This window comes from Crotalus tigris, unplaced genomic scaffold (genome assembly GCF_016545835.1).
Source record: "Crotalus tigris isolate CLP2741 ecotype Arizona unplaced genomic scaffold, ASM1654583v1 scf7180000019004.2909048, whole genome shotgun sequence".
Lineage (NCBI taxonomy): Eukaryota > Metazoa > Chordata > Lepidosauria > Squamata > Viperidae > Crotalus > Crotalus tigris.
The window spans coordinates 654,683-1,231,398 of NW_024097319.1; the positions used below are offsets into that span (position 1 = coordinate 654,683).

General features: G+C 38.3%; 11 protein-coding genes and 1 long non-coding RNA gene across 33 annotated transcripts; 5 read left to right on the plus strand and 7 right to left on the minus strand.

Annotated features, from left to right (window-relative positions):
* Nucleotides 1-2,210: 2,210 nt before the first annotated feature.
* On the plus strand, nt 2,211-85,870 carry PLXNC1 (plexin C1). Of its 2 annotated transcripts, XM_039358171.1 has the most exons (31): nt 2,212-3,462; nt 18,777-18,905; nt 19,717-19,851; nt 28,033-28,133; nt 29,189-29,303; nt 30,160-30,313; nt 38,273-38,348; nt 38,597-38,681; nt 38,785-38,844; nt 45,531-45,667; nt 53,143-53,322; nt 54,254-54,338; nt 56,072-56,278; nt 56,390-56,578; nt 59,132-59,225; nt 60,782-60,883; nt 65,251-65,354; nt 66,194-66,241; nt 66,552-66,652; nt 68,103-68,301; nt 68,903-69,049; nt 73,861-74,038; nt 75,205-75,308; nt 75,464-75,518; nt 76,146-76,177; nt 76,268-76,375; nt 77,018-77,181; nt 78,979-79,126; nt 80,675-80,815; nt 81,069-81,143; nt 82,238-85,870. In XM_039358171.1, the coding sequence occupies exons 1-31, from the start codon at nt 2,455-2,457 to the stop codon at nt 82,340-82,342; spliced, it is 4,566 nt and encodes a 1,521-aa protein (XP_039214105.1). In that variant the 5' UTR covers nt 2,212-2,454; the 3' UTR covers nt 82,343-85,870. The 2 variants fall into 2 exon arrangements, with proteins under 2 accessions (XP_039214106.1, XP_039214105.1); XM_039358172.1 differs by lacking the exon at nt 19,717-19,851 and having other exon boundaries at nt 2,211-3,462.
* Nucleotides 85,871-89,013: 3,143 nt separating this feature from the next.
* Nucleotides 89,014-124,653, minus strand: CEP83 (centrosomal protein 83). Of its 3 annotated transcripts, none has more exons than XM_039358205.1 (16): nt 124,543-124,653; nt 121,055-121,318; nt 120,188-120,338; nt 118,880-118,972; nt 117,475-117,606; nt 115,308-115,559; nt 112,734-112,865; nt 104,534-104,648; nt 102,055-102,199; nt 101,226-101,375; nt 98,981-99,056; nt 96,341-96,498; nt 91,803-91,932; nt 91,287-91,390; nt 90,387-90,564; nt 89,014-89,768 (listed from the first exon to the last, which is right to left on the minus strand). In XM_039358205.1, the coding sequence occupies exons 2-16, from the start codon at nt 121,204-121,206 to the stop codon at nt 89,583-89,585; spliced, it is 2,154 nt and encodes a 717-aa protein (XP_039214139.1). In that variant the 5' UTR covers nt 121,207-121,318; nt 124,543-124,653; the 3' UTR covers nt 89,014-89,582. The 3 variants fall into 3 exon arrangements, with proteins under 3 accessions (XP_039214139.1, XP_039214140.1, XP_039214138.1); XM_039358206.1 differs by lacking the exon at nt 124,543-124,653 and adding an exon at nt 124,419-124,542 and having other exon boundaries at nt 91,914-91,932; XM_039358204.1 differs by lacking the exon at nt 124,543-124,653 and adding an exon at nt 124,419-124,542.
* LOC120314771 lies at nt 124,615-126,643 on the plus strand. Of its 2 annotated transcripts, none has more exons than XR_005558526.1 (3): nt 124,615-124,742; nt 125,287-125,773; nt 126,586-126,643. It is a non-coding gene; the product is annotated as an uncharacterized LOC120314771 (long non-coding RNA). The 2 variants fall into 2 exon arrangements; XR_005558525.1 differs by having other exon boundaries at nt 124,639-124,742; nt 125,573-125,773.
* A 1,271-nt stretch (nt 126,644-127,914) lies between these two features.
* Nucleotides 127,915-253,322, minus strand: TMCC3 (transmembrane and coiled-coil domain family 3). Of its 3 annotated transcripts, none has more exons than XM_039358208.1 (4): nt 252,814-253,322; nt 137,388-138,304; nt 136,514-136,649; nt 127,915-135,862 (listed from the first exon to the last, which is right to left on the minus strand). In XM_039358208.1, the coding sequence occupies exons 1-4, from the start codon at nt 252,952-252,954 to the stop codon at nt 135,560-135,562; spliced, it is 1,497 nt and encodes a 498-aa protein (XP_039214142.1). In that variant the 5' UTR covers nt 252,955-253,322; the 3' UTR covers nt 127,915-135,559. The 3 variants fall into 3 exon arrangements, with proteins under 3 accessions (XP_039214142.1, XP_039214144.1, XP_039214143.1); XM_039358210.1 differs by lacking the exon at nt 252,814-253,322 and adding an exon at nt 202,459-202,599; XM_039358209.1 differs by lacking the exon at nt 252,814-253,322 and adding an exon at nt 176,329-176,543.
* On the plus strand, nt 241,326-242,597 carry LOC120314773 (insulinoma-associated protein 1-like). Its single transcript, XM_039358211.1, has one exon. The coding sequence runs from the start codon at nt 241,428-241,430 to the stop codon at nt 242,121-242,123; it is 696 nt and encodes a 231-aa protein (XP_039214145.1). The 5' UTR covers nt 241,326-241,427; the 3' UTR covers nt 242,124-242,597.
* A 24,152-nt stretch (nt 253,323-277,474) lies between the features above and the next one.
* Nucleotides 277,475-288,537, minus strand: NDUFA12 (NADH:ubiquinone oxidoreductase subunit A12). The gene is made up of 4 exons (XM_039358192.1): nt 288,384-288,537; nt 287,257-287,339; nt 285,957-286,044; nt 277,475-278,853 (listed from the first exon to the last, which is right to left on the minus strand). The coding sequence occupies exons 1-4, from the start codon at nt 288,470-288,472 to the stop codon at nt 278,673-278,675; spliced, it is 441 nt and encodes a 146-aa protein (XP_039214126.1). The 5' UTR covers nt 288,473-288,537; the 3' UTR covers nt 277,475-278,672.
* Nucleotides 288,538-289,036: 499 nt separating this feature from the next.
* Nucleotides 289,037-331,349, minus strand: NR2C1 (nuclear receptor subfamily 2 group C member 1). Of its 5 annotated transcripts, XM_039358137.1 has the most exons (17): nt 329,976-330,568; nt 329,717-329,802; nt 311,784-311,839; nt 309,870-309,945; nt 309,573-309,680; nt 308,360-308,587; nt 307,696-307,777; nt 307,047-307,226; nt 303,289-303,436; nt 303,110-303,200; nt 300,690-300,874; nt 298,543-298,708; nt 297,087-297,208; nt 295,750-295,889; nt 293,765-293,902; nt 292,671-292,776; nt 289,037-291,208 (listed from the first exon to the last, which is right to left on the minus strand). In XM_039358137.1, exons 4-17 carry the CDS (start codon nt 309,921-309,923, stop codon nt 291,034-291,036), a joined length of 1,923 nt encoding a protein of 640 aa, XP_039214071.1. In that variant the 5' UTR covers nt 309,924-309,945; nt 311,784-311,839; nt 329,717-329,802; nt 329,976-330,568; the 3' UTR covers nt 289,037-291,033. The 5 variants fall into 5 exon arrangements, with proteins under 5 accessions (XP_039214071.1, XP_039214068.1, XP_039214070.1 ...); XM_039358134.1 differs by lacking the exons at nt 329,717-329,802; nt 329,976-330,568 and adding an exon at nt 330,690-331,349; XM_039358136.1 differs by lacking the exon at nt 329,717-329,802.
* A 5,519-nt stretch (nt 331,350-336,868) lies between these two features.
* Nucleotides 336,869-409,342, minus strand: FGD6 (FYVE, RhoGEF and PH domain containing 6). Of its 2 annotated transcripts, XM_039358122.1 has the most exons (21): nt 409,092-409,342; nt 391,629-394,011; nt 377,017-377,173; nt 375,494-375,561; nt 375,368-375,398; nt 369,267-369,418; nt 368,316-368,472; nt 367,432-367,519; nt 358,634-358,684; nt 356,581-356,639; nt 355,783-355,854; nt 354,119-354,187; nt 351,569-351,652; nt 350,818-350,897; nt 350,583-350,685; nt 349,975-350,118; nt 349,767-349,869; nt 348,747-348,874; nt 343,137-343,265; nt 341,953-342,101; nt 336,985-337,155 (listed from the first exon to the last, which is right to left on the minus strand). In XM_039358122.1, exons 1-21 carry the CDS (start codon nt 409,102-409,104, stop codon nt 337,119-337,121), a joined length of 4,257 nt encoding a protein of 1,418 aa, XP_039214056.1. In that variant the 5' UTR covers nt 409,105-409,342; the 3' UTR covers nt 336,985-337,118. The 2 variants fall into 2 exon arrangements, with proteins under 2 accessions (XP_039214057.1, XP_039214056.1); XM_039358123.1 differs by lacking the exon at nt 341,953-342,101 and having other exon boundaries at nt 336,869-337,155.
* Nucleotides 409,343-409,448: 106 nt separating this feature from the next.
* VEZT (vezatin, adherens junctions transmembrane protein) lies at nt 409,449-458,257 on the plus strand. Of its 4 annotated transcripts, none has more exons than XM_039358125.1 (12): nt 409,449-409,618; nt 429,004-429,138; nt 440,497-440,586; nt 443,726-443,901; nt 445,128-445,403; nt 447,867-448,016; nt 448,806-448,953; nt 450,175-450,506; nt 453,383-453,576; nt 454,479-454,579; nt 456,497-456,701; nt 457,074-458,257. In XM_039358125.1, the coding sequence occupies exons 1-12, from the start codon at nt 409,583-409,585 to the stop codon at nt 457,580-457,582; spliced, it is 2,352 nt and encodes a 783-aa protein (XP_039214059.1). In that variant the 5' UTR covers nt 409,449-409,582; the 3' UTR covers nt 457,583-458,257. The 4 variants fall into 4 exon arrangements, with proteins under 4 accessions (XP_039214059.1, XP_039214060.1, XP_039214058.1 ...); XM_039358126.1 differs by having other exon boundaries at nt 409,451-409,618; nt 447,879-448,016; nt 457,068-458,257; XM_039358124.1 differs by having other exon boundaries at nt 409,452-409,618; nt 457,068-458,257.
* Nucleotides 458,258-481,939: 23,682 nt separating this feature from the next.
* On the plus strand, nt 481,940-493,295 carry METAP2 (methionyl aminopeptidase 2). 2 transcript variants are annotated; one of them, XM_039358131.1, is made up of 11 exons: nt 481,940-482,171; nt 483,112-483,216; nt 484,626-484,691; nt 486,062-486,164; nt 487,473-487,634; nt 488,103-488,284; nt 488,365-488,459; nt 488,553-488,649; nt 488,993-489,096; nt 489,866-489,981; nt 491,534-493,295. In XM_039358131.1, the coding sequence occupies exons 1-11, from the start codon at nt 481,946-481,948 to the stop codon at nt 491,784-491,786; spliced, it is 1,509 nt and encodes a 502-aa protein (XP_039214065.1). In that variant the 5' UTR covers nt 481,940-481,945; the 3' UTR covers nt 491,787-493,295. The 2 variants fall into 2 exon arrangements, with proteins under 2 accessions (XP_039214065.1, XP_039214066.1); XM_039358132.1 differs by having other exon boundaries at nt 481,942-482,171; nt 483,115-483,216.
* Nucleotides 492,174-510,835, minus strand: USP44 (ubiquitin specific peptidase 44). Of its 2 annotated transcripts, none has more exons than XM_039358130.1 (6): nt 510,685-510,835; nt 503,204-504,694; nt 498,674-498,872; nt 498,134-498,200; nt 497,434-497,639; nt 492,174-496,868 (listed from the first exon to the last, which is right to left on the minus strand). In XM_039358130.1, exons 2-6 carry the CDS (start codon nt 504,617-504,619, stop codon nt 496,669-496,671), a joined length of 2,088 nt encoding a protein of 695 aa, XP_039214064.1. In that variant the 5' UTR covers nt 504,620-504,694; nt 510,685-510,835; the 3' UTR covers nt 492,174-496,668. The 2 variants fall into 2 exon arrangements, with proteins under 2 accessions (XP_039214064.1, XP_039214063.1); XM_039358129.1 differs by having other exon boundaries at nt 498,134-498,242.
* Nucleotides 510,836-532,659: 21,824 nt separating this feature from the next.
* On the minus strand, nt 532,660-568,546 carry NTN4 (netrin 4). 6 transcript variants are annotated; one of them, XM_039358181.1, is made up of 10 exons: nt 568,452-568,546; nt 560,346-560,875; nt 553,458-553,736; nt 548,490-548,616; nt 547,328-547,516; nt 542,549-542,762; nt 541,825-541,940; nt 540,349-540,417; nt 535,518-535,688; nt 532,660-534,715 (listed from the first exon to the last, which is right to left on the minus strand). In XM_039358181.1, exons 2-10 carry the CDS (start codon nt 560,817-560,819, stop codon nt 534,582-534,584), a joined length of 1,773 nt encoding a protein of 590 aa, XP_039214115.1. In that variant the 5' UTR covers nt 560,820-560,875; nt 568,452-568,546; the 3' UTR covers nt 532,660-534,581. The 6 variants fall into 6 exon arrangements, with proteins under 6 accessions (XP_039214115.1, XP_039214114.1, XP_039214110.1 ...); XM_039358180.1 differs by having other exon boundaries at nt 568,345-568,493; XM_039358176.1 differs by lacking the exon at nt 568,452-568,546 and adding an exon at nt 567,960-568,173.
* Nucleotides 568,547-576,716: the final 8,170 nt, after the last annotated feature.

The following is a 576,716-nucleotide window of genomic DNA, read 5'->3' on the forward strand; positions in this document are numbered from 1 at the left end:
GTGGGAGGAAAAGACCTGGGTAACAGCAGAGTGGTTGGTTTGATACTGATGCTGGACAACACTGTGGAACAGATTATTAAATAATCAGTTTGTGAGCATTTAGAAAACAAATGGATTGTTTGGCAGGAACAAGCATAGACATATCAAGAACAAGTCATGTCAAATTAGCTTTATCTCCCTGTTTGATAGAATCATCAGTTTAGTTAATCATAGGAATGTAGTGAACATAATGTATCTTGACTTTAGCAAAACATTCAACAGTCTTCTATAGGATTCTAATAGACCAGATGGAAAATTTTGGGCTAGACTATGCTATCAGTAAATGGATTCAGAACTGATTGAATGAACATACCCCATAAGTGCACATTAATGGAACTGTGTAAAGCTGAAACAAGGAATAAGTAGTGTACAGTAAGTTTCTGTTATAAGGCCTGCATTGTTCAACATACTTGTAAGTTACTTGGATTTGGAACTGGAAATCATATTTAACAATTTTTCATGAATTAATATGGAGGCAAGGGGATATCTTGAAGGACAATATGAAGAATCAGGAAGAACTTGATACACTGGAAAAATGGGTAGAAAAGTGGCAAGATAAGTTTCAATTTGCCCTTGAATATGCAAAGTTCTATATTTGGGTATGAAAATCAAAGCCATTGGAATAGAATGGGGTAACATACTGAGCAGACATCATGCAGAAATGGTTGAGGATTCTTGAAGCATCAAAATCTGAACATGAGCCCAACATGTGAAATAGTTACAAGAAAAGCAAATGTAATTCTGACCTGTATCAACAGATGTCTAATGTCAAGATCTAAAGAAAAAGTCATTCTTCTATACAGTATTCTGCATTGGTCACTTGAATTCCCCTAGAATATTGCATTTAGTGCAGGGCACATTTTGGAAAGACACTGACAGAATGAAGGATGTCCACAGAACAGAAACCAAGATGACAAGAAATTTGGAAGGAAACTTACAAGAACAGTTGGAGCCATTTGGTATTTTTAGCCTGTGCAGTATTATAGAAGAGAAGACTGCAGTGAGATGTAATAGCTGTTGCCACATATCTGATGGCCTGTCTTGTGGAAGATAGACTGGAATTGTTCAGAGTTTTTCCAGAAGTCGGGGGGAAAAGAGGGTAGATTTCAACTGGGCATGGGGAAAAAATGTAATGAAAAAAGCTGCTCAACAGTGGGGGAGAGTGCTTGGGTAGGTGTACTTTGTCTCACTGGAGGTACCTGACCAAGGCTGGAACAGCCATCTGCTGTAATAGTATAGTCCTGCTCTGAGCAGAGAATTGAACTAAACTAAATGATCTCCAAGCTTCCCTAGAAGCCTTATTTCTAAGATTCTCCAGAGACAGCACTCAGAGCCCTCTCTATGGGCACATGTGCCATTGCCCCAGCCTCACCTCCCCCATGACCCTCTCATCACCAGCAGCCCCCCTGGAGGAGAATCACCCGAGCGTGGCCCACATGGAGCAGCACAGCCAAGGACATGGCAGCCAGGCGGCGTAGACAAGACTGCCCTCACGCCCCATCCCGCACAGTTGATGCTGCAGGGCGCGCGAAGAGCGTGGCTGCCATGACACTGCTGGTCTGCCTGGGCAATCTGCAGCAGGCCCTGGAGGCGATGAGTGGCCCTGCAGGCAGGTGGGGAGGGGGCAGGACAGGGGATGGGGGGGTGGGCCAGTTTTTGGGCACTCTGTCTCTAAAAGGTTCGCCAGCACTGCTCTACCATATAAGTCTGGAAACAGCTTTCATCCACATGGGCCATTTTGTCTCTGGTTATTTGAAGTCATAGGTCTATTGAGAGTCGATCAAGCCTGCTTGTTACAACGCACCAGGAGTGGTTGTTTGGTGCTGTAAATTGCTAGAGAAAAAACGGCTACAGGGAGAAAGTCAGCTGCAGAACGCCTTTAGAAGGAGACCTCGCGCCATGGCCTGGGCGGAGCGGAGACCGAGGACAAGGGTTGAACCTTCTGGCACCAGCGAGGAGACCCACCCATCCATTCGCACACGCACACGCAATTTAAATAACCAGCTGGCCTCAACTCCACCAGGAGAATGGCACACATCTGCAGCAGCCTGATTCCCGCCTGGGTGACATCTGGCGGGTTAGGGAAAAAAGCGACAAGCACGTGGAGCGCCCCAGCGGGCACGCCCTCAGTAGGAGGGAGGGAGGGAGCACCTTTGGCGCGGGAGGACCGGGGTCGCCTGCGCAAGGGACGGAGGCGAGGCGGGCTTCCCAGCTCCCAAGGAGAAAAGGGGAACTGGTGAGGCGCGAGGCAGCTGAGGCACAGAGGAAACCACAGAGCGGGGGAAGGGCGGCCGCGGGAGCGGTTCCCTCCTCGTACGAAGGGTGGGGCAGGGCTGCAGCCGCTGGCATGTCGGAGGTACCAGAGCCTCTCCCGCCAGCCGAGGAGCCCTAGGTAGCTGGAGAAGAGCGGGGACCATGGCCCGAGGACCGGGGTGCACGAGAAGGCAGCTGTCTCGCCGTTACACTGGGAGCTCGGCGTTGCCCGCGCCGCCGCCGCCGCCACTACCGTCGCTGTTGCTGCTGCTGCTGCTGGCCTGGGCTGCTGCGGGGGCCCGAGAGCAGGGGCCCCTCGAGTTCCCGCGTGCCGTTGCTAACCTGGCCGTGAGCGGGGAGCGCTTCCTAGTAGCCAGCGGCAACTGCTGGTACGAAGTGGCGCCTTCGCTGGCATGGAAGGAGGAGCGCTACTGCGAGCCGCAGGGCAGTTCCTGTGGGACGCCGGTGGCCTCAGTCAACAAGCTGCTGCTGCCCTTCGATCGCGACCGCTTGCTCATCTGTTGGACTCAGCCGCGAGGCGTCTGCTATGTCCAGAACCTTACCGATGGGAGCTCCCCGGAGAAGTTGGGCGACGAATTGGTGACCTACGCGCCTAAAGGCGCGGCGGCCGGACTGTTGTTTTGCGACAATTGCTCAGACTGGTCCTTGGTCGTGGCCACGACCCACAAGCTAAACAAGTGCTTCGATGATCCCCCGGCTAGCATCGCCAACAAGGCGGTCTTCCTCATAAAAGTACGCGAGAAAAGAGTGGACGAAGACAGCCAGGTGCCCATGAAGGAGGTGTACAACCTGCACTTCGAGGATGCCTTTCGCTGGCAGAAGCACTTCTTTTTCCCTTATTGGTATAACAATGGAAACACGGAGGCCAAGATGCTCATCGCTCGCTATAAGGAAAACGCCTTCGAGTACAATAGCCAGCTTCTGCGATGTGGCGCCGGCAGCGAGACCAAAGTTCTTTCCTCGGCGTACCTGGAGCAACGCGAGCTCTGGGTCGGGATTTTCAGCTCAGCCTCAGGTCCCGCCACGCCGACTTCCACGAGCCTTTGCATCTTTGCTCTTGAAGAGCTGCTGAAAAATGCGAAAAGCTGCAGCTTCAGCGAGCCCTCCACTTCCGAGTTCCATTCGGAATCCGAACCTCCAGACACATGTGTGAGTACCTTGGGTTATTTGTTGGCTAGATCCCTCGCTAAATCAGCTATATTTAGGGTCGACTTGTTTAGTTGTTGCAAGCTATGTAATTATGAGAGGCAGGACCCCCGAAAGATATAGAATATTTTGGCAAACTGCTCCGCACCCCAAAAAGGCATAGCCTTCCAGCCTTAGCAAGCAGATCACAGTGGAAGCCAAAACTAAAAGGACAGTTTAGCGTGGTTTCTGAAGGAGTGATTCACTACTGTATTTGATGAGACACAGCAGTCAAAAGTTATTTCAGATTTTTAATTGTTTCTCCACATTGTTATTGTTTCCTTTCCATTGGCTTCAGTGAAAAGAAGTAGATAAAGAATGCTTTTGCAAGGAGAAGAAAGCTGATGGTATGAGACTCTGGGATTTGGAGATGCTTTAAAGGAGAATTGACTGTAGCTTAGGTTGAATGAGGGGTCCTTGGTGCTCTCTGAATTTGGTTGTTTTCTTGCAGATATTTCATTACCCAAACTAGGTACCATCATCAGGACTAGCACTAGTACCAAAGTCCCCTCATTTAAAGGTATCATTACTTCTTTTATGGCTGTGTGAAGGGGGAACAATTATTTTATATCTAATCTTTCCACCAACGAATAGCGCTCATCCACATCCAGATTCAATTCAACTGAAAACAGTGGTGGAAAGCTAGTTTTCTCTGATAGTGGAAAGCTAGGAGTATTGATCAATTTCACTGGGCACTAGGATTGCTGCGGTCTTGACTGATATAGCTGACATTGCTGTAATAATCTTCAGTTGCAGAATGAAATAATAGACTGGAAACTTTCAAGTGACTTTTTATATTGCTCCTATTCTTTGGTATGCTTGTGAACTCAAAGTAATAACATCATTTAGAATGGCAGTGGTAGAAAATATTTAGTAAGAGTTCATTGCCTAGTTTAATCTGTGTGATGATAATTATGAATCTTAAGTTCACATGTTTTTCAAAGGATGGGTGATCTTTTCTGAGCAGCCTGTGACAATTGGCCTAGTTTTAAATACTCCCTGCAAAAGGTGCTGTAAATCCAGATATTTAGTGTCTTGTTAATTTCCTGCAGCCTTTTGCTTGGGAGAGAGAAACAAAGATGTGAAAAAGAATGGGAGACAGAAGGGGGGAAGCAATAAAGGAGAACATTTGTAATTCAGGCTTGAAATAAGGGGTTTTTGGTGCTCTCTGAGTTTGGATGTTTTCTTGCAGATGTTTCTTTACCCAAATTAAGTAACATAATCAGTGCTAGCAGTGATGATGTCATCTAGTTTGGGTAATGAAATGTCTGCAAGAAAACAACCAAACTCAGCACCAAAGACCCTTTAAAAAGGGAAGTGTTGGAAAGAGAGAAATATTACATGTCCTTATCCACTTTTGATAGAAAACTGGATCCAAGAGGTTGCCACATCCCACAAAAGAAGAAATCCTCCCATTCATTCCATCCTTAAAAGTAATGCAATCATTCCTGTAGACATGAACCTCCATAGGGCTCTGAAGAATATAATAGTGTACTGTAGGCTAATGATAAAGACTCTTTTTAGGCTGAGCATTTGTTGTGGACTAACGGCAAAGGCTAGGGTCTTTGGGCTGACTTTTTCTTCCTGAATATATTTCAGTTTGGGTGCTAAAACATTTTTCCTGCCAAAAATCAAATAAAAATCAAATGGGGAAAAGAAATGCAATCCCATTATTTTTCTGGGTCTCTTGCTGCTTTTTGATGTCATCAAAGATTGTATCCATTTTGAACTGTAATGTGGAATCTTTATCTATTCACCAATTACTAGAAAGCTGTACTGGAATATTCAGTCATACTGAAAATGCAACACAGTTTAGCTGGCTGTTATCTTATTGCTACTTAACATTGACCTTAAACTGCTAGTTGAGACCAATTTATTTATTTATTTATTTCTAAAATTTATATGCCGCCCAATCCCAAGGGACTCAGGGCGGCGTACAAAATTAAAACAATAATATGACAATAAAACAATAAAATAAATACATTCATACAGTGTGTCCGATCATATCCCGCCCCCCCCCGGGGACATCAGCCCCAGGCCTGCCGGAACAGGAGAGTTTTAATGGCTTTCTTAAAGGCCGGCAGGGTGGGAGTAGTTCGAACCTCGGGGGGAAGTTGAATCCACCAGGTCGGAGCCACCACAGAAAAGGCCCTTCCCTGAGGGCCTGCCAGCCGACATTGTCTGGCCGACGGGACCTGAAGGAGGCGCAATCTGTGGGACCTCACCGGTCTCTGGGAACTGTGCGGCAGTATGCTGTCCTGTAAGTAACCTGGCCCTATGCCATGAAGGGCTTTAAAGGTGATAACCAACACCTTGAATTGCGTCCGGAGACCCACAGGAAGCCAGTGCAGCTCGCGGAGGATAGGTGACACGTGGGCGTACCTTGGCGTGCCCACAATCGCTCTCGCAGCTGCATTTTGAACCAACTGCAGCCTCCGAACGCTCTTCAAGGGTAGCCCCATGTAGAGCGTGTTACAGTAATCCAGTCTTGAGGTGACAAGGGCATGAGTGACCGTGAGTAAAGCCTCCCGGTCCAAATAAGGCCGCAACTGGTGCACCAGGCGAACCTGGGCAAAGATCCCCCTGGCCACAGCCGATAGATGTTGTTCCAAATTTAGCTGTGAGTCCAGCAGGACACCCAAGTTGCGTGCCTGCACTGAGGGAGGTAAATTTATCCCCCCCAGGACTAATGATGGACCATCCAGTTGACCTTTGGGAGGCAAGACCCAGAGCCACTCGGTCTTGTCAGGGTTGAGTCTAAGCCTGTTCACCCCCATCCAGACCCTCACATCTTCCAGGCACCGGCACATCACGTCGACTGCTTCACTGAAAGGACACGGGGTGGAGATATTGTAGTGCACTGTGGTTTGTATGCAAATAATTCACATATCTGTAATCATACTTTGTTTTAATCATAGTTTGGATAAACTTGAATAACCACATATAATACTGAGTCATAATTTATTTTAATCATTGTTTTAACATATTTGAATTAAAATAGTAGTTGGCTGGATTACTTATCTAATAAATTTATCTAATAAACAAGAAAATTACATCATGGATTCATCTTATTTTTCATTCTCTTATTTTTAAAAAGTTATAATCATTCAAAAAAGTCAAACCAAGAGAGAGAAGAAAATAATATCAAAATAAAAAATAAATTCGATAAAAGCCTGTTCAAAGCAGAAGCTATGTCCCATACAGCAATATGTTCAGACCCAACAGTTTCTGCTGTGATTGCTATGGCCAGAATTTCCTAGAAATTATGTAATCCTAGCTGTTTAACAGGAAGCATACTATTGCCTATTGGGATTAAGTAATTTGTAATTGGAAGATAGCAGGGCATTTCAAAAGCATCATCTCAATGTCTGTCTAAGCATATCGTATGTGTAAGAGCTCCAGACAGGGGATATTATTGAATTTCCTAGTCAATACCTTTGTGGGCAAATTGTTCAGGCATGTCAGTTTGACTGCCCTCCTAAGTAAGAGTGAAAGTATACAGGGAAAGTATTTGGGGTTGATGAAAGGAGGATCCACAACCTCATTGTAGCAGAGATCAGAGGTGTTTATTCCTCTGTACATCAAGATCAAAAATTTTTTTGCCTGACTTTGCTCCAGGCTTTGTCTGAGCCCAATATGGCTAGGATAAGAAACAACACTGGATCAGTTTGGAAGTGATTTGCTTCTTCCATGGGAAATTATGTCTATCAATGCTCTCAGCCCATCAATACTAATTGGACTAAAAACTCATTCTCACAGATTTATTTGAGCCAATACTTTAACTGGGAGAGCTTCAGATAAGCCTTGGGAGAAATGTGGCTGTATCTGCCAAGCAGCATGCTAGCCTCCATTATACTCATACAAACAACAATAACCAAACTGAGCAGGTAAAGGCCTTTGAATACCTATTTTCAATTCTCTATATCCTGGGAACTTCAATCTTCAAACCTTACACTCCATACATAATAATCAGACACAGCACTAAATGATACTTGAAACAGCTAACTGCTTATAGCAATTTTTTTTCAAAACTAAAGAACTAAGTCTTTTGCTATACTATATGTGTACAGTGCTGTGGATATAAAGATAACCTTGTTCTAGAAGTGGTTCAGTCCAAATTTCTGAGATCCTTAGTTGGAATTATTTGCTTTGTTGAAATTCATTCCTCGTTCTCTTAAAATCAGGTATGAAAAAGTTTTGCTGAGAGTAAATAACATTTAACAATTTGGATTCAATCCCAGAAGTAGATACAGTTTCCTAGTCTCCTTTTAACTCAACTTTGTGTTGACTATTTTAATTTTTGGAATCTGTAGTGCATGGCATATATCTGTTAGATGTTTTATCAGTTTTGAATTTTAATTGTATTTGTATTTTGCAGTTTTAATCTGTTCAAAATCTAGAAATATTAATTATATGAGATTTTTAAAATGTTTAAATATGTCAATAGATCTTAGATCCAAGTGATAATTTGTTGCAGATTATATATTATTGCATTCTTTCATTATTGTGTATGCATTGTTTGGAACTACCTTAAAAACATTTAGTAAAAATCTGTTTAAAATTAGCTATCAGATATTAGCTATTAAAAATTGTACAATTTTTAAACAAATTTTAATTTTTTGGGGTACTTTCCGTGTTCTGCAACATAAAATTCAGACCATTTTGTAAGATATGGTTTTTAATTTTCAGCAAATGTGTGCGTGTAGTAATACTGTACAATTTAATATTCTATCTGATTGTTTTAGTAATAACTTCAAGGGATGTATTCCATAATGTGATAATACAATTTCTGTTTTTTTAAATCTTCACAATTCTTAAAATTGACTTATAATTTTAGTAGATATGTTTTTGCAAATTTCATTTGAAGAATTGTTATTCCCTTCAGCAATTATTCCCATATATATATAATTTATTGTATTTTAATATTATTCTGTTTCAATTTTCCATCACCTAAAGGAGCTGAAAGTGCAATTTAGACAATTACAGAGTAGATTAACCTGGTGCATATTAAATAATGTTATTTTTAACAGTCTTCCATATATAGGAAATGTTAAAATTAGTTCAGATCTTTGAGTTTTTTTATGCATAAAGAATAGGAAGATATAATCCTGAGGATGACCCACCCAATATTAAATATTACCAAGCCTCTGTGATTTCCGTTGAAATGATTTGAACATGTTTAAATTTCTATTATAGGCAGTGGGCTTTAAAAATATGTATGATTGGTGAACAGCAAAAAATAATGTCTAACTAACTGAACATATATTGCAAAAGATCATATGATTATTACTTAAGAAAGAAGGAACTTGGAATTATAATGGTAACATACAATTTAGAGAATTTTTTATTTTAAAGGTTTAATCAAACCTTAAGATGTTGTGTATATGCTTAGTTACATTACCACCTTATGACAGAATATAGAAAATATATAGTTTGATTCACTTTTCAAGTAAAAGTGCAAATGTTTATCACATGGGTCAAAATTATTTGCTCCTCTACTATTGTCATTTGTTACCTAAAATAGAAAATTAAAAAAGGGGAGGGATTGAACAGATAGAATTGTAAGACTGTTAGCCATGTTTCTTATTTGATTTAGTGATATTTATTCTCTCTTTTTATTATTATTACATTTTATTAAATATCTAAATTAAAAAAATTCAAATGAAAGTTAACATCATTAGTAAAAGCAAAGTATATCACAGTATCACACTGTAATGTAATATGGAAGATAAAATAAACAATAAGTAATTAAAACAATAACAGTAAAAGCAGTAGTAAAATACCATAGTGAAATTAGCAGATCATTAAAAGGCTGAGGAAAATAAAATGCATTTCTCCAGCACAGAAAAGACAATAAAGATAGCACCAGGTGTGTCTTGGTATAGTGTTCCTAAATCAGAGAACACTAGTGGTCCTCAGGTTATGACCATTCATCCAGTAACCATTCACGATTATGATGGCCCTGCATGAGTGGGTCCTATGATAGAGTTCCAGCCATCCCAGTGTTCTTGTGGTCATGTAATAACAAACTGGGAGCTTGGTGCCTGACTTGCAGTCATGTGATCACAATTGCTGACATTCCCTGCAAGGTTCCCACATGAAAACTCGATGTTTTCAGTTCTTTGTATTGTCTCACTAAATAATGACAGCAAACATATCTTGAGACTGTAACTAATTTTTTTGGTATTCATCCATCCATCCATCCATCTCTAAATCTATCTTTCTGCAATCAATGATTCCTTGAACATATATAAAGCAAAAATTAAAATATCCAGGATTATATCCAAAAAACTTTGTATTCTGACACACAGCACCCAAACCACAACACTTCACACAATCAACCACCACGCAAAAACTAACCCTGCCAGACACAAAAGAGGTGTTGGAAATAGCCAACCTCTAGGAGTAGCAATAGCCCACAATAGCAATAGCCCACAACCCCACAGCCACACTCTGCCAGGAATTATCCAGAATCAAAGACAAGATACAGAAGGATAAAGGAAACAATGTACTCTACAAAATCGACTGTAACAATTGCAACCAATTCTACATGGGACAAACATTATGTCAGTTAAAAACTAGGATCCATGATTACCGGCTGGTAGTCAAACGCCACAATCCCAAATCTTTAATCTCTATCCATGGCTAAACAAACCATACACCACCTACTCATTAAACATCATACCCACAAGATGATGCCACCACAGAACTCCATGTCCATAGAAACCATCATGAAACTTCTGGATCTATGATTCAACTGGTGAAGGAAAAGTCATCATGGTTCAGTCCAAGCCGGGAATAAATAACATGGCGGCTGCTTTAGAAAGAAGGTTGCAGTTTATTGAAGAGGAGAGCCAGACAGAAAGATGGCTCTGGAAGAAAAGAATGAGCACATGTAGAGAGTGGGTTTTTATACCCTCTGGAGCCTTTTGTTTGGAGTTGTTCCTGTGGCATGAATTTTGACCTGAGTCTGAGTGTGCCTTTCTGGTATTCTGATGATGGTGGGTTAATCCTATTATGTCCCAAGGGTCATATCCTGCTTCCCTGGGACTGTGGCTGATGACTCTTAGATTTTTGGTGTTGATTCTAGGGATCTTTCTTCCTAATCCCAATTTCCTGATTCCAGTCTTTCTGACAAGATTATCACATCTGCATTTTTGCAGACTTGGTTTCTGCTTGGGACCGAGAGACTTGGGGACAGGGTTGGTTTCTGCTTTTAAAATCCTTTAGGGAAATATATTCTGCCCTTTTAATATTTCCTTCTCTGGGGGGGCTGACTTCCCACAAATTCCTCCTTTGTGCCATAATAGTGTGGATGACACACTTTTACTGGCATAAGATTAAAATTGATCTGATCAGGAAGACTTGGTAAACAAGCTTTAAACTGTAAATGCAAAAAAAGGGGGAAGACACTAATGGAGGCAAGCAGAAAAAGATCCCTGCAGTGACTGCCAAAAGGGGAGCTTCCAACTCATAAAGTTCTAAAAGTCAGGGCAAAAATTTTGTTAGGTGGAAAAGAAATTTATAGTGTCCAATATTCTGTGCCAATCATTTTCAAATGTTGGATTTCACTTTGAACTTCCAGTCATGTTTGCACATTCCTTCCAAAATTCTTCATAGCCATGGCTTGCCTCAGGACATAATCACTGGCTGCCCATTTTTAGGGGTTGTTTCCTGCCTTAACTCTTAGTTCAGTGCATCCAGGTTTGTAATGTCCAATTGAGATTAGCCAGTATGCAAGCCAGGCTATTAAATTTTCTTAAATTGCACATAGTGAGCCCTAGGACTCCCAATCTGAGTCCACCAATGCAAGATATTCAGGGCTGAAGTTTGGAGATCTCTTTCGTGCTACTTCTCTAGTCAGAGCATATGAATTGCAAATCACTTGCGGGGGCCTGGTTCCCTCCCCCTTAGAATTTTCAGGAAGTTGTGCATGCAAAGCTTTGGTGCAATAGAGCAAAAATCAGCCTGGGGGACTTTAATGAAGGTAGGTGGAGGGGAAAGACTCAGTGTGATTATGAATGGTGTGTGTGTGTGTGTGTGTGTGTGTGTGTGTGTGTGTGCAGCTGCTTCTACAAAACAGGCAATACAAACATCTGGACAAATTTTCCCTCCCACCAGACAGAAGTCCAAGGTGTTCAGTACTTGCTGTGCCAACTATTCCCAAATGCCATCACTCCATAAATACATTCAATTCCTTAATTACAACACAAATGGAAACCTTACAATGAGTTTCCACCCTCCCCCCATAGTCTTCCTAGTTTTCTTCTGAGGCTTCACATGGGGACCAATGGCTCCAGGATTCCTTCCTTCCTCTGCAGTTTTCACAGGCATCTGGGGGAATGCTAGGACTTGGGAAAATCTATTCCGCTCTGGTTACATGGTGGCTTTTTGGTGGATGGCTGGGTTCAAAACCCAATTCCATAACTCAAATGGATGGAGGCAGCATCTGGGTCAGTGTGCTCTGCTTCCAAAGATTGGGGGGGTTATCTGTGTTGGGCTGAAAGACATGAGAACAAGATCTCCTCCCCCCTTTCTGGGTGGACTCTCCCAGGAGATGCAGAGAAAGGCATGGAGAACAGAGGATAAGAAAAGGAGAAGTAGAATTGGGGGGAGGGTAGGTTGCAGACAGAGTTTGAAAAGGCATTCATACTGCAGTGGTTAAAGAAACAGATAAGATGGGGACAACATAGATGAGAACAAAAGAAATCTGGATTCTGGTAAGAGAACATAAATGAAAGGTCTCACTTCTAAACTGAACATTTGCAACATGTTAGGACTTAAGGAGTTGCAACTTGAAAAATGCTGGTCATGTTTCAGGAAAGAAATAGACAGATAAAACCCATTTACAACACATAAGTAAATGCAAAAATGAAACTTTTCCAACAGATGAACGTAAAACATTCCCTCCTGCTAACTTAAGAGTACAGAGAGAGAAAGGAAGGAAGAAAAAAACATTTTTCTTCACTCTGTTTGTTGGCCAGACAAAAAGAGTGAGGGTATTTTTCTTTTGATGGCTTATATTAAGCAGAATTTCTAGCAAAATTTTAAAATTCTTTTCTCTTTGGATTAGAAACAATTAACAGTCACATTTACCTCACACACAAAGACTTTGACCATACATATACACACAGAGACAAGAGAACAGAAAAGGAAACAGAACTTTTAGTTCTACACATCCTAGTCATTCCCACCACAAATCTCAGTTAACTCAAATTAGGAAAGACACAAATCTTAAATATACCATGTGGTTGCAGAGAGAGAGAGAGAGAGAGAGAGAGACAGACAGACAGAGAGAGAGAGAGAGAATCACTATTTCTTATTTTTCCTTTAAATACCTTTATTTAGCCAAATTGGTTTCCCAGCAAAACTCAGAGTAAAGTCCATTTTTTTATAGTTTCTGTCCTCATTCCGACCCTCGAACTACAGCTACCCATGTTCCCCTTACCATGTGGGGTTCAATCAGCTTAGTCAGGTCCTAGCAGCACTGCCCAGCCACTCTTAGTGACACTATCCTTGCCGTCCCGCCATCATTTTGTAGACCAAAAGGGGGTCTGGGGAGGACCTGCCGCCCTCGGCTCAGACAGGTATGCGGCCTCCTTCTTCCTCACTTTCTTCAGTTTTCAGACTCAGGAGGAGTCTGGGAGGACCTGTGCTTCGTGCACTAGTATGAGCCCCTCCCACAGCTTTGCTTACAGGGCCTTACCAGCTGGTTGCCCAAAATGCAATTCTCTCATTCACTCACCCCATGCTTTCCAGTGTCTGCCACTTGAACAGATCCTTTCTGTGGCTAGGAAAGGACAGAGGGAGCAAAATCCAACTGTGATTGGGAAAAGGGTCTTCTCACTCACACACATAGACATAACACACATTTCCTTTGCTCCCCTGGGCTTTAAAGTTAAAAATTAGAGGTATTCACCTTCACCTTCTTTCCAAAGCAGCCCTTGAGCTCAAACCCAAAACTCCCTTTACTACCCTGGCTCCACATGGGCAGGGCCTGGGAAACCCATCCACAGACACAAGGGGTCTGCTGCCGGCAAGATGGGGCTTACCAGTCTCGGTCCATTGGAGAGGTGTGCTTGGAGTCCCATCCTGAGTGCCAAATTGTTGAAGGAAAAGTCTTCATCATGGTTCAGTCCAAGCCGGGAATAAATAACATGGCGACTGCTTTAAGATAAGAAAGATAAGATAAGATAACCTTTAAGATGTCTCTGGAAGAAAAGAGAGAGCACATGTAGGGAGTGGGTTTTTATACCCTCTGGAGCCTTTTGTTTGGAGTTGTTCCTGTGGCATGAATTTTGACCTGAGTCTGAGTGTGCCTTTCTGGTATTCTGATGATGGTGGGTTAATCCTATTATATCCCAAGGGTCATATCCTGCTTCCCTGTGGCTGTGGCTGATGACTCTTAGATTTTTGATGTTGATTCTAGGGATCTTTCTTCCTAATCCCAGTTTCCTGATTCCAGTCTTTCTGACAAGATTATCACATCTGCATTTTTGCAGACTTGGTTTCTGCTTGGGACTGAGAGACTTGGGGGCAGGGTTGGTTTCTGCTTTTAAAATCCTTTAGGGAAATATATTCTGCCCTTTTAATATTTCCTTCTCTGGGAGGGCTGACTTCCCACACAACACACACTTCAAGTTCAACAGTAAAATCTATAAGCAAGTACAAGGTACCCCAATGGGATTACCCATATCAGGCCTAATAGCAGAAGCAGCCATGCAATGATTCGAATCCATAGCTCTACCCACCATCCAACCAAAATTTTGGATACACTACATCAGTGACTCCTTTGTCATCATCAAAAGCTCCCAAATTGAAGAAACACACCACCTACTCAGTAACCTATTCCCTGAGATCAAATTCATACTCTAAGAGGAAACAGACACCAGAGTCCCATTCCTCAACATCGACATAAGGAGACTAGACCATGGATAACCGGAAACCCGCATCTACCACAAACCCACGCACATAGACCAGATCCTCAGTTTCACAAGCAACCACCCCACCACAGACAAAATAAGCTATGTCCAGACCCTGTTCAGAAGGGCCAGGACACTCTGCAGCACCACAACACTGAAAAAAATGGAAGAGAAATGGCTGTTTGATGTCTTTCTCCATAACGGCTATTCAAAAACTTCATACTCCGACATACAGTACCCAAACCACAATACATCACACAACCAATTACCACCAAAAACTAACCCTACCACACACAAAAGGGGTCTTGGAAATGACAGCCAGAATTCTCCAATGTCTAGGAATAGCAACAGCCCACAAACTCACAGCCACACTCTGCCAGGAATTATCCAGAACCAAAGACAAGATACAGAAGGATGAAAGAAACAATGTAATTTACAAAATCAACTGTAACAATTGCAACCAATTCTATGTAGGACAAACATCACATCAATTAAAAACCAGGATCCCCAAACACCGGCTGGCAATCAAATGCCACAATCCCAAATCCTTAATCTCTACCCACACTGATACCAAACAGCACAAGTTCGATTGGAGCAACACAAAAATCATCAGCCACACTACCACCCGCCATGCTCCTGAGTTCATCAAAGCCTGGCACTCCACAATCAATTTCATAAACACATTGACCTACAATCAACCTACAAATCCCTCTGAATCCAAATCAACTGCCCAGCCAACCAGAGAAAGCACCAATCCTCAACCAACCCAAGCAAGTCCCCACCATAGCATTTCACCTCCCAATGACCTTCACCTGATGTAACCTCACCATCACAAGACCCATCACAAGACTCCCACTGATGACTCACACCTCACTCATCACACCTGTTGACCACACAAAGCCCTTATAAACAGAGGAACACTGACACTGACAACCCCTAAACTCTGCTGAAGATGTTACCTACCCTGGTAACAAAACATTTGGAAACCAACCCACAAGCTTGGTTGTACCCAAGCTACAGATATTTGCCACTATTGCATCCAGGATTATCTTAAAGCCAATTTGAATCATAATAAAAATAAGAATAACCAGATGTGTGGACTTCAATTTTTAGAATTTTGATCAAACTTCATCACTGCTGAATATTCTCGGATATTATGTTGATATATCCGGAGGAACAGTATTAACTAACTTATTTTAAGACAACACAGTTGTAATAGGACCTCTTTGGTTTAGGGTTTAATCTAGCCTGCAACCCCTTGTGTGGTTCTATTCTTCCATTGTCACCAGAACATAGGAGAGAAAAGAGGTACTGACATTATCTGACCAACGGAAGGCCTCCTTGAGAAGGCTTTGACCTGGTCTTATTTTTCTTCTCTCCTCTGGAAGTTAGACTCTTGGGAGTTTAACTTTAAATCACCCTTTTATAATCTGATACTTTTAATATACTGTCATACCCAGATAGCTAGAAGGTGAGGAATATAGACTGGGGACTTTCTGTAGGATAAGGATTTACAGTTTTATTCTGAACAAGGACCACAATTATTTCAATGGCCTCTGAGGGCAGCAGCAAACATAGCTGGTGACGTTGTGACAGAGCAGGTGGTGTTGTACAAAAATATTTGGCTCGAGGATTAGGATAATGAATCTTCCCAGATTTAAATCTATTTAAATTAGACTTAAACATCCAGTCTCTCCAGTTTTAAGTCTACTTGTCTTGGGGGAAGGCTGTGTATCTAGATTCTGTGACATGATAATAATACACTTTTTTGATGCCTAATGGGAAAGTATTTTTATCGAGAACGTAGTGCTTCAAAAATGAGCAGCTGTCTTCTGTTCCCAGTCATTTATTCAACATCATAATTGTACTGGGACGTGCCGGTACTGACAAGATGATTCTCTTTAAATCATAGACTTCGTAATGAACTGTGAAAATATGGCTTAACTGGAAAATACCATACATAAAGAGAATTATCTCTGAGTGGTCTTTTATATTTAGACTGGACCTAAGCATGACATCAGCAAGCACCAGCATGTCCCCCCCTTTTCTCTTTCTTTTTCATGATATTACCTTCATCTCATCCCCAATCCATATCTGAGGCAGATTAAGGTTGACCCTAGGTGCTCTGGTATTAAAGTTATTTTCCCCTTTAAGTGGGTAAGAAGTTATGGCAGTTGTCATGGCTTAAACAGAGATGCATTGCACGATATGCCAGATGCTCCAAAAACATAAAGGATCATATTAAAGTGTATTTCTTTTTCTGTGGCATATTTCTATGTCACTTGATAGATACATCACAAACAATGTTGGAAGGACAGCTTAAGAACAACTATTAAACCTAGTTGTGTCGGTTGGTTATAGACAGAAAACCACTTTGCCAAATGGTAATAGATAATAGGCAATATAGAGATAATCTAGTTCGGCTTTTTCCAATTAATATTCTGTGTCAACTGAGAATTATGGAAACTGAAATATAGTAAAACAGGTTGAAGGAGATTGGAGTAATTGATCATCGCTTTGGCTTACAGCAATATAAAAAAATCATCTGACAAATTTTAATAGTGCTGTTAAATATGAAGGATTTTTATTAACTTTATTACAAATATAATAATACAGTAAATTTGTCATAAATAATTATTCAGAACCATAAATAGAAATTTAAGGAATACATACAGAACTGATACCAACCAAAGAGAATAGAGGATTTCTGTCTTTTAAAAATAGGTTTTCTATTATGATTCCATGAGCCCTGGAAACAAAGAGCCACATAAAATGAAATTATAAAAGGCATTTCAAAAAAAGGAGATGAAAGATTTTGTACAGGATTTCCTGTTTTTCTTACTTTCTTGTAAATGATAGCACTGTGAAATATTAAAGAAAAAGCAACATACAAACACTGAGGGCATAATATGAATATTAAATTTAACTGCATCATAAGAAAAAAGAAATTTTAAAAAAGTGACCCATACATTGGAAACAAATAAATGTATACTACTGGATGGTTTGGGATTCTAGTGTCCAGAATGCTCCACTTGGCCATTATCCATCACACAATATCTTCTTTCAAAACAGAATAAATTATTGAGAGCAAGGAATTCACACATATTTGTATTTTTGTGGTCTGGACCTTCACATTTTCTGTATTTTATGTTTTAGGTCTCCATGTTATTAGCTTTATAAATAACTCAAGGTGGCAAACATATCTAATACTCCTTCCTCCTCATATTTTCCCCACAACAATGAACCTGTGAGATGAGTTGGGCTGAGGGAGAGTGACTGGCCCAAAGACACACAGTTGACTTTTATGGTTCAGGAAGGACTTGAACTCACAGTCTCCTGCTTTCTTGCCTGGTGCCTTATCACTAGACCAGTGGTAGCGAACCTATGGCACACATGCCAGAGGCGGCACTCACACCATGCCCTGGAGATGGCAACCATCCCTCTTTAACCAGCTGCCCACTAACTTGCAGAGGTCCCACATGGCCAGATGTATCCCAGCACCCATGCGCTCACTGGCCTCTGTGTGCAGGGGCCGATGGTGTCAGGTAGCAGCTGCCCCGGCCCCTGCCTCACCTTGCCCTGTGACAATGGCACCCCCACCCTGCCTCGCCTTACCCCGCAGCACAAGCCTCCTGCCCACTGCCCCACCTGCCAGAGACCCCCTGGATCTCCCCCAACCCTGCCCGGCCCCCACAGGCGTCACTCCCTATGAGCAACATTGACGTGATCACGCCCACCTTGGCCACACCCACCCAATCTGCCATGACCACCACAGCCACGTCCACCTAGTGGGCCACGCCCACCTGGCACCCGGTGATAAATAAGTGGGTTTTGGGTTGCAGTTTGGGCACTCGGTCTCTAAAAGTTTCGCCACCACTGCACTAGACCAAAGTGGCTCTTTATGTGGTCTACTTCTTTTTGCAATGTTTTCCTGTAATTATTTGGATTCACTTAGCATTAATTAAGAAAAGATGCTTCTAAGGACATGCTTGCTGCTATGTTAGGATGGGCAAATACAACTGAATTTATGATCAAGAAAGAAAAGTGCCAAGAGCTATGGCTATTTCTTCATAAATATGTGCAGTATTTTGTACAATAAATGGTTATGTGTTTCTGATTTTTTTCTGATCTAATTATGATGATTTTAAAAAAAGTATAATATATTAAATATATATTATATTAATTCTAATGAACAATTTAATAATACTGTACTGAAGCCTACTTGAGATAAAACACCACCCAAAATATATAATGTGGCAATTAATCTTCCCACAGACAGCTACTGAATATTTCTTCTTTCAATTATGATGTAATGATGTATTCTAAAGTTTTGTTTCTTTGTTCATTCTGTTTCAGATAAAAGTTATATGGCCAATCAACAACTCAACTTCTCTGAGTCACTTTAATTTGGTTTCAGTTTATGCCACTGTGCTTCTAAACAAGATTGTTTTATTTTTAGGGACAGGAAATGGGCAGCTGTTGAAGGTAGGTTATGCCATGAATCATTATGATTTACTAGTTCATACATCACATTTATGTAAAATTGCAGAAACAGTGTTCATATTTGAATCTATTTTTCTTTAATGTGTTTTTAATAAAAATAATACCATTAATATAAATAATCAATATACTTAGTTTTTAAGAACTCACAAATAATCTGCACACGGAATTTATCTTTTTTTTTGGAGTGGAATAAAACACGCTGGTGCATGCATTTGCACTATTTGCACATTTAGAGCTTCCACTTTCTATAAATCAAATAGAAAATATTTTGAAGGAAGACAGGTTTTATATTATTCACTAGAACTTTGCATTTGAAAAAAAGCTACTTTTTTAAAAAATACATTCTTTGCTACTTTTGATTTAATAATATATTCATTTAACTGTGGTATTTTGAACAACATATAATACTACAGTTATATAAACCATAATTTACAAACTGGCTAGGCTAGGCTCATACATTAAGCCACTATAACAGAAGTTACATAATGATTTTGCACAATGCTAGAACATAGCATATGTTTTTACTATAACAACAGCATCTATAACTATTTACACTCTTTTCGGCCTTTCTTTCCTTCCTTCCTTCTTTCCTTTCCTTTCCTTTCCTTTTCTTTCTTTGTTTTGTTAAATAATTTTAGCAAGGTAAAAATCAGCCTTAATCTTTTCTCACAATTGTTTAAGACCACATCGGAAAAGAAGTTGTGATGATGAATAGCTGGCAGAAGAGTACAGGATAACTCTATTCCAAACTGTTTGCAAGTTTATGTTCATTAAATATATCCTGTTTTTATAGATTGTTCTTGATGACAAAATGAAGCCAAATTGTCCAGAAATTTTATATGAAATTAAGGAAGAAACACCCATTTTCCATAGGCTTGAACTTGACCCTACGGATCAGAATTACATCTATCTACCATCTAATAATATGGTTAGTTAAATTCTAAATTACACTCTAGAATTCCATTTATATGCTATTTCCAAAGTTGGTTATAAAACTTCATATAGCCAAGTATCAAAGGCCAGCAAAGCTATTGCAAATATTCCAATTGTTTTCTAATAAAGTTTTATGGTAAAAAGACTCTGGAATGCCCATGGAAAAAGTTTAGAGGATTATGAAAAATTACCACACACTGGATTTTTTTGGGGGGGGAAGGGGAGGACTTTGGAAAATTCGTACAACATCAGGTCTTAAGAATCACCCCATCCTAGTAATTTAATATTACAAGTATTGCCCCTTTTCACATTCTGCAGTATTCACATTCTTCCACTTTACAATCCCATTTCACTGCTTTCTATTTATCTTATTCCACATTGTGATTGGTCCAAGACGTCAACATTATCAGTCTTTCTTTTTGTAAGTTCACTTAGCATTATTCCAACTCTTCATTGGTATGGAGAAAATACTGTACACTAGAAGGTCAAAGACTCAACAATGATTTAATAGAATTAATAGAGTCCATCTGAGTTTAACAGAAATTGTTATGAACAACCACAGTTATAATACTTCTACATTAAAATTAAAATAGCTGATATCTCAAAAATTTATGTTTTCCTCAGTATATAAAACACTTAGCAACAGTAATTAATCCAACCTTCCTAGAAATAGAAAGATCGACTCAAAGGTTGGCCAGAAGTGTATTTCAAAATGATTTTTAGCAGTAGTTTCCTGTGAATTTGCCTATAGTTAGATATATACAAAATAATTAAATAGAACATTAAAACATTAATGCAGCAGCTCACATTTCAACTTCAGTTCACAAATAAAGTATAGAGCCTCAGCAATCAAAATGGCTCATAAGATTTAAAACAATAATTAAAAGTTGTACTAATCTGGAACTTAAGTGTGTGTGTGTTTATGTCTGAGAATATACTGTACATATAATTGTGTGTTTTAAGGTAAAAACAATATAAATATTGAAAATATTTATAGAAAATATTAAAGAAAATAAAAGTAGTAAATAGTAAGAAAAGAAAATAGAAAAAAAGAAAAATTATAAAGACACAATTTTCAATCTTCTTAACAACTGTTATAAATGTATTTATATTTTATCTTCCCTTTCTAACGTTACATGAAAATTTTCTTGTTTCCATAGTTTATTCTTTCTAATCGTCAAAGCCGTAGATCAATTTTTTCTTTCTTCAGCAAAAAAGTCCTTAAAGAGTTTCCAACTACTAAAAATGTAGATGTTAATCTTTCTCTGATCAGATAAGTCTATTTTACCATTTCTGCTACTTCTGTCTTCTTCAACAAGCATTCCTCCATTGTACTTGTTTTAAACTCTTTCCAGTTTTGTGCATATAGTAGTCTCACAAAAGGAACATCTTTAAAAATAATACCCCATAATTCTTTTTTGATAGTCTGTCCATTAATCCCAGTAGGAAAAATGTTTGTTTTAGTTGAATGTTAATCTTTAAAATTCTTTCAACATCTTCTTAATTATTATGTGTATTTGAATTTAAAATAACATGACCTTTCTTGTCCACGTTTTCAACCTAAATTTTGCTATAGGCAGTCCTTGATTTATGACCATTTGTTCAGCCACATTCAAAGTTAAAATGGCATCGAAAGAAGTGAGTTTTAACTAGTCCCCAATCTTCCAATCTTCCCCCATCCATGCCTTTTGCATGGCAGCACACCTCTTTAGCAGCGGAAGGCCTGGGGCTGAAGTAGACGCCTGAAAACTTTGATAGTTTCAGCCAGCTGCTATTGCCTCGGGCCTCTGTCATTGCTTCTGTTGCGTCCTTGGCGGGAAAACAGACACGAGAAGCAGCTGGAGTTCTCAGTTTCTTTTATTCAGCGTTCAGCTTACAGGAAGATGGCTTCAGCCTCGCCCAAACGCCTCGCAGCCTCTTATATAGGCAACTCCCGGGTAAAATGGGTTACTTTTCCCGCGCCAGCACCCGCGCATGCGCACGGCGCTGGCGACAGCCTGTCTGGTCCCGGGCAGCTTTGCACCTGCCCGGGACTGCCTGCAAACGCCCGAGCCGTTTGCAAAGGCTCGGGACATAACACCCCTTTCCCCCGGGCTAAAACTACTACCAACATACAACATTTATTTTATATGACATTTTGCTCCCCCAGTGCTCCCACTGTTTACTGGCCTTTGCCTTGCCAGCAATGTTATGTAGTCTTCTAGGTACTTGGGAGATTTCTTTGCTCTCTGTGACCTTCTTAGCTGTGGATTACTGGCATAAGTCCCCTGACTGGAGGGAGGCGTGAGCCTGTTCTCTCTATTGTGTCCTGGTGTCTTCCAAGGACTGTGCCCCGATGCCTGGCCTGCTTGCTTGCCCACCGGGCTCGTCAGGCCAGGGCTTCTGTTACTTTGTGACCTGGTTGACCTACCTAGCTGTAGACCCTCAGGCCCCTTGAAGTGATAGCCGCTGCTGGGCGTCTCTGTAGAACCTCCTAGGTCAGTCCAAGACCTGTCAGGAGGCTGTCCATTCCCTGAACCCCATTCTGTGTTCGGGCTCGTGTGGGTTTCAGTACTTTCCCAAAACTCAGGTGTTCCCTGATTTGTGCTAGGGTTGTTGTAGTCGGGACTTGGTTCCTCGACTAACTCTGTGTATGTTTGACCCCCTGTAGGATTTGGGGTAAGGTCAGGCCAACCTTGGGAATTGTGTGCCAGTTCTCTTGCGGGGAATGATTTGTTGGGATGCCCCCGGGTATCCTCCGTTGCTGGAGTGCTGTGTGATGTGTGTGGAAAGTGAGTATGCCCCCGGGGTGACTCCCTGGCTGGAGTAGGCGTGAGTGCCTGTTGTGTGGGTAAGCTCCATGACTTTCTTTTCGGAGCAATTGCAGAACCTTGGGATGGGCCGTTTGTGGCTCCCTCAGTGGAGGTGGGCAGTAGCTCTTGCCCTTCCCTTTGCTCCAAAGGGTCCCCCTCCCCCCCCTGGAAAAGACCCAGGAGTCTCAGCAGAAAAGTCTCGCCTAGAGCGAAGTTGGTCGATGTGCCGACGCAGGACACGACCGTTGTCCAGGGCAACCTCGTAGGAGAGAGGACCTGTGATCCTGGACACAGAAGCGGGGACCCATGTATGACCAGGCCCGTAATTGCGAGCCCAAACCGGGGCACCCACAAGTAGTTGTCTAGGTGCCCTAGGATGTGAGGTAGATGAAGGCAGTCTGTCCGGATGCAACCGGTCAAGTCTAGTAGTAAGTTGGCGCCCCCAACGAAGTTCAGCTGGACTTCTCCCTGTAGAAGTGGACGGTGTGGTGCGATAAGAAAGGAGAAAGTCAGCCACCCTGTGATGCCAGTCCCCGTAGGTGAGTCTCTTCAAGGCGTCCTTTGCGAGGCGCACCATGCGTTCAGCCATACCGTTGGTGGACGGGTGAAAAGGCGCAGACGTGGCATGACGAATCAGGTTTGCCTGTAAGAAAGCTTGGAATTCGGAGGAGGTGAATTGAGGGCCGTTGTCGGACACAATGACATCTGGCAGCCCGTGTGCAGCAAAAATCCCCCTCAGTACCTGAATAGTCTTTGCAGTGGTGGTGGATGAGACAGGCACAACCTCAAGCCATTTTGAATGGCTGTCAACAAGGACCAAGAAGAACTGGCCCTGAAAGGGCCCAGCGTAGTCAATGTGCACCCTAGACCATGGGGACTGTGTTTCCTCCCATCTATGCACAGGAGCTTGGGGCATCTCTGGGCGAGATCGTTGGCACAGGTGGCATGCATGCACCTTAGCCTCAATATCTTTATCTAAACCAGGCCACCACAAGTGGCTGCGCGCAAGAGCCTTCATACGAACAATGCCAGGATGACCCTCGTGGAGGGATTCTAAGACCCTAGTCCTCATCGAGGTGGGAATGACAACTCTGTTTCCCCAAAGCAGACAACCCTGAGAAAGGGACAGTTCGTTTCTTTTGGACCAGAAACTCTGAAACTCAGGACTAGGGCAGTGCTCAGGCCACCCGGACAGGACCCAGGAGCGGACACGTGAAAGTGTGTGATCTGTACCCGTTTCAGCGGTAACATCCCTGGCACTAAGAGGGAGCTCGGGCAAGGCTTGGATTGATATAATGTTGACAGCTGGCGCGGGGTCAGCTTCTACTACTGGCAGAGGCAACCTACTGAGGCCATCAGCATGGCCCATTTCTTTTCCGCTTGTTGGAGTAATGAAAAATCATATGCAGACAAGAAAATAGACCACCTAAGCATTCTAGGGGAAATGATGTGGGAGTCTGCTTCGGGGGTAAACAGTCCCAGCATAGGCTTTTATGTCAGTGAAGACCGTGAATGGCCTGCCATAATAGAAATAGTGGATTTTTTGAATTCCAGCGAACAACAGCCAGAGCCTCCCTGTCCTATCGGCGTAGTTGCGCTCAGGGCAGAAGACGTGTTCTGGAGTAGTATGCAATAGGAACCTGAGTTCCATCAGACCTGCGGTGACTCAGGACAGCTCCAACCCCGTAGGGGGATGCATCACAAGCGATGCACACAGGAAGAGACTCGTTGAAATGTGCAAGAACACTGTTAGAAGTGAGCAAGGCCTTGACTTCTTTAAAGCAAGCCTCATGTGATTGTGACCACAGCCACACAGCTTGTTTGTCTAGTAGCCTGTGAAGAGGCTCAGCTACACTAGCTTTATGTGTAAGAAAAGAATTGTAGAAATTCAGGAGGCCTAGGAAGGCCTGAAGTTCGGCCTTAGACTTTGGCCTGGGTGCTTGTAAAATAGCAGTTAGTTTGGATTCAGCAGGATGAATCCCAGCAGCATCAATTTTGAATCCCAGAAATTCAGTAGAAGGCACCCCGATCTTGCATTTGTCTTTTCTGAGCTTGAGGCCTGATCCCCTGAATCTTAACAGGACAGCCCTAAGTCTTTCAGCTAGAATGTGTGTGGAGTCTCCTGCAATCAAGACATCGTCAAAGTAGGGGCAGACCCCTGGTATACCTCGTAGTGTGTTTTCCATTACGCTTTGGAAAATCCCAGGAGCGACATTTACTCCAAACTGTAGCCTTTTTACTTTAAAGGCTCCCCTGTGGGTCCCAATGGTCTGAGCTATGGCAGCATCATCATCAACAGGCAGCTGTTGATATGCTTGAGCTAGGTCAAGCTTTGCAAAAACACGCCCCCCCTTGAGAGAGGCCAGGATGTTACTGACCACAGGAACAGGATAGGCATGTTGCTGCAATGCCTTATTGAGTGTGCATTTGTAATCAGCACAAATGCGAATGTCCCCATTTGCCTTTAGAGGCGTGACAATGGGGGTCTCCCAAGGACTGGAATCAACAGGTTCTAGGATTCCCTGTTGGATCAGTTTGTCTAACTCAGTGTCAATTTTACTCTTTAAAGAAAAGGGACCCTTCTTGCTTTAATTCTAATGGGAGTGACAGTGGGGTCTAGCTTTAAGGACACAGGTGGTCCTTTGAATGTGCCCAGCTGGGGGCTGAAAACATCTGCAAATTCTTTGCAGACTTCCTGTAGGTCGAGTGTTTGTAAGCTGTTGAGTCCTGTGACGTGTATCCCCAGGGCCTCAAACCAATCGAGTCCTATGAGACTCGTTCGTTCACCCCCTACTACTAATAAGTCTAGTGGACCTTCAAAACTCTTGTATTGCACGTTAAGGGTGGCCTCCCCCTTAACACACACTCTTGAGTTCTGAAAATCTGTTAATACAATATCAGAAGGCCTTAACTTGGCCTTAGGACCCACTTCTGGAAAAAAATCTTCCTAAATGTATGCAATGAAATGATGGGACAGGGCAGACCCTGTGTCTAGTTCCATAGATAATGGAACCCCTTGTAGCTTCACGTTGAGTGACAGCTTTTTTCTTCATGGGCTTGTTGTTGTGCCTGTTCTACAGATGCTTCTTCGCGAAGCGCAAAACCCTACCCTATTCTGGCTGGGGAATCTGGTACCTTTCAGGCGTTCTTCTTGGGGTTGTGCCTTTCGTCGGCTCAGACACACAGCTGCAATATGCCCTTGTTTGCCGCATGCCCGGCAGGTAGCGGAGCGGAACTTGCAGTCGGTTCTCCTGTGGCGACCTCCACAGCCGATGCACTTGAGCAGAGCCGAAGAGCTTCCCTTCTGGTTCTCTTCCTTCGCGGGGTGTAGACGGTCGACTTCCTCGTCCGGATCCTCCTCGGAGTTTCGTCGGACGTCTTCCTGGTGCACGGACGCACCCTCTGCACTGTTTCTGATCGGCCGCATGTTTTTGATGGCGCCGCCTGCTGCTTCTTCTGCGGTGACTTCCCTTAAGGCGTCTTGGAAGGATAATTCTTCCTTGGCAAAAAGTCTCTGTTGTAGCTCTCGATGCCTTAGCCCGCACACGAATCGGTCCCTCAGTCGTTCCTCGAGGTCCTTGAACTCGCAGGGCTTGGCGGCCTTCCGTAGCGCGGCGATGTATTCCTTGGCTGTTTCACCGGACCGTTGATCCCTCTGCTCGAAGGTGTGGCGCCATGAGATAACGGACACCTTGGGGTGGAAGTGCTCTTTCAGCAGCTTCTTCAGGTCTGCGTAGCTTACAGACTCTACTGGAACAGGTGCTACAAGATTTTCTGCGATTTCGAAGGCGTCTTGGCCGCAAACGCAAAGCAGGGTGGCGGCCTTCAAGCTATCTTCCCTCACTTGGTTTGCCTTGAAGTAGTTCTCCATTCTGGATACGTAGGACTCCCACCGCTCTGGATGTGAGACGTCGAATTCCGAAAGCCTTCCGATTTTCGCCATCTTCGGATCTTCAGGAGACGACGTCTATCAGCCAGCCTACTACCCCGAATGCGCGCCGGATTGGCGGGCAGCTGCTGCCGTCGACGACCGTTCCTCCTCTCGCCGCTCAGGACTCTCCTGGGTAAGCTTACACTTTTTCCTTTCCAGGTAGTGCAAGGCATCCCACCCTTCGTCGCCAGTGTTGAGTCCTTGGCGGGAAAACAGACACGAGAAGCAGCTGGAGTTCTCAGTTTCATTTTATCAGCGTTCAGCTTACAGGAAGATGGCTTCAGCCTCGCCCAAACGCCTCGCAGCCTCTTATATAGGCAACTCCCGGGTAAATGGGGTACTTTTCCCGCGCCAGCACCCGCGCATGCGCACGGCGCTGGCGACAGCCTGTCTGGTCCCGGGCAGCTTTGCACCTGCCCGGGACTGCCTGCAAACGCCCGAGCCGTTTGCAAAGGCTCGGGACATAACAGCTTCCATTGCTCTTCCTCCACCAGGCCCTGATGTATGTAGCTGCCATTGCCATCTTTTTCCTGCTGCTACTGCACACCTGGTAGCTGTTGGTTATGCCAGGCCTTCTTTTCGAGGCCATTTGGACCGTTCTCCAAATCACCTGCAGTGTTGTCCAAATAGGGGTTCCTGTTCTCGCAGTGCTTCAGAAAGCCTTTGGAAGGCTTTTAAGTTCTTTCAAATTATCACTCGAACAGGGGCCTCCTGCTCTCCAAATAGCCTCCCATTCTCATGAAACCTGGGGAAGTTGCTTCACATGGCCAGCAGTTGCCTTGCAAAGAACCAGGCTGGGCATGCTGGACAATAGTAATTTCTCCTCTTTCAACATCTTCTTAATTCTAGGCTTTAACATAATTGTTCTGCAATTATAAAATACAATTCATGCTAGTCATAGTAATACAGATACATTTCAAGAAAAAAAGTTAAATCAATTATTTCCATCTGTTCCCTTTGTTTTTCCATTTTCAAATTCTTTGTTAGCATCTTCATCTTTTGCTTGCTAATTTTTAAAATTATTACCCCCCAAATGCTTAGATTTTTTATTAATATTTCTATTCCTTCCAAAGGCTTTTCTAAAATGATCAACATATCATCAGAAAACACCTGTATTTTATCTATAATCAATACAATATAAACTAGCAGCCAAAGACTTGTTATTTATCAGTCAGCTTTTGCCAGCTAGGATAAGCTAAAATCAAGTTCACAAATGATTAATTGTAAAAGATTGAAAAGTGAGAAATTGGTATCAACATATCCAAAATACCAACTTTATTCTAGTATTCTAATAAAGCATATTTGTTTGAATACCTCCCTATATTTTTAAGAGTTATAACTTTATTTAAAATAGCTATTCTTTTTTGTGTATCTTGAACTCATTAAAATATTATTTGATTTGCTTGGAATGGCTGATAAGGAATTTGCAAAAGGTACTTTTTAATTTTTTCAGATCAGGAGAATACAGGTTGCAAATTGCAGCAAATATATTTCCTGTAGAGATTGTTTATCTGCAATGGACCCACACTGTGGATGGTGCCATACAAAGAAAAGGTATTTATCTTTTAATTAATATTGTAATGCAACATAATTAATATTTCATGGACAGTCTAAATGTTCAAAATTATGTGTGTTTTGAAAGAAAGAAAAAAAGGAAGGAAGGAAGGAAAAGAAAGAAAGAGAGAGTCAGATTTTTTTTATTTCTGTAGTTATAGGGATTTTCACTAAGGCAGGGATTCTCAGATTTTGCAATTATGTGACTCCTAAAATTATAAATTAATTTCTGCGGAAATACATTTCAGTATTTATGCTATGTTTCAGATGGACGAATCTAAGGACAACATTCTTTGGAACCTCTTTGCTCCAAAGAGCATTGGATTCCATAACAGTGTTCAAACGAAGCAATATCTTTGCTTAAGATCTTTTAAGTGCCTGAATGAGAGAAATCAGAAGTTTCGTTTAAGGTTTATTTAGTTTTTTTTCCCAAAGCAAAATAAATAATGCTCTTTATATAAACCTGCCAGAAACAGCTTGCATGCCAGCTTTAAAAAGAAAATGGTGCTGTTTTTCTAGAATATAGGAATTACAAGTCCACGAATTCCCTGCTAGCAATTGTGAGTTCTACGAGCTATTCCCAAAAATTATATAAAGATCAATGAATTTTAATCCAATCTAGTTGAACTTCTTCATGTTCTTAATTCCAGGCTTCCAAAACTTTAAAATTAGGCCTCTCCAAATCTGAATGTCAAGTCATTACACTGAGTCCTGGCTTTGGCTGTTTTGTAAAATAATTTATAGAATCATAGAAATCTAAACTATACCATATAAGCAAATGCAGCAGAGCATGATAATCTGGTTAGGCCAATGTGTTTCTCAGGAATGCTTGCATTGCTTACATAAACAATACAGCAACTTTAAAAAAAAATAGTTGAATAGAAATGGGGTAGAACCCCTAAACCATATTTGATGTAAAACACATCCTTTCAGCCTATTATGAGCTGAGGAAAGCATTCAGAAATGGCTAGTGAAAAACAGTTAGTGTGAATTGCTATATAGAGTCGAAACATGTTTTAGTATTTCTGTAACAAATATATTTGTATTTTCTTCAGCTGCACTTTAAAAGGAGAATGTTCATTTTCTAGTAACTCACCTAACTGGGTAAATATTTCATACAGCATCAATAAGTGCCTGAAAATCTATACTTCTCAACTCAAAAATAGTAAGGTATGTACTTCATAATTCACTATACATAGAATAAAGTCAGTAATAGTAATTAAATGGTTAGCAATGGTGATTTTGAGGCTATGATAATATTGCGTTAGTGTAGTGCTCCAGCCACTTGAGTAAAAATATTACCCTTTTTTTTAGTTTTTACCAATGAAAACTGTTGCAGGGTTGTGCAATTGTAAGATCAGTAGTCCTTAGTAACCTCCTTTCCAAGAATAGTATCTCTCATTGTGTCAATAAAAGTAGAATAATGGGTCAGATCTAGATATAGTCATGATTGTAATACTTTATCATTGGATCCAATCCAGTAAATTAAACACAAGTAAATAAAAGTTGAAAAAGTGGTAATACAGAACTGTATATTCAGCTAATATTTTTGCTGCTGTTGGAGCACACAGTAGATCCTTCTCTGTAGAAAGTAACCCATGCCACAGAGGTTTTCTATCAGTTGTACTTATCATAGCAATGCTATTTATATTTTATGACTTTCAAATTTCTAAATATTCATCTGTATTAAAAAGCTATACAAAATAGATTAACCAGTCTGGCTAACATGGGGCCCTCCAGATTCATGATCATCATAAGGATGTACTTTAATTTTCAAGTTATTTTTACTACATTTTAAACAAAAGAAGCCATGCATCACTACATATATTAAATCATTATTAGACTGGGAACAGAAGGAAGGAAACCTGGATAGATCCTGTTTCATAGTTGATTATTTGGATTTAATCAGTGGAGTTGCACAGATTTCAGCAGATTTCTACTCCATAGCTCACTGTCAGGATAAAATTGGCAATTTTATAACTAGCACTGAATAAATTTATTGTTTTCAATGTTCTTATTCTTTTAGATTCATGTGAGAGTAGATGTAAATTCTTTTGGTCTTTCTGAAGCACATTCCCGTTGCAAGATGTTAAATGCAAGGACCAATGAAATTCTTTGTGATGTGAATCAACGCCATCTGAATTGTTCCTGTGATATAAATTTTGAAGATCGATCAGAAGGTGAGCTTTTTTATATTTCAGATTTGTAAGCTGATATTTCCATATCTGGCAATATCATTTCTCTAGTTATACATAAAAATTCAAAATTTACCCTTAACAATTAAACTCAGTGCAAAGGGATTAGTTATTAGTTAATAACTAATTTGTTATTAGCTAATATTTGCGTTGCATGTTCATCATAACATAACCCCCTTTAGACTCAACTATATAATAAAATATTACTTAATGTAATAATGAATTCAGTTATGTTATTAAAAATGCTCCTTTGGTTGATGTGTGAAAAACCTGTGTGAAAAAAATACGCTCCACACTCCAGCCTTAAAATCATGGAAGCAAAGCCAGTTTAAGAAAGCCTTTTCCAGATTTCAATTTCTTCACATTGGCCATGGTGATGGCCTGATATATGATTATACTATGTTTACTATATTTGATTGATTTCACTACTGCTTTACCCGTCCTATGCCTGTCAGGAAAGCAAGCACCAATGACCCAGCAGGGGCTTCAAGGACACAAGATTTCCAGTAACAGTTCTTTTGTTTGAGCCCCCTAATAGTTGACAAGGGAGTGAGGGAGGGAAGACAGGAAGAAATGAAGGAAGGGGCAAAAGGAAGGCAAAAATGTAACATCTTGTCAATTTTACCTAATTTGAAAAAGAAAGAAAAAAAGATCCACCATTTCACTGTTCCAATGTTCTATCATGTAACTTTTTTTAAAAAAAGCTAGACTTTCATTTATTTACGGATAAATATGTAAAATAAACAGATGGCCAAGAAGGGTTGTAATCAGCTATAGGGAAATTCTTGCAATATGGCATCACAGCCAGTTGGAGTAAAGGGGGCTGCCTGCAATGAAGTGAAGTGCAAAAGACAACATAGACAGCAAGGCTAGTAAGAATTTTTTTTTAAAGTCCATATATAGAACAAGAAAAAACAGATGGAGGTTGTCTTTCTGGATGGCTAGAGGTAAGTAGATGTCAACACAAAATAAGACAACTAGCCACAGGTAACTTGTCGTGGCCAACTCACTGCTGCCAATTTGCTATGGCCAATTCACCATGGGATACCTCTCTGCAGCCAATTCATGTGGGACAACATACCAAGGGACATTTCAACAATTTTACTTAATTATTTAAAATAATTAAAAAAATATTTTAATATTTTTCATTCACATTTCATTTTGTCTTTCCTTTTACATTCTTTAATGATTCTATTTCACCATTTCTTTGATATTATGTAACTTTTGTCCACGGTAAGCTGTCCCATGATGAGTTGGCTGTGGTGAATTGTCCCGTGGTGTGTTGGCCACGACAAGTTGACTATGGTGAGTTGGCCGTGCAAGTTGGTTGTGATGAGTTGGCTGTGGCTAGTTGTCCTAGACCTGATGTCAACAAGTTTTCCTGCTCTTAAGAGTGGCCAGTGGCCCATATTTACATGGGGGCAAGCTGGTTATTCAAATCTATCCTAGATCGTACTACATAGATGATTAAAATAAATTGAACCATAATCCTGATTGGCAACTGTAATCTTTTTGAATCTATTCCAGATCTAGCCATTATTCAGACCTTTGCCATTATGCTACAATATATGGATCTTTACACCCATCCTAATCTTTTTTAATTAGGAATAATGGTTAAACTTTCATGGGTTGTCCACTAGTTTACTTCTTGCAGCCTGTATCAACCATATATGCTTCTTTAAAAAATACAGTCCATTAGAATTTAAATTATATGTCCACTAATACAAACATGATTCAGATTACGAGCATGTTTTTCTGGCAGAGGTTCTTTTCTTTAAGTGTTTCCTAAAAGATAGAAAATCAATATTTGAACCACTCATTGGGCCTTTCCTCACCTGCATCTAACCACACTATAAACATTCCCTGACAAGCTTACCACTGTCTGATACTGACCTAGTCCCTTGATATCATCTGAGGCAGCTTTCAAATATCTTTAACTCTTCTGGTTTAAAAGTAAGTTTTTCTTCTTACCACAACGTATTTGTTGCAATGGATATAAACTGACAAGCTGTGCCAATCATTCTGTCAGGGATGTATTAAACTGATCCCAAGAGATAGGTTTGACTTAACTTCTCTTGACCACTTTAGGAATGTGAAGATATTTTAGGCTGATGTGGGCTCTGCCACTCTCCTCTAGTTTCTGGGTATTGTCCTCCAGGGCCAATACCTACTGATTTGGGCAGATCTTTCAATTCAATTTCTGTCCTTCTACTTGCAGATCTCTGAGCTGATTCACATTTTAAGTTAGCTAATTGAAAGAAACCGGGGGTCTACACACTATAGAGGGAGGGAGAGTCCTCTATACTATGAAGTCTCCCTATAGAGCCTGTCTCATCTTTAAAAGGCTACTTTTAAACATAGGATTAGCATTCTTTCCAAAGACTACTAAACCCATGCTTCAAGTGGACTGACAGCATAGCATAGTGCTATAATTTAGTGAGATTCAATTTGAATTTGAATTTTCCATTGCATTGTATATGTCCTTCCCCAGATCAGTATTATCAAGGCTACTTTTAAACATGGGCTTAGTGCAGATCTCTATTTGTGTTTTAAAAGAAATGACTTACAGCTGGGGAGGGGGAAGAGGCTAGTTGTGCAGCAGGAAGGAAATTCACAGTCTGAGAAAAGTGGAGGGAGTGAGGCAGCTCAAAGAAATGGCAAGTGCTGCAGGAGTTTGGCTGTTAAAACTCATCATTCTATCCTTATCCAGTGTTAAGCAAGGAACGCTTTTCAGTCAGGTGTTGACAGTTTGTGGGAAAGAAGGGATGAAAATCTGGGGAAATCCACCAATCCCTTTCTTTACTATGCGACATAGTAATAACACATTTTCCAGCATCAGATTTGCAGCAATTTCAACAAAGCCATAATTTTTTTTACACTGACCTAAGAAAGGTCAACTGTACTTCTAATTTCTCCTTAGCTGTTGACTACCATTTCCAAAAACCAAAGTTGGCAATATACAAGGGATTCAACTTTCTCATATGCTTTGGAAAATCTGCAGTCCATTTGAATGGCCATTTTATTGTTGGGCTGTTTTGTATTATTCATTGCTATAATTATAGTTTTACTTATGCATTATTTATAAGACCTTTTTAAGAGAAGAAAATAATACACATTTCTTTATGAAACCTATCCAATGTTTAGCCACGGTATAATAGTATATTTCAATCACTTGCTTTCCTGTCGGCATTTTTATTGAAGCAAAATGGACATGTATATTTTGTAACTGCCTTCTAAGTTCAATGCAATTATAAGTACATTCATATCCATTAATAAATAATGTCAGCTATAATACTTTTGGGCATTGCAGTGCAATAGCTTTATTGTTAGATTTTTAAAAAAAAATATACATTATTTTGATCTATAAGATCTTTAAGCAAGTAATAAAACACTGAAAATTCTCCATTGTTTTGTTATTACATCTTTTAGGGCAGAAATAAATGTTTGTAGGTGACTTCAAGAATTACAAAGTGCTAAAAATTTCAAAGTTTCAAAATTCGGGTGCCTAAATCTATTAGCTTTTAAAATGTATGGGCAAAAACGATTTGCATAATTCTGTTGCTCACTGCTCTTCTACAACCTCAGCAGATACCAACACTGTACTCATGTTGATTTGCAAACATATTGGGAAATACGTAGTAACTGATTTCATCATTTTCACTTCCTTTTTCAAAGAGATTATGAGAAAGGAAGAAAGTATCCAATTTGAATGTAAAGTTGAATCAGCTATACAACTATTTTTTAAGACTGAAAACACTCATTTGTTTCACCTGCCACATAACAATTGTCAATAAGAAAGACAAAAAAACTGGATAGTGGACATGGCAGTAGCTAGAAACAGCAGAGTAGAAGGGAAAGAACTGGAAAAAAGTGCAAAATACAAAGATCTGCAAATAGAAGCAAAATGATTATGGCAAGAGAAAATAGAAATAGCATCAATAGTACTGGGTGCCTTGGCTGCAATCACAAAGTATCTGGAGCAGCAGTTGAACACCATCACCATTGACAAAATCATCATCACACAGTTGCAGAAGCTAGTTGGAACAATTTACATTCTGTGATGATATCTTTAATATCATCAAACAACAACATCTGCCTATCCCAGGTCCTTGGAGAAGGACTTGATAGATGGATAAAAAAATGCCAAATCCAATCTAAACATATGGCTGACAGCGAATGAATCATAATAATAAATTCTAAAGAGAAAGGTAGTAATATCTATGTAATAATTAACTAAAATTTGCATTAACAATAGACTCTAAGGTCTTGATCAAACGTAATGCCAAATAATGATTGAAAACGATACAAATAAATTTCCGATCCATTTCTTTTCCCTTCCTTCAGTAAGAGTGGATTGGCAATTCTCATTTTTTAAGGTTAAATACAGTTTAATATTGTGCCACATCTAAATTGTGATTAAGAGATACAAACTTTAAAGAATCTTAGTCTATTTTCCTGAAGTATTATTATAAGTATTTGCATCCTAAGATCTGGAAATAAAAATAAATCTCTGTTAAATGAAACTGAGAAAAAAAATTAATTTCTTCATAGCAATACCAGAAAGGAAAAGGGAGAGGAGTACCTAAACAAGAATCATATTTAAGAGTTCCAGCGCTATTGACCATATCTTTCATTTGTATGAAATATGACATATGGCATATGTAGTCACATCTTCTATCTATTTCATTTCTATGCCTTTGAAAATAACTTGGTATCTATCATACATAAATTATCCATTACAATGTATTTTCATTGGGTTTGCCTGGTTGCATATTGGATTAATATACCCAATAATGTTGAAAGTCTTCTAATTCCAAGTATTTTATAAATTGATAGCAATCTGCAACCTGCAAAAGAAAGCCAATTTGGTCTAGTGCAGGCATGTCCAATCTGTGGCCCCCAGTCTCCATTTTGCTATCAGAGGCCTTCAGGAAATGCCTCTGCAGCTGAAACCCTAGCTCCGGATTGACACACTGCGCCCCCTGGAGGTCAGGTGTGCTATGCACGTCACTCCGGAGCTGGGTTCTCAGCTGCAGAGGACTTTCCGGAAGACCTCTGACAGTGAAATGGAGGCTGGTGATGATGCCTGTGAGCAGCAGCAAGAGGCCACAGAAAAGTGGGCTGGCTGGGTGAGTCTTGGTGATGCTGCCACGAGGTGAGACTCTGGAAAAGACATCCCCTGAAAATAAGAATGGTGTCTCTTTTGGAGGCAAAAAAAAAGACCTGGTCTTATTTTCAGGGAAACACAGTATCACTCTGCTTGAAATAAACAGCATAAAAAGAAGTGACATCCTAAAAATGGAACTTTGCTTCTCCTGAAAGGGTTTTCTTGCAATTCAAGTATATTAGAAATGAGACGATATTTTCTAGAATTTCCTAGAAGATACTTATTATACCAATATATTTGGAGGATGACTGGTTATGGTCTTGGGTATCTGGAGAATTATAGTAATTATTATGTCATTTTTTAATACATTCCTATAGAAATATTTATATATATTGAGTTTTAGCAACTTTGCTTAAAAGAAAAGGGGAACTCTTTGGCAAACAAATTTTGAACCATTATTACAGAGTGATGTTATTGGGTAGATATTGCATGGGAATAGAAGATGTGGTTAATTAAGGTGAAAGAAATTAAAGATCCATTTTGCTTTCACATAACCACACCCTATGAATGCAAGTTTAAGGAAGTTGCTTTAACGATTCAGCATTCTAGAAAAATAAAATCTGACCTGTTGAATACAGCCTAATCTTGTGGTGACACAATTACAGCAATTTTAATAAATATCAATCTAATCTTATTAGTAAAAGACATTGTAGAAGACTGAAAACACATCCATTAGCATCAGTGTGTATAACAGATGTAAAAGAATGCACAGATCAACCTAAAGATAAATATATAATTATTTGCGCAGTTAATCCATTTCAACTTATTTATTCTATTTTTATTTCTTCTATGTATTCTTTATCTAGAATATTGACATTGGTATGGGTCTGCTAATTATTAGAAACCTAATTTAAAAGAAAAAAAACAATGTTTAGGAAAATTCCAATGACTGGGGAAAAGCCAACATAAATACATTTGTTTTAAAAAATTACATAAAAATTATCAATTTGGAGGTCTGGCATGCTCATGAGAAATTATTTCATAGGTTAGTGGAGGAGACAAAGATAATCATAGAGATCGTTTCAAGAAACCTAGTTCTTTGGAATTCTTGGTGCTTGGTTGTTTTCTCGCAGAGTTTCATTATCCAACTAAGTAACAATAATCAGACTCAGAGAGCACCAAGGGCCACACAGTTCAGTCCTGAGCTTCAAATATTCTCTTCCATTGGAGCCTAGTTCTTAGCTATTTTAGACTTTGTATATAATGCTAATACTTCCTGTAAACTACCTGTAACACCATTTTCATGAAAACCAATAAAAAAGTTCATAGTGATTAAAACATATCATAGTTTTAAGTACTATTAAGCTGTTTAAATGGTATAGTTTTAATATGTATCTTACTATTCTTTCTTAAAGCAAGACTATTTCCCACAATATTGGATGACACAGGAAAAAAGGCACATTGTTGTTGTGGGGAAAACAGGAGAAGGAAGGAGTACTATGTATGTACACTGCCTTGAGTGAACATACATAATATTTGTAAAGTATATAGATGGGATAAAAAATCTAATAAATAAAGCATGAATACATTTGTAGGTATTATAATGGTACGGGCATTGCATAGAGACATAGTTTTAGATCAGTGTTTCTCAACTTTGGCAGTTTGAAGTTGTGTGGACTTCAAATCCCAGAATTTCCCATTCAGTATTCTGGGGCTGAAGCCCACACATCTTCAAGCAGCTAAGGTTGAGAAAACCATTTTAGATCTTCCACCCATAATCCACCTGCACCTTCCCACAATTCTTTGGAAGAAACTGTCTTATTCCAGAGAAAACATACTTTCTGCTAATTTCAATTCTTATGTAGAAAATGGTAAAACTCTTAACCTTCTCTGAATAGTTAGAATATGCTAGAAATTACTTGTCAAAAAAAGCTCTGATTTCATAAGAAATGCAGATGCTTTATTATGTATATTGAGCTTAAGAATGAGAAGTTTAAAAGAAACAGAATAACTGAAAACAGATCTTTCTTGCACTGCCCTTCCCCCCTTTATAGACACAGAGAGAGAACAGATAAAACAAAATCCCAATAGCACAGTTTAGTCTCTGAAACAAAAGTAAATTTATACCACATACAGCCTCAGTGGTAACTAGATAGCTGTACTATGTAATTCCTTGAATGCCAATTCAGAGCTAAATGGATCGGAGTTTGGCTTCTAAGTGGCATTCAGTCAGCCCTGGGAAAGAGTTCCCACCTGAACAAAAGACAAAATGGAGTTCCGCTACTCGGTTCTGGATAGGGAAATTTTCTGCCCCTCATTAGTTCGGAATTTGATTTTCCAGGCCCTGATAGTCTTTGGTCATTATCTACATGGACAAGTTATATTTGATTGATGGATTAAATTTCAGTTTTCCTTTAACTCTTTCATTATCTGAACCTTTGGGATAGGATTTCTCCCCACTCACCTGAAGAAAGCACTCTTAAAAAACTTTGCCCATAGAAGCAGGTTGATAGTCCCAGAAATTACATTAACAGTATCGCAAAGATAATGCATGCAGAAGTGGATGAGATCTGTGCACCCTGTACAATTGTATCATCATTTGAGGTTCTGTGCAAGGTACTCTGACTATACTATAATATTCAAGAAACAGAGAACATCTTTTTATTGAGATGGTCAATTCTGTGTGACATATGAAATAGTAAGAGGTGCAATCTATTCAGAGGTTTGTTGTTTTAAGACATTTCATATTTCTTTGGTAATGCATTTCACTTGTTGTAAGGCTTTCAAGTATCCATGCCCTTAATAATATAAGGATTTTCTTCTCATTTTTTTTTCAGTTCAAGTGTCATTCATCTCAGGAACTTGGAAGTTATCAGAAATATTTGAATTTGACATCTGTTCCTTATCAAAAACGTAAGATACATTTATTAAATTAATTTTGTATGGATTTATAATATTCCATTTATTAAGAACGAGAAATCTAAACATATCATAAATGTAAAAATAAGTTGAGGTTGTTACTGATAGATCCAGTATCAAATATTTAATATTTATGATATGTAAATATCATAAATAGGACCTAGCTACTGGCCACTGTTCACACTTTTGCTGATGACCTTTGCTAATTGCTACATATTCTGTTTTTTAACATGTACTACTAGATGCTCAGAATGTAATCATATGCACTGTACCTGGAATGCTAGAGAAAAAAAATGTGTTATCTCTACCATGACTTGTGCCAAAAAAGTAAGTTGCTTTGATTTTACAGAATTACAAAAATCATTTAATGAAATTTGTTCTCTGAAGTAGTCTTTGTAAATTGATTTGTTTTTATTGATTTATTTTTCAGGTTGATTGTAGTAGTGCTATCAATGCATTAAACAAAAAAGATAATTCAGCAACATCAAAGGTCAGCAAAAAAAATGAAACCGATGTATTATATTAGAAGTTTAATGAAAAGATTATCTGCTATATGTCTTACATCAGAGATGGACTTATTGTTAAGATAACTCAGAAACCCAGTTAAGCATTGTCAATGGAAAATAATCCTGGGAATTATCAACATCTGGAAGGCTACAAGTTCTCTATCCCTTAACTCCTTGGCATGAATCTGTCTTTTTAGAGAAAGGCAGACTCTCTACTTACTGACAGATTGATATGGCTGTTTTATGAGAAGTAAAATATTGATACATATTTACATATATATTTTTAAGCTGGCTTTGTAAATTTTCCAGATATAACAGAATAAAGATGCAATCTGAATTGGGATCATTGCATATAAAGTAACTTAATTCTTTCACCTCTGTGTGGACCTTGGTTTCAATGAAAGAATTTAAAAGAGTAACTTTTAAAAACTTATATTCACTAGAAAATTAAAATAATATGTATGTAACTTGATGTGAGGGAAAGATTTCTTTTGAATCATATTCCTAATTCAATTTGTGACTTTATTTTTTTAAAAAAGATGTATGATTGCAGATGGAGATCTATCTTTATGAAACTAAACTTTTAGTTTTGTTACCCCATCTTTTGAGTACATCTGCTATAGTTAATGTTGAGTCCGTCGCGAAATGGTAAGACACGAGAAACAGTTGTAGTTCTCAGGAAACCTTTAATCTTCAGTTCAGCTTACAGTGGAATATGGCGGCAACGCCCAAAACTCTCAGCCTCCTTTTATAGGCCTTTCCCGGGTCAATCTGCTACTTTTGGCGCGCCAGCACCCGCGCATGCGCACACATACTGGCGACAGCCTGTCTGGTCCCGGGCAGCCTGCACCTGCCCGGGACCTTTTGCAATGCCCTGAGCCTGCTTGCACAGGCCCAGGACACAACACCCCTTCCCCCCGGGCTAAAGCTACGACCAATGCCATAATAACACACAACCCATTTTCTGTGCAGTGCTCTGCTCCCGTTACCATCGGTCTCTGTGCCTCTATTGTTACTGGCTCTGTTTTGCCAATAGTGTTATGTAATCTTCCAAGTACTTAGGAGATTTCCTTGCTCTCTGTGACCTCCTAAGCTCTGGGTGCTTGCCAGGTACTCCCTGACTGAGGGGTGACGTGTGCCTGTTCCCTCCATTATGCCTTGGTGACCCCCAAGGACTGTGCTCCAATGCCTGGCCTGCTTGCTTGCCCACCGGGCTCGTCAGGCCAGGGCTTCTTCCAGTGTATGACCTGGTTGACCCGCCTAGCTGTAGGCTCTCTGGCCCCTCTATGTGATTGCCATTGTTAGGCGTTTCTGTAGAGCCTCCTAGGTCCGTCCAAGACCTGTCAGAAGGCTGTCTGTCCCCTAAATCCCATTCTGTGTTCGGGCTTGTGTGGGTTTCAGTGCTGTCCCAAAACTCAGTTGTCCCCTGAGTGAAGTCAGAGGTGTTGTAGTCGGGATTTGGTTCCTCGACCACCTCCCTGTGTGTTTGCCCCCTTCTAGGGACAGGGGTAGTGTCGGGCCAACTAGAAGGAGTGTGTGCCAGCTCTCTTGCGGGGAATGGTTTATTGGGATGCTCCCGGGTATTCTCTCTGACTGGAGTACTGTGTGATGCGGGTGAGTAATGATTGTGCCCCCGGGGTGACTCCCTGGCTGGAGTAGGCATTGATGTCTGGCTTCTAGTTGGGCTCCATGAATTCCTGTTCGGAGCACTTGCGGAATCTTGAAATGGGCCGTTTGTGGCTTCCCCATTGCTAATGGGCATCAGCCCTTGCCCTTCCCTTTGCCCAAAGTGTTCCCCCTCCCCCCCCGGAAAAGACCCAGGAGTCTCAGCAGGAAGGTCCCGTCTAGGGCGAAGTTGGTCGATGTGCCGATGCAGGACACGACCATTGTCCAGGGACACCTCGTAGGAAAGAGGACCTGTGACCCTGGATATAGAAGCGGGGACCCATGTATGACCCGGCCCGTAACTACGAGTCCAAACCGGGGCACCTACAAGTAGTTGTCTAGGTGCCCTGGGGTGTGAGACAGAAGGAGGCAGTCTGTCCGGATGCAACCGGTCAAGCTTGGTAGTCAGTTTGCGCCCCCAACGAAGTTCAGCTGGGCTTCTCCCTGTAGAAGTGGATGATGTGGTGTGATAAGAAAGGAGGAAGTCAGCCAACCTGTGATGCCAGTCTCCGTAGGTGAGCTTCTTCAAGGTGTCCTTGGTGATGCGAACCATGTGTTCAGCCATACTGTTGGTGGACGGGTGGAAAGGTGCAGAAGTGGCATGACGAATCATGTTAGCCTGCAAGAAAGCTTGGAATTCGGAGGAAGTGAATTGAGGGACATTGTCAGACACAATGACGTCTGGGAGCCCGTGTGCAGCAAAAATCCCCCTCAGTACCTGAATAGTCTTTGCAGTGGTGGTGGAAGAGACAGGTACAACCTCAAGCCATTTTGAATGGCTGTCAACGAGGACCAAGAAGAATTGACCCTGAAAGGGTCCAGCGTAGTCAATGTGCACCCTAGACCATGGAGACTGTGTTTCCTCCCATCTATGCACAGGAGCTTGGGGCATTTCAGGCGTGAGCGTTGACAAAGGTGGCAAGCATGCACCTTGGCTTCTATGTCTTTGTCTACCCCCGGCCACCACAAGTGGCTGCGCGCAAGGGCCTTCATTCGTACAATGCCAGGATGACCCTCGTGGAGGGAACCTAAGACTTAGTCCTCATTGAGGTGGGAATGACAACTCTGCTTCCCCAAAGCAGACAACCCTGAGAGGTGGACAACTCGTTCCTTTTAGACCAGAAACTCTGAAACTCAGGACTAGGACAGTGCTCAGGCCATCCAGACAAAACCCAAGAAAGGACACGTGAAAGTGTGTGATCTGTGCCTGATTCAGTGGCTACATCCCTGGCATTCAGGGGGGACTCGGGCAAGGTTTGAATAGAGAGAATATTGATAGCTGGTGCAGGGTCAGCCTCTATTACCGGCAGGGGTAATCTACTGAGGCCATCAGCATGGCCCATTTCTTTCCCAGGCTTGTGAAGTAGGGAAAAATCATATGCAGACAAAAAGATAGACCACCTTAGCATCCTGGGGGAGATGATTTGGGGAGTTTGTTTACCTGTGGTAAACAGTCCCAGCAAAGGCTTATGGTCAGTGAAGACCGTGAAATGCCTACCATACAAAAAATCATGGAATTTTTTAATTCCAGCAACAACAGCTAAGGCCTCCCTGTCTATTTGAGCATAGTTGCGCTCGGCTGAAGACAATGTTCTGGAGTAATATGCAACAGGAACCTGAGTTCCATCAGACCTGAGGTGGCTCAGTACAGCACCTACCCCATAAGGGGAAGCATCACAAGCGATGCACACAGGAAGGGACTCATTAAAGTGAGCAAGTACACTGTTAGAAGTGAGCAAAGCCTTGACCTCATTGAAACTTGCCTCATGTGTTTGTAACCACTGCCACACTGCCTGTTTATCTAATAGCCTGTGAAGAGGCTCAGCTACACTAGCCTTATGTGGAAGAAAGGAATTGTAGAAATTCAGAAGGTCCAGAAAAGCCTGTAGTTCGGCCTTAGACTTTGGCCTAGGGGCTTGCATAATGGCTTTTAGTTTGGATTCAGCAGGATGAATCCCAGCAGCATCAATTTTGAACCCCAGAAACTCAGTAGAAGGCACCCCAATTTTACATTTGTCCTTCTTGAGTTTGAGTCCCGTTTTCCTGAATCTTAACAGGGCAGCCCTTAGCCTTTCAGCTAGAATGTTTGTAGAGTCTCCTGCAATTAAGACATCATCAAAATAGGGGCAAACCCCTGGTATACCCCGTAGTGTGTTTCCCATTACGCTTTGGAAAATCCCAGGAGCGACATTTACTCCAAATTGAAGTCTCTTTACCTTGAAAGCCCCTCTGTGGGTCACAATAGTCTGAGCTATAGCAGCATCATCATCAACAGGCAGCTGTTGATATGCTTGAGCTAGGTCAAGCTTTGCAAAAACGCGCCCCCCTTTGAGGGAGGCCAGGATATGACTGACCACAGGAACAGGATAGGCATGTTGCTGCAATGCCTTATTTAGAGTGCATTTGTAATCTGCACAGATGCGAACGTCCCCATTTGCCTTAAGAGGCGTGACAATGGGGGTCTCCCATGGACTGGAATCCACAGGTTCTAGAATTCCTTGTTGGATCAGTTTATCCAACTCAGTGTCAATTTTACTCTTTAAAGCAAAAGGGACCCTTCTTGCTTTAATTCTAATGGGAGTGACAGTGGGGTCTAGCTTTAACGACACAGGGGGTCCTTTGAATGTGCCCAGCTGGGGGCTGAAGACATCTGCAAATTCTTTGCAGACTTCCTGTAGGTCGAGTGTTTGTAGGCTGTTGAGCCCTGTGACATGTATTCCCAAGGCCTCAAACCACTCGAGTCCTATGAGACTCGTTCGTTCACCCCCTACTACCAATAGGTCTAATGGACCCTCAAAATCCTTATACTGTACGTTAAGGGTGGCCTCCCCCTTAACACACACTCTGGAGTTTTGAAAATCCGTTAGCACAATGTCGGAAGGCCTCAACTTGGCCTGGGTTCCGCTGCCGGAACAAATCTTCTTAAATGTGTGCATAGAAATGATCGAAAGTGCAGACCCCGTGTCCAGTTCCATAGTTAATGGAACCTCTTGTAGCTTCACCTTAAGTGACAGCTTTTTCTTAATGGGCTTGTGTGTGCCTGTCCTATAGATGCTTCTTCGCGAAGCGCAAAACCCCACCCTATTCTGGCTGGGGACCCTGGTACCTTTCAGGTGCAATTCTTCCTGAGGTTGTACCTTCTGACGGCCCAGGCACACAGCTGCAATGTGTCCTTGTTTTCCGCACGCCCGGCAGATAGCGGAGTGGAACTTGCAGTCAGTTCTCTTGTGGCGACCTCCACAACCGATGCACTTGGGGAGAGCTGAAGAGCTTCCTCTTGGTTTTCCTTCCTTTGTGGGGTGGAGACGATCCACTTCCTCGTCCGGATTCTCCTCGGAGTTCCTCTGGACTTCTTCTTGGTGCATGGATGTAGCATCTGGGCTGTTCCTGATCGGCCGCATGTTCTTGATGGCGCCGCCCGCTGCTTCTTCTGCAGTGACCTCTCTCAAGGCATCTTGGAAGGACAAGTCCTCCTTGGCGAAAAGTCTCTGTTGTAGTTCTCGATCCCTTAGCCCGCATACAAGCCGGTCCCTCAGTCGTTCTTCGAGGTCCTTGAACGCGCAATGTTTGGCGGCTTTCCTCAATGTGGCGATGTACTCCTTGGCTGATTCTCCGGGTCGTTGATCCCTCTGCTCGAAGGTGTGGCGCCACGCGATGACGGACATCTTAGGCTGGAAGTGCTCCTTCAGTAACTTCTTTAGATCTGCGTAGCTGACAGACTCTAAAGGGACAGGTGCTGTGAGGTTCTCAGCGATTTCAAACGCGTCTTGACCGCAGACGCATATCAGGGTGGCAGCCTTCAAGCTATCTTCCCTCACCTGGTTCACTTTGAGGTAGTTTTCCACCCTGGCTACGTAGGACTCCCACCTCTCTGGATGTGAGATGTCGAATTCCGAAAGCCTTCCAATCTTTGCCATTTCGTATCAGGAAGGGTCTATCAGCCAGCCTACCCCCGAATGCACGCTGGATTGGCGGGTAGCTGCCGAGTCAACGTCGTTCCTGCCGCTCCAGACTCACTCGGGTAAGCTTACACCTTTTCTTCTTCGATGTAAGGCAATCCCATCCTCATCGCCAGTGTTGAGTCTGTTGCGAAATGGTAAGACACGAGAAGCAGTTGTAGTTCTCAGGAAACCTTTATTCTTCAGTTCAGCTTACAGTGGAATATGGCGGCAACGCCCAAAACTCTCGGCCTCCTTTTATAGGCCTTTCCCGGGTCAATCTGCTACTTTTGGCGCGCCAGCACCCGCGCATGCGCACACATACTGGCGACAGCCTGTCTGGTCCCGGGCAGTCTGCACCTGCCCGGGACCGTTTGCAATGCCCTGAGCCTTCTTGCACAGGCCCAGGACACAACAGTTAATATTCCTCTTCTTTTCAAATATTGTTTTAAAAGCTTGATCAAGACAGAAACATTGCTTAGCCCTTCTCATACAGTAGTTGATGTTGCCCAATGTGTAATGCTAAGCATTGGTTAAGGTAATTTTGGTGGCATCAACTTATGGGTCAATAACTTCAAGTCCCTGCAAATCATCATTTGAGAGCCATCTCTATATCTGCATCAGATTATAAGCTCTTATGAATTTAGTTATTTTTCTTGTTACTTTATTATAAAAAACAATTGAAATTATGTAATATTATTTATATACTGCGACACTACAAGTATCATGTAAAAACTGTTGCATTTATTTATTTATTTATTTATACAAATAAGTCAAGGTGGCAAACATATACAACACAACGTTATCCTACTATTTTCCCCACAACAATAACTATGGGTTGCGCTGAGAGAGAGTGACCAGCCCAAGGTCATCCAGCTAGCTTTCTTAGCTAAGGATGGACTTGGCCTCTTGCTTTCTAGCTTGGTTCCTTAACTACTGCACCAAATTAGCTCCCAAACCATTAATAGCAAAGGAATGTTAAAGGTATTTATAAATGCATGATTCTATTACTTAATTTAAAACGATTGCCTGGATATGTTAATATACATTTATTTTGTTTCCAATAGCCTATTAAAATTATTTCCATTGAACCGAACTACATATCAACATTAGGTAAACCTGAAGTGCTAGTCATAGGAGAAAACTTTACAAAATCAAATTTTTTGATGGAGATAACTGGAACAAGCAGCTGCCAACGAGATGTGTGAGTCAAAATAATATATTGATTTTATATTGAAACCGTTTGCACAGGTGATTGTACTATATAGTCACATAGTGTCTACCTAAGAAATGTAGATTTACAATTCCTATACATGGAAATTGGAAATGTTCTGTTGTTTTGTTAACCCACAAAGTGGAACTTTGCTAGTAATTAGGAAGTAAAATTCATTAGTGTATCTTTTTCTTGTTCTCTGTCGAATGTTGGACTGAATTTGTTTATCTGAAATGTACAAATGAAGACATAAAGCTATGAACAAAATTAATAGTAAATATAGGATAAATGAAATATAAAGGAGAGTTAAATATGTATGGCATCAGACTCCTGATAGTTATTCATATTTTCCACAATCATTCTTAGAACTTACTGTACTGTATACCTTGACCATGCTCTTCCACATTTTCAATATGAAAAGGAGGCAAGAGAGAATCTGAGTGACTTGAGAAACTGTATATTCTGAGAGATTATTTGTTCAACAGTAAAGAGAAAAATGTTGATTGCAAGGAGTGTCTTCTGAAGGTTGCTGATTGCTCACTATAGGTGATTTATTGACCTCCTGAATAAGCAGAGACTCTACAAGAAATAGCAGTCCTTTCCAAGGAGCAATACACTGAGAAAGTAAACAAGAATAGTTAATGGGAATTTGCCAGTAAAAAAGAAGCAAAGAAAAGAGAAAAGTCTCTGGAGAAGCTAATTCTCCGAGGGATTGTTTGTTCAGCTGTGAAAAGTAACAAGATAATATCCCAAATAGTTACAATTGCAAGCAATGCATACTGAGAGCTGGTAGTCTTCAGCTACAGTTGATTAGATAGTCTGTTCTTGCTGAGCAAGCAATAACTGGAGGCAGTTAGATTCTAAGAAGTAGTCTGAGTGAAGGAACAGAGAGAGCAAAGATCAGTTTGCTGAAGAAGTTTACAAATCTATAATATCTTCATTCTTTGTGAACAGTGCTTAGATAAGAGAATAAAGTTTTATCAGATCAATCAAAGAAAAGAGCTAGCTGAAAGAGGAAGCAACTTTCCATAAGAAAGATAATCAAAGAAAGAGGTGAATGGGAGTGTCAACAAGAATCAAGCACTGTAGACAATATTTTATATTAAGAAACACTGTTGAGGCCCATGGAGGTGAAGGGAGGTTCTAAGCCAGTGGTTCTCAACCTTTTTAATGCCGCAACCCCAACCGGTCGTACATCGAGGACTACCCAACTGGTCGTAAGTCAAGGACTACCCAACCGGTCGTAAGTCAAGGACTTTCCCTGCCCGGGAGCACCGTGCATGTGTGGTGCCACCCCCTGCGCCAGCCGAGGCGTAGCTGGCAAGGGGCAGAGACAGGCCGACCACCAGCTGGGCCACCAGCTGGCCCAGCCCAAGGGAGGTAAGGCACCCACTGGGCCCCACGTGCACCAGCAACCCTCCCTGCGCCCGCCGGCCTCCCACCCCTGGCCCTCTTTTACTTACATTTTTAGTAGTTGCTCAGCAGGGAGGGGTGGAAACTTCCAAACAGCTCGCCTTTGCTGCAGACAACTTGCAGCACCATTTGCAGAATGGGACTTTTGGCGGGCTCAGCCTGGCAGAGACAGCCTGGACAATTCCTATTGGCTTTTGAAAGCCAATAGAATTAGACTCTATTCAAGAGAGTCTATTCTATTGGCTTTCAAAAGCCAATAGAATAAAAGGGAGTAGCAGAGCTAAGGAAAAGGGGGAAAAAATGGCGGACTGCATTTGGCGACCCCCATGAAATGGTCGTTCGACCCCAAATGGGGTCCTGACCCACAGGTTGAGAACCACTGTTCTAAGCCTTTAAGGAAAAAACAGAAGACAGTGCAGAATAGGTGAAAGGGGACAAAATGAGTTTTTTTTTAAAAAAGTTTTACAATTTTACAATAATATCCCTCTCCCACTACCTCCCAACCCTCCCAAAAAAACCCTCCCCCCCTCTTCCCAGAGCTGAACACAGGGTTAACACGAACTAAAAAATACAAAGCATTTAAACTTAAGTAATAAAAAAGTCCAATATATATATATATATATAATAAAAATACTTATTGAATTAAAGTTTAAACTTTAAATATAAATTATTCAAAAGCTAAATAATATCTTTTAATATCATACTTATACTGTATAAAGTTTATCCATCTTTTCCACACCAAAAGGTATTTCTCTTGCGATTGATCTTTCAGATAAGCAGAAATTTTTGCCATTTCAGATAAATAAGAAACTTTAAAAAACCATTCCTCCAAAGTAGGCAAAAATTCCTGTTTCCAATATTGTCCTATCAACAACCTTGCCGCTGTAATTAGATTTAACATTAAAATAATTTCTTTATCATTACAATCAACAATAATACCTAACAAAAACAATTGTGGAGTAAATCTTATCCTTCTCTTAAAATTTTTTTGAATATTCCACCATATCTTTATCCAAAAAGCTTTTATACTTTTACATGACCACCAAATATGATAATACGTTGCGTCCAAACAACCACATCTCCAACATTTAGGTTGCAAATTTGAATACATACGAGACATCTTTTGTGGATCAAGGTGCCATCTATAAAACATTTTATAAAAATTTTCCCGTAAATTTTGAGCTTGCGTAAATTTAACATTCCTCACCCAAATTATCTCCCATGTTTCTAATAAAACCGGCTCGTCAAAATTTTGAGCCCATTTAACCATACAATCTTTAACTAATTCTGTTTCTGAATCCAACTCCACTAATACATCATAAATTCTTTTTATATGAGATCGACTTTGATCTCTAATTTGTTTCCACAAATTTTCATCCTCTCTAATCAAACCCACTTTATAATCTATCTTCCACCTTTCCAATAATTGTCTATACTGAAACCACGAGTAAATGATATTTTCTTGTGCTAGTTCATCTATATGTTTTAATTGCCAATTCTTCCCATCCCAATTAAGTAATTGTTTATAAGAAATACTATCCATCTTCACTCCTTTCCTTATTCCTTCTATTGCATGCCCCGGAATAGCCCATAATGGAATTCTTGAATCTATTCTACAATATTTCTTCCATACTCGAAGTAAAGAAATTCTTAAAATATGAGACTTAAAAGCCCTATCCACCTTCTTGTTATAAATTAAATAGGCATGGCATCCATATAATAAATCCCACTCCTCCAAAAGGAGTATATCTACATTTGTTAAATTAATCCAATCACTAACCAGTGTTAAAACCACAGAATCATAATACAATTTGAAATTTGGTACCTTGAGTCCACCTCTCTCTCGTGCATCTTGTATGATTTTAAATTTAACTCTTGGTTTTTTCCCTGCCCAGATAAATTTATTAATACCTTTCTGCCATTCATCTAAGCTTACCTCATTCTTCAAAATAGGTATCATTTGAAATAAAAAAAGAAACTTTGGCAAAACATTCATTTTAACCGCTGCTATTCTCCCCAACAAGAATAATTGCAACTTTTTCCAATCATTTAAATCCTTTTGTACTTTAAGCCACAACTTTTCATAATTATTTTTATACAGTTTTGCATTAGAAGCAGATAAAAATACCCCCAAATATTTTACCTTATTAACAATTTCAAAACCTGTCAATCTGACTAAGGTCTCTTTGTCCAAATTAGTCATATTTTTGGGCAATATTTTAGTCTTATTATTATTAACTTTAAAACCAGAAACTTGTCCAAATTGATTTATCAATTGTAACAGCTCCATTGCTGAGTAAGTTGGTTGAGACAAAGTAACAACCAGATCATCTGCAAAGGCCCTTAATTTATAATTATTCTTATTAATCTCTATTCCTTTTATTTTAGATGATTCCCAAATTTTAATCAGCAAAATTTCCAGAGTTAAAACAAACAACAAGGGCGACAATGGACAACCCTGTCTAGTCCCCTTTTCAATTTGGAATACCTCAGATAAACCTCCATTAACTATAAGTTGTGCTGTTTGTCTTTGATAAATTGCTCGAAGAGCCTGTAAAATTTTATCTCCAAAATTCATTTCCTCAACCAATCTTAACATAAATTGCCAATTTACCTGATCAAAGGCTTTCTCAGCATCTAGAAAAATCAATCCTGCAGAGATCTGATTATTTTTATCCAAATATTCTATTAGATTGATAATTTGTCTAACATTATTCTTCATATATCTTCCAGTTATAAAACCTGTTTGATCCATGTGTATTACTTGATTCAATACAATCATAAGTCTATTAGCTAAATTTTTTGAAAAATTTTTATAATCTGCATTCAAAAGAGATATAGGTCTATAATTTTTTGGTAAAGTAAGATCTTGATCTTCTTTTGGAATCAAAGATATAAAAGCCCTACCCCAAGACGGGGGGGTCTCTGTTCCCTGTAATATCTTATTAAAAAGTTCCTTTAAAGGTTCTATCAACTCATCTATCAAAGTTTTATAATAAATTGATGTCAAACCATCAGTGCCCGGTGCTTTACCTAGTTTTAATTGTTTAATTGCCATAATAATTTCATCTGTAGTAATAAATCCATTAATCTCTTGTTTTTGTTCTTCGTTAACTTAGGAAAATGAGCATCTTGTAAATATTTATCTATATCTGAACCCTGTACTTTCTTGCCCATATATAATTTTGTATAATAATCTAAAAAAGATTTTTAATCAATTCCTTCTGAAAAACCAACTTACCATTATAATTTATTTTATCTATAATTCTCAACCTCTGTTTCTTCCGCAATTGGTAAGCCAGCCATCTCCCTGGCTTATTAGCATTGCAAAATGTGTTATGTTTCATATAAAGCAAATTGGTTGCAGTCTGGTCAGCCATTAACATATTAAACTGTGATTTGAGTAAATTTATAGCTACCTTTGCCTTCTCATCTAAAGGATTCAAAATTAAAGCTTTTTCTTTTAATTTAATCTCATCTTCCAACTCCTTACGTTTTTGCATCTGTTTTTGCCTATAAGCCTTATTGATTTGTATCAAAAATCCACGCATATAAGCTTTACTTGCATCCCATACCATTGACATTGAAGTTCCCTTATGCATATTTAAAATAAAATATTCTTTAAATAGTCTTTAAGTTTCTGAACCTTTGTTTCTTGTCTAAATAAATTCTCATTCAGCCTCCAGGATCTTCTCTTCTCTTTTTCCATGGTTAACTCCATCCACACAGGACTATGATCTATCAATGTCCTTGGAAAAATCTTTACATTCTTTACCCTAAAATATAAATCCATTGTAATAAAAAAAATCAATTCTTGAAAAAGATTGATGTCTATCAGAAAAAAAAGTAAAATCTCTCTCTTCTGTATTATGTTCTCACCAATAGTCTCGCAACTCCCAGTCCTCTTTCAAATCAAAAAAGGCCTTAGGTAATTTAGCCTGTTTAAAAGAAGTAGAAGATCCTTTTTTATCTCTATATGTATCCAAAACTCCATTCCAATCTCCCATCAATATAACAGATCTATAATCCAATAAAATCAATTTTTGATGTAAAAGTCTATAAAATTGTTCTTGTTGTTGATTTGGAGCATACAAACCCACTATAAGTATTTTTTTACCATACATTCTCACTTCAATCATTACATATCTCCCCTGAGGATTGGAGTCTATTAAAGAAGCTGATAAATTTTGCTTAATATAAATAACTACACCCCCTTTTTTCCCAGGAGCAAAGGATACAAAATGAGATCCCAATCGGGCATTAACTAAATATTTTTGATCTTTAGAAATAATATGGGTTTCCTGCAAACAAATAATATCATTATTATATTGCTTCAAATAATGAAATATTTTCTTCCTTTTCTGTGGAGAATTAAGGCCGTTAACATTCCAGATCAGGAGCTTTGCCATCTCCTCCATCCATTAGCCTAGAGAAGACTGCTTGGAGATCTGCCATCGAGGATTGCACCGATGATCTCTTAGGTCTTGCTCCTCCCACAGGCTCAGAAACAAATTCTTGTAAAACTTGTTTAACCTCCTTCTTCTGTTGTTCCTTTTTCTTACGCTTATGTGCTGCTCGAGTCATTCTCTGCTCCTTCATCTCAGCTTGTTGGTGCCACTCAGCCTGTATTTTCCCAACTTTCATCAATACAGCTTCTTCAGACTGCTGTTCTACCTTTTCTTCCAATAGGTGGTGTTGAGCGTGCTCCCAGGACCAAAGTATAAAACTCTCTTGCTTTAAAAACAGTATTAAGTCTATAACGTGTCCCTGCGTGACTCATCACAATTCCAGTCGGAATATTCCATCTAAGTGGCATCTGCCTCTTTTTAAATTCATCTGCTAAAAAAGCAAACTCTTTTCTTCTTCTTAGAATTTTGGATGGGATCTCCTTTAAAATTATTACATCTTGTGCAGCAATCTGGAATCTCTTGTTATAAAAAGTTTGTATAATTTCATTGCGCAAAGATCTTTTCCCAAAATAAATTACCACATCTCTTGGCAGATTTTTCTGTTTTGCCACCCAAGAGTTAACTCTAAATATTTTTTCAATTTCTCCAAGTATTTCCTTCTTTTCTCTGTCCAAAATCACAGCAAAATCATTTGCCACCATCTCTCTCAAGTTTTCTTGCATATTTTCCCTCAGGCCCCTGATTCTTAAAGCATATTCCATCTCTCTGTATTGAGACAACAATTTCATCTTGTGAAATTTCCATCTTTTTTTCCATTCCTTCAAACTTTTCCTCCAATATATCCACTTTATCTACTACTTCTTCAACACAGGAATCCAACTTTTCAACAACAGAAGCAAGTCCCTTTAGGGCCAGAACTATATCTTGCCTCAAAATATTATTATTCTCCACTAAAATCTCTTTCACTTCTCCTCTAATTTGAGATATAACATTTCCCATAACATCTTGCAAGTCTTTTACCGTAAGTGGTTGTACAGGAGGAGAAGATGGTTGTTGGGCTGGTAATATCACCTGAGAAGAGGCCACCTTAGGTACTGTAGAAGCTTGACACTTTGAAGCCATTTTAAACAAAGGGGAAAAAAAGTTTTTTCCTTTCCTCCTTAAAAAAAAAAAATACAAAAAAAATCCCAGGCAAGAATAAAAAAGTAAACAAAAGAGAGGGAGAATAACTAAACACAAATCTCTTTCAAAAAACCATAATAATAAAAAGCGGAAAAAAGATTTAAAAAAAGGAAAAAGTAACAAGGTAACAAAATCCGTTCCGTTTCCTTTCAAGCACTCAGAAAAAAAAGCCTCAGATCGCCATTTTACTTTCCCTCTCAACCAAAAAAAAAGAAAGTGAAAATAACTCTTTAAAATTAAAGTCCAAATAAATCCCCAAAATAAAAATTTCCCTGATCAGCTCTGTCCGCTTTTTTTAAAATTAACTCACCAGTTCTCTATAATCGCGGAGGTGGGAGCAGCGTCTTGCTTTGTCCCGAACGACAAGGAACCAAAATGAGTTTTAAAAGGAGTTCAGGTAGCAGAAACTTTCAGTGAGGGTAATAATGCATTAAAAAAGGCCACTTTTTTCTTTTTCCTTAGGGGATATGTTACTAAAGTGTTAAATGACACACACATGAAATTCTGTTTACCACCAAGTCGTAAAGAAGTCAAGAGTGCATGCATAAAGGAAAACGGGTTTGAATGTTCACCTTCTCTTCCACTACATTACGTCTCTTTTCCATCATGTTCTGAGATCCTTCCAAATATTACTTGGATGAGGTAATATTTAATTTACACTATCATAAAAGATTAAACCACCTGAAAGTTAATAGTCTACTCTAACCTAAACACAGCATTGTTTTTGATAGAAGTAGATCCTTTAAGTTTATAGACCTCTCTCTTTCTCTCTCTCTCTCGCCCTTTACAACTTTCCCTTTTATGTAAAACAGCTTATTATTCCTCTGCCATACCCAAATAGCAAGTGGCTGCAAATACTACAATGAACTTTTCTGTACCATGACATGGCTACAGAAATCCGTCTTCTCACTTTTTTTTCTTATAAACAGGAAACATTTTATGTCTAGCAAATTTTTTCAATGTATTACTAGAAAAATGAGATCAAAATAAAATTATTTTTACTATTATTAAACTACAATTTACTAGAACACTTTAGTAGTGAAGCAAATTCACATTACTAGAAAAATGAGATCAAAATAAAATTTTTACTATTATTAAACTACAAGTTACTAGAAAGTAACCTAAGAAATACATTTTGAGCCTTTTCTCTTATATGCTCTGAAATATTTTGTGGTATATTATGCATATTTTTTTTAAAAATACAATTTTTCTTTGGTGATTCTTTCTGTAATGCACTGAACACCTGAATGTTTAAATTCACATTTTAGAAATATAATTATATATTGCAGGAATTGCAGTTTTATTGTGTAGATGCATATACACTTCAAGTGTTGTCAATATCTAAGGCCACAGCTAGTGAGCTGCCCGAAACAGTCTACTTTGTGTAGAGCTGTAGGAGAGGATAGTTGAAATCAGAAATGTGTAGATTGCCTGATTATTTGAGATTAAAATTTGATTTTCTGACCTAATGTACTTTGCATTCAACTCTGAAAATTAGATTGTATGATTTTTTAATTTTTGTTTATAAATAAATTCCAATTTTAATATTATTTTTATTGTCGTCCCCCCCAAGAGGAGGTCGCAATGTGACTATACATGGGAAATATCTGAGTATTGCAGATGAAATTATTTTAAGTGACTTTCCACAAAACCTAATGGTAGGTATTGTATATTTTCTTTTTCCTCCAGGTGTCTCTGCCTTTAAATGAATCAAAATGAATATTGTGGCCAAATGTATTGATAGTGCTTGTAAAGAATTTAGATTTATAAGGCCACTCATTCAACATATGCATCTGGATGTTGATTACAATTAAAATTAATAATAAAAATATCAACAGAAAACAGGACAAAACAAATCACACCAGAGGCAACATGGATATTAATATCCACAATCCCCTAAAAACAGGTTCTCTAACTATACTGTCCAATGCCTGAGAAAAAGTCAGACTTTATAGAAAGCCAGTAGATCAGGGCCATCCAAATTTCAGGGGCTTATGCTTTTCTACAAGGCAGACAGAGAAAGTGCTTTGTAGGTCTCATCAGATAACATCTGTCGTATGCACACTCTGTGGGATAGGCAGAAATAATTGGGCACAGATGGTTCTCCCATGTAACCCAGACTGTCATGAGAGGTTTTATAGATGATAACATGAACTTTGAATTGCACCGGGAAACCTACTGGGAATCAATACAGCTTGGACAGTAGTGGGTGAACACAGATGTGACTGTGTAGTTCTTAAGGAAGTGTCAGGTTGCACAGCATATAGCAGTAATCCAAAAGGGCATTCATAGGGGCACAAATGTTTGAGTTGGACTTCCCAATCCAGAGACTGATGCAACTGCCACACAATATTTTGCAAGGGCCCTCCAAGCCATGCCTACCACATACTTTTTGAACAGGATCCAAAATCTAGGTTATCTCCAAGTTGTACGCTAGTTCTAACTTGGGCATTGCAACATTCTGGTGAAAGAGAAGTTCCCTGAGGGTGGGCTCCAGCATAAGTCTGAAAGCTCGGAAGATTAAACCTCTGATCTCAGTGACCAACCCAGATTGGATCCTGCAACATTACCCTGTATTATATTTGCTTTCATTTGTGAGTACAACCCCATTTAAAACCAATGTGGAAAATCCCCAGCTTGGATTTGCGAATCCTAAAGCCTACAGTTAGTCAGTCACTCCTACTAGAATTTAACCTAAACCTATTCTCCATCCAAACTTCTACAGATTTCAGATAATGAGAAAGAAATTTGAGAACATCCTTGGTTGGTTGATATTGAGAGGTGCAGCTGATAAAAACACTCAGCTGTACCTCTCAACCCCTGACTGACCAAGCATAATGATGATACCTGATCTTGTGCCATTTGGATGGCTACATTCAGTGGCTCCGTAAAAGTGTTAAATAGGAGTGGAGAGAAGCAAGGCTCTTATGGGGACCTGCACAACAGAGCTTATCAGCACCAACTGGAACCAATTCTGGAAAAAGGAACTCTAACGCCCTGAGCCAGTCCGGAATGATGCTAAGTAACTTCCCCCTTCGTCCCAGCAAGTAAAAACAATTTTAATAGCTTATCACCATCTCTAAATAAAACATCATCTGATTAATGGTTTTGTGTTAAATATTAAATCTGGATGTGAATGTATTTTGTATTTGTGTGCATATAATTTAAAACTGTTATGACTCAGTCTACAAGTTAATTAGGCTGCTGATGGCTCAGTGGTGTTTTAAAATGTATGTGAATAAACGTATGAATATATACTGTATATGAGCAATATCAAATCTCACTGAATTAAGTGAAGTTTAAACATTTGAACTGTGCATAAATCAACATTTAACAATATTGTGTGTGTGTATTAATATAATTTATAATTTTCTCAATACTGTTTTTTTAGCATTTTACTTGCCACAAAAATAATTTTGAATGCAGTTTTACAACTCCAGCTGTTAAAATGGAGAAAGGACCTAAGATTATTAATATTATTCTTAAAGTTAAAAATATTAATATATCTTGTGGTGACTTTCAATATTATCCTGATCCTAAATTTCTTCATTATGAACTCATAACTGATTTGGAACCTGACCTGGAATTGAAAATACATGTAAGTTATGGGCTTTTAAGTTCTTTGTCTTAAAACTTCTCTTTTAAACAATTTTCATTGTTTGGATTTTATTGTATGGTTCACTCTATTTTTTTTTATTTCTTTCTCTAGAAAAAAAAAGACAACTTAAATCTTTCTAGACATGAACTTGAAGTTTTCTTATCTGATAAGAATCTGATCAACATAACATTCAATGTCCAAAATATTTCAAAAACAGCTACTCGTAACATAATACACTGTAGAGCTAGACAGGAAAAAAACCTTATCAGCAAGATTAACAAGTCAAGCATGAAAGTTTATGTGAGTAAATATTGCATTGATTGTATATCTTTTGTTTGTTAACTTTGTGTTATTAAATTTTATTCTTAAAATATCTCTCTGAATTTGTAAATCATATATTGATACTTCAAAATTAGATTTTTCCATATGCTAAATATTTATGTCTCCTTCCTGGAAACAGTCCTTGGCATTATGTACATACAGATAGAATTACATTGCTTTCAATGTGAGTAATGCTTGAATCTAAGCATTTTAGAATCTAAGCATTCATCTAATCTATAAGCTGTGCATAGTCAAATCCAAAACAGAAAAACACTTTGGATCTGATATGGATGTATATGCTGTATTTGTCAGCCACACCTTAGAGAATCTGAACTCTTCCTGGCTCATATGAAATATACATATTGGCTAGTGTGGTCCATGGAAAATACACATTTAGGATTTGGGATGTTCAGGAGTATGCAGCACTGTGCAAGATCAGGAAAAAAGTGTAACCTGTTTTAAGTTCAATAGATCTTGAACAGTTACTGATCCCAAGGCATTTTCCCTGTTTTGGATAAAATGCTGCATATCTCTAAAATGAAATTATATCTTCTGCTTTTCTCTCAGAGTTGCAGTGTCAATGCAATTTCTCAAACTGTGATGTGTCTCTAGTATTTTTTTAATTCAAGATTTTTGTCAATTGAGAAATACCTTTCAGATGCTGCATGAAGGCACATAGCAAAAGTTATTCTTATGAGAGCAGGATTCTGTAAGCAAGCATTTGGAAGCTTTTTTTTTTTTTACTTAAAACATTTCTACACATTCCATACCAATCGAAATAAATTCCAGACTCTTTGTAACTTCAGCGTTGGAAAGTATTGATTTATTTCTGTCTCAATTATGGAGTGTAAGATACTACAGAAAGCTAGGATTGTTCTTCTGGAACATTATTTCCTTATTGAAAATAAACTTTCCTGATTCCTGTTCTGGAACTGGAATGCTAACATGATGGCTTTGGGGTACTTCCTTAGCAAAAGCTGCTAGTGCTGAAATTGACAAAAGTTTATTTTCTCTTTATCTTCTGCAAAGTTACATGTGCCAAGTAATTGAAAGGGTTCCCCCCCTCCTTTTTTTCTTTCCCTTTGTATGGGATGGTTTGGAGGAATTTTCATAACTGCAGGACATGTGTAACAGTCATTTTAATTCCTTGTTCAGCATTTTGAGGGCAGACGCTAAGATGATCATGAATCATTTTTGGATGACTTCTGAAGGTTTGGAAAGTGAAAATGGTGATAGTGTAGACATGACTTCTCTTTTGCATCTTTGTGACTAAAAATAATCAATAGTAAACAAAATTGACTTAGATTTCATTTTTATTTACTGAAATAGCCCTAGGGGAAAGAGAAGGAGAAGAGGACAATATTTACTTGCAGAAAATAATATCTGATAGAATAAAGTAGCATTACATTTCTTTTCTTCTGTTTTGCAGGTTATATAAAAGTGTATTATATCTTTTTTAAAATTTTCAATACATTTAATACTTTCAATACATTATAAAAAATACCTTTGAAATAAATTCATACATATAACCTTAGGTATCGCTCGTCCACCTCCCCCCCGACTGCATCCGCCCTCTCTACCTTCCTTCCTTACTTCCCTCCTCCTTCTCTCCTCTCTTCCCCTCCTCCCTTCCTCCCATCCTACTTCCTTCCATCCCTTCTTCCTCCCCTCTCATCCCTCTTCGGATACAGTTCAGGGGAAATACCCGAGCGGAGAACAAAGGCATCCCAGGATGTGGAGTTGTCCCAGACTCCGAAGGAGCTCTCACTCTTCATCTCTCCCAAAAAAATTTCTAAGAGACCAGAGGAGCTCGACTTCTATCTGGAGAAAGCTCGCTTTCCTCCCTTCGCCCGGGAGGAAAGTTCCGAGCCGCAAAACAGCTGATTGTCACTGTTCTGCAGGCTCTTACACATACCAAGACGGGCGGCTCAGAAGAAAGCCGCCATCGGCGTGGCGCTAACCACCGGAAGAGTCGAAAAGTGTATTATATCTTGAACTATACAATTTAATATTACACTTAGCCCGGTGTTTTTTCTCTTTTTCTGTATGCTTCTCTCTCTATATAGACTCTCAGTCTTATTTGCCCACATAATTTCTCTGCAGTTTTCCATATAATCAGGAAACTAATTTGTTAAATTAATAGAATATCTACACACTGAATATTACAAGTAATCTGTATTCTTTATGCTTAGAATTTAGGATAGCTGCTCTTGATTTTGAGAGAGGAGAAATGCTTGCTTGGACCTCTGTTTATGTTGCATACTATTTCATAATTGGGAAAGATCTCTCATTGCTTAATTGGAAAGTAAATTCTATCTTTCAATAATGCTTTTCTTGAATGCTCTCTAAGTAAAAAGACAAGATAATCAAATACATTTAAAACATTACTATCAACTATTTTAGAAATTTAAAGAGTATATCAATTTCTTTTATCTCTGTAACAGATTCAATATATATTGACTGCAGTCTTCTATAAATATATAATATATAAACAATATACATTATTTAAATCAATGTCATATTTATCCATAGGTCAAGGTGGGGAATTTTGTGTATGAAGTTCCTAATGAAAACAAGAACTATTCATTCTTCTACATTCTTTTGTTAATCCCAATAGTAATTGTGGGTAAGTAATTGCATACTTATCTCTATCCATTAATTTGTTACTAAACAGTTTTGTATAAGATAATCAATGAAAATAAACTAAATGAAAATAAACCAAGCCATTTGATATAGCTCAAAGCACTGCCGATCACCAAAACCATCAGCTAAATTCACTCAGAGTCATCAGAGAGCACTTTGCCTATAATCATCTCACAACTCAAGAAGTTCTGCTTATACCGTATCTGACTAATGATCCAGCCTATTATTTTCTCTCCCTTGCTATATGCAAAACCTTCCCAAAGCCTCAGACTGAGTTATATAAATTCTTTAGTTCCATCAGCATAATGAACCCTGTTGACTGGTGGAAAATATTTGTAGTTTGTCTGGGAGATGTTGGTGGTGGTTTGTTCTCTGGGCTTGTTGTTTAGTTTCTGAATGTTTCTTCAATAGCTACTCAAAACCTTCATACTCCAACACACATTACCCAGGCCCCATCACACCACACAGTCAGCTACAGCATGGAAACAAACTCTACCATACATCAAAGGAGTGTCAGAAATGGGGACCAGAATTCCTCATCCTCTGGGAATAATGGTGGTCCACAAACCAACATCAAAACTCCAACAAGAGCTTTCTAGAGCCAAGGACAAAGTACAGAAAGAAGAGAACAGCAACATAATCTACAAGATCAAATGCAACAACTGCAACCAATTCTTTGTTGGACAAACAGGATGACAACTGTGCACAAGAATCCATGAACACCAACTAGCAATCTGTCGACATAACCACAAATCCCTGATCTCGACTCACATCAACACTGAATAATACCAGTTCAACTTGGATAGAAGAAAAATTATTGGTCATGCCACTATATGCCACAATTTGTCAAAGCCTGGTCAATCAACAAACACATCCATCTGCAACCAGCCTATGATTCTGTAAGAAGTTGGATCAATCGAGAGACCATGGCGTCGACCACCGGCCAACTCACATGATGTCCAGTCAGAGTGACCTCAGCACCAGATGACCCTCACACGGTGTGACTAGTCGGTCACGTGACTAACTGACCACATAAGATTTATAAAATCAGAAGAGAACTGAAGCAAGACACTTCAACCAAAGTTCGCTGATGATGTTACCTAGTGTGGTGACAGAACTTTCAAAAACTAAACCACAAACCTGGAGAACAAACCACCACCAATACCCCGTGGATTATTCCTCCTAGGCAGAGGCCTCCAAACCTTGTCAGGATTTGTGATGATGTGGAATGACAAAAAGGAAAGCATTTGTAGGAAAATACTATTCCCAAAATTTTGAAGGATGCTTAGGGCTTCTATTACTAACTACAGTCCTACTACTATTCTTTGTTTTTGTAGTGTGCAGATACTTTTAATGTATTGATTTAAATACATTAAATACATTGCATGTCAGTTTAAACTTGGCCATTCTGAACTGCACCAGTTTTCAGATATTTTAAAATGCTATTTTTGTCCTTTTAAAACAAATTATAAATATATATTTATTAGGACAGATGACATGTTAACACCTCTGTGTTAGCTTAATGTTATTTTTTTTTAGTTGCATTTTTTGTCACCCAGCGAAAGTCCAAACAATTAAATCGAAAATTGAGTGAACATCTGGAGCTATTAGAATGTGAACTTCGTAAAGAAATACGGGAAGGTAAATTTATATCTGCAGAATGCATGTGAATGAATTGACACTTGGGTGTAAGAATTCCCAGAATTGTTGCATTATTTTTATTAAATTATTTTATTATTATATCAAATACAGAATTTTGGTTTTGTATTAAATTACCCCACCACATTATAGAGTTGTGGAGGAACATCTTTTTCCTCAAAAAACCTTTAATATTCTTTAATCCTTTCATAAGCTGCCTTTACTGTTGCAATGTTTCTGTGCTCATTTTAGCCAATCTCCCCTTATTCGTAGGAAACAAGAACTATATGTACAAATAAACAAACATAGACTACAAGGTCTACTCTAATAGAAAGAGGTCAGTAATAGATAAATGTATGCAGACCTTGCCAGGATCACAAATAAGACATAAAGAAATTTGTTAGAATAGACAAATGGTTTATGCATTTGCAATAATGTTAAGTTTAGCATCAGTGATATAAAAGCTCTTTTCCAAGAAGGAGGAACTTGTGAACCCAACAAAATACTATTAAAAAGTTCCTTTAATGGCTCCATCATTTCTTCAGATAAAGTCTTATAATACCTCGAGGTCAGTCCATCTGTTCCCGGAGACTTTCCAACCTTTAACTGCTTAATGACTAAACCAATTTCCTCCACAGTAATTAATCTATTCATCCCATTTTGTTGTTCCTCTGAAAGTTTAGGAAAATGCACTGATTGTAAATATTTATCTATATCCACATCCTTTATGTTATCACTTGAATATAATTTTGTATAAAAATTTAAAAAACTCTTTTTAATCAAATTTTGCTGAAAAACCTCAATACCTTTATATTTTACTTTCTCTATAATTCTAGCTTTCTGTTTCTTTCGTAACTGGTAAGCCAACCACCTCCCAGGCTTATTCGCGTTACAAAAAGTATTATGTCTCATATACGACAGATTGGTAGCCACCTGATCTGCCATCAGCATATTAAATTGTTCCTTAAGCATCTTTATAGATACCTTTAAATTATTATCAGTTGGATTAAGAACAAACTCTTGTTCTTTTAATTTAATCTCTTCTTCTATTTCTCTACGTCTTTGTAACCCTTTTTCCCTAAAAACTTTATTCAATTGAATCAAAATTCCCCTCATATAAGCCTTACTGGCGTCCCAAACCATGGACATCGATGTTCCCTTATTCATATTTATAGCAAAAAAGTCCTTTAAATGCTCTTTACATTTTTGTACAAACTCTTCCCGAGTAAACAAATTCTCATTCAATCTCCAGGGTCTTCTATTCCCATCTTCTAAATGTAATTCCATCCACACCGGACTGTGATCTGACAAAGTTCTGGGGAAAATTTTCACCTTCCTCACTCTAGAGAGAAAGTCACTAGTAATAAAAAAAAAGTCAATTCTTGAAAATGACTGATGTCTATCCGAATAGAAAGTGAAATCTCTATCACTTATATTCCTTTCTCGCCAAATGTCAATGAGCTCCAATTCTTCTTTCAAATCAAAAAAAGTTTTAGGTAATCTAGTTTGGGTAAAAGTTTTAGAGGAGCTCCTTTTGTCTATAGTTGAATCTAAAACCCCATTCCAATTGCCCATCAAAATTACAGATTTATAATCCAACTGAGATATCTTCCCATGCAAAAACTTGTAAAATTGTTTCTGTTGCTGATTAGGAGCATATAATCCAACAATAAGAACTTTTTTACCTTGTAATGATAATTCCACAAAAAGATATCTTCCTTCAGAATCAGTCTCAATTAATTTAGATGAAAAAATTTTCTTCACATAAATTACCACTCCCCCTTTTTTGCCTGGAGCTGGAGCAATAAAATGTGAACCCAAACGAGGATTCATCAAAAGTTTAGAGTCCTTTAAAGTTATATGAGTCTCTTGCAAACATATCAAATCATTGTTGTGTTGTTTCAAATAATGAAAAACCTTTCTTCATTTCTGTAGCACATTTAAGCCATTAACATTCCAGGTCAGGAACCTGGCCATCTCCACCGGCCTGGAGCCTCTGGAGCATAGCCTGTAGATCAACTGTCGAAGATCTTTTAGGTCTTGCCCCTCCCACAGGCTCTGTAGTAACCATACCTTCAACTTTATCACCACTCTTCTGCTGCTGCTCTTTTTCTTTATGTTTATGGGCAGCTCGTGTCATCCTTTGCTCTTTTATCTCAAGATTCTGTACAGCTTGGTCCATGACCATCATTGATGAGGCTCCTGCCATAATAGGCTCTTCCATTATCCTTGTTTGTGGGGATGAGGACGATCTTGCCTTTAAGATAAAGTGATAAAAATCTCTTGCCTTCGAAACTGTAGTTAATCTGTGATGTATCCCCTCATAATTCACTATTATTCCTCTTGGAATCTCCCATCTAAACTGAATTTGACGATGTTTTAACTCATCAGACAGAAAAGCAAAATCTTTTCTGCCTCTTAAAATTTTGGGAGGTATTTCTTTTAAAATTATCACATCTTGATCTGCAATTTGAAACTTTTGTTTATAAAAAGCCTGTATAATTTCATTACGAATAAATCTTTTAGAAAAATAGATGACCACGTCTCTTGGTAAGTTTCTCTGTCTAGCAACCCGTGAGTTGACTCTAAAAATTTTTTCTATCTCATTCCCAATTATTTCAGACCTCCAGCCCAGATTAAGAGCAATATCTTTCACAATAAGCATCTTTAAGTCCTTCTGAAGATTTTCTCTCAACCCCCTTATATGCAGTGCATATTCCATCTCTCTATATTGTCAAATAATTTGTTCATCCTGTGTAATTTCTATCTTATTCTCTACCTCCTCCATCCTAGATTCCATACTGATTGCATTTTCAGTAATCTCCTCGATTTTGTCATCAATTCTCTCTATATGCAGAGCAAGGCCCTGGAAAGCAAAAAGTATGTGCTCCCTTACTTGCTTATTTTTTTTCTCCAATAGTTCTTCTGTGACAGCCCTCTCTGCAATTATAAGATCTTTTACTTCCTCCTTAATGTCCAAAGCATGCGTTTTTAAAGCTTCTTGTAAATCTTTAAGAGAAATTGCAGGAGGAGGAGAGGTTGGAGGTGATTTTGGTTTCTGAGAAACAGGCTGGGTCATTGGGGAAGAGATAGTGGCTTTAGGAGGAGGAGGCAAGCGTTTTGAAGCCATTTTCTTAAGTTCCAAGAAGAAAGATTCTTGTTTGAAAAAAAAAATCACAGTTCTTTTGAATATTCTTTTAAAAAAAAATTACAGAGAAAAAAGAAAGGAAAAAGAATAAAAAGCCAAATTCTTGCTTCTATATTTAAAGCATTAATCTGTATCCAGATTTTAGCTTTATAATGCAAATCAAGCAAGAAAGACAATCGCCATTTTGCCTTTCACTTTCCCTTTCTTCAAGAGGGAAAGTGAACAGTAAAAAGAAAGAAGAGGATACTTGCTGGAGTTAAAGACACCATCAAACCTAAGCGCAATTTCTCCTGGTCTGCTCCGTCTGCTTTTAAGTACTCACAAGCGGCTAAAAGAAGCAGATGTGGAAGCGGCAGCTTGCTTCATCCCAGAACTTCAGGACGAAGGCTTCCTGGAATGCGGAGATTGCTCAGGCTCCGAGGGAGCTCTACCCTCCGATCCCCAAAATTATAGGGATCCAGGGGAGCTCTTACCTCTACCTGAGAGCTCTCCTCCTCCCTTTTGCCCAGGGAAGAGATTCAAGCCGCGGGACAGCTGATTGTCAAAGTCCTGTGGCTTTTACACGGACCAGGAACGGGCGGCTTTATAAAAAGCCGCCATCATCGTCGCTGAAACCACCGGAAGTCCAACTACACCTAAAAGACCTGATTTCCCCAATTTAATGTAACAAAAGTATTCCCTAAATATCTCATACTAAGTTTTTTGCAGATAAACAGAGAAACTATTTTTATGTGTTTATCTTAAATCTTCAATGTGATTGTAGGAGCCTGTTCTGACATGTAATGCATGATTGTCTTTATTGGGATTTGGATTTAAACTTTTCCACAGAGTATTATTGCTGATCTTACAATAAATAATCATTTGATATTCCTGAGTTAAAAACTAATAAAAAAGCACCACATTCTGCTGAGTGCTACTTAGGCTTTCTAGTTACCTAATCTCCTCTTGATGATCAACATTTAATGGAAGCTGTTATTTAGTTTCTTAGTCATTACTGTGTTGTACACAAAAATGTATTTAAAAATCTGCCTATTAAAAAGATACAGTCAGTTTTGCATATTCCACAGAAATAAACAAATCTTCACAAACATATGGACAAAGGCACATATTGATAACCATTTCTTTCCTTATCATTCTTTTCCAGAATCACACTGAAAACTGTTACTAGGATGTTACATTATAAAAATCAACACTACAGTGGACTTTTTTTTTTCTTTTATAGGGTTTGTTGAACTACAAGTTGAAAAATTGGATATAATTGATAGTTTTGGAACAATTCCATTTCTTGACTACAAGCATTTTGTTCTTAGGACTTTTTTACCAGAGGTAAATGATTATTTGTCTATAGTAAACAAGTAATTAAAATAATGTATTTCAGTTTTTTAAATTTAATCTGCCCAGCTCCATTACAACTCTAAATGATGTATAGTTTATTTAAAAAAAAATAGGTCACACAACACAAAATACAAAAAAGAACACCTGGAGAAAACAACCAACATTTCACAAATCAGATAGTTGATAAGGATCTGCTTCAAATTTTACACTGTTTTAAAATGCTAAAGGGCATTCAGTTTGTAACTAAAAAAGTTTTTCTAATTCATCAATCCACTTGCAAAGCATCATCTTCCTTTAATGTGATAGAATATGGAGGTAATAAAAATAGAAAATATTTTCAGGGTTCCCTCCCATCTTATGCAAATCTTTTGTATTAAAGCAAAAGCACAAATATTGCAGTGTTTTAGATCAGGGATCTCCAAACTTGGCAACTTTAAGACTTATCAACTTCAACTTCCAGAATTCCTGAGCCAGTCTTAAAATTAGCAAGTTCTTGTTGATTTCTTCATTTTTGAATAACCATAACTTAGAACTTTCCAGCTACAGAAAGGGCCAGTATATCCTGGTGCCCCTACACAATCAGATGAGAGACACTTCAGTTTTGAACCAGCATTGGTTTTGTTTTTCTTTTCTTAAGAAATGATTTCCACAGACTGAACATGTAGCTTTCAGTATGCATCTAATTTATAAGCCTATAAATTCTAAAAAATTCAGGTCACTGTATTTTAGAAAAGGAACATTCAGAACACAACACCTCATCAAAATCAGCATCATTATGCTCCAAGTGTTTTGAAAATGTTTAATACTATATTCACATTTTTTTTGTTTAGACTATAGATATTTCATCTATATTTATTGAAGACTCTAATGAACCACTAGTAAGTATAATTTTCATTCTCTTAAGTTTGTTTGCGCTTTTAAAAATATTTCTAAGATATTAGATTTTTTACAGAATCTAGAAATATTGCATATCCAAGCTGGGGACAGATATTTCAAGAAGTCTGAAAAGTTTTACTCAGAGGAATAATGTGTTCCTTTATCTACCTCTTTGATATTTCTTATAACATCAATATCTGTAGCAGGATTTCTAAATATCAAAGTATGATTTTTGCAGCTTTAAGAATTAAATATACACCACATTAAAAATAGGTGAACAATAATGTAATTTATATATTTCATTTCTTTCAGAGCAAAGACCAGGGTCTATATGCATTAATTTGTAACAAACATTTTCTTGTTACTCTGATTCACATTCTTGAAAAACAGAAAACCTTTGATGTGAAAGATAGGTATGTTATAAAATTTAAATTCTGTAAATTATACAAAATTGGGGACAAATTAACAGGCAAATGTCTATGGAGATTCTCAGTCATCCAGGTCATAGTTATCCCAAAAATGCTTTTCCATGAGGCAACTGGACTTTCTTGTTTTTCTGTGAAGACGTTTCGCTTCTTATCCAAGAAGCTTCTTCAGCTCTGACTGGATGGTGGGGAACGAAAGGATTTATATTCCTTGCAAACAGCTGTTTCTTTGCATTCTTTTAGCGAGTTGTTAAAGCTACCTGGAGGCTTATCTGTGTCTTCAGGGTCACCATTTTGTCCACATTTTGGACAGAGAGGACCGCTGGTTTAAAAGAGGGGTCAAAGAGGTCATCTATGTCAAAACTGAACAGCCCTCTCTCAACAGAGGGGGAGGGATCCAACATCATCTATCTCCAGTCTCTAACACAGTTCTTTCAACAATTCCAAGAAGGCTCCTCACCCATTTGCGCTACTCAGGTGACTCTGAAGACACAGATAAGCTTCCAGGTAGCTTTAACAACTTGCTAAAAGAATGCAAAGGAACAGCTGTCTGCAAGGAATATAAATCCTTTCATTCCCCACTATTCAGTCAGACCTGAAGAAACTTCTTGGATGAGAAGCAAACATCTTCAGAGAAAAACAAGGAAGTCCAGTTGCCTCGTGAAAAAGCATCTTTGGGAAAATTAACAAGCACCAAATTCTCACGTTTTTTGGGTTAAAATAGTCAAATGTTTTTTGAAAATGTTTTCCTTCTTGTTGATTTCTTCATTTTTTGAATAGTCAAAATCAATTCTTCTCATCTTGTCACCCTGGGTTATGATAAGCCCTATAAATCTTATCAATCAATAATTTTACTTTAATCTAGCCTTTGCATTTGGGAGATTGTGTGAATACTTCTCAACTGAAGTGGATGGGGAAATAAGGGGTTTATATTATTCATAGTAAAACCATTTTTTTATTTAAATTCAGATGTGAAGTTATGTAAGTTAAGTTTCTGCTGCATAATTTGTGTAATTTAAGCCATTAGGTGATTAAAGAATAACCAGTTTTATTGTTTGAACAGTACTCAGGTGTTTATTGATAAGGTTCCTGTCTTTTTCTTCAGCTGTAAAATAGCTAACAGAGTTTACATTCATAATATTCAAGTTCTTAACTCTCTGAACAGTGCAGACTTTGTTTATATTTGTAGTCTTGATTAGTGACTTTTCCAATCAATGGTCTGCTCTTAGATGTACTAGGCTACCTTTGGTTATCAATCCTTTCTGTTAAATAGACCCTTTATATTTAATAGTTCCAGTAATCGTCTCATGCTTTTGTATGGCACATGACAAAATGTGGGTGAGTTTGGATCAAGCTGCTGGTATTATTGTAAGCTAATAATCAAATTCCTAACGCTCAGAGTTATTGTTATCCTGTTTTTTCCCCTCTTTTTAAACAGATGCTTGTTTGCATCTTTTTTGACAATTGCACTACAGACCAATCTAGTCTATTTAACTAATATTCTAGAAGTTTTGACAAAAGATTTGATGGAGCAATCTAGCAATATACAACCTAAGCTGATGCTGAGGCGTACAGAATCGGTAGTAGAAAAGCTGCTTACAAACTGGATGTCAGTTTGCCTTTCTGGTTTTCTTCGGGCAAGTATTATATATTATATGTTTTTGCTATATAACATCAGTGACCAAGAGACTGATTTATTTGCATGCAGATTTTCCTGCTCACATTTTCCTGTGTTGCAGCACACTAGGTCTCCTAGCAGTGTTGATCATCCAATCTTGCTTTATTTTGACACTGTGGATTACTGGCACAAGCTTTGCAGATAGCCTCTTATTTTAAATAAATTAAATTTCATAAACTTGGCATTCTGTATGTATTAAATAAATTCAGATTGATACATGAGACATAAGTAATCTATTACTTTAAACATTCCTGAATATTTCCTGCAGAAGCCACTTTGACATGAGGAAAAAAATCTGTAACTGATTGGTAGATCATAACAACTGTATGTTAATTTAATTCATTGCATATCATATTTGTTACAAATATATACAAAGAAATAGCTTGGTTTTAAAGTTTGGTGTGAATTGAATATGCATATTTTTCAAAAACAGATTTGAACTACAACAAGTGGGGCAAGATTAGTACTTCCCCTTCCCTATTTTTTTCACACCACATTCATTAAACAGTTGCAAAGAAATGCAACAAAAGACAATAACTGTATTTCATTTTGTTTCATAGGAAACAGTTGGGGAACCATTCTTTTTACTTGTAACAACTTTAAATCAAAGGATTATCAAGGGTCCTGTGGATGTAATAACTTGCAAGGCCCTATACACACTAAATGAAGACTGGTTACTCTGGCAAGCCCCTGAATTCAGCACAGTGGTATGTTAGCTAATGACTTTATAACTGGAATCAAGACAGTTTGTATGAAAGAAGCATATATTTCAATAAAGGCTTTGTATAATGTATTCTAAAACTCAAGATTCAGTGCTAAGAAAGGCTGACCTTTTTAACTTAATTTAATTGACAGATATTTAATATGCCTTAGTATCTATTTCACCTACCAGTAGTTATGGAAATTGGTAAAGAATTATCCTATTAATTATATATATTTTTGTTGAAGATGAATAAGCCCCAGAATATTGAAAACAATTCCATTCCATAAAAATACCTCCCAAGTATTTGTTTTATCTTTTCAATTCTGTCTTTGTGGTAATAACATCTCAACACAATCAACGCATGGCTGTATATATAGGTCAGAGATAGCATAAAGTTCAGTGGAATTATTTTATCATTCTGTGTCTGAAACTAAGCTTAGCGGGTTGCACCACCCACAAATCAGTCATTTCAACAGGAAGCAACTTTCAAAATACGTACATAATACCATTCCCTTCTTATCAAGGATGCAGCATACATATTATTCATGCACTAGACAATACAATACAGGTAATCCTCGACCTAGAATAGCTCATTTAGTGGCTGTTCCAATTACGACAGCACTGAATAAAGTGACTCAGGACCGTTTTTCACACTTATGACTGTTGCATTATCCCCTTGATCATGTGATCAAACTTCAGATGCTTGGCAACTGTCTCCTATTTATGATGGTTGTGGTGTTTTGAGGTCATACGATCACATATGAGACCTTCTGACAAGAAACTCAATGGAGAAATCAGATTCATTTTACAACCATGTTACTAACTTAACAATTGTAATGATTCACTTAATGACTATGGCAAGAAAGGTCATAAAATGGAGTGAAATTCACTTAACAACTGTCTCACTTAACTGAAATTTTGGGCTTAATTGCAGTCGTAAGTCAAGGACTACCTGTATTTATTAACATTCCAAAGTTCTACAAATAATAAGAGAGAAAGCATAGTATTGAAAACGCTGTTAATGGGAATAGAGGAAATAGGACCAGATACAAATACTTTTTAAATTTCATGTAACAACAAACCATGAAAAATTAAACTTCTTTTTCTGTTTTCTCTAAGTTAACTATGGATTATTATTTCTAGATTCAAATATTCAGTTGCTACATTGAAAACAGCAGTACTGAAATGGAATTGTTTAAATTCTGTTTATATTTGATGCACTTTTAAAACTCAGAGAAATCCTGAGTTCATGTTGAATTACCATGCTATAGATGGGCAGGGGAGAATTAAAGAAGGAGAGCTATTTATGAGCTGTGGGAGAATCCAAAAGCTATTCTGATAGTTTGTTCCATCTCAGTTGTATCACTTGATGCTCATTTTCTTCATGAGAAAAAGATCAGTTATGGAGAGGTGTGGCAGGTAGTGTGGAACTAATCTCATTCTTTAGCCCTGGAAATATTATCAGATACTATGGGTTTTCTATGAAATTGCTTTACAGCAGCCTAAATCACTTATTTAGAAAAATAAGCTCAAAGGAAAAGAAAGTGAGGGAAGAGAGGAGCAGGTTTGTATTTGTACAGCCTAAGGCCAAGTTGTAGTTTAGTCTGAAGATGGGCAGAAGCATGATCAGAATTCTAATAAGCCCATGGATAACTTCCTATGTGTCTGTAAAAAGCCTTGGTGGTTGTTTTTTCTTTAGCTGTAGATTTTAATAAACTAAAACTCAGCAAACTATCATCTGTATTACCTAGAATTACTGGAGTTCAGGGTAATAAGAAACACCCTAAATAAATACTACAGGATATAAATACTAGCCATAAATACTACTCTGAAAGCTTGGGGATGGTGGATATATGGAGTTTCTCTAACAAAATCTAGACTGGATCGATAGAAAAAGAATTATAGAGAATGAATTATGGAATGAAGGAAACCTTTGCCAGAACAAAAGTATTGTGACAAGCAATGTTAGGACACAGAAGTCATAAAGAAGAAAAGCAGAGAAAGATTGTATGTGAAGATGGTAATAATAATAATAATAATAATAATAATAATAATAATAATAATAATAATAATAATAAAACTATCCCACCTCCTTTACATGGATGATCTGAAGCTGTATGGAAAAACATCATCTGAAATAGAATCGCTGCTCAACACTGTCCGTATATATAGCCAAGATATTGTAATGGAGTTTGGCTTGGACAAATGTGCCACACTTACTATCAAACAAGGAAAAATAGTGAAAACTGAAGGAATCAAGATGCCCCACGAAAATAACATTAAGAGTCTGGATGAGGAAGAGTACTACAAATACTTGGGTATCCTTCAAGCTGACAACATCAAGCACACTGAAGTCAAGAAAAAGATTAGAGGTGAATACATCAAGAGAGTGAAGAAGATCTTAAAGTCCAAACTCAATGGAGGAAATACCATAAAGGCAATCAACACCTGGGCAATCCCAGTCATTAGGTACACAGCTGGAATAGTGGACTGGATTCAAGCAGAACTAAAAGCAATGGATAGGCAGACCAGAAAAATAATGACAATGAATCATGCCCTTCATCCATGCAGTGATATTGATAGACTTTATCTACCAAGGCAAATAGGTGGGCGTGAAATGCTACAAGTACATCAGATGGTTGAAGAAGAAAAAATGGCTTTGGAAGAATATCTGAAGAACAATGATGAAGATGCACTGAAATTAGTATATCAGGAAGGCTTACTAACTACTGGAGAGACCAAACTGGCCTACAAGAAAGACCAAATGAAGAACAGAATAGAGGCATGGGAAGACAAAGCACTACATGGCCAATACATGAAAAAAATAGCTGGGAAAGCAGATAATAATAAAACCTGGCAATGGCTAAGAGCAGAAAATTGAAGAAAGAGACTGAGGGACTAATTCTGGCTGCACAACACCAAGCCTTAAGGACAAATGCATATAAAGTCAAAATTGAGAAGACAGCAACAGACAGTAAGTGCCGCCTATGCAAAGAAGCTGAAGAAACAGTGGACCACTTGGTAAGCTGTTGCAAGAAGATTGCACAGACTGATTACAAGCAGCGGCATGACAAAGTATCAACAATGGTGCATTGGAAGATATGCAAAAAATATCATTTGCCTGTAAGCAAAAACTGGTGGGATCATAAAATAGAGAAAGTCATAGAAAATGATAAAATTAAACTGCTCTGGGACTTCAGAATTCAACAGACAAGCACCTGCAACATAACACCCCAGACTTAACAATTGTCGATAAGAAAGACAAAAAAGTCTGGATAGTGGACGTGGCAGTGCCTGGAGATAGCAGAATAGAAGAGAAAGAACTGGAGAAGATAACAAAATACAAAGACCTACAAATAGAAATGGAAAGACTGTGGCAAAAGCAAGCAAGGGTAGTACCAATAGTAATAGGCTCCTTGGGTGCAATCTCAAAACAACTGGAGCACCACTTGAACACCATTGGCATTGACAAATTCGCTATTAGTCAATTGCAAAAGGCGGCCTTACTAGGAACTGCTTCCATCCTGCGACGATACCTTTAATACCATCAAACATCCACATCTGCCTATCCCAGGTCCTGGGTAAGGACTCGATAGGTAGACAAAATGCCAAATCCAGTCTGAACATCTGGCTGACTGTGCGATGATCAATAATAGTAATAAAGTTGGAAGATGCACTGAAATTAGTATATCAGGAAGGCTTACTGACTGCTGGAGAGACCAAACTGGCCTACAAGCAAAACCAAATGAAGAACAGAATTGAGGCATGGGAAGACAAAGCACTACATGGCCAATACATTAAAAAAATAGCTGGGAAAGCAGATAATAACAAGACCTGGCAATGGCTAAGAGCAGGAAAATTGAAGAAAGAGACTGAGGGACTAATTCTGGCTGCACAAGACCAAGCCTTAAGGACAAATGCATATAAAGTCAAAATTGAGAAGACAGCAACAGACAGTAAGTGCCGCCTATACAAAGCAAGCAGCAGCATGACAAAGTAGCAACAATGGTGCATTGGAAGATCTGCAAAAAATATCATTTGCCTGTAAGCAAAAACTGGTGGGATCATAAAATAGAGAGAGTCATAGAAAATGATAAAATTAAACTGCTCTGGGACTTCAGAATTCAAACAGACAAGCACCTGCAACATAACACCTCAGACTTAACCATTGTCGATAAGAAAGACAAAAAAGTCTGGATAGTGGACGTGGCAGTGCCTGGAGACAGCAGAATAGAAGAGAAAGAGCTGGAGAAGATAACAAAATACAAAGACCTACAAATAGAAATAGAAAGACTGTGGCAAAAGCAAGCAAGGGTAGTACCAATAGTAATAGGCTCCTTGGGAGCAATCCCAAAACAACTGGAGCACCACTTGAACACCATTGGCATTGACAAATTCGCTATTAGTCAATTGCAAAAGGCGGTCTTACTAGGAACTGCTTCCATCCTGCAACGATATCTGTAATACCATCAAACATCCACATCTGCCTATCCCAAGTCCTGGGTAAGGACTCGATAGGTAGACAAAATGCCAAATCCAGTCTGAACATCTGGCTGACTGTGCGATGATCCATAATAATAAAGTTGGAAGGGATCTTGGAGGTCATCTAGTCCAACTCAGATACACACATTTTGTGTGTATCTGAGGAAAGCAGAACGTGTACTTGGGGGCTCCTCCAAGAGAAACAAATATAAAGAATAATATTTTAGAAATCAGCAATGCCACTGTTAGGCATTCGTAATAATCCTTGTTATGTGTATTTTTATCCAATTTCAACTTTTAAGTAACTTTGAATGAACATTCACACTTTTCTAGGTATTAAATGTTGTCTTTGAAAATATCCAAGAAAATGAGGCCAGTGGTGCTACTCAGAATATCCAAGTTAAAGTATTGGATTGTGACACCATTGGACAGGCCAAAGAGAAGATCCTACAGGCCTTTCTGAACAAGAACGGATCACTATATGGTCTCCAGCTAAGAGAAATGGGACTGAGTAAGATATTAACAATGCTATGCTAATTATAAATTCAAAAGTAGCTGTTTGTTTTTCTTTCTCCACAATTGTATACAGTAATTGTTTTATTATTTATTTTAATAGTTATGGTTTGCATTTTTAAAAAATAAAAATTATTATTTCTCTGCTATTTAACATATGAACTGTAAGATTAACAGATTGAAGTCATTTAATATAATTTATTACCTGAATATGTCTTGGATTATTTTGTAAATACATTTGTGGCTTTTTGCTGAAAAGGCACAATAGAAATGCACCCCTGCTATATTTGTTCTGCTGCGCTTCTCTCCAGATGCTTTCAGGTACAATTCAAGCTGACAATACACTTGTCAGCTATAACAAGTATGTCTTGAGATGGGGGGCAGGGCTATATAAACTGAACAAACAAAACCCTCCACAGCCTGGGGCTTTATTGTAAAACTGCCTCTCCCCAGTTGTTTCCATCTGTCCTGTCTGGTAGGAGGGATGTGTCGTCAGTCCCATCAGTTACAGAATGTCATCTTGCAGGACTCAGAAAGGGATTCTTTTCTGTTGCAAGACTGGCCGACTTGTCAGAAAGTTCTAAGACATGAATTGGATTCCAGGCATGGGGGCTGAGAGCTTAGTTGGAGTCTGTGAGGTTAGTTGGACTTTATTCAGTTATCAAGTTAGGATTTATACATTGTTTATTCTTTATTTTATACTGTGTTTTTTATAAGTTACTAGCCATCCAGGTTGTTACAGAGAAATGGACAGTGATAAAAAAATCAAATAAAATTGATCCAATCATAAAAATACTAAATTGCATCAGTGAGCAAGTACGTAGCATTGGCCACAAATAGTTTTTAGTGTTTCAATTTTTGTTGACCTAGAATATGTACTGGAAATATCCCCTTCAGCAGTGACAATAGCACAATTGCCTAGTCACTTTGAAGCTTTTCACAAAATTCTACTGTGATAAAGAATTTGGGATAGTGAAGAAATGACTAGAGAAGAAATGGGATACAATTTCAAGCCGCATCTTTTATGTGAACCATACAAAACAAACAGTGCTATACAATAAGCATAAATTTGCTTCACATAATAGCATAATAATTTCACAAGAAAAGGCCACTCTTACCATTTTAAAACTAAGCACAGATTAACTATTTTATTTGTGTTGTCAGCTCTTGAGTCTGTTTCCCAAGCAAAAGAACTTCTGGATGTAGATGGTTCCTCAGTGATTTTGGAAAATGGGGTTACTAAGCTGAATACCATAGGTCATTATGAGGTAAGAATAAACATCCAAAGGTTTTGAAAATTTGTCTTTGTTAGGGGGGGGTATATACTAATTTATAACATACATTTTATGTTAACATACAGAGAATATGTAAAGTATGACATTTGATACAGATTTTAATTTCATGCTTTATTATATGATTTCAGATTTCAGATGGAGCAAAAATGAAAGTATTTAAGAAGAAACAAGATATATCAGCTGGTAAAACAAATAACATTTATATAGCATATAGGATTTTTGAAAATTTAAGTTTCTGATCATTCTTTGAATTATAATTGAATTATCGTTCAGACATTCATATGAACTGGGAATATAGTACTAATTTTAGATATATAGCAATATGATAAGAACTGAATTGTTTAACTGAAGAAAAATTAAATATTCTGTTCTCAATATTGGGCAACTATATGATTCTAAGAAGCTCACTTGCCCCATCCAGGATTTCAATTCTCTCCAAATCAAACAATATGAAAGACAAATTGAATACTACATGCCTTGCAACTCATAGAAGTCCTGGGAAACCTGATTTTGAAAACCTAACTGAAAACTAATTTACCCCTTCCAGATGTTGGGAATAATATTTTCTGATATTTGTAATCAAGCATCCATTTCCACTTAAATATTAATTGTACTAGTTAATAGAAAGGAATACCATGATCAAAGATCTTACCATCTATATTGGTAGTAATCTGAATAGGAATAAATTTAGCTAACCATGCATGTTTTACAGCATTTATCCCCAGCAACAGCCTACTTTCTAGGTCATAGCTTGATCCTTATATGTACATTCAGTTTACCCTTTTTCCCCCTCTTCACTATGTTGACCAGATGGAGAATATTCTGAGGATTATTGCCATCTGGTAAGTCAGCTTAATACCTATTAATTAGTCATTTGTTTAGCTGCTTAATCGCAGTATTTCCATGAACATCTGTGTAAACCTTTCTTATAGATATTACCAGATGCAGAAGCAGCCAAAGAAACACAGAGTGCAAAACATAAAGGAAAACAAAAATTTAAAGTCAAAGAAATGTATCTTACGAAACTTCTCTCTACTAAGGTGATTCCAACGTTTTATTTCTAATCATAAAATAATGCTATAATTATTCAGTATACATTCTATTACCTTACAAAATGAATTACTTGCATGTGGAGGCTAAAAAGCACTGGGGAAATGAATATATCACAAAACTTTCTATTTTAACAGCATTTTGGGAAGGCTTTATATATAACTGAATACTGACATCATTAAATACATATAATTATGCATTAAATCATGGCTGTGTACATCCATATATATGTAAGAAGGCTTCCTCTTTGACATTCATAAATTGAGAATCATTGGATACTGTGTTACACATTGAGGAGTTCTAAGAAGGGCTGCATTCATGACACTTTATCAAATGATTGTGAGGATAAAGTATTTCTGAGAATGATGGTTGAGTAAAAGCACATATATTGTGTCAATCTTCGTAGACAAAAGAAGAGTTGTAAATGTAATTTGTAAATATGTATTAATATGTCTCCCTGCATGAGGTTCCAGATGTGAGGTTCTAGATATGTTAAGCTTAATTGGAGTGTATTGGTTCCAGTCTTATCAGACAGTATGTAGTTGTAGCTTAGATTGCCTTTTTTATTATTTATACCCTAAGCAATTTTTTATATATATACTATAATAAAATATTTTTTTGTTTTATCATAGGTTGCTATCCACTCAACTGTTGAAAAGCTCTTTAGAAGCATTTGGAATTTGCCTAACAATAAAGCCCCAGTTGCTATTAAATATTTTTTTGATTTTCTGGATGCTCAAGCTGAAAATAAAAAAATTACAGATCCCGATGTGGTTCATATCTGGAAAACCAACAGGTATTTATGTGCTCACTGTAAGTTGGCAGACTATAGAATATTCTTGCTTTTTGGCAGATGAAGATGTTGGTAGTTCAACTGTGATTAAATAGGTCCAGCTGAGATGCATGAGACAAAGTCCTCGGGGATTATTTGGAGTGAATTTGATTCTGTGACTCCTTATGAAGTGAACAAGACTATTAGCTCAGCCATTTGCCTGTTAAATCCAAATTCCCCTTCTATGGTTAAAGCTGCCCATGAGGTGACTTGTGGTTGGGTATGTGCAGTAGTGTTGGCCTCCTTGAATAAAGGGTGGTCTATTGTGTATCCTCTCCTCAAGAAACCATCATGGGGCCCAAAAGTCTGTGACAATTATGTCTTTTTAGAGAAAATGATAGAGAAGGTGGTCAAACTTCAACTTCTGAGGACCCTGGAGGAAGCAGTTATTTTGGACCAATTTCAGTCAGTTTTTTGGCCAAGGTTTGGCACATAGATAACATTGGTTGCATTTGTTGATTACCTGTGGTGAAGCTAGGACTGAGGTGGTATATTGATCCTGGTGTTTTTTTATTTATCCGCAGCTTTCGATACCATTGACTAAAGTATCCTTTCAGATTGACTTTGGGCATGGGGTAGAAAGCATATGTTACAGTCTCCTCCTTTGTCTGCAGCTAGTATCAACTGATGTTAATTGGGGAGGACCAATTGAGGTGATAGCTTCTTGTTAGGTACTACAGGCTTTCTTCTCTTCTATAATACATGAAATTATGAGGTTTAACATATACATGAAGCTGCTGGGTAAGGTCAACTGTCAGTTTGGGGTCAGGTATTATCAGTCTGCTGGTGATATTCACTTATATATTGACTCTGAGTTCGTAAAGTGACACTGTTAAAGTCCTGGCTTAATGCCTGCAGGCTGTATGGGTATGGATGGGGAAAACCGACTCAGTCTTGAGAAGACTAAGTGGCTATGTTTACTCAAGCCACTCCCCCAATACACTAACTTTCAGTGGGATATACTTCGTCATTTGAGATGGTCTGCAATCCTCTACAACTGTCAGTTCCTGCTGGAAGAGAGTTTAGTGCATCAGTTTCCTAAATTATGAGGCCCTTCAGACAGTTACTCACCAACCAGTCATTTCACAATCAGATTATTATAGCATGCTCTGGATAGGACCACCCTTAAAAACCATCAAGAAACCATAACTGTTTCAGAATGCAGCAGAGCAAGAAAGTACTTGGCCTGGCTTAGGCCTGGCTTTCCGAGAGGCTGCTTATCTCCAACTGTTTCTACCCATCTAGTGTGAACAAGCAAGATGGATGTGCCTTAAGCCCCAAAGATTAAATCGTGCCATCTTGTGGGAAGCATGCCATCTCTGTTGCAATGCCTGGGCTTTGGAACAATATCCACCAGGTGATTAAGGCAGTTCTCACCCTTGGAAACTTTTAAAAATCTAAGAAACTTTTTAAAACATGGTTGTTCTCCAAAGTCTTTATGTTAATTGTGTTTGCTGAATGGCTGGATGTATTGTTCTCCCAGTCAGCCATGGCCTCTTTTTACTTGTATATATATTGCTCTTTTTTTAATTTGTAAGTCATCCATAATTGCTTAGGAGTACATACATGCATATACACACAACAATTTCAGAAATTATTAGCACTGCATGTTGGAAATGTGTTCATCAATTGACAGTAAAAATGATTTTTATGTTACTTTTGGTTAGCATTTTTGACAGTAAATTTTTGCTAGATTGTTCCATGAAGGATTTGTATTTAATTATTTCAATATAACTGTTTTTAATATCTTTTTTTGTTTAGTCTGCCTCTTCGATTCTGGGTGAATATTCTGAAGAATCCTCAATTTGTGTTTGATATTAAAAAGACTCCACATATAGACGGCTGCCTGTCAGTCATTGCACAAGCATTTATGGATGCATTTTCTCTGTCAGAGCAACAATTGGGAAAGGTAGAATCTTATTTTTCATGCATACCCAGAGCCTCTTTTTTAAGTTTCCCAGGAAGGAGGGAGCATATTTCAGAAAGGAAGGTGGGGAGACAAGAGGCAGCCCAGCCTGGAGCTGGATAGGTGACAAAGGAAGAGAGTTAGGATAATCATTCTCTAGAACAGTGGTTCTCAACCTGTGGGTCGGGACCCCATTTGGGGTCGAACAACAATTTCACGGGGGTCGCCAAACAAGGCTATCCGCCATTTTTTCCCCATTTTTTGGGGCCACACCCCTGGCACCCGGTGATGTATAAGTGGTTGGGGGTCACCACAACATGGGGAACTATATTATGGGGTCGCGACATTAGAAAGGTTGAGAACCACTGCTCTAGAATCTCCTGTTAGTATAATAGTAGTAAGGGTTCAGTCTGTCAAGATTCTGTCTATTGTGTATAAGCAAATAAACAACTGAACTCTGACTGAATTAATCTCTGTCATTCTTGAGTTTAACCTGACAGGAATTCTTGGTACTCTCTGAGGTTGTTTGTTTGCTTGCAGCTGTTTCATTGCCCAACTAGGTAACACCAGGAGTACTAATTAGTGTGGGTTTTGCAAACAATCAAGTTCAGAGAGAACCCAGGACTAAAAAGTAAGTCCTGTTAAGTTGTGCAGGACTAACTTCCAGATAAGTGAGTTAACAGGATTACAGTCTTCCAAGCACTACTCCTATTGAAAATGATCTTTTCATCTTTAAATGTGACTTGTTGAAAAAGTATTTCCTGAGCCATGTCCATAGTCTTTGGAGAATACAACTTCGTATCTTCTATGTCCGCAGTTTTTTAGAATAGCTTCATAACCTGTACAGAGGAATGTATTAGCTTAACAAGTTCTTACCTAGCTTCTTGGATATATTATGATGTCTGCTAGACTAGGGTCACTCAGGGGTACTATTTAGCCAGTTGCCCCAGTTTCTGTGAAACAATTATTAATTTTTCCTAATTATCAAAAAACTGTGATCATTTTGCATCAATTGCTCTAAAATTTTGTAATGATAGTTTGAGAAAGGGCTAGTTGCTCTGAACAGGTGTATATTTAGAACAAGCAAAGTTTTTATAAGAAAGGATTGACAGACAGCCCACTCTTAAACCAGGAGGGTGCCCAGAGTAGAAATGTGAAAAAAAAAATCACACTGTCAGAAATTGGGATTAGATGCAAAAGCTCCTTTCTCTTCTAGAGTTGTCCAACTGCCTAAAAAGGACCCTATGCTAGCTTTCTGAGCTCCCCAATTCTTGTGTCGCTGTTCCTAGGAAAGTTTTGGTGCACCTGTCAAGAACCAGACATGTATTTGCCTGCTGTTCTGGCTGGAAGACTACATTCCAATGACACATTCCTAAATTTTTGTTCTGAGATTTCAGAGAATGACTGCAAACCTGCAAACAGTCTTATCATGTCCATCTAGATTGCCTGATAGGACTGATGACCAGAACTGATTGTTCCCTAATTTTGACATCCCTTACAAATGAGGCATCTTGCTAACTTTTATGACACGTCTTTTCTTCTTCCTCAAAGGAAGCACCAACAAACAAACTTCTCTATGCTAAGGATATACCACTTTATAAAGAGGAAGTTAAAGCTTTCTATAAAGCAATAAGGGATTTGCCTCCATTGCCCAGAGCAGAGCTAGAAGAATTTTTAATTCTGGAATCACAGGTATCTGTCTATTATTTTTGCTGTAGTTGGAACTTAGACGTATGTTGTAAATGGAACTGTGTCTTATTGTATTTAAAGTTCCCATTAATGGATTTATTCAGACATAGATCAAAGACAACAGTAATATTATCCTTTGTCCTTCTATGTTTACTTATAATTATTATTTACTATTTTACAGTATGTACTATGGATAATAATAATGGATAATAATACTATCTTTAAACAGTTCCTCAAACATTTTGTTTTTTTCTAGAAACATGAAAATGAGTTTAATGAGACCGAGGCCTTGAATAAAATTTATCAATATATAACAAGATACTTTGATAAGGTAAGGTTTTTTTTCCTCCCCTAATCATCTAGCCTGGTTAGTTGTGGGCTTCTGAATGGCATAGAATGCTCAGGAACATTCCAGTTAGGGAAGACAGCGGTTGCTGTATTAGCGATGCATATCATATATTTTATTATTTTAACTCTAAGATTTCTGTTTGGTCCCATGTGTGTGTGCACTGGCAGTCCTCAATATTCCACTCCTGCCCTTGTAGTTAGGACTGAGGAGGGACAGAGGAACTGAGCAGAAAGTAAGTGGAAGTAAATTAAGTGTCCTTAATTTGGACACTTCAGGGTCATTAATATGGATTAATGACCCTGAAGCAATAGGTTGTGATCTTTTTTGTAATTACTGAGTTCCTATACCTCAGTAACTTTGCATTTTATTCTTAAGGCAGGTGCTGTTTCCCTACTGGCAATACAGCATTGTTTTTCACAAACCGGCTAATAAAACCATCTGGCTGGGGGGAAAAAAATGAAGAAATCAACCTGTAGTTTGGCAAAGTTATCCATCCTTTTCTAAGACTTAATAAGTGCAAAAATTTAATGTAGGAGAATCCAGAATTCCTTCGGATTTTGCATTGTCTTGTCCCTGGCCTTTGCTGTCTTCTTTGTCTTGTGCAACACTTCAGAAACAAATCTTATTTTTATGGCAAACTACGATTTTCATAAGTAAAACACAGAAAATGCATGTGAGGTAGATTAACTAGACTGATTTAAGTAATATCCAACTAGTTTCCAAGCAAACTGAATATCACATTTTTTTCATGATCTCAAGAGCATTTTATATCTGGCTGGCAGGTAATGAAAATGTTTTAGCACTCAAGTTTTTCTGCTTTTAACAGATATACAACATACATCTATTGCTATTTGAGTTGTATTTACAGATACACTTGTGATTTTAATTGAGGTTGCTAGTGCCAACAGAAGTGTTGTTCATCTTGTGATTAATAATAACTTGTAAAGGAAGGTGCAAAAATAGCCTGACTTTAGAAGGGATGGTTACTTAAGCAGAACGTATTTTTAACATTGGGGGGAAATTGTTGTTGTTGTTTTTAATAAGCAAAATAAGCACACATTCCTTTGTTCTCATAGATACTGAATAAATTAGAGACAGAACGAGGGTTTGAAGAAGCCCGACAGCAACTCTTAAATATAAAAGGTTTAATGGATGAAAAGAAAAAATGCAAATGGGCGTAGGAATTTAATTGTATAATTGCTGGTGTTATGGAACCAAATTGAAAATATTGCCCAACCCAATTCGCACAAAAGCAGCAATGGATGCCATCAGATTGGAACAGCCATCTCCAGATGTGTCAACAAAGTGGAGCCTGGACTGAGAAGTATACCTTCCTGCTGCTGGCAGCTGAAGCAATCTCTCTATGCAGATCTTCCCTCCTAGATTGACACAATCAAGTAATTTTGGTTGAATTTTTTGAATTAAAAACAAACTGAAATACAGATCTTATATAAACAAACTGGTTGTGTTATATAGTTCACAACTGTGTCTAATTTCTATGCTGTCATTGAGCAGCATAGTGCCTTAAGTGCCTTAAAAAACTTCTCTCTTGGTTTCAGATAAGCACAAATATATCCTGTTGTTATTCATATCTGAGAATCAAAATCATTAGAGAGTTTTCAGTTGCTATATGGTTTGATAACAAAGTGCAGAGTTTCAGTTTCCTCCAAATAGTTGCACATTGTGGCATAACTAAAAGTGATGTGTGACTGAAATGGAGGGGAAGATTTCCAGCACATTGATACAGAAACGTAATTCATCTCTTGTTAAAGTCGGTTTCTTATCCCGTTCATCCATTGAAGATCTTATGGACACATCCATGTAAGTCTCTTGGCAGAATAATGGAAGTGGTTTGCATTGGCCTCAACTTCCCTGTCTTCTGAACGCAATTTACACTTTGAATTTTTTCCATCATTGTATCTGCACTTTTAAAAAATGGAGATGAAGGCCTTTCCTATCTGTATTTTTATTAGTATATACATGCATTGTAAATATAAGGGCAAAAGAAAAATTACAAAGAGGTTTTTTTAAAACAAGATTCATAAATGTATCATAATTTTATTGTTGACTATAAAGAAAATGTGCAGGAGGGCTCAACTTCTGTGCTTTCCCTGCAGATGGAATACCAATTTTCTCAGCTATATTTTATAGGGCCCTGCAGTGTCTGCATTTGAAGGCAAAACGATATTGTCTGCTACTCCTTCAGGAAGTTGTATCTTTTTCTGGGATTGGGGTGGTGCACCACAATTATAGCAGAATCCCAAGGAATGGATAGGTTTGATATAATGAGTGCTATGTACACACTCTAAAGTGTCTCCTTGCCTTCAAATATGAGTCACTGCTCAGCTCCAATATTTAGAGTTTCTTTATTGCATCCTGCTCAGAGTAATATTTGCAAGGAACACATCAGCAGAGGTTTGCATCTACTGTATCATTTAAAAAAAATTAAACAGAAAAATTTAAAAGTGCCTCAAGAAATAGACATTATATCAGGTTCTGGTCCCAATACTTCTTGCTAGGAAAACCCTAATGACATTGGCAAGCTTAACTAGCCATTATAGGCTGATGATTCTCTAGGAGAAGGGTGCCCAAACTTGGCAACTTTAAGATTTGTTGATTTCAACTCCCAGAATTCCCAATCCAGCATGGTTAGCTTGTCCAGCAAAATACAAATAGATGTATTCTAATACAGAGGTCCCCAACCCCCGACCGAATGCATGAAACTTTATTTGCACATGGGTGGGATTAGGTTGCATGCGTGAAACCATTCCCCCCCTCCCCCGCTGCTGCCGCTGCCAGTCTGTGAAACCAAAAAGGTTGGGGACACTGGTCTAATAGGAAAATGGAGGGGAGAGCCATTCCCACACTGTTTCTTCTAAGGCAGCGGCTCCCAACCTTTTCTATACCCTGCACCCTTAGAACGTTTCTGATATATTCTCCTGCCCCTTACAAAATTTCAAAATAACGAATTATGCATATACACTATCATTTTGAAACTTCTAAAGCCAAGTTTTTGCACCCCCTAGAATATTGTCTCACACTTCCTGTTGGGAACCCCTGTTCTAAGGTGTAGACAGGCAGAGAAGAGACTTGTCTATTTCTCATTGAATATATCTATGTAAAAATAAAAAGCAAAGCATTGAGGCCGATGTTGTTTTTTCCTTCCTTCAGAAAATGTTTTACATCATGTGGAAAATAGGTTTTACGAAATTAAAAGAATATTAAGCACAATGTGTCATATTTATCAATAGGTGCTGAACATTTCTCCCCCCAATAATTGCCTGTTAATTATTGGATGAGTAACATAAGAATGAACAAAACATACAACTCAATGTTACATAGCATGGATGTCTCTGAAGATGAGAGTAGGGTTTCCCAAACTAAATTGTATCAAAAATGATACAGTGAATCTGTATGTTCCTACCCCCCACACAATTGAGTTCCTGAATTCAGTTTCATTTTGAAGACAGTTATTCTTATTCATCAGAGTCAGGAAGGAAAGAGGGTGATGGTGGTTCTAAACCAGCTTGAGTTAAACACTTGCACAACACTGAGAAATGTAAGTTGCTTTCAGAATATCTGCCAGTTATTGCCCAGGCACTAGTGCTACTCTTTTGAAGGGCAAAATGGTGATGGTGGTGCCTGTGAAAGAAAAAAATATATGAAAAAGACCACTCAGGCTTCCTATTTGATAGGCATCAAGAGCTGGCTTGCTTTCAGTAACTGTTAAGTCTACTCCAAAAAACAGAGCAGCAAGGAAGGTACTTGGAATGGGATTTCCAAAAAAATAGCCTTTTTAAAAATACCTAAACAGGATCTTCCCCCCTCCCCCCCGGTTCTTTCTTCCCTTTTTTCATCCTAATTAATTCTGTGTTGATTTCTGTTCAATTGTATTTTCTCTGTTCTTTTTCTCCCTAAACATCTATTCCTTCCTCAAATGTCATGGTGTTTTAGATGTTCCATTTCCGCTGGAAGGGCACAGGGAAATGTGTATATATAATTATGTTTCTCTGCGTGAAAGTAGCTTGTGCATGCAGAAAGGATCAGTACTGTAAGTGGAGCACTTTATTTGATAAGTAATTCATTTTGAACAGTAGTTACTAAATTAATACATGCGGGACCAGGGATTGTACTTGTTTTTTGGGGAAACAATTTCCAATAAGCATATATATATATATGGAGGCATGGGGTGGGGTGCAGTGGGAAATGTCCAAGGCTGGTTTTAGCTGGAGCTTGTACACAGGATTTTAAAAAGTTCTTTGAAAATTGCAATGTATTTATTGTATGTTGCATTATTGAAAAGAACTACTGAAATAAAATATTTCTGACAATCTCTGTAAACAAGCCACATTTTAGCATTCCTATAGTAAATGTGTAAAACAATTTAAAATTATTTTAAATTTTATAGATGCATATAATTCCAATCTATTAGGCTTAAAGTAATTGTTTTCAAGTATATATGGAGTTTGAAAATATATTGCATGAATATGTAAAATGTTTCATTTCACATATATAAACTGCAATATTTATTTTTGTTTGATTTGAAACTTTAGTATATGTTCCAGTTTTTCAAGAAAATCAATGTGAAAACAAGTATAGCATTTTTAATGGGCAGATAATTTAGAAATCTGTTTTTTACAGAAATCAGTTTTATTCCAGAATTATAATTTTCAAAAATGGAAAAATAAAAAATAAACTTCAAAATTTTAATCAATCAACCAGATAGTATTTATGTATTTATTGTCAATGCTTCAGCTCTAGTGAAAACACAAAGTAGCTTACAATTGTTTTGAGAAAAATCAGAAAGTTAACACGTTAAATTTGTACTAAAATTGCATAAAATGAAGATTTACAGAAGAACTTTGTTTGAAGAGAATGGAGACCAATTGAATTCTGAAGGAAATGTTGTACAAACAGGAAAAGTCCTCTTCCATATGTGACATGTGAGCCTGACAGCAAAAAGATCTTTCCAGCAATTTAGCACCACACAAGGCTTGAAAGGAAAAAGTGATTCATCAGAAAGTCAGATCCTAAGCTGTTTAGGATATAAAAAATTAATACTACTATCAATTCTGCCTGGTACATCACACATTTTTAGTTCCTATATCTTGAATTATCTACACGCCAAATTGCACAATTGCTTCATCCATTCACCTTTTCAAGGATAATTCTACAATGATGGGATCAAGATGGGTAGCTCATGACTGGACATAAACGTCACAGTTTAATTGGGCAAATTCAGCCTTCACTTAGGAATCCAGTAATATCTGATGCTTGAGGAACATTCCAAACCATCTTTTTGGGGCGATTGTAAACCTATACAAATACTCTGAGTCTGGTTTTATATTTCCAGTAGCATCAGTTATATGTTCAGCTTAATGTCCATCATTAAGCCTATTATAGATTTATTTATTTAATGTATGGCATACAACATCATGGAAAGCTACAAATGGTACACACAATGCAATCCTGATAGCCTAAATTGCTTGTTCATTCTGTTTGGCATTCGCGTGTCTGTCCTTAGTGCACCGTAGGGGACGAACTAGCTTACACTAGCTGATGAGCAGTGCTTGGGTTACTGGCTCTTCCAGGCTCCTCTGAGGGTCTTGCCTTGCCTTACCTAGTGTTGCATTTGCTTAGTGTCTGGTCAGGTCCAGTGCCAGCTTCCTTTCGCTGCACACACAAATACAGGAAGTTTTTTCCTACTAAAGTGGTATCCATTTATCTGCTCACAATATTTCATGCTTTCAAACTGCTGGGTGGTAGGAGCCAGAGGACTAGCGGTGGCAGGGCTCAAACCACTGGAGTGCAGACCATTTCTGCCCGTTACTAGTTTCATATAAACAGAATGCCTAATTCTGTATGTGCTGCAATGAATTCATTGGGTAAAATGCCAATAAGAACTTGTCCAAAATCATTATACAGCATAAAAATCTTCAGTTATTTAGGAGTGATGTATCCCAATTAAAAAGAAATCAACATGTGGGACTTGCTTTTTGCAATGTGCTATCCCACATGGAGCTCTATTCCTTTGGAATATCCTTCAGAATAATTTCCTTCTTTTGAATTTTGAATTTTGGACTCCCCTCCCCCCCGACACTCTTTCTTAAGGCCCTGAAGACTTGGTTTTGCAGTGGTCCTGAGGAGTGGGATGGTACCCATCAAATGGCTTATCTGACTGTATTTTGTCATGGAGGGGGTGGGTGGGGGTTTATTATTATTTTTTATGTTTTTCCATATGGTGTTTTATTGTTTGTAAGCCACCTAGAGTAGGCAGCTATATAATTTAAATAAATAAATAAATATAGCTAACTCTGCAGGCCTTTAGGAAGGCAGTCAATACAGATAGCCCTAGACCAGTGGTTCTCAATCTTTTTTAATGCCGCGACCCCCAACCGGTCGTAAGTCGAGGACTACTCAACCAGTCGTAAGTCGAGGACTACTCAACTGGTGCAGCACCGTTTGCAGAATGGGACTTTTGGTGGGCTCAGCAGGGCAGAGACAGCCTGGACAATTCCTATTGGCTTTTGAAAGCCAATAGAATTAGACTCTATTCAAGAGAGTCTATTCTATTGGCTTTCAAAAGCCAATAGAATAAAAGGGAGTAGCACAGCTAAGGAAAAGGGGAAAAAAATGGCAGACTGCGTTGTTTGGCGACCCCCGTGAAATGGTCGTTTGACCCCAAATGAAAACCACTGCCCTAGACTTACGAGCATAATTGAGCCCAAAATGTCTGTTGCTCAGTGAGACAATTATGTGAGTTTGGCCCCATTTTATGACTTTGTCAGTTAATGAATCACTGCAATTGTTAAGTTAGTAACAGTTGTTAAGTGAATCTGCTTCCCTGCTGACTTTGTCAGAAGGTCACAAAAGGGGATCACATCCCCAGGACACTGCGACTATCATAAATGAGTCAGTTTCCAAGCATCTGAATTTTGATCACATGACCATGGGGATGCTGTAATGGTCGTGTGAAAAATGGTCATAAATCATTTTTGCAGTATCATCATAACTTTGAATGGTCATTAAATGAATGGCTGTGAGTCAAGGACTACCTGTACATGGTTCTTTTCCAGATCTTGAATCAGAATGAGTGGAATCCCAGTTGGAGGAATTCTAATAAATTTTGATCTGATTTCCATTTTATTGTTTTAGTTGCATTACTTTCCTTGTGGTTGCAGCTGATGCTTTTTTCTTTTGTATGCTACCCAGTTGAGTGGCCATGTACATGTTATAAATAAATGCTATAAATAAATATATCTAAGACCATTACAGCTAGCTCAAGAAAAGTCAATGGCAGCAACACATGAACTGCTCCTCCCACACTGTTTTCTTATCAAATTAGCCCATTGGGTAGAGCTGGAGAGATGAGTCCTAACGCTTCATTTAGCTAAGTTTTAGTGATATGTCAGTTCAAGAGCCATTCAGAATTGTTATTTAGCAGATGTTTCACTATCAACTAACTTTATAACTATTCTGATTAATTTACAAATTTAGTCACTTGAATACCTAGGAACTGGCAGTGAAAATAGTCTTCACCTATATATCAATCCTAAAAAATAGTAAGATTAGCAGAATCACTTAAATTTGTTGGACAGTGTAATAATTTCATTCTGTCATCAAACCCTTGAAGAAATGGCAGAATCTGAGCTGTAGGTTGTTGTATTTTTTAACTCATGAGATGATTTACCTATTTAGCTTAGGCTAAAACAAGTTAATGAAATACTTTAGAAACGGTTGTGTTTCCTAGCCTAGCTTATGAGAAGTTAAGGAACTGTAGACTAAAAACAATCCACTAAACTTGATATTATGCTTTTTATGGCTAATAAATAATTAAATAAAACAGAAAAGATAGATTTTACAAAAATATATTTAATTAGATTTGATTAGTTAACAAAACTTCGATCTGAAACAAACAGAAAAAAATTCTTTGCATGAAGGTAAAGCAATATTCATATTCACTTAAAACGTGATTATTTTTCTTGATATTTCATAATATATTAAAGTGCAGATAGTAAAATATTTTTCAAAGGTAACATTGTGGATAAAATTCATATAAAGATAACAGAGCTTAAACAATGTTGTTTTCAATTTTCTCAGTATTTTAAGATTACAAAAGTCCAGCTTTGTGAATAACAAAAAATTGAAACTTTATATAGCAACCTGAATACAGTAGAAAAGGGACTCTTTTCTTTTCAGAGAATCAAACTATTAAAAATTTGAGAAAAGTATTATTAGCAAAATGTTACAGTGCAACATGATTCTTAGAGTTTAAAATTAGAAAATTATTTTCCAAATATTTTAATTATATCTTTTTAAAAAAATATTAAAAATAATACAAATGATGTAAAACAGAGTTTTTACCTATTTCACGGCACTTGTAGATGAATTTTTGGCAAAAGACAAAAAGTGTTTAATGGTTTATTTGGCATCTGCAGATGACAGATCACATTGTTCTACAAATTTATTTCTGTATGATTCAGTACTTATTTCCGACTGAGGTTGTTCAGCAGAAGCACCAAGTTCTCGCAATTGGTTTCTCTGTGTGGTCTCTAGCTCTTCCAAGCGTTTGCGAAGCAGTGAAAGTTCTCTTTGATGTTGCTCCTCCTTCATAAGAGGTAAAGAGATGGGGGAAGGAATGTAACACATTATTTAGCACTTTCATTTTTAAAGATATTATACAACTGTGGAAGAAACAGGCTACTAGTTCTGGCTTTCAATTTTATGTTCTGATTCTAATATATTCAATTATATAAGCAAAAAACAAAACAAACACAATACTTTAATAGAATGGACACAATAAAGATGTTTATTATATTGATTTATAGGGACTTTCCTGCAGGCAAAGGAATTAGTAGACTATTATATAGCTTAACCAAAAGTTTAGGTAACATTCACCGTAAAAATCATTATAAAGAAATTGTATAATTTTAACCAAAATCAATATAATTTAAAAAATGGTATTACTACTTTGCTGCATAATTAAGGTTAGGTTTTGTTTATCATATAACTTTTGGTTAAATACGGTAAAACATTTTGGAAATAGCAGAACCTGAACTGCAAAATAAATTGATAGCATGATTACAAATAAAGTTCTCACTTCTCTTTAATACTATTATACTGTTTCATCAAACTTTATTACTGAAAACTATAAAAATATGAACTTTATTTTTTCTGTTTTTCAAAACATTATTACCTACTCTGTCATATGGGAATATTACATACCTGAAGGAGAGGGAAGGGTAATTCTGGTCCAGGAAGCAAAGATGAAGATAGTAAGTTAGCTGGATTCAGTATTGGGAGGTTGGGAAAAAGGATCAGTCTGCGGAATTCATTATGTCTCCGTTGCAGATCTTTTAGTCTTTTCTGAAGGCGGAGGTGTTCTTCAAAAGGAATATTTTGCCTATAACACATATAAATAACTAAATAAAAATTCTTTTCTTACTAATGTTTTCCTAGAAGTGCAGGGTCCAACCTTTTTTTTTTTTTAAATCAACCAAGAGTTGACTCATTGGTTGCAATAAGAATTGTTACCCAAATCTGACACTGTGGCCTAAAGTCACCCAGCCAGCTTTCATGCCTAAGGCAAGACTAAAACTCATAATAATATACCGTATTTTCTGGCGTATAAGGCGACCCGGCGTATAAAATGACTCCCAACTTCGGCGCCGATTTCCATGCCTAGAAAGTTGTCTTATCCACTGGAAACTACTGTAATTTCCGGCATATAAGACGACTCGGTGTATAAGACGACCCCAGTTTGATATTGTTTTGTTAATCTCAAAATGCTTCCTGTAGAGCTTAAACCTCTTTAGAAAGTTCCAAAAGATTGGAACAGCTTATTTTCAACTTGAAATGACTGTTTCCAATTGAAAATGGGGTCTTTTAGTTAGAGGCATTTTTTATATTTCTAAAACACTTTCTGATATATAGTATGGTTTCACGGTAACAATGCTGCTAGGAACAAAGCATATGTATATTCATACAACTTTCTATGTTTTTTCCCCCAGAAATTCGAAAATGAATGTAATTAGTCTGATTAAGACAGCAAAGATTGCACCTAAAATGTTTTTAACAGCAACAATAGGAAACATTATGGAATTAAGAATCAACATAAAGTTATACCTGTTTAACACTTGGTTTTCTGTTTCTAGTTCTTCTCTCTTGGCTTCTAAGAGCTCAATCTTGTTCAGTAATTTCTTTTGCTTGTTGTCATTAAGTGTCTTTCTCTGTAATTAATACAATATACACATATATATTTTTTAAGGTTGACTTCCACATTTAAATACAGTATGTAACTCATTCATTGGAGTGGCAGACTGACCAAAAACTTCCCTAATCATAAACATTAATTAGAAGAAATAGTAATAAGTGAATCAACTCTTGTTCTTTTGAAAGTAACTCATATGAAAAAGGCCACATTAGCACAATTAAAATTAGTATCATGTGTTATTATCTGTGTATGTTTATATTAACTCACATATTATGGCTTCTCAGCTTCATAAAACTTAAAAGAAACTTTGGTAATAGATATAGTCATGTCATTATATTATTTACAGGTCTTTTAGTTATACTATGGCACAAAACTTTGATTCAACTAAGGTAGAAAACCTTTCAGAATTATGCAAATATGAGACATGCCTTTTTCTGAACAACTGATGCTCGATACAATTTCTCTTTTGTTACTTTATACTTGTCTTCTATCTCTGTGATGTGCTGAGTAAGTTTATGTTTTTCTTCTAGCCACTTTACCTGTTTATCTTCCAAATTCCTAAAAAAGAAACAAACAGTGGTTATTTTATAAATCAATTCTGTTTCTTCACAGAAGTGAATATTATAAATCCACAGATATGACTTCAATCCTTGTTTGCTACCTGAAAATATTAAGAATTACAAAATATGCCCAGGAATTCCAGACAATCCTTAAAAGCATGTTTCTTATTATTCTACAAAATAAACACGGAGCAAAAAGACAATCTGTGAAGGGTTTTTATGCTGAAAAACTGAATTTCTTATGCTTCAGTAAAACTTTAAACATTCCTTTAAACTATAATAAACTGTATCCAGCTATAGAGAAAGGTCTCTGTGAAACCCTTCCCATAAATGTTGCTTTCAAGTAGGATTTAAACAGCACATCTTGAGAAGAATTCCTGTCTTTTTGGAAACCATCTTTCTCCCTGAAATCCAGCACACACACCTCTCTAGGTTTCCAGAAAGCCTTGAATTGCTGGATTTCCCCACAAATATAAGGGTGCAGGGAGCCAGGAATTCAACAAAGGAGACTGTTGATATGTGGCAATAGTATGCAGGAAGTTCTTGGTTTTTGTTTTGGTTGTATTTGGTGTATGTATTACGAAGCTAGCACAATACGGTCTATGGTACAAAGGATTGGGCAAAAGGTACATATATCTTTTAAATAAATACAGAAATATTCATCCAGGTCTTTGCTATCACCTACTACCTATTTTTGTTAAGATAGTGTATATCTTTTGGAAAAGCTATATACTCCATAATATATATGAAACCATATATTATCAAATTTTTAATCTTTTTTCGGGTGTAGGAAGATGTTTCATAAGCTGCTTTTTGGATGACTTTTCAAGAATATTATTAACGGGGAATAAAGCTCTGACTGTGCTACAAAAAATACTGAAAAAGTCTGGAAATAATGGGCCACTTACAGTAAAAACAATATGTAAAATGCTATCAAAATTTTTTGACATAGAATATAAATATTGTTATAAGACCAATCTTGGTGGTAAGAATTTTAAGGAGATTTTAAGATATTGGGATCTCAAATTCCCTCCTTCAGAAGCAAACTATTTTTATAGCCCTTCTTCACTCAGCCACCATACAATAGGACCAAAAGAAGAGGAATTGCTACAATTACAAGAGTGGCTTGAAGTATGAAGCAAATATCAGAGAATTGTGCTTGAGGGCTGCCCAAAATCAGGCAATAGCACTGGCAGTAAGCGTAAAATCTTCAGAATCTTAATTGAGGCAATCTATTCTTCACAGAGATATGCAGTGACATGGGGGGGGGAAGCTTCTTCAAATATTGTAGTTCCATTTATCTGAAATAATTATATCTAGTCTGCATGCACAGAATAAGAGGCATTAAGAGAAAAGTTAGGTGTTTAAAGTTTTCAGGTGCATTTAAAAATACAAAATATAAAACTACAGAAATCCTTATGAGCCTAATTTCTCGAGTGACTTTAAGAAGCCATCAACTGTGAATATACTGCTATATATCAAACAAATTGTTTGAAGCAGTGGTCCTCAACTTTTTGGGCACCAGGGACCAGTGTCTTGGAAGACAATTTTTCCAAGAACCGGTGGGTGGGTGGAGGGAATGGTTTCACATGCAACCTAGATCCCACACATGCACAAATGAAACTTCACTTGCTTACCCACCATTTACCTTCACCTGTGCAGCCCAGTTCCTAACTGGTCACAGACCGCTACCAATTCGTGGCCTAGGGGTTGGGGATCCACAGTTTAAAGAACTGTAAGCATTTAAAAATTCAATTTCTTTATTTTTCCCAGAATCTATTTGTCAATTAACACACCCATAATAAATACTTAAGCAAACCATTGTCTTAAAACTGATGACAAAATATTAAGTCTTATCTTCTAAACACTCAGTAATTCACAACTGAATACGATTAAAATGACACAACTGAAAAACTAAACATATTTTGTAAATATATATGCAACCATAATCTCAACAGTAAGAAAGGGCAAGAACAGTTTGTCCACTTAATTCCATGTATCAACTTTAGGTCATATGCCTATTCATTTGCTTACAACTGATTACTGTTTGAAGAGTTAGATGTTTGGGGAAGAAAGGACAACAGCTGAGAGTGAGAACCCCCAAGGTAAGGGCATTTTTGCAAAATTCTCCTAGCATGGAACAGCCAAATTTCATAGAGATTAAACTATGCTTCTTCTTTGTGGACAAAGACCTGGAATATGTATGTTTGGTTTGTGCGTGCATCTGGAATATACAGTAAATGTTCTAGGAAAGGAGACTACAGGGAAAAAACAAAGTCATTGGCCTTGTATATTGGTGGCTTATGGAAGTTGGAGGAGAATTATGTTATGGCCTCCTCAGAGGCTAATTCGGAGGAGGAGGAGGAGGAGGAAGAGTTGGAACTGAGACCGTTTGACAGGGAAGGCATGCCAGGGGCTGAGGACAATGCAGTACCGGGCCCTTCAGGCATTGGGGGAGTTAGTCTTTGCCAGGAACAATTGTTTGTTTTTTGTTTTTTTACAGAGATTTTATTGGTTTTCTTTTGCATACATATGTTAATTTTTCCAATCAACGAGCTGTCTGGGATTAGCTATACTAATACATATTCGATTCCTAATCCTTCATTCTTTCCCCCCAGCTTTGACTTATGCCTTTTGCCTTGCTTCAAGGACTGCTTTTTGCCCTGCTTTGAGGATTGTTCTTGCCTTGCCCTAGCCCTGAAAACTTTATCTTCAGAACTGCTTTTGCCTTGGATCCCATCTTGCTTTGAGGATTGCTGTTTGTCTTGCCCTAGCTTTGTAGACTGCTTTTGCCCTTTACTTTATCTTCAGAACTGCCTTTGTTTTGTACCTTGTCGTTGCCTTGAGGATTGCCATTTATCTTATGCTTGGAATTTTTTGCCTTGTGGATTTGCCGGGTAATCTATGGGCTGTTGTTTGGGGGACTGAGAGTGGAGCCTTACTGCAGGGGTCCCCAACCCCCGGTCCATGGACCAGTACCCGGCTGCAGCATGCCAGCAACTGGTCCGCACAAACATGCAAAACCCCATCCATGGGATGCAGGTAGCACACAAAACCACGCATCCTTTGGTCCGCAGAAAAACCTCTCTCCACGGAACTGGTCCCTGGTGCCCAAAATGTCGAGGAGCTTTGCCTTACTGGTCGGTGGAAGGCTGTTTGTTTAACCCTTCTCAAGAGAAATAAAGAACTTGCCTTGCCTTGACCACCTGGGTCATAACAAGTTATATGGACCAGCCATAACTATGGGCAAGTAATGTGCTGAAATCAGTGGGCAGGCTGACAAATAGGCCAATCTGAGGAAGAAGGGACACAGGAGCAGTGCACATCAATTTTGCTCTATTTTCCCATCAAGAACCACTTAGAATTTGTTTCTGAAGAAAGCTAGACTAAAATGTTCTGAATTTCAATTTGGCTGACCCTAAATGGTTAAATAATTTTGATATTTTAGGTCCACCATTTAAGAAGAGTTCTGGTCTGCCAGAAGCCCAGGTAGCAAAATCCCAAAGGATCTTAGTTTCACTGACAAAAGTTCAAGTCCAAGAGTATTGATATGTATTCTTCAATGTTGGGGGGCTACAACAATTGAGAAAAAAATAATCATAGCCAAAAATAAAATACACATAAATATTATGACCTTTGCTTGTCTCCAGTCATACACAGATATTAGAACTACAGCAAGATAAGAAAGTATTGGATTTAAAAATTTGGACTAGACAAACACTAATGAGACAAAGTTAGAAAAAAAAAAGCAACACCTCAAACAGCTAGGCTCCACAAAGATGATTTTGAACTTAACTTCCAATAATTTAAGGTCCATGTGTATTAATATTATTTGGATTTGTTTAAATGTTAGACTGGTGGGACACTTCTCTGCACAATTTGGGCAGTTTTCCTAGAAGCAGAAAAAACACTATCCTAAAATGTAAAACGTGGAACCTAATCAATCATATTCCTATTTATATGTTAACAATGTGTCTTTGATTTCTCTACAAAGGCCATAATTTTATGATATGTCCAAATGTCTTACCATACCATATTCTACCAGGATTCCCAGTTGTCTTCTGAGCTTTATGGGATTCCTGGAAAGACCACTTTTTTTGCATAAAGCAGAATGTTTCTCTGCAACAATCCTCTGGGTGTATGTGTAAAATGTATGTTGAAATGACTTATTGTGATATTTATTTTTTAAAAATTAAACAGAAATGAAACAAGGATATAGATTTGCTTAATCTTTTATGGGCTGGGAAAATGATTGATAACTCCATATTCTAAATCTCTCAGAGAAAATTATGTTACAGATATAGATGAACCTATACCAGATGCCTAGGACAATTTACTCTTCATGTCATCCAATTTTTGGTTACAATAAATGCAATAGTAGCATTGCTTTAAGAGTGAAATCATACTTCTCTGAATCTGCCTGAGCTCTTTCTGCTTGACTTCGTGCGTTCCGACATTCATGTTTTAATATCTCCAGCATTTCTTTGAGTTTCTGATTGGAATCCAGTAAATCATTCTCTGACTGTGAAAGGGAAGCCACTCGAAGTTGTAGATCATGCAATTGCTGAAATGGAAATATCTTATGAAGTAATCAATTTCATTTATCAAATTCTAAAGAAGGAATAAGCATGGTTTCTATGATCCCCAATGTACCCACTAACACAAAAATCTGCTATTTTGAAATATGTACTTTATCTCAAAAAGGTGTTTGGGGGGGATTGAACTGAACACACATTAACATATGAGAGAAATATCTGTTTGATCAGAGATTCTGAACAATTAACATTAAATGAATAGTTCAATGTTAAAAATTTACACTGCTTCATAAGGTTAATCAATTAGATATAAAAAAATTCTCATGAAGAAACTACAGATAGTCCTCGACTTACAATCACAATTGAGTCCAAAATTTTTGTTGCTAAGTGAGACAGTTAATTTTGCCCCATTTTACAATTTTTCTTGCCACAATAGTTAAGTGAGTCACTGCAATTGTTAAATGAGTAACACAGTTGTTAAGGGAATCCAGCTTTTCCCATTGGCTTTGCTTGACAGAAAGTTGCAAAAGAGGATCACGTAATCCCAGCACACTACAACAGTCATAAATATGAGTCAGTTGTCAAGCATCTGAATTTTGATCACATGACTACGGGGTTGCTGCAATGGTAATAATGTGAAAAATGGTCAAAGATAACTTTTTTTGCCTCACACATTTCTAATTATGTAAAGTCAGTTGAAAGATCGCAACCAGAGCAAGAGAATGAGAAAGCATAAGAGCCGAGGTGGCACAGCAGTTAGAGTGCAGTACTGCAGGCCACTTTAGCTGACTGTGTTCAGCAGGTCAGCGGTTCAAATCTCACTGGCTCAAGGTTGACTCAGCCTTCCATCCTTCCGGGGTAGGTAAAATGAGGACCCAGATTGTTGGGGGCAATGTAAATATATATATATACATTGCTTACTGGTGTACACCGCTTAGAGAGTGCTTGTACTTAAAGCGGTATATAAGTCTCAGAAATAAATAAATAAATAAAGCAAATACGAACAAGAGAGTTAGTGTTGAGAGAAGCAAAAATGGGGAATTTAGTAGAGAAGATGGTGGGAGGAGAAACCTGACTTCCTTCCTCCAGAAACCAATATCAAAGAGAGAAACAATATGGAGCATTCCCTATACATAGTTGCATAATTTAGGAGTCCTCATACGATTCATGGCTTCTGCTAAAAAAAACAGGTGGTAGATATATTCAGAGAGGGCTTTGCACAGATTTGTGTTGTGTGCCAGTTGTTTGGCTGTAAAATCCCAGGCCATCTGATCCAGCAGTCTTATAATGTTCTTATAATAGGCAAAAACTGCATAAGAAAACCTAGCAGTCTCCCAGCAAAGTGCTCTAGATCAGGGGTCCCCAACCCCTGGTCCGTGGACTGGTACCAGTCTGTGGCATGCCAGCAACCAGTCCGCACAAATAAGCAAAACCCCATCTGTGGGATGCAGGCAGCACACAAAACCGTGCACTTTCCGGTCCGTGGAAAAACCTTTCTCCGCAGAACCAGTCCCTGGTGCCCAAAAGGTTGGGAACCTCTGCTCTAGATGGGTCTTCCCTTGAAGAATATTTGGAAGTTTAAACTGGTTCAAAATGAGGCAATGCACCCATTTTGTGGTGCTCCAAACCTCACCCGTGAAACACCATAGCTGCATGAGATACACTGGCTTCAAATATATTTCAGGTGCAATTTAATGTGCTGCTTGTTATCTTTAAAGCTCTGCTCGTGGCATCAAAAAAGTGGCACAGCAACTTTTAAACTAGTCTCTGAGGGAAAGCTGACAAATGATGGCACCAACCAGATCCAAAAGGTGTAGATGTTTCAGAAAATCAAATCATTGTTTAAACTTGTATGCTGTCCATCTCTTAACAATCAAAGAAATTATAATAATAAAAAACATGCCAAGTGCAATGAAATAAGGGATAATACAAGAAATAAGTCCAATATTGGAAGTGGTTAATGGAAATACATGGTAATTATATTAAAAAAAAGGTTATAAGAAGGGCTCATTCCAATGCTAGAAACCTCCAAGCCAAGATGCAGAATTAGAGATTACAAATGATATTCATAACTACAGCTTTATAAGAAGAATAAGTTAAAGGTGCATTAAGGGAGCTCCTGGTGTTTATAATAAAGAAGTATAAGATAATATATACTAGATTCGCTTTTCGGAGTGAGCTGGGCAGAATATAAATTTAATGAATAAATAAATAAATACACTGCAATACCAAATTTCTCATGTATGGACATGTAAAAAAATGAAAATGAAAATTCTAAATGGTGTCATTCTTCCCAATTCCAAATACTATGAGCAAATAAAATACAGATTCTTGTATATTATTCACATGATTTTTTGGAGTGATTTGTATCCAGGAAGCTTTTTTTTTCTGTTTTTGAAATGGAAGATGGCAATCAAAATAGAAAAAAACCCAAAATATGAAATAAAATAAAACTATCACGTGAACTGCTACAAATTATAATAGATGAAAGAATGTAAACTAACTTCTTACCTGCTTTAGATTTGCATTTTCACTTTTCTCTTTTTCTAGTTCCTCAGAAGCAGTAACTCGTTCTTGAATCTTTACCCTACAAGGCAATACAAAGCAGAACTGCAAAATATTTCCTTAAAAACAAGTTTACCCACATAGTCCTTGAGTTACAATGATAACTGGTTCTGGAATTTCCATGGCTAAGCATTGCTGTTCGTTCATTCATACAACTTATATGCCATCCATCTCACCTGGAAGTGAAATCTAAGTGGCTTACAAGCATTAATTGGTTGCTAGGGGAAATATCACATGACCTCGCATGATTGCTTAGCGACAGCAAACCTAGCAGTCCCTGTTGCTGTTGTTAGCCAAATCCCACCAGTTGTTAGGCAAGGACTGACCCTGATTCTAGCTATTCCTGGCCCTGAGCCTTGATAAGGTAATAAGCTGTTCCTCTTGAATCCATCCCACCTGCCTATCTTCAAATAGCATGCCCTGTTTTAGCAATGATTTGGAAAGCCTTTGGAAAGCTTCTGAGGCCAAGAATGGGACATGCTATTTGGAGAACAGCAAGCCTGCCATTCTCATAATGCTTCAGTTCTCAAACACTTTCCAATGGGTTTCCGAACCACCGGCTCATCATGAACTACTCCCACCTACGTATCTCCAAATAGTTCGCTTCATGATGTGCTATTTGGAGAATAGCATGAGTGGCCTTGGGAGAAGGCTTGACTTGGCCCGAAGGTGCCTCATATAGGGCCAGGCTGCAAGCAGCAGGAGGAAGATAGCTAAGGCCTGTTGGGTGTGGCAGGACTTGTGGCACACAGAGCAGTGAGGGTTTTATGTTTTGGTTCTGGGGTGCTTGAGGCAACACTCTGCAGCAGCACTGGGGCTGAAGCTGAGGCCTGAGGGCAATGACAGCTGGCTCAGACTGTTGAGCACTCCGGACCTCTACTTCAGCCCCAACAGTGCCACTGAGGAGTACTGCTGTGTAGGGCCGCTGTGCAGAGTGGCCAAAAGGGCAGAGATGTGAGGGAAGATAGGTGAGTACCAAGAGCTGAAACATCATTAATGTACCGTATTTACCGGCATATAAGACGACTGGGTGTATAAGACGACCCCCAACTTTGGAGAAGATATGCATGGTTAGAAAGTCGTCTTATATGCCAGAAAACACGGTATTTTCCGGCGTATAAGACGACTGGGCGTATAAGACGACCCCCGACTTTGGAGAATATTTGCATGGTTTAGAAAGTCATCTTATACGCCGTAAAATACGGTAGGTAGACTGCCAAGCACCCAAATTTTGATCATGTGACTACAGGGAGTTTCATCTGCCGTAACTTCAGGGACCGGTTGTAAGTACCACTTGTCCAGTGCCACTGTAACTTCGAACAGTCGATGAATATAACAGAATTGAAGTATTTACCTATTCTGAATGATTTAAACTCTCCTTTAATTCTTAATTGAGCATAAAATGCCACACTGAGTGCTGTAGAAAACAACGATTATCTTAATCAAGGGCTGAGGATTAATTCAAGCTGGAAGTTTGGGATACAGAAAATTTTTTGGAACGAACAGTCCGTTAACTGTTGAATTTCAGGAAATTAATTCCACAAAACATAAATCTTGCAAAATGCTGACATTGGGAAATACTACATCATTATAATAAAGAAGCAGCAAAGGCTTTAATCAGAAAAGCATTACTATTGCGTAAGTAATAAAGTAAGGCCAAATTATACATTAATCCCTGGATGTTAAACACTACGTAATCTGGTAGCCAAGGAAGAAGTGATAAAGATGTAAGGGAGAGATAAAGAAATTTAAACATTTTCTGAGATTATAAAACAGCAATAAAAGGCTATCTTGATGGTTTTTCTGCTTTTATTCCCATCTTTATTTATTTTTTCTTGTGTTTATTTTCCTAATAGAAAATGGATTTTACAATTAATTTTCAACTCTAAGATGCATTTTAATAAATTTTGTCTAAACTAAAATAATAAGGCTGAAGGAATAAAACTCACAGAATTAGAGATGGATAGCAATATCTGTACAAGAAAGTGCTACAAAGAAACTTATTCTTAACAAATTAATGTAAAACTGGTAACAGTAAAGTGCTTTATAAACAAATAGGATTAATAGTAGTAGTAATTCTGCTTTATCTTTATTGGAAACAAAGTGCTTGCTTTAATATCCACCTTGTGTAACTAAATTGTTAGGTTCTAAGAGCTTTTTAAATACATTAAATCCTTACATAGTACCTTACCTAAGATTTTGGATTTCCCTTTTGGTGGACTCTTCTTCCAAGCGCAGAGCAGAAATCTTTTCTTCATACTGATCTTTCTCCGATTGCCTCTGAGCATCTTGCTCCATTCTGGTTTTCTCTAGTTCAGTTAATTTAGTTTCAAGTTCTAACCTGAAATATAGTGAATAGCTGTAAAAGAGGTTGTTTAAATGATATGATTATGTTTAATAGGGCAGACTGGGGGGGAGGCCTTCAAGTCAGCATTGACTTCTGGCGACTTCTTGGACAAGTCCCTGCAGTTTTCTTGGCAAAGATTTCTGAAGTAGTTTGCCACTGCCTCCTTTCTAGGGCTGAGAGAGAGGGACTGGCCCAAGGTCACCCAACTGGCTTTGCCCTAAGATGGGATTAGAACTATCAGCCTCTGAGTTTCTAAGCTGATGCCTTTACCGCTACACTAATCTGACTGTCATAGCAGGATCAGATACCAGTAAGATATCAGATACCCATTCCATTAAAAAAATTGCCACTATCACACTAAAGTATATACATATACCTTCTGTAATATCAGAAACTCTCTTACTGGCAAAGCCCTAGGAGTACAGCAAAAACTGAACATACTGTATTTCCTCATGGATGACATTGATGTAAGCGAACAAATTTTTGGCAATGAAAAGGGCATGGAAACAAAAAATGAGATATTAAAAAAAAGGTATAGAAATGTCAACAGCAGTTGAAATAACATCAATTTTATAGCCAGGACAGGATGCACAATGAATTATAATCAAGAAAATCAAAGGCAGACATTGCAGTTTTATTTTTAAAAAAGGTGGAAAAAACAAAATCTACATACTTCTCCTCCTGTAATGCTGCAATTTTTTGGAAGCCTTCTTCTTTGGCAGCTTGTACTCTACGTACTAATTCACGATCTTTTTCTACTGAAAGTGCTTTCTGCCGCTCAAGAGTTGTCTTAAGTATTTCATTATCTGAATGTAATCCTGTTATTATATGTTAAAAAAAGTTATTGTTCTATAATCTCAATTATGCTGCAGACAGTGAGAAAATAGAATTGACTCCTATGTATCCTAACCAGGCAACCAATGACACTATGGGTCATTCTTTTTTCCAAATATAATACAAGCTTGCATTATTTCATATCACACAACTTAGAAGAAATATACAAATATACCTCTTACCTAAAAACAAAATATCACAAATATTAGAGAACTATCACAGTGGAAATGTACAAGAAATATTTTCAAACCAAGCAGACATTTCCTCTCATCTAGGAATTACTTCATTAAACCCCCCAAATTACTACATTTATCTCAATGAGCACAGAGCTAGAAGTAAGGGCAATATTTTGAAAATTAGATAAAATCAAGCTCATGATCATGAATAGTCAAATTAACAAATATATACAAAATAATGAACATAATCCTCCTCCATGCCTTTTATTTTCTTTTTTTTTCCAACAAGACAAAACAAAGCAAAACATAACACACATACACACACAATACATACTCCTCCTTTTTTTTACAGCAATTGCGTAACGGTAATCTATTATTTACATTTCCCCCCTTATTCTTCTTTAGAATATTTGTCCTTATAGCCCCGTTATTTCTTATTTACATTTTTCTTCCTTCATGTTCTACTTCTTATTAAGAATAATTCATATTATTATTATTATACATTATTATACACATATTTTCACTTTTAACCTTTCCATATTTATTCTCCTCTATTATTTCTAGTCTCCAACCATACATACACCTTGTTCCATACTATATAATACTCTGTGCCTTCCTTTTCTTTTATCTCTTTTGTTAATTTGTCCATCTCAGCACAGTCCAGGATTTTTCTTATTACTTCTTCCTCTGATGGTATATTCTCATTTTTCCAGCACTGTGCATATGCTATTCTTGCTGCCGTTATTATATGTAAAATTAAGTACCATATTTCTTTACTATATTTTCTGTTTAAAATACCCCAAAAAAAGATCTCTGGTTTCCAGTTTGCGGGTTGGTCTATAATTTCTTCGATCCATTTTCTTATTGTAGACCAGTATTTTTTTGCAACTGGGCAGGTCCACCATAAATGATAATATGTTCCATGTACTTTTTTTACATTTCCAGCATGTTGTATGCCTTTTATTTTCTAAGAAGCCTTTTGTGGTAATAAGCTATTGCTGGATAATGCTGTTTCTGTCATCCATGCTCTGCAATATGCCAGCTTCCTTTTTATTTTAATAAAAATAATCTAAGCATTTAAAAATTAGTATAGTGAGCCTACTGTGCACCAAGCAATATGCTTAATGTCCTAACGGTCCTAACGGTAGGCATCAGCTTACTTATACTGCTCAAAAATACACAAAGTGCATTTTAGCAGTCATCAAATAAGTTCAGTGATTGTTATCAGGTATTCCTCATTTAGCAACCACAACTAGACTATCAACTCAGTCATGAAGTGAGGCAGTCGCTAAAGTAAAAACCAAGTGACCCCAGCTGTGCTTAGCAATTTTATTTTAGCCTTCCCTGTACAGCATCAGAATGAAACAACCTCAAACAGCCATGTGATCCCAGACAGTAGGGAAGGTTACCAGAACTTGACTCACAAGAAAACCATGTTAAAGGGCAAATATTAAAGCCCTCTCCTCCCCCTCCACGCTTTGGAAAGATCATCCCAGCACTGGGATAATTAGCAAGAGCTGTTTAGGAGCAAACAAAAGCCTTTAGAGGTCAGTTTGTTCACTTGCTGTTAGCATTTTTTTTAGGGATACACTGCATTACAGAGAAAAGCAGCTCGAGAAGAGATCCCGCGTTTAAGCAATCTCTCTGCTCTGTGGGTGGGAATGAATCAGGCACAGGATGAGAGCTAACTAACAGTAAAGCAAAATATGACTGAATGTAATGGAATATATGGATGAGCTTGGGAATGTGGGAAAGAAATGCTACCTAGCAAATAATCAGACAAGAAAGGAAGGAGCCCCTGATGGTTTAACTATCAGAGAAAGAAAGGAAGCACTTGCCCTAATGGATCAAGCAATTAAAAAGTGGTGGCAGAAAATTTGGATTTTTAGACTTGCAAGATTCTGTTAATATAGTCTTACAATATAGTAGAATTAGCTATTCTAGTCAAGTTTCATGTTTGGTTTACCTGGGAGAGCTGACACAGACAGATGCTGCAAAGTTGCAAGGTTACTTTTTATCACCATTGTAACAGCGGATAATTGCTCTCCAAGGCAGCCACTAAACAAGGACCACCTGTATTATATCTCACCCAATATAACATTTCTGTTGGTATATCAAATAATTGAAATACTAATATTTTACCATCCAGTGCACTTTGAATTTTGTTCCTTTCTCTTTCTATCTCACTCTTCGTTCTTGCTGTCTCCAGCTTAATGTTTGTTATTTCTATCTTTTGTGAATGCTTCAGTTCTTCAATCTATAGAAAAAGAATGTATAATCAATTTTAGTTTTGATAAAAACATATTGCAAAATTGTCTTTTTTGCAATGGTTGTAAAATGATAAGATTAATATCTCACTGGCAAGGCTCACAAACATTACCACTGTTCTGAGCTTCCTGCTTTAGAAAGATAACCCAGTTTTAGCTAAAAGCCTGAAATAATATTTACACTCCTCTACTCTTATAAAATATTTTGCATGAGATATTATTGTCAAATAAGGCTTTGTAGGCTTTGTTAAGAGCAAGATCTTTTCTCAAGTGGTATCCACTTAAAACTCTTCCCTAAAAAGATATCCTAAATCTTGTACTTTATTTTTCTTCCTTCCTGGCTTTTAGCTACAACTAGATTCCTTTTCTGATTTCTCATATCTTGTTACTTCAGTGCAAAAAATGACCAGTCCTACATTGGTATTGCTCAATGCTTTTTAATTTAATACTAGGGAATTTCTTTTTCGTTTTTTTAATAGGCTGTCCTTGGATTATGAAAGCAATTGGGACTGGGATTGCCATTGCTAAGTAATATGGTCATGAAGTGTGATATCTAGTGACCACATTGCCTAGTGGTGCCAATCACAGCTGTCTCAGTTGCGGATATAACCCTAAGATGTGTAGGTCCTTAAGTGGGAATCCCAGGTAAGGATCATGGGAGTACCACGGGTGCCGAAGGGTGTATGGGAAAGACAGGAAGGTATACAATACCTGGAAAATCCATAGTAAGTACCATTTATTCAGTGTTGTCATAACTTTGGTCTCTACACAATTGGTTGTTACCCAAGGACTACCTATATGTATATTAGAAAGGATAGGTGACTAAAAAGTGCTTACAAGCTTTTTCATATCTTTGCATTAAATATAAACAAATTTTAAAAAGTCATGCTTGTGGAGCAACATGCTGGGACATCCTTCTTTCCCAATTTAATAGCAGTATTCTTAACTAATCCCTCAGGCTAAATTATACACATAAAACTTCCCACCTAATGACTCTTAATAGAGACTCCCTAATACATATGAGGTTCTCCCAGTGGATGAGTCTCATGCCTCCTCATCTTTCTTAGGATTGATGCTGATGCACTAATACAAAACTCTTATCGCTTTTTATCTCTGCCAACATGGTTAGATCTGCCAACATGGTTAGATCTGTGCTTTAGGCTCCTTTTTTAAAGTAGTGTCATCTAATGGGAGGTAGAAGATGTGCCATGTCGACTGCAGTGCCTGCTCTCTGGAATATGTATCTCCCTGAGGTTTAAACTACTGTAACTTTGCTGTCCTTTAAATGGGCTTTGGATTTTTCCCCACGGTTAAGTGGGATATGTGCTCCAGAGTAAAATCCTATTAATATCTACTTTGCCTGGTTTACAGACTATCATCAACAATTTTATTGTAGAGTTTAATCTGTATGCTACCCTAAATGAGTTGGGCACCTTTTATAAATGTAATTTATAAATAAACAATATAGTTTACATTGTTATGATGAATGAAATGTTTGCAAAAAAACAACCAAGCTGAGAGAGCACCAAGAACCCCACAAATAAGCCACAGTTTCACATACTCTGTTGGTGTTGGTGGGAATGTTGTTTTCTTCTTGTAGTTCCTTGATTAGGCTGTTGTTCACTATTTGATTGTTTACCTGAGTTGGCAATTCCTTGATTGGGGTATTGATTGTTGGTTGGGTATTAATCCTAGTGTTAACCATGGCTGGGTGTTAATTTTCATTTCCTCTTTCCCCTAAAACCTCCCCTTTCCTCTAACCTGCCTTACTTCTAGTATTTTATCTCCTGCCCATCACTACTAAATTTGTTTATTCTTGACTATCTCCCTCCTCTGCCTTAACAAAACTTTCATTAAACTCTAATTTCCACCTAGTACAAGATATATACACCCTAATCTATCACACCCAAATCCTTCCTGTCTTCCCTTTCCCTGTTGCCCTGTTCTACTTTTTAAAAGGAGATAGCTCTGTAAGCTGAATTCAATTAATGTTAGCTCTCACATCAATAGATAAGTTTTTGCTCATTATGTAACTTTATATTGATGCATTTCTTTCTGCAATGGGTATCACTAGATTATATACTCAGCCTATTACAGTAAATTAAAATATACAAGTAGTGCTCAAGTTACAATTGCGATGGCAATTTCCATTACTAAGCTATATAGTTGTAGAGTGTAATTTCATGTCACTGCAATGCTCAAGAAAGGCAATCCCTGCAGTCCTGATTGCCCTTCGTTAAACAAGGACTGTCGTTCATTAAGTGAGCACCTCCTCGCAACTCCCTTCTACCTTCTAACAACCAAAGTTACTGGGAAGCCATCGAGAAGTTGAAGGCTAACAGTCAGGCCAGTAGGCAGATAAATGGCTGCTGCAAGATGGGGGAGAATGTGAGAGAAGCAGGAAAGTGAAGTGGTTGGTGTGGCCACTACCAAGTGGAGGAGGGTACATGATTGGCAGGGAAAAGAGTACACATGAGCAGGAGTAGTGCGGGATGTATGGGGTGAGGGCACTTCAGTGGTTGCTGATGGATGAGGGAAGATGTGTGGGGGGTAGCCAGCAAGGCACCCGAAACAAGTGCAGAGGGGCTGGGGTAGGGTTTGATTGTGAGAGAGACTTATGTGAGTACCTTATGACCTTCCCTTCCAGCCTCTCCATTGATTTCGTTTGTGGTAAATAATCAGGTAAGGTCACAAATCGCAATAATGTGATAGCGGATACTGCAACCTTTGTAAATGCAAGTTGGTTGTGAAGTTCAGAAAGCAAAACATTCTAAAGCATTCTGTGAGCATTAGTAAGCTGCCTCTGACATAGCCAATTGCTCTTTGCTTTATGCTTAAAAATGCAATCTGTTGACTGAATAACATGCATCTTCATATTAAAAAAACGCTAATCTTAACTACAGTTAAATCTTGCCCAGTGATGTTGTTCACTGAGATTGTTGCCCTCCTCCATTTTCTTATGATACTCTGCAGGCACTGAATATAGCTATCTTTAGAAAAGAAATTACAACATGCTGCTTTGCAATTTAACACAATTTGAAAGCTAAATGTATTTATCTTCACGCCTCATTAAAAAAACAACACAAAACTAGCTTTCAATAGAAAATTTAAATCCAAAAGACAATTACAGTCTGAACTGAGACATTCTATAGTTTAAGCTTTTCTGTACACTGTACACTAATTACATGTTGGTGACAATTAAGCAGCAAGAGGAATGTTCTTGAAACCCATTTAACCCATGTTAAATGTATTCCATAATCTGCTATTGTGTGGAAGTTCAAAACAATGAAGCATGTTTTAATTTTGACTATCACTTTTTTCCATAAAAATGGCAGCTACATTATGAATAAAAAACACTATTTATATTATAAAGATTTAGTATGTCCCTTCATAAACTTTTAATTATCATTAAAGGCCCACCATTAAAAATAAAAGCTTTTATATCTTTGAAGATAAATTTGACATTATCTAATTGGCAACCTCTTGATTGCTAATAAAATGATATTTCTTTGATATAAGTAGCTGTGCTACAAAACAGTTCATCATAGAAGGTACATGACAAGAACACCTTCTCAACACCTAAATAAACAGAGATTAATACCGGACAAACAATCGAGCAATAAATAATACCTTAATTAAGGAACTACCAAGGAGAAAACAATGCTGATAGGGCAAATTACTGCATGTAAATTTATATCAGTGAGTTGAGCTAATCAAGAAATCTAAGAACAGATTTTTCTAAATGCAAGCCTTCGAGAAAGGGATAGAAAGCAAATCCCACTCCTGACTATCACCACGGTATTCCCTAGTTCACAGGTCGGCAACCTGCGGCTCCGGAGCCGCATGCGGCTCTTTGAGCCTTGCCCTGTGGCTCCCAGCCTCCTCTGCCTTTGCAGAGAGAGAGAGACAGAGAGAGGCAATTGCGCTTCCCTGCTTCAATCTCTCTCTCTCTCTGTGTGTGTGTGTTTGTGTTTTGTGTGTGTGTGTGTGTGTGTATGTGTAAAAGAGAGTGTACTCACATGTTCTCCGAGGAGCTGAAAAGCTTACTGGGCGGAGCTCCTCCCTTTGCTGCATCTCTGCAGGAAGGGCAGGAGAGAGCTAGCTAGCCCAGCTAGGCTGACTCAGGAATTCTGGGAGTTGAAGTCCATGAGTCATAAAAGAGACGAGGTTGCCTACCCCTGATTTTGTTGGACAACAGCTTGAAGCTTGCCAGGTGAGCAGCAGATAGGAGACGGGGGGGGGGGGGAGAAAGAGAGAGAGAGAAAGAGAGGGAGAGAGAGAGAGAGAGAGAGAGAGAGGAGAGAGAGAGAGAGAAAGAAAGAGAGTGGGGGAAGAGGAGTGGTAGACCAAGGGCAGATAGAGAGGGAGGGAGAGAGACAGAGAGAGAGACCCTTTTGACATCTAAAATGAAGATAACACTGCATATATCCTTTTTTTTAACCTGTGTGTGTGTGTGTGTGTGTGTGTGTATACACATACATACATACATACATATACATACACACACACACACACACAAATACCCACACACACACAAACACACACACCTATAATAAAGGTAAAAAAGGATATATGCAGTGTTATCTTCATTTTAGATATCAAAAGGGTTTTGCGGCTCCCAGTGTTTTGTTTTTGGTGGGAAACAGGTCCAAGTGGCTCTTTAAGTGTTTTGGGTTGCCTACCCCTGCCCTAGTTTGTTAATGAAATGTCTGCAAGTAAACAACTAAGCTCAGAGAACATGAAGGACTCCAGAGTTCAACTGGGATCTACATATATTTTCAACTGGCATCAAAATATTATATAATTGTGATTCTATTATTCAAAATATTATATATATATATATATATATATATATATATATATATATATATATATATATATATATATATATCTCCTTAATATCATTAAAAATGTGAATCCTGGGCATATCAATACAAATATAAGAAAAACGAACACCAGGATAAAAATAAACAGGACCGTTTAATATAAACAAGCCTGTGAGTAAAAAAGTTACTTGCTGAGCTTTCATCAGCCAAACTACTGATGTCATCAGAGTTAGAATGCTAGGTGATTAGGAAGCTTGCCTATATACAGCTGCCTGTCTCTAAGAGTGGCCGCTTTCTCAAAGAAGCCTGGCTTCCGGATGAAAATTCCATCAACCGGCACATATACCTCCCACCAGCATACCACTCTCAGAAGATGGGAGAAACAACGTGGTAATCCACGGAGTAGATTGCCATCCCATACGGTGCAAAAGCAAGACCATGGCTCTACAAATTGGGAAGCTGCGATCCCTAGGGAGGATAGCGAACTGGCAAAAGAGGAGGGGGGCCGGGTGACACCACAACAAAATAGCAACTGGCAGAACTGGAGTGACAGGGCTGCAGATGAGGTGGCAAGAGCTGCTATAGGAGGAGATGACGAACGGCTTAGAATGAGAGACAAAAAAGGAGGGGAGAGTATGAAGCAGGAACATCTGAATACTTGTTCTTTGCAGGATCAGGGAGAGGGAGCTGCAACTATCATATCCACCAACAGGCTGCCGGATGAGAATCAATTTAACACATTGCAGAGTAACATAGCTAATGGGCCGATGATGCGCTCAAGGAGCCAGGCCAGAGATAGGCGACGTTTTGATGAAGTCCCATTCGTCATCTTCAGGCTGGTGTTTTCAGCTTTGTGCTATATATATTATTGGGCCAATCAGGAATAAATAGGAATATGAATAGGAACAGAGTAGAATAGAAAATATTTTATGAGATATTTTTAGTTTCAAAATCGAGAGTAAAGTCTCCATTTGACATTGACATTTAGGTTTTATTTCTAAAGGGGAAATTACTTGAAATAATCCGAGAGATTTTTAGAACTAAATTACTAGTTGTTGGCTTGAATTGTAGTAATTAAACAATGTACACATAAGATACAAGGCTCAGTCCTTAGCCTTTTTAGTTCAAGCTCTCAAAAATTAGACATAGGACTATTTTTGGCCCAGAACTACTGGGTCTGGGTGACAAGAATTATATGTATCTTTACTGCCACCTGGTGGTCTTCCAGATTTAAATGTTATTTTATGTTCTCCATATCCTCCAAATAGAAAGTGAATTTATTAAAATAAAAACTGAACTCATATTCTTCTCCAGGATATCTAATTTCCCAGGTGAAGGGAAAGTTTTCAAATGAAAGAACATTTTATCATGAGGGTTTTGATCTGTTGTGAGAAACGTGTCAATCAGAATCAGTATAACTACTTCAAATGAGAATTAAATCTTGGATACGATAACACTGAGATCAACCAACATTCTGATTTGACCTAAGGCAGCTTCATTGGTTCATAATAAAAGCTACAAAATGTGGCTTATGAAAAGAAATATGACCAGTAGAATCACTTTGTAAAAGGCCACACTTGGAATACTGCATCCAGTTTTGGTCACCACGATGTAAAACAGATGTTGAGACTCTAGAACAGTGGTTCTCAACCTTTCTAATGCCGCGACCCCATAATACAGTTCCCCATGTTGTGGTGACCCCCAACCACTTATACATCACCGGGTGCCAGGGGCGTGGCCAAAGAAAAGGGAAAAAAATGGCGGACAGCCTTGTTTGGCGACCCCCGTGAAATGGTCGTTCGACCCCAAATTGGGTCCCGACCCACAGGTTGAGAACCACTGCTCTAGAAAGAGTACAGAGAAGAACAACAAAGATGATTAGGGGACTGGAGGCTAAAACATATAAGGAACGGTTGCTGGAATTGGGTAAGTCTAGTTTAACAAAGAGAAGGACAAGGGGTGACATGATAGCAAAGTTCCAATATCTCAGGGGCTGCCACAAAGAAGAGGGAGTCAAGCTATTCTCCAAAGCACCTGAAGGCAGACAAGAAGCAATGGATGGAAACTAATCAAGGAGAGAAGCAACCTAGAACTAAGGAGAAACTTCCTGAAGTTAGAACAATTAACCAGTGGAACAACCTGCCTCCAGAAGCGGTGAATGCTCCAACACTGGAAGTTTTTAAGAAGAGACTGGACAGCCATTTGTCTGAAATGGTATAGGGTTACCTGCCTGAACAGGGGATTGGACTTGATGACCTCCAAGGTCCCTTCCAACTTTATTATTATTGTTGTTGTTAGATAAAATTATGAAGGCAAAAGAAAATAAATGAAATAGACCCAATTAGACATGTCTCCTTCAATATACCTGAACATATATGCTAGACCAGAACTTTTCAACCTTTTCACCCATTGTGCCACTTTGAGGATATGGCAATATCCAAGTACCACCAGTCACCTAGCAAGGTGTCAAAAACTTGATGACAAAAAAAAAGGAAAAAAGTGATAAAATATAGGTCGTCCTCAACTTACAACAGTTCACTTAGTGACTATTCGAAGTTACAATGGCACTGAAAAAAGTGCCCCGAAAGCCACAGTCGAACAAGACACCTGCCTGCGCACCCAGCGGTGCTCTTCCTCCTGTCTGAGGTTTTCATTGTTGTGAGCATTTCTGTTGAGGATTGGCAGCCGGGGTGGGGTGGGGAGTGTTTGGTTTTTATCCCCCCCCCCCGGTCTGCTGGGTGGTTGCAGCAGGTTTTGGTCACTTCACAAGACCCTGGGACACTGTGACGTCATAAATATGAATCAGTGGCCAAGCATCTGAATGTAAATCACAAGACCCTGGAGATGCTGCAACATTCCAGCTGATCGGCGCTTCTTCAGGGCTCAGCAGAAGTGCCAGGATCAGTGCTGCTTTCCAGCTGATTGGGGCTTCTTCAGGGCTCAGCAGAAGCACCAGGATCAGCGCCAAGCTCCAGCTGGAGCCTGGCGCTGATCCTGGCGCTTCCACTGAGCCCTGATAGCCCCAAAGAAGCGCTGGTCCTGGTGCTTCCGCTGAGCCCTGACAGCCCTGCAGCTTCAGCCATCTCTCACCCAGACTTGCGCAGTGCTGCCACCGGTTCAGTTCATTCCCCTCCCTCGCTACCACTTTTCTAGGATGGTCGCGTACCAACTGCCAGGTGCCAATATACCACAGGTGGTACCCGTACCACTGGTTGAAAAGCCCTGTGCTAGGCTACATAAAATACTTACTTTAGTATTTAAGGCATCAATCTCTCGTTCAGCTTTGTGGAGCTTGCCTATTAAATCCGTATTTTGTTCATTGCTTATCTTCAATTCTTTTTCAATACGTTCAAGCTGCATTTTACCAGATTGTTTTTCTGCCTTAAAATTAGAAAAAAATTACATTAGCAAATTGAATTCATTGGGAGAAATTACATTTGAATTATAGTCTGAAACTTGTTTACATTGAAGCATTTCTACTGATGTAAATTAAATTATCTTATATTATCTTACATTATCTTTATGTTGTAGTCTTTAGTATTATCAAAACATAATATTTTATTACTATTATGGCGAATGTCCATTTGGATAACAATAGATTTTAACTTTGTGAGGCTGTGATGGTTATTGTGCCTGTTTTATAAAGCAAAAATAGATGTTTATACAATTGTTAAAAAGCAAAGAACTCAGCAATCTGAACTGAAACTCCATCAGTTTGGGACCAAAGAGAACTACTACAGAATAGGGAATAGCAGCTCCACACTGGTATATGAAACATTGTTTTTAATGCTCCCAAATCTGTTTCAAAAGCACTTATGATTTTACAGATTGCTGACTGCAGTCAAGATAAAAGTTGTGGGTATAGGGAAAAAGACTTAAGGAAAATAAGTTATCTAATTTACAGTATATAAGCTTATCTAATGTAATAAAATAGTTTAACTAGCATGCAACATTAAATCATGATTTAGCCTAATGTGCAAAAATCTTGTCATGTATGACTTCTTTCTATCACTTCTCTCTTCCAGATGACTTTCATTTTTAATGGCAATTTATCATAACTCAGAACTATGCTTAGTGCTAATTATGATTTAAGGAAAGGCTGTAACACCCAGTTCTCCAAAAAATATTAGGCTTCATAGCTGAAAATTACCCACACCTTTTAAAAAAAACAGTTTATAAGAAATGGCTTTCTGAAATCCTTAAGAATTTACTTTACGTCTCAGAGGGTAACAATTAAGGATTATGATGTGCAGAATTTGAGGGGAAAAAAGCTTATTCTACTACACCAGGGCTTTTCAACCTTTTCACCCATTGTACCACTTTTAGGATATGGCAACATCCGAGTACCACCAGTTACCTAGCAAGGTGTCAAAAACTTAATGACAAAAAAAAAAAAAAGGAAAAAAGTGATAAAATACAGGTCGTCCTCAACTTACAACAGTTCGCTTAGTGACTGTTCGAAGTTACAATGGCACTGGAAAAAGTGCCCTGGAAGCCACAGCCGAACAAGACACCTGCCTGTGCACCCGGCGGTGCTCTTCCTCCTGTCCGAGGTTTTCATTGTTGTGAACATTTCTGTTGAGGATTGGCAGCGGGGGTGGGGTGGGGGGTATTTGGTTTTTATTCCCCCCCCTCCCCCGTCTGCTGGGTGGTTGCAGCAGGTTTTGGTCACTTCACAAGACCCTGGGACACTGTGACGTCATAAATATCAATCAGTGGCCAAGCATCTGAATGTAAATCACAAGACCTTGGAAATGCTGCAACATTCCAGCTGATCGGCGCTTCTTCAGGGCTCAGCAGAAGTGCCAGGATCAGTGCTGCTTTCCAGCTGATTGGGGCTTCTTCAGGGCTCAGCAGAACTGCCAGGATTAGCGCCAAGCTCCAGCTGGAGCCTGGCGCTGATCCTGGCGCTTCCACTGAGCCCTGATAGCCCCAAAGAAGGGCTGGTCCTGGTGCTTCCGCTGAGCCCTGACAGCCCTGCAGCTTCAGCCATCTCTCACCCAGACTTGTGCAGTGCTGCCACCGGTTCAGTTCATTCCCCTCTCTCGCTACCACTTTTCTAGGATGGTCACGTACCAACTGCCAGGTGCCAATGTACCACAGGTGGTACCCATACCACTGGTTGAAAAGCCCTGTACTACACTAGGCATAATTAGATAGGTCCAATGATTAAGGATTATGATGTGCAGAATTTGAGGGGAAAAAGCTTATTCTACTATACTAGGCATACATATTATATAGATGTAAAGTGACCAAGCTGGGTTAGAAAATTCTCCAAAACATGATTAAGATAACCTTTATTTCAATTTACCTGTCTACACAACGGCACACATTAAAATGAAATTCCAATGCCCCACTCTCAAAAGAAGGAATGCCAGCCACTGAACAATGTCACCACCCCAAGCATAACAATAATATAACACCAAAAATGCCAAGTTATATAAAAATGACACAAAAACATATAATCACAATCCATTTTCAATACCTAGTGGAAAAAAGAGTCTTGAGAGTTAACAAGGTTGATACTATATGGAACAAAGCTGTTACAGAATCTAGTTGTTCTGATTCAGGTACCAAGAAGCCTGCTCCCAGAAGGCAACAATGAAAACTTAATTAGTCATATAATATCTCACCAGTGTAAAAGGAACTATTTATACATTTTACAGTACAATTTTGTTTCCTATTTAAAAAAAAGGCTGATCACTAAGATTCACTCATAGCCTGATGTGCATTTAGACCATTGGCCAAATTCTTGAAATTCATATATACAGGGTGCACTTTTATTATGCCTATACAGAAACAATTCAGGTGGGGTTTTTTTACCTCCAAAGTTCTCATTGCAGCTTGCATCTCAGCTAACTGTCGCAACTGTATTCTTTGCACATTTTCTGCTTGCACACCAGAATTTTCTCTCTGTGCTCTTAGTTCTGTTACTTCAGCTTCTAATCCCTTCAATTTCTGCAATAGTTGGGCCTTTTCTCTTAACAGTGCTTCAACACGCTTGTTATCTCTTGTAGGATCAATACTAAGCAGCTGATTATGCAATTCTTCTTTATCTTTATCCAGCCTTGTAATCTATTAGTATTTAAACAAAAAACATTAATGTCCCAATGCTATCCTCAGGATAGTCACCATGTTCACATATGGAGCAATATCAAAGCTTACAATATATGAGAAAATGAAAATATGAGAATCCATCACACATGAGATTTATTTTTTGACCAGACCTCATCATACTTTATTAAAATAGCTGTCAAAGAGGAAATGTGGTTGATAAGCAATTAGCATTAGGGAATGGGGGGAGGAAGGGGGTGCTCAAAGTATAAAGCATGCAGAGAATGGCTAAAGCAGGAGGACAAGAAATATCTCTTTGTCATATTTGGAATAATACTTCTAATGTGTGAGTACATCTGTTAAATCACTTATATATATCAAATTCAGACAAAATCTAAAATACGAATTCAAGCAGGCAGATTTAGGTTTAATCTGTATTCATAGAGACAGAAATGGCCTGGGATTGTGCCTTTAAAAATGTTTCTAACATTTTCCTCAGATTTATAAAGGATTTACAATCAAACATTAGAGGAATAGCCAAGTTAGCTAATTACATTGAATTATTCTGAATCCTTGAAGAATCAGGATATTTTTTTTTTTACTCAAAGCATAACTAAACTTTAGGATTTCCTATCCCGAGATATGAGGCTAGCTACCAGCTTGTGTGTCTGTGTGTACCACTGAGTCACTGTTGACTCCTGCCAACTGCCTGGACAACTGCACGCTTTTTTGGCAAGATTTCAGAAGCAGCTTGCTATTGCCTCCTTCCTAGGGCTGTGAGACTGGCCCAAGTCATCCAGCTGGCCTTATGTCTAAGGCAGAGCTAGAATTCCTATCTCCCAGTTTCTAGTCTGGTGCCTTAACCTCTATTTCAAAGTGACTCTCTCTCTACCTGCATGGCTAACTTCAAAAAAGATTGGATTAATTCATGGAAGTCAAGGGGATGATTATTGTTTCTGAAGGTATCTGCTGGGAGACTAATAGGCTTCCTTGCATAGTTCATTGGCTACTGTAAACACAGACTGCTGGAGTACATGGGCCAGGGGTCTGGTCCAGCAGGACACAGTTTATGCTTTAAGAGGATCCCTACAAAGTAACCAAAACTAGACACATTTTATGAATTATTCTGTTCTTTGCTGTGCTTCTATAAAGAGGAAGACACTCAATCTGATAATCATTTGTTTGCAAAAAAATCATTCCTTTTGTCCATTTTTAATAAAACACCAGGATTAGGAAGATGATAGAGACAAATAACTTATTTTATTGATTTTATAATCATAAAATGATTCGCTGTGCCATGATTTATAGCTTTCTTCCTATCACAGAAGCAGCAGTAATAGTATTAGCACCCTGAACATTGCCAGTAATACTGCTGTCCTATGCTCGTTGTGCATTGCAGTACCTTTTCCCATATACACACTTTAAATAAACATTTGAAAAGATTTTTTCACCACAAGACTGTTTCGAGCTAAATAACTAACACTTGTCTTCAATTTCTCAGTTTCCTTAAATTTCTTCAAAGCTTATTTCATTCTATAAGGGGAAAAGATGAGCCATTTGTGTTCCTTGCATGCTAGTCAGTGGGATAAATCTTGTCTTGTATCAAGCTAAAGCAGACAGCCTGTTTCAATCTGATCAATAACAACTTTTTCTGAAATGGACCCTGAACTGAAAATTATGTTCAGTATACAGCCCTATTACTTTCATTTCACAAATGAAGAGAAGAAAAACAAAGTAATCCACTAACACATCTCAAAGCATGATTACAATTTAAAATTAAAATCCTAAACAAACCTATTTGGGATTAAGCTCAATGAAATAAAAAATGAAGTTACCAACAAACATAGAATAATACTGTAAGCTGGATACGCTGATCAATCTCTTTTAAAAAATCTAAAATATGATTCTACAGATACAATTTTATATTAGGACTTACCTCAGCTTCATATCTTATTTTATTTTCTTCTAATACACGGGCATGCTCTTCTCTCTGATGTTCAAATTCTGATTTGAGGAAAGTATGTTCATAACGAAGTTTGTTATATTCTGTTCTATATTTTTCTACTTCCTAAATTAAAAACAACATGTGTGATTGAACTGGAGCAAACAAAAATACAAAAATTTGGCCTTCCAAATGGACAAATTACATGTAGCAACAGAATTAGAATTATAAGTTTTTATTATTTTAGTGTTCTTACTGAAGAACCACATGAGGTAGTTTTATATTAATAGCTTACTAAAGAGTTGTAAGGAAAGCTGCTTGTACTTCATTGTATTTCCCAGCAACATTAAAATTATTTGAGATCAAGATGTTGCAGTTTCTTCATGGAGCTCAATTAAGGAACCCTTGGTGTCAAACCCCTGGAGAGAGTTCTGTCTCTTTTTAAAAGCAAACTATTTCAAAGAGCTTGCTTGCTTCCAGTCTTGTAAACTGCTAGAATTGTGTGAAATGGGCAACTACATAAATGATGTAAATAAAATGTCAAACATGCCACTCTGGAAAGAAGCAGGACTTATTAGAAACCAAAATATAGATGAACTTTTAAAAAATATTAGTTAAACGTAACATTTCAACTGTAGGATTGGTTATGCTTAATATTAATGGATTTTGTTTAAAAATTAAACATTATTGCATTGGTGTAAAATGTACATGTTAATTATTCTAATACAGTGGAATTTATATTTATACGGTGTTGATTAAAAATAATTAAGACTCTAATGTTTAAATAGCTTAAGTCATTGAGAAAAAATAAAATAAACAAATAATATCAATCTTAATTGTGGTTTAAAATGTCAAATACGGTCCAGTCAGTGATCTCTTGACTTGCAATTACAATTCTGGGCTCAATTACATTAATAAACCAAGGACTACCTGTATAATCATAGCTAAGTTATATGGGCATGAAACAGAGCCAAGCCAGAGTGAGATGTTCTATGTCTTTTCTTGTAGCAGGTTTGGTCCATTGTAGATTTCAACCTATTTTCATTATCCTACTAGTCTGTAATAAATATTGCACTCATGCTAGAAAAATATAAGATTTTTTTAAATGTTTGCCTTAGGCAAACAAGCAATATATTTAATGGGATTTTGAAGAAAAACATGAAGCATTTAGGAAACCTGGAAAGCAACTGATAATGAGAAAACCTTAAAAATACACAACTCATATAGTTTTAAATTAACTGTGAAAACAGGCAGGATCTGATTAGGAGATATCTGATTTATGCATTAAAAAAACCCCTTCTCATCAACAAAATAAATCCACCAAATAATCTTGCTTTCATATTTTCAGTAAACATTTAACAAATTGCTCTTATAATAAAATCCTTTCCATTTTACTTACTTCATCCAGCTTGCAAAAGCGTTCTCTCATAGGTGTATCAAATTCATGTTGTATTTGTGCTTTCAGCAATTCGAGCTTCTGAGGAGTTATTACCTACAGGATGGTACAAATAGCTATAAAGCAAATAACTAAAATGCAGTGCTACTGAAGTGTTCACTGAATGACTTTCAGTGGGTCTCTATTTCACTTTATCTCCCAACGTTTTGTGAAGATAAAAATAATCTAGAGGGTCACAAACAAATTTGAAGGAATCACAGGGCATTGGCCATTACTTGATGAGTGGACTAACTACACATTAGCAGGGATGGGAAGAAGCAAGTAAGTACACTGCAGAACCAAATCAAAATTAATAGCAGCAGAAGCCCTGGGAACAGAATTGGGGTTAGTGGGAAGTAATCCATGGGGGAAATTACAGTGCTGGATTTGCCTAACACACTTAGTAAAGCATAACACCAAAAACCCACAAAATAACTTCACATGACTTTATAGCAACTATCTTTCATCCTGCATTACCTTCATGAGGATAAAATGAAAACAGGAACAGTAATATAGCTCCTATGAGCTTTTGGAGGAGTAATAGTATAAAACATCATTTATATGACCAAAATCACAAACCCTCTTAGGTCTGTCTACAAGCCATAAAATTAATTCTCTTAAATTATTTCTAATCAAATTTAATTTTCTAAACTAAAAACAAATCAGATGAGTAAAACATTTACAAAAGAAGCATAATTTTACACAATTCTTCAACTATTCCCAAAAAGTTGGATGTGGATAATAATCAAACTAAGTTGACATAATAAACCATAGAAAACTGTGACAACCTATGATGCTTTTTAAGAATATGCAATGACAATTTTTTTGACACATGGAAAGAAAGGGAAGTGTGAAGTATAACACTCCCAAAGGTAATACTTTGTTTGTTCCCCATATTGGCTGAAAAATATTTTTCATGACTCACTGCAATAGTAAAATATTTTAATTCTTTAAAAAATGAAACTAGCTCTATTAATCCAAAGAAAATCTAAAGATTCCACTGCAACAGCAGTCCTTAATATTGGCAAATGATTTGAAATGGCCAAAAATAATTTGAAATATAATATGAAAAACCAACATTTAATTTGAAAAAGTAACCTTTCTCTGGAGTAGCCACAGCAGTTCTTGACATACCAGTCCATTTAACAAAAATAGGCATAGATGAAAATATGCTAACTATAAATTATCAGGCCCATAGGTTATGGTAGGTTATAGTATTATACAATACTAGAAGTTGACATTTTCAAAGCTTAGAAGTAAATATTGTCTTACCTGTGATTTTAATTCCTCTACTTCTCTAGTTTTATCTAATAATTCTCCTCTAAGTTCAGCAAGGAGCAACTGAAATTTATCATGGACAGTTTGCTTTTCGTGTAACAGCTGTTTCAACTCACTTTGTGATTTAGTATACTCATCAAGTAACCTGCAAAAAGAAATATAAAATTTTAAATCATGCAACAAATATATGCATGAAGGAGGTACTTGAAAATTTGGTGTTGCTTTTTAGTCCTTTCAAGGACTTCTGTACATGTGTGCATAATCATAGAAGATACTTTTTCAAGGACAGCTGGCAAACCTAAGCAGTACTCACTTTGCTTCACCAGCTACCTCAGAAATGTCCTTCACATATGCCCAGAATATGTTAGGGGACCATAAAGGCAGCCATGTGAAAACTCCAAGCAGCTGTTTTATGCTTTGTAGTGTACATGAAGAGACTTTTACCAAAGGTTTTGCAAAAGACTAACCATCCATAACTTGCAGCCAAAATAACAAAGAGAAATAGAATAAAATGTGACAGAATATCGAATGGTTTCAGATCTGTATACTTAAGTTTTGTTAATAAAATATGACAACTAAAATATTTTCCCTGCTAAAACATGTTAATAAGGCTTAAAATAGTAAAATTGCTTTTCTCCATACTAAGCTCAAGAAACTAAGACCTATTTTACACAAAACAATAGCAATAGAATTCTTACAGCCATTTAGAATCTGTTCTGTGGGAAAACTGTTCTTGTGTTATGGCTTATCATACAAGTTCACCTTTTTAAACCACATTATTATAAAAAGTTCACAAAAGAATAGCTTTGATATATTCAATCTATTGCAACTAATACATTTTTATTAAAGTAAACGTGATACCTAGTATGTTCTGCTTTTAGAGTTTGATAATTTGTTTTATGATGTTCACACCGCATCCTTTCATCAATTAACAGTTTTTGCACTTCTGCTTGTGAACTGACGAGATCACCACTCCCTCCCACTGGAAAGAGGATATTCGGCAAAGCATCCATTTTGACTGAATACTAATGAGATGACAATCAGGTAAAAATGCTGTCAGTGCAAGACTATCACCGTCATAGAGACTGCTTTCTCTCATAAGGACATCCCCAGAGACCAAATTATCTGTACAAACAAAAAAGCACCCAATTAATAGTTACTACATCATGATAAACTCTTTCTTGAATACATGTTGCAAAACTTCATTTTTCCACTAAACAACAGACATTCACTAAAAATCTACATTCATGCATTACAATTCAGTTCAATTCACAGTAAACTAAATATGCTAACTTATGAACAATACATGTAATTCACCATTACCCAAACTTTTTTTTCTTTACAAGAGTATTGGATGTCCCTATGGGTGTAAGAGAGCTATTCCTGAGGGATACTGTGAACTTTGCATGAAAGCCAATCAACTTGACCATATCCTTTGATGAGAATGTATCTGGTTTAACCCAAAGGTGCTTTTTCAAGAGGCAACTGGACTTTCTTGTTTTTCCTTGAAGAGGTTTAGCTTGTCATCCAAGAAATTTCTTCAGCTCTGAAGAAGCTGAAGAAGCTTCTTGGATGAGAAACGAAACGTCTTCAAAGAAAAACAAGAAAGTCCAGTTGCCTCTTGAAAAAGCACCATTGGGACAATCATGACTTGGATGTGTGAGAATTTCCAGACACGTATTTGGTTTAATTATACAGAAACTCAGCTATTATAACATCTGAATAATTTACTTCTTTCTTGCTAAAATATCCTATCATTATGAACATTAAATCTAGAAGTAACAAAGTATATAGTGTACATTTCAGGATTTAAAATTATCTTAAGGAAGAAAAACATATTTTAAAAGATAAAACTTTGAAATAGAATAATGCTCTTTTTGCTGTTAATTTTTAAAAATTGTAAAATGTTTTGTATTTTCATCCTTAAAATACCTTTCTACCCTTGGCTGTGCAACTTTGTTACCTATAAATTGTCTGAAATACATAGAGTTTCAACTGAATATTAAACATTAATATTGAACATTAAAAATAGAGCTGCCATAATCAATAAGACCTTAGTAAAGAAGCTTGCTGCATGACTTTAAGTTGGTCACTCTTTCTTAAGCAAACCTACTTCTCAAGACTATATGAGAAAATTTGGAGTGAGTACTTTGCATACTGCCTTGAATTCGTGGGAAAAGGTGAAATACAAATCTAACTATTAAATATAAATACAAAATATATGAAAACTATAGTGGTACCTCAGTATTTGACTGCTTCAAAACTCATCAAATTTTGTACTTGACATATTTTGATGTGAAAATATTGTCCCAGTATTTGTAGTTTCTTTGGTATCTAGCACATTCAAAAGGAAGAGGGGACAGATGCAGAGGGCAGACAGGAAATCGACCATACTGGGAAGGTCATTGACATAGGAAAAAGGACAGCCAACAGCCAGAAAATTCCTCCTAACCAAAACAAAGGGTCATGTGGTAAGTCACCTGGTTTATTTGGCACACATTGTTTTTAGTACTCAGCATGCCTCCCAGAACCAATTAATGTCAAGTACTGAAGTACCACTGTATATAGTAATATGTAGGGGACTCCCTATTTAAACATTTTATTTATGATATAATGCTCAAATTTACTTTTCTTTGTAAACTATTTTTAAAATTGTACATTAACTGTTAAATTTAATGATTTAGTAAGAAAAAATATAGAATAAAATTATTCAGATTTTACTGACATTTTGTGAGAATTTTTCTAAATACTTAGAAATAAAAATAAAACAATTTCTCTATCTAAAATATGGGTAATTTATTTTCCATTGTGACACACTCCATTACAGCCGGGGCTGTACAATGAAACAGATGAGGATACCTATCCCCCTTCTTTCACTTTTGAACACGTCTTCCTTTTCATACAAACTACTGAAAGATACTCACTAGATTACTTAATAAAGTACAATTTATTGGATTTATATACAATTCTAAATTTTGTATTATGGACTACCAAAAATGACTATCTTCATAAGAATTCTCTAAAGAAATCACAGTATAGTTTAGCACAAGGTGCTCAAATTGTGGGTCACACCCTCCTCAAGATTTGATTGCAAGCAATTTAGGGAGAAGATTTTTTTTTAAAAAAAAACTGACTATGCATGTCTTGGCAGCAGCTGACTTCTGCAAAGTAGGCTTTGAGAGCAATTCCACTCTGCCTAAACTTGTGCCAAGTCTAAAGTGAAATTTAAAGTTCCTAATTCTATGTTTCTTAAAACAATTTACCAATCAAAGCTGCAAGCCTAGAGCATTGCAGTGTCTAATAATATTGGCTTAGTGTGTTAACAAAGTTTGGCTTTTTTATTCATTATCTAAAAATTGAAAGGTTTTGTGATACTAACAGCAAAACTAAAGATCACTGTTGTGATAAAAGCAAGCCTATGTCAAGAAGCTATGGTGAAAGATATAGATCTTTTAGGAAGTGGTATATTTATTCCTTCCCCAGTTCTAATTCTTATTAAATCATTTGTTTTATTCATGATAATAAAAGAGTAAATACAAAACACTAATTCAGCATTTTAAGGGTGATAATGAATGTACAAAAACTTCTGATTGTTTCGTGGCTCAAAAAACAGCAATGTCAAAACAAGCATCAATGTGGCTTAATGGGAAATTGAGAGTCATTTTAGATAACATACTTTGGGTACAATTATCAGTATAAATCTATTGTTTGTAGGATATTCTTATTTTCACTATCAACCTAACAAAGGACAGAAACAGAAGTTTGTAGAATTTTGTTTTACATACAAAAATAAGTAAGCTGTGGAGTGTTACAATACAAAGTTTTCATGCCTTTTTTCCTTCTAAACTTCAGGTGGTGAAAGATCCTGTCACATTAAATCTGATTCAGCACAATCTCATAAGCAGCTGCTCAGCTATAAATCCTATGTTGTACAGATCAACATTCAAGTGATTATCAAGTAAAAGACCACACCCGATAGTATTTTTTTCCTCATCAGTCAGCAAAGGAAAACGTCATTTCTGAAGTATCAACATTATAAATTCGAGATTTTCCAGCCAAGGAAAGATAATATCTAGTAGGCCGGGAAAGGCTGTCGCAGACTTAACGCGAAAGCTTATGAATTGATTAAAAACAACCCTGTACATTACGAAATTTTGCAGTAAAGTCATATTTGAAGAAGAAAACCGCGACTTGTCAAATGTCTCCGAAAGTATCCTAACCTTACCGGCCCTTTTTTCAGTTCAGAGCAGGCGTCGGGTGCCTCGGCTGTTTAAAAATGGCGCCTCGGGATTATTGCCCCGCCCCTTTGCTTTTATTTGAGACCTCTCGGGATCCGTATGCACTTTTACCTTTCCATTTTGTAAACTGCAGGTCGGACCCCTCATCGGTTTAGGTTTTCGTCGCTAAGCACCACGGGAATGCGGAAAAGGGATTGCCGCGTTGGAATGGGAATCGAAGCGCGAGGTGACGCGGGAAGATCGGAGGCGGGGCTTGTTCCTTCTTTTCTAGCGTTAGAACCAATCGTGTTGTTGCCGAGGTCGCTTTTGTGGTAAAGAAACAGCATTTGGAATCTTTCGGGATTGAAAGTTCTTCCTTCTGGTGTTAATTTCCTTGGTTAGGTGTTCTGTGCAGAACTCCTATTGAGTGCGTGGGAAACGCCCGCTATCTCGAGCTGTCTCTCGGAAAAGTACCTAGCTTAGTCCCATCCCTCAATGCGCCCGTTCACTTTCCCGTTCTACTTTCCTCAGTCTGAGGGGTCCTTGGTGCTCTCTCCTCATTTCAGCCCTGAGCTTCAAATATTCTCCTTAATTTTCTCAGTCTCCCAAGCATAACTTTTCTTTTTCCTGGACTGTCGCCGCATGCCCTAAATTTCTGCTTATTGCTCTTCCCTCAAGGAAGTTGCCAACTTTCATTGACTATAGTCCAAGTTATTCGTAATATTTATCTCTAAAATTATCATTTAGGATTTTTTTCCTGCCTTTTTAAAATATATAACTTAAAGTATTTGAAGGAGTTCTTTCCCTCTTATTCAACTTGCTCAAGTCGAATGCCTTTAGGATTCTGATTTTTGTTATATTCTTCATTGTCTTTAGAAAATGTGACATCACTCTTCCACTTGGGATGAATCGTTGCTTCTCTAGCACTGACAATCTTACCTTCTTGAAACCAAGGAAACAAAACAACTTTTACTTCTTTGCCATCCACATTATGGTCACTAAGCACTGTAGAAATTCTACCACCATTGACTTAATAACGAGTTAACTTTAACTTGGATGATAATTTTTTTTGTGTTACTTTCATGATTAACTTTCAGAGTTTTTCTTTCACGCTAAAAAGTTCTCAGACTGATACTGTTTTGACCATCTATTTTGATTCCAGGTGACATCTCTTCCAGAGGTGCCATTCTTAGAAACTAAATATTGCAGGATATGAAGACAATTTTCATTTGCATCAGTTTCACTCTTTTCCTTATCCTGAAACATTCTGTAAAAATCCCTGTTTAATGGAACCTGCTGCGATTTTGAATGCATAGGACTGCATCGCTGCAGCAGCCATGGATGATAGGGTTGCCAAAGAATAGTGAGTGTTCCTGTCCTTTTTTAAAAAATGAGGAAATTACATACAGCTCAGCAAGTTTAAGACTAAATGTAAATAGCTTTAGGTTGCTTATAGGATGTATATGGTATTAGCTTCTCTATGCATATTTTGTAATTGACTTTGAAATCTTCAAATGATTTGATGATATATATATATATATATATATATATATATATATATATATATATATATATAGTTTTCTGAGGTTTTCGCGGGTATTTGTATATAGGTCTTTGGTTGTTCGGGTTTTCTCCCGCGTAAAATTGGAAGGGTCTTGGCAACGTTTCGATGAAGTCACATTCGTCATGTGACTTCGTCGAAACGTTGCCAAGACACTTCCAATTTTACGCGGGAGAAAACCCGAACAACCAAAGACCTATATATATATATATATATATATATACACAGTATATATGTATATGTATAATTGTCATGTAAATGTAGAATGGGGAAAAGACATGTTTTACAAAGCTATCAAAATTTGCTAGTGCTGCAGAAAAAGTTTTGATTCTCTAGCCTTTTGCTGTGGTCAAAAAATTGATTTATCACTTCATGATGAATTCTAGACATTACACACTGCAATCTCTTGATGAGAAATGGTGTCTCTCAAAGTATACTCTTGTAGGCTGAAATATTTTAAACGGTTATGCTTGTTGGCTGAAATACTGTTAGAGAATTTTAATTTCTCTATTGGTGAAAAATAAATCAGAAGCTCTCACAGTTGACTGCATTTAGCTGATTCAAACAACTTTATATTTATATAAAAATATTTACAATACCATTCTTCTTTACAGCAACATAGCTTAATGAAGACTTCTTACAGAGACAGACCAGAGACAAAACCCTGAGACTGGAAATCCAGCTCCTAACTCAATACTCTTTTTGCACAGACTCAGTAGCACTTTCTTCACATTGGCTGACTGAGTTACCACATGACTCTTCCTGTTCATGAATATTCCAACAAATACTGTTAAAAATGAAAAATTAAGCAAACAATGGTCTGAAAGTCATTCATAAAATTTCTAGACTCAGAATTAAAATATGAGATATATTAACTCCTTTCTCAGTGAGAATCCTAGTTGTTTTGACTTGCATTGACTCTTAGCTGGGAAAAAAAATCACGCATTTTCTTAATACTGCTACATAAAAATTATTCAGGTTATTCTTTGTCATTACTTTGGCTAAACATATCTCTTATTAGCCATGTATCATAATCTTGCTTTAGTACCACTTACTGGCCAAACCAATAGGTTATTTTAGGATGTATGGGTAATAATGATGCCTAAGGAGTATAGGCAATGATTACATATGTTTATTTGCTATAAAGTTTGAAGGTCAGAAAGAGGCACAAGAGAAATATTTCTAAAACATGTGCCCATTCTGCTGCCAAAGGCTCCTTCAAGCAATAAACAATACTGGAACCAGTCCATTGTTGCAGAGAACTTTCCAGATGGTATACACTTAAGCGCCCCAAAGTGCAAGCGTCTCTGACTGCCTTTTATATCTTAAATTTCCTTTTATTTTGACTGAAAGCTTATTCTTGGGTCAAGTGCCAAGAACATCTTTATCTGACTATGCCAGGATCTTTGTAGGTATACTTATTAGGGAATACCTGGTGCTAAATAGAAGATTCATTTATACTACTTTGTGTCAATTTTTCTACATTGTAATAAGTCAAAGTGCAAATAGTTGTGGATAGAGTAACAAACTACTTTTAACCTATTCATGGAAGTTGAAAAATCTGTCACATTGCTATAATTCTTCATTCAATCTCCTGCAATGATGAACCCAGGCTTTGTGACCCATTTTACATTTGCCTATCATGCCAACACAGTATCTCGAAATAACATCTTCTTGGAGAAATCAACTGGATCTAATGATTACATCTCCTCTAATCTGGCGGGGGGGGGGAGGTAAGTTTTTATTTCCTATAAGGTGATATGCTACAGATTTCACTGCTGTTCTAATCTTCATCTGACTGAATAAGTTTTAATTCCACAAATAATTAAAACAATTGTAATAAAAATACGGTTTACATGAAAATGTATTTACATATACAAAAACTATTTTGTGTGTCACATTAGGTAGTTCAGTAGATATTTTAAATAAACAATACCAACTACATTTAAAAACTTTATTTAAAAATAAAAGTCAGTGTGTCCTTGAGGCAATTCTAATCCCCTATGAAATTTGTAGAACACAAAGAATAGTAGTACATTTATAGGTGTGCAGTGCCCCACAAAACAAACATGGCACAATTATATGTTATATACAGAATGACAAAATGTCAATTCAGTGCAAAGGGATTCAGTAGTTTTTTAAACATTTATCAATGATGCCAAGTTGTCATTATCTTACAAAGGAAAGGTAATGAGGAAAAAAGGCCTGAGGTACAATTTAATCCATGAAACATAGATAATAAATTAAAATCTACAAAATAGTTCAACAGTTCAACCATTCACCATGCAAGTAGTATGTGCACTCCTTCAAAATTCCTAATATTTGAAACCTGGATTTATATAATAACTCTTATATCATGAGATAGTTCTATAAATATTTCAGTAGTCTAATGTTATTAAAATGAATTATCTTTATTCAATGCAAAAATTATATGCAACACATTACCTGTTAAGTTTTAAATTGCACATTTCCATTTGTAATCAAGGGTATTAACATGATGCAAAAGAATCTATAATACAAATAATTCTTACCATAAAGACTTTTTCTCAGAAGGAGCTAAACAATAAAATATGCATATAGAACTTAAATCCTTGATGCTTATTGTCAAAATTGTATGTTACTGTGTTCAGTAGTGAAGCAGTCTTCATTGATCATTTGAGGAAGTAAAACATACAATTCCATAAAAGATAAAATTTGAGAATAAAAATATAAAATATACACTAATGAAAATTAAAATAATCCTTTTGAGTGGTCTATTGTGGACTACTTGTGTAGTAATATTAAATCTGAATTGTTTGCTTCAAAATGTTTGACATGACTGTCTTGCAGAATAGGTTTTAACACATAAAACAGTATACATGTTTTAAAAAAATAATTTATCTAAGAGTCTTCATCAAATGTAAAAAAAAAAAGTTAGAACTCCAATAAAATATCATATTCCTTAAATTCTGCCAAATCATTTTGGATTAGCTGTGGTTCAGCAGAAACAAAACCTAGAACAGTTTTATTATTTTGGGTTTCAGCTGAAACAAAATTTGTAGACATCACGGAATGTTTTTACAGAGAAATAGAGTAAGGCTGTTGTCCATGCTCTTACTCTGGCCTGCTCACTTGTTTTCCCACAACTTTTCTTCCCTCCCTCCCTCCCACCCACTCTCCCCTCAGCCAACACCAATGTCCCAGCATGGCATAATCCATCTGTCTCTTCTCCATTCTGCATGTCCATATTTATAAGAATAACAGGAAACTACAAAATGAATGCAAAGGCAGTCTAATAGCAAACAAACAGCCCATCCTATTCCTACCATAGTAGGTATACTGTATAAAGAGAGAAAGAACAAATTTAAAGATTATTCCTCAGTTGATTTTATTGAAACAGTTAATCTTGGTTTTTTATTACTACATCTCCCAAGAAGTTGGAATTGGGCGTTACTGCTGGCTCAACACTGTATATACAAATGTGCATTTACTGCAAGAAAGAAATGACCTGCCTTCTTCACTGGTAATTTAAGATAGAAGTGAGAAAGAAAAAGATAGTGCAGTAATTTGAATGCATTTCTCCTGAAGATTTATGAGGCACCTTCTAAAGTCTTTTAAGAAGGTTTTGAAAGATATGCTTCTATTAGCTTAAACCAGTGGTTCTCAACCTTGGGGTCGAACGACCATTTCACGGGGGTCGCCAAACCACGCTGTCCGCCATTTTTTCCCTTTTCCCTAGCTGTCCTACTCCCTCTTATTGGTGGCCACACCCACTTGGGGGCCACCACAACATGGGGAACTGTATTATGGGGTCACGGCATTAGAAAGGTTGAGAACCACTGGCTTAAACTGTACTGTTGAATCGATTGTTATCACTTGTATGTTTGTGCACATGGTTTTGTGGTATCACACCATTGGCTATTATTGTTCCTATTTAATTACTATGTTTTATCTTATTATTTTCACTTCTTGGAAATATTTTATTAATAAAAATAGCCTACAAATACTTTGGTGTTTTGCGTGTGTGTGTGTGTGTGGTTTTGAAATTAAATGTTGACTTGACTAAAACCAATATAATATGCATCACTGCCAAACAGAGAGAACCTAATTAACAAGGCAGCATGGGATGGGATGTAAAAAGAGTGGGAATTCTTTTCAAGCAAAACTATTTAGGATTAGCTGTTATTCAAAGTGCTTTTTAACTAATTTATTCCTTTATAATACAATTTAACAAACTGATTTAATTGATATCCCTTAGCTTGAAGATGATTATCAATTTTGTAGAAATGTCTGTACTAAAATTGCACATTAACTTTCTGAACATTTTTATATTAATTCATTAATCTATCTTTTGGTTTTTCTGTTCATTATCAGGTCACTGTTTTCACACATATATGCAGAGAAACAGAATTATTTGGTATAATTTTTATTTTCCAGGCCCAGGCTTTCCAACATTGCCACATTATTTGTTTGATGCACAAGGTTGTAGGAAATGTTGAGAACCAAAACATTACGTGATCATACTAACCCTGAGGAGCACTTTTGATATTAGACAATTTCATCTTTCTTCTGCTTACAATCTCCTGCTTACAGTTTTACTTGAGTTTCTGCTTTCCATTTTTTCTGAAACACCCGAATTGCAAATTGTAACCCAGAAAATAGATTTTCCTTGATCCCAGTAATTCTTCTCAAATTCTGCTGCATCCCCTTCTGTCAGATTCAAATGTTAAAGATTTCTACCCCTAGATTTGGTATATTGCCAACAGCTTCCCAGTTGGTTACTTCAGAACTCATACAGCCTCACTAAGTAAACTGAAGTGAGCTATGGCAGAGCCAATTAAGGCAATTTCACTGGGCCCCACACACAGAGGTTCATTTATTTGTATTACTTGTTTGCTATCTATTTCCAGAAGCTATGTGTGGCTAATAGTCTTAAAATAAAAGACCACTTCTCCAGACAAAATATATATAACAAAATCAAAAAAGGATGTTTTTTAAAAGAATAAATATGTCATCACTTGCAAATCTCACTTTCAGTCATAATATACCCCCTCTTGTGCAACACAGAACAACTTAAATGTTCACCGTGGTCCTAAAGACCAGAGGAACACAGCTCCAAAGGGAGTTCTAAAAATTGGGGGCAGCTTCTGAAAATGCTTCCTTCCAAGGCCTTCTCAGGTGGCAATCCTATAGAGATGAAGGAAATTGCTCCTATTTGATCTGGTCAGATGGGCAAATGAATGCAAGAGAAGGGGATCCTGCCTTCTAAATCTAGTATTTAAAATGAATGTACAGGGATTTTTTTTCATTCAAGGTATCTAAAGCAATAGTTATGATTTAACGGCAAGTTATTCCAGGATTCAAGATTTCCCATATATTTCCGATTGCTTGACTCTTCAAATGACACAAAAGGAAAAAAAAATGATGTAGGGGAAAAATGTAGGAAGCATTCAAATGAATATTCTTGTTGTTGGCTTCAATCTAAAAGACCCTTAAGATCGGAACTGTAAGCACATTGACATGTTATGACCTAATGTTTAGATACTTCATTTAGCCCAGTTTCAGGAAAAGTTGTTCTGTTACATCTATAAGCAATCTGACAAAGGTTATGTATGAAATTTATTTAGCAAGGTGACCTGATTGCAAACTGTCTTGAATGCTTTTAGCATACTGCCTTTGTTCAGCACTGCTAAATTCAATTACATCATTATTTAGTTCTTAAGTTAGTCAATGATTTCTGTGAAGCAGCAATCATTTAATTAAGTAAGCTTAATTAATATTGGCGGTGTGGCATATGTTTAAATGGTGTTAAAATTTAAAGCCAGAGTTTTCTGGTTAGAAAATTGCAACTTTTTGAATTAAAGTGAGAACAAAAAATATACAACAAGTTATCTAAGATTTAAGAAAACAGAGATAGCTCTGATGTGGTATCTGACAATCTCTAGATTAACACTTTTTAAGTATTCACACTAATAAGTGAATAGTGCTGTTGCAAAAACTCAATATCAACAGTAAAAACATGAATATTCCTTAGTGAAATAGAGGATGGCTCTTAGCAAAAGAACTTGGAGGAGTACGCCATAAAGCAGCCTAAAACAGACAAAAGCATAACATTTTCCCCATAAAAATGAAAAGCAGAGCTCTTAAGAAGTGAATCCAGGTATGATATATATTTAAATAAATGTAAACAAGAGATCATTCACAGCAATGGATCATGTATTAAGAAAAAAATATGTATTACAGTATCCTGAGAGATAGTAGCCTAATTCATTTTCCTGCATGTAAATGAAATGTACATTTCATTTACATCTCATGTATAGAAACTAGTGGCAACTGAATCATGTCTTAGTATTGGTGACCAAATAGTATTTTCCACTATGCTTAAATGCTTAACTAGCTTATAGCTCAAGACAGGCTGCATGATATATAAACAGTGTCTTCCCAGAGAGAGGAAGAGCCAGGATATTCAGCCTGAAGCAATTCATTATTCTGCCGCAAAATTCAAAAGTATTGAACTAGAGTCAGAATCAGGCTTTATAAAAGAATAATCAGTAGTCTAGAAAAATAGTTTCAATGTTTTAAAAGAGCAAATTGCTTTTTGCAATTAGAAGAATACAAATATTTCTGAACGTGGAGTTTAGTTGTTGGCTTATATATAAATAATGAGAGGGGGGGAGAGAGAGGGGGGGAGGATGGCAGGAGCAGAGGAATTCAGAAATAACTTCATTAATATGAGCTGAAAAAAATAAAGTATGGAGTTAGAGTATGGTATGGAGTTAGAGTAGATGATCTCCAAGGCCCATCCAACCCAATATTTGCACAAAACTATAGAATAAACCATAGAATCGCACATGATATTTCAATTACCAAATGATTAAAATTTGTTCAAACATAAATTTTAATAGGAACTATATGCTCCTAATATACAGCATGAAGGAAATAATCAAATGTAATAAAAATTAAGAACTAGATTCTTCTTTTTTTTAATTTTACTAATCTGAGACATGGAAAAATAGGATATGGACTTACAGTAAAAATCCTCTTTATTTCCCCCCTTTTAAGGTAATCTGAATTCTTTAATTTTCTATGCAAAGCATTCACCTAATAAGATTCACTGGAGGGAAAGAAAGTATTATATTAAGAACAGATTGTAAGGAATGATATTTATATCAATTATGGGGAGGTTGATCAGAATTTCATAGGACTAATTAGTTAAATGCAGATAGCTTTAAAACAATGCCACTTGTATTTACCAGATTACTAGTAATTGTTTACAGGATTTAATATGATCAACTTTACATTGGCACTGCTTGATATAATGAAAGGCTCTAATGTTTACTGTTAAGTTCAGTTCTACTTTAAAAAATAAAATTGCACGTATCAATTATAAACCATTTTTAGTGCAAGCATTATCTCTATTTACATATTGTACAATACCACTGCACATACTTGAACATGATTTGGAGAGGTTGCTTCATTCTGCATGGAAATACTTTGCAGCATTTCTTTAAAGCAGTCACATGTTTTCAACTTGTTAAAACAGCTTTGCCTTTTTTTTCAAGTTTATATGAAGCGTAAAAAAAGATGTAGATGCTTTAAAGAGAGCTGTGTTTATGCTCGTGTGCATTTTGAAACAACACATTCAAATTTTCAAAAGATGAAAAACCATATTGAGTAATGCTGTTATCATTACAGCATCCATACCATTATATTCATGAAACACAATAGAAACACAACCCAACAGAAAATGTGCAAAAGGATTACAGTGCATGTCTTAAGGTCTCAACCAAGTCAATTTACAAGAAAGTGCTAAAAATAAAATAGATGCCTTAAAACAAGGAACATAATCACACTATTACATCTCCCATCTTTTCACTTCCTAGTCAATTCTATTCAAGGAGAATATACAAGAGAATTCTTAGATGAAGTCTTGATTCAATACAAACTTCACAGTGATTACGGTGTTACTGTAGGCTGAAACACAGTAACTTGAGAATATTGCACCAATATTATGCAAATTGGTACGAAAGCAGGATTGCTCAGTATCATAAGAGAATGACAGCTGAATAAGGAAGCTAAAGGGAGGATTGAAAAGAGAATGGATTAACTAGATATGTACATGAGACCTAAGAGGTCTCACAGTTTGAGGTAGAAGGGAGACTCACTGCTTCAGTCATTGATTCTTTTCCTGGGGGCAGCACCATCACAAGCATTTCTAGAAGGTCAGCTGTTCACCTTATAAGCAGTTTGCTGATTCTAAAAGTAGTGGATGAAGTGGCATTTACCAACTGTACAGGTAGATGCCATTACCATCTCAGAATCAGGGAGGGTATCCAAGGCATCCAACTAGCTTAGAGAGGTGTGTTCTTTATTTGTGATGAAACAGCTACTCCAGATTATTGAGAGTAGGGAAGAGAGAAACAATGTAATGGTATGTGGGAAAGACCTTGGGAAATCAGGTGAAGAGATGCTGGTCAAATGGTCAGATAAGAGAGAGTATAGCCCACAGTAGTATAGTGGGAAGAGCAAAGGGACTCTGTTTAAATTCTCTGACTTTAAAAGTGACAGCTGGATAATTCTATTTTCAGACTTGCCAGATTCTGTTAATGTGGCTTTACAATAAATAGAATTAGTGTATCTGATTATGTTTCTTGTCTAACCAACCTGGTAAGGCTGACAGACAGTAGTTGGATGGTTTGGCGTCAATTTACCCTTCCTGGTCCTATGTTTTGAAACTACCAAAAAACATGTTCTGTTATACTAGCCACGTTTCTTCTTTGATACTACTGTGTATATTTGTGTTCCATTGAGAATGATTGTATCTCCTCCAATGTCTGTAAGAAGATGAACAGTTTTTCTTATCTTTTTGCATTTATGATGATGCATTTATATTTCTCGTAGGCTACAAACATTTTCCTGTAAGATAGAGACCCCCATTTTTGGATTAACAAAAGAACCAAGTGCTTGATCTCATTCATAGTGGAGATCTTATCTTTAAGATCATGAAGCAAAATCATAGTGGATTAATTAATTTGAAAGGCAAAATAAATTATAGTTAAATAAACTATATGTCTATTGGATAAAAAGGGATACAAATAACAGAAGATAATTCACATCAGCACAATTCCCACCATAGGAATGTTGATCATCAGGTAATCTGGGAATTTTGTCAAGCATTTCCTAAGACACAGATATCTTAATTTACTATGTAGAAATATACCATAAGAAAAAATGCTTTAGATAAGGATAGGACATTGTAGATTTCCATTTAATAAAATGTAATTAATTATTATTTCTTCTATTCTTTCCACTTGAAACTTATCTAGTTAATACCTTTAATTCAAATTTGACTGAAATCTAGGATGTAGAAAAGTTGGTTGGATTAAGGCAAAAAGATCATCATCCACTTCATATCAGATTCACTTCATTCCTTATGCGGTGATTGTTAAAATGAAAGCATTGTCAGAAGTTTGCAGTCTTAGAAGCTTATGCCCAGGTGGGGGAAAAAAAATTCTTCATCTAATCCGTCTACTTAAATTACAAGATTTGGTAGCTTGTTTAGATGTCCAAAATATTTTTTTTTAAAGGAAAGTCTCCATGCTTGTGTTTTCATCTTGGTATGATTATCTTTTCTATGGCACAGATAATGTGATCCCAGTTTTTGCATAAAATAGCAAGAAAAGTTACTGCAAAAAATGTGCAAATAATATGGAAACGGCTTTTCATCATAGGAGCTATAAATTTTGCTATGGTGGAGACACATACAAGGATAACAGTCATGAAGGCCAAGACTATGTTTATGCATTTTCCTAGTAGGACTTTGGCATTAACCGTTTCTGATTGTAATGCTTGCTGTTCTTGCTGGTGGAGCTCCAATTTAGCAACCCGTGTCTGGCAAGATTCCAAAGCTTCCTATTGGCAGAAAGCAGGAAGGGAACACAATGGAACAAAATGTTAAGGAACTTATATACAAAATAGATTTCCATTTCTGTCTGATCAGTGAAAGAAGTAATTCAAGCCTACTGAATTCTACTGGAAAATGACTCTTAGAATTCCCAGCTCCATTATACCATTAGAGATATAGATACAGATCTTAAAAATTACCCCAATATGTATAAATTGTTTAAAATTTTCATTGACAACAATAAAGTTCAAACATTTCTATTGCCTATGAAAATATAAAAAGGGTGGTTTTTCCTTTTCATTTTCTCTGAATATACTGATCATGAAAATTTGAGTTAATTTTTTAACTCACACTAAATTTCAAAGGAAATTATACTTCTTAAGAGAAAAAAACACCAATCTTTAATTGTAAGAACAAGGCATCTGACATTTTACATACTCTTTCCAGCTTAATTTGTTAAGAATTTGGGTTTACAAATATTTTTTCAGAGTAATTAATTTTTAAAAGTTTAGTAACCAATTTATTTTTCCTTGCAACAAATTACCCTTTTTTAACTTCCTGCAAATTAATTTTTTGGATGGCAATGTACAGAAGAGTTCTTTGCACTAATATTCTTTACAAATAGGAAACAATATTATTTAATTTTAAAATTTTGATACCTGAACATCACGTGACCGTTCATAAGCCTGATATGCTACTTTTTCTTCAATACTAGCCAGTTCTTGCTTCAAATTGGCTGTTTCATGTTGATGGAGGTCTGTTAGATCATTTAGCTGGTCTTCTAAGTGCTCATATCTTCATACAAATTTCAACAACAAAAAGATTTATTAAAGTTACTTTTGGTGTAGTTTATGTATAAGTTAAAATATCATTTATAGTTTTTTTTTTAAATTCAGGATAACCAATCTTTTCATGAAGTGAGTTTAAATTGCCTTATATAGAAGCTAGATATTTTAAACTTTTTAAAAATCAAATTGTTGAGTATTTCAATTTATGTAATTACTCATCTCAAATGCATGACTCTGGGTGACTTACAACAATTGAAAACACTACAAGAGAACTAAATACAATCTTAAAAGAAAACCATATAAAATCATATCACACAATCCACAGCCAAGATAGATAAAACAGTCAACACTCAAAACAACCACTATTTAGGCTTTACCGCACATCTAGATTACCAGGCCTGGGGGCAAGGTCACATCAAAAGGCCAGTGGAGTCAGGGCAATATGATCTCCCAGGGGATGATATTCCACAGGGTGAGTGAGCTCCACAGCAGAAAAGGCTCTCTTCCTGGGCCCTGCCAGATAACATTCTCTAACAGATGGGACCTGAAGCATATCTCGCCTACCAGTTCTAATGGGATGGGTAGATGTAAGCAGGGAAGGCAGTCTTTCAAATAATCTGGTCCCATGACATGAAGGACTTCATAGGTTATCACCGATACCTTGAACTGAGACCAGAAGCATAATGGCAGCCAACCACTGATAGAGCAGCAGGGTATAATTGTAATATAATATATAATTGTATACCTGAATCTTTCCTCTTGCAAGGTCTGAGAAATAAAGCCATAATCTCTTTTGAACTGTACTTTTAAATTCTCAATATCTTCTGATAATTGGGATTGTGCTTCCTTTATTTCCCTCAGTTCTTCCAAGAATATGGGAAGTTTTCCATGGTTTTCCAAAGTATTTGCCCCACCATGACCAAAGGATTGGTTTCCATTACTGTCTATGGATCCAGATGTTCCACTTGAGCATTCATCATCACTGGTGTATTTTGGCTTGGCTACAATGGTGGCACTACCACCATATGCCCTAGAAGTAGTTTCTGGTCTGAAGTCATCTAAGCTACTCTTCAAGTGAGCAATGTTGTCAGCACTACCAAACTTATTCCGAATCAAATTTGCAAACTCCCTGGATTTGTTGAAAACGAACACTGGAGGCGTCAACGAGACTCCTAGAACCCCTGTTTTGCAGCTTTCATTGGCCTGACTGGTAGCACGAACTTTGCCATGTACATCTTTTAAAGAGTGTTGGATTTCCTTTAGGCTGTCTTTGGAAGCATCTCTGGTGCTTTTGGAAGAAATATTCTGTTCTATTTCTTTTAGCTTTCTGTGATATTGTTCCAGTTTTTTTTGCAGCTGGGCTATGGAATGGGCAGACTTCTGATTCTTCTTTTCAAAGACTTGTTTAATTCGTCCAGCTTGTTGTTTGTCTGCACTGTTCACCAGCTTCAAGTACTCGGCCACATTCCCATCCCGAGCTGTTTGTTCTATTTTTATTTGCTCAGTAACTTTCAGAATCTTTTGTTTCAGACTATCTACGCTGAGTTTTACTTTGTGAAATTCAAATATACCATCAGGTACATCAAAATTCAGGTTAGTGTCTGAACCTCCCCGGCGAATATTAAGAGGCAAACTGAGTGTATTCACATCATGTCTTTCCACCTAAGAAAAGATTAAATACAAAAATCAGTAAGAGGCTTTTTTGTGTGAAATTTTATATATAGTTTTAAGTCACTGCAATCAGAAACTATTCAGAAAGTTATCAGAATTTAGCATCATAATTGTCATGGGAAATAAAGAATTGCTGCAGAAATACCCTGAAAAGACAGTTTTCTGTTCTTTCCATTAGGTTAAACACAATAAATAATAAAATACAAGTAATAAATGATACAAAGTTATATGATTTTACTTCAGAATTATAAATAATTTTAAACCTAAACTATGACACATTCTTAAATTTATTCACATTCATTCAGAAGTTAAAACAATATAACTCTTTTACAGATAAAAGTTTGCTGCACAATTTGTTTGTTACACAAATTGTTTATTTTTATTTATGTATTCAATTTCTATAGCCACCCATACCAAACAATGACTTGGGCAATTTATAGGCAGTTTATAGTTTTTTAAAACTGTAAAACAGTTAAAAACAGTTATTCCCCCCCCCCAAAAAAAACTATATATAATTACTTCCCTGTTCAGTTTCTCAAGTCTCTAAACAAAACAAACGTATTTCTCTTGACTCATCCAATCAGGAGTCAATTGTTTTTTTACTTAGTTCTAAATTAGTGGCTACATTGTCAGTTCAGCCATTTGATCTGTTACTTTATTGGTATCCCCAGTATCTACCAGCCCATTACAAATGATTATCATTTTCCACTTTCACAGAGAAAAAGTAGCTGAAATACATTCAGCAAAGCCAGAACAAGCTCTTTTATATATTAGCATATCAAATTGCACATTGAATCTAAGAAGCATGATCCCTTGATACAATAAAAAGGTGCCTAAGTGCAGTGATACTCATAAATCTACAATTTCTTTTTTGATTGTACTATATTTGTGCATATGCCTTAAACTATTGGAATGAAAAGACATAAAACAATTTTAGTAGATTTTTATTTAAAATTATCTGTGGTATATTTTGAATGTATGTGATTACTAGTCAGCTGTTAAATGCTAACAACTCTGTCAACTGTAGGTCTAATAATAAAATATCACATGATATAGAAACGGGTAAAGATCTGTCTGTCTGTCTGTCTATCTGTCTGTCTGTCTATCTATCTATATTTGAAAACATTGCCCTATTTCCTTATGCAAGCAAAGTTTAGTTTAACATATTATAAAAAAAGAATAAAACCACAGAACAAGAAAAAAATGTCAGATGAACATACAGGCTCCTAAAAAGGTAGATGTCTACATGATCAGATGGCCAGTACAAGATAGATTAAGCAGAACAAGAGTATTTTGCCTCATGGGATACAGAAAGATCTTTTTGTATAGCACACCAGACTGCAAACACATTAAGGCTAACATGCCAAAATACTGAATAATTTTTCACCGGATCCTCAAATAATACTTTGAAGAACTCACTGAAATTAAAATTTAGTTCATGTTATGTTTATGTTAAATATTTGGAAGAAAAGAGTAGTGCCAGTCAATTGGAGTGAAGGTAGTATATAGCTTTATTTTCTTGGGATGAATAGCTAAAAGTAGACACTGCATTGGAGAAGTAAGAGAAATGCCTAGATAGTATTATGCAGGGCTTTTTTTCTTATAGAATACACCAGAACACAGTTCCGGCACCTTTTTTCAATGGATTTTCCAGAGTTGCATTCTTTTCCTATTGTTGCCCTTCCTATCCTCGTTTGCTGCTGGCGGTACGGTGCGAGTTGGGTCCTCTACGGCGCTGTCTGCCTCCTCCAGGAGGAGCCATGAGCACCAGAGCACCACAGACAGAGCGTGGCTTGATTGGCTGGGTCGGATCATGTGGTGTTGAAGCCGATGGTAGCAGTGGGAGACACATAAACATGGAGGCCATCTTTCACATAAGGGTGAGTGACCCTTTTGCCTTCCCTTACAGAAGGTGGGGTGTGAGGTTAAAAAGAGGCGAAGCGAGAGGAAAGAAAGACGCTGGCCTGGAAGCTTGCCAGACAGCGAAACTTTGCTGTTTCGGTTCTTTGGGTAGTTCAAAGGCTGGGATGCCTACGAAAATTTCTTTAGTCTTTTATACTTTATATTCAAACTGCAGAGGGAAAGAATAAGAATAAAGCCAATGTCTTGTGATTTGGAGGTATTATTATTAATAATGATATATATTAATTATGTATTAGTCAGATGTAAAGGTGGATATACAGTATGAGGTTTAATTAGATCTATTTATTAAATTGGGTTTAACTTAAAGGTAAATTAAAAGTAATCTGTTCACTGACAAATTTTCAACTTTAATTTGTTTCAAGTCAATATCCATATTAAATTCCAAATGTAAATTTTTCCACCTTGTTTGACAACTTCTTAAAAATAATTCAATCTTTTACAAGTAACCAAATTTTGTTTTATTGGGCCAATTTCATTCATAGAAAGCTGACATTTCCACTCATTAAACTAAATGGGTATGCCAATGGTAAATGTCCCCAAAAATTAATAAAATGCCTTCTTGTAATTTAAAGCCACACAGTGCATGATAACGTTAATAGTATTAACTTACCTTGAACAAAATCCTAGTCTTTTAGATACACTAAAAATTGAAGGGTGTTTTTTCCAACTACAAAAGTAAACCTTGTAGGGTAGGCAAGGCAAGTTGTATGATGTATGTGAATTCCGGCACTTTTTTTTTTTTTTTTTTTTTACAAAAAAAGCATTTGTATTATGAATGTTAAGGATAATTTCAATGACCCAAAGGTGCTTTTTCAAAAGGCAACCGAATCAGAGCTGAAGAAGCTTCTGGGATGAGAAGCAAAACATCTTTAAAGAAAAACAAGAAAGTCCAGTTGCCTCTTGAAAATCACCTTTGGGACAACCATGACCTGGATGACTGAGGATCTCCATAAACATTTCAATGACAACAAAGATCAGAATAGCAAAAATAAATATCTTCCCAAAGGTAAGGTAAGACTAAAAAAATAGACCTTGAAAAATGATGAGAAAGACAGAAATTGTTGAATTATAGTTTTGGAAATGGTTATTAATCAATCCATTCCAGAAGTTGATTGCTCTTTCAGGTAAGTAGTAGTTGAAGCAAGTAGTTGAAACTCATAGTTTGGTGGTGTGATGTGAACAAATGATGGACTAAAATAATAGCTGTACTTGGGAAGGTTGAAGGAAGTTGAAAAAGAGAAGACAATAGATGCAGTGGATGGATAGAGAAGAAAAAATATTGGAATATCATTGGAAAATTTATGAAATATTGCTAAGGACAAGTTGAAGTTGTAAGCAAGTTAGCAAAAGTAAACTCTGACTCAATGACATGTAAATTACTGGTCAGTGCTGAGTTAATTTTCTCTGCTAAAGAGTGTGAACAGAAGGATTAACTATATATTGAACACCAGCACACATTATGTTATAGGACCAATTGTTTCATTTAGAAAGAAGCAGCTTCAAACTACACCCCAAAAAAAGTTAAATGGTGGGCACTTTGCTTTTTCTGTCCCAGCCACATTCCCCAAAGTATAAACATATCTAAATGTCACAAGGTAACTATTTCATTTTCTGTTCTCAAGCAGCATTTAAAAAGAAAAAAAAAGAAAAGAAAATGGCATTAGAATTCTAATGCAGGGCTTTTCAACCTTTTCACCCATTGTACCACTTTTAGGATATGGCAACATCCGAGTACCACCAGTCACCTAGCAAGATGTCAAAAACTTGATGACCCAAAAAAAAAAAAAGGAAAAAAGTGATAAAGTACAGGTAGTCCTCGACTTACAACAGTTCGCTTAGTGACTGTTCAAAGTTACAATGGCACTGAAAAAAGTGCCTCCCAAGCCACAGCTGAGCAAGACACCTGCCTGCCCGCCCAGCGGCGCTCTTCCTCCTGTCCGAGATTTTCACTGTTGTGAGCATTTCTGTTGAGGACTGGCAGTGGGGGTGTTTGGTTCCCTCCCCCACCATCTGCTGGGTGGTTGCAGCAGGTTTTGGTCACTTCACATGACCCTGGGACACTGTGACCGTCATAAATATGAATCAGTTGCCAAGCATCTGAATGTAAATCACAAGACCCTGGAGATGCTGCAACATTCCAGCTGATTGGCACTTCTTCTGGGCTCAGCAGAAGTGCCAGGATCAGCGCCGAGCTCCAGCTGGAGCTTGGCGCTAATCCTGGCGCTTCCGCTGAGCTCTGACAGCCCTACAGCTCCATCCATCTCTCGCTCAGACTTGTGCGGTGCTGCCACCAGTTCAGCTCATTCCCCTCCTCCACTACCACTTTTCTAGGATGGTCGTGTACCACCTGCCAGGTGCCAATGTACCACAGGTGGTACCCATACCACTGGTTGAAAAGCCCTGTTCTAATGCATATATTTTGCCATAACACGGACTTAAAGACTCATAATACATATGTACCAAATGAAATTACTACTTGGGTAGTATTCCATTTTTAATGGTCTAATCAGAGTTTAAGATTCAGGACTCTATGCAGCTGAGATAACTAAAACCACAAAAACAATAAAATACAGATAATAAAATAAACTCATTAAAACTGAATTAAAGCCATAAAACATAATCATTGGGAAAGTGCAAATCGTGTGTCAATCAATACAACCATCTAACAGGCTCCATATTTGCTATAGGTTGGATTTTCTTGTTTATTTCAAATAGTTACATTCTACTGCTTACAAAAAGAATAAACAAATCATTAAAGATTTATTAATGTACAGTAAAATTAAAGCAATAGTTAGAAGTAGTCAGCCACCTAGGCTATTTTATGGTACAACTTATTTTTTCCAGGAAGCTATGAAATTGCAAGAATTAGATGTATCAATCCAACTGGGTTATAGAATAGATTTAGCCAATCAATAACAATATTTATCTAGAGGTTGGATTCAACTTTATCAACTCCTGACTCCTACTGGAACACTATGTTTAGAGCACACTGGAAAACCTGTTGTTTATTAAATGTTTGGTTTGGACTTTCTTCAGGACAGACAGCCATGTTGTACAGTCCAAGTGAGCCTTGCAGAGTTCCGTCCAATATCATCAATAACCATGTATGTTGGGAATTCTGAACATTTGGAGAGCATCAGCTTGGGAAGGCTGAACTATTTTATGTTTCAGATGTTGTGCCACTTCAGTTAGCTGTGAACTATTGCATAACCCTTGGTTAACAAAGCAATGTGTGAATTCAATTATAAGTGTTATATTGCAATGATAAAACCAACAGTATGATATACTATCATAAAATTCAGAGCAATATGGACAATCTTGATACCTATGACAATAACAGATCAACTCAGTGCAAAAAAAGCCTTGATTTAAATTGGATCATACGCATACTCTTCTAAAGCTTTCTATCATAAAACGTCTGATAGACGAAACCAAGAAACATCTTATGTATGACTCATTTCCTAACGAAATGGAAACATCTTGAGTTAGTGTAAACTCAAAGTAATATTATGTGCTAAATGATTTTTTGTTTATACAAAATATAATCAACAGAAGTATCAAGGGCAAATTGCATAAGCTTCAGATCTGGCTACAATATTATTTTCATGGTGTAAAAATGTTTATAAATACCATGCCTAACCATATGCAGAGTATGTCCTGATTCTCTTTTGACTTGAGTAACATGAAATCTCTCTTTTCTACAAAGGTGAATAACTTCAGGTTCCCTGTGATATGCTCATATCAATAGAAAAGCCACCTGGGGAAAAAAGCAAAGTTCATATTTTTTGGATGAAACAAATATGAAATCAAATTATTTATGTTTGGAGCACAACTTATAGCAGGGATCCCCAACCACTGGCCATGGCCCACTACTGTGGCATGGCATATTTGGAATTGGGCCACGTGAGTGGTGCGCGTGCCAGCCTGCCATTTGCACAAGTTGAACTGTGTTTGTACGCCAGCCTGTCGCTCGCGCAAGGGCTGCATGTGCTCGCATGCACTAGCTGACCACTCATACAGCCCTATTCCCCTCTCCTCCCTGAAGCTGCCAAGGTTGGGGATTGCTAGCGGCCCAGCTGGAGGGAGAGAGGAACTGGGCCGCACATGAATGGCCACCAGCCTGCAGCTCAGGCAAATTGAGCCGCACACCCGCACTCAAGCCAGCCACTTGTACAGCCCAATTCCGAATATGCCACATCCCGGTAGTTGGCCACAGCCCGAGGTTGGAGATCCTTGACTTATATATAAACCTATGATCTCATTATTTACCTAAGTTTTAAAAAGATAAGTTTTTTTTAAAGTATTTAAATAAATTAAAAAGATAAAATACATACAGCAATTAAAAAGAAGTTGATAATAAGAGCAAAACCAAATTCAAGAGGAAAAATGATAAAAAATATTGAAATCATTTTCTAAACATCTAGAAGAAAAAAAGATTAAATTGACCTCAAATACTGCAATATAGCTACTCATTTCACAGGGTCTGCTAATTTTAGGTAATAATGATGGAAGTGTGTAGGTATCTATGAGCGTACATTTTCCCATATCCATTTTATGTATACTTGGTCTCTATTCTTTTACCTTCTCTCTGTTGTTATTGTTTAATACACTGATTATTGTAGTTTGAGTGCTCTGTTTAAAATTGTGTTGCTTTAGAGATGTCCAATCAGAAATAACTAAAAGACTATGAAATAAACTCTTGAAACAAAATGAAGCTTATTTGCAAAAAAGAGACATTGTATACAATCTATTGAAAAGCATATTGTTGAAAAGAAATACTAAAGATACATTTACTCTTATGAATCATTAACTTACATTTATTCTAAGTTGTTTGGCTGTTTAGTGTAATATACTAAAACCAGTTGCAAACCAGAATTTTTATTAGGGACATTATGCATCTGATTAATGCTGTTCTTTTAAATGTGGAATGAAGACAATTTTTATTATCAAATAAAACATTATTTCATTGAGATTAAACTCAATTCACTTAATCAAGATTCAACCATTTCTAATGTTTGCCTACTAGCTACTTATTGATATCATATGACACAAAAATGGTCTTTCTTAGATAGTAACTTGTATCCTCTTAATTTCCTTTTCTTCTTAAAAAATGGAATCAGCAAAAATAGTTCAAACTTTCTCTTCTTGAGGTACTCCCAATAACAACAATAATATGTGTGTTATGTATGTGTACACTTTTGAGAGCAGGCAACAGAATTTCAATTTTAATGAGTGCCAATGTGCCCGCAGTAAAAAAATGACAATAAAGGTTAAAGGTAATTGCACATGCAACTGCATACTGAAACAAAATACAAAACAAATGAAATGCTTCAAACATCATTATTTGATCCTAAATTCCTGAATGCATAAAGCCATGCACAGGCAATATATAAGCTAGTCACTTCTTTATTATTAGAAATCTTCCTAGCATTTCTTGTACTTAAATAAAAAGAATGCTCCAAAGGTAAATTTTGAATATACAAGAGAATAAAGGGATATGTCTCCAAATGGAAGTACAGTAATTAAAATGTGCCCAATGTGTGCATTAATTAAAGACTACAATCCTCTACTATAAATCTTCAGTTTTATTCTGCATTTTCTGCTGTTAAGATCTAATATCCAAATAACGTTCACTAAATTTTAAAACAAATGCAATAGCCACAATGTATTATTTTATATTTAGTGATTGTGGCAAAGCAATTTCCCTAAAGTAAACATTACAGTATGTGCACAGCAAACATGATGCTTATATTGAATATCTTGGGTTGCAATGTCTCATTTTAATAGGGTGGAACTCGACAAAAATAAGCACAATCTTTTTCAATGGTAATGCTTGCTGTGATGAGATGCATCTTTAGAGAACTGCAAAGGAAAGCAACACATACAATTTGTGTCCCAATTCAACTGTGAACTAATTAGACAGAATAAGCAACAGCTCCAGATGTGGCCTAATAGGTTCATCAGCAGAGTTTGTGTCTAATAGTTTTGTTACTTACAAAATAAATAAGGCATCTGAGAAATATCTTTAAACATTATGTTGGCTGTGGTCATGATGTTCCACAGCTTGATAAAATACCATAGGAGCTATTATTGCTCTACCCATCTGACATTTCTCAGCTCATATATGCCTCTGAGATTCTTCCTATTGCAAGATATTTGTGCTCTCATTGCTAGTGTCTTAGAGGAGCTGTTGCGTGGCAGTTGCCATTAGGATAGTTGCCATTCTTAGTAATGTACTAGTAACAAGATGCTAGTTTTCAATCCAATTCATTGTTTTTTATGAAAGAGAAACTTACATTCATGGCAGAAATAAATTAAGCATGGAAGCAACTCTCTTAGTATATTCATGACATCGATATACGTTCATATCATTAAAAAAACTGTTTTTGGAATGATAAGACTTAAAATGTCAGGCTTAGCATTTCAGGAAGCAATATATTAAAATACACATTAAATATGCAACTCAAACCCAATGATAATACAGGTAATCCCGAGTTACGAACATTCCCTTAGCGAACATTCAAAGTTACACGATAAGCGCCCCCTAGTACTTACGAGCAAGTCCCGAAATTACGAATGTTGCTGCACCATGGCAGTTGTTCACTCTTATGAGTGACCACAGTGGCACTGCAACATTCACTCTGGTTATTCCCTCCCTCGCCTCCCATGTCCCGGGTCTCCCTAAGCACTAGGGTAGCCTTCAATATTCACCCTGCAAAGATCGAGATACTTCACGCTACTGATCTTGCATGATCTCATGGTACTTTAAGCCTTGTTCTCTGCAATAGAGAATGGAACCGAAGCCAGGGGATGCTTACGCGTACCTCTGGAGGCTGGATCCGGGTGGTTGGAGGCCTTTTCCAGGCAGCAGCGGCCTGGACCTGAGGCCGGGAGACACTTCCATGTGCCTCTGGTGGCTGGATCTGGGTGTTGGAGGCCTTTTCCAGACTGCTGCCACCTAGATCTAAGGCTGGGGGAAACTTCCATGTGCCTCTGGAGGCTGGATCCAGGCTCCAAATGCCTTTTCCAGGTCAGATCCGGGTGGCAGATCATGTATACAAATACAGAACAAAATACAGATAATGTATTTTGGGAAACCAAGTAGAACTATCTATCTCTAGATGGCAATATCTGAGCTACATATTGTGCAGCCAATGTTTCAGCTTCAGTATTCTTATCAAGTGTATACAAATCAACTAAAACAGTTGTTTAGAACAGTGCTTTATAACCTTTTCACAGATTGTACCACTTTTAGGATATGGCAATATTCAAATACCACCAGTCGCCTAGCAAGGTGTCAAAAATTTGATGACCAAAAAAAAAAAAGTGATAAAGTATAGGTAGTCCTCAACTTACAACAGTCCACTTAGTGACTGTTTGAAGTTACAACGGCACTGAAGTGACTTACGACAATTTTTCACATTTATGATCGTTTCAGCATCCCCAGGGTCATGTGACTTACATTCGGATGGTTGGCAACTAATTCACATTTATAATGGTCGCAGTGTTTCAGCGTCATGTGATCCCCATTTGCAACCTTCTGATAAACAAAGTCAATGGGGAAACCAGATTTACTTAACAACCATATTACTAATTTAACAACTGCAGTGATTCACTTAACAAATGTGGCAAGAAAAGTCATAAAATGGGACAAAACTCATTTAACAAATTTCTTCCTTAGCAACATAAATTTTGGGCTCAATTGTGGTCATAGGTTGAGGACTATCTGTACATCCACTTACCACATGTTTAATGGGAAACGTGTGCCTGTTTCTCTGACATTAATCTTTGCACTGTTCTATGCCCTTCTCTCCCTCTGCTTGTCCCAAAGCCTTTCCTTTTCTCCGTCTCTCTTTCTCCGTCCCCTTCTCTTTCCCCATCATCTTTTCTCTCTCTCCCTTTCCTGCCCAAACCTCCTCCTTTTATATCCTCTCCTCTCTCCGTCCTCCTTCTCCTCCTCTTCCTTTTCTCTTCGGTGCAGCTCCAGCTGACTCCTCTCCCCAAGGCTGTGCGCTGCTCCTGGAAGTGCCAATCAGCTGGAGCTGTGCACTGATCCTAGGTGCTCAGCAGAATCCTGGAATACCGCAGCTCCAGCTGACTCTCCCACAGGCCTATGTGGCACTGCCACTACTTCAGCTCATCCCCCCCACTACACTTTTACTCTTTTTTTATAGTGCTTTTCAACCTATTGTACATATACCACCTGCCAGGTGCCGAACTACCACCAGTGGCACGCGTACCACTGGTTGAAAAGCACTAGTTTAGAACATCTAGTAGACCATGTCAATGAAGTTCCAGTGAAATGCAAAAGTTCACTGACTTTATATTACCGGTAACTGAAATTTACTACATGATAATTCAACTGCCAGCAGATGGTGCTGCTTCTTTAATTATCTCTATATAGAAAAGAATATCAAACCAATGTAAATATTTTTAAAAAGGTATCCATAGGACTGGAATATAGCATATAAATAAACTGACATGATTTGGGATAGTTATGTACCTTGTCTAATAGTCTTCCCACTTCCAATAATACAACATCCTATGTCTTTCTTTCTCTCAAAATCAAACGAACTACATTATGGCATAAAGCTATTTTGCAGTAGAACAGTTTGGAGAATGAGATAAGCAGATCTACCAATCTAGTGGGCAGAAGTGGATTTTAACAACTGCTTCCTGTACTATCTTTAATAACTAGTTTAAAAAAATGAGTGTTCCAGGAAAGAAAAGATCCCACGCTGATATGTAGGTATAATTGGATTACAATACTTTTTTCACATGGAGAATTCCACTTCATTCTTGAAGGTATTAACATGATATTTCACTAGCCCAACAAATCACTGTTTTATCATTAAAACTATTGTACATAATGCTCAGATACTTTATAAACTTATTACCAATACTATCATGTGCACACAAATTGAGAATCATCTTTATTTTAAAAAAGTATTCCTAGACCTAGACCTTAGATCAGGGGTGTCAAACTCAATTTCATTGAGGGCCACATCAGCATTGTGGTTGCCCTTGGGGGGCTGGGTGGATGTGGCCAGGGTGGGTGCGGCCTACTGGGTGGGCATGGATGGAGTGGGTGTGGCCTACTGGGAGGGCATGGCCAGCTCTACATCGTTTGCGTCAAGGGTGCCTGTGGGGCCAGGGCAGGAGTGGGACAGATCTGAGGGTCTCTGGCAGAAGGGGGTGGGACCGGGGCAAGCGCCAAGGCATGGTGCATTTCTTCATTCCTCACAAAGGGTGACACCTCCCCAGCATGCAATCAGGGGACAGGGCCAACGTGGCAGGGCCTGGTTCCTCGTTGTTTCTGGACGGCCTTGTGGAGCTAAGACTGAATGCATTTCAGCATAGATGGCCACCACAAAATTGTACATTGGCTCCTGGCCGGCCTGGGCCAGGGTCAAGGCAGCGGGGGCTATTCCCTCACTGTTTCCAGGATGGCTTCACGGGCCACATGAAACCACTTTGCGGGCCGCATCTGGCCCCCGGGCCTTGTGTTTGACATGTCTGCCTTAGATAACATCATTATTCTGATTCTCAATTTTTTTTGCCATGACACAAAACACCTAATGTCACAGGAAGCCAACATATGTTAATCTTTCCAGTTGACTGAGATTTCCACATACAGTTTTATGAGGTATTCACTAGGGTACTAAGAAATCACTTGCAAAACATCCCACACAGAATTTCACTTCCTCAAAAATAACATGGCTATTGGCGTTTAATTGAATGAGAAGATAATGATTGCAGACTTATTAATTATGATTGCAGACTTATTAATTATTAAAATGTATGTATTAAATCTATCACACTGCCTCTCCCATTTGACCTGGCAGGTTTAGCACACTCACAGTTCCATCGATTAAACAATGTCCCCCATCAAGGTCCGGAAGCCTGCCTTCTCTGTGGCAGCATCTGCCCTGGGCAATGAAATCCCCCTCAAGCCCCTGCAAATTCTTTTTACTTTTAAATTGAAAATGCTGCATTGTCCTACCACTATTCATGAGCAAGTTATGTTAATATATAGATGGCTTCTTTTTACCTCTGTAGAAATCCAAAGAAATGAAAGCTTTTTCTGCAGGTTTCGCTACAACTGTTCCCCTTCAGAGGTTTTGGGATTGCAACTCTCATAATTTTGATCATATGCTGAAATTTCGTAAAGGGACAACTCACTGCCAACTATAGGGAAAGTACCAGGCTGAGACAGGCTGCTAAAGTGGAGAGAGCTATTTCAATTTCATGACTATCTTTCTTTAAATAGCTATTCCTTTGGGTACTAAATAACGTACAGTCATGTAATAATAGGCTAGCAGGGTATTACTGTGACAATATATTCTGAACATCTTTTCATTTATTGGAAACATGCCCATTCTATTACTGCATTATGATCATTATCATTCTAAGGTATGATTAAATAAAATAGAGTTTTATTGTTTGGGGAGAAACCTTAACATATTGTCTTTTGTTCATCTACTATTGTCTTTTTTAAAGACTATTACACTCCATAAATTATAAACGAAGGAAAATAATCATTTGGGGGCATAATAAAATAAATTACACTAAATAAATTTATCAGAAAGGTCTTCAAATTCACTATAACAATGTCATGAAATATGATTCCGGAAAAATTTAATCAATGAACAAAAAAGAGCCGAGGTGGCGCAGCAGTTAGAGTGCAGTACTGCAGGCCACTTTAGCTGACTGTGTTCAGCAGGTCAGCGGTTCAAATCTCACCGGCTCAAGGTTGACTCAGCCTTCCATCCTTCCGGGTAGGTAAAATGAGGACCCAGATTGTTGGGGGCAATGTAAATATATATATATACATTGCTTACTGGTGTACACCGCTTAGAGAGTGCTTGCACTTAAAGCAGTATATAAGTCTCATAAATAAATAAATAAATAAGTAGTTCATATTTCATATTTTCTGTAAATAATAAAAATCTCCCTCTACACGTGTGTGTGTGTGTGTGTGTGTGTGTGTGTGTGTGTATGTCTTTTGAGAGACTTTAATAATTTCAGAGTAATGAACATAGAGAGGAATTAAATGTTTTGTTTTACATTGGTCTATAACTATGAGGCATATATCTCTCTCTAATATACAACTTCCTACTGAAGAACAATATGTACTTCCTTGTTTCTATGTAACAATGATGTTTTCAGATCCAACACCCAGTGGTGCAATAAAAGTACTTAAGGACTTTTTAGTACAAATTTTATAGACAAAATTCTAAGGACTTTTTAAAGAGTTTCCAGATACTTTGAACACTATCCTGGACTCCTGCTCTTTAGTTAGTGTGATGGAAGTGATTTCACAGGATTGTTGCAAGTAACAGATGACTCTTTGTACACTACCAGACTCAGATTGATCAATTACAGAGCCCTCTCCACCGTCCTTGAGTGAACACCAAACAATGCCAGCAAAAAAATTGCTACTCCCAAGCCAATCCTTATCCTACTTCTGCTTTATATTTCACGTCACTACCAAATGATGTTGCCCTAATTTGTGAATGTTCCATTTATTGTGGACAAGATGTTTCACTTTTTCTTCTGATTTTTCTGCCATCCTTTTTTTGGCATATCACCAACTGGAAAGAAAAACTACCATCAATCAGGGTACTGCAGAGGACTGGTATGAATTTGATTCTATTTTAGGATTCTGCTTAAGCTTCTGTAGGTTGGTAGTGATTAAAACTGGTGAGCAAAAGTGTTCACCATTTCTGCATTATTTTTTGGTTATGTATTCATGGATTAGGAGTATGATAAAAGAATATATGAGAACATGGCAGAAAACTATTATCAGAGCATAACTGTGCCATGATTAAATCAAACAGAGATGATTGCAACACAAGAGAAAGAGAAGTAGTTTGTTAAGTATTCCTCAATTGTGATAACAGTGAATCACTAATACAGTAACATATGAAGGTGTGATTTATTTCCCTTATAAAAAGAACCATATTTTCAAAAGCAGACAAAGATTGACCAAATATCTATATTAATCATGCAAATTATGCAAAAAAATTGATGAACTTCTGAATCCATAACCAAAATTTCAAAAGAATAGTTGACAGTCACAAAGCCTCAACTTTCAAATTTGTGTCAACTTGTCAAGGATTACAAAGCCTCAACTTTTCCATTAAATAAGACACCACTCTGGACCAATCACTCCCATATATTTTGCTTCACTTTCTGTCAGACTTGATACTATGGATAATTTGTTCTTCACTCTCTAAATTAGCATATTCCACACTGACACTTTTTGGAACTTCAGCATGATCAATGGCTAAGAACTGTGGGAATTTGAATTCAACATGTATGATGGCATCAAATGGGATATGCTCCATTTACAAACTGCTCCATACACAGATAATGAAAACTATTAGCAACAGGACAGTAATTTGTCTTCTCTTTCCGTGCTAAGGCAACAATTCTTTGATTGTTTTAAAATATTCAGTACTGTATTCTACCTGGAACAATCTGTTTAACTCTTTGCTAGAAATTGGTATCTTCAAGCCATACCACCTGCTTCAATAGGCAATTATACCAACCCATGTTACTTCTAGTTTGCATAATAAACCAATGTTTTCAAAAACATTAATGATAGAAAAATAATAAAAACAGTGCAATATGTTAATAAATAGTACAGGGAAAACACTGGTATATACTTATAAAGGCAGATTTATTCTAAAACGGCACAGAAGCTGCTTAGCTTTCCTGAGAGATTTGGCTTGTTTTTCTTCTCCTTCCCAATTTCCAATTCATGAAAATGGAGATCTGCAAGCATTGCCACTTTTCCAGATTATTAAATGTATCACAGAAACTAAAATTAGCCTCACATCATAAGCTGCTGTTGCAAAATATATTGTCACTCCAGTAAAGAAAAATGCTGCCTGACCAAGCACTGCAGCATAACAATCAACAAATTGTCACATAATTACTAAAGAGCCTGCAGGTTTCCAAATTCTAGGGAAACATCCTTTTAGCTTTCGGTTTATCCTTCTAGAAAAACTTGATCATTATAATATTTTTCAGCTTAAACATTACTCTATAGAATTTGAATGTATTTTTATTTAATAAAAAGAATAATAGAATTTAGGCATACTTTGCTGAAAAACCAAGATCATAGTAATTAAATATGACATGGGATCAAAGTGATTTATTATAATACCTTGCAATAGTAAAATTATAATGGTATTTCTGAAGTGACAAACAGCATAATCATATTTATTTAAAACCAAAGATTCAAAATATGGGCTCAGTACTACAAAACGTATTTAAAATTCCAGTTTGAGTGGTATAATACTAAATATGGATAACACTGATAAATTATAAAGTTGTTTCTATTAGAAAGCAATTACCACAATTCCATCTTATGGTCTTTTTCATAATTTGGGATATATAAATATCCTTTCTTTAGATAAAAAGGAAAAAAATCATTTGGTAGTATTATATTGGCCTCTGTCTCCCAAATTCAAAAGTCATACCCTACAAGCAAAATATCTTCCCTATTCTTAGAGGCTCCTCTCGTGCTGGAAGTTAATTTTATGCTTGCCAAAGTTTTTCTAAACTTTCTCCCCTCCCTCCCCATCTGAAATAGCTTAACATGGCCTTATGGCTAATCAATAAAATGCTACTGCTACTATAATAAACTGGGTGGTTTGTTGTGCAATAAATATGAGCATTCAGCAGTCAGTGTTAAGCAATAAATACTAGAGCTCTACAAAGTTTTTCTAAAAAGATGATTTACTATTTCTGGAAATGCACACAAGTACCTCTCTACCAATCATTAAAGCAACCATTATTTATAAGGCACAAGTGCCTGCCTGTACACATCACATTTTGCTTCAGTGGACTGCAGTCTTTCTGCTTGCATCTTCCCAGACTACAGGAAAAGCTTTAGAACAACACAGTACTTTAACAACTTGAAAATAAATGCAGCATACATGTATGTTTCTCCAGTTCATGATATATCCTTTTTAAGGCTTTGCCCAGCCCTAATAAATAAGAAAGTTTATTACCACCTTTGCTAAATGTACAAACCAACTCCTATGAATGAGTACTCACTTATGAAAGCAAACTAAGCTATTATTTAAATGGTTTACCTAATATCACTTTTCCATATGTCAATCCAATATAATTAAATACTAATTATTTAACAGAACAGGTATAAAATTCCTCTCAGCTGAAACACCACCAAAATTAAAATTATCTTATCTCTAATCAAATACCATTCTTTTCCACATCTGTCACTTATCCTTCTTCCAAAATTAAAAGACCTGTAACTAATTAATTAAATTGGGAACAAAGTTTTTGAACTCACCACAATTTCTTTTATCAAAATTAAATTTTTAATAAATTATTGCAAATATAAAATAAGGCATTTTTATATTATTGTAATGACAAACTGAGCTGTTAGTACTGTCTTTCACCAGAATTTTTCATAATTCAATTATTTTCTTATGGTTTTTAACCTTCATGGGGTTTCCATTAAGCTCTTATGGGACCATAATAGGGATCTGTTCTTCCTATTTCTTGTATTTATTCCAAAGAAGAATAGGAAATGTGAATTTTCAGGACTCAAAACTACCGGTCCACCAAAACCACATGTCTAACTGAACAAGATTCTGTTAAATCAAAAGACCACAAACAGGAAAACAAAAAAGAAAAATGGGGGCAAACTAAACTTTTGATGAGAGCAAGTAGCATTGACAACTGTAACTTGTACCAGTCAAACCTTTTAGGGTAGGCATGTCAAACGCGCAACGTCACATGACGTTGCGCGACGTATCGCAACTTTTTCCCCATTGCTGGCAATGGGGTGGGCGTGGTTTCAGTATGATGCATCCGGCAGTTTGACATGCCTGCTTTACGGAGACTTAGGAGGTTTCAGGGTTAACCACTTATAAGAGAAATGAACACTTTTTTAAACACATAGTATAAATATATGCTGCAAGCATAACATACATTGTACCTTTTTACATTATGTAACCATTAACGCAAGAAGAGAATTCTCTGCTCAGAGATTCTTACATTAAATCCATGGGTACCATACCTATAGTCCAAATCTACTCCTAGTTACAATTTATTGTAATCTTTTCCTTTTTTTAAAAAAAAAAAATACACTCCTCTAACTATCACTATATTGGATCTGGGGTTTTCAGCAAAAGGGTGCTCCTTTCATAGATAGATGTAAATCATATGTAGTTAATTTTTTCTGTATCTTCAGTTGTCAAAGTATTTTTCCCTTAATGTTCTATTTTAATTTGAATTGTTTATATACTCTATTATTTGTGAAAGCAATGAAAAATTAAAACGATTAGCTATAATACTTTACTCCAATGCCAAAGCTGATCTCTCAAAGCTGCCATCAAATCAGTCTGTTTTTATTAGAAAAGGGACAACTGTATATATTAAATTATTTTAAATCACCTGAGTACTGATCTTCTGAATAGCTACATTATATGTTTTTCAAACAAAAGAAGTTAAAGGACATGCAAATTCTGATTTGTAGAATGAGACTATTGTGGAAGTTAGCACGGTGAATGCATAAATGTATGCCGATTTTAAACCTGAACTTTTCTTATTAGGAATAATACCAGAAAAAATTGATAAGTAAACTGTATATTTAACATTGCATGTACTAACAGCAGCGAGGATTGTATTTGCTCAGCACTGGAAGAATGAAGAAACACCACTAGACGAAGAGATAATAAGAAAACATTGGTCTGTGCTGAAATGGACAGACTTACATTGAGGATCAAAGAGAAAGAAGATACAGAATATTTTCAAACGTGGAATTTATTTTATCAATGGTTGGAAAAAAGGATGGAGACTAAGAATATAACTTGTATTATTAAGCAACAAATTAACCCAGACAACACAATGTTTATTAAGCACTAATAAAATGTAATAGAAAATTAATAATTTTGGGGGGGGAAAGTATGCAGATGCAAATACAAACATTAAATTTAATGGTTTAATATATGCATTTTTTGTCTTTTTATTTCAACAAAAAGACATGGAGCGTGGTGGCTCACGTAGCTAAGCTGATGATCAGCAGGCTCATGTTCAAGACCCGACTGCTGCCACGTGGCAGGGTGAGTTCCCATCACTAGCTCCAGCTTCTGTCGACCTAGCAGTTCAAAAGCAGGTGACCGTAAGAAGATAGATGGGTAACACTTTGGTGGGTAGCTTAAAAGGACATAAAAGGAGCCTACAATCGAGCAATCCCTGGGCAATGTTGATGTCACTGGCTAATTCTCTCAATCCAGTTCTCCTGACACAAATGTAGTAGTAGTATAACAGAAAGACAAGGTAACCCATTGTAACTAACTTTCAACTACAATCTTTGGAGTTCAGACAACAGTTTCAAAGACTTGGTCTTAATATTGTACTAACCTATCGTTGTCTAACTATAGTTTACCAAAGAAGTTTAAACTAATTGGCTTTGCACCACGTGCAAATCATAAACCATGGTTTGAAAAAAGCAAAGTTTCAAGTTTCAAATAATGTAACAGGGCAATTTCAAACTTAGCAAAATTATAATAGTTTAACAATAAGTCATAATATTTTGAGTAATATTACCATTCTTTTATGTACACATTAAACACTGGATCACATCAGAAATTTGTAAAATTATAGTTTCTTAAATACTGTCAGACTTATGAATGTAGCATGGCTCAGCAGTTTAAAAATGAACCTCAGACTTCAAAAGTATGTGCTGTAACTGATGTAATATTCAACTTGCTCAGATATTGGAGATTCAAAAGTCATATATTACCATTTTACTACCGTACCTTAAAAACAGCCTCAAAAATATAACTGGCTTACAAACAAAACTGTATATTTATCTTGAAAGCCAGTCTATGGATAATTATTCTCATGAATACTATAAAAAAGTCACTAAGAATAGGAAATGTGTAAGATATTATTTGGACCTTTCAGAATCTGAAGACACTGTATGTATTACCAATTAACATTTTGAAAGATCCAAAAATTGTTTAGTCACATTGGAATAGATATTATATTCTTTAATACTTCATTTGTTTTATGTGACCTACCCATCTCACCAGAGTGACTCTGGGTGGCTAGCAATGCAATAAAAACTTTCCAAAATAATAAACCACAATATACTCAACAATAAATATCTTTCTCTGTCTCCAAGTGGCTACCACATGCTACATCCAGGCAACAACTAAAATCACAACATCCCATGGACACGGACTAACCTGCTAACCTCCATGTCCAGGAACATAACCAGGCTTTTAAGTTTTTCTGAAAAGCTGACAAGGATCAGGGCCAGTCAAATTTCAGGGGTATGGGTGTTTTTAATGATAATGCTGTGATGTGAAAAATTCATCTTAATTTACAAACCTCCAATATTGCTTCTAACATCATCATCATCATCATCATCATTATTATTATGGATCATCGCACAGTCAGCCAGATGTTCAGACTGGATTTGGCATTTTGTCTACCTACCAAGTCCTTACCCAGGACCTGGGATAGGCAGATGTGGATGTTTGATGGTATTACAGATATCGTCGCAGGATGGAAGCAGTTCCTAGTAAGGCCACCTTTTGCAATTGATTAATAGCGAATTTGTCAATGCCAATGGTGTTCAAGTGATGCTCCAGTTGTTTTGGGATTGCACCCAAGGAGCCTATGACTATTGGTACTATCCTTGCTTGCTTTCGCCACAGTCTTATGGATCATCGCATAGTCAGCCAGATGTTCAGACTGGATTTGGCATTTTGTCTACCTATCGAGTCTTTACCCAGGACCTGGGATAGGCAGATGTGTATTATTATTATTATTATTATTGATCATTTCTATTCCACTGCACCATGTATGCAGTCTCCTCTACAATAACTGAGAAGATTCACTTATGGCTCAGCTATGAGGCAAGAGGAACCAGTCAGAAAACATTTTTGGGCTGGAAGTATTAAAGAGCTCCCAAGTGTACAGCAGACAATTTCCCAATTGTATGGACTATTGAAGTTCAGCCACTGTGGCAGTTATTCCAACGGGAATAATGGCTTTGCAGTTTTGCAAATGAAGTGGAAAGTGGGCAAGGTTTGAACTGACAGGTAGCGCAGTGGTTACAATGCAGTATTGCATGCTGTTCCCACTGCCAGGAGTTCGATCCTGACCAGTTCAACCTCAGTCTTCTATCCTTCTGAGGTTGATAAAATGAGGATCCAGATTGTTGGGGACAGTATACTGATTCTGTAAACTCCTCAGAGAGTACTGTAAAGCATTGTGAAGCAGTATATAAGTCTTAAGTGCTATTGCTATTCTGTCAGTTTTTCTCTTTGCCTCAGCATGGAACAAACTCTGTACATAGTACCAAGCTGCTCTGTTATCCTTTCTCCCCTTTTTATGTATGTCTGGGGAGACTTTTTTATTTTCTTTATTTATTCCTCATATTTTTATAGCCGCTCACCACACAAATATGACTCTAGGTAGTGTACAATAAAAAACAACCATCATAACAGGCAATTAAGTACTCCATACTTAAGGAATCAATATTGTTAAGAAAAACTAAAAGAGATCATCTTCAATAGAATGAATATGTAGCCATTGCACCAGTTCTCCAGTTCCCTTGAGATCCTCAAGCCTGTTGACACTGCCATATTTTGAGGCTGCAGGAAGATGCCAAGGATGAGCTAGTCTTATCTCAGGGGGAAGGATGTTCTACAAGCAGACATGTCAAACACAAGGCCCGGGGACTGGATGCGGCCCACGAAGTGGTTTCATGTGGCCCGCAAAGCCATCCTGGAAACAGTGAGGGGACGGCCCCCGTTGCCTTGGCTCTGGCCGGGAACCAATGTACAATTTTGTGGTGGCCATCTTAGCACTTGCCGCAGTGGACCATGCCTTGGCACTTGCCCCAGTCTCACCCCTTTCTACCAGAGACCCTCAGATCTGTCCCAGTCCTGCCCAGGCCCTCCATAGGCACCCTTGATGCGAATGATGTAGAATTGGCCACGCCCACCCAGTAGGCCACACCATCCACACCCACCCATTAGGTTGCACCCACTCTGGCCACACCCACCCCGCCCCCCAGGGCAACCACAATGCTGATGCGGCTCTCAGTGAAATTGAGTTTGACATCCCTGTTCTACAAGGTGGGCTCCATAACAAAAAAGGCCCCTCTTCTGGTTCTCACCAGATGTAACTCCTTAACTGATGGGAACCCACAGCATACTTCTTATGCTGGACATGATGGAATTGGTAGATATGATTAGAGAAAGATGATCCCTCAAATAACCCAAAGCGACAGAACTTGCCAAAACTTGGGATAGGGCCATGACTTTCAATTTTTAATCTCAGTATTTGTAAAGTGGCAGAGATTGAGACGTTCATCTATTGTTTTCAAGCTGCTTTTGAGAGATTAGGAATAGAAGTTAGCGATGGAAAACATCCAGAAGAGTTTTCAACTTTTGTCAGAATGCAACATCTTGATGTCATGCTGCAAACTCCACTCCTTATCCCTTATGTGTGATGTCATCTGGCACATATCATAAGGGCTTATGTTGTGTTATGTTATATACCAAATGCTTTTGTTATCATCTCACTATCTAAGCCCAGGTATTCTTGGCCCAGAAGTATATGGCATGAGTTCATCCGAGCCAAGAAATTAAGGTTGTCAAGTTCCAAAACAGCCAGGATCTTAACTTCAAATTATGTTTAAAAGCTTGGTTTCTTTTCTGCCAACCATAAAACCTTGGTTTAGATAAGGGTTTTCCCAAATAATCCTCCACTGATTCTATCATTCTATAAACAAGGCATTACAACTCATATCCCTGGAGCCATAATGTTTGGCTTGTGGACACAAAAATGCTAAGGCAGAGAACAATGTTTTAGAAATGGAATGTATTATGCCTTGTGCTTTACTGGGAGAGCTGTAATCTGCATGGAAGTGATTCTTATTCCACTCCACATCCACCCATCTGAAATTCCACCAAACTTCCATTGTATGAAATCCCACCAAAATTCCATGGTATGAAACTATGCTTTGTGAGATTCTGAATTCTAGTGCCACATTAAGCATGAAAGCAAGCTAGGTGATATTAAGCCAGTCACTGTCTCTCAGGCCAACCCACTTCATAGAGTTGTTGTTATGGGGAAAAAAGAGGAAGAGGAAGGAGTATTATGTATTTTCCTTGCCTTGAATTACTTATAAAGTAATAGAGGTGGGATAAAAATTTAATAAATAAAATAATAATTGATAAGTTTAAAAGCAGAAATGAAAGCATATCAATATTAAGAGCTTTGATGGCAAGAGTGGTATGACCTCATAATAAATCTGGAAATCTAATCTTAATCTTATTTTTGTGAAGAGGGGAAAAGTATGTGTTGGGTAAGACTAAAAAGGTGGGCCAACAAGCAAGCAATTAGTGGCCAGTAAAAACAGCAAAGATTAGTTGACAGTTCTCAGTGCTCAACTATAAGCCAACATTGGCAAGTGCTGCTTAACTCTTTCTATGGACTCGTAAACAAATCCAGGTTCACAGCAGACTTGAGATCCAATTCCAAAAGAATTGACGCTGTATATACATTGTAAACTAAGTTCAGAAAGGTTTGAAAACCAAAAAACTGGTCATTTGGAAATGCCTTGAATAAAAAATTAAGTTTAATTGGATATTCCATTTATGGCTATATTAAAATAAATGTTCTGTTTATTTGCAGATTACAGTTGTAAAATATAATTTTCCATTTTATTTTGGCTACAAGGTAAATACATCTATATCCAGACAAGCCAATTTTATTTTTTGAACGCCTTTCTCCTGAGACCATCAAAGATACTGAGTAGGAATAGGAAATTATAGTAAAACAGAAACCATTCTTGTGAAAGTAAGAAACTCCCTGTACTATGCAAAATATCTAATGCAGCCAATTTGTATATAAATAGTAGCATATAAAGAGAACTAAGAAACAAAGGGACAAGCATGCAGAAAAACAGTATAGCACCATATCTCCCTTAGTACTTGACTTTAACATTATTTACAAGTACTCAGCAATGCAGACTCTGGCTTGGCCCCTATTTTCATATCTAACTAACTTTTTATTTTCAACAAAATAAAGCCTGAAGTTAATGTTCTTTCTTGATCACTATGAAAAATTTAAATGGCAGTTTTTTTACCTTCCTTTTCCACATAAGAACTTAATTAAATTAGAAAAATGTGTCTTAAATAAGGATCTGAATAATCTAATAATAATAATACATTGCACTAGAATCACAGCAAATAAAAGAGATAGAAGTTAATAAAAAAGAATATAAATTAAGGGCCTTCGCAGATGACTTGGTGGTTACCTTATCCCAACCTACTTATTCTGTAACAGAACTACTACAATTGATACATCAATATGGACGGGTTTCGGGTTTTAAAATTATTAATAATAAGACTAAAATATTGCCCAAAAATATGACTAATCTGGATAAGCAGATTTTGGTTAACCTGACAGATTTTGAGGTTGTTAATAAGGTGAAATACTTGGGGGTTATTTTATCTGTTTCTAATGCAAAATTGTATAAAAATAATTATGAAAGGTTGTGGGTCAATATACAAAGAGATTTGAAAAATTGGGAAAAGTTGCAATTATCTCTTTTGGGAAGAATTGTGGTGATTAAAATGAATGTTTTGCCAAAGTTTCTTTTTTTATTTCAAATGATACCTATTTTAAAGAATGAGGTTAATTTAGATGAATGGCAGAAAGGTATTAATAAATTTATCTGGGCAGGGAAAAAACCGAGAGTAAAACTTAAAATTATACAAGATATTCGAGAGAGAGGTGGACTCAAGGTTCCGAATTTGAAATTGTATTATGAGGCTGTGGTTTTAACATTAATAAGTGATTGGGTTAATTTAACAAATGTAGAAATACTCCTCTTGGAGGGTTGGGATTTACTTTTTGGATGGCATGCCTATTTAATTTTTAATAAAAAGGTTGATAGGGTTTTTAAATCTCATATTATAGGGATTTCTTCGGGTTTGGAGGAAATATTACAGAAGTAATTTTAAAATTCCATTATGGGCTATACCATGGCATGCGATAGAAGGGATAAGGAGAGGAGTTAAGATGGATAGTGTTTCTTACGCACAATTACTTAGATGGGATGGTAAAAATTGGCAGTTAAAATCTTTGGAAGATTTAACACAAGAAAATATTATTTACTCATGGTTTCAGTATAGACAAATAGTGGATAGGTGGAAGATAGATCGCAATGTGGGTTTGCTTAGAGAAGATGAAAACTTGTTAAAACAAATAAAAGATCAAAGACGAACTCACATTAAGAGAATTTATGGGGTGTTAGTAGAATTGGATTCAGAAGCAGAATTAGTCAAAGAATGTATGATTAAATGAGCACAAAATTTTGGTGAACCAGTTCTACTAGATACCTGGGAAATTATTTGGGTGAGGAATGTCAAATTTACACAAGCCCAAAACTTAAGGGAGAATTTTTACAAAATGTTTTATAGATGGCACCTTGATCCACAAAAAATGTCTCGCATGTATCCTGACTTACAGCCTAAATGTTGGAGATGCGGATGTTTGGATGCTACTTACTATCATATCTGGTGGTCGTGTAAAAATATAAAAGCTTTTTGGATTAAGATATGGTGGAATATTCAAAGAACAATTGTTCTTGTTAGGTATTGTTATTGATTGTGATACTAAAGAGACCATATTGATGTTAAATTTAATTACAGCCGCAAGGTTGTTAGTAGGGCAAAGTTGGAAGAAGGAATCTTTGCCTACTTTGCAAGAGTGGTTTTTTAAAGTTTCTTATTTGGCAGAAATGGCAAAGATTTCGGCTTTTTTGAAGGATCAATCGCAAGAGAAGTATTTTGTGGTATGGAAAAAATGGATAGATTTTATACAATATAAGTTGGATATAAAAAAATATTATTTAGTTTTTCAATAACTTATATTTAAAATTTAAAATATTTTATAGACTTTATTCTTTTTTATTTTTATTATATTTTCTTTTATCTTTTTCTTTTTTCTTTTTTATTCTTTTTTCTTTAAAGCATTTTTCTTTTAGTATTTATGTTTTTCTATATATATATTATTGTTAATTATTTTATAATTTGTTCAATTAATGTATTTAGATTTATTCATGGTTTATATATTTTTTAAGATTTTTTGAAGAAATTTCAATTAAGCCTGTATTCAGCTCTGGGAAGGTTGGGGGAGGGAATGGGAGGGTTGGGGAGGTTTGGGGAAGGGTTGTTTTGTTTTTGTAAAATTTTAAAAAAATTTCAATTAAAAAATAATAATAATAATAATACATTGCACTGAGAACTCTTAAAAGAGCTTTGGGCTCAGCACATACTTTAAGCCAGGAAAGAATTGACACCTAAAGTAAGAATAAAAAAGCAGTTTAAGAAAAGTAAAAGACTGATGAAACATAAGAAAAACCCAGATTTTTCTATTGCAGGACAGAACAAATCCTTGCTAGAATAAACTTCTCACTGACTATATCGCTGTGTGCAACAGTTCTATAAACTAATTGGAGTTACAAGATCTGGACTGCAAAAGTCTGGATGAATGTTAAGATATCAGCAAAGAATTCAAAGTTTTTTGTATCTCTCTACTTCTGTCTAGTGGTTGTTCAGTTTTACAGCCTGGATCTGGTGATCCAAATACTAATGGATACCAAAGAATCAAAGAACCAAAAATAAGGGAACAAGTTGCTGCAGCTGAACTTCATCTGTTACAGGGTTTTTGTGTTTCTTGGACAACCCAGGGGATTATAGTGGTTGAGTTACAAACTCTGTGCTGGAAAAATTCTAGTGCCCCCTTAGGTGTGAAACCCAGCTGAGTAACTTTGGGTCAGTTACTCTCTCCCAGCCCAACCCATCTCACAGGATTGTTTTGTATGGAAAATAGGAGGAGGAAGAGGTATTATTTATAAAAATAATAAAGGCAGGATAAAAAAAAACCTGAAAATAAAATTGCATAGGACAAACATTATCGTATGGTGGAATCATAATATGGTAATTTAATATTCATGTTTTCAAATATAATTTATTTATTTATAAATATTTAATAAATACAGATAACGTACTGGAAAGAGAAATAAAGCTGAAAATGAAAATATGGTGTTAAATTATATTTAAAAACTAGAATCTCTATTGAAGAATTCTGGATCTGCTATATGGGGGCCACAGCTGAGAAAAACGTTTTTCTCTAGTGAAGTGTTTCTACTATATCTGATTAAAATCCGAGCATGTCTACTCTCCGTGTGAGAATCAGCCTTTTACTGACATCTAATCACTTTGGGGTCAAAGTTTAGATCACTCTAAATTTATTATTTAGGAACTGAGCTTGTTTTATATACGTACATTTATCCAGTATTTTTTAATGTTTTTTTCTCTTTCTTCTTTAGTTTAGTTTAATTTATATATTTTTTACTTTTTATTTTTTAAAAATAACATATTAGTTATCTTTCTCCCTCTTATGTTTATATGTTAAAGACAATTTAAAATATTAAAGGGAGGAAATGTGTCACCATTTGCTTAAATCAAGATTTCACATTTTAGGGGTGATTTTTTAGAAGGATGCTTTCAATTTTCAACTGTGAACACTTAGCAAACACTTTTCTCCATTCAATGCATATTTGAGTAACTTGCAAAAACTGAATGATCTTCTATTGTTATGGATTTTGTTTCAAAAGGAATCCAAAAGGTCTGAAAACCTGGTTCTGCCAGTTGTTTTGGGGCTCCTCTGGAGGTATGTCATACTGGAAGTGGTTAATGGACTGAGGTAACACTCCACCTACACCCAGTGCCCATCTAGATCCCTTTCTTGCCATCTTTGTTAATTTTAATTAAATTTTAATGTTAATATTTATTATTTTAATGTTTTATCTTGCTACTTTTACTTGATTGTAAGCTGCCCTAGGGTTGCCTCTTGGCAAGATGGGTGGCATATAAATTTAGTAAATAAATAAAACAAAAATAAAACATTTTTTTTCCTTTTAAACATTGTGACAAAATCATAATAAGGAGTGGCATGTACTTAAATACAGTACTCAGCACAACAGTTTCCATAATTTCTTCCAAAAGCAGAATCATCAATCAAATCTGGATTCACATACTGCATTAAGTCATATTGTGCTTTGTTTATTTTCATTTGGCCTGTGTGAATGAAATCCGGAGTTTCATTAATAAACCAGGAAAAAGGAAATTTACCCCCAAATCATGCTGTCATGGATTACAATACAGGTAAGTTCTCGAATGTAATGGAGCCTGCCCATTCAATTCGTAACTCGAAAATTTGTGGGAATGAATCTCGTACCTTGAACGAGATCACTCCCTGTTTTCATCCACACATTAGCTAATCAAATGCATGGGTGAATGTGCAGTTTGTTAAGTGCACATGAGGTATCTCAGGGTGGGGAAGGCCATGAGGGGGCTAGTGATGGAACAGGCCCCAAGGCCTCCTCGACCCACTAAGATACCTCATGCTTCCCCCTCCCTTCCTACCACACCGGACTCACTTACTTTGAAAAGATCTGTCTCCTCACTGCCGTAATTCCTGCTTTTGAGGGAGAGTCAATGAAAGCTCCTGCGTGCCATAATATCGCCAGAGTTCAGGCACCCATCCTCTTTTCCAAAGAATGGGTGCCTGAACTCTTGCGGTGTTTGCGGTGCCTGTCTCCTGCTCCCCAACACAGCCACACAGCTGCCACCTCCAGCCTCCGTTCAGGTGGCAGAGGCCTGGACGAGGCCTCCAACACATAGAACAGACCTTTGGAGGCCCGCAGAAGCCTCCCCGGCCTCTGTTCTGGGCGACAGTGGCCTGGACAAGGCCTCCAATGCCTGGAACAGATCTCCAGAGCCCCGTGGAACCCTCCCCCAGCCTCCATTCTGAGCATTGGAAGCCTGCAAGACGCCTTCGACATGCAGAACGGACCTCCAGAGGCCCACAGAAACCTCTTCTTGCCTCTGGTCCAGGCAGCAGCGGCCTGGACAAGGCCTTCAATGCATGGAACGGACCTCTGGAGGCCCACAGAAGCTTTCCCTGGCCTCCGTTCCGGATGGCTGCACCTGGACAAGACCTCCAAGGCACGGAATGGACCTCTGGGGCCCACGGAAGCCTCCCTCAGCCTTTGTTCCGGGCATTGGAGGCCTGCAGGATGAGCCAGGGTGAATGTTGGGGTGAACGACTGTAGTGGTGCAGCAACATTCGTAATTTCGGGACTTGGTCATAAACACCAGGGGACTCTTACACTCAGGGCTTTTTTACTCATAGAATGCCCAGAACGGAGTTCCGGCACCTTTTTTGGATGGAACCTTGTAGGGAAGGCAAGGCGGGTTGTATGACGTGTGTGAGTTCCGGCATTTTTTTTTTTAAAGAAAAAAAGCACTTCTTACACTTATTGCATAACTTTGAATGTTTGCTAAGGGAACACTCACACACACACACACACACAAAACCCAGCAAAACTGCTGGTTTTTTGCCTTTAAAAGGGAAAAATCCTACTTTAATGCTGAAACAACTAAGAATAACTTTACTGTCTCAGCTATGGGTTCAAGATGAAAACAAGGCAATAACATGAGGACATGGAAGAAAAACAGCTTTCCAAGTCATGCTTTGGATTGTACAATGAGAAAATGCCAAAATGCTTTGTGACAGACAATTCTGGGAAAAACTATGTTTTACCCATCATATGAATCCCAGTATAAGGTAGCAGCTGAGGAGAGAACAATTAATACTTTATTAGAACTGCAAATGTTTTATCTAAAACAGAAGCTGCATTTGCCCCTATTTGGTCAACAGTCACAGTCACCTAGGGATATTCTGATAATAATTATAAGCCAAAGGCTAAAACAAACATGGTGAGCTTTTTGATGTGTCACTGTTTTTACCACATCACCTTTTCTCTTCTGGATTTACTTTACACAGCTGCTCTGAGGCTCAGGGTGGCTGCTTGGGGTAAGGGCTTCTGGACATGTTCCCATCCATCAGGATAGCTGGCAAAGCAAAAAAGTTGAGACTGGAAAGCTTCATGGAGAAATGAAGAAGCTCCAGTATTAATGCACAGCTTACTCAGTCAGTTCATGAATTGGCACCACTTGCTTACTGTCAGAATGGCATTTGTGTAAACATTATTGAAAAATAAATCAAAGTCTACTCTAAGGATTAAACTCAATAACCTCCAGAGTATACAGGCATCATGCCAGCTGGCATTACATCTGAACATTTTGCACAGAGACAGCAACTATGACAAGAGTGCAAAATAGAGTTCTCTCATTTCCTTCATACCATTTCAGAAAGTCTGCTAGCTATGATTTTTTCTATATTTTCCAATAGTACCTATCTACAAACTGTCAAAAAAAGTATAAAAAGGAGTTAAGGACAGAAAAACATTCTAAGAACAGCCAAAAAATGTTTGGTTTATGATGAAAGTTTGGTTGAATTAGTAAAGGATACAAGGGGATGTAAGATTCTGAATGCAGGACAAATGATTATACGTATATGATTATACATATACAGTATAATCAATCATCATATGATACGTATATAATGTAACATTAGCAAGAAATCTTAGAAAAAAGCAAGCATGGAAGAAATGAAAGAAGTGAAAGGAATTACAGAGAAAAGAAAATGAATGAAGAAAAATGTGATTCTTATATGGTCTACCAAAGGAGGTATGGTGAACTGAAGTTTCACAGAGTTGACAACCATGGAAAAGACCAAGAAACCAGAGAATAGACCAGGAACATCTTGGAACATCTTCAGATAAAGAAGAAGCAAAGATTACCCATATGTGCTCTGGTCAGCTGTTCCATTTGAGAAGACTGAAGGACAGCAATTTTCTAGGGTTTTGGATGCTGGGAGACTAAGGGATTGCTCACAAACATGGTACAGCCTTTTAAAAAGCACTAAGTTCACAAACCTTACTCTCTAGTCCCCTTTGAAAATTGCCTATTAACCATTTTAAAGTTATTAGAGATTTCCAAATGAGAAATTTGAAAAGATTTTATTGGGAGAGTTTATCTTCAAATCTGAACAAAAGAAAAATAAGTATAAATTTGAGAACCTAAACAATGTGAAATGAACAGTAAAAAACTAAATAAGGTTTTGATCTTAAAAATTTATAAATGGACTAGGGTCCAGTTATATTTGGAATATTGAAACTTTTACAATAAGATTTTGAAATTAATTTTAAAGAACAAATAGATTTCATAGGAAATAGCTGTTTCTGCTTTTGAAAGACATAAAAGGGACAAGTAATTTCAGAATTTAAAAACTGCATCTTAGAGGGGACTAAAGAATTTAAGCAGAGGAAAAAATCTACAAGGCTATAAAATGCAAAATATTATAACAAAGGAAAATACAAACTATAAACCAAATAACTAAATGTCCTAGACAATTTTTTTTTCCTACTGGATTTACAAAACAGGGTTGTCAGAGCCTTGAAGAACTCTGTGTTATAGGAGAAATAATAAATAAAGAGAAATCAAATCCTATGACAATATTTGAATGAGCTGACTTATTTAATCAAGATTAAAATAAGGTATGTTGCTACTTCTGTCAACTCCTTCTGTACTTTATGCTGACAGAAGGACTGGATTTGTCTATAAATAAAGGATGGGATATAGAATAAAGAGATAAACCACAACATACCACACAGCCAACCACCAACCCTACCATACACAAAATGGGTATCAAAAATGATTCCAACCTCTAGGAATAGCAATAGTCCACAAATCCACAATCACACTCCTCCAGGAATTATCCAGAACCAAAGACAAGATACAGAAGGATGAAAGAAACAATATAATCTACAAAAATGATTGTAACAATTGCAACTAATTCTACATAGGACAAACATTATGTCAATTAAAAAACAGGTTCCATGAACACCGGCCACAATCTTAAATCCTTAATCTCTACCCACACTGATACCAAATAGCACCACTTCAATTGGAGCACACAAAAATCATCAGCCACACTACCACCCGCCACGCTTACAAGTTCATCGAAGCCTGGCACTCCGCAAGCAATTCCATCAACAGACACATTGATCTACAACCAGCATATGAACTCCTCAGAATCCAAATCAATTACACAGCTAACCAGAGACAGCACCGACCCTCAGCCAACCCACGCAAGCCCCCCCACCAGCACTTCACCTCCTAATGATCCTCACCAGATATAACTTCCCCATCACAAGACCAATCATAAGACTCCCGTTGATGACTCACACCTGACTCATCTCAAGACCCATCATAAGCCCTCACTTGACACACCTACACCTGACCCATCACAAGACCTACTGAGCAACGAAGCCCTTATAAACAGAACACTGACACTTAAACCCCACTGAAGATGTTACCTAGCCTGGTAACAAAACGTTGGGAAACCAACCCACAAATTTGGAGAATGAACCTTCACCCTCAAGAGATAATTTTTTGTAATCTTAGAGGAGGGTGTAGAGCAGTGGTTCTCAACCTGTGGGTCGGGACCCCATTTGGAGTTGAACGACCATTTCACGGGGGTTGCCATACAACGCAGTCCGCCATTTTTTTCCCCTTTTCCTTAGCTGTGCTACTCCCTTTTATTCTATTGGCTTCTATTGACTCTCTATTCAAGGGAGTCTATTCTATTGGCTTTCAAAAGCCCATAGGAATTGTCCAGGCTGTCTCTGCCCTGCTAAGCCCGCCAAAAGTCCCATTCTGCAAACGGTGCTGCACCAGTTGAGTAGTCCTCGACTTACGACTGGTTAGGTGTCGCGGCATTAAAAAGGTTGAGAACCACTGGTGTAGAGTCGGTAAATTAGTTTATACTTGTGAAGGTTACAAGTCATTTCTTATTCTTTTCTATTTATTATATTATTTTTCTTCTTTTTTTCTTGCACATTTTATTCTTTTCATTCTCTTCTCTTTTTTAGTTTATATAAAATTTTACTATTATAATCAAATTCCCAGTAAAATTATATATCAAAGAAAATATGATTCTTATACGAAAAAATAGATAAATTAATCTCTCAACAAAATGAGGAAAAGTAGAAGTTCAGAAGAGGACATGGAAGAAGAACAGAATTAAGAACATTGCAAAAACATGTGAAATAGCCTTAACAGGACATACTAATTGGATGCTTGATGGAATGATAAAATGAAACAGTATATGAATAACAAAATGTATATAAAAAATTAAAAAGAAACCAGAAAATATTGCATAATGTGTGTCTATATGTAAATGCAAATCAATATATTCCAATAAACAAACAACAATCAGGATTTAAAGAGGCAGAGGAAACAGACAACATTGATAGAAATAAATGTTTTGAAATGAGTAAAAAGTGCTAAATCAAAAGCCTCCAGAAGAGTGAATGAAATTAAAAATAACAGTGGCATTATTTGTGAGGAAATTAAGTTGAATGAGTGCCTTGTGTCAAATAATGTAATTGAAATTAATTTTATAAATATCAGTGACCAAGAAAAAAGATGTAAAGAAGTAATAAAACTGAAAGAATGCTAAACAAAATGATCTAATTAGAAAATAATAACTATGCCAGTTGTTTCCTGATAATTGATAATTGCCTGATAATTAGAAGAGAGAACTAGCAAGAATGAATGCAAAAAAGTAGTGAAAATGTACAAAAGATATTGATAAAGTAAATTTGCAAAGTGCACTGTGTTTTTATGAAGGGCAAGATAATATCATCACATTTTGTTCTTTAGCAAGTATTTGAGAAGTATACGAATAGGAGAAAATGAATTTATTGTATGCTTGTTTATTCAGAAAATGAATATGATAAATTATGGAATATTCTTTGAGAGCTGTACTATATAGTACTATGTACTACATGGAGTTGTACTTTACCTAGTGAATGCAATAAAAATAATACATAATGAGATAAATGTTAAGCAAATAGTTGAAAATAAAACCATTCAAATATAACTTCCTGAATTTGATTTGGAGAAAAACAGTATTCTAAATATTTTAATTTTTCAGAAGATTCTTATTTGCCATGTTACTTTGGAAAATGTAAGAAACAAGAAGATTTGTGGATATTGTTAATGTCTGATATTGAAGAAAGTCTCATTAATGTATTTTTAACTTCTCTAATAAAGTTATTGTAATATTCAAAGCTATGGGGGAAAATGAAAACATTAACTAGAACGCTTATTAAATTATTTAAATTATCACCCCTCTTGCAGCTAAGCTTCATATACATATTATTGATGCTAGCAGTCCTTATATAGTAATCTCATTAATTATATCAACACTACATATGACTTTCTTGGCTGTCTCTTTAAAAAAGATGTCTTTTCAAGCAAAAGGGACAGCTGCAATATGTATTTTCACAGCAGTGGTTATGGATAGGTTGAAACTATATATTCATCTGTCAATTTGGTGATAATGTTAATAACATTTGGATTCTTCCATGACTCCATCTGGGAGATGTTTATTTTCTAATTCTTTGGATCTGTGCTAGCAAGCCTTCTTGCATGCCTTACCCATCCATTTCTATAACCCTTCCTTCTAAATCAGGGGTTCTCAGCCTTGGCAACTTTAAGACTTGTGGACTTCAATTCCCAGAATTCCTCAGCCAGCTTTGCTGGCTGAGGAATTCTGGGAGTTGAAGTCCACAAGTCTTAAAGTTGCCAAGATTGAGAACCCCTGTTCTAAATAAAAATAGCCTTTACTCTGTATAGTAAGATTAGGACTGTCATCTGTTTCATTTTTTAAAAAAGCATGAACACAATATTCTCTGTACCAAAATATTGTTACACAGAAATTCCATTTACATAAATTAAGAAATAGTACAATAGGGCTATTCATAAACATGAAGCTGGTGAGAAGGAAAACCCATTTTATCCATTTTTTAAAAGCAACACCTTCCCTCTCCACTATGGAAAATATCCTTGGACAGAATCTCAGGAACTATAAAAGCAGCAGAAATATTAAACACTTCCCCTCAACATAATCTATATATTTCCTAGGAAAAAGTTAACAAAAATACGTATTTCATTCCAAAATACTTTAACTGTCTCCATTACTATATAGGGAGTGGAAATGCTACTAAGGTTATGCCACTATCAAAGACATGCAAAATGAGTTTATTTTAACTATTTAATTATAAGGAAACATTTGCTTATCCATGCAATGCATATGAATGAAATGAAAAGCTCAAAGGGAGGGACTAACATTTCAGAAGAGGAAGACTAATAATGTTTCAAGCTGTGCAATTTATCTATTTTGAAGCAGTAGCCTCATTTTAGAAAAAGAGTTGTTTTGTCTAAAGCCATAGATCAGGCAAATATTTATGCAAATAAACAAGTTATTATTTTTCTTTTTATTAAACAGAGATAGTTTTATCTACTGAATAGATTCTTTTCGATTATCAAGCCTTTGTTCCATTTGCAGTTAACTGTGAAGCAAATGCTAGCCTAATATCTTAGTCCAAGCTTTCCTCCAATATCTCAAATTTTTCCAATTTAGGCTTATTCCACATTAGTATTTAAACTATCAATTACTTAAGCTGTACAACAAAAAATAGATAATACTATATTATTTTATTCTTTTTATTTTTGTAGAATAACAAAAAAGGTTATTCAGAGGCAGTGACCTGTCTACATCTACAAAGATCAGAGAATCATGAGGCAACAGTTTTCCCTGTGCCATTCTACGGAAATGAAAATTGGATTTTGGAGAACCAGAACAGAAAGAGCATTGACACTCTGGAACTTTGTTGTTGGAGAAGATTCCTAAGAATACTGTGGACAGGCAAGCAAACAAAGAAATGGATAATTGAACAGATCACCCCAGAGTTCTTGAGGCACAAATGACTAGACTCAAATTATCATACTTTGGGCACATTATGCAAAAATGTAGCTCTCTGGAGAAGGCTCATGTGCAGGCAAAATGGAAGAGAAGAGAGGAGAGGAAAAAAGAAGAGTATGACTAGCAGTAAGATGGCAATAAGTGGCCTATTGGACAATATGTGACATATTTTTCCTTAAAAAAAATCTATCTGGTCCCGGGGTGGCGAACCTATGGCACGGATGCCACAGTTGGCATGCAGAGCCCTCTCTGTGGGCACACGCACCATCACCCCAATCCTAGGCCTTCAGTTGGGTTTTATAAAACCTTTTCGCTTTAGGCCTCCGCCGCCATGTGCAAGAAAAAAAAGGTTCAATCAATCAATTTCAACTTCTTGTGGGGAAAAAAAAAAGATCTGGCAAAGTTAGAATTGATTGATTGAACTTTTTAGTCCCACCCAGTCTGCCATTACCACCGTAACCACACCCACCCAATGGGCCACGCCCAGCCGGTATCCGACGATACATAAGTGGGTTTTGGTTTTCAGTTTGGGCACTCGGTCTCTAAAAGGTTCGCCATCACTGACCTGGTCACTGAAGTTAATAGCATGTAATCAATTAATAAAGCAATGCTTATTGGAGAACATGTATTCTACGAATGTTCTCTCAAAATCTCTGTGCAATATCCAGTAATAAGCAAGAGTTCCCTTTTATTCACACAAGAGGATTTTCACTTTGGGGATTGCATGCCCCAAACCACATCAGAGGGATCAGACCTATTAAAGCAAATCTACAGGGACTGGGAACATGAAATATAGGCACTTGGCAACAGAACAAAACTTTTGTTGTGTCAGCCCTTCAAGGTAGTCCAGATAAGAAATCAGAATCATGAGTACTAATACTACCTTTAGTGTAGGGACTTCACTTTTTGAGATACCCTCCCATTCTTTCTTTGGACTCAGATTTCTCTTATCAGATCAATGCGAAGGCTTTGGCTCTTCCTTTAGTCCAGTGGTTCTCAACCTGTGGGTCGGGACCCCATTTGGGGTCGAATGACCATTTCATGGGGGTCGCCAAACCACGCTGTCCGCCATTTTTTCCCCTTTTCCCTAGCTGTCCTACTCCCTCTTATTGGTGGCCACACCCACTTAGGGGTCACCACAACATGGGGAACTGTATTATGGGGTCACGGCATTAGAAAGGTTGAGAACCACTGCTTTAGTCACCATGGTTTTCTCAGCCCATTATAGGTTCTTACTTCTTTTATGTAATGATTACATTATCTATTTGTTTTTAATTTATTTTCAATACTTAAATTTCATCCCAATTCTAGCAGATTCTGGGTGGATAACAACATAAAGCATACATACAGAGAACCAAGAATAAATAAAACGTGATATAACAAGCTCCAGAAGCAACTTAAAGACAAAGCACTCCAAGAAGCATACTCAAACAATATGGTTTTAATTAGCATGCATATAATAAGCAGGATTCTGCCTGGTCCTGTATTCTTAGTCAGATATTTCAGCGTTTGAAATTGTCATACACTGTGAGCTGAAGGCAGGGATGGGCAACTGTTTTCAGTGGACACTTCTAAGGAATGGGATATTTCAACAATTTTACAACATTTCTTCCATATGCCTATGTTTCCTTCATCTTATGGCCAGCCCAGGGGTAAGACAGCTTTAAGTTGTCCTGAGCTGTTATGGTGTTGAAGTAACATCCTCTTATTTCATCACTGTCCAAGGACAACTTCAGGCTGTATCAAATTTGTTACTCTATGTCATCCCACACCCTGAAGGGAAGTCAGACAACTGCACTGACATGAAACAGAAGCAGGAGAGGGATTGGTACTGTGGAAAGCAAATTTCATGCCCATTTGATTTTCTGCTAATTCAAGGATAGGTCAATAGCATTTCAACTGAGCAGGAGGGAAATGCTCACAGGCTAACATATTTGGAGAACACCAGCTTGCGTTTTTACTACTGGTTTTAGGAATGTTTATTTCACTGCTGTCTCATGGTAAAATCACTGCACATAATGCTCTGTGAGAAACAGCATATGGCTGCAAAAATCACTGTCAGTGACTGGATAGAGGGAATGGCATTTCTGGATTCCTCATCTTTACTTTCAATAAGCCCTAACATTTTCCAGTATTTATTATGACAACATCATTAGGAAAGGCGGGTTTAAGCTCTTCTTCATCCCATTTTCTTATCTAAAATATTCCCAGAGGCTCATGTTTGCAAAAACAAATTAGTCCACAAAAAGGGTACTGGAAGTTAACCCCCCCCTTGCCCCACCCAAGATGCCACTGGTCTGATCAAATCTGAATTAAGATAGCACATCTCAATCATACAAATCACATCTATTTTGGCTGGCCCTGCATTCCATGAGTACCAATCAGATATTGCAGTGTCTGAAACTGTCATACACTCTCAGTTGAAACAGGGATGGGCAATTGTTGTCAGCAGAAAGCTGTACTGGACCTTATGTTTCCAAAGAAAAGTGGGGCTACTGAAAAATGAGCTTGGCACCGGACAAAAAATAATAAAAATAAATAAAATTAAATAATTAAAATGTAATTAATTACATTTATTTTATAAATTTTCTCTCTGCCCCATTAAAATTCAAGTAGGTTGCAACTTCTGAAAGCGTTAAGAACCACAAATCATGTTTCTCTGATTAAAGACCTCTACAAAATGCTTGAAGAATGCAGATTCCTAGCCAGACACAGAGACACAGGGGGCGAGGAGGGAGTGAAACTCAGGACTTAAATTTTCAGGATACTTTGACCACTTCAGCACGTGCAGGGCGCTGAAATCGAAACCTTAAAGGCGAGGAAATAAGCTCTCCACAGGCCCTCCGATTAATTTTTAGCTCTTTTACACCAGGCGAGCAAAGTGAGTGCCTGTAACGTCCGAAATGCACAGAGCTACGAAGCAACAACAGAGGCGCAATGCAGACGGCCCAGGATCCCGCGCAGCCACTCGCCCCTAAAGCCGAACTGAAACCCGACTCACGAAGCACTCCCACATGCCGAATTGAGCCGCCTGTGGACGCATGACAGACGGCAACCCCGGCAACCCGGAGGCCACAGGGCAGAACCAAAGGCAGGCAGGTCAGTCCCAGAAGGAAGCACGCTCGATATCGAGACTAAGGCAGCCCCGGCGGGCGAGGTTGTCCTGAATTAAACGAAACGAGAGGAATGTGGGAAGTTGTTCACCCAGCAGCCTCGCAGGCGAAGGGAACAGGAGCTGCGACAGACTAGGCAGCGGAGGGAAGCGCGGTTACCCGGGTCTTGAAGCGAGGGTGCCGCTCCGGGTCGGAGTAAGTTCTGTCCACAGCTAGGGCGGTATCGCTGCCAGGCATGGTGGCCCCCGCTTTCTTTCCCCACGCAGAGGAATCCTTCCGACCCAGACCCTTCGCGCTCAGCGGCAAAGTGGCTCGGTTCAGCTGCTTCTGCCCGCCTATCCCCGCCTCTTGGGCGGGCAGGAAAGAGAGCGGCGCGCACCAGCGGGAGACTCCCCCCAGCGGCTCTCCGGGCCGCCAGGAACGCCTTGCACCTTCGCCAGTCTTCGGCGCCTTCCTGAAAAGCGGCCGGCCAGGGGAAGCATCCGCGCGAGAGGGACGAGAGCCAGCTCCGGCGCGGGCTGCCCAAAGGCGGCAGACACGGAATAGCTAAGCAGCTGCCGCGGCCAGAGCCGAGCTCCCTGTTTCTCTCCACAGAAACGCTGCCGCTCGCTTTCCTTTCCCCCCCCCCCTCGCCTTTTCCGGAGTAATTACCGCCAGGAAAGGGGCTTGGCGTCGCTGACTTGAACGCCAAGGTCCCAAGCACATAACAGGAAATCGCCCTCTTCTTATCGAAGATGCCAGGAGGAACGAGGAGCCGCCAGAGCTCCCCTTCGGCTGAAACGGAAACTCCGTTACTTCACCAACGTCGGGAGAAGAAGACACTTCGGCTGGCTTCTGCTCGCTTGTAATCTTGTTGAAAAGTGAAGAAAATTGAGGGGAGACGTTGTTGCAGAACTGAGGAAAATGAAAAATGGAAAGGCAACAATCCATGTCACTTTTGAGAGTGGGAGCACTCAATCAATCCATCTCCCACCCCAAGTCCTGGAGGAATGGGGACGTAAATGGTTTTTTCAGTAAATGGTTTTCCCTCCCGGGCCCTGATTTTAGCTGTTGCCCCTGCCTCTTTTCTGAATGATAATACATTTTCTCTCAACATTTTCTCTCACTTCGTCGTGCTGGTTTTCTTGCAGACTAGTCACCTGCCAAGAGTAACTCAGCATCATGAGATTTCTTTTTATTATTTCTGAAAATCTCGTTGTTTCCTAAGCAGATACCACATATGGAGCATGACTTACTGTAGGAGAAACTAAATACTGTAGGCCAGATGTCAAACACAAAGTGGGGGGGGGCTGGATGTGGCCCACAAAATGATTTCATGTGGCCCATGAAGCCATCCTGGAAACAGTGAGGAAACGGCTCCCACTGCCTTAGCCCTGGCCCAGGCTGTCTGGGAGCCAATGTACAATTTTGTGGTGGCCATCTATGCTGAAACGCATTCAGTCTTAGCTCCACAAGGCCATCTGGAAACAGCAAGGAACCAACCCCTGGGTGCATGCTGGGGAGGTGTCACCCTTTGTGAGGAATGAAGAAATGGACCATGCCTTGGTGCTTGCCCCGGTCCCACCCCCTTGTGCCAGAGATCCTCAAATCTGTCCCACTCCTGCCCAGGCCCCCATAGGCACACTTGACACGAACGATGTAGAGCTGGTCATGCCCACCGGTAGGCCACACCCACTCCATCCACGCCCACCAGTAGGCTGCACCCACCTTGGCCACACACACCCCGAGGGCAACCGCAATGCTGATGCGGCCCTCAATTAAATTGAGTTTGACACCTCTGCTGTAGGCCAACACAGTGTGGACACATTGTTCATGTTTACTCATCCTTAACAATGGGGTACCAACTACTCATTGAGCTCACTAAAGCAATCACAAGATTGCTCACTAAGTTCATTTCAGAACTTGAAAATTGCTGAAAGATGCATGAAATTAAACTGAAGGCTCATGTGGTCTTAATGGCTGAAGGCTCTCCACTCATGAAATATGGGACCTGATATTTACTCGAGGACAGAACTTTAAGGTAGGAACAACTACTCTTACGGAAGTCTGTAAAAAGCAATCATACACTTGGCAAGTATTCACCCTGTGAACCAAGAACTACTGATATTTCTAATAACATATAGCTCAAGAATAAAGTAACTTTCCTGGCCTTTCAGTTCCTTCTAGCTAATCCATGATTTGCGAGTCTCTTAAGAAATATTTAAATATCTCATGATACCATCAGCGTGCACATTACTACCCCCAACAGTAAGGATGCAACTATAAAAATCAAGAAATTCATGCCTTCTCTAATAAAGAAAAGCTGAACATTTCTAAGGTAGGGAATCAAGTGCTAATGGAAACATGATACAGATGTAGAAAAATATATTTTGTGAAAAAAATGTTGAGATACTGGCTTTTTCTTTCATAATACCAAAACTTCATGTTACGCAAATGTTTAGCAGGAAATTCAGGGCAAACAAAATGTAATGTATATTTCCGAAGAAGACAATCCCAGAAAAATCAGTTGGATTTAAGGCCATATTGTGTAGTGGTTAAGGCACCAGAGCAGAAACCAGGAGACTGTGAATTCTAGTCCCATTTTAATCAGGAAGCCAACTAAGTGCCTCTTAGCCAGTCATACTCTATCAGCATCTACATGGAGGGAAGCATGCAGTGGGGTACCTCAAGTTCTGTTTTGGACCAAGTGTTCTTCAACATCTTTGTAAATTATCTAGATGGAGAATAGAAGGGGACTGCATTAAAATTGCAGAAAGTTGGGGGAAAATTGCTAACTTTTTGGAAGACAGACTCAAGATTCAGAAGGATCTTGACAGACTTGCACATAGGAGCCTATCCATTAAGTGAGAAAAGTAAGATACTGCACTTATGTAGAAAAAAACAAATGCATAAATATAGAATAGGTGATAACCAGCTCAACAGTAGTAACTAGTGGACCACCACTTAAGTATAAGCTGGCCATGGCGTGTGCTGGAGCTGCCAAAAAAGTCAGTGCAGTCCTAGGCTGCATCAACAAACAATCAAGATCACAAGAGCTGATAGTACCACTTTATACTGCACTAGTGAACCACACTTGGAATACTGCACCAAGTTCTGGTTGCCACGATACAAAAAAGATGCTGAGACCCTAGAAACAGTGCAGAGAAGAGCAACAAAGATGATTAAGGGTCTGGAGGCTAAACTTATGACAAACAGTTAAGAGAAGTATATATGTCTACTCTAGCCTAATGAAGAGAAGGATTGGGGTGACAGGATAGTTGCTTCCCATACTTGAGGGGCTGTCACAAAGAAGAGGAGGTCAACTTATTCTCCAAAACACCTGAGGGCAGAACAAGAAGCAATGGGTGGAAACTAGTTAAAGACAGATCCAACCAGGAACTAAGGAAAAATTTTCTGACAGTGAGAACAGTTAATCAATGGAAAGCTTTCCTCCTGGAGTTGTGGGTGCTCCATCGCTGGAGGTCTTCAAGAAAAGATTGGACAGCCATTTATCTGGGTTGGCATAAGGTCTCCAGCCTTGGGCAGTGGATTGGATTAGATCTCCAAGGTCTCTTCCAGCTCTAGAATTCTATGTAATCTTGTCAAAAAAAACTGTAGGAACAAGTCTAGAAAGTCAACAGTTTTATGGCCTTGTGGAAATAGGTTGCTGGTCACTGGGTGACAGAAAGTTATGGATAATTCCCCATTAAAACCCAAATAGAAGTCTTCCTTTCTGGTAAAAACTGTATTCACTGTATTAAAAACACTGTTGTAGATTTTTCCAGATCTTTAATAAATTAACATAATCATTACAGGGTTATAAAAAGGGAGTTCATTACTACATCTTTTGCAGTGAATCTTATAGGTTAAATAAATAGTTAATTACATAACTACTGAGTCTCAAATTCCTAAAGCTGAAAAACATTCAACATTCATTTGGTACCTTTTCTCAAATCTAGTGATCATTTCTAGTGTAATTCAATTAATGGATGCCTTAATTGATTATTTAGGAGCTCAAGCTAACCAGATTTAAGTCACTTTCATCTATTTGTTGCATTTTGTCCACCAGGTAAAAATAGACATCTTGTTTATTTTTTTCACAATTGCTAATCTTTGTGAATTACTGGTCTTTAACTTGGAAGGCTTTTACTGGACATTTTCAGGCTGCCTTTGCTTTGTCCTCATCCTTTCTTCAAAATCTACAGGCTCTCTGGAATCTTCCTTCCTTCCTTCCTTCCTTCCTTCCTTCCTTCCTTCCTTCCTTCCTTCCTTCCTTCCTTCCTTCCTTATTTACTTACTTATCCTACATTTGTTATATTTTATTAATAACTCAATGTAACAAACATATCTAATACTCCTTCCTCCTTCTATATTACCCACAACAACCTCCTTGTGAGGGGGTTTGGCTAAGAGTGAATGACTGGCCCAAAGTCACCCAAATGGCTTTCATCCTTAAAGTAGGACTACAACTCACATTCCCCTGGTTTCTAGCCTGGTTGCCTTACCTGTATTCTGAAAAAAAAATATTGTATTAATGTTCCAATGTCATCATGTTATCTGGAGATTTTGAATACCTTTTACCTATTTTGAGCATTTTATAGAAAAGTCTTCAAAATTTTATTTCTCAATTCAGGTTTTAGGAATAGACATGGTTTTAAATAACATTGTAATGGAACCTGAACATCTAAATAAGATAATTTTTTCAATTCCCTGTGAATGGTAGGCAAGTGTGCACTCTCTTTTAGCTTCCTTTATTTTCTTACCAATCAATGGTTTATGCTTGTGCAAGTGGGGATGCAAATGTGCTTGCCCGCTACTTCCACAGCCCAGTTCCGAACAGCTCAGTGCCTAGTGTGGGGCCATGGCCTGGGGGTTGGGGACCCCTGCTATAAAAGATAGATTATTTCCATAATATCTTTTTTCCACCATCTGTAGCTACCTAGAGTTTGGTGAGTAGGTGACAGGTATGTTAAACAGAGGTAGATAAATAGATGAATCCTTGAAGAAGCGGTGTGAAGTATCAAAAAGCAATTCTTCTTGGTTGCTAATAGCAATAGACTTAGACTTATATACCATCCCATAGTGCTTTACAGCACCCTATGGCTGGTTTACAATGTCAGCATTATTTGCATATTACCCCTAACATTCTGTGTCCTTATTTTACCGACCTCGGAAGGATGGAAGACTGAGTCAATTCTGAATTGGTTAGGATCAAACTCCTGACAGTGGAGATAGTTTATCTGCAGTACTGCATTCTAACCACTGTGCCACCAGGGCGGTACTCAGAAATCCTTCCTAGCAGGTTTAAAAGGGAATCACTACATTAGTGAGGTATGTATTCAATGCCACTTGCATTTTGATGTCTTTTAAAAAACAAACTACTGAAGCTTCATATTTTTTTCATACAATGAACTTTTAACTTTACAGGACTGACAATCAGACGAGAGCAGCCCAACATACAATTTTGAGTCTTAGTCAGGGTTTACATGACTGTGCATTATTATCTTCCTGATGCATTACTTCTCTCTATTGTAATTATCAAAAGATGTTAGGCCTCTAATTATGAAGTACTGTATCCCAGATAATTTTTTTGTTTTTCTTGTGCATATTTCTCTCTCTCTCTCTCTCTCTCTCTCTCTCTCTCTCTCTCTCTCTCTCTCTCTCTCTCTCTTTGTCTATTCAGTTTTGAATGGCAAGTATTAGCCAAGGTACAGATACAGGAAAACACATGCTTTTTCATTTTGTAGCACACTATGAATTGCCTTCATCACACAATTTCTTTCCAAGATAAGTAACTTCTACTCCAATGCTATTTGGCTTAGCATGTAAATAGCAATAAGTTGTAGCACCGTTCAGTGCCAATCAATATGAGAGAGAGAGGGGGGGGAGGGAGAGAGAGAGCTATGTGACATAGGACAGCATGAGAGAGCTATGTGACATAGGACATGATGTCTTTCATGAGTATACTATTGAAGAACACTCCATATTGTATCAATTTTTCATAATTATCCAAACTGAAGCATTCCATCTGTTCATGCACATGCTTCTTCTCCTGGATGTGTATGAATACACAAGAGGCACTTGTTCAAGTAGTTGAACTTTTGTGAGGTATTTTGTGAAAACCTGGACTCAGGTATTAGTTACAAATGTGACACCATCTGTTCTAATGCCTAAATGTTACCAAAGGTTAATTGCAATTTCAATTATACTTTCTTAAACATGAATAAAAAGTAAAGTTTAGTTTCCTTTACTTTCTTTCCAGTCTATGGTTTATAGTTACTTTTCTTATGCAAGTATGGACAGAAGAATAAAGAATCAAATTATATTAACTAGTGACAGTTTTGAATCCTGGGTTCTACATTTTTATTAGGGTGCTAATGTCAAGCTAAGGCCAACTATGAGATAGAAGAATTCAGCTAGAATTCAGTTCTTTATTTACACACAATAGATAGTATCATGCCAGACTGAACCTTTACCACACTCATCCTAAGGGATATACCTGGGAGATTCTAGGGAGCGAAATGGGACAACTCGCCTCAGCCAACTTGCCCCACCACCTCACCAGAGTCAACTTGCCTTGGCCAATTTGCTGTGACCAATTCAACATGGCCAACTCTCTGCAGGGCAACTTTACCATGGCCAACTTGTCATGGGACAACTTGCCAACTTAAAACACTTTTTTAATTTTTGTTATTCTCATTTCATTTTGCATCCTTCTTTAATTATTCTATTCCACTATTTCTTCGAAATTAGTGTAACTGTTGTCCCATGGTGAGTTGTTCTGTGGTGAATTGGCCATGGTGAATTGTCCTGCAGCCAGTTACCTGCAGCAAATTGACTGTTGTGAGTTGGCTGTGGCAAATTATTGTAGACTCTCTTCCTCTGTCTTCTATCCAGCTGCAGGCTCGGCTTCCTCTTATCTCCCCCTTCCCTTTTTGGAATGTGCTCCTCATTCCTGAGAAATTGTTTCACTGTGATCCATCACACAGCTTCTCTACCCCATCAGGTACTATTTCTCACAGCAAATGACCAAATATATTAAGTCACCTCCCTACCTTAAGATGTAATACATCCTAAAATATATTGGGAGGGGGAGAAGAGGGTTAGGGTTGTGGAAGGAGGAGTAAATAGGCAAGCAATATTGTGTGCAATTATTTCCATTTACACACACTAGAATTTAATTATGTGATGACTAAGATTAATTTTCCAATACCAAATGAAAAGTAAGAGAAAACAAGACAGATGGTACAATTCAGGGATTAAGATGTTAGAACAGATTATGAGCAGTGAGACCAAGGTTTCTTTATGAATTTATATGGCCATTCAGCTCAAATTATGTGGCTCAGGGTAGTTTCCAATAGACAAAGAACCTCAGAAATAATTAGTAAAAACTAACATAACACATTAAAATATTTAAAAGCAATACAATATGTCCTTGCATATGAATAAAAGTAATTCTACATTTGTTTATACACATATGGAGGCTAGTACAGAGCAGGCAGGCAGCTGTTACTTGTTTTTTTGATCACAGTATATTTTCTTAATTCAGTTTGCCAGCCATGTTTTAGTCAACCATTAGTTTTAATATTCTGTAATTTAGATTATCTATTTGACAAAAACCTGACCTTTGCAAATGTGCACAGATCATTTGTCTGCTTCCCTTTCCCCCTAGCATTCTTCAAAATATGGAAATCCTCTTTTAAAATTACACAATCACACTTCTGTCATTACGCCATCTAAGTGGGTTAATAGAATGGTAATGATGCACTAAATATTCTAGTTTACAAAGAAATAATCAGAGAAGATTCTTATGTATGCCTCACAGTACTTACAGTTCTCAATAGCCAAAGCCCAGGGGTGTACTTTAGGCATCTCTCTAAATCTCATTTCATACATATAATGATTATGTTCACTGTACTTAATGAATGTCAACATCTCCAACCACAGCTGATTTCATGGAGTAAATATTCACTAAACTAGTAAGTAGGAAGCATTAGATAGACTACTTTGGGATATATGGGATATATATGGGATATATATATATATATATATATATATATGGGATATATATATGGGATATATATATGGGAATATGTGTGTGTGTGTGAATATGTATATGTATATGTAAATATGCAAAGTCCATGATCTACATTATAATTAAATTATAGACTTGACACCCTTTCCACTTTGCCTGGATAAATCTAAATAGGTTCATAACTCAAAGGAAAAATGTTCTAACTCTATATTTTTCAACCATTTGACAACTTATTTCTTAATTTTAATCCAAACTATTTCTGTTTCTTAAGCATCAATGAAATGAATAAATGAATAAATTATCCTTTGATAACTCAAATGTATAAATGTTAAGTACTAAACACTTTTAAAATGCAATAATTACCACCTTATATCTCTTAATGTCTACAACAGTCAACAATGTACCAAAGTTGTTTTTAATGTGTTTAAAGTGCAGTTTGCACAAGTGTTACAATACTTAAATACAATAAGCTTTTGTACATTTTTATTTTTACTAATATAGGACACCAGAAGACTTGAAATAGGACTATTGAGTAAAATAAGTAGCAGCTGGATTGTCAGGTCTAACTTTAGGTAATTGAAGTAAACAATTATTTCCAATGATATGTATTTTCTCCTCTAATTTATAGTATTTTTTAAAGAGACACAAATAGTGGTGCTCAGATATTGTGCTTGGATGCCGTTGTCTTATTGTGCCTTCCCTAGAATGTTGTCTTTCAAAAATCATGATGCTTAAGAATCAGGATTAAGAAGAAAATTATTTTGGATCTATGTGAATAGATCTTATAATATAAAGAATTAGATGGGCTGATATTTTTCTTTCTAGAGTCTAGATCATAAAACTGATCAGCTAGATTAGATTTTAATAGGAACAAGGCAGTTTTCAAAGAAGAAGTATTGTTTGTTGTTGTGATGAAGTTAGAGAAAAAAAATTGTGTCAGATCCCAGGTTTTACTAATTTTTCACATCAGTGGAGGTTGGAATCTAGTCAGGTGGAAGATACGATATGACATAAATGTGTTCTTTATCTATTTTGTTTCCCCCTCATCCATTCTTGTCGTCTGATAGAATAATTGTCAGAGCAGAATTTTATCAATAAAAATAAAGACATGTGTATTAGATGAAGTGGGATGGGATTCACCAAAGCTTCTGAAATAATACATTTATTCATTTTTAGGTTCTACAAGATTGTGTTATATTTGAGGGATCTTGGTCTTACCAAGGCTTTTTAGAGTGGTACTAGTACTTCACATGGTGATTTGAGGGGAACGCATCAAATTTCCAGATGACACGAAGCTGGCAGGAATAGCCAACATCCCAAAAGATAGGCTTAAGATTCAGATGGATCTCGATAGACTTGTTCACTAGACCCTATCCAACGAAATGAAATTTAATATAGAGAAAAGTCTTACTTTAGGCAAGAAAAATCAAAAGTATAGGTACAGACTAGCTGAAACGTGGCTCAACACAAGTAACTGAAAAGGGGATCTTGGAGTCCTAGTGGACAACCATCAGTCAACAGTCTATCAGCAGCCAAAAAGCCAATGCAATCCTAGGTAGCATTAACAGAGGGATGGAATCAAGATCCGTGTGAAGTACTAGTACCACTCTAAAAAGCCTTGGTAAGACCATACTTAGAATATTGCACTAATTTTGGTCACCCCAAACTTGAGACTTTGGAAAGAGTATAGAGAAAAGCAACAAAAATGATTGGGGCCTAGAAGCTAAATCATATGAAGAACAATTGCAGGAACTTGTTCTGTCCTAGCCTCTGCAAATATTGCTCAACCGCTTACTTGTGAGGAAAAACCCCTTTGCATTAAACAAGGCAGGACTTGGTAAGATAAACCCCTTTTATTCTGACACAGCTTTTAAGGAACAAAACTTCAACCAGTCTTTTAGTTGTTGAAATGAACAAAATCAGTCTCTGAGTTCTCAGCTGGAATGCTCAAGGTTTAAGTCACTCAAACGCACAAAAATCCGACAAACCTGGTTAAATATCCAAGAATCCTGAGGCAAGAAATCCAATGACAGAAGCACAAACAGTTGCCTTTGGCAACCAGCCCCTCCCATACCTCTCCTTATAGTCCAGCCAGGGTGTGGCTTCTTAGAGTCTTTTACTTTTCCTGGAGAGCCGCCCCACTGCCCTCCGTTGTCCTGCATGCCTTTCCTCCCTGCGCATCCGTGCATCTGGAACAGGCCCCATCTCTTCCTCGTCTTTGGTCAGTTCTGGCCCCCAACCCAGCTGCCTGAGCGTGAGTATATGAACCTAGTATCCCATCTAGCTCAGAGTCTTCATGTTCCTCAAAGCCTTCCACAGATTCCAATGTGACCCCAGGCAACCCTTTCCCCTCATCTGATTCATCTGACTCGGCTGCCAGATCTGTTGGCAGGTGAGGACTCACAAGAGAACTGGGTATATCTAGTCTAGTGAAAAGAAGGACCAGCAGTGACATAATACCAGTCTTCCAATACTTGAAGGGCTGACACAAGGAAGAGGGGGCCAACTTTTTTACTAAAGCACTTGTAGACAGGACAAGAAATGATGGATGGAAACTAAACGAGTAGAGAAACAACCTAGATCCTAGAACTGCTAAAGAGAAAATTCTAACAGTGAGAACAATTAATTAGTGCAACAAATTTCCATCGGAAGTTGTGTTCTTAAGTTCTTAAAAAGAGACTGAACAACCATTTATCAGAAATAATATAAGTCTTCTGCAAGAGCATGGGGTTGGACTAAATTACCTCCAAAGTCCCTTCCAACTCTGTTACTGTGATCTCTGAGTTGGTTGACTCAGAGGGCACCAATGACCCCTCACTTCAACCCTGAGCTACAAATATTCTCCTTTATTGGTTTGTTATATTTGCTAGAATTGTGCATATCTATCCTTCTTTCTATGCAATAAATGGTCTTTATTTTGATTTTTTTTAAAGTTTGATCTTTTATCCTATATCTCACATAAGTTCAGTTTGTTGGTGTGTAATTGTCAATGCAAATAGCTTCTGGTCCCCAATACTTCCATCTAAATTAAAATAGGAACTTAGACTTGTTTACTGGGCATAGGAAATTAGTAAAGTGTAACTATTTAAAAGTTTGTACTTATAGAATGTTAAATTTCAAATCAAACAAGATGAAGATTTGATGATAACTATCTGATGTGTTATGGATCAGATTTATGTTCAATATCTAAATATTGAATCAGTTTTGATACAGTATACAGTGTGCTAAAATGAAAGGCATTAGTTAAGGAGTGAACCTCCTAAAGCCATACTTCAACTATATGCAGACCTTGAGGTACACACAGTGGCATGTCTCAAGTGTTTTCATGTTGGGGCCAAAGGCTGTGTGAATATGTTCTTACTTTCTAAATACTTAACAATTATCTGGTAATTTAAGCTAGTCTTCTGACAGTGTCTTTGAAGATAAAAGACCCTTTTAGTCAAGCTTACTCATACATGCTACATTTACTTTTTCTTATATAAGTTTCTATAGTAATACACTCTCTGGATAATTTATATTTGTACGCTGTGTGTTTCATGAATGTTACAGCTTAGTTGTTAAAGGAGTGGGTGATTGCAAACCAGGGGAAAAAAGATAAAAGTGGTAAGATGATATACTACCCATCTGAGGTTGAAACTACATTCACTTGTCTACTAATTTTGCTATAACAAGTCTGGTCAGGTATCAGTGAATCATACATAAATACACACTTGCCCAAACTGTTCAAATATGGCAATTTGCATCTAATAATCCCAGTCAGACAGTTGTTATTTCTCTGTAATCATTACACAAGGTAGTTAGAAAACTAGAAATGATGTTTATGTACTGAGATGACAGATGCAACCTATTGAAATGAAAAAGTAGGACACCAAATTGCCACACCTATATCCAGGGAGGCTGACTTATCTGTGACTCATGCATCACACATTTCCTCTGAATGCATCACCTGATGAGGCACACATTCTTTCACCTGTTGAATATAGTGAACAAATCCACAACTAGAGGGTGAATGGGGACTTCACCCTGAGAAAATACATGCATGAGAAGCAATAGATATTAGGAAGACAGTTGGAGGAAGTGAAAAAAAATTATCTCATAATTTATTTTGATGTTTACAAATTCCCACAAAGATTGGTTTATAAGTTTTATTCAGTATAGTTTTGCATAGGAGGATTTAAGTCTTGTGACTTAAAAGAGTATAGAAAACAGCAACAAAGATGATTAGGAGCCTGTAGAATTAGAAACAGCATTGAAAAAACAAAAAAACAAAAAATCACCAGGCCCAGATGGAATTCCGGTCGAGTTTTATAAAAATACACAAGAGTCACTACAATGGATAATGTTAGAGATTTACAATGAAGTGTTGGAAGAGGCGAAGATACCAACAACTTGGACTGAAGCAATCATCACCCTCATTCCTAAGGAAGACTCAGACCTACAACAAATTCAAAATTATAGACCGATTTCTTTACTGAATACAGATTATAAGATATTTACAACAATAATAGCAGAAAGCATAAAAAAAAATTTGAATAACTACATTCACCCAGATCAAAATGGATTTTTACCAGGACGACAAATAAAAAATAACATGAGGATAATACTGAACGCTTTAGAATTTTACAAAGTCCATCCTGAAAGACAAGCTACACTGGTTTTTCTTGATGCCCAGAAGGCATTTGATAATTTGAATTTGAATTTTATTATATCACAATTGTACTATATGGATTTTGGGACAAAATTTGGAAAGATGGTTGAGAAAATATATACTAAACAAACAGCTAGGGTAATTATAAATGAGGAAATGACAGAAAAAAATGATATAACCAAAGGAGTAAGACAAGGATGCCCACTTTCCCCTCTTCTATTTATTTTATCATTAGAAATACTCCTTACAAAAATCAGAGAGGACCAAGAAATAAAGGGTTTAAAAATTAAAAAGGAAGAATATAAGGTCCAGGCCTTCGCTGATGATTTGGTTTTTATTTTGGAAGATCCAGTAGAAACTGGCTTTAAATTGATTCAAAAAATAGAAGAATTTGGTGAGGTAGCCGGACTTAAGATTAATAAGAATAAATCCAAATTAATAACAAAAAATCTTACAAAGGAACAGGAAAGGGAATTGGAAGATAAAACAAAGATAAGTATAACCAAGAAAATAAAATATTTAGGGATCTGGCTTACAGCGAAATGTTCCTCGATTAAGGAGGACAATTATGATAAAATATTACACCAGATAAAAAAAGATTTAGAAAATTGGGAAAATTTGCAAATTTCATTTTTACTGAGAACCGCTACGGTCAAAATGAATGTATTGCCAAAAATATTATTTCTGTTCCAGGTTATTCCAATAAAATTAGGGAAAACATTCTTTCAAGAATTAAATAAATTGGTCACTAAATTTATATGGCAAAGGAAAAAACTCAGGATTAAATTATAACTCTTGCAAGATATGAAAGATAAAGGGGGATTGGCGTTACCAGAGTGGGAAATATACTACCAAGCATCGAGCTTAACTTGGCTAAAAGATTGGATGGATTTGAAAAATACTAGAGTTTTAACAATAGAAGGACATGACTTGCAAGCAGGGTGGCATGCATTCCTATGGGATGAAAAACATAAAATACACAGATACTTTCAAAGACACATAGTTAGGAATGCATTGCTACAGACTTGGGAAAAAATAAAACAAAAACATTATATAAGAATTCCAATGTGGTTATCCCCAACAGAAGCTCTGAAATACCCAAACCTATTGGATATAAATAAGATAATTAGATACAAGGAATTAGTAAATGAACAGGGAAATTTGAAAACAAAACAAGAATTGGAACAAGACATTGGCAGAGAGATTGATTGGTGGACATTTACACAAATTCAATCTAAATATACAGAGGACAAAAAATTATATGAAATCCAAAAAGAGCCGCAAGAATTGGATAAAATTATACATGGAACAGAAATAAAATTAATTAACAATTTATACAAATACCTATTGAGATATAAAATGGAAGACGAGGTTGTCAAAGACACAATGATTAGATGGGCAAAAAATTTCGGATATAATATAGAATTGGAGAAATGGGAAAAAATGTGGGAAATAAATATAAAATTGACTATGTCGGCAGCATTCAAGGAAAACCAGTTGAAGATGTTTTACAGATGGCATCTTCCACCAGCAAAGCTTGCCAAGATGTTCCAGAACAATTCGCCAACATGCTGGAAATGTAAAAAAGTACATGGAACATATTATCATTTATGGTGGACATGCCCAGTTGCAAAAAAATACTGGTCTACAATAAGAAAATGGATCGAAGAAATTATAGACCAACCCGCAAACTGGAAACCAGAGATCTTTTTGGGGGGTATTTTAAACAGAAAATATAGTAAAGAAATATGGTACTTAATTTTACATATAATAACGGCAGCAAGAATAGCATATGCACAGTGCTGGAAAAATGAGAATATACCATCAGAGGAAGAAGTAATAAGAAAAATCCTGGACTGTGCTGAGATGGACAAATTAACAAAAGAGATAAAAGGAAGACACAGAGTATTATATAACATGGAACAAGTGGTATGTCTGGTTGGAGACTAGAAATAATAGAGGAGAATAAATATGTAAAGGTCAAAAGTGAAAATATGTGTATAATAATGTATAATAATAATAATAATATGAATTATTCCTAGTAAGAAGTAGAACATGAAGGAAGAAAAATGTAAATAAGAAATAATGGGGCTATAAGGACAAATATTCTAAAGAAGAATAAGGGGGGAAATATAAATAATAGATTACCGTTACGCGATGGCTATAAAAAAAGGAGTATATATTGTGTGTGTAAGTGTGTTATGTTTTGTTTTGTCTTGTTGATTAAAAAAATAAAAATAAATGATGAAGATGATTAGGAGCCTGGATGCTAAAACATATGAGGAATGGTTGCAGGAATTGAGTATGTCTGGTCTAGTGAAAAGAATGACTAGGGGTGACATGATAAGCAGTGTTTCAATATTTGAGGGGCTGCCACAAAGAAGAGGGAGGTCAACCTATTTTCCAAAGCACCAGAAGGCAGGACAAGAAACAACAGATGGAAACTAATCAAGGAGAGAAGCAATATAGAACTAAGGAGAGATTTCCTATGAGTGAGAACAATTAACCAGTGGAATGGCTTGCCTTCAGAAGTTGTGGGTGCTCCATCACTGGAGGCTTTTAAGAAGAGACTGGACAGCTATTTGTCTGAAATAGTATAGGGTCTCCTGCTTGAGCAGGGTGTTAGACTAGAAGACCTCCAAAGTCAATTTGAACTCTGTTATTATGATTTATCTCCCTTCAAAATTCTGATTTGATTTTTAAAACTTCATTCAGCTCAGAATGGGGTGTAGTAGAGCAAGCAGAAGAACCATAGATATGACAGAGAAAATGCTGCAGTGCTAGAATGACTGAGTGCTTTTCCCACCAGCTGGTGATGCACTGGCCAGCAGAACCAGAGAATTAAAGGAGTGTTTATCACATATAGAATAAAGATTGCACCATTCCACACTAAATCAGGCAAGGAAAGACACGAGCAATGGAGGCAGCAACTTTCATGCCAATATTGTCTTTTGCCAACTCAAGAATGGAACATAATACTACAACAAGACCAGTAGAAAAACCAGAGAGACAAATATAAAATTATATATGTCATGGAAAATATTGATAAGAAGCTTTTCTTCCTATAGTATGATATTGAAACCCTAGATTATCAACTGGAGCTAAATGCACAGGGATATACTATTAATATATGAATTATATATAAAACTCATACACATATAAATATATAGATAGATAATGATATAGGCAAGGAAGCACTTAAATGCATTGTTAAACTAAGGAATTCATTTTTATAAGATGCAATAACCATCAATCGATGCATAATTCTCATTTCTAAATTCTTCACCAGCAATCATCTTCATTGCTATTGATCCTCAACCACTGAAAAAAATTATAAGCCAACTGTGAGTCAATTGGTGCTTCTTTTAGCTGTCAGTAACCAACCAGAGTGCCCCCTCCCATCTCTGCTGCTTGAAAAAGAAAATCTATGTTTCATTCATTTCTCTTAAAGGGGGGGGGGGTGCAACACCGACAAGGATCTATCCTGATCCATTTTAAACTCTTCTGATATTACTGTGTCTTAGGCACACACTCTAACAACCAAACCACTAAGGACATAAGGATGAAGTGGTTTGGAGTAGGAGGCATATTGGCACAGCAGTTCCCACCAATAAGAAGCCAGTCCATTCACAAGCTCTTCAGAGCTTTCCGTCCAACTGCAATTTGAGATGCATTGCAACTAACTGCAAATAAACTATCTCAACTGATAAAGCAAATCAACCCAGGAATGGCAACAATTCTAGAGAAACACTAATGTACATTTGATTTGATTTGGGAACTAGACAAATTCATGGAAGATATATAGACAATAATGACTATGTTAAAAGTTGTACAATCAAAAATAAATGTTAGTGAAAAATAGGGAAGAGATATTACCTTCTATCTTTTTTATAAGCTTCCCAAATGCATCTGATAAGCCAATCTAGTACATAAAATGCTGGAGAGACTTATGGCCTGATACAGAGAATCTTTATGTTCTTATAAACCTTTTTTCCGCTTGATGAATTGATAATCTAAAAAGTTTTGTAGTACAGGTAGTCTTTGACTTATGACCAGATTTGAACCCAAAATTTCTGTTCCTAAGCGAGGCGGTTGTTAAGTGAGTTGCTTCATTTTATAATATTTTTGCCTCAGTTATTAAGTGAATCGCTGCAGTTATTAAATGAACCATGCAGTTGTTAAGCGAACCTAGCTTCCCCCATTGATTGTGCTTGTCAGAAGCCAGCTGGGAAGGTTACAAATAATGATCACAACACCCAGAGACAGTGCAATTGTTATAAATACATGCCAGTTGCCAAATGCCCACATTTTGATCACGTGACCATGGGGATGCTGCAACAATTGTAAGTGTGCAAACTGGTCATAATCACTTTTCTCAATGCTGTTGTAACTTTGAGCGATCACTAAATGAATGGTTGTAAGTCAAGGACTACCTGTATCAGCCAAGTCTGGATTTTTTTCTGAGATCTTTTCTATATGGTGGTAAGTCACAAGGCAGATCTATGATTTACCACCTAGTGCAGGGATAGACAACCTTGGCTCTTTTATGACTCGTGGATGTCCACGAGTCATAAAAGAGCCAAGGTTGCCTATCCCTGACCTAGTGTTTTCATTTTCTTTATATATTCTCCCAGCATTATAACGAGGAAAATAAATGAGGAACTCTAACAAACAAGTATCTTCTCATATGAACCTTTCTTATATAATGATCACCGTGACAGGAGGGGGTGCATCTTATTGGCAAGTCAGCCCCTGGCCACATAGTCAAACCTAGTCAAGATAAGTAATGTGGCTGAGAAAGCATAGGAAAGACCAATAGTATGGAGAAACATACCATTTAATTTAATATAAAAATAAACGAACTTTGAACTCCAGCCATTGCTACTCCCAATTTAGAACAAAATCAAATCAAAGGCTCATTAAGTGAAAGGTATACTTGTTTATTTTAACCTAGCAGAAACTAAATTAGATTTATTTTCTAAAGCCAGACCGTTTGCTATGCAGGAAGCGTGACATAGAGCTAAGACAATGTTCTTTCCTCCACTCTTTAATCTGTGTTTTCTACATTAGTTAGTTCCACATGATCAAATTTTTCAATTCACTAACCTCCTCTCCACAGATCCTACACTGTCAAAATTAAGGCTATTTCTAAGCCTGGGCTAAGCTAAATTGCATAGATAACACAATAAGGAATTTTGATCCCTACAGATACTCGGTTGCACATATCACTAATTTGGTGCATCAGGAGGTTCTAAGATTAACAAACAGAACATAAAGATGTTGATAAAAATATAGAAATGATGAATAAAACAGGTTTTAAGGTCAAGAACATAAAATACAGTACTTGGATATTAATATGATATATATAACTTGCATGTTATTTCAAAATAATTAAACTTTGATTAAATTTTTAAAAAGATGTTAAGATGGGAGAAAAAGTAAAAAGTTGTTTACATTTATACTTATACTTGCTGCAAAAGAAAATTGGAGGTCATTTCTTTATATTTTTTCTGCTCTTTTGGCTTTGTTCTTTTTCTTATTTCCTTCTTTTTTGTTCTCTCCTCATTCTAAATATTAGTTTAGAATATTATAAGTTTTTCTCTTGTTTTAAATTTTTAATAAAATTATATTTTAAAAAACAGGAAGAACTGGATGGGGAAGTAATGTTTCCATCATTTCTGCCCCCTTGTGGGTGAGAGGATCAAAAGACAAGAACAGAAAACAAGATCCTAGAAGAAAACAAGTGGCTAAGGAGATAGATCCCTCAAAAACTACAACTTATATCCATTTGTTTAGCAACCACTGGAAGTTATTACAGTGCTAAAAAAAGTCCTGATACTTACAACCCTTGAAGCATTCCTGCAGTTACATGATCAAAATTGGGAACTGGCATGGATTTATGATGGTTGCAACATCCCACAGTCAAGTGTTTGCCATTGTCAACCTTCCAGACAGTTTCCAACAACTAAGTCAATAAGGAAAGCCAGATTTACTTAATGATCATGTGCCTCAGTTAACAACCACAATAATTCACTTAACAACCATGGCAAAAAGTCATAAAATTGGACATGGCTCACTCAACAACTATCTCATTTAGCAATGGAAGTTCCCATCCCCACTTTGGTCATAAACTAAGATTACCTGTATGTAGATGCCCCTCCCCAACACAAGGGACTTATATGCAGGGACTCTTTGCACCTCACAAAAACAGAGGCATATTTATTGGCAAGAGCCTTGCTGAGCTCATCAGAAGGAGATTACATGAAACCAGAAGAAATTCAAGTTCAAGATAACTAGGGAAGGAACAGTTGTGAGATGTCAGTCCCAGTATTTTGACTTCAGAAGAATAGATTTAAAAGATTCATAGTAAATGTAGGCACATGGAAGTATTTGAAATTTTGCAGCATAAATCAGCCCATGGAAACACTTAAAAAACAGAACATTCAAAACATATACAAATAATATCTCTATATAAAAAATAAAAATGCTTTGTTGATGAATAGCACCTACAAACTGAGAAGCAAAAATAAGATGCAGTATAAATAGAAGGACTATGAATTAAGAATAAACACAAAAGGCTAGAATTCAGAATGAGATGAGGCTATTAAGGCAAAATATAGTAAGTGGTGGATTTAGGACAGTGTCAAAAATAAGAGTCAGCAAAGTGGTAGGTTTGTTGCACAGATAAACAAAGTGAAGAAATAAATGCTAATGGAGAATAGAGAAAAGGCAGAGCTACTTTATGTCTTTACTTCGGCTTTGGTATCTTAGGATAAAGAAGAAAAAAGGATTTCCTAATATAACTGAAGAATAATGTGAAGTAACAATTCAGGACTGACAAACTTACTGTAGATTTCAAATTATTTCCTTAAATGAATACAAGTCCCTGGACCCAGACATATTACATTTTAGGAATGCTGAAAGCAATTGCAGACATGATCTCAGAACCTCTGACTATAATCTTTGAAAACCCTAACGTAAGGTTTATTTAAGCTATTTACGAATCATATCAGGTATGTATATGTGTGTGTAGTGTTGTTTGGGGAGCATGTCACAGAAATGCATCATTTTGGGAGCTGAAAATATCAGAAGTTTCAGAGATCCTAGAATTTTAACAGAACTGTACATCTTAATGCCCCCATCTAGTGATGATGTAGATTTTTGCAGTACAAATTCAAATTTTCTGCATATGTCTCATATTGTTAAGACAACTCCTCCAGAAATAAAACAGACTGAAGTAATTCTGCTGTTATTCATCAGAGAAAATGATGCCATTGTCCTCAGCATCAGAGATCATGGCAGCCATACTCACTGCTGTCCCAAGAATGTAGATTCAGAGCCAAAGAATTGAAAGAAGCAGGAATTACTGGTTGCAAAGAAAGGCTTCTTAGAATAACAGATATGCTTCATCTGTAATCCCTTAAATAGTTTATTATCAGTCAGAAGTTAATGAAGGTGAGTGAAGATTATGGAGCTGAAATATAAAATCCTTCAACTGAGAGTGGATCAGCCATGAGCATTTTCTTTCTCTTTTCATCTTTGACATTGAGAGACTTTATAGATTAACTTTCTCTATCCTTTCCAGTGCTTCACAAAATTATGGCTTTAATGATTCTAGGTTTAAACCAGGATTTTGCTTGATGGTATCTATTAAGTGTGTTTTCTACTACTTACAACCAGTGCTTTTTTTCTAAAAAAAAAAAAAAAAGTGCCGGAACTCACACACGTCATACAACCCACCTTGCCTACCCTACAAGGTTCCATTCAAAAAAAGTGCTGGAACTCCGTTCTGGGCGCTCTATGAGAAAAAAAGCCCTGCTTACAACAATTCCTAGCAAAATTGATTTTTCAAAGGAGATTGATCACATGAAACTGAGCTAACAGATACTTCAGAGAGGATACAGGTGTCAGGCCATAGTTATACCATGCCTTCTCTGGTAATTTCTCTTTGCCTCTCATTGGTCCCATCTCATGTAGTCAGAACCAATGAATGCCTTCAATCCTTTTACACTGGGCTTGTGTAGATTTCACGGAATTTTACCTCCTGAATGTTCTGGGGATATCCTAGTATGCTACAACACATTCACATACTTCAGTCAGCTTCTACAAGATACTTCCCATAGTTCTCTTGGGTTCTGCTCCTGTTTTCCTGTTATTTCCATAGAAACTGCCTTAGAACCTTCTTTTTTTCACACCCAGATTCTCCTTATTTGTCACAAAGCTGAAGATTTTGAATGTGGGCTTCCATTTGTTATGATTCTGGACAATCAATACACAGCCAATGGATGATCTCACTAAAATTTTGTTTCCGTCTTTTAAGTCCTGTATATTTGATTTGATTCCATAGAACTGTGAACTGCCTGATCCCAATTCCTTTAATTGCTACATAATGTAATATATTGAATAAGTCACTGGGTTCTCTGGGTTTAGAGAGCATGCTAAGCCATAAAACCCAGTTGATAACCTGTAATAGCAGGTTTCACACAACATATTACTCCAAAAGCCAAATTAATTACAGATGTGTTTGCATAACATGTTTACTCATAACTTATCCACTTAACCACATTCTCTGCATTTGCACAATTTACTGAACTAGGTTACCACTGTGGCCATCAAAAATAACAGATAAATACCAGCAACAGGATTAGTTTCCATATTTCTTTACTGTGATCAGACTTTTGCAGCTCAGATATGCTAGTCCTACTGAACAATCCATTGGAGACATGGGCTGGATATATCCAATATGCTAGTTAGTGGCATAGCATGTTACATGAATCCAGACAGTTATATGAATTCTAGTCATTATGTCATCTATTTTTGAATTTCTTTTACTTGCTGAACCTTGCACATCTATTGTCTCCTGTTTGTGCTACATAACAGGACTGCAATTATAAAACCTATGTCTTTAGGTCAGGGGTAGGCAACCCTGGCTCTTTTATGACTCGTGGACTTCAACTCCTAGAATTCCTGAGCCAGCCATGCTTTAGGTGTTTCTGGGGAGACAATTTTCTCCAAATATCTATTCTATAGATTTAATATTGATTTACAGTATATGGACAAACAATATATTCTCATTAAATTTATTTATAATTTTCATATTTAAGTGGGCTAGGTACTCAAATATCTTGTTTATATAACTGTATAACAATACATGTTTGGCTATATTCAACATGCTTAAATGAAAATGAATTAGTCATTTCTAAAGTGGGTTAGAGTGAAAAAAAGCAGCAACTAATGAAAGTGTAATTTCAGTAGCAAATAATTGGGGGGGGGGATTGTATTCACTAAGATGAAAGAGATTTCTGACCCATATTAAACAATATTATAACAACTGAAAGATAATGGGAAAATACATAGGCTTAGCCCAGAAATAGCACTTAACAGTCTACAAAGTTCTCTCCGGTAATAACTATCTTCCATACAAAGTAGATACTACAATACTAGAATTTATTAGAGATGCAGAAGCGGTCCAAGTTTTACATTTTTACTAGAAATCTTTAATTTTTAGCACTCATTTTAATGTAACAAATAATAAAAACTGGGTGCATATTCTAAATGCTTTGCATTTATGTCTCTCATATTGCTATTTTACTAAGACAAGAGTCTGTCAAAAAAGAGACAGGATAATAAAAGTGCATGTTCGTTGCCTATTTGTTTGCATATCATATAGCGCTAGAAAATGCCTTACAAAATACATAGTGAATTTTCTAGGCTTTCATTGCTAAAATCAGAATTGAGGAAGATGTCTAGCAAAGAAGCTATGCTACTGATCTTGAAAGGCTTGTTCGTAGCCTTAGGTTTGTTGTGAATAATTGTAGTTATAATGTATAATGTTGTAATGTATTTTCTATGAATAGATGGAGCCTGGCATTAAGGGGAAAAAAACCTAGAATAGGCTGAAAAGTTATCCTGATTTCATCTATATGTTAATTCTTTTCTTTCTGAGAGGAATATATAGCAGGAACCTTTGAACACTAAATTATTCTGTCATCACTTTAATACTTTCATATCTTGTCATGGTTACTACAGGGCTACCCATGGTCATGCACAGATGATGCAGCACACATATGAGAAGATTCACAGTAGTACAAACTCTATCATGTACCATTTCTAATACTACTAATTTACTAATTGTTAAAAAACATACAGCATTCTCTTAAGTAAGTTTTAAAAATATTTACTCAAAAGACATATTCTCTCCAGTAGTCCCAATAAAAATAAATTATCCATGTAACATTGTCTTCATCCTTCAAAGCTTATTTTGTAGTGACATTTGCTACAAGTTCTTTGGAAATTTGAATTTAAGGTGAGTTTGAACAGACCAGAATAAATGTTTGCTCTTAAAAAAAAATCTCTGCACAAAGAAACTGCAAATCAACCATGCCAGAAAATATTAAAAATATTTAAATTCTGTTCATTTTCAACCATCAAAAATTATAAAAACATTTTCCTTTCTAGCTATTTATTTTGGAAAACACTACCAATTCTGGTTTTTACTAATTTGCTATTCGACTTATACAATACTATCATGAAATGATTTGGGATTGTTTGGTTATCTACTTCTGAATTATCTTATCACTACCCCATCACTTTAATTCCAGTGAAATAAATTCAGTCGGGTAAAAAACATTTGTAAATTTCAGCAATACCTCTTTATTTTTTGCTTGTTGCTGTTTAAAAACTTGACTTGTCAAGACCACATGTCTTTACAACAAATAGATGGATAATTTTTTTGATGAAAATATCTATCTACCAAAACTAGAAAGCTATTTAGCAGAACTCCTTTTACTCAAGCAATAGATCTAAATATCCAAGGAGCAAATCTAAATGTATGAATTTGTGCTATTACTGAAGTTCCTCCTTCTGTTTAGAACAAAGAAATTTAATATATTATCAATACAATCAGCCTACATTGTTTCAATACTGTCTTATTGTTCCAGAAGCCTAATGAGACATGACTGAATTTTCTTAAGCAAAATTCATGGGAATGTATGAGAAAATTAACAAGAACAGATAGAATGTCACATATGCAGGATTCAGGCAATAAGCATATTTGTGTTTAGCTATTACATTAATTTAGGACATCATATCTTGCTGCAACAATCTGGATGATTACTAGGTAGCTACACAAAAACACAGACAAAATGTTTTTTTTCTGACCTAATTCACTATTAGCATAAAGTGCAGTAGTTAAATTATTGAATAATGTTATTTCTCCCATATATTACTATGCAGATTCTCTTGATTTGAAAAACATAATGGTATTAAGTGATCTGATGGACCTTCAGCCTGAACAACCGGCAGGGGATCAAACACCTCTACAGCTCTGGGAAAGAGTGAGTTGGAGGAGCTGATTCAGATAATGAGGGAGCGCAAATAATCAAGCTATGGCAACACCTGGAGTTACTCAAGGTGTTTATAAAAAATCCTTGTCTGCAGTTTTAATTCTTTTATATCTTATTCAGAATTGAAGCTACTAAAATCTGTAAAATAGAGAGGGGAGTTATTTAAAATTAGCACATTCGGTAACTTTCAATACAATATTTGGGATACAGAGCAGAGCACAATTTTAAAGTTTTCCAAACACATTCTGGAAACAACTTATAGCACTGTTATTAGCATTGTTATAGACAATACTTGCATCTCCACTTCTGTCTTTCTCATGCTAGCAGATTGCTGACAATTCAAATTTCAAGGTAAGTTCTATTTTTCTAGCTAATTATTTCCGTTACACTAAGGAAATTTACAATAAAGCAATAAAAATTTTAAACCTTGTTTTGGACTGGTATTTGTGTTGGGTAACTGACAAAAATATGATATTTATAAGAATGCCTCCCATGTGATTCTGGTTGAAATTTACAGTCATTTGCCTGTTACAGTAAATGGCATTTTACCTTGAGAAATTATATTTCTGGATATTTAGGTCATGTCTTTTTCCTGAATAAGCAATCTGATAATGGAATTCCTTTTTGAGCAAAATAGAGCTGATTAAATATTATCTAAGAAAGGTATATAATTAGCTGAATCATAAAAATGTTCAATTTTTTTGTTCATTGTTCATATTTAACGTTATTTCATTCCTGTGTTGTGTTTAATTATGCATTTAACAGCATGGATATTTTTATCAACCCAGGAAACAGTTATATAAAGGTGCAAATTTATTAATAAAATTGTATAAAGTCAACAGATTCATTTAATTTATTCAAACTAACTTGGATCCCTGCAATATCACTTTAATCCTGCAATATTCTAAATTTAGCTATATGAACAGACATCACAATTAAGACTGGCAACTTGGTTATTAAGCATAGTGGTCTACATATGTTAGATGGATAATCATGTCTTGTAAATGTACTCCCAAGAAGCATGGTTTTGGTCATGGTATGTTCAAACTGTAAAATCTAAGTCAGATATTTGAGTCATTATAGGCCACAGAGTTGTGTACCAGGCCCAAGCAACCCAAGTAGATTGCCCTTGTAGATCATCCTTGCAGACTAAGAAAATACCTTTTAAGAGGAGATCTATTCTCCCTTTACAACTTGAATATAGTCTTAGCATCTCTCAAACTGGAAGAAAATCTTACTTTGCAGCACAGTGCATTTTAAACACTTTCCTCATTTTAAATGCTGAGCACAAAGTGAGAGAAAGGTTTAGGGCATATTCTATTCAAAGAATAATTGTTACCTATTAGGCCTGAATTTGATGAGAGGATTTCCTTTCCCTGGCTTGTTACAATTATCAAATTTATTCTTTTATTATACATTATGCATTATAATATATCATGTGTTGTAAAAATCCTGAAAACTAAACACTGAAAGATCTTGGAATTAACATTTATATCAGTACTTTCTTATTTTCTCACAGCATATGCTTTCTAACTCATTTGCCAAATGTGCAAATTATATTCACTGATTTCTTTGGTTGGAAAATGTACATATATAAATTAAACACTCAAACAAATGCACTTGATGTGAACACATATGCTTTTTATCTATCTTCGACTTTCCTGGACTCCAGTCACCCTTTGATCAATAAAGAAGGGAAATGACTTGGATTTGAAAGTTAATTAGTAAAGTAATAGATTCTGGAATAATTATCTTTAAACATGGAAAATCTGAAGAATGTAATAAGCTTAATTCAGTTACTATACTGAATTTGAAAATAGAGAATATAGAAATGCTAATGATTATACAGTAAATTAAAGCTAGTATGAACTTTTTAAAAAGAATTCACCAAACTTCAGTATGGCATTCTTCCACTTGGAGATCAGGCTGCTAGCAGTTTTAATTATTCAAGGAAAAGAAACAGGAAAAAAGGATATATACTCCTTAAGGAATATATATCTATGTAAGTAAAGATATCTCTTAAAGTCCTTTAGAATTTCATTCAGCCTACCAGCAAAATCTTTTACATAACATGCTCATTCAAAATCAGCAATTTCCAGATAACATTTAGCATTCTTTGGGTTTTTCTTTATATTTTTCTTCTGTACATTTTAAACAGGCCACAAACATTGAAAGCACTGTTTTGGTTCACCAGAGACAAATAATTCAAAATTACAACACCATTGAGATCTGAGAATCTCCAAATCATTTAATACGTTAAAACTATCTGCTTAACTGCTTACCTCCAGGTGTGTCAGAGTCTCCTGCTCACATTTCATGTCATCCACGTCACAAGGTGGCTCAGTCATTTTCTTGGTCTAAGATTTATCTCAGGGTATAATACTTCATATAACAGACAACCCTGTGATTTGTAGCAGACCTTTTTCTTAAGTAATAACGAATCTCAGAACTGCAGGTAATAACAGTTGCAAAAATGTAACAGAAAAATGAAAGTAGCAAAGTTCACAGATAACATGCAGTATGCAATTATGTAACACAGAGAAGTGGCAAACACAAGCCCATTTCTGAATCATGCATCAAGGACCAGCCTAAGAACAGATGGGCATCAGATAAAGAGTTTCTGCAGCTGAAGTTTAACTTGCAAAATAAATAACTAAATAACGAAAAGAAATTGTTTAGAATTTTTGTATGGCTATTAATCTAGGCTTCTTAGGAAACAGCTATCCTATATTTTAATAACATGCTTCTAAAGATATGTTCCTAATCATAAGGAAAATATACCATCTGAAACTATATCTGTTAAAATTCACTTTTAACTGCAGAGGCTTTTGATATCATGGGACAATTTGTGAACCAACAACCATCTAGCTTCTTCTGTTACCCAGAAGTGATGCATCTATGAATTCTGGTTTCAATGGACAACAAAGATCTTGCTTCCTGAGCACTTTTGAGTGTATCTTATAGATTTTTTAGCTACTAACCATGAAAATAATCTGTAATTTAATCTATCACGCATCATTTTATAAAAATCTTTTGTTTTTACACAAAGGCAATATACACCTTTCAGTACCTGTGGGCTATGCTGCACACATAAAAGAAACATATGAAAACATGGAACAGATCCAGTACACCAAGTACAACTGGAATTTCTGTGTAGATCTAAAAATAATGGCTCTGCTGCTTGGAATAAAGCTCAGGTATACCAAATGCAAGAGTTGCATTACATTAAAAAGAAATGGCCAAGTCAAAAGAATTTGGTTCGAGGATAAAAAAAAAACAAAAAAACATGGCACATGAACCACTTGTTGACCCAACAAGTTATTGTTGCCTCCCCTTCACATAAAACTCTGACTGATAAAAAGTTTTGTGAAAGCTATGAACCATGAAGGTGAAGCTTTTCATTATTTGAGATGGATGTTTTCAAGAACCAGCTGATGCCAAGATTAAGGAAGCATTTTTGTTGGTCCACAGATCATGCGTCATCAACAAGTTATTCAAAGATGTGCTAGTGAGGCCAGAGAAAATCATCTGGAAAGCATTCAAAGATGTCATTGAGAATTTTCTTGGGAACTACAGAACACCAAATTACATTCAGTTGGTTGGCAAACTTCTTATAATATATACAACCATGAACTGTGACATATCACTGAAGATTCATTTTTCTGCATTCACACTTGGACAAAAGTCAACAGCAAAACACTTTTGGCCCTATCAAACTCATGCAATGTCTCAGAAATTTTATGTGAGTAAATACATGATAGCTGTTAAAAGTTAATTGCATAATTTTCAAGATTCCTACAATTTTGAAAATATATTCAGGGTTTGAAGGGGTCTATCATAAGCACCAAACATTTTTCAGGAAGCAATATGTTTGAAATAAAATTGTTGTCCAGTGTTTTTGAAGGTTCAATCTTATAATTTCTTGCTGAGAATTCTTATACAAAAGTAGGGCAGAAACAGTTCTAAGGTATTCATGCTCTTGTTTAGGTAACAGTAATATCCTGGTATATTCGCGGAGCTTCATAATAAAACAGCTGAAAGAAGTGTGATTTTCCATTTTGTTTTCTCTTTTTCCTATTTGATTTCCTGCAGAAAAGTAATAATAATCATGGTATTCTTCTTGCAGATCAAATTAAAAGAAACTGAGAAGCAAAACAGCTAATTAGCTTTTCTTTTTTTGCCTTGGGAAACATATTACAATGAACAAAACCCGACATATGTCTGCATTTCTCAAGCCTGTATGTCAGTGTTCTCCTACAGTTGAGACAGCCAAAAATGGCTTGAGATCAGTGTTTTTCAAACTTGGCAGGTTTCAGCTGTGTGGGCTTCATCTCCCAGAATTCCTCAGGCAGCATGCCTCTGCCATAGCCTCATTCTCAACCAGCTTAACCAGTAACTTAACCATCCAAGAGGGACACCTAACAAGAAAGTGGCCAAGCTAACAAACTGGACAACATGCCCACTTCCTTGGCAACAGCAGAATCAAACTCACTCCAGATAGCCATACAAGGTACCTGCACTAGAACTGACTATTCAACTCTTGAGTGAATCTTGAATGACATTATCTGCAAATATATGACACAACAAAGAACCTGAATACAATATTGAGAGATTATAAGCAACTAGGCAATAAAGTTAAGGAGCTAGGAACCCAAGTATTGTTCTCATCAGTACTACCAATGAAAGGCCAACCCCAATCGAGGAAAAAAAGAATTCTAGAAATAAACCACCGGCTAAAGGATTGATGTCACCAAGAAAATTTTGGTTTCCTGGACCATGGACTGCATTTCCACTTTGATGTAAAACTTGTTGGAGAACTATCCTACCAAAAGAGGCCTCAGCCGAGGCAAACCTATCAATTTTGTAGTGTTGTATGAAAGGAGATGGACGCCTGAGTGGCCCATGCTGCAGAAGTGGCCGCACTCGTCATGGAACTGGCAATGACTCAGCTTGATATGCCTCAGCTATGCACACCCTGATCCAGCTGCCAATCTTGGAAGAGGAAACCTTCTGTCCCCCTGGAGGAAGAATGGAAGGATACAAAGAGGGTTTCCGATTTGCGGAATGTCGCTGTCCACAAAATATAGTACCTAAGTGCCTTGCGGACATCCAGGCTATGCCATTGCTGTTCTAGCGCATGCGATGGGTTGGGGCAGAAATCCAGCAGCTCTATTTCCTGGGATCTATGGAACAGAGAGTTAACCTTTGGGATGAAAGTAGGGTCGAGTCGAAGGACCACCCTATCCTGGTGAAAAATGCACAGGTCATCCCTTGTAGAAAGTGCTGCCAATTCTGAAATACGGCGTGCCAACGTGATTGCCACTAGGAATGCCACCTTGTGGGACAGTAGTGGACGTCGCACGTCCTCAGGGGCTCAAAGGGAAGCTTGGTAAGAGCCCTAAGGACCCGTGGTAGTTCCCATGAAGGATACCTGTGTACCGTAGGAGGCCTGGAATTAGAAGCTCCTTTAAGGAAAGAGAGAATTAAGGGATGATGCCTCAAGGATCCCAACAAGTCACAGGTGAGGACCGTGGAAAGAGCAGCAACCTGTCTGCGCAGCGTGTTTGTGGCCAGGCCTGTCAATGCTGCAAATACTGTATATTCTTGCTTTGACAATATGCAAAACTGTCTGGTATTTATTGGGTTAATACTTAGCTTAGAGTGGGGGGGGAAAGCCCGGGAAAGAAAGAGGAAGTAAACTTTTGACCTTCACACTAATTGGATAATGTGACCTGTGACTGCATGAGAAGGGAGGGGTTTAGCAAGAAAAGGTTGATGCCAGCGACAGGAAATTAGATTCTGGCATCAACCCGTCCATCATGGTGACCGGCAAAATTGTAGTTCTGCAATAAAGACCTTAGGAAACATGCCTGAAAGTTCTTTGAAGTGCTTCATTAGTCGGAACCTGTGACAAGGCCCTTCTCTAGGCCCTGTAACAGATAGTCCAGAATATGTGGAACCGTGAGTTCCGAAAGTGATAAATGACGACCAGAGCACCATGATTGGAAATTCTTCCACGTGGCCTCGTATATCCGGTTTGTGGAAGGATGACGGGAGGCCTGGATGACAGTAATGACCCCTGGCGAGCAGAGCTCCTGCATTAAGAGCGAACGCTCAAGTGCCAGACGGCTAACTGGAGCCATTGGGGGTCTGGATGAAGGATGGTCCCTTGACTGAGAGAGACCTGTTCCGGAGGAATCCGCCAAGGGTCTGCTAGGGAGAGATTCATCAGATCAGCGAACCAATGCCTCCTTGGCCAATAAGGGGCCACTAGGAGTATCTCCGCTCGCTCCCGAAGAAGCTTGCGGATTACTGCCAGGATAAGAGGTAGAGGAGGGAATGCATAAAGCAGACCCTGAGGCCATGGGCTCCGAAGAGCATCCGTCTGCTCCGCCCCTGGAGACGGAAACCGGGAGAAGAACCGAGACAGCTGAGCATTGCTCGGTGACTCAAAGAGTTCCACAAGTGGAAGGCCGAAACGGTGACAGATCTCTCTGAAGAGTCTCGGGTGAAGGCACCACTCCGAGTGATCCATCGTGGCTCTGCTCAGAAGGTCGGCTTGAGTGTTCGCCTCCCCTGAAATATGATCGGCCCTGATGGAGGCCAGATTGTATTCTGCCCAAGAACCCAGTAAGAGCGACTCGGTCAGTAAGGCCCAAGATTTGGTGCCCCCTTGGCGGTTCACATGAGCCTTGGCGGCCACGTTGTCCATGAGGACCAGTACATGACGCCCCTTCACCAGACTAGCAGGGCTAGATGTATGGCCCTTAGTTCTAGCCAATTTATGTTGTGGCACAGGTCTGAATGAGACCAGTGGCCCTGAGCCCACTGCGAACGCAGGTGTGCTCCCCAGCTGAACAGGCTGGCATCTGTGGTTATTACTATCCGATCTGGTTCCCTGAAACATAACCCTCTGAGCATGGCGGTTGATCCCCACCACATGAGAGAACGCACCACCTGTGGTGGGAGACTTGTCCGTCGTAGGGAGGTACTGAGGTTCTGTCTCTGAAATGGGAGCATGAACCACTGTAGTTCCCTGGAGTGAAGCCTGGACCAGGGGACAATTGCTATGGCCGAAATCATCTTGCCTAACAGTTGGGAAAGACTGACCAATGTTACTGACCGACCCCTGTGTAATTTCAGGATGGACTCTCTTATGCTGTTCCGGTGTTCCTGGGACAAGTACACCCAGCACTCCACTGTGTCTATAATGGTCCCGAGGTGCAACAGTCTGGTTGTGGGGACCATGTGACTTTTTGGAAAATTTATGGAGAACCCATGATCTTGGAGTAGTGTTATCACCAGTTTGAGGTCCATCCTTGTGGACTGGATGGACGATGACTGGATTAATATGTTGTCCAAGTAACATTGGATTGACTGGTATCATTCGTAAATGAGCTGCCAGGATTTTGGTAAAGACCCTTGGAGCTGAAGATAGGCCAAATGAGAGCGCCCTGTATTGGAAATGGTGCCCCTTTATGCAAACCTTAGAAACCGGCGGTGGGCGAGAGAGATGGGGATATGAAGATACACTTCCATAAGGTCGATAGATGTGAGAAAGTCCCCTTTTCTCACGCTTCCCAAGATGGAACAGAGTGTTTGCATTTTGAATTTGTGGTAAGCCAAATGAAAATTCAGACCTTTGAGATCTAAAATGGCTCTCCATCCCCCTGACGCCTTTGGAACGACAAAGAGGATAGAATAAAATCCCCGACCTCTCTGTCCACCGGTACCAGTTCTATGGCCTGTATGCTTAACAGATGTTGAACGGACTCCCTCATTAGTCTCTTTTTTGTTCAGTTTCGTGGATAGGGGCAAGAAAGAAAATGAGCTGGAGCGTTGGAAATGAATTCTAGGAACAGACCGTGACGTACGGTGTTTAGTACCCACACATCTGTGGTGATGGCTTCCCATTGGTGGGCAAAGAGGGAGAGTCTGCCCCCATGGGAGGAATCGCCATAGAGTCACCTAGATCGGCGGAAAGGTCGGCTGTTCCCGCAAAAGGGCCGCTTGCCCTAAGATTGCTGTCTAGGCCTGTCTGTCTGTCAGGTTGTCTCTCCTGTCTGTCCTGTCTGTCCGGAAAGGAACGCATAGGTTGGGAGTAACTATATATAGCAATTGCACGAAATGACTGTCACCTTTGGTAATAATTTTGCCGTCTGTCTGGTTTCTTATTGAAGTGATTAAGGACCTTGCGCTTATCCTTGTTCTCAGTTAAGTAAGGATTTAACGCATACCCAAACAACTTACCCCTTTCATATGGAGCAGCCGAAAGACACCATTTAGACTTGGCATCTGCCTGCCAATGTTTCAGCCACAGCATCCGGCGACCAGTCACGTTAGATGCCATAGCTCTGGAAGAAAATCTGGCAGCCTGGAGGGTGGCATCCGACGTGTACTCTGTGGCAGCCACCAGTTTGCTAAGATCCTGATGTGTACGGATATCCTCCGCCGGTACATGGGCCTAAAGTTGCCTGAGCCAGCAGAGAGCGGATCTATTGAAAAAGGATGCTGAGGTGGCCACTCTAACAGCCCATGCAGCAGCCTGATGCGTTCTGCGATAAGTGAGTTCGCACTTACGGTCCTCTGCTTTGAGGGCTTCAGAGACATCCCCGGGAATGGCAGTGGGAGATACTAGGGGCCCGAATGGCTCGTCCACCACAGGCACTTCCAGTGCCTCCTCCAAATCCTTAGCCACATTATATAACCTTTTATCAGTATTACCTGGAAGAGGAAAGGAGGAGGGAGATGTCCATTGTTTCCTTATCGCAGTCAAGAACGTGGAGGGACAAGGGATGCGGTGCTGAGCAGCCACAGTTCGGTGAAATTTGGATCCGCCTCCAATTCTGGGGAAACGGTGGTTGCAGATGTGGAAGGCCTAGGTGGGCTGTAGATGTGGCCTTGTGGAGCAAAGTGACAAAGAAAGAAGGATTGAAGAGACCACTGAGGTCTCAGGCTTCTGGGGTAGGATCCTCCTCCTCAGACATTGGAATCCCCTGTTCGGTGTCGTGTGCCTGAAGGGATGAACTCTCAGAGCAGGTAGATCCGGACAGGGAGGATGGGACATAATAGGCCTGAGGGACCAAGTGGTGTGTAGTGGGAGGAGGGACAGTCCCTGAACCAGAAGCTTGCACCCTGGCATCAAGAACGCGGTCTACCGCTTGTGCTATCAATAAGGTGAGACAGTCCTCCGTAGGGAAGAGAACGGGCTCGTTTGGTTGGAGACCGGCTGCAGCAGGAGTGAATGTCGCCTCTGGGATTCCATGAGGAGCCTGTGAAGCCGTGGTTTAGGAAACCAGCAGAATTCTGCCACTTCCACTCTGCGCTGGGGAATGGAATGAATCCCCCGTTGATCATATGCCCAGGGGGGAGGTTGGGGGACCTAAAGGCCAACTCCTCTGCTTGAGAAGCCTCTGTCCTGACCCTCTTCTGTGCTTGGTATCTCCGGCTGCTTTTCTGACCTCTTTGAAGTCTTGGTGGTAGTTTTGTCCTTGCTTTTAGCCGCAGGCTTATCTGCGCTCACCAGGCCAGGAGAATTAGGATTCATTGGAGTCAATGAGGATGGTAGAGTGCCCTTCGTGGTAGACATAGACTCCTCCATTCTCTGATATTGCAAGGACACAATAGGGGGCCCCTGAGGTGCAGAGAGTATTATACACTGGATAAGGACAGGTGCACTAATGGGGACGCCTGGAATCCAGGTAAGCCAGCAGTGTGGATAAGAACAGGCGCACAATAGGGGACGCCTGGAACCCAGCTATATCTGTGCATGGATAAGAACCGATGTATGATGGGGGAACGCCTGGAATCCGGGAAAGGCTGTTATGGGTAAGAACAGGCGCACAATGAGGTACGCCTGGAACCCAAGGAAAACTTGTTATTGAGTTGAAAATCTCAAGTCCAATGAGTCAGTGTGAACAGGATAGAGCCAGGAGACACCAAGCTTGCAAAAACTAATAGAGATGGTGAACCAAGGAAATGGGTCTGGATTGTTGTGAATTTTTATAATAACAACTTACTAAATCTAATATTGAACAATTACAGTGAATTCCAATTAGACTCAACAACGAGCACCAGGAATTATCAGGACTCAATGTAAAGTGAAACTGATTGTAGCAACAAGATGGCGGCCGTCCCCTTAAATGGTGGCCTGCTTAGTGATGGTGGATCTGCAGTACATCCTAGAAGATTGCCCACCCAATTTTGCCTGTCCTGAATTAATTCCTTTCATGAAAACTGGGAAACGTTTTGAGGAGGAAGGAGCCCCCTCCTCCCAACACAATGATTGTAACTTTCCGAAGTCTTTGACCATGTGGTTCAAGATGGCGGCAACATGTGAAACAATGGCCGCATCTGCCTTGTTTCAGGAGACTCTGAGGAAAAAGACTGCTGGGCACGAGAGCTCCCTTTTTGCTGAAAATCTGTCTCCTGAACTAGAAAAACGCAGCAGAGGCTTTTAACTTCTCCCCTCCTATGCTGCCTACCAGCTGATTGGCGGTAGCAATTTAGAGTGCAAACGCGCCTACCGCCTGAGAAACGGCTGGATAAGCTGAGCTACAGGGGCAAACAGAGGAAAATTCCAGCAGAAAAAACTTCGGAGCTGCAGCCGCAACCTCCAAAAAGCTAGTTAAGGTTCCCTAATAGGATCCTGAACACATCGGAAAGAAAACAAGGAGTCTCCCCCCACCTACTACTCAACGAATCACCGGAGCTGCAGCCGCAAGCTCTGATGCCAAGGGAGACCGAACTGAGACCGGTTGGGAAAGTAGCAGCTGCTATTCTACCTGTGTCTCAATTAATCTAGGGACCCTGGGCAAGGAAAATTGAACAGGGTTGGAAGCGGGGAAGAAAGAAAATATGGAGATCCCTCCTGTACTTTCAGTTTCTGTTTCCCCCCTTTTAATCAGCAATTTGTTGAAAATTTGGAATTTTATGATGATTCTGAATGGATTAATTATAATAGGGAAGCCAAATTCTATTACTAATCAAAGCACAGTTCAGCAACTGGGGAAAAAAATCCACCAATGGAGACTGTACCTGCCTAAGAGCCAAACTTGCACGTCTGTCCTGGGCGAGATCAAGTCAAGACTGGGATCTTTATGGTCCAGGACAGGCGTGGCAACTTTGGCTGGCTTGATCTGATTGGGCAGGAATACAGTCTAAACCCATCAGTGGATTCTCCATCTCCAGTGCTGGAGAATATTCTATACAATGGTAGTTCTTGTTTTATTGTGTTTACCCAATCCACTTTTTCTGGAGTTCCAAGTTTCTCCATTGTTGTATGCCAATCACTTATTAGTCTCATTAGCACTATATTTTTAATGTCACATCTAGAACATTGCTGGTTATCACTAATTCAAATAGATACAATCTTGTTGTTTACTGTGCTGTATCTACACACATATTTTGAAATGTCTTTATCATTGCCTCTATATGATTTCTTAATATTTAACTAATCTGAGTTAAAATACCATTCCAATAACTCTAGTTCATCTATTTCTAAGACACTCAGTTTAGAATGTTTCATTTATGCTTTGACAATTTCACATTTTCCTTGGTTCAAGCTTATATTCTGTGTGACTTGTTTTACAGAATACTGATTATTCTTAGTGCCATGTTTAAAGCACACTTATGGACAGCTCACTTCTGGCCATAGCATTTTTTCTTTCGTTATGCCATGCCATCCTGTTCATTAACCTTGCAGGCACCCAGAATGACATAAAAAGTAGATTGTCAGTTCCTACCCTCTTACAGATATGACACATAAACAAAAGAGGGTGATGAGAGTGAAGGGGGAATGAAGCCTGTTTTTAAAATTATAATTTGTATAGTCATCAGGTAGAGAAAAAAAATGCATGGTCTTTTAAAACGATAGGAGTCAGTTGAAGGAAAGTCAGAAGTCAAGTGATATACTAGAGAACACTACTTCATTGGTACCCTATATGTGTATATACGGTAGTAATTTTTACATGGTTAATGTTTTCATCAAATGATAGAATATAAATGATAGAATGATATAATATAAATTCATAAAATAATATGAAAAATATTAAGTTCAACAGAAACTTACATATAGAGGTATAATGATTAGATTGGATTATTGGAACCTATTTGCAACACAAGCCCAAAATCTACCTGTTTAACCGATCATCTGTTAACGCACCACATGTAAAATCTATGAGAAGCAGTCTTGATAATATTTTCATCCTAAACCTGACAGATTAGAATGCAGCTGTTTGTAACAGTGGTAGTGCTGAAGATCTTTGTAACAGTGGCTCTGCGTAGGAAGTTTCAGTGGTATCTTCTAGAATAGTCTTGTAAATCTAGAATGCCTGTGCTTATGGTTTATATCTATGATTTGTGCAGCACCTATTTCATAACCAAATATGTCAATTTTGCAAATATTTCAATTTTAGTTGATATTAAATCAGAAGAAGCAAAAGGAAACACCCACATGCAGATAAGGCATGTTAAAAACATTTTAACTGCAAAATCTTTTCTCCCATACATGACTACTCCCCACTGAGTTACTTAGTTAGATAATGAAATGTGTACAAGCAAAGAACAAAGCTCAGAGAACATCAAGGATTCCATAATTCAATTTTGAGCTACATATATTATCTTCTGTTAGTTCAGTGGTTCTCAACCTGTGGATCGGGACCCCATTTGGGGTCGAACGACCATTTCATGGGGGTCGCCAAACAACACAGTCCGCCATTTTTCCCCCCTTTCCTTAGCTGTGCTACTCCATTTTATTCTATTGGCTTTTGAAAGCCAATAGAATAGACTCTCTTGAATAGAGTCTAATTCTACTGGCTTTCAAAAGCCAATAGGAATTGTCCAGGCTGTCTCTGCCCTGCTGAGCCCGCCAAAAGTCCCATTCTGGAAACAGTGCTGCACCAGTTGAGTAGTCCTCGACTTACGACCGGTTGAGTAGTCCTCGACTTACGACCGGTTGGGGGTCGCGGCATTAAAAAGGTTGAGAACCACTATTTAGTTACAATACACCCTTCCTTGCAGCTCATTTACATTCAATTGATTACTTTTGATGCTAGGGATTTTTTTTTTAGTTTGATACAAAAAAACCTGGTGTTGCTGTGGTTTTATTTACGCTGTTGCTTTATAATATATTTGTGCTTTTTATCTGTGTTTAAGTTTTTAAAAATAGGTATAGTTTGTGAAGGTTTCAAAACATATTTAAAATATAATAAATGTTTAAGTGTTTTAAATAAGATACACTATTTAAAATCTGAGGAAACATCTCATTAACTATACCATGTATAGTTGAAAACTGGAGGATTATATGACACATTATAAAAGTCCAATTTATTATTCAATAAATATTCTAGCATATAATTAACAAATATGAAAATGAATGTATAAGTAGTTGTATTTTAATCTTAATAGTTGACATGTTTTATAATTTGTGAAACAGCATAATTTTATTAAAGATTACTTCTTTGAAACCAACACTTGTATATTTGTGTGATAATTTAGATCAAGATGATTTAGCTCACGTGACATTATCGTCATGCATTTGATCTTGACAAGTACATCTTGTTGCTGTACAGTATCTACAAATCTGCTTTGAGTTCTAAGCTCGATCCCACTCAATTTTTCACTTGCCTGTTGGAACAACTATTATGTCATAATCATTGTATTCTTATTTGTCTTTAGTTTGGATTTAATCATTGCTTACAACAGAGCTAATAACTATAACAAGAACAAAAGGAAAATATTGTTACTTCAATTTATGCACTTCAAACTTTAGATATACTCGATAACTGTGTAATGATTAATAGTGTGGAAACAGTTTTATTTCACTTCATCACACTTTCCACTCTGAATCAAAGACTGTATGATTATATTTGCATTGAATACAAGGCTGAATCAAAGACTGTATGATTATATTTGCATTGAATACAAGTACTAAGTGGTTAGAGAACAGCATAATAAACATATAGCTCCTTACCCAAATACCTTAGAGTACTATGTCCTATTTAGATCACATTTTCTGCAATAATCCAGCAGTTAAAATTTAATTGTATATAGATGATATGTACAAATATTTTTGTTTCCTCTTTTTTGTCTCTCCTTCTGGCATAGCCTTTTATTATGTAGAAAAAAAAACAGTTTAATTCAGAAAGGGGAAGGAAAGACAAGGAGAAACACATATTATCTCCCAATCTCTTCTGATTCACTTGGAGGAAAAGAAATAAAATTTGAAATAACGATACTCACAATTTGAGATATGCTAGTGATAATATTTTGTTCACCAGGTATAAAATTCTAGGAAAGTGAAATTTAAAAGTGAAAAATCTGGGTTAATATTAACTTTTAAGTAGATAAAGATAATTGCAAGCAGTGAATTTACAATTGACAGGAAAGAAGTGAAAGTAGCAGTGAATATTGATTTCTTGATCTTAAAATTAAAAATGGGCCATGGAAGACAAAGCAAGACTAAATAAACAATTATAAAGGTACTTTGGTTATCACAAAGATTAAAATAAGAAAAGCACTGGTCTTTCCGGTGCTAACATTCATCAGCAAAACAGCAAAAGCTTGGGACTCCAATGGGGAAGCATCACAGTGGAAGTGGTTGACAGGTTCTACCTCCCCACCATCACATCCTGCTCTTGCCCTTCCAATCTTTTAACTGGGCAACAGTGTTTGACTTTTTGTATTACCTTATTTATGTTTTTTTTTATATAGTGTTTATCTTTTATGATTGTAAGCTACCGAGAGATAGATAGATAGATAGATAGATAGATAGATAGATAGATAGATAGATAGATAGATAGATAGATAGACAGACAATTACCCTTGAATTATAGATTTGGAGAGAAGTAGCGTCAATCAACTGTGCAGGAATCAATCCATTTTGGACCAAATAAATTTTGACTGCTCTCAAAAGATAATGGTCATAAACCAGAAATGGACATACTTTGGCAGGTGATGGTACCTTTTTTTTGTGCTTTGCAAGGCTGAAGGAAGTAGGAAAAGGGACGTACAATGGATAAGTTGAAGAGATGGAATCAAAGAAGTTGCTGGAATGTCCTTGGAAAAGCTACAAGTATTTCCAAGGGCAAGTTAAAAAGGCAGCATTTGTCTATATATTCCCAGGAATTGAGCTGGATTCCATGGCATCTAAAGCCCAGAAATAAGATCATTCCCTACATTTCAGCAAGGGAGAAAAAGCTTCCCCCATACTTGAGAGGAACCTCACATAGTCCTTTAAGTATTTGGGTGGACCCTTGGCCCGCTCTGACCTTCTTGTAGCCGGTGTAATTGCCTGGTCTGCCAGCTCGCCTGCCAGGCTAGGCAGATCAGGACTTTGGTGCCCCCTAGACTCAGACCTTCCATGCTGCTGACTGGCTGAATCCTCTAAACCCAGACCAGAGTTTCTTGATGTGGTGGAATTCCCCAAGTCCATTGGTGGGGAGGAATTCCCCAAATCCACAATGGACCCCTCTTGGGAGCACTGTCCCGTAAGCCCAAGACCAGCAGATGGACTGGCCTGAAAAGCCGGGTGCAAGCAATGTCCCATTGACCCGGTGCTGATGCCAGGGTCATGAGTGTCAGAGTCAGGAGCCACCTCCATGGCAAGACCCCCTACTGGCATCTGGGAAATTCCGCTTTCGCGGAGAGACTGTGGTCCACAATCGTAATTGTGGTCCTCCCCCCCCCCCGAGAGCAGAGCCAGGAGCGGAGGTGTGGCTGGGAAGTTTCCAGCGCAGTTGGTCGATGTGTCGCCGGATCACCCGACCATCATCCAAGGCCACTTCATATGACAGCGGCCCAGAGACCTTGCATACCACTGCTATCACCCAGAGATATCCAGGTCCATAGTTGCTTGCCCAGACCGGATTGCCCAACTGAAGTCTCATAGGTGTCCACAGCTGTGACACCTGTGAAGACACCCGGTCTGGGTGCAACCTGTCCAGTTTTGTAATGAATCTGTGACCCCAGCGGAGTTCAGCTGGGCTCTTGCCAGTAGCTGTGCAAGGTGTGGTACGGTGGCACAAAAGAAAGTCAGCTAACCTGTGATGCCAAGTGCCATGAGTGATCCTCTTCAAAGCATCTTTGGTTGTGCACACCATACGCTTAGCTTGGCCATTGGACAAAGGATGAAACAGTGCTGGTGTGGCATGATGGATCATGTTGGCCTGTAGAAAAGCCTGAAACTCAGAAGAAGTGAATTGGGGTCCGTTGTCAGAGACAAGGACATCTGGAAGCCCATGAGAGGCGAAGATCCCTCTCAACACCTGGATGGTCCTGGCAGTAGTAGTGGAGGAGACTGGAATGACCTCTAGCCACTTGGAATGGCTGTCCATGAGGAGAAGGAAGAATTGCCCCTGAAAGGGCCCAGCGTAGTCGATATGAACCTCGACCAAGGGGGGGGGGTGTCATCTCCCACCTATGTACAGGAGCCTGAGGCATTTCAGGCCTGGACTGTTGGCATACAGTACACCCGTGGACTTGGGCCTCGATCTCTTTATCAAGCCCAGGCCACCAAAGATGGCTGCACGCAAGCGCCTTCATCTGTACTATACCTGGATGTCCCTCATGCAGAGAGAGCAAGACTCTAGTCCTCAATGTGGTTGGGATCATTGCCCTACTACCCCAGAGGACACAACCCTTGAAGGTGGATAGCTCGTGCTTCCTCTTCCAGAAACTCTGGAACTCTGTGCCAGGACACGTGTCAGGCCACCCTGGCAGCACCCATGTCAGGACACGTGTTAGCATGTCATCAGTGGCTATTTCTGCAGCCACATCCCTAGCATTGAGGGGAGACTCAGGCAACTCCTGAATGGAAAGTATGTGGTGAGCTGGAGCAGGATCTGACTCCACTAGCTGTAGAGGTAATTGCTGAGGCCATCTGCATGGCCCATTTCTTTGCCCAGTTTGTGAACCAATGTGTAGTCATATGCAGAAAGGAAAATTGACCATCTCAGCATTCTAGGAGAGATGATGTGTGGGGTTTGCTTGTTGGTTGTAAACAACCCCAGCAGTAGCTTATGGTCTGTAAAGACCGTGAATTGGTGGCCATATAAAAAGTCATGGAACTTTTTTATGCCAGCCACGATGGCCAAGGCTTCTCTGTCAATCTGCATGTAATTACGCTCAGCAGATGAGAGAGTCCTAGAATAGTAGGCTACAGGGACTTGTGTCCCATTAGCCTTTAAGTGACTTAACACAGTCCCAATCCCATAAGGCTATGCATCACAGGCTATGCACACAGGCAATTGCTCATTAAAATGCTCTAGAACTGCATTTGAAGATAGCAAGGCCTTGACCTCTGCAAAACTCCTTTCGTGGACTTTTGTCCACAGCCATGGAGCCTGTTTATCCAAGAGCCAGTGTAACGGCTCAGCCACTGCAGCCTTGTGAGGGAGGAATGAATGGTAAAAGTTTAACAGTCCCAGAAAAGCCTGAAGTTCGCTTTTGGACTTGAGACTTGGGGCCTGCTGAATGCTTTAAGCTTAGATTCAGCAGGATGGATGTCTTCAGCATCAATACAGAACCCCAGAAACTCTGTGGAAGTGACTCCAATTTTACATTTATCTTGCTTTAGCTTCAGCCCCGCTTGGCAGAAGCACAGCAAGACAGCTCTAAGCCTTTCAGCAGATTTTCAGATGATTCCCCAGCAATGAGGACATCATCAAAGTACGGGCAAATGCCTGGAATATTGTGCAGCATTTGCTCCATCACTCTCTAGAAGATGCCAGGGGCTACGTTAACCCCAAACTGCAGCCTTTTAACTTTAAATGCTCCCGGTGTGTTACAATTGTTTGGACCTCTGCCGTTGCCTCATCAACTGGTAATTGTTGATAGGCCTGAGCCAAGTCAAGTTTGGCAAAAATGTGGCCTCCTTTGAGAGAAGCCAGAATGTGGCGCACCACTGCCAATGGGTACAAGTGCTGCTGCAATGCTTTGTTAAGTGTACACTTATAGTCCGCACAAATTCAGACTCCTCCATTTGCCTTCAGTGGCGTGACTATGGGGTTTCCCATGGACTGCTGTCCACAGGCTCTAAGATGCCCTGCTGGAGCAGCTTGTCCAGCTCTGCATTAATCTTGTTCTTCAACGTGAATGGTACCTGTCGGGGCTTAATCCTAATGGGTGTGACGGCTGGGTCTAAACGTAAAGCAATGGGAGGCCCCTTATACAAGCCAAGCTCGGAACTGAACAATCAGCAAACTCCTTGCAAACTTCTGCAAGGCCTGTCGTTTGCAAACTGTGAAGTCCAGTCACTTGAATCCCAAGAGCCTGGAACCAATCAAGTCCAATAAGACTCGTGCGATCACCCCCAACTACCACCACATCTAGCAACTCTTCAAAATTCCTACGCTGCACCTTGAGCGTGGCCTCCCCCTTCACGCTGACTCAGGAATTCTGGAAGTCAGTACGAATTAAATTCAATGGCCTGAGTTTAACTCGTAGGCAACTTCTACCACAAATCTTTTTGAAAGTGTCTTGGGAAATGATCGATAAAGCGGACCCTGTGTCCAACTCCATCAATAAGGGGACCCCTTGCAACTTCACATCAATGTGAAGCTTGTTCCTAAGTGGCCTATGGGCCCCAGTTTTAAAAATGCTTCTATGGGACGTGCAAAACCCCACCCTGTTCTGGCTGGGGACTCTGATACCTTTCTGAAGCAATTCTTCCAAATATCTGTCCTTCTGGCGACCCAAACAGACGGAGGCAATGTGGCCTTGCCTGCCACATGCCTGGCAAATGGTGGAGTGGAAACAGCAATCGGAGCACTTGTGGCATCCTCCACATCCGAAACACCGAGGGAATGAGGTTGCCTTGTCTTTGCGCTCTTGAGGCCTTCTCTCTGCTGGCTGCTGTAGTCAGTCCACCTCCATCTCTGGATCCTGTTCGAATTCTTCTCGAGCGACCTTTTGATGGACGGAGATTGAAGTTAGAGGGTTCTTGATGAGCCGCAAGGCCTTCACAGCTCCGCCCTCTGCTTCTTTGGCTGCAATTTCTCTCAAGGCATCTTGGAAAGAGACATCTTCCTTTGTGAAGATCTTCTGTTGCAGCTCACGATTTCTCAGTCCACAAACTAAACGATCCCGAAGTCTCTCTTCCAGATCCTTGAATTCGCATGGCCTAGCTGCTTGTCGTAACACAGCAATAAAGTCCGCAGCAGACTCACCAGGCCTCTGGTCCCTCTGCTCGAATGTGTGTTGCCATGCAATCACCGAAAGCTTCAGTTCAAAATGTTCTCGCAGCATTCTTTTCAGCTCAGCACAAGCAATTGATTCAAGTGGTGCTGGAGTGACCAGATTCTTTGCAATATTGAAAGTCTCTTGCCCACAGACACACAATAGCATAGCAGCTTTAAGACCGTCTTCTCGGATTTGGTTTACCCGAAAGTAGTTCTCAATCCGGGCCACATAAGAACTCCAGCATTCCGGATCAGCTGTGTCAAATTCAGAGAGACGGCTTAGTTTGGACATCGTTACTGCCTGGTAGCCTCGTCAACACCTCATGCTGCAAAAGTTGAGAAGGGTCCCTTTTGCCAAGCTCTCCTCCAGCATTCTCGTACTGGCAGGCAGAGTCACACTCTTCGGACACCGAACTTCCCAGCGCTTCAGGCCTCTCTTAGTAAGTCAGCCTCTCTTCTTTTTGTTGTTTTCTTTGCAGCACATCCCAACTTCGTCGCCAATGTTCTGTTTCGATCGCAAAAGCATTGAGACGAGGCAGGAGTAACAACAGTCTTCTCTTTATTCAGATCACAACAGAACCAAAAACAAAATGATTCCTCTTATACCCCTTTGCAGGGACAGTATCAGCCAATCAATGCAAGGCATTTCTCCCACCTTGCATGCAACCTGCCTGGTCCCGGGTATTCATTGGTCTGCAGCTTCCTGCACCTGCTGCTTCTGCAACTTCCTGCATCTACTGAGTGACTCAGCAAGCCCAGGACATAACAATAGTACAAACGAATTATTCATTGAAGTTCTCTGGTTCCTTAGAAGATCTTCATGAAGCAATACCAGAAGCGATTGCCTGAATAACTGATCTGGAGAGGTTACGGCCATACCCCAGTAGACATTTTATATAAATTATGTGGATTATGTACATACAGTATGTTTACTTTTCTTTCTCGTGTTCTAAAAATATGCTAAACAAAATAATAATAACTCAATGAAGTAGTGGGCTTCCTTCACCAAATGGGCTCAAGCAGAGCTTGGACAACTGTCAGTCAAGAATGCTTTAACTTGGCTTCCTGTACTTAGCAGAAGTCTCAGTAAGTGGCAGCATTTGTCTGAAACTAAACAAAGTTGAGCCAGTTTGATACTTGGATGCAAGACACACGGGTGTATACTACAGGCTTGTCTTGGAAGATGAAAAGCATTTCAGAAGAAAGAAACCATTTCCATATTTTTGCTAAGAAAACTGCACAAATATACCCTAAGAGTTATCCTAGTTGAGTTCACCTTGAGGAAAATTTACCTTTACCAAGGAGGTAAATAAACTTAATGGCTTATGAGGCTTTTTACTTCATTGCACTTGCCATCTTTGATTGTTATGAGTTGCCCATTAAGTCATTAAAAATCTGGCAGCATACAAGTTTAATAAATTATTATTAATATGCCAAGTAAAACACCGAGTGAAGAAAATGACATTCTTACAAACAACCCTAAATGAAAATCCATGGAACTCTATATATTTTTGCATTCTAGTTAGCGTCATGATTGTAGGCTTGATCATTATTTAACTAATGATATTTCAATAAATCCAAGATATAAATTGTACAAAATATATTTATATATGTTGTTGAAATATTTTGCTTCCTCTGCATGCAGAAAAGAGTAAGAATTACAATTAAAGATCTTAATATCATACTGGACATGAATAATTAATAAATGCCAGGTTATTAATATTTTAGCTCTAATTCTCTTTTTTACAAAGAGCCAAATCATGCCTGGTGTCAGCTTTCCTACGGGACCCTTGCAAGAACAAGGAAGACACAGAAACACCTTTCTCCAACAAACTCCGGTTTACTTGAGATAAAGCGATGACGTTTATACAGACCTTAGAATTCAGGCTCTATGCTTTACAAAGTTTGCGCTGGGAGCAATTGCCTCCCAGCACTGCTTAAATACATTTGCCAAAGCAATCCCCACCCTTACCCAATTAGTTATCAACCACACCCCTGCCCAATAAACCACAACCCCACCCCTTCATCATCCTACAACCCCACCCTCCTATCACCCAACCAGCACTAGTCACAAATTAGGGAAAACAGCTACTCCGTCTGAGGCTTTTCTGCGACACCCTGCCCGGCAATGCAATCTTCGGGCTTCCACCCATCAGCGGCTTAACTGTCTTCTGCGCAGGGGTGGCATCCCATGCTTTCTGAAACCGCCTGTTACTCGCCAGAGGATTTGCAGCTCTTGCTTCTTTCTTATGACGGTGAGCTGCTTTGTGCTGGTTCTCCTCCTCCGTCACCAGGCTGTGCCCCCCTTCTTTGTATGTCGAGCCCAGGCTTGTTCTTTTGATTATAAACTAGAGAGGAATAATTATGTACACTGCTTTCTTACCTTCTTGAGAAAAGGCAGGACATAAATAAGTATACTTGATAATAGCATTTGATTTCAGTTAAACTATTAACCAGTTATGCAGTACTGTCATTTTTAAAGAAATGTGCTATTTTCATATTATAAGAAGACTGTGAGGGAACTTTGATCATTGTATCTTCATAAAGCAACAGCGGAGGGCTTTGAAGTAGACTATGGCAAATTATTGTCTCAGAATAAACCGCCTTCTTGGTGGCTTAATTTTAACCATCTTAAAGCAATAATGTATTCTAGGTTAAGTTTAAAAAGCTGAAATATAAAAGTCCTATTAAACGTTATACCATAGCAACCATTCTTTATGAAATTTAAACTAAATAATGAAAAAGCAGATACTAATAGTGTATAATGACTTAATGAAAGAAAACAGAAAAGATTAACTGGCCAAAACAAACTAAGATGAATTTAATTTTGTACCTCACTTCTCTTCCCAGAGCTCAGAGCAGCAGATTCTACTGGCCACCCCTTTCCTCCCCTCCTCCATTACAATAATCCATTGAAGAAAGTTGGGATGAGATAATTTCAGAATTATCCACCAAACCTCTATGCCTGAGGTCAGAGTAGAACCTCAGTCCTCCCTGTTCATAGTCCAAAGACTAACAGTAATGCTATACTAGCTCTTTAACATTTAACTAAATGTAAGTTGCTAATAGAAGAGGCTATTTTTCCATTGTTTCACTTAATATAAATTTGCATCAAAACTGTCAGAGGCCAAATGTAACATATACATGGATTCAGACAATCATTGAGTTTGAAAAGGTGAATTATGTTGGTAAGAAACAAGCAAAGCTTTCCTAATATCAAGCATGATTTGGTGTAATATGTAAAGACAGATATGCTGTACACTACAGGGCAAAGAGAAAACAGACTCTTTTTATAATCAGAAATGCCAGTCTTGCAGTGCAGAAAGAAAATCCTCCTCTGTTCTCAGTAATCTGCATCAAGCTAAATTAATTGCGAGGTTGTTTTTTTTAAGTTGAGCTCTTGTAGAATACATAAAAATCATTTGTGGGTAATTCAGGGTAGATGTTCTAAACCTAAGAACAAATTTTCATCACAGGATATTTAAAATGGGTATCAGGTTTTTAGCAAAGAAAAAAGCAAGTATCTGAAAAAAAATTTGCATGTGGGAGTGCTAAAAAAAACCAGTTTTTACAATAGCAGCTGGAAGAAAATGATGTTTCCAAGGAACTGAGAACCATAATATGAACAAAATATATTGAATGTTGTGAAATACATTAAAACATTGAACAAAAAAGAGATTACAAGATTTCTTGCAATTGACAATCTAAAGTGTTGACAGAATGCATGAAATGTAATGATTGTCTAATTCACAAGAGCAGCTTGGTTTCTCTAACATTCAGCCATTGCTAGGTTAAAAGTCTCTCCAAACCTGGTGATTTCTCAGGATGCTGGAAGTACTTGATATATCCCAGAATCTCCCAGTCAAGCGGAGACTGAGAATTCTAATCTTAATGTCTGGGGAAGGCCCCAGATTGGGCAGTTGCCTTAAATGAAACTGGAGATCTAAACCTTGTGGCCTTAGAAAGTCTCTTTATGTTTCATTTCACATCTGCAAAGTTGTGGAAACTTTTTTTATTACAGATGCTTAGCAATGCAAAAGTATTCCCATTTCTTTTTATAATTCCAGTGGCTCCTTCCCAAAAAAGTCATAATCATTCAGTAGAAGTGAATATCTTTGCTCAAGGTTCATTTGTGGAGTTCTTGATGCCCTCAGAACTTGATGGTTTGCTCGCAAATGTTTCATTACATGATGTTACTTAGTTGGATAATGAAACATCTGCAATCAATCAACCAGGCTCTAAAAGCAGCAAGAATTTCCAGTCATAATCATCTTTCAATTCTTCCATATCAAGTACTGCCGTCTGCTTTGACGTGGAATGGATATACTCCCATTATAAGCATATACATATAATAAATTAAAATATATTATTTTGTTTAGTCATCTGAAGATATAACAGATTATACGTTGGCCATAATAAATGGTACATCTTTAACATCTAATTAAAATGCCTACAGAGAAGAAATAATAGGCTTCAGTCAATTTTTAGAATTATTTTAAGCCTATAGCAATGTTGTAGCTTTACCACTCAGTTTTCCATGAATGAAAAATTTTTCAGGATGTTCAGTTATTTATAAGAATAATATGATATTATCTTGTGAGTAAGCTTGTGAGGCAGTCAATAAATTTAATAAATAAAATAAATGTTTAAATCTGTTATGATCCATATTTATAACTCCTAGGGCTGTATGAAAAATACCTGGGATAAGTAATGGAAAAGAACATTCTGCTTTTATGTCTTTCTAGTGGGTAGAAACTAGCAGAGGCACAGAGCACAGAGTACAGATTTTGTTTCACTGGACGACGGCGGACATAGGTGACAGTAAGTCAGCACTGAAATTCTTTTGTCCCTTGGCTTTTACCCTTTTTTTCGAGGGAATGGCGGAGGGGAGGCTCCCCCGGAGATGGATGGAGGAGCTTCGGCTGGAGCGATGGGCCCTGTACCTGACTCAGAATCGCAGGAGGCGCAGCCAGTTGTCAGGCCAAAGATGAGACGCCCTGCAGTCCCTCTGGTGGGGTCCCAGGAGACCGTAGCTCCTGGGGCCACGGGAGAGTGGTGGCATAGTCCTCGCTGGGCAACCTGGATGCAGGACAGGTATGTACACCGAGTGCCAGGCCCTCCCTCATGGAATGGAGGGAGAGAAGTATGACAGGGGACGATGAGGAGAGTGGAGCTATTCCACAGCCCCTGGGCAATATACTATGGATGTGTTATGGGATCGGTTCAGAGAGGCTGGGTATCAAGGAGCTTCTTCGTGGCATAGCCGTGCGGCTACACAGGAGACAGCCTCGTGGCAATGGTAGACATGCCATCAGGACACTCTGAGTTGGCCCATTTCTGTTTGAGCAGTCTGAGGCTGCGGTTGACTTCGGCTCTGAGTGCTCCCGCAGCCGAAGGGCCTGTGCCAGGTGCATCATCCATGCATTCCCAATCCCTGGGGCCAGGTAGGTCAGGAGGGGACTCATGGGGAGCACCCTCCGGTAGAACACCAGGCCCACAGGGGACAGGGCCTGGGGCCCAGAGGCTGCCAACCCCGGCTGGCACCATCCGGGGTCTGGGTTAGCCCATGGGCCCATGGGGTCCAGGAGTGGCATGGGGACCACCGCCCATACTGATATTGTTCAACAGAAACCCCAACCAGTTAGCTATGTTCTTAAGCCACGTGATCAGTCACTTGGACTGCTATGCCCAACTCTACCCATCCCAATGGGCGATGGTGGTGGGGGTTATGGCTGGACTACAGGGGGAAGCTGCAGCATGGGCTGCAGACCTCTATAGTGACCATGCCCAGGAGTTGGCCAACACGGGCCTATTCCTGGAAGCCCTGCACTCTCGGTTCAAGGATACATCACGGCTACAGTGGGCTGAGGCAAAGGTCCTATCGCTGAAACAATGAGGCAGACCTGTGGTGGATTAGTTCGGGACTTCCGGCAGCTGGCAAGTCGGCTGTGCTCTTGGTTGGAACGTTTGTTGGTTCACTAATTCCAGGCAGGTCTTGGCCGGGAGCTATGTCAGGCCTGTGTCTTCAGGGGTGTGCCAAACCGGCTCCGGGAGTGGTTTAGGGTGGCAGTGGACCTGGATACGGAGCTGAGGGAGTTCCACAAAGGAGGGGAGGACACGGGTAGACCCTGACGGCCAATGGAAAGGCCACAGGAGGCTGTGCCTTCAAGGCCTCCCGGGCCTCCCACTGGGTCCTCGTTCCGCTGTTTCCGCTGTAACCAGCCAGTCCATCGGGCAGTGGACTGTCTGGCTCCTAGTCCACGGAGTCTGCAGCAACAGGAAGAACCACCCAAGTCCGAAAAAGACCCCCAAAGAACTAAGAGCAACAAAACAGCCCACAACCCTGGCAGCCCAGCGGGTGCTCCCGGTGGAGGAGGCCATAGTGGTGGCAAGATACCATCCAGCCACTGCCGACAGTGAGGACGAGGTAGCCAACGACCCTATGGTGAATGAGCCAGTGAGCTCCTTTGTCCTTCTTATCACCCTGACAAGTCCCCAGACTGGGTTGCAGAGGGAATACCGAGCCCTTATAGACTCCGGTTGTACCTGGTGTTTGATGACTAGAGCCACGGCGGAGGAGATTGGCATTAAGCTGCTGCAGCTGGCCCACCCGGTCCACTTTGAGCAAGTGGATGGATCTCTTCTGGGGGGGCTCCAGCCACTCTCGTTACGGAACCCGTCTGCTTGGAGATGGGTTCGCATTGGGAGGTCCTCAGGTTTATTGTGGTCCCCTCCATGACCGAGGCTGTAATACTGGGCCTGGCTTGGTTGGATAAGTGGTGACCTACCATTTGGTGGGAAGGGGGTTATCGTAAGTTACACCTTGGTGTTGGACCCCAACCATCTGTTCCAGACCCCCGGAAGCAAGTCCAGGGGGTTGCAACCACTAATCAGCCACGGGGGAGCGGGAGGGGGACCCTTTCCCGGCCATGTACAGTGATTTGGCTGACGTCTTCAGTGAGAGGGAGTGCAATCAATTACCACCTCACCGCTTAATGGACTGCGCGACTGATATTGCGCCAGGGGCCAAACTACCCAAGCCCCAGCTATACACCATGGCACCTAAGGAGATGGAGGAACTACAGCATTATATTGACCAGAACCTGGCGAGAGGGTTTATCCAACCAGCCCGTTCTCGGATCGCCACCCCAGTCCTGTTTAAAGAAAAGAAGGACGAGTCGCTTCGTCTGTGTGTGGACTTCCGAAGCCTTAACGCGGTCTGTGTGAAACATCTGTATCCCCTCCCTCTGATGAAGGACCTGTTGGCCCAGTTGGGCAAGGGACGAGTGTTTACTAAATTAGACCTCCGGGAGGCATACTGCAGAGTTCATATACCACAGGGGGACAAGTGGAAAACGGCGTTGAACTGCCCACTCGGCAGTTACCAATTCTAGGTGATGCTGTTCGGCCTGCAAGGGCCCCCCATGGTGTTCATGCAATTGATTAACCACGTATTGCATGAACATCTCTACCACAGGGTTCTCATCTACCTGGACAATATTCTGATATACACCACCACCTTGGAGGAGCACGTCCACCTAGTTCGACGGGTGCTACAGAAACTACTTGACGTTCATCTGTATGTGAAACTTTCCAAATGTGAGTTCCACCGGGATCGCTTAGACTACCTAGGATATAGGATTTCAGATTTCAGGTGACGGTATAGAGATGGATCCTCAGAAGGTGAAAGTGGTGTTAGACTGGCAGCCCCCATGACACGGCGCCAGCTGCAAAGCTTCCTGGGATTCGCCAATTTCTATAGACAGTTAATTCCCTCCTTCGTCACCATTGCCCATCCCTTGACGGAGTTGCTGCAGACAAAGCACATGACAAGCAAGCCATGTCCTGGTCAACCGTTGGGTTGGACCATGGCCTGTCAAAAGGCGTTTGAGGATCTGAAAGCCCTTTTTGCTAAAGACCCGATTTTGCTCCACCCAGATCCTGATGCTCCCTTTGTGGTGCAGGCCGATGCCAGTGACGTCGCCGTCGGAGCGGTGCTGCTCCAACGGAACGGTCAGGGGGTATTACAACCATGTGCCTACATGTCCCATAACTTCACTGCTATCGAATGGGCATGGGCCATTTGGGAGAAGGAGGCATTCGCAGTAAGGTGGGCACTTGCGACATGGAGGCATTTGTTAGAAGGGGCTACAAAACCGTTTGAGGTGTGGACGGACCATAAAAACCTTGAAGTACTTCAAACACCACGGCGCCTGTTGCCCAAATACGTCCGGTGGGCCCAGTTCTTTGCCTGCTTTTGGTTTGCTTTGAAGTATGTACCAGGGGACAAAAACTTTCTCACCGATGCGTTGTCATGCATGCCTTAGTACCATAGTAAGCGGGAGGAGGTAGTACAGGTGATCATGCCTCCATTCTGACAAGAAGCGGCTCGAGTGGTCCCACATGCGGTGGCAGGTGGAGTGCTCCCGGAGTTACAGGCAGCAGCGCTAGGTGACGCATGGCTGAGGGACCATCCAGGTCTGTTGACATGGAGAGAGGGAGTGGCATGGAAAGGAGACAAATTGTATGTCCCAGAGGTCATGTGACAAACAGTCCTCCAACGATGTCATGATGCCAAGCAAGCTTGGCATTTCGGTTTCCTGAAAACATTGCATCTGGTACGGCGTCAGTTTTGGTGGCCCCGGGTGAAACCGGACGTGGAGGCGTATGTAAAGGACAGCCACGTCTGTGCCACCGCGAAGCTCCATATGGGGAAGCCCTTGCGGTTGTTATAGAAGGTGGCAGACCCAACCCGGCCGTGGGAGGAGATAGCCATGGATTTTGTGGTTGAACTTACTGGAGAGCCGTGGCCACACTGTTATTTGGACTGTCATCGACCTCTTCTCCAAACAAGCCCATTTCATCCCCTGTAAGGGGTTGCCGTCAGCCCAACGGTTGGCCAGGCTTTTTATCCAACACGTCTACTGTCTGCATGGGGTGCCTCAACGTATCATCTCAGACCGGGGGGTGCAGTTTACGGCATTCTTTTGGTGGGACTTCCTCCACCTGATAGGATCATCCCAAGGGCTTAGTTCAGCGTATCACCCCTGGACCAATGGAGCGGCTGAACGCGCAAATGCCATGGTGGAGCGCTACCCCCGGAGTTACATCACCTTTCAGCAAATGGATTGGGTAAGCCAGGGAATGGAGCCTGAAGGCAGTGTATGCTCACCCACAACATTTTGTCTTTCAGGAGGAGCCCTGGTAGAGGGGGCCACCTGTCAAGCCCCCAGGGCTTGCCATTCACCAATGGGGGGTGTGAACCGGAGCAGCCAGCCGTGATCGAAGCAGCCAGGTGAGCAGCTAGACGCTGCCCAGAGTCCATGCCAGCCGCCAAATGGGCCAGGTGGAAGGCAGGGACGGGCCTCCCCCTTCCCCTGGTGATCTCTGCAGCGTGTCACCTGACTCTAGCCAGCTGTGGAGGTTCATCAGCAGCTGGGAAGGATGCCTGACGTCAGCCACAGTGGCCGGGCATCGGGAAAGCCTCTGGCCAGTGCAGAAAGCCTCCAGAGGATGTGAAGGACTCCAGGAGGTGGGATGAGGCTGCTGACATCCTGACGGGTCTACAGGAGGTCGGAGGGGACAACCGGGGCGTGGACAGCATGGAAAACCTGGTGAGGCGGTGGAAGGACTTGACTGAAGCTGCTGGTCAGAGGGCCAGCAAGGCATGGCCAGGCCGAGGAAAAGGCCAGAAAGCGTTTTACACACTCTGGCGGATGTTGGTTTGCTGTTAGGGGTGGGGCTGTAGGGCAGGGCATGGCTATGTAAAGCCCTGGGCACAAACCACTCCCAGTGCTGACTTTTCATGTGTTGGGATTAAAACCCTTATTAACCACCTTGTACCCGCATACCTGGACTTTGTTTCATTGGACGATGATGGACGTAGGTGACACCTGTGAGGTCGGTAGGGCTGAGAGAGAGTGACTGGCCCAAAGTCACCCAGCTAGCTTTCATGGATAGGCTCTCAATTTATTTATCAGTTTGCTTATATACAAATGAGATATGTGACATTATTAGAATGACAATTGGGTGTTTTTCTTGGTGCCTTTTAAAACCTCTTTCCTCAAACAGTTGTTAGATTAATTCATTATAAGATTTCTTAAAGAAATTTCACTGAATATTTATTGTATATTAATGTACAGGGTTAACAATGCATGACTAAAATTTATGCTAGTCAATCTTCCTCAAATTCAAAATATGTTTATTATTTTATTTATAAGATGTATACAATATGATCAATAATTTTTATATATTGATCTACAACTCCAATTGAGCCTCACTATCATGATGTAGAGCAGTGGTTCTCAACCTTTTTAATGCCGCGACTCCCAACCGATCGTAAGTCGAGGACTACTCAACCGGTCGTAAGTCAAGGACTACTCAACTGGTGTAGCACCGTTTGCAGAATGGGATTTTTGACAGGCTCAGCAGGGCAAAGACAGCCTGGACAATTCCTATTGGCTTTTGAAAGCCAATAGAATTAGACTCTATTCAAGAGAGTCTATTCTATTGGCTTTCAAAAGCCAATAGAATAAAAGGGAGCAGCACAGCTAAGGAAAAGGGGGGAAAAATGGTGGACTGTATTGTTTGGCGACCCCCGTGAAATGGTTGTTCGACCCCCCCTTTTATTTTATTTCTTGATATAAGTAATATAATACTGCTGAAATGGCCTAGATGAAGGAAATGTTTTAGATAATTTAGGGAAATTATCTGAATTTAGGGAAATTATAATATATAAAAAAGAAAAAAATGTTTTGAATAAGACCTAAAGGATTAGATGACTAGGCACATTAAATGGAATATTTAAAGATTAAATATATTTTATCAAAATAATAAGAACTATATTATTTCAAGGTTTGCAAAGAAGACATTTTGGGGAAAAGGGGAAATCAACTAAATGTACTATGTGGATTATAGATTAATGATTTTTAATGATTTTTCTTTACAAATGTAAACCCAGAAAACACACTGTTTACCAACTATTAAGTGATTTATGTTTTAAAAAATCAATAAAATATATGGGGGAAAAATGCCAGCTGAGTTCAGGAAGCATTAGGGAAGCAGTGGTGGGCAACACTCGCTTTCTAGCAGCAAAGGAATGGAGCTCCTATTGTGCTCATCTATAAACAGAAATTCAATATTGTACCGTATTTTCCGGCGTATAAGACGACTTTCTAAACCCTGAAAATCTTCTCAAAAGTTGGAGGTCGCTTATACGCCCAGTCATCTTATACGCCGGAATATACGGTACATTTACATATTTGAAAAGTAGTGTGGTGGCTGAGCACAGTGATTCCGTTACATTTGAATATCATCAGTACAAATCTCAAATTATTACAACAAACTAATTCCCTCTCTTTCCCCCATGATATCTACTGTCATGTTCAAACCAATACAGTTCTTATTCTATTAATCAAATAAAAAATACCTTTCTAATATTCATCAATAATCTTCAATCTATACATATCTTAATTAATCTGACATTCCACCTTTTAGACAACAACCTAGTAAGTTTTTCTTAACTTTAATTTGCCATTGATATTTAAGTTTAACGTTTAATCTTTACCATTTCCAGTTTTTAAATGATCCCAATTTCTAAGTCTCCTATCTCACATTTGGAGCTAATTTTTTTTCTTCTTTTCTTCCTTTCACTTCCTTCCTTTCTTCCTTTCCAGAAAGAGAACAACAATTAAAAATAAACCACCAACATTTATACCACAAACCCATATACAAATTTAATTATTAGTACTTATACTTTTAAGTTTTACTTAACCTTTATCTCAACTCATAACAATATCTTAAATTCAAATCTTATTTGTAGACATTCAGATTACATTTAATATTTAATTTTTCCAAATTTTAATTAAACACAATTCCTTTATCCCAATTGCTCATACATTCTAATATTTAAAATACACACCTTATATATAACTTCTACCCTCTATCTTACCCATCTAATGACAATATAATATTCTTATTTCAACATATTTCTAGATTTTATATGACCAAATTTTTTCTTTTTCAATCTTATTCTAGCTTTTTTCCTCTGCCAGGTCATTTTTCGTATTTTTGCCTTTAAATCATCAAAAAAATCTCCTTGTATTTTTGTGGCTATTGTTGGATGTTGATAAGAACGTCAGTTGATGTTTTCTTAAGAGGACTTGATTTAGCCGGTAATCTCTTTATTTTTCCAGTTTGATGCAGTTGTCACGAAGTATTTATCTTCTCTTTCATCTGTTTTTCTTGTTTATCTTCAAATTCCTTCTGATTTATAAGAAACACCCTTTCCTTGTTCTCTATTATCAATTTCTTTTTTGTGTTTTCTATTGACTGTATTTGTTGAGTATCTAAATCTTCTGTCATAACATTTGGTTATTTCACTTTCTCTATAGAATTCTGTATAGATAATTCTTTGATTGAAGTCATAGTTTGAGTTTGTATATCCAGAGCTTGCATACATAGAATTTGAATCATCGCTTTTAACATACAAAGAATTTGTTCCTGTACTTCCTCTGTAGAAGAAATCCTTTCCTGTTCTCCTTCCACTGTAATATATTAAACTCAAGAGAAAGAAACTGACAATCAAATGGGGAGCTGAGCTGAATTTTGCAGATGGTGTTTCAAGGTTATTTTTTATCTTGTCTATTTTCAAAGCTGTCAACAAGTCTCTTAGAGAATAACAGGTTACATCTTAGAGTTAGTTGGATCTTTTTAGGGTTTTTTTCCCCACTCTATTTTAAGGGGGGAAAACCCCAAATCTTCAATAGTAATTAGAATAATAATCAAGGAAGAAATATATATAGAGAGCTGAAAGTTGCAAATCTTATAATCCACCAATTTTAGGAAATAGGATTCCAATTAAGATCTCAGTATTTTTCCAACGTTTTAAACTCCCAAATGGTTGATAGCTGCTGTTTCTGGAGGGAGGGCTAAAATCCCCCTTCCCTCACCACAGGGGGGAAAGTACTTTAGCAGCTTATGCAGGTAATTAAGTAATTAGGATGTAAGAGAGGCAAACCTTACCCAGTCCTCTCCATGCTGCTTTGAAGTTGCCAGATGGTAGTGTGACTTAGGCTGTTTGCAGCCTAGGGACGAGCCATATTTCTATGGCTGGTCCTTTCATTCGCCAGTTTGGAGGAATCGCCTGGTCTAACAGAAGAGTTGCTGCTCTCCCGGGATCCAGCGAAAGCCCCTCCTTGCTGGTCGCCTCTTTGGGGAGACCTTTGGCCCTTTTCAGGGCCCCCAGCGATGCGAAACTGAACGGGGGAGAGAGAGCAAGTCTCCCAACCGTGCATGGCGGCTGTGTGATGAACCGGAAGTCTAGAGCAGGGCTTTTCAGTCTTTTCACAGATTGTATCACTTTTAGGATATGACAATATTTGAGTGCTACAAGTGCTTAGCAAGGTGTCAAAAACTTGATGACTAAAAAAGGGGGGGATTTTGGGTTTTACTGATTAGATTCATTTGTTGTTATAGAAATGGCTAGCTTATAATATTATGGAAAAGTAAAAAGTTGAGGTTCAGTGTTAATGCTTCCTTCTACTGCAACATAGGAAGTCTGTTTTTTTCCCTTCTCCCCCTCACTTCCCCCCCTTTTTCCTCCCTACTGTGTCCTACTATTTGCTTTTGTATTTTTCTATTTTATCTATTTTGTATTTTATCTATTTTCTATCTAATAAAATATTACAAACTGTAGAAAAAAAGAAAAAAAGTACCAGTTTTAATTTCTTCGGTGGCTGTTCCTTTGCTGAATCACTTTCCCTTTGCACTGACAAATGTATGATGAATTTATCCAGCTAGTTCAGGGGTCTTCAAACTTGGAACTTTTAAGACTTGTGGACTTTAACTCCCAGAATTCCTCAGCCCTCATGGCTGGTTGAGGAATTCTGGGAGTTGAAGTCCACAGGTCTTAAACTTACTAAGTTTGTAGACTCCTGAGCTAGCTGGTCGGCCCTTTTTCCTCTCTCCCTTCTGAGCTCTTCCACAGTGTAGTAAGAATGCACTCCCCCAATCCCTTTCCTGTACCCTTAAAGATACAGGAATCAAGTGCAAAGCAAGAAAGGCTCACAAAATAAGCCTCCTTTTTTTTCTCTTTAAGCTGCCTCAGGCATGTCAGGTGTCACAATGTTGCAATTCTAGACTGAAAGGCTCCAGCAATTGTGAAAAGCTTTAGCTTTAAATTAAACCTCTTTACCTTCAAAGAAAACTTTCTAAAAGCCATAGACAGACTCAATTAAAGGGGATAAAACTAATTTCATTTGTTTAAAGGGATTAAACCTTTCCTGTTGTCTTTTTTTCCCTTCCCCCTCCCAAACCACCTCCTTTTATAGCCTCCCCTCTCCTCTCCCCTTTTTCTTCAGTTCACTTCCAGCTCCGAGCTGCTTCCAGAAGTGCCAATCAGCTGGAGCTCTGCTGGCTCCTGGGGTTTCTGCCAAGCCCAGACAGTCATGAAGCTGCAGCTGCCTCTCCCTCAGGCTTAGCTCGCTTCGGCTCATTCCCTGCTGCACTTGGCTAGCAGTCACATACCACCTGCCACATGGCAAAGTCCCATAGGTGATACGCGTATCACCAGTTGAAAAGCCCTGATGTAGAGCATATCCGTGATCCAGGATAACAAAATACCACAATATAAAGATAAAATACTATAGTATGTCAACATGTTAAACTATTTATTTATTCATCAAGAAATCCTTAGGTATCATGCTTATGTTTCCACATTAACACAAATATTAACAGAGATGTTGACTTCTAATAATAATTTATCTTTGCCCTAATAATTTAACCATATGGTTTAGAAATGAAAAACTGTCAAAGATAATTCATTAATATTGTCAGATTCTGATGGTATTGCTTATATCCACAACATGTCCTTAAATTAAATATTAAATTATGTATCTGATTAATAAAAGTAAAGTGTCTAGAGCAAGCAATAAGATGTATTGTATTACAATTATTATTAAATCAAGCAATAAGATGTATTATATTATAATTATTACCAGCCAATGCTGAGATAATATTTATCAGTTGTGTCAGTACCTTCTGCCTGTCCTATGCATTTGATATATTTTCACAAGTCAAAAACTGCATCATATCTAAATCATAACCAATAAATACAAAATCACACACAAAACTAAGCTGTTGGAGAAAATGTCTACACTACAGTAACTACTACAGTTTCAGCCAAAGAGATAAAAATAAATAAATATATAGGATAAAACTGAATTCTACATCAAGTTTATAAATCATGGATAATAATGCTACTGAATACAACTTAGATGATGATGATGACAACGATGGAGGAGGAACGAGGATGGGATGTTGATGCCTGTTCTATACTGAAAGGCACCTGCAGCGGTTATTACCTGCTTATAAGGCACAATTTAAACTGTTGGTATTAACCTGACTGAAGAGTAGTTCTTCTTTTATGAACTTGCCTAAATTCTAACGCCTCAAGAAGTGGCCCTGTTGAAGATCCTGCTGTGAAGCAGGACTGCTCAAATTCTTCAAGAGAGATTCTTTGGAATGCTCAGGAAACATCTCTCTTTCAAGTGTTAAAGCAGCTGCTCTTCTGAGATCTTGGATACACAGTGTATACAAACACAGTCAAACTGATCATCTGAAAAAAGATGCAATCACTTTAAAAATTGAAAAGGAGTTTTGTATCCTTCCCATATGTACCAAAGCATTCCTTTTGAAGGATTTATCTAATACATGGAAACAGTTTTCTTTTCTTCTATTTTTAATTGTTTACTTAACTAGAAATGTGAGGCATGAACTGAATTTTCATAGGAAACTAGTTCTATGTAAAACTGAATAAAAATTCACACTGAATTTAAAAAGACATAACAGATGCAGAAGATACAGTAGGTAGCTAAGGCATTTCAGATCCAAATCAATTGGTTTAAATCTGTTATTCTCATTAGAAAGTTGTTTAGAGAACTTTTTTAATTATAAAGGAGCCATGAAAAAAAGCATTACACTTAATGACATTAATAGCATAAAGTGCTTCCCCTTTGGCGTTTGCTGGCCATTGAAGCCTGAATCCAATCCAGATAAGAAGTTTGTCATTTGCTTTATGCAATTCAGATTTTAAATTAGTTTCATTTCTATTATTCATGTTGATCATAATGTTCTTCAACCTCATTAGTAATTTGGCAAACTGCATGCAGCCTACTTGTGCCCAAAAGTTAACAAATGCGCATTAAATTTCTTTCAACGCATTTCCAATTTTCAGTGAGTGCTTCTAGTTAGTTAACTAGGAAGAATTCTAGAATTCTCAGCCCACAGTGAAAGGGAAATCTAAGCTGCTTGGGCATAAAGGCATTCTATATAATTTACAGTCTTACTTTGTTTTAAATATTCTTGAAAAAGTTCTTCCAGCTGACTATTGCAAGGATTTGTAACATAGATTATGAAGAAGTTAAATGGTACTCTGGAAGATAACAATAAACGAGATTTGCATGGGGACAAGAATTATAACATAGTAAAATTTTGTTAAGAAAATGAAAATATTCTACTGAAAAATAAAGGAAAAATTCTGAAAAGTATAAGTACCACTTAAAACAATAGTATCAAACTGTTTTAAGTAAAGCAGCTATATTCAAGCCCACATTATGTTGTAAATGTAATTTATATATATTTTTTAAAAAGCAAAGTGTCCTTTAAGTGGTATTCAATTCTTGCTGATTATATGGAGTATCAATTGAATTAGTTCCATTGTGGAGCTTTCAGAAGAAAAAACAGACTGTGGAGTACAGACTATTCTGAAAAGTGGAGCTTACAACTGCAGCAGAATGAAGAACGGGCAAGTAGACTGGCTCTTTGATAATTCCTCTCTGGGGATGGGACTTGAGATCACCCACAAGTGCTTTAGACTGGGGGGTCCCAAACCCCCGGTCTGTGGACCAGTACTGGGCCGCGGCATGCCAGCAATCGGGCCACACAAACAAACGAAACCCCATCTGCGAGATGTAGGCAGTACATGAAACCACACCCCCTCCAGTCTGTGGAAAAACCTCTCTCCACGGAACCAGTCCCTGGTGCCCAAAAGGTTGGGGATCACTGCTTTAGACAGCTATTCCTCAAAAGGAGACTGCAAGAAAGCAGTGTCTGGTGGATTTAGAGTGCCGGGAGATGAGGGAATAACAATCTTGCTTAACCACGGTTGGTGACTTTGAAAGGACAAAGTTCCCATATTTTTTTTCAAATCAGTTTTGGAACTTGCTTATTAATTGCTTTTCAGCTATTGTGAAACTTTGGATCGATAAATAGCACTGGGTGAGTTCCTTCTATCTTTAATGAAAGAAATTTTAACTACAAGTTTAAGAACTTAAAACATTATGTTTTTGGAATAAACAGCAAAAGGATGATTAAAATTTTGATTTTAGAAAGTAACAAATGAAATAAGGGTCCAGATAAATTTAAAATAAAATTCTGGAATTGATTATAAATCATGTGGAAAATGCCTTTGTTTTTAATTTAAAAAAATTAATTAAATAATATTTTAAGAAACTAGAAGGAACTAGAGCAGGAGTGTCAAATTGCCGGCCCACAGGCCAGATGTGTCATCTGGAAGCCATGACCACCCCATCGCCAGCAATGGCAAAATCGTCCTGATACGTTGCATAACATCACATGACATCATGAATTTGACATGTCTGAACTAGAGGGAGCTAAGAATTACGACCGAAGGAGAAGAATATTTAAACTTGACTTGCAATTACAGCAGGGATCCCCAACCTCTGGGCTGTGGCCTACTAGTGGCCCACGAGCTGTTTGCAACCAAGCCACAGAAATGGCGGGTGAACGCACGCACACACATCCTCACTTGCACAAGCAGTGGGGGGTGCACGCGCTCCATATTGGGTTTACAAAAAAGATTTGTTAAAGTTTTAAAGTATCTACCGAGAAGGGAAAAAGAAAAAATGAAAAATCAAGTTCTACATTATTGGAATGGACTAAAGATTAAGATTGTTAGAAGCAAAGGAAGGAATATAAATCAAGGTTGATCAAGGTTAAAATAAATATGTTGTTATCTCTGGTAACCCTTAATGGAGTTTTGCTGATATTAGGAATAAAATGATGATGCTTTATGGATTTGTTTATAGACAAGAGATGGGACATGGGAAGAAAAAAATCATTTTTTGTATTTGTATTTTAAAAGAAGGTACTAAGTTACTAAAATTGTTTATATTTGTGATGAAGATGTGAAGTAACTTTATATATTTTTTCTTTTTCTTTACTATAGGTAGTCCTCAACCTGCATCAGTTCATTTAGTGACCATTAGAAGTTACAACGGCATATGACCACTTTTCATACTTACAACCACTGCAGCATCCCCATGGTCACATGATCAAAATTCAGCCACTTGGCCACTTTTCATATTTATGACGGTTGCGAAGTCCTGGGGCCATGTGATTACCTTTGCAGACCCTCTGACAAGCAAAGTCAATGGGGAAGCCAAATTCACTTAACAATGTTACTAATTTAACAAATGTGTTACAACTGCAGTGATTCACAACAACTGTGACAATAAATGTTGTAAAATGGGGCAAAATTCACTTAACAACTGTCTTGCTCAGCAACAGAAATTTTGGGCTCAGTTGTGGTCATAAGTCAAGCACTACCTGTATATTCTTATTTATCTTTTCTATTTTTCTTTCTAGTTTTTTCTTTTTTCTGCACCTTCCCCCTTTTCATTTTATTTTTATAGTTTATATTAGTTTTTATTGTTATAATATTTATATTATGCAAATATAATTATAATATTTACTAAAATTAAAAGAAATAAAAAATGTAGTTTCCACCACCTTACTTTAGAATGTCTTTTTCTTTTTGACTTCTCAGTGTAACTAGTTCTACAATTTTATGGTGATCTCACAATCAAATGTAAACTTTGTTCAATTGTAGTTCAATTTTTTTTTAGATTATTCAGGATTGTACATCAAGGCTATGACTCTAAAGTTTATAAATTAAAATAAAAGCTAATGTCAATCTCGCCACATCTCCTTCCACCACAAGAGTATGATATGGAATGGAAGGCAGTTCAAATCTCTTTCAGAGAATAGAGCAGAATTTGGGAGACTGTAAAACCTGTAGGGGATGATAGGTAGAGAACTTTCCATCATGTGTAAAAATCTAGTTGCACAGAATTGCATCTCACCAGTGCAAGGAAAAATCAACTGCTTCTTATTTTTAAATCTTATGAGTATGTTTATAAAATCTAATCTAATCTTTACTAAAGTCAAAGACCAGCATAATGTTTATATTTACTGGGGGAAAAGGCATGAGAATATAACCTAAAATATGACATTTTATTAAAACAAAAATGATGTGCCATAGCTACCATCTTTATAATTTGACATATATGGATAAAACTAATGATTTAGTCCAATTTCCATTTGTCACATAAATTTAACATTATTTTTGCTCCAGTATTTATTACCTCCCACTCTTGCTACGTGTAATTTTTTTTTAAAGAAAGCAATCAAACAAGAGTAATAGAAAGTCCATGCAGATAATGGTAAGGACATCCGAGAAGATCATAGGAAGCTTGTTTCCTGGTATTCAGGATGCTGTTTATAAGCATTATCTGCTTAGAGCTCAAAACATTGTTAGAGACCCCACACACTCACTTTACGGTCTGTTTCTGTTGCTCCCCTCTGGGAGGAGGTTTCAAAGTATTTCTAGCAGGACTACCCGATTTTGTAATAGCTTTGTTCCCTAGGCCAGGGGCAGGCAACCCAAAACACTCAAAGAGCCACTTGGACCCGTTTTCCACCAAAAACAAAACACCGGGAGCCGCAAAACCCTTTTGATATCTAAAATGAAGATAACACTGCATATATCCTTTTTTACCTTTATTATAGGTGTGTGTGTGTGTATGTATATGTGTATGTGTGTATACACACACACACACAGACACACACACACAGACACACACACACACATATACACATTAAAAATAAAAGTAAAAATATCACTCTTGGGAATATCCATACTATTAAAACAATGATCACCAAGAGAATGCTTAAAGAGAATAAAATTACATACACACACAGGTAAAAAAAGGATATATGCAGTGTTATCTTCATTTTAGATGTCAAAAGGGTCTCTCTCTCCCTCCCTCTCTATCTGCCCTTGGTCTGCCACTCCTCTTTCCCCACTCTCTCTCTCTCCCTCTCTCTCTCTTTCTCTCTCTCTCTCTCTCTCTCCCCCCCCCTCCTATCTGCTGCTCACCTGGCAAGCTTCAAGCTGTTGTCCAACAACCTCCGGGGTAGGCAACCTCATCTCTTTTATGACTCATGGACTTCAACTCCCAGAATTCCTGAGTCAGCCTAGCTGGGCTAGCTAGCTCTCTCCTGCCCTTCCTGCTTCCTTCAGAGACGCAGCAAAGGGAGGAGCTCTGCCCAGAAAGCTTTTCAGCTCCTCGGAGAACACTGTGAGTGCACTCTCTTTTACACATACACACACACACACACACACACACACACACACACACACACACAACACACACACACAGAGAGAGACACACACACACAGAGAGAGAGAGAGAGAGAAGCAGGGAAGTGCAATTGCCTCTCTCTGTCTCTGTCTCTCTCTGCAAAGGCAGAGGAGGCTGGGAGCCACAGGGGGAGGCTCAAAGAGCCGCATGCGGCTCCGGAGCCGCAGGTTGCCGACCTGTGCCCTAGGCCAACCGTCTGGTAAACTCACAAGATACATTTTTCTCACCGTGCACATGTATACATAACCCGAACTATACTGCTGTTTCTCTGTGTCATATAATATATGTGGGTATATGCATAATTCTGTATTTATTTATTTATTTATTTTTGTCATATTTATGTATTGTATATCAGAGGTGGTTACCGTTTGACAGCTGTATGCAATGAAATTTCATTTTAACGTATGCTGATTGATGTACATTCAAAGTGACAATAAAGTTATCATTCTACTCTACTCTACTCATTTATCACTTACACATTCTCAGCTGGGATAAAATTACTAATGCTGCATTTCAAACCTAATCAATTTGCCAACAGAAAACAAGTTGAAATTCCTTTTGAGCAGCAGAGTCCATGTGCTTGCTGAGACTCCAGATTAGCACTGTCTAATACAAAATATCAATTTTTCAACCTGAGGCCAACAAATATATTTATGAAGTAATAAAACTTCTCTGTGGGAATAACTGTGAAAAACAGAGCTTCTCATTGCTGTGGACTGCTACACTACATCATACCGAAGTTTTTCTATGATTACTACATTCAACAATACTCAATAAATGGTACACTGAAACATAGAAATTAACTCAGTTTGATATGCAATTTTATTTTACATTGAATAAGGAATAAGGAAAACTAGATGAATATTTATGAAAAATGTTATTGAATTCTCTATTTAATCTTGTTTACATAGTGGTTTGTCAAAATATAATTTAAAGCATTATATTAATGAAAAAGTATTCCGAAATCATACTAGTATATCATAGTAGTAAACATTCCCAAGAGTTTTTATTGTTGAGATCAAGTGTTTATTATTGAAAGGTTACTGCAATATAAGATATTATAAGATATATAGTTTTTACATTTTGCTCTACTTTTTTACAATGAAAATAAAAACTATAGCTTAGCACAGCGGTTCTCAACCTGTGGGTCGCGACCCCATTTGGGGTCAAATGACCATTTCACAGGGGTCACCAAACAACGCAGTCCGCCATTTTTTCCACGTTTCCTTAGCTGTGCTACTCCCTCTTATTGGCTTTCGAAAGTGCCACAGGTGGCACACAGAGCCATTCCTGCCTCTCTCCTCTTTGTGCATGCGCAGCTTTTTTCTATATAAACTAAGGAAATTTCGGTTTCAGAGCATGTGGCAGAAAGCGAGAGAGAACAAGCGGCAGAAAGCAAGAGAGGCCTCCTCTACCACCACTACTTCTGTTTCTCCTACTTGGCTCAGCTGACGGAGGGAAGGCGGGGTGGTCGAAGAAGGACCAGCTGGATGCTAGAACCACGCTTGCTGCTCAGAGACTGAGGCAGCAGCATCACCAGCCGCAGATGCCTTCCGGAGCTGCCCGAGGATGCCCCGGAGCTTTTTGGTCAAGAGGAGTCGCAGACCTAAGCCCATCTCTTACCGGATGCGTTGCTCCTGCTACCTGGCCGCTGGGCTGGAAGGAAGCGATCCGGTGCAGCTCTTGGTTCCTCCACCTTTTCCCGCCCCTCACTTCCCCAGCATGGCTTCTGCCTCAGAATCCGCCAAAGTGGAGGGGCCCTCTTCGCGGGCGCCGCTGCACAGTCCAGCGCAAGCGGTGAGCGAGGAACGTAGCCTCCACCTGGCCTCGGCCGTCTCGGCCGTGTCCTTCCCGGCACCAGAACCGTTACTCTTGGGCCCTGGAGGAGACCTCAAGCTTTGGGCAGTCACCGCCGCCGCCACTGCCATCACTTCTGGCCCACTGCTTGCCCCTCAGTGCAGCCATGGACCAAACCCAGGCGCACCGAAGCGGTCTCAAAGCAGAAAGGCCAAGGCAGCCCACAAGTTGCACTTCGAGGACAAGGTGAGTACGTCGCCGGTTCGCCGACCAAGGCCAAGCCTGTTCTGGAGGAGACTGCCAAGGGAGGGGGTGGTGGAGGTGGCAACAGTAGTAGCAGCAGCGAGCAGGATATGCCGAGTCCAGGGAGTGGTGGGGGCGGCAGCAGCGGAGAACCGGAGGCCTCTGGAGCCAAGGAATTCACCTGCCCGCGTTGCGCCAAGCGCTTCCAATGCCAAAGCGCCCTGAATAAGCACCTGCCGCTCCACCACAAGCCCCTTGATGGCTTGTCCCAGGCTCGCCCACTTCCCAAGGCCTGTCTGAAAGAGGCAGCGCTGGACGGCCACAGCCCGCTGAGCTTATCTGGGGAGTGCCACCTCTGCCCAGTGTGCGGTGAGACCTTCCCCAGTAAGAGCAGTCAGGAGCGTCACCTGCGTGTGCTCCATGCCGCCCAGGCCTTCCCCTACAAATACTGCCCATTGACATTCTACAGCTCGCCAGGCCTCACCTGCCACATCAACAAATGCCACCCCTCAGAGAACTGGCAGGTCATCTTGCTCCAGGTCCCCGTGAGGGTGTGAGAGGGCAGCTGGAGGTTCTGAGGCGCGCGGATCCTCCGCACAGCTTCTGACGCCCCAGATGTGCCGCTGCTTGGCTCTCTGCCAGAGCCTCCCCCCCTCCCCAGGCAATTGTGCAGACTGCTTGTGCATCCTTGGCAGAGCCTCCCCCCTTCAATCTCTCTCTCCTTCCTTCCTTGCTTCCTTCCTTCCTTCCTTCCTTCCTTCCTTCCTTCCTTCCTTCCTTCCCCCTTCAATCTCCTTCCTTCTTCATCTCCTTCCTTTCCCCTTCAATCTTCCTTCCTTTCTTCCTTCCTTCCTCTCCATCTCCATCCCTTCCCCTTCAATCTCTCTCTCCTTCCTTCCTTCCCCCTTCAATCTCCTTCCTTTCCCCTTCAATCTCTCTCCTTCCTTCCTTCCCCCTTCAATCTCCTTCCTTCTCCATCTCCTTCCTTTCTCCTTCAATCTTTCCTTTTTTCCTTCCTTCCATCTCCATCTCCATCCCTTCCCCTTCATAAACTGCTTATAAACTGCTTTGATTCTTCCATTTATTGTTTAAAGTGGTTTAATGCTTCCATTTATTTCCTTTTATTCCCTTAAAACTAGTTTGAATCTTCCATTTATTGCCATTTATTCTCTTAAAACTGATTTAATTGTTTTGTTTATTTCTGATCCACGAAGCCTATAACTTCCATGCCATTTCTCACTCTTCTTATTCCTTTCTGCTTTGCTTTTTATTCCCTCTCTTTCATATACTTTCTTTCATCTTCAGTGAAATCTCTCCAGGTCCCCACTATAATCTATGGTTCAAATGAAAGCAGCCTGTTCTTATTTATTATTTACTAACTTTCTGTAAATTTTGGTCCCACATTTAAAGGCAGGGTAAACATGCATTAAAATACATGCAGTGGCGGCACAGCATTAATGGTGGCCGGGGCTGTCTTTCTTGCCATGCCCACTTGGTGGCCATGCCCACTTGGTGACCACACCCACTCAGCCACGCCCCTGGCGCCCAGCGATGTGTAAGTGGTTGGGGATCACCACAACATGGGAAACTGTATTATGGGATCGCGGCATTAGAAAGGTTGAGAACCACTGGCCTAGCAACTATAGGAGGAGAAGCAGAGTCTGGGTGCGGAGTCAAGAGAGCAAACAGCCTGAAATCATTACTTTCCCACAAGCGGTACAAGTCCAGCCCCTTTTGAATTCTGTTAACTCTTACCTAACACCAATTTATTATTGACTGTTAGCTAACTAGATGCTTGCGTGTAGGCATGAGCAATAAAGCAGCTTAACCTCAACGCATGATCTTGATTCTTCACACCTGACAGCAACTTAGTACATTTGAAATTTTATACTTAAGGCAAACCTTTGCAGATTCATTAACTATAAGGCACTGTTTTACCCTTATTACATCAAGATAAAGAAGAAGTATTGTTTCAATATCTTTTATGGGGTTCAATCTCAGTTCTTCTGTTTTTCCAGATTGTGCAGGATCTACAATGGACCTCTTTTATGCATGAGACAGCTTGGTGGTAGTAGTTTTCTAAAGCACATTAGCTATTCATAAGCACACTACAAAACGTACTCTGCAGCATTCTACATATATTTATTTATAAGTGAACTAAAAGGTCAACCTCATAAAAATAGAAGAAGCCACATTTAAAAAAAAATACAACTTACATTGCAAAGTCTGATTGCTATCATGCATGCTAGGTTCTTAGTCCAACTTTCCATTTTTAAACATGCACATGTTCAAATTATACCTGTTGTATTCATCCACATTATAGGTTCTTAAAAATGAAACAAATTCTTTTCTACTAACCAGTACCAAGAGGGAATCAGAACTCTTGGTCTTGACACTCTCAAGATGCCCTTGCTAAGTACCTGTCTAATCAACTATACTGTACAGTCTGGTTATATCAGCTAATTCAATCTTTATCCCAGTAATGTCACAGGGGGATTTGAAAAAGTCAAAATAGTGGCTGTGCCCATGTGATCAAAGTCCTGCCCCTTTTTATGGGTATTGCATACACAATGCACATAATTTCACTTAAATGGGGAAATGTTTTATAAGGTTGCAACTGCTATCTTGATGTTTTTCACACACACACATATACATACCAATTCCTTGCTAATTCTGTTAATAAGTTTCATAGTGTTTATAAGCCTTGGGTCAGTCACTCTCTTTCAGCCCAACCCACTTCACAGAGTGGGGGAAATAGGATGAGGAAAGAGTATTAGATATGTTTGCCATCTTGAATTACATATAAAAATAATGAAGGTGGGATAAAAATCTAATAAATAAATAAACTCCAGTTTGCTTTCCTGTGTGCACGTTACTCTAGCAGTGACCTACATAAAAATTCATATCGGAATGCAGCATGTGGATCTCCAAATAGCCTGAAAATACTGTCAGAAGAGCAATGAAAGGAACATGAATTTTTGAAAAAAAAATGTAGGGAAGACAAATTGGAGTACCCATTCATACTGTATATGTAATGAATGACCCAGCGAAGCTATAGATCAGTGATGGCAAACCTTTTAGAGACCAAGTGCCCAAAACCCGTTCTGCCCACCCCCACCTGCTCTGCCCCTTCTCCGCCCGCCCCTCACCTGCCCACAGGGCCACCCACTGCCTCCATGGCCTGCTGCAAATTGCCCAGGTGGCCCAGCAGCGCCATGGCAGCATCAACTGCATGCAACAGGGCGCGAGGGTGGAGTCTTGTCCTGGCTGCCCTGTCCTTGACTGCACTACTCCGCACGGGCCATGCTTGGGGGCGACTCTCCTCCAGGGGGTTGCTGGTGCAGATGGGGCCATGGGAGGCAGGGCTGGGGTGACGGCATGCATACCCACAGAGAGGGCTCTGAGTGCCGCCTCTAGCCATAGGTTCGCCACAACTGCTATAGATGGAATTTAACACTGCTCACAGAAATGTTAATTGTTATTTTAAAAATTAGGACCTTCATTATGGCAGCATGTAGGTAGCTATTTCACACTATCTTAGGTGACAATGAAGGTTATCTATATAGGTTATCCTGTATGATATAGGTTATCTATAAGAGAATTATTTGTACTGGACCATTCAGTGAGAATCATTAAACTACATCTTTCAACCATGTATATCTATTGTTCCACATCTCCCTCATTGAAAATCGAAGGAAAGTTTAGAAAGATTTTGCTTTAAATGTCATGCTTAAAAACATGAGTATTTTTTATGCAATTAATTAAAGTAGGTAAGATTCTGACAAAATTACTCAGACATCATTCTGATTTGAGGTGCTTATTGACTCTATTAACATGCTATTGTAACAAATTATTACTTTTAAAAATATAGAAATTTATTTAAATCTAAACTTTTTTCTGTATTTATCTGGCCTTGTATGCTCTGTATTTTTAATATTGGTGTATAAGAATCCATTTTGTTTTTCTCAGGGAAGTCAGCTTTTTATAGCAATTTAAAATATCAGTATACATTTTCCATTAGCCAAACCTGTCATTTCATTTTCCTGAAAATGATTTATTTGTCTAGTTTCCTACATATTACAGCAACAGATTCTTGCCAAATATAACATTTTCTTATCAAACACTACAGCCAAGTTCTTACTGTGACATGGCCAACAAATAAATAACTTGAACTAAGAACATAAGAATGATGCTGTTAGGTTAAACTGAGGGAATATTTATTCCAGTTATCTTGTACTGTGGTTGTAGAAGTTTGACCAAAATGGACTGCATTAGAAGAGGAATGTCAACACTGGCAAATATACGAATCAAGATATCAAGTGCAATTGTTATCGTTACATCCTAAGTATAACAAATGTACCTTAAATGCGAGAACATTCTTTTTAAAAGGAGGAATACAGCAAGTGACAGTCACAGGGAAAGAAGTCAAAAAAGTGAAAATGGCAGCTATTATCATGCAATCAAAATTGTGAAGCGGCAGAGCTTAAGACATACAGCTAGAATCACCATACTGAATTTTTTGACACCTCCACACACATATCCAGACATCCCTTTGTGCTATGGATATAGCTACTTCCTTCAGCAGCAATGACCTATGTAACACATTATATATTAGGACAATTTTAAAACTACTTGATATTAATTATTTAGCACTTTAGGAAAAGCCACTTTGTAATTAAGAATGTATATGGTAAACTATTCCCAGGGAGATGTCATGGTTTTCCATATTTTAATTCTATATTGATACTTGTAAGTTGCTGGGACTCTCCAGCAATCAAGTAGCAGATAAACTGAAGCAAGTGAGAAATAATAATAAAAAAAATCATGCATATACAACTAAATTATTCAGCCCAACTAGTGATAGCAGGGAATCCCAGAAACTTTTTTTTAAAAGTATTGTTCAATTGGGTTATCTATAAATTACCTGTCCCTTGAGAAGCCTTACCAGCATTCATGTATAAATTTCAAACATAGACTAACATTTGTGCAGCATTGGAAAAGGGGACAAAGTATTCTGTATTATATCCTCTTGGTTTCAAAATTTAATATACAGTAAGTATAATAATTACAAATTATATGAATTAATAATTTATTTCCCATTAATAAATGAATTAATTAATAAATGAATTAATGGGATTCATTAATAGATTATTAATGGATATAATTCCCATAAATGGATTAAACCATTTACAGTTTTAGTTAGAAGTATGCTTTAATAGATTATTGGTGTAATTTTCCTTAATCATGTTATTGTTTATTTATACCAGTGGTTCTTAACCTGGACGATATTGCCCCCCAGGGGGCGATTTCATTTTTCAGGGGGGCGATGGAATGAAAAGGGGGTGATATGGGGGCGTTTTGGGGACACTTTTGAGACTTTTTCTTACCGTGAATTGCTGTATATCTGTCGTACAAAAACATCAGATCGCTCACTATTAGTGGATTGAATTATGTTTTCAAATGTTCCTCCAGCTAGCTTCAGTACAGAACACCGTACATATGTGAATACGCATTATCTTCATGCGTGTTGCGCAGCAGCCTCTACCCATACAGTGGCGCACCATTGGCCAGAATATAGGAGATATAGGAAAAAGACTGGAAATAAATTATTTGCATCAATATGTCTTGATGACAATTTTAAAGAAAACAAAACAAGTGTTTGCATAAATTGAAGAATTATTTCCTATGTTGTGATTGAGAGGTTATGTTGGGGAAGGGGGGTGATGACAACTTCCTCATTGGCTCAAGGGGGCGATTCGTTCAAAAAGGTTAAGAACCACTGATTTATACAACGAATACCACATGAGAAGAAAACAGCAAAATGAGTAATGCTCTTGGAGTCCGTAAGTATCAACTAAGGGTAGGGAACACTACTGAATTTCAAAAACATGAAAAAAAAATTCAAAAACCCAGTTGGAGTATGTCTATGCCAGTGATGGTGAACCTTTTAGAGACCGAGTGCCCAAAAATTGCCCCCATCCTTGTCCACTGGGCCACCCACCACCTTTATGGCCCACCACAGATCACCCAGGCAGCCCAGCAGCGCCATGGTGGCCACGCCCTCCACCCATGCCCCGCAGCATCATCTGCGCGTGACGTGGTGCAAGGGTGGAGTCTCGTCCCCGCTGCACGGCTATCATGTCCTTGGCTGCGCTGCTTCGCGTGGGCCATGCCTGGGGGCGACTCTCCTCCGTGGGGCTGCTGGTGAGAAGGGGAACATGGGAAGAGGCGGGGCTGGGACGACAGTGCATGTGCCCACAGAGAGGGCTCTGAGTGCCGCCTCTGGCACGCATGCCATAGGTTCGCCACCACTGGTCTATGCTAATGTGACATGATAGCAGTGTTCCAATATCTCAGGGGCTGCCACAAAGAAGAGGGTGTCAAGCTATTTTCCAAGGCGCCTGAAGGCAGGACAAGAAGCAACGGATGGAAACTAAGCAAGGAGAGAAGCAACCTAGGAGAAACTTCCTGACAGTTAGAACAATTAACCAGTGGAACAACCTGCCTCCAGAAGTGGTGAATGCTCCAACATTGGAGGTTTTTAAGAAGAGACTGGACAGCCATTTGTCCGAAATTGTATAGGGTTTCCTGCCTGAGCAGGGGGTTGGACTAGATGACCTCCAAGGTCCCTTCCAACTTTATTATTATTATTATTATTATTATTATTATTATTATTATATCAAATATTTAATGAAATTTAATAAAAATATTCTATAGGACCTGACTTTAGATATATTCTATATAGTATCTATATATTTGTATCATCATCGGCTACAGTTGTCATTTATCCTGTAATTCTATACATTTTTTAAAGATTATTACAATTCCCCAAGAATCTGCTACAATAAATATCCATGTTTAAGATGCCACAAAATTTGTAGCTGTTCTAATAAATTATTATAGTTAGAAATCTTGAACCACGTATATACTTACTTGTGAGTAGGTCTCTCTGAACTTTCATTTATATATTCCTTTAAAAGTAAATAGAATTGCATCTCAAAAGTGATTTATCAACATTTTAAAATGCACTATTCTTTTTCTATTTCTATTTCTTTGCCATAAATTCTTTATGTAAATTGAACTGTTATTTAGACATAGGTTATAGTTATTGATGTAAATATTATAGACCAGTCATGTTATTAGACTTTATGCCTTAGCAGTAATCTTAAACTTAAATCTAAAAAGTAGACTTTTTTTAGCAATAGCTTGATGCTGTGCCCATGAAAAATAACTTCTAAAGATTTCAGCTTTTTCAAATAGAAGTGGTAATATAGAATATAAAGTAGTAAGTGTGACCACATATATACAATTGCTGTTATGATTATAAAATATTTGAGTATTTCTCTATATCAATTTTCTCAACAAAATGCTAACATATCAACTATTTGTGTGCTACTCTGTAGCTAAAGTTTATCTCTAATTCCTTACATAATTTTTCTGGCAAATTAATAGGTCTCATCTCACATTTCTTCCTTTGGAAAATATACTGCACATTATCACTTCAGATCATTAAGGTTGTGAATCTTTTAAGACTTCAACCTGAATAAGAAGGCCTATTCAAGTTGTTTTTGATCATTTTGTGAATTGTTGCATATGAAATCTCTGTGGTTCTCTAAACCTAGTAGAGCTAGAAAAGAACAAGAAACAGAGAGGAGGCAAAACAGGGTGACAATGTTCAATTATGGAAGTAATTATGATTATCTGGATTTCGAAACTAAGTAGTGTTGGGCCTTATTAGCACTTAGATGGAAAACTTCCAGGGCATAGCAGGGCTACAGGCTACACTGAAAAGACAGAGGAAAAACAAAGAAGATAATTGCAAATAACATCTGAATTGCTGCCAGAGAAACCCTACATAGATTTAAGCATAATTTAAAGAACATGTTCATATTGTATTATCCTGAGTAGCTTTCTTCAAGTTTTAAGATGAAGAAAAATAAAATGAAATATCCAGGCAATAACCAGAATATAAGCCGCCGTTGAGATTAATAGATTCAGATTTTCAAACTGATTCTGGAAACTTAAACAATTTGTGGATCTTTCATATGTTCATTACATGCGTTTCATTTTTTAAAAATGCATATGCAGCAGCATAAAAAACAGCACAGCTTTTATCTCAAGATATCTGAAAGTCACAGAACAAAAACGTTTGCCTCTTTTTCTTGAATGTCTCAGCTCCACAGGGAAGACCTCAACATTACAGCAAAGCCAAATTTTGCCTCATTTATATGCAAACAGCTTAGAATAGCTGAAACAGTTTTAATACAATCGTTTTGCCCAAAAAAATGGTAATACTCAGGAAATTGTATAAACATTGCTACTAAGAGATAACAGGGTTGTGTCCAAAATGGGGCCACTCAAAACCAAGAGGGAGGTATACATGTGCTCTGTAGGACTCTGAGATTTGCAGGAGTACGAAAGACTTGGAGAATGAGAAACCAGGAGTGGAGGGAGGTGATCAGTCAATCCCCAAATAATCCACTAAGAACAGGCCATATTTACTAGCTACAGAATACTGAATAGCTGTTGGGCATTTACAGCAAGAGGTGAAGAAAAAGCCTGAAAACTGGAATCCTGACCTGTAATATTGTATTGAAGATTCCCCTATGGATACTGTAAATGAAAAAATATGAGATGATCAGGAAGTGTCAGTTGAAAAATTGTACACCAACAGGTTGTGTGTTTCTGGGCAGCATATGAATAAATGCATAAATACAAGGTTATGGGTTTTAAACAGCAGCTGCTCATGTTCAAAGTTGCCCTATAGCATCTATTGGAAATATTTCCATATATAAACTAATTCTAGACAGCCCAAGATGACTCTTTCTGTTTAAACAGCCACTGATATCTCACACATACAGGGAGTAGTTCAGACTGGATGCACTAAAGCTGGGGTTTTAATCACATTAGTACACAGGCCATAGATCATAGCAGGCATACAAAATTGGTGCTGTTCACCTCAATAAAATCTTACATTATCCTGAACTGAAGCATAGTCCCCATTCAGGTGAGTGGAATTGGTCTGAAAAGTTACTGCTAATATTGACTTTTTGTAGTTTGCCTTCCCCATAAATACTGAAAGGAGCTACCATACATGTCTATCCAAATATTCTTTCAAAAAAACAAAAAAACAAAATTAGAACAGTTTGCAATATTGACATTAAATCTTTGCCCAAAGAAAGAAGCCATTTGAGGGCTGATTGCTGAAGCAGCCACTAAATGCCTAGGAGGTGGACAATTATCTAGAAAGAAGTACGTTCTAACAGCTAAATCCAGACAATATGGATCCATTCCTCACAAGTAGCAAATACTCAAAATGGGTTAAGAGAGAGGCTCAGATCTGGTATAAAGCTGTTTGTGCCTTCTAATATCTATCAGCCCACATTAAACAAGATATAAGGGGTTTGCCTCAAACTGCTTGACTCCTGGAAATGAAGTCCACTTAAAAAAAATTTATCCTGATTTCAGCCTCTTTCTCTATTCTGGCCAGTGATGGACAGGTACACTATCTGTGTTGAATTCCCTGCTTCTGTTCTAGTCCCACCCATGCCTAGGAAAGAAAGTGCCAGCTTCTTTCTTTAAAGACATGTGGTTTCAACTGAGACCTTTTCTATGAGTTGCATCCACTGTTTCTCTCATATTCAACACCTTCCCATTGGATGCATCCTTTGGTGGGTGGGTAGGAAAGAAGGCATCATTTTATTATCCTTCTATACCAGTGGTTCTCAACCTTTTTAATGCCATGACTCCCAACTGGTTGTAAGTCGAGGACTACTCAACCGGTCGTAAGTCGAGGACTACTCAACTGGTGCAGCACTGTTTGCAGAATGGGACTTTTGGCGGGCTCAGCAAGGCAGAGACAGCCTGGACAATTCCTATTGGCTTTTGAAAGCCAATAGAATTAGACTCTATTCAAGAGAGTCTATTCTATTGGCTTTCAAAAGCCAATAGAATAAAAGGGAGTAGCACAGCTAAGGAAAAGGGGGAAAAATAGCAGACTGCGTTGTATGGCGACCCCCATGAAATGGTCGTTCGACCCCAAATGGGGTCCCAACCCACAGGTTGAGAACCACTGTTCTATACAACTAGCCTGGAAAGGAAAACTTGCCATTTTTAATTTCATCATTCTATTAGTGAACTCCTCAAGAAAGAAAAGAAACACCATGCGGTTCACTATTATTCCACCAGTGAACACCTTAAAACAAAACAAACACTCCCCAGCTTTTGAAAGAGCAAACAAAATGAAGTTCCCTAGTTAAGGTCCACTTAGAAAGGGGGCAGGCAGGTCAGGACAAAATTTCCATGGAAGGCAGAGACCAGTGACAGAGGGGAGAAATGATAGAGGGGAGATCCAGTTGGAGGGGAGGGGGGTTCTTGTCAACCCAAATTAAACCCCTAAAGACAGCCAGCAGACTAGGCACACCGCTTATGCCAGCCTCAGTTGGAAAACGCTATTTTTGATGCCTGATAGGAAAAGAAAGCAGAAGACTGGGGACAGATGGAAGATGACGCTGTCGGTCAGAGTTGTCTGTTCCCACGAGAAACAGTGGCTTGTTGCTTTTGTTCTGGGGCAACCTGGTTGTGCAGACAGTCGTCCAATATGCATTCAACAAGATCCTACGAGACTGACGAAAAGGCTCTGTTTCAAATGGGGGATAGGATGGCGATCGCGCCTTCTTTGGGGCTTCTGATATATTTAGTCTTTTCCAAAGGCACCGTCATGAAATACGCTTTCCCTCCCAGCGTTGCTTCTTTGCCTTGGTTGGGAAGGACGGGGTGGAAGAACAGGTCCCTCTACCAAATGTGGATGTAAGGGGGGGGGGGGAAACCATGGGATAACGCGGTCCGGGGAAAATCCGCCTGGCTATCGGCGCCTCTCCAGGTGCTAAGAGCAGGGAAGGGGGGAAAGACTTACCTTCCGTAGCATACTGTGCAAGCAGCGGCTAGGGCTCCGGACGCCTGCGACAGGTTCTTCCTCCTCCCGATCGTTCCTCGGCCATTCACCGGAGCATTTCTTGCTGGGAGATTTGGCCAGCCCAAGGAGCGCACATTTCATGCCCGCCGTGGCTACGGCTGCGAGACCCGAGCCCTCGCCCGCATATGTGTGGGGGACACACAGGGCAGGTCCTCCCGAAGCCAGCGAAGCTTCCTTCGGGAGCAAGCGCGGGCTCGCCGATGGTCACGGGGACGCCGTGGGCTCAGGGAGGCAGAGCGAGTCTATCGGACTGCAGCAGCAGCCGCAGCTCTCCTCAACGGACTGGAAGCAAGAAGCTCAAATGAGCGATTTGGCGGTCCCGCTGCCTCCTCCGTCGCTTCCCTCCTCAGCGCGCCGCGCGAGGTCCCGCACGCGCTCAGAGGCCAACGCGAGGGTCCCCCGAGAATGTGGGCTTCGCGCGCCCCCGCCGAGATTGGCAGCGAAGAAGACAGCCGGCGAAACCCTGGAGCGGAGGGCTTTACAAAAGGCAGGGCGAGTCGGGGGGCGGGGCTTGGCTGTGGAGCGTCAGCATGCAATCCCTCCCTCTCCCTCCTGCAACATACACAAAATAACCTCCACTCAATCAGAGAGAAAGGCGCGAAGGTGAGGCTGGGCAGACTTTAGGTTGTGCTCCCTTCCATTACTAATGGAAGATGTGCTATGCTGGAGAATGCCGTAGACTTTCTTCGGGCAGTGCTTGCCTCCCCGACGCGTCATAGGATGAGTTCCCAGCCACACTTTTTGCTCTTGGGCAATTTTACACAAGCATATTTAACAAGCGCGCTGAGCCCGGAGTGTGAAGTTCCTCTCAGTAGTCACTAGCCATTCGCAAAAACCCGAGCCTTGAGTACGCTGAAAGATTGTCACCAGGGCTTGCAGTGCGAAACACTTGTAACGGTCCCACGTTACAAGCGCCTCTCCTGCCAGCTCGCCGGTGCCTGATGTACATCAATTTGTAACTCAAAGACAGTAGCAGCTGTAAGCATCCTGCTTACCCTTTCCCTTGCCTCCTGGGGTTGGGTTCTGGGGCTCAGATACAGGTTTTGGAGGGAAGTGATATCTGAGACGCCTGATTGCAATTCTTTCTTGCTTCTGAGCAAAAACCAGCATCTTGGCTTGGTTTGGCTCAGAGTGTTGTAAATCCCAATCTCTGATTTATAAACCTGAAAGGGCCTATGTTGAGCATAGATAAAACTTTTTTTTCCCTACTGATTTACCATCTGTGCACACTCTAAACCAGTGGTTCTCAACCTGTGGGTCGGGACCCTATTTGGGGTCGAATGACCATTTCACAGGGGTCGCCAAACCACGCTGTCCGCCATTTTTTTCCCTTTTCCCTAGCTGTCCTACTCCCTCTTATTGGTGGCCACACCCACTTGGGGGTCACCACAACAAGGGGAACTGTATTATGGGGTCCCGGCATTAGAAAGGTTAAGAACCACTGCTCTAAACTAATGTCACACAACTTGCTGGACTAAAATTTGGTTGACTGTGTGCTTCAGTTAAATGAATGAAGTGCTGCTCTGTTAAATGAATGATTGTTGTGTAGTTAGGGTTAGCTTAGGATTAACAAAACAATTCTGATAAATACTTTAATATCATTTATGCTGGTCTATGATTGTAATAAAGATTGTACTTGACTACTGTAAAGTTTTTAACAGTAATTTATCTATACAAGGCATAATATCTGGTTCACTAGCCCTCAGAGGAGATTCTACTATTTTTGCCTGGTGGGGATATTTGGAAAATTGGACACCTGATGTAGACTTGTTTGCAAAATAATTTTCTTGGAAAATATTTATCATTATGAGGCACCTATATAATTCCTGTTGCTGCCACTTTGCTGGTCTTTATTCTGGTTCAAGGCACACTGGCACACTTGTAATGGAAACCAAGTACTGAGGTGAAATCATCTAGCTGGTTTGAATGTCATGATGGGATCCAGAGGTTGTGTTGTTGTTAATTGCGAAGTCGTGTCCGACCCATCGCGACCCCATGGATAACGTTCCTCCAGGTCTTCCTGTCCTCTACCATCTTCTGGAGTCCATTTAAGTTCATACCTACTGCTTCAGTGACTCCATCCAGCCATCTCATTCTCTGTCGTCCCCTTCTTCTATTGCCCTCAATCTTTCCCAGCATTAGGCCCTTCTCCAGTGAGTCCTTCCTTCTCATTATGTGGCCAAAGTATTTGAGTTTCAACTTCAGGATCTGGCCTTCTAAAGAGCAGTCGGGGTTGATCTCTTCTAGGACTGACCGGTTTGAACCCTTGCAGTCCAAGGGACTCGCAGGAGTCTTCTCCAGCACCATAGTTCAAAGGCCTCAATTCTTTGGCGCTCAGCCTTTCTTATGGTCCAACTTTCACAGCCATACATTGCAACTGGGAAAACCATGGCCTGGACTATACGCACTTTTGTTGGCAGGGTGATGTCTCTGCTTTTTAGTATGCTGTCTAGATTTGCCATAGCTTTCCTCCCCAGGAGCAAGCGTCTTTAATTTCTTGGCTGCAGTCCCCATCTGAGGTGATCTTGGAGCCCAGAAAAATAAAATCTGTCACTACCTCCATTTCCTCCCCATCTATTTGCCAGGAATTGAGAGGGCCGGATGCCATGATTTTGGTTTTCTTAATGTTGAGTTTCAAACCAACCTTTGCACTCTCCTTCTTCACTTGCATCAAGAGGCTCTTTAGTTCCTCTTCACTTTCTGCCATTAGAGTGGTATCATCTGCAGGTTCTTGATATTTCTACCGGCAATCTTAATTCCAACTTTTGAATCATCTAGCCCTGCCTTTCTCATGATGTGCTCTGCATATAAGTCAAATAGACAGGGCGACAGTATACAGCCTTGCCGGACTCCTTTTCCAATTTTGAACCAATCAGTGGTTCCATGTCCAGTTCTCACTGTTGCTTCTTGACCCACATATAGGTTTCTCAAGAGACAAATGAGATGGTCTGGTACTCTCATCTCTTTAAGAACTTGCCACAATTTGTTGTGATCCACATCAAAGGCTTTTGCATAGTCAATGAAGCAGAAGTAGATGTTTTTCTGGAACTCCCTAGCTGTCTCCATGATCCAGCGTATGTTGGCAATTTGATCTCTAGTTCCTCTGCCTCTTCGAAATCCTGCCTGTACTTCTGGTAGTTCTCGATCCACATACTGCTGGAGTCTAGCTTGTAGGATTTTAAGCATAACTTTACTAGCATGTGAAATGAGTGCAATGGTGCGATAGTTTGAACATTCTTTGGCATTGCCTTTCTTTGGAATTGGAATGTAAACTGACCTTTTCCAATCCTGTGGCCACTGTTGAGTTTTCCAAATTTGCTGGCAAATTGAGTGTAGCACTTTTACTGCATCGTCTTTTAAGATTTTGAATAGCTCAGCTGGAATACTGTCACCTCCACTAGCTTTGTTGTTGCTCAGATTTTCTAAGGCCCATTTCACTTCACATTCTAGGATGTCTGGTTCAAGGTCAGTGACCATCTCATTGTGGTTATCTGGGATGTTAAGCTCATTCTTGTATAGTTCTTCTGTGTAGTTTTGCCATCTCTTCTTAATCTCTTCTGCCTCTGTTAGGTCTCTGCCATTTTGGTCCTTTATCATGCCCATCTTTGCATGAAACGTTCCCTTCATATCTCCAATTTTCTTGAAGAGATCTCTGGTCCTCCCTATTCTGTTGTTTTCTTCTATTTCTTTGCACTGTTCATTTAAGAAGGCATTCTTATCTCTTCTAGCTATTCTCTGGAATTCTGCATTCAATTGGGTGTATCTTTCTCTTTCTCCTTTGCCTTTCGCTTCCCTTCTTTCCTCAGCTATTTGCAAAGCTTCCTCAGACAGCCATTTTGCTTTCTTGCATTTCTTTTTCTTTGGGATGGTTTTAGTTGCTACCTCTTGTACAATGTTGCGAACTTCCATCCATAGTTCTTCAGGCACTCTGTCTATCAGATCTAATTCCTTAAATCTATTTGTCACCTCTACTGTATATTCATCAGGAATATGATTTAGTTCATACCTGAGTGGCCTAGTGCTTTTCCCTACTTTTTTCAATTTAAGCCTAAATTTTGCAACGAGAAGCTCATGATCTGAGCCACAGTCAGCTCCTCGTCTTGTTTTTACTGACTGTATAGAGCTTCTCCATCTTTGGCTGCAGAGCACATAGTCAATCTGATTTCTATGTTGACCGTCTGGTGATGTCCATGTGTAGAGCCGTCTCTTGGGTTGTTGGAAAAGAGTGTTTGTTATGACCATCGTATTCTCTTGACAAAATTCTATCAGCCTGTGCCCTGCTTCATTTTGTACTCCAAGGCCAAACTTGCCTGTTATTCCGGTTATCTTTTGACTTCCTACCTTAGCATTCCAATCCCCCATGATGATAAGGACATCATTTTTTGGTGTTAATTCTATAAGGTGCTGTAGGGCTTCATAGAACCGGTCAATTTCATCCTCTTCAGCACCAGTGGTTGGGGCATAGATTTGGACTATTGTGATATTGAATGGTTTGCCTTGGATTCGAATTGAGATCATTCTGTCATTTTGGGGATTGTATCCCAGTATTGCTTTTCCTATTCTTTTATTGACTATGAAGGCTACTCCATTTCTTCTGAGGGATTCTTGCCCACAGTAGTATACCTGATGGTCATCTGAGTTAAATTCACCCATTCCTGTCCATTTTAGTTCGCTGATTCCTAAGATGTCGATGTTCAGTCTTGTCATCTCTTTTTTGACTACGTCTAGCTTGCCTTGATTCATGGATCTTACATTCCAGGTTCCTATGGAGAAAAAATCTTTACAGCATCGGACTTTCCTTTCACCACCAGATATATCCACAGCTGAGCGTCCTTTCGGCTTTGGCCCAGTTGCTTCATTCTTTCTGGCGCTACTAGTACTAGCCCTCTGCTCTTCCCCAGTAGCATATTGGACACCTTCCAACCTGAGGGGCTCATCTTCCAGCGTCATATCTTTTTTCCTTTTAGTACTGTCCATGGGGTTTTCATGGCAAAGATACTGGAGTGGTTTGCCATTTCCTTCTCCAGTGGATCACATTTTGTCAGAACTCTCTGCTATGACCTGTCCGTCTTGGGTGGCCCTGCACGGCATAGCTTATAGCTTCATTGAGTTACGCAAGCCCCTTCGCCACGACAAGGCAGTAATCCATAAAGGGGGATCCAGAGGTATTTCTTGAAAAGTAGGTGATGTCGGAGGCTGGTGTTTTTCATTGGAAGAGGCCACCTTTCCACTTAAAAGAAGAGATATTTATATATTTTTATTTAAATATCAGGAAGCTTTGTGGGTACCAAGGGCAATCTAAGGGCACAATAACAGCCTAAGAAGTGCTATTGTAGAAGCTCCAGCATTAAGTGATTGAACCTTCAATAGTATCAGTATGAGAGAACAATACACACAACCAACTTGCACGGACCCTCTTCTTAAACACGATGTCACCAGAATTACAACATATTTCAAATATTTCATATTTAAGTCATACTTAACTGGTTTATTGAATAAATCCCAAATGATTGGATTTATTCAATATGCTAAATCATAAATCAAATTTACAACTAGAATAGAATAAACACTTTATTGTCGCATTAATTATACACTAATCAGCATACATTAAAATGAAATTTTGTTGTATTCAGCTCTCAAAAAAAATACCATTATGCATTTACCTAGATACACATACATATATGACACAGAGAAAACATGACAGTCTAATTCGAATGTATGCAGATACATGATGAAGAAAAAAGAATCCTGCAAATTTACAAGATGGATGGCATAAGGAACAAAGCTGTTGCAGAATTTAGTAGTGCTCTATACACTTCAAAAGCTCCTCCCAGAGGGGAGCTACAGAAACAGACTGTGAAGTGGGTGTGTGGGGGGTCTCTAACAATGCTTTGAACTCTAAGCAGATAGCACTTATAGGCAGCATCCTGAATAACAGGAAGTGAGCTTCCTATGATCTTCTCATCTGTCCTTACCACTCTCTGTGTGGACCTTCTATCTGAGGCACTGCTGCCACCAAACCAAACAGTGATGCAGTTTGTTAAAATGCTCTCAAACATGCCTCTGTAAAAAGTGGCCAGGACAGAAGGAGAAAGATGTGCTGTTTTCATCCAAAAGCAAGAAATGCAAACATTGGTTTGCACGCTTCACTAAAGATAATGTATAAAGAGACCAAGTCAGATTGTTAGTTATCTGCACCCCGAGGTACTTAATACTATTGGACTACAAATATGTTTTGTTTGATTTTGCTTAATATGACATGTGAACAAACTCAGCAAGTACAGAAGAGATAAATCAGCTAGAAAGAAACAGAATTCTACAAATATTGCAATATATATACTAAAACAAAACTTTTAAAAGTATGGATTCCAGTGAAAGGATCTCTATTTCAAAGAAAAATAAAGGTCATTAACATGTGGCTCAATATTATTCATAAATAGCAATATCTGCAAGGGAGCCCACTACCAACATTCATTCATGACCTTGACAACAGCACAACACTGATGACAAAGCAGGAAAATCCTGAAAATATTGCTATTTGTGCAGTAGTTCCCTAACCAGGTCCTAGGATTTCTCTTTGATTCCAAAATTCTAGGTGGCCAATCTTAATTCCTCTAATTATAAAGTCATATATTTATTATCCCCCATATAAAAAAAGCAAATTGTTAACATATACAATAATACTGTCATTTTGTATTTTTTTGTAGAACAGTTACTGTTCCTGTCTTTGTAATTTAGATGGTTAGTAGATGCTGTAATAGTATCAGGTGATTTTATACTCAAACTTGATCAGACTGGAAAAGAAAAGAGCTTTGCTGCTATGGCAACATGCTTGAATTGTTACTTGCATGAAATGCTTTGAAGAGTAGGAAATGCTCCTGAGTTGAAGACAGCCTAAAAACAAATAACCATTGTGCCAATGATGCTTTTACTAAGAAAACAAGATTTAATGCAATTCTAGAATCAGTGCAATCATATGGATGTTTATTCTGGAATCAATACTGTTATATCATAGACATTCATGGCTTTTCTCCACTGCTGAGTTATCCAAAAATCTACTTGCTGTCCCCGCTGCTAATCTTATGCTACCTCTATTATCTTTACAGTTGCCTTCCATCTAAGAAAAGTCAAGCATATTTTTTACATGTTGAAATCTTTTTTATATGTTGAAGCTATTTTCCAGTAGTATAAGACTAAGGCGGAAACACTACTTTAAAACTGGTACAGCTAAGAGCAATTTAAAGATGCCTCACTCATGGATTGTCGATGAAATAAAAGAATATCAAGAGTTGCTGGGGGGGGTAGCATTTTCACAGTATGTTTGTGCTGTGGTTATTATAGATCTAAGTAGGAAAAGGCCCTTTGGAGCAGATAAGAGTGTGCTGGTTGTGGGAGGATATCTATGGCTCTTCAGATGTTGCTATACAGCAACATTTCTCAACTTCAGCAACTTTAAGATGTGTGGACTTCAATTCCCAGAACAACCATCCAAGGAATTTTGGGAGCCGAAATCCACACTTCTTAAAGTTGCTGAGCCTGAAAAATACAGATATAAATATTCCAATTCCCATTATGCCCTGCAGAACAAGAATCCTAAGAACAATATTTGTATTTTGAAGAAGAAAACAAATGATATTTACTTGCTTATAAAATGTATAGGCCGCCTATCTTACCTTGAGGTAACTCTGTGTAGCTTATAATCATAAAAAATAAAAACTATATGAACTGAACATATAAATAAGATAAGATAAAATCAGATAATCCTGTTATGCATTATTTTATGTTGTATGTAAGGCTGTCATGTAATCTGCATATAATGGACTATGAGAAATTTTTGTACCAGCCAAGCTTTATGAAGTTTAATTCTACAGTTGATTTAGGAGAATAAGGAAGAGCTGGATTTGGGGAAAAGGACTGCCTAGCAACTCTAGAAGTATTGCTTGATCTCCTTATTATGGCCTTGCCTTCTATTTAAGCTAACTCCGAATCGTTTACTGGAACTGGTACTCTAATGTTATCTTTTCTGTTATAGGTATTTGAGAGGTTTTAATGAAATCTCATCTTTTAGATTAGCAGTTCTCAACCTGTGGGTCGCGACCCTTTTGGGGGTCGAACGACCCTTTCACAGGGGTCACCTAAGACCATCTGAAAACACATATTTCCGATGGTCTTAGGAACCGAGACACCGCTCCTCTATTCGTCTCCAGGCGAGGGGAGCGGGAGGCGGAGGAAAGCCCGAGCAGGGAGGGATCTGGCCCGGCGAGGGCAGAGCCGTGTTCGGGCGCTGCTTCTGGAGCTTGCAGATGCTGGCCTGGCTCTGGCATGCTTCAGGGTAGAGGTTGTCTGCTGCGTTGCCGCATGGAGCCTCAGCTGGCTAAAGCGCCTTTCAGAGAAAGAGCGAGGCTGCAGTCCAGCATGGCCCTGCTTTCCCCTGCAGGGTGACCCAGCCAGCAGCGTCGTACTCTTGTCGTTTCAGGGAGGAGGGAGAAGAAGAAGAAGAAGGCATCCGCCCAGCGGGCTGCTACCTCCGCCTCCTCGCGACGCGACGGAGAAGTGCTTTGAGGCAGATGGCAGGTTATAAAACTGACGCTCGGCTCAAAGCGGGGATGGGTGGGCCTATGAAGCCACTGCTCCTCTGTGGGCAGATGGATAGCTGGACGGGTAGGAAAGTTCCCCGACTCTTCTGCTGTGGAGGAAGAAAACCAAGCTTCGAGATCTTGTGAGCAGGCATGCAGATGTGACTGAGCTTGCAAGAAGCCCGGCAAGCTTTATGTTGAGGCGGGCAGTTTATAAAAGGAAGGAGCAGTCTCCTCATGCTCCGGAGTGGGGGAGGGATGGTGGTATGTCCGTTCGCTTCCCAGAAAAAGCTGCTCGAGACATCTCCATTGCTAAAAGATAATGCCCTTGATGTTGAAGGTGTCCTACGTTAGGAAAAAACAAAACACAATCCCCATGCAAAAACAGTTCTCCCGTGATAATGCAAAACCTAATGAAGAGCGTAGCTGTTTTTATTACTCTTATCACAACTCTGAGAAGTAAGTTGGTGGCAGTTGCTGCACAGGAGTTAACTGAGCTCCCAGATAACCCATCCTCACACAATTGGAAGTTTGCATTAGATCCCCTAAATTCCCAGTGATAGATCACACTAATGATAAATGTGGGAGCTTTGTTCCTATTTATGTGGTGGGCATAAAAGTATAGTAGCTTTTTCTTCTCTTCCCACGGCAGCTGATTTTCCCCCCCCCCTTGTCCTCTCCTCCTCTGAGATCCCTGCAGCCCTCCATAAGACAGCACATACTTTTTGATTCCTGCTACTCAATCCCTCCTCCTCCCCCTCCCTTGATGGCTTCCTACTTGTGGGATGCAGGGGAAGGGACCGCCATTTCATTACAGGTGGGAGAAGGAAAACTGGTTCAGGCAGTGAAAAGGGAAGAGATCAAAGGGGGGGGGGGCTTTGGAGATGAAAGCTGCTTTGGGTGGATGTTTTGGTCTGCAGCATGTGTTTCCCTTTCCCCTCCTGCCTACCTTTTCTATGTTTCCTAGTGTGCCTCTGGAAAGCTGAGAAGGGGGGGGGCAAAATGAATCTGCTCCCTAGTGTGGAATCAAGAAGCTCCAAGGGGCCTTTTCTTGCAGTTGCTGCAGTAATGCCCCCCATTCTTCCTGCCCTGGCTGCTGCACCAAAAGCAGTTGATTATTGCTCAGTGGAACCAGCAGTTGGGTGGGAGGAAGGAATGGATTTCCCTTCTGCTGCCTCTGCCTCAGTGGACAAGACCTCCTTCCAAAAATCTCTCCTAAGATTCTGGCAGGCACAGCTCCAGAACTGAACTATGCTGGCTCAGGAATTCTGGGAGTTGAAGTCCACAAGTCATAAAAGAGCCAAGGTTTCCCTTCTGCCTTCTTCAGACAGAAGCTCTGAAGGTCATTAGGATCAATTGTCCTGGAAGGACAGGGGTCCTCTTCCACACCCTCAGTGAATTTCAGCTGGAGGTAGAAAAACGGGCAGTGGCTCAGGCTGAAGAGGCAAATTGCGTGGGCCACATCACACACATGGACAACAAATGTCTACAAGTATAGCTCCCCTTGAGTATCACCTCAACTAATCCTTATTTTCTCCCACTCCATAAGCACTCCCCCCCCATACACAATCATATTAATTTTTCACAGGTCATGCTTAACCTAATCAGGCAACTTCAAGGGCTCATTTAAATTAAAAAAAAGGTCAGGTCTCCCTTCAGAGCCATAGGTAGAGCAGCTGAAGGTGTGATTCGGCACCCATGCTTCAAGACAAAATTTCATTTATTTGTAATTAGAAATAAATATTTCACAATATATAATTACATATTGTTTTTGTGATTAATCACTATATTTTAATTATGTTCAATTTGTAACAATGAAAATACATCCTGCATATCGGATATTTACATTACGATTTATAATAGTAGCAAAATTACAGTTATGAAGTAGTAACGAAAATAATTTTATGGTTGGGGGTCACCACAATATGAGGAACTGTATTAAAGGGTCGCAGCATTAAGAAGGTTGAGAACCACTGTTTTAGATTGTTAGCAATGCTGTTTTGGAATGCTCAGTGCAAAGGCCAGGCTTGGAGGGGGGAAACTAGATTACAATCAAGATAAAATAAGTTTTATAGAGAACATGAAACCTTGGATTTCACCTAAGATAGAATTTGACCAACTGTGCTTTGGAATATGTCCAGCTGAAGCCATTCTGGAACAGCTGTGTGCTTCACCAGGAGAGATTACTGGCAGGGAGCCTCTGCAGCAGCTGGCTGGAATGTATAATCTCTTTTGATCCTTTACTTCCAAGAATAAGTAAATTTTTATTTTTATTTTTGGGGTTTACATTTGATGTTTCATTCTAGGTTTAAAATCTGTACTTGTTTTCAAGATATTTTGCTTGCCAGATCTTATTAGGTATGCTCTTCAAACAACACTAGAGATAATGGAGCCCAGAATATTGAAAATAGGAATAATAATTTTGGGGGCAAGTAGGATTAATTTAACATTTTTGGAAAGTGTAGTCCTTCTGTACTTATTGTATACAGGTAATCCCCGAGTTACGAGTGTTCACTTAATGCGCATTCAAAGTTACGTGATCAACGCCCCCTAGTGCTTACAAGCAAGTCCCAAAATTACGACTATTGCAGCACCATGGCAGTCGTTTGCCCTTACGAGCAACTGCAGAGGCTCTGCAGTATTCACCCTGTTCCCTTCCCCACTCCTTACAACATTGTCACAACACCTCCATCCATGGGACCCACTTGGCTGGTGGCTAATCCAGCCATTTTAAACACCCAGCTAAACTCACCCATCCCTGATCTACTGTAGATGAAGAACAACTAATGGCTGTTCTTTACACAAGCAGGTTATACTGACACTGGAGAGAAAATGAATGCGGGAAAATCCACATTAATTTGTCCCTTTTTAAAACAGGACAGTGTCACTCACAAGGCTGAGTACTGTGATGGAAAAGGGGTTATCAAGAAGAGAGGTGCAGACTATGCTGGTATGCTTTTCTCCTGGTTGACAGACTGAAGGGCAGCACTTGAGGTGCTCATCTTGCTTTGCCCATACTTGGATCAAAAGGAAAATATTTTAGGATTGGGGTTAGGATTATTAAAATATTTTAGACCACTGTTGGGTCTAAAATGGAAAAAAGATTATTTTTATTCCATTCTAGGGAGTAGTGACTTAACATGATTTTATTATTTAGCAGGAGATTAGATGAAATAATGTTGTGTGATACAGTTCTAAGAGCATGAAAGTGCCACCATAAACTTTAAATGGGACAAGGCCTGGGACCTCTATCAAAGTTTTTTGGTTCCTAGACCTTCTTCGGGATATTACTATATTTTAAATCCAAGATAGTAAACTCACATTTCCTGTACTAGTCCTGCTCCAGGGTTTGACCACCCCCATGCATTTAAAAAAAATATTTTGCTGGAATACGGAGAAAGCACATTTGAAATGTGGAAAATGGGGTTTGAACACACATTTAATGTATTTGTTATTGAGACAGCAAAGCTACATTTATCTCAGTGATTGCTGGCCCTCAATGATCTGGGAAGAAATAACTATTGCAGATAATAAATAACAATCTTAAGACAATTCCAAAATGAAGTCCTTTTTACAAATGAATGCCAGAATATCAAACTTGCAAGTTTAAAACATCCTTTCAGCATGTTAGTGTGTGTGTGTGTGTGTGTGTGTGTGTGTTTGGAATAGAAGCAATTAAAGGCTGACATATTAGCATTTATTTTGCATAAACTAAAACATGTGATGTAGAAAATATTATCATAGTTTTAGACATGGAAACAGAAAATATCTGCTATTCAAAGTGAGTCATATACATCATTTCAGAAAGCAGGAATGAAATTGAAATTGAAATCCACTCACAGTTATAGATTATCTAAAGCATCTTATCCCAATCTAAGGACCTCCAGATATGGGGAACTGTAAATCCCAACATTTCCATGCTGGCTGTTGATGATGGGAGTTATTGTCCAATATATTCAGAGAATACCAGGCTGCAACAATGAAGTACATTAAGCCATCATTTTGTTACTTAATAAGTCATAATTGGCTGGGTTCACCTTTTATACTTAGTCACAAACCCTGTATGCATAACACAATAAGTCAAAATGAAACATCACCCTACAGATTGGTCTGAGGTATTAAGTCTATCCTCTGAGTATACTTTAGTTAATAAGTAATTGGCAGAACAAGTTGAATGGACAATTATACAACTGTTAAGTAGGCATTTTCAGACTCCATAAACTTAATTGTATACAGTTGAATCTATAAAAGGATTCTCAGATTCACAATGAAATTCCTCTTATCACTTATGGAAAGTAATATCTTTGAAAGTTGGCTTTAAGTTTTAAATTCCCTGCAGAACATACATGCGCCATTAAATAGTGGATCAAAACTTTCTTTACGGATTTCACTTTATTCTTTATTTAAAAAGGCTAAAACACTTTTTATCTATGAAAAGGTAGTTTATAAGACTATAAGTAAATATCAACAGGAAACAATTTGGTATTTATGCTTTTTCTCCCTTGCATCTAAACCAATTGTCTGAAAGAGAACAAGGAAATTGCTGTAGCATAGCAACTATGATGTTAGCAAGCATTGAAATAGTATCATTAGCTGCAACACTACTCTTAGTATCTGTATGATTTGAAAGGAAATAAACCCATTTCCCACTAAGGTAGAACTGTAATTAGCAAACTAATTTTTCTGATAAGGGATAATGTACATAAGCACCACTCCACCGTGCCAAATAATTACAACAATTTAAAATGACAGGATTAATGAGATGGGTTCCTTTTTTTTAATAACAAAGCAGAAGTCTAGATTCCAGCTCTTTGTGCTCTAAGAGAAAATGGCTCCAGTAGAAAATGAGGTCACCCTGTTCCCTCAGTGATTTCAGCCAATGTTCCCAGTCATTTTGTACAGCTGCCACTCTTTCCTTTGTACAAAAATGGCCATACTAGTTTCCCTATTATTATTGCATGTATTATTTCTCACTTTCATTCTGTATGGATCAATTACATACAAATTTGGGTGACAAGGTATGAACATTCAATAAACTAAAAATGCAATCATAAATGAGGATAAGTGCAGGAGTAAAAAAAAATACATGGCCTTCTTGATCTTTTTGAACTACAACTTCTAGGAGACTGCCAGGATGACCACACAGATGGGATACTGAAACTATAATTCAGAGATATCTTGAAAGACATAGGTTTCCCACTTCTGGAATGAAAGAATAACTTCATTAATTTCTAAGTGCTTATTTTATCATGGAAGGGGTGGTTTTTCATATTTTTATTGTTAAAGTTGATATTTGGAAGACTGTTCTGAATGTAAATTTGTTCTATTAAACTGGATTAGGAGTTTCCCCCTGCAAAAAGCAGATGTCATTAGGTATATAATAGCAAATATTTATTAGATTTTTTTTGTACCTATTTGCCACCATCCAGGATTCATATGTATTTTTTCATAAGGTGACCAACCATCCTCCTTTAGGGAGGACAGTCCTCCTTTTGTAAGTTCTGTCCTCCCTCGAAAAGTGTCCTCCTACATGTCCTCCTTTTTGATATTGAAGACTAATCTGCAGGGCTTTTTTTTTTCTCATAGAACGCTCAGAACGGCGTTCCGGCACCTTTTTTTGATGGTTTTTTTTTTCAACTTTTGCATGAGCTGTGCTACTCCCCCTATTGGCTTTCAAAAGCCAATAGGAATTGCTGCTGAGTGCACCAAAACACCGGGCCGGCAAAATTTGCACATGTAAGTTGTCTGCAGCGAAGGCGAATTGGCAGGAACTTTGCACCCCTCCCTGCTACCCAACTACACCATCTCCTAGTTAGTCCCGAAGATACCTGGAGGAGACTGGAGCAGTGATGCCACAGTAACTTTCTCTTGATCTTCGGCCCTGCTAGGGCAATAATGGCTGCGGGCGCAAGAGGCGGGGTGGCGGGGCTGCTGCGGGCAGGGGTGTGAGGGGTGGCAGTGGCTGGCTGCTCCCCCGTGCTGTGAGAACTGTGGGGTCTGCTCTACACGGAGCTGTGCAGGGTGGGCGGTGTGCTGGTGGGGCGGCTGCAGGGAGGGTGTGTCAACAGCGGGCTGCCCCCCGGGGCCGGAGCTGGCGCAGCTGGTGCTTTGAGAGCCGTGGGGCAGCAGTGCTGGCGGGGCAGCAGTGCTGGCGGGGCAGCAGTGCTGGTGGGGCAGCAGTGCTGGCGGGACAGCTGCAGGCAGGGGCGCGGCATGTAAGCATAGTTACAATATAAAATGTTATTGTTACAAATGTTTTTTATTTTGCATTTATCATATTATAGTGTATTCTGTATTATTGTTGCAATGAATAAAATGTTTCTTTTATTTTTTTTTCTTCAATTTATTTGTGTCCTCCTTTTCATTGTAAAAATGTTGGTCACCTTATTTTTCAGTCCAGATAATATGCCTTATAACAAACTCAGTTTTTCTTTTGTGTAAAGTACAGTACCTGAATATATGGCTCTACTAATAGTGGCATTCAGGAAATGAAAAAAATAGGGAGTCACATTTTTTTTCTCATTCAGTTTTGACCCCAATCTTATGAGGAAACCTCATACCCTTTTGAATCAAATTTGTTGAGCATATTTAGGTAGAGGAGAGAGGAGAGCAAGTTCTTCGTACAATTTTATATAAGAGGAACATAAAATCTGTTTAGTGTCTATGTGTTCCTACTGCAGTCCTTGGTGTTCTTTTTGTTTTGCTGGTATATCAAAATAGAACTGAAAATTCCCTATGATTTCAGAGGACTCATTTGGGAATGATGTTGTTAAGAAATCAGAGCAGTGGGTTCTATTGCTGTGAACCATTCAGGAAATTTGATTTGAAGAAAAGTTGCAAGTATTCTTTGCTTTGTTTGTTTTATGGGATGTTTGGAGAATAGGAACCAATTTATGTTGTTAAAACGGGAAATATCTGATTAGAACCATCAAGGGGTATTTTTGATATATAACTGAGAGTAGAATCTTAAGCTGCTACTTATTGGAAGAGGTTATGGTACCAGATATTGCATAAAGCTTGTCATATAATAATAGGAGGGAAGGGCGTGATGGCTGGGCTTGTCGGCTGGAAAGCTGACAGCCCAGGTTTGAGAACTCCCATTCCTTGCCCCAGCTTCTGCCTATCTAGCAGTTCACAAACATGCAAATGCGAGTAGATTAATACGTACCACTTCAGTGGGAAAGTAACGGTGTTCTGTCCACCTTTGACGTATAGCCATGCTGACCACATGATGATAGAAAATGTCTTTGGACAATGCTGGCTCACTCAGCCAAGAAATGGAGACTGTGCTCTAGAGTCAGATACGACTGGACAGGGAAACTTTTACCTTTTTATAATAACGGGCTTAATTCTGTTGTGTTTGTAGAGAAAAGGAACAAGTAAATCATGCTATGGTTGCAAATGCAATAAGAATAAAGATTAGTTAAATCCTTTCTATGATTTACCCTTCATATATATGACTTTATGATAGTATTTTTGTGAAAGTATTTTTGAAAATCTGTATTATTTGGAGCTACTGTACATTTATGGAAATTGAAGGATAATGAAAATGGATTTGTCACTTGACGAGAGACTTGTTATTTAATTGCTTAAAGACAAATTTGTGAACTCAATTACATGATGAACTGAAGAAGTTTGGTATCAAACTGAATGAAGTTTGGTGTCAATTTTCAATAACCACAGATTTTCTCCATCGCATTCTGACTCTAACTCAGTCCTTCAGGTCTTTCAATGGTGCATTCATTCATCATTGGTGTAACTCAGTCCACCCATCTTACTGTTGGTCCTCTTCTTCTTCTCTTTCCTTCCACCTTTCTCTGCTTCAGAGGCTTCTTCAGAGAGCTAGTGCTTCAGGATAATTGTCCAAAGTATGATCATTTGACCCTGATCATTTGCTTTATTATTAATGGCTGATCATAAAAAGCTGATATCTACTACTTTGATATCTTCATTGTCAGTTTTAAGCATGGTTGTTGTACCTGTAGTCATTAGTTTTAATTTAATTTAATTTAATTTTAGTCCCATTTTTCTCACTATGCTCCTTGACTTTTATTTCTAAAACTTGTCAATCCTTGTATTTTCTGCTATCAATGTGTACAATTATTAACACCAACCAAATGTTTAGGAGTGTGAAATATGGTGTTGTGGACTATCAAATGATGGCTACCAAAATGAGTGCTTTTAGTTTCAAAACATTCACTTCAGCAGAAAGCCAACTGGTGATCTCAGAGACAAGTAACCTGCCAAGATTCAAAATACCAAATTACATATTTGTTCCATAAGCATAGGAAAACACAGCTTAACAGAAATCAGATTGAGTATACCTAAAAGACCTCATCCATTATATTTCAAAACAAATGCAATATTATCACTAGTATTAATGGCAGTGGCAGAAGTGGGTAGTCAAAAAAGTCAAGATACCAATTACAACTGTGCAGTTGAAGCCCTGCAGTTTTCTACCTTTGTATGCATAGACAAAAAGATGGTGTCATTATATGGTCACAATTGCTATTTCACCTTTGACACACAATCCCCAACCCCAGATGCCATTAAATATTTTTTGTTATTTATCCAGTGAAAACTACCAGTTTAAATGTACCTAAAATAAATTGTTAAAATATGATTCCAGCAATAATCTGCACTATAATTTAATTATGCATAAAATAGTTATCAGAGACAGAAAGACAATGCCCTTCTAAAAATTTGCTGCTTTATTTTATATCAAATGAATCTTTCATAAACTAGACAAGAGGTTTTTTTCAGGCAAGAAGAAAGCTCTAGATTCTTTTTGAGAAAACATTGGGTTGTCGTCAAGAAAAACTAGTTTTCTCTTAAGAGAGAAAATGATAGCATAGAAATAGAGCAGCTAACAAAGTAACTTCTTGAGAACGTAAGTTGATCATCCAAATTTTATAGGCAATCAGTAATAGATGGAGTTGCATACAAGGAAATCCTTGCAGAAATAGTAAACAAGTTTTATGTAGTTGAACAAATGATATTTAATCACTTCTGCAATATCAACAATCTATGGAATGTGCTACGTTGGTTTGGGAGGAATTGGAAGACTGATCATTATGATGGTGGTATTATATAGGAAACCCTGTACCATTTCAGACAAATAGTTGTCTAGTCTCTTCTTAAAAACTTCCAGTGTTGGAGCATTCACAACTTCTGGAGGCAGGTTTTTCCACTGATTAACAGTTAGAACAATTAATCAGTGGAACAACCTGCCTCCAGAAGTTGTGAATGCTCCAACACTGGAAGTTTTTAAGAAGAGACTGGACAACCATTTGTCTGAAATGGTTTACTGCCTGAGCAGGGGTTTGGACTTGAAGACCTCCAAGGTCCCTTCCAACATTGTTGTTGTTATTTAATTACATGCAATTGTTCAGTACAATTAAAATAGATAAATACAGTGTTTCCTTGGAAGCTGCAAGACCCTTAAGTAAGTCACATTAAAAAAAAAGCCTAATCAGGTTTGCCCAGGCAAAGTGGGAACACTGTCAAAACTTTTTGACTTTCTTCCACATTTTGTTGGTACAAGCACACAATAAGCAGTTCTTGTCCAAACTCTAAAAATCTTTCTGATACATAAAAATAATAATTATCTTTATCGATATCTTTATTTCTTACCCAATTCTGACGTCAGTAAAATTTGTGTAGAAGGATTTGTTTTATTTGTGTAGTGAGAATCACTTGGACTCATTTACCTTTTTAAGGGACTGTAGCAGTGCAGTGTTTAAGACCCACTGGTTTAAGTTTCTGATCTGCATGTTTTTTGTTTGGGGAACTGTTCCATCACAATGTATTCAATATCATTAAATCATTCCCTAGATAGGCTATAAATGTTTAGATACAATAAGACAGATTAACTGATTAATGGCTATATAGGGACATATAGCCAAGAAACATAGCAATATACTTTTCAATAAATAGATAGATCTATCATGTTGATTTTTATACTCAGGCATAAGGAAACCTGAACTGTTTGGGACAATTAGTATGTTATGTCAGTTTTCTTCAACTGAGGATCCCTACTTCTCTTAGGTCACTTGGATATTGCTTGATCATAGCTAGGAGTTACTCAGGAATTAAGCCAGCAAAAAAGGATGATAAAATAGTAGCCTTTGGTTTGTTTGTTTTCAGATTTGAATCTTTTAAAAGTCACAATAGATCAGTGGTTCTCAACCTGTGGGTCGGGACCCCATTTGGGGTCGAACGACCATTTCACGGGGGTCGCCATACAACGCAGTCTGCCACTTTTCCCCCTTTTCCTTAGCTGTGCTACTCCCTTTTATTCTATTGGCTTTTGAAAACCAATAGAATAGACTCTCTTGAATAGAGTCTAATTCTATTAGCTTTCAAAAGCCAATAGGAATTGTCCAGGCTGTCTCTGCCCTGCTGAGCCCGCCAAAAGTCCCATTCTGCAAACGGTGCTGCACCAGTTGAGTAGTCCTCGACTTACGACCGGTTGAGTAGTCCTTGACTTACGACCAGTTGGGGGGTCGCGGCATTAAAAAGGTTGAGAACCACTGCAATAGATATTTACAGGAATTGCTTGGACACCCATACAAATTACAGGGCTGAAATTCTACAGCCTTGATGAAGCTTTGTTAGTTGAGGCAATTATTCTTAACTAATGGATAAATGAAATTAAGAATTATTAATTTGACAGTGCTTTCTTGTATCCAAATTCCAATTAGATAGCATACACAGGAGAATTTTATGAAATTTACTTATGTGCACATTTACACTTTATTGTTTTTTAAATGCAATATGCAAGGAGTACCTTTCTATCTTTCAAGATTCCACAGGTCCCATGTTGAATATAGATTCAGATAAGCCAAAAACTAATTTACAGAACTAACAGGATAGCTTCTTTTTTGTGTCTCTGACAGATTTATTGGCTTCAGATTTCCAACTCATAGGTGTCTGTAGACTGCCATATAAAATTACTTAATGTTTATTCTTTCATGAAAAAGCTTTCCTAAACTGGTATTTCAGGGAATTAATGTTTCATCTCTATCAAGCAATGTAATAGTGTGTGAGCAGAAACACTAGTTTAGTTTGTTGCAATTCTCAGTTAAATCATCAGTTATCATTCGTCTTCTGCTTATTCTTGTCCCAGTCAAAATTAATTACATCTGCATAAGTAGGATTTAAATAGATTCAAGTGGGAGAATCTTAGAATTTTCACAAAGCCTTTCAAAGATAATCCCAGTGCTGTAGGTGCATTTATGTTGGAGTTGCAATTCAAAGGATGAATAGTCTGTGTGTCTAATATTTAGATGCTCAAGAAACAGGATTTTTGAAAGTGTGACTATTTTATTTCCTATTTGTCCCAAAAATGAATCCAGAAATACAAAAAAGCCCTTTCCCTTGGCATCCTACAATTGTTTCCTGCAATGCATGTTTGCCACTCTTCTCAAAAATATTTCATATGCATTGCCAGTACTGAGGCTATAGGAACTTCAAACAAGGGTAGAACGTTTGAAAACAAGTTTGGAAATAACGTTCTATTGTTGCTTTGTGTCCATGGGAAATTATGTAACATCATAGAGAACCAGCCAGCAAGTCAGCCAGCCTATACAGGTAGTCCTTTACTTACAATAGTTCATTTAGTGATCGTTCAAAGTTACGTCCCTGGAAAAAGTGACTTATGGCCATTTTTCACTCTTAAGACTGTTGTAGCATCCCCATGGTCATGTGATTTACTATTTGGATGCTTGGTAACTGACTCATATTTATGATGGCTGCAGTGTCCTGAGGTCATGTGATCAGCATTGCAATCTTCTGACAAGCAAAGTCAATGGGGAAACCAAATTCATTTAACAACCGTGTTACTAATTTAATAACTATAGTGATCCACTTAACAAATGTGGCAAGAAAAGTTGTAAAATGGGGCAAAGCTCACTTAATAAATTTCTTATTTAACAACTTAAATTTTGGGCTCAATTGTGCTTGTAAGTTGAGGACTACCTGTAGTATGGTCCATCCATTCATGAATTTTACATAATAAAATTACAGAATAACAGAGTTGGAAGGGACCTTAGAGGTCTTCCAATCCAACCCCCTGCTCAAGCAGGAAATCCTTTACCATTTCAGACAAATGGTTGTTCAATTTCTTCTTAACTTCCAGCGTTGGAACATCCACAACTTCTGGAGGCAAATTATTCCACTGATTCCATTGTCAGGAAATGTTTACTTAGTTCTATGTTGGTTCTCTCCTCAATCAGTTTCCATCCATTGCTCCTTGTCCTGCCTTCAGGTGCTTTGGAAAAGAGGTTGACACTCTCTTCTTTGTGACAGCCCTTAAATATTGGAATACTGCTATCATATCAGCCCTGGTCCTTCTTTTCATTAAAATAGACATACCCAGTTCCTGCAACTGTTCTTTGTTACGTTTTATCCTCCAGTCCTTAATCATCTTTGTTGCTCTGCACTCTAGAGAGTCTCAACATCTTTTTTTATATTGTGGCAATAAAAACTGATGCAATATTCCAAGTGTGGTTTTACCAAGGTATTATAAAGTGGCATTACCACTTTGTGTGATCTTGATTCTATACCTCTGTTAATATAGCCTAGGATTGTGTTGGGTTTTTTTGGCAGTTGCAGCACACTGCTGGTTCATATTTAAGTGATTGTCCATTAGGACTCCAAGATCCCTCTCACAGTTACTACTATTGAGCCAGGTACCACTTATTTTATACCTATTCATTTGGTTTTTCTTGCCTAAATGTAGAACTTTACTTTTGTCATCATTGAATTTCATTTTGTTAGATAGGGTCCCGTGTTCAAGTCTGTGAAGATCCTTCTGCATTTTGAGCCTATCTTCTGGAATATTGGCTATTCCTGCCAGCTTGGTGTCATCTCAAATTTAATGAGCTCTCCTTCTATCTCCTTGTCTAAATCATAGTAAAAATAGTATATAGATCAAAATAAAATTAATTAGACGAATCAGAGGTAGAAGTTTAAAACAATGAAATGATAGTTGTTCAGACACTATTGGGGAAAGGCAGTTCCCTAAAGTACGCATATCCTGAACCACATAGGGCTTTATAAGTAAAAACTAGCACCTTAATCTGCATTTAGAAATCTACTGGAAGCCAGTAGTGTAGGACAGGTGTAACTTAATTGTACCCCAACTTCCACTGTATTCTGAACCAGTTGAAGTTTCCAGTTGGTCTTCAGGACAGCCCTATATAGTGAACTCTTTTATTTTTATTAATTTTATTGAGAGATTACAAGTGTACAAGTAACCCTCTTCAGTGCATCCTTCCAGATGGCTGCACTTAGGACACTGGCTAAAGCTATGTAAAAGCTAATAGCGCAAATCTGATCTTTGAGGAGGAAGCTACTCTTTCTGAGGAAGGACAAGCCTATCACAAATAGTAGTCTTGGAATCAGCCCTTTGCAAATTGGCAATCCTGATCGTGGGACACTGCAACCATTGTGTGAGCTGATTGCCAAGCATCCAAATCATGATCATATGGCTTCAGAGGTGTTGCAATGGCTGGAACTTCAAGGATTGGTTGTAAGTACTACTTGTTCAGCACTATGATGACTCTGAACAGTTACTGAACAAGTGGTCATAATCCAAAGACTGCCTTTATAGTAGTATCGTGAACCAATACCACACCGGAAGTCAGCATGCCCCACTTGTTATGGATGGCTCATCTGAGTTTTCGTAACGTTTCACAGTAGACTTCTGAATTGCTGGTTGAACCACACTCCATGAACTTCACCAGCAGTACTCCTTTAGCATCTTCACATTAGGTGGGATTTTCTGTAGTATTGGTTCATGATAATGCTCACCCGCACACTAGACGCACCCAAGAACTTTTGAAGCAGTTCTGTTGGGATATTTTTGATCACCACCCCCTACTGCCCAGATTTGGTGCTGAGCGACTACTAAGGAATTTCAAACCTTGTAAGACGTTATAACTGCCTCAATTTGAATGGCGATTATGTCAAAAAGTAATGTTAATGTTCTAGATTTCTAATGTGTACAATAAAAGTTCTGTATCTGTGAGTGTCTGACATTGATAACCAAACGGAGATTTATTTCCAAATCGCCCTCATATTTCATATGTATGGTTTCTTTCAATTCTTTTAGGCTCTAGCTCATTGGCTTTGATGATATCTAGCCAACATGTTTTTGGTAGCCTTGTTTCCGTTTACCACTGACCATTCAGAGCATAACTACCTTTTCCAGTGAGTTTGAGCATATGACATGACTGAAATAAGACAAAATTTAGTGATTTTGCCTCACAGCAATATGCATGAGTTTATATGCTCCAGCACTTGTCATCTTTGTGATCCAAGGAACGAGTCTTCTCCAACACCACAGCATAAACAAATAGATTTTCCCGTCTGTTTTTTTCATGGTCCAACTTTCACAACTACAGGTAGCCATAAAAAACACAAGATAGTCCCTGACTTAGGATCACAATTGAGCCCAAAATTTCTGTTGCTAAGCGAGACATTTTTGAGTTTTGCCCCATTTTATGACCTTTCTTCTTCAGTTGTTAAGTGAATGACTGCATTGTTAAATTAGTAAGATGGTTAATTGAATCTGATTTTCCCATTGACTTTACTTGTCAGGTCACAAAAGGTGATCACATGACCCTAGAACACTACAACCATCTTAAATATGAGTCAGTTGCCAAATGTCTGAATTTTGATCATTTGACCATGGGGATATTGTAACGGTCATATATGTGAAAAACAGTCATAAGTCACTTTTTTCTATGCTGTTTTAACTTCGAATGGTCACTAAACAAACTGTTGTAAATCAAGGACTATCTGTGGTGTAGATTAACCTTCATTTGGTTGCCAGGCCAATGTCTTTGCTTTTCCATACTTGATACATTTAAAATACATATAATATGTATGTATTTAATATATTATATTCTGGAGTGATATGTTTATTTTTATCATATATAACAAAGATGTCTTTATCTGGCTGGTCTCTTTCAAAAAAGAATTGTGCCCTTTTATTTTTTAAACTCCTGATTTTTTTCCTATTGCTTCTCAGGCTGCAAGGAACCGGAGGGGAGGGATGGAGACAATGAAAAGTTAACAGCCTTTACCAGAGGACAGGTACACCAGAGCTTGATAGCCAGCCATCAGTTTTACTGGACTATATGAAATACAGGGTTAAGTGCTGGTTCAGCTAAATGTAAATTAGAGTTGAGTGTCAAACTCATATACTCCCTCCTCTGGCACAGCTATGAAAGAACTCTGATTTTTTTGTATTCAGTGTAGATAAATCAAATTTTGTTATACTGTCTGAAATAAAGCAAACAATGGTTAGTTTTAGCAATTAATAGGTAAGTCAGAAAACTGAACTTGAAACATAACTTTTAAACTGTTTCCATTAACTTATTAAAATTAATCAATTTAGGATTCAAATGAGACAAAATGCAGCTAATATTCAACAAAACTAGTATGTACCTTGAATACTTGTAATATTAATCTTAATTCTCTAAGCAATAATATGGAGATAGGCTTAATTGTATACCACATCTACCAACTTACCCAAAGGGCAAGGTTCTGAACTAGTCCTCAGCTTTTATACAGATTTATACTTAGGAAAATAGCTTATTAGAATTATTAAAATGTATATACAGTTGCAGAAAGAATAGTTTATATAACAACGCACCAGATACATCCTCAGAAAAATATTTGAATATTTAAATGTACCCAAGAAAAACAACTAGGACAGAAATTATTATTTTCATATTTAGCTTGAATAGATCTAATGAAAGAACAGAATGGGCATTATTTGGTTATAACTTTACAACAATATGTTAAAATTAAATCAATGTTAAATTCTGTAAGACAAAATGACAGCAATGGAAGGAGGACTTTCTAAAGCACTGAAAAGGGCTTACACAAGATCTTTTACAGGGCAGAGATGACATTAGCTGAATAAAGTCCTAGCAAAAGGAACATGACTCTGGATGACTTCTTTATTTATACTTCAGTCACAATGCTCTATCAAGGGGAAAATATTCTAAATATAATATTTGATATTCATTTATTTGATCAATTTTGATGTAAACATTCTAGTTCAGAATTTAGTAACTAGTGTAAGTTTTGAATATACTAGTGACATTACCAAAACATAAAAGTTCTCAATTTTTACACTGCTGATTCTTTTAGGTATTATAAAACTTTAGACAAATCTCAAAAGCAAGTTAATCTGCAGCACTTCACAACATCCTGCACTGAACAATAGAATTTATATTCTTTCCAAAGTCAGATGAAAAGTGTAAGAAATAAAATGACTGATTTCTTATTAGACTATACTTTCACTTTATTGTATTCACCTGGGTAGTGTTAACATTGGACATTCAACAGACACCTATATTTTATTACTTTTTTTGGTATGGTGTTACAGATAGAACCAAGATATTTTCTGTGGTTCATCTATCTTGTAGGTTAACTGACTGTTTTACACATTTATATTTGTTTCAATACTATTTTATGACATGTTTGAAGTTAGTCCATAGCTGACATTCCTCACTTCTGATTTAGTCTCTGAGTAAGGTTTTTAGCATTAGTTTTTCCTTTGCACACTGTGTAACTTGAAGCATTTCTACATCTAATTTATATATCCAATAATTTATATATCCTACAATAATAGAGATCCATTAATCCATGTTTCCATCCATCTGGTGAGGACAGGAAGAGTAAGTATGATCCAGGTTCCATCAATTCAACAGGGTGTCTTCTCAATGGCAACCCCCTTCATCCTTTGAAATGACATCCTTAGAGGGAGCTATACTACCTTATGTAAATTGTTGAAAACTTGGATTGTTTTTCCAGGCCTTGGAACAGGCGTGTGATATGATAAGCTCTATTCTTGTTTAACCTTATGTTGTTTTCTTGTAATTATAGGCTTCCCAAAGTTATTGAGGAACTGGGCACTCTCAAAATTTAATTTATTTAAAAAATGATTGTAAATTTATTATGTTATATATGTGGTAATATTTTGTAACTAAAGCCACTGGATTCTACCAGACTCTCAATTCTACAAAACTATTCCACAAGCATGCACCTTTACAGCATATATATTCTGTTTCTGCCCACTGATTACTCCGCTAACTCTTTCTCAACAATATTTTGATTTCAAAATGTTTTTAACCAAACTCTTTATTTTAAATAAAGACATACACCAACAATCTTTTCTTTGCAAATTACTATGTTCTTTTTCTTTCACTTGCTAGGTGTAGATGGTGGAACCCACTCTTGTATCTTCTTACGTGTTGTAGAGTATGGTACATACTGTTTGGGAGTACCACTTTCATTCATTTTATGATTTTGGAAAATGAATTTACGACTCACTAGTGGATGTGTAGTTGGTGGGTCTTCTGTCATACAGTGAATCCAACGATGCCTTGTAAAGAAAAAAAATACAATAATAAAGATTTCCTAGGGACATATATTTGCACACATAGGTTCACAACAAATTAGGTTTTATGGGCAAGATTTACACTTCCTAAAACATAAAAAATAGTTACATTTTAAAAATCATCGATTCTACAACAACAATCTAAACATGCACCACCGGCTCAGCCACCACCCTCCCCTCCTCTACCTGGACTTTCAGTGCAAGAGGTTAGAGGCATAATGGGAGAGATTGTAGTTCAAATGAGAGAGGAAATGACTCAATTTGTTTCACAGATTAAATCAGAAATTAAATCTGATCTCAAAGAAGAGATAACGGGGATAAAGTCTAAATTGCAAGAAAATAATAATGAATTACGACAAGATATACTGGCAGCTGTTTCAGGTTTGGCTACTGTGGTGGTTAAGCTCGATGCAAGGCTTGAGGAAGTGGAAGACAAAGTTGACTCTTAGATGACAAAATTCAAGACGTGGAAAGGAAGGTGGACTCCTCACAAGAAGATATTTTGATGTTTCAATACAGACAAATGGAGTATGCTCTGAGGATTAGAGGCCTCAAGGAAGATATGAATCAAGATTTGATGGAGGTGGTTCTTAGTGATCTGGCGCTGGCTTTGGATATGGATAAAGGAGAATTACAGAGAGAAGTAGAAAAAATTTATAGACTCAACTCCTGGATTGCTAAGCAGAAGAATTTGCCCAGAGATGTGGTGATTTACTTTACAAAGAAGTCCCTGCGGAATGAGATTATACAAGTTTTTTACAACAAAAGATTTCAGATTGCCGCCCAAGATGTCATCATTCTAAAGGAAATCCCATCTAAAATTTTAAGAAGTAGGAAAGACTTTGCTTTTTTAACCAATGAGCTTAAAGCTAGATCGATGCCATTCAGATGGGAAATTCCGATGGGTATCGTTTTGAGCCATGCTGGGACACGTTACAGATTGAACACAGTTGATAAAGCTAGAGATTTCTATACTTCGGTCCTGAGTGCAGGCTCAACTTCATCTGGTCGGAAATCTTTGAGTGCTAAGGAACCTGAGCAGCAATCTGAGGCATTAGATTTGGTTTCCGCAGGGATGATAGAAGTGGCAAAGCAACGCCAAACGGAGGCTAAAGAGCAGAGGATGACTCGTGCAGCTTATAAGCGTAAAGAGAAAGAGCAACGTAAAAAAGAGCCCAAAGAGAATTCTCCTGGAAGTGCATCACCGCCGGTGGGAGGAGCAAGACCCAAGAGTTATGCAACACACGCAGCTCTGTCAGAGTTTGATGGTGTCTTCTCCAGGCTGCGTGCCAAGGGAGATGGCAAAGTTTTTGACCTGGAATGTTAATGGATTGAATTCTCCTCAGAAACGGAAAAAAATCTTTTATTATTTGAAACAACATACCAATGATGTTATTTGTTTACAGGAAACTCATATTCTACTTAAAGATCAGAAATATTTAGTTAATGCTCGTTTGGGATCTCATTTTATATCTCCTGCACCTGGGAAGAAAGGGGGAGTTGTTATATATGTCAAACAAAACCTGCCAGCTTGTCTGGTAGAATCAGATCCCCAGGGGAGATATGTGATGATTGAACTTGGTATTTATGGTAAGAAAGTACTTATAGTTGGACTTTATGCTCCAAATCAACAACAGGAACAATTTTATAAACAGTTACACCAAAAAATAACTTTGCTTGATTATAGATCGGTGGTATTAATGGGTGATTGGAATGGTGTCTTAGATACACAAAGGGATAAGAAAGGTTCCTCTCCTTTTCTTAAACAAGCAAGGCTACCTAAAGCCTTTTTTGATATGAAAGAAGACTGGGAATTAAGGGACTATTGGCGGGAACGTAATCAAGAGGAGAGAGACTTTACTTTTTTTTCTGACAGACACCAATCTTTTTCAAGAATTGACTTTTTCTTGATTACCACGGATTTGTATAATAAAGTAAAGAATGTAAAGATTTTTCCTAGATCACTGACGGATCATAGTCCAGTTTGGATGGAGTTGATTCAAGAGAAAGAGGAAAGAAGATCCTGGAGAGTTAATGAAAATTTGTTTAGACAAGAGAAGAATGTTCAAAAACTAAAGGAGTGTTTAAAGGACTATTTTGCTTTGAATATGTATAAGGGGACTTCAATGTCAATGGTATGGGATGCAGGTAAAGCATTTATGCGCGGTGTTTTGATAAAAATGAATAATTTTTATAAGCGAAATCAGATTCAGAAACGTAGAGAACTTGAAGATGAAATTAAACTAAAAGAAAGGGCTTTGATTCTAAATCCTTCTGATGAAAGTACTAAAGAATCTGTAAAGTTATTAAGGTCACAATTTAATATGTTGATAGCAGATCAAGCTGCAACCAATTTATTATTTATGAAACAAAATACATTTTGTAATGCTAATAAGCCGGGGAGATGGTTGGCTTATCAATTAAGAAAGAAACAGAGACTGAGAATAATAGAGAAAATAAATTATAAGGGTAAACTAGTTTCTCAGAAGGAATTAATTAAAAAATCTTTTTTGGATTATTATCAAAACCTATACAAATCTACTAATGTACAACTGTTAGATATAAATAAATATTTAGCTGAGGCAAGTTTTCCTAAACTGACTGAGGATCAGAAATATGAAATTAATGGTTTAATTACTAAGGAGGAAATTGCCTCAGCAATTCAACAATTGAAATTAGGGAAAGCACCGGGTACGGATGGGTTAACAGCTGTTTATTATAAAGCTTTAATGGAGGAGATGATTCAACCATTAAATGATCTTTTTAATGGTATCTTACAGGGTTTAGAGATTCCTCCTTCATGGCGTAGTGCTTTTATATCATTGATTCCAAAGGAGGATCAAGATCTTACTTTACCAAAAAACTATAGGCCTATATCTCTTTTAAACGTGGATTATAAGATATTTGTAAAAATTTTGGTAAATAGGCTTATGAGGGTGGTGCATCATCTTGTGCATAAAGATCAATCAGGGTTTATAACAGGAAGGTATATGAAAAACAATGTTAGACAAATTATTAACTTATTAGAATACTTAGATAAGAACAACCAAGTTCCTGCAGGGCTCATATTTTTAGATGCTGAAAAAGCATTTGACCAACTGAATTGGCATTTTATGCTAAGAGTAATGGAAGAAATGAATTTTGGTGAAAACATATTACAAGCCCTTAAGGTAATATATCAAAAACAAACAGCACAACTTATTGTTAATGGAGGTTTGTCGGAGGTTTTCACAATAGAGAAAGGTACTAGACAGGGGTGTCCTTTATCGCCATTGTTGTTTGTTTTAACATTGGAAATATTATTGATTAAAATTCGAGAGTCTCAGGAAATTAAAGGAATATATGTTAATAAAAAAGAATATAAGTTGAGAGCTTTTGCGGATGACTTGGTTGTTACTTTGTCGCAACCTGATTATTCTGTAGTAAACTTATTACAGTTGATTCACCATTATGGTTTGGTCTCGGGTTTTAAGATTAATGTAAATAAGACTAAAATTTTACCTAAAAATTTGTCGAGTCAGGAGAAGCAGATTTTGGTTAACTCGACGGGTTTTGAGATTGTTAATAAGGTAAAATATTTGGGGGTGATGCTGTCTGTTTCTAATGCAAAACTATTTAAAAATAATTATGAAAGGTTGTGGGTCGGGGTACAGAAAGACTTGAAGAATTGGGAAAAGCTGCAATTATCCCTCATGGGAAGAATTGCAGTGATAAAAATGAATATTCTACCCAAGTTTCTTTTTTTGTTTCAAATGTTACCAATTTTGAAAAATGAGATTAATTTAAATGAGTGGCAGAAGGGTCTCAATAAATTTATTTGGGCAGGGAAAAAACCAAGGGTTAAGTTCAAAATTATGCAAGACTTCCGTGAGAGGGGCGGACTCAAGGTACCAAATTTGAAATTATATTATGATGCGGTGGTTTTAACATTAATTAGTGACTGGGTAAATTTGACAAATTCTGAGATACTTTATCTAGAGGGATGGGATTTACTTTATGGGTGGCATGCCTATTTAATATTTAATAAAAAAATAGATTGGGCTTTTAAATCTCATATTTTAAGAATTTCTTTACTTAGGATTTGGAGAAAATATTATAAAAGTGATTTTAAAGTACCATTATGGGCTATACCTTGGCATGCGATAGAAGGAATAAAAAGAGGGGTTAAAATGGATATGGTGTCTTACAGACAGTTACTTAAATGGGATGGACAAAACTGGCAATTAAAATCACGGGAAGAATTAGCACAAGAAAATTTTACTTATTCTTGGTTTCAATATAGGCAACTACTAGATAGATGGAAGATGGATTGTAAGGTGGGTTTCCTTAGAGAAGATGAAAATCTTATTAAGCAACTGAAGGATCAAAGACAAACCCACATTAAGAGAATTTATGGGGTTTTAGTTGAATTGGACTCAGAAACGGAACTAATTAAAGATTGTATGATTAGATGGGCGCAGAACTTTGGTGAGCCAGTTTCATTGGACACCTGGGAAACTATTTGGGTGAGAAATGTCAAATTTACTCAAGCACAGAACTTAAGGGAGAATTTTTATAAAATGTTTTATAGATGGCACCTTGATCCACAAAAAATGTCTTACATGTACCCTGACGTGCAACCTAAATGCTGGAGATGTGGTTATAAGGAGGCTTCTTATTATCATATTTGGTGGTCATGCAGAGAGATAAAAGCATTTTGGATCAAAATATGGTGGAATATCCAGAGAATTTTTAGAAGGAGGGTAAAATTTACTCCGCAATTATTTTTGTTAGGTATTGTTACAGATTGTGATACAAAGGAGGTTGTATTGATGTTAAATTTGATCACAGCCGCGAGGCTGTTAGTTGGACAATATTGGAAGAAGGAATCTTTGCCTACATTGCAGGAATGGTTTTTTAAAGTAGCTTATCTGGCGGAAATGGCAAAGATTTCGGCTTTCTTAAAGCAACAAACGCAAGAGAAGTTTTTTGCTATCTGGGACAAATGGATAAAATTTATACAATTTAGATTGGGTATACAAAAATATCATATAGTTTTTTCATAAGTTTTATTTTTATATATATTATAGATATCTTTTTTGTATATATAAATATAAAGTTTTTAATTTAATTTTTATTTTTTTTTATTGCTTAAGCCTATATTCTGCTCTGGGAAGCTCAGGGGGGGGGAAGGGAGGGTTTTTGGGAGGGGTGTGGGGTGGGGTTTTTTTTTTTTATATGTATTGTTTAATTTTCTTTTTTTTCTGTATATGTTGTTTTTTGTTTTGTATTGTTCTTGTTTTTTTTGTAAAATTTATAAAACTTTTAATTAAAAAAAAAAAAAAAATCATCGATTAAATTTTACATTTAATAAAACTGAAGTCCTGGTAATTGAGTATAGTTGTCAATAAACCAAGCACAACTTTTCATCATTCAACTATCTTGATAAAGCTAAGGCTACAAGATTTGGGCTGTAAATATTACTTAGTTTTATAGACCTTTCTGTTGCCAATGAACAGTAATCAGGAGTTTTGAAGTACAGATGCAATAATCCAAGAGAAACCTGCTTGTGACATGATTAAATAAAAATACGAAAGGTCTGACAAGGAAAAGCAGGGAAAAAAATCTCTTATTTATACCATTGACTACATCAAGGATCCAGAGTGACGAGCTTATTTTATTTATTGTATTTAATTTTAAATTCTCAGTACTGTTTCCCCATGGAAACAAAAAATTAAAGGTATCTTTTTCCTCAGGCTTCAGTGAAAGACTAAAAAACACAGGCCTGCTTTAACCAAAACTTTTCTTCCAAAGTTTTTAATATGCAAACCTTAGAAATTAACATAATGTAACATAAGTACTAAGCAAACCTTAAAAAATTAGAACAAGTTCTTACAAGAACAAAATTAAATAAAAGCAGCAAAATGATAATTTTTAAATAAGCATTTTCCTCAATGAAGTAATGAGAAAATGTAATATTTAATATATTCATAAAATATTCATGTATTTAAAACTTATCATGATGATACAATTGAAAATATCCAACAGTACAATATTACAGAATATTTAATGAAGACAACCTTGATTAAAAATGTAGGTATTAATATATATAGATTTTCAAAGCAATTAGCAATTTATATATTGCCAATATATGAGGAATATGGCAAAAAAAAATTATAGGCACTGTGCCTTATTTCTAAGGCCTAAGCTAGGCATTATTTATTTAATTAATTTGTACGCCACCCATCTTGCCAGAAACAATTCTAGGCAATCTATAGACATTCAATTAAAATGTACTAAAACATTAAAACAATAAATAAGGATCATAAATTTAAAATTCAACTAAAATAAAACTAACCAGGATGGAGAAGGAGGAAACAAAGTGCACACAGAAAGGAAGTGGGATGTTATTATGGTAAATTTGCACAATTATTATGGCAATTGTTTGGACTATTGGCGCTTTCTCTCTCTCACGTACACAAATCTAATTTAAAAGAAATGGAAGACAAAATTTTAGTATTTTCTGAATCATATTTCTTTTCCATAACAGCCAAGACAGGCAATGGAATATTGTTTTTTATTCTAGCAAACTTTTTGTAACATGTTTTTTCAGATCTTATCATGATAAAATACCCAATAAGGGCATTTAATTTTTCCACAAAATGCTACTAATCACTCTACAGGTACATAAACAAAATTCCAAAGACACTGGTCAATTTCCAGTAATAAATATGTATTTATAGCAATGTTTGAACCTAACACTTTCACTGATCTGATGTAACTACAGCTGCTGAATTATGTGCTATAGGAGATCTGGTAAAATATAGGAAGTTCAAAATATAACATAGAGCATAAACCACTTCTTATTCCAGATTTATTTCTGGAAAAATGTCAGTTAACTTCCTGGATAGCAGAAAGCAAACATGACATTCTGATAATCCTGAGAAAGTTCTTAGATCCATAGTAATACTGGTAAATGCTGGTAAAGGGTTAGAGACTGAGGTATGGTTTAAAAGGCTCAAATCAATTTCTTTTATAAACAGAATTGTTCTGAGATACCTGTTAATAAAAAACATAAATAAATGTATGTATCAAACCATCTGATTTACCATTCAGGAGGTATCATGCTTCCATCTAAATCCCAGTATGTGTTCTTGCCATCCATTTCTGCAGTATATATGACCCACCTATGACGACCTTAAAGATAGCAATTTAAAAAAAAAAATATTAGAATTTTAAAAAGGATGAGTGTATGTATGTTACTTTATTAATTCTCTTAGAGTTACACAAAATCAAGTTTTGTGGCTATCTATATTTCTGTTGTCAATTTTGGGAAGGACTAATTTGACATGGAAAGAAAGAGGATAATTAGAAACCAAAAATCATTCACATTTACAGGGTTTTTTTAAAATAGAAGAATGCAGGACAACATATGTATCTTTACTATGACTTCTTAGCAATTAACATTTTAATTTAGCAATTTAAATAACTATTAGTAGTTTCAAGTGGAATTACAAGCACAAATACCTATTGGTTTCAATAAGATAAACTACTTGTTTATACTTCTAATTTTGATACAAACTATTCATCATTTTCAGATTTACAAATCTGGAGCTTATACACTTAAGACTGAATTTCCCTTAGCAGTTTTATTTGCATGAAAAATGTACAAGCACAATATTTTGCAAATTACTAAAGAACCCGTGATCAATATGTATGAATTATTCTTCTAATTAAATTACGGATCTGTGTCTCCCTGATTGTTTCTACCTTTCCTATCTGACCCCACAGGAAAGCATGTTGTGGATTCCATTGGTTAAGTAGTCTCACCACGAAGAATCCAAACAAGACCCCTTTCTGCCTCTGGATCATCATCCCTCTTGAGATTTGGTTCACCCTCATCCTGTGAGCCTTTTGCAAAGTCCTGAAGATCTGGTTCAATGTCTAAACCTGCCCCCTCCCCCCGGATTACTTTAGTAATTGTATATTTACTTATTTTAAAATTGTAGGTTGTCTCTAGAGTTAGGATATGAGATGGGCAACCATGTACAATGAATAAACAAATGTTTAAAACATTAACATTGTTTATTTTTCCATGCATGAACTTTTTTTTTTTAAAGTAACATTACTTCTTCAAGCCAAAATAATGCCAAAAAAGCAAGATCAACTTCTGAATTAGACATCCAAAAGACTGTATACTATTTAACCCATTTCTAAATATCTTTATTTCAGCAAAAATCCAAATTTCTGTTGTGGCATCAGTAACTTCTTATTGCTATTGGTTTTTTCTATTTAACATCAAACTGAATTAATAAGACACAGCAAAAACAATACTTTCATTGTTGAAAAATATGTTAAATAATCCAAATTCTTTAGTAGAATAAGCTCAAATAATCCAATTATCCTTACCAAAAAAGAATCTTTTGTCTTCATAGTACTTGTTTCCATACTTATCAGTTCCTACTAGAGTACCAATCTTCAGATCATTGACCCTGTAAATATCCAAAATAAGATAAAATCTTCAAGGGGTTTATAGCTATGTGACAATCTACAGGCTTTGCATGCAGAAGGTCTTGAGTTTAACCTCTGCCATCTTCAGATAAACTGTGAAAGTCTCCATCTGAAAGCCTGGAGATTACTGTTAGATAAAAAATATAGAAAACTACAGTATAAGGTAGCTTTCGTTGGTTTTGCCTTTCAAATATCTTATTCGGGCAATCCAATGGGTAAGAATTTTTTTCAGTTGCTGCTCCAAATAAATAAAACTATTAGGGGAAGATGAAAATAAAAAAATATATATTACATTAATATTATTTATTACATTCTTAAAGCTTACAAATAACATGCAGAAGCATTATTTCTGCACAACTTGCTTGCAACTAGACAAGTTATCTGCCAAATGAGTTTAGTCCAAACAGTGTTTTGGGCAGCAGCCTGAAAAATTATTCCCAAATAATTTTAATTAACTATCTGTTCACCTCTATGTGACTAAAATACCTCCGCTGTATTATTTAAACTATTGTTATACCTTCCTTTAGCACAGCACCAATGAAACCACCAGCGCAAATGTGTTTCCTAGTCCAGTTATAGTAACCTTGTTAAAAAGCAAGGTCGAGAGGCAAGAAGCAGTTCGAAGTCAGAGCTAGGGCAGAGTGACTGAATGAAATCTGGATCTCCCAAACCTTGCATGGCGCCATAAACAGAGCCCCGTCTTTTCTGGGATTACGCCACAGTCAAGAGGAGCCCAAAGTTAGAGAAAGCTTCCCAAAAGTGACCTTCCCAACAGGCTTTGCAGTCATTATAAGGTCGCCCTAGTTCCCATCCTCGAGGAAAGCCCGCTCCGGACATCAAAAGCCAGCTTCCCCTCGGCCCTTTTCTGCTTAACTCACGAATTTCTGGAAATATTCTTTCCTCTAACTGTACTCTGAGGGTCATGTCATTCAACCCTGTGAGCCGCATTCTCCAGCAAGGTGCTCCCCAGCTGGAAAGGACCGCCCGCCCTCGTTCCTCACGTTGGCGCTACCAGCACATTGCACCTGAGTAGCTGCCACATAACGCCACGAATGCCGCCATGTCCACCGAGCTGTTGCAGCGCCCTCTTGAACACCTGCACATATTCCGCCATTTTCCCTATTCTCACGGAGATCCGCCCCTCACTTTTCCGCGCATGCGCTGCAGCTCCTTGATTTTGCAGATTCAAAGGGGAAAGAAAACTTCCGTCTGGCGCGCGTTTCTCAGTCGGCTGTGTATGCAAAAGGCGATAGCCTCAATTTTAATGCACAATTTAGACCAAAGCAATTCATTTCCTTGACAAAATTGAATATGAAAAGAATGAAATTTAAACCATTGGGTTATATAACTTTTATCTCGCCATTTTATAACATTTTCAGCTCCAGTATTACTCAATGTGTATCAAACTCAGATTATTTCTGTTGTGCTTTCAAACTTGGTACTATATATCTCAAAACAGGAAACCAAATTAAATTGTATAGAAATGGGGGAAAGTAAATTGATGTAAAGTAGCGAGCAATAAATAGCTGGAAAAAAAGCCTAATGAAGAGTCAGTGATCATTCACATACTAAATTTCAGCAAAATGTTAATTATAAATATAAATTACTGTATATTTAACTGTAATATTGATGTATAGTTTGCCTGAACTTTTTTTTAAAAATGAGATTAACAGGATTCTATAATAAAAGTTAAAATTTATTTTTTAAAAATACAGCCAAAATAGAATTTACACTTCTGAGTTTAAAGACATTTACAACAGTATATTACACAATAAGGTAGTAATTGGGACATTATGATGTGTACACTATAAATGAATCACTAAAACGAATGAAAAATTGGAATGGAATTCAGAAACAATTTCTACTGACTGCAGAACACATTTACAGACGCTATTTAGGGAGATGTGCCATTCAAATGATTTTTAAATATGTTTTAAAACAGGTCAAGTTATATATGTAAGATGTTGGAAAAGTACATCAAAAAGCTACCACAACTATAGATATGATTAATTTCTGCATGTGCCCAAGTGTATGCATATATTTGTGTGCATAAAAATTAACTAGTTCATTATTAGGTGTTTCATTATGAAATATATAAAAGATATCCCTTTGTATTCAAATAATTTTTAAAACCTTGAAGTAAATAATCTTACCTGTCACATTACATAAACCCCTTTTTATTAATTAGAGCCCATAATTTGATAGAGGTGATTCTATTTCTGATTAAGGATATCTAAAGTAAAGGTAAATTGACGGAACACCACTGTATCAGTATCCCTGATATAGTAATATATTGTATTAATGCTCAATTACCTATACTAAACAATAACTAAGGAAAAACCACACTTTTAATAAATCTGAAAAGTGCATTTGGAAAAGTTTTTAAAAGCTGAAAATACAAAGCAGCATACTCAAACATGGAAACATAAAATATGAAATAATTAGGATTCTAGTGCAATCACTGCTATTTGGGAACATATCATTTAGTATGCAATACATATATTTAATCAAGTTTACTTGTTTATTCACTTATTGCTTTTTCAGTATTTTTCTAATTTTATCTGATTTTTTTTTAATGAAAGCCTGGAACTTAAATCTTGAAGGATCCAGAATAAATTCATTTCCAATAAAAGTGGTAATTTTATTCGGTAGTGTACTGTGGAAAAATTCTTCTCCCATCTTTCACTTTCTCTATGTTCTTCCCAAATTTGCTCCAGGTTTAAGATAAGGGAGCAAACCTGAGCTACACAAGGATATAGAAAAGGAGACAGAAAATATACTTTGCAAGCATTATTGCTCACATAATATTGGATGTGGCTGAATGTCTTGTTTCACAGAGTTGCATACAATGAAATTCAATAACTTCTCCAAATTTACCTAGATACATGTGGATAAACATTATTAAAGCATAATCGCAATAGCAAATTATTTTGCATTTATAAATAACAGGAATTAGGAAATAACAATTCTTGATGTAATTAAAATATCTAGGGTTTTTTTTTACACTGAAATTTTATTGACAGCTGATAGAACTCTGAACATAATTATTTGTACTTCAAATTAATCTAAATACACAAAAGATGTAATGACTGATTTGGGACACTAACATGAGATAAAGCCCTGTTTAAATAACTCGAAAATCACCTGTTGCTGAACAAAAAATTAACTTCCGAAAAAGGCAGCTGAAAGTTATCCAGAACTAAAACTTTGTCTCATCAGAAATGAAAGCAGACATGAAACTGACAAGAGTAAACTTGTAGAAACAAGATACTGAATCCAGAACATTTGAAAAAGAAGTTTATTTAACCTAGTATCAGGTTGAAATGTTTTAATGAAACTTCTCTTTATCAAAGGTTAACTTATGTGTATTTGCTTGGAGTTCACAAGTTCCATGTATAGCTAAGCTACAAAAATAGGATGAACTACACTTCTTGATTTTCACTAATTATCAGAAATGTACAAAGTTCTTGAAAATCAGATAAAAGGAAAGTCATCCTGTACCACTGAAGATATTCCATTGTATTTTCCAAATGAATTGCTAAAGAAGAATTAGCACCTTCCTTTATTGTTTGTGCTATGCCTTCACAGGAAAACCTTGTTATCTCTTGGAGATAATGTACATTTAAATCACCACGATTGCCATGGTATAGATTAGAAACTGGTTAAATGTTCTTTTTATATAGTATGACCAATTATTTGAGAGTTGTAGTCTGCAGTCTCCATTCGTAGAATATATGGTATGATACTGTCAATCTGAACATTTCCAATTAATCCTGCAAAAAACAGTTCTTCTGTGATAGCTGCACTCATCAGTCTTAAGGCCGGCAATCTGAGAAGTAGCCTAGAGAGCCTGGAAGACAGATTTGACAAACAGTGGCACACTTTTACAGGTACAGACGAGATTGATTTTTAGTACCTTCAAATATTAGCAAAACATATAGTTTTTCAGCAATAAATGCTAAATAAAACATTATTCATATTTTTCATAATACAATCCTGTTGGCAACTCCAGCTAAATACCTCATTTCTGGAATTGTTGACAGATACTATGTGAGGATCTCCTCCCTCCCCAGATATACCTGTTACTTTTAAATCTCTACATGGCAAGGGTACAGGATATCTGAGGAGCTGTGTCTCCCAAATGGGACTAACCCATCCCACTCATGCCAGTGGAAGAAGCCTGGTATGGATCCCATCAGCTAAGGAATTTCAGCAGGCGGGTTCAAGGAGAAGAGACTTTTCCGCTGTGGTCCATTGCTAGAGAGGACTACCACTGGAGCTGAGAACTGCTCCCAGCCTTTTGGCCTTCTGGGTATCAAAACTTGGCTTTGCCAATTGGCACAGGATCACGAGAAGGACGTTCACCATTGGAGAGGTGGCTGATGGGATAAGACGATTTCATTCACGTCCCTCTGACTCTTGGTTCTGATTTCATTATAGTTTTAAAATCATAATATGTGTAGTTTTAATGTTTTCATTAATTATTTTTTTTACTTATTTTATAACTTGTAAGCTTCCCAGAGTCACCTTATACGGGTGATGGACAGCTAATAAGTAAGTAAGCCTAAACAGCCTGAGACAATAAAATCCTGGAAGATGGTTTTTATGTTTTCTTTGTAGCAACAGAGGGATCTGTTTTGCAATATAGTTAGTAGCTGTACTTACTAACTGTATCATACAGAAAACCAAGATGCTTAGAGGAATGCCACACTGGCAGCAGTACGGAGATTTAGACTTCCTTCAGGGATTATTTACTAGGGGGAAAAAATCTAACTAGTCCAAATCTTAACTTTATAAGATCTTCTTACATTAATAGTAATTGATTAAAGGATATGCTATGTTTTAAACCTTTGTTGATTAAAATATTTTTGTGCTGTAGGAAAAAATGTTCAAGTGAACACAATATTGCCTGTGACAGGCAGAATTTCTACAAGTAGTACTAAATTTGAAATATTGTACAAAGTATCTGACAGGTTCTTGATCTGTGTACACATCAATGGCACCATGTAGTTTTTTATACTAATAAACATTTAAAATGTGTAGGCAGCCCTACAGTTTTAATTTTTTACTAGACTATATACAGTCAGTATCTTTACACCCTATTATTTTAGGGGAAAATCAAATATGAATTTAAATTTATATCTACTATTCATTTAATGGTATTCCTGGAAGAAAACGCAACAGGATAACACTATAGCAATATCACCCCACAGTGAAGATTAAAAAAAAAAAAAGCTTGAAGTTTCTTGAACAAATTTTAAAAGAAGCATTTAAAAAAACTGGAAACAAATATTTGTTCAGATTCTACACACCTGTAGGTATCATCTGGATATACTTTCATTACATAATCCTGGAATTCCATATATGCCTTTTCTTGACAATTTTCAATCTGCACCACATTTTCTAAGCCTGGATGATCTAAAATAAATCTATAGTTATATTTACTTCAAATAACACAGCTATAAGAAGGGTGCAACTAAGCATATCTTGACAAATATTTTGATTTTAAAATTGTTCATCACATGTTGAGAATTAGGACTGTAACATTTATAGTGACTTTGCTGAAATAATAACATTTTATTTGAACAGGTAGAGAAAATGATCAGAATTCCAAATCTACTGAAGTGAAAAATGCTCATAGTCGTTGTGTGATAACAATTATATTACAAAATTGGTGCATTCCTTCCAAGATCCATCCAGAATAGAGGACAACACTCTATATTAACTTAAGCTTCCTAGACATCATGGCAAATTTCCAAAAGAGACCCTGCCTTCCCAATAAAAATTAAATAAACATTTTGTGAGATTTTGACAATCTAGTATAAAATCATGTAAGATTTTATTTGAACGGCCAGTTTCAGTTTAAAAATGACTCCAAAAACATGTTACTGGGACATACATATTGTCAGATTTCTCAAATTGCTGTACTTCAGCATCATATTCATGTAAGAATTCAGCATCAATCTTGGACCACATTCACAGCCCACATACTGATTTAAAGATGACTGAGACATCCATGTATTATTGTTAATTATTAGATTATATCTATGTATTGATAAAATGAAATATTAACAAAAATGGATGATCTCAGACAATGTATTTATAGAAAAGTTAACTATGGCACAAATTATTTCCCCCAAGAAGAGAATGTTTCCACCCAAAATATATTCAAATATGTCTGGATCAGATTTATTTGGATTAGTGTAATTTCAGGTAAAATAGCTAAGGACAATTTTTTTTATTGTTTTAACATAAAGGTAATTTTTCAGCATAAGAATACGATGCTAAGATAAATTTAGTTAAAGCAGCCATGCATAAGAATTTATATATAAGGAGGCAGCTTTTCTGTAGGCCATATTTTCACACAGAACAAGGACAAATGCTTTAAATTCATCTGTTTACATACCAGGACTGAAGAGGACAATTGCTTTCAAATAAGCATATTCATAACCATCAAGACAAAGCTTCACCATGCTGTTGCAGAACTCCTGAAGTTTGAAGATATGCTCCATCACTAGCTTTCCTCTATCTGCTGACAACTTATCTACATTAATACAAAACAATAAAAAGATTCTTACTAATTTAGAATTTTAAATATTTTAAATTGAAATAAATTTTAAACCAGATAACCACTATTATACGCTCAGTCAGAAAATAGTTAAGTACACTTTTCACAAGCTATGTAACAATAATGTTTAATATTCTGTCTGCAGAAATAATACATAATTTACATATATATTCTGTTAGAATTAACCAAAGTCTCAGCTAATTCATTGATAAACTAATATCAATTAGATTGAGATGCGCAGCTATAGAAATGGAATAAATAAACAAATAAATAAACAGATGAACAGAAATAATGAATGAATGTATGAAATCATATATAAGATAAGTGTGATAGGAAAGTGATATAAAAATAATGGAATTATACTTGTTTATACATTTACTCTTTTCCTTTCAATTCCATCTTTTATTCATCTCCTTTTTGCATATATTCAAGTATTTCTAAATAATAATACATCCTTATATTATGTTTTTTCTACACTATTATATTTGTCAAAAAAAAAAATTACCAGCCTGCCCAGGGGAAAATAATAAAAAATAGATTTTAAAAGATACTATCTAGCCCAGGGGTCTGCAACCTTAAACACTCAAAGACCCACTTGGACCCATTTCCCAGAGAAAAGAAAATACTGGAAGCCGCAAAACTTGTGCGTGCATGCGCATGTGCATGTGCGCGCAAGGGGGAGAGAGCTTCACTGAAGAGTTTAATTAAAAAGAAATAAAGGCTGCTGTGCATGAGTTCTATTTCTCTCTCTCTTTCCTCTCTTTCTCTTTCTCCCTCTCTCTTTCCTCTCCCTCTTTCTTTCTCTTTCCTCTCTCTCCCTCGCCCTTTCCTCTCGCTTTCTCTCTTTCCTCTCTCCCTCTTTTCCTCTTTCCTCTCCCTCTTTCTCTCTCCCTTTTTTCTCTCCCTTTCTCTTTCCTCTCCCTCTCCCCCCTTCTCTCCCTCTCTCTCTCCCTCCTCTCCCTCTGTCCCCTTTTCTCTCTCTTTTCTCTTCCTCTCTCCCTCTTTCTCCTCTCCCTCTCTCTCTCTCTCTCTCTCCTTTCCTCTCCTCTTTCTCTCTTTCCTCTCCCCCCCCTCTCTTCCTCTCTTCGATCTTCTGCTCACCTGGCAAGCTGGCTTCAAGCTGTTCTGCAACAAGTTGATTTTTATTGGGCTGGCTCTCTCCTGCCCGTCCTGCTTCCTGCAGAGACGCAGCAAAGACAGGAGCCCCACCCAATAAGCTTGTCAGCTCGTCGGAGAACAGTGTAAGGCCACTCTCTTTTTTACACACACACACACACACACAGAGAGAGAGAGAGAGAGAGAAGGGAAGTGCAAATGCCTCTCTCTGTGTCTGTCTCTGCAAATGGCAGAGGAGGCTGGGAGCTGCAGGGGAAGGCTCAAAGAGCAGCTCCGGAGCCGCAGGTTGCCAACCCATGGTCTAGCCCAACTAATAGATTAGAGATTTACTGTTCTTTTATTAGTCAGGTAATGGTGACTATTTCCTATTTCCTCTTATTTTTATAATGAAATAGTGCCATTTCTATTTTACTGAGAGTGAAAGCAGCAGTGGCATGAATGCACTTAAATACACACTTATAAATTCAGCATTATTTATATTACCACAGAGTACATTAAACTTGACTGATTGCTACTAAAGATGAAGTTTAAAAACTAAACAGATTAAAATGGAAGAAAGAAAAAGAAGGAAAAGGTATATGAGGCAAAAAGAAATATAAGAAATACAATTAGATGCAAATAGGCCTTAAGATTTCAATAGCAAAAAAATAACACAAGTTACTAAGACCACCCATATCTATGTACAACCCTGGTAAGAATATATTTACCTTGCTGTAAACTATTGTGAAGATGATTAACAAATGCTGTTAAGATTGTTGCTACATTCATTACTTGTGAACACTGTGCCAGACCAAGTGTAAAAAGTTCATTCCAGCAGGCTTTTACTAATGATATGCTATTGTCCTGCCTATTTAAAAACAAACAAAACCCAGAATTATTTAATGAAAATATCTGCTTCAATTCAACATGTGCATAACTCTGTTATGCAGTCTTTCTTATTATATAAAGAAAAGTTCCAGGCATATTTTTAATAAAATGTGTCTCATCAATAAATGTAGTGCAGGAATCAGGGAGTGGAAAAGAGATGGTGGCAGTTTGGTTATTGGTTGGTTCACACACATCATACAATGCCATAAACAATGTTTTATAAACTACAATGTTTGGATTCATATAATCAAACCAAATCAACATTATAGTTCAGTATCAATGCATTTAAATCCATCCAACCAGCCATATGATAAAATTCTTCTCCACAGAATACTATATTTAAGATGTTACTCAGCTGTGTGGTACTAGTTCAGTTGGAAGTATCTAACACGATAGAAAATGAAACTGAAATGCTGAGAAAAGCCAATGTTTTATAAAGTGTAATATAAAGTGTATATATAAAGTGTAATATAATTCTGTGTTATAAAGCAAGCTCAATTGGAAAAATTCTGCTCTTCTTGTTTCTAAAATAAAGGCCAGAAAAACAAACTATGGCACTATGCCTTTTTTCTCATGTATAATACGCTATAAGAATAAAAATTACAATCAAGCTTCAGGGATTTTATTTGGTCACGGCAAGTGCATCATCATTGTCTGCTAAGCATAATCAATAAGATGTAATTATGACAGTTGTGTAAAATAAGCAAAGTATCTAGAATATTCTGGTCATAAAAGTTCACTCTGTCAAGAAAAATTGAAGGAGAGGTTGGAAGCTATTGGAAAATGCTTAGGATGACTTTAAGCAATGCCACTGAGGCTTGCATGCTGTCCTCACAACAGAAAAAGGTAGGATCTTGCATAAAATGTTTGGCCAACTATAAATGCTTGACTTTGCCAGCTAAAAATTATAGATTTGTAATTATCCATTCAACATGCAATTATATTAGAATGATTTAAGCTAAATATTTTGACATATTGCCAAGAGAAATATTGCTCAGAAACTTGATTATCTAATTCAGGGGTGTCAAACTACCAGCCCACAGGCCGGATGCATCATAGTGAAACCACGCCGACCCCATTGCCAGCAATGGCAAAAAAAGTCGTGATACACTGTGACACATCACGTGACGTTGCGAGTTTGACAGCCCTGATCTAATTCAACTTTTTCAGTACTTACCCTAAAGCTTGAAAGGAAGGAATTGAACGGGCCCAGTGCATAGATAAGAAAAGCAATCTGGATGCTGATTCACAAATATAATGAACATTCAAATATTCAGGCATAGGTGAAGGCATGGTGAGCTGTCAGAAAAAGTTTTTAGAAATGAACTTGTGTAAGTGTGTGTGTTGTATTTCAAAGCCTAATATAGTATCAACAATACCAATATTCTCAATAATCTGTCTCAGAGAAATGAATTATTATAAAAACTTAATGTAAATATTTAAATATAAATTTATTTCTTTCAATAAAACTATATTAAGAGAGAATAAAGAATAGCTCATTCAAAACAGTTTACAGAATAAGCAAGTACTGTCCATGTAATTTCTCCCATTTCAATATCACTGTTAACTTAGCAAAGATAAAAATTTGTTTTTCCTTCTAATCCAGGGGTGTCAAACTGCCAGTTCATGGGCCAATTGCATCATATGGAGGCTGTGCCCACTGCAGCTCCGGCAATGCAAAAAAGTTGTGATATCTCGCGACATGTCACGTGACGTGGCGAATTTGACACCCTTGTTCTAACCCATGCTTATTTCCCTAAATTCTCTGTTGTGACCCCTTGCACAACAGATTTGGGAAGTCCCAACCTCCAGGCTTTCTGAAAAGCTGTTATGACCTGGCTTTTCCCTCGAGCACTAGGCTGAGAGATTACAAGTATCCCAAATTAAGTCACATAATAATGGGAGACGTGTTTTACATTTAAAAAGCCCATAATTTTTAAATTCTACAAAAAACCTGAAATTTATTTACTGAGATATGTTATACTGGTTTTGATATGTGAAATAATTCATTCTTTAGCAGCATATTATTAAAATTCATCATTAAACCTGGTTGGAAAAATCAAAATAGTCACATCCTATTTAAATTATTTACACTGTTTTAATTTCACATCTAGTAATATTAGTCCACAGACCCCTCATGGTGGATATTTAGTATCCATATCTATTAGAATTTCTATTAAACCATACTATTATGTTCATTTCCTGCAAAAACATCAATTCTCCTTACTGCTAAATGTTCTCTATTGGTACTCCTTGTTTAACGACTGCCTTGTACAACAACTATTCATAGTTACAGTAGTGATAAAAAGTAACTTTGTGACAATTCTGCCATTTATGACCTTTGCAGGTCTGTAAAGCAAACAAAAGATGAAGTAAGATCACAAGCACAGTAACAATTTTACTTAGTGGCTGCTCAACTTAATGACCAAGTTGCTGGTTCCACTTGTGATTGTTAAATGAGGACTATCTATATTGCACAATTAAGCAATTGTATATATTCTCTAGAGCTGTCAGCCATTCAAATTGAACTCAAATACATTCCTCAAATATTAAATGTATATAACCTCAAACTTTAAAATAACCCTTACAGAAGTTAAACAGCAGAGTTATAAATAAATGCATATTTTAAGTACCCGGAAAGCTACATGAGCATCGGTAAGTAGTGGGCCTTCTATTTCAACAATATTTATGCCTGCTTCTTCTCCAGCTAGATGTGCACTTGCTTCCATACTTTCTGCAGAACTTGGACATGAGGTACTTTCTCCTGGATTTAATGCTTTTGCAAGAGTATCAAATGCCCTATAAACAATACATTGGACACTAAGATTAATCAAGTACGAAAGGCAAAAAATACTTTTAAAAAGTTATTGATTCAAAGAATACCAATTAAATTAAGTTTTAAGAGGAAAGAAATAATCAGAAATGAGTTTCCAGATCCTAAATTTTGAAGACCAAACCGGTAGAACCTGAAGATGCAATTTATTTTTAGTACAAAATACTGAGGCGTGAGCCACAAGCAGCAGGATGCTGATTCAAACAGTTCATTCTTATTATCTGACATGCTTACAGTCTCAAAGTTCACTCACTCAATATTAAAAAGAAAGCTATTACATAAGTTTGAGTATCAGCATATACTTAAGATACTCTAAGAAATTCTGGGTCATACCTCCAGGAAATTATCAGAATCATAAATCAACTTCAATCTATGATGCAAGGTTCTGATTTTTTTTTTAATCCTAGTTAAGCATAGTTAATTAATTCAAATATAAATTGAAACTATTGTTAATTAACCCACAAAATAATGATTCGAGGCACTCTAAAAAGACAAGAATGCCAAAATAATGAAGCAAGTGGGCATAATACTCATGCATCTATCTCCTGCTCGAAAAGCAGGTGGCAGACATGACTAGGAGAGTTTTTGCCCAGCTCCGGTTTGTGCACCAGCTGCAATCTCTCCTGGTTTATGACTCCTTGCGCTCACTTACTCAAGCCCTAGTCATTTCTCATCTGGACTACTGCAATGTACTCTACATGGGTCAAAATTCGTTCAGAAGCTTCAGCTGGTGCAAAGTGCAGTGGCGAGAGCAGTCTTTGGGGCCCCTAGGATGGTCCATATTACATCTCTGCTCCACAAACATCATTGCCTATCGATCTACTTCTGAGGTGTGTTCAAGGTGTTAGTTATGACCTTTAAAGCCCTTAATGGCATAGGTCCGGGCTTGTACTCATGACAGCAGAAAGGCCTATTACAGGTCCTGTTGGTTACAGAACTCTAACTATTAGGATCCAGAAGACCCTTCTCTGCAGCAGCACCTGCCTTTTAATCTTTAGGTAGTATCTGCCCCCACCCTCCTATCCTTCCAAGGAGTCTGAAGTCTTGGCTCTGCTAGTTGGCCTGAGGATCCAATGGGGGAGTTGAATGGTTGATTGATGGCAGACTCCACCTCACCCCCTGCTCTCCACCCATCCACATTTTTGGTATTTTATTGATATATTCTTGTTTTTTTTTATTGAGGGGTCCTTGGTGCTCTCTGAGATTGCTTTTTTTCTTGCAGATGTTTCATTACCCTAACTAGGTAACATCATCAGTGCTAGTAAGGAGTGCTGTTTGCTGTCACTTTATATTCTGGTATCTTGTCTGTCTGTGTGGGTGGGGGCAGTCTTAGGGATTCTTTGGTTGGCCCCCACCCACACAGACAGGCAAGATACCAGAAAATAAACTGACAGCAAATGGCACTCCTTACTAGCACTGATGAAATGTCTGCAAGAAAACAAGCAAGCTCAGAGAGCACCAAGGACCCCTAATTGCAACCCTGAGCTACAAATATTCTCCATTGTTTTTTTGTTTTACATCTGTTTTATTTACACTACTTTCATTTCTTTCTTTTTACATGTAGTCCCCAACTTACAACCAAAATTGAGCTCAAAATTTTTTGTTGCCAAGTTTTGCCCCAGTTTACCACTTTTCTTGCCACAATTCTTAAGTGAATCATTGCAGTTGTTAAATTAGTAATTCAATTGTTAAGTAAACCTGTCTTCCCTATTGACTTTGCTTGTCAGAAGGTCACAAAAGGTGATAAATAAAGAAATCTCATTAAAAAAAACCAAAGTCCATGTATTCTAACTAGGTATCTCTATTAAATTCTGTTAAACACTTAGCTGGCTGATCCATGCTGCTTACTAAGATACAGAAGATTCAACATTATTTTTTCATATTTCTTCAAGATTCTACTACATTTCCTAAGTTGCGTCATAACATTTGGATACTATTACTCCTTACCTTGTAACATCAGCACTTGCATGTTCATCTTGCTGAAGCTCCGACAGTGATGTATCTCCATTGCTTAAGTTTTCTATGATTGACAGATCATCACTGTTTTGAGATATATCTTTGGACTTATTTAGATTTGCTAATGAAGTTACAACATTTGCTAAAGTACTTAAATCTCCTTGACACGTTTCAACCTAAAGATTGGGAAAAAGTAACTTTGTCATTATTGATAGGTAACATTCCTGACACTAGTATTTCTATTGCAGAATATTTGTTGGTAGTTTTATAAGGTGTTTGAGTAATACACAAAAATCAAAGTACTATAATAGCCAAGTCATTATATATTTTAGCTAAAACTTATTGCTTAGCAATGTTTTTGATAGAGTTTTGCAGAAACTAAGCTGGTAGAATTAGCTGCAATTGTCATGTTAATAACCACTGAAATATTAGATGGTACACAACTAATAATGACTATCAACTCTCTTACTTGCAGAAACAAGAATCCCAATAAATCTTGCCATTAGATATCCATTTAAGAGGCTTAGCATGATGTTGTTAAACACATTCTCTGTCAAATATAAAAAAGAAGTCATGTGGGTTTTGAATATGAAAAGAGGATTCTTGCAAATCTCCTCTTTATGACAACTTCCTTTGGTAAAGATTATTCAGGAACTACTTTTGTCTTCAACTGAATTCTGAGGTAATTTTAATATTTTTGTGGTGAGCAAAGATTCAATCAAACTATCCAAAGATCAGCATAAACACTGAGGTGATGATACTGAAGAGTAGGCCAAAGTAAAATATTTTAAAACAATGTACAAAAGATGCATTTTAACTGACAGAAAAGGTACAAGCCTTTAAAAGGGCACTCACCAAATTGAACTCACTTTCTAATCACATTCAGAAATGTTCAATTTAACTTTATGGATATCAGAACCTTCAAAAGTGTTGAGTAGTTTGACACCTGCCATGTTTTCCCAAAAGTAAGACCTATACCCCCAAATAAGCCCTAGTTTGATTTTTGGGGATGGGCCTAATATAAGCCCTACCCCAAAATAAGCCCCAGTTTTGGAGCGAGGCGCATGCCTAAAAATCAAGCTAGGGTGGGGGTAGGGGTGTGGAGCTGCCTCACGCACTCCGCACCCACTTACCTTGCAGCCAGGCCTCTCCTCACTGGTCCACTTGTTCTGCGGTGTCCCCAGGCCTGCATTTCGCAGTCAAGAGGCCTTTCCGGAAGACCACTACAGCTGAGAACCAAGTTATGGATTTAATCCATAGCTCAGTTCTCAGCTGCAGTGCCTTCCGGAAAGGCCTTTGACTATGAGGCCGGAGTTCCATTCTCAGCTGCAGAATGAAGCAGCTCCTTCGGCTGCAGAAGAAATGGGCTGGTTGGGTGGGGCTGTCAGTGCTGGAGGTGAGTGGAAAAGACAACCCCAAAAATAAGACCTGGTGCCTCTTTTGGAAGCAAAAAATAAATAAATAAGACTCGGTCTTATTTTCGAGGAAACACGGTAGAGTGTTTTACCTTCTTGGATTTAAGAGACTAAAGAATGTAAAATAATTACAAATTAGCAAAAAGCAAAAAATGAAAATGAATTTAAGTTTTAAACAAATTGGGAGACTAAAGAGATTTTGAAATATTTTTCTGTAAAATATGAAAAATAATTAAGTAATATTTTTGTGGGGGAAAAACTGAAATGGATCTAAATCTGTATTAGAAATGAGATTTGATGAAAATTGCAAATGGACATTATAGGGAACTAAAGGACCAGTCAGAAAAAAATTAAAATAGCTAAACCAACTACAATCTTTTTTTACCTTAAAAATGTTTTTGATTAATGGATTGAGATATTGCTAACTAAAATTTCAGAAAAGATTCAGATTTTAGTGGATTCATTTTCAGAAGATGAGAAAAAAATGGAAAAAACTTTAACCTGACATTATAGAATTTGAAGGCATGGAAGACAACAAAATTGAGATCACCAAAATGGGAATATAAAAAATAAAAAAGGTTAGAATAGCTGCGACAAGAAATTCTGGAGAATACCATTTTATTATTACAAAAAAACACTGAAGACTCCTTTTGCCAAAGATTGATGAAAGGTCAAAATCTATGATGCCATTAGAATAATTTAAAGGTTACAATTGTGAAGAACAAAAAAGAAAGAATATAAATTTGGATTATTTGATCAGGGAAAAATTGTTTTATATTTCTGGTAACTCCTAATGACTTGTTGCTAAAAAAGGACTAAAAAGATGACAATTCCCTAATTGCTTATAGATAAAAGCTAGGCTAAGAGGTGAAGAGATTTTTTAAATTTGTACTTTAAAAGAGGATAGAATGCTATTTATATTAGTTTATGGTTGATGTGATGAAAGTTGGAAGCCGATTCTTTAATATTATAAAAATCATCTGTTTTATTAAATACCTTATCTGCAGCCATCAGTACTGCAGGTTCATTCTTTAATCCAGACTGATGAATATTAACAAACATTCCAGACTCCAACATTCCTGTTGATCTGAAATGAAAGAACACAAAGATAACTTCATACTTTTCAGAAAGGCCTAAATGTAAAAGAGATCAAAACTAGAATACTATTTGCATACCTTGCTGTTTCGCTATCTGTTACAAAAGTGGGAGTTGCTGTAAGTGGACTTCGCAAATCCTTTCGAATATAAATCTTTTCTGTAGAAGCTGCACAATTTGAAGATTTTTCTCGTGATGCTTCAACAGGTTTTCTTTCACACTGTACAGCTACAAAGGTGGAATTATCAAAATCAATTCAATATTCAACCACATTTAGCTTTAGCTTTTATAAACCAGCTTTGGATTTTTAGCTACTTGGCCAAATTGGCAGTTTTAAATGCAATTGCTTCTTATATTCAATCTAACCAATTTCTTATGAAACAACTTCAGATATTATTAATTGGTTTGAAATTTGGTATACAGAATAGTATACATCATTTCTTTCAAATTCTTTTAAATTCTAATAGAAATAGCATTAGTATCAATTTATATAAATTATAAAGCTTATCAAAGTTAATTATAAGACCATATTCATCAGGGAGACGGGGGTAGGAATAAAATGATCTTAACTTCATTGCAGTTTTCTAATCACTTTTTATTACTGAAACTTTTCCAGTGTTGTATTCTTATCAATTTATAGTTATGCAAAACTTAAATACACATTTATTGTACAGTATTACCAACGTATGTAACTGTATATTTTCATAAGAAAATATTAGTTTGTTAACATTTCTACAACAGTAATTTCCAATCTTAGATTGTCTCAGGAGTGTTTAAAGATATTCATTCAACTCTTTTGCCTCAAGTCTGTATCTGTTGTCTCTGGAAAAATAGTGAGCCCCAGGACTTAGCAAATACTAATAACAGGTTTATTTATTGTATAATTGTGTCTGTTTGCATAGCAACCTCAATCCTCTCATTTGCTTGTAAGTTTTAAAGGAATTAAAATAGATATTTGATAAACTTTCAAGGAAATAGCTACTTATTTTATTGAGAATCTCTAGAAAGCTGCTAAGGAATCTTGTGGTTTGTTCAAACAGAATTTGAAAGCGATTGCTCTGAAAAAATTGATGCCACTGATTTGAGCATCAGAGAAAAGTCTCTTTCAACCCAAGTAAACAAATGAGATGTTTTCCATAGATGTCAAAGATATAATTCTCCATTTTATAACGGGGGGGAGGGGGGGAGGGACTTGCAAAATCTAAAATATCTTACATCTTTAAGATATAATTTATCAGCGTTATATATGCATACATATAAGAATTCTAACATAGAGACTTCCGGTCTTGCATCATAGCGACATGGCCAAGGGATTGCAGGGCTCCGCACCCCATGGCTGGTTTCATCCTGCTAGGGGACCCTAAATGGGTCTACAGTCACCCTGGAGAGGCGACGAAGGAGGTCCCCCCGATGATTGCGGAATGATGGTGGTCGATCCGTTTGATCCAGGGGAAGCCCTCCAACCCGACAGGAGAAAGGCTAGCTACACCTCAGTGACTAGCCCAAGCTACCAGCAGCTAAAGTCCAAAAGCACTAACCAGAACAACTGTGAACAGCGTGCTTGGAACTGGGTGAGAATATCGATCTTCTCTCTCCTATTTTGTAACTGATTTCCTGGAAAAGATCCTGAAGAAGCAAAAAAATCCTCTGAAAGTGAGAAAGGAGGGGAAGGCACCCCCACTCTTCCATAGACGGAAGTGGTGAATTAATTTTTATGGGGGACAGAAATATATTGAAATGAAGTTAATACTACAGTCTGGATAAATCTGAAAATTATGAAACCTGTTAAGATTTTACATTGGAAAGAGTATTGATGAAAATATAAGAAAATAATTCTGTTTTAAAAGTTGGAAAATGAATAGCTACTGACATCTAGTGGAGGATTAGATTATAAAACTACAGCTGCATTGACTCAGAAATTAGCAAGATGCTCAGAAATAGAGAACAACTTGTTCCTTTGAACCTCAGTGACTTCTACCCAAATAGAGAAGAGCTGGGAACAAAGGAAAGAAAATACATTGGGCTATTTACTATAGAGAACTATATTTGTTTTAAACACTGTTGACCTTCTGGGATTATAAATACTTACTGAGCTGTGATTTCTAAGCTCAAGAATTATTTGCAGAGAAAGAAAAACCTTGACATTTGGCTAGTCTTCTAGGCGGGAGTTTACTAGAAAGCTCTTAGGTGGTTAAACACTCTGGACTGAAATTTTGGCTGGATGACAACTGTAAGACCCATGAACAGAAGAACTGTTACAAAATACTGCTTTTAGTGATGCTTTGACAATTGGAAACACATTGGATTATAAAGATAAGAACTATACAAGATTTAGTTGTTTCGATTTTAAGATTGGCTGGCTTGACAAAGCTAATTATAGAAACTATGGTACCGGTGAACGACTATTTGGAGGGGGAAGATAAAATAGATGTTGCATACCTATCTAAAAGTGACAGGAAACCACACCTAATATTCCCTTTTGAAGGCCCCAGCCTGTGACATCAGAGATCTGCAGGAGCAATACTCTAAGTCTAAGACAAGACAAATACATTCCACAAGGAAATGTATGCAATGCTGCGATAGATTCAAATGACAATTGTTTCAAATCATGATGAGATTAAAAACAACTTTGATGACATAAACAAGCACATCCTTAATCTAAACTTACAATTAAAAAACTCTCAGAAAACGACCATAAAGAATGAACAAACAAATCAGATAACAGAACACAAACTAGAGGAAAGTGACCCAAATAAGGAAGCTGCAAATGAAAAGAATCACAACTTAATACAAACAAAAGAAAATCTGCAAGATTTTGCTACAACAATGAAAATGGAAAAGATATTTTATCTTTCAGGACTCCAAAACAAACTTGAGGATAAGAAAGAAGATCTAACAAAATGGATTATAGAGCTGCCAGGAGAATCATTACTGTTTGGGAGACAAAAAACGCACATCCTACCTAATTTGTCTTTCCTATTCCCAACAACATTCACACAAATACAGGAAGAATCCCCCTGGCAAACTGAACATACTGACTTGGAAAGCTACTTGGCAAAAGAAGACGACTAGAGTTAGATTCAAGAGATTTGACTCAATTTACCAGATGGAGTACTATATGATTAAACACTTGTTTGAATATGGTTAAAAGAATAAACTTTGGATATAAAGAGGCCCTATAGTAAGAGGGATAAGATATACAAGTAGTATAGTACCTTTGTAATATATGAAATGTAAAAATATTAGGATGGTGTATATGAATGAAAAGTTTGGATATTTAAAGATAATTAACTTTGAGAAAATCATGACTGATAAGAATGGTTTGAACACTGAGGGGAAACTAAGCTTAAATAAGAATCTTGAAAACAGGACACATAGTGACTCAATAAGATGACCTTTATAAATACATAAGCCAATTAAAAAGGATGTTATATGTTGATGTTATTGTTATTTGTATAAACACAAGAAAAATGTTTATATTTAAATTTGTATGTATTGAAAATATTAAGAATTATATTTGTTTAATGTTAACAAAAGGAGAATACTACTGGAAGAAGAGAAGATCAAGGAAACATATCATTAACTAATATATTGACTATAGAATTATAGAAATTAATTATTATTGTTTTTAAATATATGAATCCAGACAACACGCTGTTTGCTAAGCACTAAAGATTGTTATTGTTAAAAATCAATAAAATATATTTTAAAAAAGAATTCTAACATACAGGTAGTCTTTCTAAACTTTTAATTTATTATTTATCAAGCTAAATGTAACATGCAAGAATGGTGCAAAAAACAATACAACATTACATTAGTTTATTATTTTTGAACTTACAGTCTTGTTTCATTCCAAATGCAATACATCTTTGCAACCTACAGTATTGACATCTGTTTCTATGATGCTTGTTAATCACACAGTCTCTTGTTCCCCGACATGAATACACCAAATTCTTCCGTATACTTCTTTTAAAGAATCCTTTGCAACCTTCACAGGTCACTGCTCCATAATGGCGTCCTGATTTCATAACAAAATGTATTAATTTTACTCTATTTGCTTCTGTTTATCAGATACATATTAACAAATGTATTGTTCTCAGAACTGCCGAGTGCTCCTAATGCAAAATGTTTTATGCTTAAATTGAGATAAATATTGCCATTGAAAAAAGAATGCAGGCTTATGGAATATAGACATTTCTATATTTCTGTCACATGCTCATCGGAGATACCCATATCAACTGCATGGTATTTATCACATATAAGTACTATTCAAAATGTCTATTATAAGCAGAATTATTTCATTCTTTCAAGAATTTGATTTTTCCTTTCTGATATGTTTTTAACAGCGTTTAGCTTCAATGCAATCATATATATGTAATTTTAAGTATATTACTCATAAAAGAAAAAGAAAATGAAGTTAAATACTTGATAAGATGAAGAAAGGTTAAAAAGTCTTAAAATTCATTCTGCAAAATATAGTGATTTACCTGAAGCCTTGTCTCCACAAACAACACAGAGATCAAATACTTTATTTAAGATTTGTTCTGTTGAAGAATTGTCTGTCAAAATCTGGAAAAAAATTACAATGTAATACTTCTTGTTTTCACTAACTTGTTTGCTTAAAGTCGTATCTATAGGCAAATTCCAAACAATGAAGAGAGAAAGCATATTTCAAAGGAGTATGCATTTGGTAATATCTCAGAAATTATTATATTATAATCTTGCACTTGATAAACTAAACAGGAAAGAATAAAAATAATTATGATTAAGGGCTTATGAATCATTATTTAATTTGATTTTCACCCTTTTTCTATTTTATTGTGTTTCAAGTTGAATTTAATCAAAATTAAATTGTATTTACTTTAGAAAATTAAGATTTAATTTAAGATGCAGAATGTCTAGGATGGTTATAAATATAGTTTTATTCCACTATACTTTTTCTAATTTCATAAGCATCATAAACAATAAAACTATTCACTGGACTACACTGTTCATTATCTAATTTATATCAAAGAAGTCAGCACTTGCATATTCCTCAGATATGAAGTTGCTATATTTTGATAGCATGAAACTGCCTAGCATAACTACTGAGAAGAAGGCTTTCATTTTTAAAAGTTGTATAAATAAACCATCAAAAATAGGACACCATACCTGAATGTGCTGTGCAGATATATCTGGAGATGTGAAAAACAGTTGGCCTCCTGCAGCATCAGGAGTCGTCAGAAAAACCTTTCCTGGTGTAGGATCTTGCCTTGCAAGGATCACTTTACTTGGGGCAGAACCATCATGATTTGTTAAAATGAATTGTTTGCTTGTTGCAGTCTGATCCAGTGCTGTCACAATCTGAATTTTCTGCCCTGTCTGCTGATCTGTAACAATCTGATAACATATTTGCTTCAATTTATTATTGTAATTTACTATAAAAAAGTTTTTAAAAATGTGCTCTAAGACAGCTATGATCACAAACTGAATCTGCTTTCAGAAGGTGAGCATGTACAGTATTCCATGCATTAACACTAAAACCAATAATATTTCAGCCTTAAACATTGTACACCAGAATCATTGTCTGTGAAAATTGCTCAATGGAATACATTTTATAGTCTAGTTCTCAATTTATCAACAATTTAAAAAATCTGTACTTGCTGTCCTGAAAAGATTTTTATAATTTTTATTAAAGAAACAATAGAAATCAAAACCCTAAAAATATGCACTTATTGGAATATATTCAATTCTTTTTAAGATAAGAATTTATTCCTGAAAATGTACAATAGGAAGACAGCCTCCATATTTCCCAGTCAACATGTTGGATAAAAATTATCAAACACATCTGAACAGCATTAGATGGGAAGGGCTAATCTAATGCATTAATGAGAGATCGTTCCTTTTATACTATGTAAGTAGTATAAAATGCATTCCTTCCCTCAAATCTATCATCTATTTCTGCACTGAGAAGATGCTCTCTTCTCCATAAGAGCACAGGGGAGAGCCTTCCTGGTTGCTTGCATTTTTCTGGAAAATACTTCTATCCGGAAATTAAAGAAATCAATATTCTGACTGTTTTCTTATGATTTTTTCCTTGGCTTGAAGAATTAAGAGATACACAAATCTGAAGAACAGATTTGTAACTCATCCTCTTTCTAATTCTGAAAATATTGGCAGCTTTCTTTTTACAAAATACTTCTTTTAAAACATAGTAAATAGGATCATATTATATGATAAAATAATACATGTTATGTTGTATTCTATATATTTCCATTTTATTATTTTTCTGCATATTTTTCTAGGGCTTTAAAAATCATGTTTAGATATCAAAATAATTTTTCAATTATTTAATTGAGTACAAAAAGAGACAAAAGATCTTTACCTGTATCCGCTGTGGTAAGGAAAGTCCTGCATCAGCAGGAACAATCTGAATTCTTTGTGCTGTTCCATCCATTAATGTCTGTGTAACAGACCCTTGGGAGTGCGTTATCTACCAAAAAAAAAAAAAAAAAAGTGAAAGCTGCATTGTTTATTGGAAGTAAACTCCTCTAGCACAGGATAAAGTTTTTTGGTTTGTATTCAAGTTGTCCACAAAATTCTAAAATGTTGGATAATGACCTACTAGAAAATTTCTATACATTCCTTATTATCATAAAACTTTAGAAAAAAATGTAAATACCTCCCCCATTTCTTGTTCCATAATTTGATGGGCCAATTCCTCAATAGTTGCCATGATTCTGAATCATCAGTATTCCCTGTAAAAGAGATATTTTCCTTTTAAAAAATTACAGTACAAATAATGAACAATCTGGGTAAGAGAAGCAGCTGACCTCATGTTACTTTCTTTAATTCCCCGCTTTTTTGCAGAGAAAAATGAGTAACCCTTTCAAGATCTATTCCAGGTTCATGGCATTAACATTTCCTGCTTATGCAAAAAAAAAGTATAAATAGTTTTCTTCTGGCAATCACAATTGATACCAGCAACTTGGTCATAAAGTGAAGCAGTCACTAAGTGAAACCACGACAGTCTTTATGATCTTATTTCAGTTTTCCTTTGCTGAAAGTCTTAAATGCAAGGATTGGACGTAAAGTTATTTTTCATCACCATCATAACTGCAAACAGTTGCTAAACAAGGTATAATTGCAGCCAAAGCAGTCACTAAACAAGGATTACTTCTAGTGGTCTAAATTCCTAGTTGCTTATCAGATAAGGAAAAGACCATGTTTACCTATTTCTAATTTGAATTATGGCTATATATTTTTTAAATGGACTTGACTGTTTTATTTAAGGCATTTTTTAAAAATTCATTTTGAATAAATATATATCAATTATAGATCTTTATAATTCTTTAAGAATTAAGTATCAATTTCAAAGCCAGGATAATTTCTACAAAGAACATACCTAATCTAGGATAATGTTTTTGAAAGCAAATGTTTTTATAAGAAATATTTAAATACCAATCATAGTAATAAATCCAGGCAAACAGAAAAATAGGGTTTTTTTCTCATCTAAACTGAAGCCATAGAAGGCAAGATTCAGATCTTATTCTGGCATTCACTTATAGAGGCAATATAAATTTTATCTGAAATGTCTGCCTGATTTTACTACACGTAGTCTTTGACTTACGACTACAATTTGGATCTAAATCTTGGTTGCTGAATGAAGTGGTCATTAAGAGAGATGCCCACAGGATTGGTTCGTTCAATAACCATAATGCTGGCACTCCTGGTTGCGGTCATTAAGTGATCTCCAAGATGGTTAAGTGGATAGAGTGTAAAAGTTGTCTGCCAAATGATTTTGGCTCCCCTCGGTACATGGAATAGAACTCTTCTTTGGGATCTGAGCTCCGTTTCTACAGCCTGGTGGAGTTAACTCCCCTCTGTGCACAAAGAAAACGTGTTTGTCAGGCTGCAGGAACAGAAGTTGGATCTCCAGCATCCAGGATTCATTTCTGGAGACCAGTGAAGCTTTCCTTGGCAGGCAGCTCTTTCGACCAGTCCCAGAGACAATAAGAATTCTTCTTGAAAGGCAGCTGCAGCATGCAACCTTCCCTATCGGCTTCCCCATTGACTTTCCAGAGAAGCCAGCAGAGAAGATTGCAAATGGTGATCACCTAGTTGCAAAGCACTTGGCAACTGGTTTTAAGTGCAAGCAGATTGCCAAGTGCCCAAAAAAGCATGGTGACCATGAGGGTGATGTTTTAAGAGAGCTGTAAATACTTAATGGGCCATAAAGCACCCTTTCCAAGACTATTATAACTTTGAATGGTTAAACAACCAGTTGTAAGTTGAGAACTACCTGTATATAATTCTTTTTTTTTTAAAAAAACTATTTCTTTTCATTTTTCTTTGATATAATTCTCATTTTTATATTAGATTTAATTCTTAAAATTATATCCATTCTAAATGACTCATCCATACTAGAAAGCAGGCTTTACCTATTTAAATAAATACCTAAATATTATTGATGAACACACTGATGTCATGTGTTTAATTTCTCGTTTGTATTATTTTCGATTTTCTCTTTTGTTAATTGTTCCAGTTGAATTGAATGATGAAATATAAATAAACAGAAATCAAGCATTCTTCTTACCATAGGTATAATGTTATACTTCAGTTCCTGTGTGCATAATCATTATTCGGAGATTCCTGTGAGTTTATAGAAAGAAAAATAATTCATTATAAAGCATTATGAAATCCAAAAATGGATTTATAGGATTTTTAATCAATGTAAGAATTAGCAAAATACCAAGCACATATATTTTATTAAACTTTAATAAATCGCCACGAGAGCGATTGTGGGCGCGCCAAGGTACGCCCACGTGTCACCTATCCTCCGTGAGCTGCACTGGCTTCCTGTGGGTCTCCGGACACAATTCAAGGTGTTGGTTATCACCTTTAAAGCCCTTCATGGCATAGGGCCAGGTTACTTACAGGACCGCATACTGCCGCACAGTTCCCAGAGACCGGTGAGGTCCCATAGATTGGGCCTCCTTCAGGCCCCGTCGGCCAGACAATGTCGGCTGGCGGGCCCTCGGGGAAGGGCCTTTTCTGTGGTGGCTCCGACCTGGTGGAATCAACTTCCCCCCGAGGTTCGAACTACTCCCACCCTGCCAGCTGTAAGGAACGTCCTAGGTAGGTCGGTAATACAACACAACAGGAACGCTCCAGGATCCAACAAGGTTTATTGCACGTTGTAGGAAAACAAAGTTTGCCCTGGGAAGGCTCCGTCCCCGCGCGTTAAATGTCACATCGCGTTACGCCCACCACACACACCCTAAACAAGCCATATAAGGAAACCCCGCCCATGCTCCACCCGTCCGCCCCACCCTGTGATAAACTCCACCCTCCGGATCCCCTGCCGTTTCCTCACAGCCGGCCCGAACAACAGCAAACCCCGTGACCTAACTCTATCCGTCAGTTCCCCTTCGTCCGCTAACACTAGAACTTGTCAGACCCAGCGTCTCTTTCAAGGTCGTGTTCCCCCGTCTGCAGTCACTCCGGCAGCTGCCCCATCACGTGAGGGAGCCATGCGCGCAATCAACCGACGCCGGCGGTGTAGGTGCCGTTCCGTCGGGGCTGCCTGGATGCGCTAGACCGTCAACTCAAGCCACGCTGGATGCTATGCCGGGTAGGTGTCACGCTGGGTCTGACATTCGGCTTCCCCTCACCACAACTCCCCCTGGAAGAAAAGATAACTGGTAAACCGCAGAATCCATGCAATACAACTACCCCTTTCCTTTTCCCCCCGTTCTGTGTTGCAGCCTTTCATGATACCTCTTGACCAACCCAGGGGCGGATACATCCTCCCTCGGTACCCAGGAGGCCTCGGACAAGGGATACCCCTTCCATACGACCAGGTAATACAGTCTTCCTCCCCGTAGCCATGAGTCGACTATGTCCTCTATTTCATACCGTTCTGGGGTGACAGGACCTGGGGGTTGGCCACGGGGGACTCTCCCTACGGGCTTCAATAAACTTACGTGGAATGTCGGGTGTATTTTACCTAGTAGTTTTGGCAATGCGAGCTTCACCGTTACAGGGTTGATGATCTGCACTATGCGGAAGGGGCCAATATATTTCGGTGCTAGTTTCTTGCATGGGACCTGTAACTTAATATATTTGGTGGACAAATATACGCTATCCCCCACCCGTAATTGGACTGGTTGTCGACGACCCTTATCAGCGTGGTACTTAGTCGCCTGTGTTGCCTGGCCCAGCGCCTGTTTCACCCTATTCCATACCTGGCCCGCTCGAGCAAGCCAATCATCTGATCGCTGTAAAAGGGGTTCCGAGGACATACATCCGGGCACGGAGACCATGTCATGTCCATAAACAACCTGAAAGGGGGTCAACCCGGTGCTTTTATGTACCGCGTTGTTATATGCTAACTCTGCAAACGGTACAAAGTCCACCCAATCCGACTGTTGGTAGAATACATAGCAGCGTAGGTACCGCTCGATGGCTGCATTTGCCCGTTCCGCCGCCCCATTGGTGCAAGGGTGGTATGCCGAGCTTAGTCCTTGTGTGGTCCCGATGCTGGCTAAAAAGCTGCGCCAGAAACGGGCCGTGAATTGCACACCACGGTCCGAAATAACCCGGCGGGGCGCTCCGTGTAGTCTGTAAATATGTTGCACAAACATTTTTGCTAACTTTCTCGCCGAGGGTAGACCCTTGCAGGGGATAAAGTGGGCCTGCTTCGAAAATAGGTCGACCACTGTCCAAATAACCGTGTAGCCTCTCACATTTGGCAGGTCCACAATGAAGTCCATCCCGATATCCTGCCACGGTCGGTTCGGGTCAGATACCTGCTGCAGTAATCCCATTGGCTTTTTTGGTATTGTTTTTGCTTGTGCGCATATGTGACACCTTTTGACATATTCTTCAATGTCTTTCCTCATCCCTGGCCACCAGAACTGTCGTCTCACTAAATGCAATGTCTTTACAAAACCGAAATGGCCAGCTAACTTTGAGTCATGGCACCTATGATATACTCGGTTCCTTAGTCCCTGTGGAATATACAGCTTATCCCCATGCCAGGCTAGGTCATCACGACGACTTAAGACTCCGGGGTTAGCTAAGATCCAGGGATCTGTTAACAAGGCCGATCTCAGCTCATCCTCGAAGGTTACCAAATGTGCACTCACCTCAGGTTGTGTGGAACCCGGACTTTCTGGAGGTATGATAGCGTGAATCACCTGCTCTCTCCTGCTATTATACTGCGGTAGCCTAGACAATGCGTCTGCTAGGAAGTTCTTTCCTCCCGGAACGACCTTTAGATGGAACCTGAACCGTTGGAAGTATTGCGCCCATCGGACGTGTTTGGGTGCCAATCTTCTTGGAGTTTGGAGGACCGTGAGGTTCTGGTGGTCCGTCCACACCTCAAAGGGGTGCTGTGCGCCCTCCAACAAATGGCGCCAGGTGGACAGAGCCCATTTCACAGCAAACGCCTCCTTTTCCCACACTGCCCATCGCCGTTCCGTCTCAGTGAACTTCTTGGATGTGTAGGCGCACGGTTGTAATAGACCTTCTGCATTGCGTTGCAACAATATCGCCCCAACAGCGACGTCACTGGCGTCGGCCTGGATCACGAATGGTCGGCCTGGGTCAGGGTGCACCAGTATAGGTTCCTGTGCAAATAGTCTCTTAAGGGACTCAAAGGCCTGTTGACAGGTTACAGTCCAGGCGAGAGGTTGTCCCGGACGGGGTTTGCCAGTTATATGCTTGGTGCGCAATAGCTGAGTCAACGGCAGGGCTATATCAGCAAATAAGGGGATGAACTGCCGGTAAAAGTTCGCAAACCCCAGGAACCGCTGCAGTTGACGTCGGGTTTTTGGAGCTTGCCATCCTAACACGCACTGTACCTTACTAGGGTCCATCTCTATCCCTGCCGCAGAAACCCTGAATCCGAGGTAGTCAATACGCTCCTTGTGGAATTCGCACTTCGATAATTTACAATAGAGCTGAGCATCTAACAATTTGCGCAAAACTGTGCGCACCAATTCCACATGTTCCTCTAATGATTGTGAATAGATCAATATGTCGTCCAGGTACACAAGAACACCCTTGTATAAGTGGTCATGCAACACTTCGTTAATAAGCTGCATGAAAACAGCCGGGGCTCCCTGTAACCCGAAGGGCATCACCTTGAACTGATAACTGCCTAACGGACAGTTAAAGGTTGTCTTCCACTCATCCCCTTCCCTGATTCGAACCCTGTAGTACGCCTCACGGAGATCCAGTTTTGTGAAAATAGTTCCAGTAGCCAAATGAGTCAGAAGGTCTTTCATGAGTGGCAGAGGATACACCTGCTCTATGCATACCGCATTGAGACCCCTGAAGTCCACGCATAACCTCAAGCCCCCATCCTTTTTGCCCTGAAATAATACAGGAGCGGCCATCCGAGACCGTGCCGGTTCTATAAAGCCTCTGGCCAGGTTTTTATCCACATACTTCCTCATCTCCTGTAACTCCGCGAATGTCATTGGGTACATTCGAGACTTTGGAAGTTTGGCTCCAGGAATAAGTTCAATTGCGCAGTCTGTACGCCTATGGGGAGGCAAACTATCGCACTCCTGCTCACTAAAGACTATTGCGAGATCATCATACACTGATGGATATTTGACCTGCTCCCCATCCTTTATTAGATCTGCCGCCTCCCTCTTCCTGTCGCTAATAGGCCTCTCCGGAACCGGTGGTTGAGGACCTACTGCAAGGCGTAGATGGCGAGCTCCATCTGCCCACCATATGGTTGGTGTCCATTTATCCAACCACGCTAGCCCTAGAATAATAGACTCTGACATGGAGGGGACCACTATAAATCTTAATACCTCCCAATGCGCACCTACTTCCATCCTAACGGGTTCAGTCACTAACGTGGTCGGCGCTCCTCCTAATAGGGACCCATCCACCTGCTCAAAGCGGATTGGGGACTTCAACCGGGTTACCCTTATATGCATCTGTTGCGCCACCCCCTTGCTAATAAGACATCTGGTACAACCGGTGTCAACTAACGCCTGGAATGGCTTCAGTTCCCCAGTGGCCGGACTTGTTAACATTATTGGAATGTTAAACGGAACTATAGGTTCACTTACCATGGGATCCTCCACCGGACCCTCCTCCTCGTATTCGTGGAGCGCCGGGGGTGCATCACCAGGGGTTTGTTGGAGCGGCATCTGACCCGTATGGTAAGCAACTCGAGACTTCTCTGCAGATTTCTTCGGCGTGGTACCCGGTCTACCGATTGCCGTCGGTGTGCCAGTCAACTCGGTTAGGTCGGCCACCCCACACTCTGCAGCCCGGTGGCCCGGTCGGTTACAACGAAAGCACCTGAATACGGGCTTCGGTCGGGCGGTACCCGGTACGGCCTGAGTAATGCCCGCCCCGGACCGGTCTGGAGCACGGCGTGCTTGCGGCTTGTCTTCACGTACGTCAGAACGGTCCCTCAGTCCAAACTCCAATTCCATAGCCGCTTTAAACCAGTCGACTAGGTGTCCTACAACCCCTCTGACTGCGCAGGCGCGACGTATGTCCGAATCCAGGCCAGCCTGGAAGTGATGGATCAGTAACCGATCGGGCCACGACCTCAGCCTCCCAGCCGCCTTTTGAAATTCGCGGATATATATCTTCACCGGTCTGCCCCTCTGTCGTAAGCCTACCAATTGGGCCTCGGCTCTTTGTAGACGGGTTGGGTCATCGAACCTTGCCCTCAGTGCCTCGAGGAACAGCCCTACGTCAGTCAACTCTCTTGCTTGCTCACTGTATAAATCCGCGGCCCAAGCAGCAGCCTCTCCCTGCAAACATGCTGTGACCGCCACCACCATTGCCCAGTTGGAGGAATATAGGGCGGTGAAGCGGTCCAGATGATTAAGCACGTGGCTCAGGAATACTGCTAATCGGTCTGAGTCACCGTCGAACGTGAGCGTGATCGGGGGGGGTTCCATACCACGTTCTGTGGCCATGGGGTTGGCGCCAGGCCTTCGTAGGGGGCATTCCCTGAGTGTGGTATAGGGCGAGAACCCACCCCCATGGGCCCCCCCTTAGCCTATCAGCGCCAAGAGATTGACCTGCCGCCGGGCGCGGCCCCAGTCCGTAACGGGGTCGTTCCGCTTCAACCCGCCCCGGGTCGGGGTCCTGGAATGCTTTCATTTCCATCCCTGGACTTGACAGGTGGAAACGGGAGGAATAAACCGGACTGCCCTTAACAGGACTACGGAGCGTTGCAGGATGGAGACGTTCCCCGAACTGCTCCCTAAGGACATCTAAGGTATACTGTCCTGGAGCCGTGGAGCAGCTCCATTCCTCCTCTGGATCTCCAGTCACCCTACGTTCCCTCCATCCAGTGAAACTCGGCGCTAACCGCCGACCCCTATTGTCCTCTGGTCCTCCCAATGCCGAACCTAACCACCAGTCAGCCTCAGTCCCCACCGGGCGTTGTAGCCTTAAACCTGGTTCCAACTCCGCCGGAATGCGAACTCTCTCCTTTGGCCGCACTACCGGCTGCTTGGCTACTGCACCATCGACGTCCGAGCTCTCCAGCTGTTCGTCGGGCTCCGCCGCCTCCGCAGCTTCCACCGGGTCCGCCCCTTGCGTTCCCTCCGCCATAACGCTGCAGGCAACCGGCGTCGATCGGAAATAAATGGTGAGGGCAAACTTACTGTACGGAACATCCTAGGTAGGTCGGTAATAGAACACAACAGGAACGCTCCAGGATCCAACAAGGTTTATTGCACGTTGTAGGAAAACAAAGTTTGCCCTGGGAAGGCTCCGTCCCCGCGCGTTAAATGTCACATCGCGTTACGCCCACCACACACACCCTAAACAAGCCATATAAGGAAACCCCGCCCATGCTCCACCCGTCCGCCCCACCCTGTGATAAACTCCACCCTCCGGATCCCCTGCCGTTTCCTCACAGCCGGCCCGAACAACAGCAAACCCCGTGACCTAACTCTATCCGTCAGTTCCCCTTCGTCCGCTAACACTAGAACTTGTCAGACCCAGCGTCTCTTTCAAGGTCGTGTTCCCCCGTCTGCAGTCACTCCGGCAGCTGCCCCATCACGTGAGGGAGCCATGCGCGCAATCAACCGACGCCGGCGGTGTAGGTGCCGTTCCGTCGGGGCTGCCTGGATGCGCTAGACCGTCAACTCAAGCCACGCTGGATGCTATGCCGGGTAGGTGTCACGCTGGGTCTGACACCAGCCTTTAAGAAAGCTGTTAAAACTCTCCTGTTCCGGCAGGCCTGGGGCTGATGTCCCCGGGGGGGGGCAGGATATGATCGGACACGCTGTATGATTGTATTATTTTATTGTTTTATTGTTAGATTATTGTTTTAATTTTGTACGCCGCCCTGAGTCCCTTGGGATTGGGCGGCATATAAATAAAATTAAATAAATAAATAAATTCAAATGAAGATTTGTCAGTGACTTTTTAATGTTTTGATTATGATTATTTAATATATACACACACATTCATAGATTGTATCGAGATCTGGATTCTAAAGGGAAAGATGATTTGGAATGCATACATCATACCTGTCAGCACCTCCTTAAAGTACATGCATTTTCATCAAATTTGTGAAGCAGTAGATGTGTAAATCAGAAAAGGAACTGCTGATAATGCAAGATGAGTGCCTATACAGAGGAAAAGCAAGGGCTACTCAATGCTAGACTACCATCTAGTCCTCTAACTTTTGATTGAAAACTACACTGCATGACTCCATGGTAAACTCATTAGACAGCATTCATTTGATCCCAAGAAGCAGGATATGGAAGAAACCAAGTTTCATCTCCTGATTACCATGTTCCCATATTAATTATACAGTATAACACAAGTCCCATGCAGCTATTCAGACCATCTGTCCTCTCTCCAACAATATTCACTCAGAAGATGGTGAAACAGGGATGTACATTTGTCCCAAGTTCATTCAACTCCTCTATATTAGGCAAACTATCAAAAAAGAAACACCACCCACCTACAATGGACAATAAAGAATTCTTGGTCCTTCTTAATTGGCTATGATAAAAGTCTATTGGAAAAATAAACTTAAGTTTCTTGATCTAGATTTACAAAAAGATATAAGCTTTACTTCAAAAATCTGAAACCTAGGCATGCTAAGAAGGCCATTGTCAGAAGTTAGATTACCTTACCAACATTTTTTGCCTGGAGTCTGTACATTAGCTAGACTCAATGTTTTAACTTCACCTTTTCCAGAAGGGTATGAAATGGCATACCAATACAAGAACATCTATGCACATAGAAGAAATTGAATGAATACCATGTTTACGTTACTCCTTTTATTCAAATTGGCATTAAAGACTTGATTAGACTTCTTTTAACAAGACACAAGAAAAATGCAGGTGCTAATCTTATTGTCCCCCTTACAGCAAATACTTTGGATAGGACCTCCAGGAAAGTGGCATTTGTGACAGGATAGTTTAGTTTTCCCTATATAATCTTATAATCCTGATCAAGGTATTTTAAAATTCATCGCATGATTTTATAATGTTATGCAACAATCAAAGTTAGCTAACAAATGTATATTACTTCATTTATGTTAATATGAGTTATCACTTAAGAAGTTAAACATTCTAATTACAACTAACTTAAAAATTAGATATTTTGAAGTTTTTTGTGATGGATAATTTAATAGTTTTAGTAATTTAGTAAATTAGCTCTGAATATTTTATAGTTAGTTTTATAGATTTTTTCAACTATTATTTTTTTATAATGGTCTACATTATTTTACTTGAATTTACCCTTTTCTTTTAACATAGCGTTTATTTGAAGTTACTAATCATAATAAAGCTATTACCACTAGTGCCTACATACATTATTCTCTAAACTACTTCGCTCATTTGAAACTTTATCACTGCCTAACCCTAACATACACACACACACACACACTTTATGAGATACTTTTTAATGGCAATTAATATTGTTTTCTTACTATAATAAATAGTACATTAATACATGCCAACTATATGGTACTATTATATATACTGCAAGCCAGAATTTGTTCAAACTATAGCAATAATTGTTTGCTTCCTCAGAATGCATACTTCTAGCCATTATTTTCCAACCATGAGAAAAAGCTAGATTTATTTAGAAACTACATTCTATAACCAATTCTTGGTTAATGCCACTTTTTTTTTTGTCGTCAGTTTGTTGGCTCCTGATGACTGCCTGGAGAAGTCCCTGCAGTGTTCTTGGCGAGGGTTTTTGGAAGTAGTTTGTTATTGCCTTATGCCCAAGAGTGAGTGGCCTAAGATCATCCAAACTGGCTTTATGACTAAGACAGCTCCAGAACTAATGATCTCCCAGTTTCTAGTCTGATGTCTTAACCACTATGCCAAACTGGTTCTCTAGGTACCACATATTCTCAATTCCTCAAATATTTCTACAATGTTAACTTTCACTGTATCTATTTAGAGAGAGTTCTAGTTCACTATGAGTAGATTGAAAATTTAAGCTTCACAAAAACAGTTTTCTATCCATGAAATATTTGAAACGATCATAATTTGTGTAGCTAAAAAGGGTATTCTTCAAAAATTCTGAAAATTAAGAGTTTAAACCGTTGAGGCATGTTATGCCATAGTTAAACTTGTTTGATTTTTTGTGACTGAATGGACATTATTTTGTTAGAATCTTGCTATAAATCTTGAATTTATAGATGCATGTTAAGTCATTAATGATACTTCCAGTTACTATATCGTCTGTTGGTCCTCTATTGCCTTTGATTTTTCCAAGCAAGATGATCTTCTTGGATGATCCTTACTTTCAAACTATATGTCCAAAATATTTAAGCTTTAGTTTTTTTTATTAGCATTTTCAGACTATTTTTTTCCTCCATTGTATTGACTGCTTTATTCTTACACTCTATAAAGCTGTCAGTGAATTTCTTGAGCACCAAAATTCAAATGTATCCATTTTTCTTCATTCAGCCTTTTTGAATGATGTTTTCAAAGACATATTTTACAACTCAGAAAACTATGATCTGGACAATGTTATTCTAACTTTCTTGAGAATGTTATGTCTCTGCATATACAGGTAGTCGTCAACTTACAACAGTTTATTTAGTGAATGTTCAAAATTATAATGGCACTGAAAAAGGTGACTTATGACTGCTTTTCACACAACCATTGCAGCATCCTCTGGTCACATAATCAAAATTGAAACATTTGACAACTGACTCATATTTATGACAGTTGCAGTGTCCCAGTTGTCATATGATCACTTTTTGCAACCTTCTGACAAGCAAAGCCAATGGGGAACTCAGATTCACTTAACAAATGTGACAAGAATGGTCATAAAATGAGGCAAAACTCACTTAACAACTTTCTCACTTAGCAACAGAAATTTTGGGCTCAATTGTGTCATAAGTCAAGGACTACCTATATTGCTTACATAAGGTTATTCATTAACCCCATATTGTGGGCTTGCATTTCTATGTAGGCTTTGGACTTGCATAAACACATACTAAATTTGCACAACATGCTAATTTTGTACAGATAATCCTCGCATTATAACCAAAATTGAGATCAGAATTTCCATTGCTAAGCAAGGTGGTTATTGAGTCGCACCCAATTTTATGACCTTTTTGTATGATTGGTAGATGAATTACTACACTTGTAAATGCATCATGTGGTCGTTAAGCGAGTCCAGCTTCCCCCATTGATTTTGCTTGAATAGAATAACTTGATTGTCACTTTAATTAGCATACATTAAAATGAAATTTTGTTGCATTCAGCTCTCAAAGGCAACCACCTCCAATATACTCCACGTAAACATGCAAAAAATTATGCATATACCTACATATACAAACATATATGACACAGAGAAACAACACAGTCCGGATGTATACATATACATGGCGAGAAAAAAGAATCCTGAAAATTTATAGAACGGATGGCATAAGGAACAAAGCTGTTGCAGAATCTAATAGTCCTACTAGAAATACTTCAAAATCTCCTCTCAGAGGGGAGTAACAGAAATAGATTATGAAGTGGGTATGTGGGGTCTCTAACAATTCTTTGAGCTCTAAGCACATAGCACTTATAGGCAGTATCCTGAATAATGGGAAGCGAGCTTCCTATACTCTTTTCAGCTGTCCTTACCACTCTCTGTATGCACCTTCTATCTGAGGCTCTGTTACCACCAAACCAAATACTGATGCAATTTGTTAAAATGCTTTCAATTGTGCCTCTATCAAAAGTGGCCAGGACAGAAGGAGAAAGATTGCTCTTCTTATCCGAGGCAGGAAATGCAGACTCTGGTTTGCACGCTTCACTAAAGATAACTGGAAGTTGAGTGGAAAAGTCACAAGTGGTTATCACATAACCCGGGATGTTTGAGACCTTTTGGAATAGCAAGCTATACTTTATTTAGTTGGTGAATTGCCTTTTCCTTAGAAATAATTTTTAAATTCAATTTTAAACTTTTTAAAATATAAGTTTTTGGATAAAACAAAAGCAAAAAGAATGCTCAAACTATTGAATGTGGAAAATTAGCAACAGATTTAGGATTCAGATGGAATTGTAATTTTAAATTTTTAGAATAACCCCATGGGACTTCTTGTGTTTTCTTAGGTCAAACAAGATAACGGACACTAGAGGTAGCTGGAGGATAGGAAAGAGGACAATTGAATAAAGAATGGAAAAATATTTTAACAGCGTTCTGATGAAAATTTATGAAAAGTAGTCTTGAAATTTTCAGACAAATTACTCTGGATAAATTTGAAATTAATCTTGAGTATAGATATAAATGTAGCAAGCAAACAGAATACAGAAAAGAATGTAGTTGACTTACAAATGAAACAGGATAATGCTTCATCCAAGCAATAATCCAGAAAAGAGATGATCTGTTAAAAGTCTTGCACGATTTTTTGAAAAGAGACTCAAAAAATGTCCTCTTACTGGATGCACAAAAAAAAAAAAAAAACCTACAAAAGTTTTGGAAGATTTTTTGGAAAGGACAAAAAATATGACAAGAAATTTAGCTCTGGGACTCTAGTGCAAGGAGTTAAGAATTAAGAATGTTAAAATTATAGGGGAGGAATATAAAGTTGGCTTAATCAATCATGGTTAAGAAATATAATTAGTTATATCTGGCATCCCTCAATGGACTTTTGCTGATAATGAAGAAACATAGATAAGAGGTGAAGAGAATACACCCTGTATCTTAAGAGAGGTGTCTATAGAGATTCTCAGTCATCCAGGTCATGGTTGTCCCAAAGGTGCATTTTCAAGAGGCAATTGGTCTTTCTTGTTTTTCTTTGAAGACGTTTTGATTCTCATCCAAAAGCTGCTTCAGCTCTGACTGGCTGGTGGGGAATGGAAGGATTTATATTCCTTGCAGACAGCTGGTCATTTGTATTCTTTTGGGGAGCTGTTGAGGCCACTTGGAGATTTGTCTGTGTCCTCAAGGTCACCTGAGTAGCGCAAATGGATGCAGAACCTTCTTGGAACTTCTTAAGTAAGGTGATAAATTACTTAAATTGTTCGTACTTGTTGGGATGAAGAGGAGAGTAGGAATGAAAAGTCACAACTGTGAGATGGATGGCCATACAAATTTGATATGTAAGTAAATAAGTTACTTGTTCTTCTTCACATTTTTCTTTTTTATATTTTGTAGTTTGTATACATTTTCTTCTACTTATATTCTTCAATAAATTTATTTGGGAAAAAAACAATAAAAATTCCAATAGAAGAGAAAGCAAGCTAACAATGAAGCAGGCAAACAAATACATTAATCAAGGAACTACCAAGGAGAAAACCAGACCCCAACCAAAACCATCTTCTTGAGCACCTTAGTGTTTTACAGTACCTTGTTTGTTTCCGCTATGCTTGGATTTTTGTATGTTATGTTTTATCATGCTATTATATGCCCAGAATCTTTTAGGACCGAGGGAGAATATAAATACTGGAAATAAATATTAAAACTAAGACGATGATGATGCTATCTGTTCAATTGTGTCAGATTCTCAATGATTGTATGGACCTCTCTCCATATTTTCCTATCTTGTATGGTTTCTTTCAGTTGTTTTATGCTCTGGCTGGGGTTGGCTTAGCCAATATCTTTTTGGCAGCCTCACTTTCTTTTATCACTGACCATTCTGAGTATATCTGCCTTCTCCAGTTAGTTTAATCACATGACATGGCCAAAATAAGTAAGGCAGAATTTTATGATTTTTGCCTTCTAGTGAAATGTCTGGTTGTATACACTCTTGTACTTGCCATCTTTGCTGTCCAAGGAACACACAAGAGCATTCTCCAACTCCACAGCTCAAACAAGTTGATTTTCCTCCTTTAATAGTTTTTTTCATGATCCAAAAACTAATGTAACAGTACATAATAATACATTATAATAGTATAGGTAGCTAACACTCATCATGCTCCAAATGCTTCCTAAAAAAATTATTTTTACTATTTTTCAGAGGATCATTAGTATGAGCACTGATCTGACAGTGAGATGTTGGTAATGAAACACCATTGAGAGATGTGTTGGAATGCATATATCAGTTTCACACACAGAAGGCAATCTTAAAAAAGAGCTAGAAGCCAAATCACATAGAATTTTAAGGTGAAAACCAGTACTCTGAATTGCACTTGGAGATCTATGGAAAACCAGGCCCACAGTAGTCAGCATTAATTGCAGCTTCTTGGTGGTCTTAAAAGGCAGACCTCTGGCATGATAGTATCTTCATTTTATTATGGGAAACGTGTACCCATTGTCATTACAAAAAAATAGCCTAGTTATATTGTATTACAAAATCTTCAGATACTGAAATTTTGTTGTAATTATTTTTTCACCATTAGCTATGCGGACTAAAGTTGCTAACAATTATTCCATAACACCCTAAGCATCACAGACACCTTAATCCTGTTATAGCTTCTTATGTTTCTATTTTTGGCAAGTGTACAAATCACATCTAAAAATTACTTGTAAGCACTTGTAAGTCTGGATTGTTTATTACCAGATAAATATACAGAAAGCATCAGAGTAATTAATATATATCAGAAAAAAGGGAATCTATACTTATCAAGAAGTGTTTAAGTACAGTTGTGATTTTTTTTGGCTATTCTTACAGCCTATACCTGACAGGATTTAGAATTATACAACATATGGTGAACCATACAATGAGGGAAAAAATAGTTGATCCCCTGATTTTGCACGTTTGCCCACTGACAAAGAAATGATCAGTCTATAACAGTGGTGGTGAACCTATGGCATGCGTGCCAAAGGCGGTACTCAGAGCCCTGTCTGTAGGCACGCACACTGCGGCCACTAGCAGCTTGCACAGGTCCATTGGGCTGCCGCCGCCCGGAGCAGCAGCCCCACCAAGCACAAAGCAGGCAAAACGGCCAGCTAGCAAGCTCAAGTAGAGGTGTTAGAACATCGAGGTGGCCACGCCTACCTGGTCACATCCACCCAGTCTCCTGTGACCACCCTGGCCACGCCCAACCAGTGGGCCACACACCCCGTCCTCCCTGAGAGAACCACAATGCTGATGCGGCCCTGGCACTTTGCAATAAATAAGTAATTTTGGGTTGCGGTTTGGGCACTCGGTCTCTAAAAGGTTTGCCATCACTGGTCTATAATTTTAATGGTGGGTTCATTTTAACAGTGAGAGACAGAATTACAACAAAAAAATCCAGAAAAATGCATTTCAAAAAAGTTATAAATTGATTTGCATTTTAATGACTGAAATAAGTATTTGACACCTACCGCAAAACATGACTTAGTACTTGGTGGCAAAACCCTTGTTGGCAATCACAGAGGTCAGATGTTTCTTGTAGTTGGCCACCAGGTTTGCACACATCTCAGGATCTTTGCAGATCCTTTCCAAGTCATTACAGTTTCAAAGCTAAAGTTTGCCAGCTTGAACCTTCAACTCCCTCCACAGATTTTCCATGGGATTAAGGTCTGGAGACTGGCTAGCCACTCAGGACCTTAATGTGCTTTTTCTTCAGCCACTCCTTTGTTGTCTTGGCCATACTGGAATACCCATCCACAACCTATTTTCAATGTCCTGACTGAGAGGAGATTCTCACCCAAGATTTGACGGTACATGGCCCCATCCATTATCCCTTTGATGCAGTGAAGTTGTCCTGTCCCCTTAGCAGAAAAATACCCCCAAATCATGTTTCCACCTCCATGTTTGATGGGGTGTGTGGGGGGTTATTCTTGGGGTCATAGGCAACATTTCTCCTCCTCCAAACACAGTGAGTTGAGTTGATGCCAAAGAGCTCACTTTTGGTCTCATCTGACCACAACACTTTCACCCAGTTCTCCTATGAATCATTTGGTTGTTCACTGGCAAACTTCAGATGGGCCTTTACATGTGCTTTTTTGAGCAGGGGGACCTTGCGGGATTTCAGTCCTTCAAGGCATAGTGTGCTACCAATTGTTTTCTTGGTGACTATGGTCCCAGTTGCCTTGAGATTATTGACAAGATCCTCCTGTGTAATTCTGGGCTGATTCCTCACCATTCTCATGATCACTGAAACTCCACAAGGTGAGATCTTGCATGGAGCCCCAGACCGAAGGAGACTGACAGTTATTTTGTGTGTCTTCCATTTGCGAATAATCGCACCAACTGTTGTCACCTTCTCACCAAGCTGCTTGGTGATAGTCTTGTAGCCCATTCCAGCCTTGTGTAGGTCTACAATCTTGTCTCTGATCTCCTTGGACAGCTCTTTGGTCCTGGCCATGGTGGAGAGTTTGGAATCTGATTGTTTGTGTGTACAGGTGTCTTTTATACGGGTAACAAACTGAGATTAGGAGCACTCCCTTTAAGAGAGTGCTCCTAATTTCTGTTCATTACCTGTATAAAAGATACTGGGAGCCAGAAATCTTGCTGATTGATAGGGGATCAAATACTTATTTTACTCATTAAAATGCAAATCAATTTATAACTTTTTTGAAATGCGTTTTTCTGGATTTTTTTGTTGTTGTTATTCTGTCTCTCACTGTTAAAATAAACCTACCATTAAAATTATAGACTGATCACTTCTTTGTCAGTGGGCAAACGTACAAAATCAGCAGGGGATCAAACATTTTTCCCCCTCACTGTAAGTTATTTATCCATGACTCAGATGTAACTGCAGAAGATAGACTCTAACCCAGGGGTCCTCAACCTCTGGTCCGCAGCATGCCAGAAACTGGTCCACTCAAACAAGTGAAGACCCATTTGTGGGATTTAGGCAGCAGACAAAACCACACCCCCTCCAATCCGTAGAAAAACCTCTCTCCATGGAACTGGTCACTGGTGCCCAAAAGGTTGGGGGCCACTGCTCTAAGCTGTTGCAAATGCTACCCTAGAAAGACCACAAACTGGATGAATTATTTTAAATAGCAACTTCACAGTTTACTTCATTACAAAAAAAAAATATTTTTTAAGATTTTAAGCTACATACATCTTGCAACAATTTATGTACTGCTGTACAGTAAATAACAAATTACAGCAGTATGTATTACAGTATTGTCACTTCGGTAAACTTTTACCTGATTTCCAGATTAATTTGTTTATAACTACAGTCTATTCTGAAACAAAGAACTGTGAACACAATTAAGTCACTAGATGCTTATCCATTCTAATTTTATAGATCAAATATAATGGTTTCTCTGAACAATCAAGAAAAATACAAGTGATACTTCTAATTAATCTGAAATAATTAAGATCATGACAATTATTTGGAAAAAGCCTATAGCAGAATAAAATAATCACAACTTTACTTTCTGCAATGTTCAGTTAAAAGGGTTAATTGATAACTGCTTGAAGCCTAAAGTTTTCTATGGGTATTTGATCCACCCTCACTTTTTTGATAATAAGAACAGCAAAAATTAACATCTATATAATTTAAAAAAAAACCAACAGAAAAATCTATTAATTTTAGTGCTTCAGTAAGTTCTTTGCAACAGTATAATTGATCAAATCCAAAAGAATTTCCTTTTTGAGATAACTATTCACTTTTTAAATTTAGAGACAATATGAATGTAAGTTCAGCTAAGCAATAGAAGTTTCAGAAATCACATTACTTCACTATCATTTTTGAAACTAACAAAATTGAATTTTAAAATGTATACCAGAACTATAATACACTAAAAATATGTAATGCAAAATCTATACACATGGATATTTTGAACATAAGATTACTCATAAAAAATGGAAAAATGGCTATAATTTTAGTCTAACCATATGTTAAATAAGTAGATTTCAGATTATCAAAGAGATATTTGTGCATCATTTTGCACACTTCCCTATGATGGATTTAAAGTAACAGAACCATCAAACTGGATCAAAAGGTTCTATATAGCAATGCTTGCTTACATACAGAATTACCAAATGTACTTGTATCTTGTACATTTTAAGAATCTACATTATTTTTCAAATATTAAAACTAAATTCTGGGAAAATAGAAAAGAGCAGTAAGTATTGTTTCTGATTTCTAATAATAGTTTTTAAATACATGGCAATTATTATTAAACATCAGAAAGCCAATTTCAAAAAGAACAGAACAGAAAGGTTATCTCTGAGTAATCTATATGATATACAATTGTAGGCACATTACATAGTGAAAATATTCTAATTCTAATTACTATATCAGTTGAAATATGTGAACAATTTTCTAGATCACAATTTTCAAGAAAACTCAATGGCTGCTTTAATACACACTATTAGAAACAGAAAGAAAAGAGTTTTATACAGGGCAAGGATGAGAAATAGTTCCAGTCAACCAATGCAATCTAATAAATGCATGTTAAGAATAAGTAAGGGAATGGGCAAGGGAACACTTTTAATATCATTTTCGAAGAAAACCCTACATCTATCCCTTTTATTGAATCAAAATGCTAAATCCCAGACTTCAAAGCCAGATACTTTTAGATGTGATTAATGAAAAGTATTCTGAGCACCAGGAGGCAGTATGTGTCTGGTTTCATCATGGTTGGGACTCATCAGATATATCTAATTACAGATCTTTTCCATTGGGTTTATCAGGAATTGAATTTCTGGGCAATTGCATTTATAAGATTATATACTTCCTCAAAATGAAGTCAGCAAAACAGCAGTTCAGCAGCATTTTAAAAAACAAAATAAATGCCCCATTACTATTATTACTGCCTCCAAAAATATATTCTCGAATGCCTCCAACATCTCCAGGTCCATCAACTCCAGTTCTGCTGGCACTCTGCTAGCTCCAAACAGCATGCCAGGTATTGCTTTGCAACTAATAATTATTTTTAATTTATCAATATGATCCTTTCTCATTCACAAGTTGTACTATTTATTAGCTTTAGGAGATATTCAGTCCCAGTGGTCAATGCTATTGCAGGGAGAGATATGTAGTCATTAGAGGGCATGATATAATGTAATTTCTGCATGTGTCTCTGGTCTGAAACTTAAGGAAAAGTGGACTGTATATACCATGCTAAAAAGAAATGTAAAATAATTAGACAGTACAGTATTTTCTAGAGCAGAAACAGGCAACATTGCTAGATCGGTTATTGATGACAGCTTAAAATCCTTACCAAAGATTAGCCCACAGTAAATTCTCATCTGCGTGAGAATTTAATTAAATCATACTGAAAGCGTTTTGCCGTAATTACGACCCACACTGCATAAAAATAGATGCACAGGAGGAATGAATCAGAAAGTAATATTTCACACTATTATTCTCAATTATGGGACAAAAGAACTAGAAAATTAAGCTTAATATTTTAAAATTAAGAACAAAGATTACCACACCCCTACAGACTAAGATTAATTCTTGCATTTGAATGCACTCACGGAGAGCTACATAACTGCGTGTAAAATCAACGTTATCAGGAAAAATTATGAAAGGAATCCCTTTCAGTAACATCTAACGTTGTCACTGAAGGCACGTTGTTGGTGGGTGTTGTTGCTCTTGTATCTACCAACGTTCAATGATACAGGAAGGAATTAGACTAGTCAGCCCACTTCCTCTGCAGTTTTGAGTAATAGGCCTCAAGTATTTAACCCAGCAGGAGACCCGTCCGTCAACCAGTCGGAGGGAGGCACCAGCCCGCTGTCACTCGCGGACACAAAATGGCTGCTGCGGTGTAAGACAGCAACGCTCCGAAGCCTTTCCGCACAGCAAAGCGGCAGCCTAAGTAACGACCGGGCCGACTCTAACTCCATCGCGTTCAAATTCCCATAAAGCAGAGGGCGAGGTCCACAAGAAAAGGCCCCGGGGCGCGGCTAGGATCCGGGGAGGGAAGATACAAGCCTTTCCTGTGGGTGAAAGGTCAGAGGGGCGGCGGCGGCGGCACCAGGAGGAACTACTACTACTACTACTTCTACCGTCCAGCACATGCATAACGGCATCCTGCCACTACAAGGCACGGAAGAGGCCGCAATTAGGAAACACGACGAAGCCGCCTGGCCAGCCTAACCTCCGAAGGAAGGGAAGGCCTCTCTGAACTGGGATACCACCAGCGGCGGGCGCTTCATTTCTCTATCCCCGCCCTTTCCTCCTCTTACCTGTCAGGCGCAGCTGCAGCTCTTTAGGGTTTATTTGTCGGTGGCGGCTCCGGATCTGGGAGGTCAGAGTTCGTGACCCCGATTTCTACGTTCGGTCCTGTCCCGTCGTGTGGCGTGGCGTAACGTTCTGTTTCCCCTCCCCCTCCGCAGTAGCCTCCGCTACCCGCAGAACGGCTGCGCATGCGCAAAGTAAGCCCGTAGCGAGGGAAGAACGAACGTCACCGTGCCGGCCCGAGGAAAGGGAAGGAAGGAAGCGTTTTGCCTTTGGTAGCCGTAACAATGAGGGGAGAGGGGCGGAGAAACAGTATGAGAACTAGCTAAGCATTTTCTCGCGGGTTTTCCTGTCGATCAGGTTTATTAAGGAGGCAAGTGGAGAGAGCTATTGGAATGTCCATTCAGTATTCCGTGCATTTTTCAGAGACGCATATTAGGAAGACGTTTTATCACTTGGAAGCCCCTGGAGGACTTGGTCTAGGCTTGGACACTAAGAAGGGTTTGATCTAGTTAGTACTCGGATGGAAGGCCACCATTACTGTAGGTTTTACTGGGAAATCGAGGAAGCACTTTCCTTTGTTGCAAAGAAACTGTACACTTAGACCCGTATTAAGTTCTTGCGGTCAAGATTGGAAAGCATCTTTATCTAGCAGTGTTTCTCAACCTTGGCAACTTGAAGATGTCTGGACTTCAACTCCCAGAATTCTCCAGCCAGCAAAGATGGCTGGAGAATTCTGGGAACTGAAGTCCACCCAGCTTCAAGTTGTTAAGGTTGAGAAACACTGATTTTCTAGCACGTTATTTAGCATGCTTTAGTTTAGAAAGTTGTTTTTGTCCTTTATGAGTGATCCCTTTTTACTTACGTTTAAACCTGAGATATCAGAATAGAAGGAACTGCAGGGAAATTTTCCAGATATCTTCTGAAAATCTGTTTGCTGTCAAAGTTAGAACGTATCAGAGCTTACTATTGGTAGCACATTATCACTAAAGGGGGCTGCATTTTGCTTACCACTTTGTTTTGTGAAAAGGCTTGAACCCACCCTTCCTTTAATTGGAAGGAGGAAAAGAGATGAAAAATTACTGGGTTAAGAATATGATTTGTTTTGTTTTGTTAGGTTGTTGGTTTTAAGGACCATATGTGCTTGGGTAAAGGGAAATAAAGATCAATGTCATCAGCAATCATCAGTAGGAAGGAAAGGTGAAGAGATCGGGAAGTCAGAAGATGACTACTGACTGCTCATGCTCTGTGCTGGTTTCCCAATGGTCTTGGAGAATCTCCTCCTCTCCACTTTGAGTGAATCAGTGCAGTTTAATTTGGAACATGAACAGACCTCATCACTGAGGAAAAAGGCTATCTGGTTTTAATATCACTCTGACCTAGTAAGGACTCAGATCTCATGTATCTCTCTCTACCTGGCAAAGTACCACTCCAAATGATTGCACAGAGAACTTACTTCTCAATATCCTTTTAGTGAAATGCTCTGTAAAAAAATTTCAGATGGTGGCTGGACTGTTCAAGGCTAATCTGACTCTGTATCCCTTGCAAAAGGTTGCAGCATGTTGGAGGATACACCTGCTGCAAATGATGTGCCACAGTTTTTGCCAATTTTACTGAATTTAAGAGATTGCCATCTGATCAGAATTTAAGAGGTCAGCTTCAATTATTGTGATCTACAATTCAACAAGATATTGATATGGGACTCATTTCATGATGGCTATTCGTATCCATATTTTTATTTATAAATCACATTTGAGTGGCATGGTGACCTAGTGGTGAAGATACTTGCCTCACACTTGGAAGGTTAAGAGTTCAATCCTAGGTAGCGGCAGATGTTTCTTTCTTAGGCACAAAGAAAAAATATCTGCTGCAAACTCCACATAGGTGTCAGGAAGGGCATCCAGTCAGCTCCACTCAGTTGCCCCAGCTCTACCCCTAAGTATAAGATCATAAAAAAATTATAAATCATATTTATAAGCACCTTGATAGAGTGATGGTGGAGGGTGTACAATCTTATCTCCAATACAGTATGCAAACGAAAGGGGCAATAAACCAAGAATATAACAAATAAAAATTCCCCAAAAGTGCATAGTTCTCACCCAGCAGCTGGTGAAAGAACCAAGTCTTAAGGGCCTGCTGAACTTTGGGATGTACTATTCCAGAAACCAAGTGCTTTAAGAGAGAAGACTAGCAGCCTACATCTTATCAACTGGCAATGTTTTAAAATTGAAATCTGAAGCATTCTGGTTGTGTCACATCTTATTAAATGGACAGAAAGTCTCAAAAAGCCAGGCCTTTGTAAACACAGGCTTTACAGGTCATAATCAGCACTTTATTGTTATCTGGAAACTCACAACTGGTACAATTCATATAGCAGTTATTACATAGGCACATATTGCCATTACTGCCTGTACAACCATATTATGGAGCAGATATAGTAGTTTTCAGGTAGAAACTAAAAGGTAAATCCAGTTAGTGGTCAGTGCCTCTTTATTGAGGACATTATTTACTGCCTTGAAAAAATTAAACCCATAGATTCTAAACAACAAGCAACCAAAAATAATGTCTTGGGAAAGATTTCAGCCATTCAACTACAAGTATGATTGAAAGATTATTCAGATCTTTTATACTTTGGCTTCAACTAGATATAGCACAGAAAATCCATACCACTGTGCTCATATTCTTGTATCTCTAAGCCACTTTTAATAATACTAACGAACTGATCTTGGGATATTGCTGGAATGGGTTGAGTATTTGCTAGAAAGTTGCAACTGGAGATTTATTTGTCCCCATGGCATTTGAATTATGAGGCTTCAGAAGGTTCTGTTCTTCCGGAACACAAAGTGGTGGCCTGTTAAGAATAGTGACTCAGAAATGTAAAGTTGTCATCAGGAAAGCTGGTGCTTGACAGATGTTTTGAAGTTGTGATGAAATGGATAATGGCTAAAAATCTGAAGTTCACTCCAGATGATGGTTAGATTATTGCCAAATCTGGCAATAAAGTGGTAGCCAGTATTAGAAAATATAGCATTCCCATTGTGCATAGCTCAAGGGTTCTTTTCTATCCCTGGAAATTACAGTGTTCTTGGTGGCCAGGAAAGCCGGTGGCTAGTTTTGATTGGTAGCTTCAGCCCTACTAAGCTAGTTTCTGTGTCTCATGTCCTAATAGTTTTTGTAATTATTGTAATGTACTGAGGATAAAACAAAAATACAAAGAAAAGAACTGAACCCACATGAACTCCTGCAAAAATCATGTGATAGTGAAGAAACGTCTGTGAACTTGGAAGGACTATCTTCAGCTTTAAAAAATAGTTTTTAGAAACACAATGGGCACCTATTTCATTTTTTTCTTTTGATTCTAATTATAAATTTTGCTGTGATTTCTGGATAAAAAATATTTATGCCTGAATCAGGCATATAGATAAAAATATCTGAATTTTAAAAAATCATCATCTTATGGCTTGCTACCCAACTGAATAGCTAATGTTGCTTGACTATCCAAAGGGATAGATCTAGAAAGATTGGTATATTCTTACCCTTCCATTCCAAATATTAGGCTTTTCCTGCTAAGATATTTCATTAATTTTCCAGGAAAGAGTCAAGTTCAGGTTTTAGTGAAAAAAGTTTCACACAATATCTTCCATATATAGCACCAGAAATTGATCAGATGCAGCATTATGGAATATTAAAAATATGAATAACATTGTAAGAGGTTAATGTGCAACTGATCATTATAAAGTGACTTTTACATTGCCTTATGTAGGCCAATTAATAAACTTAAACATAGTTGTTTAAATATGAAATGTATATGGATGGTAGAATGCACAATAGTTTAGTAGATTTACCAAAAATTAAAGCAAGAAATCCTAAAAGCCTACTGAAAAGTCTTGCATTTTGCATATGTGAAAATTGTCTTTGGAACAGACCAGAGAAATACCTTGTTGCACTTTTCTGTCAAATGATACTGTGGTTTATAAGTTTCTGCAATGAAGGAAACTTTAAAATTCAGCTTGAGTTTCAGAATGATTCTGACCATTACCAAATGTAAAACAGTGGCAGAGTTTAATAAATAACATATTTTGTATGACATCTAGTATTCACATTTCTTTAAAAATCATGCCTGAGCCAGAGACTAAGTTCAGACCACTATTTTAAAAAAGGCATTGCCTAGGCCAGGGGTAAGCAACCCAAAACACTCAAAGAGCCACTTGGGCCCATTTCCCGTCGAAAACAAAACACTGGGAGCCGCAAAACCCTTTTGATATCTAAAATGAAGATAACACTGCATACATCCTTTTTTACCATTATTATACACACACACATATTCAGATTTCTTTTTGCTGACAAATCTTTTTGTCAGCAAAAAGAAATCTGAATTTGTAATGTATCACAGTAGCGACTTGAGCCTGCTTAATGCCCCTAGTTGGGGGGCTGCAAGGCAAAAGTGATTATTAAAAAAAAAAGTAGAACTGCAGTATAGCAATCAAAATGCCAAGGTGCAATCAATCAGACCGGTCTGTGTGAAAAACTGTGTGTGTGTGTGTGTGTGTGTGTGTGTGTTTACCAGAAGTACAGGCAGGATTTCGAAGAGGCAGAGGAACTAGAGATCAAATTGCCAACATACACTGGATCATGGAGAAAGCTAGGGAGTTCCAGAAAAACATCTACTTCTGCTTCATTGACTATGCTAAAGCCTTTGGTTGTGTGGATCACAACAAATTGTGGCAAGTTCTTAAAGAGATGGGAATACCAGACCATCTTATTTGTCTCTTGAGAAACCTATATGCGGGTCAAGAAGCAACAGTGAGAACTGGACATGGAACCACTGATTGGTTCAAAATTGGAAAAGGAGTCCGGCAAGGCTGTATACTGTCGCCCTGTCTATTTAACTTATATGCAGAGCACATCATGAGAAAGGCAGGGCTAGATGATTCAAAAGTTGGAATTAAGATTGCCGGTAGAAATATCAAGAACCTAAGATATGCAGATGATACCACTCTAATGGCAGAAAGTGAAGAGGAACTAAAGAGCCTCTTGATGCGGGTGAAGAAGGAGAGTGCAAATGTTGGCTTGAAACTCAACATTAAGAAAATCAAAATCATGGCATCCGGCCCTCTCAATTCCTGGCAAATAGATGGGGAAGAAATGGAGGTAGTGACAGATTTTATTTTTCTGGGCTCCAAGATCACCTCAGATGGGGACTGCAGCCAAGAAATTAAAAGACGCTTGCTCCTGGGGAGGAAAGCTATGGTAAATCTAGACAGCATACTAAAAAGCAGAGACATCACCCTGCCAACAAAAGTGCGTATAGTCCAGGCCATGGTTTTCCCAGTTGCAATGTATGGCTGTGAAAGTTGGACCATAAGAAAGGCTGAGCGCCAAAGAATTGAGGCCTTTGAACTATGGTGCTGGAGAAGACTCCTGCGAGTCCCTTGGACTGCAAGGCGTTCAAACCGGTCAGTCCTAGAAGAGATCAACCCCAACTGCTCTTTAGAAGGCCAGATCCTGAAGTTGAAACTCAAATACTTTGGCCACCTAATGAGAAGGAAGGACTCACTGGAGAAGGGCCTAATGCTGGGAAAGATTGAGGGCAATAGAAGAAGGGGACGACAGAGAATGAGATGGCTGGCTGGAGTCACTGAAGCAGTAGGTGTGAACTTAAATGGACTCCAGAAGATGGTAGAGGACAGGAAGACCTGGAGGAACGTTGTCCATGGGGTCACGATGGGTCGGATACGACTTCGCAATTAACAACAACAATATGTGTGTGTGTGTGTGTGTGTATGTATGTATGTATGTATGTATGTATGTATGTATGTATCATAAAGGTAAAAAAGGATATATGCAGTGTTATCTTCATTTTAGATGTCAAAAAGGTCTCATTCTGCCCTTGGTCTGCCAGTCCTCTTCCCCACTCTCTTTCTCTCTCTCTCTCTCTTTCCTCTCCCTCTCTTTCTCTTTCTCCCCCCCCCCCTCCGATCTTCTGCTCACCTGGCAAGCTGGCTTCAAGCTGTTCTCCAACAAGCTCAGGGGTAAGTAACCTCATGGACTTCAACTCCCAGAATTCCTGAGTCAGCTCAGCTGGGCTAGCTAGCTCTCTCTGCCCTTCCTGCTTCCTGCAGAGACGCAGGAAAGGGAGGAGCCCCACCTAAAAAGCTTTTCAGCTTGTCAGAGAACATCATGAGTCCACTCTCTTTCACACACACACACACACACACACACACACACACACACACACAGAAGCATGGAAGTGCAAGTGCCTCTGTCTCTTTCTGCAAATGGCAGAGGAGTCTGGGAGCCACATGGGAAAGCTCAAAGAACCGCATGTGGCTCCAGAGCCGCAGGTTGCCGACCTGTGGCCTGGGCCAATTCATTGACTATAATGTACAGAACTATAATATCATTGTCATATGCATTTTCTTTAAACCCAGAATGTGCTACAATATTGTGGCTTCTTGAAAAGCTTCTATCCACCTATTGGAAAAAAAGAAAACATTATTTTAATAACAAAACCACATCCCCATGTACACTCTCATTAATTGCCCACAAGCCTCTTGTGAGATGGCAAGCTGCTAGTTGAGGCATCTCTTTCTGTTGTAAAGAGAAGCACAGGGTTTTGGTACATATGAAACAAGCAGCTTCTTTCAAACCCTTCCTGCTCATTAGGAATCTTTTTTTTAAAATCACTAAGAAGTTGCTAGGCAAAGGCTGGAAACAAGTAAGATTTAAGATCAACATTTAGACTTAAACTATAATTTGCAGAAAAAAGCATTTGCTAAGAATAAGTACTTTATGAACAAAGGGAGTATCTGTTCTGAGGGTTATCTATTCTCTAGGAAAATAGGAAAAGCTAGGAATTGATATTTAATTTCTCTGCTGTATCTACTGGTTAATGCTTTCTTGTTTCAGGTAATTAGGCTCTCTATTTCATGTTCTATATATTTTCTATGGAAAACATGTTATCTGTGATGTTAGTTGCTCTATATTTTTATCTTACCTGCTACTGAATGTTTTATAAGTTATCTGTTTAAAACACGAAAAATCACTTTTCACTTTATTTCTTTTTAATAAAGGTTTTAGTTCCATTTTAAATTCTGAATGATTGTTCTGTCTCTGTAAGGTGGGGTTGATTTTTTTTCTAGTCAGCCATCTCCACACAGAGGACCTTACTGTTACAACTTACTGTTACAAAATTTATTCCCATTTGCCATTTTATTTTGTTTATTTTACTTGTCAGTAAGGTACACAGACTATGGGTGCCATATTTTCTCATGTGCCAAGGTTGGAGGAAGATGCTGGATAGAGGGATTCCTTTTGAAGAGAGGTGAGAACAGTAATAACTATTATGCTGCCACACTAAGTCAGGAAAGGGAGCTAAGATATGTAAACCCAGACATCTTCTGGGAGCACAAGAAGATTTCTAAACTTACAGCTGTGTTGCTAGATCAAGTATAATGGTTTTCAGTGTGTGTGTGTGTGTGTGTGTGTGTGTGTGTGTGTGTGTATATATATATATATATATATATATATATATATATATATATATATTCAGCAAATTGGAATATTTAAGTAATTGACTCATTTATCCTGATTTAACATAATTACAATCAAAGCCACACTAGAGCAGGGCTTTTCAACCAGTGGTACGGGTACCACCTGTGGTACATTGGCACCTGTCAGGTGGTACGCGACCATTCTAGTGGTAGTGGAGGAGGGGAATGAGCTGAACCGGTGGCAGCACTGCACAAGCCTGAGCGAGAGATGACTGGAGCTGCAGGGCTGTCAGGGCTCAGTGGAGGCACCAGGATCAGCGCTTCTTCGGGACTGTCAGGGCTCAGTGGAAGCGCCAGGATCAGCATGAGGATCCAGCTGGAGCTCGGTGCTGATCATGGCACTTCTGCTGAGCGCAGAAGAAGCGTCGATCAGCTGGAATGTTGCAGCATCTCCAGGGTCTTGTGATTTACATTAAGATGCTTGGCAACTGATTCATATTTATGATGGTCACAGTTTCCCAGATGAAGTGATCAAAACCTGCTGCAACCACCCAGCAGACAGGGGGAATAAAAACCAAACACCCTCTCACCCCACCCCCGCTGCCAATCCTCAACAGAAATGCTCACAACAATGAAAACCTCGGACAGGAGTAAGAGCGCCGCCGGGTGGACAGGCACGTGTCTTGCTCAGCTGTGGCTTGGGGAGCACTTTTTTCAGTGCCATTGTAACTTCGAACAGTCACTAAGCGAACTGTTGTAAGTCGAGGACTACCTGTACTTTATCACTTTTTTCCTTTTTGGGGGGGGGTCATCAAGTTTTTGACACCTTGCTAGGTGACTGGTGGTACTCGGATATTGCCATATCCTAAAAGTGGTACAATGGGTGAAAAGGTTGAAAAGCCCTGCACTAGAGGATGTTAAAGTTAGTTACCTTGAGATAAGATGGGAGGTCTATAAATTTCATAAATAAAAACCATGCATAATTCTAAATGAAAAATGGTCAAGACCAGTGGTTCTTAACCTGGGCGATATTGCCCCCCAGGGGGCGATTTCATTTTTCAGGGGGGCAATGGAACGAAAAGGGGTGACGTGGGGGTGAAGGAACGAAAAGGGCGATATGGGGGTGATGGAGCGAGAAGTTTTGGGGACACTTTTGAGACTTTTTCGTACAGTGAATCGCTGTATATCTGTCATACAAAAACATCAAATGACTCGCTATTAGTGGATTGAATTGTGTTTTCAAATGTTCCTCCAGCTAGCTTCAGTACAGAATGCCGTACATATGTGAATACACATCACTTATTATTATTGCCACTATGTTGGGGCCCAGCACAAGCACTATCACACAATCGATTCCTTTGAGCAATGACACCATATCAAAAAGAATTGATGAAATGGCTGCTGATGTGGAAGAAAGGCTTATTGACACCTTAAAAATACAGAATTCGTGATGCAGATTGACGAGTTAACGATTCATGAAAATGAAGCCTTGTTATTGGCTTATGTCCATTTCATCAACGGAAATGAAGAGATCGGGGAAGAACTGTTATTTGTTCGAAATTTAGCCACCGACACAAAAGGTTCTTTGACATTTAAAAAGGTTGAAGAGTTTTTTAATGAGAAAAACATCCCTTTGACAAACGTCGTGGTATGTGCAACTGACGGAGCTGCATCCATGATTGGATGATATTGTGGATTACAAGCTCATCTAAAATCAGTTGTACCTGGAGTTATGACTGTCCATTGCGTCGTTCATAGACAGCACCTTGTCTCAAAAAATTTGAGTGGCCGTTTGCACGAGTCTCTACATTACCTCATTAATGCTGTAAATAAAATTAAGTTGAATGCCTTGAACAATCGACTTTTTCATAAGCTTTGTGAAGAAAATGATGAGTTTGAACGTTTCCTTTTGCACACCGAAGTAAGGTGGCTTTCAAAAGGAAAGTGTTTGCAGAGAACTTTTTGACACAGTTGTTGAATTTCTTGAATCCATTGACCCAAGTTTAAGCAGTTCTCTTAAACTTCGATGTCTGGATGTTGCTTATCTCGCTAATGTTTTTGACAAGCTGAATGAAGTGAACGTAAAGCTGCAAGGAGATAAAATCAATTTTCTTAAGGCCAAGGGAGTAATCTGCTCATTTATTTCCATATTGGATCTCCTTGCAAGCAATATGAGTCGCCAGGAGCTGTATCAGTTCCCAAGCCTTGGTAATGAACATGAACTCCAAAGAGAAGATTTGGACATTTTTTGCTGCCACTTGAAGCAACTAAAAGAAGATATGGAAACCAGATTCTATGATCTGATAAATCTGGAAATGCCCACTTGGGTGCTAAATCCTTTCACAGCAGACTTTGCACAACTTCATCCCAAACTGCAAGAGCCACTGACAGATCTGAAATACGACTGTGAAGCCCAGTCACATTTTCAGAGTTACGGCTACGAAGCTTTTTGGGTGAAAATGAGGAACACTTACCCAATATTGTGGGAGGAAGCTAAGTTGCTTCTTTTAACCTTTTCTTCCACTTACTTAGTGGAGAGGGGCTTCAGTGCCATCCAACAGATCCTTTCTAAGTCAAGGAACATGTTGAAGATCTCTGAGCGTGGTGATTTAATAATGCGATTAACAAAAATAGTTCCAGACATCAAGAAATTGGCATCAGCTCACCAAGCACAGGCCAGCCATTGATGTTCTCTTTTTTTTGCTTTTAATGTACATACATTTTTTTCATTAATAATTGTCTGAGCTTTTATCATTGTATTTGCTTGCATTGGATTTCACGTTCCAGTTTTCGGCTTCGGCTTCGTTTTCAAATTTTTGTTGTGCTCTGTAAAATATTTTGTGTGTCTCTTTGTATTGTACTTTTTTAGCATGCACTCCAGTTCAATATTATATTTTCTTTGTGTCTTTTTAATCCTTTTTACAGTGTGCATGACTATATATACTTTCCTCAAATCTTAATTTAGTTTCAGAGTTTTCGTCTTGAAATTATTAGTTCCTGCATTGCGGTTTGTTCTTATGCCCTTTTTATATTTCTTTTTGCGTCTTAAATTTCACTTGTCATTCAATCATTAAATGTTACTGTTTTTCTTTTCGGGCATTTCATCTTCTTGCAATTGAATTTTGTTTTCAGTAGTCATTACATTTAAGTGTCTTGAATAAATAAGATAATAATGAAATACATGTATCATGAAGTTTGGGAATAAAGTGACGGGTGGCACTAAAATTTTTCACACAGTTGAGATATGGGAAAAAGACTGGAAATAAATTATTTGCATCAATATGTCCAGATGACAATTTTAAAGAAAACAAAAAAAGTGTTTACATAAATTGAAGAATTATTTCCTATGTTGTGATTGAGAGGTTATGTTGGGGTAAGGGGCCGATGACAACTTCCTCATTGGCTCAAGGGGCTGATTCATTCAAAAAGGTTGAGAACCACTGGTCAAGGCAACAGGTTTGAATCCAATTCTTAAATAGCACTCTACTTTTGGAATCGGCTTTTGAAAAAAGATATGGTTTTTTTTCTGTATTTTTGCTCAATTTATGTACAAGTAACAAATGCCTGCTTTTTTTCTGCTAAAATCTAATAAAAACAAAATTCATTTACTCTAGTTTTTAGGTACTTCACTGGGAATACTAAAAAGATATCTATATGTTGGCAAAATAATTTCTGTACAATCGGAATAATCAATAGGATCACAGTCAATACTATATTTTGAAACTGTCTCAGAATATCCTTAATTTATAACTTAACATATATATAACTGGCCACTTACTTTTGTGCTGACTGGGAATCATCTGATTTGAATATGTAAAATAAAGTATTTTTGTGCAATAAATGGAAAATTTTAGATTCTAAGTGTTCATCTTTAATTTCAGCAACTGTAAAACCCAGTAAAGGTTGGCTCTCTAAAGCAGCTACATCCTAATATTAAAAGGAAACCCAGAATTAGATGTGATTTTTCATTTTTGAAACAGTGAAAATGCCATTCAAGAATGTTTCTTGCAACTCTAGCCCAATACTAAATCCTGAGTTTGATTCTAAATGTCCCAACTGTGAGCAGAAGGAAATATTTTGGTTCAGATCCTTCAGTTATTTAGCTAATGACTGAATACACAGCATTTCTACTCTACACTTCCTTCCAAACTTAGAAGCATGAATAGAACAGTGATAACTCTCTTCCACTAACGTGGTTACCCTGGTATATATGCTTCACTATCATTAATTTAGAATGTAATCACTCATCAAGACTAATTCTTTTTTAGGCTTCATGAAGTCACCCAGTTTCCTTTAAATCTATCAGAATTGCTGATTATTGCTGTATCTGAGAACAGTGAATTCCAATTATATAGTGCTCATTATTTTGTGTGAATCATTTTACTTATTAGGTTATTTCCCCCAGTGATTTGTTTAAAGATACTCTCTACATTCAGCTCAGGTGGCCCTCACTTAATGACCAATCAAAATTATGACAGTGCTAATTGAAGGGACTTATGATCCTTGCTTGAAGTTATAAACATTGCAGGCTCCCCACAGTCACGTGATTGTGTTCTGCAATCTGTTTACATTTATAACAGGTTACCTAGTGTTCTGCGTTCATGTGATCACCATTTGCAATCTTGCCTACCAGCTTCCCCAGAAAATCAGCAAGGAAGGTCTCAAACTACTGTCACCTGCTGAGAAGATTCTGTCTGGCTTTTGGTGGCTGGTTGACAAAGCTTCCTCCAAAAATGATAGCTTGACAACATGATCACTTAATACCATAATGAGGAGTGCTGGGATTGTGGTTATTGAGAGAAACAGTCATGTGACCTCTCACTTAATAACCACTTCCTCAATGACTGAGGATTCCAGTGTCAATTGTGGTCATAAATCGAGAACTATCTCTAAACAGAGTCTATAGGAGTGCAATCCCAACATTCTGCTCATGAAATGTTTTTTCAGCTTTTCATTTCTTACCTCACTAGCAGCATATGTGTATAGCACTTTATTTTTTATCACAAACCACAGGTGTTTCCATGGTTTTTTGGTGCCCTTTGATCTGTACAAGTAGCCGCTTATTGAAGAATCTTCTGTATTAGCCGATACCTACAATGAACACAAGTATGTAGTTTAATTACAAGAGAGTGTAGTATAATTGCTCCCCTCCCTGGTATACTGATTATTATCTTCATTATAATCTGCTGAAAACAAATAATTTGAATTAAGTATAACTGCTTGCTACATTTATATATTTTGCTAATTTACTGTCCAAATGCCCATGTTCTGTTAGTAAACTGGCCTTTCAGCAACTTTAGTGCTCTATGACACTTTCAGCATTTCAAAAAAAAAAACTAGGAATCAGTCTTTCTCTCCTGCTAATTAGTCCTCCTTCAGCCAAATAGAGAAGGGGTCCCCAGTCCACTGACCACTATTTGGCTGTGACCCTTTTGAAACCAGGCCGCGGAAGTGGCGGACACTTTGTGTGTGTGCAGCTTGCACAAGCAACTCGCATGTGAAGCTCCATTTGTGCAAAGAGCAGGTGCTCACGCGCAAAGCTTCATTTGTGCAAGTGGAGTGCTCATGCCTGCTGCTCACACAGAACCATCCCCTTCCCCCCCCCCCGGTCTACCAAGCCAGAAAGGTTGGGGACCGCTGAAGTAGAGAACTATTTGATTGTACTAAATTGTAATAAATTGATTGATTGGTTGAACTATTTTTTAAAACAAATATTTTACAAATGCAATATAGAAAATAATGTTTGATTCAAATATACTATAACAAAGCTAAGAAAAGTCTTTAAAAGTTTTATTTGTTTGCTTATTTCTTGGACTCTTATTCCATTTATATTTCTAAGGGCCTTTAGAATGGATGAATGAATGAATGAAAACAATTTACAAATAGGTTTTATATTAAAATCTGACTAAATAGATCAATCAGATATATATTTTAGCTTGCGCTCTCTGAACCAGAATTTCAGTAAGAAATCATTGAACCCAGAGGAATTAAACTGAATGAGAATTTCAGAAAAGATATTTTCTATTCTCTCTAGACATACCAGAGGTTGTATAACTTGGTTTACTATACTCCATTTTCTAGTTAGTCTTCTTCTCATTATTGTTTTTCCTCACAAGTAAAACAGTATTTTTCTCTATAGTTGAATATTACTTCTATATTCAACTAAGATCAAACACATTTCATACAATGGGACTTATTCCTGGGTAAACAAGAATGTGCTATAAAGGATACTTTGCTATCATTCCTTCTGCATCTGAAAATACCTGTGGGCAATTTGTCATTTTTAAGATTCTTTTTTCAACAACATTTTTATTTTCAATTAAACATATACATGTTGCATATAATGGTTGTTGATGCCTTCTGGAAGTGTTCAACTATAATCTCTTTCACCTCCAGAGCTGGTATGGACATATTAAATATCTATAATTCATTATTTTGATGCTATTGTTAAACACAATTCACTTGACAAGATGGTGGATAAAAGCATCAGATTTTTTTCAGCACAGCATTCATACAATTCCTATTAAAACTAAAAAATTACTAGCATTTACTTTTCTATAAGGGTATGTTTTAATGAAAAATTTATTAAGAATCCCAAAGAAAAGTTGAACACAAGCAAAACCAAATTTCAACATTCTCTAAGTGGTATTTTGTATTTCACATAACATCGCATAACATTCTTCCCAAGATAAATTAAAAATTAAAGCAAAAAAACTACAGCAAATGCTAAAAGGTTTCAGACAGCAGGACTAGAATATAAACATACTTAAATCATATAAATAATTTGTGTTCAGTAAGTAGTATGAGGGAGCCAGTTTGGTGGAGTGATTAAAAGCTTTAGGCTAGAAACTATCAGTTCTAATCCTGCCTGAAGAACAAAGCAGCTGCGATCTTGGGCCAGTCACTCACTTTCAGCTCTAAGCCCATGTGAGGGAGGATAACGATCATCAATCAATCATAATCCATCTTCAAGGCAGATCTGATATTAGCTTATACAAGCCCCATGATAAGAGAGGTAATCTTGAAGTGAAGCAGAACAGAAAGCTTAATTGGATCAAAGTTGATATCAAGGCATTATCTAGCTTTCTGAACTCAGAACAGGCCCAGCCTTAGAGAAGCTCCATTTTCTCCTCTACCCAAGATTCAGATAACATTCTGACCCAATATGCAGATCTATGTCATTCACTGAGAAAATTTTTAATAGCCAGACTTCCTATTAGAAACTGTCAGCAAGTTAAAATTGATTTGATTCTGTTTATGTAGCAGAAAGCTATTGAGTGCATCAATGAGTCAGACCATGGGACACCTACCAGAAATAAACCATGCTAAAATGCTAAAAATTAAACATGACTACAAGAAATCATTAATCTTTTAAAAAAAGTCTCCCATAGAGTTAAAATATGGTGAGATCTGGAAGTTTTAGCAAAAAAGACCATTTTCTTCTGGAAAGCTATATCAGGTTTATTGAACATACTGTAAATTGCAATTTGATATTCCTATTGCAACCTCAATTTCGGAGAACTTTTTTTTTTTTTGCAGTTTTTTTCCCTAATGCTAACCATGGTCTTGCATACAAACAAATTACTGATACCGTAGCTTTTGAAAACCTGCCTCCCTGGTCTCCAATATCAGTATCAGAAAACAAATTTATAATTTTATTTCTAAAATCTAATAAGGCATCTATTCTACTCCCAGAACCTTTTAAGACTCATATTGATTGGTGGGCCCCAATGTTAGCAGGGTGTTCATCCATATAAATAATATAGGTTGAATTCCAGTCAGATAGGAAATCATCATTATACTCCCCCTATATAAAAAGGGAGACAAACGTGGCCCAAAAACCTACAGACTGATAAGCCTTATTGGAATTGTGGCTAAAGTGTATGTAAAACATCTGTTGAACAAAACAAAAAACTGGGTAACGGAAATAAATCTCTTAATGGAGGAACGAGCTGGATTCAGACCAGAGTGCTCCACAATAGACAATTGTTTGACCTTACACCATCTCATAACAATTAACAAATGGCAAGAAACTGTTTACCGTATTTATGGATCTTAGTGCGGCTTTTGATTCTACAAACAGAAATATCCTATGGATGAAATTGACTGGCTTAAATATGGAACCCAAAGTCTTTATTTTTGGTTAAGTTTTTTTACTCAGAAACCTATTTCAAAGTCCGTACAGGTATTAATGGTTCTCTAATGAACAGTATACCCACCCATAATGATGTCAAGATAGGGTTGTATTCTAGCCCCAATGCTTTTTAATTTTTCTGTCAGTGATTTACCAGGATTCCTGTATGCTGCAGATACTCATATGCCAAAGACCCATGATAATTTTATCCCTTTATATGTTGATAACATGATTCTAATGGAACATTTCCAAATAGGCCTGAAAAGACTGCTGCAAACGCTAAATAATTACTGTGTTCTTAATTCTTTAAGTGTGAAATATATCTGGGTAATATATGGGGAGCCTAATGAACAAATGATTTTTTTTACCTGTTTAGGGGTGGTTTTTACCAGAATTGGGCCATGGTTAAATCATTTTAAAAGAAACTCAGCAAGGGCAGAGGTAAGTACTCAAAGATTATACAAATTTAACTACAACCATTTGGGTACCTTGACCCCTATATTGAAAGTATTCAAAGCAAAAATAGTTCAATGCTGACCTATTTCCAGAATTGTGAGGCCTTAATAAAGGTATCTCACTTGAACAAGTTTAGACTTGTTTTTTAAGATGCATACTGGGAACTGATAAGAACACATCTTCCCCTGTGGTCAGGTACGCATTCCTTGGACAGTCATTTAATAACTAAAATATTCACATACTGGCAGAGGATCCATTCAATAAACCTACGGACTTTCCAAAATATGCCTAACAGAACGGATAAGTATGGCCCAGCCCAATTCCTGGGTCAACCAACTTTCTAAACCAGTGGTTCTCAACCTGTGGGTCGGGACCCCATTTGGGGTCAAACGACCATTTCACGGGGGTCGCCAAACAACGCAGTCCACCATTTTTTCCCCCTTTTCCTTAGTTATGCTACTCCCTTTTATTCTATTGGCTTTTGAAAGCCAATAGAATAGACTCTCTTGAATAGAATCTAATTCTATTGGCTTTCAAAAGCCAATAGGAATTGTCCAGGCTGTCTCTGCCCTGCTGAGCCCGCCAAAAGTCCCATTCTGCAAATGGTGCTGCATGCACCAGTTGAGTAGTCCTCGACTTATGACCGGTTGAGTAGTCCTCGACTTACGACCGGTTGGGGGTCGTGGCATTAAAAAGGTTGAGAACCACTGTTCTAAACTTATTTCACAACATGACTTTTCTACCCAGCATCTACTCTTAATGCCCTTCCAGGCAAAGGAATTTTTTAAAGATTGATTAGCACTCAAATCAACATGGAATTAAAGGGTTAAAAATAGATCCCAGAATTGGCTAACAATAAAATGTTGGCTAACTTTTTTTTTAAACCTGAGTAATGCCTGTCATTGAATCTGACACAATCTTTAAGAAGGATCTATTCTAGACCAAAAGTTATTGGTCTCCACGGCGAAATATGGGTGCTTCTTCCACTTGCCTTTAGGGAACCTGCATATGTGGTATCCCAGCCATCGAAAATATTTCTCATATTTTGTTTGACTGCCAATTATATGCCCCAATTAGTCTGAAATACTTTTGGAAAGAACAGTCCACTGGGATCCTAATCACAAATTGTCGTATTTCTTTCTGGGCTCAAATGTACATAGAATTGCTAAGTTTATAACTAAGGGACTGGTTTTATGAACCTGATAAATTAAACAAATTGGGGTTTTGTGTAAAGGAGATTCATTTATCTGATTACTGTCTCTTTGTATGAACACATCTATATTTTATCACTCTGTTTCTTCCCAGTTTATTCCAAAATTAGACTACCGGTATGTACTATATTTGATTTGATTTGTAAGGTCATAAGACTAATAAATCAATAAACTATTACTATTACCACTCCCTCTGAACCCTAAGCAGGAGGCAAAGACAGATGAATTCTGAAAAATTGACAGATCAGTTTTAGACCTTTCACCATCTTGGTAGATCTCTGAATTAGATGGGAACAAAAGGGATCAAAAGCTTACATACTTTTGGAGTGCATTTTAACTGAGCCTAATGTTGCCCAACTATGGTTCTCAGTTTTGTAACAAACACCAGATACAAAATGCGCCAGTTCAGTGCATTGTATAAAACTTTAAAGGGTGCCACTTCAAAGTTTCCTGTATGCCATTGTGGCTTATCAACACATTCAAATTAAGACAAATAATGGCTTTTCATGGTATAAATCTAATCACTGTTCCACTTTTATTAGCTGAGAATAAGGCAGGTAATCTTGCCTGCAATCCCCAGAAAGAATACTGAGGGAGAGAAAGGGGAATCAGAAAGCAGAAAAAACAGAATAAAAATAAGTACTGTGATTCTACAGCTACAATCTTTGAAAAGAATAACAGGTAGATGTCAGTATATTTGGTCTCCATTAAGCAACAGATCTTTATTAGTAAATACAAAAAAAAAAAAAATACTGAGAAGATCTGACATACTTCTTTCAATGCAGCTGGAATTTTTTTCTGTTTCCTGCCAGATGGAATACTGTGTAATACTGTAGACAAAGCATTAGTTGGCAATCGGTGATTTAGTGGAGATCCATTTTTAGAAGTGTACATATTATCTGAAATTAAGGTAACAATTACAATTATTTCTGATTCAGAGAACTAAAAGAGTTTTTAATTTATCATGTATTAATTTTATAAGCTATACATCCATCTCTGATATTTGTATACAATATTTCAAAAACAATTTGTAGCTTTTAAAATGTCTTAATGTACAAGTAATTATACATTAATCACTTGTACATGATTGTACACCACTTTTCTGTGGTGGCTCCGACCTGGTGGAATCAACTTCCCCCCAAGGTTCGAACTACTCCCACCCTGCCGGCCTTTAAGAAAGCCATTAAAACTCTCCTGTTCCGGCAGGCCTGGGGCTGATGTCCCTGGGGGTGGGCCGGGATATGATCGGACACGCTGTATGAATGTATTTATTTTATTGTTTTATTGTCATATTATTGTTTTAATTTTGTACGCCGCCCTGAGTCCCTTGGGATTGGGTGGCATATAAATTTTAGAAATAAATAAATAAATAAATAAATATAGCTATTCTGAATGTTTTGCTTTCTCATTAATTCTGAGATTGGCGATCAAAGATTTGCAGGTAACAAGTTTCATCTCAGACAGCTGCAAGGTTTTTTTTTTTAAAAAAAAAGTAATAGGCATTGTAACTCAATATGACTGACTGCAAATAATTCAAAAGAATAAACAAGATAGGTTTAATCAAGAGATATATTTTCATATTTGAAAAACCACAATACTATAAACTAAAAATGTTGCTAAATAATGTATAAATTTTATATTTAGAATTTTTTTATATTTAACTCTTGAAGAAATTAATATGTATGCCACTTTAAATGAAAGATTACTATTGTAATTCTAAAAATTCTAATCCCTGTAAAAAATATCTAAAATAAATATATGAGCAAAAGTGAAAAACAGGTTTAATTTTACCCTGTTTCTGCAGCTCTTTAAAGCAATGATCACACACTCTTGCGGGGTGATTTTTCATGTAGTCTAATCCATGTTTGTTTGATGAACAAGCTTGGCAGATTATCTGAAAAAAGAAAAAGGTAATATATGCACATATATCTTTTCCAAATTCATTTGTGTCCAATTTTTTCTTCTTTTTTTAAAGCTAAGAATATTAATTTTTCACAACCTTCCCACAAGCTCTGCAGTGGTGCCTTCTCCATGTCAGAGTGAATTCACTGGTACAAATCATACACATGGTAGCTCTGGTATCAGGAATCCAAATTGGAGCTTTGGATCCTATAGGTCTTTCTTCTTCTTCTTCTTGGTCTGTCTAAGGAAGAGTGAGAAACAATGTAATCAGAAAAATATATTTACAGGATTAAATTTTTTTTTCTATTTTTCATGTAGAAAACTATATATTACAGGCTCATTATCAATATCAGAACAATTTCTTTTTTAAAGCTATGGTGCTTGGGACACCATTTTAGATTTTAACGTATATTGGAATGGGAAATCATTTTTTTATCTGAATGATAAACATTCTCAGCAAGGTAAAGAAGGCCCTCTTGAATATTATAAAACTAAAATTCAAAGCAACACGTATTAAGAGCATTCACTACAACTACAGTACAGGAAATGCAAAGTTAGAATATACCCAGCAATTGATTGCTCATCCTTCTCTTGGGTCCCAATATACAGAAAGAATTATAAGGCCTCCTGAGTGTTGAGCATGACATGGTTTCACGGTTTATAATTTCACATTAAAAATGTACCCCTTCTAGAAAGAAAGCCTACCTCTTCTAGACTTTTAGCAGGGTTAAAAGTGATTCTTTTTTTGGTGTATTCTTCAATTGACCGAGAGATAGTTTCTAACCATTCATCTCTCTCTGTAGCAGAACTGTTGGGGTTAAATACACACACTAGTTAAGCAACTTCTTTCATAAAACATCACTAAGTAGATTTTCCTTTGACTTTATGAGGCCAACCAACTATTGGGTTGGTTTTGTTTGTTTGTTTTTGCAACACTTACTTTGCTGAGAGGATGAAGGATCGTTCTACACTTTCTATGTTCAGTTCATTTTGATAAGCTTCATGGATTGGCTTCTTAACCTGACAAGATAGTAGACAGTATAAAAAGAGAAATGTTCTATCACTTGTCATGCTGAAAAATTAAACAAATGAAAGAATGATATACAACCTCACTTATAAAGCTGGTTTGCATGGCAGGACTAGTCATGCTATGGTTCACTAATTAATTTGTGCCACTGTTCTGATTGTATCTGCTGGCAACATTTGCAAATGGTCAAGCCTAAGATGCTATAGAAACAAAACCATGAACTAGAACTGACTTAAAAAAAAATGAAAAAAATAAGCCAATAGGCCATATACAAGGTCAGTCATAGAACATGCCTACCTTTGGAACAGCCAGCAGATGAGTTCTCCTGAAATAAGCTGGAGCATGGTGCTTATTTGTTAGTGAGACCTGATAAGGCTGTATGATGTGAACTGGCTCAAATTATAGAACTGGCAACAGTCTAACATACAGCTATAAAATCTAGCAAGCTGTGGAAAGAACTTGCCATCTCTGCTGTTTCCCGCACTGCTTTTTTATTACTACCAACCTTTTCTGAAAACGAGACAGCTAACAGCTACCTACATTTGGCAGAATGTTCAGAGCAACTGATTTCTCAAACAGAAATTTCAGACTGTAATTTTGGTACACGTTCAAACTATGCTTTATAAGACAAGCTACTTTACAAATAATAATAATAATCACTCACTTTCATTCCAGCCAGCGATAGCATGTTGTTGAGTTTATACATTCCAGACTGCAGAGGAGTTGTATACAACAGGGTGTCATTAAACTGCAAAGTAAATTATTTTTTTTTAATGTAGCTGATACACTTACATATCAACTTACAACTATACAAGTCTGGTGTTGAAGGTCTACCTCAGGGGTGTCAAACTCAATTTCATTGCGGTTGCCCTCAGGGGGCCGGGTGGGTGTGGCCAGGGTGGGTGCAGCCTACTGGATGGGCATGGATGGAGTGGATGTGGCCTACTGGGTGGATATGGCCAGCTCTACATCATCCGCGTCAAGGTGCCTGTGAGGCCTGGGCAGGAGTGGGATAGATCTGAGGGTTTCTGGCAGAAGGGAGTGGGACCAGGGCAGGTGGCAAGGGATGGTCCACTGGAGGAGCCTCACTGTTCCTCTCAGGCCATGCGGGGGGGGGGCTTATGGAGCTAAGACTGAATGCGTTTCAGCATAGATGGCCACCACAAAATTGTACATTGGCTCCCGGCTGGCCTGAGCCAGGGCCAAGGCAGTGGGGGCCGTTCCCTCACTGTTTCCAGGATGGCTTCACAGGCCACATGAAACCACTTTGCAGGCCGCATCCGGCCCCTGGGCCTTGTGTTTGACATGTCTGGTCTACTTCATCCCCATCTTAATGGGCATATAGCAGAATGTTGTGAATAGACATGACATTTGTCTTCTTCCTTAGGGCTTTTCCTGGCCCATTTTTCAAGAGTAAAATTCAGATTTTATTAATTTCTATATTTATGAAAGATACAAAAATTGCACTGATAAACATAAAAACATTAATATTAATGAGTACCTGTCAATTCTTTAGAACAGACCCGAACAGGAAATACATACTCCACAAGAAAATTAGAATTATTACTTTATTGAAATTAGTTATAACAACAGAATCTTGGAAACCCAAAATATGTGTTACCTCCCCTCCTTCTAATTAGAGAAGCATTTGTCTCAGTTGCTTCAAATATATTTGTACCTCAAAGTCATCTTCTGGATTTTTACAGCAATATATTGGAGAAAGCAGTGGAAATAGCCTTTTGCAAAATCCACTTAAATTATTTGCTTTGTATGAAACAATGCAAATCTTGCAACACATTCTTGAGTAACAAACATATCCCCTCCATTGCTAATTTTCCCCTGCAACTGGGGAGGTATTTTGCCCCAAAATACAAAAGTCACACTAAGCTTCAAAACTAATAGACCTACCTCTACAAATATATCTAATTGTTCTTTTAAAGCTATTCAAGCTAGCAGTCACTCCTACTTCTTATAGGAATGAATTGCTCAAGTTAATTACATGCTGTGTGAAGACACTATTTCTTCTGTCTGTCTTAAAGCTTCTAATTAGCTTCACTGGATGAAGCATGTCCTACTGTTTTGAGAGAAAGAAAATCTTCCCTGTTTACTTTTTCCATGTCATGCTGGCTTCCATACACCTCAATTATATTCCTCCTATGGATCATTTCCAGTTTAGTTTGCAGCCAACAACACACTCCAGTCAATTCCTACTTCCATATCTGAGCAAGCAGACAGAATATACAAAACAGCTGGAAAAATCCAGTTGATGTTTATTTATTAAAAATTAGCAAAGATCAAAACCATTTAACTGGCAAAAAAGAGGATGAAAGGCATCCATAATCAGGAACAGACTCATGAAGTCAGGCAAGCATTTACGTTACCTATATATGTCTATATTAAAAGAGCAGAAACTATCATGGCTAGTCCAAAGCGAGTGGACTTTGGTTATTCCAGTCTTAAGCAGAACAGAGATAGAAAGCAGGTCACTAGGTGATCCTTCTATGCCACAAAAAAAGTTCTATGAAATCCTACATTACTTGCTGGTCTTTAAGCTGGCCCAGGAAATAAATTGCACCAATATGGAATCTGTTGTATTGTAACTAGAATCTTTGTTTTTTCTGCAAATCAATATGATTGGTTCATAAATCACAACAAGCTATGATTTCATTTTGTTTGGTTTCAGCTAAGCCAGCTATGCACATTCAGTCAGTATTGTTGGTAAATGATTTACGGCTTAGTGAAATGTATGAACCTAATCAGCTCATTGTTGAAACATACTCCAGCTTTCTGCATTCATTATATATGGCAATTTTTTTGCATCTTAAGTTGGAGGTTGCATCTTAAGTCAGATATTTAACATATTATTAAAAGAATTATGTGATTATGAAATACATATCTGAATTGTACTTAATCTTATACCAAGTACAATTCAAATATGTTATAGATAAAAAGTAATTTTCACATCCCAAGAAGTGAGTTGTTTGTTTGAACTTTGAGGGGAATCTTTCTCAAAAATAAAAAGACCATGAAGACCACCAACTATGGAAGAATGTTTACTGTAATTCACTTATGGAATATTAATGAAGCCACAATAAAAGAAAAACAGTAGCACAAATTGCAATGTAAATTATTCAAAACCATTAGCTGAAATTGCTAGCTGTTGGTATTTAGTTCTCCATTAAAAATTACTTTAGCATTAGGGTGTTCATCTTACCAAAAAAAACATTCTTGGCTGCATTACTTTTCGGGACAGTTTCATCAATGTTCCTTCTTTCAAAAAAACCTGGTCAACAAATATATACAGAAAATCAGCCAAGATCATATAAATCTCCTATCTAGTAGTAATATACTAAACTCCAGACTCTTTGATACGCCCTTGTGAATATCCTTTCCTTCTGACCTACCTCTGCAGCAAAATAGTAATGTTGCTTCTTACACAAAAAGTAACAAGCCTTACTTTCCATGCAATGATTGGTTCTTTTTGACCAGAAAAAAGCCAGTGTTTGCAGTTGGGTAGAACATTGTGTGTTGCTTTTTTCAAGCCCAGAAAAAAAAAAATTGAAGATTTTTTCATGACTTATTTTTTTAAAAATATTGAATTTTGTGAATAATTTACTCTGTCATTTTCTTCTCTAGAAAACAAAAGGAGTCAAGTTTAGGAAAAGCATTAGACATTGGGTGCAGAAGAAAGGAAGTTGTTTGGACCCTTGATGAGGAAGTTGCAGGAAAATTCTATTGATTTAGCTTTCATGTGGGAATAGAAAGGTAGCCACTTACTTTTGCTTGCAGTATTTTAGGGAGCTTATGCATGGGCTCCTGTGATTGGAAACTTTGGGACTACTACATGGAGCCCTATTTGAAAATTGTTACCTATTCTATCAAATCTTTGATTGTGTTGACAATGGCTCCACCCAACCTTTTTTTAGAATTTTTGAAGATTCTTTAAAAAGCTGTTCCAAGATCAATGAAAAAGCCTGTGCTTTCAGAGCAATATTGGTATCTTTGAATGTATTTTGGATCTGGATTTTTGAAGTGGAGGGCCTTACTGTCTGTATAACCCCCCCCAAAGGGAACTGTAGTAGACACAACAGGTGTCTCTTATAGCAACAGTATAAATAGCCACAGAGGTACATTCTCTGATGGGAGAGGGCAGTCCTATGATGGCTTTCCTGCAAGGAGATCAGACCTTGAGGATCTCAAGAGTTCCTTCAGGCTCCTTGTGCAACACAGAATGTTTCTGTAGGAGATACTATTGCATTTTCTGGTGGAAAAAAATACCGCTTTTGTCCTCGATCCACCTTCAGTCTCTCTTAGCAGTTACATCTTAGAGCCGGGTCACTGAGAGTATGTGTATGACCCTTCTAGCAAGTAAAGAAGGCCACAGAAGACCTTAAAAAATAGGCAAAGTTTATGGGACTGGTAAGCAATTTTTCCATGGGAGGAGAGGAATACAGAAGCTAGAAAAAGACAAGGCTGAGTCAGTCTATATAGACCTCCATGGAGCACTAACAAGCACTATGAAACAGTAGACCAGGGGTAGTCAGCCTTGGCTCTTTTATGACTCGTGGACTTCAACTCCCAGAATTCCTGAGCCAGCTAAGCTGGCTCAGGAATTCTGGGAATTGAAGTCCACGAGTCATAAAAGAGCCAAGGTTGACTACCCCTGCAGTAGACTGTACTTGTGACATCATACTTTGCTTTGTCTTGTCTCTTGTAATGGTAGTACCTCTCTTACTTTTCAAAAGGAACAAAAGTTAACATCCCAGCTAGAGATGAATAATTATAGAGGTTTTTTTTTCCTTTCAGAGCTGTTAACCTGCAAAGGGAGTGAAGGGAAAGACTTCAATCTATAGTTTTGAGATACCTAAATGAACTTACCCTCCCAGGCTGCACAATCTCATGATGACCAGTTAACCTGTATTGTATTTGCATGAGCTTCTGAAAATTATCCTAGAAGGTGAAAGTAGAAATGTTACTGTATAGTTTTCAACATCTTTTGTTATTTTATTTTTGTTCACTACTGTATTCTTTTATTTATGAACTGCCCAGAGTTGTTGGGAGTTCAGCATTTAATAATAATCCAAAATAACTCACATGATATAGATGTCAGAAATTGCTCACATGCAATCAGCTAATAATATCCTTTCAACCTTACCATTCCTTTTTGCAACAACTGGAGATAGCACATTTTTTAAACATGATAATATCTATAATATTATATATATTTAATAATATCTACAAAATATATTCTATCTTTTTAAACAATTCTTGTGGCTATACGTATTAAAAATACAATGCAACCATAGCATATTTTAAGAACTTTAAAAAATACTAATTTAAACATTCATAATTTATTTTAATTTTAATGTGATTTTATACATTTATATGTATGTTTATGGTTTTGTTTTAATGTTATAAGCCGCCTAGAGTTGCTTTGCAGCAAGACTGGTGGCAAACAAAATTAATCAATAAATAAACAGCAATGCTTACATATATTTCAGTGGCTTAAATATGTTTCAGTAGAAATAAATTATCAACAGCATATTAAAATATGATATTTCATTTGTATAACTTTGAACTTTGTGACAAAGCTATAATTCAAATTTATTATAGCAAAAAATGGTACCTGCCATTTTAAAATTTTATCTATATTTTCACAACTGGAACACCACTTACCCCCTGTTTCATAATGTCATTTGCATGATTGGCCACTTCTATGACAACAGCAAGAGCATCTTAAAAAAAAGATAGAATTATTCTCATATATTCTATATTTCTTTATTATGTATTCAATATCTACATTCTAACTCTCCTATATGGGCACTCCGTGAAATGTATCGGAAAGAGATTATTCTAACTGGAAGAAATTTCCTTACAGAAAATTGGTACCCTTTTTATTAAGACATAATAAGCTTGTTAAGGACCTCTAAACCTATCAAGAAAACCTTAGTGTCGGTAGCTCATGAACTTAATTACTGCAGAATGGTATATCCGTGGCCGTCTATGAAAATGATTCAAAGGTGACAAATGGTAGAAAATCGGTAACCAGACTACTAACAAGGGAAGTCAGATTTGGCAGAATATCACCCACATAGAGTTGCTGAACCCATTACAAATTAACTTCTAGGCCCAATTAAAATACTGGGTTTTAAATCTGAATGCATATGGCAATGCCTGATGCAGCTGGAGCCTGCCCATCATGTAGGACTTCCAGAGTGTATCTGCTCAAGATTTCATCCAGGCATGCAATAAAACGGAAGCAGTATCAGAAAAGGGGTTTCTCAATGGATTGCCCTATACAATGCAGCATACTGCGCCCAAGGGTGCACTTGGCCCTCCTTAGGCTTTCTTAACCTAAGCGGTGCTAGGAGGCAGTTGGTTCTTTCACTGTAATCTGGAATTTAATTGTATTAAGTGAGACTGCTGGATTGCCTTATGCTGTTTTATATAGTATTTTATATCTACCAAAAATCTTAGCATTGGACGGTATAATTTTAGAAAGAATAAAATGAAATATTTAATAAATATATTTCAGCAAATGTTTTTAGCTTGCCCTGGAGACCTATGAATTTCTCTAAATACCTGCAGTTACAATCAGTATAAAACCAGCTATATGCTTAAGTTCAAACACTACATATATGGAAACACTTAGGTGTTCTCTTCCAGAGTTTATTTAAATCATTTAAACTCCTTACACATCTGGGAGGATACCAAGCTGGGCACAGCATTTCTCTGCTATTCATTATGGAGCCCAGTCATTTTCAAACATGAAAATCTAGAAAATCAAACTCCTTGAAAGAATAGTAGAGAGAGCCTGTCTTTAAGTGAAGTCTAAGGCAAGGGTCCGAAACCCCAGATCCGTGGACCGGTCCTGGTCCGTGACATGCCAGCAATTGGGCTGCACAAACAAGCAAAACCCCATCTGCAGGATATAGGCAGCACACAAAACCACGCCCCCTCCTGTCCACGGAAAAACCCCTCTCCACATAACCGATCCCCAGTGCCGAAAGGATTGGGGACCTCTGGTCTCAGGCATTTCTTTAGAATCCTTTTTAGACTGTGCACAACCCAAAAAGTTATCTTTTCTCCCCTCTTATGTTATACCACAATCCAATGATAGCATCATGTTAGAAGGGAAAGTTCCAAACTCTTACTTTGGTTGCCCAAAGGGATACAGAAATCTTCCCAGCTGCTTGACAAAAATTAAACCATCTATTTATATAGCTTTAGGATTTCTTTTAGGATTGCTTTCTAGGCAATTACCAGAACACCTTTTTCAACTAAAAGCAAAGTTTATTTGTTTTGGAAACTCTGCAGTGAGTTATACTGATAAACCTATTCCTGATCTCAGAAGATTTCACATTCCTTGATTCTGCAAAGATTTTTATTTCAGTAAGTAGTAATTGTATGAAAAGCTAAACACAAACACAGGCTTGTGTTGTTGTTGTTGTTTTTTAAAAAAAAGAATAGATGAAATGGATGCAAAAATGACCTCTCTTTTATGGAAAAGGTATTTTAATTGTAGAATAAGCCTTTATTTACAAAATGGATTTCAATTCCAAACAGCTACATAAAAGAGGAAGTCAATACCCAAGAACAGGACACACCATACAGAGCTTAGGATCCCATCCCTTTCCATGATTATATTATTAGCCAAATATCATATATTACAATACATAAAAAAGTGGATTTCCCCATTCAGTTAACCGCCAACTAATAAATTAATTACCCTGAGTATCTTTGAAGTCAGCTGAATCTTCTAAAAGGTTCTTTAGATAATCTGCAAGGGGAACAGAATGATGTTATTATCAAAACCAGCCATGGGATCAATAAAAATTATTGACCTGAAGTCCAAATTCTGAAGAAAAGTTTTGTACAAGCTAAACCATACAATATTAAGGATTTTAAATATTTAAGGGTTCTGACAAATTGAGATACAAAATAGTGGCATATTGTATACGAGGAACATTTCTCTTTTTGCTATGAGGGAATCAGAAGCCTTTAGCTTCAAGGGAGAAAGAAATTACTGAAAATTCTAACTGCAGACTTTTATCATGGTGTTCAGTGAGGCTTTTCCACTAATAAATTGGACTTAAACAATTGTTTTCAATACTGATAAAACTACAGTTTCCTGTGATCTTAGTAATTATTTTGGTCTTGGCCACCAGGTGGCTGAGTTGAATACAAAATAATTCTAGCCCTCAAATCTCTGAAAACCGGAAACCCCCTGATTTTAAAGCCCTTGCATTCACTCAAGAAAATTGCAGAAAAAAAAGGAAGGGAAGAAAGGGAAGGGAAGGGAAGGGAAGGGGAGAGAGAGAGAGAGAGAAGGAAGGAAAGGAAGGAAGGAAGGAAGGAAGGAAAGGAAAGGAAGGAAGGAAGGAAGGAAGGAAGGAAGGAAGGAAGGAAGGAAGGAAGGAAGGAGTATATGCATCTCAGTGTGCTGGTTCAAGAGTGTGGGGGTAGATCATTTAATGAATTGATCTAATTTTCTGAAATGCTTTTCACCCATTTCACTTTGTTGCTAAAACAAAATCAAAACAAAAAATATGATGGGCTAGTTTACAATTACAATACCTTACCATTACTTGGAATTGGAATTGGAATTGAGCTAAGTGCTTAGAATGGCATTTTTATCTAAATGGTAAGACACTCAAGAAGACTCTGACAAACGACTGAAACTGATACGTTTTTTATTTTTATGTAATAGATTTATGCCCAAACTTACTTTCTCTCTTTCTGCCTGAATATCTCTGCATATCTCTCATACAGAAATATTTATTATTTCCTTAAGGTTTCTTTAAAATTCACATATATATATTATATATATATATAATATTCAACATCCATCTTCTGAATCCATCTTAACATAATTCTTTTTTCCACATAAAGATTTTTTTCTACATTCAGGTTTAGCATGACAAAGGTATTAGGGGGAAAAGCCACCTTTTTATTTCTACAGAAACTCGGCATTTTTGGAATATTTATCTCAAGTATTTGAACTTCTAATTAATGCAAAAGTTAAGGAATATACAACAGTGCTATTCTGGCAAACAAGTATTATCAAAAAGAGGATGTTGCAAGTAATAATAGTCCACAGAAAGAAGAGGAAGAGCAGAAGGATATGAGTAAACGGAAGGAAGGGAAATAAATGATCCTTTTGAGTCAGAAAAGACCCGGAGGAACATTTTGCTTCTCTATTAAAGTAGTTCTACTGGAACTTTTCTATCACAGATTAATCTGAGCCAGAACTGTTCTAGAACCAGTTGTCCTTTTCTATAGAACAAGGAGCCCTGGAATATATAAAAGTATACAATTGCTTCCAAAGTATATACTGTACTAGGTCCGTGGTGGTGAACCTATGGCATGTGTGCCACAGGTGGCATGCAGAGCCTTCCCTGTGGGCATGCACGCCATTGCCCCAGTCCAAGGCCTTAAGTCCCATCCCATGAGCAACCTGCATCAAAATCTCCCCAGCAAGTGGCTTTTTAAGCTGGGTTTTATAAAACCTTTTTGCTTTAGGCCTCTGCCGCCATGTGCAAAAAAAGAGGTTCAATCAATCAATCAATTTCAACTTCTGGCGGGGGAAAAAAGATCTCGCAAAGTTGGAATTGATTGATTGAGCTTTATTTTTAGTCCCACACAACGGTGGAGGAAGTGATGCATCATAGCTGGAAAGAAGGTGCCGCCTGGGGGTGGGGGAAGCAGCAGGAGCAGGGCACTCCATGCGACGGATGGGGTGGGGCCTGTGCATAGGTTAGAGAAGCAACGTGGCGGCGCTAGCATAGTGGTAGACCAGTTGCTTCCCTCCCCCTGCCAGACACCTGCCAAAGACGCGCAGGGTAAGATTACCAGGCCTGCCCCCACCCAGATGCTCTCGCCTACCCCAAGCGTTTTTTTTACTAACCTACCTTTCAGCTGCATTCTGTTTCTCCGTTTGCTTCTCAGCCTTCACCGCATGTTTGTGGGACTATCGGTAAAAAACAAAAGTTCCATCAGACTTTCTAACTTCTCACGAGATCTCATGAGAAGTTAGAAAGTCTGATGGAACTTTTTTTTTACTTTTTTTTTTACCGATAGTCCCACAAACATGCGGCAAAGGCTGAGAAGCAAACGGAGAAACAGAATGCAGCTGAAAGGCAGGTTAGTAAAAAATACGCTTGGGGGAGGTGAGGGCATCTGGGCGGGGGCAGGAGCAGCAACCTTACCCTGCATGGTGGCGGGAGGATGGGGCATGTGCCCTTCCCATGCCAGCCCCTGTAACCCTGGGGCGGCTATGCTAGGTGGCGGTGGGCAGGACGTTGAGGTGGGGGCTGGCAGGCCGACCAAAGCAGCAGGTGGAGCACCAGAGGCTGGGGGAGTGAGGGTGCTGAAGCGTGCAAGGAAACAAAGGAAAGTTTTTTGGGGGAAAAAAAGGTCAATCAATCAATTCCAAATTCTCGATCTTTCACGAGAAGTTGGAATTGATTGATTGACCTTTTCCCCCCCCAAAAAAACCCCTTCCTTGTTTCCTTGCACGCGGCGGCGGTGGATAGTGAAAGAGAAATGGCACAGGACTGGGAGTCATAATGCCGCGGAACAAGCCAGTAAGGAATTGGTATACCGGATCCCCCCTCCCCTACTCTGCCTGCTGCTGAAGGGCTGGCTTGGTATTCGCAGCAGGCTGTGGAGCTTCAGAATGTACCTGACCCCCACAGGTATCCCTCCCCACAAGCAACATCGAGGTAGCCACACCCACCCCAGCCACACCCACTGTCTGCCATGACCACTGCAGCCATGCCCACCCAATGGTCACACCCACCCACTGGGCCACGCCCATCCGGCACCCGATGATAAATAAGTGGGGTTTTTGTTGCAGTTTGGGCACTAGGTCTCTAAAAGTTTTGCCATCACTGTACTAGGTGAAACCTGTAACATACCTAGCCTGTTCATGTGAGATTAGAAGGGAAATTTGCTAATTTAATGCATAATTAGCTTGAGCTCACATGCTATAAATCAGGGTGTCAAACTGCCAGCCCACAGGCCAGATGCATCATAGCAAAACCGTGCCCACCCTATTGCCAGCAATGGCAAAAAAGTCACTGTACGTTGCAACACGTCACGTGATGTTGCGAGTTTGACACCCCGGCTATAAAAGTTGTATCACATCTTACTTAAAATACTACTATTTCTACCACTACATTCCATTAGAAAATGGCATATGCAAAGGGGAACAAATCATTAAGTTTTTTCTTCAGCTGGAGGACCCATGAAGCAGGGTTAATATAAGCTGATGCAGTTGAACAATTATATAATATGTAAATTGTACATTGTGCAGCTATTTTTTTCAGTTTGACTTGTCCAACATGTAAGTTGTTAAGCAGAGTAAAAGAGCTGTCTGCCAAAGGAGGGCAGACAGCTCCTCTACATGTGGGAAGGGAACTTCTGCATTGGGCTGGAGAAAGGAAGCTCAAATCCCAAAGATCCAAGTTTAACTTCCCTGGCCTATCCCAGATCTTCTCCTCCCCTCCATTTGCAAAATAGGGCTGCTGTGTTGTGCTGGAGAAAGAAAGATGGATCCTCAGGATCCAAGCTCCCTTTCTCTGGCCAAGCCTGTTGGTTCACCTCCCCTCTATATGCAGAAGGGAATAATTGTGCTGGAATGGAGAAAGGGAACATGGATCTTCATGATCCAAGTTCCCTTTCTCTGGCATACTCCAGAAGTTCACTTCTATTTCATTAACTACCTGCAATTAATTCTCAAAATGTAACAAAAAGCAAAACACATAGCAGTCCCCAACCTTTGTGGCTAGTAGCCTGGCTGGGGAGGGAAGAGGGGAAGTGGGCCATGCAAGCAGTGGGCTGGCGCACACAGCTCCATTCAGCAAGAAAGAAAAGAAGCTTTTGGGGTGCAATCTTGACTTCTTCAGGCTTCTCCATATCAAAACTTTTGCAAAGGGACGTAAGCCTGAAGCAGCGTGAGATCGCTCCCTGAAGCCTTTTGTGCATTTGGAAAAGCTGTTGGCACAGAGAATAGAAGCCAAGTGGGGCTGCGAGCGCTGGTGCCTGCCACTCATGTGAAAGAGGCTGTGCGCATATGTGCACTGGCCCATCACTCATGCAGTCCAGTTGTGAATAGGCCACAGCCCAGTAATGGGCTGCAGCCCACAGATTGGGGACCCTTGCTCTATATCATATGAATAGAGCTATATTAGTTTATGTTGGCACTAAATCTGGTAGCACCTTTTCCAAATATCATGGTCATTTCTTTTAAAAAAATCCAGACTTAACAATTTCACGATCCAAATCAAATGGATTATTTTGTCCTAATCAGAGACTATTCCACTATACTACAATTCTTTTTTAAATACCAAGGCTCATTTTCTCTTGTAAATAGTTTCAGCTACAGCAGTGGTTCTCAACCTGTGGGTCAGGACCCCATTTGGGGTCGAATGACCAATTCACAGGGGTCGCCAAACAACGCAGTCCGCCATTCCCCCCCCCTTTTTCCTTAGCTGTGCTACTCCCTTTTATTCTATTGGCTTTTGAAAGCCAATAGAATAGACTCTCTTGAATAGAGTCTAATTCTACTGGCTTTCAAAAGCCAATAGGAATTGTCCAGGCTGTCTCTGCCCTGCTGAGCCCGCCAAAAGTCCCATTCTGTAAATGGTGCTGCAAGTCGTCTGCAGCGAAGGCGAGCTGTCTGGAAGTTTCCACCCCTCCCTGCAACTACTAAAAATGTAAGTAAAAGAGGGCCAGGGGTGGGAGGTGGGAGGCCAGTGGGCGCAGGGAGAGTTGCTGGTGCGTGTGGGGCCCAGCAGGTGCCTTACCTCCCTTGGGTTGGGCCAGCTGGTGGCCCAGCCGGTGGTCGGCCTGCTCCGTCTCTGCCGCTTGCCAGCTACGCCTCGGTCAGTGCAGGGGGTGGCATCACGCACACGCAGTGCTCCCGGGCAGGGAAAGTCCTTGACTTACGACCGGTTGGATAGTCCTCGACTTACGACTGGTCGTTTAGTCCTCGACTTACGACTGGTTGGGGTCGCGGCATTAAAAAGGTTGAGAACCACTGAGCTACAGGAACTATATCTCCTATTTTCTTTGAGAGAATAGTAACTGGAAAGTTCAGGACTGTAACAATGGTACTGGAATTACTGAGCCACTGAATGTAGGCCACAATAATTCATCCAGCTGAATCTATTAAGTTTCACTGACTTCCCTCTAAAGAGAGCTAAAGTAACTGGAAGCATTTCATGGTTCTATTTTAAAACCCCAGGCAAACAAAGGCTTTCCTTTTGATCTAGGAACTAGTTACAGGGATTATGCATTGTCCACCATAAAATGTTACTCATATCAAATAATGGAAGCAAAGACATGTGTATATTTGCACATGTAGCTTGTATGTTTTTAGAGATTTATAAAAGGGACAATATTTCCTTAGAACAAGCATATTTCATATTTAGCAATTCAGGTACACAAATCCAAGAAAGTAGACAAATCACTTGTTTGTTCATATGTAAATGATTAAATAGAGACTAACAGAATTATCATTTAGACTACACAATCAAGTAAATAATGAGATGAAAGAACTTTTATCAATCAATAAAGACAACTTGCTACATTACTTTCTTTCATATTTCACCAGAAGTTTCAAACTTTTCCCAAAACTATAGTACGAACAACAATACCAGAACCAACATTTATATCTCCTGATCTCCCACCTGCACTAACCTACTACCGGGGGGAGAGGGTGAGGAAACCTGAATAGCATGGAATTCATTAACTAAGCAAAAATACCATTCTCTGCACCTTTGGCAACAGAAGCAACATTTCTACAACAAATCTGTAAAAATAAAAAATAAGTTTCATTTCATTAAAAACAAAATTTTTGCCTCTCACTGATCACAAAAGAGAGTTTCAACCGATTCCCACAATTCAAAATATTGAAAACAAAACAACCTTCCCCTCCAAATTACTCTTTTCCATGTCAGTGGTGTACAAAAATAATATCCAGGTTATTATTCAAGTTCTATTTCTTTTCATTTTTTTATTGAAAGCATCAACTCTGAACTTTTGTTTAAATAATTTTAAAATACAGTTATTAATTCTAATCACAACTATTAGTCAGAGAAAGATTTACTGCATGTATAAAAATGGTTAGCCATTATGTAGCAGTGGACATCAAAGTAATCTATTAGGTGGACAGGAGGATCTAGAGCAGTGGTTCTTAACCTTCCTAATGCTGCGACCCTTTAATACAGTTCCTCATGTTGTGGTGACCCCCAACCCCCCCATCCAGCTGGCCGGGGAGGGGGAACAGGATGGCCGCTCCGCCCAGCCTGGTTGGAGAAGCGCCATTTCTCTCCCTCTTTCTCTCTTTCTCTTTCTCTTTCCTCTCTCTCTTTCTCTCTTTCCTCTCTTTTCTCTCTTTCCTCTTTCTCTTTCCTCCCTCTTTCTCTTTCTCTTTCCTCTCTCTTTCCTCTCTTTCTTTCGCTTTCCTCTCTCTCTTCTCTTTCTCTTTCCTCTCTCTCTCCCTCTTTCCTCTCTTTCCCTCTTTCCTCTTTTTCTCTTTCCCGTTTCTCCTTCCTCGCTTCCTCTTTCCTCTTTTTTTCTCTTTCTCCTTCCTCTTTCTTTCTCTCTTTCTCTGTTTCCTTCCTTTCTCTTTCTCTCTTTCTCTTTCTCTCTCTTTCTTTCTCTTTTCCTGTTTCTCTCTCTTTCCTCTCTCTCTTTCTCTTTCTCTCTCTTAAGGCAGCATCGTCGGGGGTCCCCGCTGCTCCCGGCCTGGCCTCCACCGCGTCCTCAGTCAAACGGGCGGGGAAGGGGAGCAGGACGGGAGGCAGTGGCTTCTTTCTCTCGAGAATGGGGGGCTTGGGACACACAGGAGTTCCGCGTGCTGGGCAGCAGCTGCCTCTTTTGCCCCAAGCAGATACAGGCCGGGCAACGGCAACGAGAGCGGGAGCGGCCACCTCTGCCAGTTGCGCAGCCTGGCGTGTTTCTCTGCACGGTTGGAAGCTTCAGTCGGGCGCCAGGCCTCGCCAGTGTGGGGGCTCAGTTCAGTTGCCGTGAGCGGTGGCAAGTCACGGGGGTCTGCAAGTCCTCGGCCCCCAGCAAGGAGAGACCACGGGTGAGAGGCTGAAGTGGCCCGCAACGGGGAGGAGCCAAAGCTTCCTGGATGCCCCGATCAGAGGGGGCAACCTTCCTGCCTGGCCTGGCTGAGGGTTCTCCCGGGCTGCTTGAGAGGTGCCACCGGGACCTTCAGAAGAGCCGCCCGGCCGCCCCTTGGCGCTCCCTCCCGCCGCTGCCCCTGCGTCAAACTTGCCGCGCTCCGGCCTCGCCTCCCCGCCGTTTCCGGGCTGGCCTCAGTTTTCTGCCTTGCGAAACCTTGCCTAGCCCCTTTTCCCAAAGCCAGTAGCGGGCCAGCCTTTCCATTGAGAGGCCGCCGGGGGAGGGAGTGCTGCAGGGAGAGTCAGGCGAGAAGGGTCCGTGCTCGGCAGCAACACGGAGGGAGGCCACAGCCTGTCGCTTCGGAGGGCTGCAGCTCAGTGGCGGGGCTGGCCTGTGCTGTGCTTTCCGCTTCCCCACGAACTCTGCCCCCCAAACCCGGGGCAGAAAGGTTGGAGCCTCGGAAAGCTGGGAGGCCGCTGGAGGTGTTGTTGACAACTGCGAGCATCAGTGGGTGTGTTGGTTCTGTTGTGGGTGTGAGGCAGAGGCGCTCCGGAGTGTTTGTATGTGTGTGTGGGGGGCAGTTTGGGCTCAGCAGGCATGTAAACAACTCATTAGTTTGAAATCACGTTCGTTGCTCCTGCTGCTCTGTTTTGAAGGCAAGAAGTGATTCCTGCAGAGTGAAAGGCAGGTTTTATCATGAAAATCCGCAATTCTATAGCTGAAGGCCCTGGCCGCGCTTCTCCCAGGGGGTGGGGCACCCGGGCGCAGGGCCAATCAGGAGCCCTGCAGGAGGTAAGTCCGCCTGAGAGAGAGAAGGGAAGTGAAAGTGCCTCTCTGTCTCTCTCTGCAAATGGCAGAGAAGGCCATGCAGAAACGGATGCGGAGCGGTGTCTCGGTTCATAAGACCATCGGAAATATGTGTTTTCCGATGGTCTTAGGCAACCCCTGTGAAAGGGTCATTTGACCCCCAAAAGGGTCGCGACCCACAGATTGAGAACCGCTGATCTAGAGCACCTTTAAAACTTCATCAATGGGACATGAATGGTTCAGTCACTGTAATCCCATAATTCGGCTCTGAAGGAAACTGAAATAGCAATATTTGAAGATGAAGTGTTTTACAGAATAAAAACACACCAGAAATGGCTTATGCAAAAGAATGATCATAGACTGGAAGTTCCCACTTTTGTTACATAATTTTCTATTATTGCTTACCCAATTGTTACACATGCAAAATTTACTCATTAAAATAAAGAACAAAGTGATATTTTAAAACATTTAATTTAGAAAAATAATCTAATGGCCTTTATGAAATACTGCTATCTCTCTATTATACACATACACACACCCACACCCACACAAATATTTTTATCTTGTAAAGTTTAGCCTTACCTGTTAAAAGAAGCCTGTATTGAGGGATCCTCTGAACTGGCTTCAGCAAATAGTGTTTGAGTGCCAAGTTAGCACAGCGGGGACTCATCTGAAAAATAAAATTCTAGAATTTTCACACCAACTAACTTCATTTAAAGCAACCTACTTTAAAATTTGCAAAGTGAGTTGATCTGAATCAAATTAAACAGCTATCATCCTTGTCGCTATATGCTGATTTTTATATCACCAGAGGACTAAAGTAGGCTGGCTTCACTTTAGAAATGTCCTCTAACAATAAATGGCATATCACTTTGCTATGACTGTAAAAGCTTCACTGTTTTGTCTTTGCCCATTCCTGAATGAACCAAATAATTCATCCATGCTAGACAGATACCCAACTGTAAAACACCGAAGAAAATGGATATTTTTCTCCCTAGTGAAGCTGAGGCATTATGCCTTCATACAGAGTCATATTCAAATATACAAAGATAGATTCATAGATTCATGTTCAAATATACAAAGAAACTAAACATGGAGGTTTAGAGCTTTAAATGTGGTGCTTTAAATGTGCACTTTGGCAAAAGATTTCATCTGAAGTGAGAAATGATTTTACCAAAAGCCTTGGCTTATGCTAACATTTATTAACAAGGTGATGGGATTTTCTGATCATATTATATGAATCAAAGCTATCATGGATCTTATAAGCATCTTTTTAAAACAGTAATATTTTGATAATTAACCCCTTAACATATATGCAATCTAACCCTCACAAAACCTTCATTTATATGTATATTATATTTGAAAAGAAATAAATGCATTTATATCCTGAACTTACATAAAACTGTCCTTAAACCCAGAATCAGTAGAGAAAGTGGAAGCCAACATATTTAAAAAGATTAAATTACCTCAAATTCTCGAACAACAGCAGCAAACCCAGGGTTCTTTTTACAATGTTCATCAAGGAGGGTTATATTCCTATCAAATTCTTTTATATATGTTGAATACATCTTTAAGTAAGGCCCCTTTTTCACAAATATATCAGCAATTCTCTGATGGTCAATCCTAGAATTCAACACAGCAAACAATTAGAATTTGCAGCTGAAGAATGTAGTACAGGTAGTCCTCAACATATGATCACAGTTGAGACCAGAATTTCCATTAATTAATCAAGACAGCTGTTAAGTGAGCCACACCAAATTTTATGACGTTTTTGCTATGACTGTTAAGTGAATCACATAGTCATTAAGTAAATTTGACTTCCCCACTTACCGACTTTGCATGTCAGAAGTTGGCAGGGAAGGTTGCAAATGGTGATCAAATGATTCCAGGATGCTGCAGCCATTCTAAACATATGCCAGTTGCCAAGTGCCCAAATTTTGATTACCTGATTGGAGATGCTGTGATGGTTGTTACTGGTATTGGTGAGTACTTTTTTCAATGCAGTTGTAACTTTGTATGGTCATTAAATGAATGATTGTAAGTCAAGGACTGTGTGTGTGGGGGGGGGGTATTTTCTTTCTACCCCTTTCTGTCCTTATATATTCTGTAACCAGAGGTCAAGGAATCTCAAAAGAGGCCACATTGAGATCTAGGTATTCATAGTTAGTTTTCTTTGAAACTTTAGTCCAGTCGTTGTAATTAGCTCAGAACAAAAGGGGATTTACTTTCAACATATTCCAGAATATATTTCAAGTAGCTACCTAAATTGAAAGGGCTTGTGTAACTAAATTTAGGCTTTTGGCAATCACTTTATTCTTTACCCTAAAGGTTATTGGAAGTCTGGTACTCAAGATAGACATTCTATTAATCTCCATGACAAGCAAAAGGTACAGAAAGAATGAGAAAGAAAATGTTACCAATGAGAAAGGCGTTCTTCTAGTTCTCTCAGGAGGTCCCGATTAAGCTCATACAGCTGAGGTAGATAGTACAAGATCTGATTCAGGATCTTATCTTCAATTACTGGCTTTCCAAACTGCCTAGAAGCATGTGCCACTGAATCCCGAAAATCCTATTACAGGGCAAGTGAGAAACATATACACATACTTTGAGAAACCAGCCTCCAAACAACAATGCAGGTTACATGATTTCTTTTGTAAAGACATAGATTATCCATTTATCCAAATTTCTAGGATCAGATAAGCAATCCAAGGTAAAACAGACTTTGGAAAGGAAGACAAGCTCAAACAAGCCTGAACAAAATATAGATTCAGTCTCTTGGAAAGTTTGCTTTGAAAAGACATGACTAAATCTATAAACCATGTCTCTGACTTGGTAAACTCCTATCTTATTTACACCACTTTAACTCTCATTGTTTCCTGCAAAGAAAGCAGGAAATTGTAGTTTGGCAGGAAAAATTATCTTCTTCTTCTATGGAACACCTTTGGAACACCTTTTCCAAAAAGTTGTTAGGGAGAGGGTTTATAATATACTATGGATATGTCCTTGAATTGTTTGATTCATTTATAAAATTAGAACACAATTTTATAGGACTGATGTGATAAGGAATATATGAATTATAGCACTGATTATTAGTTCTATCCTACTGGTGGATTATTTCTTCCAAAACGTTCTCAGGAAAGTATAATAAAAGTAGGTTGCTATCAATCAGGCTGAAATTTTGAGATACCTTGGTTTGTCCAAGACTGCAGGTTTCAGAAGAATTATATAACAAGTAGCAGCTGTAACATACATAACTCCTGATGCTCCATATTAGAATTGTGCAAGGCCCATTCAGTTTAAGAACTAGACTATTGGTTTTGTTCTTTTTAAAAAAAAAAGATCAATCCAGTGGCCAGTAATTTCTGATCCTAGAGCATATACCAGAAAAACTGACCCCCACTTTCCCACTCTAGAACACTAGAACAGGACCACAAAGAGTTATGTCACTCATGCCCTTATCATCTCCTGATTGGATTACTGTAACATGCTCTACATGGGGGTACCCTTAAAGAGTATTTGGAAGCTACAACTGGTACAGAATGCAGAAGTGTGGACAGTTCTGGAGGCCCCTTGGATGGCACATGTGACACAGTATGAGTTGTACTGACTGTCAGTTTGCTTCCAGCTTCAATTCAAGGTGTTAATTGTCTTTAAAGCCCTTTATGGAATGGGTCCAGGAAATCTGAGGAATTACCTTATTCTGATGGATTAGCCCACCCCACTCATTCCAGTAGAAAGGACCTAATTCAGATCCCATTGGCCAAAGAACTTTGGTTGGCAGAGTTCAGGAAAAGAACTTTTTCTGTGGTGGCCCCATGCCCTCTGGAATATTCTCCCATCAGAGGTCCACCCTGTCAGGGTTCTGATAGATGAAACCCATCAAAAGAACTTCAAAAAAATAATTCTTCCTTAAAGAACATTTTATTCAGGAAACAAGGTATCGGCACTACATAGTTGAATCCAAAACTAAATTCCCTTCCCCCAGATACAAAGTAACAAATTGCAATTCCCACCCCAATAAGCAGTCATAAACCACATTCTCCAATTAGCCTGAAACGTGGGCTTTCTCTCCAGCTCCTCAGCCCGCCAAACCGTTATCAGTTCATCCTTGAATTCCCGCAGAGCAGCGTTATTATTATGGCCAGCTGAGTTCAAGCATTCATCCCAACCCCCCTTCCACCTGATTTCTAAATAGAAGAAAAAGCATGTTAAAACAAAGGGAAATGGCTGCAATTTTCATTGGTTGTCAAAGTGGGAACATGCAATGTTTACAGTGTTGACACAGCCCACACTCCTCACCTTCCAGAAAAGCCTGATAACTTGGCTCTGCCATTTGGCCTGGATCCCTGACAGAGATTTGCTACACTGGGCGTGGCTGACTAGAGAAGAACTCCACCTCCAGGCCATCCATCATCTTGATTTTAGCTTTTCTATTCAATCTTTTCTGTTCATTTTTTTCTAATTTTAATTGTTTTCTAGTATTTTTAACCTTTTATTATATTGTAAGCCATCCAGAGTCACTGTGTCAGTGAAATGGCAGCATAAAAATTTAATAAATAAATATGCATTATTCAAAGCTTTACTCCACTTTTTTTTTGTCTAAAATGCTGCTGTTTGTACTATTCTGGACTCTATACATTTTACCCGTAGTTCTTTTAACTGCCAAATATTGCACTAGATGTGAATTAGGGAAATATCTAGTGTAAAATGATGACATGTTGTGTCCTGTATATAGACATGTTATTTGAAAGACCTGCTGGTAGTTCCTGTAGCTGTGCTTCTGATCTAATTATTAGACTAGGGTCAATTGGTTTTCACAGATACTAAAACAGCAACATCGTAGTTGAGATTCTCTTGTCAGTTGGCTTGGTACTTGGAACTGACTCCCACTTGAATATCATTTGGAGTTAGGTCATTTAAATTATTAAAAGTGCAGCTATTAATTTGAATATATAGATGTTATATTAGTATAGTATCTGTCACGGATTTTATTTTATATCACAAGGTTATGATTTACTGTAATGTGTTACAATATTGTTGTTTTATATTGTGTTTATATTTTTCTTACTTATAAACATATGATGAATAAAATTACTACTGTTGCTATTTTATGGAGAAAAAAATCTATTTACATATATGATCACTCTGAGTTGAAAATTAACTAGATGGCACAAAATCAATCAATCCTGCTATTATTGTTTTTATGCAGATCTCCTAGCAAAATAGCTACATTACTATACAGAGTAGATGTGATAGGAGCTATGTTTTATAAAATGTTTAGTTCTGCTATGTTTAAATTGCATAGTATGCTCTCCTGATTATATCTGACTAAATTACACATTAATCTATATTTATTATTAAAATGCATATATCACTTGTACAGTATTCTATCACAATTAGTAAAACATACCATCTACAAACCAGCTCTGATTCTTATGCAAATCTAAATACAAATCTAAATACATGCCCCACATCTGCCAACTTGAAATGAAATTTCACTGCTTGTGCTTTTGCTTCCTTCTCATTACGACTTCCATATCCCCTAAACAATTCAACATCTATACATTGGAGAATCAGAATAATCAAATCAGAATAGATGTGTTCCATGTGTTCATAACTGCATGCTTTTCCAATGCAAATAAGGTACAGCAATTATATAAACAGATGCACAGCTGTTTGAAACATTGGCTTGTGCACAATTTAAAAAAACAGTGCATCAGAGGAATGATATTAGTAGGCTTTTCCACTTTTTTTTAGTTTATTGTAACCTCTTTTAACACTGCATGACCTAAAACTGAAATGGGAGGGATGCCTCTTGTACATTAAATTCCAAGATAAAACAGATGGCTTAAGCCATATGGAAATAAAGTGTTTTCATATCATGAGAGCCACCTGGCAACTAACCTCTTGCATCCTTAGGGTTTATGATCTTCACGTACAAAGAAATAAGCCAAATAACTGCTATTGCTAATAGAACCCATATGGAACTCAATATCATAAGCAAAATTTCCTAATATTAACAGGAATGCTAGAGGAAAAATGCTGGGAATGTATGCATTTTCCATTTATTATACCCCATTCTTGAATATACTTATGCTTCAATCTTGAATACACCTATTCATGAACATGGATCAATCAAAGACAACACTGAGATGTAGCTCTTTTTGGCTCCAATCCCACAATAATTATTCCTCCTTTCCACTTAGCCTCTCAAAGAAAAAAAACCTGATGTATACTTCCACAAATGCTCCAGTTAAGAAAAAGGAGGGGGAAAAACCCGAGTGCTCAAAATTATATCTCAGCATCTGTTGATTCACTGACACAAATATTAATAGATATATAATCTTGTGCTATACAAGATTAGAAGAGAAATAGCTTTTCAGAACGACAGATAAAAAGCAATCATAAATTCTTCAGTATATGAAATCCAAATTCATTCTCATACAAATAAAATGACACAGAAAAAATGCAAGAAGTTATTTTACTATATTGTTATGCTTAGCAAAACTATAATATTGAATTATAATGCTTCTCAACTTTAAAATGCAGCTGTTAAATACACAATAATTCATTATTACATAGTGAAATATGCAACCCTTTGTGTTAAATAAATGAATCTTTTTGATGGTCATTTTTTTTGCTAACACTAGAATATTTATTGCTACTCTCAAATATAGTTATTCATACACTGAAGCTGTATTTGTGCTGTTCATCAGCATACACACATTCTGCTGTATGTTGTAATCTGAGTTTGGAACAATTTCAAAAATGACTTATAATGCTCTGACGACCTCCTAAATTTAGTTCCTGTAGCACTCAGTAAACTCTATTTCTGTAACACTGAAACAACACTGAAAAATAATGGACAATATTAAAACAAGATATTTGTATCAGAGTACTTTTCGTGAAAGGAAATCTTAAATGTTCTTCTTTGAAATTATTAAAGCACTCGGGTTCACTGCCTTATCATACTAATTTCTAATATGCAGATTACCACTTCAATATTATATGCAGATATCATTGTACATTCATTGCACATACTTATGTACATTGTACATATCATTGTATAATGATTGTTAAAATACATTGTACATTGTGCATTCATGTCCATTGCCTAGGTTTGTTGTATGTTGTATGCTATCCAGAATTTGGGCAGCTTTTTAAATTTGTTAGATAAATTAAGCACTGAATTTATCTGACATATTTATCATATGTTCCTCACCCATATACTTGCCATGCTGCCTAGATAATAGCCATTAGGGGAATTAACAAGCATGAAGTGGTTTCCAAAGAAATCCCTTTTTAACCAGTGTCTTTTTGCCCAAATTCTAAATTTTCATTTGTATTTGCTGCTTGAGAATCAAACATTTTGCCAGATTTTCCAATGCAGCTAAAATTATATATCTAAAGAAGAATAGTAAGTAATTTATAGGATGGCAGAATAAGAAAGGTAAAGGACTTTTTAAAAAGTGCTATCTGAAAATTCAAAACATCTTTTTAAAAAAGAACTGTGTAGAGCTCTCACTTTGGAATGTACATTTTTAATAGTATGTTCTGTAAAGCTCTAAGTTCCTCATCCATCAGTTTTAATAATGATCATACAATGAAGTTTAATTTCTTGCACAAACAAAAAGTTAGATTAAGCTCTTTAAATATGCATCCAACTTCATGCTTTTAGCCTTACTGCTCAAAATGTAAAGAAATATAGGAGGTTAAAATCTTTGCTTTAAATTTTGTGGAGATTTGTTGGATTTCACAGGTGACAGGCTACAAAATTAAGAAATTCTGAACTATCAAGCAGCCTTGGCCTCTGAACTTTGATTGCCAAAGGAAAAGAAAATCCCAACAGTCAACTTTAAATGTAGGTGCCTAGCAAGTCAAGCTCACATACTTTTGGTAATACTCAAATAAGCTGGGGGGGGGGAGTTACTTAAAAGCTTAGTTAAAATAATACAACCAGATTATTCAAGTCTTATTGTAGATTTCTCCATCACTAGTTTAACTGGGGTTTTAAACACATGCAAATAAAGCCTAAACATTCTAAGAATGAAATAAATAACAAGATATCATTTTACTATTTTCCACTGTCAAATAATAATATGCAACATGTGCTCCCAATGCACCTTATAAAACATTGTATTCTGCTCTCATTTAATTGCATAAATTATCATAAACTAATCTTCCATATAGTCCCACATTTTATATGACTTCATGGCTTATGGATCACAACTATGATTAGATTAAATTAATATAATAACATTATCAGTATAGTTACATTATATTTCCCTATTATGTGATGGTTCACCTTTGTACACACACATGAAGAATGTTGAGATGTCAAAAACAAACCTCTGGTTCTACTACATTTTGACCTTTCTGGGAATGTATATAAATTCTTTTCTATCACGTGCTCATTTTTAGCACTGTTAGCTCTGAATCTAAAGACTTTAAGGAAATGATTAAGCTAAGATGTTTATAAACTAAACATATGTTTATAAAAGTAAAATTAAATACTTACAATGTGCAGAAGCTTTAGAACATCTACAAACCTATTGACAAAAGAAGAACAAAAACATGTCAGGAGAAAAGGAAAGGGAAAAGCAAAGCAAAGTAGATTTAATTAAGTACCACATAGATAACTTACACTTTCTCTGAGCTCATGATTTCCTTAGCAATATGATAAACCTTTGTTTTCTTCCCAGCTGCCCTAAACTAAAAATAAAAGCAAATATTAAAAAATCAACCTAGGAAGGATAAAAACACTGGATTATGTGTATTTTAGACAACATTTTTATACATAAAATTTCCCCTATAGTTTTATTGTGTGCAGCTGTTTTCTATATTCAGTTGCATAATGTTCCATATATGTAAGGTGACCAACCGTCCTCCTTTTTGTAAGTTCTGTCCTCCCTCAAAAAGTGTCCTCCTTCATGTCCTCCTTTTTGATATTTGAAGACTAATCTGCAGGGCTTTTTTTTCCCTCACAGAACACTCAGAACGGCTTTCCGGCACCTTTTTTTGATGTTTTTTTTTTCAAACTTTTGCATGAGCTGTGCTACTCCCATTATTGCTTTCAAAAGCCAATAGGAATTGCTGCTGAGCGCGCCAAAACACCGGGACGGCAAAAATTGCACATGTAAGTTGTCTGTATTATTGTTGCAATGAATAAAATGTTTATTTTATTTACAATATTTTTTCTTCAATTTATTTGTGTCCTCCTTTTCATTGTAAAAAAGTTGGTCACCTTAATATATGCAGATGACTATTCAATTAACTGACAGCTAATTTTAATTTTATACACACACACATGTTTAGAACAATAATACGTATTGCAGCAAAATAATTTAGAATAAAAAAAAAGTAAAACAAAGAATAAACAAAAAAGTGCAATAAGAAAATACAGGTAGTCCTCAACTCATAACTATTCATTTAGTAACTGTTCAATTTTACAGTGGCACTGAAAAAAGTGATTTATGACTGCTTTTCACCCTTACAACTGTTGGAACATCCTTGTAGTCAGTCACATGATAAAAATTCAGATGCTTGGCAACTGGCATGTATTTATGATGGTTGCAATATCCTGGGTCATGTGATCACCTTTTGTGATCTTTGATAAGCGAAGTCAATGGGGAAGCCAGATTCATTAATAACTGCGTTACTAACTTAATAACTGCAATGATTCACTTAACAACCATGGCAAGAAAGGTCATAAAATGGGGCAAAACTCACTTAACAACTGTCTTGCTTAGCAATGGAAATTTTGGGCTCAATTGTGGTCATATGTCGAGGACTACCTGTAGAAGAAAGAGCCAGAGATAAAGGGAAAAAACATAAAGAAGTGGCTTCTGCTATTCTTTACAGCACTTAGAAATATATTTTAGCCTCACTCTTTAAACTTACTTCACAACTTCCTTCTTTCTACTATCTATCCTATCTAATTATCAAAACCATAAAATACAAGTTCATTTTTTAATAAAAATATTGGGGTTTCACAAAAACTTGGGAAAAGAGGTTTCCAGGCATCAATAAATATAAATATTGCCTTTTCTCTAATAAAAGAAGTCATGGCATACTCTGTTTTTCTATCGATTTCATTTTTTCCAACTGCTATGATATTCTCTAAAAACTCATGACAAAATAGATTATATAACTAAATGTTAGTCTTACCTGCTTGTTTTCTTGTGCATCAGACTCCCCTTTACTGGAATCTGAATTGGTATCATCATCATCATCATCAGAACTGTTCATATCTCTTGGCATTATTTCATCATCTGAATGTATATCTTCTAACATCAATTCTGATCCATCACGTTCTGCTGATGACCTACACATTGTGTAACATAAGCAAAGTTCCATCTAATTGTTGGCTGAAGCACATAATGCGTTCACATAATGATATTCAAAGGTTTCTGAAGGCACAGTTAAAATATACATTATCCAAATATTAATGTTATCTGCTGTATTATATAAGTATCAGCCAGCTCAGAACTTAGAATATACTTTCTTAATAAATAAAAATAACCCAAAATATCATAATTGTTCATTAGCTGTAATTATCTTAATTGGATTATCTTATATACTGATCTCCTGTAATAATATTAAATAATGAAATGTTTTAAATGTTGCCTAATAAGAACCTTACCAAATATTTTGCAGTAGCATACTAGTAAGCACATTAAGTTAGCATCAAAAATATGGCATGGCATTGTATTCTGAGTTAAGCATAAAATGGTATAAACTCATTTATCACATCAATACCCCTAGTAGAAAGTGTTTACCTTGTGCAATTCATAGCTATGCTGCTGCAAATAAAATATGAAAATTGAAATAATTGCCTGAAAATATTTTAAAATTAAACAAGGTTCTAATATTCCAAGCTCTAGAATATTTGGGCACAGAATGGATGTATTATCTGGCATTATGATTCTGGGACACATTATGTAGACCATAAGAGGTTCTCACTAAATTAAAATGTGGTTTCATTCTAATTTAGGATGTTGTATGAACTGAGACAAATGAGGGTTATTTACCTGAGGTGGGGCTCTAAGCAACAGCTCAAATAGCTAAGATCATAAGCAACTTAAAGTATTACAATTCTTCTTAAAAGTGCCTCAGGCACCATAATTGAGCTTAGGTTTCTGAGAATTACTAAACTATAAATGAATTTTATATTGCTTCCTGCATAAAGAAATGGTAAATCAACAATTTGTACTTTTAAAATTATTATGCATATTATAAAAGATTATTTTGGGCATATGCATACACATAAATATAATCAAAGTATATTTCCGTAGTACAACCATTAGTTTTATTCATAAAGGGTTGTAAAATTCATTTTAAAGAATTGTGATATCCCAAAGTCTGAGAATCCCTGCCTTAAAATAAAGATATTGGACACATGAAGCTATATTGGAAAGCAGAGCAGAAGGTGCAAATGTCAAACACCCAGAAAGGCCAGATTCTGTGGTCACTCAATTTCTCACATATTGATTTCAAGAGAGACCCACCCAAAAAGATTAATTCTGAATATCAATGTATTTCAATATATAAGCTAAAAATATAGCATACTAGGCTCAATTAAAACATCTCCCACGCTGTCAGGTTAAGGATTACCACACAGTAAGGTTTCTTTCTTTTTTTCTTTTTGGAAAGAGAAACTTCTGCATAAGCAGTCATGTGAAATAAATCACCACTGAGTCATTACACTGTTCTTTGATGAAAAATAGCTTGTCACAGCCTATAAACCAACACATCTTCTCATATACCTAGAGGAAGCATTCTAGTTTGCTGAATGTAATTACTTGATTTTACTTTTACAGCAAATTAACTCAGTTAAATAAAAGAATACTTCAGTAGATTTTTGTCATGCTAACTTCAAAAGACAAGTTTTATTCCAATGACTGTAGAGACAGATGCTATGTCTTGACCTGCTTCTAGTAATAATGTATAGCATTTCCATAGACATTCCAATAATCTTTTTGATCCCATCTATCCAAATTTATCTGTTGTATTCCCTTTCTTCTATTTCCTCAACCTGGCTCACATATTTTTTTTGCTAATCCATTATTTATTATCCAGCCAGGTGCTCCAAATATACAAGTTTTGTCTTGCATATTTGGTTGTTTGTTCTTGCAGTCCATGATACTCTTGATTCTATTTCAAAATCAATAATTCAAAACAGATGTTAAAGTATGTAGACCTGGCTTGAATAGGAAGAAGGGAGCTATGAACCAATAAGGGAGAAGAAGAAGAATTAGTCAGCCCTGGGAAAAAAGAAAAGCCTGGGAGAGAAACTCACAATAGCCCCGCCTTTATTTTGTTTCTCATAAAATGTGCTAGAGTGAAACTGTTATCTTTGAAGATTTTGTTATGCTACCTTACAACAAAGAAGAGATTCCTGAAATTCTTGCTGTTCTATTTGTCCTTGCCTTCTTCAAAGGACTGACAGAATAGGTAGTCCTTAACTTACAACAATTAGAACAATTAATCAGTGGAACAACCTGCCTCCAGAAGCTGTGAATGCTCCAACACTGGAAGTTTTTAAGAAGAGACCGGACAGCCATTTGTCTGAAATGGTATAGGGTTTCGTGCCTGAGCAGAGGGTTGGACTAGATGACCTCCAAAGTCCCTTCCAACAACAACAATAATAATAAGTAGTAATATTAATTAATTTAGTGACCATTCAAAGTTACAATGGCATTGAAAAAGTGACTTATTATCATTTTTCATATTTATGATTGTTGCAGCATCCCCATGGTCACATGGTCAAAATTCAGATGCTTGGCAACTGACTTGTATTTATGATGGTTGCAATGTCCGAGGGTCATGGGACCACCTTTTGCAAATCTCTGGTAAGCAAACACAGTGGAAATGCAAAGGTCATTCCTGACTGAGAGAGCAGCCCATTCGGAGATACGCCTGGCTGACGTGATGGTGACTAAGAATGCGACCTTAAGGGACAAGGCCCGCAATGGTATATTAGCAATGGGTTTGAAGGGTGGCTTTGTCAAAACGCGAAGCACACGAGGCAACTCCCAAGAAGGGTACCTATGCACCACGGGAGGCCTGGTGTTGCATGCACCCTTGATGAAGACTTGTATTCTAGGATGGTGAGCTAAAGGAACTGAATCCTTACAAGTGAGTAACGTGGATAGGGCTGCCACCTGCCTACGAATGGTTGCAGGGGCCAGGCCTCTGTCCAGACCGTCCAGAAGATAATCTACAATTTGGGGGAATGGTTAATTTGTAGACATCCAGTCGTCGCCTTCTGCACCAAGTAAAATCATAAATGAGATTGGTCGCCGGGCGACGAGAGGCCTGAATAATAGTTATTGCCCGTGATGAAAATAACTCCTGTGTCATGATGCTGTGCTCAAGCGCTAAACGGTCAATTGCAACCACTGAGGGTCCGGATGTTGGAGGACCCCTTGGTGCAAGGACACCTGATGTGGAGGAATCTTCCTCGAGGGAGACCGGGAGAGATTCATTAGATCGGCAAACCAGGACCTCTGTGGCCAATACAAGGCCACGAGGATCACTTCTGCCTGCTCCTGGAGCAGTGTGCGGATGGTCGCCAGAATGAGTGGGAGGGGAGGGAAGGCATAAAGGAGACCCTGCGGCCACGGAGTCCGCAGGCGTCCATCCCCTCCACCCCTGGAAGATAATAACAGGAGTAGTACCTGGGAACTTGGGCATTGTTTGATGACGCAAACAGGTCGAGGATCGGATGGCCAAACCTGCGGGAGATCTCAGAAAAGAGATCCAGATACATTCCCCCTTCCGGGGGGTCTACCGTAGAGCGACTCAGAAAGTCTGCCTGCTGGTACTTGACCCCCGAGATGTGTTCAGCCCTGAGAGAAGCCAGATTGGACTCTGCCCAGTGGCTCAGTAGCCGTGCCTCGGACATAAGGGACATGGACCTGGTGCCCCCTTGCCGGTTCACCTGGGCCTTGGATACCACTTTGTCCATGAGGATCCATACGTGACGGTCCCTGATCCAGAGTTGGAATTGGCGAAGAGCTAAATGGATGGCCCTGAGCTCCAGCCAATTGCTGTTGTGTCTCAAGTCTGTGCAGGACCAACAGTCCTGTGCAAACCGAGACTGTAGATGGGCACCCCAAACGAATAGACTTGCGCCCACTGTAATGGTGGCGCGGTCCGGCTCCTTGAAAGGTGACCCCATGGACACCGCTTGTGAGAACCACCGTCATAGAATCTGAGGGTGTGGACCGGGAGCCTGACCTGGCGGTTGGATGCGCTGGCATTTGCCCGTTGGAATGGCAGTAGGAACCATTGAAACTCCTGCAAGTGGAGTCTGGCCCAGGGAAGTATGGCTATGCAGGAGACCCTCTTTCTCAGAAGCTGGGAGAGCAAGACCGGTGGAACGGTGCGGTCCTTGTACAACCAACAAGCCAGATCCCTGATGCTGACCAACCGCTCCTGGGCAAGATAGATCATGCAGTTTGTGGTGTCTATGATGGCTCCCAGGTGCAGAAGCCTGAATGAGGGAACCGTCTGGCTTTTTTTTTTTTTTTGAAGTTGACAAAGAACCCGTGCTGTTGGAGGACCTGAATAGTTAGTTGCAGGTCCGACTGAGCTGCCCAGAAGGAGGACGCTTGGATCAAGATGTCGTCCAGGCAACACTGGACGCATACCGGTACCTTCCGTAAGTGGGTGGACAGTACAGCTGGGATCTTGATGAACACCCTGGGAACCAAGGAGAAGCCAAAAGGAAAGGCCTTGTACTGGAAATGACTGCCCTTGCAAGAGAACCTGAGGAACTGCCGGTGAGCTGGATGGATGGGATGTGGAGATACGTTTCCATGAGGTCTATCGATGCCAGGAAGTCTCCTTGTCTGATGCCTCCCAGGATGGACTGGAGTAATTGCATCATGAACTTCTTGTATGTGATATAATAATTCAGACCCTTGAGGTCCAGAATTGCTCTCCATCCTCCTGAGGATTAGAGAATCACAAAAAGGATGGAGTAGAATCCCCTTCCCATGTGATCCAGCGGTATCAATTCTATGGCCTTAATCTCTAGAAGATGTTGAATGGCCTCCTGCGTGAGTCACAGTTTGAGTGGATTCCGGGAAATGGGACAAGAGATGAAGCGGTCCGGGAGACTGGCTAGGAACTCCAGGAACAGACCAAACTGGATGGTTTGTAGGACCCAGGCGTCCGTGGATGTGAGTTCCCACTGATGGAAAAAGTGGGCCAGCCTTCCCCCGATGGGAAGTGCGGTGTAAGAGTCGCTTGGACCTCCTATGGGGTGACCTGCCCCTCAAAATGGCCCCTTAGATTGGTTCTGTTGCCAAGGCCAAAAGACTAGCCTGTCATACGGACGGTCATATGGCCTGCCCTGCCTGGGTATGTATGAGCGGGGGACCAAGTGGCAATTGAACCTGCTGCCAGCCGAAAGGACTGCCTGTGGACATATGGAGTGGGACGTTTGTTGGAACGTTTATTCAAGTGAACCATGACCTTCCGCTTGTCCTTATTTTCCACAAGGTACGGGGCCAGGGCCTCCCCCCAAAAATTATAGCCCAGATATGGAGCAGTTGCCAGACGCCATTTTGCTTTGGCATCAGCCTGCCAGTGTTTCAGCCACAGCATCCTTCTGGCTGTAATGTTGGCTGCAAGGGACCTAGATGCAAAGGTGGCCGACTGAAGCGTCACGTCCGCAGCATACTCAGTGGCTGCCACCAGTTTGCTTAGGTCCTGGTGAGTCTAGATGTCCTCAGCAAGGACTTTGGCCTGAAGCTGACGAAGCCATAATAAGGTGGTCTGCACAAAAAAGGACACACAAGTGACCGTTTTAATTGCCCATGTTGCTGATTGATGGGTCTTCCAAAAAATGTGGTCCCATTTTCTGTTGTCCGCTTTAAGCACCTCCGACATGTCCCCAGCAACAGCAGTCTGGGATACCAGAGGGGTCCAGTCTCTGTCTACCTTGGGGACCTCCAAGGTCTCAGTGAGATCTGTGGAAGTGCTAAAAATCCTTTTATCAGTCCCGCTTACAGAAGGAAAGGAGGCAGGGGAGGCCCACTGTTTTTTTGATCCCTTTAAGAAAAATATAGGGACATGGAACGTGATGTTGTGCTGCACCATTTCAACAATTATCGGATTTGGACTGGAATCCGATGATGCCTGCGGCAGAGGGAACTGATCGGACCCTATGTTTGCCGTTGATGTGGCCTTGCGAAGCAGGGGAAAAAACAGAGTTGGATTGAACAAGCCTCCCTATGGGGAGAGTTCAGGGAGAAGTTCCTCCTCCTCTGACAGATTAAATTCCGGCTGCTCCTCACCCTGCGGGAATGAATATCCGCTCATGGAGGAGTGTGCAGAAGATGTGGGTTCCTGAAATGTAGGAAACCCCGTAGGAGGGACATAAGTTGGCATGCCCGACGTAGAAGCCCCCTGCCCGGAAGGATGGGAGGACCATTCTACTAAAGTGCAGTCCACAATCCTGGATAGCAAGTCCTCAAGGCAGCCATCAGAGAAAATGTCTCCGATGTCTGGTCCCCTGAGCCCTGCGGCCGTTGGCGTGAAGGTGGCCTCTGGAGCTGAACCCAAGACAGTTGCTGTGTGTTGTGTCATTTCAGATGGGGAACTAAGTGTGGTGGGTGTCCCTATGAGAGACCACACACCCTGGGCCGAGGTTGAAGGACCTAAAGGAAGATCAAATTCTGGGGCCACCATTTGATCCGTCTACAAACCGGCCTTTCTCTGCACTCTGGAGAACTCCTTCTCCAAAGCCTGGTGCTTACGGCTGGCTTGCTTTTCCGCCAACTTGGAAGCTTCTTGAGAGTGGTCTTGGCCTTAGAGTTGGGTTTGCCTGCCGCCTCCTGTTCAGAGGATTTGTGGCAGCCGTAACTGGATGAAGAGACAGTGCCCATGGGTTGAGGCATCGTGAAGTCGTCCATCCTGGTTGAGCAGTCTCAGGGAAACTGAGATGAAGCTCTGGCAGGCAAGCCGTTGGCGGAAGCGAGATTGGAACAAGTAACAAGACTGCTCCCCTGACCACCAAAAAAAAATTCTCTCTGGGCTTTGGTCATGGCAATTGAGTCAGATGCCGAAGGCATGGTTGGGGACCTGCTCTGGGCTCCGCCCTGAGGCCTTAGGTGGCCAGTCAAGGTGCACCATAAAAAAGCCCGAATGAAGGGCGCAGAGGGCCTGAGATGAGGCCTGGCAGAGGTAATGTGAACTCAAAATGGCGGTTCCAAAACAAGGCGGTGGCCTGAGAATTTGGGCCTAGTCAGTAAATTCTTGGTACAGATGATGAGGCCCAATAGCAGTGGCTAGACAGGGCTAAAATAATTCCTCAGATGAGCTGAGAATTAGTCAGAATATAGGGAAGCCTTGTAGAAAATCTTGGGGCCTGCAATCAGTGCAGGAGGTCTGATTAATAGGCCTGAGGGAGGGCCTCACAACATTCCCAAGATGGCGGCCGCAGCCGACTCCGCTAAAATCCCTGGGGTGGCCAAGGTAGTGTAAGTGGCCTGAAGTCCCAGGGAAAGACCCTGTGGCACACAGAGGCCCGCAGCACTCTATCCAACTGATAATCTTTACAGGGCCAGCCGCGTGGTGTGCCCAAAATGGCAGCCACGGTGCACTTGGTTTCAGTTTTCTAGGACCGGCAAGGATATGCTTAAGATTCCTAAGGCCCTTCTCCCAAAAACACAGAAATGCCAAATTAATTGCCTGCAGGATCTGTTTCTGACGACAAAGGGGAATCTCTGTTAAATCTGAAAACTCGGCAGCCATCCAAAATGGTGGCCGCGACTTTCGGGCTGTTTAAAATGGCCTCTGGAGGTGTCGAGGACAAAGGGGAAACTCTGGGGCTGATTGCGGCTGCAGCACTGAGTCCTGTGCAGAAAGGCCAACGGGGGAATTGGAAAATGATTTTCCTCCCCCCCAGAGCCCTTGAGAAATGAACTGAGAAGTACTTTCCCCCCCACACACACACTCAGAAGCCTCAAATCAGCCAATTAGAGGCTGCGCTGATTCCAGCGTCTTGGGGGAAAAATTTGGGAAATTAACTTTTTTGGAAAAAGAATCACTAATTAGGGACTATACAAATATCAATTTTAAAGCAAGGAGAATCCAACAATGGGTATCTGACCTGCTAAATGAATTGAAGATCTCTAAACCTGAGAGCCAACCTTGATACGTCTTCAAGAGCTTGAGACCAAGTCAAGACTGGTTCTCCTAGCAAGAAGGGGTGTGTCAAGTTTGGCTACTTGGTCTCAAGAGCAGGCAGACAGAGAAAACCCATTGGTGGATTCTCCATCTCCTGTACTGGAGAAAAGCGACATTCACTTAACAATCATGTTACTAACTTAAGAACTGCAGTGATTCACTTAACAACTGTGGCAAGAAAGATTGCAAAATGGGCAAACTCACTTAACAACTGTCTCGCTTAGCAATGGAAATCTGGAGCTCAACTGTGATCGTAAGTTGAGGACTACCTGCAGTCTAATTTCTTTCACCTTTTCTTAGTGTCCAATTATCACAACTATGTTTTACCACTGGAAGATAATGTTTTTCACTATTATGACTTTTCTCATCATGGTATATCATCATCCTCCAAGATGTTATATGCTTTTGTTATTAATTTACTCCCTAGGATTAATTTTCTCTTTATTTCCCCATTTTTATCTATTCCAGAACAGAAGAAAAGGGGCGTTGTCTTACCTGAACACCTTTTCTCAGCACAGAGATGGAGAATCCATCAATGGGTTTTCTCTGTCTGCCTTGAGACCAAGTTAGCCAAGCTTGACACGCCCCCTGTTGCTAGAAGATCCCAGTCTTGATGAGGGCGAAAGCAGCTGATGCTAGGACGAGGTGTTGGCTCTCAAACCCCTAATTCTGGCCTAACTGACCTTAATGGTGGGTGTGGATTCTCCATCTCCATGCTGAGAAAAGGCATTCAGGTAAGACAACGCCCCTTCTCCAGCACAGGAGATGGAGAATCCACCAATAGGACATACCAAAGTCTCACTGTCCCAATGGGTGGGAAACAGACGAGGCTGTCTCCACGTCCCCGGAAACCACTTGCTGAAGGACCCTCCTACGAAAGGAGGCGTCCACGGAAGCAAAGCAGTCAATCTTATAATGGCATACAAACGAGGAGGGAGAAGACCATGTCGCAGCCCTGCAAATGTCCTCGATGGACGCCCGAGTAGCCCATGCTGCAGAGGTCGCAGAGCTGTGAGTGGAGTGAGCTATGATATGACTTGGAGCTGGCAGTGAAGAAGACTGATACGCCTTCACGATACAAGCCCTGATCCACCTGCCTATGGTGGAAGCGGACACCTTCTGCCCCATAGAAGTTGGGAGGAAGGAGACGAAAAGGGCCTCCGACTTGAGAAAAGACCCTGTGCGCTTGATGTATCGTCGTAGCGCTATGCGGACGTCCAGCGTGTGCCACTGCCGCTCCAAGTCATGGGAAGGATTCAGACAGAAATCTGGTAAAATAATTTCCTGGGCTTTATGGAAGAGCGAATTGATCTTGGGCACGAATGTAGGATCCAGCTGAAGGACCACTTGGTCCCGGTGGAAAATACAAAGATCATCCCTGATCAATAGAGCCGCCAGCTCAGAAATGTGCCTGGCTGACGTTATAGCGATCAGGAAGGCGAGCTTGTGGGATAAGGACCTCAAAGCTATGGTAATGACCGGCTCAAAAGGCGGTCTAGTGAGTGCAAGTAGAATTCGGGGAAACTCCCAAGATGGGTACCTGTGTACCACGGGTGGCTTGGTGTTGCTGGAGCCCTTGAGAAAGGCGCATATTCTGGGATGGTGAGCCAGAGGAATCGAATTGGCGCAGTGAGTAATGTCGATAGGGCTGCCACCTGTCTAAGAATGGTCGCAGGGGCTAGGCCTCTATCCAGACAGTCAAGAAGGTAATCTATGATTTGAGGGATTGTCAATTTTGAAATGTCCAGTTGCCACCCTCCACACCAATTGCAAAAATTCTTCCATGTGGAGTCATAAATGTGATTGGTCGCCGGCCTGCGAGAGGCCTGAATCATGGAAATTGCCCTTGGTGAGAACGACCCCTGAGTCATGATTCTGCACTCAAGTGCCAGGCGGCTAACTGTAACCACTGAGGGTCCGGATGTTGGAGGAACACCTGGTGCAGGGACACGCGATCTGGGGGAATCTTCCATGGGGAAGAGCAGGAGAGTTTCACCAGGTCGGCAAACCAGGGTCTCCGAGGCCAGTAGGGGGCCATAAGGATCACCTCCGCTTGCTCCTGTATCAGCTTGCGGATGGTCGCTGGAATCAGCAGGAGGGGAGGGAAGGCGTAAAGTAGGCCCTCTGGCCACGGAGTTCATAAAGCACCCGTCCCCTCCTTCCCTGGGGAGTAATAGCGGCAGAAGTATCTTGGGAGCTGGGCATTGTTCGACGATGCGAATAGGTTGAGTACCAGTTGGCTGAACCTCCGGGACATCTCGGTGAAAAGATCCGGATGTACACCCCATTCCGAGGGATCTACGGTGGAGCGACTCAGAAAGTGCCCCCTTGCCTGTTCACGTGGGCCTTTGATGCCACCTTGTCCTTAAGGACCAATATGTGTCGCCCCCTGATCTGATTGTAGAAGTGGCGCAGAGCTAGGTGAATGGCCCTGAGTTCCAGCCAGTTGATGTTGTGCCTCAAATCTACGTGGGACCAATGGCCCTGCGCAAACTGACCATCTCACAATCACGACAGATGCCAATCTGTTCGGTTGGGGAGCTCATTTAGTTAGGAATGTGGGTGAAACAGCTAAATGGCTAGGAACTCGCCTACATGAGCATAGGTCAGCCATAAGACGGGGTGAGCAACATTCCCAAATATGGATGCATATGGCACAACATGGCCACCAGTTTGACTTTGACAATACACGAATTGTGTCCAGCGATGCCACGAAGGGAGGCCGGCTACTGAAGGAAGCTTGGTTCTCGAACAAAGACTCGGTTAAACGTCATATTGACCTATGCCCAGTGCAACAAGCATTGAGGAAGTGGGATTCGAATCATCATCCTACCTGATATGGACAACCTGGCCGATGCTTACAAGATCGAGGACATAGTGCTGCATCCGATTTCCGTCTCGAACAGACATATGAGACTCTAATTGACCCCTAACGCTTCACGGACACCTTCTCGGCGTCCAGCCAACAGCAGCTTTACTCTGACGAACAGCTGAGGAGCCTGCCACCGTTGGATACATGTGGACGCTCATTGCCAGCTGATCTCCCTCCGGAAGATAGAGGGGGGAGAAACCACCAGACGGATGACTTGTACATTTCCCAGCAGCATCCCAGTAGACCCCCACCCCTAAGGTGGAAGGAGGATGATGGTGGAGATAATAGGGAATCCAAAAGATCCAGTGATGAGATTCCAGAATTTGATACTGTTCATGACAACAAAGAGGGGTGCCCAATATGGAGGAGGGGGAGGAGGAAATGCGGAATGATGACTCGTTCACATAGCAAAGGGGGGAAGTATCTTTCCCCCTCACCTCATAGACGGGCGAAAAACCATGGACGAAGGGTGTTCTCAACTGGATCCCTCCCAAGGCGAGCGTGAGAAGCCCACCCTGGACAGGAGTAGTGACCATCGGCAAACAGAACAACGGAAGACAGTTAACACAGAGAACGTTAGGGGGGATGGGAGCACAAGTGCCCAAGTGCGTAGCGCCCACATAAGCACTACTCGTATGGGCAAGGAAGAGAGCAAGGAGAATACAGAACAGAGAGTAAATATCGATCCACATTTAAAGGGGGTGGGGAAAAGTATCTGGAGCTCTAGTGAGACGTATAATAACATTAAAGGAGAATTAAATGCCCCCGAGACCCGCAGTAGAAAGAAAGATGCAATGGGAGTAAATATCATTGGAAGGGAGGAAGATATAAGGATGTTGGCAAATCTAAGTATTGACAATGAAGGAGCAGGTAAGAAGACCCGGAAGAATGACAGAAGGGAATGCAATACAAATACTAAAGAAACATCTAGAATACAAATTGACCATCCGGGGCCAGTGACGCGGTCTAAGAGCCAAGTGCAAATGTCAGCTAAACCTACTTAAATCATCTTTGTTATCTGGCTTTTAGCCCTGAAGATGTTGGGAGTTCCCAACGAAAGCTTGGTGGTTTTAGTAAAGTATTTTCTTACTTAGATCCTCCTGGTGGTCACATATTATTTATTTTATTTTATTTTATTTATTTATTTATATATATAGAGAGAAATAAGATGAGAGAAAGAGAGAGATGTGTGTATATATATATAGAGAGAGATAGAGATAAAGAGAGAGAGAGAGAGAGAGAGAGAGAGAGAGAGAGAGAGAGAGAGAGAGAGAGAGAGAGAGAGAGAGAGAGAGAGAGAGAGAACTGATGATCATTTTTGACTGAACTGGATATGTTCAAGGTAATATTTTATAAATATCAGATTAATGTTACTATACAATTTATGTTTTCTAGAATTAATTCAATTTATCTGTAAAAAGCAATAGCAGTTCTATTGGCCAAAAGCAAACACTTTCTAGAAACAATATCTTCTTTACATCAGTTAAAGTTTAAAATTTAGTCATTCAGTTACAAATTCTATGCCATACAGGAAGAAGACGACTTCTGCATCACTACACATTTTCTGTTACTTGAAGAACTATTTCCTGTCCTCACTAAATAGTTCTACACGATTTGAATTTAACTAATCTTTTTTAGTATGTGCTATGTCTCTATGAGATTTGGATTGATCTACATATTCTCTCAAAAGTATCACAGTTTATTCATTTTCTGGAGATATACAAAATACTTAAGTAGAATACAAGTCCTCTTTATTTATTTATTTATTTATGAGACTTATATACCGCTTTAAGTGCAAGCACTCTCTAAGCGGTGTACACCAGTAAGCAATGTATATATATATATATATTTACATTGCCCCCAACAATCTGGGTCCTCATTTTACCTACCTCGAAAGGATGGAAGGTTGAGTCAACCTTGAGCCGGTGAGATTTGAACCGCTGACCTGCTGAACACAGTCAACTAAAGTGGCCTGCAGTACTGCACTCTAAGAGAATATTTGATTTTAGCACTTTTTCTTAATTATAGCTTTAAAGTAGTAACAGTTTTATTCTAGCCCAGACATGTCAAACACAAGGCCCGGGGGCCAGATGCGGCCCGCTAAGTGGTTTCATGTGGCCCGCGAAACCATCCTGGAAACAGTGAGGGAACGGCCCCCGCTGCCTTGGCCCTGGCCCAGGCCGTCCGGGAGGAAGCCAATGTACAATTTTGTGGTGGCCATCTATGCTGAAATGCATTCAGTCTTAGCTCCACAAGGCCGTCTAGAAACAGCGAGGAACCAGCCCCTGCCACGTTGGCCCTGCCCCCTAGATGCATGGTGGGGAGGTGTCACCCTTTGTGAGGAATGAAGAAATGCATCATCACCTGGAAGTGGTCCTGGTCCCACTCCCTTCTGCCAGAGACCCTCAGATCTGTCCCACTCCTGCCCAGGCCCCCACAGGCACCACTGATGCGAACGATATAGAGCTGGCCATGCCCACTCAGTAGGCCAAACCCATTCCATCCACGCCCACTCAGTAGGCCGCACCCACCCGAGGGCAACCGCAATGCTGATGCGACCCTCAATGAAATTGAGTTTGATACCCCTGTTCTAGCTGTATCCAGCAAATAAATAGATTTCTGGTTATATTTTTCCAATAATTTATAATAAAAAACATTTACTTGAGCTGACCTCAAATTTACAGTCAAGCAGCATCTCACTTTCAAACATCAGTTCTCACAGGCTATATACATTTTCAGTTGACAAACAGTTCTTAAGTTGTCAAAAAAGTTGAGGCTATGTCAGTTATGTTTTTTAAAAAAACAATAGTTTTAACATGGTACCATATAACAAGCCAATACAAACAGTACAAATTATTATACTTATTTCATCAGGTACCATGTTTAAAGCAGAAAATTAAAAAGGAAAAAAGTTCAACATCTACCAAATGAATATAGCAATTTCTGTTTTGAGACATATGTAAGACTAGACAATTTTATAATTCTAACAAGTATAGGTTTTTATGGTGTGGATTTTTAATGTTGTAAGCTATCTGGAGTAACCTGTGATTGGGGGAAGACATATAAATTTACTAAATCAATCAATCAATAATATATATATCTATCATCTTCAAATCCAGTGAAGTCATCAGTGAGATTTGTATGCAAGTTTGCAATCATTTCATCAAACTTAGTTCAGGTTTGTAGTTGTTCATATGGATGTCCAATCATTATATGCTTAAGGACATTTGCTCGTGGATTAGGATAAAAGTTAACTATTGTTCAAAAAGTCAAATTGCTTATGCCATAAACTGCCTTCAGACAAAATTAAGCCAGTGATTCATCAAAAAAAAGAAAAGTGTGTATTTAAACGAAATATAAAAATGGAAAAGTAACCAATAACAGCAACCAATAAAAGTTCTCTTGCTAACCATATATCAGTAAAATAACAAAAGTGATTCAGACATATATAGAGATATAACTATGTAACTATGCTTCTGGATAAGTTAAAAACTATTTAGAGCATAGAGATGGCAGCAATAATAAAATGTTTCACACATCATGCTAATTGTAGTTTTAAAAACTAAGGCTTTCATGCATAATGCTATGCCAGAAACAATTTACAAAGCACAATAGGTGACTGTACACATCAATCAATATAGATTGATGCAATGGAAAAATCATACCCGTGCTTACACCTATACATTTTCCATTTTAAGCACCTTACCTGCCAAACTCCAAACAATTCCCTGTAGGTTCATATAGCTCTTCCACCTCATACATATTAGCATCCTGGTTTTCAGCACCACTAGAATTTTGCCTGTCAAAACATATTTTTTTATCAGTAGCTGCAAAAGGCAAATTCTCATATTCTGGGATTTCTTCGTAATGGCTCACATTTTCATATTCATGTATGTTGTCTTGAGTAAGAGAACTCAAGTGTCCTTGTAATGAAAAAGTCTGTTCATCTAAAGACTTTGATCTTTGATTGATTTCAATTTCATTCCGACCTTTGATTTTTTGTTTTCCCTTTTGTGAGAAAAAGCTGCCTATTTCTGCTGAATGTGCCTTTGCTGGTTTAGTTTTCCTTCCATTTGCCACAGTAGTTGCATTCCCATTTTTGCCAGGCCCTTCTCTGCTAAGAATATTCCCATTGGCATTATCTGTAGACTGTGTGCCCTTTGCCAGAAATTTCTGGAAGTCACTTTTTAACATCCAAGCAGACCATTTCATGTTTAGGAATTTTTTTAGTGAGCTTTTCTTTTGAGGTTCTTTTGGAGGCTTGTGTATTCTGTCCATATTTACAGAAGACAAGGATTTGGCTCGAGGTTTTGTTACAGTGCTGAGGTTTTCCACTTTTTTTGCATTTTTTGTGTTTTTTAAGGTTTCTGGGTTTCCTGAAAATGGGAGAATAGGATGAGGTAATTTCCAAACTGGTTTTTCCAAAGGTGGTGTTAGTGTATCAGACAATAGGACTGCATTTTCTTCTCTGCCTGAGAAATGCCTTATCCGAGCCCTCCCCAAAGGAGCCTCCAAAGTTTTATTTTCACTAGAAAAGTAAGCACTTGTGTCTAACAGTTCCTCTGATGCAGATTTTTTCAATAGCCCAGCTACAGCAATGCCATGTCTTTGAGGTTTCTGAGGAATGATTTGAGATGAACTTTCACCTTTTAAGTAAGCATCTTTAGCCTCCTTTTTTTGTGCAAAGTTATCAAGGGTCACCAAGGCAGAGAAAGATTGATTGCATGATAATTTTATTTGTTTAGGCAAACTCATTGATAGGTTACTACACCTTACAAAGCCAGTCTCTTTAGCATCAGTTGCCAACATACTGTTATCTTCCATTATGTTAATGGAAGGGTTTATTGAATTAAGGTCTGAAGAATGCCCGATATTTTGTAAGAATTGACAGTGTTCATGTACAATTTCAGATGACTGGCTTGGTGGAATCAATTCTTTGGAATCAGTAGATTCTGATGTTGGATGTACTTTTCTTACAGAATATGAAGGTACTTCAGATTTATCCACTGCACCTTTATGTTCCTGATTTTTATAGGAAACACTTTGAACTAGAACATTAATTTTTGTTGTATTCTTAACGGCAAACTCATGAATCCCGGAACTGTCACATTCATCCTCTCCTGAAACATCTACGCCATCTTGACGAAGTAGACAGGGAGTGTGTAGCTTTCTTGGTTTTGGAATTGGAAAAGGTTTAGTTGATATTACAGAGTTGGTTCCAAATGAAAGGTTGTCACTGTCTTTTTTGCAAGGTATCATAAATGTATTATCCACATCCATTTTTTCCATATGTGCTGGGTTACTCAAAGAGAAACAATTGTTGTTTTCAGTCAAAAGAGGAACTTCTAACATTTCAGATTCAACAGCAGCTAACTTCGCATCATTATCTGATCTGTCCTTAAGTTCTTCAATATTGAATATAGGTGGAGAAAAGTCTGTAAATTCTATTTTAACATTTTTGTTAGAATTAATAGTATTAACTGTTTCAAGTTCACTTAAATGTTTTTGCCTCAAATGGCCATTATTAGGGAAAACATTTTGTATCATAACATCTTCAAGTTTTTCCTCTATATCATTAGCCTTTAAGACGATCTTGCAGTTATTTAAATTGTTTTCATTATTGCTTTCAAATATTGTCCCACGTTTTAGAGATGATGGTTGTTCATCTATATCAATGTTCTCTAGGTTTTCTAACTGTTCAAAAATGGTTGCATTTTTGCGTGTATCCTCCCTATTTCCACATTTATGAATGCATTCAAAGCTGCAAGAACACAGAGATATAATATAAGCCGCGTTGTCCGTTGGAATCCCATTTTTATAATTCAGATGAACCAAGTACTCAGAAGAGTCTTTTTTGTGATCTTCTAAAGTCTTTAAATTTCTCCTTATGGAAGTGGGGACAGTTTTAACTTCAGGAACAGTCGAGCATTTAAGCACCTTTGGTTTTGGTGCTATCACTGGCTTTGTTTTTCTTGAGGACTGCAAAACATCCACCACCACAACTTCTGGTTTTGGTGCTACAGGAGGTGGTACTATTTTGTGTCCTATCACCAGTCTTGGTTTTGGGGCAACTGGTGGCTTCTTAGTTTCTAGAAAGGAGGGAAAAAGAAAAAAAGAGAAATATTAGGTTGGTCAGAATAATATTGTGTAAGTTATAAAATTCAAGCCTTCATACTTTATGGAAATAGATCTCTCTGTAATGAAAAACTTCAACAAATGATAAGGAACATTAGTGCTAAGGAGTCATGATTTAATTATGTTTGTTTGTTTGTTTGTTTGTTTGTTTGATATGCCACCTATCTCACTGAGTGACTCTAAATGTTTGTTTGCCAAGAGGGAATGATTATGTGTGAGCGGCTGGCAAGCACACGTATGTGTGCAGCTCCATTTGCGCAAGGGGTGGGCATGCATACTGCTCGTGCAAATGGAGTTGCGCGCACAGGTGCTTGCCTGCTGCTTGCATAAGTAGGGATGCACACATGTGCTCATCTGCTGCTTCTGCAGCCTGGTTCCAAACGGCTCATGGCCCAGTAATGGGCCACAACTCAGGGGTTGGGGACCCTTGATCTAAATGGCACACTCTAAAAAAGGGTGCAATTGGAGTATCAGATGAAATTGTACATAGGCCTTCCTGGCCACAGCGGTCATCTGTTCTTCAACCAAGAGTTGCCAGTCCAGGAAGACCTTTAGATTGTGCACCAACCTTGAAGGGGGAAGTGCTATTTCATCCAAGACCAAAGATGGAATATACCCAGATCTGGAAGGCCCAATTATCCACAACCACTTGGTCTTGGTAGGATTGAGTCAGAGATGGTTCCTCCCCATCCAAACCTGCACAGCTTCCAGGGCCTGGGATAGAATCCTGACAACCTCACTTAGCCAATCCAGATATGAAAGATATAATTGGGTATCATCAGTATAGTGGTGACACCAAAGCTCAAACAGGTAGATGACCTCCCCTAGCGATTTCATATAGAAGTTGTTGGGGGGGGGGAACATATGTATCACAAATAAGTTCATACAATACGCTCTCAACTATACTGAAGAAACCAAATTGCTAAAAATACATGAGACAGGCCATAACATAATTTATTGTGATATGCAAGCTCAGCTAATATGTGAATTTGCCAAATGGTTTGCTTAACTTGTCTAAAGATTGTCATTCAGTTTAAGGAACCTGTGACCTACCAGATATTGTTGAATTACAAATCCTAACAGCTTACCATACACAATTGGCAAAGAGATACTCCCATTTTTGAAGCTTCTACAATATTTTCTATCATATTTTATTTTTAATGCACTAGCCATGTCTAAAAGGTTATTTCAATTTGGCCATAATAAAAGAAGTTTAAAAAATTGTTGTTAGGCTTTTAATTTGTTAGAAATCAAAATCCCACCTTTCTGTAGAAAGTTACGTGCATAAACCAATACTATATCCTCCAGTTGGCAACTGAAGATTTCTTCCTTCTTCTGAAACTAAAAAATCTAGGCTACTGAGCAAACCTGAAGACAATGTATCATTTCCAATTTTCAACATCAGTCTCTTTTTTTTAATGTTCAGGACAAACAAGTTCTGTCATAACAATCACACACTATGTTTTAACTTCCAAGCTTTTTCTTTCTTAATCATAAAACATTGATATAAATAATGTAACTTATAAACAATGTAAGAAACAATCAACACTAATGGACCACAAACCTATTTGTAGATAGTTCTTTCAGAGAACTTTCCAATTTAACCAATATTGCAGTGTTGGGAAGAGTTGGATTCATTATTATTTCACCATGGAATGCTCATAAGATTACTTTTAAGTCATCACCATCTCTCACCTTAAATTACCCCAGAAAATTGTACTGAGAATAAGGACAGACCTTCATGTATACCACTTCAAATTTTCAGAAGAAAGCTAGAATGTAACAAGAAAAATTATCCTACAGAGTTTTATCATTTTGGCCTCTAGGTAGTTTTACAGAAGGAATACATACATTTAAATTGTAAAAAACCCAAGTCTCTTAGTAGCTGAAAGCAAGAGAGTACATTTCATTCAGAAGCTTTTATACTTTTCCTGGGTTTATCCACTTAGTGAAACTTAAGCAGTAGCACCCACATATATCAAATCACCTATAGCATTTTATATTCAAAACCAAAGAAGTGTTCTGGAATATATGGTGTTTTAATTATAGCATCTGTCTGCAATTCCTTACACCAAACACATGTTTTCCTGGTATCACACAGTAATTGCAGAAAGTAGATTCTTGGAGAAAATTAAGTTATTTTGGAATAATCCTGTCATACCAACAGCATTTTTGCTTTACATCTGCTTTCAAAGATAGACAAACCCTCCTTTCTCTAAGTTTGTCACATATTGTAGCATCTGGATAGTATACTCTCTAATGCAAGATAGATTCTGTCCAATGTCAGTGACTACAAGATATTATAAACAATTGGTTTATCAATCCATATGTAACCTTTAAAACTAAATTTAGATCATTTTTTACAATACCCAAAACAGAAATCCTGCTATCTTTTCTGCAAATATTCATAACTACTTTAAGTTGATGACTAAAAATTTCCTTCCCTCAAGCAAACCACCTTATTTAAAAGCGAAAATAGCCTTTTAACCCTAATCCTAAATATACCTACTTTATTGTAACCATTTTATGCAAGCCTTCAAAATGAAAATTTGCATACTTAGAAATTCTAGCTTAATGCTTCCATTGTCTCAAGTTGCATTTTCAATAAATATTTATTCTCTCAATCTACCTTATGTCATGACTCTATTACACCAATTTCGGTTCTACAAATTAAGGTGAAGAGTCATGTCATAAAAGAATATTTTTCACAGGAAAGTCCCCAAATTGTTTAACAGCCACATACAGTTCTAATTAATGCAGGACACCTATTAATGCGTAACCTATTAGCGTTACGCCTTTCGATTTTCCTAATAAAGTATATATTCTAAAAAAAGTTTTTCAATTATGAATCACAGTCAACGGGGTTTAACAATTCATTTCTCCTTCAAAATGCTTCAGACTTCTTTGCTCAATCATGATAGTAAATAATCTCTCAGTGGTTGCTTTCAAATGTAAAAACTATCTGTAAAATCTCAGAATAAAAGCAATTTCTTATACACAAAGGGAATTTCAACAAATACTTCCCTTAGACTTTTGCCAGTGAAGCAGTATTCTTCAATCTTCATTACAAAATTTTCCTTTTATTTAGTTATAACTTTATTTTCTTTCTTAAATTCTTATTTAAATGTTTCCTAATCACTGCTCTCCCATAATACCTATTAGCGTTACGCACAACAAAAATACACCAGAATATAATAAATTCTTCTTCCAGTTTGTTGCAATCTTTTTTTAAAAAAATATTGATGCTGCTTGTAACATGGCTGTGATTCCTTTCAGGTGCTTAAAGGTGTGAACATAAAAGGAAATGACTCACAAAATCCTAGAACAGTGGTTCTCAACCTTTTTAATGCTGCGACCCCCCAACCGGTCGTAGGTCGAGGACAACTCAACTGGTTGTAAGTCGAGGACTACTCAACTGGTGCAGCACCGTTTGCAGAATGGGACTTTTGGCGGGCTTAGCAGGGCAGAGACAGCCTGGACAATTCCTATTGGCTTTTGAAAGCCAATAGAATTAGACTCTATTCAAGAGAGTCTATTCTATTGGCTTTCAAAAGCCAATAGAATAAAAGGGAGTAGCACAGCTAAGGAAAAGGGGAAAAAATGGCGGACTGCGTTGTTTGGCGACCCCTGTGAAATGGTCATTCGCCCCCAAATGGGGTCCCGACCCAGAGGTTGAGAACCACTGTCCTAGAAGATGTTCTTTAGAACTTTAAGGGAAGGAGAAAGGGAGAAAAGGTAAATAGTTACCATGTAAAATTTTAGAAAATGACCAAATATATTCAAAACCCAAAAAGAGTATAAATTAAATAATAAAACGAACAAACAATCTTGAATGCCTTTCTGAGCAGAAAAGTGGATTTAAATTAAATAAATGTTGAAGCCTCACAGCTTGCCTTCAGAAATCGTGGGTGGTCCATCACTGGAAGTTTTTTTTTTTTAATTGAAAATTTTTAGATTTTTCAAAACAATACAAATCCCTTCCCCAAACCCCCCAACCCTCCCCTCCCTCCCCCAACCTTCCCAGAGCTAAATACAGGCTTAATTAAAAAATTTTCAAAAAGTCTTAAAACAGATATAAACCATAAACAAGTCTAGGTACATTAATTAAACAAATTGTAAAATAGTTAACAATAATATATATATAAAAAGACGAAAATACAAGGAATTACAAAAAAATAGAAAGAAAGAAAAAGAAAAGAAGAAAAAAAATCTAAAAAGTCTATAAAGTCTATGAAATATCTTAAGTTTTAAAGTTATTGAAAAGCTAAATAATATTTTTTATATCCAACTTATATTGTATAAAGTCTACCCATTTTTTCCATACCAAAAAATACTTCTCTTGCGAATGGTCTTTCAAGAAAGCCGAAATCTTTGCCATTTCTGCCAGATAAGAAACTTTAAAAAACCACTCTTGCAAAGTAGGCAAAGATTCCTTCTTCCAACATTGCCCTACTAACAACCTTGCCGCTGTGATTAAATTCAACATCAATGTAATCTCTTTAGTATCACAATCAGAAACAATACCTAACAAAAACAATTGTGGGGTAAATTTTACCCTTCTTCTAAAAATTCTTTGAATATTCCACCATATCTTAATCCAAAAAGCTTTTATATTTTTACATGACCACCAAATATGATAATAAGTAGCATCCAAACATCCACATCTCCAACATTTAGGCTGTAAGTCAGGATACATACGAGACATTTTTTGTGGATCAAGGTGCCATCTATAAAACATTTTATAAAAATTTTCCCTTAAATTTTGGGCTTGTGTAAATTTAACATTCCTCACCCAAATAATTTCCCAAGTATCTAATAGAACCGGTTCTTCAAAATTTTGTGCCCATTTGACCATACATTCTTTAACTAATTCTGCTTCTGTATCCAATTCTACTAACACCCCATAGATTCTCTTAATATGGGTTCGTCTTTGATCTTTTATTTGTTTTAGTAAATTCTCATCTTCTGTAAGTAAACCCACATTACGATCTATCTTCCACCTCTCCACTATTTGTCTATAATGAAACCATGAATAAGTAATATTTTCTTGTATTAAATCTTCCAAAGATTTTAATTGCCAATTTTTACCATCCCATTTAAGTAGTTGTGCATAAGAAACACTATCCATCTTAACTCCTCTCCTTATCCCTTCTATCGCATGCCCCGGTATAGCCCATAACGGAATTTTAAAATCACTTCTATAATATTTCCTCCAAACTCGAAGTAAGGAAATCCTTATAATATGAGATTTAAAGACCCTATCAACCTTTTTATTAAAAATTAAATAGGCATGCCATCCAAAAAGTAAATCCCAACCCTCCAAGAGGAGTATTTCTACATTTGTTAAATTAACCCAATCACTTATTGATGTTAAAGCCACAGCATCATAATACAATTTCAAATTCGGTACCTTGAGTCCACCTCTCTCACGAATATCCTGTATAATTTTAAGTTTTACTCTTGGTTTTTTCCCTGCCCAGATAAATTTATTAATACCTTTCTGCCATTCATTTAAGTTAACCTCATTCTTCAAAATAGGTATCATTTGAAATAAAAAAAGAAACTTTGGCAAAACATTCATTTTGATCGCCGCAATTCTTCCCAAAAGAGATAATTGCAACTTCTCCCAATTTTCCAAATCTCTTTGTATACTGACCCACAGCCTTTCATAATTGTTTTTATACAATTTTGCATTAGAAACAGATAAAATAACCCCCAAATATTTTACCTTATTAACAACCTCAAAATCTGTCAACTTAACCAAAGTCTGCTTGTCCAAATTAGTCATTTTTAGGCAATATTTTAGTCTTATTGTTATTAATTTTAAAACCCGAAACCTTTCCATACTGATATATTAATTGTAATAACTCTATTACAGAATGAGTAGGTTGAGATAAGGTAACCACCAAGTCATCTGCAAAAGCTCTTAATTTATATTCTTTTTTATTAACTTCTATTCCTTTTATTTGCTGTGATTCTCGAATTTTAATCAACAATATTTCCAAAGTTAAAACAAACAGCAATGGTGACAATGGACAACCCTGTCTAGTCCCCTTCTCTATTGCAAACACCTCTGACAAACCCCCATTAACTATAAGTTGTGCCGTTTGCTTTTGATAGATAGCACCAAAAGCTTGTAAAAATTTTTCTCCAAAATTCATTTTCTCAATTAATCTTAACATGAATTGCCAATTCAGCTGATCAAAAGCTTTTTCAGCATCTAAAAATATCAATCCTGCAAAAACTTGATTGTTTTTATCTAAATATTCTAATAAATTAATAATCTGTCTGACATTATTCTTCATGTACCTGCCAGTTATAAAACCCGTTTGATCCATATGTATTACATGATGCAAAACCCTCATAAGCCTGTTAGCTAAAATTTTTGAAAAGATCTTGTAATCTACATTTAAAGAGATATAGGTCTATAATTCTTTGGTAAAGTGAGGTCTTGATCTTCTTTTGGAATCAAAGATATAAAAGCTCTACCCCATGACGGGGGAATCTCTGAACCCTGTAATATATCATTAAAAAGCTCACTTAAAGGTTGAATCATCTCTTGTACCAATGTTTTGTAATAAATAGATGTCAAACCATCCGTACCCGGTGCTTTACCTAATTTTAATTCTTTAATTACTGTCTCAATCTCCTCACTAGTAATCAAACCATTAATTTCTTGTTTCTGATCTTCTGTTAATTTAGGAAAGTTGGCTTCATTTAAATAATTATCTATATCTAAAACCTGTACTTTAGTACTCATATATAATTTTTGATAATAATCTAAAAAGGATTTCTTAATCAACTCCTTCTGATACACCAATTTACCATTATAATTTATTTTATCTATAGTTCTCTGTCTCTGCTTCTTTCTCAATTGATAAGCCAACCATCTCCCTGGTTTATTAGCATTACAAAATGTATTTTGTTTCATATACAGTAAGTTAGTTGCAGTTTGATCAGCCATCAACATATTGAGTTGTGATTTAAGCAATTTTATAGATTCCTTAACCTTCTCATCTGTAGGATTTAAAATCAAAGCTTTTTCTTTTAATTTAATTTCATTTTCCAACTCCTTACGTTTCTGCATCTGCTTCTGTCTGTAAACATTATTCATTTGTATCAAAACCCCACGCATGTAGGCTTTACCAGCATCCCAGACCATTGACATTGAAGTTCCCTTATACATATTTAAAGCAAAATAATCCTTTAATTGCTCCTTTAACTTTTGAACGTTCTTTTCTTGTCTAAATAAATTTTCATTCATCCTCCACGATCTCCTCTCTTCTTTTTCATCAGCCAATTCCATCCAAACTGGATGTGATCCGTCAATGTCCTGGGAAAAATTTTAACATTCTTTACCCTAAAATATAAATCCGTCGTAATCAAAAAAAAGTCAATTCTTGAAAAAGATTGATGCCTATCCGAAAAAAAAGTGAAGTCTCTCTCCTCCAAGTTATGTTCGCGCCAATAATCTCGCAGCTCCCAGTCCTCTTTCAAATCAAAAAAAGCTTGAGGTAATTTAGCCTGTTTAAAAGAAATAGAGGATCCTTTTTTATCTCTTTGTGTATCTAACACACCATTCCAGTCTCCCATTAATATAACAGATCTGTAATCCAACAAAGTTAATTAACAGTCTGTAAAATTGTTCCTGTTGTTGATTTGGTGCATACAGACCCACTATAAGTACTTTCTTACCATACAAACTCACTTCAATCAAAACATATCTCCCTTGAGGATCAGATTCTACCAAACAGGCTGATAAGTTTTGCTTAACATAAATAACTACTCCCCCTTTTTTCCCAGGAGCAGAAGATACAAAATGAGATCCCAAACGAGCATTAACTAAATATTTTTGATCTTTAGATATAATATGTGTTTCCTGCAAGCAAATAATATCATTATTATGTTGCTTTAAGTAATGAAAGATTTTCTTTCTCTTTTGAGGGGAGTTGAGGCCATTAGCATTCCATGTCAGGAGTTTTACCATCTCCCTTAACCAGAAGCCTGGAGAAGACTACTTGAAGATCTGCCATTGAAGAATGTGCTGCAGAGCTCTTGGGTCTTGCTCCTCCCACAGGCACCAAAGCAACTTCTTGAAGAACTTCTTTAACTTCTTTCTTCTGTTGTTCCTTTTCCTTACGTCTATGTGCTGCACGAGTCATTCTTTGCTCTTTAATCTCTGCTTGTTGCAGCCACTCCGCCTGTGACTTTCCAATATCCATCAATACTACTTCTTCAGACTGCTGTTCCACCTCTTTGCCATCCAAAGCTTTCTGCATCATAGGTGATGGTGAGCCTGCTCCCAGGACCGATTTGTAGAACTCCTTTGCTTTAGAAACTGTATTAAGTCTATAACGCATCCCCGCATGGCTCACAACAATACCCATCAGAATCTCCCATCTAAATGGCATCAATCTTTTTTTAAGTTCATTAGCTAAGAAAGCAAACTCTTTTCTCCTTCTTAAAATTTTAGATGGGATCTCCTTTAAAATAATAACATCTTGAGCAGCAATCTGAAATCTCTTGTTATAAAAAGCTTGTATAATTTCATTGCGCGGAGATCTCTTTCCAAAATAAATCACCACATCTCTTGGTAAATTTCTGTTTTGCAATCCAGGAATTAACTCTAAATATCTTTTCAACTTCTCTGCGTATTTCCTCTTTCTCTCTATTCAGAATAACAGCAAAATCATTTACCACAATCTCTCTCAAATCTTGCTGCATGTCTTCTTTCAGACCCCTGATTCTTAAAGCATATTCCATCTCTCTGTACTGAGACATAACAATGTCATCTTGTGAAATTTCCATCTTTTTTTCCATGCCTTCAAATTTGTCCTCCAGAATATCCACCTTGTCTGCCACCTCTTCCACTCTAGAATCCAACTTCTCAACCACAGAAGCAAGTCCTGTTAAGGCCATAACTATATCTTGCCTCAAGATAGTATTATTCTGCTCTAAAAGCTCCTTCATTTCCCCTCTGATTTGAGTATTATTTTGCTCTAAAAGCTCCTTCATTTCCCCTCTGATTTGGGCTACAGCATTTCCCATTATATCTTTCATGTCTTGTACTGTTATTGCTGGCAAAGGAGGAGAGGGTGGTGGTGTAGCTTTAGGTTGTTGTGCCGGTAAGATCGCAGGAGAAGAAGCCACCTTAGGTACTGTAGAAGTTGCTTGCCTCTTTGAAGCCATTATCAAAAAAAAATCTTATTTCTTCTTTCCTCCTTCTTTAAAAAAAATAAAGAAAGAAATCCCTTAAAAGGAAAAAAAAATAACAAAGGAGAGTTTAACAAAAAGAAAAAAAAATCTTCCCAAAACACAAATCCACCATAAGAAAAAATTAAGAAAAAAAACCCCATCTAATCCATAACGTTCCGTTTCAGTCACTTTTTTTTCAAAAAAGAAAAAACTTTCCAATCGCCATTTTACTTTCACTCTCCACACAAAAAAATGAAGAAAAAAGAGAAAAAGAAAAGAAATAAAAGTCAATCTTTCAAACTAAAGTCCCAATGAAATCCAATAAAAAAATCCTTTATCCAATTCTGTCCGCTTTTTTTAAAATAACTCACCCGGTCCCTTTAAGTGCGGAGGTGGTAGCGGCGTTTTGCTTTGTTCCCAAAGGAACAAAGACAGCTGGGAGGCGGAGGCAACCCGAATTTCGAGGGAGCTCTCTTTTCACCCCCCAGGGAAAGATTCCTGGGGGGTTCAAGAGGCTCTACCTCTATTCAGGTGATACTCCCCTCCCCCCCTTTGCCCGGGAGGGAGGTTTTGAGCCACGGAACAGCTGGTGCCTCACGCTTTCCCAGGAGGACGGCTACAAAGTAGCCGCCATCACCGACACTAAGCCACCGGAAGCCCCATCACTGGAAGTTTTTAAGAAGAGACTAGACCAGTGGTTCCCAACCTTTTCTATACCCCGCTCCCCTAGAACGCTTCAGATATATTCTCGCACCCCTTACAAAAGTTCAAAATGAATTATGCATATACACTATAATTTTGAAACTTCTAAACCCAAGTTTTTGCAACCTTTGAAATATTGTCTAGCACCCCCAGGGGGTGTGAGCACCCCCGGTTGGGAATCCTTGGACTAGACAGTCACTTATCTGAAATCGTATAGGTTCTCCTGCTTGAGCAGGTGGCTGGGCTAGAAGACCTCCAAGATCCCTTCCAGCTCTATTCTATTCTAATAAAGCCTATCTTAATACTTTAATACTTCAGCACTAATATGTATTCTAAACAGAAAATTTATTGAGTTTCAGTTAGGGAAAAAAAACCTCCACTGGTTCATACAAGCTGCGTCATTGCTGAAACTACTAACTGCCATTTTCAAAAAATAAACAAATCCTTTCAGTGGCTCCGCAAATCCTAGAAAATATATGGTTAACCTAAAGCCAAAGCTAACAGGAAATAACACTAACTTAACACAATCTGAAAATAAATAGAAATTCTATAAGCACCAAAACTATAAGAGTGGAATCTTATGCAATGTCTACAAGAATTAAGCCAACTGCATTTAGGTAAGTTTTGTTCCAATTTAATGTACCTGCAAACAGTAATATACTTACAGTGTTCAACCAAGAGTAGCTTTTAAAAAAAAGAAATTTGGACAGACTTAATCTTCTCTCTTCATAATCATGTATTTTGCCTCTCAATGAACATCTTAGTTTAGAAGATGCCAACACTCCGCAAAAGAACACTGAAAACAACACTTTTCTTCAATTAATGAGAATTAAAAGTAGAAGCAGATCTCAACTCATACACTCTATCTCTTGCAATGTCAGAAGTAACTATGACACAATGTTACCTCTGCCTAGCTTTCAAACAACTTTCAAATCAAGATCTGAAGCTGATTTTCAATTCCAGAACAATGCTAGTTTTGTCTTGACTGGCTTCTACCAGGAGCTGTGGCGATACAGTGGTCAGAATGCAGTACTGCAGGCTAATTCTGCACACTGCAGGAGTTCAATTGGCTCAAGGTTGATTCAGCCTTCCACCCTTCCAAGGTTGGTATCTGACTTTCCCCATTGATTTTGCTGTTGGAAGCAGGCTGGGAATGTCACAAATGATAATCATAAGATCCTGGGATACTGCAATCATCATAAATACATTCCAAATGTCAACCACACAAATTTTGATCATATGACCATAGGGATGCTGTGATGGTTGTAAGTGCAAGTATCGTCAGTTTTCCAGTGCTATTGTAACTTCAAAAGGTCACCAAACCAATGATTGCAAATTGATGACTACCTCTATTTATTAAAAATAGCTGTTTAGTAGCAATGTAATGTTTGTTGCACTTCCTTTTTACTTCTATTGCCAATATTGCTTTAGGAAAATATATAACATTACTAAAAGCAAAAACAATTCTTTCTACAATTCATATGGCAGTTATGAATCTGTAAAAAAAATTAAACAGAAATGAAGAAACTTAAAAATATTCCAAAATATACCTACAAACAACTATGCAACAACTATATGACAAGGAATAAAAGTAAGAGATATGGGCTTGATCGAACAATACAATTACTAATTAGTCCTTTACAGTAATACTCTACTATTTTAAAAGTCAGTTCTGTATTTCTTCTTCAAAGCCACCGCAAAGGAGATAATCTATATGGTTTATCACCAAGCTTTGATTCAATGAAGAATTTATTTTCAATGTTATTCATATAGACAAAACATGAATACTAGAGAAAATTAAAAGAAAATAGATGAATCTGAAAAAATAACTGAAATTAACACTGACTTTTTTGGGGGGAAAAGTATGGCTTTCCTTTAGTTTCTAAATTGACAGTTATTAGGGAAGCTAAATCATTAGTGTTGATCAGTTCAAACACAGTATTATTCACGAATGTTTCCAATCTTATTTTAAACTAATGGGTAAAATGGTAATCCATTTTCCTGGGAATTCAAAATCCAATAATTAAAGCCAATGGGCAGACATTACTATAACTAATGAACTGAATGCCTTCAAACACAAGGCTGAATCAAAATTTTATCAGAAACTGGATTGACCTATCAGGCCCCAGCAAACAAAAAGACACTTCTGATAAGCTCCAAATCGGCTTCATTAGAGCAGCCTAATTTAGAAGGAAGGTGATGTTTTTAACCACAATTTCTTCAAGATATCAAATGATTTGTAGTAAATTTATCAATTTATTGCAAATCATTAGATATATCTTGAAAGAAATTCAGATCTAATGCCTTGGCCCTCCTGATCTTGCTTAAGGTATGTTATATACTTAAAAAATAAGAAATATCACAAAGAAAGTTGCATTAAATATTAAGACACCTAAAGCAAAATAGCATTAACATTTACCATTAATGGTAAATGTATGTATTTAGCATTGCATCTCATACAAGTGTAATTCTCCCAAAAAAAAGTAGCAATTAGACCTAGTGATAGTTTACAAAGTCCAGAGTTCACTCAGAATATAAACTATTTGTCAGCGTCACCAAATGGATAACAGATAAGAGTTTGAGTTTTACTCCTATATAGACTTAATCCCATAGACAACAATCACTATCAAAAATCTAGTGGTGCTTTCAGTATGCATTTAAATTCCAAAGGCCCATAAATTTCTAGACTAAATGGCTATATTGATTCTATGACTTTTCCAGGCCACTTTTCATGTCTATCATTAGCTAGTATGACTGTGCTCATTCCTGATATAGAAATATTATTTATTCCTGCATAGAAAAAAAAAGGAAGCTGTATAATCATGCAATTCTGGTTAGTTCATACAAAAATGAGTTCATAAATACTAATGTACAACTTTATATACTAATAAAATACAGCATACAAATATAAGAAGAGTGTATACATGTTTACAGAAACAGACTAAAATATCTGTATCCAGATAAACCATCTCATGTTCCATTTCTTCATCCCAGTAAAACAACATGAAGAGGTAATTATAGATACATGTACACACTTTACAATGAAATTGCTTAACAACTATTTTTTATCCAATTGTTTACTTCACTGCTAATGAAAATGTAGTATGTTTCCCAGTAAAGTACTATTATTCAGAGCACTTTAGTACTGACAGCTCCTAAACCCAAAGAACAAAATATCACAATTACATTTTATTAGGTCAGTCTCCAGTCTCCAGAGTGAAGCACACTATAAGTTTCTAGCCATGGCTTCAATTCTATATATATATTTATAAGAAAACAATGAATTCCAAAGTTAAGTTCAAGAAGAAAACTGTAAATGCAATTATTTGCAATTAAGTATGATGTGAACAAAGTACTGGCCATAGTAGTATCCAAAATGAAACTCTATCATAATTATATGTCTACCAGTGCCTGATTTTCTGATTAAGTTCAATTTTACATGCTCCCCAAAAATAGCTGTTTTCACAACAGTGACCATAAACTAATTTTGAGGGCTGTATTTTTAAAATATGCTATTTAAATGTAATTGGGTAGCCTGCTATTTAGTGTGTCAAGTGAAGGCACCTTTTAAGCTCCACTGATTCCCCTGGAATTTATTTTTGAATAAACATGTATACCATTGTTCTATAGTAAATAAATACGTAATCTTCAGGTCATCACCAGGTTTTTTTTAATTAAAAAAAACTTTGGTTTATTCTCAAAATACACTATTTAAAAACACATTGCAGACCAATTATTGTGTGAATTCCCACATTTGAAAAAGAAACAATGTATGTTTTCTCTGAGGAGCAATGGCATTCACATTAAAATAACAGCAAAAACTATGTCAATGACTTAGGCAGAGATAAGAAAACAATTATAAACAACTTCCTTTTTTGATTGGCACAGCAAAGTTTAAATCAGAAAATTCTTAGTATTATAAATCCATTCCTGAACTCTTTTATTTGCAGTTAACAGATTTAGAGTTAATTACATATTCACTATTCAAAATGTCAACAAAGAGTATTAATACCAAATTGCCCTTTACAATTGCCCCAACGTATTTATGTAACTGTTGAACAAAGGACACCTTAAATCATTCCCTTACACAACTTCAAAAATACGGCTACAAACAAGACCGATCTAAATTCTTAGATATAAAACACAAATCCTATAAATGTTTTAATCCTTAAGTCTTCTTGCCTGGAAAAAGCTGAAAATCTTTTTCCCCCCATACACTTACTTCTTGGGTCTATTTAAGGTGATCTCTGTATACCCAAAAAGGATGGGAAAAGAAAACAGAAAAAATGGATTCTTTTCCAACTACAGAAGGCAGGAAATTGGGGCTTTGTTTATTTCAGCGTTCCTCCAGATGTGTTAGCCCACCGGTCTTATCAATCCTGGCAACAACGAAGGAAAGTGTAGTTCAGCCGAAGGATCCTTTTCCCAATTAATAAGATCACAAGGGGAAAAAATACACTTTATTAGACAATATTAGAGAGTTCAGGAAAAGTTACTTTTTCACTCTCTGCTGTCACTCAGAGGAATACGACTAGGAAAACTTAATAACATAGATCTCACAAACATATAAGAACAGGGGCTGCGAAGTAAAGTAAATGTGAATGAGGGCATGCAAGTCATGGAAACTGTTTCTTTCTAGGGCAGTTGATCTTTTCACTCGCTCACCCCGCTTTTCACTCAAGAAAGATAAGAAAACAAAGAACTCAGGGGTCCTTGGTGCTCTCTGAGCTTGGTTGTTTTCCTGCAGACGTTTTATTACCCAAACTAGATAACAAACTAACTAGCACTGTTGAAGTTACCTAACCTATTTTGGGTAATGAAACAAAGAACTCAGAACTGAAGACAAACGCGAGACAAGGAAAAAAAGTTGCATTTTCAATCCTGAGGAGTTTCTCACAAGTAGACCCTTAAGCCACCTCCCATCTCTGTTGGGACTTTAAGGAACAGGAGCAAGGAGCGGAGAGGGCTGAGGAGGAGAAGTCATTTCCTCCTATTATGCACCTCATGCTCAGCTGGTTGTGGGGCATTTTTAAAATCAGCCCTTGGATCCTCCACATCTGTCCGGTGTCGGTCGCCAGTACGCAGAAAAGTTCCCAGCACTTTTCTTCGCGCCCCGCTCATTATGTCAAGCACTCACCCGCTGAACTCATGGTGCCTCCCTTCCATGCGTTTTGCCTTGATCCGCTCCTTCTCCCTCTTTAAAACATAACAATTCTTCTCAGAGTGGCTGCATAGAAGGGTAAAGTCCACCGAAAAGCGCAGCCTGTCGCTCCGGTTCCTGCATAATATTCCCGCAGCGAAGAGAGGAAGAGCGCAACTGACTGACCGAACGGGCACTGACGGTCGTTGCCGTCTTAGCAAAGTTCCCTGGTTTGCAACACAGAGACCTCTACAGGCCAAATGCCATCAGTACAGGCGCCCCCCTGCTTCGAAAGACCTCCTCTGCCTTCAATCTGCGCAGCAACACCACAGATTCTTCTCCTCCCCTTCTTCCCGCAGTGGCTATTGGGTAGCCATATTGTTGGGCCACCGCGGTGGGGTTTTGTGGGGGGGGGGATTATAACGCCGGGATCGGCGGACTCGCTTTCCCATGGTGCCTGAGGAGACGGGAACGGATGGCGGAGAAGGATGACACCGGAGTTTGACGACGAAGTGGTGTTTGAGGTGCGTAGCGTAGCAAAAGGGGCCGGTGGAGAGGTTTTGGGTGCCTGTTGGTAGAGATGGCGAGGCTACTTTTTTTTTCTCACGCTGTTGTTGGCGAAACGAGGTGGCGTCGTAGAACGGATGCATGGCCAGGGCAGGTAGAACTCTTTGCAGGGCCCCCGGAGGAGGAGGATTTCCCAGGGCGGTTGAATCCAGCCATGTCTCTGGTCGTGAAACCTCGTCTCGGAAGGGAAGGAGCTGTGTTATTAATGGAGTTGGAGAAGTTTGGTGTGAACCAAAGAGTGACTAGCAGATTATTCATATTCATGTCTAGTTCGAAGTAAGTCCCACTGAATATAGTACGAACTTACATCGTAACCTAAGAATAATTGGAGGAAAAGTTACACACTAGGTGTCCCAGAAATAAAGCGTATTTGCAGCGAGGTAATATTACTTGTTTTCAACAATACAGTATCCTCTGGAACGATAAGTGCTAAGCATTTTATTATGACACATTTTAGTGAACTGGCATTACTTCCAGATGTATGAATTACCATGTTAATATCCCTTTATTTGTGTAAAACTTTGTTTATTATCTACTGTCTAGGACTCAGTATAGTTTGTAACCTGGAACCAAAATAAAAACACCACAAACCTCTAACTAAATTAACAAAAACCAACGATATTAATTGGTTTGCTAGAAAACATTAGGCAAATCTTTAGCCTGATCTACCCAAATCCAATCAATGGGATAGAAGTGATAGAACTGATAAAAGCAAACATGATTATTTGAATTAAGCTAGTTTATCAGTTCTAATCTCTGTATATAAAAGCTCCCTGTGGTAATGTCATATGAGGCTGTTGATTTGGGAAAATGTTAATTAGGTCAAAAGTTTTTCTAACGTTGTCTGCCACAATTTCTTTATAATCATAGGGCTCACTAGAGGAATGTAACTGAATTCTGCTTTGGAAATATTACCAATTGTAAATTGCATGTGAGAATAAGCAAAAATGTAAACATCATGTGATCAGTCTTGATATATACTAATGAGGAGAAGCTTAGGTGATTAGTGAGATGATCCCTTCCTTAACTTTACAATTCAAAATACATAATGAATGGAAGGAGGGGGCAGCATTACTATACAGTGATCAGCTGCAATAAAAATAAGGTGTAATAGAGTGGCTGCTGGCTGGACTACAGTTGGATGAAGCACAAGTCTGCAGCATGTTAAAATGGCTGCTGTTAAGTAGTTTATTATAATGAATGTAGCTTAAGGCATAAGTAATGTATTAATATATATTGTTGTTGTTGTTGTTAATTGCGAAGTCGTGTCCGACCCATCGCGACCCCATGGACAACGTTCCTCCAGGTCTTCCTGTCCTCTACCATCTTCTGGAGTCCATTTAAGTTCACACCTACTGCTTCAGTGACTCCATCCAGCCATCTCATTCTCTGTCGTCCCCTTCTTCTATTGCCCTCAATCTTTCCCAGCATTAGGCCCTTCTCCAGTGAGTCCTTCCTTCTCATTAGGTGGCCAAAGTATTTGAGTTTCAACTTCAGGATCTGGCCTTCTAAAGAGCAGTCGGGGTTGATCTCTTCTAGGACTGACCGGTTTGAACGCCTTGCAGTCCAAGGGACTCGCAGGAGTCTTCTCCAGCACCATAGTTCAAAGGCCTCAATTCTTTGGCGCTCAGCCTTTCTTATGGTCCAACTTTCACAGCCATACATTGCAACTGGGAAAACCATGGCCTGGACTATACGCACTTTTGTTGGCAGGGTGATGTCTCTGCTTTTTAGTATGCTGTCTAGATTTGCCATAGCTTTCCTCCCCAGGAGCAAGCGTCTTTTAATTTCTTGGCTGCAGTCCCCATCTGAGGTGATCTTGGAGCCCAGAAAAATAAAATCTGTCACTACCTCCATTTCTTCCCCATCTATTTGCCAGGAATTGAGAGGGCCGGATGCCATGATTTTGGTTTTCTTAATGTTGAGTTTCAAGCCAACTTTTGCACTCTCCTTCTTCACCCGCATCAAGAGGCTCTTTAGTTCCTCTTCACTGTCTGCCATTAGAGTGGTATCATCTGCATATCTTAGGTTGTTGATATTTCTCCCGGCAATCTTAATTCCAACTGTTGTTTCATCTAGCCCTGCCTTTCTCATTATGTGCTCTGCATATAAGTTAAATAGGCAGGGCGACAGTATACAGCCTTGCCGGACTCCTTTTCCAATTTTGAACCAATCAGTGGTTCCGTGTCCAGTTCTCACTGTTGCTTCTTGACCCGCGTATAGGTTTCTCAAGAGACAAATAAGATGGTCTGGTATTCCCATCTCTTTAAGAACTTGCCACAATTTGTTGTGATTCACACAATCAAAGGCTTTAGCATAGTCAATGAAGCAGAAGTAGATGTTTTTCTGGAACTCCCTAGCTTTCTCCATGATCCAGCGTATGTTGGCAATTTGATCTCTAGTTCCTCTGCCTCTTCGAAATCCTGCCTGTACTTCTGGTAGTTCTCGATCCACATACTGCTGGAGTCTAGCTTGTAGGATTTTAAGCATAACTTTACTAGCATGTGAAATGAGTGCAATGGTGCGATAGTTTGAACATTCTTTGGCATTGCCTTTCTTTGGAATTGGAATGTAAACTGACCTTTTCCAATCCTGTGGCCACTGTTGAGTTTTCCAAATTTGCTGGCAAATTGAGTGTAGCACTTTTACTGCATCGTCTTTTAAGATTTTGAATAGCTCAGCTGGAATACTGTCACCTCCACTAGCTTTGTTGTTGCTCAGATTTTCTAAGGCCCATTTCACTTCACATTCTAGGATGTCTGGTTCGAGGTCAGTGACCATCTCATTGTGGTTATCTGGGATGTTAAGCTCATTCTTGTATAGTTCTTCTGTGTAGTTTTGCCATCTCTTCTTAATCTCTTCTGCCTCTGTTAGGTCTCTGCCATTTTGGTCCTTTATCATGCCCATCTTTGCATGAAACGTTCCCTTCATATCTCCAATTTTCTTGAAGAGATCTCTGGTCCTCCCTATTCTGTTGTTTTCTTCTATTTCTTTGCACTGTTCATTTAAGAAGGCATTCTTATCTCTTCTAGCTATTCTCTGGAATTCTGCATTCAATTGGGTGTATCTTTCTCTTTCTCCTTTGCCTTTCGCTTCCCTTCTTTCCTCAGCTATTTGCAAAGCTTCCTCAGACAGCCATTTTGCTTTCTTGCATTTCTTTTTCTTTGGGATGGTTTTAGTTGCTACCTCTTGTACAATGTTGCAAACTTCCATCCATAGTTCTTCAGGCACTCTGTGTATCAGATCTAATTCCTTAAATCTATTTGTCACCTCTACTGTATATTCATCAGGAATATGATTTAGTTCATACCTGAGTGGCCTAGTGCTTTTCCCTACTTTTTTCAATTTAAGCCTAAATTTTGCAACGAGAAGCTCATGATCTGAGCCACAGTCAGCTCCTGGTCTTGTTTTTACTGACTGTATAGAGCTTCTCCATCTTTGGCTGCAGAGCACATAGTCAATCTGATTTCTATGTTGACCGTCTGGTGATGTCCATGTGTAGAGCCGTCTCTTGGGTTGTTGGAAAAGAGTGTTTGTTATGACCATCGTATTCTCTTGACAAAATTCTATTAGCCTGTGCCCTGCTTCATTTTGTACTCCAAGGCCAAACTTGCCTGTTATTCCGGTTATCTTTTGGCTTCCTACCTTAGCATTCCAATCCCCCATGATGATAAGGACATCATTTTTTGGTGTTAATTCTATAAGGTGCTGTAGGGCTTCATAGAACCGGTCAATTTCATCCTCTTCAGCACCAGTGGTTGGGGCATAGATTTGGACTATTGTGATATTGAATGGTTTGCCTTGGATTCGAATTGAGATCATTCTGTCATTTTGGGGATTGTATCCCAGTATTGCTTTTCCTATTCTTTTATTGACTATGAAGGCTACTCCATTTCTTCTGAGGGATTCTTGCCCACAGTAGTATACCTGATGGTCATCTGAATTAAATTCACCCATTCCTGTCCATTTTAGTTCGCTGATTCCTAAGATGTCAATGTTCAGTCTTGTCATCTCTTTTTTGACTACGTCTAGCTTGCCTTGATTCATGGATCTTACATTCCAGGTTCCTATGGAGAAAAAATCTTTACAGCATCGGACTTTCCTTTCACCACCAGATATATCCACAGCTGAGCGTCCTTTCGGCTTTGGCCCAGTCGCTTCATTCTTTCTGGCGCTACTAGTACTAGCCCTCTGCTCTTCCCCAGTAGCATATTGGACACCTTCCGACCTGAGGGGCTCATCTTCCAGCGTCATATCTTTTTTCCTTTTAGTACTGTCCATGGGGTTTTCATGGCAAAGATACTGGAGTGGTTTGCCATTTCCTTCTCCAGTGGATCACATTTTGTCAGAACTCTCTGCTATAACCTGTCCATCTTGGGTGGCCCTGCATGGCATAGCTTATAGCTTCATTGAGTTACACAAGCCCCTTCGCCACGACAAGGCAGTAATCCATAAAGGGGAATATATATTGTATCATATATTATTGTATCATATATTATTTTGATAGTGGTAGTTATACAGTATTGATTAGACTAGAGACTATTAACACTCTAATGCAGTGGTTCTCAACCTGTGGGTCGGGCCCCATTTGGGGTCGAACGACCATTTCACGGGGGTCGCCAAACAACGCAGTCCGCCATTTTTACCCCCTTTTCCTTAGCTGTGCTACTCCCTTTTAATCTATTGGCTTTTGAAAGCCAATAGAATAGACTCTCTTGAATAGAGTCTTAATTCTATTGGCTTTCAAAAGCCAATAGGAATTGTCCAGGCTGTCTCTGTCCTGCTAAGCCAGCCAAAAGTCCCATTCTGCAAACGGTGCTGCATCAGTTGAATAGTCCTCGACTTACGATCGGTTGAGTAGTCCTCAACTTACGACCGGTTGGGGTTTATAAAACCTTACCCCTGGATGATTGTTTTTGTATTGTTGTTTGTTATGTTTTATGTGTTTTTTATTGTTAGCCTTCCAGAGTCCTTCGGGAGTGGGGCGGCTTATAAATTTTAAAAATAAAATAAATAAATAAAATAAATTAAAAAGGTTGAGAACCACTGCTCTAATGTTTAGATAACTTAAACTTAGACCTTTAAGGGGAAAATAAGATTTATATCAGTGTTAACTATGATTTGAAATGTGATGTAAGAACATATTTAAATTTTGCATCCAAAACTAAATATAGTGTTCATAAACAATTGCAAATAACATCAAAATATTTTGTACAATAAAGGTTTCTGTCTTAAATTGAATACTTAATACCAAGGTATCCACTGTATAGTATTGTTACCTAGCTTTCTTCCTTGCTCTTCCCATGTTCATGAAGAAGTGGCCATAAGAAAGGCATTGGAAACTTCTAATGTCAGTTTGAATGGTTTATGGATTTAACAAGCCATCCTTATGATTTTATAATACTATTCAGATATTAAACTGCTAGTAATCTAAAACTAATGGGTTTTTTTAAAAGTGCATTGTGTATTTATACAGCCCAACTATCCAGAGGACCTAGTTGCTCACTATGGGGAATTACATGTTCAACTATTGCATATTCAACTATAATTGCTTATTTTCATTTTGGAAAAACTTCTCTGATGAGAATATCGCCCTCAGAAGATATGGTCCCAGCATTCAAAATAGAATATGAAAGTAGACTATAGTTAACTAAAAAAATAGAGAAGGGAATTATTGAGGGTGAGAGCAAAAATGTGCAAGCTTGAAATTGTCCCAACTGACATGTAGAATAAAAAGCAAAATACATTTGATGGTTTTTCAGACTATTCTCATTGTTGTAGGATTTTCTCCAACATGCATATTTTTTCTTTTTGAAGAATATCATTGTTAGGAATGTTGCTTATAACATTGTTAATGAACAGGTCTTCACTGTATATATACTCAAGATTCTGAGGTTATACATTTTATTACACTGTGATGTAATTTATTGGGTATTTTTCTAATCCCAATTGTTATATTTTAACTGTTTAATAATAATAATAATAATAATAATAATAATAATAATAATAATAATAATAAAGTTGAAAGGGATCTTGGAGGTCATCTAGTCCAACCCCCTGCTCAGGCAGGAAATCCTATACCATTTCAGACAAATGGCTGTCCAGTCTCTTCTTAAAAACTTCCAGTGTTGGAGCATTCACCTTGTTTGGAGGCAGGTTGTTCCACTGATTAATTGTTCTAACTGTCAGGAAGTTTCTCCTTAGTTCTAGGTTGCTTCTCTCCTTGATTAGTTTCCATCCGTTGCTTCTTGTCCTGCCTTCAGGGTCTTTGGAAAATAGTTTGTGGCAACCTCTGAGATATTGGAACATTGCTATCATATCCCCCCTTATCCTTCTCTTCGTTAAACTAGACATACCCAATTCCAGCAACCGTTCCTTATATGTTTTAGCCTCCAGTCCCCTAATCATCTTTGTTGCTCTTCTGTGTATGCTTCTGATTAGTGTTAACACAGAAAATTAAGTTAAAATTAGCAAATTAGGTTTATGTAAACCTGTCAAGCTTCACACCAGCTGTTGATAGTAAATCATTCTCCAAACCTTATTCGGCATTCAGCTTCACTGCTGAGGTCAGATACAACTTGGCTAGGTTAGAATATTCTCATCCTTTCCTCCTGCCCTTCTGAGTGAATGAATATTCTGGCAGGTCTCTTAATGGATTTGAGAAGCAATTGAGATAAGTTTGTATAATAGTTCTCTCTGTTTAGTAGCTCTTTGCACTAATACTTTTGCTATTTTCTCTTTCCTTCCCTCTGTGAGCCTGGATATGTCACATATTTTTCATCTTCCTACTTCTGGTAATGGGTAGCTGGAGGATACTATGCCACCTCTTCTATTTTCATTTCTCATTTGGCTAGAGTTGGAATGATTTACTCCTTTTCAGGCCTCTCAATCATTTTATGGCACCGAAGGGGATGTTTCTATCTTTTAATTCCTCAGAATTAAAAACTTCTGTCAGGTACAAAAACCTTGATTGCCAGTGAGATAGTTTGGGCTTATAAAGATGTTACAAACTGAACTGTTAAAGAAGATACGGTACTTGACTGTCATCTGCCCTATCTCAAGTATTTCAGTTTCTGGATAATTTTTACAGTGGATCAAATTCAAATCCACCTCTCCTATGTTGATAGTCAAAATGCCTTCTACACTGAATTCTTTTCCCCCTGCCCATTTGAATGGAAGATTATATTCCAGGACCAGGAGAGAATAGTAAAGAACAGGATATATTTTAGATTTATTGATAACTGTACATGATCTGTGCTGTTAGAGGGGTGCAATAAAATGGACATTCAGCTTTTTAGCTGGATAGAAAGCTGAAATCCAGTAAAAAGAGAGACATTATGCCCAGCAATAATCAGGGGAAGGGTCTTTCTGATATTACATCAGAAGAAGAATTGTAGAAGTCCTTGGCTTGATTTGATTGATCTTTAAGAGGGACAGAGAAACTTGATAATTCTCTTCTCTGAAAGAAGAGAAGACTTGGAACTGTTTATTAAAAACTGCAGGTGGCAATCATAGTTGGCCTGAAATGACTTCATCCAAGTGGAGAATGAACTGAATTATTATATAACAAACTCATTCATAGAGAAAGGATCATGCCCATTGTCTTGCTGCTAGATTACAATGAAGCACTGAAAGTATTCTGAATTTGCATTTGTCCTCCTTACCTCTACATCTGACTATGGGGGATGGGTAGAGGACAAGTAAAGCTTTACATCCAGTTGTAAAAATACAGCTTTACAAACGTCCATGAAGATTGGATTGGCCAAACTGTGATTTTGAAAAAATTGCTTAATGACCAACAAGCTGTTTCAGAAACATAGGAGAAAGCAGAACAGACCATCTGCCAACGAAATAGCATTGTGAAAGTCAGATGTAATGTCCAAGAAAAATATCCCTAGGGGAGAAGATAGAACAATCTAGATAGTTTGCTGGTGAGAAATTGGCATGAAAAAAACATGACAAGAAAAAGATGGCCTTGACATCTCTAATGCAAGGCTGCCAAAAGTTCCAGAAAAAAAATGGGTCATTTTGATTTATCCCCAAGGCTGCAGTCACAGATCTGATGGGCAGGTAAAGTCTAGGCTTTTTTCTTTCTGTGTACTTGGCAAGCAAGGTTGAAAGTTATACTTGCAGACAAGTGATAAATGGTGGAAATGTAAGCCCCTGCAGACTGAGTTTTGCATTCTGGACAATCAAAAGTGATTTCATTGTGGCATCAATGAATATGTCGATTCTGAACCCTGTGGTTGCTCCAGCAACAGGACTGTAACATACAGGGACCCACCTGTTGGGATAGTTGGTTCATCATCTGGCCTGATTCTCATACTGGAGCAATATATGCCAACATCATCAATATTTATTTATTTATATTCGACTTTATATGGCTGTCTCTCTTAACAACTAACTTGAGGTCTTGCAACTAAGTTAAGTTTTTGGTCTCTTGTAATGCTAGTGGATACCTGAGAAGTTTGCTCCTATCTCAGTCCTTATCATCCTCCATCCAAGACAACCAGGTAATTGAAGTGCTTAGGTCTTCAGAATAGAACCTGGTTTGTGACAATATTTATTATTCTTTGTGTGTTTTCAGTATCTGTATGATTCTGTTCATTTGTTGAGGATAATTTTAAATTCCAAGATAATTTCTTAGAGCATAGTTATTAAGCAGTTTTGAGGGGAGATTAGTGTGTTTTTGTTCTTGAAGACTTATATTGTTGTATTGACTCTGAAAATGAGATTTTGAAAGTTTCTTCATGTGAATCTTATGAGAAAGGCTCTTATATAAAAACAACAGAACTTGTAACATAGATAGAAAAATGTTGATATTTAGAACAGCCTACTAGATCATATATGTTAGTGGCAATGTGTGAAAAGCTGGCATTGTATAGAATGCCTAGGAAATCTATAAAATGTGTAACATTTTAGGCAAAATATGAATGTCTGTGTTATTTTACTATATACTTTCCCTAGGCAGATAATACCTAGACATTATGCAGAATGACAAGATATATTTAGGCAAAGTAATGGAAAATAAGTCATGAACCCTTTCTTGAAAAGATATATATGAAAATGAAAGAAAAAATGCAAAATAACGTACAGGACCATCTTACTAAAAAAAAAAAAAGGATTGACCTTGTTGCAACAAGGAAGACTAGAATGGCATTTTAGTGGGAATATTTTACATATTTTACATATTTTGTTGGTTTGCCTTTGGCATTGCATAGAATGCCTAGGAAAAGTGTGAAATATTAAGCATTTTATACTTTGATACTTTCCCATTTTTGTCATTTTATAGGTTTTCTAGGCATTCTATAAGATGCTTAATTTCACACATTGATGGTAACATGTACATTTCCAGTGTCATTCTCCCATACTTATCTGAAATGAGATTTGAGTAATTTGTTAGCTGATAAGTAAACCAAGATCATTATGCTCCAAGAACGTATGACTAAGACTTTTAAATAGAATTGCTTGGCAAGATCTGCAAAAGATTTTATTGATGTGCATCATTTCGTTTAAGCATTAGCTTTCTAAAAGCCTTTCATATCTTATCAGCTGATGTTGGGTTCCTCCTATTGCACAGGAACAGAAGAAACAGCTTAGTGAGTTGCTTCTGGCTTCTTCTGCTTCTATGTCACAATAATGTACCTGGATGAAAGTACAGGTCCAGTTTCTCTGATTTACACTTCATATTTTCTGCTCCAGACACCCTGGAGAGACAAATAGAAAAAAATGGGGAGATGGAAGAAATTCTCTCGGATGCACTGGAAGTGTATTTAAGAGAAAGGTGGAATCACATTTTCCAGGAGACAAGATTCATTTTGCCTGTAAGTCTTGTGGGCATCTATGTTTCAGCATAAACTTAGAATTTCAGCTGCATTTATTTTAGCAATTACATGTCTCACAAGACAGTTGAAGGTAATTCTTGAAGAGTGTTCTTTAACTTCTAACTTTTGATCCATCTTTAGCTTTAAACAAGGATAGAATGGTCTTTTAATATGTAGCAGTTTGTAAATTTATGTAATTAAGCATTAATGAAAAAGTTAGATATGCAGGAGATAAATTAGGGTGGAGTAGCGAGGATCTAATGGAAAATGTCTTAGTCATTTCCTTTTCCATGCATCAGCAGAAATGTTCTTGGTATGCCTTACATATAGGCAGTTAGGATAATGCATTCAATCACTATTCAATTTATATCTTAGTTTCAATTTTTTTTTAAGTTTATTCTTTTTTATGGAATGCATTCTGTATGTTAAATAAAAGGATGTTAATGTGAAAAAAGCAATAGTAAACTTTATCATGCTTTAAATGCTTTTTTCATAACCTTTTGTGTGTTTATTCTTTCCGACCTGCTAACCTTTATTTCTGCAATGCAGTTGAATGATTATTTCAGTTTATTTAGGAAGCATTTATTCTTTACTCATGGTATTATAGTATAACAAAAGAACAATTGGCTACAGCATCTTACTGTAAAAGTATTTTTATAGCTTTTTATCTTGTATATTTAATGACTATTCCATTGTTAAACTAATTCAGTAAAGTATAATATGAAATGCTAACTGAGAGATTATCCATTATCCTGTTGCAATGGTAAAATATATAAAAGGCAGTTACTAGTATGAAAATTAAATATATGTTGTATGGTTATATTTTTAAGATTGTCTAAAAATAGCTAGAAACATCCCTACTCTATAATGGACTATGGGCATGAACTTAGGGAAAGGAGGGAGAAGATGCTTTCTAGAAAGCAGTGAAGTGCGCAGGAGGCCCCCCCCCCCAAGGCTTAATGATTAGAGAAAAAAAATTAGGAAGGACCTGCCCTAATGGATCACACAGTTAAAAATGACAATGGGAAATTTTGTACTTTCAGACTTGGCAAGTTTCTTTTAATGTAGCTGTACAATAAAATAGATTTAGCTCATCTAGTCATGTTTGATTTATCCGGAAAAGCTATCATAAATGTCCTACCTAATTTTTTTTTTTCACTTTTGTGCTTAAGAAAGCCTTTCCAAAGGCTTTTATGCACTTCTAAATCTCATTGGAGGGACTCCTCCTTTCAGAAATAGGTCTACAGGTAAGTCCTTAACTTATGACCATTCAAAAGTTATAACTAATCCGTTGCAGGATTCCCACAGTCATGTCATCAAAATTCACGCACTTGGCAATCATAATAATATTTATTGCAGCATCCCAGGATCATATGATTGCCATTTACGACTTTTCCAGAGGCTTCTCACAAACAAAGTCATGGGAGAAACTAGATTCACATAATACTAATACTACTAATACTACTAATACTACTAATACGAAGAAGTAGTAGTAGTAGTAGTAGTAGTAGTAGTAGTAGTAGTAGTAGTAGTAGTTGGAAGGGAGCTTGAAAATCCAACCCCTGCTCAGGCAGGAAACCCTACACCATTTCAGATAAATGGCTGTCCAGTCTCTTCTTAAAAACTTCCAGTGTTAGAGCATTCACCACTTCTGGAGGCAGGTTGTTCCACTGGTTAATTGTTTTGTCAGGAAATTTCTCCTTAGTTCTAAGTTGCTTCTCTCCTTGATTAGTTTCTATCCATTGCTTTTTGTCATGTCGTCAGGCGCTTTGGAGAATAGCTTGACTCCCTCGTCTTTGTGGCAACCCCTGAGCTATTGGAACACTGCTATCATGTCACCCCTCGTCCTTCTCTTCATTAAACTAGACATACCCAATTCCAGCAACCGTTCCTTATGTGTTTTAGCCTCCAGTCCCCTAATCATCTTTGTTGTTCTTCTCTGTATTCTTTCTAGAGTCTCAACATCTTTTTTACATCGTGGTGACCAAAACTGGATGGAGTATTTCAAGTGTGGCCTTATCAAGGCATTGTCAAGTGGTATTAATACTTCACGTGATCTTGATTCTATCCCTCTGTTAATGTAGCCTAGCACTGTGTTGGCTTTTTTGGCAGCTGCAGCACACTGCTGGCTCATATTTAAGTAATTGTCAACTAGGACTCCAAGATCCCTCTCACATTTGTTACTATTGAGCAAGGTACCACCTATACTATACCTGTGCATTTCATTTTTCTTGCCTAAATGTAGAACCTTATGTAGAGCCATTTAATTTCACTTTGTTAGATAGTGCCCAATGTTCAAGTCTGTCAAGATCCTTCTGTATCTGAAGCCTATCTTTTGGCATGTTGGCTATTCCTGCCAGTTTGGTGTCGTCTGCAAATTTGATGAGTTCCCCATCTATCCCTTTGTCCAAATCGTTGGTGATGTTGAAGAGCACTGGGCCCAAAACAGAGCTCTGGGGCACCCCACTACATACTTCTCCAGCATTGGAGATGGATAATCCACGCAGTGGGTTGAGACTGTATTCCTGGCCAATCAGATCAGTCAGCCAAAGTTGCCACGCCTGTCCTGGACCACGATTTCCCAGTCTTGACTGATTTGGCCACACAGACAGACGTACAACTTTGGCTCCTGGGCAGGTATAGTTCCTTTCCATTGGGGGGATTTTTTTCTAGTAGCTGAAATTGCTTAGTTTAAAAGTTAATTAGAGATAATTTAATTCAATTTAATTGATTACTCTAAAATTTCCTTGCTAAATTGTAAGACTCAGGAAGTCAGATTCCCTACAGGGGAAACCACCCTCACTTAAAAGGGGGAATTCCCTAACTCCCCTCCCTCACCCAAACCCCAACCACCCTCCCACAGCCGGAGCAGCCGGCTGCCGCCTTAAACAAACGGGGAAGCTTGTGCAACCCCTCGCGTTTAAAAGAAAAGAAAGAAAGAAAGACAGAAAGGCAAGCAATTAGCGAGGGGAACGGAGGACAAAGGGGACGCATGCTGGGAGGGAGATTGATTACGGGAAACAGCTGGCGAGCGAAGGAGCAGTTTCTTTCACTCACCAGGCTGCTCAGGGTCTTTTAAACGAGGCGCCATTGTCTGGGTGGATGGGAGCATGCACGGCTCTTTGTTACAACCGCACGTGGCACCGGCAGCCCTTTTAGCACAGGTGCAGTAGTCTCCTGCTTCTTTAGCACATGTGCAGTAGCCTCCTGGCCCTTTTAACACATGCGCTGTAGTCTCCTGGCAGTGGCGGCCATATTTTGTGCAAACAGGGGATCCAAGGCTCCCTGAGAAGCCTAGGTCCAGCCGCTGGAGTAAATTAATAGGCAAGCAGTACTAGGGTACTAGAGCATCTATTATTCATTTAGAGACATTCAAATCAGACACATAGCTGCTTGTTCCAGGACTTGGTGTCTACAATCCAAAGTAAATAAGAACCTTTCATAACTAACTGTGTTTAGTTGCCTTTGGCTCCTTCTGCACTTCGGGTCCCCCATTAGTGGCCTGTACGCTTCTGGATTTAGTGGTGGGTTCCAGGCATCCCTAGTCGCGTGCCTGTCCTTACCCACCATAGTCAAGCCAGGTTCCAGGCATTCCCATTAGCGTGCCTGTTCTTATCCGTGCACAGTGACTAACTCTGACAATTTTGCAGAGTCTGCTCCTGAGTTCCAGATGCCCCCAGTGGTGCGCCTGTCCTTACTCAAAGTTGGAGCTCTCCTACTACCTGGGACCCCCCTATCGCGGCCCGGCGTTAGTGGAGAATGGAGGAAGCAATCATTCCCTCCACTGGAGCCCTGCCTTCATCCTCTGGAGCACCCGCTTCAGAGGATTCAGAATCCTCTGCAGCCCCTAGAAAGGCTGCAAGGAAGTCATCAAAGAAGGCTGACAAACAGGCAATCAGAAGACACCAAGCCCTAGAAAAGGAGTTCAACAGAGCCCAGAAAAGAGCCAGAATTGAAAATAGGCAGAATGGGGGGATAGGTCCCGATCTACCGCTGGGTCTCCCTACATCCCCACGGGGTGTTTGGTCATTAGGCAACTCATCACAGTCCCAAACAGAGGGTGGGATAGGTGAGTTCTCATCGCTCTCCCGATCCCCCTCCCCACGGAGGTTACAGGAAACCCCGAGGACCATGCTAACCACAGCACCTGCAGGGTCGCAGGCAATGGTTACTCCTCCTGCATTGACAGGGGATCTGCTAGCTACCCTAATAGCACAGGCAGTGGACCGTGCATTTGAGGCCAGGGCTCAAACTTCCAAAGCCAAGCCTCTAGGACTTAGAACAAGGCATCGGGAGGAAACAGAGGACCATCAGGACCTCGCCTCCTTCTCAGACTCGTCGGTCTCAGAGGAAGCTCACCTGGACCAGCCAGGTACGTCACAAGGGATTCAAATGTCTGAGGAAGAGGAGGACACCTCACCTCAAGGGCCGTCCTTCAGCGGCCTGTTTAACCCTTCTCTTTTTGTTACCATTCTGCGCAAGGCTGAGGCCACAGTCCATCTGGGGCATGGGACACCAGCGGAGCCTGTCACAGTTGACACGGAGGCTGAGCCAACGTTCGCCGAAAAGGTAACCACTCAATACCGCATACCATGCCCGACTATGTTCCTAAACACAATAAGGAAACAGTGGGCAGCGCCAACCTCCCTACCGCTTCCTAGCAATGCGGAGAGGAAGCTATTTAACGTAGCAAGGGAGCTAGAGGGAACATTGGAGGTGCCGGTGGTGGACGAACCCATAGGTCCCCTGATATCGGACACAGCCATATCAGGAGATTTTGCTGAGGCTCTTAAAGCTGAGGACCGAAAGAGTGAGTCCAACTACAGGAGAACGCACCAGGCAATAGCTTGGGCTACCAGGGCGACTACCTCCGCGTCCTTTTTCACCAGAGCCACACTCTGTTGGCTCCGTGAGTTACAGGGCCGGTTCCCATGGAGGACGTACGCACTAACCAGGAACTCAGCAAAATGGTAGCGGCCACGGAATATGCGTCGGACGCGACACTTTTAGCGACCAGGTTTTCAGCCAAGGCAATGGCGGCAAACAACACGAGCAGGCGCCTCCTCTGGCTAAAGAACTGGCAGGCGGATACCAAATCCAAGTGGAAATTGGCTTCGGCTCCGTACCAAGGGGCAAAGCTGTTTGGTGAGGCACTAACGCCGTACCTGACAGAGAACAAGGACAAGCGCAAGGTCCTTAAACACATGCTTAAAAGGCAGGACAAGAGACCCGGCTCCTGGGGAAGGAAACCAGGGTCAACTACTTCCAAAATTCCCAACCCTTCCAAGCTAGACAGGATAGGGAAAGACAGGGGGACAGACAGAACACAAGAAATAGGAAAACACAGGGAAGACGGCCCTTTCGGGGGAACAACCGCCCCTTCTGCCGTACCAGATGACTCCCACCCAGACCTTCCCATAGGGGGCAGACTAGCAGGGTTTGCTCCCCAGTGGGAAGAGACCACCACGGACGTATGGGTCAGGAACACCATACGTCACGGTCTATCTCTAGAATTTCTCTCAAAGCCCCCAAACCGCTTCCGCCCATGCCCCTGTCCCACGAACCCAACAAAGAGAAGGCTCGTGAACGAGGCCATTCAGCACCTTCTAAACATACGGGCCGTAGAACCGGTGCCTATGAACTAGAGAGACCAGGGGTTTTATTCTATCCTCTTCGTGATCCCAAAACCCTCGGGGGGTTGGAGAGCCGTTCTGGATTTAAAAAGGCTAAATTTCTACATAAAATACCGCAAATTCAAAATGCACACACTACGCTCCATCCTTGGAAGCGTAAGGAAAGGGGATTTTCTGGCATCGATCGACCTCACGGAGGCATACTTACATATCCCTATTTCTCTGGCTCACCGCCGCTTTCTACGGTTCGCCTACAGGGGGCACCATTTTCAATACAGGGCACTTCCATTTGGCCTGTCATCAGCGCCCAGGGTGTTCACCAAGATTCTGGCGGTTCTGGCAGCACGCCTAAGAAACATCCCGATCAGAGTCCAGTGCTACCTGGACGATATTCTAATCCAGTCATCGTCCGCCCAACAATCTCAGGCGGACCTAAAGTTAGTGATAAAGCTGCTGCAGGACTACGGCTTCTCGGTGAACTTTCCAAAGAGCCACCTAACCCCAACTACGAGAATACTCCATCTGGGAGCGGTCATAGACACAGAGGAGTGCAAGGTGTACCTATCACAGGAACGCCTCAGCAGCATAAGGAAAGCCGTAAAACAGGTAAGCCGCGGTCAGTCAGTGACGCTGGTCTGCCTCTCCCAGCTGCTAGGGAAGATGATATCGACCATAGCAATAGTTCCTTGGGCAAGGCTGCACTCAAGGGAACTGCAGTGGTTCATGCTCCCGTTTCAGAGACAGCAAATCAGTGCATCCCGGAAGAGGGTAGGCATACCTCTGAGAGTGCGACACTCCCTCAGGTGGTGGCTATCTCCAGCTCTCCTCAGGGGGTCCCCCTTCAGGGAACCAGACAGAGTAGTAGTCACAACAGATGCGAGTTTATTTGGCTGGGGAGCCCACTTGGGGACCAAGTGGACACAGGGCCGCTGGTCAGCAGTGGATCTCCGACACAACATAAACTGGCTCGAGCTGTGGGCTATTCACCTAGCGTTAAGGCATTTCCACAGCAGCATAAAAAGCAGGCACGTACTGGTCCTGACAGACAACGTGACAGCCAAGGCCCACATAAACCGTCAGGGGGGCACACACTCTCGCTCGCTCTCGGCCAAGGCCCTCCTACTGGGGGCCTGGGCGGAACAAAATCTGGCCTCCATAAAGGCCGAACACATATCGGGGGAGGCAAACATCCAAGCAGATCTGTTGAGCAGATCAACAATAGATCACTTGGAGTGGCAACTACACCCGAAGATCTTCAGGGAGATCTGTCACCGCTTCGGGCTTCCCCAGGTGGACCTATTTGCCTCTCCTTCCAATGCCCACCTAACTCGCTTCTTCTCCCGATTCCCATCCAGGGGAGCAGAGCAGACGGATGCGTTACGGAGCCCATGGCCAAGGGGACTCCTGTACGCGTTTCCATCCTTACCTCTCCTTCCGGCGGTAGTACACAAGATTCTGCGGGAAAGAGCCAGGGTAATCCTTGTGGCCCCTTATTGGCCAAGGAGACCTTGGTTCGCAGACCTGAGGAGTCTCTCCCTCACGAATCCATGGCGGATTCCTCCGGAGAGGATCTCCCTCAAGCAGGGGGAGATCTCCCACCCAGAGCCACAATGGCTACAACTAGCCGTCTGGCTCTTGAACGGTCAATTTTAGCCAAGGGGGCTTGCTCACAGGGTATAATTAGGGTCATACAGGCATCAAGGCGCCCCTCCACGAACCGTATCTACGAGGCCATGTGGAGAAGCTTCCAGTCATGGTGCTCTAAACAGGAATTGTTACTCGAAGGGATCACAGTTCCCAAGATCCTAGAATTTTTACTAGATGGCCTAGAGAGGGACCTCTCGCCAAACACGCCGCGCAGGCAAATCGCCGCCCTCTCAACTATATTTTCTGCCAGCCCCGGTGAATCCTTGGGCAAGCATCCCTTAATACGATCCTTTCTCAAGGGGGCTGCGAATATCAGACCGCCAACCGTGCACAGGTATCCATCGTGGGAACTACCACGAGTACTACAAGCTCTTACCAGAGCGCCCTTCGAACCACTCAAAACATGTGACATTCGCTACCTGACCCATAAGGTAGCATTCTTAGTAGCTATCACGTCAGCTCGACGGATATCCGAGTTAGCTTCTCTCTCAACGAGGAAGGACCTGTGTCATTTTCACAGGGACAAGGTAGTCCTAAGAATAGACCCTTCCTTCATTCCAAAGGTCAACTCCTTTTTTCACAGATCACAGGAAATAGTCCTACCAGACTTCTGTCCAAACCCAGCTCATCCCCTGGAGCAACAATGGCACACCTTGGACGTACGAAGGGCACTAAGACATTACATTTCGCGCACAGCGGAATTCCGACGCTCGGAAGCGCTTTTCATATCCTTCCACCCCGCTGCTAGGGGCCGGAAGGTCTCATCCTCTACCATCGGTAGGTGGATTAGGGCATGCATCACTGGGGCATACCAGGCGGAGTCCTTGCACGTCCCCAAGCATATCACGGCCCACTCCACAAGGAGCGCTGCCACCTCAGCAGCATGGGCCAGGCAGGCTTCTATTGAAGAAGTATGCAGGGCAGCCACTTGGGCCTCGCCCTCTCCATTCATTCGCCATTACAAAATTGACAAGTACTCCTCTGCAGAGGCCTCCTTTGGTAGGAGGGTTCTCCAGCAGGTTCTAGACCAAAGTTACACACGGGACCAGTCTATTCCCCAACCCAAGGGACAATAGGCTTTGGTATGTCCCACTGCGTGGATTATCCATCTCCAGTGCTGGAGAAGGGGTGTTGACTTACCTGAACACCTTTTCTCAGCACGGAGATGGATAATCCACACCCACTCTTATAGACTAGGATAATAGGGTATATTTAGTTGAGCCAAAACGTCTTACTGTCAGTCAATGGCTACGCTCGTGTCAAGACTGGGAAATCGTGGTCCAGGACAGGCGTGGCAACTTTGGCTGACTGATCTGATTGGCCAGGAATACAGTCTCAACCCACTGCGTGGATTATCCATCTCCGTGCTGAGAAAAGGCGTTCAGGTAAGTCAACGCCCCTTCTCTCCATGTAGATGCAGTTCCATTGAGGACCACACGCTGAGTATGGCTGGTCAGCCAGCTATGAATCCATCTGGTGGTGATGCTGTCTAACCTACATTTTTCTATCTTATCAAGTAGTAGGTTGTGGTCTACTTCATCAAATGCCTTACTGAAGTCCAAGTAAATTATATCCATAGCATTCCTCTGGTCCACTAATTTTGTCACCTGGTCAAAGAATGCAATAAGATTTGTCTGGCATGATCTGTTTTTTGACAAACCCATGGTGGCTTTTGGTAATGACTTTGTTTGCTTCTAGGTGTTCACTGATTCATTGTTTGATTATTTTTTCCAGAGTCTTCCCAGGTATTGAGATCAGGCCGATTGGTGTGTAGTTTCCTGATGGGAGCTACATCAGCTCTTTTCCAGTCCTCTGGTAGTTCCCCAGTGCTCCAGGATCTTTATATCCATTTAATATCCACCTGGGCTGCTGAATGACTTTGGGAAAAAAAGATCTTAAAATTGGGCGCAACTCACTTAATGACTGCATTGCTTAATAATGGATGTTCTGGTCCCAGTTATGGTCATAAGTTGTGGACTACCTGTAGTTCCAATAGAAAACAAGTTTTCTTCTACTTAAACTAGATTCTGTTTATGTTTCCGCAAGGCTGCCGTTGTATAACAAAACATGAAGTTGGCTTTTAAGTAGCCTCACCAGTGTCATTTCTTGAGATTTTTGTTTCCGAGATGCATTGTTTTCATCTAACATTTTGTAATATTTCAGTAAACTATAACCATTAATTTCAGCTCTTGTTTACAAACAAAACAGAAATAAGTAGCTTTTTTCATTTCATTTTAGAATTCACCACTTTATCAGTACTTACAGGATCTGGGACACACTGATTTTGAAATATGCTCACCATTGTTGCAGAAATCAGAAGAATGCACATCCAAAGAGGGACCAAAAGATATGGATGTAAGTGTTATTCAGGAGGTAGGTAGGTAGCGTTATACACTATATAATCTGTGAAAATTTTGATAATAGGTATCTGTTTAAAAATGCATTTTCTTTATGAAACTTTCCCTGTTTGCATGTGAATGCTGTTGGCAATGTTGTTTATTTGTTGGCTAATGCCATTGCTTTTGGACCTTTTATCCCAGTTGTTCAGAATCTTAGGATTTAAAGAGCTATTAAAGTCAAGTAATAGACATTGTACCTTTGCCTGTTGTGTTTGGGGGTAGTTGTGGTAATTGGGAAGACACTTGTTACTTTTTCTTGTTTTATTCATGTTATTAGACCTTAATATAGTGTTGCAGTTCAGTTGTTCCAAAAGAGCTCAGTTTCATCTAGCAGCAGCCAAAGCAGAAGAGATCAGTGATTTGAACCCCAAAGGATGCATTTTGTGAGAGAAAGAGAAATATGGAATATTATGAAAAGATGTAAGCAGTTCTATCAGTTTTTATATTTTTCTATTCTAATTCAACTATTACCAAAGTACTGTTTTCATTGCCTTAAGGCCCGCAGTCCAAAAATAAAGGAAAGGGAAGGAAAGGAAAGGAAAGGAAAGGAAAAACCTCAGGTATCAAAGTCTTATTGAAATGGCCATGATTAATTAGATTGGAATCATTAATTAGACTGGAAAATATGTTTGTATGTATGTATGTAGAATTCAGGAAAAGGAAAGGATATTTCTGAAAAAGAAAAAAACGTAGAAATTCCAATCAAAAGTTCTAAAGAACTCTTGATCCCTTTATGTATTTGGTTTTTTTTTGAGAATGATCAGTGGTAGTCCCAAATATATTTCTATTGGAACTTATGGATCCTAAGCTTTGTTTGCAATGTGTCTATTTATTCTCTGGTTGGTGATACAGTACAGTGCAGGCAGAAATGGAGTCCACATAGGTTTGCCACATGGCAAAATTACCCACAAAATTACTGGTTCTTAATTTCAGGTATTTTTTTCCTGGGTTCTAGCATTACAGTTCTAAAACAGAAATTCCCATGGATAATACAACCCCTGCAGGTTTCTGTTTCTGTTTTAAGCAAAATAGCAACTATACTTATCGTATGAGACTAAAGATCAGAAATCTGGAATCTAATTCCCTGTCATTTTCCTGTAGTTAAAAATAAGCTTATTGTTTACATTAAGTTCAGTCTGAAGGCTTTTAATTTAAAATATATATTTGGAGTAAAAACTAGGTCTGTTCATTGTAGCAGAGATAAGATGAGATGATGAAAACTCCGATGGATTGCAAGAAAAAGAAGAGAATCAGTTTAGTGGTTAAGGTACCAAGTAGAAAGTGAAGTCTGATCTCACCTTAGGCATGAAAGCCAGTTGGGTGACTTTGGGTCAGTCACTCTGTCCCAACCCAATTCACCTCAGGTGGTGGTGGCTGTGAGGAAAATAGGAGGTGGAAGGAATAGTAGGTTATGTTCCTTGAATTATTTATAAAATAATTAAGGCAGGATTTTAAAAAATCTAAATCTAAAAAAATACAGGAATAAGAAGTTTAAAAAGAGTTGCCACTGTGACTATATCTTGAAAATGAAGGATCTGCAGCATACCCAGTTCAGTAAGGTCTGGGCTTGAACTTGGGGTTTGGATTGGTGACATCCATATCATGTACAATCTGTAATAATAGATTGAAGAGTCTGAGTGGGGGGTCCTTGGTGCTCTTTGAGCTTGCCTGTTTTCTTGCAGAAGTTTCATTACCTTAACTAGGTAACATCATCAGTGCTAGTGATGATACCTAGTTAGGATAATGAAATGTTGGCAAGAAAACAAGCAAGCTCAGAGAACACCAAGGACCCCTCATGTCAACCCTCTGCTACAAATATTCTCCTTCATTGGATGAGTCTGAGTGGGGAGCAGTGTTAATAAAATTAGGCTAACAGGCACAGTAACAATCTTACAGATTGTTTGCTTGCAATGTAATAAGCACATTAAGTATCACATTTCATTTTTGCATAATTTCTAAATTCTTCTGTGTAGAACATAATATATTAGCTAAAAATAACATACCCTACCATTTTTGTATCTCCTTAATACGTGTATTGTCAAACTGATATCTTTTTTCCTGTATTGCTGAAAAATGAACCTGCCGTTTCCTTTTGTTTTTCACTGATAGACAACTGTGAACAAATGTGTAAACCCTCATTTGTTTTTAATATGCCAGAAAAACAAACAAATATATCTTCTATCCAAACTCTGAAAATAAGCCAATCATTCTGGAAATGATGGCACCGTACTACCACCCTGCATCACCTGCCTCCCCATTCTTAAAAAGCAAAAATGGAAAATATTGTCAGCATATGACAAATATTACTACCTACTAATTGTCTGTTTTTATTTCTTTTTCTTACTCTTCTAAAACTTTTTTCAATGACTTTATTTCTTATAATTTTGAAGAGGAAAAAATATAAAGACTAATACAAATGTAAAAAGATACAGAGCTGAAGATTCTGCTTGGATTTCAGCATGGAGCATTTTCAGTCAGTCCCCAGAGGCAAAAGGGAGTCCTTCTCACCAGGCGACAACTTGTGTAGTCCCTGCCAGCTTCCCCACTGACTTTTTGGAAAAGCCAGCAGGGAAGATTGCAAATATATGATCATAGAGCATTTGGCAACCAATTCTGAGTGCAAATGGGTTCCCAAGCATCCAGATGGTGACTGCAGGGGCATCGCAGCAACCATAACTTTAGGGACTAATTGTAAGTCCTTTCATTCAGCACCATCACAACTTTGAAAGACTGTTGAATGAATAATTGTAAGTTGAGGACTATCTGTATCTCTTTGCTCCAAACTAGTTCAAAAACTTTCCAACATTATTTTTTTAGATTTAATTCTTTGTCATCGTGCTCCTCAAGACAAATCTCAGCTTGCAGACATTTAACTCTCATTCAGGATTAGGCCTACATATCAGAACATTTCCCGATATGGCTCAGCAAGATGAGTTTATTGAAAGCAGGTCTAAGCTAATATACACATAGACTTGTGTACTGTAGGATCCATAAACAAAGCACTTAATTACACATTCTAGGTTTTTTCTCTGATCTTAATAAGTAAACAGAACCTAACCTTTCTTTCAGTTGCTTTACAAAGGATGTGACCTTTGTTGACATAACTGTTCTCTTCAATTTCGGAACCACCGGTTCTTACAATCAGCTTCATTCCTTATATTTTTTCTCTCTCTATTTTCAGTTTCTTCTCCCTTTTGATCTAAAAACATCAGGTTCTTTTCCCCCACTCTCATTTTTCTTGGTGATGGCTAGATTTGCCATTTGTGTTGATTCTCTTCTTTTCTTAGCTGGAATTATCACTACATATCACTTCCCTCCCCTCTTTTTTTTAGGCCTCTTCTCCCTAAATGGTTTGTTGCTTATAGAATTTGTGGCAAAAAAAGAGGTCTTGATATATGCCCTAATACAGTGTTTCATTCAAGTAGTTTAACTAAATATGAATAATGCTACCTTTACATTCAGTTTCTAAGTAGAGATAAGAGGGTTAGTTAAGCTGGTTGACTGACATTATCAAAGTGGGATTTTCTCCTCTGGGCTAGCCATATATGATCATTTTCCTTTCTTTTCTTTAGCTTTTTACAGAGTTACTTGCATTGGGTAGATTTTTCCCATGGCTGTACTTTTCTTTCTTCAGTGGGACTTTAGCCTTCTTCCCACTCACAATTACTTAAAGAGAGCTCCCCCTGGTTTCCTCTGGAAACAGTAAACCTTCAACAGCTTTATTGGTCTGGTAGTCATTAATCTCTTTTTCTCTTCTATTTTCTTTACTATCTGTCTGGTCTTGGGATTTATTAACAGTAGAAAGAACGATATTTCTGGTTGGTTGGATAAGTGACAGGATAGCAAAAGTCATGGGCAACTGCATGTGATCATATCCCTTCTTTATAAGATATGTTGGTTATGGTTAGTTTAGCAAAGTTAAGAACTGTTTTTAAAAACAATTTGTTAAAGCCTCCTAATGGGAGATGGTTAAAGAGAAATGGATTCTATCTGTTGGATTAGCACCAGGGAGACCCAAATTTAATCCACCTTCTGGCATAAATGATTTTGAACTAGATATTATCTCATAGCCCAATATAACTGACAGATTTGTTATGAAGAAAAAATAGATTAATATGTGTGCTGCCATGAGCTCTTGAGAAAATTTGATTTATTAGATCTAATAAATCATACATTATACATAAGCCATCCTGTTCATTAACAAAAAAAAAGATAGAAACACTAGCAGGGGAAGTAGTAGGTGTTACGTGGTCCTAGCTTGGTGCTCCGCAATGGAAAGGAAAGCCACAAACAGAACGATGAACAAAACAAACTTTACTAAGCTTCATAGATGGGAAAAGTCAGCACTGAAACTTGCCTGTTCCCCGTGCCTTTACATACGAACTCTACTCGCCCCACCCACAGTGGAATCAACCCCACCCAGCCAATTCCCTGTAAGCCAGCATCCAGTCAAATACACATAAATACACGTAATTGCTGCGCCCCGCATCCTCCGTTCCTCCCAAGAGTCCCTCTGGCCATATTCTCTTTAATAGTCTTCAGTCTCTTGTCGGTCCCTGCGAGGTCCTAAAGCCCCTCCGTCTGCACTTGTGCTTGTTACGAGACACCGAGTGATGACATCATCTGCCTGCTGCAGCTCCGCCAGAACTCTAGGTGGCCGACACCACTGAATGGTGAAAGCAATCGCGTCGTCTGAACCAGGGACAGGTCCTTTTCAGGCAGGTCAGCAGGAGGGTGATGAGGTATACTGGGGGGGTTGTCAGGGCACGACATGCCACCCCCCCTACCAGGGTTCCCCCTGGAAAGCAAACAAAGCAGAGTTAGTAATGTTGCCTCTCTGGTTTTGATTTCCCTCCCCCTGGCTTTCCTGGATATCTCTTATGGAACGGTTGGACTAAACAGGGTGCATTCATATCAGCTTCTTCCACCCAGGATGCTTCTGACAGAGGGTATCCTTTCCATAAGACTAGATAATACAGCCTACCTCGTTTCTCCCGTGACTCCAGTATTTCCTGGATCTCGTAATGGTCGGACTTTACAGGCCCCAGGGCTTCCGTTACGCGGTAATGGGAAACTGGTTTCAATAAGCTACTGTGAAATATGGGATGCATTTTACCTAGAAATCGGGGAAGTTGGAGTCGCACTATTACTGGATTAATCACTTGGATAATTCGGAATGGACCGATATACTTCGGCCCTAGTTTTTTACAGGGGACTCGTAGACGTATGTACTTGGTAGACAAATACACCATTTGCCCCATGCTGAACGGTTTATTGGGTCTGCGTTTTTTATCTGCCTGTACTTTTGCATTGTCGCTTGCCTTTACTAGAGCCTTTTTAACTACATTCCACACCCCGCTAACTTGAGAGAACCAGTCTTTAGGTAGACATGGTTGAGATCCATAACTGCTGTATTCGGGTATGGGTATGAACTCTCTGCCAGAAACCACCCTGAACGGAGTGAAACCGGTACTGCTGTATATAGCATTGTTGTATGCCACTTCCGCAAATACTACCAGTTCCACCCAATCAGTCTGCTGGTATGAAACATAGCTCCGCAGGTATCACTCTACTGTTGCATTTGCTCTTTCTGCAGCTCCGTTTGTGCTTGGATGGTATGCTGAGCTTAGTCCTTGTGAGGAGCCTAGTAGACGTACAGAGTTCCGCCAGAATCGAGCCGTAAACTGAACTCCACGATCAGATATAATTCGACATGGGGTTCCATGGAGACGATAGACATGGGTCAAAAACATATGTGCCAACCTTTGAGCTGATGGTAATCCCTTACAGGGAATAAAATGGGCCTGCTTAGAAAACAGATGACCACTATATCCTTTACTCTCAGGGAGGTCCACAATAAAGTCCATGGCTATGTCTTGCCATGGATACTTTGGGTCAGCAACTGACTGTAGGAACCCTATAGGCTTTCCTGGATTGGGCTTGGAAGTAGCACACACAGGGCAACTTTTTACATACTTTTCCAGGTCCGACCTCATTTGGGGCCATCAGAACTGACATCTAGCTAAATGCAATGTCTTTAAATAACCGAAGTGGCCTGCCTGTTTGGAGTCATGACAACGGTAGAAGATACGGTTGCGTAATGTCTATGGAATATACAATTTAGTCCCATACCATGCCAGACCATCCCGTAGAGTCAATAACCCCTTGTGTTTCTGTCACCATGGGTCTTGTGTGAGGGCCGCTTTTAGTTCGCCTTCAAGGTCTATGGTTACCGGATGAGACATTACCTTGGCGACACCCTGCGTATATGGAGGTAAGATCGCCTGCACCACCTCCTCCCGTTTGCTGTCATATTGCGGCATCCTGGATAATGCATCCGCGAGGAAGTTCCGACCGCCTGGTACATGTTTAAGATGAAACCTGAAACACGGAAAGTATTGTGCCCAACACACGTTTCAGCGAGAGTCTCCTTGGGGTTTGCAGCACCTCTAAGTTTTTATGGTCGGTCCAAACCTCGAATTCATGTTTCGCCCCCTCCAATAAATGCCGCCTCGTGGATAAGGCCCACTTTACCGTGAAGGCCTCCTTTTCCCAGATGGCCAACACCCTCTCTGGTTCAGTTAACTTTCGTGATGTGTATGCGCAGGGCTGTAAGTTCCCGCTTGGGTTTTGTTGGAGGAAGACTGCCCCCACCGCTACGTCACTAGCATCCGCCTGTACCACAAATGGTTGTTCTGGATTTGGATGTAGTAAAACAGGTTCCTTGGCAAATAAGGCTTTCAATATTTCGAACGCAGACTGACACTCAGTGTTCCAGGCTAGTCCTTGTCCAGGGCATGGACACACAGTGTTCGTTTGGGTCCACAGCAAAGTGAGAGGCAAAGCCACCATAGCAAAGGAAAGAATGAATTGTCTGTAGAAATTAGCAAAACCCAAAAAGCTTTGTAATTGGCATCAGGTTCGCGGGGCTTGCCATTCCAATACACTCTGCACCTTTTTTGGATCCATCTCTATTCCTGCTGCAGATATCATGTAACCTAAATAGTCGAGGCATGTTTGATGGAATTCACACTTTGATAATTTTACAAATAGCCGAGCCTCGAGCAATTTACGCAACACATCGCGCACCAACCGGACATGTTTTTCCATTGTGTTTGTATAAATTAGTATATCGTCCAAATACACTAGCACCCCACAATAGAGATGCTCGTGTAGTATCCCATTGATGAGTTGCATAAAAACCGCGGGGGCACCCTGCAACCCAAAGGGCATAACCCGGAATTGGTAACTACCCAGGGGACAATTGAATGCTGTCTTCCACTCGTCACCGGGTTTAATCCTAACCCGGTAATAACCTCCTGCAGATCCAATTTTGTAAAGATCCTCCCCTGGGCTAGATGGGCTAGGAGGTCTTTCATTAAAGGAAGGTACATATGTTCTATACAGATCGTATTAATGCCTCTGAAGTCCACACAGAGTCAGAGACCCCCATCTTTTTTCTCCTGGAACAACACGGGTGCTGCGATCCGAGACCGGGCTGGCTGTATAAAACCCCGCACCAAGTTCTTGTCGATGTAACGCCTTAACTCCTCCAACTCCCAGGGCGTCATGGGGTACATACGCAGCTTCAGCAATTTGGCTCCCAGCATAATATCGATGGCACAGTCAGTCCAACAATGGGGCGGTAAGCTGTCACATTCCTGTTCACTAAATACCTCCGCAAGATCGTTATATACTGCTGGGAAGTCTGGACCTTGATCTGGTTGGTGTACGGCTCCTTTAGCCCCTTTCTCTATTGTGTCCTTTGCATTGACCTTCCCTGATGGTCCGTTCTCACTACCTTCCTCCAACCATGGTGGGCGAGGACCAACACCAAGACGCATATGGCGGCAACCACCCTCCCACCATATGGTAGGTCCCCACTTGTCCAGCCATTCTAACCCTAAAATTACTTCCTCAGTCACGGAAGGAACTACAATAAACTGGAGAAGTTCCCAATGGTCCCCCATTTCCAACCTTACTGGCTCCGTTACCAGTGTAACTGGAGCCCCCCCAGAAGAGACCCATCCGCTTGTTCAAATCGGATTGGACATAGCAGACACCTAACCCTAAGACCTACTTTCTCTACAACCCTCTTGCTGATAAGACATCTTGTACAACCTGAATCAATTAATGCCTGGTACTCACTAATCAGGCCTGTGGTAGGGCTTGTCAGGGAGATTGGGATAGCAAATGGTGCTATTGGCTGGCTTACCATAGGATCGTCTTCTGGATCCATATTGTCATATTCCCCCAGGAGGATATCAGGGGCAGCTGGTGTTACCTCCCCTGAGGGTCGTTGGGGAGTTTCTCTTTCGGTCTGTCATAGTGCTCTTGAACGGTCCGGAGTCGTCTTTGGGGTGACCCCAGTCTCCCCTGGGTTGCTGAGGTGCCTTGCCCTGCCGGAACCAGGCACTCGGCTATCCAGTGTCCTGGCCGGTTACACCTGAAACCCACCTAAATGTCCCTTTATTCGTTGGAGCAGAAACAGGTGGTGAGGGGGTAGGCGGTTGACGCCCAGGCTCTTTTGGTCGCTCCCCTACCCGCTGGGGGTGGACTGGTCAGTTGTAACCTGTCGAAACTCTTGCAATCCTGCATCCAGTTAGGTCACAACTCTGAACCATTCCTGGAGCCTACATGGTACACCCCATACAATGCAGGCTTGTCACAGGTCTCTATCTAGCCCGTTACGAAAATGGTACACCAGAACACACTCTGGCCATGTTCTTAACCTGCCAGCAGCACGTTGGAACTCCCGTACATATTCCCGTACGGGCCTCCCCCTCTGCCTCAGCCCCAATACCTCCATTTCAGCACATTGAACCCGGGTAGGGTCTTCAAATCGAGCTCTCAGTGTGTCAAGGAACAGTCCAACGTCACCCAACTCCCAGGCTAAACAGGTCAGCAGCCCAAGCAGCCACCTCCCCTTGTAAACTTGCTGTTATTGCCACCACAATAGCCCATTGGGAAGAATACTGTGGAGTAAATCTATCCAGGTGACTCAGAACATCTCCCATAAACATTGCTAGTCTATCCGGATCCCCATCAAACGTCACTCCTATGGGTGGCGGAACCCAGGCCATGCCTGCCGGTCACAGGGTGGGAGCCTGTACAGCCCACTGGCTGTTATCCGGCCTTATGTCCCTACTCGGGCCTTGGGCCCCTGACCCTACAGATTGAGAAAACAAGATGGACCGGCTGGTAGGTAAAGCTGTTGAGGCTGCACTGGTTCGATCCTCTCGCCTATGACGACCCTGATCCAACCTGAACCTTGGGCTGGTCAAACAGAATCCAGAGGAACCAGCTGGGCCCTGAGACCCTGGAGCGCCACCAGACTTGGGTAGATAACCCGTTTCCCCAAACCTATCACGAAGGACATCCAAGGTATATTGCCCAGGTGCTGTAGAATAACTCCACTCGTCATCGTCATCACTGGTAACACATCTCTCCTGCCATCCAGATAAGGGGTCCCCCCCTGCCGGTCACATATGGTCCTCCAACCTCTGAACGTTGCAGGGCTGAACTCAGCCATCAATCCTCAGAAGTAGTTGCAGACGTCCTCTGTACAGATTCACCCCCACTGGTCACCGGCTGCTGGACGCTCTCTTTAGGCCGCACCACCAGCAAGGCCTCCACCACCTGCGCCTCAATGGCTATTCCCTTGTCTGTGGGTGATTTCGGAAGCTCCCCCACTGGGTCGGCGTCCTGGACTCCTTCAGCCATGACCGTTCTGGAAACACCCTCACAACCAAGACTAAGGGGATGAGAATGACAGCAAGGCAAGTAAGGGAGTGCCGACTTACTGTTACATCGTCCTAGCTTGGTGCTCTGCAATGGAAAGGAAAGCCACAAACAGGAACGATGAACAAAAGGAACTTTACTAAGCTTTGTAGATGGGAAAAAGTCAGCATTGAAACTTGCCTGTTCCCAGTGCCTTTACATACGAGATCTACTCGTCCCACCCACAGTGGAATCAACCCCACCCAGCCAACGCCCTGTAAGCCAGCATCCGGTCAAATACACATAAATACATGTAATTGCCGCGCCCCGAATCCTCCGTTCCTCCCAAGAGTCCCTCTGGCCATATTTTCTATAATAGTCCTCAGTCTCTTGTCGGTCCCTTCGAGGTCTTAAAGCCCCTCCGTCTGCACTTGTGCTTGTTACAAGACGCTGAGTGATGACATCATCCACCTGCTGCAGCTCCGCCAGAACTCCGGGCGGCTGACACCACTGAACGGTGAAAGCAATCGCATCAGCTGAACCAGGGACAGGTCCTTTTCAGGCAGGTCAGCAGGAGGGCGATGAGGTGTACTGGGGGGGTTGTCTACCACCCCCTAAGAGCGTTGCCGGGGACGACAGTATGACAGATGAAACTTTTCTGTAAGTTCTTGTTGATAAATTCCTTTAGATGGGCTCATTTTGTATCTGATACTAGGTAATGGTATTTGGGGAATATAGGCTCTAGGACTGATAGTGGAGTCACAGAACTGGTGACAGGAAGGGCTTGTTTCCCCCTTTTCAAATACAGCAGTATATCTACAGTACATATGAATTTAGCATGCAAAATTGAACAATGCACTTACTGAAAGATGATGATGAAGATTTGAGGCCCTGCAGACTGAGTGTTGCATGTTGGGGACTCATCTGGCCCGTGATGATGAAGATTGTGAGTCTGTAATCAATCTTTTCTAAAGACCATTACAAAATACAAAATTGCACAAACTTTCATGATTTCTGATGATTTATAAAGGTTTGGAATACTCTGTGATGGGTCTTACAAGGACATTTATGTACAGGGTGGACAAGCTCTCCGTAAAAATAGACATATAATTTATGTGCATTAGTGCAACTTGTCTCAGGCAGAAGACAAGAGGTGTTCTCTTCCAAAGAGAGTATTATTTGGGAGACATGATCCAGCTTGTATTTTTGTGTGTGCATAAATAAAATACTTGTCATTATCCTTTCAGTTTGAATTATATCTAAGGATTTCATTCCAAGATACATAAATAACATAATAAGGGGATAGTTATTATAGGTATATATTGAGAGAATATTGGCGTGCCGTATTTTCAAGTGCTAACTAATTGACATTTAAACACCATTCTAAAATAAGATTTTATTTTAAAAGATGCTGAGGTCTTAGTGAATTGTAAAGTAGATAATATATTATTTTTTTAATGTAATATTTTTTTAAAAAAACACTTTCAGTTTGACATGCCTGCTTTATAGTATGGTTTCTTTGAACTTGGTTAGAATGCAAATAATCTTCAGATGAAAGTAATGAAGACTGTTTATATATTTAAGGCTTCAAACAGTTTTTTATTTTTTACAGAAAGACATCTTGTCAAACGTTGTTGAGATATTAAAAAGCTGGCTTCCTTTTTCCCTATATAAGAAAAAACATGATATACTTCATCAATTGGTAAGCACCTGTTATTACCAGCTCACTTTCCTTTCAAGAAATTCACCCATTTTCCTTGATATTTGTATATATAATTCCTTATTATTTTATTACTATTAAGCATTTGTTGACCGTATTACATGCTGTAGTTTGCAAACTAAAATATTTGGTGTTTAAATCTGAATAGAAGGTAATGTGTGAGGGAACTAAAACAGTCTTAATTGTTCAAGAATCATTTTTATATGTGTTAGGAACATACGTACTCTTTTATTTTTTGTAGCTTTTTTTTTTGTTTTCAAAATAAATACGGTATTAATACTAAAACAGATCTTTCTATACATGTAAAATCTTGCAAATTGTATTTCATCCAAAAATTGATGTTAGAAGAGCAATTTGCTGGCAATTGGTTTTCAGTCCTATTTCAAATAATCACTTCTACACATATTCCTGTCTCTGGCCTCAGTTATTCATTTCCACTGTGGGATGTTACCAATTGATGAGGCAAGCACTGTTAAGAGAAAATGCTATAGAATTACTGCTGGGTATATAGCCAGTGTATCTCTTTTGAAGTCTAGATCCTTGAAAATAAAAGGCTATGTTGAAATGAAAACCCATCAGACAGGCTGAGTAAGTCCAGAGCTGCTATAATTGTTGGCACAAATATTTGTTTTTCCTGATACAGTATTGCTACATTAGGGGCAGGGCCTAAAACAGGAGGTGTACAAAACTGGCATTTTTCTTTCTAGCACCCAAATTCTCTAACTCAGCGGTTCTCAACCTGTGGGTCGCGACCCTTTTGGGGGTCGCATGAGCCTTTCACAGGGGTCGCCTAAGACCATCGGAAAACACATATTTCCGATGGTCTTAGGCAGGGCTTGTCAACCGCCTTCTCTCCCTCCTCCCCTACGCTCCACCTCACTTGTTTGTGGAAAATATACTGCTTGGCGGCAGTCTGCATGAACTCTACCAAATGTGCCCTGCAGGGGGTGCATGAAGAGCACAGGCGCAGAGCAAGGCCCCGCCCTCCCCAGAGACTCATTGTGCAGCAACCGGATTGACTTCTTCTCATGCATGCAGGTCAGCGAAGGGGAGGCCGCCGTAGCACCCAACTCCTGCGCCTGTCAGCTGGCGACCCCCGAACTTGCGCCTGTCAGCCGGGAGGTCTGGTGATGGCCGCCGGTCTCCTTTGTCACCCCGCCCGTCCTCGACTCCTCTGCCCATTCATATCGAGCCCGCCGGGGCTGGACAGGGAGGGAAGGAGGAAGGGACTACTCCTCCTCCTTTCCTAAGCTTCAAAGCACAATCGGCTTCCCCAAGGGTGCCACAATCCTCACGAAAGCGGGGCGGGGGAGAAGCAAAGGGGGTGAGAAAGCTTATGGCGGGCTTGAAGGAGCTCCTGTCAGCGTTGGTGACGAGAAATTCCCCACAAACCCAGGGAAAGGGTGGAGAAAAGGAGCCCCCTTTGGGAGGAAACCACCACCTTCTTCTCCTTGGCTTTCTGCTCTTCTGTTCCTTGTCAGCCAGGCTGCCAAGCCTCTGCTGGCTGGAACTTCCTTTCCTTCCCTCCTTCTTGGTCTCTTCCTCCTTCCCTCCCTCTCCCATTGTCCCTTCCTTCCTTCCTTTCTGTCGCCTCCCTCTTTGTCCCTCCTTCCCTCCCTCTTTCCCCTTGTCCCTTCCGTCCTTCCTTCCTTCCCTTTTGTCCAGGATCGGGGGGGCGAACCTCTACAGCTGATCCACGCTTTTGCAGAACAGCCAAGAAGCAGGTCAGCTGTAGCAGCTCTCCTTGGCTCCTGCCCAGCAAACTTGCTCGAGCTTTCTAGAAAACATGCCGCTTGCTAATTTAGCAGAAGTGCGAATCAGCTGTAGCCCGGCGCTGATCCTGGGGCTTCTACTAACTTAGCAAGTGGCATGTTTTCTGGCGAAGCTGAGCAAGTGAGCTGGGCAGAGCTCTTCTCTGCCTCTGGCAGCCTGTCCCCCTCCCCTTGTCCCTTCCTGGGCACGGAGGGGGAGGAGGAAGGAAAGGACGAAGAGGGAGGGAAGGAAGGGACAATGAGAGAGGGAAGGAAGGGAGGAACAATGGAAGGGAGGGAGGGAAGGAAGGAAAGGACAAAGAGTGAGGGAAGGAAGGAAGGAAGGGACTAAGGAAGGTGAAGGAAAGGAAGAAAAGAGGAAGGAAGGGACAATGGGAGAGAGGGAGGGAAGGAGGAAGAGACTAAGAAGGAAGTGAAAGGAAGGGAGGAAGGAAAGAAGGAAGGGACAATGGGAAAGAGGAGGGAAGCGGAAGAGACTAAGGGAGGTGAAGGAAAGGAAGGAAAGAAGGAAGGGACAGTGGGAAAGAGGGAGGGAAGGAGGAAGAGACTAAGAAGGAGGTGAAGGAAAGGAAGAAAAGAAGGAAGGAAGGGAGAAGGGGAGAGAAGGGAGGGAAGGAAGGCAGGCACCCACCCTAGTCCCATCCCAGAGACCCACAGATTCCGCCCCCCCCAAGGCACTCTTCAACCTAAGTGATTAGCTGGCCACGCCCCCGGCCATTGATCATGTGACCCTGGGACACTGAACATCATAAGTATGAATCAGTTGTCAAGCATCTGAATGTAAATCACATGACCCTGGGGATGCTGCAACAATCATAAGTGTGAAAAATGATCATAATTTGCTTTTTCAGTGCTGTTGTAACTTCAAACAGTCACTAAGCGAATTGTTGTAAGTCGAGGACTACCTATACTTTCCCAATTTTTTTCCTTTTTTTTTTTTTGGTCAAGTTTTTGATACCCCCCCCCCGGCCCGCTGGATGGGGGGTTGGGGGTCACCACAACATGAGGAACTGTATTAAAGGGTCGCGGCATTAGGAAGGTTGAGAACCACTGCTCTAACTAGTCAGTTGGAGACTTTAAATATTTGCTTCGGGAACACATGGGCCTCTCAATTTTCCTCAACACAGACAGCTGCATATTATTTACTTTTTCTTCTTTCCTTCCATTCTTCTGTGCAAATTTAAAGTTATAAGCACTCTAGGAGAAGATTATGAGAGATGACTAAATTAAATATATATATTGTAGCACTATGTATGTAATAAATACAGAATTAAAAATGATTTAAATTTAATGCTTTTGTGCATGAATGTGATCGGTTGATGCTGTTTTTTACTTCTCTCTGCTTTAAGGATGTTGGTTTTCGGTCAGATGCACTCTGCGCCATCCTGCAACAGGAAGTTCTGCTACAGGAGGATGTTGAACTGATTGAACTATTTGATCCTAGTATCCTGTCTGCAGGACAGCTCAAGCAGCAGGAATATGGACATCTTCCAACACTATGCTCCCTAGCAACTCCTAATATTTGGTATTGACTTGAGCCACATGCATATTATGTGAATGTATGATGTATATTGTTAGAGGAAGTGTATTTGCACACATGGCCTCCCAGCAAATAGAAATATTCTTTAGTTTGTTTTCCCTTTTTGTTTTATATCCTATCTCTTGATTTTGGTATTGGCTATGCTAATTTGCAGGAGTAAGTTTTGCTTTACCATATTTTCCCAACAGGCAAATGAGCCTACTTTAGTTTCTCTCTCTGGGGATAAGTGGCTTATCTCTTTATATGAATGGGGATCCTGATTCTGTAGACTCCTCATTTGTTAACAGAGATTCTATGGATAAAGAGAAAGAGAGCTCTCTACATATAGTCCCACTTTTCTCCTGTATATAGAACTTTCCAAGTACATTTATTTACTAGCTTTCTTTTCTGAACAATACTTTGTATATCATACATTTAAAAGTATGTATTTGATCAGCAAATGTATTTTAAATACATTTTAAATAGTCTATATCTTGTTATTGTTAACATTAATCAGTAGTGTTATTAGAAAAAGCTTTGGTTAATAAATTAAGACAATTTAAAAACAAGAAAATATGCTGGAGATGATTAATTAGTTGAGAAATCTACTGAAAAGAATACAAATCAAATCCAGAACAAACTGCATTTCCCTATATGTGAATGTTAGTAGAAATTTGCAGTTAATTTTTCAGTCTGTGCTAGTGATAGGAATAGCTAGAGGTAGTTGAATTGTACTGCAGTACTATAAGCCAAGAACATATTTCACATATGAAAATTAAAATGTAATCACTTAAATTCAACTTTTATTTCGCATGGATGTTTTCAGTTTTAATTATTAACATTGAAATACATCTACTTGCAAATAAGCCCAATTGATTTTGCTTCAATTTAAAATGAGAGTTATATTTGCACTTGAAAAATATTCTATGTGAAAATCTTAGGCTAAAATCCAACCAATTTCAAAACCGCCTTTTAAGCTGAAATATTAAAAGATTCCATTTCAAGGCTGTTAATAGCTACTCACACTTAGTCAATAGCGCTACCAATCTGACTGATGGAATGGATTGGTATTCAAGAAACACATTTTAAAAATTTTGAAAAGGAAGAGATGAAGTACTGTATATGTGTTAATTTGCTTTTAAATAAAAAATAGAATCTTGGATCATTAATTGTAACTTTGAAAATCAAGCCATACTTAGATGTGTTTTTTTTTTTTTTTTTTTTTTTTGCAGGGATATTTCATTATTATTTCTCTTCATCAGCACACTGGTGATGATTCCTTCTTTATGGAGTGGATTCCTTGGATTAATTTTGGGAGTAGTTTTCTTGGTTTACATAACTATGCGAGGTTTGGACATAACACGAATTGCAAAGTTACAAATGTCTCTTAAAAAATGTCATCTCCAACTAGAAGATGTAATGGTTAATTGCCGCGCCTTCACTAACCTTGTGCGGAAAGCATTGCGACTCATTCAAGAAACTGAAGTAATTTCCAGGGGATTTACTCTGTGAGTCTGAATTGATTTGCACCCAGTTGTTAAATCTTAAGTTAATGAATGGTGAAGAAAATTTTCCTTTCAAATTCAATCTCAGATTTTTAAAATTTATTCAGTTTTATCAGATATAACAAGTGAATTCCTGGCCCTCAAATCAAGCATACTGTATGTGTAGAAAGGTGATACATTATTGTAACAAGGACAAATTTATTATTTGCCATCTTAACTTTTGACAGAATTTCTAAACGGTATATACATTTCAGTCAAGGAGACTTGAGTTAGTGTTTGTTGGATCAAATCTAAGAGAGACAAGGATGAGTAAACTCTTTGACTACTGAAATGTGAATACCAAATGCAATACGCACATAAGATTATGTGTATGCCTTTTCCTAAAATTTATAGTAAAGCTTCTAGCTACCTATTATTGAGTTTTAATAGACTAGGCCTTCACTACAGATGTTTTCCATGTATGAATACACACTGAAATATTTTTATATTAACATACAAATATGCCATGTACAAAAAAATGTACATTTTTAAGGTTTGTTTCTCATTTCACAAATATGAACACATTGACTTTCCAGTGTAATAATAATTATTATAGATTATTTGACAAATTGAAACATCCATGAGAATATTTCTTCCCCCCCCCCACATTTTTTGGAATTCATTTTTATAACAGGTTTTTCTCAAGTATGCATTCTAATTAAATGGAAAGAATTAGCTGTAAAATTCAAGTTTAAATTGAATGGTTCAAAAAAGAATTCTAATTTTTCTACTTTTTCTTATACATTTCCATACACATTGATCACTTATTTTGAATTGCATGTAGATAATAAACTGTTGTTTGCCAATTCAAATAACTTTGTTTAAAAACTGTAGCTGCCTTCAGTTCTCTTAACCATGGATAATAAATCTGCATTGCACTTACCAAATATGCATTTTCTTTTAAATATTCAAGCTCATTATAAGGTTGCCCAAGTTCATTCTTGATAAAATAAATATACAGTTAAGAATGTTAATCCTATTGTTAACATGGTGTTTTAAAAAGTATAGCTGCAATATGAAAGAGATTCTTCTCTGTTGTCATTGAACATTATTGTGAGAATACCATAAGAAAGGGCATGTATGTTAACCTCAGTAAAATTGAAAGACAGATTGGTGCTTGAGGCATCAAGATAGAAACTAGAAGACTTGAGTTCTAGTCCTGCCTTAGGTATGTAAGCCAGCAGGATGATTTTGGGCCAATGATTTTCTCTCAGCCCACAATGTCAGATTAGGGCAACAAGCCAAGTCAGTCAGTTCCTGTTGAAACCAATGGTTCAACACTTGTTTTATCTGAAAAAAAGTGGACCTTGCATATTAAAGAAAACACTAGGAGGAAAACAATGTCATAAATTGATGGTGCATATGTTTTAATTTTAAGAATCAAACATCATAAAATTTAAGCAATAGAAGCCCTCTATTTCATTTCATATAAAAGTCTAGAAAGTAATATTGCACACAATAGTTTCAGAGAGAAACAGATTGCAAGCAATTGTTATAGAACAATGTTGTATATGCTTCTTACACTTCCATACAATATATAAACACCGCAAGGTAAATATTTCACAAGTTTATGAAATAATATTTTTTAAAATTGTTGCAATTAGTTTTAACATGGCATTCCTGATGATATGGTAGAATAAACTCACTATTTCTTGTTAGATATTTGAATTTTAAAATAATGGGACAATATTAGCTTATAATTTCACATTCCATTTAAAAAAGAGTAATATATGCCACTTCCAATAAATGGTAATAATAGGCTTAATGTGAAAGTATGTTCTTCGCATTTTGAGAATGGTCTAACAAGGAAAACATATTTATCCATACTTACCTAAAAAGTAATCCTTGAAGGTGAACAAAAAGCAGAGATATTCCAGGATGAATGATTATGATACAGAGGTATAAAAATATATACCCAAATCCAAAACATTTTGTTTTTATACATCTAGAAAGGAAATTGAATCAATTTTCATGCCTGCCCCCAAAAGCTTTTATTAATCTGAATCCCTTAGAAATTATTTTCAGATAGAAACAGAATGCCTGTTTTAAAAGTAAATCCATTTTTTGTTTAACTGTATAGTTAATTTTATTATTTTAAGCATTGCCAAATAAATTTAAAGCCATTTTGTTGTTTAGATCCAAATTAATAGGTCTTAAATTAAGAATTTCAGAGCTGTTGATTTTACAGAATAGAAAAGAAAAAAGTAGAAATCCAATCCCCAGTGCATTTTCATTTAAATTTTAACCTTTGTCAATATTTTAGTAAATGGCTTATTTGCTACATAATATTTCAATTTGTAAATTGAAACAGTACGTCGAGATATATGAAGATATATTCTATAAGTTTAGATAAATTATTGATTTATATTTATATTTTTAGCATTCTTTAGGACACCTGTACAGTTGTATCACATTTTACTTTTCAAGTTTGCTTGACAGGGTTAGTGCTGCTTGCCCATATAATAAAGGTGGACAACATCCCTATCAGCATCTGATTGGTCTTCGAAAAGCTGTGTATCGATCAGTAAGAGCCAACTTCAGAGCTTCAAGACTTGCTACTTTGTATATGCTTAAACAATATCCTTTTAAAAATAATATATTATGGAGGAGGAAATTAGCATATCACAATGACTGGCTGCTATGTAAGAAGAATTTGGTTAACTGCCACGTTTTTACTTAACAGTTCTATATTCCACCCTTTCTCTTAAAAGTTCCTTTCAATTTGATCATCTTGCTGTTTTATAATCAGTCTATTTTCACTGACAAATTATCCATACATCTTTTTCAAAAAAAAAGTTCATCTATCTTTGTCAAGTGGGCATTTTATGCCACATATAAGATTCATGGGCCTAGACCAGAGGTAGGCAACCTTGGCTCTTTTATGACTCGTGGACTTCAACTCCTCAGGAATTCTGGGAGTTGAAGGCCACGAGTCATAAAAGAGCCAAGGTTGCCTACCCCTGGCCTAGACTATGAGTCTTAGTATGCATATAATTGGACTTAGGTAACTAATAAATTTGTTCAGTTTTTGAACTAGAAATGCTGAGATCCTGATTCTCTGCTAATGGATTTTCAAGCTGAAATCCCTGAGTTTGGTGTGACTGTAACATGATTATAACTGTAATCATTCAAATGTTCAGTCGATTAAATCTGTGGAATCACTCAAATTATCTTATTTCACAATTTTTTGCCCAGTTTGTTTTTGCTCCAGCAACTTGTTTGAACTAAATCTAAATTGTTTCATCTGCAACTCTATGGTTGGCTGTTTAATTTTATAAAGTAGATAAATTATTTCTTTCCACATAATATTTGTCAATATTGCATGTGATGCAAAAGGTTCTTTAACAACCTTAACACTAAGTAAACTTACCCACTGAATTCTGAGAGTGACAGTGTCACAAATTACATATGTGTGGTGCCTTTTAAGGAGCTTGGTTTGGGATTAAATGAAGAACAAGTGTCTGAAGAAGAAGCACACAACCTCACAGATGGCTTCAGCTTGCCTGCACTAAAGGTAATCTAGTATCAGTTCACTGATCATATATCAACTATTCTGTCTTTGCTTTCAGCCTGCAGAAGCTAAACTGAATTATACTATTATTTTAAAGTTTGAAATGCATTAGATTTATATAATTTTTGTAACTTCCTTTGAATGCGTTTGCAGTTCATGCTAAGACATAGTATGGTTCGGGTCTGAATAACCCTAATCATGACTCATAGCTATAGTATGAGCAGGCATTCATGCTTGTACTTGCCATTATAATTTGGTAAGCCTAGTCTTTTGAATCAAACCATGGAATTTACATGCCAATTTACAAGAAGAACCTTTGGATGTACTTTGTATGTTCACAATTAAGTCACTATAACATAATACATTTTAGCGGATAAGTAATATTTTTGCATGATTTTATTATGAAAAGAGTATTTTAATTTTCAGTATAAATTGATAACAAAAAATAATTTTCCCCATGTACTATTGTACTAAAGAAACTCAGCATACGAAATAAATTACAGATAATTTATAATGTATGTAAGATTACCTCATTTTTTATTATGTTTGTACAACTAGTCCTTATGGTAGGACTATTCATTCAGCAACCATTCAACGTCATGACAGCATTGAACAAATGGTATTTATGACAAGTCTCTGTAATTTCAGTTGTCACCATCCCTGGGATCACATGATCACAGTCTGGGTGCTTGGCACCCACCCTGAGATTACATCACAGTGAATTGTGATTACATGATCACTATGCCTGACAATTCCATCCAGCTTCCCACAGGCAAGGTCATTAGGGAAGCCAGCAGGAAGTAAGAAGCCATGGTCATGTGAGGCTTACATACCTGTACTGTCCTTATTAAATGACAACAACCAGGACTGCCAGAATTGCTTTCACTAATTGGCATCATTTGATGTGTTTTATGAACATATCACTTAGCAACAGCAGTTCTGAACCCATTTGCTATCATAAGGCAATGACTACCTCTATATGCAGGTGTTAAATCTCTGCCCCAAAGAATTAACCTTTGGGGGGGGGGGATAGAGTAAAGTGATAAGCATAGTTCTAATGGCTAGGTCAATATTTAATTCAAGATAATTTATTTAATTTAAATTATTTAAAATATTTTTGCTCCACCTCTCCCATTCAAGATAGACTGTCATTGCTTTGCTTAAATATACTATTCATGGGAAAATAGGAAAAATAGATAATGATTGATTCCTTTTGTTTCTTAGGTTTTATTTCAGCTTTGGGTCGGTCAAAGTTCTGAATTCTTTAGGCGACTACTTCTTCTGTTATCTCCCTCTAATGCATCTCTCAGGAGCCTGATTACACCAGAAAGTTTGCCTCTTTGTATCTTTTCTGATATAATTCAAGGTCTGCCACATGCTCATGCTGCTTGTTTAGAAGAACTTAAACGGAGTTATGAATTTTACCGGTATTTTGAAACACATCATCAATCTTACTTGGAACGTCCAGTCAAAGCTAAACCAAAATCAGGATCCCTAAGCCATCTCCACACTGCTGTGCGCAGTTTGCAACTCCATCTAAAAGCCCTATTGAATGAGTAAGTTAAACATGCAAATAATTTCTCATAGTTATAATTCTAGTTTTAGTTGTACTTTTAAAAAATCACTCAATATCAATTTTACCATGATTGGTGGAGATAGTTATTACTGTTACTTCCTTATTCTTGTTATTCTAAATTAATCTAATTAATATTTTTTTCTTCTATGTGTGAAACGTGTGTAAAATGCTTGATGGATTACTACTGACAGCCAATTTCACCATAAATTGGTATTCCACTAAAGAAATACAAATGTTCTACTACTGTTTTTGTTCAACCACTTTTCTGTGGTCAGATACATCAACAGTATAGTTCATATTAACCCTTTAGAATTATTATTGCCAGCATTTTAATTCACTTGTTTAGAGGGAACTGACAATGCAACTCTCTGCCAGCCTACTTATAGGTCAGTTCACTGACTTTAATAAATCTTTTTCTGAAATAATTCTATACCATGCACTTATACAGGTATCAACAATTACTAGTGGACTACAGCCCTAGTGGACAATCACTTAAATATGAGCCAGCAGTGTGCTGCAGTTGCCAAAAAAGCCAACACAGTGCTAGGCTGCATTAACAGAGGGATAGAATCAAGATCACGTGAAGTATTAATACCACTTTACAATGCTTTGGTAAGGCCACACTTAGAATACTGCATCCAGTTTTGATCACCACGATGTAAAAAAGATGTTGAGACTCTAGAAAGAGTACAGAGAAGAGCAACAAAGATGATTAGGGGACTGGAGGCTAAAACACATAAGGAACGGTTGCTGGAATTGGGTATGTCTAGTTTGATGAAGAGAAGGATGAGGGGGGACATGATAGCAGTGTTCCAATATCTCAGGGGCTGCCATAAAGAAGAGGGAATCAAAACTGTTTTCTAAAGCACCTGAAGACAGGACAAGAAGCAACAGATGGAAACTAATCAAGGAGAGAAGCAACCTAGAACTAAGGAGAAACTTCCTGACAGATAGAACAATTAACCAGTGGAACAACTTGCTTCCAGAAGTGGTGAATGCTCCAACGCTGGAAGTTTTTAAGAAGAGATTGGACAGCCATTTGTCCGAAATGGTATAGGGTTTCCTGCCTGAGCAGGGGGTTGGACTAGATGACCTCCAAAGTCCCTTCCAACTTTATTATTATTAGTATTACTTATATGTAACATATATAATGAGAGCCTACCAGACTAGGAACCCAGAGATCATGGGTTCTAGTCCTGTCTTTTTTAGGCACAAAGCCAGTCACTCTTTCTCAGCCCTAAGAAGAAAGCATTGCTTACAAAAATGTTGCCAAGAAAACTTTATAGACTTGTCCAGGCTGTCATCATGAGACAAGACTGATTCAAAGGCATAAAAATCTGATTTGATTATATAGCTTCACTTTTTAGTTATTTTTTTTTAAATAAAAACAGACTTTATGTATGGCAGGTGTTACATTGCTGACCACTTTGTTGAACACTCTCACAATTCACATAAGACCTAACAATTTAAAGAGATATTTATTTATTATTTATTTATTTTTAAAACTTATAAGCCGCCCCACTCCCGAAGGACTCTGGGCGGCTAACAATAAAAAACACATAAAACATAACAGAACAACAGTACAAAGACAATCATCCAGGGGTATATAATGACATGAGATGAACCCCTTATGTATAAAGGAAAGCATGTATGTATATAGTTCTTCATTTTGTTAGGAATTTAAGGACTTATCTCTAGCCTTTCTAAGAAACCTAGCTCGTAATCAGTGTAAGAAACAAAACTTGCTACTTCCAATGCTTGCATTAATTTTCAGTTTTTGAGCCATTCCAAGTGCTTTTGTTATTGATTAGGTTCCATCATGTTGCCGTCAATTCTTAGCAACACTATAGATAAATTTTATTCATCACAATCTGTCCCTAGCTTTGCCTTTCATGTCTTCCAATAATGCACCCATTTGCCACTATTAGATTAGGAGAGCCCCATTATTTGTGCCTCAAGTGAAAACTTGGGGTTGATTTTTTTGACAACCCATTGTTTAGTGTTCGTGACTGTGCACAGAAGATTCTCAGGAATCTTCTCTAACAGCAAAGTTCAAAAGTGTCCATATATGTCCTATCCTGTTTCTTCAAAGTTTAACTTTCACTTTCATAGAGTGTCACAAGGAATACCATTGTTTGTACTGTTCAGATATTTGTCAGTATAGACCAGTGATGGCAAACCTTTTAGAGACCAAGTGCCTTGCCCCTGACCTGCCCCCGCCTCTCCTGCTTACAGGGCTACCCACCACCTCCATGGCCCACCACAGCAGATCGCGCAGGCAGCCCAACAGCGTTATGGCAGCCACGCCCTCTGTCCGCACCCCACAGCAGCATCTGTACACGATGGGGCACGAGGGCGGAGTCTTGTCCCCGCTGCCCAGCTGCCATGTCCTTGACTGCGCTGCTCCGCACAGGCTGCACCCAGGGCGACTCCTCCGGGGGGGCTGCTGGTGAAAAGCGGGCCATGGGGGGTGGCAGGGCTGGGGCAGTGGCATGCGTGCTCACAGAGAAGGCTCTGAGTGCCACTCCTGGCACCCGTGCCATAGGTTCCCCACCACTGGTATAGACAAATCTGAATATTTTTTCCAATGCCTTCATGGCTGCTCTACCAAATTCTAGTATATGTATTTCTTTACTGCTTGTTCCTTACTGTTCATGATTTAGTTTTTTGTATATTAACATCTTATTACCATAAAAGTTGATTTTGTGATTATCTTACATTGCAATCTCCCATGGTATTTGTATGCAAATTTATATACCTTTTTTTGTCTTAATAGGCTAATAACCTTTATTTAGTAATCAAAACTGTTAGGCATCCACTAAGTGTTGTCTGAGATTTTCTTTTTTGTTTTTACAGAATGATAATTCTAGAGGATGAACTTGAGAAGGTTATGAATTCCAAGGAAAGTCCAGAATTAATTTGGGAGGCCTACCAAATTGCAGATCAAAAATTGAAACTGATTCAGCCTCACATGCATGCTAGCAATAGTTGTTGGGAAGAAGCTATTTCTCAAGTGGAAAAAATGATTCGAAGAAATTCAGATAAAAAAGGTATGCCATTTTCATAGGTATGAAAATGCATATAACAAAAATTGAAAATTTAGGACAGAGGAATCTGTAAAGCCACGTTTTTTGGGTTAGGTCTAAAAGGAAATGTCCTCACTTCTGATGAATGTGTGTGCACATGTGCATGTGCACAACATGTATCATCTGACATTAGGATATTATTAAATGCATTCATAGTAAATTTTCTCTGCAGATAAAATTTTAAAATAGTAGTAGTCATCTACTAATAATCTAATCCTAGCTAAAATTTGTTTTGTGGCAGTTGGGTTATAATTCAACAAGAAGGCTTAATCCGAGGGAATGTATAGAGTTCTGATTCATTAATTTTAAATTCAATTGAATAGTTGTATTCCAGTCAGCTCAGATGATGAAGTTAAATTGACATCTGCTGCAGGAGCCAACTTGAATAGTATTTTACTACTTTCCAAAGCACTTTATTAATATTTCTGTATTTATAAATAAATAAGCATCTAGCATTTAACATACCTCCTGCAGTAATAGATTTGCTGTATTAAGCTGTTCTTAACTGAAAGTTATTAAGACATAATACTCACAAGTCTTAGATCATGTATACAGCCCATTATTCTCTTCACTCAAATCACAAGTCAGCCAAGAAGACCAATTTAAAAACAAACTGGAATATTAAATACAATAAAGCCTTTTGAGAAAGCTCTCCTGACTTTAGGTACAGTGTCTGAACCAAGTCTAATTAAAATATTCTAATTCTGATTACATTGAAAAACAAGAATAAAACAGGAAAAAGTATAGATCGTAATAAACAAAACTGATGATTGTGAACAGAACAGATCATAATATCTCCTTAAGAAAATCTTTCTACATTGTTATTCCAAATATTCCAATCTTGTGATATACCTTTTTACTTCCAGGTAAATCTGAACCATTTTGTGAAAACAAGCATTGCACTACGGTACCTTTAATGCAGCCAACGGTGCATATAGAAGACAAAGACCCTGTTCCTGAAGAACAGGTAATCGAAGTATAAAACTCTATAAAGGTTTTATTCACAAAATAAAATGTAGAGATTATTGTTTATGCATACAGATAGGAAAATCACTGTTAATAACTGCTACAATTTTTGCAACATTTTTTTTGTTTTTTAGGGGAGGAGGGATTAAGTGTGTTATCAATGAAGTGCATATTTGTCAGCTTGCATCCCGCCTTTCTATTCAATTCAGAAACAGTATTGTGTAACATATCAACTCCCAGAATTTCCCATCTTTTGTGTAACAAATAACTTCCTATTTGGATAGTAGTGCAGAGAAAAATATCATATTCTGTATGGAAAAGAGACAAATCTTGCTTAATGTTTTATTTTGCACTATTTATGAATATGTTCAGCAAGTATTGCTAGTTGTCTATTATGGAATTTAAAATAGATATATTGCATTTCAAATATGCAAAATTACACTCCTCAAATATGTGTTTTAGTGGTGCCACTTCATGGAGCACTTCACACGTTCACACAGTAAAGGAAAGCTAAAGTAAGATCATAAGCACAATTGCAGTTTCACTTATTGACTGCTTTGCTTAACAGCAAAGTTGCTGGTTACATTTGTGATTGCTAATTGAGGACTACCTGTATCTATTAACAGGATAGAAATTGTTATGAATTCCATCTTATACCCTGCTATGTTTGCTATATATTAGCAAAAGAAATAATTGTTCCTGCTAGTGTTTAAAAAGAATTATAATATTATAATTTAAATTATAATATTAATGCCAGTTAAACTTAGTACTTGGCTGTTTATTCCCAGGATTGAAGGTAAAAATTAAGACTGAGCATTTTTTAAAAATTTTGAATGTCAATTATTATAGTAATAGGAACATAATTTATATAAAAAATGAAAATAGTGAACAATTTTTGAGTAGATTGTTTTCTGATTTCAGTCACTGGAAATTCTGTAGTCTGCATCTGTATATCTGCAATATAGAAAGGTGGTCACAGATAACTGAACTGAATTTAGTTTGCCTTAACTATCATCTTGCTTGGGTTGAGTAATACACCAGTTTTGGGTAAGGTATTATTAGAATACAGATGATTCTCTGGTATATATTTCACCCTGGGTTAAATAGGGTTTATGGAAGCTTGAATGAATGAATGAGGAGAATCAGGTTCAGACTTGGACTCAACCCAAATCAGACAGAGTGACTCTTAATTCAGAAGCCTCTTAATTCCAGATAAGGTAATATCAATTTTGACTCTCAGTGAGGTTGTGCTTCCCTGGAGAGATAGCTCAATAACTTGGAGATTCTTCTAGACTCAGATCCTTCTAGAGGAGCAGATAGAAGCTATGACAATAAGGGGCCTTGCCCAACTTCAATTGGTACACTAATTGCAGCCTTACAGGGAACAGGATGCACTGAGGATAGACTTTCACGCCCTTATCATCTTGCAACTGGATAGTGGTAATTTGCTCTACCTGAAGTGTTCTTAAAGACTGTCTGGAAACTACAGCTGGTTCAAAAATACAATGGCTTACTGGGCATTCTTAGAAATTCCATTTATTCCTGATGTATTTCTGAGTGAAATTTAAAGTGCTGATTATTTCCTATAAACCCTACATAGTTATTTAAGTCCCTTGGCTTTTCTAGAAGGTCTTTGAAGATTGTTCACAGTGGAGCCACTGATGCCAGAATAATACATATTAGATATTTGCTTATATTTCTTTCATCACCTAAATGGTGTACATTGCCTACACTCCTTGTGGATTAAGATGATAAATAAATTCTAGAAATAAGTATTTCAGAAAATTTCTTTGGAATTTTAACTCCATTTGAAATCTGCTTCTTTAAAATATAAATTAATAGATGATTAAGAATGTTAATAATTTGCAGGATATGGTAATATCTAACTCAAACCAAGTATTTGTTCACTTCTCTTCAGGAACTTGAAGCATATGTTGATGATACAGATATGGACGAGTGTAAGAGAGATGATTTTTATTACTTTTCTCTGGAAGACAGACAGAGACAAAAACGTGAAAGGGAAGAATCTAAGAGAGTGTTGCAGGAATTGAAATCTGTGTTGGGATTTAAAGCTTCAGAGGCAGAAAGACAAAAGTGGAAACAACTGCTATTTAGTGATCAAGGTGGATGATAATGATAATTTCAATATGTAACTATCTTTAATATAGATCATGATAAATCATGATGTATTTGCAGTCTTCATTTATATAGCAAATTATTCCAATTTTTCCAACTTACCTGAATTTGTATTTTATAAATTAATTTCTGTTCACCAGATTTCTGAGTGATGTAATCTGATTATATACAAGAAATCTATATACAATTTATCATGTTGTGTTCTATTATTTCTTAAGAGGAAATATAATTTACAGCATTTATAGTCTTACATCATCTGTGTAAAATACAAATTTTATTCTTTTAAAAAAATTAAAGCAAAACTTTGTGTATTTGTTACTTAGAGTATTCATTTTATTTTTCTCTTTACTAAGCTGCAGTGAACACTTCTACTTCAGAGAACTGTGTACCAAATTCGGAATTACTTAAAAATTCAGACAGAGACAAGCAGGATTGTAGCAAAAATGAAAATCTAGAAGAAACCATTTCTGATGACAAAATGAATGTTCCCAAAAATGAAAAAGGAAAGGTGGAATATTTATTTGATGGCCTTGGAGTGAATGAACATGATGTTGCCATTGCTGCCTCACCAGAAGTTGAAAAAAGAACATGTTCCCAGTGCAACGGAGAAGGTGAGGAATCTAAACAAAGTGCTGTGGGTAGAGTAAGTATGATAGAACCATTCGAAAATAAACAGTCTTCCATCAAACAAAGATTGGCTGAACTTCATATATCCACAGATTTTAATTTCACATCAGGTTTAGCAGCACAGGTTGCTGCCAAATCCCTCACATTTAGAACCATGAAAGAACAGATGTTTGAAGAAGACGAGGAAGCAATGGAAATTCAGGAGAATGAGGACAATTTTGAAAAAACAGAAAATACATGACTGAAAAAGACATATTGTAAAGCTCACTTTAAATTTGCTTTGCTGACTTGAAAGCAAGATAAGAGGCACAAGAAAATCAGAATTTAGCAATGGATGACAAGGGGTATGTTATCTATTGTTAAAGTCATATTATATAATTGGCCTTTACTTGTCTTTTGAAATGTATACAAATGCAAATACAAGCCAGACTCAAGATGTACAGTATAATTCTTACTGCTGCCGGAGGTGACTAAGTGTTTTTATTAATATTTTATTTATTTATATTATGAGGGTTTTTTCCTAATAGGAAATTATTTGTTGTTTCTTTAATAGCAACATTGATTTAAATAAAAATACTTGAAATCATTATTTAACAATTTCTTGTGGTTCTCATACCAGCTTTATTTCTTTTATTGATTCTGCTTTATATCACTAGGTTTTGTTGATCCATTATGTCATCATGGTTCTATACTAAGATGTATCCTATTGAAATTAAAAAAAATCACATTCATTATTGATGTATGATAGCAAGGGATTAAATCATTTGCCTATGTTAACTTCTGACTGGAGAAAATAATTTGAATTTATCATGTATTTGCAACATTTCTTTGTACTAAATTTTCAACCTATTCCTTATGATAGCTATTCACTTCCCTATTTGTACATGAGAAAAATTAAACGAATTTTGAAACAGTCTTCCTCTTTGCTCTTTCTCTTAATTTCTTTGATGAATAAAAGCAGTTTTGTTTCTTCTACAAACATACTTTTACTTGATTGTAATAGTTTACATATTTGATTTGTATCAGATACTCTCTATTCAGGTAACTCAATTTCTTTTCTTTTTAGTCTGAATATTTCATAAGATTAGTAATTATTTAACACTATTGTCGTTAAACAACATTAGACTATTTTGCTAAAATAAGGTTAGAGCATAATAATACATGCTTTATGAATTAGATTGCACATCCTAAAAAGCAAGTAAGGTTAGATTAGGCTTGTATCAATACTGAGTAGTCAGCAACTGTCAAATATTCACTTTTATTAAAGTAGTAAATCAATGGGTTTATGATAAATTGTGCTTACTTCTCATTTTTGCATAGTAAAATTAGACAAGACTAATTCCTATATTAAACTTGGTAAACTGCTGTGTATATTGTGTACTACCTTTATATTTTTCAAAACTCTCTTGAGTGTTTAAAAATCAGGAGAACTTGTGCTTTGTTTTTGTTTCCTACCTGCTTTTGATAAAATGAATTGATAACTCATAATTGATACCAGTTTATAATTAGAAATGGCAACATATCAGTATTTTCTTTGGTCTTTAGCTTAAAGTAGTTATGTTACGATATGAGGCTAGGAGGTATACCAATATTAAATCCTAAACAGCATTAGGACAAAAAAGAAATATATTTGATATTTTAACAAAAAGTTGAAGATAAAAATATACCATATGTGTAACAATATAGTAAATAATTTGATACATTTGCACAAATTTAAATACAAGCACTTTGACTTTATTTTTTACAAACATTACAGATATTTCCCATATTTTATTTTGTACCTGATCACCAAAATATCTAAAGCTAAAATGCTGAACATGTTTTTCAGGGAGTAACTGAAGTTTTGGATTGTGATATAAGTCCATTTTTCTACATTAGAACAACAGAAGAAATTAAAATTTGAAAGCTTTAATATGTGAATGCTCCATGGATACAAAAGTTTCACCAGGGCTGAAGTTCATTAGTGACAAAGAGGGATGGCTAGAGAGTATTTGATCCATTTTTCTACCTCACAAATAGACATACATAGCTAAGAATCAGTATATATTGCTACTTTTAACAGTATGACAAAATTAGTTACCCTGAGCCCATTTTATAGGTAATCCCCCAGATACGAATTTATTCAGAAAGGGTATTTACATTAGAAATTCAAAATTATGACCAAAAAGAGGCCTCTGTAGCCATTGACTTGAATTCAATCTCTGCTACAAGCAGTGGCCATTTTAACTCTGTGAGTTGCCTGTGCTGTTCAGGTTACGAATGCAATTTCCGGAAGCTGGAAAGGTGTTGGGTTTTTTTTTGTCCCTGATCACATGGCCAAAAAAGAGCCGGTGATTTTTGCAACCTGCGCCAAGGGACTGGAGTGCTAGAATTGCTTGTGTAAGTATTTAAAAAAAAATTTTTTGTTACTCTATAGCAGGGGTGTCAAACTGCCGGCCGGATGCATCATGCCAAAACCGTGCCCACCCCATTGCCAGCAATGGGGAAAAAGTCGCAATAGTCGTGACACGTCATGTGACGTTGCGAGTTTGACACCTCTGCTCTATAGCACTTTGGAAACCTCTTCTTTTTAAGTACTGTACTTTGCAAACTATTGTTTGCTTGTAGAAATACTAACCAGCATCTACACAAAGCGTTCTATAATGTTGTGTTTCCTTGCTTTTATTTTGGAGATTAGCATATGTTACTGTAGTTTGTATGTTTTAAATTTAAATTACCTCCAGAAGTTGTGGGTGCCCCATTACTGAAAGTTTTTAAAAAGACTGGATGGGCATTTATCAGGAATACTCTCTTGTGAGAGCAGTGGGTTAGACTAGATGACCTCAAGGGCCCTTCCATTTCTGTTACTGTTGCAAACCAACAGTTCTGTAAACCCCTCCCCCATCTCCCTCTGGGTGCCTAGCTGGAGACTCTTAAACTAATTAATGGCAGTTGCAGTCGGAGAGTTCTGGGCAGCTGTCTGAAGAAGTTTGAGCTGACTAGCAGCGTGGGTTTTTTCCAAAAGCAGTTGCAAACAGAGAGCTCTGTAGTCTGCTTGGAGGTCATTTAGTTCCTGAGTGGAAGGCTGCACCTGAAACAGGTGATGGGTGGCCGGCAGCACCGAGGAAAGCCTCTCAGTTCAGGCAGCAGTCAGTTAAAAAATCGGAGGAAATAGTAAGTCAGATCTTAATTCATTTAATGATCAATTTGATTCAATTAATGAATTTGATTTTAAAAATTTGTAAAATTGAATCTGATTCATTTGACTTTTTTTTTTTTTTTTTTACTTTTGAGCCTAATGGCCAGGCTCCATTAAGTTCGTACCTCGTGGACTACCTGTATATACAGTATATACAAATTCATCCTAGTAAATAAAGCAGAAATTTAACATTAATTTACTAACTCAGAACATGTTCTTTGAAAAGTCTGCTTCAACCATGTGAATTTAATATTTCAAAATCATGGATATTTTCCTTAAATAGTTCACAGTAGAAGTTCTAGCCAAATGCTTTAATATAACATTCAGTTTATAGCACAAGTATAAAGTATGCTGTGATTCAAAATTTCTGATGTTTATGCCTTATGGAAATGCACTGTAGATTATATATATTGTACTAGCTATCCTTTTTCCTATCTTTCTGGATGCTCTAATTGACTATATTTGTCCCAGTAGCAATATTTATCACTTTCTGTCTATCATACAACAGTTCAGTAGTAGCCAGTCCAGAATTCAAGATGATAATAATGTATTACCTCAGGTATTTCCTTCCAAAAATTGCCTCCTGTTCTTCACTGGGTAAGATAATAAGAATCATTTTGTGAAGTGAAAAGGGGAAATTGTTGCTAAGTAATATTATATATCTTTAAAACTAACAGCTACCGGTCTGTTTTTGTTTTAGATATGAGTTCATATGGGCAACTGGGCCTTATGGTCTCAAGAGATAGTGGTTGAATACAAGTCAAAGTGTTGAATTGTCAAAAATAAGAGATCCTATTTAATATATAATAAAAAGGTGGATAGGGTCTTTAAGTCTCATATTTTAAGAATTTCTTTATTGCGAGTTTGGAAGAAATATTACAGAATAGATTCCAGAATCCCATTGTGGGCAATCCCAGGGCATACGATAGCAGGAATAAGAAAAGGAGTGAAGATGGATAGCATTTCTTATAAACAATTACTTAATTGGGATGGGAAAAATTGGCAATTAAAATCTATGGATGAATTATTACAAGAAAATATTTATTATTCTTGGTTTCAGTATAGACAATTATTAGAAAGGTGGAGGATAGACCAAAAAGTGGGTTTGATTAGCGAGGATGTGATTTTGTTGAAACAAATTAAAGATCAAAGTCGAACTCATATAAAAAGAATTTATGGTGTTTTAGTGGAATTAGATTCAGAAACAGAATTAGTTAAAGATTGTATGGTTAAATGGGCTCAAAATTTTGAAGAGCCGATCTTATTAGATACATGGGAGATAATTTGGGTGAGAAATGTTAAATTTACACAAGCTCAAAATTTACGAGAAAATTTTTACAAAATGTTTTCAAGGTGACACCTTGATCCACAGAAGATGTCTCGTATGTATCCAAATCTGCAGCCTAAATGTTGGAGATGTGGTTGTTTGGATGCAACATATTATAATATTTGGTGGTCATGTAAAAACATAAAGGCTTTTTGAATTAAGATTTGGTGGAATATTCAAAAAAATTTTAATAGAAGGATAAAATTTACACCACAACTGTTTTTGTTAGGTATTATCGTTGATTGTGATGATAAAGAAATTATTTTAATGTTGAATTTAATTACAGCGGCAAGGCTGCTGATAGGGCAATACTGGAAGAAGGAGTTTTTGCCTACTTTAGAGGAATGGTTTCTTAAAGTTTCTTATTTATCTGAAATGGCAAAAATTTCGGCTTATTTGAAAGATCAATCTCAAGAGAAATATTTTTTGGTGTGGAAAAGACGGGTGAATTTTATACAGCACAAATATGAGATTAAAAAGTATTATCTAGCTTTTGAATAATTTATGCTTAAGGTACGATTAGAACTATTGTTTTGTTTTGTTTTTATATATTGGAGTTAAAGTATTTAAAATTTTGTTGTTTTTTTGAATGTATTTATAATTGTTTGATGTTTATTTAAGTTGTATTTATTAACCCTGTATTCAGCTCTGGGAAGAAGGGGAGAGGATGATGGGTGGGAGGGGGGGTGGGAGAGGGGGATTATTTTATTGTAAAACTGCAAAAATTTTCAATTAAAAAAAAATAAGAGATCCTTTATTTTAGGGGCCTAACAATAATTGGATAGCCATGAATAAAACTTGTTTTACTGATAATCTCTTAATGCAGCTCCAGTCCCTTATGAGATGAATATTGTTCTGGGGGGCATCTCAAAATCATGAATGACTTATTAATTTTGTACGTTAGAAAGGAAATATAGTAGTTTAAATATCAGTTTTCATTCTTTACTTGTTTGGAATATTACAGAGTATCTAAATGAATATTCTGAAATACCTGAGGATATACAAAATCCCATGTCATATTTATGAATTAATAGTCAATTTTAGAAAACATTTCAGTTTAAGCATTCCTTAAAATGTTCTTTTCCATGAAGCTGGAAACCAAGATAACAGATATTGTCAAGTTTATTTCCATACTAAACCACAGAAAGAGAAAATTTAAGACAGAGAGTGCCGAATCCATTACAAATGGATCTATACCAGGGCTTTTCAACCGGTGGTACACATACCACCTGTGGTACGTTGGCACCTGGGAGGTGATATGTGACCATCCTAAAGAATGGTAGCGGGGGAGGGGAATGAGCTGAACCGGCGGCAGCACTGCACAAGCCTGAGTCAAAGACAGCTGGAGCTGCAGGGCTGTCAGGGCTCAGCAGAAGCACCAGGATCAGCGCTGGACTCCAGCTAATCGGTGCTTTTTCAGGGCTTAGCGAAAGTGCCAGGATCTGCTGAGCCCTGACACCCCCAAAGAAGTGCTGATCATCTGGAAAGTGGCACTGATCCTGGCGTTTCTGCTGAGCCCTGACAGCCCCAAAGAAGCGCTGATCAGCTGGAGCCCTGCCCCTACTCTGCAGAGGGCAGATCCCCATCATCCCCACTCCAGCAGGGGTCTTTCTGCTGCACCATTGCAGACAAGGGGGGGGCTCCAGTGAGGAAGTGGAGGAAGAGGATTTAAGCAAGCTTAGCAACTGGAGTGGGGATCCCCCCCCAAAACAAATGTGCTTTGTGGGTAACCTCCCAGCACGACAGAAATGACCAAAACCTGCTACATCCATCCAACAAAACCTGGCTTTCTTTCATTGTAATTCAGAAGGGAGGAACGGGAGGATTCGAGGGGGGTGTTTGTTTTAAGGGAAAGGAATGAAGGGATTTGGGTCTGCGGGGGACGCAGCAGGTGAATGGTGATGGTGTGCGGCTTCTGGTGTTGGGGAGGCAGTCTTTTTAAAAGAGAAAAATGAAGCAAAAAATAAAAATCCCCCACTCCACCCCCAAGAGCTGGATGCGGATGTGATTTTTTTTTTTCTTGTTCAGAAGAGACACTCTTCTGTTTTAACCTTTTTTCCTGGTTGTTTTTCGGAGCTTTTATTCTTTCGTTAGAGGGTAGCGTTTCGGGGGAGGTGAAGCTGTCCTCTTTCTTCCCCCCCCCCCCCCCAGCCATCAGCCAAGCAAGACGCCTGTCTGGGGTTTTCGTTATTGTGAGCATTTCTGTTGAGAATTGGCGGGGTGTTGTTTGGATTTTATTCCCCCCCCCCATCTGCTGGTTGCAGCAGGTTTTGGTCACTTCTGTCGTGCTGGGTGGTTATCCACAAAGCATGTTTTTTGGGGGGGATCCCCACTCTGGTTGCTAAGCTTGCTTAAATTCTCTTCCTCCTCCTCCTCATTGGAGCCTCCCTTTGTCTGCAACGATGGGCATGAAGACCCCTGCCAGGCTGGGGGTGATGGGGATCTGTCCTGTGGAGTAGGGCAGGGTTACTATGCTCCCTGTCAATCAGGTTTGATTTCCTTTCTTTGCCCCCCCTCCCTTCCTGCCTGTTGCTATCCAAGAGCTGTTTTAAAGTTAGGGAATCTTTGGGGGATAGCCAACTAGCTCCCCAACATGCCCCCTACTTCAAGTGCAGAAGCTGCACTCCCCCCCCAAAGCCCCTGCAATCAGCTATAAGCTTCTTTGAGTCAAGCAGCAGGAGAGAAGGGGATAGAACAGTGCAAAGATTAATGTCAGAGAAATGGACAAAATTTTCCATTAAAAGTGTGGTAAGTGGATGTACAGATAGTCCTCAACCTACGGCCACAATTGAGCCCAAAATTTATGTTGCTAAGTGATAATTTGTTAAATGAGTTTTGTTCCATTTTATGACTTTTCTTGCCACATTTGTTAAGTGAATCACTGCGGTTGTTAAATTAGCAACACGGTTGTTAAGTGAATCTGGCTTCCCCCATGGACTTCACTTGTCAGAAGGTCGCACAAGGGGATCATGTGACCCTGGGACACTGTGGCCATCATAAATATGAATCAGTTGCCAAGCATCTGAATGTAAATCACAAGACCCTGGGGATGCTGCAACAGTCATAAGTGTGAAAAATGGTCATAAGTCACTTTTTTCAGTGCCGTTATAACTTCAAACAGTCACTAAGCAAACTGTTGTAAGTCAAGGACTACCTTGCTAGGCGACTGGTGTACTTGGATATTGCCATATCCTAAAGGTGGTATAATGGGTGAAAAGGTTGAAAAGCCCTGGTCTATACTATACATAAATCAATTATCTTAACATGGATGTACAGGTTGAATTTTTAAAAAATACCTATCTATTTCTAAGAATATGAATATTTGGGAAGGCAATGAGAAGATGTACGCACATAAACACAATTTAACCAGATTTTGAATGGGGTTCTTAAAATATAATTTATACAATATATTCTAGAAACTAATGGAAACAAACATACTTGTTCATAAAAGGTTAATTGTTTGATGTATCTGATTTGTCTCAAACTGAAGAAAACTAAAACTACAATATTTACACTGCTCTAAGAACCCATTTATAAAGGTAGCAGATAGATTTCAACCTGGTCCTCCTCAGTGTCAATTCAACATTTAACTCTACCTCACTGACTTTTGCTAAATCAATCCAACTTTCTGGGTTTGAACAGCAGACTTAATTTATGGCTGACTAGTAATTCATGATTGCAAACATGATTGTAGTAATGTGCATCTTAGGCCAATAGGAAATACGGGCATGGAAAAGTAGGCAAATATTAAACCCCATAATCTGAATTTTGTATTCCTTTGTACTTTGTGGAAATAAAATTTCATTTACTTATTTTAATACTGAATTTTGTAATAACTGCTTTAAAAAAAAGTTGCCTCCTGTAATTTTCTGCTGTGTATATCAGAAAAACTTGGAACAGATTTAGAAAACAAATTCTGTGTCTGGCTCTTTGTGGAAAAAGGGAGAATAAACAGATGCAGGGAATCAAAGAATTTCCAACATATTTTGCCCTTTTATTGCACCACTGTGGTTTCTGTATTTACATGACAAGCAGCAGGAAACTTGAAGTTTGTTCTCTTGGCATAAAGATGTGGCAATTAAGGGAGCATCTTTTCTTGAACTGTTGCCTATTATAACACTGATGAAAACACATGTAATTCATATCACAAAATAATACAACTCTAAATTGCTACTTATTTGGCTTCTAACAGCCATATATTAACTGCTAAAATCTCAGCTGTGTGGCAATTGATCCAGAGAACAACTGTTCTACTTTAACTATTCCTAGTGTGGGGATAGCTTAGTTGCACATCAGTCTCCAAATCTTTTCTGTTTTATTACCATGAGCTGTTGTAAAGCTAACACTAAGAGAACATTATACAGTAAACCTCATGCTGGATGTCAGGGATTTGCAGAATGGGGTAAAAAAAACAACAACTTTAGATGGCAACCACAGACTCCATGATCAAATCGGGTCCATTTTATACAAGCATGAGATAATGGAAAGAAATTATGGAAACAGGAATTAGTCAGGAACGTGTGTGTGTGTGTGTGTGTGTGTAAAACTTTTATTTAAGAAATAATGTAGGGATAATTATGGAACAAGAATAAGCAGGTAAGTGAATGTAGAATTACAGTTTGAAGAGCCTATATTTATGAAAATTGGGGAATCCTTGGACCCTAAAATTGGGGAACATTTGTTGGAGAGGTCTCAACACGTCCAGACTGAGGAGCAAAAGATAACTTGTGTAGCACATAATTGCAAAGAAAAACAACAACAGAAGAAGATTAAGGAAGCCTCACATCTAGTGGCTCTTGAACCTGCGGGAGAAGCAAGATTCACAAAGCCTTTGGAGCAATCTTTAAAGGTGGAATTGTTGTCTGAAATGGAAAATGGGAAATCTCAGCTTGAGGGGTTTCAACAAGCTGAGGGGAAGGGGAGGATAACTTGCGCAACATATAAAGAAAACCAACAGAATGAGGAGTTTAAGGAATCCCCATCTGTATTGGTTTCTGAGTCTTTGGGAGATTCAGCATCCTTTAAGGCAGAGCTTAGAGCATATCTTTTGAGCTTGATAAGCTTAAAGACGGAGACTGAGAATGAAAATGGATAACTGAGACTGATAATAATATGATAACGGATGGAGAGTGAAAATGGACAACTGAGACTGATAAAGATTGTGTTTTTTGTGGATGGAATTTCTTACTGGTGAAGATTTAAATATTTAGTTATTGTTAAAGACTTAAATGTGTATAAGGGATTTTTTAAGTTTTAATTAATGTTTAAATTTGTGTTTTGGAGGGAGTTTACAAAAATGATAATAATATCAGTATTATTACTATTTTCAAGATGAAATTTGATTAGATGTGTATAAGGGGTTCTTAATATTTTATGTTTTAAGTAATGTTTAAATTTGTGTTTTGGAGGGAGTACAATTTGTTTATTTCAACGTTTTAAGTTTTAAGTAATACTTAAAGTTTTGGAGAGAGTATAATTTGTTTAATTAAATGTATTCAGTTTTGCTAATGATTTATCTTAGATTTTATATTGTAGGTATAGATGTTCAAAGAAAGTTGTGTTTAAAATTGTGTTTTGGAAGGAACTTATATAGAATGATGGATAATATTATAAGTATGATTAGAAGATGTTTAGAGTATATTATAATGTGTTTAATGATTTTAATTATTATTATTTTTTAGAGATAATTTATTTAACTTAAGGTATTTAGATTTGTTTAGGATTTATAGGTGTTTTAAGTTTTTTTCTTCTTTTTCTTTTTTTTTGAAACATTTTGGATAAGCCTGTAATCAACTCTGGGAGGTCTAGGGTAGGGTTAGGGAGGTTTGGGGAACTGGGGGAGGGTATGGGAGGGTGGGGGGGGGTTGGGAAGGGGATTTGTTTTGTAAAATTTTAAAAATTTTCAATAAAAAAAAAAGAATAAGCAGGTAACTATCTGAAGTATAGAGATTACAGTCAGAAGAAAATGGAAATGAGAATGAAGGAAGTGATGAGAATCCTGAGAATAGCTGTCCCAATCAATAGGATACAGTTTACATACAAACATGTAAAGACTTGTAGACAAGCACAGGATTCTATTGCTAATGATGTTTACAAGTAATCCTTGGGTTATGTCTCATTTAGTAATTGTTGAAAGTTACAACAGTGCTGAATGAGAGAGACTTGCAACTAGTACTTGAAGTTGTGGTTATCACGCTATCTCCACGGTCATGTAATAATTCAAGTCGTGGTCAATTGCACTGGACTAACAACAACAACAACAACTTACAATAGTTGCAGAGCCCCATATCACATGACTTCCATTTGTGAGCTTGCCTGCTGACTTGTCACAAGCAAAGTCAGTGGGAAAACCAGCAGGAGGTTGCAAGTTGCTCTGGTAAGTCGTTCCTGCTGTTGCCATTTTATCTTCCACAAAATTCCTGGGTGTCTGGGGGAATGTGGGCTCTGGGTGGCTATGTTGCAGAATCCACCCATGTACCCAGCTGCACTCACACTGCACTATACCTCCCCTACCCAGCCACACTTATACCATACTATAGTACCCACCAGTATACTCTCCCCTACTTGCGCAGTAGTGCCCATCCACATGACTGGCTGCACTCATGTCACAGCAGCCCCTCTCCCCTGGACACAATCTGCAGCACCTTCCCTCCACCCACTTGCATTTGCATATGGCTGGCCTGCTTAGAAGCTGCCTAAGAAAAACCTAACCAGGGCTTCCTATTTCCTCCTGGTTTCTCCATTGATTTTGCTTATAAGAAGTTGGCAAGAGGTTGAAAATCACAGTAACAATCCTCATTTAATGATAGCAATGGAAGCTGCTACTACTAAATGATGCAGTCATGTGACATCATGCTTTACAACTGCATTAGTTAGCAGTGGAAATTCTGTTGTAACTAAAGGACAAGTACACATATTTCCCCAGTAATCAATAAGTTTAAAACAAATAGGCTTAATTGACTGAATGGGCCAACATGCTAAGTCAAAGAAAATGAACTGTTATGTGCATCTGCCAAATGAATCAGAAATTATTGGCTGCCCAACTCCAGTATTATTATAAAATAGATACAGTAGTACCAGATACAGATCCCAAAGGAATAAGTAAACAAAACAATGAAATTATTTCTGGCAATTGTTTGAAAAATTACAAGATCTTTTGTTTTGAAACCTACACATTTTTTTTATTTCTCAGTCTCATGTTGAAGTAAGGTTACCACCAGGTATGAACAAACAAGCAACTCAATCTTCAAGAAATAATTAGACATTACCATGGAAGGTCCTTAGCTGGGATTGTTTTTTAATGCAGAAGTACAGCCCCACTGCAATAGCCCAGTGGGAACATGGCCTTCACAACTATATACCAGCATGAACTACTTATTCTTTTCTATGTGGGTCAGGTAGCACAATATTCTGCCACTTCCTTAAATATTCACTATCTGCAAGGAATACTTGACTATATGACAGAACCATGCTTCAGTAATTCTGTGTCATGTATCAGGTATTGCAGTAATTATACACTACTAGTTTTCCCTTACCTGACATGGCTGAATGGGTGTGGCTGTCATTTCATGGGGTAAAAATTATCTTCAGATCTTGCATGATAGGAAGGTGCTTTTCACCATAAAGTCAAGTAAGTATCAAACTGTTAGCCTCTTACTCCAGGACTCAACATTTATAGTAGCACTTTTCTTCTTTCATGAAAAGAGGAAGAAAACAAAATTCAGTCTGTCTTTCAAGTTGTAAACTATTACTTCTAAAGCAAGCTGATACAGCATAACTTTGCAATTATTTTTCCCCAGAGGGGAAAAAAATTAAAGAAAAAAAATTGATGTGCCTACATATTAACTGAGTCATCAAGATTTCCTACTCCTTGCCATTTACACAGTTGAAGGATGGCTCCACTTCCATTAGTACCATGCCTCCTTCCTGATTAAACAACAATGCTGTGTTTGCAGGAATCCAAAACCAGTTTTTCTTGGTACAATTCAGAAAAGCATAGTAATTCAGGACTCAGTTTTGATCTTTTAATTAACATAGTTATATTTTTATCATTTCATCATATTTCTTCACACAGTATCCAAGACAGGTGTGCATGACAGATATGATTGCATAATCTACCCAGAGATAAGCAAATAAATACGGAATCATTCAATTGTTTTATAGTGGGAAAGTATATAACTATAAAATGTGCAATTGTCTGAAAAGTTTGAGAAGACTGATTTTGTAAGCCTTTATTCCAAGTGTATTTCATTAATGTGCATTACTGTATATATTTTGTTGCACTTTTATCCAAAGCAAACTCCAGATTTCAGTTGCTTTGACTTTAATCCACAAACAATATACATGGGAATAGTTACTTTAATTTTTTTCATTGTAAATGTGTTTTCCCTTTTCCCAAGGGAAGAACTTTTGCTGTTCCATGCTCTACAACACTGATAACATGCATGTCAAAGGTGACACACCATAACATTTTGGGTGATACATCAGCATTCTCCAACTCCTGAAAACAACTATTCTCTAAAAGCATACCCCATTCTTGCATGATTTGGGGGGTTGCAGAGGCTGCATGAGAATTGGATGTGCTCTCAAACAACCTCCAGACCCTTCAGAAGTTCTGTGAGAGGGCTGTGCTCTTACACAGTCTCCAGAGTCACAGAAAGGGTCGAGGGTACTCTTATGTTTTTGTATTCTCATAGAATCAATGCAGCAAAGTCTTTTTTCCCCAAGTGTTTTTCTTCATTAGCACTGGTGATACCTGAATTCTACAAGGGACAACATGTAGATAAAAAAAGGATAAACAGTGGCATCTTTACACAGCAAGTTGTGACACAATCACTCTTACTAATCAAATTAATATTATTCTATGCCACACAATCACTTGGCCTACAGATTTCAGGCTTTTTCATAATTCGCTATGAAGTTGGGCATGTTGAAAATTTTGAATGTTCATTATTGTAAAATGTCTGTATATAGTTGTTTTCATTCCACTTTGTTATCAGCCCTTCTCAATCTGCTGTCTTGCAGATTTAAAGGAACTAGTGTTACTTTGTAGGAATATAGGCATGCTTACTTGGAATTCACCAGCTTCAAGAAAGTTATCCTATGTCATAGTGCCTAGTCTTGCCAGTGTTTTCAGTGGTTAGGAAACTTAGAAAAATACTACCTATAGTGTATAGTACAGTACAGTACAGTATGGCACAGAATAGTATAGTATAATATAATATATACTGCTATATCTAAAAGGAAAAAATAGATTAAAAAATAAAAAAATAAAAATTTATTTTTAAAAAATAAAAACATTTCAATAAATAGCTTGACATTTTATTCCTTTTGTTGAAGCTTTGCAGTTGTTTGGCTAAGATTCATACAATATATTATCGTGCCTCAAAAATACAAAATAAATTGTAGTCAATCTCTACACAATGGGGGGGAAAATGTTTGCAAAACAGCATTGTTTTAAATGGGCATATATCAGTAACATACCAAGCATACAAGCCAAAAGGTATCTGTGACAGCTACAGTTGTTTCACTAAGCAATAGCTAAGCTATAATTCATCAAGATGTCCAACCATGTCTTACAGAATAAACGGAGAAAATATATTTTTATATCAAGCTTCATTCAGTTAAGTCAATTCATCAAAGACTGTGCCATCTACTGTTGCATGAAGAGCTGCTATGCATATTATAATAATCTTTCTTCATTACATAATTTTTTTCTTGCCTAATCTCTCCTTCTGTCATCATTCATATATATAAACTCTTATCTCACTATAATGCTTCCTGCATCTAATAAAAAGGAACATAGGCTACAAAAGCTCACACTAATATATATAGAACTGATCTAAAAATTTGGGTTGTATTATGGGGTTATTCAAAAATCAGTGGCTTATGCAATGATGATCTAATCTGCCAACATTGCTTTGCTCAGATAATTGTTTTTCCTGTTTGAAACCTTTTAGCAATTTTTTCCTTCACTTATATTCATAGATCACATAAGAATGTAACATAGTTTTTAAATTCAAGACAAAGCAAACCTGTACTTGTTTCTCCAAACAGCCTCAGATAAAAGTTTGCCATTCTAAGCTATTTGGAAAATGCTTAAAGAGTCTACGCATTCTCTTTGGAAGCTTTTTTTGAAGTTATCTGAAATTTAACTACTTGAAAAAGTAACATTTATTAAAAAGCAAAGCTAATGCAACTAGGCTTACGTCCTGATAAATGTATTATTTATAATTTTACTTACCTTATGTTAAAAGCATTTCCTCCTATTATCACACAATCAGACTTCCTTTTATTTGATTAAATCAAATAATATTAAATTAAACATCATCCATCCATCAATCAATCCACAGCACAGTTCTTAAAAGGCTGGCTGAGTCTGCTTGTTCTTTAGTAAATAAGATTATTCAAGAAGACCCATAGAGATGACAGACTGATACACCTTTTAATGTTTATTGCAAAGATTTACTTCCTAATGTCACTTTAATGGGAGAGAATAACAGGTTTGTCAAAACTTGAACATATATTATTTCCTTTTTGTTTTGATGGCTGTGAGAAACCAATTGAAAAACATGGCTCATTTCCATGTTGTTGAGATTTTGGAGATGAAAAGCACAGAAATGAAAACACAGCCATGACGGCTCTGCTTTTCTGCAATACTGTACAGCAATATATTTAATCATTTAAACAATTTAAATTTAATCAATTTACACAATTGAACAATATTTCAGGGGCTGTCACAGAGAGGAGGGGGTCAACCTATTTTCTAAAGCGCTTGAAGGCCAGACAAGGAACAATGGATGGAAACTGATCAAGGAGAGATTCAACCTAGAAATAAGGAGAAATTTTCTGACAGTAACAACAGTCAACCAATGGAACACCTTGCCTCCAGAGGTTGTGGGTGCTTCATTAATGGAAGCTTTCAAGAAGAGACTAGAAAGCCACTTGCCAGAAATGGTATAGTGTCTCCGCCTTGAGCAGGGGGTTGGACTAGATGACCTACAAGGTCCCTTCCAACTCTGTTATTCTGTAAATTCTGTATAAATCATTTTAATGGCTAACATCCCAGATAACAAATAGTCAGAACATTTCACTTTTGTTTCCTTTTTGAAATATTCTGAGTACAGACATACTGTAATTAGTTTCTTCTCACTCTGAAAATTGAGTGTTCTTTGATGAATAGTTTGAAACTTTTATTTATTTATTTGTATCCTTCCTTTATTATTTTTACAAATAACTCAAGGCATTGAATATATCCAACCTAAATATCCAGTTTGCCTAGTTTCCCAGTTTTATTTTAGGTGGTTATATTGTTGTTTTTTTGTCAAACTATGAGTCTGTATGAATGATAAAAACAAAGTTCTAGCAAACAAATAACCCTGGTAACTTTAGAACCATTTCTTTTTTCTGTAAATGTTTCCTCAACCTGGTACCTTTCTGTTATCTCTCAGTAATTACATTAGCTGAATATTCTGACAGTTTTAGCCCCAGCACATCTGAAGGGCATCAAGATATATTATACTATAAATTTTCTGCAAGAAATTCTTGCAAATAGAAGTGTTAAGTACTATCCCATTGCCTTTTTGATTAAAAAAAATAAAAAAACAGTAATTAGCTCCTACAAGACAATATTCTTCTATTTATATGAGTCTAAAATAGTTTTACTGAAACCCTGTTTTATAATAATACTGTTGGGCAACCAATACCTTTAAGTAAATAAATATTAGGTCAATAATTGCTTCCTAAAAGAATTCACCCATCATTGTCAATGACAGAGTACTTAAGAATACTGCAAAGAGTATTCTGAGAGCTTCCTAATGGACAATTGAAAGGACAAAGGGGGGGGGGTACAGCAATGGAAATAATTTTGTTCAAGGTCACAACTTTTGACTAGTATCTATATAAGCCACAACACATGCCATTTCAGTTAGGAGAGATATACAGGAATGGTTTATTTCAACTTGTAAGTCACTGTATTTAGTGGAAAAATATGGCATATAGCAGCTTTATTTCAATGCCCTCTGAATTTCTTTTAGTCTATATTTATTTAAAAGACTAAAGTGGATGCCAGTCACCTTAAAACACAACTCAGGGCAGCTGTTAGACATTAAATAATAAAATTAATCAAAGTAAAATATGCAGGCTATTAACCATACACCAAAATGTAGCAAGAAATCATTACAGATGCCTACAGTATTTAAGTGAAGGAAATTTAAGAAGTTAAGAAAGTTAAGGAAATTTGCTCTGATAGCAAGCCATTATGACTGAAGTACACAGGACACCTTTTTGCTGACTAAATTAAAACAGGCACTTAATAATACTGACTCAAGCTCAATAGTGTTGGCAAAGAAACTTGGCAATGATCAGTCAAATACATTACAAAATGAAAATCAGGATTTTAGCGTCAGATATATGTGCCAACTGAGGTGATAAGTTTTAAAAAAACCTCCTTTTTCCCTTCAAACCTAAAGTACTTCACTCTCTTATTATATGACTTAATAACAGAGTCAAGCACATTAACATTAGCATAGTTGTGGTTGAAGTAAAATTTGCCCTTGGGAATCCTCAATCAAGTATTTTATTTCTCAGCCTTGGTTCTTCATCTTCCAGGATTACAGGCTGAGACACTGGGTGCAAACAGGATCATTTTAAGAGTTTCTCAGCTCTAACAACTGGGAAAAAAAAGCCCTGTTTACATTGTGATGTGGAATAAGAAGGCAGCTCTTCAGTTATTACCTTGGTTGCAGCATATCTTGTGCAATTATAGCTAGTTTAGAAACATGTTGTATGCATGTTTATATGCTATAAACAATAGCAAATAAAAAGTGTTTAATAATTGACTATTCAAATAGCTGATAATCAAATTCAGATAATTTGATACAAATATAACAAATGTGCCTTTTGTACGTGCTGTGCGGGGCAAATATACACTCATTCACCTCCAAATACTTAAACATTTCCAGTGTTGGAGCATTTACAACTTCTGGAGGCAAGTTGTTCCTCTGATTAATTGTTCTGTCAGGAAATTTCTCTTTAGTTCTAGGTTGTTTCTCTCCTTGATTAGTTTCCATTCATTGCTTCTTGTCCTGCCTTTAGGTGCTTTGGTGAATGGGTTGACTCCCTCTTCTTTGTGCAACCCCTTAGATATTGGAACACTTCTATCATGTCATCCCTAGTCCTTCTCTTCATTAAACTAGATTCCAGCAACCATTATTTATGTTTTAGCCTCCAGTCCCCTAATCATCTTCTCTGCACTGTTTATAGAATCTCAACATCTTATTTACATTGTGGCAACCAAAACTGGATGTAGTATTCCAAGTGTAGTCTTACTACGGTTATCATTTATCTTTCATATTTTCTTTTTCACGAACATATGTTGTAACATACTAGAATAAAATGGGCTATAAAATGTTTTATCTCCCTAATAGCCTTAGTTCTGATCTAAAATTTAAACTGATAACCCCAAGCATATACTATCTCTTTGTCTTTGTTTTGATTGTAATGAAAAAACAGTTGTAAAATGTGCATTATTTCCATATTGCCAAGAAATTGGTAGATAAGGAGCAAAGAAATGAAAATACATAGTTCATAAAAATCTTCAAAAAGGGCAAAAACATGGATTCAGGAAACTACAGACCAATCAGTATGATATCAATACCTGGGAAAATCTTGGAAAAAATAGTCAAGCAGCAGATTTCTGAGCATCTAGAAATGAACAAAGTAATTACTGGAAGCCAGTATGGGTTTGTTAAGGTTGCCAAACTAACCTTATTGATAAAATGACTAAATTTGTGGATCAGGGAAATGCTGTGAATATAGTACACTTGAACTTCAGTAAGGTATTTGACAAAGCAGACCAAAACCTACTTCTTGGTAAGATAAAATAATATGTAGTACACTGTACCACCATCAGATGGATTTGCAGTTGGCTGCTCAACTGCAATCAACACATGCCATCCTAAATTGAGCTACATCTATGTGGAGGGAAGGTTGTCTTGGGCTTGGTGCTCTTCAACATCTTCATAAATGATCTAGATGAGGGGATAGAGGGGGAACTCATCAAATTTTCAGATGTCCCCAGGCTGGGGGGAATTGCCAATACTTTGGAAGACAGACTCAGAAGGATCTTGACAGACTTGGGCATTGGGCCCTATCCAATTAGTTGCAGTTCAGTAGTGAGAAAAGTAAGGTCCTGCACCTAGGAAGGAAAAACCAAATGCATAGATATAGAATAGGAAGTACCTGGCTCAACAGTAGTAACTTTGAGAAGGATCTACATGTCCTGATGGATCACCAGCTTAAGGATGAGTCAGCAGCGTGCTGCAACTGCCAAAAAAGTCAAGACAGTTCTGGGCTGCATAAACAAAGGGATAAGAATCACAGGAAGTGATAATACCATTTTATACTGCACTGATGAGACCATAGTTGGAATACTGTGTCCAGTTCTGGTCATCATGATTCAAAAAAGATGCTGAGGCCCTAGAGAGTGCAAAGAAGAGCAACAAAGATGATAAAGGAATCTCAAGGTAAAAAGATACAATGAAAGGCTAAGGGAACTAGGTATGTTTAGTCTAATGAAGAGAAGGCTCGAGGAAGACATAATAGCAGTCTTTCAATACTTGAAGGGCGGTTACAGGGAAGAGGGTATCAATTTATTCTCCATAGCATGTGAAGGCAGGACAAGAAGCAATGGGTGGACGCTCATCAGAGGGAAAGTCAACCTGAAAATAATGAGGAATTTCCTGACCCTATCTCAATCTAGTTTGGGGGTCTCCTTCGTTCCAGATAAAAATGTAATGGTCCCAACACTGCTTGAGCATCAGCCACTTTTTAGCCCTCTGACCTTCTCATTACTATCTTGCTTGCTTGATGAAGAATTCTTACATATTCTCATCCGTTCATCAATGCATCCATGCATGCATCCATCCATTCATACAAAACCTAGATTCAACACACTCACTTCAGTAGTTATGTGGTAAATACCAAAATTCCCTTTGCCCCTGAACTCTCACACCATAGAGGATGTTCAGCACATCCTGTTTTTATTGAAATTTGTGTTTGAAACTGCATGAAGTATTAATTCAGCTGCTCATAAAGGAATTCCCAAAAAAATCCATGAGCCATGGTACATCTCCAGTCTTTTAGCAGAACATAAAAGTACAATTACCCATAACATTGCCAAATTTTGCCTTGCTGCTTAAGAATGAGGCAATGAATATAGTCCATAACATTGCATTTTTGATACCTTTAACATTTTTCCTTCATTCCTTTTCATATAACTTCTTACTTGCTATTTAATGTATATTTAATGTATTTTGTGTGTGTGTGTGTGTGTGTATAGTCAAAGACTATAATAAAGATTGCTATTGCTAATTTTTATCCAGTGGTGGGATGCAAATAATTTAACAACCGATTCTCTATTAATGACCGTTTTAAGTATATTAAAAAAAGATATATTGAAAGGTAGTTTATTATTTCTTGCATTTAATACTTAAATAAGAACAATAAAAAGGGTACACAAAACTAGATGTTATAAGTTTTAAAATATTAATGAAAAAATATTAAATATCTGACGCACATGTAAAAAATCAAGCTAGGGCAGGAGTGGGTGGTAGAGATGTCCCAGGCACCCACTTACCTTAGGACCGCTACAGCCAGATCTCCCACGCCCCAACAGCTGTCGTGCCACTACCCGAGTTCTTCTGTGGCCGCATGCTACATGGCACATTGCGTCACTGCCACTGCTCATGGTTGCAGATCTCAAGGTTCATCACACCATCCTAACCACCAAAGTCCTGCCACCAAGGAGACAACAGTGTGCAGAGCATAATGGTGAGGGCCATGGTAGCCTTCTAAAGCACCACCACCCCAGGAACTCAAAGCTGCAAATTTCTCCCTGCGGAGAAGCGGAGCCTGAAGAAGCCCCTCTCTGGGCAGAGGAACTCAGTACTGCTTGTCTTCTCAGTGGCGGGACTTTGGCGGTTAGGACGGCGGGAGGCTGATGGTGGCACAGGGAGCCCGAGTGAGGCCTTTCCCGTCCCCCCCCCCTGCGGGTTTAGGCAAGAGACGCTCTGGTGAGAAGAAGGCAAAACAAAGGTTGAGCGACGGCTGGCCGCAGAGGGTGCTCCCTGGAACTGGCACGTGGTGGCTGCACATTGAAAGAGGAACTGGTCACCACAGCGCAAACATTGGGGTTCCTGAAAGAGAGACTGAGAACTTGGGGTTGGGGGGAGGGAAATGAAGTCATTTCCAAGAAAAGGGGAAAGACTTACAAACTAGTCAGGCCTTTCAAACCGGTTTGCAAACTCAACAAAAAAAATAGATAATGGTTCTGCCGAATTAGCTGAATCCCACCACTTTTATCTCTGAAACAGAAAATCTCGACTAAATCCAAGCACTCTATTAGTATAGAAAATAATACTTGATTTTCAAATAAGTGCATGCACATTAATAGTTTTGAGCCACTATTAGAACTCCATCATCATCACGCCCATTAAATTATATCCTTTCAGTGTTCTGTGAAATATAAACTGCCTAAAATTTTTTCATCTAATATTCTGAATAGGGAAAAAAGTAATATTCTGCTTCATTCTCCAAACCATATTTCTTAACCCAATTTGTTAGGGTCACAGGCCCTCCCTCTGTGCTGTATTTGTTTCTCTGGCTGTGAAGGCATTAATTCCCTTGACTGCTGGACACATAACATTTTCTTGGCTTGAGAAAAGCTTGTTAGGTACTTGGCACATATATTTTACTTTTATTCAAATTAAATTCCATTAAAATCATTTTGTAACTTAAATAAGTCCTCTGATGCATCCTACGTCTAACTAGTCACATCTCTATTCATAGAAAAAGCTGTGAATATTTATTAAATTAACTGCATTTTAGATGTGCATCTATAGCTATTCCTTATTGGATTGGAAAATCAATGTATAAAATATAAATATTGCTTTTTGCACAAAATAGAAGTTCCTTTTTCTTGCCTTTCTCCATATATTACTCATGGTCATACACCACATTAAACATTTTGCACTTTTTTTTATTTTACAAAAATTGGATGCAAACCCAATTGGTTTTAGTTTACAAAACAATAGGTTATGATTTTATATGTGCTAACTCATGCTTCACAACTTATTCAACAGACCAGGGTCAAAACAGAATGTAGCTTAGAACAATGAGGATCTAGCTTACACATGTCCACATTTCTTCTTTCTATATTCTTAGGGAGTAAAAAATGAATCTAGACTGTTTTCAAGGTATTGTAAATTGTATTTCTCAGGAATATATTGAACTGTGACAGGTTATATACAGGCATGAGATCCAATTTCATATTTCTTTTAAATGCTTGAAACAAAGTCACAGAATTCTGTACCACCATATAGTGCAGTATTATAGATCAACCTTTTCACAGATTGTACCACTTTTAGGACAATATTTGAGTACCAGCAAGGTGTCAAAAACTTGATGACTAAAAAAGGGGGGGGATTTGGGGTTTTACTGATTAGATTCATTTGTTGTTATAGAAATGACTAGCTTATAATATTATGGAAAAGTAAAAAGTTCAGGTTCGGTGTTAATGCTTTCTTTTTCTGCAATAGAGGATGTCTGCTTTTTCCCTTCTCCCCCCCCTTTCTCCCCTTTTTCCTCCCCACTGTGTCCTACTATTTGCTTTTGTATTTTTGTATTTTATTCTATAATCTAATAAAATATTACAAATTGTAAAAAAAAGAGAAAAAAGTACCAGTTTTAATTTCTTTGGTGGCTGTTCCTTTGCTGAATCCCTTTCCCTTTGCACTGACAAATGTATGATGAATTTATCCTTGTTTATTAATATGCACCACTATCAGCTAGTTCAGGGGACTTCAAACTTGGCACTTTTAAGACTTGTGGACTTCAACTCCCAGAATTCCTCAGCTCTCATGGCTGGTTGAGGAATTCTGGGAGTTGACGTCCACAGGTCTTAAGGTTGCTAAGTTTGTAGACTCCTGAACTAGCTGGTCGGCCCTTCTTCCTTTCTCCCTTCTGAGCTCTTCCACATCCCTTTCCTGTACCTTAAAGACACAGGAATCAAGTGCAAAGCAAGAAAATAAACACGAACTCTGTTGTTTTTTCTCTTTAAGCTGCCTCACTTGTGTCACAATGTTGCAATCCTAGAATGAAAGGCTTCGGCATTTGTGAAAAGCTTCTTTAAATTAAGCCTGTTTACCTTCAAAGAACATTTTCTAAAAGCCATAATAGACAGACTCAATTAAAGGAGGTAAAACTAATTACATTTGTTTAAAGGGATTAAACCTTTCCTATTGCCTTTTTTCCCTTCCCCCATCCAAACCACGTTCTTTTATAGCCTCTCCTCTCTTCCCCCCTTTTCTTCAGTTCACCTCCAGCTCCAGCTGCTTCTGGAAGCACAAATCAGCTGAAGCCAATCAGCTAGAGCCCTGCGGCTCCTGGCACTTCTGCCAAGCCCAGACAGTCACCAGCTGCAGCTCTCTTAGGCTCATTCCCTTCCCCTGCTACACTTGGCTAGCAGCCGGTACCACCTGCCATGTGGCAAAATATCACAGGTGGTATGCGTACCACCGGTTGAAAAGCCCTGCTATGCATGACTTTTTTCTTCCTTTCTCTTGTGGTAGGTTTTCAGAAGTGGTTTGCCATTATATTTAGTTATTCAACCTCTATGCCACCTATTTTGCCAAGCCGATGCTAGGTAGCTTACAATCATTCAATAAAAATACCATATAAAGCATTAAAACAGTAAATGAAGACCACACTTTAAAATTCAGTTAAAATTCAACTAACCAAGGTTGAGAGGAAGGGAACAAAGTGCACACAGGGAGGAGGTGTCTAATCCACTAACCACGGCCAAGATGCTACTTCCCCAATGGGGCCCCAGGCCATTTGGCAAAGCCAAGTCTTCAAGCTCTTTCAGAAAGCCAAAAAGGTGAGTGTAGATCTCATTTTGGGAGGCATGATGTTCCAGAGGATGGGTGCCATAGCAGAAAATACTCTTCTCCTGGACTCTGCCAGCTGAAATTCCTTGACCAACAGGATCCTCAGCATGCTTCTTCTTCTGCCATGGATGGGGAATGGGCTAATCCCATTGGAGTGAGTTATTTCCTCAGATAACCTGAACCCATGTCATAGAGACGGGAGGCCCCAAACCCTGGGCTGTAGATCAGCACCAAGCCCTGGCATGCCAGAAACCAGGCCACAAAAACAAGCAAAGCCCCATTCATGGGATGCAGGCAGCATGCATAACCACACATTCTCCAGTCTGCGGAAAAACCTCTCTCCATGGAATTGTTCCCTGGTGCCCAAAAGGTTGGGGGCCGCTATCACAGAGGGCTTTAAAGGCAATAACCTACACCTTTAGTTGGAACCGAAACAAACTGGCAACCAATGTATCCACTCTTGAGACTTCAACAGTTCAGGAGGCTGTATTCTGTACCAGTGCCTCCTTCCTAAGGCTGAGAGAAGATGACTATCCCAAGGTCATCCCAGTGACTTTGTGTCTAAGACAGGAAACTAGAAACTCCTTACTTCTAGCTTGATACCCTAACTGCTACACCAAACTGGCTCTATAGATAACTACACCAAAGAAAATCTCTTTGAATTGTCCAAATCTTTTTTCCCCTCTAGGTTGCAATCGTAAACTTTTAAACACACAAGAGGCCGTCAAAGTTTTCATGAGTTTTCATCTGGGTACTGGATGAAGCAGCCTGAGTACGAAAACGTATGCCGCAGTAATTGACCTTGTGATTCCGCTGCAGCTTAACGGAAACTAGTTTCATTGAGTTCAGTGGGACTTATTTCCAACTGTATCTGGCTTTAATCGCTCGTCGTGTTCTTTCTCTGCAAGTTAAATCTGTAAAACCAGAACCATATTATAATTTAGTGGGAAAGCCGGAGCCCTAGTAAATCTATATAAACAATTACATTCCCACGAATAGCCATAGAAAAGCTCGCACCTCTAGCATCGCGGAACCTTCCAGACACACATGCGTACAACCGCCGCTTCCCTATCGCCGCCTTGGTGCCGTTTTCCCGGCGTGCCTCTGTTCTGAACCATAGAGTAACTGGAGCACGAGCGCCAGCCCTTTCTGATGTCCTCCCCCTTCTATGCCTCTTGTAAGTGGCAGTCTTGGGAACGTCGGCGAGCGCTCAACATGGCGGGTGTTGAGCAAGAGGCCATCCCCGTGGAGGAGAAACACCTGAACGGAGAGCTGCTTTTGGATCCCGAGGAAAGAGAAAGTGCCGGTGGGGCTGTTGCCGATGAAAACGCCAAGAAAAAACGCAAGAAGAAAAAGAAAAGCAAAGGAGGCGCAGTCGGTACGAACGGACCTGGGCCGGGCAAGGCAAGCTAGGCTGGGAGGCCCGACCGCGACGGGGAAGGGAAAGGTTGGGAGTGGCCGAGGAAGCAACTTTTCCAAAAGCAAGCGAGTAGTCGCCTGAATATGGGATCTGAGCACTGGGAAGCGTGAGAAGGGAACGAAGGTGTTAGCCATATTAAGTTTGCATTCGAGCGGAGCAACAGTGGGTATGGCTGGCCAGGAACCAGCCCTTTGGTTCCCATGGAAAGGCGCTTGGATGATACCGGACGATCTCCCTTGTTCGTTATTCCCGCTGCTTCTAGAGAATTTAGAAAATGTTTTCAGAAAGTGGTGGCGGAGAAGATAAGTCATTTCGTTATTAATGGTGGAATACTATAATACATGAAAGTTAAATTTAGTGCGTGGTATTGAGGATTTCTTGCATAAGAAATCTTGTCTTAATGGCATCTTTCTGCTGCTCTGTAAAGAAACAGGGTTTGTGAACTGCAATGAGAGATATATTTAAAGGTAATAAAAATTAAGCACAGTCTTTACAGAGATGAGGAGAAATTGTATTTAAGTTAATAGTTCACAGTACATTATTTAATATGATATTTTTAAAGAGGTAACTGATGACCTTATAGATGAGGGAAAGTCTAAATAGGTTGAGCAGTAGGGATAAAAGAAATTAACTATTGCAAAATGGCACCAAACTGATTGTCATAGTTTAGAAAAATAAGATATAGGAACATAACCTGATTGTGGAGGTAGAAAGTGTAAATAGGTTTAAACTCTTTCAGTAGAAGGGTTTAAATTAAGAGTGAATAGATTTGAATTTATAGCTAACTTTCTAAAATGTATAGTTTTTTATTGTGAATTATAGACCTGAGAAAAAGACGTAAGACCACTGATATCTGGGAAGTTGACATTAGTGTTAATTTATCTCTTTATTTTGCAAGTAGGACAAGAGACTGAAAGAGATTTAGAAGCAACACTTGATGAAGTAGCAAACCAACTAGATAAACAAACACTGGAAGAAAAGGAAAAAGATGATGATGATGAAGGTAAATATCATTTATGTGACTTTGTGCTAGAAGTATTTCTAAAATAAGAAAGAATGAGAATGGAGAATTGAAATTCATGTTGAAACTTATATAGATTATTGTAAAAACGGTTTGGCTCACATAGTATTTAGCCATGGGACATTTAAATATGTTTACTGAATAATAAGTTGCCAAAGATCTTTGGATTGCAGTAGGTTAGAAATGCCAAAAATAAATAGGTCCATGTGTCACACTAACTCTGATTTACAAAACCTTGTAGGTTGATAGAAGAATACCAAAAGCAAACAAGCCATGTTATGGCTTAGGGCATATATGAACTGTGCTATCTGCTCTTTGATTAAAAGGCTATGTACATAATATATATAATATTATACCGGATAATTAGAAAAAAATCTAATGTACATATTACATTTGTTTTCAGCCAGATAACTGGAGCATATCAATAATATATTAAACTTACATGCTGCCAATGACTCTGGGTGGTGCACAATAATTAATATGTTAACTAGTTTAAAGTACAATGTATATGCTATCTGAAAAAATGGATGACATGTAAGTTTAAACAGTTTCATTGATTCAAATACAGTGGTATCTACAGTAAGCTTGTATACACATAGTTAATGTTATTTTATGAAGTTCTTTGTGCTGCCTGAACTGTTTGCACATATTTCATTATTTAACTAGCTGCCCAGAGTCATTTAGGAGAGATGGGTAGTATAGCAATGCAAAGAATAAATAAGTAAATAAACTTGGTAACATAATCAGTGCGATTGGCTGGGATTTGCTATCTGTTTATATGTGCAGTATCTTTCCCTGCCAATTTTGTTCAGAATGTGGTTTCCTCCTTGGTAGTTCCTTGTTTAGAACATTGTTTTCTGCTTGATTGTTTTTCTGGTGTTGATCCCTGCTTATTGGAGCATGGGCTGCTAGAGATGATGATGTCTATGTCTAATCTTAGACTAAGCCAAATCTAAAAATGCTAGGGAATTTCTGGAAGCTTGGCATTTAACCAAATCAGGTTAAAATGGGCAAAATTAATCAAAAGTTACAAATCCTTGTTCTTATGGGAAAAATGGGAATTGGGAACTCGGTTTTTTGAGTTCAAAGAAAGCTAGGATATAAATAAAATAAACTATGATTGTGTGTAATCTAGTGCACAATATCAGCAGTATTTGTGATAAAACATTGCCGTGACTTTATCATCAAATTAATCTTCTCGGAAGAAAATACTGTGAAGATGTGATTGATATATCACTCATTGTAAAGCATTTACTATGATAAATAGTTTTAACTGTACTTATTGGCCAATTCATTATTGTTTCTATTTTTCCACTGCAATAATAGACTAATGGCTAAATATTATTTTCTTAGGACATTTTCAGTATTTAATATCTATTTGTTTTGTGTAGATGGTGAAGGAGATGGTGACAGTGCAGCAGGAAAGAAAAAGAAGAAAAAGAAGAAAAAGAAAGGACGTAGGTTTTGGTTAAATATTGATCATTATTCTATTTGTCTTCCATGAAATGTTCATAAAATACTACTTTATTCTAAATAAAAGCAATGGTTCATTGCTTAGTTGGCTGCCTTATAGCATTGGGAAGCTCTTGAGCAACATTCTTAAATATTGGATTTGCCCTTGTTGATTGGTGAAAAAAAGTTGATTTTTTTTACAGTTGATTAATTAACTGTAGTATGAAGACAATTTAATATTTTGATTTCATCTTCTATGGATGCTTGCACAAATTTGGATTCTGAAATTAAACATACTATCAATCTATCAATAAACTGTTTCTTTAAAATTTTAGCAGTAAAAGACTATCAGTGAGGCAAATGATATAATAGATGCTTTAAAATATTTATAAAATGAGTTAATTTATGTATAGATAGAAAATGTCTACAGGTAGTCCTCGTTTAAAGTTATGAGGGTACTGAAAGAGGGGATTCACAATTGTTTCTAGTAGTTGTAATTGTTGCAGCATCCTGTGGTCACTTGATTACAATTTGTGTGCTTGGCCACCAGTTTACAGTTATGGTTGCATGGTCCCACCGTCACATGATTTCCAATCAGAAGCCAAGAGGAAGTTACAAATGCTGATCATGTGACTATTCAGTGCTTCAACTGTGGGATTCGCCTAAGAACCGCAATTAGAACTGCTGCAACTACCGTCATAAATCAGTGTGGTCATGTGATGTCACACTTAATGACTTCACTTAGTGTTGTCCCAAAGGTGTTTTTTCAAAAGGTAACTGGACTTTCTTTGTTTTGCTTGAAGACATTTTGCTTCTCATCCAAGAAGCTTCTTCAGTTCTGACTAAATGGTAGAAGATGGAAGGATTTATCTTCCTTGCAGAAATCTTTCCATTCTACGCCATTCAGTTAGAACGGAAGAAACTTCTTGGATAAGAAGCGAAACATCTTGAAGCAAAACAAAGTCCAGTTGCCTTTTGAAAAAGCACCTGTGGGACAACCATGACCTGGAAGACTGAGAATCTCCATAGACATTCACTTAGTGATGGAGTTTATCATCCAAATGATTGTTATTGAGTGAGTTCTACCTCTATAGCATGCTTTATGAGCAGTGTCGATTCTATCCTAGAGGCATGTGAAATGTGTTAATATTGTTTCAAACTCACATGGTATCCATAAGACCAGCAGTTTATCTAAAATTGGCCAAGAAAAATGTTGGGGGGGGGGAATTCTGAGCATTCTGAAAATTGTTTATTTAATATGTATTGTGTTTTTGACTAAAACTCAGACAATAAGTAAGGATTATTTTAAAAAAATATTTGTTGACAATGATTTTTTTTATTCTAAGACAGACTCAAAGTCTCTTTCTGCCAACAGCAAAACTGCAGACAGATCCACCATCTATTCCAATATGTGACTTGTTTCCCAGTGGGATATTTCCAAAAGGCGAGGAATGCGAGTATCCAGCAACGCAAGATGGGTATGTATCTTGATTTGTCTTTTTCAGTATAGAGTTCAAGGCAGCGATAATTTAATTGATATTACTTTTAAAAATTCATCTATACTTCAAATATTTTATTTTGCACTTTATAATATATCTGGGCAAGGAATAGGTTTGGCATGCATTTATATGGTTTGTGGTATATCCAAGTGTTTCCAATAATACCAGCAGCATGTTTGCATGTATGTATGTATCACTATTGGCCTCAGAAAATGTATAACCAAAGAAAACCTATCCACAGGGCCTTAGGTTTTGCACCTCCCCAAAGATTGAGAAAAGGGCCAAGTCTTTAATAGTGTCCTGAGCATCATCAGACTGGGAACCATCCAAATGTCTGAAGAGATTCATTCTAGCAGAGGATAGTCACCGATCCTAGATCCAAAAAGATGATACTGCTTAATTGATGGGAGCAGGAATATACCTATTCTCCCAATCTAACTGACAATGGAACCAACCAAAGACAAGTGGTCTCTCAAGTAAACAGATCCTATGCTATGAAAGGCTTTGTGGATGATAACCAGCATCATATTTTAAAAATTAGTTGTTGAAAATTAGATACATTCGCAGCCTTAAGTTATTTATAAAAATAATAAAGGCAGAATATAAATATATTATTTGCCTTCCAAATATGAGAAAATGGAATATGATCATTACAGGGTCTGGCTGATAATTAGGAATAATGTGTACTGGAACCCAAATCTCTTATTTTTATCTCAGTAGATAATTTGTCAGAGCTATGTAGCTGATTATTACATTATCAGAGTCAGAATAGGTAGACTTCATAGAATTCTTCAAATTCTTCATTTAAACATGTAAAACTTCCAAGATTTGATTCCAAGATTTTTTCTTGTATAAATAAACAGGATTCACATAGTGTGCAAAGCATAGTTTGTTCAATAATACATAGCTTGTTTATGAGTCCATGAACTATAAATAAATAGCTTGGCCTGTGTGATTGTATCCTAGTCATGATGTAGTCAATAAACCATGATTCAGCATGTTCTGTGAATCCAGTCATAATGTAAATACAGTATTTTCATGTTTAAAGAGATAATTGTAATTACTTGACAGCTTAAAGAACCTTTTGGCATTTTTTGTAGTCATATGGCAAAAAGTGTTAATGTCAGTTTTGAGTTGGATGAAAATTAGTATTTTGAAATGTTACATATTATATTAGTGAATTCTGCTATCACTCTCTGCATCCTCCCACCCCAAATTGAAATTCATCTGATACTTGGTTTGTATTTCACTTTATGGTGACAAATATCTGACTTTTCAATATTAAAGGAGAACTGCTGCTTGGAGGACTACAAGTGATGAAAAGAGAGCACTAGATCAAGCAAGTGAAGAGATCTGGAATGATTTCAGAGAGGCTGCTGAAGCCCATAGACAAGTGAGGAAATACGTTATGAGCTGGATCAAACCTGGAATGACAATGATCGAAATTTGGTAATGATAATATATAGTAACATTTTTTTAAAATAATATAACATTTTAATTTAAAAGTAGATGGCATGGTAGCTGACATTTTTTGTGGGTTTAACTTTTAATGATTTTTGGGGTACAAGCCTTGATGAATGCAGATGCTTGGCATAATGATTCTATAAAGCAATGAAAACTGTTGTTCATTTATTTTGAATAATTACATCTAGAGTTATAAGGTTATCAGTAGTTTCCCAGTATTATGCAAAACTATTTAAAATACTATGAAATATCTATAGGTTTGCATACTACATCAAAGTTTGCATAGCATTTATACTTCTGAAACAGAAAATATTAGTCTTTACACAGTACTGTATAATGTCAATGGTATGCCTAGAAATAATGTACTAGAAACAACTGAAACATGGCTTCTATACAGCTAAGTAAATATATGGAAACAAACCCTTTTATGTAATATAGATGTTTGCTTTTCAGTGAAAAATTAGAAGATTGTTCACGGAAATTGATACGAGAAAATGGCTTAAATGCTGGGCTTGCATTTCCCACGGGGTGTTCTCTGAATAATTGTGCAGCCCACTATACCCCCAATGCTGGAGATCCAACTGTATTGCAGTATGATGACATCTGCAAGATAGATTTTGGAACACATATTAATGGTGAGTTCCTCTTTCTTAAAATATAATTATTTAATTTAGTTGAAGGCAAATTACTTTATCTCCTTTGTATCTGTTTTTAGGTCGTATCATTGACTGTGCTTTTACTGTCACATTCAATCCAAAATATGACAGGCTCTTACAAGCTGTAAAAGATGCAACTAATACTGGAATAAAGGTATACTCTGAAAAATAGTACAGTTCTGTTCTTATCCACACACTGTAAAACTGAAGATAAAAATAATTATCATTTTCTCTTGTATATGAATAGTGTGCTGGGATAGATGTTCGCCTTTGTGATGTTGGTGAGGCTATCCAGGAAGTCATGGAATCTTATGAAGTTGAAATTGACGGCAAAACCTATCAAGGTGATTTATTTTCCAGCTAATATATATGATTATCCTGATGAAAACTGAAGAGTTTGCTTATCTACATATTATTTCTACAATAAAAAATATTTTGAAGTTGATTTTTAAATCATCAATATAGTCTTCTGAATACTGAGTTTTTAAAATTGTTTATTTCAGAAAGTGTAATTTGTCCAGTTGTTAAATATATGTAAATCAGCCAAAATTAACATAAGATTCATGCATTTATAAATCTAAAGCTTATGAAAATGGGCAAAGTCCATTAAACCTCACATTTCCTGTGATATTTTACACTGTCCTCTTAATTACATATATTTATCTTAGTATTTTACATTTTATGTAGTGAAACCTATTCGGAATCTGAATGGACACTCTATTGGGCCATATAGGATACACGCAGGCAAAACTGTTCCCATTGTGAAAGGAGGAGAAGCAACAAGAATGGAAGTAAGTATAGATACAATCTGATCCTACTCATGCTTACTTGGAGGTCCCATTGATTTCAATGCTTTTAACTTCCACTGTTTTGCTCATAAAAATTAACAGTTTAAGATGTCATGAGGTGGGTTAAAAATCTAATATACAACACCATATTAGTATAGTGTAATGATACTTGCCATTTTGCTGATGGATAGTCTTCACTGGTAGCTTCATGTAAACATTGAATAAAAAGGGTTTCTATGGTCTTCACAAGAAAGGATCTTGCACTGCTGAATGGATTGCTCCAGTAGGAACTTTGTAAAATGTTAGAACAAAAATATGCATTCACTTTGAAAACTGCTAATTTGCAGGTAGTAAATATGTTGACTCTAAGTGTATTTTGCACATGTACTGTTTTGCAGATAATACGTACAATTTTTAGAAATTCTACTGTAGTTAAATAATAGCTTTTTGAAGAATAGGTAATGGTCCTGGTATAGACATAATGCTAAATTAGAATTGCTTAGAATCAAAATCTTATAGCTGTATATTTAAAACGAATGAGATTTAGATAACAGTGCGAAACAAACTATGAAGAAAGACTTACTGGTTAATTCAGCTACTCTTCCTGACATGGGGAATAAAATGATTAATTTTCTTCTTAATAAAAAAAATGGTGTTATGTTATGTGTAAACAGGATTATGGCTAGATTAATTTTAGAGGGGATAGCCCAGCTCAGATAAATAATTTTGAAGGTATTATATACTCTATAAACTCATGTTTGTTTTTTAATAGGAGGGAGAAGTTTATGCTATAGAAACCTTTGGTAGCACAGGAAAGGGGGTTGTTCACGATGATATGGAATGTTCTCATTATATGAAGAACTTTGATGTTGGACATGTGCCAATAAGGTTAGTGCTGATTTTACTGCATTATATGGAAATGTAACTTTAAGTATGCTTATATTTAGGGGAAAAAGATACTGGCAAATTCAAAACTTGAAAAAGGTGGTAAGAACATAGTGCTTATATGAAACATAATTCTCTTGTGATACATCCAAAAATACAAGTTTTGTTTATTTCTCTGAACAGATGGGAACGTCTTTACTAATATACAACATAACAATGCACTTTCAAATGAGTAATAAAAAGTAGGCAAACTATCACCAAAAAGTGCTTTATTGGCACTGGCATATTAAAAGCAGGCATCTCTGCCAAATGAAAAGTTTATGGGATAAGCAAAAAAATATGGTATAAGCAATCTTTGAAGATGAATTTGGAGGTCATATTTCAAAGTTACACCTAACTTCTTTGGCATGGTTTAGGCCTTTCTAGCTCTGAAAATGGTGAGTTCATGTGGCATGTTACCATTTTGGGGTTTGGATCTATTGATGGATAAAGCAAGAGGAAAAATTAGATTTGGACAAATTAGAAATTGGTATATCAGCATAATATCTGCACTTCAAATAAATTAGTATCCTAATTTTGTGCCTTCAAGTTACCACAAGTGGCTTCAGTTATTTATTTGCTTGCATTTTTATTATGTTTGACCTGACAGACTCTGGGTAGTTAATATTCAGCTCATAAAGGAATCATACTGACATGTCATCATAGTAATAATAAAACAATGGCAAAAACACGTATGAAGTGTAAAGACTATTCACATTGTAGGCAATATCGATTTCAGTGGTTGCATATTAAGGATCAGATGGTTATTGAAAAGGCCCCGTCCCAAATCATAAGGAATGTGTCTGATCATTAAAGAATTAAAATTCACAATGATTAATAGATGTTTTCCTGAAAGGAAATAAAGCCAATAACCAAATAAAGCTGCACTGCATTTCCTAGATTTGCTCATTATCATGTTCTTTGATTACAATCCTGTAAAACACTTTTCCAGGCAGTTTTGACAGGCTAATCTTGTTGTAGTTTTTGCATTTACTCTTACTACCTTTCCCTTTGTATAAGTGAACAGTATTGGCATTCTTTCCAGTTGTCAAGCAAGTTTTCACACACACAGAATTTGCCCCATCACTCTAAAAACAACCCACATCTACGTAATTTCTCATCTTAATTTTTTGCAGGATTCCTTATATGATTGTCCTTATCTGTAGACACTCTTATCATTCCCCCAAGCATCCTTGTTCATAACTTCCCATTTATGTAGTTCCATATAATTCTGTAAAACAATTGTTTTAATTATTCCAAGCATCTTTCATTTCTTTCATTACATCTATTTTTATTCTACTGGGACATTTTTTTCATTCATTCTACTTTTGCTCTCATTTCTTTCATTTTTTTTCATAGATTACTCTCTATCCCTGTTATTGAAAGCCATGTACTAATAAGCTGCCCAGAGTAACTGATCATGTTGAATGTCTGATCTGATTTTGTATAATTATTTCCATTTTCATTAATGCCTGCTTTAAACTTATACATACATTTATTATTTTCTTTCTTTTAGGCTTCCAAGAGCAAAACACTTGCTGAATGTTATCAATGAAAATTTTGGTACTCTTGCCTTTTGCCGTAGATGGTTAGATCGTCTGGGAGAAAGTAAATACCTAATGGCACTGAAGAATCTTTGTGACTTGGGTATTGTGGACCCATATCCTCCTCTATGTGATATTAAAGGCTCATACACAGCACAGTTTGAGCACACCATATTATTGCGTCCAATGTGCAAAGAAGTTGTCAGCAGAGGAGATGACTATTGAAATGTCAAAGCCATTACCTCACTTATGTACTCTCTTGGAACATGTTATAACAGAATAAATTTGCAGTCTGTTTTAACAGTCAACTCAATGTGATAACTTTCCATGTTCGGAAGAAAAGAATTTAATCAAAGGCAAGTTCTCTAATGTAACTAAGAAAAAAAACAGCTACTGGGGCTTCTAGAATATTTCAGATTACTTCTATATTTTTCTTTTGTGAGAAATATGCTACAAAGTGTTATTTTTAGTTTGGAATGAGTTATACATGTTGTTTGAAATAATTCTGAAAAAATGCTTTTCGGGTATTTATATTACCATATTCTTACTTGAATGCTTTGAATGATCACAAATGATTTCTGCACCTAAGCTGTCTTTGCTGTTGCCTTTTAAACTGCCTGGAATTTATTAATAAATCAATAAATCATAAATTCAAATAGTTTTTAAAAGTGTCACAATCCAAGGCAGTAACACACTGGAAAGTCTCTCCCATTAACCCACCTGCTGTTAAGAAAGTTTCCAGTATAAGCACAGCAAGCAAATACAAATCATGGTTTAGTTTTCAATTACATTGTGTACATGTTTATTTTGCTTCCTTATTTTGCTTCGAATTAAATTACTGGGTTTTCTTTCTGATATGCTTTATATAATGAGAGTGGGCTAGGACTGGTCATTTTTCTTGCAATGAAATGCTGTACCTTTTTTAACCGTACAAGGGCTTTAAGAGAAATAAATGGTGAATCATGATGGGCTGGCATAGAATTTGAGGGAATTTTGCAGCTGCTTGACCTGGTTGCAAAATTAATTAAGCAGCACTGAAGGGGCAACATATGGTAAATCCAAGGCTTAGACTTGGAATTTTTTAAAAAACCAGTGTAAATATCTCTATAGTATTTTTAGAAAACTGCAGTGGTGTGCAATATAGAGAATTGCAATGGTGTATCCATGATGTTACCTGGAATCAAACTCAAAGGTCATTTTATTTTTTTGGGCACTGTATTGCTTATTAAAATAGTACAGTGCTGCTTATTGTATTGCTTATTAAAACCCTCTCAAATTTCAAGTGTGGGATCTATTCAGTGAATTTTGGAGGCTACCACTGAAATAGGCTAGTATGTTTATTCTCTGCCATTCCTGTATGATAAACACTAGCTAGTGTTGATATTCCTGTTCTATATCAGGCTATTTATATTAACTACAGTGTGAGCTTCTATATTTTTTAATTTATTAGAAATTTTTACTTATAAAGGCTTGATACAAGTAGTTCATCTCCTATGCAGTATGGCTGAAGCGAATCAAAATCACACAGAATCATTCTATTCTTAACATATAAAAAGTTTGAAGCATAATGCTTTTTGTTCTGTTCAAACCAGGAATATTAAATCAACTTATAATGTTTGCATATATGATTAATAGAACATTTAATAGTTGATCCAAAGGTTAAAATTGTTAAATATGTTGGTAAAGCTACGATGTAGTAATTGCAGGGCTTATTAAAGTATTGTATGAACTATTTAAGAGATTTCTTACTTGCAGTACTATTTAATTTGGGCATTTTGAAGCTGCTAAGTATATTATAGCTTTGCCAAGCAATAATCTTGGTTATTGCAATTAAAAATACATAATGCTGAATTCTTAAGAACCCAGAAAGGATACTTCAGTTTTAATAACTTTCCATGTTTGTGTAGACACTAAAAGAATATTTTAAATATTGAGCTCTTATTGTTTGTGTTAGAAAAAGTATACATGTAAAAGACTGCAAGCAAGTTGTAATCAGCAGGCTGCTGGGATATGGCTTATTGTACTGCAAAAAGTTTCACAAATCTTGGAGAGAACTGATGAGAAATCAAGCATAATTCCTAGGGAAAAAGGAGAAAGAAAAATAGAAACAAGAGGATACCAGGATAAGAGAAATATAGTAGGAATTTAGAATGAAGTATCTGTTACAAGATTTGCACTCAGCTTTCAGTGTTGGCCTTATGTGTCCAAATGAAGAAGTTTTAATATTTGTATGTATTACTACAAAGAAAAATAGAACTGGAAACAGCTGAACAATCAGCACTATGTTTAAGACTTTTTGAAAAACAAAGTATAAACAATAAGCATGCTATTTTTGACTTTAGGTTTTCATGAAAGCTGAAGCCTTTCCTTTACACCATAGCTTTCTTTTTTTTTTTTTTTTTTTTTTGCAACAGAGAAACCAATCAGGTCTTTGAAATTAAAATATCTATTGTCGCTACTTGTATTACTTAAGCTTAGAAAGGTGAAACTCTTTCTTGGCAAGCATATAAAAAGAAATGTTTTATATTTGGAATTTATGCTAACCTAAATGTTAAAGCACAGGCTAAAAAGAACTACCTGAACTGATTGTACAGACAGACACTAGGGCTTCTTTTAAAAGATTAAATCTGTGTCACAGAATATAAATTCAGCATGGGTGGAAGTGAAATCCGATGCATTGTAAATGTCTTTTATGTTCATTGTATTATTCCTATTGAGATTTTCCTCAGTCCTTTTAATTTCTTACTAAATCCTTCTTTTTCATATCTTCTATTTCTGTTCTGTTCCTCTTTCACATTATTTTATTTACAGATAATCTTGTGCATCTTTTAAAGTGGTAAAAACAGAACTTTTGCCCTCTAAATTTGTAATGTTATCTGCCTGCAAATAACTTGCTCTTTAGTGTGCTTGCTCTACCATGTGTCTTTTACTTGAACCACTGTGTTCTGAAGACTGAATTATTATATATTTTGCTACCTCGCGTGATGCAGAAAATAATACATGGAAAAGAAAAAGGTATCTGCTGGAGTAGGCTGGCCTTGCAAACAATAGCCAGTAACATGAAACATGCAGAGGAAGGCATAATTAACCACTATAAGATATCCAAAGCAAATATTTTAATCTAAGAATGAGATTCAATGTAATTATTACTGTAACTTGGACAAAGACCCTCTGTATTACACTTCCTGGGTTTGGCTTTCTATGGATCTATTCTGTGGCAAGAAATCAGTTATTCAAGAGTGCTAACTTGATTCTTAAAAGTTTCCTATAAAGAATTAAAATAGATTTCTATGTAATCTAAACTATATCTAAAGTCATTTTTGCAAACCTGTTTTCAGAAGAAATGGTAAGAAGGCTCGAGTGCTTATTTCCCAAGTGAATGTTCCTGTATACGAATGTATGGTATTAGCAGCCTTTCTTGCCATTAAGACTTTTTTGCATAGGATACTTCACAAAAGATGAGAATGGTTTCTCCAAATCATGGAGAAAATTTTTTGAATTCCACAATTTGAGAGAACTGTAGTTCAGATAACTTCATATTTAGGACAAAAAGTTAAAGGCAATTTTGGATGTTTTTTTTATGTTCTGGAGAATATTAATTTGAGCATCATTGTTGCAGTAGTATGAACAACGAACAGTATTGCAATCTAGACATAACCTAATTTTCCCTCCAATTTGCTCAGAACGACCCTCTTAATTACCAAAGCTAGCCTATGCTGCAGTTTTGCATTGGATAAATGAACATAAAGGAGCAACTGAAATTGAAGCACTCCAAAGAAAATTGAACACAAAGGGCTTTAAATTTAGATAGGAGGGAACACCCTAGGCTAAAAATTCATTAATATGTACAGAGCAATGTTCTCAATTTTTGTTTTCCAATAGAAACTATAAACAGCATTTAGGAAAATTACTCTATGCTATGTTGATAACATGACTGATACATCTGTACTGTAAAACCTTACTAAACAAAAACAACCATGTTTCCAGATGTTATAGCAAAAATCAAAAGTAGAGTTATTATCTTCCATGGATTTTACTATGGCAAGTCACAGATCAGAGTAGTTATTCCTCAACTTATGATCATAGCTGACCTTGGAATTAAAGTATAAGTCATGGTCATTAAGCAGGTCATCACGCAATAAACCCAATTGTACATAGTTTTGAGGTGATCATTAAGCAAATTACCATGGTTGTTAAGCAAACTCATTGTCCACAATGGGCATTTTTTACAGAACCAGTAGAAAACAGGTTTCTGGCAACAAACATCATAAATTGCAGTCATGTTGACTATTGGGGTGGGGGGAATGGGACTGTAAGAACTTCAAATCCAGAAGGGGGGTCTGTCATTACTTCAGTCACTAAGTGACTGGTTGTAAGCCAAGGACTACCTATCTATAGATTAGATACAGAATCTGGCAGAAAACCTATGAGCTCTGTTTTTTTGCAATTATTATTGCCATTTACACCTTCCTCACAGGTTTCCATTTAGTTCAGTATTCCTGGAGTGAAGCAATAAATAGGCTAGGGAAATGATAATATTCTAATGTTCTTACTGATCTTTCTAATGATTTAGAGCTTTAATATGTGAGAAGTATTGTACTACTCAAACTCTTTGGATACAGAAGAAAGAGAACATTTTAAATGGCCAGAAGAAAAACACATTTGTTACCATCATATCTTTTAATCATGAAAACAAGACAGATTCCTGCAGACAAGATCCACAGAACTGCTAGTACTAGTATAAAACACAGCTTTTAATTTAAAAATAGTCTAGAATTTGCCCACCCATATTCCTCATCTAAGTTTCCTACTTCAAAATACTAAAATGCTGAAAAACAGCTTGAGGTAAAATTTAAAGATTCAAATGGAAGATTTTCTCTTAACAATAGCTACACACACACACACACACACACACAGAGTATATATATATATGCTAGTAACTTGGGAAGTTACTGTCATGAATGAGTTTAAAAGGTATAAAAGATCTGAACATGTAATAGAGTTTGGCTCCAGAAAGCAGATTTAGTATATTATTGCGCTTACTTGCCTAAATACATGCCCAAGTGACAATTCAGACTTATCCTGTACGTAGCAATTTGGCTTTGAATTAGCTGTTACTTTTCACATTGGAGCCATTAACTTCAGTATTTGCCTGTTTTCCAGATGGTGAATCAAGACTTGACATTCTCCAATGTCCATTCATTAAAGTAACTCGTTGGGTATAAAACAAAATATATGCCTGGGCCTTGCATACTTCTTCCATAGTGCACATGGTGAGCTTGGAATCATTGCAGTGTACCCAGAACCCTAAAACAATGAAAAAATAATAATAAAAATGGTAACACTGATGTTTTCTTCTAAAAGCACAAGATTGATATTTTTATAATTTAAGAATCTATAGTTTATTAAGTATATAACTAACATTGTGCTGAACCAGACCAAAGATTTAAGTGAAGCAGCACTGTGCTCCCATAGTAACCAACCACTTCCATATGAAAGCCACAACAAATTAAATTAATTCAAGTTGTGTAGTGATTTGTAGAGACAGAGGCAACATTCCTAGTGTAATGAAGATACACACACACACACACACACCTACCTTTCAAAGTTCTCCAATACAAAAACAGCTGTATCTGAAATAATTATATGAAACAGTTTCTAATATCCAGGGAAAATGGGATTTTATGCAAGGTAGTTCAGCTAAGAGACTGATTTTTCAATGTTATATGCTATAATATTTTCAAATTTCCAGTTTATGAATCTCAAGAATGTAAACATTACTTATAACATAAAAATATCTCCAAAATTGCCATAACCTTGTCAATTGCATTTATCATAAACCCAGTAATCTGTGCATTTCCATATGAATTACCTCCATCTGAATTATAGCAATAGGCAGTGTAGTGTCCTGAACCAAATCCTTTCCCATGATGCATCACAACAGCAGACAAATCATAAATAAAGTAATCTGCCACAAGGGATTTTAGAGATTTTCTGCAACAATAGGGTTCCAAGTTTAGTATCTCATCAAAGTTGACATGCACACCAATCTTCTCACGATGATTGCGTCCTGACCATCTACAGGAAGAAAAATGAAACTTTTTTTTTATTCATATTTTGAAAGAATTTACTTATTTCACTTTTATAAATTAACTTACTACTAAATAACATAGTAGTCCAATAGTCCAAAAATATTGTGTACTACAGAAAGGAGTATGACTTTTGTTCAGTATCATAGCAATGAATCCAAACGGGTTATCATCATATCGTCTGTTCAATGCAGGAAAATCAGAACTAGACAGCTATAAATAGCTAATCAGCCTCTATTTGAAGATCTCTACTAACACTTTCCACAATGTTGCTACTTGCTACTAAAATGTTTATAGTACTTTATATCAGCTGTAATAATTATTACAAAACATTTCTTAATTACTTTCCTAAAGACATTATAGTAATGAGGATATCATATAGAGAACGTAGCTTAATGACCATTAAAGAAGGAATACTTCATTGAAAAAAAGTAAAAAAGTAAAAACAAAATAAACCTCACAAATACAATTTATGGATATTACCTGAATCGCTTAAGGTGTAACCGCAGAATCTGAGGTAGGTGGCACACCAGAAGCTGCTTCTGTGCCTCTGTGAGTAGAACAGGTTTAGAAGAAAATTTTCTTCGTTTTGCTGTAAGAAAAATAGCCTCCCTCTAATTTATAGCAGATCACATCATAAAATTAGATTAATACCTTTAATATGTGCATAATATACATGATAAAAATACAAATGAGGCATTCTAGAACTATTCCAAAATACATTAACAGAATTTTTGTAGATACCAAGTTAAATTAGAAAGAAGTAATCACTTTAGAACTATCATAAAAACACATTTTGATTGGTAGAACAGTCAAGATACAATTTAGATTGCAGTATACATTCACTGGTAAACATGCAAAATGTAATAAATAGCCACTTGTGCTAATGATGTAAGCACAAAGTTTGTTTCACATTCTGTTAAAATATTTCACATAAGTAACATTTTTTAAAAAATAACCCTATTAGTTAGTTAACCTCATATATGAAAATCAGATCCCTGAGTACATACAGTCTTTACTCACTGTTGCACTGGTTACAGGCATATATCTTCCCTTCTAAAGCTTCAGTTTCTGTAAATTTGGCCAACATCTCTGTCAACAAGCATGGATACTGACAGGTTGTCTCTCTCCCATTGCAGTGGTATCTTTCAGGAAATTCCAATGACAAGTCCCAGAAAGGCTCTACAGTATTTGATTCGTTGTCACATGCAAGGCATGTTACCTGTCAATACAAATCATCAGTTAATCTGAATTTCCTGTTCTACATGTTTCCCCAAAAATAAGATCTACCCCAAAACAAGCCCTAGTCTGATTTTTACATCTGCGCCTAATATAAGCCCTACACCCAAAATAAGCCCTAGCTTTGGGGCAAAGCACACGTGTAAAATTCAAGCTAGGGCAGGGGTGGGGGGTAGAGCTGACCTATGCATCCTGCACCCGCTTACCTTAGCCAGGCTTCCCATGCCCCAACACCTGTCATACTACTGTCCGAGTTCTTTTGCGGCTGCTTGCGGCCGGCTGCATGTGGCACATCATGCTGGTGCCGCTGCTCGTGCTGCCACAGCACAAGCCATGTAGCCTGCCACGAACGGTGGCACTGGCACAATGTGCCATGTGGCTTCCTGCTGTGAGCAGCTGCAGAACTCAGGCGGCACAACAGATATTGGCATGGGAGGCCTCGCCACGGCGAACTTAAGGTAAGCAGGTAAGACATCCCTTGAAAATAAGACCTGGTGACTCTTTTGGAGGCAAAAAAAAAATATAAGACTGGTCTTATTTTCTGGGAAACACGGTATATATGAATAAACAATGCAAAGAGAAATTACTTGTTTTCTCTCTCATCTTGTAGGATATTCATCCTTAATTTTAAATGGATCCACTGACATTTAAAGATTAAATCAAAATTGGAAACTATAACTAGCTTTTCCCTCAAAGAGAAGGGTTAATTATATTATAGCAAAGTACAGTTTTATAGAAGAAATCATATAATGTCATACAAGTGTATATCTTAAAACTATAAAAACTTTGTAGAAAACGCTGTCATGGTTCCGACCGAGACAAATAAAGCAGAACTCCGAGGCTTGCAAGTTCCTCAAAGAACATGTTTATTGATACAAAGTATCGGCACGTCAAAAGTGAAACCAGCCGAGGTGGCGCAGCAGTAGGGTGCAGTACTGCAGGCCACTTTAGCTGACTGTGTTCAGCAGGTCAGCGGTTCAAATCTCACCGGCTCAAGGTTGACTCAGCCTTCCATCCTTCCAGGGTAGGTAAAATGAGGACCCAGATTGTTGGGGGCAATGTAAATATATATATACATTGCTTACTGGTGTACACCGCTTAGAGAGTGCTCGCACTTAAAGCGGTATATAAGTCTCACAAATAAATAAACCAAGTCTGAATAGACACGTAACAATCCCCAATACAAAGTTAAGAAATCCCACCCCTAAAGCTATGCAAGCTACTATATTGCCCAATACATCTTCTTGGCGGGCTTTCCACAAGCACCCAGCCTACAGTCCCGGGGACAGCCGATGACCTTGGTTCCCATTAGTCTAGCGAAGCACCTGGTAAACCCCCCTCCCTTTGTGCTATGTGTCAACTGAAAATGAGTAGGGAAAATGGCTGTAGCCATGCTCATTTTCAAAGTTGACACCGGTCAGATCTGGGAGTCTTCAAATAAGCAAAGTATATTTGGATTGGCATATTTCACTAAGTTCCCAATTCATACAAGCCCAGAAAAGTTACATTAAAGATATTATGGATGGATGGATGGGCTGCATACAATACTTAATTGTATTTCACTGTAGGAAATTTGTATAAAACAAAACACTTTTTTTTTAGCCCCAAAGGCTTATTGATTTAAAAGCTTTAATCTTTAAATAAATGCTATAGTGTGCATAAATATACAGGAAAGACCAATGAAGAATAAATTAAATTAAGATGATAAAGAATACAGTACAGTGTGACCTATTTGGATATTTGTACAGTATAAATATTTGGATCTAAAGAGAACAAATTGCTTTAGATCCAGTGTGGGTACTTTATTCTACCTACTGGCAGCTCCTTAACATTATTCTCTTCCTAAGCCTACATGGTAGACTCATGGCTTAGGAAATAGTAGCATTCAGGAGATCTTATGGAAAGTATACTCGCATGTTGGCTCCCTTTCATCATATATTTCCCTGATATATGCAAGCCCAAAAAAGACATGACTTTTTACTAATGATTGATGAAGGATCCAAAGCTCAGGGTCCATTTTTTATCTCAATACTCTTATATTTCTTCTCTGAAGTACAGTATACAACTAAAATCTTATAGGAAATATAAAGAATGTTGCTACAGTTTAAATATATTTGCTATCATATGTATTATGAATTATTTCTCTTCTTCCTTCTTGTATGACAAAACAGAGATGGGTGGCTCAGCATATGCTATTACTTGGAAATATGTGTGGGAATCTCCATACAAATGTCACCAAATGCCCTTGTTTCCAAATTTGTGTAAACATACCATCAGCTTTCAATGGACTATACTAGTTTTCAAACACTTGTAAATATCTCAGAATTTGCATATCATGACCAGAGACTGCTTGCAGATCAACAGTGAGGGACTTTTACAATTGTAGAACTCTGTTTCTGGACTCAAGGAGTATGTAAATGAAGACCCATGCTCACCTAAGTGAGAATCTGTCACCTGAGTATGAAATGAAGTCTTCCCTCATTAGGAGCAGACATAGTGCAGATCCTTTAAAAGCAAACTTTCCAACCACAAAATAATTATCCAATCATAGCTACCACAATAAGGCATTACTCTTTCTCTGTCCAACCCACCTCACAGGGGTATTGTGGAGAAAATAGGAGGAAGGAGTATTATGTATATTTTCTGCCTTGAGTCATTTATAAAAATAATTGCAATGGGATAACAATCTAATCAATCTAACAGACTAACAAACAAATAAGGATAAATTACATGCACACAGAGCGTTAATGACATTCAGGAGTAAAATATACTTGGATAACAGAAGACATTCTAACAAGCTATCTGAATTGGAATTCCAGAGCAGTTGATGGAATTCCAGAGCAGTTCCATCAAAGAAAAGTACAGATCTTTTGGAGTAACTGAATTGTGAATCAAAGTGCTGGAAGCTTGACAAGGATTTTAGAAACAGATTCAAAGGAACACATTGTTTAAATTACATTGTTATATTATATAAAAAGTAAGAAAAAATACAACAGCCTCATACTTATACATTGCAAAAAAAATTCAGGATGATTCCATTAGAACCTTTTTTAATTAACACATTGTTTATTAAAATGCATACATGTTTATGAACTGCAATTCACTTCATCAGATGCAAGTGAGCAGCTTTCATCAGATGCAAGTGAGCAGCTTTCATCAGATGTAAGTGAGCTACAACTCACAAAAGCTTAAGCTAAGCTAAGCTAAAGTTGTTTAGTTGGAAAAGGTCGTACTATCATAGACAAACACAGCTCTAACAGGATTAAATATCCATTCTGCGGCTAAATGGAAGTAATTTTTCATTTAACCAAGCTCTTAAATTATGGAAATGCTGTTGCTTATTTTTACTTGTTCTACTGAATTTATTTTACTTTTGAAATTACCTCCAGATCTTTACTAAGGAACAAGTATTTTTTATATTTGTTAAAATACAGGTAGTCCTCAACTTCCAACAATTCATTTAGTGACCATTCAAAGTTACAATGGCTTATGACCATTGTAGCATCCTCACGGTCACGTGATCAAACTTCAGACACTTGGCAACTGACTCATATTTATGAGAGTTGCAATGTCCTGGGTGACGTGATTACCTTTTGCGAACTTCTGACAAGCAAAGTCAATGGAGAAACCAGATTCATTTAACAATCGTATTACTAATTTAACAACTGTAGTGATTCATTTAACAATGGTGGCAAGAAAGGTCGTAAAATGGGGCAAAATTCACTTAACAACAGTTTTATTAAGTAACATAAATTTTGGGGTCAGTTGTGGTCATAAATTGAGAACTATTTGTAGTTTCATCTACAGGGAATCCCTGTGCAATGTAAATAAAATTAAAATTCAGTTCTGTTATTAAATATAACAACTTTAAAAGCAGAAAAGCCTTCAAACAGTGAAGGCCATAAAAAGATTAACTTAAAATCTTTGTCCTTGTACCAGGAGAAATTCTGGATTGATGCCAGTTATACTTTCTTGTGACTCTCAGAGTAAGAGTATTGTCACAAGTAATGTCTTCTTTTTAAACACATTCTGCTTGTGTACCAATGGAAGTCTGTGTAACTATGACTTTACACTATCATAATATGCTGGCAGAACCATAAGAAACAAGACAATTCTTAATTTAAGAAATAAGTGATATAGCAGGCAGGGTCTGAAGCCTGCTTGAAACAGTACAAAATATTGCTTACTCATAATACAATATTAAGTTGGATTCTGATTTAATATAAAACAGTAAGGAGGCTGAGTCTGCAATCTTATACTACACCGAATTTTCCATCACTCATTCACTGAATAATCTTATTCTAAAGTATTTACCTGACTTAAAAGCTGTCCATGAAAAATAGTGTTGACCACATTCAAAACTTTTTTAATGAGTTTCCTTTGAGAAGCTGGAATGAGGGTCGGGCTTTTTGATCTAACTGTCTCCAATTCTTGTTGGACTTTATCCAAAAGTTCACAAAGAAATTCCTGAGCATCTTGTTGGGCATAACCATGGAAGGCTGGGATTAATCTCCACACAGAATGGAGCATGGCAAAAGGAGACACCAATGCCCACTTGCCAGACCACATAACTTGAAACAAAGTATGTAATTCATGACAAAGAGAAATGTACTTTGAACTTGGTTCCTTGGGCTGAATAAGTTCCATATTTCTATTACTTGATCCACCACCACTTAAACCAGATGATGTACTAAATCGCCTTGTGGAAAATGTCTGGTGCTTTCCAAAGGTTTTGTGTTCTTGAACATCAAAGCTAGCAGACAGAGGCTGCTTTGTAGATGATCTTGTTTTGCCACTGGCTCCAATTGCTAACAACTCTTGTGTTTGGTTTAAATCAAGCTTTAAAAAACATTCCCTAAATATGAACAAATGACTCAATACCTGAAGAATAGAGTTCATGTAGCAAGTATTTCCCAAGTTTCGTAGTCCTGTCACACCAGGAGTCATAGTAGATCTTCGTTTGGCTGGAGAGTCATTACTTTTTTTTAACTTTGCATCATCTGAGGTAGCTGTTACTTTCAGCTCTATATCAGAGCCCAAACTTTGTGGCATTTTTAGTGCACAGACTGAAGATTCTTTGTTTTGTTTTTGCAAGCGAAAGCTTTTCCTTGGTGGTATTTTTTCCATTTCCTCCTTCAATTGACGTTTCCGCTCTTCTCTTTTCTTCCTAGCATTGACTCGTCTTTCTTCTGCCTGTTCACACAGCTTATCTTCTTCTAAAATCCTTTTCCCAGTTGGTGTTAGTTCAAACCAAGTTCTAAATACTTTGCCCATTAATGCATGCCTCCTGTGCCACAGGGCTGTGAACATACGGTCTTGACTTCGAAGCAAAGCTTGAGCATTATTATGTGAAAGATCATCGCTTATGCCCATAGATCGCAAAATCCTACCACTCCGAGTAGTACAGTCATAATTCTGGCTCTTGATTGCACTTAATATACTTCGTAAAAGTTTTATGTCACCAGTTGTGTTATCATTAAGAACATAATCATCACAAAGGTAGCAAAAAATGTACAGCTCATTTACTTCCAATGCTACTGGATGATTGCTTTCCTGAAAGTGCTTTAGTGCATGTTCTTCAATATATCTTCCACAAGCAACATGAGAGCAACTGAGACAGGCCCATACAGATTCTGTAGTATTGCATACCATACAATGCCATTTGTGAGGATTCACAATTGAATGGTCCTGAGCAAGCCGCAGTCGGCCTACATGCTTACATTTATCCATTGTCAATCTCACAATGTTGAGAATATATTATAGAAATTCATCAGCCCAACAGTTTCTTAGGTTTTGCATTTTCGCCTGAAAATGAGGGGGAAAAAAATAGATTTCATTATGCTTTTAGTATCACGCCACAAAAAATGAAACGATTAAGACTCTCAGATCAATAACACAATGAAAGTAAGATATATGTATATATATTCATAATTGTCTCTAGGAAGCTATTTAAAACATCCAAATTTGAAGTACTGTTTCATGTTCAAAAAAATTATTTTGATCCTGTTCTGTCCATTCTGAAAATGCTCCGAGGTGAAAACAGCACTCTTTGTCCCACACACAGAGATTTAAATCACAATGACTAAAATCAACTCCACTTAGAACTGTCTTTAAAGAACAGAGAACACACAATATGTATTTATAATGACTGACATACTGTGGCCCAATTTTTAGCCTTTAGGGATCTTAGTGTAACGTATCCTTATTGCTCTTATGCTGGAGGTCAACCTTATATCCTGAAATGGCAGCTATTACATGAGAGGTTTTAAAAAATTAGTATAGGATAACCCATAAGGCTTTATGTAAAATTCTTAAAATAATGATCTTAAAATAAAGGTCTGTTAAATCAGTACAGGTAAAAGAGTATAAAGAGGAGGAGGAAGAAAGTATTTTTGACAAGAAAAATGACAATAAGGCAACTCTGTTCTTTTATTTGACTCTATAGCTTTTCAGTATAAACTGCCACAACCACAGAAACTACTTCAAATCATTTATACCAGGGGTCCCCAACCCCTGGTCTGTGGACCAGTACCGGCCCGCAGCATGCCAGCAACTGGGCCGCACAAACAAGCGAAGAGATGCAGGCAGTACATGAAACCATTCACGAGATGCAGGCAGTACATGAAACCATGCCCCCTCCGGTCTGCGGAAAAACCTCTTTCCACAGAACCGGTCCCTGGTGCCCAAAAGGTTGGGGACCTCTGATTTGTACAAAGGTTCCTACAGCTAGAAAAAACAACCTGCTGTTATTTGTTAGCCAAGAATCCTTCATGATCTATCTATCAATCTGTCTATCTATTTATATAACCCATGAGTTCAAAAACAATCTCATATCTTGCAGTATATAATTTACAAAAAGGAAGAAAATGATATAGGTGGTTCTTGACTTACAACCGCAATTGAACCCAAAATTTCTGTTAAGTAAGACATTTGTTAAGTGAGTTTTGCCCCATTTTACGACCTTTCTTGCCACATTTGTTAAGTGAATCATTGCAGTTGATATGTTGGTAACCCACTTGTTAAATGAATCTGGCTTCCCCACTGACCTTGCTTGTCAGAAAGTTGCAAAAGGAGATCACATGACCCATGGACACTGCAACCGTCATAAATATGGGTCAGTTGCCAAGCACTTGAATTTTGAACACATGATCATGGGAATACTTAATAGTTGTAAGTGTGAAAAACAATCTTTTTCAGTGCCGTTGTAACTTTGAACAGTCACTGAATGAACTGTTGTAAGTCAAGGAATACCTGTATATTACTGGATAATTTCAGGAAGGTAAAGTGATAAGGATTCATTAATTTGAATACTTAATCTAGCTTTTTTTCTATGTTTAAAGATATTTGTTATACAAAGAGGTATTTGGTACAAGATACTATTATTGAAGATGGTCTGCTAACAAATAACGATAGTAGGACACTTTATTTCTTGCAATACAACTAACAATACCAAAAACTCTAGAGCTATAGTCAAAGCCAATTTACTGCCTTGTTCAGGACATGTGAAACTTTAATATGCTAGTTAGAACCTTAAATATTTCAATTTAATTGTAGGGAAGGTCTTCCAATTGCATAATGATTTTAAAAAATAATGAAAATGTTTTCCTTTAAGTAGAAATACATACTCCCTCTTAGTCTTTATTTAACAAAAATGCAATTAGTGTACCAACATGATTAGATTCATAATCTAAAAATATTTTATAATAGTAAAACAGATTCTAAACTCACTATTAATTATCTATTAGATGCTGCAACTGTTATCAATATTAATCAGTATTTGTTTCATATCACTTCTACATTAAAAATCATTTTACCAATTAAATGGCTAACAAGCTAGTCGAGTACTTTCTTGATCACTGGTAGTTAATAAAACTAACATATAAAAGGCTGCAACAATTACAAGAACAAAATGCCAGAAAAGAAAATTACTAGTTTATTCTTTATTATATATATGCTGTTCGTTGTACTGTGTATAGCAATCACAAAGAGATGCAGCATAGGGGATTTGTCTAAATAAGAAGTATGTGTAAATATGTAATTTCAGCCTCATTCAAGCAACGAGGCTACATGCAACACTGAAAACTTAATATCTTCTAACAGATAAAAAGCAAACAATCAAACAGTCTTCCACAGCCCATCCACTGTGACCCAATCTTCATTCTCTCTCTAAAGCAATTCAGAAATGCTTGATAACTTCTGTAAAATTCTTCCAAATAGATATTTTTCTTTCTTATCCCTCAGTGGACAGATGCATTACGAACAGGTGAACTTCAGTTACAACAGTAACCCAGTTAATAAACACAATGTTATTAAATGAGGTACAGGCCACCAAGAAGTCTTTCAATGATTAGATCAGACCTGCTTGGGTATAGATTTGGGGCAAGTTTTGCTATTTTCATTCACCCCAAAATATGCTAACATGTTTCAACAGTTATAGCTAGACTGAAATTTGGATTCAAATTCTAACCTATCAGGAAGATCACTGGATGAATCTGAGCCAGCAACTTCCTTAATTTGACATACCATACAGGATTGTTATAAGGATAAAGCTAAAAAGAAGATATATGCATTGGGTAGAGGAATCTGTGAAAAAATTGAATAATTATGGTAGCCCAGTAAATACTGTATATTCATTCTATGCCACAATATTTTTGCAGATGCAGAGATACATACTGAATAGATTCAACTCAGTAACTAAAATTTCTTTAAAAGTCAACAGTCCACTGTCATCCAAATTTACATATAGATAGTCCTTCCTTACTGACTATTCATTCAGTGACCATTTGAACTCATGAAAACAGAGACTTACAACTGGACTTCAAAGTTGTAGCTATCACATCATCGTGATTCAGATGCTTGGGAACTATTGATAATAGTTGCAGCACCCCATGATCACCATTTACAGTTGGTTTCTGATGAGGAAAGTCAATGGGGAAGTTAGCAGGAAATAGCAAGTTGTGACATGTAACACTGCACTTAACAAACCAACAATTCATTTAACAATTGCAACCAACAGAACTAGTGTCATAAGGTCACATGATGTTGCATTTAACAACTAGTCCCTATTGTAATCAGTAAGAACTATCTGTACTGCAATTTTCCTGTTTTCAGGTCATCTGAAAGCCACAATTACAACTTCCGTTAGGTACTAAGAACAGTCTGTTAATGGGAAAGCATGTCAGTACAAATTGTGTTTCAATGCTCATTAAAAGAGTACTTTGGTAAGAGTGTTGTACATCAAGCTGTGGATCCTTTAATTGTTGTGTACTAATTAAATCATAAAGTTGACTTCTTAATCAAAAAGTCAGTTTTACAATTTATTCAAAAGCAAAGCATCAACCATTAAACATAGGTAAATTGTAATATGACATCTAAGATTGATATGAGGGGCCATCATGACCATAGATATAACCAATCCTCCATTTCTACCAAATTATTAACATTTCCTAAAGCTGTATCGCTACTTTTAACTTAGCACATTTTCTTTCTCAATCATGTGGGATGGGATTTTTGAAAAGATGCTCAAAAGTGAACAAAAATGTTTTGCCTACAGTTCACAGTGGCAAGGATACTGCAGACCAACACACTTTCTATGATAGAGAAATCTAAGAGAACTAGAACCTTAATTAAACATTACCATTTAGGTGCTCCAGCTTAGATTTCAGCCAGTTTATTTCATACCACCTGCCAATTTCTCATTATATCCTTTCTCATATTTCCCATAATCATTCAGCTATTCAATGTTTTTTTCAGCTATTCTTTGTTTTGTTTTTTTACTTTTGCAAATATCAAGATTCCCCTAAGTCTGCTGATCCTGGTGCTTCAGTAGTATACAATGAAACTTGACTTCATACTAACTTTGTTCCCAAGAATCAAACTATTTCTTAATATAAGAAGTATATTAAGTCCTTGACTTATGATCACATGTTCAGCTACTATTCAAAGCTATGAAGCTAAAGGAATTACTACCTTTTTGCCCTGTGGTTATGTGATCAAAATTCAGGCACTTGGCAGCCCACCCACACTTACAACTGCAGAGTACTTTCTTTTAGCCATTTGGCTCCCTATATTCTGCAGCCTCTTACCCTGACCTTTTCTGTCTTCTTGCTCCCACTGCTAACAAAGCATGCCTGGTTTGGCCCTTTGTGAGGCAACTGCTGGCTCTGCAAGGCTTTTTTTCCAAGGTCGTGCATGGAGGTTTCCTAAGTGAGACATGGAGAAGATGGCTCACATGGTTTCTTTGTGAAGAGCCAGGATGGGAATGCCTCATCAGCAATGGAAGCAAGAAAATATCAAAGGTCAGCTGAGGCAGCAGGAGACTTGGAGTGCAGGTAGCAAGGACGGGTAAAGCTGGGACTGGGCTGGAGCATTTCCCAGGATGTTGAGGTTTGGAGATGCACTGTTGGAGGTTCCCAGGACTTTGAGGCTTTGGGTCGTGCTGTTGGAGCTTCCGTGGTGTAGCAGCTTTGTCATGAAGGTATGGACCCCCATTTACCCAGCCCTGCTATTTTGCTGGATAATAAAAGAATGCATTCCAATTCCAGAAATAATGAGATGCTTTAAAGATATACTGTTTATTTCATTCTGAGACAATCTAATTGCAACCACACACTAAGCAGTTCGCAGATTTGTTAGTTTACTTTACTTCACAACAGCTACTGGAGGAGATATATGCAGAATAAATGTTCAAATCCTACTGGTCTATTTATCTTAAATCTTATCTTTTGTAAGGTTTGCCCATTTTAATAAATGTTATCTGCAGAAAATTATATATAAAAACACAGCATTTAGATACATACTTTAAGATCATTTGTCATATTTACAAATAATATAATCCTAATTGAGAACAGGAAAATGAATGTTCCCTTTACTTTCCATTGTATACTGACTATTAATCTTGTATCTCATCTGTGTTAGCCATCAAATAAATGCCAGAAGTTCCTCTTAATCAATGTCAACTTTCAAAACAAAGATTCATGAAGCAGCCAATTTAATATCCAACTACAATTCTTTCTAGACTAATTTTTAGACATTTCCAGCAATACAAACATATTTTAACTGCTGCAACTTTTTCCCCGAATGTATTTCTATTGCTCTGCCGGCAGAAATCTTAATCTTTCATAACTCTTCTTTCTTTCATTCTCTTTCTTTCTGGTAAGATATAGCTAACCCCTAAAATGAAACACCGTGATTGGATTCATTCATTCTTTTATACTATGGGTTTTTGAATAAACTCCATATTTGCTGGCTTTCCAGAATACACCGCGATGTATAAACACACATGAGAAAGTTCTAAACACTTCCTTATTAGCCAACCATTTCAGTAGCCGAAAACGGCTTTAGCCTATAAAGTTCAAAACCTCTGTATTACTGCGGGGCGGGGGGGGGAGAGGAGAGAGAAGAGAGCGACAATGAAAAAGAGAATTACGAGAGTGGATTAGTAGAAGACAGGTAGAAAAATTAACCCGCTCAAAATTCCGGGCTCTTCCCAAGTCAGTATTGGCGCTTCCAGACTTCGCCTTGTTCCTCCACACTTCGGAGGCAAAACTGTATTTAGGCGAAGGCGGCTTCCCGGACCAGCGGGAGAGGGAGTTCCTCGCCCAGATTCTTCGAGGTCAACACCAAGCTCTCGGACCGGGACCGGGCTGCCCGAAAGATGGGTAGGGCCAAAGGTCAGTGGGAAGTAATGGGCATCCCCTACCTCCTTCCCGCCCCCGCTTGCACCACGGCTGCCCCCACTGGCACCCCGCTACCGCCAGGAAAACGGAGACACGCCAAAGTCTGCCAGCTCTCACCCGACCGGCCCGAGTCATGTCGGTGGCCGAAGCCACTCAGCTTCTCGGTCCCTCGCGCAACCGCCGACCTCGCCAGACACCCTCCTTAGGAGCCGCCATCTTAAGAGCCTCGGGTTCTGGGGTGCTCAAGCCCCGCCCCCTCGGCGCGTCAAGCCGCGCTCCCTCGAGCAGCTTCTCTGCTGCGGGGATTCTTCGTGTGAGAGGCGCTAGCCGCGCTTGCACTGGAGGTGGGCAGAATTGCTGTTGGTGCACTTGTCACGATAGGAGCTTTCCGCGTCTCTCGAGTGGTGTTTCCTCTGCGATAGTCTTGGGTACCTAAACTATGGTTTACTCTACTCATATCAGTTACTAGGATTCACATAGTGTAGCACGCTGGACCAGAGCGGAACCACAATCGAGAACTGGAAAATGAGCTGAATCGCAAACTAACCGGCCATTTTTTTAAGCCTTTTTAGTTGATAAGCACAGCGGCAGTCTTTATTTTAGGGAGGGTGGGGGGCTGGGGGTGGTGTTAGGAATGATGTAGCAGTTTATTCAATAAACTAGCGCCTGGTTTAGCTAATTTGCCAAGCCAAATAAAGTGGAGCCTACTTAACGTTTAGATAGAGAGCAACAGACAATATCTGGGAAAATGGGAAGAGGTTGGGACAGTGGAACAAATCCACACAGACAGTGTGACTCTGAAAGATTTGCTCCCATGAAGGATTTGTTCATCTATAGAATGTAAGTTTACATACTGTATATTATAATGTAGTTGTTTGCTCTTCAAAAGTGTGGTTTGTGAACCCAACTATTGTAGATAATACACCACAGTACTTAAAACCATTTGTTTAATGACCAGTCAAAATTACAACCGCATTAAAAAAAAGGGACCTGTGACCATTTTTCACACTTATGATCATTGCAGCAACTCCATGGTCATGTGATCAAAATTCTGATGCTTGGCACCTGGTGCATATTTATAATAGTTGCAAAGTCCTGGAGTCGTGATCACTATTTGTGACTTTGACGAGAAAAGTCAATGGGGAAACCAGAGTCACTTAACAACAATTGCAATGATTCACTTAACAACTATGCTAAGAAAGGTTGTAAAATGGGAGAAAACTCACTTAACAACGGCCTTGCTTAGCAACATAAATTTTAGCCTCACATGTCATAATTCGAGGACTATCTATATAAGGTTTAGTATTTTGTGTGAATTCTGCCTAGTATGCTTTATTCAGTAAAGTATGGCTGGGTTCTGTTAAGTTATGACTTTGTTCTGTGTAAAGCAGGCATGTCAAACTCGCGACATCATGTGATGTCACGCGAAGTATCACAACTTTTTCCCCATTGCCAGCAGTGGGGTGGGTGTGGTTTTGGTGTGACGCATCCGGCCCACGGGCCAGCAGTTTGACATGCCTGGTGTAAAGGCAACTGCCTTACAACCAGCTCATCCTATTGGCTGAGTGGTACCAAAAAGATGCAGCAGATTCTGTAACTACAATAGCAGGTTCTGGTTGCTGAAATTCTGTAGTAGCATAGTGGTGGTATTGACCGCTGGCATGCAGCTGGTTAATGCTATGTTTGATCTTCCCTGCTTTGGTGCAGAAAGATGAGCTCTAGCAAAAAGAGTCATAATTAGGTCACTGTGGTTAAGTATATGTTAAGCCTGGTGGTGCAGTGGTTAGTATACAGCAGTGGTGGTGAACCTATGGCAAGGGTGCCAGAGGCGGCACTCAGAGCCCTCTCTGTGAGCACGCACGCCATTTCCCCAGTCCTAGGCCTTCAGCTGGGTTTTATAAAACCTTTTTGCTTTACGCCTCCACCACCGTGTACAAAAAAAAAGATTCAATCAGTCAATTTCAACTTCTCGCGGGAAAAAAGATCTTGCAAAGTTGGAATTGATTGATTGAACTTTTTAGTCCCAGCTAGTCTGCTGTTACCACCGTAGCCACGCCCACCCAATGGGCCACACCCACCCAATGGGCCACACCCACCCAATGGGCCACACCCACCCGGCACCCAATGATGCATAAGTGGGTTTTGGGTGGCAGTTTGGGCACTCAGTCTCTAAAAGGTTCGCCATCACTGGTATACAGTATTGCAGGCTAACTCTGCCCACTACTATCCTGATCTTCTCGAGGTTAACTCAGCCTTCCATCCTTTCTAGGTCGATAAAATGAGGACCCAGATTGTTGGGGGCAATATGTTGCCATTATACAGAGAGTGCTGTAAACCACTATGGAGTGGTTTATAAATCTAAATGCTGTTGCTATTAAGGATATATGATTTATTTGTTGTTTTGGTAGAGCACAGTGTTTCAGACACTAATATATTGTACAATCTTTTAACATTTTTCAATTCCCATTAAGAATGTCCTATAAATAAATGTCTCAAAAATAATGCTCTTTGTTTTAAATGAGTTTACTTACATGATAAAATATTAAAATATAGATTAATCTCCCAATAAAATTAAAGTTAAAGTAAAGCTTTTGTAATGTAATGAGAAACATGAAGAAGAAAGAAATTATAAAATAACTGAAAAATCTGAAGATGAGAAAAATGCATATAAGAGGAAGACTGATATAAAATATATGTGTATGATTAATAGAATTAAAAATAGTAGACATGGCTAACATTAGAAGAGACAGAGAAAATCCAGAATAATTTTGATGATTTTTTTTTTAATTAGAAATAAGTGAAGGGAGCTAAACAAAGAACCTCCAGCAAAGTGAGTGGAATAAAAAGTAATAAAAATGAGGGGAAAATGAAATGTTGAAAGAAACATTTTATAGATCTGTATGGAAATAATACTGTATATGGAAAAATGAAAATGAAATAAATGTTAATGTCCAAGAAAAAATGCTGTGATAACAGTGAAAAATTGCAAGGCTACAGATAGAGTGAACAAAAGAAGTGAATTTGGGCCTACTTAGTGGAAGAATGCATGATTCCCCTTGTAAAGGGAAAGTAATTATAAGTAACTTAGTGTGCTAAGTCTGGAAAGGTATGTGGCAAAATTATCATTGAAAGAGGACAAAAAGTAATAGCAACATTTGAGAAGTATGATATGCCTTTATGTTGACACAGGTCTATGTAGATTAGATTTTTGCTGTTTAGTAAGACATTGAGAAGTGTATAATGTGATAAAAAAAATTGAGAAAAGTTTATTGTTTAATGTGAGAAAAGTTTATTCCTTATTGGTTCAAAGAAAAAGTAATGGATTTTTTTGAAATATGGAAAGAAGGAATTGGAAAAAAATGGAAGAAAAATATGCATGGCTATAAATTAGATGGTTTAAGATTGAGCAGGAAATAAGCCAGGGATGGGTAATAACTTCTTTACTCTTTAATAGAGGGGGCACGATGGCTCGGGTTAAAGACACTGAGCTTGTCAGCCTGGATTTGAGATCTGAGCACCTCACAACGGTGAGCTCCCATTTCTGCCCCAGTTCCTAGTAGTCTGAAAGCATGAAAAAGTGGTAGATAAATATGTACCACTTCAGTGGGAAGATACCATATTTTTCCGTGTATAAGACGCTATTTTTTCTTGCAAACATCCTGTTCAAAAATCAGGTGCGTCTTATACAAATGCAGCATTTTATACATGGAAAAATAATGGTAACCTCCACAGACCAGGGCATGCCTGTATGGGTTGCCATGCCACCTAGTGCAGGTGTCAAGCCACTGTAGACTTGCCGCTAATGGGAGAGGGGAGGGGGCAAGATCATTGGCCGGCTGAATTTCCGGGTTTGCCAGCTCAGCTGATCGGCGCGGAGAAACTCGCATGCCAGAGCGTCTTATACAAGGGTGTGTCTTATAGACGGAAAAATACGGTAACAATATTCCGTGCATCTTGGCGTATAGTCATGCTGGCCACATGACCACAGAAAATGTCTTCAAACTGCTGATTCCTTCAGCTAAGAAACGGATATTAGTACTGCCCCCTAAAGTCAGATACGACTGGACAGGGAAACTTTTACCTTTTATCTTTACTCTTTAATATATTTGTGAAGAAATGTATAAAAATGCTTTTGGTGCATTAGAGATGCACTGATGGGGGGCATGAATTTATTTTTCTACACAGATGATGCTGGTTTTTTTGACTGAAAACCATTTGCAACAAATATTAGATTGTGTAATATAATAAAGAGTATGGATCTGTTCATTAATGCGAATTCACGTGCTTGGCAACTGGCGTGTATTAATGATAGATGAACTGTTCTAGGGTCACATGATCATCATTTGTAACCTTTCCAACTAGTTTCCAACAATAAAACTCAATGGGTGAAGCCAGATTCCCTTAACAACCACATGATTCACTTAACAACTGCAGTAATTTGCTTAACAACTGTGGAAAAATCTGCAGTTGTCACTGTTAAGAAAAATAGCAACTGTGAAGATGAACATCTTACCGAAACTACTTTTCCTATTTCAAACAGCTCCTGTTAAACTGGGCAAGAAATTCTTTGATGATTTGAATGCAACAATATTGAGATTTATATGGCAAGGGAAGAAAGCATAAATTAAAACTAAATTGTTACAAGAAACCAAAGACAGAGGGGGTTTTGGACTTCCGGATTGGAGACTTTATTACCAAGCAGCTATCTTGCTTTGGCTTAAAGAATGGATTACACTGAGAAATAAACGACTTCTTTATTTAGAGGGACACGATCTGCAATTGGGTTGGCACGCGTTTCTGTGGCATGAGAAAAATAAAGTACAGAAATATTTTCAAAATCATGCCATAAGGAATGTATTGCTCTCAGAATGGGAGAGAATTAAACACAAAATCTACACTAAAATACCTGAATGGCTTTTAACAACGGAAGCGTTTGCTTACCCAAATTTAATTAACTATGACAAACTTGTTACTTATAAAGACATTTTATAAGTAACGGACGGAAAACTTAAAGATAGGCAAGATCTTCAACAACAAGGGATCGATTTAACATGGTGGTCTTATTTGCAAATTCAAACAAGATATGAAAAACTTGTAAAATCAATTGGATTTTACAAAGAACAGATACAATTTGACAAAATACTTTTGAAAACAGATGAAAACCTGATTAAGAAACTTTATAAATTTCTTTTAAACTGGAAGATGAAAGAAGAACAAGTAAAAGAAACAATGATAGTGTGGACAAATTTTTTTGGATATTCTTTAGATTTAGAAGATTGGCAAAAGCTTTGGGATAGAAATATTAAACTTACTAAAGCAGCTTCATACAAAGAGAATTTATATAAAATATTTTATAGATGGCATATGACACCAGTTAGACTAGCGAAAATGTTTAAAAATGTATCAAATATTTGCTGGAAATGTAAACAAAAACCAGGTACTTATTATCATGCCTGGTGGATATGTCCTAATGGAAAGAAATTTTGATTTAAGATCTACTTATGGCTGGAAAAAATGACTAAAATACAGATAGAATTTAAGCCAGAACTGTTTTTGTTAGGAATATTAGGACTTAATTATGGAAAAGAGAATGAATATTTAAGATTACATGTATTGACAGCTGCGAGAATAGTGTTTGCCCAATTTTGGAAAAATGAAAATCTGCCACCTGACCAGACTATAATTATGAAAAACTTAGAATGTGCAGAAATTGACAGATTAACTTTAGAGATTAAAGAGAAAGAAGATTCAGTTTATTTCAAAACATGGGACAATTTTTATTAATGGTTAGCAATATGATAGAACGAGAAAGGACGGTGAAGTTTAACATGATGAATGATATTTATTAACCAAGCTTTACTTTTATGATTATTCTCATTATTAGTGATTATAACTGTTTAGTACTATATTAATTACTGTCATTTAATATTTGTACCCGGACGATAGTTTGCTTGCTAAAGCGTTGAATTTTTTGCTGGGGGTAACCCCACAATTGTACCTACCCCTACCCTTATCCCAACCTCATCCCCTAACCCCATCCAATATCCATACTGATCTTATCCTTTCCCTACCTTTATAAAACTCAATAAAACATTTATATTAAAAAAAACTGTGGAAAAAAAATCATAAAATGCAGCAAAAATGCACTTAACAACTGCTTTGCTTACTAATGGAAATTTTGGACTCAATTGTTGTCATAAATCAAGTACTATCTGTATACCAGATGGAATTGCACTTCCCCTGAAAGAGCAGATTTACAATCTGTAATCTGTGTTTGACCGAGGTATTACAGTAGCAGATGGCTGAGGACGATACCATACTAGATAGATTACATCTACCATGCTGCCTGTACCCATCCTTAGCCATCATACCTGGTGGCAGTCACTATTCATTACTTCCATTTTATATGAAACTAGACCTAAAAAGGTTTGAGAAACTTCAATTCATAGAAAATGCACCAGCTTGACTGTGATGCAGCATGCAATACCAGAAGGCTAAAATATATCACTGGTTGTCAGTTGTTTTCCAGACATAATTTAAGGTGTTAATATCAGTCTCTAGGGCAGACATGTCAAACTCGCGATGTCACATGACGTTGCACGATGTATCAGGACTGTTTTGCCATTGCTGGCAATGGGGTGGGCGTGGCTTCCATGTGAAGCATCCGGCCTGTGGGCCGGCAGTTTGACACCCCTGCTCTAGGGATATAAAATGTGTAAAGTCTATTTAAAGAACTAGGTATCTTAATATAAATTTGCCTCGCACTAAGAACAGCAGTCTTAATGACTGCCTTCAATTTCCAAAGTCCATTTATTGGCCCCACAAGAGAGAATGTTTTCTGATATTGCTCCCATGGTTTGCATCTCTGAAGGAAAAGAGTACTATGTTGTACTTTCTGCTTTTTAGGAAGGGAGATGTATCATTCCTCTTCAACCAAATATTTTCAGAATGATCTACTTTAATAGATTTCCAATAGCTTGTATATGCTTTGCTTTTATTGTTCACCTCTTTGGTTGCACTATGTGCTAAAAGACAGGCTAACAGTATTAATGATGCTGCTGCTACTTATACTCTACTGTTACAATAATTATGGACATCACTATGTTTATTTAGGGCCAAATCAAATGCCTGCATGTATGTATATTAAATGCACATTTGTTTTCTCTGCTGTAAACTGGAAGTAGTAGGCTACAAATGTAAGGGGGAAAAATCTGTCCAGTGCTCTTATTTTAATGTTATAGTGCATATCTCCCATGACAATGCCAGTTTGTTGTTCTATCAAGAAACAGGGTTACTATTATTTTTGATTAGTGCATTTCTCTTCATTGAAAAAGAATGGACTATTTAAGGCAGACCTGGTGATGGACTGGATTATAACTTCAAGAACATGGGAACAGTGATACTAGTAAATCTGTCTATGCATTAATTTTTTTTCAAATCTTTTCCTGGAAAGGATTATTTTAAGTATTATAGTCTGTTTAATAGGAATGGTAGCATGTTTGCTGGTGTTAATTTCTTTGATTTTTAAAAAATGTTTCTTAAAACAAGGCAGCACATAACAATATTTAAGTAAACAAATAATAACATCTGGAAGAACTACTAGGTAGTTACTAATAGCGGTAGAATAACTAGAGTAAGCATCTGCCTTGGAAGACTGAAATTATATTGGCTAGAAATATTTCCCTAAGAAATCTTTATAGCCTTTGACCAGAAGATGGCACTCCAGGATAACTTTTGCTTACAGAAATTAACCCCCCCCCCCATGAAGACAAATATGTGTCCCAGGATAATGTTGCAGGTTCCTATCTGGGTCAGTCACTAGTCTTCTGAACTTTTGGATTTGTACTGGAGTCCATCCTCAGGGAAATTCTCTCACATCAAATGCCCCCCCCCCTTTTAGATTTATCAAGTTTAATTTTCTTGAAAATTGTCATTTTTATAATTTTAAGATGTCATTAAAATAATTATATTTTTCTTATTTATTTATTAGATTTATATGCTACCCATCTCATCTAGAATAAAATTTTTTTGAAAGAAAACATGTGTTTCAGAAATCCTATAGTGTTGTATGTATGTATGTATGTATATGAATAAAATAAATAATATGCGATCACCAGGAGAGTTTAAGTAAGAAAAATACTTTACTAAAAGCTGCCAAGCTTTCGTTGGGAACTCCCAACATCGTCAGGGCTAAAAAGCCAGTTTAACAAGAATGACTTAAATGGGTTTGGCTGACATCTGCACCTGGCTCCTAGACTGCGTCACCGGCCCCAGCCAGTCAATTAATGTTCCAGATGTTTCTTTGGTGTTACATTCTCTTCTGTCGTTCCTTTGGATCTTCCTACTTGCCTCTTTGTTATTAATTTTTAAATCTATTAACACCCTCGTATCCCCCTCCTCTTCGGAGATATTTACTCCCATCACATCCTTCTTTCTGCTATGGGTCTCAGGGGCATTCAATTCAGTGTTAAATCTTCATGCCGTTAGGGCTCCAGGTACTTTTCACCCCCTTTGATTGTGGATCGATGTTTTCTTCCTGTTCTGTATTCCCCTCTCCCTTGACCATATGAGTAACACTTATCTGGGCATTGTGCGTTCCATTAAACTGGCTTTTTAGCCCTGACGATGTTGGGAGTTCCCAACGAAAGCTTGACAGCTTTTAGTAAAGTATTTTTCTTACTTAAACTCTCCTGGTGATCGCATATTATTTATTTTATTCATAATCATGCCCGGGAGTCGTATTTTTACAGATATTATATATATGCCCGGGAGTCGTATTTTTACAGATATTTTATATATATATATATATATATATATATATATATATATATATATATATATATATATTCAATAATGATGGTGAAAATGCGACTCCCGGGCATAATTATAAATGGAATGAATAAAGCGCGTTCACCAGGAGAGTTTAAAGTTAAAATACTTTAATTAAAGTATTTTACTATATTAAAAGGTTGCCAAGCTTTCGTTGGGAAAACTCCCCAACATCTTCAGGGCTGAGAGACCGTTTCTAACAAGGTGATTCAAACGGGTTCCATAGACGTCTATGAACCCGTTTGAATCACCTTGTTAGAAACGGTCTCTCAGCCCTGAAGATGTTGGGGAGTTTTCCCAACGAAAGCTTGGCAACCTTTTAATATAGTAAAATACTTTAATTGAAGTATTTTAACTTTAAACTCTCCTGGTGAACGCGCTTTATTCATTCCATTTATATATATATATATATATATATATATATATATATATATATATATATATATATATACATATATATATATATATATCATGTTTAACTAGCAAAAATGCAAGAACACCAGGAAATATAAAACTATAAAAAGTTTTAATAAGTTAAAATACCAAGCTTTTGCCGGCAACTGCCAGCATTGTCAGGGTAGCTTCCAGTCGATGGGAGAGGCTATTTATGGATATGGCATTCTTTGCGCCCGGCTCCTGGACCTCGTTACAGGTCCCAGCCAATCCACTTGCACTCTGATCGTAGTTTCCGTGTTGCTGATCGTTATTTTCTTGCTTTCCTTGTTTGTATCTATGTCCCCACCCCCCTCCTCATGTGGCCGTGGATTGGGGGAGCCTGTACGTTTTCGCTGTTTGTTTTCCTCATCCTCCTTCCTGATACTCCCCCTCCTCGTTCTCCTCCCACCTTCCCTCTTTCCATAGTCCTTTTTCACAGTTGCCATCTCATTGCTTTCTCCTACGTCACAAGATTTCATTGCAGTTATCTTATCGTAACCCCCGTTCTCCAATGTTGCCCCACTAACTTTCATTTTCTTATCAATGGGAGCATTTCCAATGGCATTGCTAGGGCTCGTAACATCTTTAGGTTGACTGCCACTCTCCCCTCCACATAGAGTCCTTGGTATGGTGGTCGTCCCCTCTATCGTCTTCAGGGGGAGGGAAGGGGGCGGGTTTTCCAATTCTCAGTTTCTCACTCCTTGCATGTTTCCAGGGTGGGTCACCCCTCTTAGGTGTTTCCTGGAGCGTGCGGAGGCTATAGCGTTGTGAATGATCGCCTCATCGCCCTCCCATGGCTCACTCACATTACCAAAGCGAAAGCACGCTGTTGAAATAATATCGTGGGTGGGATTAATCGCGGAATCGCTGACGGGGGTGGGGGCGATGTTACAGCCCTTCCATTCACGACCATTCCGCATCCGGGTGTTGGTACGGGACCGCATCATTACCCAATTGCTCATACGGCACGGAGAGACCTCAGACCCATCGGCAGTAGGCTCACAGCTGTTGATACGTTTTTCCACTCGTTGGGGGTCAGCACATGCCTCCACACTCGGAGGGTTGCTCAGTTGCAGGCTATTCCCTATCTGGGCACTTTCGGGGCTCTTTTTCTCCACCAACCCTCCTCCCAGAAGGCACGTTGTGGTATTAAATTGTTTCTTTCTGGGGGACTGATTACTCCTGGCCCATGCTCTTAATGTTATGTGTGCAGGACATAAGTCTATATGCCTTCATTAGAGAGCCAAGCTTCCTTAAGGAGCCGGCCCCCCTTTGTGTTGTCATTAGCCATCACCTGGATGTTGTCGAAGTCGAACCTATGTCCTGACACCAGCATATGTGCACCGATGCTGGGAGTATTGTTCGCCTCTCCTTACAGCCAGCTTGTGCTCGTGGATCCTGGTTCTAACCGTTTGGACGTCTCTCCCATGTAATTCGCGAGGCAATCTTTACAATTATAAATGATGCCTGACCTCTCTGTGACGGGAAGTGAATCCTTTGGTCTCATCACCTTAGATGGTAATGTCTGGTTCGGGTTATGTGCCACCCTCACGTTGTAGGGTGCCAATAACCTATCTGTGGCTTCTGAGACATTATTAATATAAGGGAGAGTAACCCGGGCAATCTGTGGTGTTGGCTCCTCCATTTGAGACCTAACAGGGGGTCTAAGTGGTAGGCTATGGCGCCTGATGAATTTCATAGGATATCCATTGTGTCTGCACACCTTAAGGAGGTGTTTTCTCTCATCCATCCTAGCCTTAGCCGTGCTGCAGTGGGAGTCTACCCTCTTGAAGAGGGTCCTAATACAGCTGACCTTGTGGACACCGGATGATTACTATCATAATGCAGAATTCTGTCAGTGTGTGTGGGTTTGCATAAACTCTAGTCCTCAGGGTTCCGTCTGGTTGACGGTGAACCAGAACATCAAGAAATGCTAGTTTACCCTGGTGTTCTTCTTCTTCCGTAAATTGCAAATCCACGCACACTGAGTTAAGTGTGTCCACGAAGTCAGCTTTCTGGCTCCTCTTAATGATGACAAAGGTATCATCCATGTAGCAGGCCCAAAATTTGGGACAACATTGGGCCATCGCCACGTGTTCCAACTGCTGCAACACGGCTTCTGCTATGATGCTAGAGATCGGTGACCCCATGGGGGTGCCCTTAACCTGCTCAAACGTAGTACCCTGGAATGTAAAGTATGTTTTTAAACATACCTCCAATAGGTTCACAAGGTCCTGGGGCCGAAGGGAGTCCTGTTGCTGTCCTGAACCCCTTTGTTCAAGGAGCTCTCTTACTGTTTTGACAGCAAGATCCTGTGGGATAGAGGTGAAGAGGGAAACGATATCAAAAGACACCATCACCTCATCATCCTCTATCCTCAAGGATCTGATCTTGTCAAGGAACTGTTCAGCCGATTTGACAGTAGTAGGACTGTCATCGATCAAATGGCTGATATGATCGCTCAGCCATTTGGCTAGGCCTGAGGTCAGGGTGTTCCTAAATGACACGATGGGACGAAGGGGAACACTCTCCTTGTGAACCTTGGGAAGCCCATAAAATCTGGGCATTGCAGTGTCGCTAGGGCATAACTTTCTAAGGGTGGTGTCATCTAGCCTCTTACTACGTTTGAGGGTGTTAAGTATCTTATTAGTATGGTTTTTAAGGGCCGTCATGGGGTCACTGTCTATAACTCTATAGGCTGTGGTATCCTTAAGCAGGCACAATGCTTTACTAACGTACTGCGCCTTGTCCATAATGACCGTAGCTCTTCCTTTATCAGCCGGCACTATGAGGATGGTGTCAACTTTTTAAAGCTGGTTTAAAGCCTGCACTTCATTACTAGATAAAGTTCGGTAGCCCCTATGGTTCATAAGCAAACTTGTTACTTGTTGTTTGATAGAGCTTTTGGTCTCCTCCTCTACCCCAATTCGGTGTATAACAGGCTCCAGAGCCACCACAAAGTCCAGAGTGTGGGTGTCCATAAGGTTACACCCCACATCCCATTGCAAGAGGGCAAGTTGCGGGTGGGTCAATACCTTGTTGGATAAGTTGTGTACCAATCTTTCCAGGGAGTTGTTCTTACTTAATCCACGCAGTCTCTCGGTTTTATGTTGGAATTTCTCCGTCACCCGTTGGCTTGTGCTCCTAGTAGTAGAGCGAATATGCCGGTCTAACAAAGAAATGCTGGCTCACGAGTTCCCTGCGGCAATGTTCCCAATAGTTCTGGATGTTACTCATTAAGCTGTCAGTGCGCCTGTGCAGGTCATTTATGAGTGCTCACATGGTTCAGTGCTGGAAGCGACGAAGTGCCTGGTGGCATTCTGCAGAGTCAACTGTCGGCTTCCTCCTTAGCGACCTGGGGGGAAGGTCTTCCCTGATACAATTATGCAAGAAAGCCAGCTTGCCATAATTGTCCAAAACACGGCGTGCAAGCTTCTCCCATCTTCTGGCTGCGAGCAGAACTGCTCTATCATAATTATTCTTAAGAATGCTAAAAACAAAAAGGTGATTCCTGGGTAGACTCATGTTTAACTAGCAAAAATGCAAGAACACCAGGAAATATAAAACTATAAAAAGTTTTAATAAGTTAAAATACCAAGCTTTCGCCGGCAACTGCCAGCATCGTCAGGGTAGCTTCCAGTCGATGGGAGAGGCTATTTATGGATATGGTGTTCTTTGCGCCCGGCTCCTGGACCTCGTTCTTTGCTACTCCCAAGACCCAGGGAAGGGACTTGGGAGTAGCAGATCTGGCCGTACGACCCAGAACACGGAGGATAGGAATGCCCAACCACATGGGACTGATCAAAAGGGAAGGGGAGGGAGAAAAGAAAAAAGAAAAAAAGATGAGGCATGTAGGAATGGGGGTATACCCAGGGGGGGAGGAAGGATATCTGAGAGGGGAAGACTGGTAGGAATGGAGGATGAAAGTCAGGAACAGCATGCAGAGCAGCGGATTAGGAGGGGGGAAACAAGAGAAGGAAAGACTGACAGGAATGGAGGAGGCAGGGAAGAACAACATGCAGGACGGCAGACTGGGGGGGAGAAAAACCTGGGAAAGAAAGTCCAACAGGAACGGACATCGGAATGTGGGAACAGCATGTAGGACAGCAGGTTAAGGGAGGAGGAACACTGGAGAAGAGGAGATGGACAGGAATGGATGAACAGCAGGCAGATCAGCAGATTAGGGGGGGAATTGGAGAAGGGAAGATGGACAGTAAAGCAGGAAAAGCAGGTAGAGCAGTAGATTAGGAGGGGAAGAAAACTGAGTAGGGGAACATCGATAGGAATAGATGATGGAAGGCAGAAGCAGTATGTAGATCAGCAGGTTGGAGAAGGGAGGATTGATAGGAATGGAGGACGAAAGGCAGGACTGGCAAGGTAAGGATAGAGGAAAACTGGAGGAAGAAAGATCGATGAAAATGGATGATGGAAGGCAGAAATGGCAGGTAGACCAGCAGGCTGGGGAGGGAGAAAAATTGGGGAAGGAAAGAGGGACAGGAACGGATGACGGAAGACAGGAACAGCAGGGAGATCGGCAGACCAAGAGGGGGGGAAACTGGAGAGAGGAGAATTGATAAGAAGGCATGATGGGAAACAGGAACAGCAGGTAGACCAACAGACCTGAGAGAAAAACTGGAGAAGGGAGGATCGATAGGAATAGATGATGACAGGCAGGAATGGTATATAGGTAGGCAGGTTAGGGGAGGGGAAAATTGGAGAAGGGAGGATTGATAAGAATAGATGACTGAAGGTAGAAAGGGTATGTAGAACAGCAGGTCAGGAGAGGAGAACAACCGGAGGAGGGAGATGAGATTGGAATGGATAATGGAATGCAAAAACGGCAGGCAGACCAACAGACTAACAAGGAGAATAAAAAGGGAAAACCCCATGGCAGGACTCTTGTAATACCGGATCGGAAGGTGTACCCCGTAATGAGTAGGAAAGAGCGATGGGAGAGTATATCAGTAACAGAGTACAGGGAGGAGCAGGCTGGACAAGGATGACACAGCAGAAAAATGCAAAATTGGAGTGCAATAAAGAGAGGGCGGGGCAACAAAGGCAGTCACAGGCAATCAGGAAGAGTGGCCCTATCATGCGAGCAATGAGCAAGCAGTTAGATCAGCAAAGGTATAAAAAGAACTTCCCCACCCCCTGAGCCTCACTCTGAGAACGCTGGCAGAGGACCAGCGAAAGCTAAGTTGTTTTTAACTTTGTATATAGCTGTTTTTATTGTTTTAAATATTGTTTTAACAATAAATACGTCTGTTTGCCTAGGAGTTGCATATTTTTATGTGTTTGTATCTATTGCAGACATGTCAAACACAAGGCCCGCGGGCCAGATGCGATCCAGGGAGGGCCCAGATTTGGCTCCCCGGGGCTGTCCCAGAAATGGCAAGGGACCAGCCCCTGCTGTCCCAGCCCTGGCCCACCCCAACCCAGCTGGGCGCCCTGGTGCACGCAAAGGAAACAGCCAGCACTTGGGCTGGTGGTTTGCAGCAGCAGCTGCAGTTCATTTGCATCAGCCCGCCCTGCCCCTCCCAGCTTAACCCTGGCCATGCCCCACTTTGCTGGGCTTCTCCTTGTATGCCAGGCCAGAAAGGGTGAGAAGGAAGAGAAAGCAGGAGGAAGCCGAGGTGTTACAAAAAAGGAGAGCTTCCACCTTTCTCCCTCCTCCTTCTCTTTTTTATTAACCTGGGGTGTGTGTGTATGTGTGTGTGTGTGTGTGTGTGTGTGTGTGTGTGTGTGTGACAGAGAGAGAGAGAGCAGGAAAGCAAAAGTGGAGAACGGGGAGCGCTGCAGAGTAAGCAAACTTACAAAAAGGGGATCTCTTTCTGTCTCGCATACATGTGCTGGTACACACACACACACACAGAGAGAGAGAGAGAGAGAGAGAGAGAGAGAGAGAGAGGAAGGTGGTGTGAAGGTAGGGAGAGAGCAAACTTGAGATTAGCTTTGTGGTCTATTCTTTCCTTCTCCCCTCCCTAAAATCCAGACAATAATAGAACACTTTGGATTGAATGGGAAGTTAAGAGGAATTGGTGTGAGTTGAAATTAAAAGGCCCCCCAATTATTTTGTCAGAGATAAAAATACTTCCCTTCATCTGCTCTTTTATAATTTAATCCAGCCTTACCTGAACTAATACATTTTGGGTGTCATGAACCACAGTTCCCATCATCTTGTGGCTATGCTGGCTAGAAATGCAATGCCTTATTTTCTCTGCAGTATGGGTCTAGGAGGCAGCAGGTCTGTGGGATTTAGATGTATTTAAACATTTGTTTCTTCTGCCTAATTTATTAAATCAACATCTAATTTGAAATTAAAAGTTTCTGAGAAATCCAGAGTGGTTTACAAGAAAACTCTCAAAGACAGCTATTGTAAAGCATCATTAGCACTGCTTAAAACAATATTAAAAGTGTGTATTTTAAGAAAGAAAAATAGTAGTAGCAATTTACTTAGTGCTGTTTGACCATAAAATGTGTTATTGTTTTACATATGCCTGGCTGAACAGTATGTTTGGAGTTGCCTCTAAACGGGTGAGGGTTGCACTGTTCATATTTTCCCTGGAAGAAAGTTCTATAATGAGGGTGCTGTCTCTGAGAAGGCTCTGCTTGTGGCCACTGTTCTATAAACCAAACCAGGGGGACCATCTGGTCTAAATGGATGGTAAAAATAGAAGATTAGGGGGCTGGAGGTTAGACCATATGACAAATGTTTGTGGGAATTGGGTATGTCTAGCTTAGTGAAAAGGACTAGGGGTGGTGACATGATAGCAGTATTCCAATATTTGATGGGCTGCCACAGAGAAGAAGGGATCAACCTATTTCCCAAAGCATCAAAAGACAAATAATAGATGGAAACTAATCAAGAAGAAAACCAGCCTAAAACTAGGGACTTGTGAAAGCAACTAACCAGTGAAAAGGCTTGCCTTCAGAAGTTGTGGATGCTCCATCATTGGAGGCTTTTAAGTAGAGATTGGATATTCCATTGTCTGGAATGGTATGTGTCCCCTGCTTGAACAGGAGCTTGGACTAAAGACCTCAAAGGTCTCTTCCAAATCTTATTCTTTGAGAGAAGTGCTGCCAACCTCTTCCCCTCCCCTCATCCATTCCTGGGCACAGAGAGAAGGAGGGGAGGGAAACAGGAAGAAAGTAAGGGAGGGAAGGAGATTGAAATGAGAAGGAGGGAGGCAGGAAAGAAGGGGAGGGAGGGAGGAAGGAAAGAAGGAAGGAAGGAAGGAAGGAAGGAAGGAAGGGAAGAAAGAAAGAAAGAAAGAAAGAAAGAAAGAAAGAAAGAAAGAAAGAAAGAAAGAAAGAAAGAAAGAAAGGAGAAAAGGGAGGGAAAGAGGGAGGGAGGAGATTGGAATAAGAGGGAGGGAGGAAGGGTCTGAGGGAAGTCCTGTCTTTGCACTTGTCCACCAGCAGCCCTGTTGCCCTTTTGCCATTCCCTGGTGGTCTCCCATCCTATTGCTGAGGATGCTTTGGTTACAAAGCCAGGTTTCCTCGCATGGAGAGGGAGTGGGCCTCCCTCTGACCCACGCACATTGTCCTTCTGCACCCACCATGAGCAACCTGGCCAAAGAGAGTGAGCACAGCAGCAGCAGCATTGAGGAGGAAGTAAGTGCAGCTGGGCACCCCCTCGGGGAAGTGCGGCTAGGCTAGGCAGGGCTGTGGGGTCCTGGTGCCGTGGGAGCTCAAGGGCTGGGCTGGGCGCTTGACCTCCGCTGCCCAGGGCTCTGGGCAGTCCATGCCACTGTCCAGGGGCCCCGTGCACAGCCTGAGGTTCAGTGAGGCTCCTCCAGTGGACTATGCCCTGGCGCTCGGCCCGGTCCCACCCACCCTTCCCCACCCTCGGATGCGCCCCAGTCCTGCCCAGGCCCACACAGGTGCCCCTGACATCAGTGACATTGAGCTGTCCACGCCCACCCAGTAGGCCACACCCACCCAGTAGGCCATGCCCATGCCAGCCACATCCACCTGGCTCCCCAATGGCAACCACGATGCTGATGCAGCCCTCAGTGAAATTGAGTTTGACACCCCTGATCTATTGTTTTTATATCCTTTGTTTTATTTAATAGTTGTATACCGCCTAGAGTCACTTTTCAAGAGATAGGCAGATATACAAATTTGATTAATAAACAAGTAAAAATAAATGTCTATGCTAATGTAGCTGGATATTTGGGGGGTTTAGTTTTGATTTGCTTTATTTGCCCAGGGACTAACTGAATAAAATCTAGTAATTCTTAAAATTTTAATTCTTAAAATCATCAGCATACTATTTTCTCAAGAGAGAATGATTTTGCTTTGTGTGATGGTCCTTAGAAAATCTAACAAAACATTGAAGTGAAAACAGGTCTTTGAAGGCATAAAGGAAAAGAACTTCATAGTTAAAAGAAATCAATAGTGTTTATATAGTTTAGAAAAAATGTGTTGGGTTTGTTGTTTGACTGCAGAGAAACATGTAAAGAAGTGGTAAAAATGTCAAGGTCACAATGTTCATGAAAGAATTTTGACCAGTTAGGAATTTTTATTAATTCTTTAAATGCAAATACCGTGGCACTGTGGACAAGTTCCATACCTCCTGCAGAGCAAAAGGTGGAAAATTACAATTAGCTTTTCAGAAGGGAATGTTACATACCAAGCCCAAAAAGCCAAAATCTTTTTTTTTAAAATCTAAATACAAATGTATCTCTTAAATTGAGAACTCTCCAGATTATCTATATTAGAATCATCTAGTTCTTGTAGTGAAAGTAAGAGACTTTTGGGGCCAACAGGATTTGCTCTTGTTTCAGGGATGTTAAATACATTTCTTCACCTTTCATATATCAAAAGAGAAGAATAAATATCTGTCTGTTTTGACAATTTAGTGTTATATGTATTCCTGGAATACTTATTGAGAATTAACTATTTTTCTGAGAAATCTAGTAAGGGTGGCTTTCTACAAACCTTCATCTATTCAAAACACTTGTAGAATAGGAATGAAATGTGCTATTTGTCTGAAATTGATACAGAAAGGAAAAAAATCCTTTCCCAGGTGGTTCTCCTTACAAATATTTTTCTGCCAGCTGGGCTCATATAATGGAGCATTTCTGTACTTAATTAGCTATCCCTAACCCTATCTCTAATCCTTTTGCTTAAAAAACAGAAAATATTGGCCTTCCAGAAGGCTATTAAAACTTGGCTTTTCCCAAAATGTTAGAGCCTTGTTAAGGGAGTGCAATATATGTATACATTTTAACATTTAACCATAATTCTAACAAAGCTAATAGGGTGTACAAAATTCTTTTCCAAGATACACTTGTTTCTGCCCATTTTTTTCAAATTATGTGAATAATAATCTATTAAAGCAAATTCCTTGGCATGAATTATACTGCCCTAAGAGTTAAATTGCAATTATCCAGGTAATATGCAAGGCTAGAAATGAAGTGGGTTATATGCAGTGTACAGTAATAGTTAAATTCACATAAGAGGCACTGTCAAGAGAGTCAAATAAATTCTAGCATTAAATAAATCATAGCTATAGTACAATGGTGGTGAACCTATGGCATGCGTGCCAGAGGCGGCACTCAGAGCTTTCTCTGTTGGCACACGCAGGTCCAGGCCACCACCGCTGCCCGGAGCAGGAGCCCCACCCAGCAGAAAGGAGATGAAGTGGCTGACTAGCAAGCTGGTAAACAACAAGGTGGTAGAGCAGAGGTCACCAACCATTGTTGATTGGCGGACTAGAAGAAAAGGAAGGGAGGGGAAGCATTTTACATGTGTGTGTGCACGCATGGGGCTGCGAGCATGCACGTGCTGCAAATGGGGCAAGCTAGTGCCTGTGTGATACTCACTAGCCCTACCCCATTCTTGTGTGGTGCAGTGCCTTGTATCTGCACCCAGGGTGCGGCAGCAGCCATGTTTGCGCCTTGCAGCACGGTGGCCCATTTTTGCACCCTTGGTTTTTGCATCCCAGAGGTGGCATTCAGAGGCACCTCCCTGCACTCCCCCCCAGGGCACCACAATGCTGATGCACCCCTGGCACTTTGCGATAAATAAGGGGGTTTGGGTTGCGGTTGGGGCACTCGGTCTCTAAAAGGTTCGCCATCACTGCTATAGTACATATCAAAATAAGTATTGTTTATGAAGTATATTTTCTACAGTATCAAAAAAGCTACATTTAAAACCATTATATATATAAAATATATTTTTATATATGCCAAATTAATAATCTCCTTGATTACAATATACAGTAGATAGTTTATAGAGATACAAGAACATAGCCATCTCAGTTCTTTGAACAACGATCATGTGAATTGGGAAGCTATTTATTTTCTGTTTTGCATTTTTCTTTCTATTAAATTGCAAACCAGTATTTTAAATTAAGAACTGCCTTGATTGAATCAACAGAAAAGTTCCATATAAACTAAGAAAGAGAGTAAATTGGTAGCAATTAGAAATGTGGGCATTAGCTGACTTTCTCAGATTTATTGAAGAAATTGTTCTGTTTTTGCATAGTTCACCAAAAAGAATCAAGATGGGAATTATTACAATAAAATATGTGTAAAGGATAGGTGTATATACCCCCTTAGCCTTTGACACAGGAGAAAGCATAAGATAAATGAGCTACAAAGTAGGCAGGAGATGGTATTTTATTTTGCGTTTTCCCTGAAAATAAGCCCCCCCAAAAGGCCCCTGATTTTGGGGGGTGGGCCTAATATAAGCCCTACACTCAAAATAACCTCTAATTAGTACCCTGCCCACTCCGTCCCACTGCAATGGGGCAGGAGGCCATGCAGCATATCATGTCACTGGGCAGGTGATCTGTGGGACAAAGTGTGAAGAAAGCTCCTACAGCAGCGCATAGCAGTAGCAGTCTTTCACCATCACTCCCCCTGGCTGCAAAACAGTGGAGGGGGACCAGGCCTACCCCGCCCATCTTCCATAGCATGGCACTCTGGCTTGGGAGGGGGATGAAAGAGAAGGTCGCCAGCAAGGAATGGCCTGGCTGGGGGGGCGTGAAGGAAGTGGGTGCGGAGCACATGGGGCTCCACCCCCTCCCCACCTGCCTCACCTTGTGGCAGTGGCGCAATGTGCCGCGTGGCTTCCTGCAAGCAGCCACAGAAGTGGGCCAGCAGCCATGCAGGTTCTTGCTGGATGGGGCTGTTGGTGCCGCGGCGGCGAGGTGAGGCAGGTGTCATGAAAAATATAAGATGCTCTCCGGAAATAAGATCTAATGCTTCTTTTGGAGGCAAAAATAATATAAGACTGGGTCTTACTTTTGGGGAAACATGGTAGCAAAGTTTGACATTGTAACGAGCATAGCATTTCTGTTACAATAGCAGCATACTTAGCTTCAAAATCATGGCATGCTAAATATTTTAATTTCTAATCTTTTGCTTTGAGCAGATTACATTGTACTAATGTTTCAGCATGTCTTGGAAGTTTTTTCATATATAGAATATTTCCAGAAATATTTGCCTACTTGTTTTTCTTTCTGTGGTTCCCCACCCCTCACCCATTAATGTGGAATAGTCATAAATATTTTCTTACTGAATTGTGGGAAAGGACTTGACCTTTCTGCAAGGTTAGATTTCAGAACTCACTGTAACTAAAGAAACCCAACAAGAAAATATAGAAACCTTGAATAGTGGCAAATATGGTAGCTTATCTCTTCAGTGGGATCTTTAAAGTAGGGAGTAGTACTAAAAAAATCACTTGACTGTATTTGATTGCGTATCTAAAAATATAGGCTGCAGATTTGTTCCAAAACTATTGGTTACTTATGGTAATGCTAGCTCTCCATTTAGATCAGTGGTTCTCAACCTGTGGGTCGGGACTCCATTTGGGGTTGAACGACCATTTCTTGGGGGTCGCCAAACAACACAGTCCGCCATTTTTCCCCCCTTTTCCTTAGCTGTGCTACTCCCTTTTATTCTATTGGCTTTTGAAAGCCAATAGAATAGACTCTCTTGAATAGAGTCTAATTCTATTGGCTTTCAAAAGACAATAGGAATTGTCCAGGCTGTCTCTGCCCTGCTGAGCCCGCCAAAAGTCCCATTCTGCAAACGGTGCTGCACCAGTTGAGTAGTCCTCGACTTATGACCGGTTGAGTAGTCCTTGACTTACGACCGGTTGGGGGTCACGGCATTAAAAAGGTTGAGAACCACTGATTTAGATACTGTAGTAGTAACTAGATTTTCCATCATTTTTTAGTAACAGGAAGATGTATTCCTCTGAAGTAATTATATTAAAATTCAACCTTGTTCTGTAATTCTCCATTGAAAACCATCTACAGTTGGCACTTGCATAGTTGCAAGACCAATATATGTAACCAAATATAGTCATTCGAATGAGAGATGAAAAGTGCCAATCAAGTGTAACTGGTAAACATCTTTCACTTCATTGCAACCTAGAGAGGAGCAAACCAATCCTTCACAGAAGGAGCAAGTTGCTACAAATAATTTCATACAGTTTTTTCTTTATTAAAATTTGAAAGATCATCTAAATGACTACAGAAGAACAATTATTTGTAGAGAACCATGACACTATCCCTCATATATTACAGCTAACTTCAAGCAGGAACTTGTGATGCTTGGTATTTAGTTCCACAATAGAAATAAGACTGCAGTTCTATATCCATGTATCTTGGAGTAAGCTCTGTGAATCTCAGCAGGACTAATTCATCTGTTAATGGGTATATATTTGCATGTAAGCATGTGTGGAAAAAATCCCATATGTTTTAGTAATCAGTATTACAACTTAAATACACAGAAAATGTACCGGTTTTCAACTATTTTACATTTAAGATTTTGACAGGATATAATATTGCAAAAGTGTATCATGACAATGTTTAGAATTGTAACATATTTATTATATACATAAAATAGAAAAACAACATTTAAAAAAGCATTATTTTTGAGAATCCATAGGATCACAATAAAAAATAACAGATAAGCCAAGGATGGCTGTTTTGTTTGCACTGTATGGTGCCTTTGCCTTTACTTTTTATATGTTCACATAAATAGGATATGTTAGTGCTTGTGTTTGTGCTAGCAGAACAGTGTAGACACCAGTGATGACGTTCTTGATATATAAAATATACTCAATTTTGGAAGGGTACCGTATATGCCGGCGTACAAGGCGACCCAGCATATAAGACGACCCCCGTCTTTGTCGCTGAGTCGCATTCCTAGAACATCGTCTTATACGCCAGAAACTACCAGTATTTCCGGCGTATAAGACGACTCGGCGTATAAGACAACCGTCTTTGGCGCCGATTTTAACGCTTGCGGAAGTCGCCTTATACGCCGGCATATACGGTATGTACACTGTATGTAGAAGCAAAAGATGACAATTTAAGAAGACAGTTTAAGTCTAAATATTACAAAACTAGAAACTAAGTCCAGCATAATGCTAGGCAATTTCACCACATTTTTCATGAACTTTCTTTTTTTATGTTTATGAAGCCTCATCATAACTGGTATCAAGCAAATCAAATTATTATTTGAAGTTGGGGCTCCACTGTAAATATATTTTTTCACAAGTTATCTTTAGCTTTCCTGAATGGCTTTTGCTGTTACAAGGAAAGCAACTATCCTAGTAGGGCTAGCAAGATTCTGTTCCCACATCTTTTCTCTTGTGCTGTCCCTGCTCCACAATATTAGATTGCTCTCACTGGAAGGGGGCAAATAATAAGGTGCTTCATACATAAAATATCTGAAGTCAAAATTCTGCTAAAGGGATAGATTCCATTTTCATTTCTTGTCTGAAGTGCTCATGATTGTAACATCCCGCACCCCCCCCCCCAGAGCTATTGATTTAACCAATTTGAGTCACCATTCTTTTCTACTTCAGTGGAGATTCTATGTACTGCTTTTATAAATTTGAGCATTAATATATTGGTAATTTCCATTTATATCTACAGAAACCCGAATATAAACCTAACCAAATTCTCCTTTATGATTGCAATACACTAATGTAGCATTCAGTTAATCTTGTTCATTACAACAGTATAAATAACAGCAATTACTTTATCCATTGCAAGTGTATATACATATTTCCAAAGAAGAAAATGAAAGCTTCAACTTTTAAATAACTCAGTTATTTTGAATCTTATCCATACATTTCTCTATGGCTTAAATAAAACATTTAAATCGGATATTAAATCTATATTGATTATGAGAACTTTAAGGAAGTAATGATAAGGCAAATTCTGCCAAATTAATGGATTTTACTTCTAAGTTATCTTGGGCCAGTCCAGAAAAAAACTGTGAGGAAATTCCGTTCACAAAATTCTTTGATCACACTAAACTGATGTTTGTTGATAAAATGGAAATGCTAGAGCTGCAGAAATGCAGAAGTGGATGTATATCTTATTATCCCAGTTGTGGATTGTTACATTTAGTTCATACTTTTCATCCTATTGCATAGAAAACGGGGATTATGTAAGAGAGTTCCAACTATTTCTACAATCTGAAATGAGGTGTTTTGAGTCAAGGTGAATGAGCTATGAATTAAAGTTTTTTAATACTACATTTGGCACTGTTCCCTCACATTCAGGATGGGATTCAGCCAGTTCACACCACTTCGGCAGAACCGGTAGCTAATTTTTTGTTGCCCAGGCCCAGAATGGACTTCCAGAAGCAGCATCCACACAGAGAACCGATTGTTCACATATTTGAATCCCACCACTGCTCACATTCCAGTTTTAATCTCAGAGGTTGTTCATAAAGTTTTACATGTATGTTTTTATACATAAACAAGTGCCCTTTTCAGCCACATTTTTTAAAAATCTGTAAGATCTTTTTCCCCAGAGCTGATTTCCACTGGTGAACAATGCTTTTCATATTGACTATCAGTCTGCTTGTATGAATATCTTCATATCCCGCCACAAGATATTTCAAACCTGCAGATAAAATAGGCATATGTTATATCTTAATGATCTGTGCTTAACATATATTGGATAAATATCACTTATCATGAAACATAAAAAAATATTTAATTACAAAAAGAGGAGAAAATAATGCACATGAGAGTACTGTCCAAAATCACTTAGATGAGATAGGCTTTGCAGAAATTTAATAAATAAAATAAAGTAGTTTTAGATAGAATTTTCATTGTGTTTATTGTAGCAAATACAATTCTCTATTACCAGTTAGTCAATATATTTTTGTTATTGCTATGTGCATGATATTTCCAAGATGATGACAGTATTATTATAGCAACTGTCATTTACAAGAGATTGTATTTATAATATCTCATTTAAATAAAATATGTTTGCTTCACTAATTGTATATGGCTTCAGCAAAATTACATGGGAAAAGGCATATCACTTTGTTAATTAAAACACCTATAGAGTAATTTTTGTTTCTCCAAAAAATTAAGTTACCTGCACTATTTTGTGGGTTTAAGTTAAATTTTGTTGGGAGAATAATTATTTAGAAGATCAACACTGATAAAAGTAGTTAGTATGTGTTATAATTGGTAAGCAGTGAAGGAATTGCTTGCTATTATATTAAATTGCTTTAATAATATAGGCAGTGTGGCTGTTTTATTTTCAGAAGCATCAAGCTTTTTTTTAGCACAAGGAACAAAATGAAATTTAAATAATATACAATCAGTGCAATATCTATTTAGCTATTGTATGATTTATACAATAAATTATATATAATTAAAAATTTATGAAATAAATATATATAAATATCTACCGGGATTAAGTATTGGGCAGGTACAACCTCTGGTAGTCCATGATTCTGGGTAAAGAATCTGTTTTCCATGGAAAATCTTCAGTTTTGTAGATTTCAGTACTTTCTGGATCATCACATTGACCTCAGCATGAGACCCTTTATCATGAGCAGACAAAATCTTTGCCTTTACCACTGTGGGAAGACAATTTCAGAAGGAAGAATATATCTTCTCTTTTTATTCCACTGGAATGGAATGAAATATAAATATTGACTAAAAGCAACATGTGCAGTGTAGATCCTTTCAGAATTATTTTTAATTACTTTAAAAAGCCATACAGTGATGTTTTATGTATTTCCATATTCCATTGTACACTGCATAATGCATATACACACATGCATATACATACACAAATATATGGGATACAAGGAGAACAATCAACCGAAGTAGTGTCAGATCCTCTCTGTAATACAACAGTTACGACCATAATGGAACCTGCCCATCATGGTCGTAGATTGAGAGGAAGTTGGGAGGACCTTAAGTGAATCACGTTAAGTGAACAAGTTCCAATCCCTGCTCTCCCCAATGCATTTGTTAAATGAATTATAGTTGTTAAGTGTGCATGGTGTACCTTAGGGTGGAGAAGAACTAGTGAAGGAACAAGACCACTTGCCTCTGGCTTCTAAAGGCTGCCCCCCACCCACTGAGATGTCCCATCCTCCGCTTCCCACCCATTGTGTCCCCACAGCTGTTTGGAATTTCTCTGCGTCAATCCCCTGTCCCTGATTGGTCACTTACTTTTTAAAGATCTCCAGCGTTTATATGTCAGAGTAGGACAGGAGGACAGGCCACTCCATTGCTGGACCATGTGGCAGAATAGTGGCCAAGTTTTTCTTAGACACAGGCAAAGCTGTTTTCCTTTTGTCACTAAATGCTAACCTTCCCCCTGGAAATAATGGCGGGGTAGGGAAATCATGCAGCCAATGGCAAATTTTGCCTTCCTACATGCTTGCCTCCTCCCAGCGAACATATGCAGCCAATGTGAATGCAAGCATGTAGGAAGATGGGATTTGCCTTTGGTTGCATGTGTCCATTAGGAAGAGGCAAGCATGTAGAAAAGTGAGATTTGCTGTTAGTTACATATGTTTGCTGGGAGGAGGCAAGCCTATAGGGTGAGATTTGCTACTGGCTGCATGCCTCCCCTCTCCTATCATTATTTTCAGGGGGGAGAGGAAGCTAGCATTTAGCAACAAAAGGCTACTATAAGACTAGCAGAGCTAATGGTGGGGAGGAGGAAAGGCTAGCATCTATTGATGAAAAGACAATGGCTTTGCCAACATTTGAGAAAAGATGGCCACTTTTCTGCCATGTGGCCCAGCAATGGAGAGGCCTGCCCTCCTTTCTTACCCCAACATTCTGCGTTCCAGAGATCTTTGAAAGGTGATCATTGACAGGGATGGGGAGGAGCATGTGGAACCTGGTGGGTTAGCAAAGCAGGCTCAGTGCCTGTGGGAACCTTGCGGAACAGGGTGAGCGGAAAAATAGGTGGGCATTTTGCTGCATCTCTGCAGGCAATCATAAGAGTGAACAACCGCAGGAGTGCTACAACACGCAACTTTGGGACCAGGTTGTAAGTACTCATTTTTGGGAGGGGGCTCTGTTGTAATTTTGAAACATTGCTAAGTGATCTGTCATAATTTGAGGATTGTCTGCATATCTGATTTGTTCTGTGACCTAATTGCTAAGATTATGTATTATAATTATGTATTATTGTTTATCTCTGTTTACAATACCATGAGCTTTGGCTTATTCATAATTTTAGATTTTTTCATAAAAAGACCAAGTGATGCTTTTCCACTATATTATTATAAAACAAGTTGATTTCTCACAAGCAAAATAATTCAGACATTTAAAGTTACCTTTGTAAATAAAAAAACTTGGGAGTTTCTACTTATTTCTTTCCCCACTGAAACATGAGTAGTTTTCAAGTTAGAAACCTAGAAATAGTTCTGTCATCACAAATAATTGCCAGAAGTAAGGGAATATACATTAGGGAAGAATACAATTGATACTATGTATCAAATTCTATTTTTTTCATGGAACATATCTTATTAATAGGACACATGCCAATAATAAAACATATAATCTGTTGGAAAAAGTATAACAAGCACTCAAAATATGTTGGGAGCTTTCACAGTTTATTAAAAAGAAATTCCCAAATCAAAGGGTATAATATAGCTTAGCAGTTGAAAAATGTAGTGTCCTCATAAGCAATTTTCCATTTTGAATTATATTGTCTGCATAATTAGTACATCACTTCATACTAATATCCAGTTCTGCTAATATTAGGAATAGTCCCTTTCATTTTTTTTCCTGGTATTTAAATATATTTACTGCTGATATCTGCACTAATATGGGGACATCTACAGGATTTAGAGGGAAATCTGAAATCTGCTATTTTTTAACTTGTCAAAAGAATATCTTCTTTACCACAACAGGATTTGCTGCTGGTGGTATATTTTGTGTACTTAACACATCATAAGATTCTTCTCTATTCCATTTTAACAGTGCAGCAGAGAGCAGCTTGTAATTTTTTTTTAATATGACCACAACACATTTGCCTTCTCCCTGTTTCTTTGTCTTAACATCCAGCCTAAAGAAAAAATATTGTGAAATCAATAATAGAAAAAGTCTGGTATTGCTGTTGCACTTTTACAGAATACTGCCTTGGTAGCTATAATTAGATGCATGTTATTTACCCTGAGCAATTTACAATAAAATTTTGGACTGTAGAGCTTATTCTTATTGATTTTTCCTCAGGCTATTTTTCAACCTAGTCCAGACTAAGAGAAGAAATCCATGTGTTGTTTCCTTAAAGTAAGATATGTAGTTGGAACATGTGCAGTTTCCTATCTGAAAGAAGCAAACTGTTTCTCTAAGCCAAATCCTATCCTACTCTATAAAGAGATACTGAAAATCATGGTATAAGTCAAGATACCTTCTTACCTATCTAGTATAAAATGGCTTCTATTTATTTTTGTGAATCATGTTTGTAGGATTAAAGAAGTTGAAATGAATAAATGTCTGCTAAGGAATCTTCTGCAAGAAAAAAAATGTACTTGAATCCTGCTACAGTTGCCAGCTGATTTCTTATAATATCTCTAATCTCAACACTTGTCTGATTTCATTTCTATATCAGGAAAAATTTTGTCCAATTAATGTTGGACCAGATACAACTTTTCTTGGCACTGGAAACCTGCCAAGAAAAACCTGATAATTTTTGCACTTTCCAGTCTGTAGCACAATCAAAATGGTACATTAATTACTTCTTAATATCAGGATATACCATCTGCATACCTATAAATTAAAAAAGTAGAATTTAGACAATGAAAAGTGTTTATAATTTACTTTAATTCACTTATTACAAATGAGTACAAGCAGCCTAGTGCTTAGAAACAACATGAGAAAGTAAAGTTGTTACATTATATTGCTTCAGGTTCATGTAATTAAATATTTACCGTACTTTTTTCCATATTTTAAAACTAATTTCTGTAATTGTTCAGCCGTACAATAGACATGAATTTTAAGGTTTCATTTTGCCTTATCAGAGGTGCAGCATTCAGCCTAAGTGCAAAGGAACTGCTAGCTATGAGAAAAAGAAACCAACAGTATGCAGTCCAGAAGCTGCCTGTGTCCTCTGCTTAGAAAATAAAATTATAAGCATAGAGTCAACTACAAAGTGAGGATGCATTGGTGTTAAAAGAAAGAATAAAACCCTTTTGGAAACATGCTTCTTGGTGCTAGACTACCAAACAAACACTGAGGGGAAACAGGCATAACTGATTGACTAAATTGCTCACTAAAGATAGAGAGCAGTACCATGTGAATGATGTTGTGGTTCTAAACTAAATGTTAAGCATATTAGAGTGTTTGTATCTAAAGTAAATGTTCAAGTTCCTAAAGTAATAGAACAACAAATATTTTGGATGATTAAAATGACAGCATATTAACTAGCCAATAAATGAGCTGGGCTGCAAAGAGTAAAGAATCATTGCTCTACAAAAGTTAAATTATATAATATGGAAAGGTAAAAGCCAAATACTAATTTGGATGTCATTAATTAATTCAGACATCTCACTAGAGGAAGAAACAATGCAGAACTCAATAATTTAAGTTATATGCAACTGCTGCCTTAAAAGGCTATGGTTTTCAGTGGAAATGGATGACTAGAGAGAAGACGTTGAAGAAGATGCAGTAAAGAAGTGCCAATCAAAAGACCTTTTGTTTTAGCCAGAAAGTAAAAGACAGGAAACCTTCTTATGGCAGAACACCAGCAAAGTTCTAGATGCCAAAGCAGAAAAATGGGTACAAGGCAAGAAAGAGGAGTTAGCTCAAGGAAGAAAAATTATTAGGCAAATTCTCCCATTATATTAGCTCCTTTCCTTTTAATCTTCTTGGAATCCCTCAAAGACCTGGTTATGCCATCAAACCCAGGGACTTGTTTAGATGGATACAGTATTGAGATTGAGTTATTTTCCAAATGGATTATTTGGTTATGATGTAGGCTGGGCAGCCCTTGAATACCTTACCACTGTGACATTCTTTTGTGGGGAAGAGTTTCCAGTGTTGAAACTTAAGGGTCTTGGACTACACAGTCCTTATTTTCTGACAGAGTAAATATATGTAAGTTTCATGAATAGTACTAAGGCATTGAAAATTCTGCATTTGGTATGTAGTATTATCTATTCCTTATTTTTCCAATTACAGTAGTTTTGATTAATTTTCTATTATAATTATATATATTTCTGTACATGTATGAAATGTATGTGTGTATGTGTATGTATTTTAACTCACCATAAGTATATTTCATAGCACAAAAGATCTTAAAATTTTGCAAAACTTGGTCTTTACATTCACACTTGCCTGTGGAAACATCAAAACATCTGTTACCATGAATCACCAACACTTCTAACTGCTATTACATATTACAATCACCAAATGAATGATAGGGTTGCCCATATTCCCTAAATTGAACTTGGAAGGAACATATTATATATAAGACTATATAATATTTAGTGTATTATAATTTGGAAGAATACATTTATTTCAAGAAATGGATTATTTTTGCATGAAATATTCTTTGTGTATCATGGTGAGACTGCAAGTCCTGAATTGCTCAGAATATTTGAAGAAGCTCCTTGAAGTCTTAATAGGCTAACAAATGGGGAACATTTTGAAAGAGGTTAATTTTGGAATTAATATTTCTGAAATTCTAGCTATGCATTGGATCACATTGCCTACAAATACTAACTGCAGTGGAAAGACTATGGAAGAGGATTGGTCTCCATCTCGTGCTTGCGAGTGTTATCAGAGGCATCTGGATGACTACTATGAGAAACAAAATGCTGAAATAAGAAATAACTCTTGGCCTAATCCAGCAGGACTTTTCTTGAGTTCTTGTGGCCTTCTCCTACGGTTTCGATATGTTCCTTGTTTGTTTCATAAAAGAAATGGAAAGCTTCGGAATATGTTCTTCCACTACCAACAATTCTAAAATGTCTTCAGAAAAGAAACTTATGATAGGCTAATTCACACTAAATCTTCTAACACTTCATAGTTTCTCTGGCATTCTTAATCATTTTAACAATAATTTCTCCTTCAGCAATAGAAAGAATATAAAAAGGAAAGAACTTTATATTCCTGCCCAATCCAACAAAACTGACTTTAATAAATATTTGGTCAATGTGAAATCACACAAGGGGTAGCTGCAGGTGATGGTTTGATGAGATACTCTTTTTTTTTTTTAATATACCAAGCTAAAAATTTAGAAGGAACTGATTTGGGAGAAAGGGGAAAAGAAAAAAGAAAAGAAAAGAAGGCAACACTGATATACATAAAAGTCTAAAATCAATAATGTAAACCTAATAAGTTATTTGAAAAAAAATGGATTCTAGCACTCAGTTAAAGTTCATTGCAGAAACAATGATTGAAGAGAGTTCATCCGGGCCAGGAAGGGGAATGCGTCCTTCAGAAAAGCAGTATCTTGCCTACCCATGCTCTAATTCTTGCTCAGTTTATTCTGAATTTTTGGCTTTTTTGAAACATAGGCCTAGAAATATGGTAATGAAAACTACTTCGTCAGAATAAGAACAGAACAATTGTTTTTATATGGTTCAAGATAAATCTTGTTTCATTTACTGAAGACTGTCTTTTATTTGTGACCTTCTGATCTTTTTCCCACCATTTCTCAAAATCAACTTTTATTCTTCATTAATCTGTAAGATTATCCTCTTAATGAGATGACCGACAGACCTGTGAACGTGTTCTTACCTGAATGTCGAAGAGCAGAATATCCTTGTTCTTCCTCCCATTGCCATGCTGCTTCACTCTTGTTACGTGCAGAATAGAGACCAGGAATTTCATGGTACCACTCTATGTCTGCATTGCTAAAAATAAAAGAAATAAAATGTGAAATATTTCTTACGAAATCAATTCAGTTCAAGTGTTATTATAGAGAACTGTCTTCATAAGATTTAGGGAGTCAGAAATAAGTTAAAAAACAATCATGTCAAGAATTTATATGTCAAACTTTTTAATATAATCATGAAGAAAACATTCATTAACCTTATAGAGCACAATTGTTCAGATGACATTTCCAGCAGTTCCAAGCATAAGCTCAAGAGATTTTTCAGGTCTCAACTTTCTCTAATCCAACATCCTTTATATATGTATAGACCAGTACAGTATACACTTGGTGAATATGCCATGTATCCAGTGATGCTACCTTTTAGGCCAGTGATTCTAAGTATAGTTTGATACATTCAGCTACTTTCAAATCTTTAATGGTTCAAACTGAGTAGCAGAAAGGTCATGAAACTAATTTTGTATATCTTGTGGTCAAGTACTACTAAGCTTTTTTATTTTTATTCATAAAATAGTATGAATGTGTTTGTAAATTTGTGCTTTTTTGGTGACTCTATTCAGACACAGGATTATTAAAGGTAAATTCCTGTCCCTATTATGATTAACCAACTTATTCAGTTTTTCTACTCACCTGTTGATGCAGTCTCCATTGATTGAATCACAACTTCCTGCACAATCACATGGTTGACAGCCATAATATCCAAATCCCCAGTATCCTACCATACACCGATCACACTGAGGACCAGCCACGCCAGGTTTGCAGGGACAATCACCATTGTTAGGGTCACAGAATGTGCTGTTGCTAAAAGGAAGCACAGCTGATCCAATGGGGTTGCAAGAGCACACTGCAATATCAGAACATGCATATGAGAGACTGCATCTTCATAGTCAATAGAAATGACAGCTTTCTTTGTGTATTATTTCTCTTGGTTATTTTTTCCTGAATATTTAATATATTTATAATATCCATGGGAATATTCCTCTAGAGCAGGGGTATCAAACTCATACGTCATGTGATGTGTCACGATGTATCATGTCTTTTTCCATTGCCGGCAATGGGGTGGGCACGGTTTTGGCATGATGCATCTGGCCCAGAGGCCAGCAGTTTGACACCTGCTCTAGAGTTTCCAAATTTTCCTCTCATGCTTCTGAAAATTATGCCTATGCCTATCTCTTCTTAAATATATAAGAGGTTTCAACTAAATAGGAAGCAAAAAAAGTTAAATTAACTAAGTAGTACTTTTAAGTCCCAGCAATATATAGAGAGGGGTCATTAGTTTCAAGAAAACATGCATAAATTAGGTGTATGAAATAATGCACACATGATACAGTAAGGGCTTTATTCTCGTCTGAGCTCATGTAATAGAATTCAGTTCACCTGTAACATTAGAAATAAAAATTTAAGGAAAAGGCCAGCGTGTAGATAAATGTCAGCCATTTTCCTCCCTTTTCCTCTAATATCTTTGCTCATTACATTTGTTTCTCTTTTTCTGTTAACTAGAACTTCATGCTTCAAACGTGTTATTGATTCCATCATTTCTGATTTGGCTATAACATTACATATTTTTATTAAATCTATTTTGGTATTGCTCTTCAAATTCTGAAGTGCTGTTAATATTTTGAAAAGACCGAATTCATTTTAATGTGATAGTTCAAATTGTAAAAAAAATCATTTTAATGTTGTATCTTTAGTTGAGGGGTTTTATATTATTAGATGTTTACCACTATATTAACATGGAATGCAACTTTATAACAAATGCCAAATGGTATCTGTTTGTATTAATTCTATGAATTACATTAGGCAAACTTTTATAAAAAAGATATAAAAGAGCTAAATACTACCAGAATCTGTAATCATATCTCTGCTTAATGGATATCTTTGGTTGTTCGGGTTTTCTCCCACGTTAATTTGGTTTGGTAGTCAGATGTGTTCATAACCACCGTGGCGTTGCCCTTGTCTGCTGGTAGGATTATTATGCTGGTGTCTTCTTTCAGGTTACGTAGTGCTGTCTGTTCCTCTTTGGGTAAGTTGCTTTTGGGTGGCTTGCTGGTGCAGAGGATGTTGTGATTTCGAGTCTGATTCTGTTAGCGTCGTTGGGGTTGATTTTGGTCAGGCTGGTTTCAACTCCACATATAATTCTGTTCTTTTCAGGATCCGTTTGGTGGCTGCAGAGTTGGAGTGGACTACCAAACCAAATTAACCAACCTACTCCAAGACTCCACATACAAACCCCTAAATACAGATCCCACCACCTACCTGGAAAAAACCACCAGATCCAAAATAAAAGCCTCCCCCATTAGCGAAGAGATCCAGCAAAGAATCATTCCCAGAGAGAAATCATCCAGATGCCCCAAACTCTATGGTCTCCCCAAGATACACAAAGAAGGAACCCCACTCAGACCTATAGTCAGCTCCATAGGCTCACCTCTACAAAACCTAGCCAAATTTCTCGCCAAACAACTACAGCCCTATGCAGAATCCATCACCTCACATGTAAAAAACTCATTCCAGTTTATAGAGATCATAAAGAAACAAAACTTACAGCCCAGCGACCTACTAGTGAGCTTCGATGTCATATCCCTCTTCACCCAAGTGCCTATCAAAGAAGCCTTGACAGCTATTCAAAACAAATATAACCCCCCCAAACACATCTTAGATCTGACCAACCACTGCCTATCCAACACATACTTCATCTATAACGGACAAAAATACAAACAAACAGAAGGAGCACCCATGGGATCACCCCTCTCACCTGTCATTGCCAACCTCTACATGGAACACTTTGAAACCCAAGCTCTAGAAAAATCGGATAACAAACCCAAACTCTGGCTCAGATACGTAGACGACACCTTCATAATCTGGCCACATGGGAAAGAAAAACTGAACAACTTCCTCACACACCTCAACAGCCTACACCCCAAAATACAGTTCACCATGGAAACAGAAGCTAACAACCAACTTCCCTTCCTGGATGTCTTAGTCTACAAGAAATCCAATGGCTCCCTAGGACACACCATCTACCAGAAGAAAACACACACAAACCGCTATCTGCACGCTCTCTCACACCACCACCCAGCACAGATCAACTCTGTAGCCAAGACACTCATCTCCAGAACAAAACGCTTAGCTGAGGAACAACACCTAAAAACCGAACTACACACTCTCACCAATGTACTAACATCCAATAGATTCCATAGAAATAAGATTATAAACCTAATCCAAAAAGAAACCCCCACTAAAATCCAAGACAAAGAACAAGAAAACGGCAAAGCCCTACTCCCATACATAAAAGGCACCACAGACAGAATCAGTAAGATCCTCCATAAACACAACATCAAAACAGCATTCTGCACAAACGGAAAAATATCAACCATCCTTAGAAACCCCAAAGATAAAATTGAATTAGAAAATCAAGGAGTATACAAAATCCCATGCACCACTTGTCCCACCACATACATCGGACAAACCAACAGAAGAATAAGTGCACGCATTGAAGAACATAAGAACTCAGTCAAAAAAGAGGAACCCACATCTTCCCTGGTCCAACACCTTAACGCCACAGGACATGAAATTGACTTTAAAAATACCAGAACCATTGCCAAAAGTGAACATTTTAATAACAGAATAATCAGAGAAGCAATCGAGATAGAAAAATGCCCACACAGCATGAATAAGCGAGATGATACCTCCCGCCTACCAGCCATTTGGAAACCCGCCCTTATTGACAAACGACTCCCTAACACAAAAAAGGATACCAGACCCACACTCACAAAAACCACACAGGAGGTCACCACCACACATCCACGCAAAAAACAAACCCAAAGCCACACCGATGACGAGGAACGACCACAAACCAGAAGCCAGACCACAGCTGCATCATTAGCCACTTTAAACCCCTCCAAGCCATACATGAAGCAAACTGACACCCTCCATGAAGAGGAGGCACGACCACGAACGCGAAGCCAAAAAATAGCAAGGCAGCCCAAAATCTTAAACCCCTCTGCAACTCAGACTAACCTGAGCACAACCAAACAGAACACTCCCCAGCCAATCAGAGCACAGCCAAGCCCCTAACCATTCAGAACACACCTCCACCCAATCAGAACACAGCCAAGCTCCCACCCAATCAGTTCATACCCCCACTGGCAGTTAAAAGGAAGAAACAGCTAAGACCACACATTGCTGCTCAAAGCACGAAGCTGAAAACACCAGCCTGAAGATGACGAATGGGACTTCGTCGAAACGTCGCCAAGACATTTCCAATTTTACACGGGAGAAAACCCGAACAACCAAAGACATATATATATAATTATTTTATATACTTGCTTGAGTTTATTGACTTTTGGGAAAAACATTTACATTTACAAATGTAATCTCCAGTTTTTTAAAAAACTGTTCATTGCTGTTTTGTTGTGTTTTTAAGAATGAAGTGTGGAAAAATATATGTTGCCCAGTATTATTAATTTTCATTATGTTATTAAGATATACACTACTCATTTAACCTGTATATATTTAAATGTTGATAATATTTTGAAACTGTTTCATTCTAGTTGTTTACTCTTGCTGGTGAGTTTGATGACTTTTTCATATTACTAATTCTATAAATTAAAGATTAAACATGGACTAGCATTTTTAGTCACTTTTAGCATTTTGCATGAAAGTTTTGGTCAGTTAACTAATTCAAATGGAACAATAAAATTTAAATATGAGGGCTAGGTAATGCTATTGGAAAATTGGAAAAATACTTTGGAATACATAGGAATGTAAATAAAGCATCTATTTGCAATTCAATAGAGCAGATGTGTAATTTGTCAAGATTGTGTAGCAACTTTAAGGAATCAAACAAAGCCTGTTCAATGCATTGCAGATAGAAGCTGTGTTCACTGTACTCTATATTCCTAAACTGCTCTTCTAAATTCAGTCCTGTACAGTTCATCATCCTCATCTTCATGCACACCAGATAATCCTTCTAAATGGAAGCTCTAAATTATATAAATAATTCTGATCACTCTATTTGCCTGGCTTGAGGCTGATAAAATTCACAGTTGAGCAGAAATGTAGTTGAGATTGAATTAAAACTGAGGTTCCCTTGTTCCAACTCTATGTTGCATGGATATTGTGTGCAGTATTTATTTAGAGAATCTAAAATACTGATATTAAATAACTTGTATAATAAGTATATTTTAAGTTCCCTCCTAAACTGTAGCAAGAAAAGAACTGTTTCCTCTGCAGTACTTCCTAGTTGTAATTTTTTAAAAAAAATAATTATCCACACTATACTAGAATACAACTGTCTGGTGTGCGTACATAAAAGAAGCCTAAAGTAAAAGCCCTAATATATTAATTAAAACCCTAATATATTAAGAATCACTCAAATGTTTGAAGCTTGCAAAATTAGAATTAGCTTACATTTGCAGGTGTCTGGAGCAGAAAAAACCTTTCTGAGATCTCGATAATAGCCTGGCTTGCAGCGTTCACAATGCTGTCCTTCAGTATTATGTTGACAGTTGTCACAAAGGCCCCCACTTTGATTCCCTGATGCCAGCCATGTGTCCATATCAAAGTGACAAGTGTCAGAATGCCCATTGCATTTACAAGCTGAAACATACCCAAGATTAAGGAGGGTGGAGGAGAAAGAAAACCAGGATTTTGCTGTTTTGTTAAAAAAAATGAATACAACATGGAAACTGTAAATATTGAAAGCAAATTATATTAGAATATATGCTTTCGTAAAATGAGCAGATTGTATTATTGTTTAGTTTTTCTAGTATATTTAGCTTGTCAAATGTGAAATTGCTAAAATTATAATTTTATTTGGATGGATGGATGGATGAATAGACAGGTATCATTTTTATTTAAATAATATTTCCAATAAAATACTGTAAAAGCAAGAAAATAAAATAAAAATTCATGGTCATTTCAAAATGTTAAATTTAATCAAATTTCAAATAAGTTTTTCTTGGCATACATTTAGAATCACTGTAAACAGTGTTTATTTCTGGGTACATGTATTTTAAATGAAGGCTGCAAACCTTCCGATTTTACTTCAGAACATTTTATTTAAATGCTATGGGAAAATATAAGTAACAATTCCTTGACTTTTCAATAGACCAAACAATATGACTTTCTTCAATCTGATTCTCTCCATACAGTATGTACTAAATAATCTCTTAAAGACTGGAATGTTTTTTTAAATCGATGGGCTTTCTCTCAGAATTTTCAAACAGGATCCCATCATTGAACAATGTGGAATTAGATTATCTATAAAATCCTTTACAAACAATATATTCTATAGCATGATGATTCTAATTCTCAGCTAACATGGTCTATTTGGGATTAGGAGAGTTTTAGTCCAAGATATCAAGGGCGCCAGTTCAGAGAAACTTCAAACAGTACTTTTTCAGTAAGTATCTGTTCTTATTTTTGTAAATTGAGAAATGCTTTAAATTAAAAGAATGTAGATGGTAGTTTTAGTTTTGTCTTGAACTATTTTACCCAATCATCTGCAGAAGAGAACCCTGTTTTTACACAATAGCCTATAAAGATTTCATTAGTTTGGTCTCATACTTACATTTGCATCCATTTGGAGCTCCTGTTTGGCCATTTGCAGCATGCCAGGGCTGGTCATTGTAAAGAGGGGCACAATACTGACAATGAGTTCCTGCAGTATTATGTTTACAAATGCATCTCCCATGGAGCTAACAATTGAAAACAACCATGTTTGCAATGGCATGTGTACAGATTTCAACATTCAGATATCCCCATTACACAATTTCACATAATATGTACTACTCTAAGGCAATAGAATAGCCCTTTATAACTAAAATAATTCATTTTTGAAAACTGATGGCTCAGAGCTTATCCAATTAATAATCAGTGCACTTCCCTACCATGAATTTCAAGTTTTAAGAGGATTTAATATTCTTAATGCTGTTACCTACACAACAAATGGGCTGTATGGTTTTTTTTTTTTTTTTTGTAGAATTAAGCAAATGCATAGATGTTAGGAAATTGAGAATAGGGAAAGGCTGCTTCAGCTCACACAATAGGTAAATTGTACAGAATGGGAAAACATGTATAATTGGAGAAGGAAGACAAGGTTGCAGTGATACTGACAATTATTCATATTCTAATCTTCCATTAAATACTTATTATACTGTGCAACCTCTTTAACATAAAAGCTATAATACTAAAAAAAATGCTGCCAAAAATGAAATGCATTTTTCTGAAACAAAATACCACTTAAGCATCACAAACACACTCTATAGAGAATAAGTGATACTGTTGCATTTGTTGAATAATCTTGGATTGACTGATTCCTATTAGTTCTATTTAAAAATAAGATATACATACATTAAACAAACTAGTTTATATAAAATGATACCCATCGTAATTGGCCTTCTGTTAAAATACTTGCCTGTTCCTTTTTATATTATTTTTCTTAATACTTTGTAACTTCAGTTTTATTTTGGCTCCAAAGTAATAAAAAGATACACTTCATGTATCATAATGTGTTGTAGAGTCAAACTAGAAGAGGAAAATGCAATCTATGGAGGACTAGGAAAAGTATTGCAGACAAAAGATATTTTCTTTAGAAAATATGTATTTCTAAAGATTATTCTGAATCCTTCATGATATCCATAAGAAGGCCTGATTGTGGTGGGCAAGGATTTATAGTATTGGAAGGACATTTATGAAAACCATGATATAAAGTATTCTTATGATGCTACGGTGCAAATTATTCAATCTTGCTTGAATATTATGACAAGGCCACATAATAGCAGAGTAGACAATGGGCTTCATACTTCAATGTTATTATACCCACATGTCAACTATATGATTTAAGAGATTCAAACAAGATGTCCAGTTGTATTTATCAATTTCCACTGATAATGAGATGTACATATTGAAGCCATATAGAGGAATGGAAGTACAATCCATGGGATTCATAACAGTAGGTTTCCTTCCAGCTTCAATAAACAATATCTTTTTGCAGAGACTTCAAGCTCCTATTTCTTATATACACATATATTTTGCATGATTGCCACCTAAGATCTGTAGTTAGTTTTGGAATGTAAACATTTGATAAAGATGAAAATCCTGCTTAGTGATATGGAAAAGGCAAAATCCCATGTAGTGCATCATAAGTGATACCATATTCATGAAAAGCATGTCAGTTACGAGTTGAATCCCAACAAAAGAGGATACCAAATTAATACTGATCTAAATATTTCCATTTGAAAATGTTATAAGGAATGGCTAAACAGACACATTTCCCAGGCGGTTTCATTATTTTGCAAATCAACACAAGTTCATTTAACCAGAATACTTTTTCACACATGCTATTTTTCATTCTGTCACTAGGCCTTTCACTTCACTTACAGACCGCTTTTCTTCTTAGCTTGACAGCTCTCTCGTAATGTCATTTATTATGCTATACAAGGCAAACAGTGTTACAAAAGTTGACCTATGTAAAATAAACGAGTGACTGATTTTCACACATGAAGACAGTTGCTAGGGCATGTTTCCTTCCATTGCCTTTTTGTTCTTGAATTAATATATTCAATTAGTTCTTTTCAAATTGCCTGTTGTTTATAAGAAAATCCTTCATGACTTATGTTTCTTCATATACTGTATCAAGAAAGAAGTGAACAGTCAGCTATAGACTAAGTTGCCTTCTCTACACCCCCTTTGATTATTCTTAATTATATTGAAAGATGCGTTGTTTTTTAATTTTCAAGTTCAGGGAGGTTTGTTTTTAATAGATGTCATAGGAACGCATGCTGAAAAAGTAAAAGCCTTCTAAAGAATAACAGAAAACCATCCTTAGGAAATGCCTTTAAACTATCAGTCTTGCACTACGCTTTTTTCAAGAGAATGAAAGGCAAAATGCCACAGCAATAAATATCTTCTGTCAGGAAACTACACAAAATAAAGGAGTTTTTTGTACTGTATGACCTGTCTTGCAGCCATTTTGAAACTGGTTTGATTACCTATATTTTTATTTTTATTTTGGGGTATAATTATAGTGATTGTGAGAATGCTTAAATGGAAATATATTTCCTAAATAAAAAGGCCTTTTCTAGTTTTGATATTAGCTTTTCTACTATTTCTACTATTGAACAAGTAATCCTACATCCTATTAAAATTACAAATGAAATGTTTCATTAAATAAGGAATTCATTAATAATAAAATTTAAATACCAACATATTATATGCCCAATTACCAATGAGATGTTACAGTACTGCACAAACTGTGAACAGGTTATTTGTCTACATCCACCAACTGACATAAGTGTAGCATTTTTTAAAAAAAAAAACCTTTAAAATATTTAAAATTATTAAGAAGGTAATTTTAATAGCCTGTGACGAGGTCCTACAAAAGCCCTTCTTCTAAAGGGCTGAGAATTTTGAGACTGAGGTTTGTAATGAATTTTTAAAAATAACAAAAAAGGTTTGTTAGATATGCATGGAACTTGAAGAAAGACAAGGAAATTATCAGACTGCTAGTTGGAAAAGATGCATAGATGATAGTGAATAACAGGAAACTGAACTGCTTAATTCGTTCTTTACATCTCCTTTTAACCAAAAGAAAAAAAAAGTAGTCCAACATATCAGAGAGTATACCATGACGGATAGAAGACAAACACCCGTCAAATTAGCAAAGATGTTATGAGATAACATGGTGCTTTTAATGAAGTTTCTAGAGCTAGAAAGATTACATCCCAATATACTAAAGGAATGACAGATGTGATTTCAGAACCATTAACTGTAATTTTGAGAACTTCTGGAATATAGAGAAAATGCCAGAAGATTGTAGAAAAACTAACATTTTTCTACAAGAACAAAGAAAACCCATGAAACTACAGACCAGTCAGCTTGACTTCAATACCTAGGAAAATTCCTAAAAAAGATAATCAGTAAGTGTGCAAATGCTTAGAAGAGACAAGGCAATTACCAGAAGTCCACATGGGTCTGTGGCAGAATAAACTGCTTTTTTTGACAAATTGACTAGTAGATCAAAAAATACTTTGGATGTGGTGTACCAAAACTTCAATAAAGCACTTGATAAAGTTGACCATAGCCTCCCTCCTAGATAAACAGAAAAATGTGGAATGGATAGTCCTGCTACCTGGTGGAGTTACAGTGTTTGAACAACCATATCCAGTATGTGGAGCTAAATCTATGATTACATGGAGGGAGATATCCCAGGGCTCTGTCCTGGACCTGGTGTTCTTTGACTTTGATATTATTAGCTATATCTTTAATAATACTGAAGATATTATACAAATAGTCCTTGATTTATGACTGTAATTGAGTCTGGAATTATAGTTGTATAGTAATTGCAGTAGTAATTCTTGGCATTGCATAAACACACCTGATTATTCCACATTTTTTGTGGTGTTAAACAAATCAATTTTCCCCAATGCATGCTTTTGCTGAAAACCAGAAATGCTGGAAACTGGCAAAAAATGTTGCAAATGTCATGTGACCACAGGACACCGTAAATGGCCATAATGGTGAGCTGGTTGCCAATTGCATAAAATGCAGTCGTGTGACTTTGCAGCTGTCATCACTTTCAAAATGTGTTATAAAGAGCTTTTAGGTGAGGGGTCCATCATAACTTTAAATCATTTTTAAGTGAGTGGTTATAAAATGAGAAGTATGGTATGGTAATTCATGAACAGAAGGATCTCTCAAGACTGACCAACCCTTCAAATGCTGCCTGTCTAAATGTGGCTCACATGGCATACATATGAAATGGGGAGAAGAAAAGAAGGGGCAGTAATTGAAAAACATATGGTATACTAGAAAATGGTCTAAAAGTTTACAATCCAGTATAGCAAAAAAAGGGGGAAACCTTTGGCCTCTGAAATAGGTCCTTTCAATTGGAACAAGTGGAGTAAGCTAGTTTGCCTCCAGAAGCTCAGGAGATTGCTACACAGCAAGCAACCTTTTATAATAATCATAAATTGTACACATGCGTACATAAAGGGAAAAGAACGTCATTAATAATTCAAGCAACTGGAAAAAAATATGGGAAAAAGATCACAGGTTTGCTAAAACTTCCAGAAATAAAGAGTGGCATAACCAGTTTCAACAAAACACTCGATCAGGAGAAAAGTTCCTTCTGAAATGAGATGAGGTCTAAGGGACAGGTAAATGCATGTAGCCCATATAATTTTTCAAGAACTTTTGATGCTAGTTCAAAAAATTTGGATTTGGGGTCCTACTGAATTGATTCAGTAATAACCGCTGTATATTTATTTATTTAATAAATAAATAAGTATATCCATTTATATGCATATAAATATGTATGTAAATATGTATACCCATTTATATATATACCCATTCAAAGTGCTAGCAAGAGATCTACCTCTTCCCTTAGTATGAGGTACCTGATAACATAAGCTAGGACATCTAATATTTCAGAGGAGTGATCTGGAAATTCTAACATTCCATCAAAATGGCATCTAATTGAGCACAAGATTTTCAACGAATTATCTGTCCTTCCAAGATTTGAACAATACAAACTTACCACGTGGAAGACTCCTGCTGCTTTGACAGGCCTAAAACCTTTAATAGGTGCACAGCGATCTGCATGGCCATTGCAAAAACAGCTCCCCTTCACAATAAAATCATAGACTGCGTAATAAGTTAGCTGTGGTGGGTTTGCATTCAGATCATTGCTGTGACATGGGCAGGATTGCCGCTTTAGCAGTTGCACTCGAAGGTTTGTGATTTTCAACTGTGCCTGAATTTTAGGGTTGTAAGGGTCATCAGCAGAGTTTGGAGGTGACAGAGCTCGATATATAACCTGCAAATAATAAATAAATTGAAACTAATCAGTGAAATAAAAAAGGTACACCCACTGGGAATTTAAAAATGCTTGTGTAGGAGATGACCAGACTGAGCCTGAGGGAGGGGTTTTGTACATCATCAGTCTCAAGTCCCTTTGTGCTCACAAGAGATCTAAATCCATCCCACCTTGAATTCCATTGACTCTTATCTACTGCCAATTTTCTTTGACCGTTAGTAGTTCAGATTCTTGTCTAAAGTCTTAGCATGTATTCATTTGAACTAACTTGGCTCCAGATTTCTTGTGCCTGACAGCTTGTAAAGAGTTTAGCACCTCAAACACAGAGCAAAATATTGTTCCCTGTATATTTTATTTATTGAAAGCCTGTGACCTCTAGACTTTATTTACAAAGATTTTAAATTTTAGATTTTAAAATTGCCATTGCATGAGGACTTTTATTGTTGGAAAAATGCCTATAAATAAACCAATAATAAAGCTCCTAGTTTTGTCCTGTCCTTGAGGCTGTAGAATATTTCATGAATGAACAAGATTTTGTTCATTTATTAAACAGAATTGCTAGCTTGTCTTTCTTTCCTTAATAATAAAGGAATCACACATTTGTATCTATGTTAATCATGAAACAGAAAAGTTCCAGACCCAGGGGAGAAAGAAATAATGATCTTTTAAATTTCTGCCGAATAATGCTGCTGTAGTTTAGTTTCAATGTGTTCTACAAATGTGAAATTTAAATAATCTTTTGCCATCATAGTCCCTGTTACTGAAGTAAGGATATAACAAATATGTTCCAAAAATATCTCAACATCATCTGAGTATATGTATTCTGTATTAAACTGCAGCAGAAGAAGCATGTTACATGTCCCGTCCGTTAAGGTCTGTCATCTGGTGGAAGTATATATTTCTCTGCTGTACCATCTGTCCTAGAGGATATCAATCCATACCCACCACCCCAAAAGATCAGATTGGCTCTGACATTGTAGGCCATTTACAAGGCTCTGAAAATGTTATGTTCATGGTATGGGATTGGAAGATCAGTTAGAGCAGTGGTTCTCAACCTTTCTAATGCTGTGACCCCATAATAGAGTTCCCCATGTTGTGGTGACCCCCAACCACTTATACATCACTGGGTGCCAGGGGCATGGCCAAAGAAAAGGGGGGAAAATGGCGGACAGCCTTGTTTGGCGACCCCCGTGAAATGGTTGTTCGACCCCAAATGGGGTCCCGACCCACAGGTTGAGAACCACTGAGTTAGAGCCTGTGAAATAATTGTATTGAAATGGTTGCATTGATGATTCATTCTCTCTCTGTCTCTCTCTCTCTCTCTCTCCCCCTCCCTCCCTCCCTCTCCCTCTCTCTGTTTTTTTAAAAACACAGCAGCTGATTGATATTTTGAATTTTGTTTATGTGTATTTTTGTTTTTGTTAGCTACCCAGAGCTGCTTGTATGAGGCAGGTGGCCTTGTGAATTAAATTACCAAACCAAATAAATAAGTTATGCAACCAAACATACTCTGAAACCTCAAAAGATTTAAGTCAGGCCATTATGTTTTTCTGAATCTGGTTGCAACCTGTCTCAGTTTTCCAGGATTTTTTTTACAGATAATAAATATGAATTGAATTGTTTCAACTTCTAACTGGTTCCAAGATTGTCATGTCTAATCACTTTTTTATCTAGCTGGAGATTCTTTGCTGACCAAGCATTGGCTTCCTTTTTGAACTACCAAACTTCCTTGAGAGACTGGGGACCACTTAGAGTGGGGAGGGGTTGTAAGAGAAAAGAAAGGATTTAGATAATTTACATTTCTGAACGGAATGAATGCAGTGTGCTTTTGTCTATTCTGTCAGCATGCCAAATTTGGCAGCAGCCAATGTGACAAGAGACAGACACAACTGAATATTTAAATGCCAGCAAGCATGACTTTAGAATATATCTTTAGAATATATCTAAGGGTTTTTATCATATAAAATAATAATAAAAATAGTCTGTGGGATACATGTAAAGGTGCCAATTTGTAAATCAAAATATTTTCTTTTGGGTGTTTTGAAATGAGATATGCTGTATGTTGTAAGGAATAATAATGCTACTATATTTCTTCAGATTCCAAGGGAGAAAGAAACAAGAGTGAGAATTGCATTGAGAAAGCAATGCTCATGGGTTGTGTTAGACCTGAGTAAAAGATGCCTTAAGATATGGAAGAAATTAGAGTTTTCTCAAGCCGCAAGATGGTGGCAAATAAATTCAATAAATAAATAAATAATAAAATAGTTTGGAACACAATAGAATTGTAGACAATTGCTTTTTTTGCTGAATGAGGAAAATTCAGGCTGATAATTTTTCAAGAAATAGACCACTCGTGTTTCCTTCAATTAAAAATAATCTGCATTGAGACTTCCGGTTCCGGATTACGGCGCCTCTAGTCGTACGAAGAGACTAGTCTCCTCATCAGTTAGTTTCCCTCCGCCGGTAGACCCTTATGCGGGTCGAAAGTCGCCCTGGAGGGTGCGACTACTGTAGAGGAGGCTGTGCTCGGCTGCGGAGGAGTGGCGGCTCCCCCAGTTGGCCAAGCGAACTCTGAGGGCCGACGGAGAAGAAGATCGGCCAGTAAAATGGCCGATCACCCAGCTGCACCAACTGCAAGTCAAAAGAACAACTAAGCTTGAAGACCCACCGTGGTGAATCCGGGTGAGACTCCCTTTTCTCTTGCTATCCTGATCTTTCCTGTAAAGAGCTCTGACTATTTCCCTTTGCTAAGAAAGTGACGGCTACCTATATCGGAAAAAAAGCTTTAAAAAAACCCAACTCTTTGTCTTTTGGGGTTGTTTTTTCTACCATTGGACTTTCTCTGTGGGGATATTTAGGGGAAAAGAAGAAAAAAGGGACATTGCTAATTTGTTCCTATAAACTTTATAACGTTGTTAAATTTAAAAAAAAATAAGAGTGAAAACTTTTTGTTTCTTTAACTTTATCAGCTTGGAAAAAAGATCTTATAGTCCACTGAGGACATCTGGTAGCCAAAAGTGAAATTACAACTCTATCTTTGTGATTGGAAGAGGGATTGGACTTCATATGAACAGTAAAAGAGAAAAGATAATCTGACATTTGGATGGTGAAGCTGATTATTAGACCTTTGGAGGAGGATATTTGTGGACTTTTATTAAATATAGTCTCTAATAAAGGCTAGTCTACCACCAAAATGGAAGAAAATATTCCATATCTTGACTATGATCTAATATTGGAAAAAATTTTTGAAATGACAGCAGATTTCAAAACTTATTGGAAATCTAAGAGACAATCTAAAGATGCCACCTTGGCACTTACAATGGACCCTTCAATAATGAATCAAGCCATGGAACAAAGAACATCAGAGGAAGTGCATATTTCCTGTTCCCCAGTTGCTTTATGATCAAGTGATGTATATGCCAGCTTTCCTGTAAGAAGCATCTATTTCAGAATTGCTGGGTCTGGATTTTATGCTATTGGAAAATTTTCTCTTGAAAATGTTGATAGAAATTTCATTGAGAACAGAATAGGAGTGTCCAAGGTATTTGTAGATAGACTCAGTACTTTCCTTTTAATTAGTTCTTTAATCTTGCAAAGATTTTCTATAAATATTTCAATCTACTGTATTTTCAAAAGGTTTTCTTTCCTGCATGGGAAAAATAAAAATCACTCCCTCTACCTTGAGCCTTGAAGAAGGTTTTTGAGCTTTAACAGTAAATATGAATGTTCCTCAGACAGGTTTCCTCCTTTATCAAAAGATTTATGTTCTTAGAGTCAGCAAGCCATCGTTATGTGTGGATATTTGTCAAGTTTTAAAAAAAATGAACTTCATTCCAAAACTAAATGTAAGGGACTGAATGAGCAACTTTACTTCCTAGTTAGGATACAAAATCATCAGAAGACCCACAGAACAATCTCCTATCATTGAGCATCACATATGTACAAAACCAAAGGCCTACAAAATCATCACTGATATTATGCTTGTAGGGTAGCAGTGTGAGTACAGAAAGTAGCAGTGTGGGTACAGAAAGATTTTTTTTGATTAGAATCGTCCGTATCCAATGGAATAAACTAATATATTCCACTTACAAAATGCTTTAATAGTGAGACCCTTAGATATTTCAATAGATTGTTTTGCCTATTTGCCTATTAGGTCTATATTGTGGCTTCCATCCAATCTATATAGATTTTGCATGAAGAAAATGAATTACGTATTCTGAGATTCTCATTTTTCTAAGAATATTCCATAGCTTGATCTGGTTGATAACAAGTTAAGGCTTTTCTATAGTTAATAAAGCAGATACTGACTTCTTAATTACCCAACATGCATCAACAATAATATCCCTTCTTTCCTACAAAGAATTTAAACTTCTGGCATCTCCTTTTCCATATCAGGATAATTCTAATCATTATTTTGCTAGCTTGTAAAATAGTGTGATAGTTTGCACACTTTGTTAAAACGGTGTCCTTTCTTTGACACTGACATGTGTTTTTCTCCAGATATGGTAGCTAACTAATTTTTGGTTGCCTGCCATAATTCTATAGATATTCCACCAATTCATGTACCCTTGTAACTTGGTAACAACCAGCATGGTGATCTGACTTCATTTTTTTAGTTCTTCTAAACAGAACTTTTCTATTCACTTCTGATCCCAAATGAAGCTGTTGCTAAAGTGATCATCTGTCTGAAGCATATTGCTACATTGCTGCTGCCCAAGGTGAGCTACATGCCTTGGGTGACTTCTGGGAGTAGATATACTTTGCATACACTCACTCACATGTGTCATAATTAATAATGTGCATCTAAACCTAAAGAAAAATGGAACAACTTTCAAGTGACACATTTTATTATAGAAAATATTTGTTACTGGGGCTATAACACACAAACATTGCTGTTGCAGTTGTTTTAATTACTGGATAAGCATCTTTCTTGCTAACAAGAACATGTATGATTGATAACTGAGGCACTACAGAATATGCAGGTAGATGTTCATACATGAATATATGCACATACCCATTTTCATATACATATACCTCATAATAACATACAAAAACAATCACTAAACTTAGCCATAGAAAATAAATGAAAAGAGGAGGAGGGGGGAGGGGAAGGAGAAGAAGGAAGAGAGATTAAAGTTTTCTCAATGACTCTGAGCAGCTTATGAATAGCACATGGGAAAAATACAAAAAGTGAGTCATCTTGAATATTTTAAAATTGAAAACCTCTAAGTTAGATCTTTAGCCTCTGCCTGCCTCCTGTTTCTCCTGCTCCTACTGTACACCTGCAATGACCAAGAGGCCAATAGATGTTTTCAAGGGCATCTCTTTTCTTTCCCAAGTGCAGTGAATGCAAACAATCCATGCAGGACATTAAGAACAGGGAAACTACTCTAAACTACTAGATGTGCGATTTCAGTGACACTGAATTTTTTGCATTTCACAACCTCCTGATTAATGGGACATATACAATTATGGATTTACTCATATCCACACTTGCTGTTTAAACTGTTCTGATCTTGCACTCATAGTTACATGAGTTCTCATTTAATAATCTGTGTGGTGCTGGGGGTTACAATAGCAACTGGGACTGCCAAGATTGACATTGTATTTTACAACCACATCACTTAGTGATGGAAATTCTGCTCCAATTGTCATCACAACCCAAGAACTAGCTTAATTATATTCAACTTGGACAGCAAGCTACTACATCTTATATTGGATGCTGCTGTACCTGCCCATCTTTCTCTTCCAGGAAAGTAAGGGACAATCATTTTTTCTCTTGTGAGCAGATACATATACTTTGTGTGTTTGTGTATGTATATGCACATGTTTGTGTGTGTGTATATATGGCACATGAAACACATAAATAAGTGTATTACCCAGCCTATACTAAATAACTTGATCTAAGTTTATAAAAAATATAAGTACAGAGGAAAGGTTGTATTTCCTTCTTCTAGAAGTCTGTTTGTTACACTAGATCACTTGAGTTTTGTGTGATATTTTTGTATAACAATAAAAAGAACTTCAGATCAAATAGAGCAGCACATAATTAGCACAGCATGAATATCTTCATTAACTGGTATGAGTGGCAAACAAATTTAATAAAATAAACTTACATCTATCAACCAGTTTTGGTCAGTTTTGTTACTAAGAGTGAGCCTACTGCTGCATTCATTAGACCAGGGCTTTTCAACTGGTGGTACGTGTACCAATGGTACTTTAGCACTTGGCTGGTGGTACCCAAGCCCTAGCTAATTGTAGTGGGTGAGGGAACCAGTTAAAGCGGAGCTGCACAGACCTGGAGGAGATCAGCTGGAGCTGCAGAGCTTGGCAGAATCCCCAGAATCGGCTGATATTCCTTTTTAAACATAGTACTTAGAAATAAGGTTTCAGCAGGTGGCAGCAACTGGCCAACTTTGTCCGACATTTGGAAGTTCACCAGAGTTGGACCTGCTTAATAATTGGATGAGACATTTCTCGGTAATATTAACATTGTAGGCTAGACTGGGAACTTCTTTACCTTTTACTGAAAAATAGAAAGTGGAGGACTTTATAGTTTTCAAACAACATTGCATTGCTTATTGTCATGGATATCTTAAATGAACTCACCTCTCCTCCAGTGCAGGGGAAATGGCTGGAGTATCTTGAAGTGCAAAGTGCCTCTTTCTTAGTTACATCATCATCCAACCTAAAGATTGCTGAGCAGTTGATGGAAAAATACTTATATGGCTTCCAAGTTTTTCCAAAATCCTGAGATCGCTCTAGGACCATGGCTGCTGGTCTCGGTGACTTGAATATCATGATCAAATGAGTGAAATAAAATTCAGTTTCCAAATTGAGCTGGATCTTCTCCGTCTGTACTCCTTGTGCTGATTGCCACCATGTGTGTGGTAATCTAAAAGATGAATCAACCATGGCAGAAGATGGATGAGCCAGATGTGTATTCATAGAATTGCATTTGCTACACTTAGGCCACTTGCATAGGAAGTCTGTATTTTCACTGTAGGAACAGTATAATTCTGTGAAGTTGTATCCACATGTAGTATCCGTCCACAATTTACGTCCATGAGCTAGGTTTCCCATTTGAGGATTGCATGCTTTCTCACAGCGAGACCCAGTTCCAAGAATACTACTCAATCCTAAATAAGAAAAAAAAGCCTAAATAAAACTCCTCATATATAGCCAATCCACAGTGAGATACTGAGTTGGTTATCTTACAAAATAAGAAAGCATAGTTAAAAAAAACAATGGATCCATTATATTCTCAATCTCAGACCATCTCTATTGTATATAGATAGATAATAATACTCAACTATTTTATAAGTCTGTTTTAAGGAATATTGTGAGACTTTTTGTTAAAAACATTGACCTTTGAAATGACTTATATCAGGGGTGTCAAACTCAATTTCATTGAGGGCCGTATCAGCATTGCGGTTGCCCTTGGGGGGGTGTGGCCAGCGTGGGTGTGGCCTACTAGGTGGGCATGGCCAGCTCTACAACGTTCGTGTCAAGGGGGTGTGGCCAGGGTGGGTGTGGCCTACTGGGTGGGCATCGCCAGCTCTACAACGTTCGCGTTCGTGTGGGCCTGGGCAGGTGGGGACAGATCTGAAAGTCTCCGGCAGAAGGGGGTGGGACCAGGGCAAGTGCCAAGGCATGATCCACTGGAGGAGCCTCACTGCTCTCCTTACCCAGGTTGCTCATAATGGATATGAGGGCAAAGTCAGAGGGAGGCCCATTCCCTCTCCATGGGAGTAGACCTGGCTTTGTATCCAAAGCTTCCTTAGCAATAGGATGGGAGACTCCCAGGATAGGCCAGGAGGAGGGGGCAAGGGGATGGTGAAATGGCAGCAGGGCAGGACTAAAGCAGAAGTTCCCTCAGATCCTCCCTCTCCTTCTTTCCTTCTTTCCTTTCTTCCTAACTACAGAGTGGTGGGAAACTATTTGAGATGAGGGAGGGAGAAAAACAGGCAAGAAATGCAGCTGGGGAGGTGTCACCCTTCGTGAGGAATGAAGAAATGCACCTGGAAGTAGCCAGCACATGGCCCTCACCTACTTCATATATCTGGCTTGGTGGGCTCTGGGAGAGGGATGCCATGAGCAGCGTGAGAGTCAACATTACCTGCGCAATGCCGCCCAGCCCCCAGCCTGCCTGGTTTCGGCAGGCAGTGGGGCAGTCTCCTCACAGCGCCAAGAGGTTGAGCTGGCGGTGTGAAACTTGTCAGCTTTGCACCTTGCTGCCTGCTGAAACTGGGCAGACTGGGGGTTAGACAGCATTGCACTTCTCATCAGATTCGTACCACCCGGCTCAGCTCTTGGCGCTGTGAGGAGAGTGCCCGCTGCTTGCCGAAACTGGGCAGGCTGGGAGCTGGGCATCCTCGCGCTTCTTTTTGATTTGCGCCACCCAGCTCAGCCTCTCAGCGCAGTGAGGAGAATGTCCCGCTGCCTGCTAAAACCCCTCCCCCGGAACCCATCAAGCCGGATATGTGAAGTAGGCAAGGGCCATTTGCTTGCCACTTCCAGGCGCTGGTGCATTTCTTCATTCCTCACAAAGGGTGATATCTCCCCAGCATGCACTCTGGGGGTGGGGCCGATGCAGCAGGGGCTGGTTCCTTGCTGTTTCCAGACAGCCTTGTGGAGCTAAGACTGAATGCATTTCAGCATAGATGGCCACCACAAAATTGTACATTGGCTCCCGGCCAGCCTGGGCCAGGGCCAAGGCAGAGGGGAACGTTTCCTCACTATTTCCAGGATGACTTCGTGGGCCACATGAAACCACTTCGCGGGCCACATCCGGCCCCTGGGCCTTGTGTTTGACATGTCTGACTTATATCAAATGCTTTTACTAAGAAATACATTTGTCCAAAACTCTTGAAATACTCTTGAAATACTCAATTTCATTGTAGCTAAATTAATTCCAAGCAGGAATTAATATTATTGCTCAGTTGTGCTGCACATACTTTTCATGCAGAAATCCTCATGTTCAAATATTAACAAGTACAAATCTCTTCTGCCAGAAACCTTGAAGGGCCAATGCCAGTCAGTGACAATTATTTGGGAAAGAATGGATGACTGGCTCAGTAGGAAGCAACTTCTTGGGTTCTCGTGCAAGCCTAAACATTACAAAATGATACACTGCACATTAACAAGAAATTACTAAAAATTATTAAATGGAAGATCACCATTAAACACGTGTCAAGAATTGGCTGTTTTATGCGTAAGGCGCCCCTTTTTCTTTTTTGACTTATAAAATGTATTTCAAACCTTTCTGTTTACATAAACACTCAGTTAAAACAAATTTAAAATAAGAGAATAAGAGCAATAGTTAAAAGCAAATGTATACATATTATTTTCAGAGGCTGTCTACTTTAGCCATTTCTTCTTGTGCTTCATTCATCTTATCACTCTTTGCTTAGATGACATAGACGGAATGTTCATTTGCAAAAAACTGTACTTATTTCTCAGAAAAAACATGTTTAGGATCAAGTTTGATTTCTATGTTGAAAAGAAAAATTGTCCTATTCTAGTTTAGATGCAGACAGCACGCTTATGCCCACAAAAGTAAATAAGTACACTGGTAAAGGTCACGTTATAATATCCAACTCTTTTCAAAGTGCTGTACAAACATTAACTAATCTGAGAAGGAAGGAAATATTTTCAGGTGTGTTATCAGTTACAATTGCCATAAATTGTCTCAGTTAACATGCTGGCTGTTAAATTTTTCACTTTCATTATGCTACATAGTTTACCTGCTATATAATCAGGTTTACTGTAGCAATTTGATGTCTATGGAGATTTTCAGTCATCCAGGTCATGGTTGTCCTGAAGGCAATTGGACTTTCTTTGTTTTTTCCTTGAAGACATTTTGCTTCTCATCCAAGAAGAAAGAAAAGCAAAATGTCTTCAAGTAAAAAACAAAGTCCAATTACCTTTTGAAAAAGGGTAGCAACTTGATGTATTTCATTTTTATCAATCTAGCAAAGGAAAAAGAGAAACTAAGTAGTTTTATGCATATCCTGTGAGTTAGAATACATCTTCATGCAATCTGAGACACATGCAATCTTTTTTTAAAAAGATTGCCTTGCTTTTTAAACTCAAATGTCTAATCCATACGTGATTAGATAATAAAATACTAAAACATGCAAAATTAGGCTTATGCTTCATGAGTCTCAGCCAACATTTTTTAGAAAAATGGGCAGCAGGGAGTTCACAAACAAAGCAAGGAATTAGGAGAACAAACAGGAACAGGAGAGCTTTGTCAGAGAATTTGCAGGAGAGGAAGAAGCTGGCTTGAGATACCGTCAAAAGGATGGTATCAGTGACATCAGTGGAGCAATGGGAATTTGGAAGCTACCAGAAAATTATGCTAATTACCTCTGTGGCAAACACTAGCATTTCTCCTTGCAGAAGAAAAGGGTAAAAGAACTGGAGGCCGGCCATTCTTTTTTATACAATCACAGCAGTACTGCACAAACAGCTTTCCACAAAGGCTGATAGAATGAGGCTTCTGAGGAGCAAGGCACAGGAAGTCATCCAGAGGCAGGGTCAATAAGGCACAAGAAAGAAGAAAGCACTTCAGTGAAGGGATGAGTATTTGGAGGATTGTGGCAAGAATGACTGGTTGAACATGGAGGACCTCCACACCATGGAGTTGATCAAAGAATGCAGACATGGAAGCCAAGCACCATCTCCCTGAGAAAGTTCTATTATTTCAGCTTCTCCAACTCTGGTCAACAAAACCAAGAAATCCAATTGAAACCTCCACTGAGGAGGAAAAGAAGACCAGTGGTGGTAGTGGTGAAAAAAACCACTAGTATGCTAGATATAAGAAGCTATAGTGAGGGGAACTCTGTGTTGGTGCACAAATTCAGAATATGAAAGAAAGATTACCAAGACTCATCAATCTGATCACTATCCATTCCTGCTTATCCATGTGAGGTTAATCAATGCTGCTAAAAGAGGGTTGTAAGAAATTATGAAACTAGGCTAAAAAGATGAAGCTAAATGGATTGTAAGGAGTATTTTCATCACCCTTCCATACATAGTCAAGGAACAATAACGGAGAGAAAATCTTGGAGGTGGACAACTGGCCATGAAAATGGTGTTTCTCAAGAAAGATTGGATTCCTAAACCATGGTCTTCTTCAACAGTGAAATACTCTTAGATGGAGTGAAGTGCACCTCATAAAAACAGGAGGCAATTATTTTGCCAAGAACCTTGTGAATTTTATGCCAATAAGGTTCTTATGTCTCCTAATAAGGTGCTCACGGGGCCACATTGTTAAAAAAAAAAGGAAACAAAAGCCAGTTGTTCTATCTCTTAATTCAGAAGATTCTTAAAACAAATATAAAATTGAAACCTTTTCTTTCAGGGCTTTGGATAAATAACTTGAAAAAAAGTAGAACTATATGTTACTACATATGTTGACTGTGGCAAAAATCCTATATGCACAAAAATGGAAATACACATCAATTTCCACAATGAAAGATCTGATGGGAAAAGCAACAGAACTGGCAGAGATGGCAAAACTTGCTTTAATTAAAGAAAAGAACTTATCCAGTTTTGATTCTACTTGGAAACTGCTTCTGGAGTTTATGTTTGAAATAAAAAATAATTAAACTTTGATTTTATGCTTTGATGATTACATTATTTTGTTGTTATAGAAATGGCTAGTACTTATTAAATATGTAAAGCAAAAAATTGAGGTTGTAACTGTATTCTATATTCCACTGCACTGAAAAAGCTGTAAGTCACTGCTTTTTTTCTTTCCCTTTTACTTTGCATCTTTTCCCCTTCTCATCCTTCCTTCCCCCATTCCATTAATATTTGTTTCTGTTTTTTATATAATAAACTTCAATTAAAAAAAATTCTAATTAGCTAATCACAACATTATGAAAAGCATTTTTGATATTAGTTTCCTTTTTTACTTACTGCTTTTCTATTTCTCCCTTTTTTCTTCCTCTATCAGTCCAAAGTTTGTTAAGTTGCACTTTATTTGTTAGATTTCTATCCTAAGAGCTTGAGGAATTGTACATATATTTCTCTGTCTTATTTTTCTCACAACAGTCCTGTGAGGTAGGCTGGGCTGATTATTTGTACACCATATGGGATGAGTAGCATCAGACAAGACCCTGCATGATGTAGTACTGTAAAGGGATTTAGAGCTGATCTTGGGAAAGGTAGGAGGGAACCATTAAACATGGAAGAAACGAGTAAGTCATTAAGGAGACCCTTTGACAAGAGATTATATGGTCCAGAGATAGAAAGTAGCGTGAAAAAGAAACTTAAAATAACTCCACCTTGATTTTATTTAGTATAAACAAAAAGAAAATAGAGAAATTTGGATAGGCTTTCCAGATTGATGCCAACCCTTTGAAGTAGGCCAGTGGAAGAAACATTATTGTTATAGGATATATTAGCAGAATCTTGAAATTTTTCTCTCAAAGGAAAACCCAAGGTGGAATTAGTCTGAGTTTCTTTTTCATGCTTCCTTCAATTTCAGGACAGTATAGTCCAAGTCCCTTAATTAATCCTTGCTGCACCTTTTCTAAATTGTGTTGCCTGGTCTGAGTATAAATAATGCAGCTGCATTAGCAGCTTTCTTATTTTTGTTTTATTCCTCAAATCTATATGAGCTATTTAAAGTAAAAATGCAGCATGTGGCATTCATAGAATGGATATGAGTGCAAAAGTATAGACCTCGGATATAAATATTCAGAAGGAAAATCAGTATGCAATGAAAGCCAGCAGATCACAAATAATCTCTAAGTTGTTCATTGCAACTAAAGATAATCAGAGAAAACAATTGTCACACACATTCCAGAAAGTAATTCTCTGTAATTTCTTGAAATCATGCCACTAGAATTACCTTAAGTATCTTTTTTCTGCTTCTGTTTAAACAATTGTACTATTTACTTAATGCGTGAAGAACTAAGTGTTTGTGGTAAATAAATTATGTCATCCTACATTGCCACATAGTTATGCTGGTTAGCCTTTCTTTAATTCCACTTAAATTACATATTTCTTGTTGATTCAGGGGAACTAATAAGGATCCAGAGCTATATGTTTAGTTCTGTGTACAATATACCTTCTATATATATATTTCTATTGTTGCACTGGCAGAGTGCAACAATATATGTACTAAACAGTATTTCTTTTATATGTATGTATGTATGTATGTATGTATGAAAGAAATACTGTTTAATGCATATATTGTTGCACTCTGCCAGTGAATGAATAAGATCAACAGTTCTTTTTTGGACAGGGGTTGTGCCTTTGAGTAAGTGTTGACCCGATTGGGTTCTTGCAATTTTCTTGGCAAGGGTTTTCAGAAGAGGTTTGCCATTGCTTTCTTCCTAGGATTGAGAGAAAGCGACTGGCCCAAGCTCACCCAGATGGCTTTGTGTCTAAGACAGGACTAGAATTCATGATCTCCCAGTTTCTAGCCTGGTGCCTTAATCACTATACCAAACGGGCTTTCTCTGAACATCCATTACAATTAACACCCATTATTCCACCGTTTTTCAAGTGAAGAAGGAAAGCTGCAATATTCTTACATTCGGTGATTTTAAAATTCCATTTCCTAAAGTTATGCTAAGTCATATACAAAAGGAGATATATTATCTGCGGAACAATTTTAAGAAATTCATCTTTCTCTCTTGCACAACTCTAGCCTTTTGATGATTTTCTTCTAAAGTCACGGAACCGCTACCATTGTTTAGAAAGCGAATTTTATCTTATTTACTTACAATACAAGCACCTCTGCCCTTAGTTCGGCCGAAAAAGGAATTCTGCGAGTAACAGGGGACGTTTTAAAGATTGTCCCAAGCAAAGTAGGGAACACCCCAGAGTCAACCTCTCCCGGGAGGAACCGTTTCCAAAAGCATCTCTTCTCTGCGATCGGCACTCCCTCCCGCGGGCTCTGAAGACACCCACCTGCAGAGCAGCCCAGCAACACGAGGTGCCAGAAGGGACTCCCCATAGTGGAGCGCGGGGCACAGGGCAGGCATGCAGTACGGTGGGCGCGAACGCGACGGCTGCCCTGGAGCCCCCGATCTGGGCGCCGCTAAAGACGACAGCCAGGCTCTTTGGCCACAGGCCCCCGCAGGGCGACGGCCGGAGGGCCGATTGAGCCAACCCGAACTGCATGTGCTACCGCGGGCATCTTTTCGCTCCTAGTCGTAACCGATCCCCGCCAGCCCTGCTACGAGTGGCGCCGCCGCTTACTTCTCCCCGCTGGGGGATTCCCGGCCAGGTGCATTAAGAAGAGGCGCCGATCGTCCTGTCCCGCCCCTCCGGCTCGTCTCCTCGTCCCGAGTGACAGCCTGCGAGGGGAGTGGCGGCGGCGGCGGCGGCGGCGCCCCAGGAGGAGGAGAAGGGTCGCTCCCACCCCTCCCGCTCTGTCAAAGTGGGGCGTAGAGACCTCCATTCTCGTCCCCCGCTCGCCCTTCCTCGCTCCCCTGGTCGCCCCCGACGCCTGCCTTCCCCCCCTCCCCACCCAGCGCGCCTCAGTCCTCCAGGGGGCCTGATGCTGGGGTGGAGCAAGGAGCGGGCTGCCCGTGGCCCAGCGCCGCCCTCCCGGCTGTGTCCTCGCGGCATTCCTCAAACCTACCGACTTTTCTCCGCTGTCACTTCGCGGCACGCCAAGATGCCTCAGCCGGGCTGGAGGCCAGGGGAAGGGAGAGGGTTTCGCCACCTCTTTCCTCGCCTTCTTTTTACCTTTTCACCCCGCGGCCTTCTTTCCTCCCAGCTTGCCTCCGAGGGCGACTGACCTCGTTGCCTCGTAGTCACCGCGGCCATCTTCCCTGGAGGTTCTCAATCGGAAGGAAAAGCAGACTACCCGGGCCGCCTTTTTCTTTCTCTAATTGCTTCCCACACCATCTCCCTAAGCCACCTCCATTTTTAAAAAGTTCAAGAATTAAGCTGATGTCTTCAGTTTAAATATCAAAGATGGAGTGTGTAGACTTGACTGCAATGCCGTTGATTGCTCATTTTATACATAGTAAGTCATGGGAAAACAATATTTTTTATTAAACTTGTATAGCTGCACATCTCACCACTCATTACTGCATATCAGCCACCACTCTGGTGGCACACAATATATTAAAAAGTAAAAAGATTTCCCTTGTCCTGTGGTGTCCCATTCCAGAGGGCCGTGCTCATCTCCATTTTCCAGCCAAGGGAACCAGTATTGTATGAAGATGCTTCTATGGTTATGTGGACAGCATGGCTATATGCCAAGGGGCACGGAACATTGTTACCTTCCCACCAAATGGTACCTATTTATCTATTTGCATTTGTGTGCTTTCAGACTGCTGGGCTGGCAGGAGCTGGGGCAGAAATGGAAGCTCATCCCGTCATATTTGGGTCTTGAACTGCCCACTTCTGGTCAACAAGCCCAGCATCTTAATCACTAGGCTACTATGCCTCTACACAACAATACTAAAGGAAGGTTTTAAAAAACTTCTGCTTTTATTATGAAAACATTTCATTCAATGAATTACTCTTTTGCAATAGGAGTTTACAAGCTGTGAATTGCAGTAGTCTCAGAAGGAATCAATTAAAAAAAAAAGCTGATCAAGTTTGTACAATCAAAGCTGGAGTATTGTAGAAACTTGTTCTAGCTTTGCCTTAGTCTGAAGCGGGCCTTAGAAGACAGGGTTGATAGTCAATAGCGATAGCCAACTGCAAAAATAATCTGCCAATCAAATACATGCTGCGACTGCTGAATGTTCTCCACCCATTGGCAACTTCTAGCATGACATGTAATAGATCCATTCTCTTTGGATTATCTGTAGTGTACAGCATTTGTTAATAAAGTTCAGAACTTTCTCCACTTATTTTAAATGACCAGCCTTTCAAAATAAGAAACACATGGGCAGTTGAATTAGACTGCTATTTAAGGATGTTGCTGGTACTTGCTGTTATGCCATAGTGCTCCTGCAGTAACCATACACATTACTTTTGCCCTATTACAGCTTTTGGGCTCTTTTAGTACCCATTGCAGATTACAGATACTTTTTTTCATATATCTACAGCTTGCAGACAGAATCTTTAAGATCACTGCTCAGCCTGAATTACCTGATAACATAGAGAACAGCAGCCAAACCTACTTGAAACAGGCAGATCACGTTGGGAAATCATGGCATCATTTCATGGTGGCAGGTCAGGGCACCCACTGAGTGAAGGGTTGTTTTTATCTCCTACAACTCTTTTGCATCTGAAGATTTAAAATTGGCAGAAGGGAGTAAAACTGTAGATCAGACATGTCAAACACAAGGCCCGGGGGCTGGATGCGGCTCACAAAGTGGTTTCATGTGGCCCGTGAAGCCATCCTGGAAACAGTGAGGGAATGACCCCCACTGCCTTGGCCCTGGCCGGCCGGGAGCCAATGTACAATTTTGTGGTGGCCATCTGTGCTGAAACACATTCAGTCTTAGCTCCACAAGGCTGTCTGGAAACAGCAAGGAACCAGCCCCTGCCGCATCAGCCCCACCCCCAGAGTGCATGCTGGGGAGGTGTCACCCTTTGTGAGGAATGAAGAAATGCACCAGCGCCTGGAAGTGGCAAGCAAATGGCCCTCGCCTACTTCACCTATCCGGCTTGATGGGCTCTGGGGGAGGGGTTTCAGCTGGCAGTGAGGCTCCTCCAGTGGACCATACCTTGGCACTTGCCAAAGTCCCACCCCCTTCTGCCAGGGACCCTCAGATCTGTCCCAGTCCTGCCCAGGCCTCCACAGGCACCCTTGACGCGAATGATGTACAGCTGGCCACGCCCACCCAATAGGCCACACCCACTCCATCCACACCCACCCAGTAGGCCACACCCACCCTGCCCCCCCAAGGGCAACTGCAATGCTGATGCGGCCCTCAATGAAATTGAGTTTAATACTTCTGCTGTAGATGCATGATACCTTTTCAAATGGTCTTTTTTGTGATGGTGAGGAATGTATTATTCTCTTTTGTTGTTGCTGTTTTTGGATGATGTTATTGTGGACAAAGAAGAACCTGATTGCAGCTGCTATAATGATTAAATCCCCATGGAAATAAAATGCTACAACCTAACAAAGATGTTGGAGGCAGGGAGCATAATGAGAAATCCCCCATGGAAAACAAGCCCAGTTATAATAGTGTTTGCCATCACCCCTTTTCAAGAAAAGGACTTGGTATTATATCCAAAAGCCAAGGGGAAAAAATGACTAAACTTCATATCCAAAGTTATTCTACAATGCAGAGGAACAGCCAATCCGGGCCTGTAGTGGTCATCGTCTGGACTCAGCACGTTCCCTGCCCCTTGACAAACCAGAGCAATCCAGACAGGATTTTTTAAACTTGCCTTCCCCCACACTGTTCTCAGCTCTTTCTGAAGTAACTTTAAAAATATCCTGTCTGGACTGCATAATTTAACAGAATAACAGAGTTGGAAGGGATCTTGGAGGTCTTCTATCCCAACCCTGCTCAGGCAGGAAACCCTATACCATTTCAGACAAATGGTTGTCCAATCTCTTCTTAAAGCTTCCAGTGTTGGAGCAATCACGACTTCTGGAGGCAAGTTGTTCTACTGATTAATTGTTCTAATTGTCATGAAATTTCTCCTTAGTTTTAGGTTGCTTCTCTCCTTGATTAGTTTCCATCCATTGCTTCTTGTCCTACCCTCAGGTGCTTTGGAGAATAGCTTGACTCCCTCTTCTTTGTGGCAGCCCGGAGATATTGGAACACTGTCAAGGATAGTGTGGGTCTGAATCCAGACAACAACGACTGCAGGCACCAACCATGAGGGGAAGGAAGGCCTCATTCTGTGTGTTTGTGTGTGAGAGTGTATGTTATAGCTTACTAATACCTGCCTTGTTCTTCAAAATGTCTTCCCTTCTTTCTGGTCCCCATTTTTTTCATTCATGTTTCCAGGCATTCAACCACTTAGATGCCTTCACACTCCCTTCCCATAGTGTCTCCTTTGATACTAATGCATCCTCTACCTTCATTGTATTATTGTTTCTTTGGTATTGCAATGACTAAAATAAGGGGAAATGCTTGTTTCTTGGTCTCTTTATTAGACTTTGGGTCAATGAAAACATTGTAGTAAGCAAGAACTGATAATTCAAATAAGAACAGGAGCATTTAGGGATACTTTGTAACTTAATTTCAACATGCTGCAACTTAAAGATAAGGGAAAGGAGACAGGAGAGGAGGGGAGGAGAGGATTAGATAAGGCACAAAGAAAAGAGTACACTTTGCCCAGCTTGGACAAAAACTGAAAGGATGTCCATTAGGAGATTCCAAGGTGGAATGAAGGTGTGCTGGGTGAAAAGGTGGGGAAAACATGGTAGCCTGAAGATTTACTGCCTCCATGTTCCTTATGGGTCATCCTTGGGTTAACTGGAATGGACAAGAAGCAACGGGTGGAAACTAATCAAGGAGAGAAGCAACCTAGAACTAAGGAGAAACTTCCTGACAGTGAGAACAATTAATCAGTGGAACAGCCTGCCTCCAGAAGCAGTAAATGCTTCAACACTGGAAGTTTTTAAGAAGAGACTGGACAGCCATTTGTCCGAAATGGTGTAGGGTTTCCTGCCCGAGCAGGGGGTTGGACTAGATGACCTCCAAGGTCCCTTCCAACTTTACTACTATTATTATTATTATATAAAAATAAAGGAAGCTGCTGACCAGTTGAGAACATAGCAGTTCAGCAAACTGGGATGAAATAGCCATACAACAGCAGTTGCTTAGTGATGGAGTTGCCAGGCCCAACTGTGGTTATTAAACGAGGATTATACATATATACATACATACATACATACATACATACATACTTACATACGTTGCAATGGAAAAAATGGGAGGAAAATTGACCCCTCCAAAAAATTGACCAGACCAAACCAAACACATGACACAAATTCAGATAACTAAAAGAATTTGAATAACTGCACCCCATGCAAAGACATCCTGTTAAACTATAACAAGAATGCTGCATACTTATACAGACACCAATATATTAAATAGTGAACTTTGGTCAGGCTTGCAGTTAAAAAATAAACCCCATTGTCCACTTTTAATTATTATAATAAAATGTTTAATAATTTAAATCACTCTAATAAAAAAAACTAAGTATACATTTGTTTCAAGATTAAAAAAAAATTCTTTCCTAAATACTGTACTTCAGAGCACCAAACGTTGTTCCCTTTGTAGAATATTCTATCTACTACCAAATCAGAAACTTTTCCATGTCTAGACCAGGCCACCCATGTTGGCTTTTGGTTATGACTTTGCCTCTAGGTGTTCACTGATTCGTTGCTTGATTTTGTTTTCCAGAATCTTCTCAGGTATTGAGGTCAGGTTGATAGGTCTGTAGTTTCCTGGACTTATTTCCCCCCCACACTTTTTTTTGAAGATGGGAACTACACCAGTTCCTTTCCAGTCCTCTGGTAGTTCCCCAGTGCTCCAGGATCTTCGAAAGATATAGTTCAGTGGTTCTGAGATCATGTCCGCCAGTTCCTTCAGAACCTTGGGGAGTAATCCATTTGGTCTTGGTGATCTGAATTTGTCTAGAGTGGACAGGTACTCACTTATATTTCCTTGCCTATTTTAACTTGTATTCCTAATCTGTTTTTTATGGTACTGTTTTTGGTAGGTTGGATTGCTTTTTCTTTTTGTGTAAAGACGGATGCAAAGAATGAACTAAGCAGTTCTGCCTTCTCCCTGTTGCTTGTCGCCTTCTAACCATTTTCTCCCATTTATGGACCAATCATGTCCTTGATTTTTTTCTTGTTTTTTACATGTTGTTATTTTTGATTTTTGTTGCAAGCTTTAGTTCATTTTGAACCTTAGCTTTCTTCACTTCATCTTTGCAGGCTCAGGGTATTTGCTGATATTCTACTTTACTTATGTGCCCCTCTTCCCACTTTTTATACTTGTCTTTCCATTTATCAGAGAGTTCTTTATGCAGCCATGCTGGTTTCTTTTGAGAGGTGTATTTTTCTTCTTCATTGGTATTGTGCTAGTCTGGGCTTTTATAATCTCACTTTTCAAAGTTTCCCAAGCTTCTTGGGTTGTTTTTCCCTTGAGAATTCTCATCCATGGAATCCTTCCCAAGCTCTTGCTAATTAGCTCTCTTAAAGTCCAAGACTTTAGTTTGACTTTGTTCTATTGCTTGTGCTTGTATAATGTTGAATTCCAATACTGCATGATCACTCCCCCCCCAACATTCCTGTGGCTTCAACACCTTCTATCATTTCATCTCTGTTAGTGAGAATTAGGTCCAATATGACTGATCCCCTAATTCCCTTCTCTACTTTTGGAGAGATAAAGATGTCTGCTAGGTTTGTCATGAACCTGTTTAATCTTCCACTTGGTGCAGAGTTTGTCTCCCAGTTGATGTCAGGGTAGTTAAAGTCCCCCATTACTATTATGATGTGCTTCCTATATACCTTAGTTAAGTGAATAACAAAAAGTTCATCTATTTCCTCTATTTGGTTGAATGGGCTATAGCAGACATGTCAAACTGGCAATATCACGTGATGTCACGCAAGGTATCGGGACGGTTTTGCCATTGCCAGCAATGGGGTGGGCGCGGCTTCTGGATGATGCGTCCAGCCCACAGGCTGGCAGTTTGACACCCCTGGTCTATAGTATACACCTATGGCAATGTCATTTCCCCCCCTTCTATATTGACCCAAATGCATCCAAGAAGTTTTCATCATTGTTGTGTTCTATTTCTGTAGAGAAGTAGTTATTTCTTATATACAATGCAACTCCACCTCCTCTTTTATTTGGTCTATATATTCCATTTGTGGGTTTCATCCCACCAAGTTTCTGTAATAGCAACAATATTATATCTGGCCTCATTCACTTGAGTTTCTAATTCACCCTGTTTATTTCTCATACGCTATACGTTGGTGTATAGAGACTGAAAAATATGTTCCTATTTGGGCATCTAACACTCAATCAAAATTCCTCTATGACCTTTAATGGAAAAGTTAACTTCTATCTCCATGTCTCTTTCACTTATTGCTTTATGAAGAGAAAAGTGAAGAATCATACCAATATTGAATCTCCAAAGTTTTCCCTTTACTGGCAATATCCCAATGTATCCCTCAATATACACAATGTATACAATATTATACAGTTATATGGGCTGATAACATTTTCAGAATTCAGTTAAGTGACAAGACTAATACATATGTGGTTCATTACTAACGTGCTGAAAAGTGCAGAAATCATTGTGTTTATCTATTTTACAATTCTTCCACTAAAACTCTATGGATTCCATCACTGAAATCAGAACATTTACTTCTTAGTTGAACTTGTTCAGTTAAAATTTATCAAAAATAATGTAGAATTGGCACTGAATCTTAATCACAGGGACAGTGTACACCTTAAACAAAATAGGCTAAATAACAAGAAATAGTGGGAAATATGTGCAAAAGTCCTAATTAAAATAAAAAGAATTATTCACAATTGAATAATGATGGTGACATCTAGTGTCAGCTACAAGAATGAACCGATCAAAATTCAGATACTTTTAAAAAAAAAGACATATTAGAAGTTAATTTCTGAATCCAATTTATATGGGTCATTGAATCAACTTTACATAGAATAGTTAACTGCACTTCATATCTGTCACCATTTGTATATTATTCATAACTTACAAATTATACTTTATAATATCTTTCCACTTATCTCTGTATATGAATCTTAGCCATATACAGGTATAGTATATGGCGGTGATGGTGAACCTTTTAGAGACCGAGTGCCCAAAAACTGGCTCCACCCCCGCTCCACCCCTTGCCCCAGCCCTGCTCCGCCCCCACCCTGTCCCCCACCCCACCTGCCCGCAGGGCTACTCACTGCCTCCAGGGCCCACTGCAGATTGCCCAGGCAGCAACGCCATGGCGGCCACGCCCTCTACTCATCCCCCGCAGCATCAACTGTGCGGGATGGGGCATGAGGGCAGAGTCTTGTCTACATTGCCTAGCTGCCATGTCCTTGGCTGCACTGTTCTGTGTGGGCCACGCTCGGGGGCAACTCTCCTCCAGGGGGACTGCTGGAGCGGAGGGGGTCACGTGGAAAGCGAGGCTGGGGCATTTGCACAGAGAGGGCTCCGAGTGTCGCCTCTGGCACGCGTGCCATAGGTTCGCCACCACTGGTATATGGTATAGTGAATTATAAATATATAATTATTTCTGCTAAAGTTCTCCACTAATTTTGATAGGTAAATATAAAGAAAGCCTCAACAGGACAGTTTATATATTTTAGAGCTGTATGGAATTCTTCCCAAATCCTCATTTTGGAAAAGATGGAAAAATTCTATAATGGATTATAAATTATACAATTTAAAATTAATGTTAAGGCAATGTATTTATTAGAATATTTCATAATAACTTGGAAATTTTCTAAACAAAAATAATTTAGAAATAAAATAATGTGGAAACTCCACCATAGGAAAATGTAAAAACTTCCATATTTTTGAGAATGAGAATTATTTATCAGAATTTCCCTCCCTCCCTCCCTCCCTCCCTCCCTCCCTCCCTCCCTCCCTCCCTCCCCCCCCTCTCTCTCTATGTGTGTGTGTGTGTGTAGAGGGAGTGCATGCATTTGTGTGTGTGTGTGTGTCTTTTGATTCAGTGTTGACTCCTGGTGACACCCTGAAAAAATTCTGGGCAATATTTTTGGAAGTATTTGCCATTGTCTCCTCCCAGGACTGAGAAAGAGTGACTGGCCTAAGATCACTCAGCTGGCTTTGCACATAAGATGGGACTAGAATTTACAGTTTCCTGCTTTTTAACTTGCTACCTTAACTACTACACAAGACTGGCTCTTGTTCATTCACCATGCTAGGTCAGGAGTAGGCAACCTCGGGTCTTTTATGACTCGTGGATTTCAACTCCCAGAATTCCCGAGCCAGCTACGAGTCATAAAAGAGCTGAGGTTGTCTACCCCTGGGCTAGGTGGTAAAAAACAACAACAGATAAAGCAATGTGGTAGAAGA

Bases quoted from the DNA above. Each gene is read 5' to 3' on its own strand.
- PLXNC1 (XM_039358171.1), top strand. From the start codon at position 2,455: ATGGCCCGAGGACCGGGGTGCACGAGAAGGCAGCTGTCTCGCCGTTAC. The intron at 38,682-38,784 runs GTAAGTTGCTTT...TTTATTTTTCAG, and splicing joins CCATGACTTGTGCCAAAAAA to GTTGATTGTAGTAGTGCTAT. The intron at 81,144-82,237 runs GTAAGGTTTTTT...TTGTTCTCATAG, and splicing joins TAACAAGATACTTTGATAAG to ATACTGAATAAATTAGAGAC.
- CEP83 (XM_039358205.1), bottom strand. From the start codon at position 121,206: ATGGATGCTTTGCCGAATATCCTCTTTCCAGTGGGAGGGAGTGGTGAT. The intron at 118,973-120,187 runs GTAAGACAATAT...ACCATCCTGTAG, and splicing joins TAGAGGAATTAAAATCACAG to GTAATAACTCCTCAGAAGCT. The intron at 91,391-91,802 runs GCATGTCTCATA...TATTAATTACAG, and splicing joins CATCAGTTGTTCAGAAAAAG to AGAAAGACACTTAATGACAA.
- LOC120314773 (XM_039358211.1), top strand. From the start codon at position 241,428: ATGCCCCGGAGCTTTTTGGTCAAGAGGAGTCGCAGACCTAAGCCCATC.
- TMCC3 (XM_039358208.1), bottom strand. From the start codon at position 252,954: ATGAAATGTGCGCTCCTTGGGCTGGCCAAATCTCCCAGCAAGAAATGC. The intron at 136,650-137,387 runs GTATACAATTAT...ATTTGTATGAAG, and splicing joins TTGCAAGAGGAAAGATTCAG to ATATGAGCACTTAGAAGACC. The intron at 135,863-136,513 runs GTATCAAAATTT...TTCTGCCAATAG, and splicing joins AACGGTCACGTGATGTTCAG to GAAGCTTTGGAATCTTGCCA.
- NDUFA12 (XM_039358192.1), bottom strand. From the start codon at position 288,472: ATGGCGGAATATGTGCAGGTGTTCAAGAGGGCGCTGCAACAGCTCGGT. The intron at 286,045-287,256 runs GTAAGGATAATT...GCTATCTTTAAG, and splicing joins AGACAAAAGATTCTTTTTTG to GTCGTCATAGGTGGGTCATA. The intron at 278,854-285,956 runs GTAAATCAGATG...TTTCTTTACAAG, and splicing joins AGCATGATACCTCCTGAATG to GCATCGTTGGATTCACTGTA.
- NR2C1 (XM_039358134.1), bottom strand. From the start codon at position 309,923: ATGGCAACTATTGAGGAATTGGCCCATCAAATTATGGAACAAGAAATG. The intron at 303,201-303,288 runs GTATGCAAATAG...CTTTCATTTCAG, and splicing joins ACAGATAGCGAAACAGCAAG to ATCAACAGGAATGTTGGAGT. The intron at 297,209-298,542 runs GTACTTAAAATA...TTTTTCTGACAG, and splicing joins ATGCTCATGTAGCTTTCCGG to CTCACCATGCCTTCACCTAT.
- FGD6 (XM_039358122.1), bottom strand. The intron at 377,174-391,628 runs GTAAGGTGCTTA...CACAATGTGTAG, and splicing joins AATTGTTTGGAGTTTGGCAG to GTCATCAGCAGAACGTGATG. The intron at 375,562-377,016 runs GTAAGACTAACA...TTTTATTTTTAG, and splicing joins ATGCACAAGAAAACAAGCAG to TTTAGGGCAGCTGGGAAGAA.
- VEZT (XM_039358124.1), top strand. From the start codon at position 409,583: ATGACACCGGAGTTTGACGACGAAGTGGTGTTTGAG. The intron at 440,587-443,725 runs GTAAGCACCTGT...CTCTGCTTTAAG, and splicing joins ATGATATACTTCATCAATTG to GATGTTGGTTTTCGGTCAGA. The intron at 450,507-453,382 runs GTAAGTTAAACA...TTGTTTTTACAG, and splicing joins CTAAAAGCCCTATTGAATGA to AATGATAATTCTAGAGGATG.
- METAP2 (XM_039358131.1), top strand. From the start codon at position 481,946: ATGTCCTCCCCCTTCTATGCCTCTTGTAAGTGGCAGTCTTGGGAACGT. The intron at 483,217-484,625 runs GTAAATATCATT...TGTTTTGTGTAG, and splicing joins AAAAGATGATGATGATGAAG to ATGGTGAAGGAGATGGTGAC. The intron at 484,692-486,061 runs GTAGGTTTTGGT...TTCTGCCAACAG, and splicing joins AAAGAAGAAAAAGAAAGGAC to CAAAACTGCAGACAGATCCA.
- USP44 (XM_039358129.1), bottom strand. From the start codon at position 504,619: ATGGATAAATGTAAGCATGTAGGCCGACTGCGGCTTGCTCAGGACCAT. The intron at 498,243-498,673 runs GTGAGTAAAGAC...TTTTTCTTACAG, and splicing joins TGCCTGTAACCAGTGCAACA to CAAAACGAAGAAAATTTTCT. The intron at 496,869-497,433 runs GTAATTCATATG...TCATTGTTTTAG, and splicing joins TTGCTATAATTCAGATGGAG to GGTTCTGGGTACACTGCAAT.
- NTN4 (XM_039358176.1), bottom strand. From the start codon at position 568,161: ATGGAGGTCTCTACGCCCCACTTTGACAGAGCGGGAGGGGTGGGAGCG. The intron at 553,737-560,345 runs GTGAGTTCATTT...TATTATTTGCAG, and splicing joins TCCCCTGCACTGGAGGAGAG to GTTATATATCGAGCTCTGTC. The intron at 535,689-540,348 runs GTGAGTTAAAAT...GTCTTCCCACAG, and splicing joins TGCTATGAAATATACTTATG to TGGTAAAGGCAAAGATTTTG.